Source organism: Anolis carolinensis, chromosome 1 (genome assembly GCF_035594765.1).
Source record: "Anolis carolinensis isolate JA03-04 chromosome 1, rAnoCar3.1.pri, whole genome shotgun sequence".
NCBI classification, from domain to species: domain Eukaryota; kingdom Metazoa; phylum Chordata; class Lepidosauria; order Squamata; family Dactyloidae; genus Anolis; species Anolis carolinensis.
Genome location: NC_085841.1, coordinates 269,387,139 through 269,916,017, shown reverse-complemented (window position 1 = coordinate 269,916,017; position 528,879 = coordinate 269,387,139). Strand labels below are relative to the sequence as shown.

General features: G+C 40.0%; 8 protein-coding genes and 1 long non-coding RNA gene across 27 annotated transcripts; 4 read left to right on the top strand and 5 right to left on the bottom strand.

The window, feature by feature from the left end:
- The first annotated feature begins 18,484 nt into the window (after positions 1-18,484).
- Positions 18,485-27,076, top strand: LOC100558194 (ferritin light chain, oocyte isoform). Its single transcript, XM_003214807.4, has 3 exons — positions 18,485-19,023; positions 24,039-24,185; positions 25,358-27,076. Exons 1-3 carry the CDS (start codon positions 18,844-18,846, stop codon positions 25,853-25,855), a joined length of 825 nt encoding a protein of 274 aa, XP_003214855.1. The 5' UTR covers positions 18,485-18,843; the 3' UTR covers positions 25,856-27,076.
- A 13,837-nt stretch (positions 27,077-40,913) lies between these two features.
- On the top strand, positions 40,914-50,532 carry myod1 (myogenic differentiation 1). The gene is made up of 3 exons (XM_003214742.4): positions 40,914-41,620; positions 48,001-48,079; positions 49,589-50,532. The coding sequence occupies exons 1-3, from the start codon at positions 41,042-41,044 to the stop codon at positions 49,846-49,848; spliced, it is 918 nt and encodes a 305-aa protein (XP_003214790.2). The 5' UTR covers positions 40,914-41,041; the 3' UTR covers positions 49,849-50,532.
- A 34,680-nt stretch (positions 50,533-85,212) lies between these two features.
- Positions 85,213-88,079, bottom strand: LOC134295376 (uncharacterized). The gene is made up of 2 exons (XR_010001923.1): positions 87,481-88,079; positions 85,213-86,950 (listed from the first exon to the last, which is right to left on the bottom strand). It is a non-coding gene; the product is annotated as an uncharacterized LOC134295376 (long non-coding RNA).
- An 82-nt stretch (positions 88,080-88,161) lies between these two features.
- On the top strand, positions 88,162-245,917 carry kcnc1 (potassium voltage-gated channel subfamily C member 1). 3 transcript variants are annotated; one of them, XM_062967661.1, is made up of 4 exons: positions 88,165-90,177; positions 228,275-229,208; positions 241,092-241,280; positions 243,691-245,917. In XM_062967661.1, the coding sequence occupies exons 1-4, from the start codon at positions 89,608-89,610 to the stop codon at positions 243,825-243,827; spliced, it is 1,830 nt and encodes a 609-aa protein (XP_062823731.1). In that variant the 5' UTR covers positions 88,165-89,607; the 3' UTR covers positions 243,828-245,917. The 3 variants fall into 3 exon arrangements, with proteins under 3 accessions (XP_062823732.1, XP_062823731.1, XP_008105711.1); XM_008107504.3 differs by having other exon boundaries at positions 88,176-90,177; positions 244,584-245,917; XM_062967662.1 differs by lacking the exon at positions 241,092-241,280 and having other exon boundaries at positions 88,162-90,177; positions 244,584-245,917.
- On the bottom strand, positions 213,396-372,797 carry sergef (secretion regulating guanine nucleotide exchange factor). 11 transcript variants are annotated; one of them, XR_010001921.1, is made up of 12 exons: positions 372,672-372,797; positions 368,170-368,308; positions 367,573-367,728; positions 366,263-366,357; positions 364,249-364,309; positions 361,992-362,105; positions 358,214-358,276; positions 357,092-357,250; positions 343,334-343,500; positions 309,893-309,929; positions 266,277-266,349; positions 261,082-261,219 (listed from the first exon to the last, which is right to left on the bottom strand). XR_010001921.1 is itself a non-coding variant. In XM_062967667.1 (11 exons), exons 1-11 carry the CDS (start codon positions 372,714-372,716, stop codon positions 215,266-215,268), a joined length of 1,047 nt encoding a protein of 348 aa, XP_062823737.1. In that variant the 5' UTR covers positions 372,717-372,797; the 3' UTR covers positions 213,396-215,265. The 11 variants fall into 11 exon arrangements, 9 of the variants coding, with proteins under 9 accessions (XP_062823737.1, XP_003214857.1, XP_062823734.1 ...); XM_062967667.1 differs by lacking the exons at positions 261,082-261,219; positions 266,277-266,349 and adding an exon at positions 213,396-215,276; XM_003214809.4 differs by lacking the exon at positions 266,277-266,349 and having other exon boundaries at positions 258,980-261,219.
- A 2,830-nt stretch (positions 372,798-375,627) lies between these two features.
- Positions 375,628-397,064, bottom strand: tph1 (tryptophan hydroxylase 1). The gene is made up of 11 exons (XM_008107541.3): positions 396,849-397,064; positions 390,712-390,849; positions 387,386-387,569; positions 386,785-386,885; positions 385,539-385,606; positions 383,639-383,835; positions 382,605-382,740; positions 381,771-381,897; positions 379,320-379,415; positions 378,535-378,668; positions 375,628-377,595 (listed from the first exon to the last, which is right to left on the bottom strand). Exons 1-11 carry the CDS (start codon positions 396,972-396,974, stop codon positions 377,421-377,423), a joined length of 1,482 nt encoding a protein of 493 aa, XP_008105748.1. The 5' UTR covers positions 396,975-397,064; the 3' UTR covers positions 375,628-377,420.
- A 31,968-nt stretch (positions 397,065-429,032) lies between these two features.
- saal1 (serum amyloid A like 1) lies at positions 429,033-454,515 on the bottom strand. 2 transcript variants are annotated; one of them, XM_003214744.4, is made up of 13 exons: positions 454,368-454,515; positions 449,278-449,437; positions 447,611-447,727; positions 439,360-439,443; positions 438,813-438,892; positions 437,165-437,224; positions 436,646-436,761; positions 435,506-435,689; positions 433,931-434,016; positions 433,287-433,475; positions 432,523-432,719; positions 431,655-431,747; positions 429,033-430,645 (listed from the first exon to the last, which is right to left on the bottom strand). In XM_003214744.4, exons 2-13 carry the CDS (start codon positions 449,401-449,403, stop codon positions 430,553-430,555), a joined length of 1,425 nt encoding a protein of 474 aa, XP_003214792.1. In that variant the 5' UTR covers positions 449,404-449,437; positions 454,368-454,515; the 3' UTR covers positions 429,033-430,552. The 2 variants fall into 2 exon arrangements, with proteins under 2 accessions (XP_003214792.1, XP_008105766.1); XM_008107559.3 differs by lacking the exon at positions 454,368-454,515 and adding an exon at positions 454,128-454,320.
- Positions 454,516-457,126: 2,611 nt separating this feature from the next.
- On the bottom strand, positions 457,127-489,850 carry hps5 (HPS5 biogenesis of lysosomal organelles complex 2 subunit 2). 3 transcript variants are annotated; one of them, XM_008107580.3, is made up of 23 exons: positions 489,685-489,850; positions 484,349-484,503; positions 482,892-483,002; positions 482,444-482,508; positions 481,771-481,963; positions 481,547-481,680; positions 479,259-479,474; positions 478,533-478,604; positions 476,949-477,037; positions 475,475-475,653; positions 474,848-475,006; positions 474,031-474,190; positions 473,021-473,144; positions 469,648-469,797; positions 469,456-469,527; positions 468,353-468,996; positions 467,484-467,604; positions 466,937-467,092; positions 466,008-466,127; positions 463,327-463,440; positions 460,449-460,555; positions 459,702-459,987; positions 457,127-459,164 (listed from the first exon to the last, which is right to left on the bottom strand). In XM_008107580.3, the coding sequence occupies exons 2-23, from the start codon at positions 484,451-484,453 to the stop codon at positions 459,104-459,106; spliced, it is 3,438 nt and encodes a 1,145-aa protein (XP_008105787.1). In that variant the 5' UTR covers positions 484,454-484,503; positions 489,685-489,850; the 3' UTR covers positions 457,127-459,103. The 3 variants fall into 3 exon arrangements, with proteins under 3 accessions (XP_008105787.1, XP_016848697.1, XP_008105794.1); XM_016993208.2 differs by lacking the exon at positions 489,685-489,850 and adding an exon at positions 489,307-489,485; XM_008107587.3 differs by lacking the exon at positions 489,685-489,850 and adding an exon at positions 489,324-489,485.
- gtf2h1 (general transcription factor IIH subunit 1) lies at positions 489,841-512,853 on the top strand. 4 transcript variants are annotated; one of them, XM_062967660.1, is made up of 15 exons: positions 489,841-489,935; positions 493,830-493,998; positions 494,601-494,793; positions 495,782-495,944; positions 498,323-498,416; positions 499,744-499,893; positions 502,813-502,892; positions 504,671-504,801; positions 506,145-506,226; positions 506,346-506,434; positions 506,961-507,078; positions 508,494-508,584; positions 508,881-508,996; positions 509,957-510,049; positions 511,784-512,853. In XM_062967660.1, exons 2-15 carry the CDS (start codon positions 493,845-493,847, stop codon positions 511,868-511,870), a joined length of 1,641 nt encoding a protein of 546 aa, XP_062823730.1. In that variant the 5' UTR covers positions 489,841-489,935; positions 493,830-493,844; the 3' UTR covers positions 511,871-512,853. The 4 variants fall into 4 exon arrangements, with proteins under 4 accessions (XP_062823730.1, XP_062823729.1, XP_003214793.2 ...); XM_062967659.1 differs by lacking the exon at positions 489,841-489,935 and adding an exon at positions 489,978-490,194; XM_003214745.4 differs by lacking the exon at positions 489,841-489,935 and adding an exon at positions 493,029-493,499.
- The last annotated feature ends 16,026 nt before the right edge of the window (positions 512,854-528,879 follow it).

The following is a 528,879-nucleotide window of genomic DNA, read 5'->3' as shown; positions in this document are numbered from 1 at the left end:
TGATGATGTCTGAGGAAGATGTGAAATCACAATGCTATCAGGAAGCTCTGGTTTGAGAACCTTGGATTATGGGTTTCACCCCAGTGATGGTGATAGATTTCAGAAACACTATTAAGTCTAAGAATCATATCTTGTTCATATTCTACATGTGCTAAATTAAAAAAAAATCAGGTGCCTTTAATCACGTATCAAAATTCTAGACAAATTGTGGGATTAAACAATGGCTAATGTGACTTCGGAAAGAAATGTCTCACAGCCTTGAAAACTGAAACCACCTCAAGTTTCATGAATCCATCACAAATTAATTATTGCTTGGGGGGGGGGGGGGTGTTCTTGTTTCTATTCTGTTAAAATGGAGCCTGATATCCTCTAAAAAGCAGGTTAAATAATATAAACTGGATTTGGTTTCCTGCCTTTCCTCTTCTTTCAGCACACCTATTTTAAAGGAAAAAATTAACAGAAATGGGCAAATTAATGACCTAAAGGGATGAAAAGTATCCTTCTTAAATTAAGAGGGCAGATGCTCCTTTGCCAGCTAATTTGCTTCTCTTAGGCTCCTTCCACACAGCTGAATAAAATCCCACATTTTCTGCTTTGAACTGGAATATATGGCAGTGTGGACTCAGATAACCCAGTTCAAAGCAGATAATGTGGGATTTTCTGCCTTGATATTCTGGGATATAGGGCTGTGTGGAAGGGCCCTTAGTTTAAAAAGTGCATAAATAGCAGAGCTTAGAAACATTACTTGTTAAACCCCATGGTTATCTGCAAACTATTTTTTTAAAATGACTCCTCCATACTGACCAATAGTATAAAGAAAGTTTTTCTCCCAATACATTGGACTAGAATTTGGTAACCTCTCCAGCCAGCACAATCTTTGGGAAGGCTGTATTTAGGTTTATCTCTTTAAAACTCTTGCTCTCCAGTCAAAGTCCTGAGATTTGAGCATCCCAACAAGAACAGGAATGTTATCCCTCATGTATAGTGCTTATTCACCCTCATCACTTAGTTGTACTCTTTGGAGAGGTGAAGGTGTTATGATTGAGAGAGTCCTCATTGGTTGAAAAGTAGGTTTTGTTTCAGCTTTTCATTGACTGAAAGGCTTTTAGCACTTCTGAGATTTGTCATACTTTTCAAAGCAATTCACTCTAATGACAGCTGAAACTTGAATTGTGTACAACCCGGCAAGAAGTGTCTTTCTTCATTTGATACTTTATGCTGATGTATTGCACCTTGGGGTGTCTACCTCACTCTCTTAATGGTGGATGGGATTCAAAATCTATTCTATAAAGTAACAGATCCCCTCACATGGGACCACTCACTCTGGAACAATATGATACATCCTAGCTGGATTCAGCAAGAGCCAATTACTTAGTCTTTCCCAGCTTGCCATTACAAAGATACTTTCCCTCAAGCTTCCCTACAAAGTGGGTGGCTTTTCGAACTTCCACTTCCAGAGGTGAATGTTTCATATGGGTTTGCTAGTCCTAGTTCAGAGGGTTATTGGAGATGGGGTGGTTGGGGGGGGGGGGGTATAGCCCCTAATTCCCCAGCTAGGCTTGTAAGATTTTTGGGAGCTGTAATCCAAAAAGATCACTTTCTTGACCTCTTAGTGTACTTTCTTATAAATGAGAACAAACTACTGAAGTTAGTGGTAGACATTCAGATTACCTTGTCAGATGAAGTTGCTTACCTCCACCTTTTGGGCTTCCAAACCATATACTCTACACCACAGCCGCTTAAACCTTTTCCACATTTGACCCCTTTCCATTTGAGAAATTCCTATGTAACCCCAGGTATATAGGTATATAAAGTAGGTATAAAAATCAGACACTTACTGATTTTCCTTTTTGTGGAATACAGCGGAGTCTGTATTTTCTGTAGAGTAAATGCTGCACACTGTTTTTCTGTAGAGTAAATGCTGCACACTGTTTTGTGTAAATGGATGGCATTCAGAAGACTTTTACTATTGTCAAATTTGTAGTGACTCCAACATTGAGCTAAGGGGATCCCATTCTGGTGGACCCACAGTTTAAGGTGCTCTACAAAATATCCTAGTTAAGTGTTGGTTAATCGTTGGTACTAGGGCTTATTGGAAGATGCTCGGCAGCAATGGAACTTGGGAGCTTTACAAGTAAAGCATTTATTCTACTGCTAAATCCTTACATTGGCCAATCCCATTCCTAAAGCTCCTTATGAATTTAAAACAAGAGAAACCAACATGTATCCCACAAATTGCATACTGACCTCTTCAACCACATACTTCTGGCTCCTTCTACTAAATTAGCTACCAAATTAAAGGTGAAGAATATGTCTAATATGCAGAGATATAACAAGAGAGTTCTTTGCACTTGTTCATACTGCAGGGAGAGGTCAGAGAATGCTTTGTCTGCATCTGGAGTGTCAAGAAGCTCTCAAGGCAAAAAGTTTTCTCTGGTCCTCTGCTGTTGTTCACACTGGGGAGCAAAAGGTTAAGTATTGCAGGTCATGCAAACAGAAGAGCCTGAACTATAAAATAAGAGGACTATTAGGGTATGCTTAGCCAAATGGACTCCCAGGGAGTTAGTTGGCTATGCCTATCCTAAGAAACATACACATGCTAAACTGTCATTAAAACTAATATCTGTTAGGAACATATTTAAGAGCTCCTTGATGTAAGGTCTCTTTGCAACTTAGAGCATGGTTTATCCAGTGAAAAATGTAAAGCAGCCTTCAAATAATACATGCACATTATTTCCAGTATATTTAATATATTATTTGATGCTGAAATCATAAAACCCCTCCATTCATGCAAGTTTTTATGCACTAGTTGAACCAAGAGTTAATATTACTGATACCATGGCAGGGTTGATGGAATAGTTATTATACCTATTTAGGGGGAGAGAAAGTCAGCATCAACTGCCTGTTACAATGCAAGATCTCTACACATATAATTGAATCTAGACATGTGGAAATGTTTCCCATTAATGCACTAAGGTGCCCTTCTTTCCAAATACATTGGTCTATGCCATGTTATACAAAACATTTTTTTAAAATTAAAAGTAATACATAATTGTGATTTGAACTGAATATGATTCACATTTATAATGGGCAATTGTGGTGAAGTGTGAATTTTAATCTACAGTCATGTATAATTATAGGTAGGTGGTTAAAGAGCTAAGTACTTAAAATAGCATGACTAGGGGATGGTGGTCAGCTCAGCTCATTCTGAGATGGGTTGCCAAGGAAAAGGGGAGGAGCCAACTGCCACTTGGCAAGGGAGGCATTTTAAAAATAGTCAGTCTGTGGTCACAGAACCACAGGAGAAGGTTCTACTGTGTTGAGAATCAAGAAGGTTTAGACTTTTAGTCTGTGTGGTTTAGATAAGTCAAGTTGACTTATTTAGATTAGTAGTTAGGGTTGGAGTATAAAGGGGAAGAGAAACCCCAGTAAGAGTCTTTATTGTAACAGAAATAACAGAGGGAAAGAATAGGCTAGAACATGGAGTGATCTATAAAAGAAAGAACACATTCTGAAGTAAATAAGTATAAAAGTTGTCTAGTGGAAAGAATAGTCCTCTTAAGAGTTGTTTTATGAAAGGTTATAAAAGTAACCACTAAAGGAATGTACCTCTAGGAGTTAAGAAACACTGAAACCATTAAGCTTCTATACTTCAATAAACTTATTACAGTTCCTCTTAAACTCAAGTCTCTGTTTCTTATACTTTCGAGTCAAGCTGCGCTACACATCAAAGGAAAATAAACATCATATTACAGGCTAGTGGCTGTGTTATCAATTTTGTAGATTCATTACAAATTGTAGGAGAACTTGACAAATTGTCCCTTCAACTGGTGATGTCGTTACAACAATGTACCAAGTTTTGTAAAAATATGGCTACCACACATAGAAAAGGTAGCCTTCTATATCACAACTAATTCTATTATATTATTTATGGTGCTACAATAAATCCAACATGTTGGTAAATTTATGTTTTTAAACTGACAGATACTTTCCCATTAAAGTAGACTTCCAATATTCCCTCAGTGTAGCACAAATATTCGCATATGGCGATATGCTACTCAAGCACTCAGAGCCCCCTGCACAATATTGAGAAACACCTGTCAAACAACGAGATGCCATGTCACAATGCACAACTCATGAAGCACAACCACAATGTAAAGTACAGGGTGAGCAACCATAATGCACAAATTGCAACTGCAGCACTCAAGGCAGGTTACAACACTGCTAAAACATGTAATCAAAACACATAATCATTTAAAAGCATTCCATAGAATACACATATTAAAACATATTTCCATAAAATACATATTAAAATACCCAAAACAAAAGTTTGCCTCTGCCTCATATCCTTGTGAAATAGAAATGTTTTCAGGCTACTGAGATTTCTTTATTTGTTTAGTCCATCTTGTTAAATTAACTGTTTTATTGATGTTATCTTGATTCTACCTGAATATTAGGAAGAACTTTCTGATGGTAAGAGCTGTTCAACAGTGTAATTGGTTGTCTTGGATGATGGAGTCTCTTTCTCTGAGCATTTTTAATCAGAGACCATCTTTTGGGACTGATTGTATATTCCTGCAAGGCAATGGGTAGGACTGGATGGCCCTTGTGATCTCTTCAAACTTTATGATTCTATGATTCTTGTCTTGTGATCAAATTACAGATATTTTGGCTCAGTTTATATATTTTAGTTATTTAAATGAAGTTGTATTTTGTACACCACTTCTTAATTTCTTTGTTTATCTTCCTTGTTTTCATGAGTGAGGCAAGAACATTTTGTTTCTTGTTGTTTTTGACAGAAACAAAGAAACACAGGATGTTATGAATCACAATGTAAGATTGTTTCTGCTAGACATTTTGATGGAGGAGAGGGAAGTATACATGTTGTTGTATTTTTAACACCAAATAAGGGACTCTTTAGAGCAGTGGTCCTCAACCTGTGGGTCCCCAAGTGTTTTGGCTTACAACTCACAGAAATCCCAGGCAGTTTATTGCTTTAGAGTTAAGGGCAGTAGCTAGGTGAGAAAATTATTGCATTTACCATTTCAGCTAATTTGCTCCTAAGTGGCGGCCGGGGGGGGGGGGGGACACTTTCCCCATGTGATGGGAAAGCATCACTGAGAGGGAGCTGCGCACAGGGTTACAGATTCGCCCCACTGCTCCCTCTTTCCTCCCGGATGCCAGGTGAAGCAGGACACTTCGCCTGGCTAATATGATGAGGTCCTTAGATTGCAAATCCCACTATCTCCCTCCCAAGAACTCTGCTGTCAAGGGATAATCAGATTTGTAGTCAAGCAGGCCAAGTTTCTCTTTCATGTGCTAGAATTTAAGTATTGATGTTAGTAATTGCTATCAAGTCAACTTTCAATTATAATGAAATCTGAAATCTTTCAAACTCGGGACTGTGGCTTCCTTGATTGAATCTATCCATCTTGAAAATGGTCTTATTCTTTTCCTACTGCCTACTCCTTTAACAAATGTTATTGTCTTTTCTAACGAGTCATATCACCTCATGAGGTGTCCAAAGCATGATTTTCTGAATTTAAGGAGTTGAACATACTGGGACAATTTCCATGATGAGCATATGTAGTTAATCTAAGTGTGTAATTGATGAAAGGCAGAAAATAAAGATCTGGGACTGGAAATATTTAGAGAAGCACACTCCTTTTCCTACATTCTTCCACTAGAAACACAGTCTTTGTTATTTCATCCATAACCCTCATGCTTCAAATCAGCTAAAGAATGCATGGAAGCTCTCTAACCATTGGCCAGGACACAATCTACCATTTATGAACTAATCCTCCTTAGTTAAAGAGCACAAGGCCTGGTAAAGCTTCTGTGTCCATTTCTCTGAATCTTCATTGTCCACACTGTTCAGGGAGAAACTAAAGAGCTAATCAGTGTGTAATTCAGTAGGTGCCCAGCCTGTGTCACAGCACAATGCTCAGCTTATGTGCCACGGGTTAACAGCCAGCTACAGTTATTTTCAGCAGCAGGTGTGGATGCTGTCACTTGGTGTAATTCTATGTTATCACTGGGCTGAGTTCTGTTGCTGAGGATACTTCACTCAACACTTAATGAGTGAGCTTTTTTTCTCCCTACTGAATTAATTATATAACTGCAAACTGTTAAAAGGAGTTTTAGATATTTCTGCAATTGTACTGGGAATTTCTGCATCATATATATGGGGAGGGTGCAAAGAAAGAAAATATAATTTGGATGGAGATGTCCCCAAACCTTTCCAGATGCTACCAAGTCTTCCTCATTTTCTGACTTCAGACTAGTGAATGATAACATGGAACAGAACGAGTTGCTGTTTATGTGCACAATTCTGGAGAAGCAGCAAATGTTCTTATTGCAATGTTCTAGGACAAGGATTGTTCTGAACGGCATCCTCTTTACAGCAGTCGAGTTGCTTGATTGCTGGTAATACTGTTATTCTATAGAATATGGGTTAACTATAATTTTTTTTTTTGAAAATAGATGTAAAGATTGGCATATTACTCGTAAGTTGAATAAACATGTACCAATAGGAGAAAAATATTGGCAAAACATTTCTTTTACCTTATGGATCAGATCCAAAGAAATGTCAGTGGAAGAAGTGGGCAGAAAGTGGTGTTCTTGCCTCTTTTTCCCAGTATCCCACTGAACACACTTCAAAACCACACTCACAATTTAAGCAATCTAAATTAACTGATTTGAGAATGGGGATCCTGCTTAAAATGTCACCCTCTAATGGCAAAATGTCCATTTCCCCTCAGTCCCATATAATGCAGCCCATCAATTCAGTAGGATCCCTTTCTCTCTTGTTTATCAGGCTTTTCAAAGAGTTTTATATGGGGGGGGGGGGATAAGAAAGCCTCCTTCCTGCCCACCTTGTCATTCCAGCATTTCTCTATATCAAACCCATAGAATATATATAGAACATGGTCTTGTTGAACAGTAACTAACTTCTTGGAAGACTTCTTAGATGAAGAAGGGCACATATTAACTAGTGAAAACATTTGCTTCTGTCCAGACAGCAATTAATCTTGCAATAACTGGGTGTGAGCAAGCATCCATATTGTTCTCTACCCCATCAAGATGAGATCTGAGGGAGCAGATTTAGTTAATGACCACTTGATGCAATCTACATTTGGAGGATCAAATATACATTTGGCATTCCTGAATTTGAGGGAATGCGGGAAGGGGCAGAGAGAATCATTGTAGAATTGTTAGATTTTTAAATTCTCTCTGCTTTCAGTTCACAATCACATTTAGTTCACATTTATCTTCATACAAAGAAAATTTCACCTGTTATTTGCTATTTCTTGGAGTGAATGAGACAGTGAAAAAATGGCTACAGAAACAAGGCTAAGAGGATCAGGAAGAAGACATTGGGAGCCATACCAGATGAGTTTATAAATAAAAAGGAGATATACTAAAAACTATAGAGGTGAACAAAAGAGGTAACACAATAGAATACCATGTATCAAGCATACAGGTGTGCTTACATGAGTTCTGACAACGTCTTCACTAAAACAGACAAGTTGTGCAGTGCTCATCACATTGGTTCTGAACTGATTGTTCTCCAAAGTCTCCGCAGTCATGAGTGATGTGAAAGATCCTGGAAATTGAAGTCCAATTGAAGTTTGGAATCTTTCTGTCTGAGAACTATTCTAATATCCCTAATTGATGGGCACAATCTTGTCTAGGGCAAGAGATTGTTGGAGTTTCTTCCAGTCTCATTCCTGAGCACCCACTTCTATAGCAAGAGACTGAAACAAAGGTAATTTTCATTGCATACTTGTATAGCTGAGTACTGATATTTTACACTGGCTACTTAGATACTTATCACTAAATAACTTAGCAACATCCCCTGGCCCAACAACACTTATACAGTAGCTCACTTGAAGAGCCAGCAACTGCATCCAGGAGAGGAAATCTAATCTACAGTCAACAGTAGATGGGAAGGAGAATGGTTTTGCCCTCATCCCAACAGTGAGCAAGCCTGTGTCAAGCAGCTGTGACAAGGGTCCTCTTTCTGACTGTCACAAGCTTTCTTGCTGGTGAGAAGGGGTAGAAGCATCATTCTCCTTGTACCTCCATCAGCAACTTCCATCCTTCAGATGATCTGGCTGTTAAGGTGAACTGGGGAGGGGGCATTTACATAGTCATACAGTATGACAACATAATCTTATTTAATATGGAGTAGTTACATTATGAATCTGTATCTACAACACAGTTAGCTAGCTGAGGGGTATTTTAAAGATAATTATGGGTTAAAAATCAATTATAGCTGAGGGTTGTTTTTTTTTTGTAAAGGCATATACAGTATGCGAGGGACTAAACTGCTTTGTAATTGTGGTGCAGTGGAGCAGGTATTAAGCTTTGGGCCCCACAAACCCATTCATAATATAAGACAATTGATGACAATGAGAACTTTCTTTTAGTTGTTAACTAGCAGAACAGGTGATCTCCCCGCGGGGATTATGCTAGGAGTAAAAGGTTAAATGCTTTCCCCCACACCATTCTCCCAACTCCCCCCTTCAGTTTCACTTTTTAAAATAATCTCCAGAATGCCAAGTGCATTGTCTAGCACCAATTGTCTTGTTTAGACAAGTATTTGGGTTTCACCCCTCAAAGTGTGGTCAAAGTGAAAATTCAAGTGGATTTTCAGTATCAGTTTGGAGATGGGTTCCCTCACACAATGGAATATTATTTGGAGACACAAACACATAGTTATTTTGCTAACAGAATGAAATAAGCATGCTGGGGAGAATACTAGGCCAGAACTGTTACTCCCCAATCTTTAGGGATGCCCATGTTTCCGGATTATTTTATTGTCACCTTTATCCAGATGAACCCTCATATTTTGAAGTGGAACACACATTCCATCCAAACTCACTACTACATTGACAATTAAGACAAGAGCATTGAGATTGAGAGGATACATTATGCATTTCCAGAGGTCCTTGCCCTTCCTATTGGTGGTAACAATGTACGTTCAGACAGCTGCCAAAGGGTGGATGAAACACCTGCTGTGGAGAGCAGCAGCTGGAGTTCATTTTGGGTCCAAAGGGCTGGGGCCAAGCAGACGGGCTGCATGTGCACTAATCCAGCACCATCACCACCTCCACCACTGACAGGTGCCCCCTTGAAGAGGGAAAACTATTTGGGGAGGAACCCAAGTTTTATAAGAAGAGCAAATCCTCAGCTGGCTTAATCAGTAGAGCTCCAATTACTTCAAGGGAATTACAGTGACTTCCATAAGTGAGGATATGACCCATTCTCTTCCAGTTGCTGCCTTGGCTTAGAGCTGTTCATTTTGCTATATTATTTCACCTTTTGTTGTGAATTGATATTTTTAATGCACACACACATATTATACACACAGTCAACTCCACTGTATAATCAGAATAGGAATATCATTCTATGGTGGTTAATACCATTTCATGTTACTTCTTGGATTATTCTGTCCTTCAGGTATTGGCTCCTTTTTCTTCTGACGTCACTCTCTGAGTCACAGTCTAATTCATAATGATGTATTGAGTGAGCAAGTGTTGTAAAGAACTCAAGAATGAAATATTGCCACAGTATTCCCATAAAACAAAAACAAAACTGACCTTGCTAAGTAGAAAAACACTGGACTGAAGCCAGGTACATTGTGTGGGAATAATACTAAAAATGCTATCTGTAGGTGAAAAAAAAAGAAAGGATTCACTAGAAGACAGATTAAATCTTCAAGCACTTAAGGACAAACAAGAAGCTAAATTAAAATGGAACAGAAATAGAGTCAGAATACTAAATATACATGCTTGGTGACTGGTGCACAGGAATAATGTGAACATTACAATAACCAATGCAAAGAAATAGAAGGTTACAACAAATAATATAGAACATGAGGATTCTTCTACAGGGTTTGAGAACTCAAAATGAAATTTAAACCCGGAGTATAAATACTCTATGACCAGCAAAAGAATACACTGTGTAATCAAGAAGAAATAAAAAAGGTAATAGAAGCAATACACTAGATAGGTTTCCAATAACAAGAAGAAAAGTTGGGCACCTCAATTTTATTTGCTTGTTTGCTATCCTGTTCAAATCCCAAAGGGTATTAAAAAAGTTTACAATATAAGCTTAAGCAGATAGAAAACGAGAGAATGAGAGATAGTGAACAAATCCAAAAAGTTTTTTGTATCTATAGAAAGCAGTAGAACTCTCACTGAAGTTCGAAGGTATCTGCCTTGCTTTGCTCTGATTGAACATACCTAAACCTTCGCCTCCTAAAAGAGAACAAGTTATTTGGTCCTCAGGCATCCACCAGATTCAACACCTTGCAACAAATTTGGGGATTTGGTGGCTTATCAAGAAACATCTACACTTCTTAGGTATTGCTAAGTCACTATTTTTACATGAATAAAAACGCAGTAGAAGATTCAGGCACACATAACAAATCACTTAGAAATTTTCCAGACAGGCATCATGGTCTTAAATCATATTTTGTAGAAAACATCATGATGGAGTCTTATGGGAAAGACAGCTTTGCTGGGAAGGTTTCCATCAGTAGCTCTGAACCCTTTCATTACATATTAATAGCACTATATACCATTTTGACTCACAGGGCAACATCAGGAATCATGGGATTTGTAATTTAAGGACAGTTATATCCTTAAGCACCCTATCCCACCTGATCTTGAAAGCTAAGCAGGATCAACTCTGATTAGTTCTTGGAGGCTGCCAATAAATCCTAAGTGCTGTGGGCTATATTTCAGAGAGAGGAGATGGCAAAACCATGTTTAAGAAAACTCTTATGAAATTCATGAGGTCACCATACATCATTGACTGACTTGATGGTACATATGAATGTCTGCACATGCATATACATTTAGACTTCATTTATTGAATTGTTTTTGTTTATTTATTATTCTGCCTCCCACCCCACCCCCCATCCACACCTCACATCAAACTCAGAGAGCTCTAGTGTATCTTCTTCTTGTTATCCAACAACAAGTTGCCCTATCCTCAACAGCCATGTTCTTTCTGACTCAAGGCCATAGCTTTCTTGATTGAGTTCATCTATCTGGAATGTGGTTTTCCCTTTTTTCCACTACTATCTACTTTACCAAGCATTATTGTCTTTTCTGGTAAGTCTTTTCATACATAGCCAAAGTACTCAATTATACTGAAATTGAGTCCATCATTTTGAAACACCCTGTATAACAAGAGCTACAGAAGGAACCTATCTGGGTGAGCCTGCATTACCCCTTTCAACCCAGTGCAGGACACTTATACTACCACGCTACTACTTACATCAAATGGCACAGCAAAAAAGAAAAAAATAGAAAAGGCCCCTTTCCCTAAAAACAAAGATGGAAATGAGAGAATTTATATGTTAACACTTTTTGAAATGAGATAGTGTTAACACCTATGGAAGTGAAATATGTTGGGGCTTACAAAGAGAATCTGGACATGTCCTTAAACTAGGGTTTGTAACAAAGAGGGTGGAAATCACCAGGCCTTATAAATTTAAAGCCCTTTCTATCTCTAAGCTAATGGGCTGAGGTGAGTGGATAATTTTGCTTTCCAATAAAACAATGAAATAAACAGTGTCTTTGTTGTTGGCAGTGCTGAGCCCTATATGCTTCAGGTCCAACCTATCTTCAAGAGCATATCTCATTTTGCAAACCTATGTGGGCATTGAGATCTGCTGAGGAGGCCCATCTTTTGGTCCCACCACCATCTCAAGTACGGTTGGTGGGGATGAGAGAGGGCCTTCTCGGTGGTGGCTTCCCAGCTCTGGAATACTCTCCCTAAAGAAATTATATTAACCCCCACTCTTCAAGCCTTTCAGGTGAGTTTAAAAACATGGCTCTTCAGACAAGCCTTTGATCCTGTGTAATCTATGGTCAGCTCGATGATCCACCAATTGTGCCACTCAACACTTTGATTTGTGACTGCAGATAGCCAACTTATTGTCAGGTTCTATTGCATTTTAGGAAATTTTTATAATTGTATAATTCTTACAATTTTATTAGTGGGATTTTATGTATGTTGTCGTTTTTATACTTATGTCACTGTGCATATACTAATGTATTGCTGTTTATATGCGGCACTTGGAGTGCTTCTGTGAGCCACCCCGAATGCTTCAGGGAGATGGTGGCAGGGTATAAATACAGAAGAGAGATATTGGAAATAGAATGGGTTGGGAAAACACTCAGGCTTTTTTATTGTAGAGGCAACTGGAGCCACAACTTCTCCCAACAAAATAGGTCTGGGGTATGGCCAGGGCTGCTGATCTGGGAATGGGCCAAGGACCTTTTAGGGAACCCCCTTCTACATGTAGTGATAGACATTATAGCTACGCTCTGGTGTGTTGAGGTATGTGAATGCATTGTGCAATGTATTGTGACGTTGCCTTTTCACTGTCCAAATTTCCAGAGGACCACATCCAAGATCTTGTTTAAGGAGCTTTTGTCTCCCCATCCCACCCCTTCTCTCAGACCTAAGTATGTCCCCCCTGACAATTGGTTTCTTAGCCTGCCTCCTCATGCTGGAAGTTGAGCTTTATCCAGGTTGATCTTTCTACTGTCTTAGGACAGAGAATACTTGAACAAATATATTCAAAGACAGCTGGCATAAATGACAGCTTCATTCTTAAGCAGAAACACGATGAAGAGGGAAATGAAACGATTCAAATATACAGTAAGCAAAAGCATTTTATTACTCTGTGTCAGGTCACTTCTAGTCATACAATACATAGCCAGCTATTGCTAACTTATTCAAACTCATTCACTTAACAACAAATAAATCCCTACCAAAAATGCATTCTAACATCCTAAAGTAATTATAAATCTGGTGATTCATAAGTCCTTCACACTGTCTTTGAGTGAGAGAAAAGAAAAAAGAAATTGCTGCACCATAAAAGTGAGCTTTGGAGAGCAGCTGCACTTCTTCTGTGCCAAGTGGAGATGCGGTAACTTATCCAGAAAATGAATAGAGCAACCTTCTTGTAGGATAAAGAACTTCTTGAAAAAAGTCACCAAAGTTCACTTGAGTGTTGGAATAAAATATGGAAACTATTTATTACTCCTCCCCACCCCACCCCACATATTAAAATCATGATTGTTGCTGTCCTTTGCGTACACCATTTCACAATGTAAACTTCCTTTGATTATTATAAAGTTTTATCACTCTTTAATGTAGTGGTGTGGTAAAACAATAATCCAGACTCATCAAGTCTTCAAACTTTATCTTAATTATGGTAGAATAAAAAAAAATACGGATTTATCTTTCCTGCCATTTGGATCCTGAATAGGCTGATTGTTCATTGTCATCAAACTTTGGCATAGCCAGACTGGGGTGATATTTAAATATTAAAGTACCAAATGTGTATGGTGCTTCACAACAAAAAATACAATAGATTTTAATGGGGTTTATGCTAGTTGAGTACTGTCAAGATTGCTGTTTACCTCCCATCTAGACAAATACAATTCTGCCACTGAGTATCTCAATTTGAGATGTTTTTTGACTCCCCATGAACCTTGGGTATTAAATGCCCTGTATACAGAGGAATGTTTGCAGGTACATAATAAATTGGCCAGTGTTTTTACCGTGATGTTTAACCAGTCTTCATCTCGGTCTATTACTCTATCTTGTTTGAAGGCCTCCATCATTGTTCTGGTACCAAAGAAGTTCCCGATCAGGAACTTTCAAGACTACAGACCAGTGGCACTTACTTCCATCATCATGAAGTGCCTTGAAAAACTGGTCTGCAAGTATATCATTTTTTGCCTTCCATGTGCACAGGATAAACATCAGTTTGCATATAGAGCCAACAGATCAACAAAGGATGCCATAGCCATCATGCTCCACACTGCTCTGACCCACCTGGAATGGCAGGGGAACTATATGAGGATGCTTTTTGCAGCCTTTAGTTTCATGTTCAACACAATCCTTCCACATAGACTGGTGTCTAAACTCATGGATCTTGGACTGTCATATTCAATCTGTTCCTGGATTATGGACTTCTTGTCTGGACATTCCCAGAGAGTTAGATTAGGACACCATATCTCATCAGCTCTCACTCTCAACACTGGGATGCCACATGTCTCTGTGTTGAATCCTCTGCTTTTTGTATTGTACACATATGACTGTACCCCCATCCACCATAGCAACATCATTACCAAATTTGCAAATGATACAACTGTGGTGGGGCTTATATCTGAATGAGTCTGCCATGAGGTGGATCGGCTGCTCTCGTGGTGCAGGGACAATAATCTAGTTCTTAACATCAATAAAACCAAAGAGCTCATAGTGAGTTATAGGAAGTACAGACCAGAAATTCAGCCCTTGGTCATTAATGGAGACCAAGCGGAGCAGGAGGCCAGTTTTAAGTTCCTAGGTGTCACTGTGAAGTAGGATCTGACCTGGGGCACCCATACAGCAGCACTGGTTAAGAGGGCCCAGCAGAGACCTCTCTACTTGAAACTCCTAAGGAACCACCAACTGAATGAAAAACTGCTGGTGACTTTCTACCCTGTGCTATAGGCAGAGGCGGTTCAACCACCAGGCCAACTAGGCAGTTGCCTGGGGCGCCATCTTGTTGGGGGCGCCATCAAGGCAACTCCTGTCTCCTGCGGCCTGCCTCCGCAAGGTATTGAACTGCTTTTTCTGTTGATTTGTTGTAAAATATGTTTTAGTGCTTAATTTGTAAAATCTTAATGTAATTTGATGTTTAATAGGCTTTTCCTTAATCCCTCCTTATTATTAAACATTTTCGCTTATCCAATGCTTTTATTTTTCAGTGATTGGTTTGGGGGGGGGCGCCAAAATTCTGTTCGCCTACACTTGAAAAATACCTAGGGGCGGCTCTGGCTATAGGGAGTGCATCTGTGCATGGTTTAGTAGCTGCACAGTGGCAGATAGGAAAGTGCTCCAAAGGGTCACCACTACTGCCCAGATAATCATTGGTTGCCCTCTTCCCTCTTTGGAAGAACTTTATAATTCCAGCTGCCTGAAAAAGGTTCAGAGCATTCTTGGGGATCCATCTCACCTGGCATATTCTTTTTTTTTTAATTGTTGCCATCTGGCAGATAGTACAGGGTGACAAAGACAAGAACAAACAGACTGAAGGATGGCTATTATCCTAGAGCTGTGGCTATGCTGAACTCTGTGGCTTTGCACTGATGTGGCATTGGGGGCTATGTGGTGGGAGTGTGGAGGGATGGGTGTGTTGTTTTGTGTTGTGTGAGGGGGAAGGCATGTAATTTCATTGTGTAATAACATAATGACAAATAAAGCTATTCTATTCTAAATATATTCCACAAGACCCAAAACAGAACTAATAGCACATGAGTTAGGATATTTGTTTTGAGTAGCTCCCAGCCTTCTTTGTTTGGAAAAAAATGTAATCACCATAAATGCCCTAGTTTGATTGGGGGCAGTTTTTGTCCCAGATGTTGTTTTTTTTATCTATAATGTCTACATCATGGGTTGCCAAAATTTGAGGTCTGGCAGTGGCTACTTCTGGGCAGATGCTTTCACTATTGACTATGCAATCTTCTCAGTTACTGACATGGTAATGGATGGATCCAACTCAGACACCTGTAAATCAAGCTTGCTGATTATACCCTTCACAGTTGGTTAATAGACATTGGTTCTTTCTCCCACCCTGGACATTCCACAGGTATATATACTCCATTTGCTTTACCACCATTAGATCCTCTGAAGATGCCAGCCAGGCAAAACACCAGGAGAAAATGCTGCTAGAGCATAGTTATACAGCCTGGAAACCACACAAAACCTCAGTAATTCAAGACATGAAAACCTTCGACAATATTTTGAGTGCTTTAATAACAATTCTTCAGGTGGCTACGAAAAATCTCTACTTTGTAAATTCTGCCAAATTTGTAAATTCTGCCAACCAAATATGATGAAAATATCTGATCTGTCTGGATGATGTTAATCAGGCTCTCATCCTAAGCGTGCAACCTTAAAAGGTTGTGTTGAACACCTCAGTATACCTTCCAGGTATATTTTTGATGCTGTGTCAAAAGGCCTGAAGAGAGCTCTACGCAATTTAAATATTAATGGAAAAACACATACACTCAGCTTACTTCTCTTATTTTTGATGTGTTCAGTTTTCATGATAATTTAGTGATAATTAGAGCATGTGATGGAATAAAGATTTACACAGCAATGATGAATACATTATAGGGAGTGGTACTTTTAAATGCCTTAAGTTCAACCATGTAGAACTTCAGTGGACAGAAACATACAAGCATGAAAACAACCTACTTACACTTCCAGTTCACTGGGTCCTGAACATGCCTATGGGCTCCTCCTTTAGTAATTATTTGAAAAATTATATTAATTATTACATATGATTAAGTAAATAGGTTACCATAAAACATGGATGCTCAACCTTTGCATAACACACTTCCATCATGTTCTTGTTTTCTAAACTTCAGTAAATGTTCAGAATAGAAGTTTTCACGTGTACTCTTTGCTCCTGTGTCAAACAGAACAGAGCATGTCTGTTCAAGGCCACAGTACGTGTTAGGATGTCAAACTCATTTGTCCCACTGTTCCAATACAGTTCACTGAACGGATTCACAAATTGACTCAACCCAGTTTTATAATTAGGTTGATGGACTAGAAACTAACACCTTAATAGAAAAAACTTGTGCATCTTCAAGTTTTCCAATTCATGAAAGCCCTGTTGTGGGATTTTTGGGGCAAGATTTACACAGAGAAGGTTTGCCATTGCCTTCCTCTTGTGTTGAAAGAACATGACTTGCCTACCCAAGGCCATCCAGTAGGTTTCCAAGGCTGAATAAGAATTAAGTGAGGTGTCCCCCCTCCCCCCCCCCCCCCCGAGTTCTAGTCCAACACTCAAACCACTACACCAATGGCTCAGTCAAAACATACCTGAAGACAAACATCTTAAAACACTTCTTGATCTTAAAACACTTGTCACTAGATATGCAGTAAGTATAACTGCTAACAGAATGCTTTCTTAAGCATTTTATATGACATGCATATATGACTAGTGAACCAAAGCTGTTCTTTTAAATAGGAACATCCACATTAATTTCAGTGTGCACATGATAGATAGGAACGGTACAAGACAGGCGCACCATGAACTTCAGATTTGCAGATACATACAGTATTCTTAATACAGCAGGTACTAAAGAAACAATGGCATTAGAGAAAAGGAAGGCTCCTTCTACATTGCCTTATAATCCAGATTATCAATGCAGATATAATCCACATTATCTGCTTTGAACTGGATTATATGTCTACACTGCCATATAATCCAGTTCAAAGCAGATAATTTGGATGTTTTATGGCACTGGGGATGGGGCCACATGCTCTTCTACTGATTGTAGAATTTGGTGTGTATTCATAGGGTGCAGTTTTTATTTCACGGGTAGCTAGGCCTATAAAACTATGAAATGAATTTTGATTCAAACATTTGAGAACCAAAGATCTAGTACACTACATACAAAGATAGCAGTTTATCTTAGAAAGGAAGAAAGGTCACACAGACCTTTGGTCTTAAGTACAAGATCATCCCATTTGTAAGTGCAAAATATTACTTGAGGAACTGCAATACAGTGAACCCTTGGTATGCACTGGAGTTTGGTTCGAAAATGTGGATATGAAAATCCATGGATGCTCAAGTTAGGCCCCTTCCACTGCCATATAAAATCCAGATTATCTTATTTGAACTGGATTATATGGTAGTGTAGACTCATATAATCCAGTTCAAAGGAGATAAAGTGGATTATCTGCTTTGATAATCTGGATTATATAGCAGTGTAGAAGGGATCCTAATGGCATCTCTTATATAAAATGGAAAAATCAAGCTTTGAGATATATATATATATATATATATATATATATATATACACACACACACACACACACACACACACACACACACACATACATACATACATACACACACACACACACACACACACATTCAAGCCGTGGACAATCCAAGCATAGGGAGGGCTGACTATGGGAACTTCTGGATGGTAAAGAAGGATTCTAGGGCCCCTTCTACATTGCCTAACAACAACAACAATAATAACAATAATAATAATAATAATAATAATAATAATAATAATAATAATAATAATACCAAGAACAACACCACTTTATTGTACCCCGCCTATCTCCCTGAGGGAGATTATCAAATCACATAATCTAGGTTATCTCCTTTGAACTGGTTTATCGTGGTCTACACTGCCATATAATCCTGTTCAAAGCAGATAATCTGGATTTTGTATGGCAGTGTAGAATGGGCCTAGGATGGACTTTTGACTTTCAGCCTCAGAAAACCCTTTTTAATTGTGAATTCATCACAATGTTTTGACAGGCAGGCATTCAAAAGTGATTTTTTCCCCCAAGAAAGTCAGGTTACAAAAAGCACAGTGCTGGCAACAAGTCTCGATGTTTGATTTCGGAAGAGATGAGGAGGGGGAGGTGAGGAAGCGAGAATTGGGCCTCCAAGCAAAATGCAGCTCCCAAGGTGCCTTCCCACGCCCGAGGGGGAGGCAGTCAGGGGCCTTTTGTCTCTGGCGGCGTGAGAGCGCTTTCTTGGAGGAAATGCTTGCGGCCAGGTGAGTGCCAACTGCCAAGCACCGCCTCCCCACCTGGACGGGACAGAGAGAGGGATAGACATATATAGAGCAACGCGCCAAGGCCGAGCGCGCTTCGCCTCTTCCGTGGGGTCGCTTTCAATGAAGATATCCAGGTGGCAAAGGTGGCTGAGCTGCTGAGTGGCGTGAGGGCCTGCGTGGAAAGGGAAAGCGAGGCCAAGGGGGCGAAGGGGAGGCGAGGGCGTGTGCCATGGCGGAGCCCAACCCCAAGCGGCTCAAGAGCGGGCTGCCCTTCTGCACCATCCACCGGCAGCAGCAGGCCCGGGCGCTGGGCAAGCTGGTGAAGCAGAACTTCCCTCCCGTGGTGGAAGAAGGCCTGTGCGGGCTCAGCAGCGCCCTCCTCGAAGGAGCCTACCTCTTCCAGATGCTGGTAAAGGCGCCCACGCTCGGGTCCTCTCCCTGCCTTGCCCGCCGCTTTGCAGCCTTTCTCTTCTCTTCCCGCCTTTCCAATTTGACACCCCTTTAATTACCAAGGCTTAGTGTTATGGGGTCATAGGGCTGTAGTTTCACAAGGTCTTCTTTACCCTCCTCTGCCAAAGAGTGCTAGACCCTATACATCTCAGGATTCCATAGCACTGCACCATGGCAGTTAAAGGGATATCAAACTGCATCAATTCTACAGGGCAGATGCACCCAGTGTCTTCCCCGACTTGCTCATCAGCAGCGCTTCTTCTCACCCCAAAGTTTAACCCAGGGTGCATCTACAATGTAGACTTAATACATCCTGACACCACTTTAACTGCCATGGCTTAATGTGATGGGATCCCGAGATGTGTAGTTTGATAAGGCTCCAGAAGGGTAAAACTACAGGGAGAAGGGAAAGCTACAGCTCCCAGGGTTTCATAGCATTGAGCCATAGCAGTGGCAGTGGTGTCAAACTGCATTAATTCTACAGTGTAAATCAGGCATGGGCAAACTTTGGTCCGCCAGGTGTTTTGGACTGCAACTCCCACAATTGCTAACAGCCTACTGGCTGTTAGGAATTGTGGGAATTGAAGTCCAAAACACCTGACGAGCCAAAGTTTGCCCATGCCTGGTGTAGATGCACCCTTGAAAGATTTGCGTTGCTCAATGATCATCATCCCCTGCATGCAGAGTGAATGCATGGTGAGATGCCCTGGCATGCGGGGAGGCTGTGATAAAAGCCAAGGATGTAATTATAGGACACCAAATGAGAACACACAAAAATAAAAAAATGTCATTCCAAATACATATTTTACCAACATTTTAAATCCCTAGCATCCAGAGATATGGGAAATCCTTCATATCTAGAACTCTCTTAGCCATGTCCACATTCCCTTGGTAACTTTTTCTTCCCCATTTCTGTGGATGCCTAATGTGTATTTCTGAAGCTTGAAGTTACTGAAATGCTAGTAAATTGGGGAATGAATGAAAGGTTCATTCCATAGTGAAATTCCTATTCAGGAGTGATACCTTCATTTTATCCCTCATCTCCTTGGTTTAGTTTACACCCTGATTTTATTTAGTTATTTTATTTAGTCTGCATCCTGATTTTCTATTAACAAGGGACTCAAAGGAGCCCTTTTACATCACTGTATGCACCTGTAGACTTAAGTCTTCAAAAGCTTATGCTCTCAACTTCTTTCTCTCAGTTTGTCTCTAAGGTGCCACAAGATCTCTTTGCAATTGTAATTAAGTAACTATTCCATAATACTATGTAACAAAATTTGAAACATTTTCTGTTCCTGGTTTGAAAGTGTTATTCCTGTACTTACTTTGAAAGCAGTTGTTATACTCCAGAAACTTCATTTTTGTGGCTGCCATAAACTATGTTGAATTGGTTGAGACTCAAGGAGATGTTCATTAAAAAAAACTATAGCAAAGTGTGGTGCAGGATGTCTCGCAAAAGCAAAGTTTTTGCAGTTTAAAAAACTTTTCCTATGTTTTGTGATAGCAGCAATTAGGAAATGACATTTATAACCCAGGAACAAAAATCATGTTGCATAGTGTAATCACAGACACTAATGCAATAGTGACATTATTGCCACCATCGTAAACCGCCCCCCCCCCCCCCCAAATTTACTTTACTGGGCATCTGCTGCAAGGGAAAATCATAGAATCATAGAATAGTAGAGTTGGAAGAGACCTCATGGGTCATCCAGTCCAACCCCCTGGTAAGAAGCAGGAAATCGCATTCAAAGCACCCCCGACAGATGGCCATCCAGCCTCTGCTTAAAAGTCTCCAAAGAAGGAGCCTCCACCACGGCCCGGGGGAGAGAGTTCCACTGTCAAACAGCTCTCACAGTGAGGAAGTTCTTCCTGATGTTCAGGTGGAATCTCCTTTCCTGTAGTTTGAAGCCATTGTTCCGTGTCCTAGTCTGCAGGGCAGCAGAAAACAAGCTTGCTCCCTCCTCCCTATGACTTCCCTTCACGTATTTGTACATGGCTATCATGTCTCCTCTCAGCCTTCTCTTCTGCAGGCTAAACATGCCCAGCTCTTTAAGCCGCTCCTCATAGGGCTTGTGGAAGGGAATCCATTCTTTCAGAGATCAGAGTGATCAGGATAAATGATGTTTGTGTCAGGTTCATGGTGTTGTGTGTGGAGAGATTTCTTTGTTATGTTTCTTAAGTATGCCTAACTTAGTATCATTAACTAAACAATTGATATTTAAAAAAAATAAAGACCCTTTTGGTTATCATGTTGTGGAGTACACTGCAAACACATTCTGCTTTAGGAGACCTAGACTGAAATTAATTTGTTTTTGTATTTGCCTGATACAAACTAGGTCATACTTCTTTGCCAACCGTGAAGTAGATTGGTGGTGGCGGGGTATCCTTATTGCAATCATATCATAGTTGAGACTAAGTATGGCACTGTAAATAATCCTAAATGTCTGGAAAACAAATGACTTTTCCACCTTAAGGTATTAATAATGTTATTGTCACAGACAGAACGCCACCAGATAAGATTCAACACAGTTTATTAAAGATACAGAACCAAAAATGTCCGTAAAAGACAAAGGGCTAGGCAAAGACTTGCCTTCAATATGAAAAGACACTTTAAAAAGTTCAAAAGATAAACCGGATTAAACGGGAGTTTAATCCGGGTTAAACCAAAAATGCTTACTTCAGCCTGGCTCTTAAAACAAACAAAAACTGGTAAACTAAGATTCAATGAAACATAAATAACTGGCAGCAGATTACTCTCTGCTACTCAACAGCTGTGGTTGATTAACTAAGTTGTTACTCCTCCGTGCAGCAAGCGAACTCCGGGTCCAAACACATCAATCAGGGCAGAAGCAGTCAGCGGGGTCCCAATCCGGTCCAAGGTCGAAGGCCAGGTACAGACGTCTTTAGTTCACTAGTTCCACCGATAATCACAGAAGGGATAGTCCAAGGTCGTAGTCAGTCAGTCAGTCAGTCAGTCCAGCGTCAATCCAGAGTAGGCAATTAATGTCCGTCAAAAAGACGACGGAGGTCCAAGCTATTAAGATTAAACACAAGTTGCACAGGAAAAGCCCACACAGTTCCTCCCGCCGTCTATGCCCAGTGTCCTTGGTAACTTACGTATTCAGCAAACGAATCACACCCGTCTTCAGGAAATTCCCAACAAGAGCCCAAGCGTTCGTCCAGATTACCTTGCCCAACGCAATTAGCCCTGGATTCTAAACCCCATTTTATGCCAGTTTACAACTCCTCATCGCTGTCAGCTGTTACCCTAATTCCAGGTGCCTCATCATCATCCTCCTCATCAGAACTAAAACACCTTTGACTACGCCCCACAGCATCCCCAGCTGTGGATCCCGTCCCATCCCTCCAGCTCGTCCACGGGTCTAATCCTGCAACCCCCCAGTCGCCTCCTATACTATCATTGCCGGTGGCACCCAAATCCTCCCTCACATGAGTCCATTCCATATCATCCTCCTCTGAGCTAACCATCTCTTCCTCCATTCCCTCGGTAAAACCCTCAAAGGAGTCTTCGTCAGTTGGTTCTGCAAATAAGTCCCGCAGCCATTTCCTTTCTCGCTCCTCAAGAGAGTCTGACTCCCGAGGAGTCTTACGACCACGTCTCCCAGTATCGGAGCCATAAGGCTCAACCATAACAGTTATAGTATTGAATGTTTTGTGAGAAAGATGTGAAATTTACATGAGGAAAGTTAAAAGCATGTTTGTAGAAAATCATTAAATGGGCCTAGAAGATAGGTAAGAATCACAACCGTTCAATAAATTGCGGTCCAGCAATACCTGGAGACCTACAAGATTCCCACTCATGGAATATACTATCTTAGTCAGATAGTGGGTAGAAGCTGAAGGCAAGGAGGGTGAGGTCTAGGGTAGGCTTCCTCTATGTCAGTCACAGAGATACAAAGGGTGGGCAACTCAAGAAGCAAGAAAACCTGAAAAGGGAGATAATAGGTGTGATGCTGGACTGAAGAACTGGGGAAATAGTCCAAGGCCAAGTTCTTACAATAGGGAAGAGACACAGTGGCTTTTTCTCTCAGTGGTTCTAGAACAAGTCACATTGCTTTCAACAAGATAAGAATCCAGAAACCGTATATAAGGAGGAGCATACCAAAAGCCAGACCTTGGTTAGTAATAGTAACATACGGTAGTTATTATCCTTCCTTTTCCACTTGGATTTTGTAATGACAACTATCTTGTCTGCTTGCAAACCATATTTCCTAACTTTCTGTTTTTCTGTACTACTTTCATTTTTTGGGAAAATAACTTGTGAGATATTCATACATTATTCTGTACTTTTTAACATGTCCTATTTACATTTCAAAATCAATTTCAAACAATTTGGGATAGTGAAAAATATCCTGGAAATAACTATTGGCCATTATTACAGCTGGATCAACCAATTCTTTTTGCATAATTTACAATATTTGTTTTAATTTCCCACAATACACAAACACATATGCACAATATGGAATAAACCTGATATAAATCATTATGTTTACTTATGTAAAAATGTAATGAGCCGGTTAAACTGCTGAGCTGCTGAACTTGTTGTCAGGGTGAGCTCCCGCTGTCAGCCCCAACTTCTGCCAATCAGGCAGTTCAAAAACATGCAGATGTGAGTAGATCAATAGGTAGGGAGGTAACGGCACTCTGGCAGGAAGGTAATGGCACTTCATGGAGTTGTGCCAGCCAAATGACCTTGGAGTCATCTACGGACAGTGCTGGTTCTTCGGCTTAGAAATGGAGATGAGCATTGAGCACCAACCCCCAGAGTCAGACACAACTAGACTTAATGTCGGGGGAAACCTTTACCTTTATCCTATGTCAAAATGTTAGAAAAGCAGATTTTGTCATTTTTCTTGAAATGTTCTTCTTTTTACTCTTGTTGAAATTTTTTGCTAAGGAAACACTTAAAGGCATGTGTATCTAAACTTAGTGGTGTTTTCTTTACTGTAATAGGGTGAGACATTTGACCATTCTGATATGGCTTTACCAAATGTCTCAAAATTCTTCCTGGACCAGGCAAAGGAGGAAAGGGAGGCAGCAGAAGCTTTGATACAATACCAGCATGTCAGGGGAGGTGCATACTGCACCAAAGTTATCCAGGTGAGTCACAAGAGTTTGATGTCATTACATTAAACTTTATACTTCATGACATTTTAAGAGTGTTATTCCTTTTCGAGAGCCAGTGTGGTGTGATGGTTTGAACACTGGAATAAGGGCATATCTAAAATAATGATCACAGAAGATTTAAGTCAACTGCATATTTGAGACAACTGCCAAACGGAATGCCTACAAATGCCTTGTAATGCAGGTTGTATGCTGGATCAGTATTTAAAGAATTTAAAGAATAGCAATTTTTTGCTATCCTGGAAAAATTGTTTTAAAAATAATTATTTTACTTTTCTTCCATTTTGATATCTGAAGTTTTATATCTGGATGAGGAAATTAAAGGGAACACCATTTATTCACCTGTGCTGTTGCACTTGCTGCTCTCCCTACCACTAGTAACCAGAAAGTTACAGGCATCTGTGTATATATCCACATAACAAAGTTTTATAATGCCTGAGGTAGAATGTTCTAAAAAAATTCAACTCTATGATATAATTTATTTTATACTCTTCCTCCACCCTATGAAAGCTCATCATATTTTAAAAGAATTTAGCTAAACTCCCTTTGGTATTTAATTAAGGCACCAGTTGCAATTATCCTACTATAGGTGAGATTAATTCCCTCAATAAGAAGGATCATGCCATGTGTTTGTATCAAACTTTTTTTCCTACAAGACAAAGTATACAGGATTTCCCCACATTTTTCGATCCAAATGGACATGCTGCATTCCTGTGACTTTATTCAGCTTTGTAACAGTATGAATTGCTACAACATTATTCACGACTTATCCCATTGACAGTATACTGTAAGAAGTATATAAACCACACTAGTTCTTCAGAAACATGACTAAGACCCCATTTACGTGAAGATTAATACCACTTCTCCTCTGCCCCTAGCTTTGGACTTCAGCTCTCACAGTCCTTTATTCCTGGCCATGCTGGGTTGCTGGGAACTGGAGGTCAACATTTACCCAAGCTTCCACAAATAGAAGTTGATGCAAAGCAAAATCTGGATTTCCCATATTTTGCCTACCACACCATAACTTTGTAAAGATTTGATTAGAAGACAGAGATAAGAGGTCTGCAATGCAAGTACTTAAAGATGTATCATTGATTATTTTCATCCTTTCTTATTTGCCACCTTTGTTCTATTCTTTGTGATTCCAGAAACCACCCAATATACTCATAAATGGTGTGGCACCAGCCCTAGAAGTTGCCGTATTACAATGGAAGACGGTGGCAGGCTATTTTGAAGAGCTGTATGCTCTGTGTGTCAAGTATGCAGATCCTCACACTGCAAGCACAATCAAGAAGGAATTTCTCAGACCCAAGATCACAAGAATCAAGATGGCGGGAGATTTGCTTACCAATGCCCATAGGCTTAGGAGTGCTCAAGATGGAAGAGGTGACCTTGAAAACTACCTTATAGACCGCTTGCAAAAAGAACTCAAGATTGGGTCTGAATCAGAAACTTGCTGCAGTTTCTGTGTGCCTGTTCAGAAATCTATAGGAGATGCAAGGGAGCGACAACTCCTACAAGAGGAATTCCTATGGCAAAGGAATAATGTAAGGCTGAAACATGCAGGCCTGTACTGCTTCACTTCTCAGCCTCGGTGGAAAGGTTTGCGGGAGGCCGATCGAAGACAGAACCATAAATGGTATTAAATTTGATGAGATTGTGACACCAGGCATGCACACACACACACACACACACCATCATTGAGCACTTATACAATATGCATACATCTCTAAATTGCTCTAGTATTGAGTGTCTGTGGATGACTGTACAGTTAGTGTGAAAGTAGAATCCTCACCAACACGTTAACTGCAAAATCACAATGTGGTCATTCATTATTTCGTTGCTTATGTCATGTTTAAAAGGTTATTTAAAGACCTGACTTGTTTAACATCCACAAAATCTAGTCCTGTTACTCTGTTAACTGCTCAGAACATCCAGACTCATGCCTTCCTTCCATACTCTCAACCTACAGCACAGATTGGTATTTCTAGTGTTTCTTGTCTGATCTACAGTTGGGGAATGGGGTACAATACAGCAGTTGAGAGGTGCTATGGAGTAACTAATCTGCACATCTGCAGTTTTCAGTGAGGTAGTGAAGATGGAGGGCTTTTCCAAACTTGGCCAAAGTCTAGGGATTTGTACCTCTACTTTCGTGGATTTTAAAAACTATTCAGATGATGTATCTCCTGTCCGAGACCATTTCTCATGAATAAATCTAAATGTGTGAGATCAGGGACATAAATATTGGAGAGGAGCATGAGGGAGGGGGAGACATGTTAAATTCATGGATGAAACAATGAAAAGGAAGGAAACTGCTCAGCCCAGAGCTAACCACATTTAATGCTGGTAGTAGGAGACACAGAGAGTAAAAGAAACCCTGCTATATTTAGCACATGACTAGATTCAGGAGCAGGAAGAAACTATTACCCGGTGTGAAATCCAGGATTAGAATAACAATACATTTTTGAACTAACTGGCCCAACTGAAGGATCCTAGAGTCTTGCAGATTCATCAAAAGCTTCCAGATGCTGTTGTCATGTCTTCAGATGCAAAAGGTATTCCACTGAAGGAGTCCATGCTGTGATCTTGCAGAAGTTATTGTAAAACAGCTTCTAGATGGGACAGTTTTTCCAGACTGGGCAACACATAAGCTTGAAGTCAGAGAACCCTTCAAATATTCCCCATTATGGAATGTGAAGAGTACATTTTCCCCTACAGCAGTGGTATCAGGGTGCAAAGTGTGTGGACCTCAATGAATGACACCATCTGGGAGGGGAGGGTCACACCCCATGAGGCATTTTCTCAATATCTATCTCAAGATCCCCCAGCTTCTCCCTGTCCACTGGCCACGATGCCATCTGCTACACCTACTAAATGACCCCTTCCAGGTCCAGTAGGGCTATTGCTCGGTGACCCCTTCTAGGTCCAGTAGGGCTATTGGTTAGACCAAGAAAGGGAGACATTACCCATGGAGTCCTCCGTTTCCCCAGAAAGATGTACAGGGCAGTGGCCGGGGGGGGGGGGGGGGAGGCCAAGGTGGGCAGTAGTATGCTATGCAGCTGGGCTGATATGGATGGTAGTAAGACAAGTAGGAGAGTAGGGGGTGGATGATGAGCATTGCTGCCCATCTTCTGCCACTGTTTTCCAGTACCCCTTCCCCTGTCCCCACGGTAGTATATTCCAAGTGTGTGTGTGGGGGGGGGGGGGGGGGGACTCAACAAATGGCTACAACATCAAGATTTTCTTCTTAAGCAATGAACTATCTATCCAGATTCCATCAGTATAAAGTCCGGCTGTTTGAATCCACCTCCTCTTCTGCAACCCTCCCTCCCACTTCCATAGCATTGAGCCATGGCAGTGAAAGTAGTGTCAAACTACATTAAAACTACAGTGTAGATGCACAGTGTAGCCAGAGCATAGCCACTAATGAGTAACAAATAGATACCTTATTGCATGACTCTAAAAAGTAGCAACTTACAAGTGCAACGTAAATTAGCAAGAAAAAAGATATTACTGTTCTAGCTTGTTAGTGCAAAAAGTATTATCTGCCAAAGTAACTATGTAGCATGTTACTTCCAAACCCTGCTTATTCATACGTCCTTTGTGCAATCAAACATTAGGCAATCTTGAGCAAGGAACAATAATTTTTCTTTACTCTGAAATCTATTAGAGTTAGGTTTTTATGTTTGCTGTGCTGGAAATCATTTAAAAGTTAATAAAATATTATTTTGGAATATATCTGATTTTATGCCAGAAAAAAAACATGTTTTGTTATATTACATAAGTGTAGTCCCATTTCTGCTTTATACTTAAAGATATCTATATGAAGGCCTTTGGCCAGGAGATTTGTTTACTGCATTAACACGCCTGCTATGCAAATAATAATACCAAAAATGTATATTTGAAATAAAGTATTCTTGTATGGATCTGGAATTACTTAGCATGAATTGGAGAAGATTTTTTTTTCAACCTAGTGACTATCATTGCTCACCAAAATATTATCTAACACATTTGGAGAACTATAGGTCAGTGAGGATCAGCTTTGTTACTGTGAGCTGGCCAGATAGGAACCCTGCCTATCACATCAAATCTGGCCTTGGATTTTCTACAAGGAGAAAGGTGAAATAAAATAAGCCAAGACAGTCCTTGTGCAAATGTCTCAGCAAACACCCAGTCTGAAATAAGAAGAGGTTGTTGTGGTGTGCCAATTGGTATTCCCTGTTCTAAACCAGGGATTTGTACAGTAGCAATTCCATATCTGCAAGGAATACATCCCTGGACTTACTGTGGAAACATGGAAACGCAGATAATAGTGAACCATAATGAAGTAAATGACATCCAGCAGAAGCATACCATAGAATCACATTGGAGAACCTCAAAAATCCTAAAGAGAACACTTCCCTAGCATTTCTGGGTCCTCTAGTGTGTCCTCTAGTGTGACTAGGGGTGGAAACATATCATAGAATAGTTCTGGAAGACCTAGAAGATACCTAGAAAGAAAGGGGTTTTTTGGACTTGGATAAGTGAAATCACTAGTACTGATCTCACAGATTCAGTGGTTATACTGTAATTCAAACTACTAAAGAATTAAGATGATACGCTAATGCAAAATAAATGCAGAAATAACAATGTGTGTGTAGGCATACTTTGGACTAGAGAATAAAGTGATTTATCTGAAGTCAGATTAAAATGTGTAGAATCAGTTTCTGTGGAAAGTTTACGCTTGGATAACTAGGGACAAAACAAAGAATGAATGGTCTGCATAAATCCCTATTACTGTAATTCTTCTGAGTGGCTATTCTTTATGTATTTTTATACATATATTTATTGTCAAATAGACTTGTCAAGAGAAAAAAACCCAGAAAGTAGTTTCCCATGGCATGGTTCGAAATGCTGATTATATTGCACAATCAATATATGGGAAGAGGTCACATAAAACCTTTTTAGGTAGCCACCATTGCCTTTGGCTGGTTATTTGGTTGGAATCACAAAGAAAAAAGTCAGCAAATTGCTATAATTGTGTGCCTTCTGATTTAGCAGCCCTAAGGCAAACCTATCATGGGATTTTCTTCACATGATTTTCTCAGAGTGCATTGGGCATTGCTTTCTTCTGAGGCTGAGAATGACTGCAACTTGCTCCAGGTCACCCAGTAGGTTTTCATGGCTAAATGGAGATCCAAACCTGGAGTCCTGATCCAACACTCAAACCATTACATCATGCTGGCACCAACCTCCTGACCAACCTTGTAAGAAGACCAAAACACTAGTGGAATTTCACAGCATTTCCATAAACTTCTTAAGCACCTTGCCTGTACCACTAGTTCTCCAAACAGAATCCACCTTGTATTAAGTCTGAGATAATCAAGCATTTGAGTGACTGTATTAAAAGGGTTGCTCTAGGTATGCTACATTTTCTCCCCAAAGCAGCTGGACTATATAAATATAAATGTGAGTGGGGTGGGGGAGGCTTGATAGCACACCATCAGGGGCATATCACTTTCATGCCCAGGGACACTAAAAGGTAGAAGTACATTAAAGAATCAGAAGTACATTAAGCCTAGCTAGTTTTCAGTTGCTTAATTTAATATTTTAAAATAACATTTTATGAAGAAAAAGCCTTTTTAATGAGAGTACAATCACATCCTATTTAACATATAATTATGATATAGTAGAGTCTCACTTATCCAACATAAATGGGCAGGCAGAATGTTGGATAAACAAATATGTTGGATAATAAGGAGGGATTAAAGAAAAGCCTATTAAACATCAAATTAGGTTATGATTTTACAAATTAAGCACCAAAACATCATGTTATACAACAAATTTGACAGAAAAAGTAGTTCAATACGCAGTAATTCTATGTAGTAATTACTTTATTTACAAATTTAGCACCAAAATATCATGATGTATTGAAAATATTGACTGCAAAAATGCATTGGATAATCCAGAACGTTGGATAAGTGAGTATTGGATAAGTGAGACTCTACTGTAATGAGATTTGATGAGGATAACAACCAATATACATACATACATACATACATACATACATACATACATACATGAATCTTTATAAATACTAGATTCCTACCTGGTCATGCAATCAGATGAACTTGAAATAAGTGATGAATGATCACAAAGTCATAATATTGATCAGTTCCCTTCCTTTCTGCAGATTCTTCAGTGATATAGACTAGACTACTATATTCTTCATGACATAAAATGGACAGAAACTATTTAAATACATTTAAGTAGAGTTGTTCTAACATTCTAAAATGCATCAATTATTATATGTAATGCAATATAGTTTATACTGGGTGGGCCAAAAGTCACAAAAGGGTTTCAATCTTCAATGACTTCTTTATTCTTATTTTAAATTTATAATACCATAGTATAATATACTGTGTATAAAAACGTACACTACATGTGAAAAAATCAAATTTCACAAATGGCTTCTAATACCATAGCATCATATCCAGTATATATAGGACCCCTTCATGACTTTTGGCCCACTCTGTGCACAATCTTTTGAATGTTATTTGGAAAGTAAGTCCTATTGAACTAAGTAAACAAGCAAAGGATGAGATTATTTCTTAGTCACTAATGCCATCATTCCTATGCTCTAATTATCATTTTGCCCTAAAGTTGCCCTGGATAGTGAAAACCCTAAGAAGTTCATGGGATCGCCATGAGGCAACAGGTGACTTGAGGTCACATACATACACACAACCTAAGCTAACAGGACACAGTCAATTATGAAAAAGCCATTCTTCTTTGCAATTTCCATAGACAGCTGGGTAATAAATAACATCCAAATGGCAAACCTTCTTTGATTAATTTTTTCAAATTCTGAGCATGATTAAAACCAATGCAGTGCAGCAGACAGACTGACTGTGGAATCTGAAGCTCAAGTCTTCCATTCTCCACCAGTTACAAAATTCATTAAATAGCCTAATCACACAGTCTTATACACATCTACTTAAAAGCAGGTTTCAGTAAATTCAGTGGCCTTATACCCAAGTAAGTACAGTTGGCCCTCCACATTTGCAAGTTTGACTTTTGGAGATTTAAATGTTTGTGGATTTGATTAAATTTTTATCTTTAGGAACCTCCAGTGGACAACCTAGAGATTTCTAGAAATGTGTTCTTTCAGGAAAAAAGAAATAATCAATTTTTGTTTGGGTTTTCCCCCACTTTTGAAAGAATCCTCCACTCCTAAACCCAGCAAATGTGGAGAACTACAAACTCAGCTTATTTTACTGTAAGCTGGGGCTGGGCTGTGGTGCTGCTGGTTAGTAGCCTGCTGCAATAAATCACTACTGACCAAGAGGTCGTGAGTTCAAAGACCTAGTCAGATTGAGTGCCCGACTATTAAATAGCCCCAGCTCGCTGTTTACCTAAGCAACCCGAAAGGCAGTTGCATCTGTCAAGTAGGAAAATTTAGAGACCGCTTATGTGTGGAGGGTTATTTAACTAATTTACAACACCATAAAAACATCCAGCAGCAAGCGTGCCGGATGAGGAAGTACTCCATCAAAAGTTCTAGTTGTCACATTGGATGATGAAGCAGCAGCTCCTCCTGTGGCCGGAATCGAGCATACCCTCACAAAGCTAGAAACTGGAAAGTTAAATAGCCTCTGTGTCTATCTCTGTGTTGTTTGTCTAATGACATTGAATGTTTGCCATATATATATGTACATTGCGATCAGCCCTGAGTCCCCTTCGGGGTGAGAAGGGCGGAATATGAATACTGCAATTAATTAATTATTTAATTAATTATTGCAAGAGAAAAGTCAAACTGGGGAACCTCAGAGCACCTTGGAGAAACATAGTATACCAGTGAGATTAATAAAAAATATACTTTCTAGTTTGCTTGTCTGTCTGATAACACTCCTTACCCAGTAGCATTTAGCACATAGACCTTTCAACATAGCACATAGACCTTTCAACAGCTAAGAGTCAGCATGGTGTAGTGATTCTGGTGATTGGAGTTCTGGTGATCAGGGTTCAATTCCTAACTCGGCCATGGAAACCCACTGAATGGCCTTGGGCAACCTATACTTTCTCAGTCTCAGAGAAAAGCAAAGACAATCCTCCCCCAGACCTACAGTCTGTGGACCCTTCTACACAGCATCTAAAATTTGGAAGTTACCGAGTTAAAAGGAGGGGGTGGCTACATGACACTAGCTGCAAATCCGCACTAATTTACTGCAATGGACAAAAACACATGTTTAAAAGGTGTGCTTTTATCCTGATTCCAGCCAGAAAATGCATATATTTGCATTACTGTGTATCCCTGCACTCAAGGAAAACACTATTTCCTTCCCTCCCAACATGGAGACTGCTCCAGGACACATCTGCTTTTTGAAAGCTCAAAACAGCTGATCAGCTGATACAGCTGCAAAATGGACGCACAGATGTTTTAAAGGAAGCATGAAAAGAGGAATTAGAACTCTCTCAAGCTATTTTAAACTTTATAATGTTAAACAGAGCTTGAATAAATAATTGAGGGAAGAGAGAAATACAGCTGAAGTTTTGTTAGTTTTTTATATTCACTCATGTGTTGAACCTCATATGCACACCTACAAATCTATTTATATATATATTAAGATATTCACATGTGTGCATATACAGTCCAGTGCATAACATGTATATATATATCTTCCATCTTGGTCTGATACAGAGGAAGCCTGTGAGGACAGCAGAGGACCCAATCCTGGCACTGACAAGTCTGTGTGGGAACCTGCAGTCAGGTCCCAGGATTTTTTACCCCCTCCCCATTTAAAATGTGGATTTTGGCAGTCTGGAAGTTACCCAAGATAATTGAAAGAGGCATCCATAACACTTAGTATTAGGATGAAAGGGAAAATCATTCAAGCTTATTTCCCCAAATTTTATCATTTTTGAGCATCAGGTTCTCTGCATCCAAAATATGAAATAATTTTGCCATTTCTAAATGTTATCTATTAAATTATAATTTTTAAAATGAGCTGAAACAATATGTTCCCTCTTGCTCAGAATATTACTGGATGTTAAACTGTAATTGAGAAAAAACAAGCTGAGTTTAAAACAAGCCCAATTTTCATTTCACCTGGTCCTCAGCTGGATAAATTTAGGAAGAGTGAAGGAGCATCTCCTAGTGGACTATAAAGATAATACATCTTGAATCTGTGTTGACTAGATAAGTGGCAAGCTTTGAAGCCTGTCAAAAGGAACTCAGGTGACATTTGAAGTTACTTACAGTAATTATTATTTGACTCTATTTCAATGCAATGGTCCAACTTCAGCAATATGTTTAGTACATGCTTTTAAAATATCAACAGCATGTGGCTTATTCATTCAGATATGTGTGTGCTGTAGATGAGTGTAAAATACTCTAGCTGCTGCTGTGTATGGGCATTTCTATTTGCTATATTAGAAGTCAAGCAGAAAAGAAGTGGAAAGATATATTTGTATTCCTTGATGCTGTTGGGAAATTAGAGTACTGCGGTTATGTATCTGTTTTGCTGGATATGTCTTGAAGTGTTACATAGCTGGATATAAACTGGAGAAACAATTTCTGCATTTACTGTCACTGTATCCACTTATACAGGCATGTACAGTATACTTAGGAGGGAGCCCCGGATAGCACAGCAAGTTAAACTGCTGAGCTGCTCAACTTGCTGGCCAAAACGTTGGCAGTTCAAATCCAGGGAGCGAGGTAAGCTCCCGCTGTTAGCCCCAGCTTCTGTCAACCTAGCAGTTCAAAAACATGCAAATGTGAATAGATCCATAGGTACCACTCCGGCGAGAAGGTAATGGCACTCCATGAAGTCATGCCGGACACATGACTTTGGAGGAATCTACGGACAACGCCAGCTCTTTGACCTAGAAATGAAGATGAGCACCAACCCCCAGAGTTGCACACAACTAGTCTCAATGTTAGGAGAAAACCTTTATCTTTACTTAAGAGAGAGCCAAATTTTACTTTAAGGTAGACTTGTATATAGAGCTGCCTTTTCTAAGCATACCCATCACATGGCCAGCTCTTCTTTCCTTCCCCAATACAACGATTTAGTATTTACAAGCTAGATGGACAGGAGTGAGCTGTGTGTTCAACCCACAATAACCTCAATGCAAAATATACATGGGAGTAAATTCCACTGAATATAATGGGATTCACATCTGAGCTGTGTATCCCTTGCAACTATCATCATTCCCAAATTTTTGGACACTCCCTATGGTTTGATTTTTCAGAATAAGACTTTTACTGGGCAAGCTTCATTCACAGGATTTTATGGAAGTAAGGAGGACAGAGGAGGCTGCCTTCCATTGTAATCTTCCCTGTTTTCCCAGTATCGTCTCCATCTTTTGTCTACTCCAAAAGTTGTTGCTAGATAGAGAGCTTCCATCTTTCTAAAATCCTAAAGGATAACTGGGTAAGTCACACTCTCTCCACCTCAGATAAAGTCAAAGGCAAACCATTCTGAACTTGACAAGAAAATCTCATGACAGGCTTGCATGAATCAGGAACAACTTGAAGGCATACACAACTAAAATGTCCCATCTATAATGTCCCATCTACAGGACATACTGGGATCAGTGAGGTTTCGAACCTCACCAGATGCTTCTCTTCACATACTCAGGAAGAAGCCCCACAGCCTTTCAGGCTTGCTTCCTATTAACTGAGGCTTGGAATACAGAGAGGAGGATCAGGTTTAACAGTTTTAGCTTATAGAAGGGTACATGTTGAACATTACAGAAAATATTTTGACAGGTATAGCAAATTGGCAATGGGACCAATTGCCTAGTGTGGTAGCAGGATCTCCTTCTCTGGAGGCCTTGAAGAAGAAGCTGGACAGCCACGGGTTGGGGATGATTTATTTGAAGACCCCCAAACTGAGATGGGGGTTGATCTGAATGATTCATCTCTATGATTCTATGATAAATATGGCAAGGCAATGTGGACCTACTCATAAAGAAACAGCATCATGTGCAGTTATCCTTTACCGAATATTTGTTTGGAGTTTTGGTGGCCTGGAAGCTTCAAGTAGTCCAAAGGGCGGCAGCCAGGTTCTTTACTGGAGTGGTGTACAAAGAGCATACAACCCCCCTGTTGCTTCAGCTCCCCTGGCTGCCAGTCTGCTACTCAAAGTGCTGGCTTTGGCCTATAAATCCCTAAATGGTTCCCGTCCAGCTTATCTGTCCGAACACATCTCCCTTTAATAGCCAGTTAGAGCATTAAGATCAGCTGGGGACGCCCTGCTGTCCTTGCAGGTGCGACTGGTGGGAACGAGAGACAGAGCCTTCTCAGTGGTGGCCCCTTGGCTGTGGAACTCCTTCCCCAGCGAAATTAGATTGGCCCCCTCCCTCCTGGCATTTAGAAAGCAACTTAAAACTTGGCTATTCAAGCAAGCATCTGGTGAGTGATTGCAGCAATAACGTAGCTAAATGACAACCTCTGAATTGATGCAATGTTTAATGTTTTATGTTTTATGTCAATGTCTACGTCTAATGTTTTATAGTTTAAAGGTTTTTAATCTACAACTTTATGATATTTTAGATATATGATGTATTTTTACACATATGTGAGCCATGAGTCTTGCCATTTATTATGCTGTAAACCACCTTGAGTCCCACCCACCTTGAGTGAGAAAAACAGTATAGAAATGCAATAAATAAATAAATAAATAAATAAATAAAATCATCCTCATTCAAATCTGAAGTGAAAGTAAGGTGTCTTGAGAATTACTCTTTAATAATTACATCATTGGATTGCTGTGAGTTTTCTGGGTTGTATGGCCATGTTCCAGAAACATTCTCTCCTGATGTTTTGCCCACATTTATGGCAGGCACCCCCAGTGGTTGTGAGATGTATTGGAAACCAGGCAAGGGAGGTTTTATACATCTGTGAAAGGTCCAGGGTGGTAGAAAGAACTTTTGTCTGTTGGAGGCAAGTGTGAATGTTACATTTAATTACCTTGATTAGCATTGAATGACCTTTCAGCTTCAAAACCTGGCTAATTCCTGCCTGGGGGAGGTGTTAGCTGGACCTGATGGTTTCTTGTCTGGAATTCCCCCCCCCCCCTTTTAGAGTTTTGTTCTTTATTTACTGTCATGATTTTAGATTTTTTAAAATACTGGAAGCCAGATTTTGTTCATTATCATGGTTTCCTTCTTTTTGTTGAAATTTTCCACATGCTTGTGGATTTCAGTGGCTTCTCTGTGACATGGTGGTTGTTAATACAGTGTTCCCTCACTTACTGCTGGGGTTAGGTTCCAGGACCACCCGCAATAAGTGAAAATCCACGTAGGGACATTATATTTATTTTAATATTTATACATTATTTTAGTAGTTATACACTATTTTAAGTCTTTATCAACCAATCGTGTGTTGATAAATTGCTTCCTTCTCCTCCTGTTGCCACTTGGGCTTCTTTTCTCTCCCTTTGGCTTCTCCTTCCTCCCTTCTTTAGGCTGTAAATTGCAATTTTTTATGATTTGTAATAGTCTTTTAGAGTTTATTGAAAAATCGTAAAACAGCAAAAGTGAACCGCGAAATAGTGAGGGAACACTGTAATTCAAAATCTGAACAGGAAGCTGGTTTTATAAAAGTAAACCACATAAGGACATCAAGACTCATTTCAAGAAATTGTTTTAACCATTTTAGAAAGTTTCAATGGTGATCATAGTATAGAATAATGCAAAAGTAGGTTGAGGACGAAGTTCCCCTCCCACCCAATTGTATTTTTATATTTTACGAAACAAATGGATACAGTCATGTTGATAAAAATAGTTGCATGGCATTGGGAATGCAAACACTACTCTTTCTCTAAAAGGGCCATAATAAAACCATAATAGAAAGGTCTGTGCTGTAAGCAATTCAATACTTTGCACTGTACCATAGGCTTATTTTGCTCAAAGGCTCATTATGTACCAGTGGATTTAACGAACATCATTATATAGTTGAGAATTACTCGTTGGCAAGTCCTCCATGTGATTCCAGGCTGTTTTTCGGCCACGAGGAGCATAGATTCCACACACCCGCCCCCGCCTTTATATTTGGACATCCTTCCTGGGAGGCGACTTACAGGTTGGGCGGCTGTTTACAGCCCTTCGCCTCGATCTGCTCGCAATTGTATGTAGGGAGAGAAAGAAACCTCAGGGGAGCGAGCTCCCAAACCCAGGCCCCGACGCGTGTCCCTCCCTCAGGTGGGAATGGTCAGCCTTGCTGTGTTTGAGCCCTTGTAAGACCCCCTGGAGCTCTCTGTCCCTGGGGAGACTCCATTCTCCTTCCACAGAGGCGGAGGTCGAAGTGCCTGCCTCTCTATTTCTGGACTCGTCGGAGCTTTCTTTTTAAAGCGGAACGAACGCAGATTGCAGTGTTGAGGAAGAGGAAACGACTTCGTGCCGATGGAAAAGATATTTGTATTGTTGTGTGCCTTGGCGTCCTTTCTGAGTTCTGGCGATCACCTCGGAAGCTGTTCTTGGCAGGGTTTGTTCAGGGGAGGGGCCTCTGAGGCTGAGAGAGTGTGACTCGCCCTGGGTCAGGCGGGGAATTTCCATGCCCGAACCCTGATTTGAATGAACCCTGGCCTCCACAGTCTATATAGTCCGAGGTTCAAAGCATTTTAACTCTGGGTTGCTGTGAGTTTTCTGGGCTGTATGGTCATGTTCCAGAAGCATTCTCTCCTGACGTTTCGCCCACACCTATGGCAGGCATCGTCAGAGGTTGAGGGTTCTGTTGGGAACTAGGCAAGTGAGGTTTATATATCTGTGAGATGTTCAGGGTGGGAGAAAGGACTCTTGTGTGCTTGAGACAAATGTGAATGTGGCAATTGGTTACCTTGATTAGCACTGAATAGCCTTTCTGTTTGAAAGCTTGGGTGCTTACTGCCTGAGAGAATCATTTATTGGGAGGTGATTAATTGTAACATTCATACTTGCCTCAAGCTGGCCCTGATTGTTTCTTGTCTGGAATTCCCCTATCTTTTTAGTGTTGTTCTTTACTTACTATCCTGATTTTAGAGTTTTTAAATACTGGTAGGCAGATTGTGTTCATTTCCATGGTTCTTTCTCCCACCCTGAACATCCCACAAATATATCAACCCCACTTGCCTAGTTTCCAACAGACCCCTCAACTTCTGAGGATGCCTGCCATAGTTGTGGGCTAAATGTCAGGAGAAAATGTTTCTGGGACATGACCATACAGCCCGGAAAACTCACAGCAACCCAGTGATTCCGGCCATGAAAGCCTTCTACAACACTTTTAACTAAGAATAGCATCCGAAGGCATTCTTCCTTCTCCTCAAAAATCCTTTCCAGAGAAGTGAGAAGGGGTCCGATCACACAGAAGGGAAAACCATTAGCTCGGGGAGAACGAGAGATTTCAAACGACTTCGCTTTCAACTCTTTTTTTTAAAGAGCGGCTATCTATATTCCGATATGGAGGGAATGTTGATCATTCACATCGGATCCAATCGAAAACCAAAACAAAATAAACCCGGTTGAAATGTGTGTGAGGGGGGTGTATTACTCTGTTTTGGGCGCCCAGCCTTTCGATTTCAAATATCCTTCTTTCTCTTGCATGAAAGAAGTGCTGCTGAGAGAAAAGACACCTGTCCTTGAAACCTTCACTGTCTTCCTTCCACAAATTTTTCTTTCGCTCTTCTTGTTCACCGAAATAGAAAGCAAGCTTTAAAAACGAAATAAAAACCCCTGAATTCGATGGGTTTTGGGAGCAAAACAGATTGTTATGAAATATCTTCACCACGTGATGAAGAAAATAAACACCCAAACTAACCGCAAAATATATTTTTATTTTGTTTCATTTTGGTTGAATTTTCCCCAAAAATACCACTTAAATCTAACCGATAAAAATGTGTAAAAAATAACAAGAAATCCACACGGAGGTGAAACAAAACAAAATAAGACCTCGAAGTCACTTCCAAAGTTATGGAAGGGGGCAGAGATTAGTTGGAACCAGAGCAAAATGGAAACATCACAGAAGCTATAATTCCGAAACACCTAATTTCGAGGTCAACCTCTGATTTTTCAAGATCAGCCTGCAATTTTTCTCTTCTGTGTTTTTTTTCTCTCAACACACATATATACAATAGACTCTCGGTTAACCGGCATCCAAAGGAATTGGTAGATGCCGGATAAATGTAGCTTCTGGGTTGCTGTGAGTTTTCCGGGCTGTGTGGTCATATTCCAGAAGTCCTTTGGAAACTAGTAAGGTGCGGTTTATATATCTGTTTAAGGTCCAGGGTGGGAGAAAGAACTCTTGTCTGTTGGAGGCAACCATATCAGACTAAACAGAAAAGCCACTGAACCCCACAAGCATGAGGACTATTTCAACATAAAGGAGGAAACCATGAAAATAAACAAAATCTGGCTGCTAGTATTTAAAAAAAACTCTAAAAATAAGACAGTAAATAAAGAGCAACATTCTGAAAACAAAGAAATTTCAGACAGGAAACAATCAGAGACAGCTAACATCTCCCAACAAAAGATTCTCCCAGGCAGGAAGCAGCCAGGTTTTGAAGCTGCAAAGCCATTCTGTGCTAATCAAGGTGACCAATTGCCACATTCACATTTGCCTCAAGCAGACAAGAGTTCTTTCTCCCGCCCTGGACCTTCCACAGAATTATAAACCCCACTTGCTTAGTTTCCAACAGACCTCACAATCTCTGAGGATGCCTGCCATAGATGTGGGCGAAACGTCAGGAGAGAATGTTTCTGTAACATGGCCATACAGCCTTGGAAAACTCACAGCAACCCAGTGATTCGGCCATGAAAGACTTCAACAACACAACGCAGTGTCTGGTTGTTTGAGAATGATTATATATACAGTCCCGACACTATACCCATAAACTCTGCATTGCCTTGATATTAATATGGAGACACAATCATTCACATCCGTTTAAGACGAATAAAACCAAAGTTAAAATTACATTTCGGCTGAAAACTCATTTTATTTGTAAACTTTATTGAAGTATTATTATTAGTGTTAGTATCATCATCATCATCTATAATCTGCCTTTTCTCTCCACAAGGAGACTCAAAGCGGCTTACATTAAAAGCTTCCCAAGATATCTACAAATAGACAAATGTATTGAAAAATACAGTCTAAATCCATTAAAAACATATTCAAAACTGGAAATCAAAGTTGCTTGAGAGGCTGGATCTATACTATAATGCGGCATAAACCAGTGTAGATCCAGCCATATAGAGGAGGCATGGGCGAACTTGGGCACTTCAGGTGTTTTGGACTGCAACTCCCACCATTCCGAACAGCCTCAGGCGCTTAAGCGGCTGAGGGGCAAAAGGAAGGGGCCTGAGGCTGTTCGGAATGGTGGGAGTTGCAGTCCAAAACACCCAGAGGGCCCCAAATTCGCCCATGCCTGGTATAGAGAACGTGCTTTGTTCTAGCGCAGCATATTGTAGGCAGAAGGGTTAGTTGAAGAAGGGGAGAAAGTAATAAACTTGGAGGCGGCGACCCAAGGAAAATAGCTGCGGATTTGGGCACAGCTGTCCGAGCGCAGCGGCGTGGCTTCCCTTCCCTGTGCAACGAGGAGAAAGCGGGCTTCGAGGCGGAGAGAGGGAGGAAAGGGAGAACTTCCCCGCCGTCGAGGCTGCTCTCTCCCCCTTTTGCGGGGGCGGGGTCCCTCCTTCCCTCCCTCCCTCCCAGGCCCCCCCGCCCCCCGTCGGGGATAAATAGGAGCCGGCGTGGCGCTGGTGGATGGGCAGCCGGGGAACGAAGGGAGGGAGGAAGGAAAGAAAAAAGGAAGGAAGGGGCCATTGGCGTTCCCGTGGTCTTGCCTTCCTTCTCCCTTTCTCCCTCTTCCTCCCCGATGGAGGTGCTGGGCCCCATGGAGATGCCCGAGGGCTCGCTCTGCTCCTTCGCGGCGGCGTCGGCGGCGGGCGAGGACTTCTACGACGACCCCTGCTTCAACACCTCGGACATGCACTTCTTCGAGGACCTGGACCCGCGGCTGGTGCACGTGGGCGGGCTGCTGAAGCCCGAGGAGCCCCACCACCACGGCGGGCCCGGCGAGGCGGACGAGCACATCCGGGCGCCCAGCGGGCACCACGCGGCCGGGCGCTGCCTGCTCTGGGCCTGCAAGGCCTGCAAGCGCAAGACCACCAACGCGGACCGGCGCAAAGCAGCCACCATGCGCGAACGCCGACGGCTCAGCAAGGTCAACGAGGCCTTCGAGACGCTCAAGCGCTGCACCTCCAGCAACCCCAACCAGCGCCTGCCCAAGGTGGAGATCCTCCGCAACGCCATCCGCTACATCGAGAGCCTCCAGGCGCTGCTCCGCGAGCAGGAGGACGGCGGCGGCAGCGGGGGCGCCTACTACCCGGCCCTGGAGCACTACAGCGGGGACTCCGACGCCTCCAGCCCGCGCTCCAACTGCTCCGACGGCATGGTGAGACCCTCGGTTGTGGCCCCGGCCCTTGAGCAAATAACCACAGAGGCGTGTTGTCGAAGGCTTTCATGGCCGGGATCACAGGGTTGTTGTATGTATTCCGGGCTGTATGGCCATGTTCCAGAAGTATTCTCTCCTGACGTTTCGCCCACATCTATGGCAGGCATCCTCACAACCTCTGAGGATACCTGCCATAGATGTGGGCGAAACGTCAGGAGAGAATACTTCTGGACAGGCCCGTAGCCAGGATTTTGTTTAGGGAGGGGCTGGGATTTTGGTGGGGGGGGTGAGTCTGAGCGGGAGAGGGTCTACCCTAGCAAACCTTTCGTATCGTTATCCCAATACCCCCATGCATATGGAAAGGACCAGACGCAGAGCTTTTTCTATTTCTGCCCCTGCCTTATGGAATGCCTTGCCGCCCTATATGAGAGCCATGCGTGAGTTAGGGCCTTTTACCCAAGCACTCAAGACCTGGCTCTTTACTAGAGCTTTTAATCTATGTTAATTTTATCAATATTTGTATGTATATATTTTTATCCTTTACAATTTTATCTTGTAAATCGCCTAGAGCATCGTGGATGGAGGGCAATTAATAAGTAATTAAATGATGATGATGATGATATATTGAGCATGGTGATCAGATCATGATACGAATAAACATAACAGTTTAAATAATAAATGTAAGGCCTTCTCACGGACCACCCTGAGAATTTGGGGGGGGGGGAGGGCTGAAGCCCCTCAAGCGCCCCCCCCCCCCCTACATGCCTGCTTCTGGAACATGGCTATACAGCCCGGAATACATACAACAACCCAGCCACAGAGGCATCAGCACGTTGGAGGAGACCCCAAGGGCCAGTGGGGGACTGGGTGAGCAGTGGTTCCCAACCTTTTTTTTTTTTTTGACCAGGGACCACTCTCCAACATTAGTACCAAAAGGCAGGGTTTTAGCTAGGGGTGGGAGTTAGGGGTCCACCCCTCCCAAAATTGTTCAGGTTTAAAAAAATACTGGCTTATTCGTGACTTTTAACTGGTTTACTCCAGAAGCGACTCAAGTTGTTCCTGACACGAAAAAAACAAAAACAAAACTGGTTAACCATGCGGGGACATGAGACAAGCCTCCCACAAGGATGGTAAAACATCAAAACATCCGGGCATACCCTGGGCAACATCCTTGCAGACGTTTCTCTCCAGAAGCAACTCAAGTTGCTCCTGACACGAAAAAAAGAAGAAAAACCAAATCCCCTTAAGTGTCCACTGAAGTTTATCTGTCTTGAGTGTCCACTGAAGTATATCAATAGAGCCTGATTTCTCAATTACTTTGCGTTATGGAACTACTCTTCATGATTCGCTAAAAAGTTTCAACCCACCCCTCCTGACACGGGCCAACTTCAGCCCTCCATGTGTTTGGGACTTCAACTCCCACTGTTCCTAACAGCCTCAGACCCCTTCCTTTTTCTTTTCCCTTTCCCTTTTTTGATTGAGTGGCAGAGGGAGGAAAAGAAAGGGCCCCAAGCCTGTTAGGAATTGTGGGAGCTGAAGTCCAAAACACCTGGAGGGCCCAAGTTTGCCCATGCCTGGCCTAAATAGTGATTGCCAGCTGAGGCATGCCCTCCGTCATCTATTCTAGAGTGTTTAAGGCAGTGGTTCCCAACCTTTTTTTGACCAGGGACCACTTTGACCAGGGACCACTCTCCAACATTAGCACCAAAAGGGTTACAAAAATCAATTTTTGGTCAACTTTAGATTTGGTTTGGTTAGCTAGAGTTTTGATTCAAACAATTGCATTGGATAGACCACATCAGCTATAGTTTCTGATACACAGCATATGCCATCCAATAGTTGTCATCTGCTCATCCACAGAAAACCATACTTGATAATCGAGAGCTGATGTGGTCTATCCAATGCGACTTTCTGAATCAGCACCCCAAATAACCCCAGGAACAGGCCTAAAAATGAAGACGCCAAGAAAAATATTTTTTACTTGGGCTGTGTTGTCATCTGTAATAGTAAGGGTGAGGCCACAGACCATATTTTAGTTCTTGTGGATCACTGGTGGTCCATGAACCACAGGTTGGTAACCACTGATATAGAGTGTTTAAGGGGATACACTTGGCATCAGACAAGCTGACGCCCTGGCCAGTCCGCCACCTCCAACCTGTTCCTATTCAGAGCACCCTGACAGAAGGCCACCCAACCTCAAAACCTCCAGAGAAGGAGACTCCACTATGCACCAAGGCAACATATTCCATTGCCCAACAGCAATGTTTAGGTGGAATATCTTTCCCTGCAGTTTGAATCCATTCATTGCTCCCAGTCCTAGTCTCCAGAGCAGCAGAAAATAAGCCTGTTGTCTCTTCAGTGTGACATCCTTTCAGTTATTTAAATAATAATAAAAATAAAACTTTATTTCTATACCTTGGATTCTGTAATAAAAATATTTACAGTAAATTTATAATTTTACAATTTATTTTTGTCAATAAAAATCTGGAAATAACAGGCCTACTAATTTAAATGCCATTATTATTTCCATAAGTTACATTCCAGCCATGAAGCGGTTTTCAAAAGAGTATTTAATAATTTAAGTCTGATGTTGACAGTCTTTGTTGTTGCTGTTGTGTGCCTTAAAGTTGTTTTTGACCTATGGCAACTCGATCACAGGATTTCTTGGCGACATTTCTTCAGAAGGTGTTTGCCATTGCCATCCTCTGAGGTTGAGAGAGAGTGACTTGCCCAATGTAACTCAGATTTTATGGCTGAGTGGGGATTTGAACCCTGGTTTCTAGAGCTGTAGCCTAATGCTCAAACTACTTCAGACTACTGGTTCTCGCCTTTGGAATCTGCTTATAGCAAATGGATTTCAACATACTTCCACACAAGGGTGATCATGTTTACATGCCTAGCTCCCTAAATCAACAAGGTCACAAGATTTCTTTCTCTTTTCCTAATATCTGCTAACCAGAGAAATTATAGGTAGCATCTGAGGGTACATCTGAACTGTAGAAGTAATGTTGTTTCACACTGCTTGAACTTGACATGCCTCAGCGCTATGGAATAGTGGGAGTTGTAGTCTGGTGATACATCAGCCCAAACTGGCAGAGAAGGGTAAAGGCATTGTTAAACTACAGCTTCCATGATTGTGTAGCATTGATGTCAAACTATTAATTCTACAGAGTAAATGTAGCTTATGAGTGTTGGACTACAATAGGGATGTGTGGGTTCAATCCTCATTTCAAGCTCAGAAGGCGACCTTGGGCCCAGCTGCATGCAGTTGTGAAGGTTAAAAAAGAGAGGACACACCATATACCCTGCTAGAGCATTTTCAAGAAAAGATACCATAGAAGACTATTTGGTGGGTTCTTTAAACTCATGCCTTGTTTTGGCTTCTGTGACCCTTGGGTCCTACTCTGGGAGAAAGGCGGCATATAAAATACATAAACAAGTCTTCTCCTGTGCCTCAGGCCCAAGGAGGTCCAGAATTAATTTGTAGTATCAGGCCCCAAGGCATGCAAAGTTCCAAAACATGGTAGCCATGTAGGTTGAGTGCCCATCTCTTACAACAGCTCCTGGTTCTAATGGGAACTTCCAGATTGGAGAGACGTGACCAGTGACACTTGTTCTTAAAGAAATGTGGGCTCCACCTCCTTAACCTTTTATAGGGCAATTGAAGATACTGAGGCTTTTTTAGGAGTTGGCAGGCCTTGGTCTGCACCTTGCTGCTTGTGCTGATTTTAGCATTGGGCAAAAGGAAGACTTGCTTCCTATACTCTAGTTACCAGGATAGCATGGGTAAGAATGTCAAAGAGAATGTGTTATGTGTGGCCCGAGCCTTGGTGTAGGGACAGGCCTGCTCACTAAAGAGAAATAAACCTGGGATCCTTTCACACTATACAATTATTGCATTATGAGTCTGCTTGGATGCATCCTACAGGGTCCTGGGACCAGTTGACAATTTTAAACACCCATCCCTAAATTGCAAACCCCAAGATTCCATAGGATGCAGCCATGACAGTTAAACTGGAATCATAGTGCTATAATTTTGTAGTCAACACAACCCTGTTCTTGCCTCTTAGCTCTAGGAAAGAGACAAAAGCCTTTGTTTTCCCTCCTACTTTTTCCCTCTGTGTCCATTCCCACAAGACTAGAGGACAAGGATAAGGTTTCCCCGTTTTTCCTACAGAGGTTTTGAGAAAGAGAAAAATACACATTTCTTTGTTGCTGTGGATAATGTATAAGGTTCTAACTGAGTAGAAGATCAAAGGTAATTTTCTACAGCAGTCATGGTTGAAATGGATAGAACTAAGCATAAGACATTGAACTTAGTGAGATTTAATTCTGAGTGGACATGCATAGGATAGGACTACCTATTTATCAACTTTTTCATCTGGACAATTTATGAACTGGTTTTTAACATCAGATCCTATGTCAGCAGATAACTGAAAAAACTAAACATTTCAGCTCAGGCATAGTAGCAACTGGTCAAATAATAAGCCACAGAGCCATAGATACCCATTTGCTTCTAAAAATAACATGTATTATCGGGATAAAGTGCTTCTGAAATCACAGTCCATTTTGTTGTTTCGGGTGCAGTCCTCATGTAAAAATGTCTAATCACTGGTGTGTACATATCCTGAAGGAGAGAACTGATGTGTATGTATGAAAAGCAAATTAGGAGACAAAGCTCCACATGCAAATATATAGTCACTTGCTTTATTTGTTTTTAAAAGCCTAACATTTTTCAGCCACTAACAGAGTTGGCCTTCCTTAGACCCTATGCTAAAATATACAAATATTCAATACATGAACAAAGACAATACATATAAAAACATATAAATTATGTTATTCTATATAACAGAGTGCATGTATACACTGTTGCAAGGAAGCCTCCAGAGAAACAATGCTTGCATTAGCTGATGGAAGAGGGAGCCAAAGATGGGCAGCACACACAGGCAAGGGATTGGCAAGGGGTAGCGCGCAGTGAGGGCAGAGGGTTGAGGACAAAATCCAGAGAACTGGAAAATTCCTCCTAATATTTTATTTGACACTGGGAGCAGGGAAGGTTTGTGTTTGTGGTATTCACTATCCAAGGCCTCTTCCACAAAGCTGAATAAAATACCACATTTTCTGCTTTGAACTGGAATATATGGCAGCGTGGACACCGATTACCCAGTTCAAAGCAGATATTGTGGGATATTCTGCCTTGCTATTCTGGCTTATATGGCTGTGTGGAAGGGCCCCAAGAATGGGGTGTTGGCCTGTAGTTTCCTTGTATTCTATATTTGGATGAATAGTTGAAATACAGTGACAAAAGAGCAAGTGTCTGTTTTAAGGCGTTGGCTTTGGGCATGAGGGGCATAGTTTCGGAATCCTCCTCAGTCATGAAGTTCTTTGTGCAGACTTAGGGCCTTTCCACACAGTCATATAACCCAAAATATCAAGGCAGATAATCCACAATATCTTCTTTGAACTGGGTTATCTGAGTCCACGCTGCTGTATAATCCAGTTCAATGTGGATTTTACACAGCTGTGTGGAATTAGATATTCTAATATGGGACAGGAATGATACTTTAAAAATTTGTACTGATGCTGTTTTCTGTCAAATACAGTTAACACAAAAAAAAAGCATGATACTCAGCAGAATGAGGAAATGTTTTAAGATGGTCATTCTTTAAAAGAACAAGGCATTACTTTTGAGGGTCTCTATCAATGAAGAAAAATGTAAAACTTTAACGTGACTTTTATCCCATCGAGATTTGTTTTTTTTTCTTGGTGAATGTTTTAATATATATATATATATATATATATATATATATATATATATATAGGCTACAATAATAGAAGATAACACAAAACAAGACATGAACATATATAATTTACTACTACAATTATTCTGCACTGCAATCTAGCATGTATAAGGCAACAGACTATTAAAACTGTCACTAAAAAGAAAAATACAAGTATAAATGAATTTAAAAGTTGACTTTCAACTCTCCTATCAGTGGCATGAATGATAATTCAGACTACTTTGTATATATTCAAAATATTTACACTTCTATTGATCAGTATGAGCTACTAATCAAACCTCATCATTAGTATTTCATCTATTTCTTAAAACTACTCAGTGAATTGTCAAGATAATTTCTCCATTTCAACCCATTACAACATTTTCATTGTCTAATTTTTCTGAGATGGTATTTCTGTGTTCCTCTACTTAACATGTATCCCCTGGACAGTTAAACGGCTATAATTCTGTTTCCTGCACCAGATAGATAAAATGAAATGACAGGTGTGCCGATTTAAGCGTCTATGTAAACATGTGTTCACCTGGTTGCCCTGATCGTGTTTCTGATCTAATGTTTTGAATTACTGGGTTTTGTTTTCAGATGGATTACAGTGGACCGCCTTGCAATTCCCGCAGAAGGAATAGTTATGACAGCAGTTATTATTCAGAAACACTAAGCGGTAAGTACCCATTTTGAACAAAACAGTTGATTATTCTAAGCTAAGATCTCTAAACAGAGCACATACATATGTGCACACTTTGTGATGTTTGTCACTTTTATATGGATATTCTGAAGGAAATGTTTCAAATCAAACATATTTGCACTGTTATGATGAGGTATTTATTATTTTCATGAATTCGTTTTGTCCCTGAAATTACACCAGTTTGAATCCACTCAAAAATTGGGCATAGAATCGATTGTTGAGTGGTGAGCCAATACACAAGTTAGGCTGAATCTACACTATCACATAATCCAGTTTCTGAATGTAGATTAACTGCTTTGAACTGGTTTTGATGACCCTACATTGCCATATAATCCAGTTCAATGCAGTTCATCTGCATTCAGAAACTGGATTATGTGGCAGTGTAGATGGGATCTAGGTCTCATTTATTCGTTGTCTCTACTTTAGTCAGAACTATGAATAGGACAGAGGCCACTGTGTTTTTATTTTTAAACCCTGAGTAAATGTAATTATTGTATCCTTGGATTTAAACTTCAAAATAATTTTGGCCGAGCCTTACTCTCCAAGCTGACTATGTCAGTTTTATTAATAGCCTGTTTGGCATTAATTTCCATGGAATCACCTCTCTTTAAGCCTTGTGATTATGTTGCAGTCCTGTAGATGCTTAAATGGGGAATTGGTTTCCTTCAACTCAACAGAGTTTAGTTTAGAGCAGGCAAACACAGCATTGCACTTTTAGATATGCCGGGAACATGAGGGAAGGCCTTCTCAGTGGCTGCCCCTGGACTTTGCAACTTCTTCCCTAGGGAAGCTAGAATGCCCCCACCTCCATTGCCCTTCTCTTGATTTTATTCTAATAGATTTTTAGAGCTGAAGATTTTTATCAAAAGGGCTGAAAATGCTCTGTTGTTTCAAATGGTATTGTTTCCCCTGTTGAAATCCTTTTTTGAGTATATGTTTTACATATGGTTAATAGTTTAAGGCATTTCATGTTTCTAATTGTGATCTTTTTAATTTGTAAGCCATCTTCAGCCTCAGGGTGCATCTACACCACTTTGAGTCTCCTTGTGGAGAGAAAAAGTGGGGTATTAAAGAAACATAATAAATATACTGAAAAATTAATGCAATTTTGACACTGCTGGAACTACCACGGCTCAGTACTATGGAATTATGGGAGTAGTAGTTTTCCTAGGTCTTTAACCTCTGTGAAAGAGGGCTAGAACCTCACCAAACTACAAATCCCAGAATTATACAACATTGAACCAAGGCAGTTATACTCGTGTCAAACTGCATTGTAGATGCACCCACAGTCTTGGGGAAAATGTGAGGTATAAATAAAGTTGATACTGATTGTTGTGATGTGTGTTGAGGGCAGAGCTTAGCAAAGTTACTTTTTCAGGACCACAAGCCCCAGAATGGAAAAGTGAGATTTCATTGGGAAACAATATTAATATCCCAACCTCTTCTTAATATGGCTTCTGAGATTGACTGCCTCCTTGTCCTTAGATTCAAAGCAAGGGAAGAGTTCCGTGGTTTCCAGCCTGGATTGCTTGTCGAGCATTGTGGAGAGGATTTCAACGGAGAGCACAGCCTGTCCCTCCCTGCCTGTGGTTGACAGTGGAGCTGAGGGGAGCCCCTGCTCGCTCCATGATGGATCCAGCCTGAGTGACCCTGGGACCCTAACTGCCTCCCCAAATAGCTGTACTCAGCTCCCCCAGGAAGCTACCAGCAACGCCGCCAGCAATCCGATCTACCAAGTGCTATAAAGGCACAGCAGACTAGCAGCAGCCTTGGAGGACTGTTCCAAGATTGCCGACAAATAATTCTTAAACTCGCCTTCCAAAGATTACAAAAGACAACACTCATGGGGTGTTGGGTTTTTTAAAACCAGCTTTTTAATGTATCTAATAATTCCTTTTCACACACATATATATTTTCCAAGCTTGTATTACTTCAAAATACTCTTATTTATTGGATATCAACAAAAGCTATTTAATTTGTATATAGAGGGAATTTAGAATTGTGTGCCATGAAATGGCTAATATGTTTAATCGGTACTTTAAAAGTGTGGGGAAACCTTGTTTTAGAGAAACACTTTAGCAGTCCTTTACAAAGACTGCTTAACTCCTGCTTGATTTTTAGTTCTGTGTAAACCATCTGAGTGAGTGGGTTTATAGCCCTCCTTTGCCATTTCCCTTAGAAGTACAGCCAGCCACATATATACAGAAAAGGTTTTGGACCATTTTTTTAAAATAAAATTATCTACTTATTTTGTATACGTGTAAATAAGAGTTGCTTTGCAGAAAAAAAACCCATCAAAACAAAACCAAAAACTTGCATATTTAATGTTGCTTGGTTTGTTGTGCCAAATGTTAACTTTATATATTTATACAATGTGGATGCTGAGAATGTTTTTAACAGTATTCTAAATAAAGATCTTTATTTATAAAGCTGCTGGACTTATCTCAACTTTGGCTTGGCATTTTAGTGTTTCTTGCAATGCAATACTAGCAAATACATTGTTCTCAATTTTCAAGTTGCATATGGTTCCCATAGGGTTCATGACAGCATTCCTGTGTACTCGAACCACCCTCAAGGGAAGAAATCTATATGCAGTCACAGAGAGAGATACTCCTTATATGTGCAGCTCTACACGTGCAGTTCCATGTCTTCCCAATGTTTGGCAGCTGTAGTTTCTTTCAACCAGTAAAGAAGGAAGAGATAGGAGAGGCAAGTCAGACAATAGAGAATCAGCTAGTCTAATGGAAGAGGAGGGTGAGGATATCCTCTCAAATGGTGTGCATCCTGCTTTCTTTCTCCTATGGCTCAAAACCACCAGATCTTGATGGTTCGAATGCCTCCCCACCTTCTTGTAAGCAGCAGCCCCACTCAGGCATTGACAGCTGCCAGACAGTAACAGGTTTTCAGTTTGAGTGCAAGGGTGGGAGAATAATTCTCTGTCAGAAACTTGCTCAGGAACTTGCTCATGTGTAAGTAACTTACAGGATACCATAAGCAGTTCATATGTTTCACGTTCTTACTACACCCAATCATCTGGCAGAACACACAAGTGAAAGATGTTAATTGGGGGAAAGTGTGTTTCCTATTCTATTCTGTTGATGTTATTATGCAACCTGAATCCAATTATAATCCCAACTGGAATAGGCCCACCAAATCAATACTTATATAGGAGCCTGTCAGCCCCAGTTCCCTGCCCACCTAGCAGATCAAAAGGCAGAAATGCAAGTAGATAAATAGGTACCACTTTTATCGGAGAGGTAATAAAGGTGCCCTTAAGGACACAGATTGGGAGGACATCTAAGGATGACAAAGCTCCTTGGCATGGAAGATGGAGCAACAACACCCCTCTCCTCCCATGGCTGGAGCCTCCAAAATGCCAGAAATAAGTTGGGAAATGCCTTTACCTCTGTTTATATATTGTCTGTCCTTGTTAACTGTATGACGGCACTGAATGCTTGCTGTATGTGTATTCCATAATCCGCCCCAAGTCCCCTCAGGGAAAGAGAGCGGAATATAAATAAAGCATATTATATTATTATAATATTATTATACCCTATTGATTCCGTTGCTTGTTCTAGCTGGAATTAGCAATAGGCCTGGATGGGCATGTCTTTTTTTTCTGCACAGAACTACAGCCAAATCCTTTCCATGAATTGTGCATCCACAATAGCTTGCTTTAGGTTCTTTGCAAGGAGCAGTACTCCACAATACTTCCTGACCTACATACATACAATGACTGACCCCTGTTTTTGGTGACAACACCAAATGTAATCTAGTTGAAAAAATCAGCCAACGAAACACACTGGGTTTTACATTTGACATTGGGACTTATTTATCAAGATCTGTATGGAAATCTATATAAATGGTCCTGCACATACTTCTCAAAAATATGAAAAAATGTGTCAATAATTGACTACAAATTTAACATGAATCTATATTGGAAATGCAATATACCTGACTGTGTATAAATTAGCGCTGTCATATAGTCACTCTCTCACTTTCCACAAATTGCAGATCTGGAGCCCACAGATCCGAAGGGTCCACTATACTTATTCATAACTTCTGGCAGCGGTTTGTCAGCTTTGTTTGGCTCTTTGTTTGGCTTCAAAACATAAAGGGTCATTTACAACTTACCTTTTGAAAAACATTCGGTGCTTTTGTTTATCAGTAGATGTTGCAAAATGAGCATTGGTTCTTACAAAGTTTTTTTTCTGCTGTAACGGGCTATTTTGGTTATTTGTTTGGAATAATATCTAGGTCTGATGCATTTGTGTTTATTTTTGTTGATTCTCTGTGTTGTGTTTGTGTAGATGAAGATGGATTGGAACCCAAATATGCCTTCCCTCTGGACAAAGCAGAAAAACGTTGCTTTGTCCCTAATTAATTTGATAGTGCATTAGATCCAGGTCTTCCTGAAAGACCCGGGTCTAATCCATTACGGCCGTTGTCTGGACTGCCCTCTCAGAAGTTCTGGGACTTCCAATGCGGCAGTCCACACAGCCCTGTCTGGGTTGAATCAGCCTGGAATACCTGAGAGGGCTCTAACCCCCTCCCCAAAACCACCCAAAAAGGGCTTTAAAAATAAAATTACTTACCCAGCCATCATTAAACTGCTTCCGGAACTCTCCTGGTGCGTAGAAATGATGCCTCAGGAGAAGGGGGGGGGAGGAAAATTGCTCCTGCTCCCCCCCTCCTGGCACATCATTTCTATATGCCAGGAGAGTTCCAGCAGCAGTTTAATGGCGGCCAAGTAAGGGGGTGGTTTGAGGGGGGGGGGGTGGTGGTTTGGGTGTCTCAGTGTTCCGGAAGGTACCAGGAGAACCTCTGGATACCCCCCCCCCCACAGGAAAGCACTGATGTTGGACCGGTGTGCGGACTCTAATCCGGGCCCAGTCGGGTTTTGATACCCAATTGAATCTGCATTAAAGTCTTGTCCGGAACCGGCTTTAGTGGGGTTGTAAATCTACTCTGGGGTTTTTTAGTTCAAATCCTAGGAGCTGTTGCAAGCACTGTACAACCTCTGAGGATGCCTGCCATAGATGTGAGTGAAACGTCAGGAGAGAATGCTTCTGGAACATGGCCATACAGCCCGGAAAACACACAACAACCCTGTAATTCTGGCCATGAAAGCCTTCGACAACACTGTACTATAGTTTTACAATTCTTTTAATAATCTCATTGATTAAGAATACGATTTCTGGTTGTGATTTTAATGAAATTTTGAATCCTTTGCTAGACATAAATATATTTCCTCCAGGGAAAAAATTCATGGTGAGAGCTACTTTACAGGCATTTATGAATTCATATTGTTTCATTGATGCATGGAGCACTGTACACTCAGCATATAGCAAATATATCCTTATTTCTCCACTGCTTATTGGGAGTCATTGGCCTCATCAGCCCTCATTGTAACATTCCTGTTCAACACAGCTATATGGTTTGGAAAGGCTCAACATGGCTATTATTGCCCTGTTGATTCATCTAAAGGCAAACTCCTTCATGTACTTCTTATGTGATAGTAAAGTTGTTTCTGCGGAGGAACTGGGATCTGTAAAGTGGCTAAAATTTCCAGCAGAAACCCGATTTGCAATAGCATTGTTTTCCTCTTCAGAAAACAAGTGAAATAATTACAGAAAATCAAGCAGAGCCCCACATAGTCAGAATATTTGTGTGTGACAATGAACACCCTGTTCCACAAGTATTTGTTGATATTAAATTTCAGCGATTTATTTAGCAACCTAAGTTTCCACAAGCTGGTTCTAGTGTTACAACAGAGACTGTGCATTTAACACGTCCCAGAATAGACACATGAAAACACACAAACATACACGCAGACAGGGCCATGGCCAGAAAAATGGGGGGGGGGGGGGGTTTGAAACTTTTTTTTAGGGAATTATGTTCCATAACCCAAAATAATATAGAAATTAGGGTCAATCGATAAAATTCAGTGGACACTCAAGACAGTTAGACTTCAGTGGACACTCATGGGGGTTTGGTTAGCCAGTTTTAATTTTAATTCATGAGTAAACCAGGTTTTTTTTTAAAAAAAAGAACTGAAAATTTTCAGGGGGGATTAAACCCCTAACTCTCCCCTCCCCTTGGCTACAGCCCTGCATGCAGAGGCAATTTCACATTATTTTTCTCCTGTCCCCAAAAATTAGAGTATTGAGATTTTGCAATGTCAATAAAGATCATTTTTAAAATTTCCACATTATTACCACCACTTCTTTTTTTGAACTATCAGAATCCCATAGCCAATATGATCACTAACCAGTCTCAAAACATAAGTTACCATGTTTCCACTTTGCCTTCTGCATTTTTGTTTTCCATGCCTGTGGGAAAATCATGCCAAATATATCCTCAAGCCGGCAAATATATTTTGAAAATGGAACAAATAAGAAACATAATAAACCAATTAATAAATATTACAAACTACAACGGTCAATGCAAAAATGTCCATGAATAGGATACTGTCAGAGAAGAGGATACAGCAACAATTTGAATCCCCCCCTCCCAAACACACACCTTGTGCCTTCCTTTTTGGCACATTTCAGAGGAAAAAATAAATATACATTAGCTTAAATAAAGTTGCCCATACTTCAACCCAAGCTTTTGCAAGGTTTCATTATTTCATGAGTTGATCAGCAATGATTTTTCTCAACAAAAGAGGAAGACCATTGTAAACCCCAATTTCTTTAGCCAAAAGTGTTTTTTACTGTATTATCATGAACTGCCATGTTTTAAATTTAATTCAATAATAAAAGAGATAGATAACCAGCCACAGAGGATCATGACCAACAAAACTGAGACTGGCATTATGTTGTTCAGAATGCCTGCCATAGACCCATTCACTCAATCGTTGATGGTGATTCAACATGCCAGTAAGTCAAATTGATTTAATGACTCTACTCTAGCCAGATGTATAATAGAATTTCAGCCTAGAGTATTAGCATTTCAATAAAATGCGTAGAAAATAAAATTTCAATATGGGAAATGAAAGATAATTGAAAAAATAGAATGACTATTTTATTTTCTTTTATAAGTTTTCAAAAAGGTATCCACATTAGTCTATTGAAACCTAAAAAGAAGGAAGGAGGAGGAGGAAGAAAGTATGTAGCACCACGTTTAAGACTAACTGGTTTTCATTTTAGCATGAACTTTTGTGGCTACAAACCCACTTCTTCAGATACAGTGCTGAGTGATATCTGCAAAAAGGCCCCCAGTACTCCAACACTGTTTTCCTTCAACTATGCCACAGTCCTATAGTTGTCTCAGTGTCAAATATCATTGCATCCTTCTTTGACTCTTTTATCCTGGGAAGCAACAAACCTATATGTGTGTGTGTGTGTGTTATTTGTATCCCATCTTAGTTACAGATAACTAGAAGCATGTTAACAAATAATGGCCCTTCAGATATTTTTCACTACTTTTCCTATCAGCACTACTCCATACAGCTAAAATGTAGTTGTAGGTCCAAAATATTTTGAAGGCTACAGTAGCCCAGCCCATCCTAGAATTACCTAGGGATATCAGAGCTGAATCTAGAACATTCTGCATGAAAAGCAGATAGTCTGTCAGTAAACTATAGCTCTACTTATATTTGTAAAGAAGGGTGGGCAAAATACAACCCTGAAGTCACATGAACCCCATTCCTGGGCTGTTTTTATATTCTAAGACCTGCCTAGACTCCAATTTTTAAAAACCAAAAGTAAACTTTCATCTACTTTCAGTTCTGTTGTTGAAGATTTCTTAGAGGTGAGGGAGGTTGGGACTTTTGACAGTCTGGGCTCATGGGCCCTTTTGGCGGTAAGACAGCCTTGAGTGCAACAGCGTTGTCCACACATACCATACATCTTAACCTGTCTTGAGGTCTCTACAACCAACTTCTATGTGCAACATTAGTCTGGCAAATTTCACTGCGCAGGCAATGCTTTCCCAAAATTTTCCCAATGCCTTCCTCTCACTCTGGGTCTAGTGTTGGGTTTCCCAGTTGGAAATTGTCCATGACAGATACAAGGACAACCTAGAACAGTATGAGACTTTCAAATCACTGTGTCGATGGCATTTCTCAAGTAAAGGACATTCCAGTAGTGACAGTAAGTTCTTTCCAAACTGAATATCTTTGGGGCCCCATGGCAATCACGTCATGTTTTATGGCTGCTTTGATCCTAAGTAAAGCCTTGAAAGTCAAAAGGAAAAAAGAATAGATGACAGCTGTAGTGGGTTAGAAATCATGGCATAATTTTTATTTTGTATCATAAAAATATTACTCCTCCTCCCTCCAACTACCAGAAACAAGAAAACATACAGAGATGTCTTAAGAACTGTCTTCTGAGACTCAACAGATGTGTTATACTGTACATGGCATTATTGGGGCATTCATAGACATTTTGATGAGATTACTATAACAGGAAAGAGAGAGAAAGGAAAGAATAATGAGCTAAAACCAAGAATTAAGATCCTGGGAGTTGCTGAGGGTACAAAATCCCTGTTCTTTGATCTGTGAACGTATCCCTATGGGTTCATGAAACATTTAGGGAAGAGGGGAAATGAGTACCAAAATTATTAGGATGATTGATCCAGTTTTACTGTTTTTTTAAATAAAAACAGAAAAACAAAATATTTCTTACTTTATGAGCAATTACTGGTAGCTCCCAATTCCATCACTGCCACTGGCGGACAGAAAAAAAAGGAGGGGATTGATAGTATGGATCCTGCCCATAGTATTTTCATAAGTCACTTCTAAATTGCCTAAGTGTTTCAGCTTACTGAGAGAGATTAGCCAACTTCAGAAACTGATGCCATGCTGAGAGCCTTCCTGGTAATAGATTTAGCAAAGAATTTATCCCAAAGGTCAGGATTTTGTCATAGTCTGTATGCACATGAATAATGCTCAGTACAGTAATGTGCCTTATAATAAGCCTGAACAGATGATCATATAGATAATGTTGTGTGCTCTATAGACATGTCATATCAGAAAATCTGATACATTTTTTATTAAGTAGAGTACATTATTCCATCAATTTATTTTTAGTAAATAGGCCTGAATTTTTTCTAGAGCCCAAGATGACTAAATGGAGATTGTTGTTCAGCCAGTCCCTGGGTTACAAACATCCAACTTACAAATGACATGTGGTTAAGAACTGGGGTGAGACAACAGGAAGTGAGATAAATCTTTCCCTCAAAAGGGAAATTCATTCTTGAAAGAGTTATCATGGGGAAAGATACTCCGCTGACACTTTCTCATAAATCCTCGTTTCCACAACAAGACATTTTTCAAAATTCAACTATGACAGGAACAGGAAGTGAGGTGAAATCTCCTGAACAGGGGCACAAGCAGAAAACAAACACTGCAGGGGGTGTTAACACCTCCCTATGCTATCCAAAACATGCACTCGTACACATGCGTGTGTGCGCGCGCACGCACACACACACACATATATAGTAAAAGTCAAGGTTTCCCCTGACATTAAGTTTAGTTGTGCCCGACTATGGGGGTTGGTGCTCAATTTCTAAGCCAAAGAGCCGGCACTATCTGTAGACACCTCCAAGGTCATGTAGCTGGCATGTCTGCATGGAGTGCCACTACCTTACCGCCAGAGCGGTACCTATTGATCTACTCACATTTGCATGTTTTTGAACTGCTAGGTTGGCAGAAACTGGGGCTAACAGTGGGAGCTTACTCCGCTCCCCGGATTCGAACTGCTGACCTCTCAGTCAGCAAGTTCAGCAGCTAATAATAATAATAATAATAAAACTTTATTTATACCCCGCCACCATCTCCCCAATGGGGACTCGGGGCGGCTTACATGGGGCCATGCCCAAGACAATACAATAAACCATAACATAATACAATTAAATAATACATTACATAAAATAAACAGTACAACATAAGATCAAAACAGCAATATAACACGAGCGGGCCGCATGAATACTACATTTAAAAACTAGATTAAAAATTAAAACTCTGGGTGAGAAAGGGATCAGAATAAAACCTCGAGGGACGGGACATCAGATAGTGAACAAGTCTAGAGGGTAAATATCGGGGGGAGTAGCATAGAACATTTACTCTCCGAAAGCACACCGGAACAGCCATGTTTTTAAATCTTTCCTGAAGGCTAAAAGGGTGGGGGCTTGCCTGATTTCAATGGGCAGCGAGTTCCACAAGCGAGGGGCCACCGCAGAAAAGGCCCTCTCCTTTGTTCCTACAAGGCGAGCCTGAGATATAGGTAGTGGCGACAGGAGGGCCTCCCCTGATGATCGGAGAGGTCGGGCAGGTTTATGGTAGGAGATACGGTCACGAAGGTAGGCGGGTCCCAAACCATTTAGGGCTTTATAAATGATGGTCTGCACCTTGAATTGGGACCGGAAGATGAACGGCAGCCAGTGGAGCTCCTTAAACAGGGGAGTAGATCTCTCCCTGTAACTCGCCCCCGTTATTAGTCTGGCGGCCAAGCGTTGGACCAGCTGTAACTTCCGGGCCGTCTTCAAGGGAAGCCCCACGTAGAGCGCATTACAGTAGTCCAGTCTAGAGGTAACTAAGGCATGCACCACCGTGGTCAAGTCAGACTTCACGAGGTATGGTCGCAGTTGGCGCACAAGTTTGAGTTGTGCAAAAGCCCTCCCGGCCACCGCCGACACCTGCGCTTCAAGCGTCAGCGCTGAATCCAGGAGGACCCCCAAACTGCGGACCTGTGATTTCAGGGGGAGTGCAACCCCGTCCAGCACAGGTTGCCACCCAATACCCCGATCCGACGAGCGACTGACCAGGAGGGCCTCTGTCTTGTCAGGATTGATCCTCAGCTTGTTTCTCCTCATCCAGTCCGCCACAGCGGCCAGGCACTGGTTCAGCACCCGAGGGGCTTCCTTGGAGTCAGGTGGGAACGAGTAGTGGATTTGTGTGTCATCTGCGTAGAGATGGCAACACCCTCCAAAACTCCGGATGACCTCTCCCAGCGGTTTCATGTAGATGTTAAAAAGCATGGGGGATAAAATAGACCCTTGCGGGACCCCACAGGTCAAAGGCCAGGGGTCAGAACAGGTGTCCCCCAGCTTCACCATCTGGGAACGGCCCTCCAGGAAGGACTGGAGCCACTGCAAAACAGTGCCACCGAGTCCCATCCCGGAGAGCCTCCCCAGAAGGATACCATGGTCGATGGTATCGAAAGCCGCAGAGATGTCCAGGAGAACCAGCAGGGTCACACTCCCCCTGTCCAGTTCCCTGCGGAGGTCATCCACCAAGGCGACCAAAGCCGTCTCAGTGCTGTGCCCAGGCCTGAAGCCAGACTGCGAGCGGTCCAGAAAATCAGTGTCATCGAGGAACTCCTGGAGCTGCATGGCCACCACCCGCTCCAGAACCTTGCCCAAAAACGGGAGGTTGGAAATTGGTCTGTAGTTGTTACATACAGATGGGTCTAGCGAGGTCTTTTTTAGTAACGGTTTTACCATCGCTTGCTTAAAACAAGATGGAAATGACCCCTGACCCAGGGAGGCATTTATTATAGCCACAAACCAATCCAACAACCCCTCTTTGGCCAGCTTAACCAGCCAAGAGGGACAAGGATCCAGAGCACAAGTGGTCGCCCTCACAGACCCAAGAATCCCCTCCACGTCATCCGGAAGAACAAGCCGGAAAGAATCCCACAAAATCGGACAGACAGGTGCCTCGGTTACCTCCGCTGGAACTACAATTAAGCTGGAGTCCAACTCATGGCGTATCTGAGCAACTTTGCCTGCAAAGTGGTGCGCAAAATCGCTGCACCTAGTTGCCAAGTCATCAGGAAGCCCCTGGGTCTCAGGAGGCCGCAGGAGCTCCCCAACAACTCGGAACAACTCCGATGGCCTGTTGGCCGCAGACGCTATGCGGGCAGTCGTGAAAGCTTTCCTGGCTGCTCGCAGAGCCACGGAGTAAGCCTTAATAGCGGCTTTAGCCCGTGCTTGGTCAGACACATCCCGAGATTTCCTCCAGATGCACTCTAGTCCCCCCCTCGCACGCTTCATCACGGCCAGCTCCTCAGTGAACCAAGGAGTCGATGTGACTCTACGCAGCGAAAGAGGACGTTCGGGAGCGATCGTGTCAAGTGCCCTTGCCAACTGGCTGTTATACCGATCAGCCAGGACATCAACAGGATCGCCAGTCTCCAGAACAGGAAGATCCCTAAGAGACCTCAGGAGTCCATCCGGATCCATCAGCCTCCTGGGGCGGACCATCTTAATGGGTCCACCACCGCTGCGGAGGTTAGAAGACACGGCGAAACTCAAACAGATCAGATGATGGTCAGACCATGACAATGGAAGAATATTTTGCTCTTCCACTCTGACTGTCCCACCGTCCACAATGAAGACGAGGTCCAGCGTGTGTCCCGCCTGATGTGTGGGCCCAGATATAACTTGAGTCAGCCCCATGGTCGTCATGGCAACCATGAAATCCTGAGCTGCACCTGTCAAAGTGGTCTCGGCATGAATATTAAAGTCCCCCAAAACTATGAGTTGTTGGGAGACCAGGGCCGAATTGGAGACCACTTCTGCTAGCTCGGACTGCTGGGTCGCGGGGTGGACGGTACATCAGCAGAATCCCCAAGCTGTCTCGGGCTCCCACCTTCAGGAAGACACACTCAAACCTCGAAGACTGCGGAACGGCGCATCTGATCAGGGCGATGGACTGCCGAGCAATCACCGCGACTCCTCCTCCCCGCCCCCCAGCCCTGGCCTGCTGATGCACCCCGAAACCTGGTGGGCACAGCTGAGTGAGATTCACACCACCCTGCTCGTCCAACCACGTCTCGGTGATGCATGCCAGATCCGCCCCCTCATCCAGGATCAAATCCTGGATAACAGCTGTTTTACCGTTGACGGATCTGGCGTTCAAAAGCAGGACCTTAAGGCTGGGAGGTCTGTCCTGAAGACTACCACACCTATTCCTCTCCAGGGTCGCAAAAACTCTGTTGCGCTTCTCCCTGGGTCGAAAGTGACCGTTCTTCCTTCTCCCCCAAACCACCTCAATGAGACCCTGCCCGTGGAAACCCTCTTCCCCCTGGAGAGATGACTGATTGAGGTTGCCCATTGAAGGGGATAGTTAGCTGTCCTGAGATAGAAAATCACCAGCAATACTTGGTTGTTTAAAGGAGGGGCCTATCTCCGCTGGTGTAGGAGGAAAGGAGTCATCTAACAGATCATCATCTAGCGTGGGAAGGGGGCTAGGCACTAATGATGTCTGAGAACGGGACTGAGAGGTAACATAGACATGGCCTAAAACTGGGGGATCTTGTCTACCAAGATTCCGCCTGATGTCCAGGGGGCGAATCAATGAGTCTACTAGTACCCTCCTGAGAGTAATGCCCCACTGTTGTAGTTTGGGCCTATACAAAAACAATTCCTCCATCAGCGTTCTGTCTTCCAATCCAATGAGAAGACAAATGGAGCGGTTCCAGGACTGATAGTCTCTACGAAGCCAGTCGATAGTCTTGATCTTCACTTTCGACCAGCTTAAAGATAGAATTTGTGAGAGAGATGTCCGGACCGCTCGCTTAGATGTCCATCTTCCTCTGTTCAATAGTGAGTCTTGCACTGCCACTGCCACCTTATTAGTTCGCAACAGATGTTGGGAATTGCAGTAAGTGTCCAGGGAGTGTCCAAACAGTTCTGGGGACAGCGTGTTGTTTGTCCTCTGAGAGACTCTATTAGTTTCCTTCCGGCCGTCCCTCCCCTGACTCTGACTCTCTTCCCCAGATAAAGACTCCACCCCATCCCTGGCCCCTTCCAAGCCTGACCTATTGCCTCATTGGTTTAACCTGCTGTGCCACAAAGTAACCTGTTACATCATGAGAAGGCATGACTCACTAGAAAATACAATAATAATGAGTAATAAAATACAATTGTAAGAAAAGATCAATACTGCATGGATAGATACAATCAAGGAAGCCACAGCCCTGAGTCCACAAGACCTCAGTAGGACTATTGATAAGATGACTGGGGAGGGGTCACAGGTGGTGATATGTTGAAGGTGACTTGACACTAGTTAACAACAGCAAACAACAAAACAAATTAAGATATTATCAAGTAGCATAGAGCTAACATGTAATATAGAGAACATATGCAGGTTTCTTTAAGGTAAAGGTAAAGGTTTCCCCTGAAATTAAGTCCAGTCATGTCTGACTCTGGGGGTTGGTGCTCATTTCCATTTCTAAGCCGAAGAGCTGGCATTGTCCGTAGACACCTCCAAGGTCATGTGGCCGACATGACTGCATGGAGTGCCATTACCTTCCCGCTGGAGCGGTACCTATTGATCTACTCACATTGGCATGTTTTCAAACTGCTTGGTTGGCAGAAGCTGGAGCTAACAGCGGCCGCTCACTCCGCTCCCGGGGTTTGAATCTGGGACCTTTTGGTCTGCAAGTTCAGCAGCTCAGTGCTTTAACACACTTTGCCATTGGGGCTCCTTTACCTGCATGTTTTTGAAGGATTTCCCTCCATTCTCTGGGTCAGGGACAGCAGTGTATAGCAGGGGAAAAGATAAATATCAGGGCACTTTCTTACCTTTGGTTAGCAATCTGATAGTGTTGTGAACTGTTGTTCACTGGTGGACAAAGGGAAGGGAATAGGTTTTGTATATTATAGCCAAAATAGTTTTAAATAGTTCTTTTGGACTACAACTCTGAAATCCTCCAGTCATTCTGCCCAGTGGCCACATGGGCTAGGGGATTTGTGGAGTTGTAAGCCAACAGGCTAATTTTTCAAGCTCTCGTTTTAAAGCCCATTTGCAGATGTCTTGCTCCTACTCATCAGTTGGGATATTTGAATATTTGAATACTGTGAATAGTTGTCTAATGTTCATTTTCTGATTGTTTTTAGCTGTATTGTTCTTTCAAATTGTAAGTCTTGGGAGAAAGGCGGCATGATGATGATGATTCACTTATCAGTTCTGGCATCCTCACCTGGAAACATCAAATATGCTGCCTTGAGCTCTAGAGAGATCAGTGAAATGTGTAAATATAATGATAAATAAATCAAATAATTAATAACATAAATGAATTCACAGCATCAGCAGCATCCTACTTGGATTTACCAAAACTTGTATATCTGCGTGTTTTGTGGACATATGGTGAATTGTACATGAAAAATCATGATACATACAGGAAAGAAACAACATCTTAAGAGCGTCCAGAAAAGGAAACTACCATAACAGAACTGAGTTTAACTGACAAAAGTGACTAAAAATCTGTCCAATGCTACCACCTTCAGGATAAAATGTGAAATGGTCCTAGTTTGGAAAAACTGGTTAAAATTGGCATTGTGCTACCCAAAGTGTCCAACATTTACAAGTTATTAGCTCAGTTTTCCAGTTTAGGGATTAACGGGAAAAGAATGATTGTGTTTGTGTGATATTTTCCAGTATTTTTTACTTATTTGATGTTTGGAGCATGTATTATATAGTTATGGTTTATGAGAGTTGTACTTTAATTTATCCAGATGATGTCAGCTTGGAGAAGAACTGTAATAATAGTAATTTATTGCCAGTATTGTGCTATGCTAATAATATAATATTGTATGTAAATTTAATTTGTAAGCCGCTCTGAGTCCCCTTCGGGGTGAGAAGGGTGGAATATAAATGTATTAAATAAATAAATAAATAAATAAATAATAAAAAGCACCTACATCTTTCAAGCAGCAGTATAAGATACATAAAGACAGTAAAGTGACAAAAGGGAGGCTAGGTTCTGTCAATAGTGGTCATGTTTTGGTTTTCACAGAGAAGTTAGTTCTTAATGAGCCATACAGTTTGTCTCTCTGCCTCCATTGGTAATATGCTATTGAGGAGGCATGCTGGATACCAGGATCTAATAATTAAACTCTAATTTCCAGTCCCAGGTAGGGATCAACATATGGGATCAACATATACTGTATATTGGGTTAATGTTCAGTAAGTTATTCAATGGGTCTTCTCCATTTGAAAGGAACAATTGGAATCAAGCTTGTGTTTTCACATGTACCTCATCTATTGCCCCTTGCAGTATCAGTACTGTATATTCCCCATGTTGGTTATGATGACTAGAACCAGACATAAATAGCAGCTTGCTACATTAATAAAACAAATTGATTGTTACATCCATGGCCCACCTAACATGTAAACTTATGTGAGTTGAGTTGTAAGATACTATACATTGTTTTTTCTCCATTCCACCACCTTCTCGGATGTGCTTAGTGAAAACACATAGAAGAGATCCTCAGTGGCAGCTCCTAGTTGATAAATGCTCGGACATGGGGGTCTGAGTTGCCTCCCTTTTTGTTCTCCTTCCTCAGCAGATAAAGATCTTTTTATTTGAACAGTATTTGCTGATAAAGTAGCTGTGCAGACATGTATTTCAATGGTTTATGGGTGCAAGGCATTTGTCATGTTTTTAAATAGTTTTATATTGTTTTCAGGCATTGGTGATATAAGATGGAAACTTTTTTAAAGGTTATTGGCTTTAATTCACATATTTTGTTTTAACTGTAACATCTAAAGTTAATTGCCGAGTCCACCCTCTGAAGGGTAGGGATATTAAAACTCTCATTTGATTTTGCTACCCTTTTCCAGATTCAGCCAACTTCCTTATCATATCTTTGGTTGCATGAGTAAAATTTAGGTTCTCTCCATGACCATCAACTCTATGGGAGTCTGTATGCATTCTTCACATGCATATTTTAATGCTCTGTTTGTAAACATGCTACAAATAATTAAAGCATGTTTCTGTGTTTTTCAGTTGTATGCATTTTAGCTATTTACACAGTATAAGAATATAGGGTTGTGTGCATATTTTCTCCCCAAAATGTCACTTCAGCCTTCACAAATGTTTGAGCCTTGCATTAGCGAATGATGGACAAAATCTTGTTGGTTTGGCACTGATTAGGTATCCCTATTAATTGAGCTGGTGCTCGATGAGTCAAGCATACTGTAGATAAATCCTGATGATTCAACAAATCTACTCTACTCAGACCAGTCTTTCCAAATGGTAAAGAATGTGAAATAATTCCATTGTAGTTTCTCTCTATAAATGACTTGGGTGGAAGAACATCTGGGAACCAGTCAAAAGCAACTAGGTATTCTTAAGAGTGCATTGTCTATTAAATATTCCAGAAAAAAGAAGAAGTTAGAGCAGGTATGGGCAAACTTGGGCCCTATCTCCAGGTGTTTTGGATTTCAACTCCCACAATTCCTAACAGCCTGATACCCTTTCTTTTTCCCCCTCAGGAAAGGGCCTGAGGCTGTTAGGAATTGTGGGAGTTGAAGTCCAAAACACCTGGAAGGCCCAAGTTCACCCATGCCTGAGCTAGAGGGAAACATTTACAGATTGACTGGAATAAAATTGATGGTTATTTTTAAAATAAACACTAGATGGTAGACTTTGCACAAAATTGAAAGCAGTATATCCAAGGCTTTTTTTATTTAAAAAATATTGATAGAAATCTGGAAAAAAAATGAGTGTAGAAATCAGGGGGAAAAAACTCCATGAAGAATCACCCTTTTTCTCTTGAATGTGCTCCATGGCTATTAAGGAGTGATATGAAAGGAATTGTTGCCCAAAGCTATTTTTCATCCTCAATGGATAAATTATATAAAGTAACCAATTATAGGGATGTATGATTTGCACAGCTAGATTTTCAGATGAGCAAGGTCTGTAAGGTTGAATTTGCTGTTCAACTACTAATATCATACAATTTGTTAAATCCCTGTTGGGGAGGGTTTCAGTCATAGGGACTCTTTTTCTAGTGTTCATATTACTAGACTACATTATTAATTTGGTGCAAGTTATGCCTCATATTATGTAAACAGTAAACATGATTAGAGATTTCCAGAATGATTCTAAATGTATTTACAGGAAAATCCCCACAAGTACATGTCAGTTATACTGCAAAAGTGTATAGTAACATCTTGAATCCCATCCCTGGGGGAAAGTGAGATATTAATTAAATTAATTAATTAATTAACTAATATAGTAGAATTGCAGTATCAAGGTATATATTTTGCACTGAGACTCTTGATATATTTTAATGCACTTTTTGCAGTACTCAGGAAGTAAGGTTCATGCTTATACATATGCATTCTTGAAATGCTGTTCCTAGTATAATTATATGCTTCTTAATCAAAATTAAATGTGTGAGGTTCCATTCCACCCTTCACCTTACCATCCCAAAGTTGGGCAAAGTGAAATTGACAAATTATAATCCTTACAGGCGCATGAGTAATGCACAAATGAAAACTGTTTACAATATTACATCAAACATTATATTCATGCTTGTATGTTTCAGTAACAGATAAGTATGTTCAGTGACTGAGTACAACACTTTGAATTTCAGTATTGTCCCACGTAGATAAAAGTCTTAGAAATGCATGGTCAAAGGAATAAACAACTGATAATTTCTTCTGTAAATTGTGGTTCAAACTTTCGATAAATTCATCATTGTCCCATGCAAGTTAATGTCTCGGAGATGCGCAAAAGGAATGTAAAACATAAAGGAATGTAGAACAACAAGGATTCCCGGGTATTTTGTAATCCTTGTTTCTGGATCAAAATCCCTTCTTCAGGTAACTTCTGAGGGTTCTTTCATGTGTTTGTAGTAGACTCGCCTGAAGCCTTTGTAAACTATATTTTAAAAAGACAACATAATAGATTTGCTGTTGCCAGCACCCAGTAACATTAAACAATTTCTCATTAGTTTAACACCCATTAAACAAAGAAAAACACTTACTTCCACTAAGGAGTTTGTGGCTCTGCTGTAGCACTTCAACTGTGGATAATGATCCTTCTGCCTTCCATTTGTGAGCAATTAGCTCATGGAGGTAGCTCCCTTTTTAAGGATTGCTAGCTACTTGGAGAACTCATTAAGGGTAATTACAAAAAAACAAGAGAGATCTAATTTATCATTTAAGCCATGTGGATAGACTGTATGTAATTTAAATATCCAAAAGGCTTCCCTCTGTAGTAAAATCCTTTTTATGTCCCCATGGGGTTTTATGGTGATCCTTTCTAGAGCACAGAATCTAAAGATTGTATAGGAGTGCGATTTCTCTAAAAATGTGAATAAAGGATGGAATCTTCTGCTTTATTCTTGATACGTGAGCGATGTTCTAATATTCTGGTCTTTAGAGATCTAGAAGTCATGCCCACATATAAGAGCTCACAAGGACACTATAGCATAAATAACCTGGTCAATGTTACATGTAGTGAAACTTTGTAGTTGTATATTTGTCTGTTACCATTGTTCTATTCTGTATATTAGTTAGCAATAGGACAGCTGTATCTCTACACGTATTATAGATTTCTGTGTACTTTAGTGTTAGTGAGCAAAGTGAAATTGACCCTAAAATAGTATCTGTATTGGTTTCTTCTGTAATAAAGAACAACATCTTTTGCTGGCCTTTGAATGTATCCATATTATTGTCATTGGTCTGATAATTTACTAGGTGGTACTAGCTAGTGTCCTGGACTATCAGTGGTTCACATTCTGTCCAAAAATCTAGTAGTCAATGAGATATGGTTGGATAATGTGGTACATTCCAAGCAGTGTCACTTTTTGTTACTGTGATATTATGATCCTCTCTATGATAATTCAGATGTTTTGTTAGCCCATCTGGACCATCATTGGACACACCATTAATTTCATAGTTGTTGCTGCTGCTATTATTTATCCATTTATAGCCCACTTATCCCCAGTACTGAGACTCCAAGTGGTTTACAAATTATTAAAGCCAAAACAAATTGAAAATATTTAAATATATATATACACACACATACACATATACAACACACATACATATATAAACATAAAAGTTATTTTTAAAATCGTTGAATAAACGATAAACATTTAAAAGTAATTAAAACACAGAATCTAAAAATCAACCAAACAGCACACTCTTAAAAATCCATTATGCTCTATTCCTAAAAGCCTGACAGAATAAAAAGATAAATATGGACTGGGAAATATGCCTTTATTAGTGTATCAGTTCTATAGCATAACTTGGTACCTCTTTACTAACCACAGTACATTAGAAGGGGGACATTAGAAGTAGTCAGGTTCTATTGATGAATTTGCAAGAGATCTACAAGAATTTCTGATTCCCATTAATTTATCAAGAACAACAGAAAAAAGTAAGAATATCCTTCTGGAGTAATCAAGAGAAGACATTTTTGTGAAAGGAGCATGAGCTCAAATATGGTTCTGAAAATGAATTTCTTAAATTTGACTGATGACCCTATCACATACACCTCAGAAAATGAATTTTAAAGTAGACAATCCATCATTTAATAATGCTAGATGAAGACCAGATGGCTACTCACCCCATCTCATGTGCTTCTCTCCTTTCTGTATCAAATAAAATAATGCTCATCAGACTTATCACACAGGTTAGATGACTCAGCCCAATCCATGCCACATTACTGCTTTCCATTTATTTATTTATTTATTTTGGCAGGTCTTGCAAAACCATGCAAATTTGTGACCTCTGTCCCAATGGAGAAACATAAAAACATATTTTTGTTTCTATGCAGCTGCGTAGTTTTGAATTATTTTTTAAAAAATAATGAAAATAATGAAAAAGTGAAAAACCACTACCTAATACACAATTGGTGTTAGTACTGTGATCATCTTGGACAGGTTGCACAAGTTACAATTTGGAAAACAAAGTACCTGCAGTAGAGGAGGATAAAATGGAAAGCCGGTCCAATCCGCCAGTACGAAGGAATGACTCCTTATTCACCCCCTTTTGCTTTGTCATTCCATTTTTTTCTTTTGTGTTATGACCATAATAGATTGCAAGCTTGGAAACAGTGACTGACTTCTGAAAATTGATTATATGTTAACTGCTCAAAGAGTCTTTTTGGCTGTGAACTTGGACAAAATGCAATCAATAAATACTTGGCACTGCAAGAACTCACAAAATTGTCTGACTAATTAACACAATTAAAGATGTAAAATGGCCTTTGTCAGCTTGACCTTTTTTCCTAGAAAAATGCTACCTAGCAAAAGTTGCAACTGAAAAATGTTTAGCAATTTGAAGATCATAAAGAAATGGGAACATCAGAAAAAGAGTTGTTATAGTTTGTTCTGTTCTGGAATTCGATGTAGTTCCAGATCTTTCAGCTGCAAGGCTTTGATACCCAACAGTGACACACATTACTATTATACAATAAGCTTTATTGGTAGTACAGCAGAAGAAACATTGCAGGACTTTTGCTGATGGACCTCAGCATCCTCTAACAGCCAATGGTAGATCCAGGCCCCTAATAACCAATTCTACCCAGAATAACGCTTGCTGAGAATCTGGTTCCCCATGTCTGATATGGGTAGCTCCTGGGCTGGGGTGCAACCCTCCTCCCTGAGTGAGGCTGAAGCAAGATGGATTCCCAAAGGTTGTATAGTGCAGAAGCAAACATAACCAAAATGCATAAGCATAAGTCATTCCTTGCCCAGCAATATGGGCTGTAGCACAGCTGGTAAATCACCAGTAGTAATAAGATCTACCAACTGAAAGGTGGCCAGTTCGAAGCCCAATCGGGGTAAGTACCCAACCGTCAAGCCCAGCTTACTGTTTATCTAAGCAGATCGAAAACAGTTTAGAGTTGTTAAGTAGAGAAATTAGGCACCGAAAACTGTGGGGGAGGCATTTTATGACACCATAAAGAACAAGACCAGAAATGCAGTGACCAAAAGGAAGATGGAAGGAGCAACAGCACCCCCCTGTGACTGAATCCAAGCTCAACTTTCAAGGCATCAAAAACTGGACTTCAAGACAACATACCTCCTTTCTGTCTATTCTGTTCTGTCCTATCTGTCCAAATGGCATTGAATGTTTGCTGTATATGTGTACTGTGATCTGCCCTGAGTCCCCTTGGGGAGATAGGGCTGAATATAAAGAAAGTCTTGTTGTTGTTGTTGCTGTTGTTGTTGTTGTTGTTGTTGTTGTTGTTGTTGTTGTTGTTGTTGTTGTTATGTGAAATGTTCCATCAGGCTTCTAAAGGATAAATTTCACTCCACCAATTAGTCATCAGACTGCATATATAGTCAACTAGGTTTCCATTCTGAAACAGTTTGTGTAATATAGTTTTTGCTGTATGGTCAACATGTCCCCCTCCTCCTGAACTCAGCTGCTGCCCTGTGAAGGAGAAAGTAGCCAAGGGAAGACTCCTCATATCTTGGGCACAGACTGCCAGTGCTGAGCCCCAAAAGCAACCTCCTCACCAGCTGCTAAATCAATTGGAAAGATTGGCTGCACAAATCCATACACCTCTCTCTGTTGAGAAAGAAATCCCCATCCTTCCTTGTCTAGGAAAGGTACATAGCCCCATGCTCCCAGAGGTCTGTCACTTCTTTCTGCTGATGAAGGAATTTATCTTCTTTCTCTGCTGAGATTAGTGCAGCTGAGCTTCCCTCTTTCCACTAAGAAGTCAGAAGGTCCTTCTCAATTTTCCACTAAATTATTGTTTGTTTTCTTGATCAAGGGTTGAGACTGAAGTTTTGCAAAAAAATTTTAATCCAGGGGCTTCAGACTCAGTTCCTTTTATTCTAGAATAAATGAGTGCCAGCTCTTCTGTATTCATGTTGTTTAACAGCTCTAGGGAAATACCAAGCAGTTGTCAAACATACTTTTCCTTACTTGCACCTTAATAGGTTTAGTAGAGAAATAAGGGGAAAACATGAATGACACATTTTTTTACCATCTAAATAGCTCTCCAGATCTAGACTCAATTCATGCTGGCCTTCTGTACTATGACAGATGTGCTTAAGCCCATGAAGCCAAATGTTCTCCCTTGGATATTTTCAGGTAAATATAGCTCATTGGGGAGCAAAATGTCCTCTACTCCCACCCTCCTTATGTCTTCAGATGCTTTTTCCAAGCTGTCCACTGATCCAGTGGCAGCTGGGGGTTGCTGAGAACTGATCACTGCCAAACAGAGGACATTTATTCAACTTAGGGATGTCACAATGCTACAGCGCCAGTTATTCAGATGTAGGGTACATAAAAGCATATTTCTTCTTCTTCTTCATTCACACAATCGTTTCCAACTCTTCGTGACCTCATGGACCAGTCCACTCCAGAGCTCCCTGTCGGCCGTCGCTGCCCCAGTTCCTCCAAGGTCAAGCCAGTCACTTCAAGGATACTATCCATCCATCTCGCCCTTGGTCGACCTCTCTTCCTTTTTCCTTCCATTTTCCCCAGCATCATTATCTTTTCCAAGCTTTCCTGTCTTCTCATGATGTGGCCAAAATCTTTACACTATCGCATATGATAAACTGTCTTGCAGTCACTCTTAAAGCATGTAAAGAGAGGAAGTGTGGTGACAGCCTGGGGAAGGTTTTGTCTGGGATAGGAGAATGGGGTGTCTTACCTTTTCCCTCTTTCAAGCCTCTTTGCTCCAATTAGAGAGAAGGGCCCATCTTTCAAAGGCAAGAAAGCACATGTGAAAGAATAGGCATACATCCTTTCCACCATTGCCAGGGGCTAGTTTTTCCATGCAGATTTTTCCACTAAAAGGATTGTACATTTTTTATTTATTTAAATATTTCCATCCTGCCTTTCACTCTCCTTGTTTTCTTTTCTTTCTGGATATGGGAAGGGGGAGACAGAGAGAACAATAGGGTCTGGTCCCACACTCTTCTTCCCTGCACATGCAGTGCTGGGGGAGTGGGTGTGGGAGGAAGGGTTCCTCACCAGCTGGTGAAGCAGCATCCACGCTTGCATCATGCAAAGAAACTCGAGAGTGGGTCTCTCAGGTGGGACCAGCCCCCTCAGTCCCTGACGTCAATTGATGGATAAGTGGAGCGGACTCCCAGACCTATGGTATGGGGAAGAAGGAGTCCATCCATCTGCCAGGAGATGAGTTAAAGAACATTGTTTTTAAAACCACAGAAGCAAAAGAATCTCAGGTGTGATCAAGATTGTCTATATGCAGTACGTTTCCCATCCTCAAAAGCCATGTGATGCATACAGGAAAGCTTTTCCTGCTTTGAGTGTGATAAGGTACCCGGTGATCACCTAAAGGTCTAATAAATTGCCATGTTGGAGCCTAAATGAAAAAAAAAACTGTTGGCCCTAATCAAGCTTCCAAAGGGGAAGATATTCTGTCATGTCCTCACACAATGTATTGACCTGTCTGGTGGGATACAAAGGAGCCCTCTTCCTGCCGACCCCTGTCCTTGGACAGACACAGTGATGAGGATTTCTCTGAGTGAACCATTACAGACAGAGCTTTCATCTCACAGTTCTTGTCTATAGAGTCAGTCATCCATGTACATTTCTGAGGTGTCAGGGAATCAAGCAATGTTTACATATGTTTCCCCTCTTTCCTTATTAAGACATGAGTGGGAGAAAGGAACATTGGAAGCAACCCACAGTGACTGTGAATGATCCTAAAATAGTCAGCAAGGGTGTTTCTGGAACACGAGGCATTCCTCATTCAGCCAGACAGGATTTTGTTTTCTACTTTTTTGACTTCAGATTCTTTTCTTGCTTTGATCATCTTGGCTGGGAAACAAGTGAAATGAAAATATCTGTTTAAACCCACTCAGACGTGTGACTCTGCAGAACTATATTTTGGATATTTTTCCCTCTCGCCTAGTGACAGTTCATACTTAATTTCTGCTGGAAGATTTGAATGTTCTCACATATTTATTTTCTACCTTTTCCCAAGATTCAGGTGCAAGAAAGTTTAATGCATATTTAGGAATCTTAGTAAAATGCAGCAATTTAGAAACATTAAATTACATGAAAATTTAGAACATACATTGATCCACTGTAAAAATGATATACATGCTTGTTTTTAATCATGCCTTTAGTTAAAAGTATGTTTTCATATTTAATTTTACTTTGTGTTTTAATTTTACCTTTCATTCAGTATTACTATGAGTTCTCTAAAGTCCCATTTTTGGAAGATAGATTGCATATAGACCCAGAGAGGTACATAAAATACACATACCTACAAAGTACCATGGGGATAGTGATGAAAAAAGGAAGCATTAATTTGTATTGGTCACTCAATCCCTCAACAACTGCAATTTGAGGGGAAGACTTTCAAGAGATAGAAGCCCCCCACCACCACTTCCACACATTTTCATTTTGACATACTAATTGTCCTTGAAGCATTTTAGTAAACAGTTAAAACACAACACAGATAAAAAAATACTCTTTTCTTCATACTCAGATCCTTGATTCTCATGTGACAGTAGAACCACCTTTCATTTCCACCTGAACTCAATATAGTTCACAATCTATTTGCTAGATTTTAGGTTGCATCCCTGAGACTACTTGGAACAAACGAGTAACCTTGAGGCAGATGTAATTTCATAGAACAGTGTTGAATGTCTCACTTTGGGAGGGATTCTGTTTTTGTGATCGTCAGTTCAGTTCATCCCCTATTTAGCCCAAAAGTCAGATGAGCTGATGGAAATGCCAGAACAACTGAGAGCTGCCAAGCTATCAATTTGTGGCAATGCTCTGTTCTCTTGATGTATTGAACCCCTGATCCAGCAGAACAGTTAAAGAGATGTATGACCTTAAGATGGAATCTTATTAAGATCAACACAACTGCTGAATAAACAGTCTCACTGTTTTCCTTTTCAGCATAAATGCAATGAATAAATCCTGGGGATGAGTGAGGGGGAGTCATCTCTTTAAAAGCATTTTAAAATTGTACAAGTTAAAGTCATGATTCTTATCTGATAATAAAACACAGTCTGTTTGTTTCTACTTACTAAAAATTATACAAGTTAAAATTGTGATTTTTGTCAGATAAACATCACATGTTAAATATCTTTAAAATACTGTGTTTGTGGGACTAGCAAATCTACAGTTAAATGTAGATGACCATAATTTATTTAGGGATTTCTGCATGCATAAATGTCCTTTATATATCAGGTTGCCCTTTATTAGAATCACAGAGTTGGAAGAGACCACATGGGCCATCCAGTCCAACCCCTTGCCAAGAAGCAGGAAAAATTGCATTCAAAGCACCCCTGACAGATGGCCATCCAGCCTTTGCTTTAAAGCCGCCAAAGAAGGAGCCTCCACCACAGTCCGGGGAAGAGAGTTCCACTGCTGAACAGCCCTCACTGTGAGGAAGTTCTTCCTAATGTTAGGAAGTTCTTCTGCATGATTAGGAAGTGAGGTTGGTTGGTATTCCCAGTACAGCATCCAAATCCCCCCTCCCCATTTATTGTAAGACCCTAAAGCTTTCTGACACCCCCTCCTCCTGTACTGAAATCCAGTACAGATCTCAGCACTAATATCATCATTGTGTGTCTGGCTATGGTTGGGTAGCCAGACCATCTCCAATCCTTTCTGATTCTTGTGAAATGTGGAATGATTGTGTGAGGTAGCTTTGGGGTTTTACAGTGAATCAGATGGTGGTATACAACTCAATGTAACATAGGTCCACTTGCAGATATTTAACACTATAGTTTTTTTTGGGGGGGGGGGGGTTCCATGTCAGGAGCAACCGGAGTTGCTTCTGGAGTGAGAGAATTGGCCATCTGTAAGGACGTTGCCCAGGGGACGCCTGGGTGTTTTGATGTTTTACCATCCTTGTGGGAGACTTCTCTCATGTCCCCACATGGAGCTGGAGCTGAAAAAGGGAGCTCATCCGCACTCTCCCCAGGTGGGATTCGAACCTGGCAGCTTTCAGGTCAGCAACCCAACCTTCAAGTCACGAGGCTTTTGTCCCCTAGGCCACCGGAGGCTCCTAACACTATAGTGAAGGGAGGTTGGATTGAGGCCAAAGTGTATCTATCCATCCCCATGAAAAGAAAGCTTCTGAAACTTTGCATTTGTACTAAGGAGTGTAAGAATTACCAAGAAGAAGTCCAAGAAGTGGCCATCTTCAGTCACTGGTGGCAGCTTCTTATAATCAGAATTTAGCTATGCAATATACTCTGAACAGGCAAAGGACTCTGAGGGATTGAACTACAGGCAGTCCCCAATATAGGATCTGAAGGTTTGTTCTTAAGTTGAATTTGTTTGTAAAATGGAAGAAGTACATTTCTAAGTGTTACTCCAGTCAAATAAATATATAGAGAGAGAGCTTTGGATAGCATAAGGAAGGGTTAACACCCCTGTGGCATTTGTTTTGCTGTCAGTGCCCCTGTTCAGAAGATTTCACCTCACTTTCTGTTCCTGTGATGGTTGGATTTTGAGAAGTAGAATCATAAAATCATTGAGCTGTAAGAGACCACAAGTACCATCCTGAGCTGCGGGGATGCAATGGGTTAAACCAGGGGTCCTCAAACTTTTTAAGGAGAGGGCCAGTCCACAATCCTTCAGACTGTTGAGGGGCTGAATTATCATTTGAAAAAAAATCTGAACAAATTCCTATGCACACTGCACATGTCTTATTTGTAGTGCAAAAAAAAAAAAACCCAACAGCAGCAATGAAAAAACAATACAATATTTAAAAATAAGAACCATTTTAACCAACATAAAGCTATCAGGATTTCAGTGGGAAGTGTGGGTCTGCTTCTGGCCAATGAGATAGTCAAGCTAACTAGGATTGTTGTTGTTGTGTGCCTTCAAGTCATTTCAGACTTTGGGCGAGCCTAAGTCTAAAACTGAGTGCAGTGGCCAGGTAAATGACCTTGGGGGGCTGCATCCAGCCCACAGGCCTTAGTTTGGGGACCCCTGGGTTAAACCCTTGTGCCAGCTGGACTGCTGACCTAAAGGTTGGGTTGCTGACCTGAAGGTTGGCAGTTCAAATCCACAAGATGGAGTGAGCTTCCGCCTGTCAGCTCTAGCTTGTGGGGGCATGAGAGAAGCCTCCCAGAAGGATGATACATAACACATCTGGGCATCCCCTGGGCAACATCTCTGTAGACAACCAATTCTCTCACACCAGAAGCTACTTCCAGTATGTTCTCAAGTTGCTTCTGACACTATTTTAAACAATCCTGTCCAACTCCCTCCCATGCAGGAAAAGCACAATCAAAGCACCCTGACAGTAATGTTGCTACTTTGTTCTGCTTTGGTCAGACATCATCTGTATACTGTGTCCATTTCTGGGCACCACAGTTCAAGAAGAATATTGACAAGCTGGAAGGTGTCCAGAGAAGGTCTACCAGGATGATCAAAGGTCTGGAAGCCAAGCTTTTATTAGGAGCTTTGTGTTTAGCTTGGAGAAGAGAAGACTGAGATGTGACATGATAGCTATCTTTAAATATCTGAGGAGTTGTCCTATAGAACATGGCTTATAACTTTTTCGTCTCAGGACCTCTTTTGACCTGGGAAATTTTTGTGTGACCCTGGATATATAGGTATAAAAATCAAACATTAACTGATAATAAATCATAAATAAATTTACTGTAAGAGAATTCTTTAGTGTGCATATAACTTTCCCATTTATTAAAGATGAAAACAAATTTGCATACTAATAAGATGAATGTGCTAGATTATTTTTATATAAAAATTAAAATCTTGGCTGAATATTTGAATCTGCAGGATGTAAACATTTTTCATTCCATCCTGGCGTGCTTGGTTTTTAGCCTGAACTGGCAGAATATACTCTGTTAGCTCTCCTTTGGAGAAAAATCCCGAGAGTGCCTTGGACCGCAAGAAGATCAAACCAGTCCATCCTCCAGGAAATAATGCCCGGCTGCTCACTGGAGGGAAGGATATTAGAGGCAAAGATGAAGTATTTTGGCCACATCATGAGAAGACAGGAAAGCTTGGAGAAGAGAATGATGCTGGGGAAAATGGAAGGAAAAAGAGGGGTCGACCAAGGGCAAGATGGATGGATGGTATCCTTGAAGTGACTGGCTTGACCTTGAAGGAGTTGGGGGGAGGGGGTACCTCCAATGTAAAAGGTCCCAGGTAGCAGAGTGGGCTATCTGCCTGAAATGGACACACATCCACCTCCCTCTTGTCGCCTCCATCAAGGTCTATTTACATAGGTGCATGCAATCTATATCCATTTCTCTTCATCCACCAAACAAAAACCCAAGTCAGTGGTATTAATCTTTCCCTTCCTGCTCAAGTTGCAGGCAAATTCTTCTTGAACTTTTCATGGCAGGTGACTAATGTTTTTAATTTCAGTTGATTATGGTTTATGAACTCAATCTAGTTTTTTGGAATCAAAATTTGAAGGGAAGTATTTCTGAAACTGAAAAGATCCATTAAGCCAAATCAGCATTTACAGGGCTTGCTAAGAAGGCAGCCTGATTTTCCAGCTGCGCACCCCCCCCCCCCCCCCCGAGGAAGCCTGTAAGGGAGGAAGGTACTTTTGTCAGTGGAGGAGAGGAGGGTGGAAGGGACAAGAAGAAGGGAGGAGAAAGCAGAAAGGGAGAGCAGGAGGAGGAGAAAGTGACAGTGGATGGCTCTTCCCAGACATCAGAGGTTGGCTCCTTGCCTCCTGCTCCAGATTTCTCTCTGTGTTTTTTTTCAGTGTGAGAAAAAGGCTCCGGAGAAAGAGAGGAGGGAGTCTAAATTTGCATGAAATCTGAATTGCTGATAATTGCAGGCTGGTGAGCTGGCTGCTTTGTTCAGCGCTGCATCTGGGTCTTCCTTGCCAAGGGAAAAGCAGCAGTGGGGATGGGGGGCGGGCACCAGTAGCAACCCACAGGTTCAGTTATGGGACCCCAAATGGGGCTGCGACCCACCGTTTAAGAAGTTTTGAAACAAAAGATGGTGCAAATAAATGGATTTTAATTACAAGTAAAGAGATTCTACCTAAACACTGGGAAGAACTTTTTCTTACTATAAGAGATGTTTAATAGTGGAGTGGATTACCTTGGGTAGTGGATTCCCCTTCTTTGGAAGTCTCTAGACACGGATTCAATGGGCAACTTTCACAAATGCTTCAAGACATGAAACAATCAGGGCTAGTTAACACCTCTCAATAAAGGATTCCCTCAGGTAGGAAGCAACCAGGCTTCAAAGGTGCAAGGCCATTCAATGCTAATCAACTTGGCCAATTGCAACATTCACACTTGCCTCCAACAGACAAGAGTTTTTTCTCCCACCCTGGAAATTCCACAGATATATGAACCTCACTTGCCTAGTTTCCAATAGACCTCACAACTTTTGAGGATGACTGCCATAGAGGCGGGCAAAACATCAGGAGAGAATGCTTCTGGAACACGGCCATAAAGCCCAGAAAATTCACAATAACCCAGTGATTTTGGCCATGAAAGCCTTTAACAACACACAAATGCTTTAGTTCTACATTTCTATATAGCAGGGGTTTGGATTACGTGAACTTTGTGGTCCCTTCTAACTATGATTCCATGAGTCTAGCGTATTTGACAATGTGTCCAACTCTCCTTAGAGATCTAATTGGTGACAATGCTGTTTTCTTTCTGACAACAAATCAAGAGGTGGCTTTTCATTAAATTTTTGGAACTCAGATCATTTTAAACGTATATGTACATATTTTGAATCAGTGCCTTTTAAGCTGTTTAACTTGCTGTCATGTTGAATATATTTTTATTTTGTTTAAGTTTTTTATTTTCTTAATCTGAGGTTGTTGTTGTTTTTTTTTAAAAAAAACTGTTTATTGTTTTGTCTGTATGCCACCCTGAAATCTCATGATAAGGGGTGGAATATAAATATTATGATGAATACTGTGGGCTGCTAGCAAAACAAATAAATGGGCCCTAGAGCAAACAAAGTCTCCCTAGAAGCAAAGATGACTAAATTAAGACTTTTATATTCTGGATATAACATGAGAAGACATGACTCATTAACAATAATGTAAATAAAGGTAAAAGGCAGTAAGAAAAGAGGAAGCCTGCATTCCAGATGAACATATTCGATCAGGGAAACAATGGTCTGCAAGACCTGAGCCAGGCTATTGATGAGAGGGCAACTTGAAGGTCTCCTATTCATAGGGTTATCATATGCCAAAGCTGACTTGACCGCAGTTGACAACAATCTACTATTAGTAGTAGTATTAGTGTTTATTATTCAACAACAATGAGAATTTGACAGTGTCTGCTCGAGAGCCTAGGTGTGCCAAACCAGGGTCTTTTCTAATTCTTATGAAGCCAGTTGCTCAAGCTAGTACAGTATCTTATCGTACTGCCCTTTAAAGTATAAGCACTTCAAAGAAGCAACCCTATTTGAAAACCGAATCAGATTTGCATGATTGGAGAGGACATTTTCTAAGAAATACATGTAATTATTAAGAAATTATTAATGACAACAGAGCTCTGAATATAAAGGCTTTTCTTTATGTATCTTCTATTTCTATATGAAACTGCAGTGTCATGTTTGAAAAGGGTTGGAGGGGACACTGGAGACCTCCTCCATTTGCAGGAGATCCTACCCCCAAAAGCTAGAGGTAATGCATAATTATATGTATCATTTCCTCATGCTGCCACAAATATGCTAACATTGTTGCACAGCAGCCAACTCCTCACCTGTAAGCCATGGGCACAGTCAGATATGATTCTGTCTCTTGGAAGTGTTCACCCGCTGCTGAAAAGAAAGGACCATAAGGTAGGCTTCTGGTGATCTTTCTGAGGAGTTCATTCCACAGGTGGGTGCCCTCACTGACACACAGGCATCCTCTTCCCTTCACTTCCTTTGACAAAGGGCACCAAATTGTTTTTCACTAACCATATAAATGGCATCCTCATCTAGGGGAGGATAAATTGGATACAGATCATTGTCCATTTCAATATAATTTGGGAGAAGTCACCAAAATATGTTTCAAGAAACAAGAGGAAAGAAAAGGTTTAGTAGTTATGATTGACAGTTTGGTGACTTATTTATTTATTTATTTTGTGTCTAAAGCATTGCATAATAAATAAGTTTAAAAGGGATAAAATAAAGGAATCACAAGCAGCTAAATAGTTTTAGACCAAAAGCGGGCAACAGCAGCTGTACTGTCCGTAGCTTTAAGCAACTCTTCGTACATGAGGCGGGACATTGTGGGCAAGCATACGAGTTGTTTGTTCTACTCCACAGTCACACAAAGTGGAGGTCCTCCAGGTAGTGCCATCTTGCCAGGTTGTCTTTTGATCTGCCCACTCCACCTTTGAGTCTGTTCAGGAACTTCCAGGGGCAAACCCATTCTTGGTTTGTCCCTGGAGGCAGACCTTCATGGGGAGCCATCCAATTGGGATTTCCTGGTTTAGCTGCCCAGACGGACACCATTGCTGCTGCTGGAGGAACGTTAAGAGGAGTGGTGGTTCTCATGAAGCTTTTCCTTGATTTGAGTCTACTGGGAGGAGGCTGATAGTCATGCAGTGAATGGCTTTCACAGTGTTCGACCTTATTTCTCTCACAGTTAGCAGCAAGTTAGCAGGGGGGGGGGGGAGCAATGCCAGCTAGCTTGTAGAGTTTTGTGAGTAAACTTGTTATCTGCTTTTTCAGAAGGCAGAACTAGAATAAATGGGTAGGGAACGGGAAGGAAATAGACTGAATTCAGGGAAGATTTTTAGTAAGTCTGGGGAAATTAAGAATTGCTTAATAGAAATGATTGCCTTAGGAGATGATAGACTCTCTTTCACTGGCAATGAAAAGGTTAGACGTCCATTTTTTGGCACACTGTAGTTCCAAGATTACTACAGACTAGATAGCCTTCATACTTTCTCCTGACTTTAGTATTCTGTGATTTAAAGGTAGTTGCCAGGGCTCCTTCTTCTTGAAAAATGTTTATTGAGCCCCAAAAAATATCTCCCAACTTCAAATGGGCAGGGACAGAAGAAAACACTGAAAATGCTCAAGGCCAGTTCAGACACCAGGCATGTTCAGTAACTGATTTGTTCAACAATTGTTGGTTCCTAATGAAAGGTTTCACTTTCGCAAGATGTTGCATTTTAGCTAGGGCTTATTCATACATGCAAATAGCCATCTAGCATTGCTGTCATCAGATGACGAACATGCCTGTGTGATAAAGTATATGCAGAGCCATAGCATTAAAACACGAATTAGGGATTAGGTCCTGAGAAATAAACAGCCTCCTAATAAAATACTGAAGGTGACCTCACCTTTCCCTTTAACCTATGGTCTCCTGGATTTCAGATCTCAGAATCCCTGATCGTTGTTATGCTGGAAATTGAAATTCAAAGTATATGGAGGACCAAATACTTTGGAAACCATTCTAGTTCTGAAAAGATAGCGTAACTCATTCTAATAGCAGCAGAATCCACCTCTTTCCTGGGCATGTGACATTATTAGCTCAGCTTGAAACCTTCACTAGATTGCAGAAGCAGGAAAAAAAAACAATGCATTTAAATACATCCTTGTTGTGTGGTAATAATGTTGACCAACTGTCTGACCAGAATCAGAAGCTATTGTACAGAAAAACAGGCTTTAACAGCCCCCTTCGCTAAAGAAATCAAGACTGGCTTTGATTATTTGACCTAATTACTAGGTATTGGTTTGAGATACGATGATAGGGGAGATACATTAACTTGGCATAACTCCCCAGAAAAACACATTGGATCACTTAGCACATTGTCCATTGTTCAGCCCAGCGCACATCCTCTGGTTTTTACGAAATCCCTGATTGGTTTTATTTTAACTCTGGTAATCTTTTGTATCAGTGTATTGATCATTTTCCTGAGCTGACTCCTTGCACTTTAGAAAAGCAATTTGGGTCTCTAATGAAAGACACTGGATCCACAGATATGGGTGAAGAAGGCAGTTTCTGCAGTGAAATACAAACAGCACGACTTGCAAGATTGCCTTGAATGCCTTAGTGCTATGCTTGGAAAGCATGACCTGAAGTAGATCCAAACACAGGGATAATGGCCAATTGCTAGTCCCCCAGGAAACGAAGCAGAGCATTAAGTTTTATTAACAAACTCATTAGAATAATTATATGGGGGAGAGAACAAGGCAAAGCAAATGGCAAAAGGAGACAAGCCAAAATTTCCACAATCTATAGTGGAACAATGAATGATTTGCCAACTCACTTGCTTTTTTGGCTTTTTTCAGATGGCTATAAAACAGTACAATGTCTATGCAAAAGTTAGCCCTACTGAATTAGGAATAATTAGGAATAATTCAGTGCCAGGTTTCTAGAATTCTCAAGCCAGCATTAATGATGGGTTCTGGAAATGAAAGAGAGCCAAATTTCCCAGACTCTGACCAGATGAACTAGATCTGAACAGTAGTGGCACGTGGACCAAGTCAGGAAGTGATCAAACCTTGAAATACTGGGAGAAAGTATGTCTTCCAACCACCTTGTCCACAAGCCATCCATGTGTAGGTTTCTAATTTATATCTCATTTATTTGGCCATTTATTGTAATATTTTTGCTTTCCAGACACACTTTCTGAACTGAGGAATGTCTTAGTATTAAATATTGAGAAGAATGAGAGGAGCATGTCCCAGAGTGTCTATTTCTTAACAATGCAACCAAGCATCAATAAACCACAGAGAACGAGCCCCTTTGAGCCTTCAGCCATAGAGGAAAGTGATAGTCACTTAACTGAGTGAGCAGAAATAGAGGTTGGAAATGTAAGGCAGTATGAGGATATTTTAAGTAGAGCATTTAAACCAATTCTTAAAATGGTAGATGTGATTTCTGCATATACGAAAGGACTATCTGCATTAAACAATGTAAATGTGGAGCATATTCTTTGAGAGCATCTTTTTTCTTTCCTTTTTCAGTATTTCTCTGCCTGTGCGAGGAAGGCGGAAGGGAGAGGAAAAGACAGAGAGAGACAGATTGATTTTCCATTTATAACTACTCCTTTTCTATTGTTCTTAAGACAGCTTTCTGTCCAGGCAGCTATTTCTCCTTAGATTCCACAACTTGGCAGCATTGCCATTAATCTTTGACAATGTCAAAAGATTAATGCATTGTCAAATGCATTTTGCAGATTTGAGTCTACTTCCTCCATTGAATTTTCCCTACCTGTTTTAATAGATACATCTTTATATATTTTTGCAGGCCATGACTGAACATTTCTACCAGGCACTTGTAGTTACAGTAACAATAACAAATAAATAAATTAATAAAAGCAATAACTAATGAGAACAAATCAAACTGTACACAATTAACATACCTTGATATTACGTGTCCCTACAATGTATGCAAAAGTTGAAACAATGCTTTATGCAGGGGGCATGGGATGATTCATAGGTGTTTCTTTCTCCCAGGCTAACCCATCAGTTACATTTCTGTCTCCCAGAAAAATCTATACAATGAGAATGAGGTTTTTTAAAATCGTGTCAGAAGCTGAGCAAGTTGCTTCTTGTGTGAGAGAATTGGCTGTCTACAGAGACATTGCCCAGGGGACTTCTGGATGTGTTACCATTCTGCTGGGAGGCATCTCTCATGTCCCCACAAGCTAGAGCTGACAGATGGGAGTTCACTCCATTTTGCGGATTCAAACCAGCAACCTTCAGGTCAGCAATCCAACCTTCAGGTCAGCAGTCCAGCTGACACAAGGGTTTCACCCATTGCTCTACTGCGGCTCCTATGAGAATGAAGTAACATTAATGAGATTTATGCTGTTTTTTTCAGATGGTGTTGGACTGTTACTCCCTGCATTCCCAGTCAGCCTAGCCATTGGCAAGGTATCATGGCAGTTGCAGCCCAACAATATCGGTAGAGCAGCATGAAAAAGAAGGAGTAGCATGTGAATTTTATTTAACCTTACCCAAAATATAAAGCCTAGTAATAATCACCTTCAACAGGATTTCTTCACTATAGACCAGAATGCACATTTCTTCATAAATCATGTATGGTCTGAATCTTAGTCAAATTGCTGCCTTCTAGGTATGTTGGGCTGTAACTTCAAACCAAGATGATCAATCCCTATGGAAGATGGCTGCATTAGTCCGGGAAGGCCCCAAGTTGGAGAAAACTAGGTTAATTAAACTAGATAAAGATAGTTTTATTAAATTTTACAGTCATAGATGTATAACCTGATCTTCTTCACAAGAGTGTATTATTCCAATCAGAGGGCTTGTCTATAGTGCTCCTGAGATTATAGTCTCTGAACAAACATTGTGTATAATGATTGAGAGGGCTGGTGGCTCTAGGCACTGGGGGAATGGGAGATTGGTTGCCATCGCAGCATTTTGGTTTTTTTTTTTTTTAACCTTATTTTTATAAAGTTGAAGAAGAGTGCCTCATTGTAGTAAAGAGAGATCTCTTGAACATCACTTAGGTTGTGTGAAGCCCTTTGTTCAACAAAAGGAAATGTTATCACAGCACCCACATTTTCCAGATGGAAGAACCCATCAGAAGTCATACATAAACTGTCTGGCAGATAAAAGGATGTCATGTTCCATGGACATCCTTTGTGCAAGGCTGTGGAAATGAGACGTGTGTTGACAGTGGGGTGTATGGAGTAGAATACATTTTAAGTGTTTCGGTCCAGGCCCTCATTTTCACACGATATCTGAAAACTCTTGGAAGTACAAGTCATAAAAGTGTTTACCAATTAATCAACATGAAAGGGTAATGATATTTTCCCCACTCTACTGTCTTGGCTCTATGTAAGGATTACTACATTTAATTAGGCCTTTTTCTTCCTTGCTTCCTTTTGAGACAACTTTCTCCCTCTTCTAGTGAAAGCTGCCAACCTACCTGTATAAGATTCATGTCTGCAAAAGTCTCATTTATTATTTTGTTCATCTCCTTTCATATCCTTGGCTGGATTTCTTGGAGAAATCAAAGTAACTATGAACATTCAAAGGAATTAATGTGGAGGTTTTAACCATAAGTTTAAATTGCATTGACCCATGACAATTTGCCAGTATAAAAATTAAGTGTGTGTGTGTGTATATATATATATATATAATTTCATTATTTGGCCACATAATGAGAAGACAATGATACTGGGGGGAAAGGAAGGAAAAAGGAAGAAGGGCTGACCAAGGGCAAGATGGATGGATGGTATCCTTGAAGTGACTGGCTTGACCTTGAAGGAGCTGGGGGTGGCAACGGCTGACAGGAAGCTCTGACGTGGGCTGGTCCATGAGGTCACGAAGAGTCGGAAGCGACTGAATGAATAAACAACAACAAATATAATTTCACACAGTCATTGAATACAGATTGTTTGTCTTTGATGAAGGAGATGGATAGAGGAGGAGTCGAAATGGTTCATGGTGTCTGTTCTGCCTCCATGCTTAATTAAATGAACTGGAAGGACTCATAGCACGAAGGACAGATTGGAGACTGTAGTTGTGAAACAAAATATTTTATTAATAGACAAAATTGATCTCTTTTCCTCTTGATGCCACTATGAAGTCTCTTGTGAGGAAAGAAATCTTTGAGTCTATGCAGTTCTGCCACAGAGTATAAAGTCATGTTATGACTGGATTCTTTGTATCTTTGAGATGACTTCAATGCAGTGTTGTTGACATGGCTTTCTCTATTGCTGTAGTCTATGGCTTTTTAATCTAATTTGAATACAGTTCCAACGTGACGTGAATTTCTGTGATCCTTTTACTTCCTACACTTCCTTCCAGTGCTTCACCAACTGACAAATTCTAACTGACAAAAATAACTGCCATTTCAGGCTGGCAGGAGCCAAGGCTAAGCTCCGCCCCTTTGGAACCTTAAAGAGACAGGGCAGCAGGTAATGTTTTGCCTGCTCGTGGCATGACAGTGTCCTTAACAAATCTACTTTTTAACTCCTCAGGAATGGACATAGCTTCATATTGTCCTTGAAGGCTTTCATGGTTGGAGTCACTGGGTTGCTTGAGTGATCCGGGCGGTATGGCCATGTTCCAGAAGCATTCTCTCCTGGTGTTTATGTGGGTGAAACGCCAGGATACAATACTTCTGGAACATGGCCATACAGTCCAGAAAACTCACAGCAACCCGGACATAGCGTCATTCTCAAATTGTTGTAAAGGTAGAGGAAGCCTTCAGTCTCCCATGCCAAATTGTGATGGTGTTCCACCAAATTACAACTCCTATGACCTCAAAGTGGTGTTAAACTGCATTTATTCCACAGTGTAGTTAGTTACACACTGGGTCAGGTGGACCAATCTCCATTAACCATTGGCGGAACATGCATTGTTTTCTCCCTCCCTCTCTCCCTCCCTGCTGCTCTGATCCAAAGGAAACCCATGTATCCAAACATTTGGTCGACCATGCTTCTGCCTGAAATCCCTCTGTTCTACAGAATGGAGAGGGAGGGCACAATTTTCCCAGGCAGAATAAAAATGCGGTGGAGCTCTTGTCAGGTCTTGCTTCTTCTCTGGCGAAAGGAGACGTTGGGAGAAGGAGGAGGAGACATTGGGGGGAGGAGGAGGAGGAGGAGGAGGGCTGGCTCATCTCCTGCCTCTTCTCGGTTGATTCTGCTTGAAAAAATAATCCCACCGAATAAAGGAAGCTCCGTAAGCCTCCTGGATTCAGCCAGCACCTTGATCTCATTCTTGATCCAAATGGCTAAATTAAAACGAAATCCTTTCAACCTCAATCTTCCTTTCTTTGGCGGATCCCAGAGGATTCGCGGAGTGGCGTTTACATCCTGGAAAATCCCGCTTCCCTCTCTCTCCTTCCCTCTCGAGGGCTTTGCTAGTTTGGGGCTTCCAGAAGGAAGCAGCAGGTTCCACGGCGAAGAGTTTCCCATCCATGCTCCTGGCTAAAGAGGCGCCCCGTGGCACCCCCTCCCCTGGCAGGGAAATAGACCCACGCAGGACCCCCTCCCCCATCACGCCCGAGCATTGGCTTGTCGGATGCCGCTGGTGGCAGCAGTAGTCCAAAGCACTTGCAAAGCAGAAAGACGAATATCGCAGTGCTGATGTGAAGCATCCCACCCTCGATGTTGGGCGGGTTTAGGAAAACGATCCACACAGGGTTCCTCTACACCAGGCCTGCACAACCTGTGGCCCTCCAGGGAGTTGTATTGGAAATAACTACATCCAGTCTCTGGGCACATATCCCTTTGGAAATAAATGGCAATCATAACCTAATTGAAAAGGAAAAAAGATGTCATATCAGTTTGACAAATGTGAATCTCCATGAACATGTGGAGACCACCTTTTGAAAACCACTACTCAAGAAAAGCATGACCTTGTTAGACGTCAACTCTTTGAACAAGTGATATTCATAAGCATTCATGTAAGGGCACACAGGTAACTCAGCTGTTAAACTGAAGAACCATGCCTTTGAACTGCCAAGGATAAAGACTTGTCACTACAAAAATATATTTGGTTAGCAGAGGATGGGTTTTTTTTTAAAGTTGAAATTGCAGTTGTAATTGTAATTGCCCAAAAGATATATACTCCATTGAAACCTCTTAATTTAAAATATGCACTCAGAGAAAAAACAAAGTCTTATTTGAAAAATAGCATATCTTGTTTACTCACAAATTCTTGTATACAGGCACATTTCTTATTGAAGTTTAGTTATAGAGAGAATGTAGTTCTCTGTGTGTTCAGTACACAGGGTATCATTCTTAATCAAGAGTACATAGTCTTTATGTATAGTTGTACTCACTGAAGTCCATAAGTCATACTTCTCTGCTGAAGTCCAAACAGCAACATGCATCCACCTCCACTGAGGTCTGATGCAAACACATGAATACAAAATGGAGTCCTGAGTCTGAACAAGCTCAGTACAATCACATGTCTTTAACCCCTACCACACCAAAGAGGTACAGTCAAACTGGCAAATCAACATACACATAGAATACAAGTTAGCAAATATAGTATATAGATTAAAAAATGAACAGTGAAAGGCTTGGGAGGTTTCTATTTCCAACAGTTGGCACTCCAACTCTCAGAAGCCCTGGCCAGCATGGTCAGGGATTCTGGGAGCTGAAGTCCTAAACACCTGGAGGGCCACAGATTGTGCAAGCTTGCTCTACACTGTGGAATTCATGCCGTTTGACGCCCTGACTCAATGCTATGGAACCATGGGAGTTGTAGTTGGTGAAGCTCCAGCATTTTTGGGCAGAGAAGCCTAAAAACCTTGGTCCCGGGACTCCAAGTGTTGTCAAGCTGCCTTCCTTCTCCAGGTTAGGCACACGCTCCTGGGCTGGTCTCCGAGGCGACCAAGGAAGGGCTGCCTGTGCCTCCCTCCCTCCGCTCGCATTTAGGACCCAGGGAGAGCTGTTGGGCGCGGAGGAGGCCAGTGCGCCTGCGCGGAGTCGGAGCGTCCGGAGACCGGGCTGCCTGGACTGAGCGGCCAAGAGCGGCGAGACCATTGGCGGCGGCGGCATCTTCTCTGGCACCCAGCCTTCAGCGCCACCTGCGAGATCGCTTGGGCGAGTGGGAAGGTCGGGGGAGCAGAGAGAGAGAGAGAGAGAGAGATTGAGGGAGGTTGAGGGAGATTGAGGGAGGGAGGGAGGCGCGCTTGGTCTTCGGCTCCCAGCAGCACAGCCCACCTGAGGCTTCAGCCGGAGCCACCCTGAACCCGGCTTGGAGGGAGACTCGGCGACCCCAGCACCCCCGTCACCCCATCACCCAGTTTGGGAGGCCAAGCGCGGCTCCAGCCCAGCCCAGCCCTCTCCTCTCCTTCCCGCTCTCGCCTCGATCCAGAAGAGCCTCGCCTTGCGGAGCGGGGCTGGAGCGCTGTCCACTTCAGCACCACGCTTCCCGGCCTCGTTGCCTCTTCCGAGGCGGGCGGAGGCGGGTCCCAAGGGCGCCTTTGGGGTTGCCGCCAAGGGCGACCGTCCCGGAGGACGCCGACCGAGACACCCAAAGGACGGACGGACGGACGGGAGGAAAGAAGGAAGGAAGAAAAGAAGGCTCCACGCCCGACAGGTTTCCTGGCTCTTTTGTTTGCAGCAGAGAGAGAGAGAGAGAGAGAGAGCACGAGGCGGGATCTTTCCCCGCTTTGCTGGCGGTCTTGGCTTTGTCCTCCCCATCGCTCCTTCCTTAGGTGACTTGGATGTCCTATACTTGTTGATTTTCTTCCCCGCCTGTGAAAAATCGACCTAAACCTTTAGGATTTCTACGTGTTGAGCACTGCCTGGCAGTCGCCCCTGCCTCTAGGACGGAAGTACAGCATCTTCAAGAGCATCTACTTGCTGCAGCTGGGCGTTTGGTCTGGGCCCTTCTTCTTCCCACCATATTTACATCTCTGTGTTGCGTGGCCTGGTGCTTGCAAACCCAACTCCCCCAAAGATCTTCTTGCAGGAGCCTACCGCCAGTCATTTCCTTGGTAGGTCTGTGTGCCACTAGATTAACAGGTATCAATGGCCATGTTTCACCAAGGAAGCCAGCTCCCTTTCTCCTTGCTCAGACTTAATTAACCTCCCCTTCCTTTGCAGACAGGACCTATATTTTCAGTAAATTCCCCCCTTCCCCTTCTGTGGGTTTTTTTTAAAAAGTATATCCCTACAAGACTGGGTTGTCCTTGTGGTTGCTTCCACCTCTATGATTCTATGACTTGTATGATGTGTAATGACATGTATTTTTTCCAACTATCTGCCATCAATAACTTTCACTAATACTTTGGCTTTTCCGCCTCAAGAAGCTGGTTCTTGCCTTCAATGGTGGGTGCTTCTTGCCCCCTCTAGATACCAATCAAGGCACTTATTGATTTCAGACATCTCCTTATGTGCCTGTTGTGTGCTGTGCTTGTTTGGATGAGTCCACGACATGCCTAATAAGAGACGAGATGGGCCAGGGCGATGAAAGCGATCGCATTGTGATCAACGTGGGAGGGACTAGGCACCAGACTTACCGCAGCACCTTACGCACCTTGCCCGGCACCCGCTTGGCCTGGATCGCGGAGCCCGACGCCCACAGTCACTTTGACTATGACCCTCGTACCGACGAGTTCTTCTTTGACCGGCACCCAGGAGTCTTTGCCCATATTCTGAACTACTACCGCACAGGTAAGCTGCATTGCCCAGCTGATGTCTGTGGACCTCTCTATGAGGAGGAGCTGGCCTTCTGGGGCATCGATGAAACCGATGTGGAGCCCTGTTGTTGGATGACCTACCGGCAGCACCGTGATGCTGAAGAGGCCCTTGACAGTTTTGGCGGGGCCCCTCTGGATTGCAGCGCAGATGATGGAGATGCGGATGGCACTGGAGACTCAGGGGATGGTGAAGAGGAGCTGGAGATGACAAAACGCCTGGCACTCAGTGACTCTCCAGATGGAAGGCCTGGGGGCTTCTGGAAGAGATGGCAGCCCCGTATCTGGGCACTCTTTGAGGACCCCTATTCCTCCAGATATGCAAGGGTAAGCCATATGCACCCACAACTCAGAATGCCTTGTTTCTACATACTTTGGGAAAGGTTTTAGTTCAGTGGTCCTTGCATGCCCCAGTTTGTAGTTCTAAACCTGAGCGCCCATGAAGGGAAGGCAGAGAAGTGCATTCCATCTGAAATAGACACCTGTAGGCCAGCACTGTGAGACAAGGGCATAACCAAGGGCACAGCACTTTTCTTCCTATGAGAAGAGGAAGGAACCAAAATCTCAAGCCATTCTGAGCAGATACTTTTCAACACTCACAACACGTTCTGTTGTCCAGGTTTTTTGTTAGCTCCCCTACTCTTTATTCTACACAACATATAAGGGTACATCTTGCAAAAGCTTCCTAACTTCAGACTCATATGCTGAGTTGTTGTTGTTTTACATCTGTTTTCCAAGCTGAAAATAATGCTGCAAGTTTAATTTTGACTGTAATGATTGCTTTTTGTCTTAGATGTGGATCAAGTCATGATTATAAGGTGTATGGTGCTATAGAGCAGGGGGATTGTTCTTTCCTCAGCATAGAAGCAACTGGAAGCTACGAAAAATGAATTCTGTGTTCAGTATGTCATGGCAAATATGATCAAAATAGATCTCACAAAATTAATGTGTTTGCTTCAGTGAGGAGAAGCACTTTTGTGATAGTCTAGGGACAGATTTTGCTCCTTCTGATGTCACCAGCAAAATGCTTACTGACGTCAGTAAGAGGTTGGATGACTCTCATGCAGCTGCTGTTTGGAGACATTGTGGGAAATGGAGAAGATGGATGGATAGATGAGAAAAAATAACTTTTGCATGTTTTATAGTGTATGTGTGTTTGAACATGTGCACATCCATTATAGAACTACACAAAACTCAATCATCTTTCTATCTATCTAACCATTTATCTATCTGTTAATAAATCCTTTCCATTTTCTCTATGATCTCCATTTCTTCTGTGTGTATGTGTAGAGATGTTATTGTTTTTCTCCCAATATCATGTACATTTCAGTTGATTTGCTGATATTTCCTATGTGAGTAGAAGATAATTTGAAGGTGAAAAGACATTTGATGAGCAGGATAGCTAGCTGCATCTGAGTAAATTTAATAGAAACAGCTGGGCACCTAAAATAAATGGATGCATCGAGTTCAACAAATGTCTTAGTAAGGGAACTGTTGCCAGGCTGGCAAAGAAATTAATAAGATGTACTGCCTGGAGGAGAGCTCTAAGATGCTTTCTATACATACTCCTTCTATACATACTCCTTCAGGTGACTTTGCTTTCTTTGTTGACTCTACTGAGATTTCCCACTGAATTATCAACTTGAATGTTGTGAGTCTTTAAATAGTATGTAGCAGAAATTATTAATTAAATATTTACTACAAGATGAAAAGACATTGTCCTAGGACAGCAATGTTTGGATCCCGGTGATCTTTGCCAGGAGAAGAAAAAAGTATTGGGAGGAGGGGGAAGGGGGGGGGGTCCTCCTTCTGAGGCAGATCTGCTGGCTTTCTCAAACAACAAACAAACCAAATATAAATTGGATCGTAAGAGTCTTCTCTCACAATTATTTGAATTATATGTGGATTTAAAGCAGAGATGCCCTGTCCTACTTACCAGTATCTTGTGCAATCGTCCTCAATCAAAGCAGGCTGCATCTGAGAAGGTGCTAAAGCTCAGTGCTAAAGAGCATTTGCATGAAGAAGGTTGGATATGTGGTATCTCCTGCTAAAGTGATTATAAGTCACAGAGCTTAGAAAGACATCCTATTCAGCCACTGCTTATTAAGAGTAGAGGACATTTCTAAGGTTGAGGAACCAACAGCTTGTGAGGACCTTCACTGAACCATGTGGTCACACACCAACCCTTCAGAGCAGCTGTACTTTCAAATATGTGTATTTAGTGCAACATCTATCAATTTCAGTAGCCCTGAAATGGTTTTTATATTGGATTTGTTCTTTTCAAATAAGCATTTTTGCTCTTCATAATATAGTGGGATTTTTTGTGTTCATTTTGCATTTGTGTTATATGTGTACCTTTAACTTACTCTTGCCATTATCAGTCCCCAAAAGTACTATCTATGGGATAATTCTCAGTAATTTGTGGCATTATGTACAGGTTTTACTAAGTGTCCATTAGGAGAAATGTGTTTGTTAATATGTCACCCTTTAAGGATACATTAGGAAATACTTAACAGCATATAATACAAATAGCAGTGTATATAAAGGAGCAGGTGATTTTTACTGTCACAGTTGAATGGTAGACATCATAAAATACGCCAAGGACCTTGGTAAAAAGGTAAAGGTAAAGGTTTCCCCTGACATTAAGTCCAGTCGTGACATACTCTGGGGGTTGGTCTCATCTCCATTTCTAAGCCGAAGAGCCGGCGTTGTCCATAGACATCTCCAAGGTCATGTGGCCGGCATGACTGCATGGAGCGCCATTACCTTCCCGCTGGAGCGGTACCTATTGATCTACTCACATTGGCATGTTTTCGAACTGCTAGGTTGGCAGGAGCTGGAGCTAACAGCAGCCGCTCACGCTGCTCCCGGGGTTTGAACCTGGGACCTTTCGGTCTCCAACTCAGTGCTTTAACGCATTTCTCCACCGGGGCTCCAAGGACCTTGGTAGCCATTACAAAATAATAGTCCATGGGATCATTATGACATATAAATGTATTGATAAAAATACATGAACAGTGTCATTCATATTTTTGTACAGTTCCTAAATACTTCCAGGATATTAAAGCACAAATGAGTTCATTGCTTAGCTCAAACCAGTTGCCATATAGTACATGAAACTGTATGACTATAGGTGAAGCTTACAAAGCTTTTGATGAGTCCAATATCTGTCAAAACGCCTACAGTGAAGGACCTTTTCTTGCATCATATTTCCATTTTTCTTATACCATGAAGTTGTTCAAAAATATGAACTCTTTATTGCATGACCTTCATGTATAATGCCAGCCCCACATTGATACACAGACATCAATATGTGTTGGGAACTGTTTACAGAACAAATTGAACTCCTTGAAGTTTGCCCTTTGTAATCAATTTATCCATGTAGGTCTATTGTTTTCCTTTCCCAGCTGACCAAATAAAACAAAAGAAAGTGAGATCAAACTCTTACAAAGCAGACATACATTTCTTGAGAAAGTATCTCTAAATATATTGTGCATAGATGTAAAAATAACCTGTGAGGATAAATTTTAATTTCAAATCTGAAAATGTCAAACGAAACACTGCTCATTGTAATACATTTTACACAGTATATACTAACATTTAGGAAAGTGAGCCATTTTTAATAATGTGACTAAAAGCAAATGTTCTGATTGAGGGCAATTATCTTATCTACTAAAGGAGCCCCTAGTGGCTCCGAGGGTTAAACCGCTGAGCTGCTGAACTTGCCGACTGAAAGGTTGGCAGTTCAAATCTGGGGAGTGGAGTAAGCTCCCGCTGTTAGCTCCAGCCCCAGCTTCTGCCAACCTAGCAGTTCAAAAACATGAAAATGTGAGTAGATCAATAGGTACCACTCCGGTGGGAAGGTAATGACGCTTCATGCAGTCATGCCGGTCACATGACCTTGGAGATTTCTACAGATAATGCTCTAAGCTCTTCAGCTTAAAAATAGAGATGAGCACCAACCCCCAGAGTTGGACACAATTAGATTTAATGTCAGGGGGAAAAATTACTTTCACCTACTAAAGGTGAACCCAGTGAGCAAATTCATTGCTTTTGGATCCATTTGTAGCTGAAATGACACCATACACATATGACAGAGAACCATCAGTAGATTCAGGGACTTTCCAAGATTTGTAGAGATTCAACAAATCTTTAGAGGGAGCAAAAAACTAAGTTGCAAGGGGCTGGTGGCCTCATGAGGACAGAATGTGGCCAATGAACATGGAATTCTCAATGCCATTGTTTGCATGATAGTGGTAGAGAGAATGACATAATGCTTCTTGTAGGAGCAAATGGTTAATAGAGGCACAAGCAGGAACACGCTGCCAATGTGTGTTGCAGTATGGCCAGAAAATATCAATAGTGTTAGTTAATCTGGCAGTCATAAAGTGGAAGGACCATCTAGTCTACTTCCTCTCAGATTTCTCTTCTATAGGCCAAACCCACACAACCCCCTCAACCTTTCCTCACTGGGCATGATTTCTGGATCATTGCTGTATTGGTTGCCCTCTTCTTAGTTTTCCCCTGTATCAGTGGCATTACTGGGTGCTGAATATCTATAATGATGTAGAACACGATGAAACATACAATTAAATAATTCTGCTCTAGAATTATAGACTACTGTGAAATTCAAGGCTCCCCATACCACATTTGTTATAGCACAAGAGACTCCATGGATTTGCTTCTAGAATAACAGTTGTTATATTATTGAAACAAATTCTCTGTAAAATACTAAATTCCTAGACTTGAATTGTTTTTATAGACCAAGTTAAAGCAACTGGAGCTCTCAGAGTGAGATTGACCTCTCTGTTACAAATATGAGAAAGGTATGCATGAAAAATGTTAAAACTTTAGATTTGGTTAACAGAGAACAATGATTGCTGTTTTACATGAGCAATTGTTGAAACCAAGATTAATCAATAGTCTAATCTTCCACAGTTACGTGATCTAGTAGCAAACAATCATTGCTATTAATGTCAATGAAACTTGAAATATGACAGTTGTTCCTGACTAAAACCAATCAGAACAGTTGTATTAAACTCCATACATTCCATCTTTCAAACCTTTTCAGATCAATTTCTACCCAAAACAGGATATGGTAGGGAAATAATGGTTGATTTTACTAGGTTCCCTTGCATTATTTAGTATCACTGTCAAACTGATGGTCTGTATTTTTATTTTAAGATGCTCTTGAAGGTACACGTGCAACCTCCCCTTCAAAAATATGTATATTATTACCTAAGCAAAAAACTGCAGAAACGGTCACTCTGGATCAACAGAAGAAACAGGAGTAGGATAAAGTTCCTGGAATGATTTGCACACATGGGATAATGGCCTGTTTATTTGTAACCTATCATACATATGCTTATGCCTGAGGAAAGAGATCTAAAACAGTGTTGTGGTTGGTAGCAGGCTAGGTTGTTTTTACTGTGGAGACAGACCACAGCCCTGGATCTCTTGGGAGCCAATTGGAAGTGCAAGAATCTTGAAGGATTGGAAGAAGACTTGATTCCTTATGGTCCACTTCCAGGCTATATATAATAGCCTAGCCTGGGATTGTGACAAGGGACAAGGGAATCCTTGTGTAGGAAGTTGGATATTGTGAAGCATACTACATGGGTAAGAGGATTTAAACTGACAAATTCTAATAGGACAAATAGGACAGCATTTTAATCTAACTAATCAGGCCCGTAGCCAGGATTTTGATTGGGGGGGGGGGGGGGGGCTGGGATTTTGATTTGGGGGGGGGGGGGGTCTGAGTCTAAGTGAGAGAGGATCTACCCTAGCAAACCTTTGGTATTGTTATCCCAATACCCCCATGCATATGGGATATATTGAGCATGGTGATCAGATCATGATATGAATAAACGTAACAGTTTAAATAATAAATGTAAGGCCTTCTTGCAGACCACCCTGAGAATTTTTTGGGGGGGGCTGAAGCCCCTCAAGCCCACCCCCCCACCCCCGGCTACATGCCTGTTAAACTAATATTTCGAATACGCAATAGCAAAATATCTGTTGAATATTTGGTGAATGTTTCAAGTGAAGACACATTAGATATCCAAAGCCAAAACAATGTAATGCCTTCACAGATCAGCCTTTATGCTGCTCTGTATCATGAGAAAGTAAATATAAATTATAAGCGCTTGGAAACCATGGTCTTCAGATTCAGTGAAGAGCATGGTTAATGGCTTAATCCCAGTCCTAATGGTGCCTTAGTTTCCAGTCCAATAGTCTGCTCAGATGTGATTCTTACTGTATTTCAAGAACCCTGTACTGAAACACATATATGGGTGGGCACTTATATGAGTGGTTCAATGTGATTTCTTAAATATTGATATTTATGTTTTGGTTTGTAACAAAAGATTCAGAACAATTGCAATGCAAGATATATTTGTGGGGAAAGAGAGTGAATGAGATACAAGAAAAAAAAGGAAATGACAGAAGTGCTGCATGAAGGGCAAAAGAAGGAGCAAAGAGAGAAACAATAGGAACTGACAACTTCTTTGGCCCAAGAAAGCTTGCCATTCAATTTGTTTATTTTAATGAGAAAAACAGCACACAGTATTTTGGGATAAGACTATAATAGATTATCCCCCCCCCCCCCAAGGCAAGAGCTTTTTGAATAGTTAACTCTTGAAACTCTAGTGAAGAATCCTTGAATGTATATATCCTTATTCCTCCTGAAGTAGAGTTACCTCATTTTTACAGGCATCTTATCTTTTACATCTATATGACAAACAGACACATGATGTTCCTCTCCCAGCTAGGATTAGCTGTACATATCGATTTCGGCATGTGCAAAATGTGTGTGTGTGTGTGTGTGGGGGGGGGGTTCCAGTTTGGTTTTGGACAATTTAGCAATGTTTGCATTTTCACCACTTTCAGGATAGACGTAACTTGAGTTTTAGAAACAATTAATGAGAGAGCAATTGACATAGATCCTTTTCCTTCATTTTTATTTTTAAAGTTGAATATTAAAACAATTTACAGGCTTCAAAGCAGGACTATAGGAAGCCCTGTACTTTTTTCTTCACTTCAGAGGTCCCCAGTGATTGAGTGTTGCTTTGGGATTTATGGGAGCAAATTTGGGTCATGTAGGAGCTTTCCAAGGTACTGAAACCATTTTGAAACAAAAGTTTGGCATTTTAGATAGATTCCAAATATATTTTCATACAACCTCAATTAACTCTCATAAAAGCCAGTATGGAGTCACTAACTCTGAAGCAAGAAAGCCAGCAACCACTGTTGCTTCACTGGAAGAAAGTATTAGCATATTGGTTTATGAATCTGCACTTCTCCGTGGTTATTCCTCTTTAAAAGAATATCCACATCAGTGTTGAAATATGATTTCTCTGCAGAACTATCTTCCTCATCTCGAGTTGTTGGACAATGCTGGCAGCGGAAAATAGTAACTGTAGTCCAAAACTCAGAAAGGTTGAAGAAGGCTTCAAAGGATAGGGAAACACATGGCATTTACTATACTATACTATTTGTGCTACTTCAGCTTTTTAGGATACACATACATTCCCCAAGTTACGAACAAGATAGGTTCTGTAGGTTTGTTTTTAAGTTAAACAGGTACATTTAAAATGTGTAACTCCAGCCATATAGAGAGAGAAAGGGGGAGAGGGAGGGGGGAAGAAGCACAGGGAAGGGTTAACACCCCTGTGGCATTTGTTTTGTGATCTGTGGCTCGGTTCAGAAGAGTTCACCTCACTTTCTGCCCTTATGATAGTTGGATTTTGAAAAATGTCACTTCTTGTGGAAACAAGGATTGGTGGAGTTGTTTATAAGTCAATGTTTGTAAGTCGGGGACTGTCTATAATACTATTTGATTTCTGACATGTTTGCTAGTTTTTCTGTCACATGCAGATTATACAGCAATTATCTGGTATTTTCACTTCATTTGCATGGGTTATTAACACTTCAAGTGATTTTCTAAATTCCTATATGACTGTGTGGTTTATTTACCTGTTCATAAACATATGCCTTTGAAGTGATTGGCTTGCCCTTGAAGGAGCTGGGGGTGACCATGGCCAACAGGAAGCTCTGGAATGGGCTGGTCCATGAGGTCACCAAGAGTCAGAAGCAACTGAATGAATAAACATCAACAAATATATGCCTTATATTGATTTACAGATAAATTATTTTAAAGTTTGTTTACAAAAATCAGCAGTTCTGCTAATGAAGGATACAGTAATAACCTTGCTCCAAAAAGGTTTAGAATGTATGTTGATTTAAAGTAACTGATTTTGGTTTGCTGACTTCAGGGTAGCTGGAATTTCACACCAGGTATTTCATATATTAAGAGAGAGGAAAGAGGAGAAGTGGTGAATAAAGGACAAACACTGTGATCTGAGATTCATTCCAAAGTACATTTACGCTATCATACAGTTTGCATGGTCATGTCTGTGGGTCTGACCTTGAACATTATTTAAAAGCACTAACACACAATATAGCACTTCTCAAGGTGACTTACAATGCCCATTAAAAACTTCTGATATGGAAATTACAAGTATCTACATTAATTTCCAGAACAATTCTTAAAAGCCTGCAAAAAAGGTTATTAGAAATTTAAAAATTTCTAATAATTTCTAATAACCTTTAGAAAATAATTTATTGTGATATATTTTATTAACCTTATATGTCCTAAGCTTAGGTATTTTTCTGTGATATATTTTCTCCTTCTTGGCAACACATGATGGCATAGATTGATCCTTTATGGTGACAGTCAAGATTATTACTGTTGTTATTGCCTCTGTTCTTAGAATAAGGACTAAAGGTGTATTTCAAATTCAGCAGCATGCAAGATGGATAAGAGCAAACCAAAGATAACCACTTAACTGTAATTCAGTTGTCAGTGACATTTAACATTGCTAAATACACACTGAAAGAATAAAACAGTTAAGAACAATAGAACACCCGGTCAATTTTGGAAATCTGTCAGAATATAAAATAGTCGTGAGCTGATAGGAGAGCAGCAGAAAAGGCAGCATTCTAGCCTCCGTAGGGATTGTAGCCACCAAGAAGACCCTTTCTTGCTTTCCATCTAGACTTCACTGTCACCATGTACAAACTAAGAAAGGGAGCCTATTGAAAATATTGGAACACACTGGATCCATCAGACAACCTGGTGGTTGAATGCGTAAGAAATGGAGGCTGCTACGTAGTGCTCCTCCTGACCAGAGCTAAATATAAAGTGTTGATATGGGTCATGTCTGATCAATTCAAATCCATGGTTCAGTAAAACCGTTGTCATCGATTTTAGCAATAGAGGTATAATCCAGGTATAATTTAGCAAATAAGACAGAGTACATTGAGGACCTAAATGCATATATAAATTTACACCTCAAATAGCTTGATAGGTTCTGGTTATACTATTTAAAATAATATCTGTTATTAACTAGCACCAGGCCTTATTAAGAGCACCTCTAGCTACTGGTTCTCCGCACAGTCATTTCTACATTGTTTACATTGCAAACCATTTCTTCAAACATACAACATCCATTAACCTAGAAAGGTGTCCCTTCCATGGGAAAGGATCTGTGCCATTGGTTAATTTTTACAGCTGGCATTCCCATTAATATCAGAGATCATCCAGAAGCAGGGCCGTAGCCAGAAAATTTGGGGGGGGGGTGTGTGAAAATTTGGGGGGGGGGTTGAACCTCTAACCCCCCCCTCCCGCTACAGACCTGTCAATATCTGCTTGAGATAGTGCCTGGAGGGACTCTTAATTTTTTGCGTCTCATAGACTTAGCATGGGGATTTGGTTAACCAGTTAAAATTCATGAGTAAACCAGGGGTTTTTTTTAACCTGAAAATTTTCGGGGGGGTTGGGGTTGAACCCCTAACCCCCCCCCCCCCCCCGGCTACAGAAGACAGCCCAGAAGATGTAATATCTGTATCCAATGTTCACATTGTGTAAACTTTGGCAAGTCCAAATGTCTCAGTTTCATTTTTTTCACATTATAAATATACAGATAAATATTCTTACTTCATAAGTTAAGACATAACCCCCACTTAAAATTTTTGCTGTTTTGAATGTGCCCTTGAAACTTTAAGTAATAAACATGTTTTTCCATATAGAAGCACACCCATTTGGGAGTTAGGATGGGCTGGCTGCAGTTTGTTGCATATTCAGTCGCATGCTTACATATTCTCAGTGCTCAGGAGCAACTACCGGTAGTTTGTGAAAAGTGTAGTTGTTGTGAAAAGTGTAGTTCATATCATGAATATTTACTTGAAATTACTTTCTTTCTCTAATAATCAAAGCATAACTACACTCTATTCTAACTTTCAACTATGGATTTCCTAGAATAAAGAACTATAACAATGACACCAACAGATAATAAGATTTACAGATATATTTTAAAAATCAATTGTTGAAATCCTGTTGGGGACTGACTTATGTCTTTGTAAGTGGACCTATGTCTCTGAGAATTAAAACTGGCCAGTTGCATAACATCTGCACCCAGCAGAGGGCTACTATTACATAGCGCGACCGCCAAAGTGCTCAGTGTACATTGGTATATGAGGTACATCACTGTGTGATGTTTGGTGCCCCATTACACTTCTTCACAATTTAGTAAAGAGGCTCTTTTCTGTCTCTGCTCTGTAGCTAAGTATACATCAAATTGTGCAACATGTTGGTTCATATTGGGTTCCAGCCATTTCCCCCCAAAATCCACTAATTCAGATTGCTTCTACCCTCTCACAAATTTTGCATAACTGGATTATAATTATTTTCAGTGATATAAATGCAAATTTCAATTTCCTTCAAATGTGACACTGAAAACAACCAATACAATTACTTGAAAAAAGTAGTTTTAGGAGGGAAACTTGACTCTTCATATATTGTCTACAAATACCCACAGAAAAGAATAATAGCATCATCAGTTCCTAAGTGAGAATATCTTGTCATCTAATGCTGGGTGAGCAACCTTTTGTCCCCAAGACCAAACTGAACAATGGCAGCATCACAGTAAGTATAGAGAGGCTAGTAGAGTTTCCAGGGCATGGGCCCTAGTATTTTTTTACCATCGGTTTCTATATAAACACACAGAAAGATGAAATCCGACACTACTTCACTAGTGGAGCTATATCATGCAACCACTATATCAATGTAGCAAAATAGGTGGATGAACCAATGTGCATCATGCCAGTAACATAGCAACCATTTTGAAGGCTCCATAATTGTCTTCTCAGTTCCTGCCCATTGAAAATAAAGGGAAGGCAAGACCGAGCTGGTTTCTTTTGTTGAACAATACATGAGACATGTAGGTGATTCATTGAGTCACAGGATGTATATGTTGGATGATAGATGAATGGATAGATGGATATAGAGTTTTAAAATCAAGCAGAACTGATGGATTGTTTCAAATATGCAAAAAGAGAGATAAATTCCCACATCTTAGATGTTGCCATGATTTTTAAAGTTTTTCTTTCTAGTCATCTCATTTAACAATCCTGATTTTAGGTTTTTTGTGTGTGTGTCAAAGGTGACTTGAGAACCTGCAAGTCATTTATGGTGTGAGATAATTGGCCATCTGTAAAGATGTTGCCCAGGGGACACCCAGATGTTCATATGTTTTGCCATCCTTGTGGGAGGCTTCTCTCATGTCCCCGCATGGAGCTGGAGCTGATAAAGGGAGCTCATCCGTGCTTTCCCCAGATTGGATTCAAACTGGCAACCTTCAGGTCAGCAACCCAACCTTCAAGTCATCAGTCCTGCCAGCACAAGGGTTTAATCCACTGCGCCACTGGGTGGTCCCTGATTTTAGATAATATGATAGAAGCCCAGTTTTGCAGATTCACTTATTCAGTTCACTTATGTCTATAGTTTGCTTCTTCCTTTCATTTTTATCCTTCTTCTAGGTGACTTTATATCTTAAGCAAACCTCGATTATTTGAATATTTTGGATGAGCCCTAGTAACAACTAGACATATTTGGAGAGTTTGTTTTACTACAGAATTCTCAGAAATTGTGACTTCACTAGCATGGACCACAAAACAAAGGAGACAGGCTCAGACTTTGGTAGATTCTCATTTCCTACAGATAGGATTTATCTATGGCCATCCAGTTCAAATTAATCATGCTATAAAATTATGAATAAATCTGTGCTCCAAGGTTTTTTTTTACAGTAATTGCTTATAATGAAAGCCCTTTCATAATAGTAAGTTAAAATTGCATAGTAATGATCCTTTGTTTAAAAAAATGAAATAAATCTTTGGTGTCAGTGAGCTTCATAAAAGGCACTGATGTCATTTCTGCAGGCATTCCTAAAGTGCCGAGACCTCACTGGCATTCTATAGCATAATCATTTTGATATTTAGCAAGCAGGTTAATGTGACATGCTAGATTTACCTTGATAAATGGTAACTCAAGATGACTGTGATTATTTTTAAACATCTTTTTAACTTGAGAAACTGGTGCATGCCATTCATTGCGGGTGGGGTAATGCTTAGTTTCTTGTGTTCATTTTGAAACTGTAAAGGAAGCCATTTGCTCAAGCTAAAATATACAGGGTGCCTACATTTATTCAGAAAAGTGGGGTTCTATTGTGATCCATAGGTGCTCCCGGTGATGCAGCAGGTTAAACTGCTGAGCTGCTGAACTTGCTGACTGAAAGGTTAGTACAGTGCTCCCTCACTACTTCGCGGTTCACTTTTTGTGGATTCGCTGTTTCTCGGTTTTTCAATAAACTCTAAAAGACTATTATAAATCATAAAACATTACAATTTACAGCCTAAATAAGGGAGGAAGGAGAAGCCAAAGGGAAAGAAAAGGAGCCCAAGCGGCAATGGGAGGATAAGGCTTCGTGGATTTTCACTTATTGCGGGTGGTCCTGGAACCTAACCCAGCAATAAGTGAGGGAACACTGTAGTTCGAATCTGGGGAGAGGGGTGAGCTCCCACTGTTAGCCCCAGCTTCTGCCAACCTAGCAGTTCAAAAAGATGTGTATGTGAGTAGATCAATAGGTACCATTCTGGCAGGAAGATAACAGCACTCCATGCAGACATGCCAGCCACATGATCTTTCTGTTAGCATATGAACAGGTTTTCATCTTAAGAATGCAAGAGGAAACCTCATGCATCACACAAAAAATCCAGTCCAATTTAGCATTTACATCGTTGTCAACCAGATGCTTGTGAGAAGTCCACTAGTAGGACATGAAGGCAATAACATTCTGACACTTGTTCTCCAGAATAGTGCCTTTTACTTTGGAGAGAATATATAGTCATCATCATCACTAGTGAGTATCAATAGTGTTTTCTACCTTTAACCATAGAATATTTAAAACCATGGAAGAGAAGATGGCAGTACATTAACAGTTTCTTGCAGTGTCTTCTCAAGACTGAAGTATTCTTCTACTTTAGATATTTATTATATTAATTAAAAGTTGAGCATCCTTTATCAGAAAATCCAAAATACGGTACTCCAAAACCCAAAATTGATCATATTAGTAGCTAAGATAGTGACACTTAGCTCAATGTACACAAAATTTGTTTCATGCACATAATTATTAAAATATTATTTGGAATTACTTTCAGGCAATGCATATAAAATGTCTATGTAATGTAAACAAATGTTGTGTTTAGACTTGGATCCCTTCTCTGAGATATCTCATATGTAAATCCAGATATTCCAAAATCCAGGACAGTAAATATAAAATCCAAAGCACTTCTTGTCCCAAACATTTCAGGTAAGGGATACTCAACCTTTAATTCCTAAAACATTTTTTCTCTGCAAATATGGGAGAATATGTACAGCCATAGGAGTTGGTAGTAATCAGTAATGCCCTTAATTTTGCCAAGGTCACTGTGCAAAAAAAAAAAAAAAAAGTTGGCTTATTTCTGAAAAGAACTTAGTGCAGAAAATCCAATCACCTTGCTTGAATTCAAATGATAAGCATGCTGATGCCTTCTTTTAGAGATGTATTCTCTATGTCTCAGTTCTTTTCTGTTACATCCCAAACAGATAATTATCTAATATATAGCTTATTTATCAAACCAATATATCTTATTTCTATTCTCTGTGTGTATATATATTCTCTCTCATCTGTTATATTTAAATCAGATGCATCAAATACACATCTTATGTAGGTGTTTGTTATATTTATATTCTGCTTTTCTCCCAGGTGCTCATAATGTCATATAGTGAACCCTTGCTATCAGTTGGGATTTGGTTCAAGTACCCCCCCCCCACACACACACACACACATGTATATTAAAACCATAGGTACACAAGTTCCATTATATACAATGGTAAAGTGGTTTCCCTTATGTAAAAAAGGAAAAATCAAGGTCATTTTTTGATTTTTTTTCTTTTGAATATTTTCAAGCCATGGGTGGTTGATTCCATGTATGCAGAATCCATGAATATGGAGGGTTAGCTAAATATATAGTCCCATCAGGTCAACACAAGAACCTGGCAAAGTAAATTAAGCTGAAGAATGGTGACTAGCCCAAGATCTGCCAGAGAGCTCCTTAACTGGGTAGAGATGTATATCCAGGTCTCCTCAATCCTATTCTGACACTCTAGCTCAAGGTTATATGTCTTTTCTTGCACCAAGGGAAACACGTGATGCTAACTTTGGGGTCTCTGCAACAACTTGCTCTTTCCACACTGCAGGTAGCAATATCAGGGTGGGAGGAAACATTCTGAATAACTGGGAAGAAATCATGGGAGAACATGGTGGTGAAAGTAGGGAATCAGAGTGCTCAGGCCAGTGGTTGTACACTTTTGCTCCAACTCACAGATTTTCACAGCCAACCTACTTACTACATTAGTTCAAAGGCAGTGGTTTGGTTTGACCAAGGGAACTCTCTCTATTGTGAAGAAAATACTAGAACTCAAATGTAGAATCTTACATTGCCATATTACTTCTGAATCCAGAGGGATAGCAGATGATGACATTCATCAAGGCCCTGAAGGTCTGGGATCATCTGGCTGTAAAACATTTTCTAAAACAACCTCCAGCTAGAAACACTTCAACCAAAACTTGTATTCTATGTAAGTGCAGAAGATAAGAGTCGAGTTACAGACAAACTCTCTGGTAAAGACTGCTGTTTTTAAACTGGAGAGCTCTCTTGTTTTTTCTTATGGTTGAGGGCCCTGGGCCCTTCCTCTGATGTCCAACCTTGCTAATGCCACTGTATCCAGCAGTCATCATTATGGTCACGTGGCTCTCTGGAAAAGCTTTGGGACAGCATAGGTGGCTTCAAGAGAGAAAAGGGGGTGAATTGAGTTGACTTTGCATCTGAGTCCATTACTTCCATGTCATGAAGGTTTGTTCTGGAACCACCATGCTCTGAAACCCTACAATCAACCCTCTACATTTGCTGGGGTTAGGGGTGCAGGACTCCTGTCAAAGCAGAAAACCCACAAATTAAAAAAAATCCCCTTTTCAATCTTAGTGAACACCTCTCTAGGAGTCTCATAGTCCTCCAGAATGATTCTATAGATCAATGTCCAACAAAAACTGACCATAGAGTTGCCCTGGATGACTTAGAAATTTCTAGAGAGAACATTTTAATAAAATCTAGATTAAAATCAAAAAGTCAAACTGGCAAATGGTATGCCTTTAAATACTAGATGTTGAGGACAAATAACAGAAAAACCAGTGCTTGGAAACATTATTTTGTTGGACTACAGCTTCCAGGATCTCTCATCCAGCATAGGAGTTGTCACTTTAAAATGTAGCTTTTCCAAGTTCTTCAGAAAATCTGTTGTCTATACTTCTTGCAAATAAGTTTTCCAGAAACCTCTGATGAAATGATGATGAATGCTAGACCCAGTGGCATCAACAAGGTTGAACATTAAGGAAAAAATCCAGGGCACCTTATCCATAAAAAAGAAACAAAAGTGAGCTCTCCAACCTACAAGACTAGATTACTATATTCAAAGTAACAGCAGTAAAATACATATTATCTCCAAAGCTAGGAAGTGGAAAATGGGGAAGCCCAGAATCATGATGATCAGACACTACAGTTACATAACTGCACCCTTGGCTAGATTAGATGGACCTTAGAGGCAATGCAGAAGGCATTTTCCTCTCTTCTTTTAATAAAGTTGTCAAACGCTTAACACAATAGGAAACCACTGACGCAAAGCTCCATTGTAATAAAAATTATGCTTCCATCCCCGCTCGCCCCCCGCTTTTCCAATTAAGTGAGATAAGATTTTCCTAGTGGATATCAGAGAAATATCATGTTATGAAGTCAGTCAGTAGGATATTGTTTTTGTATAGTATGCATAGTATTTACATGGCAAATGAAGCATGTGTTTGTTGATTATTTGGTAGCAAAACAGTTGTGCGAATTTTAAGAAGGGAACAAATGCATGTACTGAACTGTGCGGAAGCTGTAAAGATATACTGTGACTGGGCTGATTAGTCTTGGGTGTTTATTCCTTTGAAAAATCCCCAGAGTGCAAGCAGTTTTATTAAAAGACCAAATGTAAATTTAAACCAGTATGGATTACTTGAAACATTAGCTACATCTTAGTGGCAATAAATCAATATCCAGGAGCACACTGGAACTTCTTAAGAAAAGGTCATTTGAAAAGACCATTCCATTTTATCTTCCATGTAAACATCAAGTAAAGAGCAAAGAATTATAACAACAGCAATCTGGATCCTATTGTTACTTGACTAGAATGGAGCCATCAAATCAACTGATTTACATGTAGACTCTTCATTAAGCCAGACTCAGTGGATCTACTCTAAATGGAACAAACCTCTAAGACGCCAGGTCATACCGGTATGTCTGTTTCTGTTTAAGTGATTCCTCAAGTATACAAATACAATGAACCCTCTGGATCGACAATTTCCACTGACTATGGATTGTCATGTGTCATAATATTGAATGGCAGCAACATGAACATTGACACACTGAAACTATGAGGTATGGTCATGAGTGTTTTTTCAGATCCATGCAGAGCCAGAGAACCAAACTCTACAGGAGTCACTATATGCACATACATGGTGAGAAGCCTCAGCCATTGTGACCTGTGAAAAATTGGGCCATCTGTCTTCACTTCCCTCATGTGGCATGTTCAGGGCACAAATACAAGTCATGTATATGCAACATTTGCTAATTTCCTTCTTAAAGTGATGTAGCTATTGTGGGATCGTCATCTTTCGTGATTTAACTAATCTACATGTGATTGTTAAAAAATCACAGAGCCCCAGTGGCACAGTGGGTTAAAGCCTTGTGACTTGGAGGTTGGGTTACTGACCTAAAGGTTTCCAGGTTCGAATCCAACCCAGGGAGAGCACAGATGAGCTCCCTCTAACAGCTCCAGCTCCATGCGGGGACATGGGAGAAGCCTCCCACAAGGATGGTAAAAACATCAAAGACATCCGGGCGTCTCCTGGGCAATGTCCTTGCAGATGACCAATTCTCTCACACCAGGAGAGATTTGCAATTTCTCAAGTTGCTCCTGACACACAAAAAAAGTTGCCATGTTGAGGGTACGCCACAACTACAACGTGAAGAGATTTCTTGTTTTAAAAAAGCTTTTGAGTAGAGGTACTCAAGAATCTGACAGTTTTGTGAGCAGTAACTGGCTACCCTGAGGTCTATTTGGATGCATTTCTGCTAAAAATGTATCATATGGCCCCTCCTCAGAATGGCAAATAAAGGCTGACTGGCAGATATTCTTCTCCAGAATGGGAAATCTTCTTTTATTCTTCCCAAGGCTTACTTTTGCTTAGGTTAAGCTGTCAGGCTTTAGTGCTGGTAGAGGTCAGGGCTGAACCCAGCTCTAGCTAGAATTCAAGCATTTCTGTCTCTTTATTTTGTTACCCCCTTCCTATATTTTGGATACCACTTTTCTCTTTCTCTGTTTCAAATTTAGCAAACAGGAGGTTGCTAGAAGAAAAATGAACCATTCCTGCGAGAGATCACAATGGCTCCCCTTCAAAGGGCTTTGTAAATTACTTTTAGAGCTATATAAATTTAGACCAATGGCCACAAGCTGCCTGTCTACTTCTAAAGTGGAAAAAACAGTGGACTGCTTTTGTAGCCATCAAATCCCCCAGTGGTTCTCCAAAATTCCCTGACTCACAGATTTTGCACAATTTGGGGGCATATTTTACCAAAACCCATGTCAACACTATTTTGTATATATAAAAATACCCACTGTACATAAAAATAATAATCAGAAATACCTCCTCACAAAGCCCCCAAATCCCCAATACTAATTTCCTGGCAAAGATGATGACCAGAATTGAGGTCACATCACTTTCTGTTTCTATTTTGACTGAAGGGGCAGGAAAGTCTGGAATGGAAATTAGTCCCCAACCCCATGGAGTTGGTTTTGCTCATAGTAAAGTTTAGTAAATGAATTCCTGACCTTTTCTTACAGTCCTTTTATGAAGATTTCTTTGCATGTTCATCAACAAAGAGCAAAATCATGTCCACTAGTTTTAACATGCTAATAGCAATGGCTGATAACAAATGAGAGACTCCCTCCTGGGCACACAGAAGACTGGGAAACTTGGAAGGTGCTGAACAGACTGCGCTCTAGCACCATGAGATGCAGAGCCAACCTTAAGAAATGGGGTCACAAAGTAGAGTCCACAGCATGTGAGTGTGAAGAAGAGGAAACCACAGACCACCTATTACAATGCAGTCTGAGTCCTGCCACATGTACAATGGAGGACCTTCTAATACAGTGGTTCTCAACCTGTGGGTCCCCAGATGCTTTGGCCTTCAACTCCCAGAAATCCCAACAGCTGGTAAACTGGCTGGGATTTCTAGGAGTTTTAGGCCAAACCATCTCGGGACCCACAGGTTGAGAACCACTTTTCTAATAGCAACACCAGAGGCACTCCAAGTGGCCAGCTACTGGTTAAACGGCATCTGGTATAAGGCCGAGTTTTTAACTTTAAGTTTCTAGATACATTACAACTGTACCCTCGGTTCGCTTCTGACACGAGAAATAAATAAACATGCTAATTCGATACATGAATGCTTCCTGAGTAGGAATCAAATGGGGATTACCAATGTCTGTTTCATACATTATTTTAAAAATCCATATCAGGGTTATATCTTTATTAGACCAATCTAAAGGTCACAAGAATGTGCTGGCTTTTGAAATTCCTCACCTATCTTTGTCAAACAAGACATTACAAAGTTAAAAATGCAATAGAGGTGGTGGGGGAAGCAGGGGAAAGCTAATTTGACATTGAACTCAGGAAATCTGTATGGCCATAATGTTAAAATTAAATGTTTGAGGAGAGTTTGAGGAGGTTGCATTTAAAATAAGTTCTACTAGGTCAGTGGTTCTCAACCTGGGGTCCCTAGATGTTTCTGGCCTTCAGCTCCCAGAAATCCTAACAGCTGGTAAACTGGCTGGGATTTCTGGGAGTTGTAGGCCAAAAATATCCGGGGACCCCAGGTTGAGAACCACTGTACTAGGTAATGTAATAGTTTTGGGTTGCAGCTGGGACTGCCTCGGGACTGCTGCAAGAAAGAAATAAGCAAACAGTGGATGACCCCCCACTTTTGAAAATATAAAATCAATTTGTTACTCAAAACTCTTTCTGTCCTAAAGTGAAAGTGCACAGATTCTTAAGAGCTGGAGGGATGGACCATCAGAGAACAAAGTTCAACTTCAGATGATATGAAATCCTTTCTCTGTGCACTTGAGAAGAACATTAGAAAATGTTTCAGTTAACATGCAGTTGGGCTTGAATCAGCACATTGATTCTGCTGCTACCACCCCACTTTGGAGATGAGTTTGTTAGTAAATTGGGAGTCAGCTGTGACCTTTTATATAAGGACACGTTCCATCTTTTGGTGCAGTTGGTCTGTCAGCTTTCACATTGCTGCACACAAAGAAAAGTATATTTAAAACATTCATTACTTTTAAATGCTTTTCAAAAACTGTTTTGTTGTATTTTGGAACTGAGCCTCAAAAACCGCCACCAATTGTTTTATCTTATTTTAAAAAATACAACGGAGAGCATCACTTGGGTCAGTTTATTCAGCTCTATGCCCAAAGCACAAAATATTCATGTTTGACACCCTATTTAAAATCCTCAGAGAAGGACACTGCACAAATTTCATAAATCCATGCCATGACCATTTAAATCTGTATCCTTTTCTGACTCTCCAAAGTTTGGGTTACTTGCCTGAGTGAACTCTTCCTCAAGCAATGTTCTTTATTCTTTCATGATGTCTACTTGTGGCTTACATGGGTTTAGCCATATGTGTTGTATACCTGCCTTAGGAATTTGACTTCATGACTTCCTCATCCTTTCTAGCCCAGCAATTCTGGCGTGCAGAGCAAAGAGTCACTAATGCCATCAACTGCCATCAGCTGACATGGTGTCTGAAGGAAGCGTGGCCAGACAAGGCTAGCAGAGCTAGGCCTAGGGACTTTAAACCCATATTTTGATATTAATGTTTTCTGATTTTGTCTGAGCACAAATGAATGACAAACAAACCTTGGAACAAACCAGTTGGGATGAATGTCTCTATTTCACAAGAACAGCTTTATCGTCCTATACTACTGCATGTCTTCTGGCTATTTGATGTTCATGATCAGCATTAACATCATAGCTTGGCATAGCTGTTCCTCTTTTTAAAAAAATATATTTACATAACATATAAACAATGCAATTTCCAATATACTTATTTCCCACTCTTCTTCTAAGAATATAATGTATCTCACAAATGCTTAAGAATTGTTCCTTTTCATCATGGATAACTGATCAATTGAGTGATATAGGGTTCTGTCCTAGATAGGGATCGTAAAATATACAAATATATGTTTTTCGAATGGTTGAAAACATTTTTAGAAGTGTTGGGAAAGCCAGATGAGAAAAATCCTGCTGAGCTGATTAGAATTGTCACCACTGTGCTCTGCTTTTGTCAAACTTCATCTGTAACACTGTGTCAGTTCATTATAGTTTAAGGCTATGGACAAGGTGGGACATGTCCAAAGGAGGGCAACCAAGATGGAAGATGCTAAACTGACCTGAAAACAAAGCTCTATAAGGAACAATTGAGAATGCATTTGTCCTAGAAAAGGGCAGGCTGAGGCATGACATAATAATCATCTTTAAATATATGAAGGGCTGCCATGTGGAAGGTGAGCAGGCTTCTTTTCTACTGTAACTCCCAAAAGAATGGATTCATCAAATAAAATTCTGACTCAAAAATTACGAAGAACTTTGTGATTAAGTTATGGTCATAATTAAATTATCTTTGAATTCACTTGGAAATTTCTAAACAGAGTTTGGATGGTCACTGGTCAGGAATGCATTTTCTGTGGGTTCCTGACCTGGAAGGGAACTCAACTACACTGTCAGATAATGCAGTGTAGAAGGTGACATATCCAAATGACATAACATGCTAATGTGAGTTAACCTGGAATAAACCTGTTAATCTAAATTTATTCCAGGTTTTAAAAAAATCAACAAAGATCCATTTGGCTCTCTGTGTCCCTTGTTGGTAAACTTCATCTCACTTTCTGCCCCTGTGATATTGGATTTTGAAAATTTTGGCTTGTTGTGGAAACAAAAATTGGTGAGAAAGATACAGCGGAGACACCTTTTCCCCATGATAATAATTCTTACAGGAATGAATTTCCCTTCCTAGTAGTAGATTTCTCTCACTTCCTGTTGTCTCAACCCAATTTTTAACTATGAGTCATTTGTAAGTCAGATATTTGTAACTCAGAGATTGCCTGTGCTTCTCTTTTCTGTATCTGCAACCTTTTATCTGCCTTGAAATTTAGTATCCCAAAATGGGCACTGCACCCTGAACGTGTCCTCACCAATGAATTACACTGAGTGCCCTCCCCATCTTCAAAATAAAACCTGACTACAAATCCAACTTAACTTTGCAGACTGGGTCTTTAGTATTCTCTGAATAATTTGCACTGAATGGTGCATTTGATGAATTATTCAGGATTACTATTTCCCAGACAGGATTTGCAGATCTGTCTTCAGTTATTGCCTTACTCTTAATAAAGTGATCCATTATCATCCGCATCCTCAAAAGCTTCTGCTATCCTAAGAGCAAATGTGACTTAATATTGATGGAGGAGTTTGGGGAGTGGGGGTCCATATGCAAACCTGACAGGAAGAATATATTAAAGCTGTGATGGAGGAGGCAGATCTGGATTGACTAGTTAAACTAGCTGAATAACTGGTTGATTCACCATTTATTCAGCTGTGTCCATCCCACACTTCATTTATACTGTGCATGCATTGTTCAGAATAAAAGAAATGATGATAGAATCAAAGCATCATGTGCTTGGCTATGTTGATACAGATTGTGCTGCTCCCTGTGGTTTAATGTCTGACTATTTGGATGGGTGATCAAGGAAATAGAGAGACCTCTTCCTAAACACTCTTTCTATGAGAAGGGACAGAGACGGAGTTAGAAGGACTCACTTCTAGAATGAAATTTCTTTTCTGTGTTGGGATGGGAAGGAAAGGACCTAGTAAAACATTTTAAGTAAACTTAATTTGTTTGAATAAACTCGACTTTAAATATACCAGAAAACATAGTTTTATCAAGTCATATGTAATGTGTTTTGAGTTGGTAAAGGAACAATGTGATTTTCAGTCATTAAAAGTGCTAATATTGCATTAATATTGCGTGGCCATCTGTGCAGACAGATTTGATCGTCTACTTGTGGCATGGAACAACAGGGTGATGTTCCTGGGTTATATATATGTGTTCCTCATTGTTTTTATCATAAAAACATGGGGAAAGTTGATAACATGGCAAAACCTCTGTTTGTGTGTCAGACACTTCCTTAAGCATGTAGAGGATGAAGTTTTCTTGTCAGGATAAAGTTTTTGCCTTCTAGTCAACTGTTGCCATGTTTTTAGGATACAGCAATCAGGAATCGACATGTATAACCCAGGAACAAACCAATACTTAAAAATCTCGTATTTTCTGAGTGTAGGGGCATATAGAGATTTGAATATCAGCATTTTCCAGCCAGAACTGGGATATTCCTGTTTTTAGCACTTTGTAGTGATTCTTCCCTTATTTTCAGGGGATGACATTTGGCCACCCTCCATATCCCACCCTCCTGGGATAAAGGCACTGTCTAGACGGGCCCAAAGTGTGACAAATCACTTCTGAATATTCCTTGCCTAAGAAAACCCAATGAAATCCACATGATTATCAGAAGCCAGCACATGACTTAAAGTAGAGTTTCTCAAACTGTGGTCCTCCAGATGTTTTGGACTTCATCTCCTAAAATTCCTAACAGCTGGTAATCTCTGGAAGCTGAAGTCCAAAGCTCCTGGAGGAGCACAGTTTGAGAAACACTGATTGAAAGGCACATACAAACATAAATTATAAAGAAAGTTGAAGAACCATGTCAATACGGCTTCCTAATTACTGAAAAATGTGATTTATTCACAAAAAACTCAACCCTAAATCTAATACAACAGCAACAGAAAAATGGATAGTGATATTATGGATGAGTCTATTAATATTTAACAGTGAAGGAAGGTAAGATACAGGGGGTGAAAGAGAGGAGAGGATGATGGAATAGCAGAAAGAGATCCACTTATCTCATCATAACTAAATAGAGATTTACTGTTCCTATTATTGGATATTTTAAGCCCAAGTAGCTCAAATAAGGTAGAGCAGCTAGACTTTAATTGTGTGGTGTGTCATCTGTTTCCATATTTGTGGTTGAACTAGAAATCATACAAGACTTGAGGTTAAGTTGGTTGCTACCCCCAAACATTTGCAATTCAATGTTAATGAAAAGGGAACTAGTGTTCTATGTGTTGTGAAATATAAAACGAAATAAGGATAAATATTACCTGATCATACACAGAGTCAAAAATCAAGTTGCGGGGTGGGTAATAGATAAGATAGGATCACTGATGCTTCGCATGACCCCTTTCTCTGATCTACAGACAATTTGAAGTGCTTACTAGAATTGACACTTGACAGAGCAAAAGCCAATTACTTTCCCTTCCAACTAACTTGCAACAATTTTTCCAATACATTTCTCTGTTCAACACCCAAATCCATATAACAAATTTACTCATTATCTCCAATTAATTTTCCTCCCAGATGCTCCAAAATAAATTTTTCTTTGGTTGCTCCCATTCATTAATTGTTGCATCATAACTCACAAATTCAATCAGTTTCAGAACAAATGCAGAATAGATGGTGATTTTCTTCTGGCAATGGGTAGCAGGAAGTTTCTTATTCTGAAATGAAGTGACTAGTTTTGAAAAACTTACACAAACCAGAGATAAGGTGGTAGCTGAGTTGCTTGCCCTTGATGGGGGAAGCAAGGTAACTTCCTTTTCTGTGGATATTCAGAGCAAGGAATGATACTTAAAAAATATTTTATTGCTCTTCAAAGGTCCAATAAGAAGTTGGTTGCCATTACAGTTACAATTTTACAATTGATAGCTACATGTTTTAAAAATCAACTGTAACTCTTTCCTTAGGGGTAGACTTCAAAGACATGGGCATGTTAATCTGAAATATCAGTACAGAAAATATTTTTGTAACACCTTAGAGACTGAGAGTGCAAGGTTCGTAGCATAAACAGAGAGGCCAATTGAGAGAAAACATTGGTAACATAAACTTCCATGGATTCATGGAGTGAAATGCCTAGGAACTGAGTTTCATAGGGAGACCGTGTGCATGAATAGCCACAGAAATGCAAAATTAGTGATGAGGGGACATGTTCAATATTACTAATATTACTGCTGGGGGCAAAGACAGGAGGAAAGATGTTGCCTAAAACCAAGATGAATAGATAACTATAGGAATGGTGGAGGGAGAATTGGAATGCAACGTGATGCTGATAGAGGTTGATGGAAGGGTGAATGTTGTTGACATTGTGGTGGAATGTCACAAGTGACTCTAAATTATGAGTATATCATCAATATACATCAGGTAAAGGAGCAGTTTCTGGGTGCAGGAGTTTGGCCTCATCACACTTGAGCATTTTTCCCACTTCAGTCCACTTTAAATGCTGTGATCCCTAAAAAGCCCAGGAATTCTGCAGGAAGCAGTCACAGCATTTAAAATGGATTGAAGTGGGAAAATGCTCAAGTGTGATGAGGCTGAAACATTGTTCTAGAGCATTCATGAAAATGTTTGCATATTGTGGTGCCATGACGGTATATGTTACTACAAAAAATAAAGTAGTTGTGTGAGAAAACAAAGTGGTAGACCTTGATAGTCTGCCTTAGTCCCATGAGGAAGGATGTTCCTGACTGCTTGTAGTCCCATCCTTGGGTGAGATGCTGGTATGTAGGGATTCCCAATCCATAGTGACTAAAATGATGTTTCCTGGAAGGTTGTGACAGAATACAAGAAACAATGGAACAGTGTACTGCCAGAATGTAAAGCAAGATAAAGAAGAGAGTGGGAAAGAAAGGAAACCAAGCAGTTTGAGCAGAACAGTGCAAGAAAGAAAGGAGAGGTGCATTGTAATAGGAAGAGAGTAGGCAAAATGGAGTTGTAGAGTTTAAGAAAGAAGGGAAAGACACATTTTAAGATCACAATGAGGCAAGGGGGTGCAAATACTTTAGAAGAGAAGGAAGAGTAAACACTGCAAGTGGCAGAGTGCAAAATGGAAGGGACAAACACATCAAAAGGAAGCAAGATGGAGTGCAACAAACATGGAGCCATGCATTGCTAGGGGGTGAGACAAGGAAAGACAGTGAGTAGGTGGAATAGTGAGGTGGCAAAAGGAGGGAAGGGAAGGGAAGGGAAGGGACGAGAAGAGAAGAGAAGAGAAGAGCAGAGCAGAGCAGAGCAGAGCAGAGCAGAGCAGAGCAGAGAAGAGAAGAGAAGAGAAGAGAAGAGAAGAGAAGAGAAGAGAAGAGAAGAGAAGAGAAGAGAAGAGAAGAGGGGTAACGACGGGGTGCAAGAAGGAAGAGAGCTAGGCATGGGGTCTGCCAAAGTGCAAGGGAGGGAGATTTGGTGTCTCAAGGTCATCATCACCAGACTCCCTTAGAGAGAGTTCCATCAGTGGTATCACCAGATGAAATGCAGGCAAGTGCACCAGGTGACACATTCAGAGGGGGTGACGTCAAAATGACTGTCTATCAAATTGTTTTGCAGTGTTTCAACACTAACATCCCTGTAGTTAGATACAACTGCAAAATCATTTTATAGGCCCAGTTTACAGGTACTGTATCTACCTACAAGGCTAAAATTGTATGCCAATTTATTCTGTGAAACATCTTATAATATGCATGCATTCCAGTCAAAGCTGTCATGATTGCTCAATTACAGTAACTCTTCAAATCACATGATTTTGTCTGTACACCCTACAAGCATGTGCTGTTGTTTTCATTGTGTTTTTCCATAATCACCTATTTTGTCAAATGTTTGGTTATATTGTGATATGTTTACCACTCTGGGTGACACCAACTCTAGCGAGACCACTGAGAAGGCTTCCTCCTGTGTCATCAGCAAACAGCTCTGGGATGGCTGTGGGACAAAGATGCAGGCACATGCAAGCAGAGATGCATTTCAAATAGTTTGGATCTAAGCCATATCATGTTTCAAAGGTCACAACTAGCACTTTGAATTATGCCGGGAAGCAGGCCAGTAGCTAGCAAAGCTGTTTCAACAAGGGAGTTGCATGTTCCCTATAACTACCCCAGTCAGCAGTCTAGCTGCAGTATTTTTAACCCTCTGAATCTTTGAAACAGTTTCCAAAGGTAGCTCCACATAGATCATAGCAGAGTAATCAAAACAGGAATCATGTGTTGCTAAGGTCAGATCAGATTTCTCTGGGAATAGACACAGCTATTGTACCAGTCGATCAATGCCTATTTCTGAGCCTCCAGGTCTAAGACTGAGTCTTAGAGCATGCCCAAGTTATGAACCAGAGATTACAGGGAGAGTGTAACTCCATCCAGCATATATGCTGTTCCCTGATCAGCATTCCGATTGGCCAAAAGGATCTTTGTCTTGTCTGAATTTATTTGCCCTCATCCAGCATTACCAATGACAGACACTGGTTTAGCATTAAAACAGTTTTCTTGGAGTTAGAAGAAAAGAAGAGTTAATTGTTAAATGTCATAGCATGAGCATACCGGTGATTCTGATTCCTAAATATCAGACAATCTCCCACAGAGGCTTCAAACATATTTTCAAAAACATGGTGAAAAAACAGAAGCCATAATAATCATCATCATCATCATCATCATCATCATCATCATCATCATCATCATCATTTATATACCACCTTTCTCCCACAAAGGAACCCAAAGTGGCTTCCTATCTGATGGACCACACCCTAATAGCTAGGGTGTCAAAAAGGAATCCCCCAGGAGCACCTCCTTAGCGTACCCATTCAGAAAGAACTGGAGCCACAATAAAAGAGGGCATCTGCCCAGCAAGATGACCCAGGAGGATCCCACAGTTGATGCTATTGGAAGCTGCTGAAGGGCATGTTCCGCTTAGCCATCCACCAAGAGAACCAAAGTTATTTTAGTCTCATAACCAGGAATGAAGACAGATTGAAATGGATGCAGCTAATCCATTTCATCCAAACAAAGCCTGGGATTGGGTGTCCAAAACATGCTCTATAACAGTAGTTCCCATATGCTAGCCCTCAGATGTTTTGGTCTTCAGCTGTCTGAAGCTCTGGTTGAGGCTTCTGAGAATTCCAATCAGTGGGTGGCAGTGACCTGAATGCACACACGTCAAGAAGTCCACATTTTCCCCACCATCATTTAATAATATGGAGCATGAAAATCTGCAGTCAGTGGACATTGTAGATGCAGAATCCATATATCCATTGGTCTCACTGTACTGAATTAAACATACGGTATATCCACTGCACTCTAAGTTTCATCTATCCAATGAAGTGCCAGTACAGGACTTTACTGTATGATTCTATATATGCTGCTTAGGATATTGCAACCTTGGATGCAAACCTTTTAAAAAGATACAAAATAAGTGCAATGCATACAGAAATTCTGCTATAGTTTGTTCTCTTCCTAGACACATGATTGAAAATCATACAACCTTTTTAATGTGAAAAAGGCCTCATCGTTATTCCTGATAACTGTAGCTCTTCTTCCCTCCAATTCTCTTTAGCAAGAAGTCAGAGTAAGGTGAGACAGGATAGCTCCATTCCCTCTAAAAGAGTGAAAATCTACAGTTGGACTAGTGGAGTAAATAATTAAAAGTACAGTAGAGTCTCACTTATCCAACATAAATAGGCCGGCAGAACGTTGGATAAGTGAATATGCTGGATATTAAGGAGGGATTAAGGAAAAGCCTATTAAACATCAAATTAGGCTATGATTTTACAAATTAAGCACCAAAACATCATGTTATACAACAAATTTGACAGAAAAAGTCATTCAATACGCAGTAATGTTATGTAGTAATTACTGTATTTACAAATTTAGCACCAAAATATCACGATGTATTGAAAACATTGACTACAAAAATGTGTTGGATAATCCAGAACGTTGGATAAGTGAGACTCTGCTGTAGTTCAGTTGCAGCCTCAAGTCTGTTGACCACCATTAGTCAGGAAATGCAATGTGAAATAAGAGTGACATAAAAAAGCAGTGTGAGCAGCAAAGTGGGGTTGCCAGATATCAGCCTCTGAATCTCAATTTTCATATATTCCTTCCGGGTAGAAGACATGGTCAGTCCAGTTCTAGGCAAGAACAAATGGTTCTATACATATTTTCAATTTACCTGGTAGAGCAAGAGCTTGCTGAAATTTCCAAAGCTCAACTTTGTTGGTACAACATGCAAAGACTCTCCAAGACTTCTATTTATTTACCTAGTTAGTTAGCTTCCTTCTTCCTTGCTAGTTGTTGTGATGCCAGGGTTCCTACTATTATTTATTTATACTCCACCTTTCTCCCCTAGGAGACTCAAGGCAACTAATAGGGTTCATCCTCTGTTTTGCTTTTTATCTACACTCTGGATGGAGGCATGTAGGCTAGTATCTTATCTTCGTAGACACAGTAGAGTCTCACTTATCCAACCTTCGCTCATCCAATGTTCTTTATCATTCATTGCAGTCTGACTCCTGCCTGGATCCACAGCTGTTTTTCTAGGCAGCAACATGCAGCAGGCCAACATAAGTGTAGCCACACTCCCAAACAAGTGGCAAACTTGTTGTAAAACATGATGTTTAGGTGCTTAATTTGTAAAATCATAACATAATTTGACGTATAATAGGCTATTTCTTAATCTCTCTTTGTTATCCAACATTTTCACTTATCCAACATTCTGCCAGCCTGTTTATGTTGGATAAGCGAGACTCTACTGTAGATAATTAAGAATAATCCACTAAACTCATCTTGATTGTGAGCACTCTTTAGCTGAGACTTCTGCTTTAATGTGTGAGTGTGTTTGAATGACAAGCTGTGAGTAACTGGTTGCTGCTTAAAGCCTAACATGAAATGACATCAACTGAGGCTGTCATCAGGGTTCAGGTTTTGGCCCAGAAACTTCAGATCATGTTTGGGTCCCAAAAAGATATTTACCTAGAGGTAAATATCTTTTTGGAACAAAGTGTTTTCAAGACAGCAGTCTGGGTTCCCTCTGAGAGTGAAAATGAATATTTTTGCTGGTGAAGGAAAATTGAATTTTACTTGTTAGTTTTGCAAATGCGTAAATTACCACCCTGATATCTAGCCACTATTTTCTTTTGTCCATACCTTCCATTTTTCTTGTCTTCCAAATGTTGTATATATTAGTTCTGTTTTCCTTCTCATTCTTCCATGGAGTTTTCCAAAACTTAAAACAAACAGCAGGTGAGAACATGTACCTTTTTCTTAACTAAATAAGAATACACATAATAACAATTCCTGCCCATTTTCATGACCTGTGTCAGCATGGATTCTAGCAGCAGCACCATGCCCACCAACAGCAGCAGTAATATTGGCAGAATTGATGTCTTGTTAATGACTGTCTCTTTTAATAAAGGAAGTTTGCATCTATGAGTAAGAAATAAGGCTGCCATGCCACAATTTACTTCAAATGCATACAGATGTAGACTTTTATGAAGGGAACAGGTGCCAAAATAAAGCAGGGATATCTCATTCCAAAATGGCAACTGTGCAGAGATAGACGAAATTATGTCTTCAATAAAAAATCAAATGCTTCTAAATTTCTGTGTTTAGCAAGCCAATTTGAAATGTAAAAATGGAGCACTAACCCCATGCCCTCTTAACACTGTACAATGGGCATAGTGAGAGCTATTCTGCATCTAAATTATTGAAAAGATTTCAGGAAGTCAATGAACTGGTTCAGTAGGTTTTGACAGTTCCAGACAACTCAGAACATCAGATAGGTTTAATGGCATGATGGAAAATTGCATCAAGCAGTAGAAACCATAATGTATTGCTCTAATGTTTCCTTAATTGCTCCTTTTATTTTTTTTATTTATTGTTTCAGGGTTTTTTTTCTGTTTGCTGCTTAGGCATAGTGCAATAGCCTGGGCAAGCAAACCTTTAGTGAACACTCAACTTCATATTTCTTATTTGAAGAAACACATATATGGGGTGCATCTACACCAGGCATGGGCAAATTTCAGTCCTCCAGGTGTTTTGGACTTCCAGAAATCCCAACCAGTTTACCCGCTGTTAGGAATTGTGGGAGTTGAAGTCCAAAACACCTAGAGGGCTGAAGTTTGCCCAGGCCTGATCTACCCTGTGGAATTAATGGAGTTTGATACCACTTTAACTGCTCTGCTTCAATGCTATGGAATCCTGAGAGTTGTAGTTTTGTGGGGCATCAGCCCTCATTGGCAAAAAAGGCTGTAGCCCTTGTAAAAGTTCAATTTCCATGATTTCATAGCATCAAACCATGGCAGTTAAAGTGGTGTCAAGCTGCATTAATTATACAATGCAGATGCACACACAGATTCACTCCTTTTCTAAGCAGGCTCATTTAAGCTCTCCCTACTTTATCTTTCCAGAAAATTATGGGTTGCTCAATACACACCACATATGTCTTATTTGTACTGCAAAAGAACTCATGACAACCAGAGCAAATAAGCTTTCTGGTTTGGGTCCTGTAGGGCAGGGGTGTCCAAACCTTTTAAACTGAGGGCCAGTTCACAGTCCCTCTGATTGTTGGGGGGACAGACTATAGTTTGAAAAAAAACATGAATGTATTCCCATACACACCACATATGTCTTATTTGTACTGCAAAAGAACTCATGAGAGAACAATACAATATATAAAACAAATAACAATTTTAACCAACATCAAGGGGAAGCATGGACCTGCTTTTGGATGATGGGAGAGTCAAGCTAATTAGGATTGTTGTTGCTGTGTGCCTTCATGCTGCCTCAGAGTCTCCTCTGGAGGTTTTTCAGCAGAGGGGGTATGGCCATTTATAGGGAGGGCTTTGATTGTGGCAGTGGGGGGGGGTCTATTTTTCTTCCCAAGGGAGAATCCATAGCAAAGGGCAGCCTTTTTGGAAAACGTGGGGCAGCAACACAGGAAGAAGGCAGGGCGGAGAAAGGAGGGAGGGAAGCTGGGCAAGCACTCGGTCTCCAGGGCCTGCCTTTCCTGGCCATGTAGCAGTGGTGTTGCAACAGTTGTGATCACCTGGGACAAGCAAGGCAACTGGGTAGCCTTCCTTTGCAAAGAAATAAAGAAAAGGTTGTGGAGGAAGAGAGAGAGCGACAAGGAACCACGGGGACAGGATGCCCGAGGCTAGAGCCACCTGAGGAGAAGGCAATGCTTAATCAGGGTGAAGGGATGCAAGAGGCTGCCATTTCTCTTTATCTCCTGCCAAGGAGCTCACCTTTCCGGGGCCCTGATCCCCAAGAAGGAAGGAATGAACCAATGAAAAGATGAAAGAAGTCAAGGAAGGGAAGGAGGGTTGAAAGAAAGAAAAACAGGGGAGGAAGGCTTGGAGAAAGAGGGCCGGTGTAAATTTGAACAAGTGTAGCAATTGGCCCCCGGGCCAGACTTTAAACCTGCCTGCTGTAGGGAGAAAGGATGGAAGTAAAAGACCTTTTGGAACTGAATCCCTCCCTTCTCCTACTGCTTTGTTTTCAAAAGCAGGGTAAAAAACTTCAGTTTCAGTACAATGAGCAACACCAGTAGAAACATCAATAATGGTTTCTGTCAGTTCTTACTCTTGCGGGGGGGGGGGGGGGGAGGCCTAACAGTAGGTGAAATGGAATTGACTCCCACTAACCTCTTTTACATATGCACATATATACTGCAGCAATCCTGTTTGTTTATTATTTTATTTATATTCAGACTTTCTCTGGACATGAGAACCAAGGCAGCTTACACCAAGGTTAAAAGAAGATAAAGCTAAAAATGTGATGATAACAATTACACAAACTGTCTTATAAAAAACAACATCACATTTTTAAATGTACATTCATTATTAAAAATACAGTAAAGGTTCAAATATAACTCCTTTCATTTCAACCCTTCTTCACAAACAATTCATCATGGAGAGCCAGATCTATATTTTCTACATTCCTCATGCAATTCTACCTTATGCAAGTGAATGCTCAAGAGGACATCTCAGTCCAACAACTTGCAGCAGGAGGATGACAGGGAGCTTGATCACCAGCCAAATCACCAGATCAAATGAAGGCAACTGAGACTCCTTTCTGGTAAGCTGTTTGGAAGCGAACTGGCAGAACTGTAGTCTGCAAAGTTTTTGAACTCCCCCTACTCCTGCAACTAAAGTAGGATGCTTGATCTTCTGGCTCTCAGCTGGGAAAAGATTAAGCAGCCCAGAGGATGTTGGAAAGAGAATGAATGAATTAGAAACAGGGGCAGGAAGCAGAGCCGGCCCTAGGTAGTTTTCAAGTGTAGGCGAACAGAATTTTGCCGCCCCCCCCCCCCCTCCAAACCAATCACTGAAAAATAAAAGCGTTGGATAAGCGAAAATGTTGGATAATAAGGAAAGATAAAGGAAAAGCCTATTAAACATCAAATTACATTATGATTTTACAAATTAAGCACCAAAACATCATGTTTTACAACAAATCAATAGAAAAAGCAGTTCAATACATGTTTTATGTTATGTAGGAATTACTATATTTGCAAATTTAGCACTAAACATTGAACAGGGATATAGGGCAGTGTGGACTTAGATAACCCAGATAGCCCTCAGTATTGAAAAAAACCCTCTAAAATCAGGACAATAAATAAAGAACAACACTCTGAAAACAGAAGAAACCCAGACAGTAAACAATCAGGGACAGCTAACTCCTCCCAAAAAAAGATTCTCCCAGGCAAGAAGAAGCCAGGCCTTGAAGCCACAGGGCCATTAAATGCTAATCAAGGTGATTAATTACAACATTCACACCTGCTTCAAAGAAAAGTTCTTTCTCCCATCCTGGACCTTCTACAGATATATAAACCCCCACATACCTAGCTTCCAAGTTCCCACAGACCTCACAATCTCTGAAGGCCCCAAAAGTGGGCTCGCGTGGTGCGAAGGTGGGTCCGCGCTGGCCGAAAGGCCCAGCGCGGGCAGAGGGAGGCCCAGCACGGCCGCCGGGAGGCCCAGCGTGGCCGCTGGAAGGCCCGAAAGAGAAGGAGGTGGAGAGTGGTGCCCTCCTCCCAAGACAATGGCGCCCCCGGGATGATGGCGCCACAGGCAAGTGCCTAGTTCGCCTTATGGTTGGACCGCCTCTGGCAGGAAGCAGGGAGCAGGGAGCATAAGCTCTGCTTTTCTTTCTCAACAGGCTCTCACAAGGCTCCCTGATAACCCATAGCTGTGACAGTCCAACCATGAAAACTACAGTTGGCCCTCCCTGTTTGAGGGTTTTACATTCATGGTTTTATTCATTGGCCCACACACCTTTTGGCACCTCAGATCTTCGCCCTGTTTCTGGGTATATTTGACTTGCTAATTTCAAAAATGGCACCAGTTTTCTGTTACCAGCTCTAGTTTTTAAGATACTGTATAGAACATGTAGCACATACTGATCTTCATCTGCTCGCACGCAGAAAATCATAATAACCATATCTAAAAAACTAGAGCTGCTGTGATCTATCAAATGCAATTTTCTGAATCAGCACTCAAAGTAACCCTAGGGACAGGCCTAAAAACCAAGACACCAAGAAAAAAAATTATTCATGGACTGGAACCAGCTCCTTAATTAGCTCAACTTCCTCCTTCCCATGATTTCTCCTTCTGTTGTATCAAGGGCATCACTCATATCGGGTCATGTCACCTTCACACATCAGCCCTGTCACCTGGAAGTAGGTAGGGCCATCACTGAAGCATTCAACTCTCAAAGATGGGCTCCCTGGTGAGCATTCACATGGCAAACCCATCTCCAGAAGGGATCGCTGCCTGTGTCTGCCTCTAGTAGATGGGGTTTTCCTGCGAATGTATTGAAGCCCCATCATCAGAAGGTAGTTAAAGAACATGAAAGAGTGATGCCCATGTTATACCCAAATCCCAAAGATGAGACTGCACTGTTGAGATTGAATTTAGACTTTGGCCTGCAGTTAAGGAGATCTCACCAGATATGAAGACAGGCAATAGAGGCTTTAATTGCAGTCTGGCCAGAAATGAATGCATGTAAGGCTAGCGCCAAAAATACACTCATAAACATATAGAAAAATACATGCTATCTTATACATTTCTGATAGCTATTCAGACTTCCTGCCCCCTCAATTGATTGGCCAGAAAAGAGGCTGGCAGGGGAGAAGGGCAGCTGGGAATTGGTTAAAGTAAAGAACCGGTCAGCTGCAGAGTCACCCCACTGGGAGAGCACAGTCTGGGAGACACAAAGTAAATATATGTTGATGGCTGTCAACAAAAGAGGTTTCATACATGTGGACAGACAAACAGCTTGACAAACAGGTTTGAGTTTGGCATACTCATTTATTTATTTACTCCATTTATATCCCGTCCTTATCACCCCAAAGGGGACTCAAAGCAGCCTTACAAAAAGGCAGTAATTTGATGCCATAAACATACATACAGTAAAATAAACAAATACATTAAAACCAAAAATTTAAAATATCAATATTAAAATCAATTATTAAAATTGTTTATATGTGGATAATGGGTCTGGCTGATTGCTTTGGCTTGGAAAAAGGCACAGGGGCTTTGCCCATCCTTCCTGCCCAGGAAATCTCTCTGCAGGGAGGTGAAGATCTCTGGGACTATCTGGTTATATTTTGATAAAGTAGTTGAATAGAAAGTCATGGCAAATAGATAGCTGTTGTTAGTTTAGTCTTCATCTCCTGTAATCAAGATTTGGATGTCAGATAGGGAATTCAAGGTGTGCACATCAACCTCCTGCTGAGCTGTGCCCACACACACAATGAGTCGCCTTTGTTTCAGGCAGAAATAATATTTCAACATATTTTTGGATATCTATCTATCTATCTAGGTATATCAAGATGAGGGGAGAAGAGGGAGAGAGAAAGGGATAGAATAGGGAATAAAAGATAAAGATACAATAAGGGCAAATGCCAATACAAGGCAGCGAGGGAGGATACACCACATTAAAAGGTTTGGGTAGCTTTTGCCTTTGCAAGAGTCTCGCTGCTGCAGATCTGGTCTGTACATGTTCAGATATTAACTAGCTCATATCTACAAATTCTTTATTAAACATATATAAAATGAGAAATGAGCCTTTGAGGGAGACTTGCTGCTGGTGGTCTGTTGCGAGGATCAGAGAGATCTCATGGAAAAGGGGAAATGAATTATTTCATCTAATTTGACTTGGGTGTCCTCGGTGAACTGTAAATCTCAAGGGTGAGGACTGCGTTGTTTGATGACACTGAACATTCATTTGGCAGCCACATGTACAGGAGATGGTCAGGAGAGGCAAGGTATTGGCTATAACACAAGCCTATTCGTTTTCAGTTCAAGTTTTATTGTATTGTTTACTATGCCTATTGCACATCTGCCAACAAAAGCCTGTATTTCTCCAGTCCTCCACTGCTAATCTCCCGATGCAGTACTACTAAAAACCTTCCAGCTAAACAGAGGAAAAGGATGTGTGAGGTATCTGGCCAGGAAGAATGATTTACAAAAGGGAGGGGTTTTTTTTGTTGTTGTTTTTTGGCAGAGGCTTCATTAACTGGGAGCTCCCGGTGGTGTAGTGGGTTAAACTGCTGAGCTGCTGAACATGCTGACCAAAAGGTTGGTGGTTCAAATCCATGGAGCGAGGTGAGCTCCTGCTGTTAGCCCCAGCTTCTGCCAACCTAGCAGTTTGAAAACATACAAATGTGCGTAGATCAATAGGTACTGCTCCAGCAGGAAGGTAGCGGCATTCCATGCAGTCATGCCAGCCACATGTCCTTGGAGGTGTCTACAGACAACGCTGTCTCTTCAGCTCAGAAATGGAGATGAACACCAACCCACAGAGTCAGACACGACTAGACTTAATGTCAGGGGAGAACCTTTACCTATTTTCATTAACTGAAAGAAGCCTGCCATGATCAAAAAAAGAGCTTTGAATTTACATTTTAAAATTTTAGGTAGGAATCCTGAATTTAACCCCCTTTTCATGATTATGTGTTAAGGATGTCAAAAGACTAACTTTTTTTTCTGATGAAGTAAGAAATCAGCCATTGACAGACTTTAAAATGCTGATTTAGCCTTCTTTCATTTTGTAGTGTGTGTGTGTGTGTGTGCATGTGACATCTGGAAAGTACTATTTCTCCAAAAGGCTGTAAGCTGTGCTGCTTGGGGGTGAGTGTTGACAGATTACTCCTGCATCAGAACTGCTTCTGAGCTGGAAGCACTCTGTGACCCACCAAGCAGCCCACCAACTGCTTGTAATAAGGGACACAGCCCCTGCAAGGCAAAGAGGATATGTTTCCAGCTGAGCAGCTGTACCAGTGCCATTCTCCAGAGTGAGTCTGACAGGCAGCAGAGGAAAGCAATCAACTCATCCTGGCACTGCCCAGAACTGGCACACAGTAGAATGAAAGGGTGCCCCATAGGCCATGCTAAAGATGTCCCCTGTGGAATATGTTTCCTCCAAGCAACTGCAATTACACATCTGCCATGTGTCAGCTGGGACTGGGGTGTCTCCTTTGTTTTCTCCTTTGTGATACAGACAGTACTTAGCCTTCTGTTCCATCTTTCTCAGTACCAAGGCTCATCTCTTTATGCTCCTCCTGAGCATAACCCTCTTGATATGTCTTTTTTACCATTCTTTTCCAATTGTGGAAGCAAACTATTGGTTTTACAGAGCCCAGTTTCCACTGAACTAATGTGATCTATCTTTCCAGACATCTCACACTTCTGGCCATTTATCTAGCACTTTGCTATTTCTTTGTTAAGCCATCTTCTTTCGGTCACTTTCCAGGAGTAAAATTTTTATGTGGGGCATTGTCTTGATCATCACTTTCCATAATTAACACATATATAACCCTCTCTTTTTTCCCAGTGTTTTTAATTGAGAGCTTTCAATATTTTTCCATCAACTTAATTATGTCCAGCCTTCAGCAAACCTGCTCACAGATGGGGAAGTGGGGAGATTTCTTTGAACTTCATAAACAAGAAAAATGTTTAATAAAGAAGGTAGCATTATGGGAATTAAATTAAATTGCTTAAATCTGTAGAAAAATTTTTGGCAGTCTGCTTTCTAACTCTGAATGGCTTCAGGAAGGGATTATGCTTTCCCTCTCTCTTCCCTTTCTGGGAGCTGATTGGTGAACGGAAGAAGGACTACACTTACACCATTTTCTCTCTAAGCAAAGATGATTCCCCCATGAATTTTCTTAGCTCTCCTTACCCAGCATTCTTCTTCTTTGGGGATGTGACAGCAGCTGCTAAAGGATTTTGCAGACCCAGCTGAGAACATATTTCCAAAGACACCCAGAAAACACACTGCTTGCCACTTGATTCCAATTAATATGTAGTTTTTGTTTGTCTGTCTGTTTGTCTGTCTGTCTGGTTTTTAGGAAGAACTAGAAAGACTTGTTTTGTATATTGGAAGATAATTTCTGATAAATGGTAAAAGGCAGAAGGGAACTGCTGTCGGGAGAGAATAAAAATCTGGAATTGATTTTTTTGGACCTATGATTGCTGGATAAGGGCTTGTTAGGCAAGTTGAAGAATTTTTTTTAAAAAGACTGGCAGCAGACTTGATCTTCTAGTTAATAATGCTTTCTATGTCGTTCACTATTCAGTTCTAAGGGAAAGGCAGACTGTCACATACTGCGTGGAAAGGAAAACACACCCTACATGTTCTCACCAGTACTTCTTTTTTGCTAGCTATGCTATGTCTATATAATATAGGTGGTATATTTTATATCTTGTAAATTATCAGATAATATTTAGCTACTAAGCCCAATAATAAGTTCTGGATATCTGATCTTCACTTTGGCCCCTTCTACACTGCCATATAAACCTGCTTTGAATTGGATTATATAGCAGTGTAGACTCATACAATACAGTGCAAAGCAGATAATGTGTATTATCTGCATTGATAATCCTTGCAGACGGCCAATTCTCTCACTCCAGAAGCAACTCCGGTTGCTCCTGACACGGAAAAAAAATCTGGATTATATGGCAGTGTAGAAGGGGCCTTTCTAAACAGGATTACAGGGACCATGTTGAGTTATTGAAACAATTTTAAGATAGATCCATTGTGCCTGTGAGATCCACTTCCACCCTTGTTGTCATGTTTGTGATTCATACAGCCACAGTTTTAGGGCCCTTCCACACAGCCATATAACTCAATATTTCAAGGCAGATAATCCACAATATCTGATTTGAACTTGATTATCTGAGTCCACACTGCCACATAATCCAGTTAAATGTGGATTTTATACATCTGTGTGGAAGGGGTCTTAGTTAATACCCAAAAAAATGTTTCAGGCACTTTAAAGTAATGCATCTCTTGGTTGCCTGGGAATGAAAGAGATACGTCTACTAAATCCCAACTCACAAAAACGTCTCCATATTGCACCCCCAGAGAAAGAGATATATGTTGGCAAAGAGATGTGAGAGATAGATAATGTTTGCTTAAAACTTTTGTGCTGCATTTCCCCGGGGCAATGCTGAATGGAGGAAATAACATGACCTAGAGCAAAACCAAAACTGCATTGCACTGCATTATATGAGTCTACACTGACCATAAAAAGCGGGTTCACACTGTATTATATAGTAGTGTAGATGAGGCCTAAGTCAGAGTTACATTCTTTTTATTGCAAATTTTCAAGCCAACCAATGATAATCATTTACATTTTAGATTTAGGTACACATAATTTGTCTATATAATGCCATGCTCCAAACTAGATGGCAGCAACTGGCTAGAATCCATAAACTAAGAACCATAAAACTGTTGGGCTTAGTACAATTTTGTGGGGGGGAAACTTTGCCCTAAATCATCTTGCACTTTTCTTGATTTCTTCAATGTGTTCCATGATACAAGACCAATATCTCTGAAGAGAGATAAAGAGGCTAGGAGCAGCAGACCTAACACCCAGAACCTGGATTCTTAGAAATGACTCAGAGCAATAACCTTGCCATCATGTGGCAAGACTCCCAGAAGAGTGGCAAGACTCCAACCTGAATGTCCTAACCCGACAAACCAGGATCCTTGGCCATGCTCCAGGAAGTACTATTCAAGCCAAAGATTCTAGAGTAAGTGTCTTCTAGGATTTAACATTCATATGAATGAACCCCTACACTAGCTTCCAAGAGCAATTGGCAGCTTCCCAGAGCAAGGAAAAGTGGCTGTGAACAGAAAGTGCCATCAACTCATCCGTTATTCTGTGAAGAGATGAGAAGGGAAGAAATTCCATTTGGAAAGCATTCAAAAGTTACTGTCTTGCCTTCTCATTTTTAATATCAATAGTGCTTGTGCAGGCTGCTCTGCAGACAGATATACCCCATCTTGCCATTTTCTTTTCAAAAGCCTGTACTGAGGTTTTGAAACCAAACATGTGTATTGGCAAATAGAGGGTGATCTCTAGGAAACCCTGGCAATTATTTCAGTGGCTTGACTTGGGATGGTTGACACTGCTACAACTGCTCAGGAGCTGCTTTACACAGAAGGCTTCTCCTGGAGAAGGGCACTCACACAGTTACTATTCCTAACTATATCCCAAAATGATGAGATGGAATCCAATTACCACTTACTTGCCCTTGAAATTGTATTGAGACTGCCATTTTTATGCTCATTTTGGACAATGCTGGAAATGGAACCACATAGCTACAGGAAATAGTACAGTCTGGTTGATGCTGCCTGTTATAGAGAGGAATTAGCATAGGTGGAGGAACCAGAGGAGACAGAAGTGAACAAAGTACCAGGATGTAGAAGGGGTATATTCAGCTGCCTTGAAGACTGAGGTGATCACATGGTCCCAAGAAAAAATTTGGACATGACTTTCAGACCCTGTTGTTGTATGTCTTGGATTTATGAACCTTGGACAACTCACTGACTTCTCCAATTGGACTTTATTCCAATTTATAGCTTCCTGACCTTAGGCAGGTTATTGCAGGTTTTATGTTCAACCTTTGAACTCTTGTAAGGGTTGGACTGTCCTGATTTGATAGGACAAGTCCCGATTAATAATTTGTTATCCCATTTTAAGGTACATTTAAAATGTCCCAATTCTCTCTTCTCCTCTGATCCACCCCTTACATCTTCAGTTTATTTCCATTGCTGCATGTTGAGTTCAAAATACAAAAGTAGAGCCAAATCTTGATGGACAGTTATGAATACACATTCACAATTCCTCCATAGACCCTAGTTTAATTCCCCAAACCCCATTTAGCAGGTGGGATCAACGGAGACCCATTCCTCTGTTTATTGATAAATGACTGCCCAATGTTCCTACATTGTGCAACTGATCTTCAGTGTGAAGGTAATTGCGACAAGGCTCTTTTTCTGCCTGTTGTGCCATAGATTGCTCATGGAAAGGGAAGAGATCATTAGGTAACTTTTTCTCAACTGAGAGGGAAATAGACCTCCATTGATTATATGGCTGCTTACAGTGCTATGTAGTATATAACTATCAAACAGGTGATTATTATTATTATTATTATTATTATTATTATTATTATTTTCTTACCCACCTCTCCTCATGGCTCAAGGTAGTTACAATATAGCTAAAACACATATTCATCATAAACATTATATAAAATACACATATTAAAATTTATTTTTTACAAAATGCATGTATTAAAATATACAGAATAAAGATTAAAATATAGTGAAGACAATGCACAAGCTTAAAATTCATTATTAAAACTGACGGGGTAGGCCTGCCAGAAGAACTGGGTCTTCAGGTGAGTTTTAAATTCCAACAGCTCATTTAGATGTTGAAGGTCTTCTGGCAGGTCGTTCCACAGTCTTGGAACAGCTGATGAAAAGATCCTCTGGATAATGACCGCCAAAGGACCTAAGTTTTTGGGGAGGGTTGCATGGGAGAAGGTGATCCTGTATTGTAACCTGGACCCAAATCATGTAGGTAGTTTGCAGGAAGGGAGAAAGGAGATGAGGGGCAATGTCCAGTTCCTTCCTGCTAGATTCAGATAAAAGCAAACTGCTACAGCCTCTTCCACCTTGTGTGTTCCTCTGCATTACTTACTTTTGCCATCTTGACCACACTCTGATGTTCTGGGCCACATGACTTACTTCAAAAGAAAAATGTTCAGGGTAGGCAATTTTTTGTTGGGCTACAACACCCATCAGTCCTAGTCAACACAACCAAAGGTGGGAGATAACAAAAATAAGATAATGGATATTCTTTCTCATGAAGTCCAAGATGGCAATTCCATGTTAGCTGATGTCACAAAAGGAATACTCGTGCTGGGACATGAATATAATTATTTAACAGTACTTTGATGATATGATCTAGCACTTCGTTTTCAATTAAATGGTCCTTCTCAGATGAAAAATTATGGAGCTGTGCCTGGAGAAATGGAGAAGAAGATCTTCTTCGAAGATTAGAAATAATTGCATATTTGTGTGACAGAGAAATTCAAGAGCATGGTTTAAAAATAGCACAAATTGCATCATACCAATTACTTCTTATGAGAGCATGTATAGTGCCCATCATGAACATGAAGCAAAGAGGAAGGGCGTGTTGTACAAGTGGAGCATAAGAGAGTTTCTGTTTCACAAAATTTAGAATCCATTCAGCCCAGGTTGGTAGAAAGACACAAATGAAAGAAAGACAAGGTTAAGTGATCTATCCAAGGTGATACAGCACTGAGGTGTTCACTGTTACTAATAAAAGGGAAGCTGTCTGAATATAAGCTATGCATGTTGAAGAAAGGTCTGGGCAGCCGAACAAATTAATCCACATTGTGAATCTTCAAATAAACTTACCTGCAGTAGGCAATACCTCTTTGAAGTGAAAGAAGAAACAAGTTGAATATGGTATGGCACTGCGTCTTTTGCAGCAAGGATTAATGGCAATTTATTGAGAAAATATATATTTAAAAATAGATACTATATGATGTATAATGGCAGTCTTTAAAGTGTGGGTGGTTTAAATTGTCCTTTGGGGGTCATTTCCTGTGTCCTGTGCTTTCAGTGTTTGGTGTTATTAATAGTAGTCGGTGATTTCCATATCAGTGGGGTAGTAAATCCACTCCAGGTTTTTACACACTTCAAAGAAGATATCCAACATGCTGAGCCATATAGCCAAAGCAGGTTCAGAACCTTGGATAGTTCCTTTAAAATTGAGACAATCCAAAGTTAAAGCATAACACTCTTTGATTAAACCTAGTATACAAGAGCACCCTCTTCTCTTAGACACTACCGGGAAATCATATCTTGCCAATACGCTGCTCATTTCCTAGAGCCAAAAGCTGAGCACATTAAGTACATTGGAGACCACAGTATACTTTCAGGGTCATAATTTATCACTGTTCATCAAAGAGGAAGTGATTAATGTTTTATGCCAAACAAGTCAATAAACCAGGAGTCCTTTTTTTCAACACGCACAGCTTTATGAACTGCTGGGAGAAAACCTGCTGGGCGGTCGAGGAAAATGCCCATATCTAGCATGTGGTGGTATTTAAAGGAAAACCCCATCTGATTAAGTAGAAAAAGAGAGAAGTTAAATTATGTCATGTTGATAAGAATGTTTGTCATTTAGAAGTATTATGTAACAAAGTGTTTAGATATTTCTCACTTTTCCCCCCACTGGCCAAAGTCTAGTATGAGGATAAAATCAGGACAATAAAATTAAGATAATATGAATTCCAGGTTACAGATAATCTGGACAGTTAATTTCACTTTGATTTAATAAAATTAGATTATCCAATTAATTGATTTAGCAATGAAAACCACAATGCTTGTAAAGGGCTTTGCATCAACAGCAGTTGAAAGCTTCCTTCCTTGGAATAATAGAGTAGTTCTCTATTGGGTCGGGTTTATATAAAGACAAATTTGCAGTAGCATCTGGTATTTAAGACTAAGAAAATATTTTTAAAGAATATTCTGCTATGGGGACACTTTTCTATCTATTAAGAATCTGCATTTCTAAGTTACACCTAAATGCACATTTGATTCCTGAAATACAGAAGGGAGCATTGCTGGAGGACTTAATACAGTTTGCCTTCAGTCACACACAGACCCAGTTTAATCTGGATCTCAGTTCTGCCACCAGTAATTCTCTTCTACTGAAGAACCGCTGCAGCTCTGTTTCCATAGCAGCAGCAACAGTTAACCCTTCTTAGTATTTGGTTTGCACATTGTGTGGTGGATGTGATGGCCCATGTACTATCCATCTTCAATCAGTTTAACACAACACAAAGACTAATTCAGTCTCACATTACCAGCTTTAGACCCAGAGACTGCTTGCTTTAAAAAATCCTGGGAATGAAAGTGGAAAAAGCTATGTCAGTTTATCGCAGAAAAAAAAAGTATTGTGGCACTATAAACATGAATACTGTAAGAGCCCTGTATCCATGGGAGATACTTTCCTGGTTGGACCAGGTTACCGAAACCACAGATATGATCAAATGCCATTGGATTATCTTACTGCGAGTTTCAGTATACCATAAAGTTGTGCTGGAAGATCCAGAGAGTCCAAGATTGTATTTGTTCTAGGAGTTTGCTAAGCCCTCCATCACAATTCTATGATTATTTATGGAGGAAATGTATCATAAAATCAACTGGAGGACCTAGCAAAATTCTTTGAGAGACCATTTTCCCCGGATATGGGTTCCTCAGTCATAGGAGTCTTAGTGTCCATTTTGTAACTCTGGATTAAGACATCACAGGATAGAAATAGCATGCAGCACAATTGTGGTGCTCCAAACATAGCATCTTTATTCCAATCTGTTAATTATTTACATGGATATTCCACATATTCCAAGAGCAGCCAGTGCCACATTTCCTCAATCTTTAGGATAAATTTAGTCACTGTATCTCAGATTAATATACTACCACTCCAAAGCAGATATTTTTGTTTCCACACCTAGAGACCTCATTTATACCTAGAGACTTAAATTTATAGAGTAAAGGTTTTCCCCTGACATAAAGTCTAGTTGTGTCTGACTCTGGAGGTTGGTGCTCATCTCAATTTCTAAGCTGAAGATCCAATGTTATTCGAAGATGCCTCCAAGGTCATGTGGCCAGCATGACTGCATGGAATGCCATTAAATTTATATGACTGCATTTATTCTAAAATTCTCCAGATGGAAAATGTGAGAGATAATGGTGGATCCCTCAGTCAGAGTAATCTCTTTGGCAAGGCAAAGGCTAGTCCATGATTACCCACCCATCTCCACACTGTTGGAAATCCACTGCATGACTTTGGGAAAGTCATACCTTTCACCCTTATCCTTGAGTCCCCAGTGGTGCAATGAGTTAAAGCCTTGTGCTGGCAGAACTGCTGACTTGAAGGTTGGGTTGCTGACCTGAAGGTTATTTATTTATTTAAAACATTTATATTCTGCCCTTCTCACCTTGAAGGATGGGGACTCTGGGCAGAGCATAACATATATATGGCAAGCATTCCATGCCGGGACATAAAATAACTATAAATATACTCAAACATTAAAATCAGTTATATGTACTTTAAAATAAGCTGTTTAAACCAACTCAAGACACCATGCTGGCTCCGGTCAGTGAAGTAAGTTTCCTGTTATTGCCTCATTGCACTGCCCCAAATGCTTGGTCCCACAGCCAGGACTTTATCTTCTTTCTGAAGGACAGGAGGGAGAGGTCTGATCTAATCTCACCAGGGAGGGAGTTTCATAGCCAAGGGGCAATCACTCAGAAGGCCCTCTCTCTTGTCCCTGCCAAACACGTCTGTGATGGCAGAAGAGAAGGCTGAGAGGAGACATGATAGCCAGATATAAATATGTGAGGGGAGCCATAGGGAGGAGGAAGCAATTTTTTTCTGCTGCCCTGGAGATTAGGATGCAGAACAATGGCTTCAAACTACAAGAAAGCAAGTTCCACCTGAACATTAGGAAGAACCTCCTCACTGTGAGAGCTGTTCAGCAGTGGAACTTTCTGCTGTGGAATGTGGTGGAGGCTCCTTCTTTAGAGGCTTTTAAACAGAGGCCGGATGGTCATCTGTCAAGGGTGCTTTGAATGCGGTTTTCCTGCTTCTTGGTAGGGGGTTGGATTGGGTGGCCCGTGAGGTCTCTTCCAACTCTATGAATCTATGACCTCAGAACTGTATACAAGAAACCTAGATTTCATTCTTTAATGACTGATTAACTAATTCAGATAAATTCAAAAATGAGGGATAATAAAATAAATAATGAGTAATGGTTATGGTGACACCACCATCACTATCATGGAAAGCTAACCACCTGCCCATCAAACTGTATTATGTCATGTTCTTCTTAGTAAGCTGTGTAGATTAGGCAAACAGCACAGAAAATAAACATATAAAGTTCTGTGTTTGATAATATACTATGTCTTTAGCTTTAATCTTAACTGTTGACAAAGTGACTGTACAATTACAGCAATTATTTTTCTGGGCAGTTTCCGACTATTGATGAATAGCTCTACATTTTGTCCACAGGCATGGAGAGACATAAGATATATGCCCAGAAAATCTAATGGAATAACACAAGAAAACATAGTCTTTATTTCTTCCTGCTTTCAGTGATAAATCATTGGTTATCTGTCTCAGAAACATGTTCCCAGGGTGAACACAGAACTGTATCTGCTAACTGCTTATTATGGACTCCAAAGTATCTAAGTATATTTTGAGGAGGAGTAAAAGAAGAAATGTTTTTTTTCAGATTGTTACCAGTAGAATAAACACATTATTATCCGACTCATAGTTTGTTGCGTAAAAGCAACATATGTGATTATGGGATGTCCTTTTGTTTGTTTTAGAAAGGAGAGTATATTTTAAAACAATATTTTCCACCTGAGATTTTTTTTTCCCATGCTGAAGTTTCACAGCATAGTTAAATTCAAAGTGTTTTATCATACTAAGCATCTCAGGAAGTCATAGGATGCAGCCTTATACTTAAACTGCTATCACACTGTTACAAGGATATGATGGAAACCATATAAGTACTATAAGTACCCAGTGACATTCACTAAAGTTCTCTCAGGACAATTTGTTTTTCTGCATACTTGGGGATTTGAATATGGAAGAGGCTGACTGGGTTTGGCAGAAGAAAAAGCAGTAGACCAAGTCCTTGAACAAATTGGACACATTTCCCTCAGCTAGACTAAATCCTTTTGTCAATCCCTGAAAGCAAAAACCTTATAAAAAAAGTTCTTCTGGGCATCAGAGTTGGTGTTGGAGGGGGGAGAAATAAAAATAATAGAATAAATAAATAGCAAATAATATTGACTGAGACCTGACATGTTATAGTGGTAACTAATTTACACTCACATAGTTACACAGTGGTTGTCCTCTACCAGCATCCTGCCAAATATTGATATTGTGAAATTGGTTCTACACCCCACAGTGTGCTAGCCTATTGCTCCATTCTGTGATGGGCAATACACAGTGGCTATTTCCATACTACCGGTGAATAAAGTCTGAAGACAGGACATGACAAATAATTATATACCATCCAAGAATGTGCAGTGTATTAAGTGCTGTCAAGTCAACTTCAACTGAGGCTGATCCTAGAATTAGAGACCTCCAAGTCATCATGTCATCAACAGCCTTGCTCAGGTCTTGCAGCTCAGGGCACTTCCAGACTTCACAGAAATGTGTGCCAAAGCAGGTTTTAAAAACCTGCTTTGGCATGCATTTCTGTCCCCACACCTCCCTCCAAACCTGAGCTTTCCAGGGCAGCTTTCCCCGTGCCATCGCGGTATGTACTGTAATGGCATGGGGCCACCCCCCCCCCAAAAAAACTCTCCAAAATGCCCTTAGAATAAGAAAAAACTTATTGGGCCACCATGACACCTCTCCGGAGACCACCAGGAGGTGGGGGGAGAGCCCATATCCCATTAGACTCGGGCCTTTCAGGAAGGCCTGGATCTAATGGGGTATCAAATTAATTCGGGACAAAGCAGGGTTTACCTGCTTTTGCCAAATTAATCCCCTTTTACTGGAAGCATCATTTGGATGCCTCTGGTAAAAGTTGGACAGGGCCCACATTTTAAGCCCTGTCTGGAAGAGCCCTCAGAGATGTGGTTTCCCTGACTGAGTCTATTCATCTGAAATGCAGTCTTCTCTTTTCCTACTGCCTTTCCCCTTGCCAAGTATCATTGTGTTTTCTAATGATTTATTTCTTCCTATGATACAGCCAAGGTACAAAAGTCACAGTTTAGTCATCTCAGCTTCTAGGAAGAGTTCAGGCTTGATTTGCTTTAAGACCTATTTATTTGTCTTTTGCACAGTTCACTGCATTTATGCTCTTATCAAGCATTGCATTTGAAATAGTAATAGTAACCAAGTCAATAAAAAGGAACCACTTTAAGAAAGAGAGCCATACCTGGTAGTGAATTTGCACATATAATCCGGATTCCATTTGCCTGATTAAAACAAACAGTGCCAATCATGGCAGGGAGACCCTGGGCCCAACTCCAGATTGGTTACATTTGAGGATCTGCCATGTTTGTATCAGAAAGTGCACTTTATTAACTGAGTCTTCTTTGAGGGCTGACCTTCCTCAATCCTTCATGATGAAGTGGATGTTGTTGTGCTGTTCCTTTTGAGAACAAACCTCTTTTGTTGAAGAGCCAGGGCAATTTACTTTTCAGCTGGGAAGTACTCCTATAGTATTAAAATCTCAAATAATCATTTTCAGATGTAAAGAAAAGGATTTTAGAGGGAGGTAGTTTTTGCATACTTATTTGGTACAAAGCAACAACTGTAACTAATAGAATAGGAAATTAAAGACTGAAATTAAAATAAATCTTTAGACACTGGATCCTTATATTAAAAATTACTAAGAATAAATACCAATGAAGAGTTTAAATGAAACACTAATAAGACTCAGCCATGGAGATAAACTAACAAAGGTTACATAAATATGCAAAGCAGATTAGAGCTGACCTATCAACCTTCCAATCCATTTGGTTGTTTGACAAAAGGGTGTCTTCCCAAGCGGATTTTTTTTTACATTGTCTGCTGCTATAGTTTGTTCCTCAAAAGGATACATTCATTGTATTATGCAATGGAAATAAAAATTGTCTAAAAGCAAGTTTGAGTATAGCTACTTATGGTATGTTCAGGTGTGTATATGAATGCATGTGTGTATATTATATGGCATTTGTGACTTACCATAAAACATATCTATAATGAAAACAAACATGGCCATTAGGCAGCTAAATGAAGCAGACTATGATAGGGAACAATGGGAAAGCTTTTAAAAGATAGATTAGTACATACTACATTGCCTGCCATGCTTGCTAGCCTGCCACCCTCAGATAGAACATATGAAGTTAGTCCTTAGGTTTATGCCAGCAACCAGTTAATGGACGGCAATACACTTTTATTAAAAGACTAGGTTGCTTGTGTGTTTGCCTTTCAAATTAGGGTGGAAAGTAAAAATAGGAATACTAGCAATTTACTGCCAAATCTCTAATCCATGAAGCATTTTACTCAATGTTACTGTGGAAGATGGCATCCTTTGATGTTCAGACTAAAATTTAGATTGGATTTGTGACCCAATTGACACTGGAGCGCTTCAACCTCCACTGAAAATTCAGTGGGAATAAGCTGAGCTTGCTATAAGCACACTTTAGTTGAAAATCGGAGAATTTTTCTAAACAATATGGTATGGCTTCTTCTTTTTTAAAGGTGCTTGTATTTTATGACACCTATTTAAAATTTTCAAAACTGTGTTTATGTACAATTAGTGTAACATCTACTTTGGTCCTGAAATGCTTTAGAAATTTGAATTGTTTTAATAATATCTGAAGGACTCACTGTTTGTTTGCAAAGATACTGACAGGATAGATAAATGAAATAGAAAGAAAAACAATGAAGAGGAGCCTAACTGGCTTGAAAATTGAATAGAAGTTCTCAGTGCACAGATTGCCTCCCTCCTTCTCCATGGTCACACAAACCCCTGTCAGCACAGAGGGTTCCCTTGATGGGCAGGTGTTTTCCTACAGCTCTGTGATCATCTGTGACAGTGTGACAGGTAAGGGGAGGTGGCAGGCCAGTCAGGCTGAATTGGTTTTAGCCCAGCTGGACTATGTAAAATCTGCTGTGGCCAAACATGGAGTATATAAACACTTCTATAGCCTCTGGGGTTGGTCTGGAGTATTTCTGCTCTGGACTGACCCCAAAATAACTGGCTGGTATAGACAAGTTCTAGGATTCTGGAAGACCAGAGTCCAGGGCTGTAGCCAAGGGGGCGGGGTTAGGGGTTCAACCCCCCCCCCCCCGAAATTTTGCAGTTTTTTTTTAAAACCTGGTTTGCTCATAAATTTTAACTGGTTAAACAAATCTCCATGAGTGTCCACTGAGGTTTATCTGTCTTGAGTGTCCACTGAAGTACTATATATACTCAAGTATAAGCCTAATTTTTCAGCCCTTTTTTAGGACTGAAAAAAAACCTCCTCAGCTTATACTCATGTGAGGGTCCTGGTGGGCTTATATTCAGGTCGGTTTATACTCAAGTATATATGGTATATTTATTATTTTTCTCTATTATTATTGGTATTGTTACATTTATTATTTTACTCTATTAATTATTATTATTACATTTATTATTTTACTCTATTATTGTTGTTACTTTTACATTTATTTTACTCTATTTTTATTATTATTAATACATTTATTATTTTACTCTATTATTACATTTATTATTTTACTGCATTTATTATTATTATTATTATCATTACATTTATTATTTCACTCTATTATTATTATTAAAAGGATACATAAGCACATTTACATTGAAGAAGATGAAAATAATCATTTAATCAGAGCTGAACAGTCATATCTTAAATTACAGTTTGATGTAAAGATTCAAAAACATTCAAACTACTGATGCCTCAATTAATGTAATTTTATTGGTATCTCGGCTTATACTGGAGTCAATGTTTTCTGGCTATGGTCCTGCCAGAGTCTCCATTCAGTCAGAAAAAAACATTAAGTGACAATCTCTCCATCATAGAGGAAGGCCATGGCAAACCTCCTTTGGATAAATCTAGCTACAAAAACTCCATGATAGGGCCACCATAAGTTAAAAGCAACTTCAAGGCGCATAACAACAACAAAATAAAGAAAATCCCCTTTCATCTTAAAAAGGGCCACCACAAGATGGAGTTGACTTATAGACACATGACATCATTGACATCAAGCTCTTCTTTTAAGATCCCATTGAATTTTGGAAATAAGAATACCATAAACCAAAAACACCTAAGTAAGGAATTCATTCAAGTTTTTACATAAAGATTCTGCACAACTAGAAAGGATGGCATAAAAAAGGTGGAAATAGAGGAAAAAGCTAGAAGCTACCCACCTTTCTCCCTAGAGTTCACACATTTTCCCACTTTAATTGTAAGAAATTAAAGAAAAGGAGGGGGAATCATAGGTTTTATATGATGAACAAGCTTCTGAATTGTTGTGTGTTTTCCGGGCTGTATGGCCATGTTCCAGAAGCATTATCTCCTGACATTTTGCCCACATCTATGGCAGGCATCCTCAGAGGTTGTCACAACCAGAAAACACACAACAACCCAGTGATTCCAGCCATGAAAACCTTCGACAAGCTTCTGAATGTTGGAGAACATTGTCCTCCCCTCAGTTTCTAGAACATCAGGGAGAGAACACCAACATTCCTTAGTTGGATGTTTTTAGGGAATGAACATTTCTGTAGATGACCCACTTTCAGGTTTCGTGAATCTGTGGGCAGACAGCAGACTACTGGCAATGCAACCCAAGAGCTGTGCCTTCACAGTTTATTGCTTATTCATTTCTTATTTAAATTTCAGTGTTGGCATGATAAAAATTCCACATGTTTGGATGTGTGATACATATGAGGTTTTTCCATATGTGCAAGTTCCCTGGACCATCAGGGCTCCATCTGCAGGAAAAGCTTCCTATGTGTATAAATCTGTGTGCAAATGAACTACAATAAGGCTGGGAAGGGCAAGGCTGGTGGATGGCATCAGGGGGGTGGCTAACACATGTTTGGAAAAGTTGTTGGCAGGCAGCATAAATTGTTGCTTTTGACTAAAGTAGTTTCATTTAAGTTCTGGTCTGCAGATTTTATGATATAATTTTATTATATTCAGTGTGGCTAGAGCCACTCATAGGACCACAGTATTCAGGCTCTGCTCTTGTTGCTGCAGTACTATAAAATATTCAAAGGCTTTACTCGCCTCAGAAATCTCTCCCCCCAGAAAGCAATCTCTTATATCACATTCTATTAAATAAAGATCAAGAGGTAGGCCTAAAAAGAATTGTTCTGACTGAGGTTGCAGAAGGAAAAAATCAACAGCAAACTGTGATGGAGATGAACCTAGAAAGCATACAAAGTAGCCTGGCAAGGAAAAAAAATGGTGAGACACATTAGTAAGTAAATACAATATAATGGAGACAGGGTATCTGGTTTTCAAGATTATTTAAAATGCAGTTAGAGAAATAGTGCGCTGTTCCACATTTATCTAAAGAAGAATGGATTCCCACAATACAGCTGGCTGGCTTTTGCCAGTTGTTGCCAACTCAATTTTCAGTTGGCTTATTATCATTTTATATAATTTATATTTCAGGGCTGGTTGTAATACATTCACACATTTTCACTCTGGGTTTTTGTAAGTTAAAAAAAACCAAGGACATGGTTTTCCATGATGATGCTATGATTTGAAGGGCAAATGTTTTCCTCTTACGGTAGTGCTGTGGTGCAAAACTATCATTTCACTGATATCCTATAGCCCTTTAAACAAAGAAAAGGAAGAGAGAAGATATGTGGAAACAGACATTGCCATAGCTAGCAGGAAATGCCAGAAAATCATCTGAGACAGCAGAAACATAATTTGCATATTGCTTTTTAAAAAATTAGAATTAGAACTACAGATACCACAACTTCTCGAGACATTTGTCTCACCTAGTGGTGCCTTGTATCAGTTTTAAGCCTCTTTTACAGATTATGATGAAATTATTCCAAAACATAGGTCTAAATCTAATCATTGTTTAGTGTAGACTCTCTAAATTAATAATGGCTGTTGATACAATAGGTCTACTCTAGTGATTACTAATAATTGGATTTGGGTCATAGTTATAGTTTGACTTCCCATGAGCTTTGAACTTCTTAGTTAGAATGGTGCAAATTAGTTTGGAAATATAATAGGAATGTCAGCCATGACTTATATTAGTAGGTTTTACTGTTTTACAATAGGGAATTGGTTTGTGTGTTGTAACATGCCAGCAATTGTAAGAAACAAACAAATTATAAGGAAGCAACAAATATGTCTTATACTGAAGCAGAATAAAATTCAAGCTAAATGGTCTGAAGTAATAGACAGACAGATGGATAGAAAATAATTTAAGGATTTTAAAGTTATTGTTTTCCAGATCAGGAGATTGGTGAAGAATGGTAAGTAAAATGTGTGTAAGCATTATAAGTCTCTGTCCCTAAAGGCAGAAAGGAAAATGAACTGATTTGATAATTACTACTCTTTTTAATGTTCATGCTTTGATTTTTCTGGCAAATACTCAATTGTAACAGATGTCCTATTCAGACAATGACCCTGCTCCAGCACAGATAATTCAAATGGAAAAGTGTCTTTCAGCGTTCACATCACATTGCTCCAAAGAGGTATTATGCATGTGGTTCCCATGGTTCAATCCTTTTATTAGAACAGTGTGGTCCAACCTGCGGCCCATGGGCCACATGCAGCCCACCAATTCATTTTTCTTGACCCTTGCCCTTCTTACTGGAAAAATATTTTAATTTAACATTTGGGGAAAAAAGCATTTACTCTTCTTACTGCTTTAAGTTTTTAAGAAACATTTTCTTTCTGGAATGTCTCTGGCCCTCACATTCCTATACTAAAGTTTGATTGGCCCTCGGGGAACTAAAGGTTGGATCACACTGTATTAGAACATAGAGGGAAAGTTGAAAGAGGTAAGCCAGTTTGAAATCTAGTTTGTGATGTCACATGACTGAATTTGAAATCTATCTGCAACTTTTAGCATATAAGACAGAGGGAGCATTGAAAGGGCATTAAGCTAGTGAAAAGACATGTGACAAAGCATTGGTTTCCAAGTATGGAGAAATACTTCGATTACCAGGCATGTTTAGCCTGCAGAAGAGAAGGCTTAGAGGAGCCATGTATAAATATGTGAGGGCAAGTCAATGGGAGGAGGGAGCAAGCTTGTTTTCTGCTGCCCTGGAGACTAGGACATGGAACAACGGCTTCAAATTACAGGAAAGGAGATTCCACCTGAACATTAGGAAGAACTTCCTCACTGTGAGAGCTGTTCGGCACTGGAACTCTCTGCCCCAGAGTGTGGTGGAGGCTCCTTCTTTGGAGGCTTTTAAGTAGAGGCTGGATAGCCATCTGTCAGTGGTGCTTTGAATGCAATTTCCTGCTTCTTGGTAAGGGGTTGGATTGAATGGCCCGTGAGGTCTTTTCCAACTCTATGACTCTATGATTCTATGCTTCTATGATTTTACCAAAACACATTAGATTCATGCTTGTATTCATTGCAAATTCAAACTATTTCATAAACAGTGTACTTTGCAGTGATCCAAATTATCATTTCTGTTAGGAAACCTGATGAGAACAAGGTGTTCTTAACCAATTCATCAATGAAGGTTAAACAATTCAGCTCTGTTCAAGTATGAATCAGAGATTGTATCAACAATTAGAACTGGAAATTCAATACTAAAGAATTTAGTATACTTTTTGAGAGTTCAGCAGCAATGTCTGGCAAAAAAAAGTGGAAGAGATGCAAGGGGAAATTAATGGTGCAGTCACATAGGCACACTTAGAATAAGAGAGTTGGAAGAGACCACATGGGCCATCTAGTCCAACTTATGTGCATTAAATCCCATTGAGACTTGTGGTATTTATTTCTGGATGGAAGGAATTGAATTTTTGTTGTTATACTTCACAGTCATGAGGATAACAGCATTTCTAAAGTTTCTGACACTTGAGAGGAAATATATTTTATGTTCACATTTTTTCAAAATGTACAGGGCATTACGTTTAAAAAGTATACAGGAAAATATGCACAGTTTAAAATGTGAATGGTTAAAAAGTGCACATGAGGAAAAGTGGGTAGAAGTCAATTGGACAAAGTTGTGGGAGTTATGTCAATTGTGGAAATAACTGTGAAAACTAGGAAAAATACATTACTAAATTATGAGAATTTGAACCTGGGAAGAAAACAGAATCTTGTAACCCAGTACAGACAAATACTGGTGGCATTTGGTTAAATCTAGAAAACTGCAACTGTGAAATTTTTCATATCCCTGCAGAGTAGAGGTGCATATGATTGCACTGTTATGCCTTAAAAACGTATCATGTAAAGAAATCTGAAGGGGAAACAGAGCTTAGATTTACATGTGTTTGAAAGCTTTAGTGATGTCTTTCAGTGTGCTGAGACAGCCTATATTAGATCCCAAGAGAAAAGTTTTTGTCTTACTATTTGACAGTTTTGGTAGATTGCTCCATACTAAAAAAAATTGTATCTTCAGTAAAGGATATTGACATTATAGTCTGATTTGCCTTTGCAGCAAGGAAGATTCATGAAATTCTTGTAAGAATGTGTTGCTATATTTCATGTTTTAATTATTTTTATGTCACTCTGTGCATATCTGCACTAACCACTTAAGTCAATATGTAGCCAGATCAGCTCAGTGCTGGCCAAATGCCACATGAAACTGATCCGGGGTAATGCGAGGCAAGGCCACTTTAACACAGCCTTGCCCCGCCTTAACCAAAGTCAGGGGATAATCCAGATCCTGACCCAGAATTCAGATTATCGCCTAATTTTTTGCCCATCTGAACAGTTGGGCCCATTTCAGACTGGAACCAGGCACAATCTTTCCCATGGCTATCCCATGTTTCCCAGTCTTGGGAGACCTGGAGACATAGGACAGCATTCATCGTTCACTCTAGTTCTCCGTATTATGGTAGCCTCCGGTCGCAATATGGGTCCCTTCCTGTGTGTCGCTTACGGAGATGTCGGCTGGAGCAATGGAGCATGCTGGGAAGGGGAAGGGAAAGGAATGGGGATTTTTCATTTCCCTTCTCCCTCATTGCCCCATAACCGTGGTCACCATCGCCACAGGTGACAGCAGGTAAGATGGCTATCCAGCACGGAAGGGTGTTCGGCCCTGCAGGACAGTCAGGACTCCCTCTCGCCTCTGTAACAGTTGGAGTAGTGTAACCCATACCAGGACTGATCTGGTGTACACCATGCCAGATCAACCCTGGATTTTGAGATCAGAGTAGATCCATGCTCTGATGTTATTTGTGCCTTCAAGACATTTTTGACTTATGATAACCCTAGACTTAGCACAGGGCTTTCTTGGCAAGATTTGTTCAGAGTGGGATTGCTTTTGTCTTCTTGTGAGGGTGAGAGAGTGTAATTTGGCCAGTGGGGAATCAACCTCCAGTGTCCAGAGTCCTAGTCCAATGCCCAGACCATGAGATCACACTGGCTGTCATCTATCCTGTTGTACTGCTTTCTGGTAGGGAAAAATATGTTATTCCAAATTCAGCTGGATGACTTGTGTTTTTAGGGCTGGGCTATGGAATAGTTATAAATAAGTCTATATTGTGATATGTATCTGTTCATATTTTTGGTTGATAATGATGGTGATTGTGTATGCTTTATAATGGTCCTTTATGACACACAAGCATGTTCTATGAATATTAGCACATAGTTCTCCCCTTCTTCTTGCAGAACATATATTCATGAGTCAATCAATGACTATGTGATGTGTTCTTAGTTGCCCATTGTCTGTTCCCCAGACAGTGCAAACTAGGATGTTTGAAAGTATCAGTGTGGTAAAAGACTGCAGACCACATTCATAAATACTGATGAAATTGAGGCCACTTCCCCACAAGCAGTATTTTGTAGATGGTTTCTGTAATTAGATACAGGCTAAAACAAATAATTTCCTGTGCAAGGTGGAAGCAACAGAGCAAGTAAGACTATGTTTATTCCACAATGCTTCCTCTTGAAGAAAATGTGGTTAAAGATACATTGTTTAAAGATTGGCTGTTATCTTATATAGTTATGAATTAAATTCTTAACTCAAAATAATACTATAATACTAAAAGAATTTAAGACATACACTTTTTTTAAAAGAGAAAGCAATTCCAAACATTACAGTTTAAAACAGTACAGCACCCTCTTACAAGCATTTCCTCTAAAGAAAAATCCTTCAGTTCTAAAAACCTGTGAGAATAAAAACATTTTTGCATGCTTATGGAAGGACAGTAAAGAGGGAGCTGTTCTAACTTTCCTGTGGAGGGAGCCCCAGAGCCGCAGGGAAGTAATTCAGAAAGCCCTACTTGGTATCCCTACCAATTTCCCATGTGAAGGTGGTAAGACTAAGGCTGGATCTATACTGCCATATATTGCATGATATAGTCAGTGTAGACCCATATAATGCAGTTGAATGTAGTTCAAACTATACTGAACATATAATGCAAACTGCATTATATGGCAGTGTAGATCCAGCCAAAGCTTCCTGATTCAGTAACTATTTTCACCTTCACTCTCTGAGTCAAAATTATTTATTCAAATGGGGGAAGGCACCTGCCCTGCAATCTTTGACATTTCTTGCTTATGTGAAAGGACAAGTTTGAAAAGGGCTGGATTTTCTATTCCAAAGGAAGTCAATCACACAGAAAACTTCAGGTTCTGGCTCACCTGGATAACCTGCAAGTAGAGTCTACATGACTATTCATGCAGGTAAAATATGCCAATATCTTCCTTCACTTAAAACAAATTGGGATGCCTTTGGAGTTGGAAGTATGGAGTTGGAAGTATGTCAGAGCTTCACCTCTCATAAGGAATGACAGGACTGGGTATCTCTTATCAAATTGCACAGATGGCAAAGGCCAGGGATTTTATCAACAGATGGCGATTCTGTGTGATTCATCCAGTCACCCTGTGGGTTTTCATGGCCAGTTGGGGATTCAGACACTGATATCCAGAGTCATGCTCCAACCCTCCAACCACTACACTACACTGATCCTCAATGGGTACATGCAAAGGTCACAACAAATGGCAAAATCAGGCAAAAATCCAACATGCTATATGTTAAGAACTCAAGCTTCACAACTACAGCAATATTTTCCCTTTCCTGAGATTTGGCCTGTTTCTGCCTAGAATGGGACAGGGAACCCTGGCTACAAGTTCTGCCAACATTGTATATTGACAAATGTTGACAGAACAGCTGGGCAGCATCATTCAGAAGAAGGCTTTCAACTTTGGTGTTTGGTGCTTGTAAATGTATTCAATTTATTTTGCTTGATAAAAGTTATTTCATGATTATATTAGGTTCGCCTTCCTTAATTGTTGCATCAAAAATAATTGCAACTTAAATACCCCCAAGACTCTTTTGCATTGAGATAGATTCACAAAGAAATAAAAATTGATCAAATGGCATTAACAGAAGAACACAGCATTAGCAGCATTTGTGCATTACTTGATTTAGCATTTCACTGTACTCTATCTTCTGAGGTATATGTGCACAGAATACTAAAAGAGCTGGAAAAACTTCTGGTTGCTCAGCTGCATCAAAGTATGGACAGTGTCCAATAACAATGCTGGCAATTGATATTGCAAGGCTGAAAAGGGTACAGAAAGGACAATGAAAATAACCACAGACAGAAGGAAAATCCCTAGAAGAAAATGGGACTGGTTAATTTTTAAAGAAAATGGGGAAAACACGTGTATGGGGAGATTGTACAGTTGTATAGTATTATGTATCATTTGGAGATGATATTACATGATCATAGAATCCAAGCCATCCAATAACTCTGAATGACAAAGTTCAGAACAATAAAAAATAAAATATTTCTTCACACAGCAATGACTGATAAAGTGGCAAACTGCAAATAAAACCCTACTATGTTTTATAAACTGAGAGCGTACCTTTTATACTGAGAAAATGCCAGAAGTTGACAATAAAAACATGCCAGATGACCTAGAGATTCCTAGAGGGACTATATCAATCTAATACACAAAACATAAATGTTGGAAATGTGGAGGACTGACAGTATAGTTTGCTGCCATAAGATTGAGGGTTAGTCATCAATTTGGATGGCTTTAGGATTAGAGAAAATCATAAGAGGTAAACATAACAACAGCTACTGTACTGTTCTGTCATCAATATCCCATGTAACATGCTACCCAAATATAACAGCTGCTGAGATACAGTTCTCTTTTGCAATATATACATAATTATAGCATTATAATTCCACTAACTGCCATAATTCCATCCTGTGGCATCCTGGGACTGATGGGTTGCTAGAGGAACTATTTGGCTGAGGATTCAAAATGCCTTTCCTTAAATTGCAGGCTCCCAAATTCCAATTTTATGATCCATAATAAGAGGCAAACACTGAAAATACCTTTGTGCCATGAGGTTCTTTGTTCACATGGAAACAAAAAGTGGGCTTGCCCATGAACAGATGCAACTTGGAATGAATAAGAATGAATAGCACATCTATCACTTTTAGAAAGCATAAATGCTAGAAACTAAAAATAATTATCATGACTCAAAGAACGATGAGGCATGCATAGCAGGGCACTTATGCAGCAGAGCTGCAGAAACACAGATCTATTCCCCTCTGATAGACAAGTCTCTCTTTGGATTCGTTAACTGAGTGCTGATCTTTTTTCAAATGAAGGCAAATTTTGATGCATCATAAATAAACTCCAAAAGCTGTTATGTTACCTAATCATATCAAAACAATTAACCCTTTTCCTCATTAATAGCACATGGGTAACAAATAAAATTATTATTATTATTATTATTATTATTATTATTATTATTATTATTACTATTATTCTTGACACAACGACATTGTATGACACAGCAAACAAGATAGATATGCTGGATTTCGTATCACAAAATCACAAGTCGAACACTTCCCAAATATTTAGAACTATGCGATGTATTTTTGGATGATGCAAGCAGATTCCAGTAGGGTGGCCTTTTGCAGTTGGCAGATTGTAATTTTGTCAATGTCTATTGTTTCCAAATGCTGGCTGAGATCTTTTGGCATGGCACCCAATGTGCCAATCACCACCGGAACTATCTGTACTGGTTTTTGCCAGAGTCTTTGAAGTTCATTCTTGAGGTCCTGATAGCGGCTGAGTTTTTCCTGTTGTTTTTCATCAATGCAGCTGTCACCTTGTATGGCAACATCAATGATCCAAACCTTTTTCTTTTCCACAACTGTGATGTCTGGTGTGTTGTGTTCCAGAACTTTGTCAGTCTGGATTCAGAAGTCCCACAGTATCTTTGCATGTTCATTTTCCATTACCTTTGCAGGTTTGTGATCCCACCAGTTCTTTACTGCTGGGAGGTGGTACTTGAGGCATAAGTTCCAATGAATCATTTGGGCCACATAGTTGTGATACTGTTTGTAGTCTGTTTGTGCGATTTTCTTACAGCAGCTGAGGATATGATCAATGGTTTCGTCAGCTTCCTTGCACAGTCTTCATTTTGCGTCATCAGCTGATTTTTCGATCTTGGCCTTAATTGCATTTGTTCTGATGGCTCACTCCTGGGCTGCAAGGATCAGGCCTTCTGTCTCCTTCTTCAGGGTCCCATTTGTGAGCCATAGCCAGGCCTTCTCCTTGTCAGCTTTTCCTTCAATTTTGTCAAGGAACTTTCCATGCAAGGTTTTGTTGTGCCAGCTGTCAGCTCTAGTTTGTAGTGCGGTTTTCTTGTACTGGTTTTTTGTCTGCTGTACTTTGAGGAGTTTCTGATTTTTGACTTCAATCAAAGCAGGTTCTTCACTTTGCTTTACATATTCTGCCAGGGCATGTTCTTCTTCTTTGACTGCTTGTTTTACTTGTAAGAGTCCTCTGCCCCCTGATCTACCGTGTTTCCCCGAAAATAAGACAGTGTCTTATATTAATTTTTGCTCCCAAAGATGTGCTAGGTCTTATTTTCAGGGGATGTCTTATTTTTCCATGAAGAAGAATTCACATTTATTGTTGAACTAAAAAATGAACATTTATTATATACTGTACAGTAGTTGTCATCACAAACCAGCATAACCAGACAAACTGTGAATCCTATCAAGAATTTCTTGTTACTACCATTATTTCCATGTACAACTGGTATATACATTTACCAAACCTGCATGCTCTGGTGTTCTGTCCAAATTGTTGAGCTGTTGTTGTTGTTGTTGTTGTTTTTGTTGTTGTTGTTGTTATTATGATTACCCCTATTGTTATAGAATTTCCTGCTCTTAAATAATCTCTGAGGGAACAAAATTCTAAGAAAAATTCCCTCTGAACCACCACCTTACTCCAAACAATGAGATTGCATTAGCCTTGCATATGGAGCTACTGGCATAGATATTGGGAACAATGCTTCATTTCTTTGATGAGTATGATTTAAATGTGTAATTTTCATAATAGCTGCTTATTTTCACAGGCTTGTTTTAACAAAAAAAATCTTTTGAATCAGGAAAAAGTTCACTTCATATAGTTCACCCTTTTAAAATTCTGGCTTGGTTTTCTTTTTGAACAGTATGAAGAAAATTGATTCATATTGTTTCTGTTAGCTGAAGAACAGTGCAGACTAAAATATGAAATGTCATTTTGTTTATTATTATTGATTTTGCAAAATAGATCATCCCATTCATTTCACCATATGATTAACACTCACTTATGAATCTCCCCCTTTTTCATTGTCATGAGTCCTTAGTCATGCCACCAAAGCAGAATGTTTTTATGTAGCTCAAAATTCACAAAATATTTTCTCAAGTTTTCAAATTCTTCATAACCATTAATCTGACTAGGATAATAAAATCATAGAATCATAGTTGGAAGAGACCTCGTGGGTCATCTAGTCCAACCCCTGCCAAGAAGCAGAAAAATCTCATTCAAAGCACCCCCGACAGATAGCCTTCCAGCCTTTATTTAAAAGCATCCAAAGAAGGAGCCTCCATCACACTCCGGGGCAGAGAGTTCCACTGCTGAACATCTTTCACAGTTAGGAAGTTCTGCCTAATGTTCAGGTGGAATCTCTTTTCCTGTAGATTGTAAAGACGCAAGCAGGAGGGACTCTTCAAGTTTGAATCATATACGTATTTTCAAAAAATGAAGGACTTCCTATTGCCAGTTTCTCCATAAATCAAAGACAATGTTATTTTCCCCATAAATCAGTAAAAAAATGTCAAATAAAATTGGTTTTCCCTTTGAGTTGCTATGAATGTCAGCAACACCACGGTACCTACCTCAAAGGAATAGGACATTTTGCCTGTTTCTTCCAGCTCTCTGACTTGTTTGTCATTGACCGAAAGGAACAGGGAGAATGTGACCTTTTGGCTCCATGTCGGTGATCTTTTAAGCATATGCCTTAAGTGAGGCAGAAGATGCATGAACAACATCCATATAACATCCATACTATATAAGATAAAAGATGGCATTAATGAGGGAACACTTGTTTTCTTTTGCAATGTGACATTGTTTGCAGGTATCATATTGTGTCCAACTATTGGAGCCCCCGGTAGTGTGGAGCTCCTGGTGGTGCAGCAGATTAAACCGCTGAGCTGCTGATCAAAAGGTTAGTGGTTCGAATCCAGGGTGTGGGGTGAGCTCCCGCTGTTAGCCCCAGTTTCTGCCAATCTAGCTGTTTGAAAACATGCAAATGTGATTAGATCAATAGGTATCACTCCGGCAGGAAGGTAACAGTGCTCCATGCAGTCATGCCGGCCACATGACCTAGTAGGAGTCTACAGACAACGCTGGCTCTTCGGCTTAGGAATAGAGATGAGCACCAACCTCCAGAGTTGAACACAACTAGACTTAATGTCAGGGGAAAACCTTTATCTTTATTTATTGTGATTACACAGCTTGTTGGAGCTCTGGTGAAAAGATAGCAAGACTCCCCATTAGCTTTTGACTGCCTTAGGACCCAAATCAGTATGTCTATGGACTTCCTTCGAGAAATAAGTCATGTTCATGGTAAGCAAGAAGTGTTCAAGCCCAACATTACGGTTCTGTGCATATGTATGCATGCAGGGAGAGAAATGGGCCGCCCAATCCTAAAATAAAGAACCTCTTGAATGGCACAGCTGTCTCTCTCTCTCTGAACTTGTTATACTTGCAAATATAGCATGTTTTGGCAAATGTTTGGAACAAAACTCAGGGTGCCAATTGACTCCCAGTTCAGTTGATGATAAGCTGTTTTCACTGCAGGTTTACTATCAATGTTTATTTCAGAAAAAAATGAGCATGTTCCACAAAATCTCAATTGCCTGAACATCATTCCATCATATTCAGTATTTTCATTGTGAGCTACACAATATCCTTTGAATGCATCGAATATAGAACAATAGATGCAGTGGTGGAAAAGAATCTGTGTTATCAGTCATATTCTTATTAGTATTTTATTAACATATTAATGTCCTAAAATAAAAGATAGCTTAGTTGATTAATCACTCAGCTATTTTTCAGCCACATTTTACTTGAATTTAAGCCTCACACTTACTAAATTCCAAGTAAACATAAATACAATCTGATTTCATTTCAATTGATTGGTTAAGCCATTTCATCTGTAATATATATATATATATATATATATATATATATATATCAACTTAAAAGTTCCAAAAAATGTTTTAAATTACCATTGCTATGTCTAAGATGGGGATTGCGATATGACTCCTTTATAATTACTTGTATTGAAACCTTTCAAAATATTTTGATTTTGCACAAGAAAATACACACACACACACTTATATGATATTAAACAAAAAGTAAAGACATAAATATTTATTATAGCTTTAATTCCAAAAGATAATAAGTAACATCAAGGTTATAACCTTGGTTAGCAAAATGAGGACATTGCCCCCTTTGCACAAATTTTGTCCCCCAAATGAAATTTTCCTTCCGTCCTCAAACTTCTGGCATTTTAGTACCTTAAAACTTAAAAACAGGGAAACATTTTGAAATATAGTTTAAGCATCCAAAGATAAGGGAGCAGATACATTGACCAAGGGAATGTGAACACAACAAATGGAAAATATTAGGCACAAACAATTTTTGATTTCTCATTCTCTGCAATGGCAGAAATTTAGAAATTCAGGGAAACTTCAGTTAGGGAAACAGAATTCTTATCTGGAGAAGACAGTAGAGTATTTCCATTTTTTACCACTTGTGACTACATTCTGGGTAACATTCATTTTTAACAACTAATTGCAATTATCCTATTTTTCTAAATTGTATATATTTGTTATTTATTTATTTATTTAGAATATTTATATCCTGCCTAGGGCCCCCTGGTAGCACAGTGTGTTAAAGCGCTAAGCTGCTGAACTTGCGGACCGAAAGGTCTCAGGTTCAAATCCCAGGAAATCTTTACCTTTACCTTACTATACCCTATAAATCACACACACACACACACACACACCAGTAGGTAAGATTCAAAACTAGCCTTCTACTGGTAGAAGATAAATCATAGCTCCCTTCCCAAAGAATTGCCTTGAAAGGGTTGAGAACCAATTCCTGGCTGATCTTGGAAGTTAAGAAGAGTCCACTCTGGTTAGTATTTGCATGAGAAACTGCCAATAACTGCCAGGTGAAGTAGACTACATTTCAGAGGGAAAAAATGGCCAAAACCACCTCTAAATATTCTTTGCTTAAAAAAAAGAAAATGAAATTCATGGGGTAGACATAAGTCAACAGGTGACTTGAAGGCATCTACACACACATTTTGCTTTTTAATGATATTGTTATTACTTCAACTAATTTTTATTAGTTGTCTTGAACATTATGTAAAATGTCAGAGTATTAATCCAAATAAATGGTCCACCTTTACAATGAACATCCTGAACTAAAAAGACACTACCAACTGTGCTCCAAGAACTGAGAACATGATAGAATTAGGGAGTTCATCAAATTTGCCGCCAGAATCGCCACAGATTGTGGTGAATCCAGCAGTGCCCAGTGAAGGTTGGGAGAAAACCCTTGGCTTGCCCTTTACCCCATCCCATGGAAGGAAGCATCCACCACCTGACTTCCCCTCATTGATTCTAATGCAACCTGAGAAGTCTCCCGTGTTGCCACTGCGGTAGTGTATGCTAGTAGCCTATTAGTTGGTTAACTCTTACAACCTCATCAGGTGGACCAAATTCAATGTCATATGTCTGCTCCTCTTCAGTTTTGCCACGGAGCCTGCCACAAGTCAATGTATGTCTTTGGATGGGAACTGGCAGGCAAAACTGAAGAGGAATAGATGTACGTGTGATGACTCATGGGCCTTGTAGTCCTGTTCCTAGTACTATTGTGGCAGACGAAGAGGAAAACATGGGATTTTCGCCGGTTCAGCCAGAGCCGGAGCCTCTCCACCTGGAGGATGTTTGCCCTCAAGAATTCAGCCAAACAGGCCTTGGGCAGAACTCCCCCCCCCCCCGTTTTCCCGGAGGGACAATTATACTAGAGATAGAGGAGTCAGAGAGGCTAATCGCCGGAGCCTGAGAATCGCTGCCAAACAACTAGCTGATTAGGTCTGCTTCCCTTGGGAAATTCTAAGGAGTCATGCATCTGGACAGAGTTGGGTTTCGCTTCTCGTTCTCTAGGGAAAGTGTTCTGTTGGCGGGAAAACGAGACCCAATATAGGTGTTTGTCGCAAGGGGAACTTTGCGGAGTCAATTGATCAACTTGAGGAGAGAGACCGTGTGTGGACTTCGTAACCCCAGTTCCTTGCTTCCCGGATCAAGTTTCAAGCCTGCCTTGTTTCACGTTTTGCCACGGACTTTGTTTCATGCTTCATGTTTGCCTCCTTTCAAGTCTTTGATCTAGCCAAGAATCAAGTTTATTTTCCAGCCTTGTTGTCAAGCTACATTGGACTTTAAAGACTCTGTCATTTCCCCACACTATTGCTTGGCAAAGTGTGTGTTTCGGTCAAGTGGATTAAAACTTTGAACTCTAATATCTTATATTGGACAATAGATTTCTGGACTATATTTGACCTCATCTGAAAGGTCTGCTTCTGAACTATATTCTTCACTTGTTTTTATTGTTTTTATATATTTCTTTAATAAAGATATTAGATAGAGTCTGGCCTCTGCGCATGGTTATTGGTGTTCTGCAGCCTGGGTCCTGACAGTACGCCACCAAATTTGGCCCACCTGATGAGGTTGTAAGAGTTAACTAACTACTAGGCTATGATTACTCCTTATATTATCTTCAGGACTAGCAGCAATATACCTCTGAAATATTTTAGATAGAGACATAAGAAGGAGGGTGCTATATGTTAGCATGATTGGTGACTAGTTTGGCCATAGAGCTTCATGGAATAATAAAATTTATGAAGAACCTGTTTGACCTTAAGCCTAATCCTAAAAGCAGAGGTTCTCAAACTAAGGCCCACAGCCCTCCAAGGAAATTTACCCAGCACCCACCCTAAACTTTAGATTTGAAAAAGGTAAAGGTTTCCCCTGGCATTAAGTCCAGTCATGTCTGACTCTGGGGGTTGGTGCTCATCTCCATTTCTAAGCCGAAATGCCGGTGTTGTCCGTAGACACCTCCAAGGTCATGACTGCATGGAATGGCCCTAAATCTGAAATGACTTGAAGAGACACAACAACATCAATCCTAATTAACTTGACTATTTTGTCAGACAAAAGTAGGCCCACACTTTCCAATGAATTACTGGTAAGTTTATGTTGGTTAAAATTATTCATAATTTAAAATATTGTATTGATCTTGCCTGTTTTTTTTTGCACTGCAAATAAGATATGTGCAGTGTGTATAGGAATCTGTTCATGTTTTTTTAACAAACTATAGTCTGTGTTTGCTCCCAACAATCATAGGGCCCTCTGTTTAAAAAGTTTGAGGACCGTTGCTAAAAAACTGAGGATTTGATGGTCGTCGTCAATGAGTTTGCCCCAACATAGATACAGATTTAGATTTCACTAAATTTAATCCATAGACATGTTGAGTAGTAGATTCAAATTTTCTAGTCCCGTGATTTCAAACAATTTATTCTGAAGAGGGTCCATTGGTCCAACCTTCCATTCTGATTTTGGACAGAGACTATATCTTCTCCAGTGTATACACCTAAGAAATTCCTTGAGGAGAAGACGGGAGATCCACTCTTTGCTCCTTTGACATTTTGCAGGACATTTCTTTTTTTACCATTCAGCACCAAGCGTTCACACCTTGAGCTACTCAAGCATTTAATTCAGAATGACAGCAGATTGTTCCCTGTGAATGATAGTTCGTATTTACATGCAGCTTTATTTAATAAAGACTTCAGCAGGGGGAAGGAGGCTGCCAAGGCATACGGCAACTATCGGACTTCACTTATTCCCTGAAAAGTATTTACCCACATTATGCTGATGTATGAAACTGGAAGGAGATGTTAAATGTATTACGGGGCTAATTGCCACCACCTCATGTAAGATGGAAAATACTCTACTAGTTTAAAAATATCCAAAACCCAAAGGTGGGTATAATGGGTTATAATTTGGGACATAATTTGGAAATATGGATGAACATAGACAGAGTGAGGGTGGTCTAAATTTCCCCTGCTGTGTCCCACAGAAAACATGTCTGTTAGCCTCACTTTTGTTTTTGCCTAAACCTACTGGGAAGAACAACATTCCTCCTCCTTTCCTCCCTGTTGAGTTAATTGAAGGCAATCGATTTTTGCAATTAATTGTTGAGCTGTAGCATGTGTGTGTGTGTGTGTGAGAGAGAGAGTGGTTTGCTGTTTTTTAATTTTTTAATCTTCTGTTGCAAATACATTTTAATTTAAATATGGTATGTGTTTTGAACTATTTTAAAGCATATTTAATAGATATATTTAATTCCTCTTTATCTTTTGTAAAATAATTGTTTTAGTGACTTTTGAAAAATATGTATGGTAAGCCACTTTGAATCCCATTCATTTTGTGAGAAATGCGATAAATACATGAACAAATGCATAAATAATAAACTCCGTTTACAGAAATTGAAATAAACCAAGGGCAAAGAGGAAAAGTGAAAGTAGGACATTTTAAAATAAATTCAAAACTGGGACATCAGAGGATTGATTAATCAGGACTGTCCTGAAAAATCTGGACATTTGGTCATACTTTGTCACATTCATTATGACAGAATTTTGCTTTCAATAGCCATTCCAAGCTTCCTGTTGTTATTTAGATGAAAAGCATCTAAACATCTGATCAAATTACTCCTTGTGACAACCTCTTCTAATATCCATGTGTATAGGCTTGATAGTTTGTCTTGGACTCATATTACATGTAATATTATGACCTATATTCTGCTGGGGTTTTGTTTGTGCTGATATGAATATATAACAACAGTTTTGAAATCCTGGAATAATTAATTAACTTCACATTTTTTCCATATATCAAAACAAGAAAAAAGTCATATTTATTTATGTTTTTATTTTTTTTAATTAAAATGTTTTTTTGCAAAGTTGTTTTTTGAGGATGTTTTCCCATATAGGGTGATGCCTCTATTGTAATGGAGATTTTAAAAATGAATAATAACACACTAGAATGGCTAAAACAGTATTTTTAAAATTCAAAATAATTATTGTCCTAGTTTTTCTAAGTACAGTCAGCCTCCTGTATCCATCAATTCTGCATGCACAGATTCAACTATCCATAGTTTGGAAATAATTTTAAAAATAAAAAAGCAAACCTCGATTTTGTCATTTTATATAAGGGACATATTTTACTGTGCCATTGTATGCAATGGGACTTGAATATCCATGGATTTTGGTATCCATGCGGGGTTCTGAAATCTCTGCTTGGAAAGCGATCAGCTGAAGTTTCAGGATTTTTTGTGCTACCCATTCATGGCCCATCTGATACACATGCCAGAAACTTAGTAATACAGTTTTAAGAACTTTATTGACACATGTTTATTTATTTATTTATTTATTTTTCAAACTTATATGCCGCCACTCCCCTAGGACTCAGGGTGGCTTACAAGAACAGGCTAAAATCTAACAATTTAAAAACATCTTTAAAACATCTTAAAAACAGCTTTTAAAAACATCAATAACAGAAATCAAAAGCCTGCCGAAACAGGTGTACTTATGTTATAAATAGGGAGCAAAAGTGTGGAGAATAAAGCAGGTGAAAAAGGAAATAAAATCATGGTTTCATAGTAAAATTGTATAGATAATATGTATATTTCTCTTTTATTATCTCCACTATTAAGTATACTCAAAATTAGGTGATCTGAGTTTTGCTAAGACTGAAGTTGGCAAATTTTTACATTACTTTTTTGGTAAAACTAACCACTAGAATATATTCCATAGTTCATTTTTTTTAGATAACTTAGGAAAGATAGAGAAAGGTAAAGGTTTTCCCCTGACATTAAGTCTTGTCGTGTCCAACTCTGGGGGTTGGTGCTCATCTCCATTTCTGAGCCGTAGACACCTCCAAGGTCATGTGGCTGACATGACTACATGGAGCGCCGTTTCCTTCCCACCAGAGCGGTACCTATTGATCTACGCACATGTTTTTGAACTGCTAGGTTGGCATAAGCTGGGGCTAACAGCGGGAGCTCACCCCACTCCTCGGATTCGAACTGCCAACCCTTTGGTCAGCATGTTCAGCAGCTCAGTGGTTTAATCCGCTGTGCCACTGGGGGCTCCTTAGGAAAGATAACTTTTCATAAAAGGAAAAACATAGCACAGTGTGTCAAACATATATTTTAAAGAGTTGCAATTATAGTATGTGCAAGGGGGAAATGTCATCAGAAGCCAAATGATTTTAATAGACATAATCAACATAATTAAACATAATCAACCCATCAAGCCAATTACAATTTATGTGAATCTAAAGCTCTGTACGTAGCAAGGTCTTGTTTGCTTGATGAAATTATGACAGTTGTGCCAAGATATATGCACCTGAGATAGTGGTTTTGTCATATTTTCACCCCCACCCCTAAAAGTTTGAGTAGAAGTTGTAATGTTACTGAAGATCTAATTATTCTTTTCTCGAGTTTTTTTAGTTTTCTCTTTGGCAGTTCATTTTCCTCTCACTGTGTTTTAAAGATGGCATAACACCATCTTTGTACAGTATGCCTTCCGTATCTACTGGGATTTTGTTCTAGGACTCTCCATGGAGATCAAAATCCATGGATACTGAAGTTTCTTGACATACAATTGTTTAATAAAATATACTCAGTTGCTCAGAGCATGTCATTCAAATAATAATCTCTGCATAATTGAGAAAAGATTTCTCTGTTTTGAAATTAGGTTTTGTGTTGAACAAAGAAAGCCATATATTTCCCAGCTTTTTAAAATGCTTTTGCAATCACTGGTATTAAGAAGACATGGCAATTGTAGTCCAGTCTAAAAAAAACCCTCAAAAAACTAAGCTCTACTTTGAACAGAAAACACTCTAAAGTAGCTGTAGACTCCATCTGTTTCTACAGCAGGCATGGGCAAACTTGGACCATCCGGGTGTTTTGGACTTCAATTCCCACAATTCCTAACAGCTTCAGGCCCCTTCCTTTCCCCCCTCAGCCACTTAAGATGTTATCAGTCTTTATAAATGGGAGAGAAGCTCTCTTTTTTTAGTAAGTAGGTACTGAAGGCACCAGATCCTGTCTGATCTTGGAATCTAAGGTCCTGCCTATCTTTGTGACTACATCTCCTATTATGTACCAGCATAAACTTACGATCCACTGGGGAGGCCCTTCTCTCACTCCCGCCATCGTCTCAAACGCGTTTGGTGGAGACGAGGGAAAGGGCCTTTTCGGTTGTAGCTCCCCGGCTCTGGAACTCCCACGTTGACCTCCTTCAGGAAAGATCTGAAAACCTGGTTTTTTCAAACCATTTTTAATTAAGAAGAATATCAAAGTGAGCCCCTACCGCTTTTTATTCCAACACTTTGCACCTTATCGCTTTACCATTCCACTAGAAGTTATAATGCATTGCACCTTGTTAACCTAATTCCTTGCCCTTAGTCTGAAGATTGAAGTACCAACTATACCGCTCCAGGGCATTGAACATGTTTTAATTGTTTTTAAATTGTTGCTGTTGTATGCTTTTTCTTGATGTAATTATTGCTGTGTTTGTATTTGTTTTTACTGTTGTATTTTTATATTGTTTGGGTATGGTCCCTTTGTAAGCCGCCCCAAGTCCCCTTGGGGAGATGGGGCGGGATATAAGAATAAAGTATTATATTATTGTTATTAAACTCGTTCAATTCTGCAACCTTATCAGATGGGAGGAATTTTGTGTCCTAGGATGCTTTCACCCCATCTAATGGACAGAGCCCCATGCCAGCCATCACATGACGTCATGTGATTTTCGGCAGAAGCCCTGCCCCCAACTGGGTTGAAAGTGTCACCAGATGCTTTCACCAAATAATGGTGACTCCAATGGGGGAAATGATGGTGAAAGCGTCACTGAAAGGGAGTTGTGCGCAGGGTGATGGATTTGCTTCATTGCCCCTCTCCTTTCATTTCCTGGCCTTTGTGATGAGGGCTTTAAGTTAGTATTTTGATTAGGGAGTGCCAATAAATACCAAATGCTATAGACTACCATACAACCCCTATTTCTATGGGGGTACTTTCCAAGACCTCTCCATGAATATTTGAAATCATAACAAACCCTATACTTTGATTATATTTGGGGCTAGAAGCATATGATAGAATTGCAATGGAAGACTAACAGAGGCTCACAAAAACTTTTAGGATTTGGGAGATTTTTGGAACATGAGCAAGTAATATCATGGATACCAAATCCATGAATTAAGGGGTCATGCTGCATTTCTGAAGAAGGAACTGGAAAAACCACCTCCAAATATTTCTTGCAAAATAAAAACTTCTATAAAAATGATGGAATCACTATATGTTGGGAGGCACACAGTTATGAATGCCAATTTCTTTTAAGATGAGGACTGTTAATGTTCAGACACTGGCTGAAGTCCTATTCTACTGAATGGAATGGGATGAATATATAGGTATACTTCAATTAACCAAGCACATTTTTCCTTGGTAATACTTTTTGTTAGAAAATTTATTACCAGAGGCAGAAACTAAGTTTACCAGACAGTGACCTAGAAAATCTTCATTTTTCTTTAAATACTGCTTAAGGACAAGCAGCGCTTGATCTGTAAAAATGCATTTAGCAAAATCCAGTGCATGTATGGTCTGAATAAACACCCATAGCCATTTATTGAAAGAGAGACAGACTGTAATCTTAACAGTCTCTCTCTCCTGCCAGGAATAACAATATGAAATAGGCCAGCCTGTGTTATTCTTGTGTGCCGATAAGACATGGATTCTTATGTGAAGCTGAAGACATAACCTTGTCAGGCAGAATGAGTGAAGAGACACAATATAAACTCCAGCAGCCTTGCTGTGTTGAGCTGATTCCATCAATAGCTTGCATTGACAAGATTCTTCTGGAAAGAAACTTGTAGTGCATAATTATTTTGTTGTAAGCAGTCAGTCATGACAAGAAGAACCTCTGTAAGCAGCTCAAAAGGGTAAAACACAAATAGAATTTTTTAAATGGTTGGTCTGCGTTTCTGTTTGAGGTAAGGGGGAGGATTTCAACATGATAGTTCTATCAATTTGTATTCTAGTAGAATACTTACCCAGTCTCCAGCACATCCCAAAATTATCCGGATGAAAAAACAATATAAACAGCATACAATCTAGAAACAGTATTCTATCATTATTCACATGTCAGTATAATGTTGACCTAATAATGGAGGTTTATCCCCATAGAGCAGTGGTTCCCAACATTTTTTGACCAGGGACCACTTGAACGGGGACCACTTTGACCAGGGACAACTCTCCAACATTAGTACCAGAAGGGTTACAAATCAATTTTTTTGTCAACTTTAGATTTGGTTTGCTTTATTTGGAGTGCTGATTCAGAAAATTGCATTGGATAGACCACATCAGTTCTAGTTTCTGACACAGAACATATGCCATCATCTGCTCGCTCATAAAAAACCATATTTAATAATCTACAGCTGATTTTCCCCGCATGTCTCATGGACCTTATTTTAGGTCTCGTGGCCCACAGGTTGGGAACCACCACCATAGAGTAAGCCCTGGTTGGAATACTACCAACAAATATTCTGTGGGCCATATTTCAGAGGAAAAAAAAACTCACAGTATCGCCTCTGAGTATAACCCCAAGAAATTGATGGAATTGTCATAAATCAACAGGTGACCAGAAGGCATATGCACACACACATATCAATAGGATTGTAACAATACACTGTAGCCATGACAGCTATTGACTGACAACCCATTCTTGTTTTCCTAGATTCTATCATTCATATTCCTCTTCTGAAGATCCTGCATGACTGTTGGCTCTTTCACCATCCTTTATAATCCCTCCATTCTAGTCATCAATAGCCCATCACTATTTTTGTGCTGGTGACTTGTTGACATACGGTAGGAATATTTATAGTAAATGAAATATAGCTTGTAAAAAAGCCTACATTTTAATACTTGAGATTTATTTCCATAGTATAGCTAGTGTTGCAATTAGGACTTGTGAGTTCTAGGTTCAGGTTCTTAGTGAGCCATGAAAGTTAAGCTAGTAACCCCTTCTCAGATTGACCTATCTCACAATGTTGCTGTGAAGATAAAATCAGAAAGAGAAAAGGCCAGATTAAGGAGATTGGGGTCTTAGAGAAGTTCCAAAGTTTTATCTCACAATAATTAATAACAGCCTAGCAATTGAGTCTATACCTGAATAAATATGGCCTGAAATGCAGAGTTGTAGTGGCACACTGATTTTAAAACTCTAAAATTATGATAACAGAAAGGAGTGATTGGTGAAGAAGAAACTCTACTTTCTTTTACTTTAGCACTCCAGCAGACATTGAAATAGTTCAAGATTTTCCATACCTTGTTCAGTCATTAATCAGAATGGAGACTGCAGTCAAGAAATCAAAAGAAGACGAGGACTTAGAAGGGCAGTTATAACTGAACAAGACAAAATTTTCATTGAATACCAAAGTCAAGATTTCTCATGTCATTATAGTTCCAATTTCTATAAATGGTTTGGAAAGCGGAAGAAAGCTAATGGAAAGAAAATCAAGTCATTTGAAATGTGGTGCTTTAAATGAGTTCTATAGACACTGTGGGCTGCTAGAAAGACCAAAAAATGGTCAATCAAGCCTGAACTCTCCCTAGAAGCCAAGATGACAAAGCTGAGATTGCCCCCATGAAAAGACATATTAGAAAAGACAATAATCCTTGCTAAGGTGGAAGGCATGTGAAAAACCTTCCATTCTGAACACTCAGATAATATCTCTGTCAAAGGTTGCAATCTACTAATTTGTGGATTTGCTAGAGTTGCTTAATTTTATGCCTCTTTGACATAACAACACACATTTCATTGCAGTATATTGATTATTTTACCGCTCTTCATTTCAGAACTTTTAATGTTTTTACAGTGATCTGGATAATAGCCAGTGCTATTATTAGACAGACATTTGTAGTGTTATGAAAGGACAACAAATTGCCAATTGTTTAATTTGTTGTTACTGTAGACTGAGTGTCAGGGCTCTTCCAGACAGGCCGTATATCCCAGGATCTAGTCCCAGGTTTTCTGCTTTAAACTGGATTATATGAGTCCACATTGCCAGATAATCTGGGATAAATAAAAAACCAGGGATCAGATCCTGGAATATAGGGCCTACCTGAAAGAAAAAAAGAAATGCTTGTGGAATTTTGTTCCTCATTTGCCAAAATCCCCAACACTGACCATAAGTAATACACATCTTGATTAGGGGTAGTGGTATTTTCTGAACAAGATTGTCCTTTTTAGAGAGGGGGGGGGGGGGAATATATAAATGATAGATAGGGCTAAATAATATTTTCCATCTGGAAGTTGAGAAATTATGAGGTTTAAGTCCATAAAACCAAATTGATGAATAGTCCACTATAAAAATATTAGAATATTTAAAAGTAGATTTTAAATGCCCTACGACTGCCTAAGCCAGGCATGGGCAAACTTTTTTGCCTTGGGGCCACCTTCTGGGCCCGGCTGCAAGGGCTGGGCTGGGAGGGAGTGCAGGTGGGGCCAGAAGGGTGTGGGGCTGGGGCTGGAAGAGGCGGGGCTGGGCCCAGACATGGATGGGGCTGGGCTGGAAGAGGGTGGGGTTGAGGAGGGAGAGGGCAGCGTTGGGGTGGGGGGGAGGAGACACATGGTGCTCACAAGACCATTCTCGCCAGTGCCATCTCTCTGTCCCAGCCCTCCTCTCAGCCTGGGGACCCAGTGGGCCGCTGCATCCACATGCTCAGAGGAGGACTGAGGCAGACGGAGGCCCGAGATAATAGGCTAAAAGCCCGCATCCAGCTCACGGGCCTGGTTTTCCCATTGCTGGCCTAAGCCATGTTAATTTAAAAAGCCAAGCACAAAGTTGTGTTTCATTTCCTCTTTACACTCTATACCAGGGGTCCCCAAACTATGGCCCGGGGGCCGGATGCGGCCCTCTGAGGTCATTTACCTGGCCCACGCCCTCAGTTTTATAATATAATATATTCTATATACATATAATATAGATAATAATATTATAATGTAATGCAATACAATAATAATACCATATAATAATATTAATTATATATTCTATATTACATATAATATTACTAATAATATTACAGTATAGTGGTATAGTTCAATATAGTAATATATAATGCTAATATTGTGCTATGCTAATAATATAATATATTGTGTGTACATATAATTTGTAAGCCACTCAGAGTCCCCTTTGGGGTGAGAAGGGTGTGATACAAATGTAGTAAATAAATGAAGTAAATAATAAATAAATACATACATACATACATTTTAGACTTGGGCTCACCCAAAGTCTGAAATGACTTGAAGGCACACAACAACAACAACAACAACAACAACAACAACCCTAATTAACTTGACTATCTCATTGGCCAGAAGCAGGACCACACTTCCCATTGAAATCCTGATAAATGTATGTTGGTTAAAATTGTTTTTATTTTTAAATATTGTATTGTTCTTTCGTTGTTGTTGTTGTTGTTGTTGTTGTTGTTTTTGCACTACAAATAAGACATATGCAGTGTGCATCGGAATTTTTTTGTATTTTTTTCAAATGATAATCAACAGTCTGAAGGATTGTGGACCGGCCCTCGGCTTAAAAAGTTTGAAGACCCCTGCTCTATACAATGATAGTTTATTCACAGGAGTCAAAAGTTCAGTATTTCTTAGCCTTTCCGGCAGCAATAATATACATATGAATCTGCCTTAGTTCAAAGGAACAAAGATATATATCTGTTCCTGATGACTCATCAAATCTCAGTTGTCAAATTTAGTACCTCTCAAACACTGTTTTTCCTCCCTAGCCTCATAATAAAGCCTGAATGGTTTTAAAGCTTCTGCAGAGCTTTCCGCAAGTTCAGGCTGCTTAAATTTCCATACCAAATTCCTGTCTCCATTGTATAGCGTGCACCTCATCACCCCTCATTTGGATGCACAGTTCTTTCCAACAGCTCAATTTTTCCCAGCTGCACATTTGTTGTGCCCAACTGCATGCCACCCACCTCCCAAAAATCTACGGGTTTTATTATTCACTTGTAATAGATTCAGTTGAGTGGAGTCCTTCATCTCATTTTGTTCAAGTAAAAAGATGGTAGATAATTTTGCTAATGGGAGAGGGTTATCTTCAAAATAATATATGGTAGTTTCAATCAAAAGTTAATTTTCCGCATTAGTGCTGATGGTTGCCAATGAATTTAAAGGCAATCTTCCTCTAAATTTAGCAGTTGAAGTCCCCTTTTCATCAGATTGACCATCAGAAGCTAGGAATTATATATACTGTTGTTATTTGCTATCAAGTTGATTTCAGCTTCTGGAAGTTCTATAAGTAAGAGATCCCTGGTCATCAACTGCCCCCCTCAAGTCTTGCAATCTCAAGACTATTAGCTTCTTTGATTCAGTCAATCCAGCTATACTGCAGTCCTTCCCCTTTCCTCCTGTCTTACCCTTTATTTTGGCCAGTATATTCAGGTCCTTTGGGAGATATCTAATGTGTACATACATATAGATAAAATACTGTATACACACATACTTAACTATTCCTTTTAGGTTTTTCATTTTTAAAACCTGAAAGTGCTGAAAGTTCACATCTGTGGATAGAGTCAAGTGCAATAAATGATTCACTACCTGCTTAAGGAAGGCTGAGCAAAGGAAGATAGACGCTTTTGAACTGTGGTGTTGGAGGAAAATTCTGAGACTGCCTTGGACTGACCGCAAGAAGATCAGACTAGTCCATACTCCTGGAAATAATGCCCGACTGCTCACTGGAGGGAAGGATATTAGATGCAAAGATGAAGTAGTTTGTCCACATAATGAGAAGACAGGAAAGCTTGGAGAAGATAGTGATGCTGGGGAAAATGGAAGGAAAAAGGAAGAGGGGCCAAGCAAGGTCAAGATGGATGGATGGTATCCTTGAAGTGACTGGCTTAACCTTCAAGGAGCTGGGGTGGCAACAGCTAACAGGGAACTCTGGTTTGGACTGATCCATGAGGTCATAAAGAGTCGGAAGTGACTGAACGAATAAACAACAACATAACCAGCTTTAGGCTTCCCAGACACTAACAGTATACTGAAGTGGTCACTTCTTCTTGATTTTGGGCTGCATGGGGTAACCCAAAGGTGCAAAGAATTTTTGACTGCCACTTTTGATGCAGATAGAGACCAAATTCCTGTAGTTTGATTAAGGTTTTTCAGTCTTGTATCAGCATTTGTTCATTCAATAAACTGTTGACCCAATAATCTAACTGGAAAATCCTTCTCCTCTTTGAATTTCTAATTATATGAAGCCAGTAATCAAAAATTATCATTCAGTTTCTCCATATCACTGCAGGGTTACACTTCTTTCAACCTTATTCAGCTTCATGTCATTTTATATACTTTGAGGATATGAAAGGGGGAACTGCCAGAGGAAGCCAAGTGACCACCTTCAAAAGCTCTGAGATCTACTGTTTAGAAGGAGTGCACCTATCCTGGAAGCTTCAGTTGCTGAAATTGTTGCCTTCTCTTTGAAAATGTATAGAAGATCAAAAAGCAGACACAGCATTGGATCATTAAATATTTGCAGATTAAAGCTCACTTCAGTAAAAGCTAAGATACATCATATATACTTATGTATATATCTAAACATTTTAGTCAAAACACAAACCCCAAAAAGGTAGGTAGGTAGGTAGGTAGGTAGAGATATAGATCCATATTCTCCTCTGAGTAGAATGGCAAAAGGTAAGGTGTTAGTCCATCCCAAGATAACATAAAAGAAGCACTGACCTACAGTACCACTATGAGGCCACTTCTGGCATTTTTAAATCATTTTGTTGATTTTATTAGTTCAGTTACATTGCTTGAATTCTACATTTAAATATGGGGGTGGTTAAACCTCTTCAAAACACTAGGCTATTTAGCACCATATGCCATTTCCTTCTGACATTTTAAGACAGGAAGAGTATATTGATTCTAAATAGTGTTGAAGGACTCAAAGGCAGGCCATATAAATGACTTCAGAGCATCAAGCTTGCCATATTGGTATATTATGAGTATGCTTAGAAGCATTTCCTACTGACAAGCTCATTTACATGCAGTAGTAGCCATTGGGACAGGTTGGATCATAACATTAATGATAACAAAGTACCAGTATTTCTGTTTACATAAAGTGAATTTCTTATAAGCCTCCCTCTGTATCCACAGATACTACATCTAGAGAACACCAAGTTGGCAAAGGCTGTTGTGTTGTCTCGATTTTGCATTTATTTATTATTATACACTCAACCCTCTGTATCAACAGATTCTATTTCCCCCACCCAAAAATTCAAAATATATAAAATGTTTGCGATTTTATATGAGGAACACCATTTTCCATGCTATTGTAGTGTGTAGCATGGGATTTGATCTTCCATAGATTTCAGTATCAACAGGGGGTCCTGGAACCAAACCACAGCAAATACCAAGGGTCCATCTACAAGGCTGAAATGTGTAGACCCTCCAAATTCCATGGACTTGGACTAATGAGATTAAAATCTGTCACTTACAGCAATTCAACATAGTGCTGAAACAGCAAGGCACCCCCTAGCTAAGTGTCATTTTTTTAATGCTAGAAGAGCACTAATCAAAATCTAATAAAAGTCAGTGGAAAATCCCTACCCCACTCCAGTTGCCCTATTTTCTGAGCCCAAACTTCAACTGTATCATTGCCAAGATTGGAAGGAAGCCCTGCCAGTAACTGGACAGGAAAGGTTAATGGCAAGGATAATGGCAAGGAAAAGTAATCAAGTATTTCTAGACCTTGCTAAAATGAATCTATCTATCTATCATTGCATTAATTCCCATCTTGCCAGGGTTCCTGGGATGATACATGATGGAAAATCATCTAAAACAGTGCATAGTTTTTTTTTAAATCCCTTTTAAAACAAAGGAAAAGAAACCCTTAAAATAATTTAAAACCTAACAGTGAAAAGATCCAGAACAGTTTCATTGACTAAAGCTATGTGGAATAGGAACATTTTAACTATTTACTGGAACTTCAGAAGATTTTGAAAGCTGACCAGAAAATCAAACTGGAGGACCTCGAGATTCTAGGAGAGGTGTTCTACGTAACTAGTGTAACTATGGAGTAGGGATAAAATTAAAAACCAAAGTGCAGAATGAGCTCAAGCTTGCTAGAAACAATTAAAATGGCTTTTTTGTCCATAGCAAAAGGAAAAACAAAAAAAACTAATAAATTGTTTGCTTTACTCCATTAAATCAAATAATAATAGAACAAGTGATCCTTGAGAAAAACTCAACATTTGTTGGATGTGTGACCTCTTTTCTAAAAAGTGAAAGTGGGAGCAGCAACAAAAAGTTTCAGCTTTTGGCATCTTTTAGATTCCTGAAAAAGGGAGACTTCACTTGTTCCAAAAAATTCAAAATTTAACCAGTTTTAAAAATTCCTTTCCCTCATATCCTACACCATGGTAGGACTCAAGCGAGTGCTGAGGGCATTCTACGAATATTGTGAGAAAAATCAGCTAAAGATAAACTACAGTAAAACCAAAATCATGATTTTCTCAAAAAAGCGAGCCAGACATAACTGGTATATAGGAGAAAACTTAATACAACAAGTTTCTTCCTTTAAATACCTGGGGGTGACCTTTCAGGCCTCAGGCTCCTGGGGTTGTCATCAAAAAATGGCAATACAAAATGCTTTATCCAGTAGTAAAGCTATAATACGCTTTTTCTACACAAAAGGTGGTCAATATATCCCCGCTGCAATAAAGGTTTTCCAAGCAAAGGTAACAGCCCAGCTACTTTATACAATTCCTGTTTGGATCACAGGCTTCTCATCCAAAGCTGAACAAGTTCAGTCAGGGTTCCTTAGAAAACGGTTCGCTGTCCCCAATTGTGTTCCATCTGCTGTTTTAAGACTTGAATCAGGAACTGCCTCATTGGAATCAACAGCTTGGAGAAGGGCCCTAGGATATTGGATTGAGAGGATTTACAAAGGACCTGAAGCAGGATATATATATTTGATTCAAAAAGACCTCTTCAAATCCCACCAAATCAAAGCATTAAATGAGAAGTTTAGGCAATTGGGGCTTTCAGAGAACATACTGAGGGGTTTTGAGTATAAAAAGACTGTGAAGATCTTAGCAGAGCGAATTAGTGACATAGACAAACAAACCTCAATAACTCGGGCACGCTCCACATGCTCCCCATTGACTCTAGGCCTAACATTTAATTCTATGGGAGGTGCTAAATATCTAGAAAACTTAAATATACCAGAGTTTCGCCTTGCTTTTAGCTGGGCCAGATTCAATGGACTCAAATCAACCATACTAGAGGGCAGATACAAAGGCACTAAATACGAACACAGAGCATGCCCTTGCGGGGAGGGAAATGTCGAAACTGTTATACATGTACTTTTTATTTGTACAATTTACAAAGATGATAGATTAAGGTTAATATCACCTCTACTCACTAAATGGCCAGGAAGAACCCTAAATTGGTACCGCAGTTATTTACTGTCTGACTTTGACAAAAGGATAACGGAGCAGGTGGCTAAATTTCTCTTTTCAGCGGCAAAAAGCCGTAAGTGCTTCATGAAAAATCTGTAAGTGTTGAGAGTATAACAAAGAATATCTAGGGGACAGTTTACTAATCTGCAAACAGTTTTTGTTTTAGATTATAAAGATAGTCAAATAGCCAATAGAGATTGTACATACCTGTTATTAACCATAAGCCAAATGCAATGTCATAAATTACTCAAATGCTATATTCCATCATTGTACTGTAACTTGATCCTAGCCAATGGTTTGTTGACCGAAATAAAGGCTACTGACTGACTGACTGAAAATTCCTTTCTGAAGTTTTCTTTTAAAAAAAAAGACCCTCAATTTGATTTCAGACTATACTTTCAAAAACAATCTTATGCATTCAAAATCCACAACAGACCAATATTCTTATCAACCAACCAAAATGCACAAAGCACATGATACAAGCTTTTGAGGCTGTCTTGGTTTCTTCATTAGGCAAAAGATGACAAACCTTTTAACTTCTTTTGCTTAATGAAGAAACCAAGAGAGTTCCAAAAACCTTCATCATCTGTCTTGTGCATTTTGGTTTGCCAACAAGGGTTTCAGTCTCTTGTGGGTTTTGGACTCTGCATTGGAATCCCGTATATGTTCAACTTCTTTGATATTTCTAATGTAAGGGTTGGACTCCTTCCATTAAAATGACAATAGGTCTCAGAACTATTTAGCTGTCTTCTTCAGTCTCCTGTTCAGTTGGATGAGATCTAACTGGCCCTAGCACTGGGATAATGTTTGCAACTCTCTTATCTAATTTGGTGCCAATTAGATATAAATATGGCATGTTTTGTAGTTTTACTCTACCTTTCTGTTGCAAAGAAGCAAATTGCTCTTTTGCCTTGATAGATAAATTGCAAGCTTGCATTTGATGGCGTCTAAAGTGCTGATTCATGGGAACAACTTTATTTTTAACATCATATGGTAAAGAAATTGATCCCAGCATGTTTAAATGTTCCTGTCATGAAGTGTGTGTGTGCTTTAGAGTTATTTTTAATAGTCATATTTTTGGAAATCTCTTTCAAATGCATTGCAAAAAAATTAATAAATGGTTTGAATTTAATGTAGGAATTATTCACAGCATAACCAAGCTACAGTCAAGCTGGAAGGAAATCACTTAGAACACATGTAGCAAATTATGTTGTCTGATAGATTGCATAAGAATTTATTCAACACCTATGAATCATTTATCAAGATAAAGATCAACCCTTATCCATTGCCAAATGTTCCAGTAAATGGCTGTAAAATATGGTTGCACAGTTCAGCTCTTTCGGGAAAGTAAGAACATGAGGTAGTACAGTTCATATCATGGATGGTTCATATCATGGATCATGTTTATAAAGCTCAGCTGGTGCTAGACCTTTGATATGTTTTAATCATCTGAAATATTATTTATAATTGATATGTATGTGTTTTATAGTTTTATAATATTGTGTTTTACTGTTATTATTATTGTTTGAATCTGGCATTGAATTATTGCCATAGCTTGTAAGCCGCCCTGAGTTCTTTGCGGGTGAGAAGGGTGGGGTATAAGAACAGTAAATAAATAATAATAAATCTTCCATCTCATCAGGCACCCAGAAAATCATAGAGATAAGAGAATAGCAGCAGCAGCCCATATGGACAGCAGACCAGTTCTCAACCTGTGGGTCCTGAGATGTTTTGGCCTTCAACTCCCATATATCCTAAAAGTTGGTAAACTGGCTGGGATTTCTGAGAGTTGTAGGCCAAAACACCAGGGCACCCACAGATTGAGAATCACTGATGTAAGACATGGTCATGCTGTCCACATTGTAGCCCAAAAGTGAGCCTGCTCCAAAGTTTTCCAAAACTCATATTTAAATGCTCTGAATATTTTGTACATTATAAACCGTTTGAATTATTTCATAATTTTAAATTTAAATGGTTTAAACTTTCATAAGCTGCCCAGAGATCTTGTGATATAATTATTTTAATAATAAATAAATACAGGACAACAATAAAAAAAATAGTTAAACAAAAATGGCATTGCAAATGCCTAGCAGTACTGTGCCTTGTCTTTCATCTAGCTGAAAAGAGGAATGAAAGCTGCTTGATAGTAGTGCTTCAGTTCTGGCAAATATTCAGCCCAAAGCTGAAGGAATATATAACCTTCTGTTTGGCAGTGAGTGGGTTGGTGGAAGCTGTTATGTTCCCTGACCCAGTTGAAGCATAAACCCGAAAGCAGAAGGTCATGAAACTCTTGTTCATGCAGGAAGACAACATCACAAGAGAAGACTTGGCTCAAATTCATCCCTTCTTTATGCAGTTCTGGTCTTTGTACAAGTCCACATAGAAGAAAAGGACTACCATCTCTACACAGACAGATTAGGCCACCACAAAAAGCCTGATACAGGCTGACCTGTTTAAAGGAAGCTAGGAAGGATTGGCTGTTAACTACGGTATTTTTTATTATAAGTGACCAGGAGTGGTGGAAAGAAAAACATTAATGAGATAAATGGCACTGAATAGAAGTCATAGATTTAAATGTGGGTTTTTAAAAATTATCTGTGAGATTGGGAAATGTGATGGTACCACAACTTTTATTGGTTAACCTGGGGTAGAAATTGGAAGCTGTTAGATAAATTTTGTCATATATAAGATGACAATGCTGCAGAACATAGGTTTATAGGTAAATTATTTTATTTTATGCCAAACCAACTTATATATTTTAAGTTAAGAACTAATAGTAAGAATAAAAGCAAAGATTAATGAGAAGTGAGAAGACTAAACTGAAAGCGTTTGAAGAATATTAGTGTTGTTTTAGTGTGTTAGATGTGTTTATATTGATATTGTATAGAGTGTTTATTTGTAGATGTTTACTGTGTATTTAATAAAAATTATTTAACAAAAAAAGATAAAATACTTTTTGGGCCATAGTGTGTAGAAGCCACTAACCATGCTGACTGGTGGAGTCTGAGAATTGCAAACAAAAAAGTTGATTTTCCAGGCTATGAACACTATTCAGAGCAGTCACCCTTTTGCAAAATCAGTGTAACAGCTTCCTTTATCAGATCAATCCATCTGTCATGTCGTCTTCCTCTTTTCCTACTGCTTCCCCTTGACCTCAACATTATAATCTTTCCTAATAAGTCATGTTTTCTCTTCATATGTCGGCAGGCCTTTGAGTTCTGTTGTTGATGTTTTAAAAAGGTGCTTTTAGGATGTTTTAAAGATGTTTTTTAAAGATGTTTTAAAGATGTTTTTTAAATTGTCGATTTTAGCCGGTTCTTGTAAGCCGCTCCGAGCCCTAGGGGAGTGGCGGCATATAAGTTTGAAAAATAAAATAAATAAATAAAGTAACAATTGCCTCAGTTTAATAATTTTAATGAGAGCTCATGGTTATTTTGCTCTCATGATCATTCATCTGCCTTTTTGGAGATCTATGCTGCCATATAATTCAGATTATCAAAGCAGATAATCAGATTATCTTCTTTGAACAGGATTATATGAGTCCACACTGCCATATAATCCAGTTTAAAGCAGATAATTTGGATTTTATATGGCAGTGTAGAACTCTTGCTCATTACCACAATCAAAACTCAAATGAGTTGATTTTTCCCCAGAACAACTGCCCAGTGTGCCCATGTGTTAAGATGGCCTTGCCTCCATATCATCTGCAATGCTGATTTGTGAAGAGGTCTGAAGTTTGTGAAAAGCACCCAAGGATAATAAAGGTTCCCAGAGCTTTCATGTACTCTGTGAATAAGGAAATGATGACTGAGGAACAGGACATTTCTCCAATGTTGATTATCCCAACTTAGAGAATGTCTGAATGGGTCTTCTGGAAGAGCTTTAAACTACAGTCCCATGTCCACTTATCTAGGAGTGGTACATACGTCTAACATAGGGTGAAATCAGATCTATTTAAGGCTTCTCAGAGATTATGAATGAAGACAATACCCTGGTTTTGCAAGGAGTGAAGAAGGAACATGGTTCAATTTCTTCATTCCCAGTTTTCTATTTTCCTTCCTGCAGTTGATCAACATTCTGTGCCCACTGAACATGCTGTACATTTACTCGAACTCTTTTTCTATCAAGTTTTTTAAAAACAATATTCTGAAAAACTAGGGATTCATCCAAACAAACTGATTCTCCTTCTTCTGCTTAAATAATGCCTTATCAGCTGCATTCCAATAGTCACTCATAGAGAAATTGTACAATATATTGAGCTCATAATTAGAAGCATATTTTCCATCTTGCAAGATGATTTCTTCAGACTTCATGGCTGAGCAGTTAATCTTGCAAATCAAGCCCATGTTTACATCTCTATGACCAATCATCTAACAAAGCAAAGTAATTTGCAAAATTTGGAGGTGAGAAATGCTTAATGGCTTGAAGGCACACAACAGCAAGGGCAATTAGACATCTATTATCCTTTCAAGGCACACTGCTTCTAAACTCAGAGTTGATCATATCATATCATTTAATCCCTAAAGGATGCATTTTTAAGAGTCTGCGCAAAAATTGTTAAGTGCCCACTGGGTGACCTTGGGAAAGTCACACACTCTCAGCTCCAGATAGGGCCATGCTACAGGTGCCCTTGGGTTGCCATAAGCCCAAGAAGTCTTGAAGGCACACAACAAGAACTTACATTGTTTACCTTTATTCAAAAATCCATAGCATTTGAATAATTCCTTAAATTACACAGTACTTTCACTAGAAAATGCTATGTGAGTTATTGAGAAAATCTGACATTATATGAAACACAAATTCTTTCTTCTGTTATTGTCTGACAATTAGCACTACATGATCAGTTACTTTATAAATCAAGTTGTATCACATTAATTTCTTGGGGAAATATGGGTTGTTGCTCTAAAGTTTTCTTATGTAACTTAAAAATCTGGCTTAATAGCAGTCTTTTCCCAGTAATATAAAGAAAGACATCAAAAATTTAATCCTAATTCAGAAATGATCTATTTTGTTCAACTTTGCTTCATGAACAGGTTTAGATTTTTTCAGTTTGAGATAATACCAGTGCCTCCTGATAAAGATGCAACTCTATGTGTTGTGGTGTGCTTATTTATCCTTGCATAATGTCTTCATTCTGACCCTAAGACTCATCTAGGACCACAAATTGATTTCTAGTGATACAGTATACAAAGGCTAAAAGCAATGTATATTTTTAGCTGAGGGAAAAGAGTATTTTAAATATGGACAGGGCAACTCTTTCCAAATTTTAAAGTTAGAAAGTTGGAAGATTAAAAAACTATCTTCTTTTTCCATTGAGAATAAAATGAGCAAACAATTGATGCATGGTACCCAAATATATTCTAAGGCACTGATATGGAAAATGGTGGTTCATAGACTATTGCTAGGTCATGCAGCACTACTTCTAGTTCACATAAATGTTTCTGATTTTTGGCAGATTTTGCCATTTATTTTCCTTTCAACAATGGAAAATGTATTACAGATCCTGTAAACAATAACAGACCCCCATCCAAGCCCCAATATTTCTTGAAACGTGGTAAGCCAACTAATTGGAACAGTTCACTTACAGTGATTGCTGGTGCCAAGTAATTAAAAGGAAACATACACACACAAGCGCAGTAGCAGAATTTGTATAATGAAAATGCAGGTGCTATTTGCAGATTTCTTCAAGGAATCTTGCCAAGCAGCTAAACCCATTTTAATCTGCATGCTGCAAGCAACAGATAGAGAGTGTATACATTAAAAAATATAGCAAACATCCTATCTTCTGGTGGAAATCATAAATTACAGGCCAGCCCAGAAGACCAAAAGTCTTCATAAATGTGTGTGTGTGTGTGTGTGTGTGTGAACACTTTCGGCCTTCTGGGCCTGCCTGTGATTTATTATTTTCACCAGAAGATAGGATGTTTGCTTTATTTGTCAAGGTATACACTCTCTATCTGTTGCTTACAGGATATATCTATATATATAAAAATGTAATGTTCATTTTACAAAACCACTGAACCAAATCACACCAAATTTGGCCACAAAAGACATAGGCATCCAAAATATGTCTTTCAATTAAAAAAACCTAGAAAAAATAGTCCAAATTACAGAGGATGAGGAAGAGCCTTTCTCCCCCTAACTGCCAGTTAGAAAGGTAGGCAACAACATATAAATAGAATTGAGGAAGAGGGGGAAACATACTTCAAGCAAAATGAGATACAAAAACAATCCACAAATTATTATAAACAATTATATGCTGACAAAAAGATCCCGAAAGAGAAAATAATGCATATTAGGGAAACAAAAAAATAGTATAATTACTGAAGAACAAAGGGAAATACTAAACAAAAAAATACAGAGGAAGAAATACGGAGAGTCATTAGAGACCTACCTGTTAACATTTATTAATGTAATAATAGCGCCTCTGATAAGTGTAATAGACGGGGCATTAGAAGAAGAAAAAATACCAAATTTGTGGAAATCAGCGAACGTAACATTAATACCTAAAGAAAAAGTTAACAACACGAACGTTAAAAACAACAGACTGATTTCACTCCTCAATACTGACTATAAAATCTTTACTAGTATTTTGGAAATAAGATTAAAAGAAATACTTAATGAGAGAATAGGTCAAGAACAGACGGGATTCCTTTCGGGACGCCACATAAAAGATAACATCAGGACTATTTTAAATGTAATGTATTCTTATCACTATGATAAGAATATACAAAAGGAGGCAGGTCTTCTATTTTTAGACGCCGAGAAAGTGTTCAACAAGGTCAATTGGAATTTCGTAATAGAAGTATTAAAGGAGATGGATGTAGGGTTTTATTTTCTTAATGTGATCCAAGCAATTTACTCACAACAATTTGCAAGTATTATAGTTAACGGCCACAAAACTAAAGAAATTGGACTACACAAGGGGACGAGATAGGGATGCCCTCTCTCCCCATTAATCTTTATAATGATTTTAGAAATTTTGTTAATAAGAATAAGAAAGAATAATGATTTAAAAGGACTAAGAATAAAAAACAACAGCTACAAATTCTGTAATTTCGCAGATGATGTGGTCTGTATTATAGAGGACCCCAAAAACCAATGGACTAAATGGTGGAATGAATTGATTGCATTCGGAGAGGTAGCGGGTTTCAAAATAAATAAAGAAAAAACAAAAATGTTAACAAAAAACATCTCAAGAAAGAATAAAGAAAAACTAGAAAAACATACTGGAGTAAAGATAGTCAGGATGGTAAAATACCTAGGAATAGAGATTACCACAAGTAATGCCCAACTTCTAAAAAACAATTATGAAAAAAATGGATAGAGATAAGAGAGAAAATGGAACAATGGAACAATTTAAATCTGTCTCTATTAGGCAGAATAGCTGTGGTTAAAATGAACATCCTACCAGAAATATTATACCTGTTTCAAACAATCCGGGTAATAAGATCCAAAATGATATTTACAAAGTGGGAGAAGGATATTAAATAGTTTTTTTTGAAAAATAAAAAAACAAGAATAAAAATTAAATGTTTAAAAGACAATAAGAAAAGAGGGTGTCTGGGACTCCCAGACTTAGAATTATACTATGAGGCGGCTACACTGACTTGGGTGAGGGAATGGGCTACACCAGAAAAGAAAAGAAAAAAAAGTGCTGGAGGGAGAAGACCTAAGACGGGGGTGGCACAAAAAAGCTGAGGTGGGCCTATGCCACGGAGATTAAGGAGAATTGGTATAAAATGTTCCATATGTGGTACTTGACCCCAAACAAACTTACAAGATACAATAGAGGGAAAACCAACGAAAATTGTTGGAAATGTGGAAAGAACACCAGCACTTATCTCCAAATGTGGTGGGAATGTAAGAGGGTCCAAAAATTTTGGCAAGAAATACACAAATAAAATGACAAAAATCTTACACAAACAATTCAAATTTAAACTAGAATGTTTTTTGCTGAGAATTACTGACCCACACTTGGATAAAAATACTGACAGATTAATGTTCTATCTCACCACCGGGGCGAGAATAGTGCTGGCACAATTATGGAAAACAGAAGAAATACATAGTATGGAAAAATGGCTTAACAAAGTATTGGATGTGATGAACATGAATTTATTAACAAAAAAACAGCTCAGGATAGAATAGCAACCAATAGAACTGATTGGAAACTTATGATAGAATACTTGCAAAAAGAGAAAATAATTTTTTATATAAAGCTGGACTAAGGGAAATCCCTAGGGTGAAATTATAAAGCAAATGTAGTGTAATCTTTACAACTACAAAAGACAAACTTAATGAGAAAAGGAAAAATAAAAAGGACCACATCCTGAGCTCTCGAAGTAAAAGTAACACTCTGGAAACAGGGAAATTCCAGAAAGGAAACAACCAGGGCCAGCTAACACCTCCCAACAAAAGATTCCCCCAGGCAGGAAGCAGGCAGGTTTTGAAGCTGCAAGGCCATTAAATGTTAATCAAGGTGGCTAATTTGAGCATTCATACTTGCCGCACTGTGATGACTCATGGGCCATGTAGTCCCGTTCCTAGCGCTGTTGAGACAGATGAAGAGGAAAACTTGGTTTTTCCACCGTTTCAGCCAGAATTGGAACTTTCCCAGCCAGAATTGGAGCCCTTGCACCTGCAGGAGGTTTGCCTTCCAGAAATCTGCCAAACAAGCCCTGAGTCAGAATCTCCCCCATTTTCTCGCCGTAGTTATTATCAACAACAAAAAGGAGTTCAACAGGCTAATCGCAGAAGCCTGAGAATCGCAGCCAGGCATTCAGCTGATTAAGACTGCTTTCATGAGAACCTTTAGGGAGTCATGCATCTGGACACAGAGATTGACTTTCGGTTCTGGTTCCCCAGAGAAGTGTTCTTTGGTGGGAAAACGAGACCCTATTTAGGTTCCTTGCCCCGTAGGAATCTTGCGGAGTCAATTCGTCAGCTACCGGAGTAGGTTGTGTGTGGACAGCGCTACTCCCGTTTCCAAGCCTTCGTTCCTGTTTCCAGCCTTGTTTTGCTTCGCGGACCTTGCCTTGCTACCTAGGACTCAGCCTTGCTTTCCAGGACCTTGCCTTGCTTCCCGGACCTTGCCAAGTATTTACCACGGATCTTGTCCCTGTTCCTCGTTCCTTGTTGCCTTGAATCAAGCTTTGTGTACCAAGAATCAAGCTATTTCCTTGCCTTGCCTAAGTTTCATGGACTAAAGGACCTTGTCATCTCCCCTCACTTTGCTTGGCAAAGTGAGTGTTTCGGTTACTGGATTACAACTTTGGACCTTACTATTTCATATTGGACATTGTTTTCCTGGACTATATTTGACCTTTCCTGAAAGGTCATCTTCTGAACTATATTCTACACTTATTTTTATTGCCTTTACTTATTTCCTTAATAAAGATATTAGATAGATTCTGGCCTCTGTGTATGGTTATTGGTGCTCTGCAGCCTGGGTCGTGACACGCACTGAGACTATTAATTACTATTCAACCTGGCCAACCAAGAATTCCACAAGGTAGAAAATGGCCAGCCTTGCAAACAGCAAGGCTATTCAGTGCTCTTCAACCTGGCCAACCAAGATTTCCCCTAGATAGAAAACCCCCAGGCTTTGAAGCCACAAGGCTATTCCGTCCCATTCAACCTAGCCAATGAAGAATGGCCCTATGTAGAAAGCAGCCAGGCTTTGAAGCAGTGAGGCTATTCAGTGCAATTCAACCTGGCCAACAAAGATTTCTCCTAGATAGAAAACCCTCAGGTTTTGAAGCCATGAGGCTACTCCGTCCCATTCAACCTGGCCAACGAAGGATGCCCCTATGTAGGCTTTGAAACAGCGAGGCTATTCAGTGCAATTCAAATTGGCCAAAAAACCATTCCCTTAGAACGCAAGTACCCAGGCTTCCAAGCAGAAAGCCTGTTCTATTATATTCCAGCTCACCAAATAAGGATATGTATAAGATGAAAACGACCACGCTTTGAGGCTGCAAGGCTATTCACTGCTATTCCACCTGGTCAACAAATGATTCCCATAAGCCACAGCAACGCGTGGCTTCAAGGTGTTTCCACCTGTGGAAACTGCTTCCCACCTGTGCCAGCTGTTGGGCTCCCATGGAGACACAGCTGATTTCCAGCTGGTTTCAAGGGGGGAGAAGCGAAGAGCCATTAGAGGTCTCTGAAAGTGTTTATTTTAAACTTTATAATATGAAATAAGCATTCGGAGAAAGGGAAATCCGACGGCATTTTTTAAAATTCCGCCATTATGAGCTGATGCATATATAGGAATCTCTCCATATTTGTATTAGGATATTTTATCCCAAGACACAGAAGCACTGTGAGGACAGCGGGAGAAGAAAGCCCGGGGCCAGCAGGTCTGTGTGGGGACCTGTTCTGAGGTCCCGGTTTGTTTATTCCACATATTAAACCTGCGTTTTGGCAGTGTCTGGAAGCACCCAGATTTGAATGCCATCTAGAACAAATTGTACTGGGTCTGGCTTTCAAAGAACTTCAGCATCTAAAGAACCTCAGGATCCTATAATATTTACTTTCGCTTCAATATACACTTACATGTTTATGTTGGAACCCATTGTTGTACAACAAATTGCACAAAATGTGCCAAAGCCTTGAACTTGCCTACTGCATTGCAGTTGAATAACTGCTCATACACCAAGGCAAAAGTGAGAGGGAAAGGTTGTGTATTTTGTCATAAGGGACGGGCCCTGGTGATAATACAAGGGCAATAAAGAGCAGCCCCTGGTGATATCACTCACCCTGATACATTAAGCACCAACCATAGTTGCACAGGATATACCATCCAGATAAAAACACCATGTGTAAAAATGAAGAACACATGCATCCCACCCAGTGCAGTTGTTGTAGTAATGCCTTTTCTCTGTTGCAAGTTGGGAAAATGTTTTTTTCATTCCCCAGGTGAGAAATCTTTAACCTTTATCACCTGGGTGTTGTATAATCTCTGCAGGAGTCCTACTTATTGTGTAGATTCCCTCCTATTCCCTTTGTGTGTGTTGTGCTTCAAAAAAAATGTTTGTGGGTAATTCAAACTTTGACTAAAAGTAAATTGAATGTTGAAGATTTCTTTTGACTGTATATGTGCTATATGACCTGAGAGTTCTGTGGTATTTGTGGACATTATTTTTGGTGTAGAGCTTGGAAAGGTTATATTTTTGGTCTACATCAGAATCCACCAACCAGAACAGACTCCGGGAACTGCAGTCCAAGACAGGAATGACTTTGCCATCTATCATGAGTCCATCATTTTTTATCTACATCCATTTATACCAACATGCACATTCAATGTGATTCTGGGATGCTAAAGGCCTGAATATGGAATGCTCACTACTTGACCACAGTTATCTATCATTAATTCTATAATTTAGGGAACTAATTCTCTGTGTTAATCCACATTCCCTTTTCCATTACCATGTTAGTGCATATGGGTGGCAAGAAATGACTAAGTGTGGATAATCTGTTAAAAGATAAATAACAAGAATATCATGTACTTGGTCTGTTCATCAGATAGGTTGGAAGGTGGATAATCTGTCAGATTAATGTTTTAGGGTTTTGTTTTGGTTTATTTATTTATTTTTAAAGACAAAGCAAAAAATTGCAACTTCCCTTGACTTTCCACCCAAAAATAAAATGAAGAATGATGCTACTGAAGTCCCTGACCCAACAATCCCATCCATATCAGCTCATCATCAAATGCTGCAATCCTTGCAACAGCAATCTTGTGAGCAATACCCAACAGTGGAATATTGTGCCTTGGAGCATGGCCAATGTTTTTAAATAGAGGCTGCATGGCCACCTGTTGGGGTTGCTTTCATTGTGTACTCCTGCATGTCAGAACGGGTTTTGAACTGGATGGACGTAGTGGTCCCTTCCAACTCTATAATTCTATGATTCTATGCTTCTTCTTTGGGGGGGGGGGGGGGGGAGCCAGTCAAATGGGAAGGTATATTTTTAAGAGGCTCGTGTGTACATTTGTATGTTTGCAAAAAAAGTGGTGACATATAAAATATCTTGCAGTGGTTGGCTTTTTTTCTTGGGTTTTTTCATCCTATCTAAGGATGTGGAAACCTTCAATGTTCTCTACAATCCTGGTGCTTGTGCATGTGCATACAGATGTATGTGAATATGTGTAGTAAATTCTTCCATTATTTACTGACATCTGAAAATCCTTCGAACCTTGGCTCTGCAAGATTTCAGGACTGCATGTAGCCATGGTGTTGCCATGGAAATATGCGTTGTCTGTTTCCCTTTGCTCTGAAGAAGCCTTTTCTCCCCCTCTGCTTTTTCATAGAAGATAATTGGTTTCCACCTTCTTTTCAATCTGAGGGCTGTTTTGACACCCCCTTCCATGTCTGCACTGAACAGCGCTCCTGCACACACCCACGGTAGACTTTCCTACCAAACAGTGAGAGCCTGGCCTATTTACGCTTCTCACAATCAGTCAGCCACTTTCATCCATTAGCAGAAATCTACATATTTTTATATGTTGACAGTTGTTTGACTTTGTACTGTATTTTAACATGTTGGAAGCTTCCATTGTGGATGAAAGGCAGCATATAAATAAAATTATTATTACAGTAGAGTCTCACTTATCCAACACTCGCTTATCCAATGTTCTGGATTATCCAACGCATTTTTGTAGTCAATGTTTTCAATATATCATGATATTTTGGTGCTAAATTCGTAAATACAGTAATTACTACATAGCATTACTGCTTATTGAACTACTTTTTCTGTCAAATTTGTATAACATGATGTTTTGGTGCTTAATTTGTAAAATCATAACCTATTTTGATGTTTAATGGGCGTTTTCTTAATCTCTCCTTATTATCCAACATATTCGCTTATCCAACGTTCTGCTGGCCCATTTAGGTTGGATAAGTGAGACTCTACTGTATTATTATTATTATTATTATTATTATTATTATTATTATTATTTAGAGAAACTACTTTCCAAATGGAGATAATGGAAGGTGTGTTGAGGGGAAGGTCTCCCACATTGCCTGGGTGGGGATAACTAAATCACAGAATCATAAAGTTGGAAGAGACCACAAGAGCCATCTCATCCATCCCCTGCCATGCACAAACACATAATCCAAGCCAGTGTGATCCAACCTTTAGTTACCTGAGGGCCAATCAAAATTTAGTATAGGAATGTGAGGGCCAGAAACATTCCAGAAAGAAAACAAATTCTTGAAAACTTAAAGTGGTAAGAAGTGTAAATGATTTTTTCCAAATGTTAAATAAAAAAATTCCAGTAAGAAGGGTAAGGGCCAACAAAAATGAATTGGTGGACTGCATGCAGCCCGTGGGCTGTGGGTTGGACCACTTTGATCCAAGCCAACTAGCTTCTCCTTAATGGTTTCCAACGAAAGAGACTCCACCACGCTGTGAGGCCTCATATTCCAATATTGAAGAAACCTTACTGTCAGGAAGTTCCTCCTAATGTTTTGATGAATATGGTGACCTTAATATTGGGTTCCTTTCCAACAGTAGGTCCATTTTAATAAGAACCTGTGATTAAAGCACCTTTTGTGCCAGGGGTGAGCAAATTGCAGCCTGCCACGTGTTGTTGGACTTCACTTCCTAGCCACCATAAGCAATGGTGAGGGAAGCTGGGAGTTGCTATTCATTCAGGGACATTGCTACTGGGAAGGAACGGAATGTAGTCACTGCTGCACCAAGTAAGAGTTCTGCCCCACATTTAAATTTTCCTCCAGTCTCCAAATTTCTTGCAATGCAGTAAGGGAAAATTTCAGGTGAATGTTTATAAATTCACTTTAAGCAACTGAAGAACAAAAGGAAGGCAACGTTACCAAATAAATGTGAACATGGCAAATATGAAATGCTAGAAATTTGAGGACCAAAGCGGAGAAATCATTGGGAGGCAGAATTCTTATTTGGAAGGCAATATTTGCTATTTGTTTTCTCTCCCCAGTAGCAACACCTATGAGTCTACCAACCACTGGAAGGCCACACTTTGCCCACTCCTATTTTATGCGATCCATTTCTAACTCAATTCAAATAGTATAGAAGCAGAAGAGGGAATCCAGGATAGAACTGAATTATACCTTTTTACCAGTTTCAGCTCTGTGTGAGTGTCAACAGATGCGTAGAAAAGTTTTTGTTTTCCTGTCACACTATGAGAACATGATCACAACAGTGTCTGTATAGATTGCTGGTTGCTTTAGATTGGAGCTATTGACAGCAAATACTGAGCTCAGGAAATCCTTGTTTGCATTTTGTGGCCAATGTTATTCAGTACAGCTATAAATGCAGTAATTAAGTTTTGAAACACAAAATCAATTGTAAATTTATTCTGACCAATTGACCAGCCCTTCTTCTGTATATCACCGAGCACCTATCGATTGTCTCAGATAGAACTCTTTCCAAATTTTATTGATTTAGTTTATTTGCACATTTTTTTCAAGGAAAGTCATTGACATATCAGAACGAGCATACAGATGGATACTCTCTGATAGTATTCAGGCAGCTTTCGTATAGGATTTTCGTCAAGGTGTTTCATAGAGTTGGATTCTGTACCCAAACTTTTTCATCCTGTATTTTGGAAATGTTTTTGGTTGAAAGCCAAGAAATCCTGAATCCATACCACTTTTGCCAAAAGCAAAATAAATGGCATGAATAATTCATACCAATGAATTATACAGTATATTGGCATGTTTAATAGGCAGAGAATTGTTCTTGTGATGCATGGATTTGAGTCTCTAAAAATAGTTGAATAATTTCTAAGACACCTTCTCAGATTAACAGAACATGAGTAGGTTTGTCTGGCTTTGCCGCAAACAATATTACTCCTTCAGTTGCCACGGTAACCAAATTAAACTCAGTTGCCTTGGTGACAGATTTCAAAAGCAAAACAAAAGCGAAGGGGTAGCCATGTTGGCCTGTAGTGGCAAAAACAACCGCGAGTCTTGCCTGTCTCTCGAAAACAGACAGATCTATTTCAGCCCCAGATTGTGCAGACTAAAAACCACTATTTCCAGTTCAGCTGACAAAGTAGGCTGGAGGGAAACATATGGTAGAACTATTCTGTTAAAATGCCTGCAGACCACTGCAACAATTGCTCTTATTATTATGGAATTTGTAAGGCTTAAGCTCCTAAAGCAGTGTTTCTCAACCTGGGGGTCGGGACCCCTGGGGGTCACGAGGGTGATGTCAGAGGGGCCGCCTGTTGGCCCTGTGGGTTCTTTGTGGAAAGTTTGGCCCAATGCTATTGTTGATGAGGTTCAAGGGGCTCTTTGATTGTAAGTGAACTATAAATCCCAGCAACTACAACTCCCAAATGTCAAGGTCTATCCCCCCCACCCCAATTCCACCAGTATTCACATTTGGGCATATTGAGGTTTGGTCCAGATCCATCATTGCTTGAGTCCACAGTGCTCTCTGGAGGCAGGTGAATTACAACTCCAAAACTCAAGGTCAATACCCACCAAACCCTTCCAGTATTTTCTGTTTGTCATGGGAATTCTGTGTACCAAATTTGGTTCAGTTCCATCGTTGGTGGAGTTCAGAATGCTCTTTCATTATAGGTGAACTATAAATCCCAGCAACTATAACTCCCAAATGACAAAACCAATCTCCCCTCCCCCCAATCCCACCAGTATTCAAATTTGGGTGTATTTGGTATTCGTGCCAGATTTGTTCCAGTGAATGAAAATACATCCTGCAGATCAGATATTTACATTACAATTCATAAAAGTAGCCAAATTACAGCTATGAAGTAGCAACACAAATAATTTTATTGTTGGGGGTCAACACAACATGAGGAACTGTATTAAGGCATCACAGCATTAGGAAGGTTGAGAACCACTGTCCTAAAGGATAATATTAGTAAAATGCAAGATGAAGCTAAGATGAAATAAAAATTGGACCAGGTATCTTCAGTAGTTGTTCTCCCATGCTATGAAAGCTTTAGTACTCATGTCTCTTGGCAGAGGTTAAACTGCAAGATTATAATGTTATGTATCCCTATCAATCTAATGTTGCACCTCTAATACTTTTAATATAATTTCCACAAGGTATACACAGCCACCAACACAGCTAGCCTGGGACTTAGCATAAGCTTTTGGATATAAAATGTATGGGAAAACTTGCCTGCAGATTGCATGCAAAACACCCTCTGGGACATTTTTGAACCCTTCTCGAACCATGCCTCTTTCTTTTTCTTTCCACAAGCAAATTTTATACAGCAGTTACTTATCTTGTCAGAATATTTCTTCCATGAGTTGGAAGGCTGGTTCCTTATGTGAAACTTCAGATTGCGGGTCTGCATGCTTGGTCTTTTTCATCTTTTTGTGTTTTTGTGTAAAATCCTGGTCAGATGATTCAGTAACTTTTTAGAGAACGTCACACAATTTTTCATCATAGCCTATGTAGTATATAGTTTTAGAAGATTTCATCTCCACTTCCTTAGGAATGATGTCTTCCTCTTTGCATTGGATAGGACAATGTCTCTTTGCACATGTGTGAGTTTCATTGTAAGTTTGATGAATTTTGCTTCAATATGGCAAAATCTGTGGTACCATCCATTGAAACAGGGAATAACCGTATCCGCTTGTTGCAGAGAAAAACCACAAGTGTAGTCCAACACATCTGAAAGGACCAGGTCAGAAGAGACACATTAACTTTTCATGAACTATAAACTTTTATTAAGACTCTTTTGACCTGGTGCTCTCAGATGTTTTGAACTACAACTTCCATAATACCTTCTCATTGGTCATTTGTGGCTAGGATTTCTAATCCAAAGCATCTTAAGGGCATCGGGCTGGCAAAGCCTGCTCAGCTGTGTTCAGCTTTATATATGTACTCTATATAATAAAATGGCTTTATCACTTGCTCTCTGCTGGGCAGAATGATAGTTGACAAGTTTTTTTAAACTTGAAAATAATGTAAGGAAAACAGTTCAGGGTTCACAATCCGAATCAAATATTTCATGGCACAATATATAAGAATCCTAATGTAGTCTTACTGCATGTGAGTAGGCATATGTTACAGACACATATAGAAATGTATACATTTTCACTACCCCGATATATAAAAACACATAGAATTAAGTGAAGTCTATTTCCTAAAACAATTGTTCCCAACCTTTTATCCTCCAGATGTTTAGAACTTTAACTCCCAAACACCCCAGCCAGCTTGGCCAAATGTCAGAAATTCTGGAAGTCGATGTCCAAAATATAGTGGTTCTCAGCCCTTGGTCCTCCAGGTGTTTTGGACTTCAATTCAAGAAATCTCAGACAGCTTACCAGCTGTTAGGAATTGTGGGAGCTGAAGTCCAAAATACCTGAAGGACCAGTGGATGACAACCACTGATAGAGGACTAATAGCTGGGAACCACTGTCTTAAAAGGCAATGCAGAAAAGAGCATGTATATGAAATAAAATAAAATGCATTCTGTGTGTGATGCCTGATGTAGATGTGAATAGATGGATTGTTTGGTTTGGATTGATTGTTTGGTTCTGCATATGGATGTCCCATCCACAACAGTAGTGAATGTTCTGAGCACAAGAGCCAAATGGAGAGAAACCAGGGTGGTTGACTGTATTATGCCAAAACCTTATAAGTTTATATATTTGTATGTGGTCCAACATTGTTTGAAGCTCTAGAATGTTGTGCGATGATTGACATTCATCATGCTATTGGACATGTCAGAAGGAGCCAGCAAATTCAACTAACAGCACAAATCAAAGTCCTGACAATTTATCGCCCAAAGAAGATGATTTTATTAAAGCTAATCAGATTCAAGTGATTCAAACTTATACAAGTTTTGCAAGCTGAATGCTGATTTGTACGGGGTCACAATATGTCACAGATGGGAGTATTGTAAGTTGCATTGCTCATGTAATATTGGAATGATTGTTGAATACTGGTATGACAAATAGATAGATTGCTTCCAGGAGGCACTGTTATCATCTGGGGATGTTTAAAAAGGCTTTCAGAAATTGAATGTGCTTCAGCTACAAATAAAGCCAAAAAAAAGCAGCAACCCAATAATTAACAGAAAATACAGCTCATGGGCATCTCACCACAGATGTTTGCCAAATAGAAAGACCCAACCCTTGTGGGGGGGAGATGACATGTAGCACTATAGTGGTGCTATACATAGAAAACTCATACCCTTCAATGTTTTATAACTGAAAACTGAGACACCTGTGGCCAAACACTATCTCAGTATGATCAAGATGGCAAATGTTATTAATGAGGAAGAACTGATAAGCTAGGTGAGAGTGCAGTGGTTGGAATTTGCCTAAGCCTGCCGGGAAGGGCAAAGATTTATTCTCTCTTCCCCTCTCTCCCCTACTGAGATAGTTGAGAAAAACTACTCTTGCACATTGAATTCAATTTGCAGCAACTGAAGTAAGCTGAGGACAAAGGGGGAAAGTGGAAGAAGGTCATAAGAACTGTAACATTTCAGAAGCAGTAGAGAATGAATCAGGATTGTACCCGTCAAACAGGGACAGTTGGAAGGTATAAAAACTTATTGAAATAGTAACACTTCAAATTTATAAAGTTTAAACTTTGAAAATCAATTCATTGAAAGTAGAAAATGAGAAAACACAAAGAGATAAGAACATTAGCTAAAAATGCCCTGCCTAACTTCCTGGGTGGGGATGTTGCAGCCATGGACGTCCTCCCACTCACCATTGTGCCCAGGAGGCTCCTTCTTCCCAGGACACCCCTGCGCCGGGAACGTTTCCTGCCATGCAGCCGGCTGGCCAATCATCAATGGGTCCTGTCCCTCCCCTTGATTGGCTGGGGCCAGCTGTCGAGAGATCCACCCACAGCCTATTTAAGGCTGCACTAGGCCACTCCCTGCCAGTGCGCCTTACAGTTGTCCCAGCCTGCCCACCCTTCATATATGTTTCACTGTTTGGTAGCTTTGTTCCTTTGTCACAATTTGCAGGTGAGTAGCATGGGCCCTGGGGACTCCCGGTGGCGCAGTGTGTTAAAGCACTGAGCTGCTGAACTTGCAGACCAAAAGGTCGCAGGTTCAAATCCAGAGAGCGGGATGAGCGTCCGCTGTTAGCTCCAGCTTCTGCCAACCTAGCAGTTCGAAAACATGCAAATGTGAGTAGATCAATAGGTACCGCTCCAGGGGGAAGGTAACAGTGCTCCATGCAGTCATGCCGGCCACATGACCTTGGAGGTGTCTACGGACAACGCCGGCTCTTCGGCTTAGAAATGGAGATGAGCACCAACCCCCAGAGCCAGACACAACTGGACTTAACATCAGGGGAAACCTTTACCTTTACCTAGCATGGGCCCTAGATCTGGTTTGCTTAATTCCTCTCCCCCCCCCCCCACACACACACAGTGTTGGAGAGGGGGAGCTTCTAGTGGCTTAGCAGGGGTGCGGCAGTAACAGTGTCCCAGTATTGTGCCAGTCAGTAATAACAGCACCCCCTGGTATGGTTAAAGTGGTATCAGTCAACAGCAAACTGTCTGATCCCTGATCCATGACCCATGCATGGCATCCAACATGCATGGCAGCCGTTTCTTATTTGTAATCAATAAACAAGTTGTGGCATTTTGTTATCCCAACATGGTATGTTTGTCATTCTTGTGTTCTGTGATGTGAGGTAGGTAATTGCCCATGCCCATGCAATGTAAACTTTGCTTGAAAACCAGTCATTGAAAGTGGAAAATGAAAAAAACATAGGAAATACGTTTCATGGGGTTATCTTAAATAAGATATACTCAAACATAGGAGATAGATAAGTTAGCAAAAACAAAATGCCAGTACTTTATAGTGACATTAAAGGTTTTAAAATATATTAATTTGTGTTGAACAATGTGTGTGTTGCATTTAATAAAGTTAATTGTAACTTAGTACTTTAATTTCTGTTATGCTACTGCACTAAATCCTTACCTGGACAGAGATGAAAACCCCAATCCATTATTTCATTACATTACGGTTATTTAATTATGTACTGAAATAAATAAATCCTATATCCATTGTGCTTATTAAAAGATCTGTGCTTATTAAACATTAGTAATTAGAAGTATGCTCCCATGTATGTATGATTTATTAACTGGGTCTATAGGACTAATTATATAAAAGTATTAATTATACTGCTTGGGAAGATATCTTCCTCTTGTGTGGGTAAAAGAGAGCCATTGGGGGCAGATAGAAACCAATTGATCAGCAATGTCTGGTGTGGGGGCAGGAGCTTCAGGGTGCTTGACAACTTACGGGGACACCATGAATTTCATGAGTTTTTTTTAAATAAGATATATTCAAAGATTTGTTTTTCTTTTATAAAGTCATCTTTTACTCTCCCCAATGACTTTCTTTACCCATATTTCATAGGTATCCTATGAGCTGAATCCTATTATCTGAAAATGAAAGACATGAAAACTAGTGAAAATTTGTGCATTACTCATATATTTTATCATGGGCACAATGAAAAAATCTAGTACAAATCTGCTCCTCACAAACCTATTTGTCTGCAAGTTTTAAAAATCCTCTCTTCAATAGCTGCTACGTCTTTATTTTTCATCCAGTTCTGATGAAGAAGAAAAAATTAAGACCATTTAAAAATCTTTCTATGAGAATCAATGGGGGGATTTCCAAAACCTAAATTGCATCCTTGACTAGATTCCTAGACTATTCTGAACCATTCTGAGCTCTGAAAAACAAAAAAGAAATACAGTCTGTCACATTAGAAGTCAGTTTGGACATTACTTGTGTTTGCATTGAGATCTGACAGACTTTTTGTGAAGAGGGAGGAAGTAATCTTACATTTCTGTTCCATTGGCTGGATATGCTGTATAATCCAATTTCAGAATGCAGATTAACTGCATTGAACTTGATTATATGACAGGCATATAATCCAGCTCAATGTAATTAGTCTGCATTCTAAAACTGCGTTATATGGCAGTGTAGATGGGGCCAAAGATACTAAAGAAAGAGATAGTTATTTGTCTCTGTTTTGTTAATAAAATTCGCAGTATAACCCAGAGGAAAAATAAAGCAAGATCTTTGGTATTGAATTAGTTGGGAGGGGTCAAACTATATCAGGTGCATGGATGACAAAAAAAACTTGTAAAAGCATCATATATCAGGAATGAAACTACTAAATGCAACAAACAAATGAAACTACTAAATGCAATAAACAAAATCCAACTCAGAAAATAAAACTGCAAGCAGGAGCAAGCTGGAAGAGGTGTCCATAGGTAAGTAAACCACAGCAGTCACACATTTTTGACATACATTGCCTCCTTAGGGATTCAGGAATCTATATGTCCATAGGAGAAGTTGAACCAGCATTTTCCTTACCTTTCACACAATCTCACAAAGCACATTTATACAACAGAATTGAACAGCACTTTTGGGTTCATGCAGACCACCCAGACCCCTGGGTGAATCTACTGTAGAACTAATGCAGTTTGACACCACTTTAACTGCCATGACTCAATGTTATGAGATAAAGTAGTTGTCGTTTTGCAAGATCTTTTTTGTTTACTGCCAAATAGTGCTGATGCCTCACCAAACTAGGCACGCCTCCTCTCGGCTTTGGTCTGGGCCTGCTTGCCTTCGGGGCCTGTGGCCACCTCCGGGGCCTGCGCCCAGCCTTTGGGGCCTGGGCCAGGGCCAGGCCTGCCTCCAGGGCCAGGCTCACACCTATGGCAAGCATCCTCAGAGGTTGTGAAGTCTGTTGGAAGCTAGGTAAGTGGGGTTTATATATATGTGGAAAGTCCAAGGTTGGAGAAAGAGCTCTTTCCTGCCTGAGGCTAGTGTGAATGTTGCAATTGGCCAGCTTGATTAGCATTTAATAGCCTTCCTGGAATAGTTTTCCAGGCTGAATCAGACCCAGGAAATGCAATAGGGCTCTAACCCCCTTCCAAACCCCTTTTAAAAATAAAAAAAAGTTACCTGACCTCTATTAGTGTGGTGCCAGACGTCTCCTGGAGAGTAGGAATGACATGCCAGGAGAAAGGGGAAACCAGAAAAATCACTCCTGCCCCTCTTCTTCTGACACATTATTTCTACATGCCAGGAGAGCTCCAGCACCACACTAATGGAGGCCGGGTAATTCCTTTTATTTTTAAAAGGTGGGTAGAGTAGGGGCAGGGTGGGGGCTGTCTCCCTGTTCTCCCGGTAGGTACTGGGAGGACATGTAGACAGTGTCCACAGAAAGCACAGGCATTTTTGACAGTGTGTGGAATACAGTCTATCCCGACCTGGGCTTTTTAAACCCAGATCGAAGCAGACATTCCCACTGTCTGGAACCACCCAACGTAATATATATATGTTTTCCAATGCAGATTTCCAGCCAACAATTCCGTTCAGCAGAAGAAGGATGGAATTAACATTTTTCCTCCTTCTTCTGCTGAATAGAGTTAATTCCCTCTTTTGTTCTTGCTGTTTGCATGTTCAGTTTATGGTGCCCCTAAGCTAAACCCACTGTGTTATTTTCTTGGAAAATTTGTTCAGTAGGATTTGTCACTGCCTTCTTTGGAATCTGAGGGCCCTTCCAGAAAGTTACTTAAACTGGAGTAAAGATTTGAGATTTAAAATCCCAATACTTTAAGGAAAGTCCTAATATAGAGCCGGTAGTCCTGGGAAATGGTCTCATGGCATCCAGAAAGCTTTTGTTAATACAGATTGAAGGGAATCACAAAAGATATGGCGGGATATCCAGATGAAGTTTTCTTTTAATTTTTTTCTTAATGACGCTCCAAGATGTGCTACACCTCATAACCATTTTGCCAATGTTTATGAGTGCTAATGTGCTGATGTGGGTATAACAAAATGCACACAAGCAGATTTCCTGTCATGATCTCTCCTTGCCCTCCTAGTGCCTTTAGGTTTGCCCTCTTAAACCCCATTTCCCCTTGGGGTCATTTGCCTACCATGATGGTGCCCACTGTGTAAATTCAAGATTAATTTCCTTTCAGAAATTATTTATTTATTTATTTATTTATTCATACTCCGCTTTATCTCAAAGTGGCTTAACATTAAAGAAATCAGCATACAATTTAAAAGATACTAATATATAAATATTAGAACAGCATTAAACATCATTAGTCCTACTCTTAGTCCTAATCCTACTCTTCTTGTGTGCCATCTTTCTGGCTAGAGATCTCTGGGTTGCATATGTGACCTTCATATGGATGGCTACAGGGAGCACTTACAGAGCTAAGAGCTTTTAGTTATCACTATATGGAGTCAGTCAGGCCTGTAGCGAGGGGGGGTTTTAGGGGTTCAAACACCCCCCGAAATTTTTCAGGTTATAAAAAAAACCTGGTTTACTCATGAATTTTAACTGGTTAACCAAATCCCCATGCTAAGTCTATGAGACACAAAACATTAAGAGTCCCTCCAGGCACTATCTCAAGCAGATATTGACAGGTTTGTAGCGGGGAGGGGTGTGTGCTAGGGGTTAAACCCCCCGAAATTTTCAAAACCCCAAAAAAATTTCTGGCTACAGCCCTGGAGTCAGTACACGTTCAGATCTAAACCAGCCTGTTGTAAATATTATTTCCATTGACTTTTGCAATAGGAGGCTAATGGCCACACACTAGGTTACATCATATCATTTAAGAAACAGTTGAAACATAAATTATACATATAAATTTCAGCAAGAACATTGGCAAATCTTCAACTTCATAAATGTGTGTGTAAGTAATTGCGGATATGATGAGCTGTTTCTTGTAATTTATTACAGTCTCAGCACTATTTCCTGCATACTCAGTACACAAACCAAATATCATGACTCACACTCTAAATCAAAAATGTCAGTCATTTTTTAATATCTTTATAGATGTTTCTAATTTTAGGACAGGCCTTATTGCCTATATAAAGTGTCTTATTATTCAGCATTGGCACACATGGTACAACTGGAAACCTCTTGATCATTCCTAACCATTGAATCAATTGTTGAATGCTGACTCAGCACATCCAGGCAAATCAGTTGATTAAATTATTCTTCTTTAATCACAATTAACAGTAGGGTTTAGGCTATATTTTTTCTTCATTTTGTTTTTTTAAAACTTTGGAAAGCATTAAAATAGAAATTAAAGATTTATAATACAAGTTGGAGACCTTCAACTGATACTTATAGTGACTCTGAAGGGAATCTATCTGAAGGCTTTTCTGTCAAGATTTACCATTGCCTTCTTCTGTGACTGAAAGAATGTGACTTACCTAAAGTCACCAATGGGTTTCAATGGCCAAGCAAGGATTCAAACCATGGTCATTCTCAAACACTCAAAAACGACACTGTGATATTAAGGACTTTATCGCACTCTGTTTAGCCTCCCTTGATCAGGATCTCTGTTATCGCTGTCCAAATCCTTGAAAACATTTTCAATATCAGCTCCTTTTTTATATAAAGTTCCAAGCACTGTATGGGATTTCCAAATAGATGCTGGTTTCTTATATCATTAATACCAAAAACAGGGAGATTCTGGCATATAGGTTAGAATTATTTATTAATTTTCAATCTAAACTATGAGACCTTAATAATCAAATGGCAAGCCCTCTTGACTCCATTCATCCACCTCTCCCTTTTCTTCACTGTTTTGGAGGAATACAAAGAAATTTAGGTGCCTCTCTATCATTGCGCAGAGGAGAATTCCATGGAAAGATGAAAGAAGGCTAAGTAAAACCAATGAAAGAGAATATAGGTCAATATACTATAGCAGGAAGAAACAGAGAATGTAGAGGAGGGAAACTGAGACAGTACAAGAGCAAAATATTTTGACTCCAGCTTACTGTGGAGTGCTAAGCAAAAAAACAATGTGTGTGTTTGTGTGTACAAAAACATAGTCTTGGATTGGAATATACATCAATACATTAAAATGTACACAGAAAACCACAGGGATGCCTCCTTCAAAGTATAAGGATTACCAAAGTCAACAGAGTGTTTGGTGCAATGGAATTGTATGTACTCTTTCCAAACTCCATTATGAAAGACTGAGTGGGTAGAAATGCTTATGCTCCCAGTCCAGGCTGTTTGCAAGTCCAGAAAGTACATTCTTCCCAGGACTGGCCCCACATGAGGCTTTGTAAGGCAGTATCTTCAGGCAGTGGATGGGAAACACATTGAACCTTGTCATTGCTGCCCCAGGAGGCCCTTTGGAAAGCTACCATTATGAGAAGATTTACACAGTTTTGATGTCAACAACCGCAAAGAGACAACAGACACTGTCATCTCCCTTACCACCAGAGAAATCCAGGGAAACGGTGGTGGGAGTGATGGAGTAGGAGTACAGTTCATTTACAGAAGCATTATAATAATAATAATAATATAATAATAAAACTTTATTTATACCCCGCCACCATCTCCCCAATGGGGACTCGGGGCGGCTTACATGAGGCCACGCCCAAAACAATACAATATAAACAGCATATAAAAGAACAGCACAACACAATACAATAAACAATACAGTAAATAATATCCATTACAAAATAAAACAAGGAGACAATAAAAACAAGGGCAGACCACATGAACATTAAGTTAAAACTCGGGGTGAGAAAGACATAAAAATAAAAACCACAGCGAACAGGGTCATAAGGGAGTAGGATATTCTGGAGGATAGATATTAGGGGGAGCAACGGAAAAGAAATATAAAATGGTTACTCTCCAAAAGCGCAGCAAAAGAGCCATGTTTTCAAGTCTTTCTTGAAGGCTGCTAGTGTGGGGGCTTGCCTAATCTCCGCGGGCAGAGAATTCCACAATCGGGGGGCCACAGCAGAAAAGGCCCTCTCCCTTGTTCCCACAAGGCGGGTCTGGGATATCGGGAGTGGGGACAGGAGAGCTTCTCCTGATGAGCGAAGGGATCGTGTAGGCTTGTGGTAGGAGATACGGTCACGAAGGTAGGTGGGTCCCAAACCGTTTAGGGCTTTATATGTGATGGTATACACCTTGAATTGGGACCGGAAAATAAAAGGCAGCCAGTGGAGCTCCTTGAACAGGGGAGTAGATCTCTCCCTGTAACTCGCCCCCGTAATTAACCTGGCAGCCGAGCGCTGGACCAATTGTAGTTTCCGGGCCGTCTTCAAGGGAAGCCCCACGTAGAGCGCATTACAGTAGTCCAGTCTAGAGGTAACTAAGGCATGCACCACCGTGGTCAAGTCAGACTTCACGAGGTATGGTCGCAGTTGGCGCACAAGTTTGAGTTGTGCGAAGGCCCTCCCGGCCACCGCCGACACCTGCGCCTCAAGCGTCAGCGCTGAGTCCAGGAGGACCCCCAAACTGCGGACCTGTGATTTCAGGGGGAGTGCGACCCCGTCCAGCACAGGTTGCCACCCAATACCCCGATCCGACGCACGATTGACCAGGGCCTCTGTCTTGTCAGGATTGATCCTCAGCTTGTTCCTCCTCATCCAGTCCGCCACAGCGGCCAGGCACTGGTTCAGCATCCGAGGGGCTTCCTTGGAGTCAGATGGAAACGAGTAGTGAATTTGCGTGTCATCTGCGTAGAGATGGCAACACCCTCCAAAACTCCGGATGACCTCTCCCAGCGGTTTCATGTAGATGTTAAATAGCATGGGGGATAGAATAGACCCTTGCGGGACCCCACAGGTCAATGGCCAGGGGTCCGAGCAGGTGTCCCCCAGCTTCACCATCTGGGAACGGCCCTCCAGGAAGGACTGGAGCCACAGCAGAACCATGCCACCGAGCCCCATCCCAGAGAGCCTCCCCAGAAGGATACCATGGTCGATGGTATCGAAAGCCGCTGAGATGTCCAAGAGAACCAGCAGGGTCACACTCCCCCTGTCCAGTTCCCTGCGGAGGTCATCCACCAAGGCGACCAAAGCCATCTCAGTACTGTGCCCAGGCCTGAAGCCAGACTGCGAGCGGTCCAGAAAATCAGTGTCATCGAGGAACTCCTGGAGCTGCGTGGCAACCACCCGCTCCAGAACCTTGCCCAAAAATGGGAGGTTGGAAATTGGTCTGTAGTTGTTACATACAGATGGGTCTAAAGAGGTCTTTTTTAGTAATGGTTTTACTACTGCCTGCTTAAAGCAGGATGGAACTGACCCCTGAACCAGGGAGGCATTTATAACAGCCACAAACCAATCCAACAACCCATCTTTGGCCAGCTTAACCAGCCAAGAAGGACAAGGATCCAAAGCGCAAGTGGTCGCCCTCACAGACCCAAGAATCCCCTCCATGTCATCAGGAAGAACAAGCCGGAAAGAATCCCACAAGATCGGACAGACAGGTATCTCGGTTACCTCAGCTGGAACTACAGTTAAGCTGGAGTCCAACTCACGGCGTATCTGAGCAACTTTGCCTGCAAAATGGTGTGCGAAATCGCTGCACCGAGTTGCCAAGTCATCAGGAAGCCCCTGGGTCTCGGAAGGCCGCAGGAGCTCCCCAACAACTCAGAACAACTCCGATGGCCTGTTGGCTGCAGACGCTATGCGGGCAGTCGTGAAAGCTTTCCTGGCTGCTCGCAGAGCCACGGAGTAAGCCTTAATAGCGGCTTTAGCCCGTGCTTGGTCAGACACATCCTGAGATTTCCTCCAGATGCACTCTAGTCCCCTCCTCGCACGCTTCATCACAGCCAGCTCCTCAGTGAACCAAGGAGTCGACGTGACTCTACGCAGCGAGAGGGGACGTTCGGGAGCGATCGTGTCAAGTGCCCTTGCCAACTCGCTGTTATAACGATCAGCCAGGACATCGACAGGATCGCCAGTCTCCAGAACAGGAAGATCCCCAAGAGACCTCAGAAGTCCATCCGGATCCATCAGCCTCCTGGGGCGGACCATCTTAATGGGTCCACCATCCCTGCGGAGGTTAGAAGACACGGCGAAACTTAAACAGATCAGATGATGGTCAGACCATGACAATGGAAGGATGTTTTGCTCTTCCACTCTGACTGTCCCACCGTCCACAATAAAGACAAGGTCCAGCGTGTGTCCTGCCTGATGTGTGGGCCCAGATATAACTTGAGTCAGCCCCATGGTCGTCATGGCAACCATGAAATCCTGAGCTGCACCTGTCAATGTGGTCTCGGCATGGATGTTAAAGTCTCCCAAAACTATGAGTTGTTGGGAGACCAGGGCCGAATTGGAGACCCATTCTGCTAGCTCAGACAGAGAGACTGCTGGGTCGCAGGGTGGACGGTACACCAGCAGAATCCCCAAGCTGTCTCGGGCTCCCACCTTCAAGAAGACACACTCGAACCTCAAAGATTGCGGAACGGCGCATCTGATCAGGGCGATGGACTGCCGAAAGATCACCGCGACTCCTCCTCCCCGCCCCCCAGCCCTGGCCTGCTGATGCACCCCGAAACCCGGTGGACACAGCTGGGTGAGATTCACTCCACCCAGCTCGTCCAACCACGTCTCGGTGATGCATGCCAGATCCGCCCCCTCATCCAGGATCAAATCCTGAATGACAGCTGTCTTACCGTTGACGGATCTGGCGTTCAGAAGCAGAACCTTAAGACCGGGGGGTCTGTCCTGGAGACTACCACACCTATTCCTCTCCAGGGTCGCAAGAACTCTGTTGCGCTTCTCCCTGGGCAGCAAGTGACCGATCTTCCTCCTCCCCAACACCACCTCGATGGTGCCCCACCCGTGTGACCCCTCTTTCCCCTGGTGGATTGGCTGATTGAGGTTGCCTTCTGAAGGGATTAGTCAGCTGTCCAAAGATGGAGAGCCTCCAAATGTATTTGTTTGTCTAGGGAAAGAGCCCATCTCCACTGGTAGGAGAGAGTCATCTGACATGGAGTCATCTGACATGGAGAGGGGACTGAACAAGGGTAGCGTTTGTGGGCAGGATTGGGAGTTGAAGCAGGCAGGACTTGAAATTAGGGAGGGAGTCTCGAAATGGAACTCTGAGAGGGGGGCCAACACCGGCCAACATTCAACCCCATTGTTGGAAATTATTGAATCTTGTGTATCAGATTTCAGCCCGGTGACCAAAGGGCGGATCAATGGGTCTACTAATACCCTTCTAAGAGTGATGCCCCACTGTTGTAATTTGGGCCCAAGTGCGAACAAATCCTCCACTAACAATCTGTCTTCCAGTCCAATAAGAAGACACGAGAAGCGGTTCCAGGATTGATAATCTCTATGAAGCCAGTCAATAGTCCTGATCTTCACTTCCGACCAGCTTACAGATAGAATTTGCGATAGAGATATCTGGACCACTCTCTTAGATGTCCATCTGCCTCTGTTCAGTAGTGAGTCTGAAACTTCCACTGCCACATTGTTTGTTCGTAGCAGATGTTGAAAATTGCAGGGAGTGTCCAGAGATTGTCCAAACAATTCAGATGTTAAAGAGTTGTTTGTCCTCTGCAAGACTCTGCTGGTCTCCTTCCAACCATCCCTCCCCTTTCCCTCTCCCCCAGGCACAAACCCCTCCCCTCCCTTAGTAGCTTCAGATCCTATCCTATTGACTACCTTCTGCCCCTCCAGCCTCTTCCTTCCCTGGCCTTCCAAAGCACTTGTTTCCTCATCAGTATTAACAAAACTGGTTGGTACAGTTGTTGAAATGTCTATAGGAGTAAAGTTTTTCACAATTAGGGAAATTCCTTTAAAAAGATGGTCAATTTTCTTGTTCAGTATCTCCATCTGATACAGAACCGTACTGAACGATTTCCCCAGAAGATCACATAGGTAAGGAAGATCATTATTCCTCTGAGTTTCCTGCATATTCATTTCCTATAACCTTCCAGAAAGCCTTCCTATAGTAAACCACTCTTGACCTTCAAAATTCAAAGTTGACACACCGTTCCTACTGACTATTTCAGTCAAACTTTCAATCAGCAATATATCAACAAACAATACACAAACCATCAATCACATTCCAAAACCATCAGTTCAACAATCAATTAAACTCAAGGTACTCTCAATTCCTATGTGATCATTTCCTATGACCTTTAATACCAGTCTTGCAAACCCACTTCCTATCACAGTCAAATATCTCCTCCCCTGTTAGATTAAATTAAAACTTTCTCACTCCCACATTTAAAACTAAAATAAAAATCAAAGAAAGGAAGAAAATAAATAAATAAATAAATAAAAATAAAAATAAATTTAAAAAAAAGGATAAGGGCTAAGATGGCAAGCTGCAATGTAATCGGATGGTAGACAGTGTAGTGACTTCTGGCGCTGCTCACACCTCCCAGGTCGGTAATGTTGCTGAATAGCTTGATGGTTGACCAGACACTTGATGGCGCGCAGCTGGAACTCTTGCCGCCTCCTGGGACAGCGAGGTGGCGCGTTGGGCCCAAGGAGGGCAAAGGCCTTTGGAAGAAGATCTTCTAGGCTCTTCGGCCACCTCCTGGAACGGCGAGGTGGCTCAGTGGTCCAACAGCTGCAGCCCACGGCAAAGATTGGGACTTCTGCAGCCTCCCTGGACGATGAAGTGAGATGTTGGGCCCAGAAAAGCGAGTGCCTGCTGGAAAGGGCTGGTTGAGTTCTTCAGCCACTTCCCAGTGGTCTGACGTCCGCTCAGCAACAGCCCATGGCAAAAGACTGGGGCTCCTGCTGCCTCCTGAGATGGCAAGGCAGCACTTTGGGCTCAGGAGAGTGAGAGCCTGCTGAGAAGGACCAGCTCTGCTGGGAAGGGTCGGCTGAGCTCTTCGGCCACCTTCCGGGATGGCTCGGTGGCCTAGCAGCTGATCAGCAGGGAGGGAGGGAGCCACCTCCCAGGACGGAGAGATGGCTCGTAAAGTCAGCAGCCTCCCAAACAGCAGTGTGCCGAAGGAGCAGAGCTCCTGTCACCTCCGGAGCAGATGGAACAGATGCAAAGAAGCAAAGAGGTGAAGGAAGGAGGGAAACAGGGAGGGCAGGGAGCGAGGAGTCTCAGCCAAATTAATGGCGGCCGTGCCCCATCTTACCCTCCAGATCTTCTTTTCTCTTCGCCTGCCTAATCCTCCTGAATTCCTCTGGAATCCGCCCTCATTCCAGTCCCTCAGAAGGTTGAAGGGATGCTCAGATTCAAATTGAGCTGAGGGGGGGCCAAGCAAGGACGATTAGAGTACCCTATTATTTCAATAGTACCCAAATTCCTGGAATCAAGGCACTATGGTAGAGTTGAGTTATGTAATTGCTGGTGTAACATCTGTGTATCATTTCCTCCACAGTACTTGAGGACTTCTCAGAGCCAGGTATTGTTGTAATAGGCAGATGTATAGAAATATCAATTCTGGAATTGGTCAGGAAGTATTGTTTCTACCTCCACCATCTCTCCATTGGTGGCAGCACTGACTTCATCATTACTATACCGGCTTCCTTCTCTCCTTCCTCCTCTCCCTCCTTATTCTGTTGGGCACAGGTATATATTTTGGAAACACATTAAAAGTGTAACCTGAAATTCTTTATATAAAAGACTGGAACATTATGGTCTATATTATCTTTGATCCTTCCAGTGTCTACTGCTGGTTTATCAGCTTTGTTGTCTATAACTTTAAGGACTCTTAATTTTTTTTAAAAAAACACTAAATGGTGTTGAATCCCTAATTGAAGTGATTTTGTTCCTTGACAATCCTCTTGAATTCTGAACAAGGTCCATTGTGGCCTAAATATTCTTATTAATAGATTTTTGTACAATTCTTCAACAGCTATTGCTAAATGTTTTCCCTCCCAATTGGCTGCCTATTTCGTGAGCTCTTACTATACTAAGAATTTTTTTATCACAGCAAAGAATTCAGGGGAAATGTAAACATAATCTTTGCCATTATACAAACATTATTGCCATTCTCAAATGCCCCTGAAACCCACCTTAGAGCTAGTCAACAGTTTTAAGTGACAGAAGTTAACTCTACATTCATTCATTCATTCATTCATCCATACACTCATAAAGTTTTTCTTTGGAATGCTCTTTCCCAAGGGCATTGCCTGATTCTACATGAAGTGCAATGCATTCTGCCTTTCAACATTACATAATCATGCCTATTAGCATCTGTAGGAACTGTTAGATGATTTTTTATCCTCCAGACCAAGCTTTGCCTAACTCAAGATTACTACTCTATTATATCTCCCAGCTGGGTGACATAAATTGAACAGCTCTGTGGCTGAAATAACCATGTCCACTGAAGTGAATTATTTTATAGATTGCCTTAATGTCTGTTCATGGCATCAGCAACAAGGAACAGAAGGAACAAGAGACCAGAATGCTACTTGCTTGTAACCTTTTTGGAAAAGTGGATGAGGCTGAAAATCACAAGGATATTCCTGGAAAATCTGCAAATTTAAGAATAAAGCAAGAGCTTGTACTTCCTGTGGGACTGCATGTAAGGGAGATACAGTTTACAAGGCCAGCTATTATGAAGCTGAAATTGTAGCAAATTAAAACTCTAATGATGGGAGTTTATGATCTGAGTGAAGCTAGAACTATAGAACTACATTTTAATATGTGTGTTTTTAGAATTTTTGCAATGTTTGTGTGTTTGACTGTGCTTTAGCCCGCCTTGAGCCATGAGGAGAGGTGGGTAAGAAATACAATTATTAGTAGCATTAGTATTATTAGTATGTAAAACTGAAAGACTAAAAATTATCCTTAATGTTCTGAGAAACACAGAGCTTTTGTATTAATGGATATGATTTGGGTTTCAAAATATGTGATTATTAGAATTTTAAAAGTTGAGATATTACCAAAGATTTCTTCAGACCACAATCCTGCATTATTGTTTTTAAAAAGAATACGGAAAGGTTCTGATGGAGATTAAATGTGTTCATTCTGCAAAATGAAAGGATTAGAAAAAATGTAAGAAAAAGATGGGGGTATTTTTCTAGGCTAATTAGGACAAAGAAAAAGACACTATAATAGTTTAGGATGCAAGTAACATATTCATGAAAGGGTGCTTTGAAAATATAATGAATTAAAGAAATCGCTTTAGAATATTAGTTCAAATTTAGAATAATCGAATCATAAAGTTGGGAAGAAACCTTGTGGGCCATCCAGTCCCAACCCATTCTGCCAAGAAGCAGGAAAATTGCATTCAAAGTACCCCCGACAAATGGCCACCCAGCCTCTGTTTAAAAGCCTCCAAAGAAGGAGCCTCCACCACACTCCAGGGCAGAGAGTTCCACTGTTGAACAGCTCCTACAGTCAGGAAGTTCTTCCCAATGTTCAGGTGGAATCTCCTTTCTTGTAATTTGAAGCTATTGTTCCACATCCTAGTCTCCAGGGCAGCAGAAAACAAGCTTGCTCCCTTCTCCCTATGACTTCCCCTCACATATTTATACATAGCCATCATGTCTCCTCTCAGCCTTCTCTTCTGCAGGCTAAACATGCTCAACTCTTTAAGCCGCTCTTTGTAGGGCTTGTTTTCCAGACTCTTTATTATTTTAGTCACCCTCCTCTGGACATAGTTCAGCTTGTCGACATCTCCCTTAAGTTGTGGTGCCCAGAACTGTACACAGTTTGAATTTGAATGCAGTAATGTGATAAGATGCATATATAATTTTCATAGTTTGCAGTTTATACATTTTGTCATATCTGTAATTAAACTTTTATTGTAAGTAGTCTGTATTTAATAAAATACATTTCAATGAAGCTGAAGTTTTCAAAAATGAACTTCTAGGACATAAAATTGGGTTTCAAAAAACTAATGCTATTATCCTGCTAGTCAATAGCAAGTTAAGGTAAAGGTAAAGGTTTCCCCTGACGTTAAGTCCAGTCATGTCTGACTCTGGGGGTTGGTGCTCATCTCCATTTCTAAGCCAAAGAGCCGGCGTTGTCCGTAAACACCTCCAAGGTCATGTGGCCGGCATGACTGCATGGAGCTCCGTTACCTTCCAGCTGGAGCGGTACCTATTGATCTACTCACATTGGCATGTTTTTGAACTGCTAGATTGGCAGGAGCTGGAGCAACAGCGGGCGCTCACTCCACTACCGGGATTTGAACCTGGGACCTTTTAGTCTGCAAGTTCAGCAGCTCAGTGCTTTAACACACTTAAAGCCACCGGGGCTTCTCAATAGTAAGTTAGGATATCGTAAATGCTTCATTTTCTCATTGGTAATCCTGGAACTATTGCCATTCCCAAATGCCCCTGAAATCCACCTTAAAAGCTGGTCAGTCATTGGAAATTACAAAGGTTTGCCAAGCAGATCATTGCAGGATGATGTGACCAGCCTCTTCCCTCAGTGAGGGAGGCTGTGCGGGAGGAGCCGAACAGGCAGCCATATGAATGGGATAGTGAATCCATGTTTATTTCCAGTAAAAGGTCTATCCAAAGTGCTGAATCTATTTGAGGGAAATGTTCTGCACCTTGGATGCCTCCTTTAAAATTCAGACTAAAACCCAGAGTAGGTTTCCCCATCATATGTGTATGAGACCCACCATATAGCCTATTACAACTTGCCAGAAATTATTGGGTTAAGAAACTATATGAGAACAAAATATGACTATGACTTTGTCATGTTGAATATTAGAAAAAGAGAGAACTATTTCCAATCATTGCCATGGTAAATGGGAATCGGTTCTTGTACAAAGAAAGCTGCTCTCGATATTGGCTTACAAAAACTGTTCTGTACTATAAGAGCAGCCAGCGAAATCCTGGGAGTTGGCAACACTTACTATGCTATTTCTTAATAAAGGTCACTTAGCTGCAGAGCCTGAATAAACAAGGACCATCTGGAAAAATAATTATCCAAACAGCATCTTGATTAAAATGAGGGAGCTACTTAGGTGTGGGAAAAAGCAGGCCAAGAGTTGTTCAGCGCTAGAGCATGCGTGTGGCATACTGACATCCCCAGGTTCAGTCCCTACCATTGCCAAGGAAGACTATGCAGATAGTCTGCTTGGTATAAAACAGACGCTTCCTCTATTCATTAAATTAAGACGGGCTAGATATTGTGGATGTTTTTAGTATGCTTAAGATTAGGGGCATCCTTGCATAACTAATGTATTGAAAGCACAAGAGAATGACTGAATTTGTACTGCTATGTATATCTCATTGTAGATTGCTCTTCCTTGTTTATGGGCATACATTCCCATCATAAAATCTGGTGTTTTGATCTAGCATTTGTGGAAGCTTATAACCACCCACAAGTGAAACATATTTGGTACCATTTTTGCACACAACAGGGAACTTGAATATGACTGGGCCACCGCTTTAGCAGTTCCAGTCTGCATGATTCACTCAGACACAGACTGCAAACACATATTGTTGTTGCGTTTGTTTAATCTATATCCCAACTTTCTCCAAAAATGGGACTCAAGGTGACGTGCAACAAATTAAAAGAAAGGTCAGCTAATTTCTTATGCAAACAGTTTTATTTTAAAAATTTAATTAAAAGAGCAAGACTAAAGACGTTTAAAACATACTAAAAATATATAAGCCCAGCATGATTTATTAAAACACACTTCTGTCAGACGAGCTAAGAGCCACAGGCTTGTTTAAATAAAAATAAATATTTTTATTTAGAAATGTTTGAGGTAACCTCACATTAATGCTCATACCTTACACATATGACAGAAGCAAAGATGTAATTCCTCAATGAGTTTCTTCTTACAGGTAATTTCAATGATTTTCTTCATGCTATGAGAAAGTCTTCAAAAACCACACCGTTTCAGAACGTAATCTACACAAAATTTGCACATGTTTGTTTTACACAGAAAACCACATTTTCTGCATGAAAAACAATATTTCAGTTCAATTCAAATATATTAATTCCAGCATAGAAAATGTGTTTTTCTATGCAAACAATGTGACTTTAAGCATATCGACCGTGTCCAAATTTTACACAGACTGAATCCCAAATTACAGCATTTTCTCAAAAAAAAGCATTTTCTGTGTAAGAATTATGTTTTTCTGCATTTAAACATTATTTTGAGAAACTGCTGTTTTTGGCACAGAAAAGCAGTTTTCTGCACAAAACAATCTTGCAAGTTTTGTGCAGAATTGAAGTTCTGAATTGCAAAGGTTTTAATCGGTTCAGGGTTCTTCTTCTCAAGGTTTCTCAATACTCAAAAACAGTTATCTTTTTGTACAATATTCAAATATTTTTCTCATCACTAGACAGAGGTCAGCACACTTAGAGCTTTACAAGTTGGAGTACAATGTTTTATTTGGAATGGGTTTTATATAATGGTGCTGGGCCTCCTCCAAATTCCTGACTGTGCCATGATTCTCGGCACTTGGAAAGTAATGACTTTTATCCAACTGTAGCTGTCACAATTCTGTGAGCTGTGAACTGGAAGTCACTGAGACATGAACTTATTGTGCAGTTAGTGGAGCCATTCTTTTTTATCTTTATTTTTATTGAACTTTTTTTAGCTTGTATACAGGCAATAATAGTACATTGGATGTTTGCAGCATTTATGTACTTAACACAGTCTAGCAAATAACAAGGAATGGGAACAAACACAGGAAAAGAAAAGACAACTATAGTTCAATATAGAGCTAAATATAGAGCTAAATATACCAATCCCTTTAGTAGGTTTGTGGAAGAACTGTTGAGCTAATGTACAGACTTTCAGTTAACTTGAACTCATTTTGAACACTGCACTGTATTCTTTGAATCAAAAACAGTGCTCCTGGTCAAACCCAACAAAGTGATGTGCACATAGATGCAGTGACAAATAAATATAATTGATCTAGTAATTGCAGAAGAAGTGTTGAACCATAATATCAGACAAAATTCAAAGCTGTATTGAACATCTTGAATAAGAAATAATCCAAAATAATTGCTCCTGCAACTGAATGCATAAACATGTTCTTGATTTTCTCAGTGGCAGCTGCAGAATTGTCAGAAAAATCTGTTTGTCATAATCAAACAGAAAAGGCTACCAGCAAAATTTAGTCATTAGTCCTAACAAGAATAGACCCACTCATTCCAGGTGTTACGTAAGTGTTGACTTACCAGGTCTCCGTTAATTTGATGGATATGTTCTAGTTGGCACAAAATAATGAATTTAGCTGCAGATCTTCTGCAAAAGATTTTTTAACATGCCATTGAACAAGAAACTTGCCCTGTGGCGTGATAGAGTAAGCACCTGATGGAAAACCTATATTCTGCATCAATTTCTTCATTCTTTCAATATCTACTGTATTATTTGGCCGATCATAGTCTATAAACAGGGAATTTGAAAATAATTTTTATACTTGTAGCACCATGAGTGTAAACAAAAAAGAAATAACCTGATGTTATGCCTATGTATGTGACTGTTAGTTTGTTGTACAATAAGTTTATTTATTTATTTACTTACAGGATTTAGACTTTTATTTACAGTATTTTATACCCTGCCCTTCTCACCCCGAAGGGGACTAAGAGTGGCTTACAAGTAGGCAACAATTCAATACCGCGTAAACATACATAAAAATAAAACAAACACATACATTAAAACCATACAGTTAAAACTTCTAAACATTAAAAACAATTATTAAAACCACACAATCCAAAATCATAATCCAGAAGCCATTCCAGTCGTAACTGCACTTATTCCATATCCCTTTGCTCAAGTTGTAACTTCTTGAGCAATTGTCCCTGCCCAGTACAACCAGCAAACTTTGGCAGGGAAGGGCATGGAGTATGTAGCTGAGGTTCTGTAGCTAAGATAAAAGATAATTTGTCATTTTCTTGGATCTCTAGCAAGTACATGTCTGAACACTGACATACTGTAAACTATTCTCATGACTGTGGAATCATGATCTGCCTTTGCTTCGGTGCCACCTTCTCCTGCTTCTAACTGGTTGTGAAGGCACTCTCTTTCCTTGAAAAGGCCAATTCCACTGGATGGGATTGGAGGATGTAATGTTCCATTAGGCTGGCTTTATAATCCAATTCTTAATTATTCTGAAATGTTGTAGATCATTCAACCCACACAATTTTAAAAATGTGAAATAATTTGAGTTTTGGTCTTACAAAAAAAAAAACCATGTAGGAACTCAAGCGAGAGCATCCCAGTGAGCCTCTTTCTGAAGACCTCCAGAGAAAGAGACCTCAGCTGATCCAATCCCCTATAAACTCTGGAGTCTACAGCTAAAACATTCCTGAGATGAAGTACATAAAAAATAGAAAAACATATAAATGAATTTTAAATGTTGTGCTACAATTCCTTTTTACACTACAGCTAACCGGAACTCAATCAACCAGGACTCTCAAGAAACCAGGGAGAAAAATCAAGGAATTAAAACTTTAAATTATAATTAAAATACATGTGTAATGTGATAAAACTGCTACATTAAGTTAGGTTTGTTTTTATTTGCCTTAACTGACTTTTAATTGCTGTATTTCAATGTTAAGTCAATACAAATTTTATGATATGGTATAGTATGGAGTATAGTTCGGCCTATTTTCAATAGTAATTCTTAAGCAACCAGAAACTATATTTATCTGGCATCTACCTATGGGTACCAGTTAACTGAGAGCCTTCTGTATGAGCATATTTTCAAGGCATTTCCTCCACTTCATATAACGTATGTTGCAGACACTCCCTTACTATTATGATTAGGGTTATGATTATGATTATTATTTCTGCTACTACTATATATAACATACATATTTCTGTGTTCATTTTTTGAGCTGGGAATATTTCCAAGAGGGCCTCAGATGACTGTGTGAAAAAGCAGGACTGCTAGTTGTAGTTCTGACTTGCTAAATATTTGGAATTCTTTCACGTTGTCTAGAGGTTTGTAGCTAGCTATATCCGGCTATATGCATATTCATGCTGCTCTTTAAGTTTTTAATAAGAAAAATGTATATTATTGAGTGGTTTTGTAATCAGCATGTCTAAATTCTAAATTCGCCTTTATGCAAGCATCCCTGCATTAAAATGGCATGGCAAATATTTAGTTTCTGGAAAAACAAGAAGAAAGGAATTCTGTTTGAATGTATCTGTTTTATTAATGCAACTTTGGGTTCTCTTTCATATGGCCCAACATGATGCCATTGTGTCCAAATGATCTCTACTCAAATTATGGCTATTAATCTAAGTACCAGGGAACATGCCTGAAATACATGATCAAATGCCATGCTTCAACAAGGGGAGATGGTATTTTGACAACTCTGTAACATTGTAGTTGCAAAAAGAGTATGTCACATCCAGGGCCGGCCGGAGATATTTTTAAATGTTAAGCGGGGGTGCTAAAAAGCGCCCCCGCCACCGGCCCCGCCTCCCACGCCCTGGCCCCGCCCAGCGTGCCCTGGCCCCGCCTCCCACGCTGTGTGGGAGGCGGGGCCAGGGCGAATAGTGCGGGGGGCGGGGCCAGAGTTGGCCCCGCCCCCCGCCCAGCGTGCCCTGGCCGCGACCAGGAAGTAAGGGCAAAATGGCCTATCTGTGCTGTGCGCATGCGAACAGCCAGATAGGCCTTTTTGCCCTTACTTCCTGGTCGCGGCCGCCGATCGCCCGGGCGATCGGCGGCCGCGACCAGGAAGTAAGGCCCGAATGGCCTAGCTGTGCTGTGCGCGTGCGCACAGCACAGCTAGGCCATTGCCCTTAGTCAACAAACTAAGGGCAAAAATGGCTTATCTGGCTGTGCGCATTCGGGCCTTACTTCCTGGTCGCGGCCGCCGATCGCCCGGGCGATCGGCGGCCGCGACCAGGAAGGGCCAAATGGGCTATCTGCGCTGTGCCCGTGTGCACAGCGCAGATAGCCCATTCGGGCCTTACTTCCTGGTCGCGGCCGCCGATCGCCCGGGCGATCGGCGGCCGCGACCAGGAAGTAAGGCCCGAATGGCCTAGCTGTGCTGTGCGCGTGCGCACAGCACAGCTAGGCCATTGCCCTTAGTCAACAAACTTTTGCCCTTAGTTTGTTGACAACAAATTTTTGCCCTTAGTCAACAAATTTTTGCCCTTAGTTTGTTGACTAAGGGCAATGGCCTAGCTGTGCTGTGCGCACGCGCACAGCACAGCTAGGCCATTCGGGCCTTACTTCCTGGTCGCGGCCGCCGATCGCCCGGGCGATCGGCGGCCGCGACCAGGAAGCAAGGCCCAAATGGGCTATCTGCGCTGTGCGCACGGGCACAGCGCAGATAGCCCATTTGGCCCTTCCTGGTCGCGGCCGCCGGCCGCCGGCCGCCCGGGCGATCGGCGGCCGCGACCAGGAAGTAAGGCCCGAATGGCCTAGCTGTGCTGTGCGCGTGCGCACAGCACAGCTAGGCCATTTTGCCCTTAGTCTACAAACTAAGGGCAAAATGGCTTCTCTGGCTGTGCGCATGCGCACAGCACAGATAGGCCATTTTGCCCTTAGTTTGTAGACTAAGGGCAAAATGGCCTATCTGCTTGTCGCGGTTTGGCGTGGGCGCGGGGATTGAAGCCCCGCGCCAACACCGGAGGCGTCGGTGGCGCTACGGGTCGCTGTCGACGCCTCGACAGCGCCCCTAGCGGCCAGCGCCCGAGGCGGCCGCGTCAGCGGCCTCGTAGAAACAACCGGCCCTGGTCACATCTCTCTTCTAGCTGGGAATTTTTACCTTTGGTTACCCAGTGTTCTATGCTCAAGAGTAATTTAATTTCTTTTGTGGAACACATACCAAAAGATGATCAGGCTGTAGGCAGAGTTTTTACATCAGAATCCAAGCAATGAGTTTGCACAATTGTTTTGTTCATTGCTGTGTGAGCTGTGACCTTGGAGGACATCTGGTGAGGGCTTGTACAAACAGCCATGACTTTCATTTGTACTTGATTGACATAAAAACTCAAATGATGTATGTTGCTTTTGAGAAACTGCTTTACTAGTTTGGTCCTTTACCAATCAGTTTGAATAAAAACTCCCCCAACATAAGCAGGCCTGAGACCTACATCTCGGCGGTGGCCAGGGGAGCCTTTGCACAACTAAGACTTGTGCGCCAGCTGCGCCCGTTCCTTGGGAGGTCTGACTTGGCCACGGTGGTCCATGCTCCGGTTACATCCCGTTTGGATTACTGCAACGCTCTCTACGTGGGGTTGCCTCTGAAGACGCCCCGGAAGCTCCAACTAGTACAACGGGCGGCAGCTAGACTAATAACTGGGGCGGCTTACAGGGAGCGTACCACCCCCTTCTTAAGCCAGCTCCACTGGCTGCCGATATGCTACCGAGACCAATTCAAAGTGCTGATTTTGACCTATAAAGCCCTAAACGATTCTGGCCCAATCTACTTGTCCGAACGTATCTCCTCCTATGAGCCAGGAAGATCCCTGAGGTCATCTGGAGAGGCCCTGCTCTCGGTCCCGCCTGCCTCACAGGCGCGGCTGGTGGGAACGAGGGACAGGGCCTTCTCGGTGGTGGCTCCCCGGCTATGGAACACCCTCCCCACAGAAATACGGCAAGCCTCAACCCTTTTGAGTTTTAGAAAAGCCTTAAAAACATGGCTTTGTGCCCAGGCTTTTAATAAATAAATGATAAAGACGACCCAGATTGTTATATGGATAAAGTTGGAGGATATTGGACGAACGGATTTTAAACACATGTTTTATGTTTTATATTTTATACTGTATTTAATTGGTTGTATTTTTTATATGTTGTTGTTTTTAATGATGTATCGGCATCGAATTGTTGCCAATTGTACGCCGCCCTGAGTCCCTCCGGGTGAGAAGGGCGGGATAGAAATATTTGAAATAAATAAATTAAATAAATCTTCTGTTTTTTTCTGTCTCACTGAAGGTGCTCAGAGCAAAAAGGGTGTTGAGTCCAAGTAGAAGTAATATGCCTGTTCTGGGTGCTAATGGGTACCTGAGTCTTCCTGCTATTGTTTTAAAAAATCTTTACCAATAAGAATTTAAATCTTTGTTTTATTTATTCTTGTACATAGGAGCCAAATATATAGAAAATTTTCTTCGCAGTGGGCAAGATTTCAAGAGTTTTGCTTATTATTCTGATATTTATTGATATGAGTTTTCATATTATGGAACTTTCTTGTGAAAAATTAATGAAGGGCTTTTTGTGCAAAATGCTTGAGCTATGATCCTGCATCAGGGGCAGATTACAAGATCCAATACATTAAAATCCATCTTAAAACTGAAAAGCCATACCAAGTGAAGTAGATATGTGGTGCTGATGATCAGGGCTCAGAAGGATCATGCCTCCATTCCCTCCTGCCAGTGAGTCATGGTGCAATGAGCAGAAGGAAGACCCCTCTGAGGTCCCGTCACAATTCATCACATTGAGGCTTGTTTGTGGGGTGATGCTGGATATGTCACAGGAAACCAGTGAACCTTTGAAAACTAGCATAATGTATTTTATGCTTTGGAGTCGGTCCAATGAAGGTGTCACTGCTTTGTGGATTGAAGAGATTTGCGAATATTTTTACATCCCTATTGACCAATAATTCCTAAGTGGAGCTTTTATGCAGGGCTCTAGATAAACCAAGCTAGGACTATAGCACGTGCATTTACAGAGATCCCATGTCTTTTGAGTAGATGAGTAAAATCATTTCTCCACTTTATACCATCAAAGGAAGCCAGTGGATACTATGACCACTTTGCTCTAATGACTAAGCTTCTGCTTTAAACTTCTGATTTATGTTCAGTAGATTACAGCTAATTTGGAAAAAGGGGCAAGTAAGTGGTTTTCATTCTTTTGCTCCATTTCCCTTCTCTAACCTCCCCACCCACCTAAATAGTGCTATCAGGCCAAACAGACAGCAAAGTACCTCATCAGATGGAGGTCCATATGCCGGGGAAACAGCGGGGGAAACTGTTGGGCAGCACCCCACATCACCTTCTTACCATAAAATGGCATTTCCCATCTGTTTCGTCCCATACTTCCTTTGGTTTTTTGAATGAGAACATGAGGGCAGACTCTGAACATGCTGCCAGAATGAAGCCAGGACGGAGCCCCACCAGAAGGAGCCCAGCATCATGTGATGGGCTCTGGCAAGCACTGTTCTGACTGCATCTTGGCAGCATCCTAGGATGAGGGGAAATCCTTGTGTGATGAGGTCAATAGAAACATTGGAAACAAAAAGATTGATGAATATTATCATGCGAATGCCTGGAAATTAAGACATTCCATGCAGCAGAGCTGAGCGTAAACCAGGAATAGAGCAGAGGTTAAAATCAGAGAAACAGCTCAAAGGCTTAAAACAATTTGAGACCCATTCACACAGACAACCACCCTTTCCCTTTTAAAACAACGTGCACATGAAATAAGCACTTCAAAGACACCAAAATCAAAATAGTAAAAAGCTTTACTTACAAAAACTTCCATGAAGTTGTCTCATATAGGCAATAGTCTTGGGTTGCAAGGTATAGATCCAAAGTACAGCCAGAAACGTGGGGCTGAAATAGATAGGCCTCTCAGCATGCAAACTACATCTCTCAACAATGGCTTGTCCCATGCAAAAGCAGGGATAAAAAAGGCACGAGGAGAGAGGGAAATCTAAACTGCAACTGGAAGACAAATGAAGAAGCAACTTCCTAGGATCAATCACTGGCCAATGTGCTTTTTACCCCTATGGCGAAGTGTGTTAAAGCACTAAGCTGCTGAACTTGCAGACCGAAAGGTCCCAGGTTCAAATCCCGGGAGCGGAGTGAGCACCCGCTGTTAGCCCCAGCTCCTGCCAACCTAGCAGTTCGAAAACATGCCAATGTGAGTAGATCAATAGGTATCGCTCTGGCAGGAAGGTAACGGCGCTCCATGCAGTCATGCCAGCCACATGACCTTGGAGGTGTCTACGGACAACACCAGCTCTTCAGCTCTTCGGCTTAGAAATGGAGATGAGCACCAACCCCCAGAGTCGGTCACGACTGGACTTAATGTCAGGGGAAAATCTTTACCTTTACCAATGGAAGATGCCATCTTAGCCCTTCTCATTCAAATTCTAAATGAGAGCCATAAACTCTGGAATGCAAGGATGAGCTCAGGTTACAAACAAACAAACAAACAAACAAGCTGACTACAGAAACCATCTAATTAGATGCTAGAAATCCCAACAGAGAGGGAATATTGTCAATCTCACATTTACAATATGAAACTTTTTCCCTGCCTGGAATATTTGCCAAAATCCAGGTCTAAGAATTGCAAGGCTACCCTTCAAAACCATGGAGGGGGGGGGGATTCAAGATTATGTCATGTACAGGCAAACTGTAGTTCAGAAAAACAAAAGCTCCCAAAAGTCTAGAAGCTTTAGTTAAGAAAATAGAGTAGATCTCATCACATACTGGTAGTTGTGTTTATGACTAAGAATTAGCAGTTACCCAATACATATATGGGCAAGCAATTCATTCTTCATGCAGGCTACAACCCCATTTGTCAATTAATAAAAACATTCACTCTCTGCAGGGGGTTTAACCCCATTTGTCAAGTCATCAAAACATCCCAGGAGTCATCCCTCTGCCCTCTTCTTACAACTTCTCTCACAAGGATGACTGTGTAGCTTCTGGCAGTAGTTTTTACTCCCTCTGCAGCTGGCCATAAATCTAACAGCAAGAGATAAATAATTGCAGGCTAATGAGAGAATGTGGTATCCCCATAAAAAGCCCAATAGACAGCAAATTCAAATGTGGCTAAATGGCATGATAAGACCCATCATCCCATACACAGTTATACAGGACAAATATGAACATCTTAAAATATAAAAGAAAAGCATGACAGGATTAGTGATCCTGACATTATATCAGCAGAGCAGAGATGGGTATTACTAAAATTATTTATAGATGAAAGGAGCACTGGTTTTCAAAAGAAAACAAATACAATAAAAACAGTAATAAAATATACAGCATCGAATGAATGGTTCACAATAGCTGGTAGAAAACATCAAGTTGAAACTCTGTTGGTTAAGAATATTTTAATGGCTTGGGATGATTTTGCTGGGTGAGACGATACCAAGAGGGAAAAAAGGAGGAACTGATGAAGGGGTAGACAGATGGATGAACAGTCAGATGGATGGATATAGCTGCATGTGTAAGTCCAATAGAGAGAAGTAGAGATCCAGTGTGGTCTAATAGTTTGAGCAGCGGGCTCCCAGGGTTCAAGACTTCACTCAGACATAGAAATCCACTGAATGGCTTCAGGCAAGCCAGCCTCAGAAGAAGGCAAAGTCAACTCCCTTCTGAAAAAAAATATAGATAGGATTGCTATAGGTAAGAAATTACTTGAAAGCACACACACAAAAAGAAAAAGAAAAAACAATTACAGCAGAAAATAGGAGCACAATCATGAATACGTTATACAAGTCTATTCAACACTGGGACACCCCAAGACATCTTGTTGCCTGGGACAGAATGAGCCCCCTCTCCACACAGGAAGGAATGTAGTAACCAAATTACTTTGGCACATGAAGCTAATAATTTCCTAAGTTCCCCTCTATATGTCTGATAGTAAAAGCAGACACTCAGCAAATGATTTACCATACTTTCATGACACACAAGCTTTTAACACCGGTGGCATCCGCTTCATTCTCTGCCAGCCAATTCAGACTAAGTCCCATAATAAGTTTGTACAGGACTGCTGCCTTGATGGATTTTATATCTTGACCAAACCAGAGAAACTGAAAGTAGACTGAAATATTTGTAAAAAGGTTAAGTTTAGTATAGTTCACTGAGGTTAAACACTACCCTTCCCAGTTCAAGCAAGAGGAAGGCCTTCCTATATAGATTTCTATATAGGAGCAATGGGTTAAACCACTGAGCTGCTGAACTTGCTAACCAAAAGGTCGACAGTTTGAATCCAGGAAGTGGGGTGACCTCCCACTGTTAGCCCCAGCTTCTGCCAACCTAGCAGTTCAAAAAAATGCAAATGTGAATAGACCAATAGGTACTGCTCCGGTGGGAAGGTAATGGAGCTCCATGCAGTCATGCCAGCCACATGACCTTGGAGGTGTCTATGGACAATGCTGGCTCTTTGGCTTAGAAATGGAGATGAGCACCAACTCCTAGAGTCGAACACGGCTAGACTTAATGTCAGGTGAAAACCTTTACTTTTGCCTTATAGATTTCTATGATGTTCTGCCATCCAGCCATCATTATCTATTGCCTGTGGGTTATATAGGTACTTCTTTTTAAAAACTACTAGTACTTTTTTGAGATAGCAAGAGGAAGTTCAGTTGAGACTGAAGTATTTTGATAATTTGTTCTTCCAGTCAGGAGGTAATATTAAAGAGGCTGTGACAGACTTCACAAACAGGGGAAGCAGGAGCCTTCCTCTCCGCTTCTCCTAAAATAGCACAATTGGACAATCTACATGGCAATTTGCTGCCAGCTGTAATGGGAGATTATGCATGCATATCAACGTGCCTTTGAAAATATCACATTTTGCATTATTTATCTGGGGATGCAAATTTGTCCTCTTTTTAAAAAAGAGCAACCTCTCGTTGCTCCGTTGCCAGGAATTTTTTTTAGAATATCTGGTACTCAATTTAATTTTAAAATGTAGAAATGATGTGTGACAAATATCACAAGCCACAGTGGCCCTTTAGTGCATGTGACAAACATCTGTTTCAGAGGACTGAGCTTTCACTGTTTCTTGCTTTATGAAAAAGTTGTTGTTATTCACTTATACCCACTTTTTCTCCCAATAAGGGGACTCGAAACAGCTAAAAGCTTTTAAAAACCATACAGATTTTAAAATAATAAAAAAATGAGAAACCTATAAAAATAAATATAAATTTAAATGAATTTATAAAATTAAAACATTAAAACTTATTAAAGTTTTAATAACTCATTACCATTTAATTTTTTGCCACTGCATGCAAAACAGTAGCCAATGATCCAAGAAAATAAGAGTAGGTGGTCTAAAAATGGCAAACTGCTATGACAAAATGGGGTGGGCAAGAGATTGTTTTCAATGAAAAAAATCTTCTTGGAATAATGAAGTGGGCACCTGGCTACCTTCTCCTAGTGAGAAAGTGGCTGCCAATTCAGAGTCAAGCACTGATTACTTGTGCATCAAGCAGAAGGTGGAGGAGACGCTTCATCCCAGAATGGTGGTTGAGACGTACATTCTCGGTCTCTAATGGTGCATCTACACTGTAGAATTAATGCAGTAAGGAGCCACAGTGGCGCAATGGGTTATACCCTTGGGCTGGCTGGACTGCTGACCTTTTATTTATTTCGTGTCAAAAGCATTGTACAACAAATACATTTCAAATAATGGACATTAAAAAAAAGAAATCACAAGCAACTAAATAGTTTTGGACCAAAAACGGGCAACAGCAACTGCATTGTCTGTAGCTTTAAACAACTCCTCCTCCATACATGAGGGAGGGCATTGTGGGCAAGCATACATATGCTGAGTTGTTTGTTCAGCTCCACAGTCACACAAGGTGGAGGATTCCTCCAGGTAGTGCCACCTTGCCAAGTTGTCTTTTGATCTGCCCACTCCACTTCTGAGTCTGTTCAGGGACTTCCAAGTTGCTCAGTCTTGGTTTGCCGCTGGAGGAAGACCCTCTTGGGGGGCCATCCAGTTAGAATTGCCAGGTTTAGCTGCCCAGAGGGACACCCTTGCTGCTGCTGGAGGAACATCAAGAGGAGTGGTGGTTCTCATGAAGCCCTTCCTTGATTTGAGTCTGGTGGGAGGAGGCTGATAGCCATGCAGTGGGTGGCTTTCACAATGTTTGACCTTTTTTCTCTCATCATTAGCAGTAACTTCCCGTCGCACGTCAGGAGGGGCAATGCCAGCTAACTTGTAGAGTTTATCTACTGACCTGAAGGTTGGGTTACTGACCTGAAGGTTGTCGGTTTGAATCCGCAAGATGGGGTGAGCTCTCATCTGACAGCTCTAGCTTTTGGGGACATGAGAGAAGCCTCCCAGGAGGATGGTAACATATCCAGGTGACCCCTGGGCCGAGTCTCTATAGATGGTCAATTCCCTCACACCAGAAGCAACTTGCAGTATGTTCTCAAGTCACTTCTGACATGATTTAAAAAATGCAGTTTCACACCACATTATCTGCCATGGTTAAATATAATGGAATCCTGGGAGTTGTTTGGTGAGGCATCAGCATTCTTTAGCAGAGAAGTCTAAGCCTTTGTAATGCTACCCCTCCCATGATGCCATTGCATTGAGCTGTGTCAGTTTATTTATTTCTCGTGTCAGAACTGAGGATACAAGTTGTAATGGATTTGCAAACATAGAGATTTTTTTTAAGAAGAAAAAACTTGGCATTAATACTAAATGCCTTTTGCCCAGTAGCTGGCCACTTGGAGTACCTCTGGTGTTGCTGTTAGAAGGTCCTCCATTGTCCATGTAGCAGGGCTCAGAATGCATTGCAACAGGTGGTCTGTGGTTTGCTTTTCTCCACAGTCACATGTTGCAGACTCCACTTTGAAGCCCCATTTCTTAAGGTTGGCTCTGTATCTCATGGTGCCAGAGCACAGTCTGTTCAGCGCCTTCCAAGTTGCCCAGTTTTCTGTATGCCCAGGGGGAAGTCTCTCATCCAGCATGAGCCACTGATTAAGGTTCCGGGTTTTAGCCTGCCACTTTTGGACTCTTGCTTGCTGAAGTGTTCCTGCGAGTATCTCTGTAGATCTTAGAAAGCTATTTCTTGATTTAAGGCGTTGGTGTGCTGGCTGATATCCGAACAGGGGATGGAACAGAGATGTCAATGCCTTGGTCCTTTCATTGTAGATTGCTACTTCCCGGTGGATGTCAGGTAGTGCAATGCCGGCTAAGCAGTATAATTTCTCCAGTGGTGTAGAATGTAGACATTCTGTGATAATGCGGCATGTCTCAAGAGCCACATCCACTATTTTAACATGGTGAGATGTATTCCACACTGGGCATGTGTATTCAGCAGCAGAGTAGCAAACCGCAAGGGCAGTTGAAGTGGTGTCAAACTGTATTAATTCTACAATGTAGAGTCACTCACAGTTATGATTGTGTAACTACATCTCATCTCCCAACCTGACTGCAAAAACCTACCTTAACTGCCAATGCAATCTAAAATGCTTGGGGGAGTGTGTTCCAATGTCAAGATCCAGAAAAGTAGCACAGATTTTAGCTTGTTTAGCTTGCTTCAACACCAAGGGATCATTTACATGTGCGAATGACCATTGCACATTTAATTCTGTATATTTTCACTGCATCTCAAACACAATGTATTTGGCACACTGACCTGTGCATGAGTCATGCATTGTAGAATAATCAAGTTCAGACAAATCAAGCAATTTTATGCATGTATGAATATACTTCAACTTAAAAGTGTGTGTGTTGGATACATGTGAGTGGGTCAGCAACAGGAAGAAATGATGTCCCAGTTTGACTCTGCCCCAACAGTAGCAATATCGCTAGCCCAGGCCTTCCTGTCGGTACAGATTCTTGATGAAGATGGAAGAGAGAAGCATTTGAGACAGGAGGATTCTTTTATGATTCTTAAAATACCAATCAAAGTGAGCTAAGTTTTATCAGCCATCTAACCTTGATGAGATCAAAGTGAAAGCAATGTCATTGTTTTAAGAACATACACATTAAAGGACATTTCATACTCTCCTTCAAAACATTGATAGCAAGTGCTTCAGCAGTTCTGTGTGCCATGTCAGAGCCAGTTCTCTACTTTTCATTGTAGAACATTGCATTATTTAATGACTTTCACAATACAGGGAGGCTGAGCTAAGGACTGCCATGTAGCAGATGCCTCGACTACAGGAGCTGTTGTTCATCCACACTGAAAGAAAATATGCACAATCAATCAGAGACAACACCTTCCTTTATGCACACACAAGCCTTCTAAAAACACAGGAATGCTTTTTAAAAAAATATGCATTTTTCACCTTTTCAAAAAATATTTTTGCATTTTCCATGGCAAGGGCAGTGTTCACATTCTGTTTAGAAACAACTACACTATGTAACAAAATTTGAAAACATTTCTATTCCTGCTTTGAAAGTGTTATTTCTTGTTTAATTGTGTGGCACTTACTTTGAAAATAGTTGTTATACTCCAGAAACTTCGTTTTTGTGGCTGCCACAAACTATATTGAATTGGTTGAGACTCTATGAGATATTCATTGAAAAACTATAGCAAAATGTGCTGCAGCATGTCCTGCAAAAACAAAGCTTTTGCATTTTAATAAACTTTTTCTATGTTTTTATGACTGACCCAATTAGGAAATGACATGTATAACCCAGGAACAAAAATTGTGTTACATAGTGTTATTATCAAGGGCCTGTCTCCCAGATGTAAGCATTGCCTTAGAAACTTAGAACAGGTTCAGATGCTACGGCAACCATGCGAGCCTGCAGCACATGTTGCGAACACACACAATTCATAGACAGATCTACCATTCCAAAAAGAGGAAAAGCAATAAAAACATGAGAGTTAGTGGTGCTTTAAAAGCCTGTAAGTTCAGTCATGCCTTAAACGAACTGGCTGCTGCACATGCTAAAAATGCACTGTCAGCCTTCGTGTGACTCCCACAAGTGTGGCTTGGCATTCTATCCAGCTTCCACAGGAGAAGATGAAGTTGAGGGGAATTTGGCTTGCTGCAGACCTATAAAAAGCAGTGAAGCATCAGCTGCTTAAGTGTCGTGTAGTAAGTAAGGCACTGGGAGAGCGTAGGAGTGGAGAGGGCTTGATTCCTTCCAACTCATCTACACATGAAACAGGCCACTGGGAATGTTGGCTGCTGGCCTGAGTTGATTGTGAAGCTTTGTGAAAATTTCAAAGCAGTAGATGAATATTATTCAATCCAAAACTATTTCAATTTCATGAGCTTGGCAAAGCTCACTTTTGACATTAAATGGGAGATAGGAGATGCAGCACTTGCCAAAAAGGGGAGAGTGGGTAAGGGAAGAAGAGGCAGTTTAGCTGATGCTTAGGATAATTTAGAGTGAGACCATTGGTTTATTCACTTTATTGTCTATACTGCTTGACTATTAAGCAAAAAGTGGGTGCTAGAAATAATATCATACGAAAGCTGATTGGCACAACCTGGGGATCACAACCAGACACAGTTAAGACATCTGCCCTTGTGCTTTGCTACTCTGCTGCTGAGTACGCATGCCCAGTGTGGAACACATCTCACCACGTTAAAACAGTGGATATGGCTCTTAATGAAACATGCCGCATTATCACAGGATGTCTATGCCCCACACCACTGGAGAAATTCACTGTTTATCCGGTATTGCACCACCTGACATCCACCAGGAAGTAGCAGCCAGCAATGAAAGGACCAAGGCAGTGACATCTCTGGCCCATCCCCTGTTTGGATATCAGCCAGCACGCCAAAAAATAGTTTTCTCAGATCTACAAAGACACACACAGGAACACCTCAGCAAGTGAGAGTCCAAAAGTAGCAGGCTAAAACCCAAAACCTCAAGCCATTATTTATTTATTTATTTATTTATTTCCAATATTTCTATCCCGCCCTTCTCACCCGAAGGGACTCAGGGCGGCGTACAATTGACAACAATTCGATGCTGATACATCATTAAAAACAACAACATATAAAAATATATTACAACCAATTAAATACAGTATAAAATATAAAACATGAAACATATGCTTAAAATCTGTTCGTCCAAGATCCTCCAACTTTATCCATATAACAGTCTGGGTCAACTTTATCATTTATTTGTTAAAAGCCTGGGCACATAGCCATGTTTTTAAGGCTTTTCTAAAACTCAAAAGTGTTGGGGCTTGCCGTATATCTCTGGGGAGGGTGTTCCACAGCCGGGGAGCCACCACCAAGAAGGCCCTGTCCCTCGTTCCCACCAGCCGCGCCATGGCTGATATGGAGTGAGATACTCCCTTCTGGGCACACAGAAGATTGGGAAACTTGGAAGGCGCTGAACAGACTGTGCTCTGGCACCACGAGATGCAGAGCCAACCTTAAGAAATGAGGCCACAAAGTGGAGTCCACACATGTGAGTGTAGAAAAGAGCAAACCACAGACCACCTATTACAATGCAGTCTGAGCCCTGCCACATGCACAATAGAGGACCTACTTATAGCAACACAAGAGGCACTCCAAGTGACCAGCTACTAGTCAAAGGACATTAAGTATAATGCCAAGTTACTAATTTTGTGTTTTTAAATATATTACAACTGTACCCTCGGTTTGCTTCCGACACGATAAATAAATAAATTGCCTACACTGACTTTCCAATTATGGGTCTTTTTCATCCCTACAAGGAGATGCTGCAATATTTAATTTGGGATAGTTGGCATGTGCTCTATCTAGTAGCTATGGCCCTTTGAGAACTATAGAAGTTATTCAGTCTCTAACAATTACCAACAATGTACATTTCTTTTCAAATATACAACACTTTGATTGTGAAGGAAGTAGCTGTGTCACTAACCTGAATGATTTAGTAGGTTGCCATGACAACAATACTGATTCACACCACTTGTAATACCGATGGAGGTGTTTGTCTGGGAGACTGGTTGGGATGGGTTGAGGAGAAGGGGATAATCATTTTCTAGCAATAACATACCATTTCTTTGCAATGGAATCACTATTTTTAGGAGAAAACTGCCATATTTCCTGTCACTGCAACTCTTCTCTTGTAGCATCCATTATGTTGATGAGAAGGATTTACAACGGGAGGGCGGGGGGTATTGCCACGGCAGGCTCAGTTTGAACCATTGTTTAGCAAGTTTGGGACTGTGGTTTCCTTTGTTATAAAGACAGATGCTTTAAGTGCTACTTTTAATGAAGAAAGATGAAAAGAAAATTAGAAGTAGTTAAGTAAGTGTCAAATGATAGTACAGTATACTGGTAAAAAAAAAATGTTGGATTGGGACCTAGAAATCTAGGGTGAAGTGCCAGTGAACTCACTGGGCAACCCTCTCTCGATCTCTCTCAACCTGATCTAACCAATGGTGTTGTCATGAAGACAAAACAGAGAGGAAGAAAACCATGCACACACCTTTAAACACCTTGTAGCAAACGTAATATATAAGTGTAACAGACAAATAAACAAGAAAGGTAGCAGGAGTAGCCACAGTAGTAAGAGTGGTGTTTGCAGGATGGGTAGGGGAACAGGGACATGAGGATTCCTCCCAATGAATTTTTCACCCAGTCTTCAACTTTCTAGCATTGTAGCAACATCATTTAACCATTTAGAAATAGTGTTTAGACATCCAAAGGAAAAAAACCAAGCAAAATTACCAAGGAAATGCTTTTCCAAAAAATATAAGGCTGCTAGGTATGATCAATTTCAGTGTTTCACGTTGCAAGTCAAAGGAATTTGTGTCCATGACCACTGTCCTGAACAAACCAAGGGTAAACGGCAATGCTTGGAGTCAGGTCAAATTGAAGCTCCCTGCCCTGTAGATATTTGTTTTTGACAAACACTCTGAAGCTCAGCAAGGAGCAGGTCACAAAAGCAAAAAACCCTACTGTGTTGAGTTGTACATATAGCAAGGGATGGGATAGTTGAAATGCATATGCACAAACCAAGCAATGAGGGAATGAGTGTCATAGGAAGAAAGGAAAACAGTGTGTGTGTTAGGCAGGTAGAGCCATGAGCCTATGTCAGCAGGTGAAAACATCTATTTGTGAATGCACTGACCCTGACTGCTGTATGCTATGGCAGTTGTTTCCATTTGGACCAGCTGGAAGAGAGTCTCAGGGAGTCAGAAGGCCACAATGATTTGACTTGGAAGGGAGCAAATGAAAGACCTCACAACAAAGACTAGAATTATAGAAAAAAAACCCAAAGAATGAAATCTTTTAAAAATGTATGTGTGTTTATTTAATCTAGGGTAGTGTGGTCCAACCCGCGATCCACAGGCCGCATACGGCCCACCAATTCATTTTTGTTGGCCCTTGCCCTTCTTACTGGAAAAATATTTTGATTATGTAATTCAATATTAATTATGTAATTCGTTTTCTTTCTGGAATGTCTCTGGCCCTCACATTCTTATACCAAAGTTTGATTGGCCCTTGAGTAACTAAAGGTTGGACCATACTGATCTAGGGGATCAGGCAAAGAGACATGTTGGTGGCAAATGACAAGAGTGGTGGGATGCTGGATGTGACTTAGTAATGATGAAAAGGGTGGGTGATGATTGCATTGCCTGCAAGGATAGAGAGATAAGTGAATATATATATATCAGAGATTAATAGTTAAATGAATAATTTATCAAGAAGTGGAATTTGGATGGATTGGGAGGAAGAAGGGAAATTGGAGGGACATCAGCAAAGGAACATGTCTCTCTGTGAATGTGTATATGTGTGTGTTTTATTCTCTGGGTGGCAACATAAGGATTATTAATTATTTTTTTAAAAATTATGAATTCAGCCTTGAAGGAGGAGAAGGCAGGATAGAGCCTATAGCAGTGGTTCCCAAGCTGTGGGATGTTTTGGTCTTCAGCTCTTAGAAACAGCTGGTAAACTGAGTGGGATCTGTGGGAGTTGTAGGCCAAAACACCCAGGGACTCACTGGCCTATATAGTCAGGTTTAGATTTTCTGTAAGGGAGAAGTGTTTATTGCAAAAAAAAAAAAACACAAAAGAGCCTAAGAAGCAACCAAAAAAGTGCTCAAAAAACTTTCTCTTCAGTGTGAAGTAACAATGTCCAAAAAGAACTCGAAAAACCCAAACTCAGGATATAATCTGGATTATCCTGGGAAACAATCCAGATTAAAACAAACTTAGTTGAAAAGCCTGGGAACTCGCTCCACCTGCTGGTTGGAGCTAAACAAACACAGGAAAGCTACCAGCAATTACCCACAGTGACCAACGGCCACACAATGCCCCAAAATGTAGTTAAAGCTAAACCACATCGTAAAGGAGAAGTCACAGCCACCACATCCTGTCCGAGTCATTAGGAAGAAGTCACAGGCATCGAGTTCCAGTCCAAGTCATCAGGGAGAAGTCACGGTCATCGAGTTCCAGTCCAAGTCATCAGGGAGAAGTCACAGTCACTGAATTCCAGTCCAAGTCGTCAGGGAGAAGTCACAGTCACCGAATTCCAGTCCAAGGTAAACACAAAGAGCCAAAGTGACAGAGGCACGCCAGCAGCTAATGCATAAAACCAACACAGGACAATCCAGAGCAAACCCACACAATGCCAGCCCCCGTTGCCACTAAAAACCCAGGTTAACACTTACGTCCCAAAGCAGTCTTCCAAACACATCTTCTGAAACGGAGATCCCAAAAGCGCCCAACAAACACCTTGCCGATTGCAAGGCCACATTAGCAACAAACTTACTTTTATTTACAAGTCCTCCTCAGAACTTGAGCCAGCTAATGCCCCATCCACAGCTGAACCTTGGTGCTGCAAATCCTCATCAGAGCTGGAGCCGCCCAACGTCCTATCTCCAGCTGCTGCCCCTCTACGATCTCTCCAGCCAGTCCACCTTCTATCCAAACCCATAACTCCCCAGGATCCATCTGTATCTTCTCTGTGCCATCCCTCAAATGTACCACTGCTTGTGGGTTCCTCAAGAATCTCCCGGATCTCCTGAACCTTAGTCCACTCCATCCCTTCACTCCCAGAGTCTGACATCCCATCCTCCTGACTCCCAGCCCAGAGGCGGTTCAACCACCAGGCCAACTAGGCAGTTGCCTATGGCGCCCACTTGTTGGGGGTGCCATCGAGGCAACTCCTGTCTTCTGCGGCCTGCCTCCGCAAGGTATTGAACTGCTTTTTCTGTTGATTTGTTGTAAAACATGATGTTTTAGTGTTTAATTTGTAAAATCTTAATGTAATTTGATGTTTAATAGGCTTTTCCTTAATCCCTCCTTATTATCAAACATTTTCGCTTATCCAGCGCCTTTATTTTTCAGTGATTGGTTTTTTTGTGGGGGGGGGGGGCAAAATTCTGTTCGCCTACACCTGAAAAATACCTAGGGCCGGCTCTGTCCCAGCCCCATAATCCCCTTCAAAGCCCTCAAAGGTATCATCATCAGTGGGCTCCATAAGTATTTCCCAGATTCTCTTCCTTTGTTGCTCCTCATCAGAGTCTTGCTCATGAGCAGTTTTCCTGCCTCTTCTAATACAACTAGTAGGATCTCTACTCGAAGACTCCATCACAACAAAGTGTGATCTGTTAAATGACATGGTGACTTCTCCCAAAGTGTTGGTTTCCCTTGTGTGAACTTCCTCATTTAATAACCTTTCTTCTACACAAGGACTGGATTGAATTGACCTACTGTTCATCAACTAAAAAAATGGTGTTCATATCAGGCTTGTCTTTACTACTAACAAAAATCATTCTCATATTGTAACTGCCTTGATCTAGATATACAACCTCTTTGGTAGTTAATGTGTTTCTTCTAGGCTTTAATGAGTTATTCCAAGCTCACTTCTTGCTCCACAGTTTCCAGGAAAGTCCAATCATTTACTGTTTTGCTACATGTGTACCGCTAGATAAGGGTGGCTTCAGGGGAGGGGAGAGGACAAATTGCTGGGTGTCAAGGATACCATTTTAAGACCTCTTTATTTTTGTACTGGGAAGCAACATTGAGGGGAGGAGGAGAAGGTTTCTTAATCTTTCTCCTCGGAGCCACCACCACCACCTTGACAGGCAAACAGCTTCCGGATAGGGTCCCACTAGGGAAGCTGGTTGCTCAAAATGAGGTGCCCAGCAATGAGATTAATGATGAGTTTGCTGAGCAGGCTGTTTCCTCACCACAGATTACATAGCTGAACACCTTGTTCTGATGTCAAGCAAGCAACTTCCCCCAAGTGGATCTCTGCCAGGAAGCTGTTTGGCCATAAAGGCAGCAATAATGGAGAAATCAAGCAAAAAAGTAATAGCAAATCACTTCGGAGGAGGAGAAGAAATAAAAATAATGCTAATTTGCATTTAGGATGTTGGCAGCTATACTTAAGTGTGATATATTACAAATAGGTGTGGCACTAACATGGTGAATCCAGAGTTGATATGAATTGCATCTGGATTATTTTGGTGGTATAGACAAGGCCATAGAGATCAACACCTTCACATTCCTAAGTCTTCCTCTCTACATGGTCACACATACTCAGATCATCATTCCCCAAATTTTACGTACTAAAGGTTGGTAGACATGTCTAGGCTAATGTTAAAGTACTCACGAAGATTTCCCCCCAGATCAATAGATAAAGATTCTGCAGTTCTCATACCAATCTTGGAGTAACATATGAGTAATGTTCATGTCACTCAGAATTATTTTGATATAGATAGAGGCAGAAGAGAATCAATATTTAGAAAGTGTGGTGTCCTTGGGAGAATATTATCATGTCCAAGAGCCTGAAAAGTGCAATAGCATAAAAGAATTAACTTACGTCATCCTCTCATATTAGTGAGGATAAGGTTTATAGATTAAATAGTATATTTGGATGAAGAACCTAGAAAAATCTGATTCCAAACCATTTTGTCCCATCACTACCACTTCAAAAAAAACAACAAAAAAATGAAGAAATCAGAGACCAGAACTGAGGAGTGTCTTAATACAGTATTTGACAAAATAGTTGTATGCCCTTCTGACACATTTTATTTCTGTTAAATGAGAACCTGTATGTATTTGTGGTAGACTTTATTAGACTGCGAATTTCTACATATAATACCAAAAGACAGAAATGGACCATAAGAAAAAATTAGAAGATGCATTTTAATACATTTTAAAGCAAATTTAAAGGCAGGTTCATCCTCCACAAGAAAAAAAATGTGAAAATGCTTTAATAAGGCATTCCATGAGATTTTTCAGAAGTTTGAGATAAAGGTATAAGTGTGATGAGATGTGATTGAATAGGTGTGGGTGAGTGATGTAGCTCCACCGCCAAAACCAGTTGGTCATGTAGCTTGTGTATGTTTTGGAAATCAGGTTCTGTCATTTATGATGGGACAATGTACTACAGCCCCAATTGGGCTACCCCTTCCCTCACTAGTGAAGCATTAAAGGGGGGAGAGGGAGAGAAAAGTTGTCCCAGTGAAACAAAATGCATATAATGGAATCTCAAGATGGTGCACAAGATGCTTCCTCAATAGTAGGTTGCTCATGAATTAATTTGGTAATTGAACTTGTTGTTTTGTCAAATGGGAGTTGGGTTCCACAAGCAGATCTTTACCAGCATTATACCCTTTAATGAACTCCCAATCAGCTTTCTTGGTGCCCCCTACCTCCCTAGTCCCTTCAAAAATAGACTAACATCTAACAGTTTTCTCCTGTTTTTCTTTCTGCAGTATATCGCATTCGCATCCCTTTTCTTCATTCTGGTATCCATCACTACCTTCTGCCTTGAAACCCATGAGAGATTTAATCCTATTGTCAACAAGACAGAGACGGAAACTATTGGGAATGACACCCACGTGCGCATCTACCAGGAAGCAGAGACTGAGGCCTTTCTGACCTACATTGAAGGAGTTTGTGTGGTTTGGTTTACTTTTGAATTCCTAATGAGGATCATTTTCTGCCCAAACAAGGTGGAATTTATCAAAAATACCTTGAACATCATTGACTTTGTGGCCATTCTGCCTTTCTATCTGGAGGTTGGACTAAGTGGCCTGTCTTCCAAAGCTGCTAAGGATGTCTTGGGCTTCCTGCGGGTTGTTCGGTTTGTGCGAATCCTGCGAATTTTCAAGCTGACCCGCCACTTTGTAGGGCTGCGGGTCTTGGGTCATACCCTACGTGCCAGCACAAATGAATTTTTGCTGCTCATCATCTTCTTGGCATTGGGCGTCCTGATTTTTGCCACAATGATCTACTATGCCGAGAGAATAGGTGCTAAACCCAATGATCCTAGTGCCAGTGAACACACACACTTTAAAAATATCCCCATTGGCTTCTGGTGGGCTGTTGTCACCATGACGACCCTGGGCTATGGAGACATGTTTCCTCAGACTTGGTCGGGCATGCTGGTGGGGGCCCTGTGTGCTCTTGCTGGCGTGCTGACCATTGCCATGCCTGTACCCGTCATTGTGAACAATTTCGGAATGTATTACTCCTTAGCTATGGCTAAGCAGAAGCTACCAAAGAAAAAAAAGAAGCATATCCCACGGCCGCCCCAGCTGGGATCCCCCAATTATTGTAAATCTGTCATAAACTCTCCACATCACAGTACTCAGAGCGACACATGCCCACTCGCCCAAGAAGAAATGTTAGAAATTAACAGAGCAGGTAGGAAACCTCTTAGAGGAATGTCCATCTGACCTTTAACCTTCATCCTTTGTAGAGATTGGAAGATTCAGTCAGACTGCTTTCTTAGTGCAATGAGTAGCACATTATCCCATTACCGTCCCTCCACCACACATGGAATAATGTGTGGGACATGCAGGTTGTAGGGACAAAATGGTACAAGAGAAGCTGACACATGAAACTTAGGAGTGCACACTATAGGAGCCTTAATATTGGTCCTGCTTAATGGGACATTTGAAAAATTTTCACAAATGCATCCAGCGGGGAAAGATTTCTTTTAAGAGGGTTATATTGTTGGACTGCTTGAAAACATCATGATGGCTCCTGAAAGTTGCATGCTTCCTAGCATGTCAAGAGCCAAGGGTGCAGATATTGCCCAAGAAAAGACAAACATACACAAATATGTATTGTCCCCTCCCTTTCCAGGTAGCTTATTCCTAGCTACTTTTAATGTTGCAACATACCCTATCTTCAGAGGAACAAGGTGCCTGCTAAAAGAATGACTTACATCAACGCATGCAAGTCCGTGAGACAACTGTGTCTTTTTCAGATGGTTAGCCACTTATTAGAATGACAGTTGAGATTCCACAAAGAAACACAATGTGTTTCACAAGGGAACAAGGCTAAATGGAAGGATGTTTATTCCACAGCAGGCAACCCAACTCATTTTATTACAAAATAGTCCCATGGAAGTTTAGCAATTAGAATTCTGGGGGAAAGGAACACCAATGCATTGTCATCAAAGCCTAGGTCCCAGGTCTGCAGCTCCTTCAACCATCTACCATTAAATGCTGACTGGAAAGGGAAGAATATTGGTCATTTTGGACAAACTTGTTTTGAAGAGCCATGAGTGATAATCTCACAGGGTACTCTATCTTTTTAATGGTGATGATAAATGACAGCAATAAGAAAATATTCCCATTCAGACTAAACTATATTTCGTATTAGTCCAACACTGGGGGTGGGGAATGAAAATACTAGTCATCATGGAATATATTATAATATCCCATGGCTAGTGGTTTGTTATGGGATTATCTCAGTTTTATGAGACTCCTCCAAGAGCACACAAAGTTACAGGGCTTTGATCTGATTAGTTCAACCCCATAATCTACCTCTACCCATGGAATATCATTGACCTATTCTGTGGAAAAAAATAGTAATTTTAAAGTAAATAACCACACATTATTCTGGCTGATGGAATGAGCATAGGTTGCAATCATGTGCAACCACATGGCCAGTTTATTTAAATATACGTATATACTACCCATTAGTAAATATTGCGATAAAAGTCATTTATACATTGGTTTGTGATAAACTTTAATGGTTAGGGATATGTTTAAAGAACAAGGTTATACTTATGATGGTCTTGCAGTATCATTTATTTTATTTATTTGCTTTGATGGAAATTTATCCAATGTATTGCTCCATGTGGGTGAAAAATATCTCCTCTTTCCATTTCATAGCCATGCATGCGGACGCTACTGAAAGAACACAAAAAGTGTTGCTTTCCTTTGTGTGTGTGGCTTCACCAGTGCCAAATGCTGATTTCTAGGAGATGGGGAATTAACAGTAGACAATTAACCTTTTCTGTTTATGTTATTTTTATTTTTGGCGGCACTCTTTACGATCCACTCTGGTAAAGAGCTTTCATTTTACCACTGTTCTTCCCTGCAGGTTTTTTTTTTTTTTTTTTGCAAAAAGAAAAAAAAGAAAACTCCCTAAAGCCTTTCATTTAATTTGAAGATTTCCATTGCACTAAGCTGGGCACGCTCCATGCGAATGATTGCCTCTTTACTATTTTGCCCTTTGTGCACACTTGTGTGGTTTTATCTGCCCATTCTCCTCAGGTTGCAAATGCTTATCACAATGTCATCACCAAGCAATGAAGCACCTTCTTCATGAGTAACTAAGTACATTTATGGGTCTGTTTAACAGGGGGCAAAGAGGACACTCATGAAGCAGTGTGTCACATATTCCAAACTGCACAGGAACATCATGGCAGATTGTTTATCCATGGTTCAGCGATGAACCACTGTGTTCATGATGCTCTGAATTCACATGTGAACTGTGTGTATAAAATAACCTGTTAGCTACCTGTGGATTCTTCTTATGTCTGGAACTCCATGGGGACTGGACTGGCCACAAGCCTAGCAGCCATTCTGATGTGACAGAAACAGGACCTTTGTTCAGTCCAGTTCCCATTGAGGTTTTGAGATTCAAGCCTAACACATGAGAAGGATCATGTGGGGGAAACAGGTGGACAGCCTGCATGTGCAAACTTTAATGCCAGTAATCCGTTTCTGCTTTTCATCAACTCCAGAGCCCATCAGTACTTTGCTTAGTAGGACTTTGCTTAAACACCTATTCATTCATTCAACACAACCTAAGGCAAATGTTAGATATTTTAGTATGGGTGACAGGTTGATACGTTGGTAATAATCATGAGCATTTTTCTAAATCTCCAAACTGAGGTTATACATCCCATTTCCTCTGTTGAATAGCCTGCATCTCTAGATCACATGCAGGCTCCCAATTATCATTCAGAGAATTCCTCCAGATATTTGAGGAGAAGAGTGAATCACATCTCATACACAGTGATAGTAGTGAGGGAATAAGTAGCTGATTTTAGGTAACAATAAAGTCAAATGGTTAGAAACAAAACCAAGGTGCATTCACCTTCAGATCTGCAGGAACATGCTGTTCTTTTTATAACTGCTTCTACAATGATCATCTCCCCTTCAAAGTTATTTGAGATAACTTGACAAAGTTATTTGAGATACAGACTTTATGAAAGTTCATAGTTCCTGAGTATGCCAATGACCAGCTACCAGGAATCCAAAGTAGATTAATGCAGTCTTATTGTTATCAAAATGTTAAATTTTCTTCCAGTCCCCCTCTCCCGCTATCTTCACTGCCAATACCAGTGCAAAGGCATATTCCTAGTGGATTGCTGTGAGTCTTTTGGGCTGTATGGCCATGTTCCAGAAGCTTTCTCTCCTGACGTTTCACCCACATCTGTGGCAGTCATCCTCAGATGTGGGTGAAACGGCAGGAGATAAAGCTTTTGGAACATGGCCATTCAGTCCAAAAGACTCACAGCAACCCTGTGATTCTGGCCATGAAAGCCTTCAACAATACATATTCCTAGTGTTTGCATACTTGCACACTGGGTGTTTTTTTCCCTAGTAACCCAGTATTTTCTGCTTAAACCAGCATTTGTATCCCAATATTAAGAAAAGTCACATCATGTGAGGTTAAGGATTTTACCCTAAAATGCCCCAAATGTATAACTAAATCAAAACTTATATTCCTTAAGGGCATGATATCATTAACATCTGCTTGATTTCAAAGAAAGTAAGATGTGTCTACCACATTTTTTAGAAGTCAGAAATTTGGGAGCCCATGTGGCGTAGTGGTTTGAGCAATGAACTATGACTAAAATCCAGGGTTCGAATTCCAATAAGAGACCATAGAATGTTATCATTAGAGTGGAAATAAATGTTACACCCTGAACAGAGCTGCCATGAGAATGGGACTTATACAGCACATTCACTCATAATAAATACTTATTCTACATCTCACCATTCTTATTAAACTGAGTGACCTATACCAAGATAGTTTGAACTGGGGAAGCTCACAATGTGATTGTACCACATTAAAAGCTGATAATTCCTAAATGTTATGGGGATGTAAAAAGGGAAAACGTGCAGTGGGGTAAAGTTTTCACTGATACATTTGCAAGAGATATAATATCTAGTCACATTTTAAGCATCACATTCTAAAATGGTCTCGCACTGGGAGATAAAATCCAAAGAATAAAATTTCAAGTCCTTTCCATAGAGTTTCATCTATTTAATGACAATCAATAAACAAAAAAGTCATATTGGTTTAGATTGTTCTGATGTGGGGGATATTTTTTGAAATGTTGAACATTCAGTTTTGAGTAAATTTTGGTCTGATTCCTGCCTTTGAAATCAGGAACACAAAAACAAAAGTTAAAAGCAAGTTTAACAACCAGGCTCTTATTTTTAATCCCCTCACTCCTAAGAGTACTTAACTGAAATTACTGAACATCATTTGAACATTTCAGTTCATTCTGAACTAGTCTGACTCCTTGGAATTATTCAAATAGCATTCTACTTTAATTTTTTTAAAGCTACTTCAAAATGTTCCCTATCTTAGTGAACACAGAGAAAGTTCATTGGCAGTATTACCGAAACATGAAATGCTGGCCTTCAGGGCTGAAACATCAACTCCTATTTACGTGAAAAAGAATGCATAATACTTCTGCTCTTATGCCCGGTTAGTTGATCACCTCATGAGCAGTTAACAATTACAGACTTTTGTGTTATATCTCCTAAAATATCTAAACTGGAAACAGTTCCTCCATGGTTAGTGACTTAATGTAGCATCTATCATACTGTTTACTGATTTTGGACAGAAATAACTATAAAAGGCATTCATCCAAATGAGATCAGGAGGTCAAGAAAGTAGCTACTCTCTGTCTTGTGACATCAAAACAGTATTTTGTGTCGCTGACAGAGGTGCAAACAGAGATTACATTTATAGCAATGTCGTAGTATCATATGGACATTGCTAAGCACCTTCTGTACTAATATAAATAAATATTGCTGCAGTACTGAAGGACAGAGGTATCAAAGCTATGTGCCAAGCCAGGAAGATCATAGATCTGATAATTGCACACTTCAGAACTATTCTTTAAAAGAAAATAACATATCTTGCAGAAGTTTTGCATTTCTTCCGTCTTATAAAATGAGAAACTAAAGCACTGGTGCTTTGATCCTGGATCTCATAGGAAAGCCTACGTAAGTCCTCTAGCACAGAGCAAAGTATGAACACTTCCGAAAGCAACATAAGCAAACAAACAGGGGTTCATATAATCTCATTGTACTTTTTCTTAATCTTTTATACATCATGTGTCCTTGAGCCTCAACCTTCCTGTACTTATGGCTCTCATAAAACACCATTCCTGCTCTCCTTTGCATTCATCCCTGCTCCATGAATGGCATGCATCCCATCATCGACAGATCATCATATTGTGTAGTAGTTATTATCTAAGAACAAAATGAACTCAGTGTATTATGATAAAATCTTACATTGTGGTTAGAAGAGGTAGCCTCTGGAATGACAATCTCTCCCAATTTACACAGCATCACCAGGTATCTGATCTGTTTGTTTGTTTTTACTCTAGCATCCTACTATGAAACTTCTTTGGTTTAGCTTGGTTGAATAGGTACAGTACCACTGTGAGTGTGGCTCTCAGTACTTCAAGACCACATCTAGTTCTGAGGTACATTTTTGTAAGGAAAGTGCTTCCAGGAACAACCTTTTTTTCAGGATTGCACTATGGTATTTTTCCAGAGTCACCTGTAAAAGAAAGACTACCTGACCTTCACATACTCTCATTCTGACCCCTTTTCTTCAGATGTCAGTAAACCAACATGTCACCTCACTCCAAGAAACAGTGCCTTTAAATGGGGGTATTGTCTCGGAAGGAGGTCACAGCGTTGGTCAATCAGGTTTATGAGAGATTATTCTCTGCATTATCTTTATTGGGATCTGCACTTCCTGGAGGGATCCAGTCCAACAGAGTGGTGAGTAAATACTCACAGGTAGGTTGGGTTTAAGGGCCTCTGGGTTTAGCATGCTAAGCTAAGTTCTGTCAGTATAAAGTCTATTGATATAAAGACAACCTTGAAGTACACTTTAATATATACAATGAAGTAATTATAAGACTTAATTTTTGGAAATGGTACTACTAACTTTTTAAAGTAAGACTGAAGTTTTGGGATGACTAAAAATAAGTTAATTGGCTATTTAGGAACAAATGGTCTTTTATATGTTCTTCATGTTTCTCTTTCTCTCTCTTTCTCTTTCTCGCTATTTGTTTTTTTATTACTCTGTGTTGCTTGCAACTTATATATGTTACAGACTGTCATATTTTATATTCTGAAGTATTTCTTCAATTCCCACCAACCTGAGCTCCACATATTGGGCAACAGAAGGACATTAGTTCTTTAATTCCAAAACAAGAAGGGATGTCACAGACTGTAGGTAAACTTCTTTGAGGTTGTGACACACAAACCCTGATGCAAAAGGTACTTAATGCCAAAAGAAAAAGTAAGTACTTGATGCGACATGGCACTAACTGGCTAAGTTGCTCTTGTTAGTACTATCTGCATGGAAAAAAAACATTGCCCTCCAACCAATGTTAATTTGCATTGCCCTCTAGCAGAAATGTTCCAAAACATATTGGCTGAAAAAAATTCACTCCTGGTTCAAAATCACTTACACCATAGCTTTCGTCAAACTCTAACTCTTCAAGCTGTACTTACATCCATCTTCTCTCCAACCTGTTACCTTGTCATTTCATACTTATTTGTTTGTGGTTTAGTGTATGTCCTTCTGCAATTCTTCTGTTATAATTTATGATAAATGTAGTCCTTATAGCCTGCATAGGCCATGCCCCCAAATATGTTTGTTTGGAACTGAGCCTATTATCTTTAGTAGAAATTAACTACCAAGAAAACATTCATATTTAGAATTTGATGGTATCATCACCATTCAAAAGCCATCAACATGAGCATGGGATTATTTTTGAATCTCTCTGAAATTCAGGCACACATAAACTTGAAATGTTTGTATCTGAGTATGATCTAGTGCACTAGCCAAGTTTATATTTTTGCTGAGTTATAACTCGCCTAAAAGAAGACCTTTTATTCCCAATGGAGCAAATCTTGAAAGAACAATCAACAGGCAGTTTTGTATCTGAGTCTCAGGAGAAAAGTGTTAGGATTCATTTCTTTAATCTCCAGTGCTGTATATTTTCAAGTTTCATTTAGAGTGTTATTTTGGATTTAAAAAATAACATAAAACTCTAGTTTAAATTGCTTTAGTCAATGAGAAAGCTCATCAGGGTAGATTTCAATGATTTCTGGGAGGTGAAAGTGTAGTTGACTTATGCAATCCCATTATTTTTAATCATGTAAACAGTGAAAAAAAACAAAATATATCCACAACTCATACAGAAAGCATTACAGATTTGAGTAATTAGCTCATAGTAAGATTGCATTCTCACATTTGACAAAAGCCAAATAAGCATTTCATTGAGTTAACATTTTCTATTTCAAATAGGTTTAATATTTCTATCTCAAAATGATAGTTGAACCATCTGCCTTTTGTGGACACATAACTTAATTAAACTACTATGTAGATAAACAGGGTAACATTTCATTTGTGATATTGTAAAACAGAGGCTCCTCCTTTAAGAATTCCTTGTTTTGTCTTGTCTTGTCTTGTCTTGCCCTGACATGTCTAAAGAGATAGTGGATATTAATTTAAAGAGATACTTGAATTTTAGACCAGACAGTTTGCAGTTCTTCTTTTTTTAAAAAAAAAAAATCTCTGTATGAGGAGTGCTTCACGAAACCTTTAAACATGAATCCAGATTTTAAATGTTATTAAGGGGGATGAGAGTCATATTAACACACAGAGAGAGAACTTTTTTCAGTGACTGTGCTTGGGGTGCACCATATTAGGTTGACCACAGGGTTTTCGTTTATTAAACAGTAACTCATCACAGGTGAATGATTCATCTGCTCAAATGCCCTGGTTCATAAATTCTATAAGCAGGTCCTCAGTAAATATAAGCCAAGATCCAACAACATTGTTCTGTTTATGGAACTGATTTTGTCAATAGAATTGTGAAATGGGCAATTCCCTCCATCCTCCCCCAAAATCTACCCCATGTACCATCAAAACCGGTTCTGTGGAGCTGAGAAACTCTCGGAGCATGTTTCTGGGATGCATTAATAGTCAGCATATATCTTAGGTAGATAGCTGCTAGGCTGAAACCTTTAAATGTAAGACATAGTTGGAAAAGTATAGAAATATGCTTTTATAAGATTTAGAACAGGGATATCAAACTCATTTTCATCAGCCTTATGGTTGCCTTCAAAGGGCCACTGAATCCAAGTATCTGTGGATACAGAGTGCCAGCTATATATTTTTTTAATATAGTGGTCAGCGCTTTTTAGTTTTGACCCAAGTTGGGTCTCCAGATATTCTCAAATGACAACTCCTATCGCTTTTGATTATCTGTGTCTAATGGGAATTGCAACCCTCAACCCCTGAGGCTCTAAAGTTGAGGAAAGATTAAAGGACATGTTGAAGTCAGACATCATATCCACAAGCCTGTATCTAAAATCAAACCCCACAATCCTGATGAAACAAAACAAACTGTAGCCTTCCAGGTGTTACTGTATCACAACTCCCATCAGCTCTAGTCATAATGTCTAATGAAGAGGAATACAGGAGTTGTAGTCCAGCGCCACATAAAATGGCATGGCGGGCCTGTGGGCCTTGAGTTTGACACATGGGATCTAGGACATAACATATGATATGTATGGTGATTTAGGTCATCTTGCTTCTTTTACCCAATTTTTGTGAGGGGGGAAGGATTAAATAAATCATCCATATAAATAACTATACTACATATAATGTTTGAAGACATGGTAGAAGAACATGGATTGAAATCATGAATGAGAGAATTGAAACCTTATAAGTAAGAAGGAAAAGAGAATAAAAGCAAAACAAAAACCCCAAACAGGAAGAAATAATAATAAAAGAACAATCATAAGTGCAATGGCATGGGCATTGCCAGCCAGGGGAGATATGTTCAGAGAAAAGGTGCCATGATAGAGAAGGGGCTCTGATAGGCTGGGGCAGGGGTTCAGGGGACATAGTAAGAGGAAAGGAGCCATCTACTGCTCCTTTCCTCTAGTTACAGCTAGTTAAGGAACACAAGGAAGGAGGGCAAGATAGGCAACACACAGAATACAGCAGGGTGGGGACATGGTTCCAAACGATGACCAGACAGAAGATCTAGTGCAGGCGGATGGCGGCTGAGGGACAAAAAAGGTGGCAGAGAGGCAACCAGGAGAAGAAAAGGACACGTGTAAGAAAGATAGTGACCCACTCTCACTCAGTCAGGTGAGCTCAATTACTGTCATGGTCCTCAGAGAATAGGTGAAGGAAACAGACATATAGACAGGGCAGATGGAGAAAGAGAAATCACTCCCCACCAGTTGGACCTAGCTCCCTATGGCATTTACCCCAATGAAAATCTTCTTTGATAAAAATGAAAGTCAGCAGTGAAAAGAAGCTATGCCTAGCTGTACAGACCAATATATAGCCACCTCAAATCTTGCAAAAAGAAGCAATCTTTTGCAAAATTTGTATTGAGAGATTACAGCCACTTTGAGATCTCACAATGGTTGCCTACTGTAGCCAATGCACAATTATCTTCCCCATGTGTAGAATTCCTGGCCAAGCCAGCACCGCAGCCAGGCACAACATCTCAACAGGTTCACCTTAATGATCCTTCTTCTGTTAAAGTGTATTCAGAGGGTTGGTATAGGCATGGTAGAAGAACACTAGCCTCTTCTCAACACACACACACCAACAACAATAACATATGATCGCAAGCTTCCTTAGTTTGCCAATTCAGCAAAGTATGTAGCCGTTCTCCCCTCTAGCACTGTGCTTAACTACAGTAAGATTCACCATGATAAAATTTGAAATTATATGTCCCTTGAGTATTCTAATTGATTTTTTAAAAGAGAATTTAGAAGAGTCAATTGGCTAGAAACCACTTGAGTTGTTTCCTGGGTATATCCTTTCAAATACCTAAATGTCCTGAGATATAAGGGTCACTTTTAAATTTGAAAACAACAATATTGATAAAATCATGAACATCATTGCCTGCATTATCATTCATACCATAGAAACAGCTGATGCTTACTAGTCAGCTTTGAGACTGTAGGAGTTTGTATTCTACAAGTAATTACATGCAGGCCACATGGATTAGGTTTTTTTTAAAACCTATTAGGATAGAAAAGCTCTAGCTCACTAGTGCTACTGAAGCCTACAACTGAAAAGAGTGAAAATTTCCCTGTGGATCACAGTGAAATGCTGTCTTTGTTTGGCAAAGGGAGCTTGTAATAACAATTAAGTTATTTTTTCTGAGATTTGTTAGTTTGGTATATACATTTAGAAAGATAAGCAACACATCTTAAAATGCATTATCTTTCTGAGAGAAGCAAATATTTTTAATGAAGAACCGACAACAAAGAAGGTGGAAATGCTATGGTAGGTCTTCATGATAACTTTGTCATTTTCCCCAACTTTCCCATGCAATGCCCATGACAAACTGTGGCAATTGCTTGCCTAGCATGAACTGCACAATTGGTATGGCAGCTATTGCACTATGAGAATGTAAATAGCAAATGTACTTCTTCAAGGTGTTTACTCCTTTTCCTACCCATCTCATTCCATGAGTACCAAATGGAGGATTCAGAGCTGCCCTTCATTTCTAAAACATTACTAAGGGTGATTTGTAAGAAGCGAGAAGAGATCTAAAAATAACACTTCTAATCCTATTCCTAGACATTGGGGTAGACAATTTGAGGTCTTCCAGATGTTGTTGAACTACAAATCCCATCTTATTTCATCAGTGGCTATGCTGACTAAGGATGATGAGTGCTGCAATCCAACATCTGTAGTGTCATGTGTTCTCTCACCGATATACAAATGCAACAGAGCCAGAATGATTGGATAATGATCTTCAAAGCTCATGTGGTCTCTTTTATCCTCTTGGATGGATTTTATTAGTCACACTCTTGTCAGGGAAATCTAATTAACAGTTTTGGAAAACAATGATTGAATATTAGATCTATCTGCAGAATGAAACATACGATTGCTCTTCCAGTGTCCCTTTGGTTTCAACTTAGTATCATCATTCACCATTCATGTCCAGCTCTCTTTATGTAATAAGCATTGTGCAACCGAGGGTTTGAATACTGCAACTGTCTATGCTTTGTCACACAAAAGATATATACCAGCTCTGAGAAGCAGGTTACTTTTATGTCTGGTGATTGCTTTGGCCAAAAGATCCCCACTGAACTGTGCCATATTTCAAGTTTTTTCTGAATATACAAATTTGCACTTTAAAATGTTAGAAGAGCACTTTAAGTTGCCTTGAGATTGTGAAGCGAGTCACACAGAGAAAACTTTCTGTTCATGTAAAAACATGTGGATTGGAATGGACCCATTTAAACAAGCCATTTTACCATTTTCAATGTATGTTTGTTTTCAAATCCCATCTACTGCTTGAGTGTCTTAAAATGCATAGCATCCCGTGCTGCCATTTTAAAAAAAGGTAAAACAAACAAGCAAACTGTATGTCATTGTAGACATTACTTTAGCAAATGGATTTTTATTGTTAAAAAAATCCATGTTACACTGTCAAATTTCCATTGTGTCCTCTGTGTGGTATCTGTCAAAAATGTGTGCACCATTTTGTGTTCGCCAAAATGGAAACAAATCGGAAGCAAACCTGTGTAAGGATTATTTCTCCCAAAATGTGCTGCAAAATCTACCAATCACTAAAACTGCAGTATGTGCTCAAATGCCACAGAACAGAATTGTCTTTGTGATCAATGCCAGTCCCCCAAGTGCTGTGAGTTCTTTGAAGTTTTATGAGAAACTGATTGTTTGCGTGCCATTTTCCGTCATGCTAAACATGATCACATTTCTGATTGCAAAAGCTAGGAGCCAATGCTAGCAAGCATTCTAACCCGCTAACATTGTTTCCCCTTTTCACTTTTTTCCTTAAAAAAAATTCTGGTGCGTTGCACACCATTAACATACCTAGGACAAATCTGCTACTTATTTTTTTTTCCTTTATTCCTATAATAGTATGTCGCTGTTGAACCCTACCAACAGTTGTCATTCCAATAAAACAATTCCTAGTGTTTCAATAGCCTTCTGCTTATATGTTTGAAGATTCGAAACTGAATGGGGAAGTGGCCAAGGCGGCGCTGGCAAATGAAGACTGTCCCCACATAGACCAGACTATGTCACCCGAGGAAGGCCTGCCCTTTACCCGTTCTGGCACTCGGGAGAAATATGGACCTTGCTTCCTCTTATCAACCGGGGAATATCCCTGCCCGCCTGATGGAGGAATAAGAAAGGGTATGTAGCTGAGGTCCTGTGATCACATAGATAGCAACATAGTATAAGAGTTAAGAGTTCTTACTGTCAAATAGCAGCTTGTTTTAGACATTGGTCTCACTCCTGCATAGTAAGTTAACTGAGTATTCAACTGGGTTAGGAACAGCAGTTCCCAAACTATTTATCTGCTCACCTGTTACAATCAAGTTTCCTCTAGGATGGAAAACCCACCTGCACCAGCAAACCACGACCTGAGCTGCCATGGGGCTTCCTCTCAGCTGCTATCTATCTGATGGCAGTCCCTGGAACAATACAGTGCCCCATCTCTGAGTGTCACAAAGTCTTTCAGCACTTCTCCAGCTTTTGCCCCAAGTTTTTCTTCCACGTTGTGGACCCCTAAGGTTCCAGTAACCCAGTTTGGGAATGGCTGCATTAAAGGAGAAGATCAAAAGCAAGATTATGCTCACTACCACAGTTGTATCTACACTGCAGAATTGCAGAACTTTGACATCACATTACCTGCCATGGCTCAACGCTATGTAGTTCTGGAGCTGTAGTTTTGTGAAACAAGTTACTCCTTTCTGTCAAAAACTTCTGGTACCACAAGAGACTACAGATATTAGGACTCCATAGAATTGAGCTATAGCAGTTAAAGTGATGCCATACTGCCATATTTCTGCTATGTAGATCAGGCAGTCTGCCATCTTTCTTTATTTCAAGGAGTGTCAATAGACTATTCCTCTTTACAGTTTATTTATTCCAGCTTCACATGGTGGACAGCGGGTCTTTTGAAAGTGAAGGTATATTATTATTTTTTAAACTGGCCACTTCTGCCCTTATGTAAAACAAGTTCAAATTGTAGCACAAGCAGGTTCATAACTCAATGGAATTGCCATCCTCACCCATGAAGACAGGCTATGCTATTCCCATCTCCCCCCTGCCATGTTCATCTGTATTTACCCATTAACTTTTGTTACTCAGGTCAGTTAGTGATCTCCCTGAATGTTTCGACCATGCCAAAAAAGTGGCTACCTTAATATACATTCTATTGAAATGAACAAGTGCATATTGAAACAAGCAAAACCTTACCATTTAAATCTATATTGAATGTTGGTGTAGTATACCGATTCCCTGCTCTGGTAATTCCAACATCACACATAGTCTTCTTGGAACTTTGTGTGAGGAGTTCCTGAAGATTTTGTGTCATGCTTCCAGATTGGTAAGAGAAGGGGATAAGCCCTGCTCATGCTAAGTTTGGGAAGATTCCTTCCTTGAAAAACTATTTTTGATTGTGGCCATAGATTGTAACATTGCATATAAAGATGCCGTAAAGACTGTAGAGTATAACCTGTAACACAGGATAATACAACCCAGAAACTGCAAGGATACAATGCATGTTGGTAAAAGAAGAAAAAAAGTATAGAATGAATGCCAGTTGTAGAAGTAGTGCATACATAGTTTCTAAGCTTATTAATGATAAGATATAGTAGGATCACTATACTTTCCTGTGAAAGTATCTCTGCTAAAAATTTACCTTTGTAGCAAAGTGTTTTATATCTGATTCTGTATTGGATAGGTGCTGGCCATTTCATTCAACTTGAGTCTTTTGTTGGTTTTTGCATCAGTGCATTGTGAGTCTGCTGCAAAACGTGACATCACTTTCGGGATGAAAAATGGGCAGTTCTCACAATGTGCCTCAGCAGGAACCAGGATTGACCTGTTGACTGAAAATAAGGCCAGCTGGCTACAGATGTATAAATGTCAGCATATTGTTGGCCTGTTTGGAGAAAAAAAAAACACAATTATATGTAGAGAAGAACTTGAGTGTTTCCACGGAATTTCATTTCATAGATGGTGTAACTGTGTCTCTAACCTGCTAAGCTACATAATGCATGCCGGAAAACTGGCAGAGAAGAGAAAGAAAAACAAATGCATGCAAAAATGTTGGTTATCAAACTGAGTAGTATCTCTATAGCAACAGAATAAATACTTTTAACCTGGGTGGGAAATAGGTTATAAATACAGTGTCAAGAGGACCTGTCCTTCAGACAAAGGTGGAAGGAAAGCTTAGTTCAAGGTCATCATTTATTTATTCAATCCAACTGTTTTAAAACAGGATATCAGCACATGGATATTTATTTATTCCAGCTGCCCCATGGCAGAATTTCAGAGTTAATTTAATTGCAGAACATAGCAAATAATGTATACTAGATAACGTGTAACATATTATATTTAGAGTGTGTCCATCAGAGAGAAATTGATTTCCCCCCAAAGCATTATTTTTTTACTATTTCTAATTTGACCACGTTGCAAGAGATACTATTCTCAGCATGTCAAAGCATGAAGATGCTACTGATCTGGCTACTTTGTTGACCATTCTGTTGTTGATCCAATGCTGTATTTTTGCATTTTTGTTTTCTTTTGAACAAAGGTTATGAAATGTCAAGGAGCCTTAACAGCATAGCTGGCATAAGTGGAAAAGCAGTAGAGTTATCCTCAAAGCCTGCACCCTACACCTCTCCCAGCCTAATGAGACATGCTTGGTCTACAATCCCATCAATTTTGTAGCATGGATCAGTAGCAGAGAATGGTCTAGATTAACTTTATAACACTAATCTTTTAAATTAGACAAGTAGAGATCAAAAAGAAAGAAAAAAAGGAAAGCAATTCTTTCTAATTAGTCTGAGCAGTACCATGTATGAAGACATGGTCATGTTTGAAGATGCCATGTCTCTCAGTAGCATCTCATGAGAACAGCGTTACTACACGTTAGTAACACTTATCATTGAAACATTCTTGGTCAGTGGGGCTGAGATGACACTGAGTGGGGCTTTAGGAGCTTTGGTGGGCCATAACACTGCATGATATTGGTACATAAGACAATGAGGTGGATGCACCATGTAGTTTCTTCCCACCGGTGTACCATGTTGATATGTGCTTTTCTTGGCTTATGGTGGATCCACTGGCTCTTATGGAATGGTTAAGCAGCATTTAGTCCAATGCAGAAATTTGCCAACGGTTGAAGATTTTGCTTTTCTCAGGATATTTTTGAGCCATAGGAACCCTGCAGGAATTTGAGCAAAACACACGCAGTAGGATGAAAACTTTGCATGGGCGCCTATTCTATGTTGAAAGCAATAAGATACACTGTAGAGAGGTCTCTGGCTGGCTGGCTGCATGGGAAAAAGTACTGGCGGAGAAGAAAACTGGCTGCCTCTGCATGTAGCTCTTTCTACCTTAGCCCTCCTTCTTTTAAACACACCCAGCTTGGTTTGAAAAGCTCAGGAGAGAAGCTCAAGTATTGATTATATTCTTTACATGCAGATCTTTGCAAAGAAAGTCCTGTCATTGCTAAATATATGCCAACAGAGGCAGTCAAAGTGACTTGACATGGAGAGAACGAGATGGACAATGATGGCTTATAAACGTCTGGGTGGAACTGTGCGGGCTTAGAAGACCTCTTCACTTGGACCAATGTAATCTCACTCCATGCAAGTTTGCAGGACGGTTCTATGTGGTTTCAGAGATATAAAGTAGATTTGCAGGCTTTTTCTATGGCCAAAATGTAACAAACGGTAGAAATTTGTTGTTGTTGTTCCATAGCATGAATTGCATGAAAAAAACAAACCAACTCTGCAATTGTATGAGTAACTTTAAAGCAGTGCGGGTGGGCGGGGAGGGAAAGACAAAGTGATATATTTTCTTTCAGAGCTCTTTACTTTTACATACATTGTTGTAGCCAAACTGTAAAAATGGTCTAAAAAGCGTACATTCCTTTGCTATGGATTGCTTCTTTTTGTATACAAACTTTAAAAAAGAGTGAATGGTTTTAAAAGTGCAATTGGGCGGTCATATTGACCATGCCTTCATAAATTCATGACAGTGACATGAAAATCAAGAACTTTTCATTGAACTAGAGTTGTGTAAAATGTACAAACAATCTTCTTTTCCTGTCTGTTTTTGTTGGCATGCTTGTGAAACCTGGGACTAATTCTCAGACCTGACGGTAACAGCTGGCCTAGATTAATTTTCCAGCTCTGGTTATGTTGTACTTTATTGGTGTATAGATCCAATGTGAAGACTCTTCATGACAAATTGTTCATACTAAGTAATCAGTAAATGAATTTTAAACATTGAAAAAATGCTTTTTAAAAAACAACAACAACAACAACCTGGGACTTACAGTATACAAATCAGGAGACAGCTCAAATACAAATTTGTCTCAGAGTTTAAGAAACAAGGCAACGGCATTGTATGCAATTTAGAACTTCTGCGTAAAATGCATGCACAGTGTTATGCAACATAATTCTAGCATGAAATAAATTTTGTATCATGGTTTCAATGCCTGCTGTATAGTGTAAATCAGAATTCTTTTATAAAATGATCAGAGGTTCCCAACTTCTGATAATGTGAATAAATACAAGACTCCCAGTGGACATATGAAAGACAAGTGACTTGGTTTTGATTTGCTTCAAAAATGAAAAAAAAATGGTGGGTATGCAATCAAGTGAGCTCTCCCCTTGGTCCTGGATACAGCTCATATCTTCAGTCTTCACAACACTAATAAATAAAACAAATGGAAGATAAAACTAAAAAAAGTTTTGTCAGTCTCCTGTTCTTTTCCCTTTCAATAATAAACAGTTCTTTTTTCACTTGAACATGTGAATGAATTCTGTTTTTTTCATACTTGTGGTATTCCTCTTTGCAAAAGAAGCCAATCCCTTTGGAAGAACAAAAGAAATTTAGGATGAAGCGAGTTGTTTTAAAAAGCAAAATAGAAGGTGTGGTAATGAAGATTCAGAGATGGTGGTAGTGCCATTTTATTTTCGCTTCAAATAGTAAGCTACATGCAGTGAAAGCTGGTGCCTTCTGTGTCCGTAGGACAATGAATTCACTTTACTCTGAACTTGATTATAGATTATATTCCTTTCAATAAGAAGGTATTTTGGGTAGCACTTTTAAAGTTCAGACTAAAGACTTGAGTGGATTCAAGTATGGAAGCTGTCAGCCACCAGTGAATTATATGGATTACTTATCAGAATCTTGCAGCTAAAACTTATAAAATATTACTTTCAAGGGCTACAAATTCACAGGTGTAATTGATCTGATATCTTCATAGGAAAAAAGTGAGGATGTCACACACCCTCCGTGTCAAAGGAAGGCAAAGGCCTCTGAACAAATCTTGCCACCCCGCAATATCTTAAATCCACAATATGTTGGAAAAGACTTGAAGGCATACAGCAACAACCATAACCTCTGTTATTGCCCTGTTGTTCCTCCTTTTAATAAGCCACACAATTCCACATGTCATTGAGCTTCTGTAATTTATTACCTCCAGTATTGCTATGATCAGGGGTGGGGAGAGAAGAAAAGAAGTTATGGAACATGAGCCTCCCCCCCCCAACACAGACATGTAGACACAAATACATGCTTACTCAAATCTAGGATGCAGAAAATCAGTAGTGCTTTGGATAAGGTTGTTGCTCTAACACGGAATTTTCTGCCCACAAAAATATATATAATTTGCTCTCACAGTGAGTGAGTCAAAGCCATTGGGAATTCCTTCTAAATATCCATGTAGGATTACACTATTAATACCCACACAGGTGTAGCTACCAAGGATGGATAAAATGGGAACATTGAACCCACCCCAGTAGGAATTATGCTCCCTAATTCTCCTTTTGTTCCCCAATTTGATCATTGCAGTATCACAAAATTTCAGTTGAGCAGCTAAAAATACAGTTTAGGAATTTCAAGAAAAGGGACAAAGTAACTGAGGGAAAGAAAACAGAAGAGTTCTAGGTGTGAACAATTTCCAGAATTGCATTCTGCAATGCTACACAATTCTTATTTGGAGAGGGCAATGTTTTCATTTTGCCCCACTCTCCAACTGTACCTATATAAACCACTTTTTTCAGGTAGTATCCAGATCAGTGGTTCTCAACCTGTGGGTCCCCAGGTGTTTTGGCCTACAACTCCCAGAAATCCCAGCCAGTTTACCAGCTGTTAAGATTTCTAGGAGTTTAAGGCCAAAACATCTGGGGACCCCAGGATGAGAACCACTGATCTAGATCCTACACAGATGGCATCAAGTTGAAATAGACTTAATAGAACGATTGAAAGCAGTTTTTTAATAATAAGCATCAGGTGGTTTGGCTTTCACCTTACTTTAGGCTGTTCTACACAGATACATAATGAGGATTGGAACTAGCATTGAAAACGCTGGTTCCAGCCCATATTATGGCACAACAAGTCAGCCTGAGCATCCACAATGACCAGCCACACCAAGGTCAATTCAACATCACTGGCCAGGGGCTTAAATGCCACCCTCTCTCACCCCGCCACTGCCCGCTACACTGACGGGGGATCTAACTCATGGCGGACAATCCCCCTCTTCTCCCAGTCTCCTTTTTTCAGCCCTATAGCACGGAGAGAAGCTGCAGACCATGTAATGGGTCCCATCATTGTAGCTGGCAGTGAAATGACATGCCTTCCTTTAATATATTCCTGGCCTTGTTTCCCAATTAAGACCAGGAACAAAGAGATTATAAATTACATAAGTTTTATTACTGCAGTAGAATAACAGGTGACATCTGGAACAGACAGGTGTAACCACAAAGAACAAATAAAATGGCAGCAGTATTTATACAGGTTTTGGAAAATCCCACAGAAACGCTCCAACACTTCTCTCCTAGCCCCACCTTTCAACTCCTCTCAGTTCCACCTCCTGCTCTTGTCCCTCCCAGTTGCCGCACTGAGCATAGCCAAGATTATTCAGACTAAACTCTATTGTTTATTCAGAGTTTGCAACTGTCTTATTTTTATCTAGCTTTTCTCAAACCAAATTCATCCTTGACTTGAATGAGTCCTGAATGTCCCTTTGTTTCTAAAGCTGACTGCTCACTCTTAACTTTTCCCTCCTTCCCAACGTGGCCTACATGCTACGCAGTTTTACTGAACAATTTAACAGTTATTTTAAATTAGTAAATTAGCAATGATATAAATCAATTAACAGTGGGTGTTTGCCTCTATAGTAGCACATGGAGTGGGAGGGGGCAGCAAGGGACAGCCATCCCACATCCCTGGGCAGCCTGAATCCAGGAAGCATGGGATAGTTGTTGAGACACTCACCTCCGCTTTCACATAGGAACTGGCTGTGGGTGCCTGCATTGCTGAAATGCAAGGAAAAGCCCAAATCCTTGTGTAGGATTTGAACTTTCCCCTGTTTTTTGTTTTTTTTAAAAAAAAACCTGTGTGTGGGTGCATCAAGTGACTTTACCTGGGTTAAATCAGATCAGCCTCCATGCATTTTGTAGCCACCTGCAGAATGGCCTGCATTAATGCTGACCTAAATGGTTAATGTAGATGGGGCCTAAGAGGTGTCAATTAGGAAGATATTGTGGTTTCAGAGAATATTAAGTAGGGTGGAAATTCCACAGAAACAGGAAATTGAGCAATTCCTCTCAGTGAAGACGGCTGACTTTTTTCTCATTCTTTTGACGACTGCAGAACTTCAGGTACATTTCAGTCTGATCATATTCTGCTATTGCCATGAAATAATTACCTTTTATTACTGCCCTAGCTGATGAATCTCAAGGGCTTCCCTTAATCACTAATGAGTTCCTAGAAATCCCTTACTTGTGATTAATGGCTTGGATCTCCCAGAGCCCTGAGGTACTTTTGATTCTGGTCTACTTACATACGCAGCACCACAACCACCACAATTTCACTAGCCCGGGATAGGTCTTTCATTTAAACAGCTCTTCACACCTTGCCTTAACCAGCAGCCCAGATGGTTGGTGTATTTATACACATGCATATACCCACACACAGAAGAATCATGGTGTTAGCAGTCTGGAGTGTTGGGTTTGGGAGATCATGGTTTGAATCCCCACTGAGCTATGGAAACTCAGGAGACCTTGGACAAGTTACAGCATCCCAGTCTGTGGAGACACCAGAGGAGCTCTCGGACTAAAAATGCTAAATACCCCAACCCTGAACTACCAACCCCAGCATTGCATGAAATATTAAAGAGCCCAGACTTTTTCACTGTGGCACCAACACTCTAATATTGCAGAGAACATAAATACTAGCCCTGCTTTACATGTCAGTAGCATGTTTAGAAAAACTGCCCTGAAAGGAGAAAATGTGCTTAGCCCAGCACACACATGCTGTTCTTTCTACTGATGCCATTACTGTCATCGTGTTTAGCACACAGATTCACTCTTTCATTTGTAGATGCTTCTTATAGTGTTCAGAACCCTATGCACCAGAATCTAGCTAAGAAGGGTCAGTTGTGGTTAGTACCTGAAAACCACCAATGAGAAGATTTAGGGGGGGGGGGGGGAAGGGTCCCATAACCATACATTATATATATTGCAAGAACTGCCAAGAAAAGGAGGATGCAGGTGTGTGCTCTGCTGTCTTAGAGGGCAGAACTGGGTCTAATGGTTTTAGGGTATAAGAGAGTCCACACTCTTTTGATTGAACATTAGAAGGACCTTCTCGACAGTGAGAGCAGTTCAGCAATGCCTCTGGAAGTGGTGGGATCTCCTTCTCTGGATGTCTCCAGAAAGAGGCTGAACCTGGATACTGGAGCAGGAGGTCCTGTACTGAGCCAGGGGGTTGGACCTGATGGCACATAGGACTCCTTCCAAATCTATGATTCTATAAATATCAGTTATTGATATAATCATATCAGAATATTCAGAGGAAGGAACTAGAAAAAACCATCCCAAGTATTCCTTGTCTTAAAAAACACTATAGAATTCATGAAGTCACCATAGGTTTATATGCAACTTAAAGGCACACACACATCTAAATTACATGAGATTCCGTAAGTAGCGAAGCACCCAAATATCCCTTCATAATATATGGGGCAGCAGAAACAACATAAGCTTACCATCTGCCTTTTTATCTTAGAATGCAAGTAACACATGGATAGGACTCCTATAAAAAACCTACTTGATAGAAATTCATTCCTAGTTCTTATCATAGTGTTTGAAATGTAATGTCATATCTCATTACAGTATTAAAGAAATAGTATGTTGCTTTACTATTTATGTTAATTGTTTCTTTTCATTACATGCAGATGGCATGTATGTGTGTTACATGTGAACAGCAAAGAAATTGGAAGATTCCACTCAAAATGCTTCTTAAAAATACATTCCTGTGCCCTTCAAAAGTAACTAGGAAGAAGTAGAGATTGTTACTTGCTTACACATAGTTAAGCTGCATACATCCTATCTAAACTCAATAGGACTGAAGCAGATCTAATTTGTAAACCAGGGCTGCCTTGGCCTTTTGTGATGCTGAACTGGGTGCATCAAAAGTTCTTGAAATCTGGGAATTAAATTATTTTAGTGGCAACGTGGTGATGGTTCAGAATGGCTTATCCAAGAGAAGTGTAAAAAGAGGCAAGAAATATTATTTTTGCTAAAATGAGATATAAAAATATCCAAGTTCATTGAATTATTAAATTGAATGAAAAATAACTGTATGGTGTAAAAGAAAACAGAGGAAAGTTGTAGTAAGAAAACATACTGCTCTGAACATGAATGTTGATCTTTAAAGAGCTTCTTGCCTGCAGAGATGGTTCTAACATTTTGTAATGATGGTAGGGATCATGCCTTTGTTCCTCTAATTTCTGCTCTAACAAGCGAAGGGGAGAGTAATGGATCTGTCACCCATTATGAGATCACAAAGCCTCCCTCCTTTTGAGATGATTCATACTAAGTGATATCTATGGGCCCCCAACAGTACAGAATGGGGAGTCAGAGAGGAAGCATGACTCAAATGGCACTTTGGTCATATTGGCTTATATGTAACATGGGGACAGTTTCTTATAACCACAAAGGAGCTAATTACATCTTATAAGGTTCCTGAGGAAAGATGGCATGGCCAGAAGGCCTCTTTCCATATTAGATTAGATGTGATGGGATATAACAGTGAAAGAGCTCTCTTTCAGAAATAAACCTAAAACCACAAAGTCTCTGTGGATCAATGCCAGAAGCGTCATGTGTGAATCAATGCCAGAAACTTCAGAAGGTCATAGAAAACCAAAACCGATTCTTAATAAAAGGCTTCCTAGTGATCTCCCAGTTATGGTTTTAAGCACTCACAACTCATGGGCTGAATGCAGGTGGTGCGGAAAGACACAGCCCACATTTGCGCTCAGAATGTGATCAACCAGAACCTTTAAGGAAGAAGAGATTATTCTTATTTAGAATCAAAACTACAAAAATTGGCTTCATTTTAAAAGCAAACTGTAGAGTGTTATTGAGTCTACAATGGAATAACTAGTTGTGTTGGGCAAAGAAAACACACAGTAGTTTAGGAATCAGACTTGCCTTTCTCCAGTAGATTTCTTAACTTAATCCAAAATTCACCAGATGTGTCAGACTAATAATTCCCATCATACATGGCCAATACAACTGAGTGGGTTGAGTTCTGACACATTTGGTAAATGTCAGGTTGGAAAAGGCTGATCCAAATGATTTCCTGAATCTCACCATCATAGTATGGTGAAATTCCTTGACTATTGTCTACTACAACATTGTTTCTGGTCTTCATATGTTTTAGATTTCAAGTCAATAAGTATTTCCAATAAATAAACTTAATAATAATAATAATAATACCAGATCCACAATACTTGGACAGAGTGTCTGAAGATTCTGGGAACTGAACTCTACAACACCTGGAGAGGCAAAGGCCTGCTCCACAGAACCACTAAGGCAGTGAACAATCTATTTAAAAAATATAATGTGGCATAGGATTAGAAATATGTATTATTCAGATGTTATTGAACTGCAACTCCCGGGATTCATCACTGGCTTTACTGGCTAGGGCTGCTGGGATCTGCAAGTCAACAATATCTGGAAGAGCACACAACCCCCACACTTTTGTAGCGGCGAGTAGACTTTTGCATTTTCAATCAAACCTTTGGTATTTTTCATGAAGCAGGGTGACACATGATGTATGGCAAGATAACTCTGTAAGAAGCAGCCAAGAAAAGTGGTTTCTATTATTCTTTCATTCCAGAAAAGATTCCAGCTAATGACACTGTGGTAAGAGTCAAGCATAATGGCCATTAATCTGGGAGAAAATGATTTTTCACACAAATTGCTGTCTTTCTTTTTTTTTTTTTTTAAGTTTCACAGGCACAAAGAAAATTCGATCTCTGAAAGGAATGGTGGCTAGAACAAATGAGCATGCTGGAACACCAAGGAAACAGAGCACGGATGAAGCAAGAAAATAAAGAAGTAAGTCAAGCCCTGAAATATGTAGGGTGAAGATGCCTCAAGGCAATGGGTAATGCCTATCCTTGTTCTTTTTCTTCCCCTTACTCAATAAAGCAATTCTTTTTCTTTGATTTCAAATAATCACTCAAAGCATTTTTTGTCTCACTGATGCTGCATCGCAATCCATGCTTACCCAGCAGTAGCAGGCTCTTTGACAGAGATCTGTTATAAAATACCTGAGATTTATTATGCCTTTATAATATCTAGTGCAATAAATTGAGGCTTCAATCTGAGAGGGAGTGATTAGACCAATAATACCAATCTTCAAAGCAATATTAGTTTCCTAAATGAAACACCTTTCCTTCTCAAACCTCTCTCCCCTGCACTTTTGCTAACTCCAGTCAAAACTGGAAAAATATTTCTTCCCACCACAGCAATCTTGCTAATCCCTACTGAAGGCAGAAAAAAGGCAGCTGTATTCCTCTCAGTGAGCTATATGGGGCACCTCATCATTTGATACCATTGGCGTCACTAGGGAGGGGTGGTGTCAGAAGCCTCAACCCCAAATGCTAGCAGAGCATTAATCAACAGTCTGAGGCCAAGCTGATAGAGCAACAAAAGTGCAAACATCAGCAAGATAACACAAAAAAGAAGCCAAATGTCCATTCCAGGGTTGTAAACTGATTACCAGCTGTCCAGAGTACATGGCTGAATCAGAATCAGTAGCTGAAGTCCAAGGTTAAGTCCATGGTTCAGAGAACACAATATAGCTGTCGTGGACTCGTATCTGGTGTGGATCAGACTGGAAGACCTGGAGGCTGTACAGAATAACTTTGGGGGGGGGGGGGGTTGAACTGAGGTGTTACCTGTTGCTGGCTCTCTTCTCAGCTAATCTCAAGTACCTGAAAGCTCTCTTTTTACAGGTCCACAAAAGCTGGAACCGTTAGCTCTTCAGCCTGCTCTGACGGACTTGCTGTAGTGCAAATAGTAGTTCCTTCAGGAAGTGCTTCTTTAAAGCTTGGTTGAGACAGCTGCTTGGGCTCCAGCTCGACTGCTGAGCCTTTCACCAGCATCTTCTCATCCTCACTTTCCAAGCTATCTATGACATGTGGAGCAGTGTTTTCAAACAGCTATTATGATCAGGAAGTTTTTCCTAACGTTCATGTGGAATCTCTTTCCCTGCAGCTTGAATACACTGCTCTGTGTTCTAGTCTATAGGGCAGTAGAAAACAAACTTGCTCCCTCCTCAATGACATCCTATCAAATATTTAAGCATGGCTATCATGTCCTCTCTTGACCTTCTCTTCTCCAAGCTAAACATATCCAGCTTCTTAAGCAACACATATTCAGCTCAACACAGGCACTTGCTGTTGTCTTAGTTGCTGCTGGTTTGGGATTTTTTTAATTGCTGACGATATTTGTCAAATGTTCAAGTATTTTACCTATATTATGGTATGGTCAGATGCAGGAAGAAGTCCATACCTTACTATATTGTGTGATACCAACCACATTGACACCAAGCCATTGTTTCACACAATAAGATGATCTTTTAACCGTCTCAATTTGGCAGGAACAGTTTAATCCTCCAACTTCTTTGTAATAACACGGCCCTCCTGGCCTTTTTTTTATTGAAGTTTTACCTTATAAGATAGAGTAAATTAACATTGAAAGAGTGAGAACATTTGATTGTATAGAAAGTGGGAAAACTGAGATTTAAAAAGGATCAAAAAGAGAGAGAGAGAAAACCAAAAACCAAAAACAAAGCTAAAATGTCCATATTTATATATAAAAAAAAATCTGAACAAATGGCGATATAAAAATGCAAAGTACTTGGCAAAGAAATACACCAAAAAGCAAAAGCAAAAAGCTCACTGTTTCACAACCTGTTCACAAGCCACCAGCAATTGTGAACTGTAGTTCTTTTTTTTCTTCATCATGACCTTTTTTTTTTCACAGAAGGAAGTTAAACGAGTGGTGAAAATTAAAATTTATAATAGTCAAATTTGAAACCCCCACGTTGAAATGGTCTTTCCTTCTAAAAACCTTTTGAAGGGATCCCAGACTTTCCTAAACTCAGAAGGGTCTTTTGACTGGAGATACCCTGTCAGAATGTCCATCTCAGCCACCTCCGTCACTTTCACAATCCATTCCTCCATTTCTGGTGTTTCCTCCAATTTCCAGGCTCGTGCATAAACTATTCTCGCAGCCGTTGTCATCCAAGTGAAGAGTTTATCATGTGGCTTCAGCAGTGATGTATCTGTTATTCCCTCCAACTTCTTATTTTTTCAGCTTAAAAAAATTGTCTTAGTCTTTCCTTCTAATTTCCCCTTTGTCTTCAACTTCCTTTTCTGCAAACTGAGTTCAAAGTGCAAAAGTAGTCTGCTCTTAATTAATTCAGTGGGCAGTTGAAAACCTCAGTCATCCTATTTTCCACAATCCTGATTGGGTCTTGCAGACTCAGAGCCATGGCTTCCTTAACTGAGTCCAGTAGTCAATCTGTTCAGTTTATATATGAGGAACCCAATTTCAAGTCCCTGTTCAAACTCTTTTCCTTACATTCATATTCATTACATCCTCTTTCTCTCTGTGTCCCTGTGCTTTGTCCCCTTGGCTAATAACAGACTACTAAAAAAATCTGACCTTGAAACATCCTAAAACATTTCAGTCAGATTCTCTTTTCCCTCCCACATCTTGGAGTCCTCTGAGGTAAAGGTCACCTCTGAAGGTTTTTTACTGAAATGTGCTTTATTAGATCAACCTTTTTCCCAGCATCAGCGCTGGGCAAGTCACCAGGTTTCCCTTTACAGAGAGAGATAATAAAAACATCTATTTATTAGAATCAATTACACTGCTGCTTACTCAACCTTTTGTTGTGTCACATTTCATCCTTGTCACTTGATGCTATTTGCTTAGTGGATTCAGATTTCTTATGTAAGGTGGCAATCTCTATCTTCATTTAACAGTGTGGACTTGAGTTATAGCTTTTCATCCCACCTATATTTATATTTCAAAAGCATGTTTCAGGGGCATTATCTGGTGATTTACTGTGGAATCTAAAGTGAGGAGTAAAATCAAGTTATTATGTGTAGCCATGGTCACAGAACTTGGAAAAAAGATACAGTCAGCACTCGAATGCATGGACTCTGCATCCATGGATTTAGTATCCACAAGGAATCCTGGAGCTAGACCTCAGTGGGTAGCAAGGGCTCACTGTAGTGTAAAGATACAAATACAGAAGAGGGCAACAAAGCTAATCGAGAAGCTAAGGCAACATACCCTCCAGAAGCTGGAAGCTGGAGAAGGTTTAAATTGCCTCTGCGTCTGTCTCTGTTCTATGTTATATGGCATTGAATGTTTGCCTTATATGTGTAGAATGTGATCCGCCCTGAGTCCCCTTCAGGGTGAGAAGGGCGGGATATAAATACTGTAAATAAATAAATATGAAGGAGTGCTGACTCTTGAGTTTTTAGAAACATGAGTGGTACATGAACACAGAGAACAAGAGGAGGGAGAATGCTTCTCCCTCTCTCATAATTTTAGAATCCAAGGTTATCTAGTCAACTTAAATGATAGGTGATTCAGGACACATGAAATGGAGTACTTCATTATGCAGTACATGGACAAATTATGTCATTTGCATAAGAGGCAGTAATGGAATTTCATGGCTTAAAAAGAATGTAGACACTTCCAGAGAGGATGAAATTAACAACAGCTGGTAGTCATGGTGGCCTTGGACCATCTCTAGTATCAGGGACATTTCACCTCTCAATATCAATATTCTAGCCACTAAGGCTCTTGATCAAGAGAGAAAAGTGGTGTACGAATAAATATAATAATATGAATACCAGCAGTTGGGAAATATGAGCAAGAAGACGGTGCTGCACTGTTGGTTTGTTTGCTCTGGTCCTTAGAGGCATTTGGTAGGCCTCTGTGAAAACTGAATGCAAGTGCAGATAGACCTTCTTATGATTTCTATGCTATATAATCTAGACTAGTGATTCTCAACCTGGTCCCCAGATGTTTTTGGCCTACAACTCCCAGAAATCCCAGCCAGTTTACCAGCTGTTAGGATTTCTGGAAGTTGAAGGCCAAAAACATATTGGGATCCCAGGTTGAGAACCACTGATCTACGTAGACAAATACATGGCATGACATGATACCATTGTCAAGTCAGTTGCTCCATGTATGAAGTCAATGGTCCATCTTAAAAAATAACTCTCCACTCCATCCTGGTTTAATGTACAGTCAGCCCTCCCCATTTGCTAGGGTTAGGGGTATAGAACCTCTGCAAAAATGGGGAAGAACATAAATAAAACACATTTTAAAAACTCTTTAGCAATCTCTGGATCCTTCAGCACAACTCTATGATCAACTCGACTCACACTGAAAGACTTAAGATTCCTAGAAAGGGCATACTACTCAAATCCAATGCTTTCATGCTACACAATGATAGAACTATGGTTGCATTTTAAATACTTTGGTTCTATCCAATGGAATTCTGGGATCTGCACTCTAAGAAGGGGTAGTTGGAATTCTCAGCCAGAGAGCTTAAGTTTCTTCCCAAACTACAAAGCCCATGATTCCACCAAATGCGCCACCGCAGTTAATAAAGAATCGTAACATGGTAACTATTAGGCTTGCTCAAATAATTCGATTTTCCCGTTACCCGTTATTAATTCGTTATTTTCGTTTGTTTTGAAGCAATATAGAACCTTGGTTGTCCACACGTCTGGATATCGCGGTTTCGAATCGCGAGAGGCCGTTTTTTCTTATTTCTTCGTTTTTTTCGTTAGGAAAAAAAAGCTTTTGCAAATCACCCAAACTCCTTTCCTTTTGCCCCTCAGCCAATGGGAGGCTCAGCCAATGGGAGGGGGCGAGGGGGAAGGAGGCCGAGGAGGAGGAGGAAGACGGAGGGGGGAAATGGCCGCCGCCGCCGCCGCCTCGCCTCAGCTCAGGCCTGGAGAGACCGAGAGGGGCCCGGCGGTGAGGAGGAAGAGGCCCGGGATGCGAGGGGGTGTGGGCCAGGCCCGTCCTCGGCTGCTCCCAGGGGCCCAGATTCGCACCCTCCCTCCCCCCAATACAGGTCTCCAGTCCATACCACGCTACATGAACTTGAATGGATACTGTGGTTGTGTTGTCGAAAGCTTTCATGGCCGGGATCACACTGTTGTGGTATGTATTGCGGGCTCTATGGCCATGTGCCAGAAGCATTCTCTCCTGACGTTTCACCCACATCTGTGGCAGACATAGAGGTTTTGACGTCTGTGCGAAGCTAGGCAAGTGGGGTTTATATATCTGTGGAAGGTCCAGGGTGGGAGAAAGAACTCTTGTCTGTGGGAGGCAAGTGTGAATGTTGCAATTGGTCACCTTGATTAGCATTGAATAGCCTTGCAGCTTCAAAGCCTGGCTGCTTCCTACCTGGGGGAATCCTTTGTTGGGAGGTATTAGCTGGCCCTGATTGTTTCCTGTCTGGAATTCCCATTTTCTGGGTGTTTCTGGGAAGGTAATGGCACTCCATGTAGTCATGCCGGCCACATGACCTTGGAGGTGTCTATGGACAACACTGGCTCTTGGGCTTAGAAATGGAGATGAGCACCAACCCCCAGAGTCAGACATGACTGAACTTAACGTCAAGGGATACCTTTACCTTTACCTACACACACACACACACACACACAAGCAGGGACTATATATACACACAATATATATCACACACACACCAATTTAACAAAGTTTCAGCCACAAAAACAAAGTTTCTGAAGTAGAACAATGACTTTCACAGTAAAGACAACCCAATTTAACAGGAAATAAGACTTTCAAACCAGGAACAGATTTCTGCAATTATTAAAAAATGGTTTATTATCAAAGCTATGAAAATTTGCCAAAAATCAGAGGATAAGGGGAACGTTCCACATTTTGGTGAGCTATCAGTGTTAAATGTGTTCTACCACTGTACCAAGTTTGAAGAAGATCACTCAAAAAATGAGGGTGGGAGAGCCCCCTAAGTCCCCCCCCCTCGGGCTGTTTTTGGGCCACCGCGCATGCGCGTCCGCCATTAACGAATTAATTTAGAAAATAACGAATTTTCGTTAATTTCGAAAAATTTTGGGGGCCAAATTCGTTATTAGCAACAAAAACGAAAAACTGCCCCCTCTAGTCTTGAAACGAGTTTAGAATCAAATTTTTCATGGATCGATCAAGCCTAGTAACTATGTAGTATGAAAGGGCCCTTAGCACGATACAAATGCCCTCTTCCTGTGATCCAGTCTTGAAATCAAGGTTTTCTGTGAAGACTTTGACCCCTTTCACACAGCTGCATAAAATCCACATTGAACTAGATTATATGGCAGTATGGATTCAAATAACCCAGTTCAAAGCAGATATTGTGGATTATCTGCCTTGATATTCTGGGTTATATGGCTGTGTGGAAGGGCCCTTTGATTTAAAACTCTGACAGTCTTGAATATATACTCAACAGGATGTTTACTATATATTTATTTACAACATTCATATACCTCAATTTGGGATCAATTTCAAGAGTTACAAAAATGTAAGCAAGTAAACCGAAGAAGAAAACAGACATTTCTAACTAGAAATGTCCACCTTTTCTGCAGCCCAGTTTCAGATTCTGCCTTTTTAATGGTAGGAAATCTGTTTTTTTGCTTTCTCAAATGTACACTAGCACACCACTGGATCATTATTAATACAAACTGCCTGGAAGGTTTTCACTTCAAACTGGTGGCTTACGTAGTAAACCATGACCATGATCCAGACCATCCAGTGCAGTGATTTCTCCATATGTATTTGAAATTACCTTCTTCTCACTTATATTTCACATTACTTGGCAAATAGTGAAAGAAAGTCCTAGGAGAATTAAGTTCCCTTGATGTTTGTTGCTTTTCGAATTCTGCTTTGATGTTACCCAATGAAACTGGAATCTATATTTAATTCAATCCCAGATGAAATTCAAGGGAGAGCTACAAAAATGTGCTACTGGGGGCATTTGGATCCCCTTGAGACATTGGAACAATCCAAGCAGCACTTTCAAATGTAAGATTGATGCCTGTCACAGTGATACACACAGGCAAAGAGTTAATTTGGATTAAAATTCAGTACAAATAAAGAAGTAAAATCTAAACCCGCAAGAACAATCGAACATATATATATCTTATCTGCACATTCCTACCCAGTGCTTCCCAAACTTTGGTCCTCCAGCTGTTTTGGACTTCAACTCCTGGAAGCCCCAGCCAGGTTGGTCAATAGTCAGAATAGTCAGTTACTTCCCAAAATTTAGTAGCTAGTCCAAAAAGTGACTTTTCCAACTACAGTAGAGTCTCACTTATCCAAGCCTCGCTTATCCAAGCCTCTGGATTATCCAAGCCATTTTTGTAGTCAATGTTTTCAATATATCATGATATTTTGGTGCTAAATTCGTAAATACAGTGATTACAACCTAGCATTACTGCGCATTGAACTACTTTTTCTGTCAAATTTGTTGTATAACATGATGTTTTGGTGCTCAATTTGTAAAATCATAACCTAATTTGATGTTTAATAGGCTTTTCCTTAATCCCTCCTTATTATCCAAGATATTCACTTATCCAAGCTTCTGCTGGCCCGTTTAGCTTGGATAAGTGAGACTCTACTGTATTCAAAAATGTAGGGCATATTTCCCAAAGAAATTTAGTTAGCTGAATAAGTTCCATTTCATTGCTTTCAACTGAAACCATGGAGCCCCCAGTGGCACAGTTGGTTAAACCTTTGTGCTGGCAGGACTGATGACTTAAAGGTTGGGCTGCTGACCTGAAGGTTGCTGGTTTGAATCCAACCCAGGAAGAGCGCAGATGAGCTCCCTCTATCAGCTAGGGGCCTCCTTCCAAAAGCCCGAGACAGGGCTGAGCTTCTATACCTCTCCTGAGAGGCCTTTTAAGACTAAAGGGCAGAGCTAGGGGTGGGGCGGGGCCTCTTCCCAAGAGCGCGAGACAGGGCTGAGCCTCTGTATACCTCCCCTGAGGCGCTTGTTAGAACACAGGGGCAGGGTATGGTTCAGCCCTGTCAGGCACTTGGGAAGAGGCCCCGCCCCCTCCTCTAGCCCCACCCCCTGTGTCCTGGCAGATGCCCCAGGACAGGGATAGAAGCTCAACCCTGCCTCAGAGCTCGTAACTCCGCCCATCCCAGTCCTGGCCACCCATTTGTGGCCCCTCCCAACTCCCCCTCCCAGCCCTGCATCTTGGACTAGGAGAGAGGCTCAACCCCGCCCTCTTGAGCAGGAGCCACGCCCACCCCTCTAAGCAACACCCCCTTTCCAGGGGGTGCTGAGTAATATTTTTTCCGGAAAGGGGGCGGTAGGCCAAATAAGTTTGGGAACCACTGGACTAGATTGTGCTTCTTTCCACCAACAATGGTTTGAGTTTAGCTTTTTTTCTTTTTAAGGAAGCATTCTTTTAATTTACTTTTAAACCGGCACCCATTTGTCCCCAATTTTCACATAACTGTTTAGTGCACAAAGCCCTATAAAATTCATAATTATGTTGACATTCCTATTGCAAACGGTTTGTCTGGGAAATGGCAAAAAGCCATGGAATGGCCAGCTCCACATCCAACATAAAGTAACTTTGCTGAACTAAGGACGTCCAGAGGTTGAGGGGCACAAACGTTTGCTTCTGTTCCATTGCCACACATCCCGTGTTCATTCCACCCCCAGGAAAAACACTGGCCACCTAGGAAAAAAAGAGAAATACTGTATTCAGAACATTAAAATAATTAATATAGCTCTTTAGTCCCAAAATCAGTTCAAATTAACAAACAGAAGCAGCATTGCTAAGCACTGTGTGGTCTTATGTATCTGTTCATTCTTTTTAATAGGATAGCTTCATCCTGCTCTATATTCACAATGTTGTAAGTCTGTTTTGTTTTTTTCATTTTTAAGCCCTTCCTTCCTCCCACTCCTCCTGTTGTGCTGACTTCCCATCCTTTGGGTTGGAGACATTTATATAAAGCTTTGTTCTTCCCTCTTATTACATTGTTTTTCTATTTTTCCTTCTCACCTAATACTTATTATTTATAGATGCCCTACAAAGATTCTAACAGATTATATCATGAAGCCTTCTATAAAAACTTTTCCCTCTTTCTTTTTGATAAAGTTTTTTTTGTGTTTTTTCTTTTTTCATTATAGTTAATTTGTCAATTCCTGCATTTTAAAAACTAAAAATCCATTCTTCTATTGTTGGGAGGTCTGCCTTCTTCCAAAGTTGTGCATATAGTGTCCATGCTGCTATTATCATGTAGTGCAATACTTTGTAGTATAGTGATTTTGTTTGTTTATTTGACATTACCAATAAAAATAATTCAGGCTCTAATTGTAACTTTGATTGAAATATTTCTTCAGTGTTTTTTTGGACCCTTTTCCAGAATTCTCTTGATTTTTTACAGGACCATCACATGTGGAGGAAAGTTTCTTCTTGTTCTTTACATTTCCAATACTTATTGTTTCTTCCCTTATACATTTTGCTGGATTCAGCTACCACCTGTTCATCATCTTATAAAAAAAATTCTCTAAGGTCATTGCACAGAATTTTCTTTAAGGCAATATGTAGTCCACATTTTTCCCATTTATCTAATTCTATGTTGTGTCTGACTTTTTGTGCCCATTTAATCATGCCTGATTTTGAACATTATTAAGTGTTCTGATTCCCTTTTACCATAATTACAGAATTGCAATGACTTAGGGCACATCTATATTGTAGAATTAATACAGTCTGAGAACACTTTAACTGCCTCAATGCTATGGAATCCTAGGATTTGTAATTTGATTAGGCACCAGCACATTTTGGCAGAAAGGGCCAAACTATACTTTGCATGATTCCATAGCTTTGAGCCACAATTCCATAATTTTGAGCCATGGCAATTAAAGTGGCATCAAAATGCATTGATTCTACAGTGTAGATGTGTCCCCAAAGTGCCCTCCTATTCTACCTTTGAAGCCTTCCACAAACATACCCCAGCACAACCATCTCCAAGGTGTTGAAAGGCAGGGCGGTGAGTAATGGATGGCACAAGCTGTTCTGAGACATATAGTGGCAACAGGATCCCAATAGGATCCCAACAGCAGTGGTTTTCAACCTGGGGTCTCCAGATGTTTTTGGCCTACAACTCCCAGAAATCCCAACCAGTTTACCAGCTGTTAGGATTTCTGGGAGTTGAAGGTCAAAAAACATCTGGGAATCCCAGGGAGAATCACTGTCCTACAGCTGTCTGTCTTAGTGAACCCTGCCACTGTGACAGGGCTGGACACATCACTACTCAACCGTGATGATATTTTCATAATGATTATTCAGAAAGGAGTCAAGGTTTACATAAGATTCCCCTACCTCCTGAATGAGAGTGGACTGAACATTGCAGTACAACTCTGGAGACCAAAGTTCAATTCCCTGTTCAGCCATTGTGTTACCTTGGACTCGTGACATACTCTCTTCCCCAGAAAACCCCATGATAAGTTCACCATAAGTCCGAAATAACTTGAAGGCAATAACAATCTCCTAACTGTGCCTGCCACTGTCATTTACTGTTTTTCTGTTTCTACTCAAGAACTAACTTTATTATTGATATTTGTGGCACTGAAATAGTACAGGATTCTCCGTCTCATAAAAGGGGCAGATGTCAAAGCAACTCTTTTAGTCTGGAAAGAGACAGTACAGATTTTAGGTATTATTCTGTTTCTTTTGGTGCCAATGATCAAAGAAAACCTCACTTTCAAATGGAATGACACTCTTCCTTCACCCACACCTATTTTAACTTATGCCAGAGGGGTTGAATGACACTTAATAACGATAATACAGTATCAAGCAGATTACCATGCTGGAAAAAAGACAACCTCTGTTTATCTTGAAATGTTTTCATAGGTTCAAACGGAAAAAAGCATCTTAAATGTATAAATATCATTAGATCTAAAATCAGTCAGTAAATCATTGACCTGAAACTATCAACTTAATATTAAGAATTCAGCGCTGCACCTGTGGGACATAAGTTATTTTTCTAGTCTCTGAGAGTGTACTATGATAATGAAAAAACTAGCTCCCTGACTTTGTAGCTAAAGTGGGGAAAGTGTGGCTGAGGGCTATTTTTGTGGGCCCTCCAGGGTATAACCCCCCCCCCCCCCCACACACACACACACACACATACCCTGTAGCAGGTTTGGAAGGCATTTTTGACATGTTTTAGGTCTGCCCGGGGCCTTTTTTTTTTTTTTGCTCAGAATGCAAAGGCCTTTTTATAACATGAAGTGGAGCTTAATACCTATCCACCTTTTTTCAAAAACAGCCTCTCCTAGGTCTATATTGGCTGCGGGAGGTAAGAATGCCCACAAACAATTCTTAAGGGATTTGATAGGAATTTTAGGGCAAATTTGATTTTGTGTATTTTTGCAGAAAAGAGTGGTGGTGAAAGTGTGACCCTCCAAGAATGGGGCCGGGGTCAGAGTGGAAGACCGGGAATTAAAGTTCCCCCCACAAACTATCCCCAACCTCGTGCGGTTTGGAAGCCTTCGCAAACAACACCCACTCCTGGCCTTGGATGAGGACGAACCGATGCAGCTGGGTCACACTCGTCCCAAGATCGACGTAGCGGAGAAAGCCCGCTGCCATCGCCTGAACCTTTGCTGGTACTGTGGGAATGGAGTACACTTTGCCAAGGATTGCCCAACCAAGAAAAAAAAAACCCACCTGTCTGGCAGCTGCAGCTACCGTGGACCCTGGGACCCAGGATGAGGTTGAACCAAAGCCGGCGGGGGAAGAGAACGACCGAGTGTAGAGAGGCTCACCAAGTCCAGTGGTTGTGCCTGCAGGTTCATTGGAACACGCAAGCCCCCTCACCACAACAAGGTGACAATCCATCGAAGGGGACAACATCTGTTATAGAACTCCAATATGCCGATGACAACGTAGTCTGTGGGCACTCAGAAGAAGACCTACAAGCCACTCTAAACACCTTCGCAGCAGCATATGAGAAGCTCGGCCTCTCATTGAACATCGAGAAAACCAAAGTGCTCTTCCAACAGGCACCAGCTAATCCCTCTGCAATGCCAGGAATACAGCTTAATGGTGTAACATTAGAAAACGTTGACCATTTCCGCTACCTTGGCAGCCACCTCTCCACAAAAGTCAACATTGACACTGAAATACAACACCGCCTGAGCTCTGCGAGTGCAGCATTTTTCAGAATGAAGCAGAGTGTTTGATGATTGGGACATCTGTAGAGATACCAAGGTGCTTGTTTATAAAGCCATTGTCCTCCCAACCCTGGTCTACACCTGCGAAACGTGGACGGTCTACAGACATCACACCAAACTCCTGGAGCATTTCCATCACCGTTGCCTCAGAAAAATTCTGCAAATCCCTTGGGAAGACAGGCGGACAAATGTCAGCGTGCTGGAAGAAGCAAAGACCACCAGCATTGAAGCGATGCTCCTACGCCCTCAACTTCGCTGGACTGGCCACGTTGTCCGAATGCCTAATCACCGTCTCCCAAAGCAGTTGCTCTACTCCAAACTCAAGAACGGGAAACGTAATGTTGGTGGGCAGGAAAATAAATTTAAAGATGGGCTTAAAGCCAACCTTAAAAACTGTGGCATAGACACTTAGAACTGGGAAGCCCTGGCCCTTGAGCGCTCTAATTGGAGGTCAGCTGTGACCAGCAGTGCTGCGGTGTTTGAAGAGGCACGAATGGAGGGCTTAAGGGAGAAACGTGGCAAGAGGAAGGAGCGTCAAGCAAACCCTGACCGGGACCGCCTTCCACTTGGAAACCGATGTCCTCACTGCGGGAGAACATGCAGATCAAGAATAGGTCTCTTCAGCCATCTACGGACACACCCCCGGGGTGGAAGACAATCATCCTCGAACTACGAGGGATCGCCTAAGTAAGTAAGTAAAGTAAATAAGTAATAAGTAAGTAAGTAAGTAAGCCACAAGTTGTCCTACATGCCTGAAGGGAGCTGAGCAAAGAGCCTTCAGCCCCACCTCAGCTACCCACCCATGCTATATCTTGGCTGTTTTTCTGGCCAACTCAATCCCTATGTCTGCTGGCAGAGCAATTATCACCCAAATCAAGGCTTTTGCATACAATATACAATTCATTGATGCATGAAAATATTGTGGTCAGTATTACATATTATTATTTTATAGTAAGATAAAGTTTTAGCAGCATTAACAAAGAGGATTAACTCACATTACAATTGGCCCTCTGTAACCATGGGGGATATATTGGGGGGGGGGGGGGTGTCCAAAAAGCTAACCTTGATTTTGCCATACCCCAAGCACTATGCAGATGCATAGGTATACCCTTTTTATAGCTTCCCATCATTTCAAAGATTCTCAGGGTCTCTCTGGCACCTGTTTGATTTATTAATCATTTCATAAAAGGGGCAGCATTTTACTCTGCCACTGTCTATAATGGATCCTGAGCATCCAGCAATTATGACAGCCAAGGGGGATCCTGGAATCAAACTGCAGCAGATATAATTGTAGTGTAAATTGGTCGCTTTCAGGATCAGAAAAAAATATACATATAGGGCTGCAGAAGAGATCAAATGTAAAAGAGCAAATACATGACCATCAGTGCATGTTGTTGCTTTTTGCATAAATTTACATTTATGTGGAGCTCTCCAGAATATAGCCCTACTACTATATCATTTCATGTCATTTGGCTATGAACTGTATAATATGCTGAAAACAATGATACTGATTGTGTTAGCTAATCAGAAATACAGTAGAGTCTCGCTTACCCAACCTTTGCTCATCCAACGTTCTGTATTATCCAAAGCAGTCTGCCTCTCGCCTGGATCCACAACTATTTCTCTAGGCAGGCAAGGATCACAGATTTTTAAAAATCTTCACAAGACTGAACTTTTTAACTCCCAACAATGTTGTTACTGTTAAGTTCATTTTATGCAATTCTATCTTTATTTGTAGTCAATTTTTTAGTAGTCAATGTTTTCAATACATTGTGATGTTTTGATGCTAAATTCATAAATACAGTAATTACTACATGACGTTACCGTGTATTAAACTGCTTTTTCTGTCGATTTATTTATTTATTAGACTTGTATACCGCTACTCCCAGTTTGGCTCGGAGCGGTTTACAGAAATAGATTAAAACAATACACTTAGCTTTAAAATCACAATAAAAACAATAAAAACAACAATAAAACAACAATAAAAACAGACATAGCCCCGAGTTTTTCACCCATCGAAAGCTTGTCGGAAGAGTAAGGTTTTGCAGGCTTTCCGAAAGGCAAGTAGGTCTCGGATAGTTCAAGTTTCAACTGGCAAGGCATTCCATAAATGAGGGGCTATAATCTAGAAGGCTCTCTGCCTAGTAGAAGGCAAATGGTAAGTCCGTATGTTAGGGATTTCAAGCAAATTTTGGTCGTCAGACCGAAGTAATCTCTGGGGTTGGTAGGGGGATAAGCGGGCCCTCAGGTACGCCGGCCCGAAACCATGTAAGGCCTTAAAGGTTAGTACCAGTATCTTGAAAGTAATCCGGTACTCAATCGGTAACCAGTGCAGCTGTTGTAGAATTGGGGCAATACGCCACCTCGCCGGCACCCCGGCGAGAAGATGAGCCGCCGCATTTTATTTATTTATTTATTTATTTATTTTTCAAACTTATATGCCGCCACTCCCCTAGGGCTCGGAGCGGCTTACAAGAACCGGCTAAAATCAACAATTTAAAAAACATTTTAAAAACATCATTTAAAAAAAATCTTTAAAACATCCTAAAAGCACCTTTTAAAACTTCAGCAACAGAACTCAAAAGCCTGCCGAAACAGGTGTGTCTTACATGCCCTGCGGAAGGCCAACAAGTCCCGCAAGGCACGAACTTCAGGTGGCAAGGTGTTCCACAGAGATGGCGCCACTACTGAAAAGGCTCTGCGTCTAGTTGCAGTTAGACGCAAGGTCTTAAAACTGGGGACTTCCAGCAGGTCTTGGTCCTCAGAACGGAGGGATCTCTGGGGTTTGTAAGGGGTGAGGCGGTCCCTCAGGTACATCGGCCCTGGACCATGTAAGGCCTTGAAGGTAAGCACCATCACTTTGAAAGTGATCCGGTGCTCAATTGGTAACCAGTGCAGCTGCCGTAAGATTGGTGTTATGTGGCATCTTATGGGGACTCCCGCAAGGAGCCGGGCAGCTGCATTTTGCACCAATTTGAGCTTCCGGATCACCGACACAGGAAGGCCAATGTAAAGGGCATTACAGTAATCCAGTCTCGAGATGACTGTAGCCTGGATCACTGTAGCCAGGTTGTCCCTAGATAGATAGGGGGCTAGCCGTCTAGCCTGCCGAAGATGAAAAAAGGCAGTTTTGGTAACGGCGGAGACCTGGGCCTGCATCGTCAGTGAAGGGTCCAAGAGGACTCCCAGACTCTTTACTAGTGAAGACGGGCGTAGCACTTCACCATCCAGGGTTGGCAACTGGATATCCCCACTGCCCGGTCGGCCCAGCCATAGGAACTCCGTCTTTGCTGGATTCACCCTCAAACTACTGGAACGCAACCATCCAATAATGGCCTCGAGGCACTGGTGAAAACTGTCGGGTACAGACTCCGGTTGGCCTTCCATCTTTAACACAAGCTGAGTGTCGTCAGCATATTGATAACACTCGAGCCCGAAATCTCGGACCAGCTGAGCAAGTGGTTGCATATAGATGTTAAACAACAGAGGGGAGAGAATGGCCCCCTGAGGAACCCCACAATGTAGAGGGGACCTCTCAGAGACCAGGCCCCCCCTCTCCACTCGCTGTCCACGGTTGTGAAGAAAGGAGGCCAGCCAATTTAAAGCTGTCCCCCTAACTCCAGCAACGGCAAGGCGGTGGGTCAGAAGATTGTGATCGACTGTGTCAAATGCTGCTGTGAGATCCAATAACACAAGCAACACCGACCCGCCCCGGTCAAGCTGGCATCGGAGATGATCTGTGATGGAAACCAATACAGTCTCTGTCCCATGCCCCGCACGGAAGCCAGACTGGAAAGGATCCAGTCCGGCTGTGTCGTCTAGGAACTGCTGCAGCTGCACCGCTACTGCCCTCTCAATCACCTTGCCCAGAAATGAAAGATTCGAAACTGGGCGGTAGCTGGAGGGAACCAAACGATCTAAATCTGGTTTTTTCAGCAGAGGAGAGACCACTGCCTCTTTTAATCCCTCTGGAAAGACTCCTTGCTCAAGGGAGCTGTTTATTATCTTCAGCAGCGGGTCACGTAATCCCTCCAAGCAGGATTTTACTAACCAAGAGGGACACGGGTCAAGGGAGCAAGTCTAGCTGCAGCTATGAGCCTATCGAGACCCTCTGCGTCCAGTGGGATGAACTGGTCGAGGGTGGGCCCAGCAAGTGGCCACGGAGTCTCAAGTTCTCTCATTGTATCAGTTGTGGCGGGGAGGTCCCGGCGTAGTAGTGAGATCTTGTCAGCAAAATAGCTTTGAAAAGTCTCGGCTGAAGGGGTCTGATCATCACTTTTTGGGTTGGTAGGAACCGTCGTTAGAGATCTAATTATTTTGAACAATTTTGCCGGGCGTGAGCTGGCGGACTCTATCAAAGAGGCATAGTATACTCTCTTTGCTTCGATGGTAGCATGCTCATAGGACTCCATAAATGCCCTGTAAGCTGATCTCGAAGCTCTGTCATGAAGTTCTCGCCACACGCCCTCTAGCCGTCTCTTTTCCCGCTTCATCGATCGAAGTTCCTCGGTGAACCAAGGAGACCGATTTCGGCGGGGTTGGAGAGGGCGTCTAGGGGCGATCTCGTCGAGTGCATTGGACAGCCTGATGTTCCACATGTCCACCTGCACATCGATTGAGTCGCTGACAGGCTCCAGATCCTTCAGAGCATTCTGGAACCTACTAGGTTCCATAAGTCTTCTTGGGCGAGCCCAAATCGGCTCGGCGCCCTTGCCAGGTGGGTAGGCATGCTCCAGCCTGACTCTCAGGGCACAGTGATCCGACCATGGAACCTCTAAAATAGAGGCTTGGGTCACTTGAATTCCTGCGCTGAAGATCAAGTCTAGCGTATGTCCTGCTTGATGCGTGGGCCCAGTACTGCAGAGCAAGAGTCCTAGTGTCTCCATGGTAGACACTAGGTCCATAGCCGCTGCTGAGCAAGAGTCCGTATCAGCGTGGACATTGAAGTCCCCCAGGACAACAAGTCTGGGGAACCTCAAGGACCACTCCGACACACCAGCACCAGCTTCAGTTTCCGGATCATTGACAGAGGAAGGCCAATGTAGAGGGCATTACAGTAGTCAAGCCTCAAGATGACTGTCGCCTGGATCACCGTAGCCAGGTCATTCCTAGATAGGTAGGGAGTCAGTCGCCTAGCCTGACATAGATGGAAAAACGCTGATCTGCTCACAGCAGAGACCTGGGCCTCCATTGTGAGCAGAGGGTCCAATAAGACACCAAGACTTTTTACAGATTTGTTGTAAAACATGATGTTTTGGTATTTAATTTGTAAAATCATAACATAATTTGACATTGAATAGGCTTTTCCTTAACCCCTCCTTATTATCCAACATTTTCGCTTATCCAACGTTCTGCTGACCTGTTCATGTTGGATAAGCGAGACTCTACTGTACCCTTGTTTGTGTGTGTGCACACGCATGTGCTTTCAATTCACTTGTTGACTGAATGGCCACCCTATGAATTTCATGTGGTTTTCTTAGGCAATAAATGCTCAGAAATGATTTTGTCAGTTAGGTATGATATATTTCTAAGCATACTTGCCATTAGGAAAGCCAATTGCTTTACTTTATGAATTATTTAAAAATCCAAATTGGGGGGGGGGGGGGGGAAGACACCTTAAACCTAAAAATTCTGGTTTTCTGAAAGACCCCCTCCCCCCGGCCGCTGCCAGTTTGGCCACCAAAAATCAGGGCATCCCATTTTAATGCAGCAAACATTTAGGAACAGGAAAGACACTTGATTGTTAACATAATTCTGCTGAATCCAATACCTCTGCAGTACTCTAGGCTGCTTTGAAAGGATGGAGATGCCGAGTTGCTATGGAAACATGAAGGCAAGTCTTTAGATTGCTAATCCCTAAAGAGCCATCCCGTCAACATCTTTAAAGACTGCTAATAAAAAATTAATCAATGATAGGAATAAAATGAATGGTAAACTATTGTTTGACACTTTCCCCCCAGTTCAGATGTTATCATAGACTTTCTTTGTTGACCACCCCCAACCATATTCTTCCACAATCTAAAATATGAATGAAAATGATCAACCTACAGAAACCTTTGGTTTCACTGCTTCTGGAGATTGTTTCATGCAGCATTAAAACACCGGTTTCTTTTTCTTTCTTTTTTTACAATTACAAATGTTGATAGGTCCTTTTCCACTGACTTTTTCCACTCCCCAAATTGGAAATTGTTAGTGACCCAAAAAAGTACACATTTCAAATCAATTATGGCAGCAGACCAAGAATCTGAATGAGTTTCAAAATAAAATTAACCAATGCTTTCATAAATTCTAGATTACTTCCCTGAAGTGATGGCTCCTGACTCAACTTGGCTCACTCCCAAATGGTTTTTCTGGTCTTGTGAGACACGAACACTAACAAGGCACTTTAATCATTATGAACGGCACCAGGGAGGTGCCTGATAAATAGCCCTTGGGATGCTGTTAAAGATTACACAATTTCCTCTTTATGGAGAAGGGGAGGGTTGGATAGAAGGTTGGATGGGGAGATTTGGAGTTAAATCTTTACAAAGCATCAGAGAAGACACTGTATTAGGTGATTTTTGGACAATCGCTTTCTCACACCTTAACTTGTCCCTCAGAAAGGGTTTGACCAAAATCATTGAGAAAAATTGGGATCAAAATGGCCTCTGGACTCCTTTGAAGAAAAAACAGGCAAACATGTAATATGGAAATAAACAAGAAAATGACGAATAGCCACACTAGGTCAGACCAAAGGCTTGTCTAGCAAAGCATTCTCTTCCCATGGTGGCCTGAAGTTGACCATGAGAAGTCCACAAGCCATACAACTGAGCAATTACTACATCTTATGGCAGTGAATATGTGCTATAAGAAGTACTTGCTTTTATCTAATTCTAAATCTTCCAGCATTTTGCTTCACTGGGTGACCCCAGGTTCTAGTATTATGAGTGAGGGGAGGTGTCTCCTCATCTCCTTTTTCCATAGCATGGATCATTTTATTGACTTCTATCATGTCCCTCTTCTGCCTGCCTTTTTGCTAAATTCTCATGTGTTGTAAACAAGAAATTTCTCAATATTGCAGTAAATAACAACAGTATGTCTACTTATTTCCTATAGGATTTTCAAGAACACCCCAGGGCTAATAAATTCAGGCCTCTCTGTTTCTATTAGAGGTTATAATTTTAAGATGGATGAGAAATCAGTGGTCTTGCAATTGGTCAATGGGCAATGTTGCAATCGAACAACATAGTGGTAGCCACAGGATCTACATCTGTTATAAGAGACCAAGGTTTGGAGGAAGTCTCTACAATGGACAGGGATGCATTTCCAAATTCACACATATTGGACTGCACTAATTAATATATCCTGCATAATTTGAATACAACATACTTTGTTTTTAAAAATTGGGATTATTTTACACGGCATGGAAACAGCCCTGGATTGTTGAATGTGCCTTAATAAGAATAGAATTTATTTTACTTATAAATCTGAATAGTGTGAAGTACAGCTGAGCAGCCTGCTATCCATGACTGCCAATGGTCAAATGCATTTCCTGTGGTATTATTTTTTTAAATACTTTTCATTTTAGTCCTTTTCTATTAGTGTTTATAAAATAAGTCCCCTGATAAATATCCTATAAGGGAACTTTTTGGAAAACTGCTGAGGCAACTACCAGAAAACCCCATCACACAGAGAATCCCCAAGGTTCATGATTTTTGATGTCAAGCTGAACAATAAGGGTGGAAAATTCTAAAATGCTAAACTCATTCCCTGGAGCATGTGACTACTCTAGTCCTATGGCTCAAACTCACTAAAGTTCTGAATCCTATCTCGTATTTGCACAGCTTCAAAACACTTTCAAGGGATGCTTAGCACTGAGAATATTATCATGGTCTCATCTCAGGATTACAATCGCATAAGTAGCAGTTTAACCACTGAGCTGTTGAACTTGCTGAAACCGGGGAGCGGGGTGAGTTCCCGCTGTTAGCCCCAGCTTCTGCCAACCCAGCAGTTCGAAAACATGCCAATGTGAGCAGTAGGTACTGCTTCGACGAGAAGGTAATGGCGCTCCATGCAATCATGCCAGCCACATGACCTTGGGCTCAGGCTGTGGTGCAGGCTGGAGAGCAGCTGCAATGAATCACTGCAATGAATCACTCTGACCAGGAGGTCATGAGTTCGAGGCCCACTCGGAGCCTATGTTTGTCTGTCTTTGTTCTATGTTAAAAGGCATTGAATGTTTGCCTATATGTGTAATGTGATCTGCCCTGAGTCCCCTTCGGGGTGAGAAGGGCGGAATATAAATGCTGTAAATAAATAATAAATAAATGACCTTGGAGGTGTCTATGGACAACGCCGGCTTTTCAGCTTAGAAATGGAGATGAGCATCACCCCTCAGAGTCGGACACAACTAGACTTAATGTCAAGGGGAAACCTTTCCCTTTAGCTAAATAGCAGTTAATACATCTGTACCTAAAGAAAGGACCCTCATCAACATATTTGTAGGTTGGGTTATGAGGCCACAAATACAACAACCCTTGGACATACATGACATTTTCTTCAGAGGAAACTGACAATTGAAAGTCTAGGTATTCCAATGATTCAAACTTGGCTCTCTTCAATTACTGTATAGCACAAGCTCTCTAGAGAGTGGCACTTTAATTGCCTAATTTTATCTTCCAATAAAAATGACCATTAAAATTGAATATTACTAGACTTCTCTTCATTTTTAAAAAGAAAATGCAGCAGCAGATTAATACAGTAATGCATTTTAGATAGTCTACTGTCCTGTGCAGGCCTCAGAGACTGAAAGACAATTTTCAGAATATGAGATCATTTCTAGCTAACCTAAAATTGGGGGGGGGGGGGGAGATGACAACAGAAAATGCAAGAAAAAAATTATGATGTGATGAAGCAAGATAAAAGACATGATTAAAAAAGCTTTCCTGAAGAAATAAAAATAGATGTGCCAAAGGTGGGGGTGACAGTCAGAAACAAAAAATGACTGATGACCATGAGTAAGAAAGACAATGAGATAATGATGGGGCATTCTTACATATCCACAGGATATGTAAAGGCACATCTTCCCCATGGTAACAATATTCTCAAACAACAAGCAAGATTTTTAAAATTTTAACTTTAGCTTTTGTATTTATATGTCTTAGCACTTTTATTTAGAGAGATTTGGATCTGGGAAGTCATACAGCCTTCCTTTTCCATGAATATTTTCAAGAGCCAATTTCTTTTTTTAACAAAATATGAAATGTTAGGTATAAAAACATGGAGCATAATAAACCTTGGAAGGGCATGGACTATGGACCTTGTCCCATGTGGGGGAGAGGGGTAGCGTCATCTAACAATGGCCTTTAGTCCTGTAGCGTTGTAAATCACTATGTTCAATTATTCATAACTTATCACATGTAGTCTGAACTTCATGGTTTACCTGTTACTATACATTTTCATCCTTATCCCAGACAAGTGCATTCCTCACCCTCTCCCCCTTTAAAAAAATTATGTCTAACTTCAATATTGCAAAGGATCGAACTCTTAACATTAAAGGCAAATAAAACTAGTAATATCCTAAAGTAGCGCTATTTCTTCTTTTATTTTATAAAAAATTACTGTGCAAGTATCGGGCAGCTGCATTAGTACCAGGGATTCACTGCTGGGTAAGAGACCATTTATATAGACCATCAATTTGGGCAGTTCTGACAGTTCCAACCCCATGTGTTTTTTGGTATTTTGTAATGGAATATCCCGGTTCCTGAGCTCCTGCAACGATCTCGGACCTCCCCGCCCCCCTTTCTGTTTCTGATGTTTCCCTAACAAAATGTGACAGGCACTGACAGGAAGTCCCTCTGCATCATGGGATGGGATCCATCATTTTTCATTATCTCAATGGATTAGAACTGTTTTTAACTGGGGGGAGGCATGGGATAAAGTCCTAAGACTCCTCCAAATGACAAAGCTACATTGCCCTTGATTCTTGCCACAAAGAGCATTCTCCCTGCTTGTCACAGTCCTTATGTGTTTGAAGCAAATTGGTGTTTGGGCTTGCATACTTTCTCTGAAGACAATCAATCTTTCACTGTTTTTTTCTGCCTCTAGGACTGGACCATCTACTATTAGTCATGTTCATGCTGACTATCTATCCTATCATGAAAAGACAGAACAGTGGTTCTCAACCTGGAGGTCCCCAAATGTTTTTAGCCTACAACTCCCAGAAATCCCAGCCAGTTGTTAGGATTTCTGGGAGTTGAAGACCAAAAACATTTGGGGACCCCAGGTTAAGAACCATTGGGATAGAAAATGTTACTGTATGTGTTATTGTATTTTCATAGTGCAAGAAGGAGGTACATTACAGTATTTTTAGCCTTCACATCTATGTATCTTGACTAGGAGAGGGGACATTTTTTGCTACATCTCTGATAGCAAAATATCTGGATCCATTCTTGGGGCCTTTCAGTGCTACATAGTTATAGCAATATGATACCACTGTACTTGCCATGGTTACATCTGATTCAGTCCTGGGATTTGCAGTTTAGAGACTCGTGTTCAGGATTCTCCAAACAGCTCTAGTGCCTCACCAAAGTACAAACTCCAGAATGCTGCCATGGGAATTTAAAATTGAATCACACTACATATAACTGTGTATTATGAAATGGCTCCTTGACTGGTCACTGGGAATGGGGATTGACTCTCAAGTGACTGGGCTTGCTGAACTTTCCCTAACTTCTCACAGGTTTTGATTCCCAGTATCATACATTTCACTCAAAATCCAATGTTTATAAGGTCTTGAAAATGTATGCCACAATTATACATATACTCCAGCAGCATATTATTCCTATGTCTGCAAACCTGTGAAGAACTTTACTTGTCTCATTCTTATCCTGCCATTCAAATGGATGTCAATGTTACCATGAGCATCAAAAGTGCCATCCTTTAAGATTTTTTGTGGTTCTACAATTTGTTATACCAATTCATTCTCTTTCATGACTTCTAAATTGTTATGAAGCCTGATACCTCACTGTTGTTATTTATAGCCAACAAACTTTATTAGAACACATTGGCTGACAACTCTGTAAAAGTTGCCAAGTCAGTTAAATGCCAAAAAAGGCACCAGCTTCAGTCCAAACTAAGAAGGTTAAATGCAGAAATACTGACCATGCAAGTGTTTGTGATTAATTACCTATTCTATAAACACAAAAGGAGAATTCAAAAGAATCAGCTAATGTCTTCATTAGCCCTTAGTCCCCACATTTGTAGCCTTAAACAGGCATGTTTGCATTAGATCAAGCTTTTCCTAGAAATCTGATTAATGTGCTTGTCTTTGTTCGCATGTTAATAAAAGGTTACACTACATGTCCACTTTATATTTGGTCAAATCTCAAACAGACTCAGGCTGATTCAGAGAGATTTGAATAAGAGTGGGTTCCACAGTTCTTATTCCAAATCGGAACCCTCTTAACCTTGCATAGCAATTCAAGTTACAAGGAAAGAGAGATCCAGACAAAATATGTCAACAGAAATTCAAACATTTTTTCCTTAAGCTCTCTATATAAGAAAAATAGTGGAGGAAATGGAAATGGGACAGGGTTAGTTTTATGAGTGAATAATCTATCTTGTCTGTCTTGTGAATTGTTTTATCAGTGTCCTTCAGTTCCAACACATTGGAGTAGAGATGCTAATGGAATATAGCACAGGACTGTTACAGTTTTTCATTGCTCTTTAGGAAGTGGCTAAGCATCTAGCTCTTACATGTCAAGAAATTGCATGGGTCTGGAATCTGGATTCCACTAACCCTCAAGAGTTCCAGGGAAGGGATGCCGGCCTGCTCTGGCTATACTGGCTCTCTGCATGAACAAGATTTTTGGTGGTTTGTGGTATCTGGGAGTCCAGCTTTTGGTGCTTGCTTAACAAATAGAAAAAATCTATCTGTGCCTGTGCCCCTGGATGCTCCATATCCATTACTCACAAATGTCACACAGATTTCTAATAATAAACACATACACAATCTTAGGTCACCCTTGTCCTAAGCGAACTCCATTACAAAAGAGGAAAGGAAGAGGGCAGCCAAATTAACCACAGGAGGCTGGCAGTCCTTCCCTGGAACTGCTGAAATTGAAACCCAGATCAACCCATGTAATTCCCGATGCTCTTGAAAAATAGGAGCTAAATGATGATACCAGCTGCAAAAGAGCAGAAAAAGATGTGGCCAGCCTTAACCAGGACACACTGCCCATTATTATGCTGTGAACAAAACCTGTTTTACTTTGTTTCATGTTTATTGCTCTATTGATTTTTTAGCCTGGATTAGTCTCCTTGGTTAACTCTCTGAGTAGCATTAGACTATGTTCTGGCTTCTTTTGATACCTAAACTCTTTACTGTCTTGACCATAGATCTGCTCTTGCTGTCCATTTATGAGCCTGGATTGCCTTGGTGTCTTCTCTCATTGTTCTCTTGGGCATTAGCTGCATTCACATGGGAACTTGAGAAAACACCCTTTAAATAATATTGAACTTCATTAGAAAACATTATATGTTTTGGTTTAAGTTAAAAACAAACAAACAAACATAAAGGCAATTAATATAAGTGCCATGGTGCCCATCTCTGATATGATCATGGAGATCCATGAATTGATTTTTGATGTATGACCAAGAAACCACAATTTATTATGGTTTCCAAACGTTTGTGCATGAAGAAAAAAAAAGTAATCGAAATTAATTTTATACATTATTATCTGTATGTAGTCTGCATGTTAATGTTTTGTAGAAACTCTGGAAATAGAAAGACATCAAGATCACAGAGACTTATCTTGATTCTTTTCATTAAACACAGTGCTTCATTTCATGAACCCCACCTTAAATTTTGTGTAAATCTGACCTTCACTTAATATTATTTTAATTTCTGTTGTTAATCAGCTCAATTCACTGCGCTTAATTGAAAATTGGGCCACGCCATGGTTAACACATGCTATGACGTAATTTTGAACTAGGATATCTGGACAATGCAAATGTATCAGCCACCAGTTCCTGGATACAAATACAAGATAGAGCTGTCACACACGCACAGAGAGAGAGAGAGAAATCCTCAAAGCATATATCTGGAAATGATCACACTAAAGTAATGCTCAGGATTCACCAACTTTTTGTAAATATATAGGGAGAAGGCTGGAGCGATCAATAAAATGGAGAAGACTTTCAGGTTTATGAAGCAATGTTAATTAAAATAGACATACAGTAAAGTCTCGCTTATCCAACCTTTGCTTATCCAACATTCTGGATTACCCAACCCAGTCTGCCTCCTGTCTGGATGCACAGCTGTTTCTCTAGGCAGCAGGGACTGAAATTTTTACGGATTTAACTTCTGACAATGTTGTTACTGTAAGTTCCTTTTATGCAGTTCTATCTTTATTCATAGTCAATTTGTTAGCAGCCAATGTTTCCGTAGTCAATGTTTTCAATACATTGTGATGTTTTGGTGCTAAATTCGTAAAGTGATTACTACATAACATTACAGTGTATTGAACTGCCTTTTCTGTAAATTTGTTGTAAAGCATGATGTTTTGGTCCTTAATTTGTAAAATCATAATGTAATTTGACGTTTAATAGGCTTTTCTTCAATCCTTATTATTCAACATTTTTGCTTATCCAACTTTCTGCCGGCCCATTTATGTTGAATAAGTGAGACTCTACTGCAATTTAATTTGGTACATTGCTAATACTACATGATATTGATGATAATACAAAGATTGTCTAATCTATATTTTAAGTTTATTAATTGAAATATACAATATAAACATATAAGAAATACATTACTTGCACTTTAAAATGCCCTTTGAGTTACTTCCAAATGAATTATTTCAATGATCAGACCTATGAACTTTTAGTCCCGAATCATAAGCATAATCAGGCCAGTTTCCTTTAGCTGTTATTTACAAAATGGATACCACAGTCTTGCAGCTCCTTGCTGCACTATATGTTATTAAAACCATCCCTGGGTAGTGGAATGAATCCATGTGCAACCATCTCACATAAGAGGAGTCTGGTATGCGGCACATTCCCAGGCTCCTCAATCGCTCAGGTTCTGGGAGATGTAACGCTGGCATTGAAGAGAGACACAGAGGTTACAAAATTATCTTCACAGTAGAGACGTGACCCTCATAGCAACAGTTCCATCATCACAAAATAATAGTAGAACGATTCCTCTGTTGTAATAAGAGCAATTGAAGTACCACTTGGATTTTCAGTTTTCAACAGCAGGAAACCAAGAAGGGAAAACTGGTCTGTGGGTGGTTAAGAATGTTTAGTCTGATCTTTGCCAAATAACAAAATTGCATGGCAAGAATTGAGCTTTACAAACTACCATTTTTTACTGCAAAAGATCAAATATAGCTACAAACAACAGGAACTTAATCACCTGATTGAAATAGCTTTCATTTCCCAGAAATTATCCTCTCTCACTAAGTGGTTAATCTAAAGCCTGTAATTTAAAAATATTCTTTTGAGTTCTGCTCAGCAGAGACATACGAGATGGGGGAAAGAAATGCTTTATTTTCGGAAGGAATGCATGAAAAAATGAGGAATACCTGAAAACAAATGCATGTCTTGTACAAATATATACCTACTATCCTCCTGCAGCTCAGACAATTCTATATTTAGACTTGACAAGGTGAGTCAGACTTCTTCCCAAAGGGAAACACTACATGCAATAGGAGTAAAATGAAACATGAAAAGTAAAAATGACAGCAAATAATCTGTCAAGTGAAACTGTGACAGCGCGAGTGGCGCCATTTATATGTCAAACTATAAGTTTCAAGATTTGAATTGCTGTATCATGCCTGATTTTGCCCTTACCCTGTAAATGTAGTTGGATTGGTTATTTATATCTGTCAATCAATGTTGTTTGTACCTGTTACATTGCTCACTCAGCAAAACTGTTTGGCTCCACCTCTTCCTGGAGTAGTACTGTGTTCCCTCCTTTTCATTCCATCAGCAAGTTCTCTATCGGATGGACGTGAAAGAGAGGCTTGGCTCAAAAAGCCCTTCAAAAGTTACCTCTCAGCACCAATTCTGAGGTTCTTACCCTTGGGACTCACACTTCATGTTCAGGGCCAACCTGAACAACGTTGAGGAGTCTCAAGCGCCTTCACATCAGTCCTTTGGCAACAGAGGAAGACTCTTGTCTTCAGATATAGGTCATTGGACTGAGGCTGAGTTTGCTCCGGCATTCACAGCCAGAGAAAGAGGGATCTGGACAAGCTTCATGGACTTAAACAATCAAAGACTGTAATGTATGTTTTCTTTTACCCCCTTTGTGAACAATAAACCCAGTTTTTGAGTTAACTACAGTGTTTTGGTCCTTGGGAGTTCCAGTTTCCCTAAAGGAGGGCAAGAAGCAATCCCCTGGGGAAAGATGTCACGTCCATGCCTCTTTCACTAAGAGTACAGCCCCAGGCGCGACGGCACAGAAACTCTAGCAGAAAAAAACCTGAAGGTTTGCCCTGCAACTATATATACCTTCCTGGGTCTCCAGAAATATTATCATGGCACAGTATTTCTAAAAACAGTTCTAACGGTATTGAATATGCAAGTAGATAACCTAGGCCAAAGTCCAAAAGAACTAGATACCTAGCCCTGTTTGCAAAATTAGTTCTGTTCACTGATAAACTAGCTTACTCTTCACTGATAAAATATACAAATTTCATCGCTCTGACCTAAAAAAATATAGATAAAGACACCTCAGCTTTGATGATGAAATGCAAAAATACAGAATGCGGGATTCCTGGCTCGACAGCAGTACGTGTGAAAAAAATCTTGGAGTTCTTGTGGACAAGTTAAACATGAGCCAACAATGTGATGCGGCAGCTTAAAAAGCCAATGGGATTTTGGCCTACATCAATAGGAATACAGTGTCTAGATCCAGGGAAGTCATGCTCCCCCTCTATTCCGCCTTGGTCAGACCACACCTGGAATACTGTGTCCATTTCTGGGCATCGCAATTGAAGGGAGATGTTGACAAGCTGAAATGTGGGGAAACAAGCCCCAGGAGGAGCAGCTTAAAGAGCTGGGCATGTTTAGCCTGAGAGGAGACATGATAGCCACGTATAAAAATGTGAGGGGGAGTCATAGGGAGGAGGGAGCAAGCTTGTTTTCTGCTACCCTGCAGACTAGGAACAATGGCTTTAAACTACAGGAAGGGAGATTTCATCTGAACATCAGGAAGAACTTCCTCACTGTGAGAGCTGTTCGGCAGTGGACCTCTCCCCCGAACTGTGGTGGAGGCTCCTTCTTTTAAGCAGAGGCTGGATGACCATCTGTTGGGATGCTTTGAATGTGATTTCCTGCTCCTTGGCAGGGGGTTGGACTGGATGGCCCATGAGGTCTCTTCTAACTCTATTATTCTAAGATTCTATGATCATATTTTAACAGACATAGAGGGAGAGGATAAACAGGGTACAGGGTGGGTAACCAGTGATAGATTATCTTGTATGGTATAGGAAGTATTTATCAAGAAACAAGTCAATAAAATATTATCCTCAGGGCCGGCCCCACTCATGCGGCAGCTGACGCCGCCGCCTCGGGCGCAGGCCCGGGGGGGCGCCGTCAGGCTGGGCGGGAGGCGGGGCACCGCCCTGACGGTGCCCCGCCTCCCGCCCAGTGCGCCCTGGCCCGTCTGGCCTGCTTGAAAAGGCCAGACGGGCGAGCGGGAGTAGCGTGGGAGGCGGGGCCAGCTCTGACGCCGCTCCCCCCCCCGCCCAGCGTGCCTTGGCCCCGCCTCCCACGCTGCGTGGGAGGCAGGGCCAAGGCACGCTGGGCGGGGGGGGAGCGGCGTCAGAGCTGGCTCCGCCTCCCACGCTACTCCCGCTCGCCCGTCTGGCCTTCCTAGAAGGCCAGAAAGCAGCGGAGGTCCCTCCAGGCCGCGATTGCGGCCTGGAGGGACCTCCGCTGCTTTCTGGCCTGGTAGGAAAGGCCAGACGGGCGAGCGGGAGTAGCGGAGGCGGAGCCAGCTCTGACGCCGCTCCCCCCCCGCCCAGCGTGCCTTGGCCCCGCCTCCCACGCTGCGTGGGAGGCAGGGCCAAGGCACGCTGGGCGGGGGGGGAGCGGCGTCAGAGCTGGCTCCGCCTCCCACGCTACTCCCGCTCGCCCGTCTGGCCTTCCTAGAAGGCCAGAAAGCAGCGGAGGTCCCTCCAGGCCGCGATTGCGGCCTGGAGGGACCTCCGCTGCTTTCTGGCCTGGTAGGAAAGGCCAGACGGGCGAGCGGGAGTAGCGGAGGCGGAGCCAGCTCTGACGCCGCTCCCCCCCGCCCAGCGTGCCTTGGCCCTGCCTCGGGAGGCGGGGCCAAGGCACGCTGGGCGGGGGGGGAGCGGCGTCAGAGCTGGCTCCGCCTCCGCTACTCCCGCTCGCCCGTCTGGCCTTTCCTACCAGGCCAGAAAGCAGCGGAGGTCCCTCCAGGCCGCAATCGCGGCCTGGAGGGACCTCCGCTGCTTTCTGGCCTGCTAGGAAGGCCAGACGGGCGAGTGGGAGTAGCGTGGGAGGCGGGGCCAACTCTGGCCCCGCCCCCCCGCCCAGCGTGCCCTGGCCCCGCCTCCCACGCAGCGTGGGAGGCGGGGCCAGGGCACGCTGGGCGGGGGCGGGGCCAACTGTGGCCCCGCCCCCTCACTAATCGCCATGGCCCCGCCTCCCACGCAGCGTGGGAGGCGGGGCCAGGGCGCGGGAGGCGGGGCCGGTGGCGGGGGCGCTTTTCAGCACCCCCGCTTCCCATTAAAAATTATCTCCGGCCGGCCCTGATTATCCTCCATATTGAACCCCAAGAGAATAAGACAAAGACAGGAAAGTTGAAAGTAGAAAGAAGATAACTTGAATGTGTGTCTTCTGCAGCTTCAAAATAAACAATTGCTATTACCAGTGGTATCTCCATACTACAGCAGGCATTCAAATTTGGCTATGAGCAGAGATTATCAGACACCAGGGAAAAAATTCTGAAACTTACAGCCAGAAAGCTTGTGATGCTTTGGTACATTAATACTTTTACAAGCATGCCCCTCAACAGGATCCTGCTTTGAGAAAGTGGCTACCAATGGTCAAGCAGATGTTGGTTTGCAGCAAGTAAAATAATTAGCAATTCTGTGTTATGACATCCCACTTAGAAGTGGAGAGTCGATTGAAGCTGGTGGACTTGACTTCAAGCACTATCTTGGCTATAAAGTTCACTGGGTGGCAGTGGAAAAGTCACACCATGCAGCAATTTTATTCATAAAGTCTCTGTCATACTTCCCATTGTCCAGACTCTTTGTGAATATCCCAGAACTATTCATATAATCACAACCCCATCAACTAATTAGGAATACAATGGTTTCAGGAGTCCCATATTCTAACCCTCTCCACTAAATTCCTGTATTCAGATCAGAGTAGAACATTAGTTCATGGCCTTTGTATTTAACTAAATTCATTTTCTTAGCAAATTTAAAAAGTATATCTGGAGTTTAAAATCTTCAGAATGAAATAATTACTCCTCTCGGCCTTCAATTCGGAAAAAATGAGGGCTTATGCATTCATGTGTTCTGACTTTTTTAAGCGTGTGCCAGATTTTTCAACAAATGTCACTTGTTAGAGCTAAAGTAATAGCTGGAATAACATTTGTAATTCATTGTTCACAACAATAATAAAACTCCTATGCTAGCCCCAATTACCTATACTCATAGAAAGAAATAGTTCTTGTTAGTCACCATGTACATCCTACTGATTTCAATAGGTTTACATTTCTGGAGGTAATCTCCAGAAATGTAAACCTATTGAAATCACTAGGTTTAGTTTCTCAAAGACAACATATATGGTAGTGCAACTAGAAACTTTTCCCCTCCTATTTCTTTTCAAAGTAATTCTGTGTTTTAATCTATCTAAAAAGTTGCATCATACTTAGCTTTGATTGCATGGTAGTGCAGTTCTCAACATAGTTTGGATGAAACCACCTGACATTTGTAAGCTGCCTTGTTGGGATCAAAGCAGGATATGCATTAATACATTAATGAATTGGTTAGCCCGGGGAGGAGGGTGTTGTGTTTGCCACAACAGATAACAGCCCAACTCTTCTTTATTCCATGTTACCGAACAACACAGTGTTTTCTTATTGCATACAGATAAAGGATTGAAGTGTCTGCACATCTATTTCAATGTTCTTTCCAAAACAGCAGATCCTACGACTAAAGCAATTCCAAGGTGATGGATGGTTCAACTTTGCTTTTTAGAAAAACCTCTCCAACAAACATTCTACCACAGTTCCTCACAGCAGCCTAGAGATGGAACAAGCTGCCATTGAGAGGTTACTCTGCATGCTAAACCTAAATGTTGCTTTTTAAAAACTGTTTCATGGCTCAGTCTCAATGGAGGGATAAGCACCTGCTACCTATAGCCATTTTTAAATATTTCTAAATGTAGTATAAAACCCAAGACTTTAACAGCTTAAACTCAATTAATATTCTTGCACATTATTTTATGAAATAAAGACAAGATTAAATGCAGTCTCATCACCATGGTCATAAGTTCAGTTCAGTTCAGTTCGCAGTTCAGGCCATGGGATAGCTGGAGGACCTAAATGGTATCTATGATGACTTGAAAAGCTAAGCATTACTTTTCTTTAGAAGCATAGTCTGGATCCAGAGGTTCGTTCTGCTGGTGAAAGCATTCTCAAGCACAACTCCTCCCAGAACTTGTTCTCCGGCAGAAGGGGAAAACCACATTCACTGATTCTCCCTTTTTCTGAATCTGCTAGTGTTATCTCCTCCACCAACAGAGAAGCACCATCAAAGTGGACAGATGGATACCCTTCTGTTCTTGGGAAGCTATTGCTGAATCCAACCCAACAAAGAGAATTAAGTGACTGTGCATGCAGTTACACACTGAAATTCTCCATGCATTTAGTTTACAATCAATATTAGAGAAGAAATACACAGAATATTAGATTTATTAAAATTCAAGTTGGGGCCACACATATAATAAGCAAAAAGTGTAGCTTCAGCTAGAACTCTTTAATAAACAGAGTAATGTTAAAATGATTCCATGTATAATATACCTTTCATTTGATATTTCCTAAATTGTTGTGTCCTATTTTCTAATATTGACAGACAACAAAAGGGGAAAACATTTTGCTAAATGTGGAACTTTGGAACCCTAAATTTAGGAAAGCAAGAAACATTGACACTCATCAAAGAAGCATAAGAACAAGGCAAAGAATCTGTGGGGTTTCAATGTCCTGTTTCTTCTGGTGCATCTTATAAATGTGGTGAGATGAGCAAGTAACACAGTGCTGTGGCTACTTTTGGTACTTCCTAAGCCTTCTGGGATCTATTCACCTGTTTTTTTGTGTGCCTACAAATAATTTGCGACTTATGGTGACCCTAAGGCAAATGCATGACTGAGTCTTCGAGACACAGTTTGTTCAGAGCCTCTGAGGCTGAGAGAGTGTAACTTGCCAAAGGACATCCCAATGGTTTTCCATAGCACAGCAGGGTTTTGAATCCTAATTTCCAGAGCCACAGTCCAATGCTAAAACCATTACACTATATTGGCTCTGATATCATATTGTTAATAATGTAAAAAAAATTAAAAGGGAATTTCTATAGAAAAATTCACAACAGGAAGGAAGGGTTAGCCTGCATAAGAGAAGGCTGAGAGGAGACATGATAGCTATGTATAAATATGTGAGGGGAAGTCATAGGGAGGAGGGAGCAAGTTTGTTTTCTGCTGCCCTGCAGACTAGGGTGTGGAACAATGGCTTCAAACTACAGGAAAGGAGATTCCACCTGAACATCAGGAAGAACTTCCTCACTGTGTGAGAGAGCTGTTCAGCAGTGGAAGTCTCTCCCCCGGACTGTGGTGGAGGCTCCTTCTTTCGAGGCTTTTAAACAGAGGCTGGATGGCCATTTGTTGGGGTGCTTTGAATGCGATTTCCTGCTTCTTGGCAGGGGGTTGGACTGGATGGCCCATGAGGTCTCTTCCAATTCTATTATTCTATGATTCTAAGGGTGATTTGCAATTTGATTTCTCTTGTAAGGTGCCTGTGATTTCAGAGGAGGTTTTATGATTTGCTCTATGATTCCTGAGATCAGGAATGTCATCTCCTGGACAACAAAACTGCAGACTTAAGGCAGGAAATGACTAAATGGCAAGATCGTGATAGATCCCTTGTTCTTTTAGCAGCATTCACAGGTCTGTTTGTTTTTCAAAAAAATGTAACATTTAATTTCTTTCCCTCTCTCCTTCAAATCAAAATTGATAAAGCGTGGAATGCCAAGCATGCATTATGGCCTGAACCAATTCTATGCTCTCTCAAAAAGGGGAATGCCGATTTCCAGTGCAAACTAATAGTATGAGGTTACATTAATACCGTCCCTCCAGATTTTCACATTCTGCACAAGTTCTGGGAACAGAGCTCCTGCAGAGATCTACAAATGTGTCTCCAGCTTTACCAAGTACAGCTGTGATTCCTGAACTTGCCAATTAATCAAAAATATTCAGTTGCACAGCAGGTTCTGAACTCTGCTTTGAACACTAGTGCCAACTTTTAAATCCAGATATACAACTAAGGTTTCTTCAAATGCAGTGCTCAAAATTAAGAGAGTTTTTTTTTTGAGATTTCAATGTAGGGGAAAGCATATATATATATATATATATATATATATATATATATATATATATATTCATTCCTTATATTACTCCAAGAAGAAAGTAGTTACAATAATGCTATACAATAGGCCCGAGATATCAACAGGAGTTTGGTTTCAGGACTCCTGTAGATACCATGCAAGGTGTCTGTAGATGCCTAAGTCTCATTATATACAAAGTCATAGTAAAATTGTGTTCCTTATATCAAATGGTGAAATCAAGGTTTTTGCCTTTTGGATTCTTTTCAGCCATGGAACATAGAATCTGTCAGTGCAGAATCTGTGGATATGAAGGGCTGGCTACACCTCTTCATTCTTCAACAGTACTAAAATAAATTACTTTATGGTTGGGTTTTTAGAAAAGAAAAGGTTCAAAAGTCCAGAATGGTTCAAAATGTGTTGTAAAAAATACTTAAGGAGTGTTTCTGTTACAAAAATTCCAGCTTAACCGATTTCAAGAAACTGATTACTATCTCTGTTTGCAATTAAATTATGAGTTCAGATTTGAATGTGAGCAATAGCAAGAGAAATAAAGATGAAGGAAATCAAGAATCTCTGCCCAGGTTGGTTTTGACTGTTTGTATCCCCACATCATTTGTACTTGGAATGTGTCCTCATTCTTTGACAAAGACCTTAAGGCAATGCACCTAGTAGTGACATTCATCAAAGAGACACTAATTTGTTGGCATTGTCCTACTCTGAGATGCATCAAGGCCTACAGGACGAACCATGGGCAACATGAACTTTACAAGCATGTCACGCGAGCCAGTGAATAATCTAAAGCCATTATTTGTGACAGGGATGTTCTCATTCCCTCTGCTGACACACAGCATCCTGAATGGGAAGACATGGCTTGGTTGAAATAGCCCTTTGATAATGCGGTCAAATGAGTACAAAAATGGAAACATCAGTCAACCTACACTAAACAAAAGAAGTTGCAAGGCACCAAGACAATGAAGATACATGGCAAGGGTATATTTATAAAGCTCTCTTTAAGGCTCTCGTGATGTATATAATGTACAAAGAAACAGTCTCAAATTCTAAAGACAAATTCATTCTTCATAACTCAATTCACCAAAGAACCCATTTTCTAATCAAGCATTTTAGATTTCTATCTGCTGAGTGCACATAACTTTTCAGAGTCAGATCAGATGAGAGAAATGTATCAAGCCATTTTGTTTCAAACACTGTCAACTTCTAGGTAGCCCGCCATATCTGTGGGGGATAATTTCCAATATGCCCCACAAACACAATAATCCATGGACTCCGATGTCCTTTATAAAGGGATTCTATTCACATTCAGTGTAGTGAACATAGGAATGTGTTTGGGAATATTTATACCCTTTTTAGGAGGAAAATCCTGAGAGTGCCTTGGACCGCAAGAAGATCCAACCAGTCCATCCTCCAGGAAATAATGCCTGGCTGCTCACTGGAGGGGAGGATATTAGAGGCAAAGATGAAGTATTTTGGCCACATCATGAGAAGGCAGGAAAGCTTGGAAAAGATCATGATGCTGGGGAAAATGGAAGAAAAAAGGAAGAGAGGCCGACCAAGGGTGAGATGGATGAGTGGTATCCTTGAAGTGACTAGCTTGACCTTGAAGGAACTGGGGGCGGTGACTGCCGACAAGAGGCTCTGGCGTGGACTGGTCCATGAGGTCACTAAGAGTCAGAAACGACTGCGTGAATGAAGAAGAAGAAGATCCTTTCTAACGGCCTCATCACATTGGGCTAAAATCTCCAGCATGCATCAATTTTAGCCCAGGTCACCCTTGGAACCAGCCGGCTCCCATCACATAATGTTGTGTCAGCTCCATGGGTGAAGCAGGGCAGAGCTGGCACATGTCGTTGGCAGGGCAACATGAGAGAGCTCCCATGTTACCATACAGTCTATGGGGGAAGCTGTGCGTACCACGCGTGCTCATGCTTCCCCAATGTGATTACCCTCCCTTGGATCCAGGTGATGCAGGGTGTGGGGAGCCGGATTCCCCATGCCCCACAGTGAAGTGGAGACCGCTGCCGGCCACTGGAGGTCTGATGTGGTGTTAAGAGTATATCTGCACCATAGAAGTAATGAAGTTTGACAGCACTTTAACTGTAATTTGGTGAAGCACCACAACTCTTGGGCAGAGAAAGTGAAAGACATTGTAAAACTACAACTCCCATGATTTCATAGCATTAACCCATGACAGGTAAAAGGCATCAAACTGTATTCATTATACAACTTTGTTGCACCTTAACAACTGTTTGGCTATGATTTGCTTCACTCCACCAAGTTCCTTGCAAATCTTTTCGGTGGCTGCTCCCAGGCTGGGGAATTCCCTCCCAAGAGAGACCAGAACGACCCATCCCTGCTGGCCTTCTGCAAACAGGTCAAGACTTTCCTTTGCCAACAGTATTTTGGGAATGGTAAGGGGAGGCTCTGGGGAGGGTGGAATTAGGGGGATATGATTTTTAAAGCCCATTTTAATGTATTTGCTGTGTTTTGTGTTTTGACCACACTGTTATTATTTAATTGTTTCCCACTGTTTAGTGTGGATAGATGTTAGCCGCTTTGAGTCCCCATATGGAGAAAGGCGGGTTATAAAATATAATAATAATAATAATGATAATGATAATGATAATGATAATAATAATAATAATAATAACAACAACAACAACAACCTATTTCCTAAGGACTAGTATGGCCATTCACACACAGTAACAGAGCTGTAAGATACTCCAAAGACAACTGTCGTGCAGAAACAGTTCCTGTCTTCCTCTCTCTTGTTCTCTTTTCTGCCTCAGTGGTTTCCTTTCCCTCAACAGGTAAGTACCATGCCTCTCTCAACAGGCCACCAAGTGAGGCAGGGGAGAAGCAAGACATTCTTCACTGCTTTAAAAAATAATTTTGATGCATGGTTGGTTGAATCCATGAAAACCACATATATGGAGAACTATATGTACATTGGGGTTGTTTTGTGTTTTCCGGGCTGTATGGCCATGTTCCAGAAGTATTCTCTCCTGACATTTCACTCACATCTATGGTAGGCATCCTCAGAGGTTGTGAGGTATGTGGGAAAACTAAGAAAGAAATGTTTATATATCTATGGAAAGTCCAGGGTGGAAGAAGAACTCTTGTCAGTTGGAGGCAAGTGTGAATGTTGTAATTAAACACCTTAATTAGCATTGAATAGCTTCATCTCCTGGCTTCATCCTGTCTGGGGGAATCCTTTGTTCAGAGTTGTTAGCTGCCCCTGATTGATTCATGTCTGGAACTCCTCTGTTTTTAGAGTGTTGTTCCTTATTTACTGTTCTGATTTTTGAGTTTTTTAATACTTGTCGCCAGATTTTGCTCAATTTCATAGTTTCCTCCTTTCTGTTGAAATTGTCCCCATGCTTGTGGATTTCAATGCCTTCTCTGTGTAGTCTGACATGATAGTTGTTGGAGTGGTCGCGCATTTCTGTGTTCTCAGATAATATACTGTGTCCAGGTTGGTTCATCAAGTGCTCTGCTATGGCTGAGTTAGTCTGCAGTGCCTTTCATGTTCCTTGACTCCTGTTTGGGCAATGCTGCTTTTGGTGGTCCCTATGTAGACTTGTCCACAGCTGCATGGTATCTGGTAGATTCCTACAGAGGTAAGAGGATCCCTCTTGTCCTTCGCCGAACATAGCATTTGTTGGATTTTTGTAGTGGGTCTGTAGACAGTTTGTAGGTTGTGTTTCTTCATCAGTTTGCCTATGCAGTAAGTAGTTTCCTTGATGTATGTATATTTTAATTTACAGTTTTAACAAAGCAAGCCTGTCAGTTGGGTCTGGTGCTGCCAGCCCCCCAGAGGATTCCTGAAAAGAACCTACAAAGGACTGCAGAATATATTTTCTTCTTCCACAGATTTACTCTGAAACAAATAATGTTTAATTTCAGCATTTAGAATATTTTATCAGAACATCTTTCAGGAAGGGCTGAAGACTGTTCAGGCTAAACTAAAGTCTTCTCATACTACAATGCACTGGTAGGGAAGGATGAGCAACTTGATGAAAATGCCTGTGGGTGGCTATAGTGTGCACAAGTGCAATACATAAAAACAAAACTTGCTTTTTTTCCTATAGCTACTCCCAGGTTCGCTGAGAATGAGTGTGATGTTGTCTACTCATTTGGTGATTGATGGCAATGAACCACAAGCTGAGAAGTTCCTTTTTAAAAAAAAAACAAATTACCGGTAGTTACGAATATAGAGCCAAGCCTCACACATAGTTGCCATTACAAAAGTAACTTTCCACTTGACCCAGTTCGCAATATCAACTAAAATAACTGTTTTTAGTTACATTAAAAAATCTTGGGGGGGGGGGGGTTCACTATGAGGCACATAATGAATCAGCATTTGAACCACAGAATATCCTCCTCTGTTATTTCGTGGAGCCACCCTTTTCTGATAGTTCATTGTACACAAACCTTGTCTTATGCACAAAATATTTTAAAACTATATTGTGTATAAAATTATCTTCAGGCTATGTGTACAGAGTGTATATGAAATATTAACAAATTTCATATTAACAAATATGGACTTGTGTCCCATTTCCAAGATATCTCATTATGTATTTACAAGTAATCTAAGATCCCACAAAATCAAAAATATGGAAAACTCCTGGTCCCAAGCATTTCAGATTAAGATATATTCAACTTGTATTTAATTACCATAGTTGCAGCTATTCCATCTCTTGTTCTATCTAAGCAGTAAATGCCCATAAAGGCAGGTTTGTCATACACAGCCTCATTATTTTCCAGCAGTAGACCTTGCTCTTTCTTTTGCAGTGAATTACAGCAGATTAATACAGCACGATTCCACTTTATTACATAACATGACACTTGGGATTTTCTTCATGAAAAAACATGTCACAGTGTGCTTAGAATAGCCCCACCCCTCTTTCTTGGCTTCTGCTCGAACTGTCTTCTTTTTTGATGGAAAGAAACTGTGATGACTAGTTCTGAAATTCCCAGAAAGCCTGCTTCACCCACCTTATTAGAGCAGCAGAGATATTTTCTGTACAGCAGACAAAAAATGTACCAAAACAGCCTTAGAGAAGGGTAAAGTATTTTCTTTCTATCTTCTATGTCCTTTCCTTTCTCCATCCCTTTTCCCAAGACCTCTTTTGTCCTGTGTGTGTGTATGTGTGAGTGTTTCCCTCTCTCCACAATGTCTTTCACTCTTTAAGGCTCCTATACTGTGCATCAATGTTTCTATGTTCTTGTTTGTCCATGTTCCATTTTCCTATGGGAAAAGACTATTTTCGGCTACTTTGAAGGATAGGAGGTTGGCATGATTCTTCGTTTTTGGCCAGAATACACACATATATAGTGGCAATGGAGGGGGAAGTCCTCCACAGAAGCCTCCAAGCAACAAACAACCTACAGTCCACACAAATCAAATCCCTGATCTGGAGCCTTTTCCATTGGATTTCTGCCTTTTTTGGTCTTTAATTGCTATTAGCCATCTGATGGATAATTTTGCTTCAAAAAAGACAAGGGAAGTGTGAACATTATTCTGGACCTTGATGATTGGTACCATCAATCAGGGTATCATTTTGGACCTGTTTCACAGCCCAACAATAAAAATTTCTCAATGGTTTTTAGGTTTTAGGTTTTTAGGCCTGTTCCTGGGGTTATTTGGGGCACTGATTCAAAAAAATTACATTGAATAGACCACATCAGCTCTAGTTTCATAGATATAGTTATCATTGATGTTTAGATTGTCCGCTTAGGGAGAACACTTCATTTCTTAAGAGTTTAAGAAATGTGTGTGTGTTTTATTCATCTGACAAGCAAATTGTTGAAAAAGAAAAAATAAATTAGACAACGTGTTGATTTTAGGAAAAAATCCACATTCCTTAATCACTCTGGTCCATTTCATGGATCACTTGTGTTAGAACATGTATGTAATGTTACCAAGAACTCAAGGCTGAAAGGAAAATGACATGCTTTGCAATTGTTTCTAGTTTTAAATGACCTTCTATGGATGGAAACCCCTAGTACTTTGCATGTGCTCCAACTGAAGGCACAGGAGATAGCAGAGATGTGCATGTCACCATTGGATTTAGTTACGCCTCATGCAAAAAAAATGGTTGGAGGAAGAGGCGACTTCCTGCCGCAGCTCTTCACTACATGAATAATGCATGGTGCTACATCAAAGAGTGTGCAATGCTAGCAAGCGAGAGTGGCTGCCCATATGGTTACAGTGAAGGGGTCATGATTACTCATGAATTCATGGTTCATGCAATGAGCTAGAAGGGACAGGCTGGGCAGATAGATGGGTGTCTAAAAAGAGTAAAGTCACAGTAAACCTGTCTGGCAGTTTGCTTTTATCAAACCAGGTTAAAAGTTCTTCAGGGAATGTGGGGACAGGGAAGAAACAGGGCTGGGGAGTGACTCTTGTGGCAGAACATCATTAAAGAAAGAGAACAATCTGACTTGAAGGTTCAGCAAGATTATGGTTAATACCAGTGTTTCCCACTTGCTCTCACTCTGAACAGATAACCCACCAGAGCAAGCATGGATTTCAGATCCATAATGGTAGTGAGTTAAAGATGCCATGGATACTAGCCAAATCACTCACTTGGCCTTCCTAAGCTAAAACAGCCGGTTTGTTCTCATCAGACCAGCCAATTTAGCTGGGCAGCAGAGTTTTGTCAGATGTGATCAACTGGGTGTGCTTTTTAAAAAATAACCCAGCTTGATTGCTCACAGCAAAGTTTTTAGGTGTTAAGTCATTTAGCAGAATTAAGTTGACTCATGATTCAAGTGGTGTTAAAACAATTCTGTACACCCAGCTTCCTCCTTCCAATAATAGGCTTTCAAGGGGAAATGACATTTTAAAAGGTGTTAGGTGAAAAGTTACCTTGTTTTGATAGCCAAATCACCTCTCATTGTCCTCCCTGCTTTGCTACAGCCACTGCTCAGTATTCCAAGGCAGTCACTTTCCCAAAAGACTGCTATACTGACAATCTAACTCAATTAACTAGACAGAGGACACATCCATAGACTTGTACTCTGGGAAAAGCCCCATTACAGGGTAAAAGAGTAAGAAAATGGTTTTCTAAACTGATTTCATCCACCACCACTGAAAATGTAAACAACCTACTGTACTTGATCTTTTCCTTTTCAGAGCAGTCCCTTCACTGTCTTTACAGCAAGATAATGCCAGTCTTTTATAACATCTGCCTTCCATATTGCCCAAGATAAATGTATAACCAAAGCAGTGAAAATCCTGTATTTTAAAGAAGGGACAACTATTTAATAACAGCACAATCAATAACTAGGTGAAAAAATGCCAAACAAGTAAGCTGACATGCCCATCTTTTATTTATTTCCTTCGGCAAATAGTACTCCAGCCTTCATGGTCTGAAGAGGATAAAAGCAGCTCAATAAACCATTACAAACATGCCATTGCAGCGGTTGCGGAGACTTCAAGCCTCTGCATATTCCAAAATTTAAAATGGCGATTTAAAATCTTTTTTTTTAAAGTAAAATTACCCACAGTTCCATTGTCTTCACCCACCATGAAACCCACAAACAAGTACAGTAGAGTCTCACTTATCCAACATTCACTTATCCAACGTTCTGGATTATCCAACGTAGTTCTGCCTCCCACCCGGATCCACAGCTGTTTCTCTAGGCAGAAAGGACTGAACTTTTTACACATTTAATTTCCGACAATGTTGTTACTGTAAGTTCATTTTATGCAATTCTGCCTTTATTTGTAGTCAATTTATTAGCCAGTGTTTTTGTTGTCAATGTTTTCAATACATTGTGATGTTTTGATGCTAAATTCATAAATACAGTAATTATTACATAATGTTACCGTGTATTGAACTGCTTTTTCTGACGATTAAATGTAAAACATGTGTTTTGGTGCTTAATTTGTAAAATCATCACGTAATTTGACGTTTAATAGGCTTTTCCTTAATCCCTCCATATTATCCAACATTTTCGCTTATCCAACGTTATGCCGGCCCGTTTATGTTGGATAAGTGAGACTCTACTGTACTCACCAATTTTCTGTTTTGCTCCAAACTTCAGAATGAAACCACAGTGATGATTTCACAATGAAAAATGTAAGCACTGGTCATGTGATGATACTTAACTTAGTTTCTTCACCTCAGAGCTGCACAGTTATATGAGAAAACAGGCCCCCGGGAAGAGGGGAAAGATTGTTCCTTTATCAGTCTGTACTACTGAGCATCCCCTGACCTATTTTATTACTAAAAATAGCCTTTCTTAGGTCACAACTGCAAATTGAATTCTGCTGCTTCATTGCCCTCCGCATCTCACTGAGCTGCCTACATAGAGGGCTTTAAGAAGTTTAACCCATACACTACCAAAAATATAAAATATTCAAGGCCTCTGCAAAGAGGAATATTATAAATACCTTTCCTGGTAGATTCAGTTTGGCTAGGATTTTATTGGCAGAATGTATCAAAATATGATATTAATACTGTTGTTCTATCATTGTAGAAAGTGCATCTTCAAACCAATTCTAACCTAGGGTGACTCTATCCTCAGGATTTCTGGCAATTTTTGTTTATAGGGCTTGCCTCTGCTTTCCTATGAGGTTGAAAGTGTGCAACTTGCTCAAGGTTATCCATGGCTGACTGAGGATTCCCTAGTTAGATCGCATCTTCTCCTATGAACCTGAACAAACTTTAAGATCTGCTGGGGAGGCCCTTCTCTCGCTCCCACCGCCGTCACAAGCACGGTTGGTGGGGGGGGACAAGGGAGAGGGCCTTCTCGGTGGTGGCCCCCCAGCTCTGGAACTCCCTCCCCAGAGAAATTAAATTTGCGCCTGCCTTGGCCACCTTCCAGAAAGATCTGAAAACTTGGTTATTCCAATGTGCTTTTGATTAAGCGGTTCAACAACTGACCTGGCCCTTCCACCTCTAACTTAATACCTGTCTCTGCACTTTATTACTAGCCCCATCCTTACAATATATTGCACATGCCCTGCCCCTCCTCCAGCTCTGTTTATGCCCATTGTGCTTAGCTACTGGTTATTGATTGTTGTTGAGTTTATGTTTTTTATAATGTTTTATATGTTTTTATGTGCTTCGTACATGTGTTGTATTTTATGGTGATATATTTTAATTTTGTTTTATGGGCTCTGTCCCAATGTAAGCTGCCCTGGGTCCATTCGGGGAGATGGAGCAGGATATAAGAAGTTGTTGTTGTTGTTGTTTTTGTTAGACACTCAAACCATTCACTATGCTGGCTCAACAACCAATATATCAGATATAATATATAATCACCCTAACTACAGTAGAGTCTCGCTTATCCAACCTTTGCTTATCCAATGTTCTGTATTATCCAACGCAGTCTGCCTTTTAGTAGTCAGTGTTTTGTAGTCAATGATGTCAATACACTGTGATATTTTAGTGCTAAATTCATAAATACTGTAATTACTACATAACATTACTGTGTATTAAACTGCTTTTTCTGTCCTTTTGTTGTAAAACATGATGTTTTGGTGCTTAATTTGTAAAACCATAACATAATTTGATGTTTAATAGGCTTTTCCTTAATCCCTCCTTATTATCCAACATTTTCACTTATCCAACATTCTGCAGCCCTGTTTATGTTGGATAAGCAAGACTCTACTGTACTAGCCATCAACAGCCTCATCCTCCACAAATATATGCAATTCCTTATATCTTGTCCCCTATATCTTGTGGTAGTCCTAGTCCAGCATTCAAACCACTATACCATATCATGCTCTCTATTCTATCATGAACTTTAGCACAACTAAATTTTATTTTATATCTACCTTGTAAGAGTGCATATGGCTACAAGTTAAATATGTAATTTGTAATATCCAAGCTCAAGAATGAAAAGGCATTACAATACTGTTAAACTGACTCCACAGCATAATGTACAAACACATTTGGCCTTTAATCAAGTTGAACTTAGCAGGTGATTCATGCCCTGAATCATTCACACTGAGTATGGGTAGCAAAGTCAATTTAACGGGGAGGGAAGAGTGGGAATTTTGTTTACTATACAAATGAGGTCACTTAGACTTCAGCAGTGCTGTTTATTATGCAGCCATGGTGGCTATCCTAAGGGAAAACAAGCAAAACCTGCTTTTTTGAGTTCAGGCCAGGAGTGTGGAGTATCATGCCATGCTGAAGGTAGCTCAGGTCACCATGTGTCAGCTGTGTTCCTCACAGCTTGTTCATTAAGCTTTGTAGTTTATAGAGATAAGGATCCAACTGTGAGAAGTTATTGCTTTATCAGGAAAATATTATAAAAGGAGAGGGTAGAAAATTTTAATTGAAGGCCTCAGGCTGAAATTCAGTTGTGTCCAACTGCTGGTAGAGCAACGTCCACCTTAAACTGAGATATAACATTGGTCCACCTAACAAAGTATTGTTAATTCTTACTGACAACAGTGGCACTCCAGGAATTCAGACATTTTCCCTAGCCCTACCTGCAGATCATGGTATTTTCTACTCTCCCATCCTAGTACTAATTCGAATGAGATCAAATGTGTTCACCATGGAATTCAGGAATTATTTTTTTCTCACAGAAATGTATTTTTAGGGTATTCCCAGATCTGAAATGTGGGGAGAAAATGAAAAAAAAACCTACACTAGCAAATATTGGATACAACCTTCAGATACTTCAACAATATTTTTGGAGTGATCCAATCTTCTCCGACTTGGAGTCCTGCAGAAGTGTTGAACTATATTTCCCATCATCTTCAGCCAACAATAGAAATGCCTCAACAATTGAAACAAAAGGGCATTCACATTTCCAAGGTAGGTATGCTGATTTCTCTTTATCATCCATGTGTTTAAACACATTCTTTTCAACAGCATAAATCCAGAGGAGCAAGCATTTAATAACCATCTGGGTTGTGAAACTGTCTAGTTTTTCAAGCCATAACTAAATTGTCCTTTAAAGCCAATTAAGATAAAAGCTTTTGAGTTTTTCCAAGGTTGTGGTTTGCTGTCAGTCAGAAACAAAATTAAAAAGATGTACTAAAACACAAGGGCAAGCAGTCTACAGCATAACTTCAAAGTATTAATATATTATTTTTTAAAAGAGGCATCAGGGTGGGGACAATTAAATATTATTCATGATTATTATTATTAATTTATTAAACAAAGATATTATTGACCATATTGAAAAAGCACATACTTTGTAAAGGAGGCAACAAACAGATGTTGGGCAATTGTAACAGAGGGTAGGTTGGATTGTTGTGTGTTTTCTGGTCTGTTGTTATACCTCACAACCCCTGAGGATGCCTGTCATAGATTTGGGTGAAACGTCTGGAGAGAATGCTTTTGGAACATAGCCATACAGCCTGGAAAACACATAACAACCCTGTGATTCCAGCTATGAAAGCCTTCGACAACACAGAGGGTAGGTTTGTTATATGTACAAAGGTCTCATATGGTGCGTACGTTACATTTATTTATTTATTTATTTATTTATTTATTTATTTACAGTATTTATATTACACCCTTCTCACCCCGAAGGGGACTCAGGGCGGATCACATTACACATATAAGACAAACATTCAATGCCTTGACATAGAACAAAGACAAAGACATAGGCTCCGAGCTGGCCTCGAACTCATGACCTCTTGGTCAGAGTGATTGGTCTCAGCTGGCTGCAGCTGGCTGCTCACCAGCTTGCGCCACAGCCCGGGCCTTACATCCAACGTATAAATAAAATCTTTCCCTGTAGCAACACAAGTAAATCCATGTCTCTTTATCTGGAGATTAATTACACTGAATTGAAAAGATTTTTTTTTTCAAAATCAGTTGTGCATAGAATTACTGCCTTCTTAGCTTGTTCTTTTTGATCAATCAAGTTCTCGCTGGTGTCAATTCACATCATGATTCAATCTGAGGAACACATGGCTGTTGCAAAATGAGGGCCATACCAACAAAGAGTCAGACAAAGCCTCTGATGCCAACCCCAAGGCAATACAAAAGCCATGAGGAGGCCATCCGTAGTGCATGCAACAACAATTGAGAACAGAATTGGTTGCAGGGTGTGAAAAGGACAAGTAAGAAAATTTGGTACTAATGCCATGGTATCATATAGAATTGACCATACAATATGCCACAGGGGCACAAACAGATATTAAAGAAAGACAAAGAATGTAAGAAAGATTGAGTACAATGAGAAGCACAGACCTAGGCAAAGTCTTTTTAGCAGTTGGGGGGGGGGGGGGGATGGAGCTGGGCATAAAACCTGGGAGAGAAGAGGAATGGAGTGGAATATCCCCAAACTAAGGCCCGGGGGCCGGATGCGGCCCTCCAAGGCCATTGACCTGGCCCCCGCCCTCAGTTTTAGACTTAGGCTCGCCCAAAGTCTGAAATGACTTGAAGGCACAACAACAACAATTGATTATCTCATTGGCCAGAAGCAGGCCCACACTTCCCACTGAAATCCTGGTAAGTTTGCAGTATGTTGGTTAAAATTATTTTTATTTTTAAATATTGTATTGTTTTTCATTTACCAATATTGTAAATGAAATATTGTAAATGAATGATATGGTAATAATATAATATATTGTAATAAAAATATTATGTATACATATAATATTGATAATAAATATTATAATGTAATACAATATAATATTTATTTATTTATTACAGTATTTCTACCCCCGCCCTTCCCACCCAATAGGGGACTCAGGGCGGCTAATAATAATAATAATACAATATACAGTAGAGTCTCACTTATCCAACACTTGCTTATCCAACGTTCTGGATTATCCAACGCATTTTTGTAGTCAATGTTTTCAATACATCGTGATATTTTGGTGCTAAATTCGTAAATACAGTAATTACTACATAGCATTACTGCGTATTGAACTACTTTTTCTGTCAAATTTGTTGTATAACATGATGTTTTGGTGCTTAATTTGTAAAATCATAACCTAATTTGATGTTTAATAGGCTGTTCCTTAATGCCTCCTTATTATCCAACATATTCGCTTATCCAACATTCTGCCGGCCCGTTTATGTTGGATAAGTGAGACTCTACTGTAATAATATTGTATAATATAATAATATTAATTATATATTATATATTAAATGTAATATTACTAATAATATTACGGTATAGTGGTATAGTGCAATATAGTAACATATAATGCTAATATTGTGCTATGCTAATAATATAATATATTGTATGTACATACAACTTGTAAGCCGCTCTGAGTCCCCTTCGGGGTGAGAGAGGGTGGGGTAGAAATGTAATAAATAAATAAATAATTGTTGCTGGTTTGTTTTTGTTTTTTGGTTTTTGGTTTTTTGCATTATAAATAACACATGTGCAGTGAGCATAGGAATTTGCTGGTTTTTTTTTTTTTCAAATGATAATTCAGCCCCTCAACAATCTGAGGGACCATGAACCGGCCCTCCACTTAAAAAGTTTGAGGACCCCTGTCCTATACTCTCCAACAGTTTACAAATAAAATATGGGTCACGTATGTTGTATGTCCAAGCAATATCAGAATGTGGTCAAGATTGTAAAGGTTTTTAATGAGGATGAATACATAAACTTGGAGAAGCTGTAGCAGGTTGCTTTTGCTTGAACCTAGTGAGTTAATTAAATACAAATTACTTTTTCCTTTTGAACTTGGTCTGCAACCGCTGAAATAAACTGAGGTCAAACAAAGAGTGGGAGAAGGGGTAAATTAGGACATTGTAAAAGCGATTGGAAAGGTGAATAACAGAGGATTATTTAGGACTGCCTCTGCCAAACTAAGAATTGATGGCAGTTGACAACTAATGACAAAGCCACCAGAACAAATATTAAATATAAAGAAGAAACTAGTCTATATGGTGTCTGCTAGGAAGGTGTTTCCACAGGATATGGATAGATTAGATCTTGATATTTTTCTAGGCCATTTGCTAGCAATCATTCTGAACCAGCTAACCTAAGTTACTTCCAGAAGCCTCAATTTTGACCACTTGAATTCAGGAAATATTTTAAATCGTTTATTTAATTATAGATTTTTCCTAGGCCAGGATATTTGAGGTCAGGCAAAGTGGACAATTAAGTTTCCATTAGGATGAATTGACAGATAAACTGGCTCACAGGTTTCATCAATTCCCCTATTTGGAATTTGGATAAAAATTTTAGATACAATTTGGAACAGCTGCAAAGGTTGTTTGGCCTCACATGCAGCTGCAAAAGCCTTTTCAAGGTGCCTGAAATAGTTATATTATATTCCAAGTACTGTTCCGTCATTGTTTTCAAGAAAAATAGAACTGCAGCCTGGACTTGACAACAGCTTTCCCTTTCATTCTTTCTATTTTTAACTTATTTGTGTTGAACACACGCTCAGCAATGATTATGGCAATTCAAGCATGCCTTCAGTTCAAATACTTCACTCATGCACAGGCCACTGATTCTTTTATATCACACCATTCCAAATATACTTCCATTTCTTGGGATTTTCACAGACTTAAATATTTTGTCTGCCAAGGAAAACAGTGTTCTCATTTCCATTCAAAGAAACATTTTCTAAGAGAAACCTGGTACAATCAACAAACTGATTTTATTTTTAATACATAAATATCCATCTGGGTTTTCTGTGCTGTTGACTAACAAGGTAGTAGATCTTTAGCAAAAGGAATAGGGAAGCACTGCATTTTGGGAAAGATAACAGAAGCCCAATTGCAGCATGCTGAATAAGTTTTTTCCCCCTAGAGAGGTAACTATTTTTGTCAGTTGCAGCAAAGGCAATCACTGCATGGCGCCTTAAAAATAATGCTTTTGTGGACTAGAGTCCTCTTCCTTGGATGTAAGAAATGTTATCCACTGCTGGTAGGTGTGATAAACACATGAGAGCAGGGATTGGAATGAGGGATGGAAATGAAAGATAAGAGGAAAATACATTAAAGCTTACCTTAAGCAAAAGTGACACAGTGGGTACTATAACTGAATCCGGGGAGGGGGGGCATCCTGTTAGGCCAGTGGTTCTCAACCTGTGGGTCCCCAGATGTTTTGGCCTTTAACTCCCAGAAATCCTAACCGCTGCTAAACTGGCTGGGATTTCTGGGAGTTGTAGGCCAAAACACCTGGGGACCCACAGGTTGAGAAACACTGTTTTAGGAATTTACGTAAACTGATTTACAGTCATGTAAAAGTAAGGAAGCAGAGTAAAATGTAGCTAGTTTAACACGACTCTTGTGCCAACTGAACCAACAGTGTGGATATTGAGCTATTAGTCCCACTGCACAAAGGACACCAGAAACTATGGAACTTGTGCCACGGAAACTACCACTAGGACACCATGCAGGACTTCCAATACTCAACTCCCTAGAAGGGTTGCATGTCCTGTCAGGGGCATAACTACAACATTAAAAGTAATATTTATTTATTTACAGTATTTATATTCTGCCCTTCTCACCCCGAAGGGGACTCAGGGTGGATTACAATGAACACATATATGGCAAACATTCAATGCCAACAGACAAACAACATACAGTATAGACAGACACAGAGGCATTTAACATTTTTCCAGTTTTACGATTCCGACAACAGGGGGAGCTGTTGCTTCACTGTCCACTAGTGGCTGTACTTCCTCATTCCTTTCCTCATGTTTTGCTGGCAGTTTTATGGTGTTGTAAATTAGTTAAATTAGCCTCCCGCATAAAGCGTACCTAAATTTCCCTACTTGACAGATGCAACTGTCTTTCGGGGCTGCATAGGTCAACAGCAAGCCAGGCTATTTAATGGTCAGGGGCTTAACCCGACCTGGGCTTTGAACTCATGACCTCTCGGTCAGTAGGGATTTATTGCAGCTGGTTACTAGAGACTTTATTCAAAAACACCTCTATGGATCTCGCCATTAGAGGCGAGTCAAAGAAGATTGTTAGGATGGAACAAATGGCCTACCTACAAAGAAATATTAAAGAAAAGTAAAGGCAGCTTTAATCTGAAATCGTTACAAGAATTAAAGCAAATGCATTAAGATATCTCGTGTTTCCAATATAGACATATAAAAGAATACTATGACAAAAATTAATAAAAGGGTTTTATGGAAAAAATTCTTTTTGGGATAAAATAATGGCTACAAAGAAGAAATTGGTTACAAAGATATACAAGAAACTATTGGAGTGGAACACGGAGACTGAACAGGTCAAAGAATGCATGAATAAATGGCCCACATATATTAGACAACCAATAAAGATGGAGGAATGGAAACGTATGTGGAAGTAGAAATTGAAGTTTACTGGTGCCTATGATTTAAGGGAGAACTGGTACAAAATGATGTTCCAATGGCATATAACAACACAGATTTTGGGAAAAATGAATGAAACCATCCAAAATAAATGTTGGAAGTGCAAATCACAGGAAGGCACGTTCTACCATATGTGGTGGATGTGCGCCAAGACAAAAACATATTGGAAGGAGATCCACAAAATGATACAAAGGATTTTAAAAATTAAATTAGAACTGAAACCAGAATATTTTTAATTGGGACTAATAGACATAAACATGGAAGAAAATAAGGATAGACTATTTAAGTTTTTGACCACAGCGGCAAGAATAATCTTCGCAAGAAGTTGGAGAGAAAGGGAAATTCCCACAATACATCAAGGGAAGGTAAAATCTTAGAAATTATGAATATGGACAAACTTACACAATTATTGGGAAAACATGTAAGGAGATTAAATCAAAAAGTACAGATTGGAAGCTATTTAAAGACTATATGGTTCAGGAAAAACAAAGTTTAAAAATTTAGACCAATCCATTAGTCATAAAAAAATATTTATCTGGAGAAGAGTGGAAGAAAATGAGAAGCATTGAACAAATAGAAAGGAGCTGTACAAAAAACTGAATATTCCACCAGGAAGGAGATTGGAAGTCAAACTACCCCCCCCCCCATTTCCCCCACTTCTCACCCCCAAGATCTCTCCCTCCCCCCCACTCTATATCCAACCTAAATATCCTGGTTTTATACAATGTTTAAAAGTGTTCTGAATAAATTTTTATTTGAAAAAAAGTAATACCATCTGTTATAAGATATTGGTCATAATGTCTTGGCATTGTCAAGTTCATTAACTATACGATATGACAGAAATGCATGATTCAAGTAGAAGTGATGGAATTTAACTTCTTGATCAGTTGTTACCCAATAGACCAGTAATACTAGATTTCAAATGGGTGAAAGAAAACTGGGCAATTGGACTTAGTCTTCAAAGGGTCACAAAACTCTTTCTTGTTTATTGTTGTAACAGGCTAAACTCTTGAAACTTATTACTATGCTACTGAACAGGATGCATTGAGCCATGGTAGATAGAGGCCCAATTGTAATCCCTTATTAGATTTCATCCAAGGCCAGTTTCTAAGCAGAAATCTTGAGAGCAATATCTGACCTTCACATTTGCATGAGACAACCTTGTTGGTCTAGGCCTGGACAAACAAGGTATTACATTTTCCGAACAGGACAACATGTTCCAATTCTACAGCTATACAGGGAACTTCATATTAAATTACAATGATGATCTGCTCCCAGACTTATTATGTGATTCACCAAAATGCAGACATTTGTATTGCTGGTGACTGCCATACATGTACAAGACCTAAAGGCATTCATCAAGACTGAAATCAGTATACTTAATCTTGTTACTGTGTTTTCCTGAACCAGTGACTGCCATATAAATGAGCACTTCATGCATAATGACCTTATTCTAAGAAAATAATTTTTTTGATTTTTTAACCTTCCATATACTGTGCATTTGTTCTACTGTACAAAGATACCACAAGTATTTATTTAACTGCACGTAGCCTTGACTTGAAGTCCCAATTAGTATTAGGTTTTCTCTTTGGCATTTTCTGTTTTATTTTCATTTATCCTGCTCCACATCTTAAAAGAATATACCAGTTAATATTTTGCATTTCAAATATGGGTTTTCATTGTTGATCCCCTAAAAATAAGAGCTGGCACACTGGAGGAGTTAAATGAATAGTAATTCATCAGCAGGTGAGAATGGGTAAAATGGGGTAATGTATGGTATCTACTGCTAAGGAAGGAAAAACTTAGCTACAAATGAGGATTTTGTTGATTAGTCACTGATTTAAAAATTGCTGTATGTAAAACCCATGCCTTTCTATTGAAATTTTCTTCAGCCTTACTGTTGCACCCCTAGGCTGCAGGGCACCTTAAAACCACACCTACACCCCAGAGTATAAACAAGCAAGCTGTTTATTGAAGATTATATGCAAGCAGTAGCAAATAAAAGTTCAAAGTCAATATAATGAATTTTAAATCCACAAAGAACAAAACACTTGAGAATCTTGAAGAAAGAGTCTATAAAAGTCACTCAAAGAACCGAGTCCAATCAGGATATAAAAGTAAGTCCCAGTAAAGGTATCAAGATTAGTCCAAACAAGGTATCAAGGATAATCCAAGGCACAGAGTCAAACTGGAAAACAGGTCAATGTTGGAACACAAGGCAAGAGTCTTGGCTGGAGCAGAAATCCAAACTGCAAACTTACTGTAACATCAACTGGATACACGAAAATCCCCAGAAGCAAGGAGATAGACGGAACAAGAATCAAGGTACACAACTGCAGGAAATAACATGGAATTCACAGGAACAAGAAGCAAGGATCTCTCTCTCTCTCTCGATGAGCAATGAATCTGTCAGAGAAAGCAGCCCTTCTTAAAAGAAACTCAAGGTATCTTCCTGTGAGAAGCCTGCTCATTATTTTGTTTCAATAACAATCCTTTGCTGCGCCTGAAACTCCCTTTCTTTCCTCTGCTCATTTATCACTCTTTCCATTAAACTCATTAATGTTATCACTTCCAGAATCCGAACTAGAATGCCCATCAGGCAAAAGAAGGTCCGACCTTGACTCCTTTGAGGAATGTGGTTCACGCTGCTTGCTTGAAACCATTATGTCTCTGGTCCCAGACTCCACTGGGGCAAACTCTGGCTGCATAGGAGCAGTAATCTCAAGCCTAAACCCAGAGTCCTCTGATAAGCCAGGTGCAGGGAAAATCACAGGTTGATCAGGCCCAACCTCAGGCTCACCTGACAGCTCAGATGGAGGCTGGGCTACAACACTTACACTAGAGGCAAACCATGAGATGCAGAGCCAATCTTAAAAAATGGGGCCACAAAGTGGAGTCCACAACATGAGATTGTGGAGAACAGCAAACCACAGACCACCTAATACAATGCAGTCTGCACCCTGCCACATGCACAATGGAGGACCTTCTTATAGCAACACCAGAGGCACTCGAAATGGCCAGCTGTTAGTCTAAGGACATTTAATATAATGCCAAGTTTTTAACTTTGTTTGTGTTTTAAATACATCACAACTGTACCCTCAGTTCACTTCTAATATGATAAATAAATAAACTGGAGGCAAAGGGCATAAACATAAACATGCATTGGTCATATTCATTTAAACAGATTGCCCTGTTTTTCTTATTCCTCAAAAAATTCCTACTGCTTATTGTTTTTTTTCCTAGTTATGTTCCATTGACTCTGTATTTAGACTTCCCACCTATTTATTCTTGCATGTTGCTCAGCTTTCATTTGCACATGCACCATAAAGCACTTACATTTAGTTGTTTACAGCCTGGTTAAGATTATATAACTATCAAAAGCCTTCTATTTCAAAACAAGGAGGTTCCCTTGCTATCAAGAAGGAAACAACATGCAAAAGGACTGGCAATTAGAGACTAATTTCTATGGGCAACAAATTGTCTCATGCAGATTCGTGCAAGAATGAATAAAGAATCTGCGGTTATTATAAAAATCCCTGCTAGATGCCCTTTAACAACCAATGGACGTGATTCAGATTGCCACGAGAAAGGACACAGTGCTGTTAACAAGCCTGCATGCTGGCCCTTCAGGAAGCTCTTACAATGCAGACCTAGTCAAAGCAGAATTTATCATGTATAATAGATAAAAGTAATAGAAGAGCCTGCTGAGCTTTCTTGCTGTACACTAATGCTCTGTGCTATGCTGAAAGAGCCTCCCAACTAGGAGAGGAGTATGAAAAAAAAATGAAGCAGGGAATTTATGATGATCTCCTGGTGACAGGCCACCGAGTCCCCAGGGATCGTAAGTCAGACACATGATCACATCTCCTCCTTTCTAAGGTTGCTTCGAACATCTAAATAACACTGTCAGCATAGTGGAGAGATCTGTCTGTCAGGCAGCCTTAGCTACCGTTCCCGATTGGTGCTCACTCTGCCATGGAAATACGCCTTTCATAATCTGTTAGCAATGTTTTCTGGGCCAATGCTTTGTACCGTAATATACTTGGAGTTCTAGGACTTAATGGAGAAGAAGCTGGCCTAGTAGAGTAAACAGACCCAAGATCTGATTTTTCCTTCCCTCAATGCAAGAAGAAAAATAAAGTCCTTAGCTGTTGGAATAAAGTTCTTAGCTGTTACATTGTTTCATTAGCAATAACTGCCCAGCTGCAGAATTCTAACTGTGTAAAGCAGGGTCCTCAAACTTTTTAAGCAGAGGGCCAGTCCATAATCCTTCAGACTGTTGAAGGCTGAATTTTCATTTGAAAAAATATATGAACAAATACCTATGCACACTGCACATGTCTTATTTGTAGTGCAAAAAAACAACAACAACAACAACAACGAAAAAGCAATACAATATTTAAAAATAAAAACAATTTTAACCAACATAAACCTATCAGAATTTCAATGGGAAGTGTGGGCCTGCTTCTGGCCAATGAGATAGTCAAGTTAATTAGGATTGTTGTTGTTGTTGTTGTTGTTGTTGTTGTTGTTGTGTGCCCTCAAGTCATCCCAGTCTTTGGGAGAGCCTAAGTCTAAAACTGAGGGCGGGGGCCAGGTAAATGACTGCATCTGGCCCATGGGCCTTAGTTTGGTGACTCCTGGTGTAAAGACAACACACTCCTATCTAAGGGTGCATCTACACTGTAGAATTAATGCAGTTTGGCCCCAGTTTAACTGTCATGGCTCACTGCTATGGAATTATGAGAGTCTTTACAAAGTATTTAGACTTCCCTGTCAAATATGTCCCATGAATCCACAGTAAACAGCCATGGTAGTTAAAGTGGTGTCCAACTGCATTAACCCTACGGTGTAGATTTACCTTATGTGTGAGGATTATTATTCCCATCTATATTCTCACATAAAGCCATTCTAGTCTTACACCTAGAACACTGATAAAAATAATGCCATTAATCCCAGTTCTATGGCCTCCTGAGTTCCCACCCACCAATCCCATAAACACCCTCAACCCCTCCCCCCAAATATGATTTAAAATATTTTTTAGATATTTTCAGGCAATTTGTACCCCATAATCATATAGAATACTTGTCACATTCATGAAAACATGCAAAAATATCCTCACACCCACCATATACAAGCAGTCCAGAATGGTGTACTGCCCCAAACATTTGTTTTTTTATCTCCAGACTCTCTCAAAATGGGAGCAACACAACTGTGGCTATGGATACAAAGGCAAGAGGCATGTTTATTCTTATTCTATAAGGAATGCACTGAGTTATTTGACTTAATTTGATGGAAAGAAGTAGAAGACGGTAAGAACTTTCACATTGACCACTGGATATGGCAACACATCTGGCCCTTGCTTGATTAAAATCTTGCTTAGATCCATGCTCTCCAATCTTCCTCCGGCTCTTGTCATGGATTGCTACAAAATTGCTTGGTCTATGCATTTTATAGAGAGAAAGAGGCTTCTGTTTGTTTGTTAGATGTATTGTAATTTTATAATATTTGTTTATTATTTATTTCCTGTCTGGTTTTGTAGGTCAGGTCCTATATCTCTTCCTTTCTTTTTCCATTTTGTCAGGTTCTTCGCTGCATAGGCTGTATTTCCATTAGAGAGATGCTTTATTGAAAAAGATTCTGTTAGACCACACAGAAGCTTTGCTGGTACCATAACATTTTATTGTTCAGATTAAAGAATGTAACTCTAAGACCCAACATATATAGGGCTCATTTATTAACTGTAGCCAGGGTCATAAAACACATAAATCTTCTGATCCTTAGACCTTTGTTTCCTTTCCCACAAAACCATGTGGAAACTATTGTCTTTTGTGTCCGACAAAAACTGGCTTTAAGATGGAGCAATGATTCAGGACCTATTACCTGTGGAGAACCTTTGCACAATGATGGTAATTTCAGGGCCTTGTTGAAATCTCATGCTAAATCAAAAGATACTGACCTGCAAAGTTATCTCAAAACTGCAGCTATGAATACCCAATATACTAGTCCTCAAATACAGAATGCCCTAAACAGACATTTGTCATGACAAGATAGTCCAAAAGTTGTTGAAAGATGCAGTGCCTCACAGTGTTTCTCTATTTTGCCAAATGAAACTTTGGATGTGAGTATCTCAGAACAGTTGTCGCTCTCGGTAAGGTACATTGATGTCATTTGTGTTCTGGAACGACTTCTTCACTAAATCAGTGAATGAAAGTATAGACATCACGCTTCCTTAGTGAGAAATACAATTGGTCCAAGACATGCCCAGGCTGGACGGCAGAACTGCCAAAAATGGAGACGTAAAAAATGGCATTACCTTTATAAGTACAGTAGAGTCTCACTTATCCAACATTCGCTTATCCAACGTTCTGGATTATCCAACACATTTTTGTAGTCAATGTTTTCAATACATCATGATATTTTGGTGCTAAATTCGTAAATACAGTAATTACTACGTAGCATTACTGCATATTGAACTTCTTTTTCTGCCAAATTTGTTGTCTAACATGATGTTTTGGTGCTTAATTTGTAAAATCATAAGTTAATTTGATGTTTCACAGGCTTCTCCTTAATCTCTCCTTATTATCCAACATATTCGGTTATCCAACATTCTGCCGGCCCGTTTATGTTGGATAAGTGAGACTCTACTGTAATGGCTATGTTTCTTTTCATCCCAATTCAGAACAGATGAGTAGGTGACATATGGGCTATGCAAAGAATATACCATGAACATATAGTACTTCTATATTTCTGCTTTGTTTCATTTTAATTTAAATTCCATGCACATAACATAGATTCATCTTGTACAAAGTTCTGCTACCTTTTAAACTATTGATAGGAAAATAAACACAGCCAAATGAAAAAGTTTTTTAAACTGCTTACATATTTTAGTACTCTGTTTCTCCCTTTTGCATTTCAAGAAAGCAATCAAATTACATTTCCAGTTTGACAAGCAACTTTTTGAAGATTAGATACGCAATCAATATTCTTATGTGGGTCAACTGAAGGCCATAAACCTGCAGCTGAATTTTCTAAAAAAAGAAATCCTTGATTGCTGGTCAGCGAAACTTTTGACCCCAACTTCTATTAGTGTCAGCATTTTGCTAACCATCTCATTTCCACATTTCAGGTTATTTATATGACACACAATGTGCAGTTTAGTTGTAGCATAAATGATAACCTTAATATTCAAGATATAGACTCCTTTGGTTACTACCGGTAATTGAAAAAAGGAAATATTCACAGTCTTTGGTAAAAATTAATTCAATTGATAAATATTTACTTACCAACTATTGCTAGATTATGTTCTGAACCACATGCAATCTGGGGAGGGAAACAAGAATGAATATGAGATGAGCTATGCAATGTTGTTAACATCAATATATAAATATATAAATAATAAATAAAACTTTATTTATATACCAGCCTATCTCCCCAAAGGGACTCGGAGCAGTTTCCAACAAAGAAGTGGCAAACATTCAATGCCAAAATACACAACAAAGAAAAGAATCAGCCCCCCAGATCCCAAATAGAAAATTAACAAAATTATAACAGATAAACCAAATTAAATAATAACACAACCAATCAACCATTACATATCTAACATTTAAAACACAAAACAAATTCAACAAAAATTTAAGCAAATCTTGATCTATTTTAAATTATAAAATTTCATACAGCCAGCCAAGATGGAATAAGGCACCATTTCCCACCTGAGATGGTTATACATGATCTAATCTAAACCTCGTCCTCTCTATATACTAAAGAGCATAAGTGTGTTTTTAGCCATTTTTAAAAAGAGAGTAACAAGAGGGGTGTTTTTAGATCTTTGGGAAGAAAGTTCCAGAGGTGGGGGCAATCACAGAGAAGGCTCCCTCTCTTGTTCCCATCAGGGAACGGGGGTGGAACCAAGAGCAGGGCCTCCTTTGCTGACCATAGTGCCCAAGCCAGTTTGTATGTGGAGATGTGGTTTGCCAAATAGTTTGGGCCCAAACCATTTAGGGCCTTAAAGGGAATAACCAGCACTTTGGTATTTAGCCCACAAGCACACCGGCAGCCAGCGGAGCTGTCACAACACGGGAGTTGTTCTCTCCCTGTCCAGTTAGTAATTTGGCTACCAATCTCTGAACCAGTTGAAGCTTTGAACTGTCTTCAAAGGCAGCCCTTCGTAGAAATGGTTGCAGTAGTCCAGATGGGAAGTAACTAAGCTGTGGATTACCAAGGCAAGATCTGACATCTCAAGGTATGGGCGCAGCTGGCACACAAGTTTTAATTGTGCGAAGGAACTCCTGGCCACTGCCAACACCTATGGTTCCAGAGTCAGCGATGCATCCAGGATCACCCCCAAGCTGCAAACCTATGTCCTCAGGGGGAGTATGACCCCATCCAACACAGGCTGAAACCCTATACCCTGATCTGCCTTCTAACTGACCAGGAGCACCTCCGTCTTATCTGGATCTAATTTCAACTTGTTAGTCCTCATCCAGTCCATTACTGATGATAGGCAACAGTTTAGGACCAAGACAGTATCCTTGGCTTTGGGTGGAAAGGAGTAATAGAGTTGGGTGTCACTGGTGTAAATTTGACACCAAACTCCAAAACTCTGGATGATCTCTCCCAGCAGCTTTGTGTAAATGTTGAAGAGCAAGGGGGACAAACTGGAACCCTGAGGAATCCCACAGGCAGTCCCCCAGCACCATCTTCTGGGTCCAACCCTCCAGGAAGGAGCGGAGCCAGTGCCTCCTAGCCCCATCCTGGAGAAATGAGCCAGAAGGATACCATGGTCGATATAATTTATAATTGTTTGTTAGAAACAGTTTGGGTATTTGAAATATATATCTATGTCCTGCCCAAAACAAAATACCACTGAAAGTTTATCTATATCTACCTTATGTACTCATGTATAAACTGTTTCCAGGCAAAGTATAAAGTGTTGTTTTTGACCTTTAAAGCCCTACATGGTTTGAGTCCAGCTTACCTACAGAATCACCTTCTCCTATACAGTCTTCCCCAAACACTTAGGTCCTTTGGGGGGGCGGTTGCTCCAGCCAGTCAGAACTCGTGTGACCATCACCCTTTTCACTGGCCGCCCCAAGACCGTGGAATGACCTGCCAGAATACCTCTGACAGCTAAATCAGTGGTCAAAATCCAATACACAACTGAAGACCTATCTCCTCCAGCAGGCCTACCCAGTGAATTTTAATCTATAAATTTTATGTTTTATTAGCATTACTGTTAATCTTCATTCTGTGTATTTTAATATAGGGTGTCCCAAAAGTCTCCATACATAGGAAAAATAAACAAACTCATATTACATTTATATGATATTATGTTTTTAATATTTTAACATTTATATTTTTATACTTTCAGATATAAAACATATAGCAAACGTTTTGTAAATATTTTGTAAAGTAATGAATGCTTTATAAATAAAGGTACATTTAGCTACAATTTCCCATCTTCCCTATGTATGACAGCTTGTGTGATATGCTGTATATGCATTTTAATGGTATTGTAATTGTATAATTTTATGTTTTAACTGTGTTGTTAAAAGTCACACATCTTAGCATTGGTCAAGTATACATCTGTGTACCTATATAATGTGCAAACCATACTCATAAGGCTGTCCAGCTCTTCTCTTCCCAGTTCCCAAAATTCCAGCAACCTGCTTCTAGTTACAGAGATGGAAACCCTAAGCTAATAAGAAAAAATGCAATGAAACTGCAATCAGTGGCTGTAAAGAAAGGGCCCTTTAACTAGCTCAAGTTCTACAATCAGGGGTATTGATAAGCAATTGCTCCAGGCAATCAGGCAATATGTGCTGCAATCAAGACTACTGATATAAATATCAAACTATGTGATGAAATCTATGTATTTAATGCAATATGAAATCCCAGAAAAACAGAACAACTCTATGTTCAACACAAAAGCCAAAAAGGGAAAAGGAAGCATCTACACCAAATTAACAAGGAAACTATGCCTAAAATTGAGAGATGTGGTTAGTATTCAGTGCCAATTTGCAACAGAAAGATTCATACTTGCTTTACTTCCTAAGAAGCACCATCTTAAAAAAAAGAAATATACGATACAGCAAGACAATATGACATGGTATTGTATTCTACATAACAGAATGAATGACCTTTTCAATCTGAACTTCAATCAATGGAACTACCAGGATATGAAGTTGTGAAAACTACACTAACTCTTCTGGAGGCCATGCTTATGTGCCCTGCTTTCAGTGCTTTCACAGGAAGGTCTCACAACACTAAACCCAAACAACCCTCACCTGCACCCCTACAATTCACCTAAGAGAATCTGTAAATATGCAAAAAAATTCTCCCTGCATGGCCTTAAAGGATTGCATGGTGAAGAGGTGTGGTCTTAGAAACCTTTGAATTCCCTGGACAATATCTGCATTTTCACAAAATATAACAGAGGAGAAAAGTAGCAAATAAGGAAGGGAAAAAAATGAATGAATGAGGGCTAAAGGAAAAACAGAATGAGGGAGGGAGAACAGACTATGTGGAGGCTGGCTAAAGGGCAGATGAAGCAAGCAAGGGAAGTTTGATATGTGTGATCCCATCTCAAAGGCTCGTTTGAATAAAAGATTCAAAAACAGAGCTAAAATCATTGCTCCAATCCATCATGATGAGTGAAAAGGTGTGAGCAGAAGATGGTTATTTCCCAGTCAGTCTCACTCACCCCCATATACACAAGCAGCAAGGCCCTAGTTGTGGCATCAATACATTTTCAACAGACACCTAAAGCTTAGATAGTGCTCACTTGGGGATATATGCTGGCTACTTACACTGGGCTATATTACAATAGATACCTTTCATTCATGAAAAAATATCTGGCTGGGCTGATCTCCCCTTTTCACCTTTCATACTCCCATAGAACATTATCTTTAGAAGCCTCTCGGCGCCTGTGTGCAGCTGGGAAGATATTAAAGTAATCAATACGAGTTCACATTTTTAAAAGCAAGTCTGTTATTTATGTCTCTTAGGGGTCATAGTTACCAGCAGAGTGGCAGTATGAATGTTATGAAGGCTAGATGCCTCTTAGGAATACAAACATCAATTGAAAAGCTTAATTCATAGAGTTTTCAGTTTAGGGAGGGATATTTAAAGTTCTCACCTAGAGATCTCTAATAACTCACCAAACTAAAAACTAAGGATTCAACAAGATGTAGAATCATACTGCTAAAACTGCACTCCTGAAGTGATTTCAACTAGGACTATGGACAAGAAGGTCCATGTCTGGTGAGATTCCACTAAACCAGATCAGCCAGGACAGAGAACAAGCACTCCAAGCTGAAGGCAAATTACATAAGTTTATTACAGTTTGGCCAAAAGGGAAGCAAGTACCATCCGGTGCTAAAAATGTAAAAGCATAACTCCACAGAAAAATACAAGACATTTTATACACTTCTGACAGCTATTCAGACTTCCCATGCCTCCTTCTGATTGGCTAAGAAATGGGCAGGCTAGGATCCATGCAGGGATTGGCTGGAAATTTTTCTGGCATTACAAACAGGACGAGGGGATCCTCATGGCAGGAAGAACAGTTGATGATTGGTAGGTCTGAAGGTCCAATCTGTTGCAAAGACCAAGTGAAGGCTGTGAAACTGAAGGAGATGTTGATGTGGGTATGCAGATGATTCCCTGATTGATTTAAATGTCCACTTCCATGAAGACAAAGGTGCAGGGCATGGAGAACAAAAGGTGATAATCCTGTGTAACCAGAGGCTTGTCTGCCCTTTCAAAAGGCTAATGCATTCATATTTGCTTTAGCCTTTCCTTCCATAAACCTATGAGCCCCAAGTCATTTCTAAAGAGGTAAACAGCTTGGACACAGCGCTGGTGATAAAGGAATTATCTGTCACACATTTGTATACAAAAGAATTGATTTTATCTGACTTGAGAGAATGCTAGAGGGACTTCCTTAATTGTTGAGCGATCTCCGTTCCCAAATGCACCTTCTTTTAAACAGAGGCTGGATAGTCATCATAGAACCATAGAATCATAGAATAGTAGAGTTGGAAGAGACCTCATGGGCCATCCAGTCCAACCCCCCGCTAAGAAGCAAGAAATCGCGTTCAAAGCACCCCCGACAGATGGCCATCCAGCCTCTGCTTAAAAGCCTCCAAAGGAGCCTCCACCACAGCCCGGGGGAGAGAGTTCCATCAGGGGTGCATTGAATGTAATTTTCCTGCTTCTTGGCAGGGGGTTGGACGGGGTCTCTTCGAACTCTATGATTCTATGTTTTTAAGCTTATGCTGCAGAAAATTGAAAGAAAAAGGAAGAGGGGCCAACCAGGAGCAAGATGGATGAATGGTATCCCTGAAGGGACTGAGTTGACCTTGAAGGAGCTGGGGGTGTCGACGACCTACAGGGAGCTCTGGCATGGGCTGGTCCATGAGGTCACTAAGAGTCGGAAGAGACTGAATGAATAAACAACAAACAAAAAAGCTTATGTAAAATAGGGGGCACTGGGAAAACGGATGCCTTCATATTACATTTGATACAAGTTTATACATTTAGGAATTGATACAGTACACAATCAATACAAGTTACACAAGAAATATAATTTTATACATTTATTAAAGGGCTTAGATACAATATAATTTGTAGTACAGTTGCTGCCGGGTCATTGCGGAACCTCCAGTAGCTTTGATATTGCAAAACTTCAAAACAGCTGAAAATGTTTTTTAAAATAAAGGAAAAATCTCTTGCTTGAAGGCTCTCTGAAGGTCCAGATCAATTTGGGGTGGAGGTGCCATGGCTCGACAACACTATAAAAGGGCTCCTGGAGGCATAACTTCATAGCCCCAGCCTAGATTTTCTTTCATGATGATTCTAGAGCAGCCTTTACCAAACAGGTGTTCCCCAAATATGTAAAACGACCACAAAATTACAACTTTTGATTGCAAAGGAAAGCATGCCTGCCCACTGCATTTTCTTATAGTGCAGTGCTTTTTAATCTTTGGTTCTCCAGATGTTTTGGACTTCAGCTATCAGAGATCTCGGCCAGAGAGGCCAATAACCAAGAATTCTGGGAGCTAAAGTCCCAAACACGTTGGAAACCAATATTTGAAAGTCACTGCTCTAACACATGTTTTTTAAACATACGCAAGTTCTGGTGTTAGTGAATCACCACTCCAATTTTAGTACATGGCTATGGCACAGAATAAAATTTCATGCATGTCTTTGACACAAATAAAAGAAAAAAGGAGAAGAAAGATGTTCTAAAAGCTACTGACAATACCATCTTTTATCAAACTTGACATTGGCATTTAGTTGTAAAAATGTGAAAACCCCTACTGCCAATTATTTTTCTTTCTCTTTTTTTCAAAAGCATAACCAGACTAAAAAGTGCATGTTTATTTTCTCTGAGTTTAGAAATCAGAGATGGCAAATAAGTAAAGATCAAGCCTTATACAACACTGCACAATCACTTTTTTCTCTTGCGACTTCTTCATGCACTTGATTAATGTATTGTACCACTGATTTGTGCTGTTTGACATATCTCAGCTACATTTGGCATGCAAAGTTCTACAGATATAGAAAAAGAAGACAAATGTAATTAGACAAACTGTCAGCTTCAAAGAATCTAAGATTTGAAACCTTCAGGTTCTTATCAGTCTTTAATAAGAAGACAGCACCTCACAAATACTCCCCACGGTATATGCTGAGCTACCAACCAAATGCAATTTATTACAAATACGTTTTTAATGATGTAAGACAATACTTCCCCCAGTTGAAAGGGACAAACTGGACAGAATATTTCAAGGCAATTAATATTTCAAGCCCTCCACACAGCCACATGAAAAATAATATAACTTACTAAGTATCGACAGATGGCTGGTTCAGTGTTGAATGCTGGACTAGAATTTTGGTAGACCAGGGTTTGAATCCCCACTCAGCCATGGAAACTCCCAGGGTGGTCTTGGGCAATTCACACTCTCTCAGCCTAAAAGGAAAGCAATGACAGACCTCTTCCAAAGAGATCTCACCAAGGATATCATAGGACTAGGTCACCACAATTCAGAAATGGCTTGGAGGCACATTAATAAAAACAGCTACAAGAGTTAGCATGATATAGGACACTTCCAGACAGCATCATAATCCAGGTCAAAGAAGTGGGGCAAAAAATTGTGGGACCTGACAGCAAGTCCAAACACAGAGCTGTCAGTCCCGATAAATGCTCCCCTACCATCCTGACACCTTTGTTTGTGGCAGATTTTAGAAATCTACAAGAATTTTACTTTAATATTTTTTTTAATTGACACTTTGAGATGTGCTGGACCTCATATGTGCTGATGCGGCTATCAAAATGTGAACACAAGAAGATTTCTTATTATCTCTCCTCACCCTATTGTAAATTCAAGCTCTGGTTAATTTCATGAATGTTAGAACAAAGGAATTGTTGCAGAGAGTTCTCACTGTAATTGCTTTCCAGTTCTGCTTCCATTTAGCTACCTGTGTGTCAGTGGCTCTATTTGTTTACAGCCCCGATCAACTGTTTTGAGATTTTAAAATGCAGACATGCGCTGGAGCAGTCCACACCAGCATATAGGAACAAAGTCACATGTTTTCTTGAAAGCAAGAATTTACAGTGATGCAAATATGCGCGTTTTCTGGATGAAATTGGGTTTTAAACACACCTTTTTTAACACATGTTTTTTAGCTATTAATCCAATTTAGCACACATTTTCCTTAAACATCATTTAGTGCCCCCTGTATCCCAGTTTCTTCCATGTTTTAGGGTCTGTGTAGAAGGGCCCATACTGTTCTAAGCACTGGGCTAGACTTCTTAAACACCAGCATTCAAATCCCCACTAATCTATGGAAACCTATTAGGAAGAGAAAAGCAGTCAAAGACATTAAATGTTGCCCAAAAAAATCCCTATGATAGTCACCTCAAAAGCATGTAACACGTATCATCCGTCCTAATTTGCCAGGTACAGTCAAAATCAATCCTCTCTCATCCCACTTTTTAACCTGCTTTTAAAATGTCAAATTTTCTGTCTCCTTCTCCCACTTTCTCTTTTATCCTCAACTTGTTTGAGCTGCTGGAAAAGTAGTTCAGAATTAACTCAGCAGTGGAGAGAAGAGGGAGAAGAAATTTGCTTTTGCTAGTGGGTTCAAGCAAAAGCAAACTGCTGCAAGCTCTCCTAGTTTGTGTATTCTTCCTTATTAATATATTTAGCCATCATGACCACTCTCCAATTGATATCAAGGTCCCACTATATTTTTTTCAGTTTTTGATGACTCTGAGGGTCTTAGAGTGGGCAGCAGTCCTGTCCAGCATGTTGCTTTCCTATTATGCCTCTGGCCCATAGGCAACTCTCTAGAAGCCAAGAAAACTGAATATGCCAGCCCTGTTTTCATCGGTCTCTTAAATGGTGAAGAAAGTTAGTCGCGTATTGACTGGAAAGGTTCAGCAGGTTGCAAAGAGTTTGAAATAAACTCAAGTTAATTAATAAAAAAAGTACAATGTTACAGTCAGCATAGCATTTTGCCTCTTGAGAGCACATAGTCCCCCTGTAATGGAAAGTTAATGCCAAGGTGGAATGCTAAATTCGCTAGCTGTATATCATAACAAGCAAAGCATCACATAATTACAATACCAGTAGTATTCCAAGATCAATGGGTTTAGCTATCATAAAGTTCAAAAAAGTTGGTATCAATGAACATAATACTCCTTTTGCTCACAATGTCATATTTCCTCTTTGGTCTGCAAAAAGCTATTCCATTCAGAATTACACCTTATTTGTGAATCACAGAGGTGTGAACATTTGGATAGACTATTTATGGGATCATATATTACAGAAACTGTACAACATTTTCTGATTCAAAAATCTAGCTTAATAGTTTGCAATGATGAATGATAGTTAAGACAGAAAGGTTCCCCAGCTTTTGAGGCAAAAAAGAAAGTGAGTATTGTGCTCTCATTTGATTCATCAGACTTTCTATGTCTGTTGTTGTTTATTCATTCAGTTACTTCCGACCCTTCGTGACCTCATGGACCAGCTAACACCGGAGCTACCTGTCGGCCGTCGCCACCTGCAGCTCCTTCAAGGTCAAGCCAGTCACTTCAAGAATACCATCCATCCATCTTACCCTTGTTTTTTTCCTTCCATTTTCCCCAGCATCATTGTCTTCTCCAAGCTTTCCTGTCTTTGCATTATGTGGCCAAAGTACTTCATCTTTGCCTCTAATATCCTTCCCTCCAGTGAACAGTCAGGCATTATTTACTGGAGTATCGACTGGTTGGATTTTCTTGTGATCCAAGGCACTCTCAGAATTTTCCTCCAACACTATAGTTCAAAAGTAGCCATCTTCCTTTGCTCAGCCTTCCTTATGGTCCAGCTCTCACATTCATAGGTTACTAACGGGAATGCCATTGCTTTAACTTTGTTGCTAGTGTGATATCTCTCCTCTTAACTATTTTATCAAGATTGGCCATTGCTCTCCTCCCAAGAAGTAAACGTCTTCTGATTTCCTGGAACAGTGTGTGTCTGCAGGAATCTTCACACCTAGAAATATGAAGGCTTATATTAGATATTTTTGTATCTGTGGTTGATACAAAAATATCTAATACTGCCACAAATCTGCTGTCACACTCAGCATGTTGATGAGGTTACCTCTGTACTACAAAGATCTATCTTTAGTGGGCTAGGTGGTCTTGGGGAAGCCATTATCTCTGAGCTAAAGTGTTGTTAAACTGTTGTAAAGAAATGGGCTGAAGTAGGGACCTAAGTGGCTGCCTAATCCTAAGCAATACAAAAGGAGGTCAAGATATAAATATAACAAAAGGGTGGAATAAAAAGAAGTGGTGGGAGTGACTTTGTTTGTATGCTTGCTTGAGTTCCAAGGACATCAAAGGAAAAATAATCATCAGAAACATGCATCAGCTCAATTGTTGTGGCATGTACGCTGCAGAGAATATACAATATTGCTATTTTGCGATGTACAACATTATGTCATAGCATGATGGCAACTGTTCCTTTAAAGTGCCAATGGCTGAGATAACATACATAACAGGAAACAAAATACAGCAGATGTTTCAAGGAACCTATCAACAAGTGGCATGTACTGTTTCTATGGGCATTTAAAGAGCTCCTAGGAATGAGAGATTCAAGGTCCTTCTTCAGTCCATGAACACAGGCTGTGACAAAGGTGTTTCATTAATCCACCAGGGAAGTGAGAATAATCATGAACTATTTGCTAGACATCACTAGTGCTTTTTTGCTTCCATAATTCAAGGGAAATTCTGCGGGGTTTGCTGCCTCCCAGATGACTGAGAAACAAAACTGTGATGCAGCGGAGTGTGAGTGTTTAAATCAGAATAGCATAGCATTCACGAATTGGCACCTTCTAAAAGAAACCTGTAACCAGGGCTGCCAGTCTCTTTGACACTCAGGCGTCAGCTTCTGTGACAGAAATTGCGAAGAAATCCCCCTGCGTCATTCCACAGTGCAAAGCAGATGGTGACCACAGGAAACACCGAGTCTATGCAATACTAAGACCTGCCAAAAGATTCACAGAAATCTGCATGCCATTTATCTTACTGCATTTATTGGAAATAAAGCTCCTTCACATACATAAACAAGTCTAAAAAATCAAAAAATATAATGAACACAACCTTAAATGGAGAAAAACCCCTTTGGGGGTAAAGCACCTGGTTATTTGACCCTCTGTATCAGTTTATGGAACTCTGGTTTAGTCAAACCAAATATTCTTAATCTGACTCCTCCTCCTCACTTCTTCAGCCTTGCATTCCATTACTTACTACCTTAACTTTATTCTTATACCCCACCCCATCTCCCCTTTGTTGTCTTATTCTGCCCTTTGAAAGCATATGAAAGCATAGTGTATTTGGATTCATCCTCACCTTCTTGTCTATATCCCAACTACAATCAGAACATTCATGTTGGTCTGTATTTCAGTTTTGACACACAAAACAGATTCCTTTACCCTCTCATCCAGTGTAAGGCTCTCATGAGCGGTTCTAGTCTTCTAGTCCGGTTCCGGTCCTTCTCTTTGTTCACCATGGATTCAAGTCATCTCAAATGGTCATCAAGTTCTTCTGACTTCTATTTAGACCATCATCCTAGAGGGCCAATACACATGTAGTTTTTTGCATTCCTCTAAAGCATTGGACTCTTCTCCAAGCAAGGATGCACTGCTCATTCCTTTAATATAAGCAGCATGAGCCTTTGATAGAACAGGTTAAGAGTTGTAATTCATGCTCACAGCCCAGTGTAGTAGTTTAAGCACTGGAAAATGACTCAGAGTTCGATTCCCAGCTAGAATCATAGAATCATATAATAGTAGAGTTGGAAGAGACCTCATGGGCCATCCAGTCCAACCCCCTGCCAAGAAGCAGGAAATCGCATTCATAGCACCCCTGACAGATGGCCATCCAGCCTCTGTTTAAAAGCCTCCAAAGAAGGAGCCTCCACCACAGTCCGGGGGAGAGAGTTCCACTGCCGAACAGCCCTCACTGTGAGGAAGTTCTTCCTAATGTTCAGGTGGAATCTCCTTTCCTGTAGTTTGAAGCCATTGTTCCGTGTCCTAGTCTGCAGGGCAGCAGAAAACAAGCTTGCTCCCTCCTCACTATGACTTCCCCTCACATATTTGTACATGGCTATCATGTCTCCTCTCAGCCTTCTCTTCTGCAGGCTAAACATGCCCAGTTCTTTAAGCCTCTCCTCATAGGGCTCTGCCATGGAAGCCCACTAGACAGGCTTGGATGAATCACACACTCTTAACCCCAGAAAACTCAATGACTTTAGGATTACCCTATACCAGAAATGACTTGAAAACACAAAATAACAACAATGACAGGAGAGGGCAACAATATAGATGTCCAAGGTCCTCTACTTCCCACTACAGAAACCTGTCCAGTGTGTCCTCTAGTCAGCAGGACAACCTCTTTAACATCTATGAGTCTCAATATCTTGGTTCCCAATGTGTTAAGCAATATGTACTTGTGCAACTGTATTTCCATATGGCAATGTCTCTATTATTACCAGTAGAGTGGTACCAACATCATCACCCCAGAAGAGGAACTGGATTCCAATAGTATTCAGTCATTTTATCAAACAAGTGTTATTCCCTAGGTGCTCAAGGGTGATTCTCCAGCTTGTAAGTACAACATTATGTTATTGAGGTATAGCAGATAAAATCTGTCATTCTAGTGATGCTTGCTTCTCAGTATATAAACCCAGTAAGGTAGCATGCAGCTCTTTCGTTAAAAATAAAGAAATGAAAACACTACTACATCCTAGTTTTAGTTATGCATGACAGAAAAATGCTAATGAGATTACAGACTCACATTCCAGATTTAAGAACTATTTACAGTTCACGTGTTGGGGCTGTGTGGGAAATGAAGTTCATGCATGGGAAAGCCACATCCAAAGGAATCCTTCGAACTTTTCTCTCCATAGTATAATCCCCATTATTGAAGATAAAGGGATGAACAAAATCATTTCAGTTCAAGCTATATTTTTTCTTTACACATCATCTCTCATATTACATCTCTTTCATACTCTGGGAGACCGATCTCTAAAATCAACAAGCAGAAATACACAAGAAATGTAAAATTATTCCACTCTTTAAATGTACATTGGTCCTTGAGAGAGAAAGAATATGAACACTTTAAAACATATATAACCCATGTTTGAGCTATCAAATTAACAATTTAACAAAATTGACAGTTATTTGTATCTGATCCAGAGGTAGTCACTCCAAACCGAATTAAGTTACTGCCGACATCCTGTGTTTCTGGCCTGAGTGGCCACTAACCATACTGACTGGAGGATTCTGGCAGTTATAGTTCAAAAAGATTACTTCTGAAAGTCCTTCATATGATGTATGCATTCTTTGGTTGATTTGGGTACATATTGATTTGGGTGCATATTGAAAAACTCTTTCCACCTACAGAAATGTTCCAACCCAGTAAAGGATCACACAGGAAGAATGGAGGGGGGTGTAGTCTCCCCCCCCACACACACACACACATTCATAGATCTGCTCCAGAGAGCTCTAAGGATAGTTTTGGAAGAGAATGGTTTGTGGCAGTGAAAAGAGTGAAATCATTAAAACTTGCTTTCTCTCCCTACCCTTTCTACAGGTTGTGTGTGCCTTCACATCACTGTCTATGTATGGCATTGGCAACGCAATAAATTTCATAGGGTTTTCTTAGGCAAGAAATACTCAGCTGTGGTTTCTTGCTGCGTTCCTCTTAAGTTTGGCCTATAGCACTGAGTATTGTTTGGTGGTTTCACATTCAAGTTCTAATCACATTTGAAACTAATCTGAAAAAAATAATCTTTCTTCTTCATTTCAGTGTTATTGTAATAAGGTCTTGAATATCCAAAATATATGAGTTCACCAACGCTTGACATTGCAGATTTTTTTCAGATTTTTGACCACTTGCGTATACACAATAAGATCTGGATTTGCAGATTCAACCAACACAACATCCAACGCAAGTATGAAGAACTACTGTATTTGTGAGCATAGAGAGAATGGCAAGCTTAATGCTCAATGTGAATCACACCTTCCACCATTTTATAGATACTCACATCTCTTTCCAACCTCATGTTTCATCCTTTTAAAGTTGTGCTGTGCATAAGATGCAAGGCTGTAGATAGACTGCGGATACAAGGAACTTGAAATTGGAGGGGAGGAGATCCCTTGGGGCTTGTCAGATGCCTCTTTCCTCCGTGTGACCAAATGTAGCCATCACCTTGAAGGTTGAAGCAGAGGGCTGGTGACAAAAGGTTTTGGACTTTGGCATATTTTGGGTTTTCATATTAGGGACGCTCAATCTACAGTGCATAGAAAGCTGTAGCCCTATAATCCTACCTTCCCACTCAGCAGTATAAAGATGTAGCATATAAACAATATAAGGTGTGTTAGACAAAGCGTGTGCACTTGGGGCAATGATAAATGGTGGTGGTTATTAATATATTGTCTTTAGATCAAGTTTTCATTTTTAAATATGAAATGTGGTGCACACTAACTGTTTGTTGTCACCAAAGCAAGTGTCATCCCTTGACAATTCCACAGGATCTTGTTTCACATTTTGATAACTTTCTATTTCTCATCTTCTATAGATTCTAAAATTTTGAACAACAAAGACGCTATTGCAGCTGGATATATTTACCCTGGCTGTTGCCTCTTTTCTACTAGACCTGAAAAGACAATAACCAGAAAACGTCACTTCTTCCCCTACAAAGCAGCTGTCCAAACTATGCTTATTCAGTATCAGATAGACTGAACTAGTATGCCATAACTGGCACCAAACATCATCATGGAGATTCTACAAATATACATTAGGACAATAATGCCTCAACAGCTAATTGCACATTTTCTGATTTTAAAAAATGTTAATGTACACAAATGTCTTGCTACAACAGCATAAAGTGCACCTGCTACTGAGATATATAGAGGCGTATGTGTGAGTGTGTATGTGTGATTTTTAAGATTATCCCCCTCCTAACCCTTTCTCTGATTTTCCCTTTCTTTATTGTTTCCTTTCCTTTGTGTTTTCTTAGAATTTGTTTTAGGTTGTAAGCTTGTATTTTTTTGTAAATCGCCATAAAAATAACAACAGAGAAAATCAAAAGACTAGAAAAGAGCAGGACTGTGAAGAGAATTAGTGTAGCTTCATAGCATAGACTCGCAGACATTCTCAGAATTATATTTGTTGTTTACAGAGGTTAGAGTGAGAACATGGTTTATCATTTCTAAGATCCACTAGTAGGTCATGTTGAAGAAGCTATATTGTCTAGGAGGGTGGTTCTCAACCTGTGGGTCCCCATATGTCTTGGCCTACAATTCCCAGAGATCCCATCCAGTTGACCAGCTGTTAGGATTTCTGGGAGTTGAAGGCCAAAACATCTGGGGACCCACAGGTTGAGAACCACTGCTCTAGCGTAAGATTTAGGACAAGCTAACTTGAGTTCCTATATTCGGAGTAAGGCAGGATAAAAATAAAGTAAATAAGATTTGTATCTTCTAAAACCTCCTTTTCTGGTTCTACACTGAGTTCTCTCCTGGCATAGCTGGTTTTATGATACATTCTGGTGGTTTAGGAAAAATCATAGCTCCTCTTACACTGAAATATGTCAATAAAAAAGACAAGAACTCCTTACTATTGTAGACACACATGCTCAGTAAAGTCAATGCATTTCTTTTGTGGAAAATCAGAGGAACTAACAATCATATTTACATATTTTTTTTGTTCAAATTGGTTGTCTTTCTCTTAAATACAATGTCAAGACTTTCCTAGAGTTCTAGCAGAACCACTTCTCACATCTATACCTGCTAAAACTTGCTCTTAACTAGCAGACCATAGGAGTCCAGTTCTGAGGTTAAAATGAAGTCTTATAAAGCCCAACTAGAAATTTATAATATTGAGAGCTAACTTATAGAACATGATGCCACAGAGGTTTCAAAAATTCTGTTCATCATAGCAGAAATGCTTCTGCTACCAACCTTTGTAAGAAATTCCTTCCTAACCAAAAAAAAAGGCAGCATACGTTCCTTTGTATCAAACTACCCATCCTCTTCTGACAATAATCCTGACTTGACAATAATCTTACTGAATTTTGGGGTAAAGGAGCAAGGAGTGTGGTCTCTGGCATCTTTTAAACATGTGTGATTGGTCCAAATACAAGAAAAAACAAGCACATTGTCCAATTTCTCAAAACTGTTTGAAGGTTACTCTCAATTGATTAAATATCCAAAATACTATTAAATCAATGCCAATTCACCTATCCTGTCCCCTGTCTTCTATCTCTCACTTGATTTTCCTGGCTGTATGCAGGAGTGTAGTTATGAAGGGGTATAGATAATGAGGACATTGATTTGCCCTCCAAAAAAGTATTCTGGCTGCCTAAATGAATTTCACCCACTAAATATTTAGAAATGCAGAGAGTAAGCCATTGAAAATATTTCATACCTAGGACCCTATTAGTTGTCTTTGCATTGACTGGTAGCTTCACCCACCCCTTTCTTGGGAAGCCCAAGACTTGCTTCTAAATGCTCAACTGAAGTTTTAAGTTACTACAGTGCTAGAAATGCGAAGAATAAAGAAAAATTCCATTAATAATAGCGAGGTGGCTTCATTTCCCTTCTCTCCCAGAGCAACAACCCTCCATGTATACAAGCATGAATGCATTGTGCTGTCAAACTCACAGTGATGTCGAGCACACATGCCCCCACACTCATATTGCTTTGATACACAGCTAATCACTGCCAGGAGTTCCACAGGCTCATAGGAACCCTGAATTTATTTTATTTATTTACAGTATTTATATTCCGCCCTTCTCACCCCAAAGGGGACTCAGGGCGGATCACATTACACATATAAGGCAAACATTCAATGCCTTAACATAGAACAAAGACAGAAGACAAATGCAGGCTCTGAGCTGGCCTCGAACTCATGATCTCTTGGTCAGAGTGATTTGTTGCAGCTGGCTGAAGCCGGCTGCTCAACAGCCTGCGCCACACTCCAAATAGGCTTCGGTCATACAGAAACATTGTATCCACTCTTCAAAGCAGCTACAGTAGTTGAAACCCGCAGGCAGCCGCTCTCAATTAAGACTCCATTGTCCTCTGCTACATATTAACCAAGAGTAATAAATTGTATCCGCTTTCTGCTTTCACTTCCAAGCCTGCAAAAGAGCTCCTTTTGCAGACTCCTTTAACAACCCAAAAATCTGGCTACCAGTATTACAAAACTCCAAAATCAAAACAGTAGATGGGAACCAATACAATGAAGGCTTGACTGAACAAAGGATGCCCCCAGGCAAGGGACAAAACATCTCCAATGCTAATTAGGGTGATTAACTGAAACATTAATGCTGACTCCCAGTGACAAAGGACTCTTGCCACACCTTGGACTCTACACAGATATATATTCTTTCCTTTCCTTACTTAGTTTATCCATACTTCACAACCTCTGAGGATGCCTGCCATAGATGTGGGCGAAACGCCAGGAGAGAATAATAATAATAATAATAATAATAATAATAATAATAATAATAATAACTTTATTTTTATACCCCGCCCCATCTCCCTGAAGGGACTCGGGGCGGCTTACATGGGGCCTTGCCCGATAAAACAATCAAATATCAAAACACAGCAATAAAACAGTTATCCAATAAAAACATCAATTACAGTAAAAACAATCATTAAAATCAACATAAAACATACAATATTAACACTGGAGACTACTTCTGGAACATGGCCACACAGCCCGAAAGACATACAGCAACCCAAAAATTAACAATAAACCCCTTCTTGAGCTGTGGGTCTCCGCTGGCTTGGCCGAGGCGGTCCAGAACTGCCTCGAGAACAAGGTTTCCCAATTAGGAAACCCACCGGGCCCCCGTATCCATACCTTCACGGATTCACTCTGGACCAATTCTATTTCACTCCAGAACACTTTTAAACCAAAACTGCTATCTCGCTTTTTGCTGCAATGGCCCCGGTTCCCCTCCTCACAGATGAATTGGCTCCCTCTTATGAATGAGTTGCCTTCTTATGAATGAGCATGGGTAACATGATCTGAAATGTTCTTTTCCGCCTTCCTATGAACCCCCAAGGTATCAGGGACCCCTTCCCCCCCTCCTGCATTATCCCCTTTGTACCCTTTGTGACGTCTCCCAGTTCTAGGGGAACCCCAAAAAATCTTTTGCCTGCTTGGCTGCTGGAGAACTTCTGGGATCCCTTTCTTTGTCCCACATGGGAAACCCAGGGGAGATCAGAGCCCCCTGAAAGCCCCATGGATAAAAACCTGTGTTTGTCTCCCAACACAATGGGATGCTGGATCTCATTTTTCTCCCCCATTGTGAGTCCCACGTGTGTCTCCTATCAATTTTATATTTTATTATTATTATTCTTTATGATATCTTACCCCTTATCAAATGAAGCACGGTGACCCTGATGTGAACTTTTAGCCACCATACCATCCTGACCTGGATGCTACCAGCCTGCCTCAGGCCATATACTATCTCAATGGACTTATCATGATCATCATCTGGAAATAACACAATGGACTCTTTCTTAAGCCTTGGAGGGCAAAGTCAGGCCACTTAAGAATGGAGCAACCTTTGGACATTCCAATCACTCCATATACAGTGTTCCCTCTCTACTTCGCAGTTCACTTTTTGCAGATTCGCTGTTTCACGGTTTTTCAATAAACTCTAAAATAATATTATAAATCATAAAAAATTACAATGTACAGCCTAAGGAAGGGAGGAAGGAGAAGCCTAAGGGAGAGAAAAGGAGACCAAGCGGCAACAGGAGGAGAAGGAGGCGATTTATCAACACATAATTGGTTGATCAAGACTTAAAATAGTGTATAACTACTAAAATAATGTATAAATATATAGCGTCCCTACTTTGCGGATTTTCACTTATTGCGGGTGGTCCTGGAACCTAACCCCCATGATAAGTGAGGGAACACTGTAAATGGCATACCTCCTCTGCGAGGAGGCAAAATACACCCCAATTGTCAAGGCAGTGCCATTTCCCTTCCTTGGACTCTGAATCATTTAATCCCATCAAGACTGCCGATGCTGCTGCCCTTTTGGACAATGGAACTGACATCTAGTTGTCAGACCCATATTCAATGGACTTGCTATTTCAATCAGTATATCAATAAGTCAGGTCCGGCTAGCAGGACCCTGGGGTTCTCACTGGACCGCTTGACAATAGATCCAGTATAGGGTCACTCATTAATCCTTTCATCAACATATGATTGCCTTTGTTTCTCCTCCTGCCACGCCTCCATCTCCCCCATTGGCCTGCCAGGGAGAGACATCACAGGCGGGGCTCGCACTCTCATTGGCTGAGGCACGCGAGCCCCCGGACCCTCCTCCCGGCTTCTGACATCAGAGACTCCCTTGAGCAATCAGCGCGAAGCCGGTTGGGTGGGCGGAAGCGGGAAATTCAAAATGCAAAAGTATATACAGTAGAGTCTCACTTATCCAAGCTAAACGGGCCGGCAAAAGCTTCGATAAGCGAATATCTTGGATAATAAGGAGGGATTAAGGAAAAGCCTATTAAACATCAAATTAGGTTATGATTTTACAAATTAAGGACCAAAACTTCATGTTATACAACAAATTTGACAGAAAAAGTAGTTCAATAAGCAGTAATGTTATGTTGTAATTACTGTATTTACAAATTTAGCACCAAAATATCACGATATATTGGAAACATTGACTACAAAAATGGCTTTGATTATCCAGAGGCTTGGATAAGCGAGGCTTGGATAAGTGAGACTCTACTGTAATGTGTATTTTCCTGTATAATGGTATGCTGGTTCTTCTTGCAACTAATTGCGACCGTCATCCTGCTCCAGCTGGACCAGAATAAACTCGGTGGCCTTTGCTTTGAACTTGGTGAGCCTTTTATTGGGGAATGGGGAAATCTTTATTTGCATCTCTCAAGCTCGCCAGGTGTTGCGCAACCCTCCTTCTGGGGTCTTGTTCTGGTCTCCATTTCTAGCGAGACCCTCAAATCTTTGATCTCCTTATCAACAGCAACCCAATCCTATGAATGCATTGCTATGTTGTTGAGGCAGGTATATGTATATAATAGGTATACCAAGGAATGTGTAGAAAGCAGTGTTGAGAAGGGGGGGGGTCAGGGCTAATGATTCATCTATTTTAACAGTAGCAATGAAACCAATAAAAACATTGAACAAAAAACAGGCAACATGGAATAAGCTTCTTCATAACTTCATATTCAGTTGTGTCCACCAGCCCCCCAATAAACGAAAAATGGAGCAAGTGCTGTGCCATGACAAAGCTTTTCCACAAACTGCCATGTCCATGAAGCAAAACCCAGATGATGGGGGTGTCCCCCGCATCCTGTCCACATACACAGTTCATGCACAAAAGAAGCAGTTTCCATAGCAACCAAGCCACAGTGAAATTATCAAGACAGCTCTTCACCCTCTTCCCATTATTGACTACTGACACCTAGTGTTTAGTCTGAGCACTCCTGCACACAACAATTTCCCAAGCACACTGCTGGGACAGGCTGGCAGTATATACACATGCACACCATATTGTGTAAACTTGATGGAATGGAAAACGGATAATTTTACTGAAGGCAGAACTCCAACAGAACATTTAATCTCCTGAACAGACCTATTTTTAAGAAGTTTTCTAAAATGGTATTTTTAATGTGTCACATAATGTTAACAGCTTATAATTTCAGATGATAAATAAAATGCAGTGATAGAAAATAGAAGATACAGCTAACTCATAAGCCATGCAACCAAACCATATTGCAATCAGCTTCCTGGTTGTAAAGGGAATGGGTGCCACTAAACATAGTGGGACTGACATCCCACGGCATGAATAAGATCATAACTTTACTCTTATAACCCACCTCCATCTCCCCGAAGGAACTCGGGGCAGCTTACATGGGAACCAAGCCCAGAAAACAAGATATACAAAATACAAAAATTAAAACACAGATGGAACAATATAGTTAAAACCATTAAACCAGAGAAATAAACATCTTAAAATATATCTAAAACATCACAGAATGGAACCAGGGACTCCAAAACTGTTTTTAGTGGAGGTCAACATGGGCAGATGGGTTGTTATTAATGTTGCCTACTTGCAGGTATTTTCAAGAGAAGGCACCCATTCCCACCAAAATCACCTTAAATATGAGGGTGTGTACAAGTACAACGTATCCTTAGAAGCGCCCTCCATGTGTTCAGTGAAGCTTACTCCAAAGTAAATGTGAACTTACTAGATTGCAGGCAGCCTTCCTTATTCTCAGAAGGGCTCGAAGACAATGGCTGCCTAAATATTTCTAAGTGCTTGGTCATTTCATATATCTTGACTGATAATACCTGAAATGTTCCAACTCTCAAACAGAAGTCTTGCTGGTCCAGTTTTGCCAGATCATTGGAGTGGGAGAGAAAACTGAGCCCCCCTCAGTCTATCTTCATTCTTTCTGGTATCCGTGGACTGCAATGTACAGGTGAAATTCAACTGTGTCCATAGACTGAAGGGACAGATTCCTTCTCTATTTTGCAGAACTCCAACATTTTCTCTGGAATGTTGTAGGCGGGCCTTTGGACCAGATACTGGATATGATTTAAAATACTTTACAATCTAGCTTATTTTGTTTTATTAAAATACTTCTATCAGGGTGGGGAGAGAAGCTCTGAAATCCCTGCAGAAGTTCCTGTCATGGGAAAAGTATGTTAATTTGTTAATAAATAAGAGTCCCCCCATCCCACATACAGAAAGCCATTGTATTTCTATACTGAATGGGGAGAAGATAGATTCTTTCCCTAACCGCCTGTTTCATTCATTCAGAAGCTCAATCAAAATAATCTTAGACAAGTAAGAGTGGGGGTATATGGCCCTTTGACAGCTTCAAAGAGTGGGAATCAAAATGCCTTCCAGATATACTGAAGGTTGAAGTTCAACATCTGGAGGGTTCTATGTTTCCCAATCTAGTGTTAGTATCTGCTGAGAAGTCAAAGGGGGGTGTATTCTGGCCTTTTCAATAGTGTAGTATAAGAGATAGCTTCTCTCACTTCCCTTGTCCTGCACTCTTAAATTATGAAGTTTGAATTTAGATATATGCTGTCAAATATATCAATCAAATGTAAATGTATAGAATGCTAGCCAAAATTAATTCTTTCTGTCACAAAGAACACCCTTGTATTTACTGCTCAAAACCCAAGGTGGTGTGTTTTGGAGCACAGAACCAAGAAACAGAAATAGGCAGTTGATAGTATTCCACTGAACAACATAGTTTTTTCCAACATCTGGGATACATTTTATTAAAAACTTCTTGATAAAACATTTTTAAGATGTAAAACAGAAACCTTTAAACTATTTAGCAGGGTTTGGGGGGGGGGGGGGGAATTGGAGGGAAGGGAATCAAATATGAGGAATTAGGCAAAACCTCCCCTAGAAATATAGTAGGTAAAATAAATGTCCACATTTGCTCTAGATTATGAGGCCATGGGAAATGATAATGCAGCCACCTTGGAAATACGTACTTCAACACTGAGTTTTTAAAGGAATTTTTGTTGCTCCTGAAAACACCATCACATTTGCTGAGAGTAGAGATGGAACCATTCTCTATCAACTTTAGTATTTATATGACAGTACTAAGATCCTAGTACTGATTCAGGCTAAATGATTGCCACAAATTTCCAGACTTTTTGTCGTCAAATATGTCAGTATAGAACCACAGAAATATTCTATATCTATTGAGTGAAGTTGGAAATGGATGATTGCATAGAACCTGCACACACTTGTATGGAGCCTTCATAGCACTTCTCTCATCCACAGCGCCTCAATTGCTGAAGTTTCCTGCCTCCTTTCCCACTGCTTCCTTATGAGCAGTATCAAACAGGAGGCTGCTTACTGCATCACAAAGAACAATCCACAGTAACCACACAATTTTGGCAACAACTGTGATGGCAGTAGCAAATTTACTTGCAGTACCCACCACTAGTACCACATGGGTTCTGGCCACCCACAGCAGCTTCCAATCAAAGAAAGTTGCCCATGCAGCTACGACAATGCATGCTCCCTAGTATAAACATAGACAACAGATTACTGACTTCTACAGGGAAATTGGTACATTTTTTCTTGTCTTCAGAGTATTTAGTAATATCATGACAGAACTCTTTTCTCTGCATTTTGGTACAAACAGATGCCAACTGTTTATCTGAAAAATATATACCATCACAATATGACGGGAAGCAAAGATACATCTCTGAAGTTTCTCTGGTATCATTAAACTCCTCTCCACATCCTATCTCCCTAATATTCTTCCACAAAGTTCTGTGCTTGTTTCTATTCAAGAGAGTGATTCTGTTGAAAACTTGGAAGCACTCCCTCCAGTTGCCATCCAGTTCATCTGTCATCCTTACTTGGTGCTCATAGTTCTCACTGAGATGGCAAAAGTGAGCAAAAGGACTTCTCCTGGTATCAGCCAAGTTGTACACTAGTGTCCTTTACCATTCCTCTAGTGAAGGGACACATCTGGACCCTGAATAATCCACTATTCAAACCCTGTTTTAGTCATGTGATGATTGACTGTCAGGATGACTTCCCTCCCCCTCACCCCACACACATACCCTTCTGTCTTCCCCATTCAGCAAAGGTGAGGGAAAACAGAAATGGACTTAGGCATAAGCTCAAAGAGCACTCCTCTGGGCCATTGCTGTGTTTGGGATCAGCACTACTTCCCTCTATGATTACATCAGCTAAGAATGAGTTGGAGCTTAAAGGCCAGTGTGGGAAGGGGTTCTCTGTACAAAAGGAAATAATAGATAAAAGATGATATAATGATATAATGATATAATGGCATAAACCCAATTGTTAGTCATAGTTAGAACAGAAAAACATGTTGACTACTCAAGTTCCCTTAGAGTGAATAAGTTTGTATAAATGGAGCAAACAATTTATTTTAGGCCTACAACATAAATGTGGAATAATACCCTGTGACTTTAGGAATCACTGAGTTCCTGAGAAAGACCAAAATTAAGGTATTTGCTTCAAATGTTGTTGGTGTTTTTCAGCTTATAGTGACTTTATAGCAAACCTATCACAGTGTTTTCTTTGCAAAATTTGTTCGGGGGGGGGGGGTTCCTTTGCTTTCCCGAGGCTGAGAGAATGTAACTTGCTCACGGTAATCCAGTGGGTTTCTGCAGCTCAGCAAAAATTCTAATCCTGATCGCTGGAGTCCCTAATCCAGTGCTCAAATAACTACACCATACTGCCTCAAATCAAGGAAAGCTGAATTCAGTTCCACTGTTGCTATAACATGACACAAAAACCATATATAGATATTTCAGGATAAGGTATATAGTACAAATACACTCAGAAGACATCAATGTGTCAAGGTAGAAACAGCAACAGAAGTCCACTGTTCCCTATGTCAAAATCAATATTTGGACCACAGTTGGGAAGACCATTTTCTTTCATCTCTTCAGTCTTGTCATTTCATGCCTGGCCTTTGTGCTTCGAGGGTAGAAGACATGAAGCCTCTTCTGACCTCAATTGGTAATGCAAAATGCTATGCATGTGCATAGGGGGAGAGGGTCTAGGGAGGGCCAGGAAAAGAAGGTCGTTTAATAAAACAAAAATTAATACTGAATGCATTAAATAAGAATTTTTTTTAGCAGAGAGACTGAAGCAACTTAATGGCACAAAACTAAGCCCTGACACAGCAGATCAGAGGTGAAAACTCTGCAGCTTTCAACGTACATACAAAGTAGTGCCATCATCTGCAATATCATCAGAAGAGGAAAGTAAAAGCTTCCAGATTTTTGTTCATTAGCTTTAAAGGGGCTGTTAAAGGCACTGAATTTTAAGAAGAGCTGTTCTTATTACAGCATGGGACTATATATACTTTTTGAACATATATTATATAGAGGGTGTTTTAAAATTATGGACCTCATTTTAAACTCATATATTTCATGATGGCAACATGTTACAATTACACAAAAAGTTGCAAACAGTTTAAGGAATTATCAAGGTATCAGGTTTTACTAACCATTTTGAGACAGAAGCAAATCTAAAAAATGACTCCACAAATGGAGAATATATGTGGCATATACTTCCAATTTTTCAATTTCAAAACTGACAAGTCCTCTAAAGGGAAATGTGGTGTGCCAGCTAATCATGCTTTTTGCCAGTATATTCCAGTTCCCCTTTCCTGACTTTCTCCCCAATCCACCCAAGACACTTGGCATTTCATCAGTCTGGGTGTATTCGGTCCCCAATGCCCTGCTAGAATTACCAGGCAATGAAATAATTCATCGTATGCTGCAAGATGCATGTTAGGGACATTCTCTGCAGCTGTCTTCATCCATGCATTGTCAGAGAGTGCCATGCTGTGGATGGGCCTCTCTTGCTGCTGTTATGCTCTCAGGCTCTGCAGGTAGAGTAAGCATGTTTTCTGACCCACTTTCCTCCCCAGCCTCTACTTAGCTGTGTGCTGGCGATACTCCTAGCATGCCAATCAGATCTGCAGCCTGCAGTGCAGTTTGTTACAGCACATACACAGTCTCTACTTTTAAACAAAACAGTGGAAAAATACAGTATCAACTAAGTCTAATTGAATGGATGGCACTTTCTGGAATGCATTCAGCACACTTATGCATGCTGATCATGTACACACTTATGCCTACAAATGATGTTCTGTTGTTCTACTAGGTTGTGTATGTGTGTGCAAGGGAAAGAGAGGGGAGGAAAGAGAGAGACTGAAAATATTCAAATGATCTTGTCTGCTCATGACCTGTGGAAGGAAAGCTCACAGATTATAACTGAACATGTTTAGGTCTGGTTGACTGGTATGTAACTGACTACAAGAGAGACCTTAAATCAATTTCTCTTATTCTCATTCATTCAGCACTACCAACAACCTGAACTAATCTGTCAGGTAAAAGGATGGAACCCTCATCTCATGGGAACATGTAAAATCAAGCACTATAATACAGTGGAAGCAACAATTTATCTAAAACAAAATAACACCGGGCAATTCACAATCAATTGGTCACACTCAGCTAAGCAAATACACTTTGATAAGCATGTCTGAGTTAAGATCTTACTTAAGACAGCATTCTAACTCCCTCCCCACACCATGCAATGCTAAAATGCTATTCATACTTTACTAGAACCATGTGAAATAAGTTACATCTTGGACTGAGGTCAAGCAGACACAAGATCTGAATAGTCCAGTGTGATAGTTACAACAAGAAAAACAGTAGACAGTGAAAAACATAGCAGAAGTCAGACTACTTTCAAGTCCAACAGACTGCTTGGTGTAGAGTAGAAGGAGATCAGAGGAGCATCTGGCTGTGTCCTCATAGCCAGATGCAAAATGATCGTATCATCTGCTGAGGTCCACTCTGTTCCTCTGAAAGTCTCAGCATTTTATGTCTAGCTATAGAGACATAGCTATGTGCTTATCCAGTTGCTCCCCTTGCTTTCCACCAAGCATAGAACTAACATGTGTGGCGGGGGAGGCTAAAGTAGCTCTACATACGTCCAAAAGAGGTTTTGGTTGGTACAGGGGAAGGAGGGCATATCAACCTCCACATCACCCCCCAAAAGGCAGATGAAAGTTGGCTTGCACCTGTATAAGCCATTAACAAAATACCAACCATATACAGGTATCTTGCTTTCTCAGAAAACATTATGCAGAATGCATTTCCCCTTGTAAGGAACATTTTCAGCACACCTTGATAATAACAGTATTGCTATCACAGACCAGGTGAAGTTGCTAAAGGAAATGGATTTGGCCCACCGCCTCCATTTCCTAATTTGAAGACAAATTAGGAAAATGCCACACAGCCACTGAGGATGCCTGCCATAGATGTGGGCGAAACGTCAGGAGAGAATACTTCTGGAACATGGCCACACAGCTCGAAAGACATACAACAACCCTGTGATCCCAGCCATGAAAGCCTTTGACAACACATTGAAGACAAAGAAGTTGGTTGGCTTGAGGTTGGGGAAGAGACTTCTATAATTTGGAGGGGGAAGCAATAGTTAACCACCATCATTCTAATTACATTGCTGTAGCAACCATAATCACCAAGACAACTAAAGCTTTCTGAGATGAATACTAAGTTTTGCTTTTATTTATGTAAAGCAAATTGTTATTCAGAGTAGACACCACACACTAAACCTCAGACTGTCAGTCACATTTACATTTATAGTAGCAACACAAGTAATAAGCACATCATTATTATATTGTGTAACTGTTATTCACTGACCTGACCTGACAGCAAACCTTGGCTACAGAAGCTGAGAGCAGCATGCATTATGGCTGAGCAAAGGAAACATTCTTACATGATGTAACACAGTGTTGAAAATGTACTGTGTTGTTTTCTACTTAACAGAAAGCAAGAGGAGGAGGAGGGCGACTAAAATGATTAAGGGTCTGGAGAACAAGCCCTATGAGGAGCGGCTTAAAGAGCTTGGCATGTTTAGCTTGCAGAAGAGAAGGCTGAGAGGAGACATGATAGCCATGTACAAATACGTGAAGGGAAGTCATAGGGAGGAGGGAGCAAGATTGTTTTCTGCTGCCCTGCAGACTAGGACACGGAACAATGGCTTCAAACTACAGGAAAGGAGATTCCACCTGAACATCAGGAAGAACTTCCTCACTGTGAGAGCTGTTCGACAGTGGAACTCTCTCCCCGGGGCCGTGGTGGAGGCTCCTTCTTTGGAGGCTTTTAAGCAGAGGCTGGATGGCCATCTGTCGGGGGTGCTTTGAATGCGATTTCCTGCTTCTTAGCAGGGGGTTGGACTGGATGGCCCATGTGGTCTTTTCCAACTCTACTATTCTATGATTCTATGATTCTAAGAATTCTCTTTTATCAGCAAGAGGCCAGTTCCATAAAGAATGGTCCAATTGTTATGAGGTGTCAAAAAGAAAAATGTCAAAAACAATAAAATCTAGTGGCACTTAAAAAACTCCCTACAGATTCAATTCAGAACAAGCCACTAAAATATATCATCTGTGATCTCCAGTTCACCTAGGATAATCACAATACTTTGGGTGGTAGACCCATAGTTGCTTACACACATCCACCTAAAAGGAAAGATAACTTACCATCAAGAATAAAACTCGGGGCAGAAATACAGAAACAGGGATCAGATCCTGTGACAGATGAGACAGCCAATTCTCTTCCCATGTTTACTCTGAAAATAACAAGACCTAAAATCCACAACACCACACACAGGGGCTCATATAATTGCTTGATGACTAATACTACTTAGTAAAGAAGGTATATGAGCCCCTGATGTTGTAGATATTAGATCCTGTCATGGTGGTGTGTGTTCACTGATATTATATGCATTTTAGACAGGATAAACCAGTTACTCTTTACAAAAATCATACATGAACATCAGAAACATCAATATTGTAGAAAAACAACATGAAAGACACTCGACCTACTTGAACAATAATTTCAAAAATAGATTTAAATAGGGGGAAAGCCGAACAGGAATTCATAAAGTGGTTCGAAAGGGGTAAGAGTCTGTTTGTCACTACATGTGTTGACTAGCTCATCTTTACAAGGATGTCTTTATTACCACCAAACTACTGTATTTTGGTGGTACTTCTATTATCTGTACCTTTTTCTAGTCCTATTGGTTACAATCCCATTCATAAGAGTTTGTCTAGAGTGGTACTTTTGTGGTGGAGACTGACAACTTTTTTCCTAGAATGTCAGGGACCAAATCACTATATCAGTGCTTCCTGGAAACTTTCCACTGGGCAGCAGACAATGGCTTGTAGAATGGAACCATTCCAGAGACCGCCACTTTGAGTAGCATTGGCCTAAAGTAGGCCTGGAGAACATGGTTCCTTCTGGGCAATGCTGGATTATGGCTCCCATCAACCTTTGTCCAGCACAGCCAATGGTAATGGATTATGGGAATTGTAATCTATCTATATCAGTAGGACTAGTAGTTGTGGGTGGTGATGGTGCTTATTATTTTGTTCATCTGTGTCCCACCTTTTCCCTAATATCAGGACTCAGAGTTGCTTACAGAATATAAACCCATACACGTAAACATACATAATATTTTAAAAGCAATTAAACAGCCTTTATTATCAAACCATTTTAACATTTATTAACATTACCAACATGTGATTCATTAAGATCATAATGCCCATCCCTGACCATCAAGACAAAAACTCTCATCTCTTGTAACTTGCAATAAACGAAGTTGTTTTTTTTTATCACCATATAGGTATTAATCCACTTGTAGGTGCTGGTATGTCAGTGTTAGCTCTCAATGACGGTGAAATGAAAACTGTTAAGCTAGTCATCCATTTTGGTACCTTTTACATTTCATTTTCTCCACAATCTTCTCCTACGCAAACATGTTATAAATATCTGCCAATTGAGGCAATACTTCACACATGTAATAAAGTGGGCTGTGATCCACAAATGCTTGTGCCAAATAATAAGTGTCACTTCGAGGTGTCACTAGACCCTCTGCTGTTGTTTTTGCTGTTACAGACTAACACATTAAACCCCTAGAAATGTCAGAGTACAGTATTTACATATAGTTGATGTTGTGCTGATTTAAATCTGGCTTTGTTATCCAACCCAAGCTTTCTCAGTATGGGCTGGGATGACTGTTTAAACATAAATAAAATGAATAGTGACAGATAATTGACCTCAGAAAAAAGTTGCTTGAGGGAAAAGAGCATTTCCAAATAACCTCAGCATATTGTAATTAACTCTGATGTGTCACTAATTTCAACGGAATAGAATATTCACACCCGCTAACATTTCATACATGTATGCTAGGGCATGAGTGACCAAGCTACATGTGGTTGAAAAACAAGAGGATAAAAAAGAAGAAAAGCAAAACTACTATTCCAAGTAGAGAAATTCTGAAATGTATCACAGTTGGCCCTCTGTATCCATGAGAGGAGAGATACAGGCACGAAGAAAAAAAGTAGAGATACAGACACTAAGGAAGGAAAGCTGGAGAGATATGCAGACATGAAGGAAGAAAAGCTGGAGAGAGACGTAGAAATGAAGGAAAGAAAGCTGGAGAGAGATGCAGACACACTTTGGCTCAGCACTAAGATTTCATGGCAACAAAGGTGAGAAGAGGCATTTTGGTAACTAGGAGTTGTATGTAAACCAGATGTTCATAACTGGGGAGCTGCCTGCATTCAAGGGGAAAAAATCTTCATAAACAATACTATAGCCTGCAACCATATGAAGGATCCTTAGGTTCTTTCCTGCATTCGTTGGAGTTTTTTGCCATTTTGTATAAAGGATGCTATTTTGCAATGTCAACGGGATTTGAGCATTGATGGGGTTTATTATTCACAAAGGTGTCCTGGAACCAAACTCCAGTGGATACTGAAGATCCATTCTATTTAGTTTAGGAAGGGCGAGCCTTTGTCCATCATGTCCTCCCTGCTGAGTTACCTAGGAGCAAACAAGTTCTGCACTTTGAACTCATTTTACAGCAAGTGAAGGAAGACCAGGACAAAAGGGGGAAACAGGAGGAAGAGAGAGAAGCTGGGAGATTTTAGAAGCAGCAAAGAAAGTAGGGTGGCAGATAGTTAACTGAAGCTGTCCCTACCAAATTGGAACAGTTATAGGGCATGAACATTAAAAAAAAATATAGAGAGGAAGTCTATACTGTGTTTGTCCACTCAAAAGTAACTTCAGTAAAATGTAGTGCAAATTAGTAGGCAGAACTTGAAATGTCACTTTTAATTAATGTTAATGTCATGCTGAAGCCATTCATGATTATGCAGTATAGAATGATGTTCTGGGACCCAAATCACCATCCCATCACTGCCCAGTTATAGATAAAATGTCATTATGTTCATCCATAAAGATGACTTCCCAAGCACTGGACAGCAATGGCTGAGATACATGGGGTTGTACTCAAAAGTATCTGATAAGTATTTCATTCTTATCAGATACTTTTGAGTACAACCCCATATCCACTGTTTCAGTACCTATGGTTTCATTTATCTATATCCAACAAAATATGGCCTCTCTAGGCATTGTCTAGGTCCTCCAGCATGATTCTATGGTATTATTGGGCTGGAAGTCCTTCATTTTAATAGGACTGTAATGTAATGGGAGTAAGATATTTGGAGAAATGTAGCCATGGTTGAAAGGTCTATGTATACAGATGAATGGGGTCCATTCAGCAAAATGAACGGTTTAAATGAACCATTTAAAGGTTCATTTTTCAAACCACACACTCATATTTACAGTATGATTTCTAAAATTCAAGCTAGAACTTCCTCTTGATCAGCTTTAGTTCCATCTCCACCATGTCTCAAATCACACCTATACATGGGAAATGCTTTGTTTCTCTAATTGTCTTATTCCCATTACATATTTTGTGTGTGTCAGGAGTGACTTGAGAATTGCAAGTCGCTTCTGCTGTGAGAGAATTGGTCATCTGCAAGGATGTTGCCCAGGGGACTCTCAGATGTTTTACCATTCTGTGGGAGGCTTCTCTCATATCCCCACATGGGAAGCTGGAGGTGACAGTTGAGAGTTCACCCTGCTCCCCGTATTCAAACTGCAGGCCTTCTAGTCAGCAGTTCTGCTGGCACAAGGGTTTAACCCATTGTGCCACCGGGGGCTCCGCACTCCCATTACATAGAACACCTGTATCCATGGGAAATGTTTTCCTGGACTTTGCCTGGATATGCAAAACTGTGAATAATAATCAGCATGGCAGCATGTTTCTCTTCAGATTTTTCTTATAATCAATGCCAGGTTTAGTTGTCTTCGTAAATGAAATATTTAATAGTAACAACAGCAATAAAAAGTTAATAGCATCTGTGTGAGAATGAGTCACACAAATAAAATAGTAGCAAACTGTACTTAGAAACAGGATTGTATTTTCTTCTTTAGCCTTCTTTAGCCAAATTTTTCAAAATTCAATGATCACAGGGACAGAAAGTGAGGTGAAATCTTCTGAACAGGGGCACAGACAGCAAAACAAACACCACAGGAATGTTAGGCCTTCCCTATGCTAGCCAAAGCTAAGAAATATATAGCTTTGACCAGAGTTATACTTAAAACGCACCTGTTCCAACTTACATGTGATTTATGTATTATTGTTTATTTATTGCATTTATATGCTACTCTTCTCTCCCCTGGGGGACTCAGAGTGGTATACAATATAAATTCAAACTGAAGATAAAATCAACAGAAGCTATCTTGTTCGTAACTCAGGGACTGCCTGTAATGTCGTTATACTACAGCATCTCCAGGTCTCAGTCTTCTGATTACTTGGTTGCAGTCTCCATTCCAGTTAATGACTGAGACCAAGTATCTGTCATGCAATTCATCAAGTGAGAACAAAACAAAATGAAACAGCCCTTCTAGAAGCAGCTAGATGACCCCGGTGATTTTCTCTGTGATGTGAATTTATTTATTTATTCATTTAATTATTTAATTTATATACCGCTCTTCTCCCCCTGGGGGACCCAAGTCAACATACATGCAGGTATGAAGCTGTTAACTTGGATATCCAATATTAAAGTACTTTTTCTGACATCCATGACTAGTGAAAGCCCAACTATTGGTGACATTCCTGGGTTGAAGCCAGTGCCAGCTAGTGCCAAGCTGTCAATTTTTGTTATAGAATTAGTTCCATTCAAGTTCTTCCTGATCTGATTATATCTGACATCTCTATCAAATGTAGGCCTGTATATTTTCTCTCTATGTCTGCAGAAGCAGAAATACTGGGGAGCTTACAGAGTTAGAATAACAATGAAAGAAAATCTCACCTCCTGTACTCAAGTTTGACTACTCGTAGTATTCAATTGCTTCTAATTTTAATTGACTGGATTCTTGGTATCTGCTTTTTATTTCAGTTTCTGTCCCGTGAAGTCCCCTCCTGTCATTGTGTAGTCCTTAGAAATGTTTAAGTTCAGGAAAATGACAGTGTCATCTGCTAATATCATATCAATGACTATAGACCACTTGCACAGAAAAAGAAAAGTGCAGCCATATTAATATCTAATTTAATGTTGGTAGCAATATTTATTAAACATAAAGAACATTAAAGAAAGAGTCACACACATCGAGATCAGGTGAAGCAAAACTCCACATCCAACACACACCAGGTCCTCTTTCATTGCCTTTCCTAAGAAAAGATTCTACAAGCTTCTCATGGATTCTCGTAGCTTCTCATGGAAAGACAACAGTCTATAGAAGATGGCTATTGGGCAGTGCTACCATCACCCTTTGCAGGGGCGCTGAAAACATTTCACTGTTGAGGCAAAGAAGAAGGTGCCTGTGATGTTATGACTTATTTAAGGGAAAGAATGCTTCATTTGTTATAGTATGCTCAAATGCTGTTGTTGTTGTTGTTGTTGTTGTTGTTGTGTGCTACAGGGTTTTCTTGGCAAGATTTGTTCAGAGGGGGTTTGTCTTTCCTCCAAGGTTGAGAGACTATGACTTGCCCAAAGTCATCCAGTGGTTTCCATGGCTCAACAGAGATTTGAACCTTTGTCTCCAGACTCATAGTCCAACACTCATATTTAGTTCTATTACTAAAGCATTGTTTTTGTTGCTTTTGGGCCTCTGGAGACACTACTTTGAGTTCAGACACAGAAATGATATCGAACTCAAGAATCACAAGGGCATCAAAGAGCCTCCCACAGTTGTTGGCCACAGTGGTGGGACAGGATGAGGTTCCTTATTGGTAGCAAAGATAGAGATAAGAAAGCCCTCACATTTGGTGTCAATGGATAAGATCAGTGAGTATTTACATTTGATGGCAGTAGAGATATAACCAACACCTCACAATAGCATACACATCCTGGTGCACATTTCTCCATCTGAAATTAACTTGAGAGTGAATTGAACTTTAGCTTAAAACTAGGGTAAGATAAGATCCTTTGCCATATAATGGAGAACAACAGGCCAGCACATACAATCCAAGGAAAAGACTAGAAGAAAAAGAATGTGAAGTGGAGGCTGCCACAGAAATGCCTCAATATCTGCTGCCTGGGGCACTTTCCTCCTTTTTCCATGCCACATTAGTAAAGATCTGAGGTACACAGATGCCCAAAAGTCTGACATCAGACTTCCAGTTTTGCTCACAGACTAAAAATACAAGATGGCAGCAACAGCAACAGGTATGAAGCTAAGTATATTCATGGCTTTTTCTTACCTGAGATGCTCCAGTGAGGGCAGGAACTAGAGCAGGAGAATGGAGAGGCTCCTTCACACTGTTTTCATCTGATGCCTTCCCATCCTGGCCCATCTGTTCATAAGGTAACCCACTTCGTCCAAGTTGACCATAGTCTGCTCTGCCCCATGTAAAGACCTTCCCCATCTCTAAATTCGAAATACACAATTACATAGCATTAGTTTTTTATTTCAAACAAACACTACATTTCTGTGATCATGCTAGAATCTGAGCAATATGGGAAGCATTGCAAAAGTCTCAGCTTTCTTTTTAAAACAACACATTTTAACACTTTTGATTTCAAAGGATTGTGAATGCCAGTTATTGCCTCAGTAATGCTACCAGCTTCCTTTCTCAGACCTGAATCTGTATTTCTCTGTATGTATCAACTTTCAATTTCACCTTTGTATGTGTCACAAGATTGTGACACCACCATTTCCAGAAGGGGTGTGTGTGTGTGTGTGTGTGTGTAAAGTATGTGTATGCGTTTGTGGGCCTATATATGCTCGCATACACACACAAAAAAACTTACATCTAAGTCTAAACCACTGCTTCTTAAACTGTGGATCCTGACCCCAAACGAGGTCTGCTTAGCTCAGTTTTGGGGTCCTGAAAAATTTAGCAGCAGTAAACATTTCCTGAATATCATCTTGTGCAGTGGTTCTCAACCTGTGGGTCCCCAGATTTTTTAACCTTCAACTCCCAGAAATCCTAACGGCCAGTAAACTGGCTGGGACTTCTGAGAGTTGTAGGCCAAAACACCTGAGGACCCACAGGTTGAGAACCACTGACCTAGTGACTGTTTTAGACATTTCCATAAATGAGTTGTGCAGCATTTACAGTGGACTCTGCAGAAGATGCTTCAGCTGTACTTCATAAAAAGAAAAATTTGCCCTGTTTAGCAAGTCTGATTTGTTTTCTGTAAATGTTTTATTTTTATACCTATTTTATATACATCTACGTTAGACCCCTTGCTAGTTTGGCTCAGAGTTTCGGCCTAGACTGCTATCAATATGCGGACGACACCCAACTCCTTCTGCGCTTGGAGCCACAACATCAATACCAAACAATTTCACCTTATGTCTGGAGGCTCTGTCGAACTGGCTACGTGCTAGTAGACTGAAGGTGAACCCGGCAAAGACTGAGATTCTCTGGCATGACCGCTCGATTGGTCTGACCCATTTGCTACCCACCTTCGATGGTGTTGCCCCATCTCCTTTGCCTACCGTTAAGAGCTTGGGTGTCGTTTTGGATTCGCAGCTGACAATGGAAGCTCAGGTCGCTGCTGCCAGCAAACAGGCCTTTTTCCACCTATGACAAGCGAGGCAATTGGCACCCTATCTATCTGATGAAGCTCTGGAAACAGTCATCCATGCCACGGTCACGTCTAGGCTGGACTATTGCAACGCCCTGTATGTTGGCCTTCCGATGTCTACGACCCGAAAGCTCCGTATTGTTCAGAATGCGGCAGCCAGGATACTCACAAGAACACCCATGAAATGCCATATAACACCAGTGCTGCAGCATTTGCATTGGCTTCCAACTGATTACCGTGGTCTATATAAGATGCTAGTTCTGACCTTTAAAATTTTTTACGGCCAGGGCCCATCATACCTTAGGGACCGTCTCTCCTTCTCCCATCATCAGAGGTTGCAACGACCATCCCAACGCGACTTACCGGGTCCTAGAGAAGTGCACTTGGAAAGGACCAGACGCAGAGCTTTTCCTATTTCTGCCCCTGCCTTATGGAATGCCTTGCCGCCCTATATGAGAGCCATGCGTGAGTTAGGGCCTTTTACCCTTGCACTTAAGACCTGGCTTTTTACTAGAGCTTTTGATCTATGTTAATTTTATCAATATTTGTATGTATGTATTTTTATCCTTTACAATTTAGCTTGTAAATCGCCTAGAGCATCTTGGATGGAGGGCGAATAATAAGTAATTAAATGATGATGATGATGATGATGATGATGATATACCTGAGAATCACATAAAAATTTATCACGCCAAAAGAGGTCATGAATGAAAAAGTTTAAGAAACTCTGGTCTAAAGCATTGTTACAATGTTGATATTGAACCAGAAATTCAACATCAGCACGGTCCTCTAGAGGATAATTACCAATACCACATACCAGATTTTAGGTTACAAATTTAGCTAAATTCCAACAGGTACGAGGAAAATTGTTTGTTTGTTGTTGAAAGTATTTCTGCATTGCGTCCCAGCCTAAAAAGGCTTCCAGGGGGATTCATAAATAAAAACCAAGTAAAACAATACATATATAAAAATATTTAAAGTTTTTAAAACTCCTAAAAGCCATAGAAACCATACTAGTATCCAGTTTTGAAACAGCTAAAACAAAAAGATTTAAACATTGAATACCATGCAAAATAGTACTGCTTTGACTTCCTCCTAGAACTATAAAGCAGAGGAGGCCAACACAGACTCCGTGGTTAGGGAATTTAACATTTGCTGGTAAATAGAAAGCCCCGTTATTTCAGTGTCAAGACCCAGGCTGCAGAGCACCAATAACCATGCGCAGAGACCAGAATCTATCTAATATCTTTATTAAGGAAATATATAAAGTTAATAAAAACAAGTGCAGAATATAGTTCAGAAGTAGACCTTTCAGGAAAGGTCAAATATAGTCCAGGAAAACAATGTCCAATATGAGATATTAAAGTCCAAAGTTGTAATCCAATAACCGAAACACACACTTTGCCAAGCAAAGTGAGGGGAAATGACAAGGTCCTTTAGTCCATGGAGCTTGATGCAAGGCTGGGGAGCAAACTAGATTCTTGGCAAACAAGGCTTGATTCAAGGCAACAAGAAGCGAGGAGCAAGAACAGGGTCCGTGGCGAAATCCGTGGCGAGGTCCGGGGAACAAGGCAGGGCTGGAACGAGAGCAAGGTCCTGGAAACTGGAGTAGCGTAGTCCACACACAATCTACTCCCGAAACTGACGAATTGACTCCGCAAGGATTCCTTTGCGGCCAAACACCTATATAGGATCTTGTTTTCCCGCCAAGGAACACTTTCTCTGGGGAACAAGAAACAAAACCTATACTGTGTCCAGATGCATGACTCCTTAAAGTTTCTCAAGGGAAGCAGACTTAATCAGCTAATTGTCTGGCAGCTATCCTGGCGCTCCGGCGAGTCGCCTCTCGAGCGCTTCTATCTTGATTATAATAAACCCGGCGAGAAAATGGGGGAGATTTCTGCTCAAGGCTTGTTTGGCTGTCTTCTTGTGGGCAAACATCTTGCAGGTGCAAGGGCTCCAAATCTGGCAAAAACGGTGGGAAACCCAAGTTTTCCTCTTCATCTGCCACAATAGTACTTGGAACGGGACTACATGGCCCATGAGTCATCACATTCAGATACCTCAGTCCCAAGTCATTTAGGGCCTTGTCAATCATTACCAGAACATTGAATTGAGCCAGGAAGTAAACTGGAAGTCAGTCAAAGTTTTTGCAGGACAGGTGTGATATATTATCTAATGTGCACACCTTGAGACCACATCTGGCTGCTCAATTTAGTATTTGCTGCACCTTCCAAACAATTTAAAATAAATAACACAAAAATATAAATAACTTTTTTTTAAAAACTGAACCTAAATAAAATATGCAAATAAAATAAATTGATGTGTAACCCGAGGCTATCATGCTTTGAGCATATCACGAGTTGAAAAGCCTTGTAGGAAAAGACAATAATGGTAAGGAAAGTGTAAGACAGAAAGAAAAGAAAGGCTGCAAATGACTGGGTCCCATGCCCTGTATTCATAAGGTTGTCAAAAGTCAAAGCCACTATATTAGCAATTAACACTAAACAATAACAAAATCAACAGAAATGAAATTGAAAATTTCACCAGAAAAGTGCAATGTGAATAATCTAGTCATATACTGGTTAAAGTCTGGATTCTGATCCATGACATACACAACTCAACATAAGCTCAGCACCCCAAACTTTTCTATCTTGTTCATTTGATAGAAAGGCTGCTTACTATAAATATTGTACATTTTCAAAATAAGCTTTGCAGTCAGTCCTTTTAAAGTCAGTCTTTTCTTATTTTTGAAGCATTCCCACTTCCACTGTCATCATTTTAGCATGACAGTCTCATGGCACCTCAAGTATGCACAAACATTTAATGTGATGTAATCAAATAGAACGTGTACTATTTAATTTGTGGGCTTTACCTTAAGGGAGTGAAATGTCAATCAAGATGAATAATAGACTGCAAATGCCATATTCAGTTTAACAAAGCTCATTGGGTCTACAGTGACTGTCACCAACACAAAGCTTGAAAATATAGTATTTAGAGAATTTTGGTAGAAAATAGATTTACTGCCCCCATATAAAACTAAGCTGGAACACAACTATTTTGAAGACTTGATAAAACCAACTGATGGTTCCACAGAAATGTTTGTTCTTCTTTTAGCTGCACTTTGTTAAAGCAGCATATTACTACTGCTATGCTAAGTATACTTTGGGGTGGATAAATATGAGCAAATCCTATAGTCTTAGCCAAATGGTTTGACTCAGCTACTGGCTCAACTGCACACTCTTCAACTCTTCTAGTTTGGTGGGGACAGCCCCAGTTAATCCTCTGTCATCCCACTTCCTCAGATACTTCTAAAATACCCAGATTATCTGTCTTCCCACTTTCCCTTTTGTCTTTGACTTATCTTAGTTACTGCTAACACAATACAAATCAAAAAGCAGTTTGCATGCCACCGTGGGAAAAGAGATGGAAAGGGCAGGTCTTGTCCTTCCTAAACTTAGTACATACATTGCAGGTATCTCTGAAAAGCAAACCATAGACCACTTACTACAATGCAGTCTGAGTCCTGCCACATGCACAATGGAGGACCTTCTCACAGCAACACCAGAGGCACTCCAAGTGGCCAGCTTCCGGTCAAAGGAAATTTAGTATAATGCAAAGTTTTAACTTTGTGGTTTTCAAGATAGATAGATAGATAGATAGATAGATAGATAGATAGATAGATAGATAGATAAATAGATTATAACTGTATTCTCAATTTGCTTCTGACACCATAAATAAATAGATGTCTCTGCTTTAAAATAGTAGCTTTATGTTTTCTTGCTCGCTAATTTTGTCCTCTCGCTGCATCCTGATGTGGCTCTCTATTGCAAGCTCACTGAAACCTATCAAGTTTGAACTAGCACCAGAATCACCACAATATTTTTGGATGTGTTTTTAAAGTCTGCTATATTTTATGGAATCAGAGTATTTTGTTGTAAGCCAAACCAGGCAAAATTGCACATTGAGCTAACTGATGTCTATTTTTCAATGGCAGTCCAATCCCATAATATAAAAAATAAAGCACTGAATTGTTTATTATTATTCAGTGCAATTACAAATTAATTGATGAAAATACTTTGCTGGGGTCATGGATATACCTAACTGGCAACTGAATTTTCATCTGCAAACCACTGAGCCCCTCTGCATTTAAAAACTTAAAAAGAAAGCATAGACACCAAAACATCATCTTATGAATGCATTGCTCAAAAATATATATACCCATCATAATTTTGTCTGGCAATTATATCACATATTCCAATTCCCGCTTCACTTCAGATGAAAAGTATGATAGCAAACTCCCATTGCCACCAACCATGAAATATGTATTTTATCAGCACTGTTTGCAATGTAAAAGCTGTGAGTTTTACACAAATTTGGCAAAAGCTACAAAAAGAAACAATGTAGATGAAGCTTTTGTGTCCTAGATTTAAAATAGAAGCATCATGCTGTTTTTCAGGCAGCAGAAAAATAAAAAATCTGCTAATAGCTGTTCTGTAAAAGTGACCTGAATTACATTGTATCTATTGTTAGCCCACAACGGCTGAAAACTGCATTCCCAGGCAGCCCCAACATGTTTAATGGATGTAAGCCGAGGATACCTGCTCAAGTCAGACTCCATCTGTGTATCATGGCCAAAGTTGGGAGAGCAGTTCCAGGATGCACTGTGACCAAAGTCATGTAGAAGCAGGGCCGGCCCCACTCATGCGGCAGCTGACGCCGCCGCCTCGGGCGCAGGCCCGGGGGGGCGCCGTCAGGCTGGGCGGGAGGCGGGGCACCGCCCTGACGGTGCCCCGCCTCCCGCCCAGTGCGCCCTGGCCCGTCTGGCCTGCTTGAAAAGGCCAGACGGGCGAGCGGGAGTAGCGTGGGAGGCGGGGCCAGCTCTGACGCCGCTCCCCCCCCCCGCCCAGCGTGCCTTGGCCCCGCCTCCCACGCTGCGTGGGAGGCAGGGCCAAGGCACGCTGGGCGGGGGGGGGAGCGGCGTCAGAGCTGGCTCCGCCTCCCACGCTACTCCCGCTCGCCCGTCTGGCCTTCCTAGAAGGCCAGAAAGCAGCGGAGGTCCCTCCAGGCCGCGATTGCGGCCTGGAGGGACCTCCGCTGCTTTCTGGCCTGGTAGGAAAGGCCAGACGGGCGAGCGGGAGTAGCGGAGGCGGAGCCAGCTCTGACGCCGCTCCCCCCCCGCCCAGCGTGCCTTGGCCCCGCCTCCCACGCTGCGTGGGAGGCAGGGCCAAGGCACGCTGGGCGGGGGGGGAGCGGCGTCAGAGCTGGCTCCGCCTCCCACGCTACTCCCGCTCGCCCGTCTGGCCTTCCTAGAAGGCCAGAAAGCAGCGGAGGTCCCTCCAGGCCGCGATTGCGGCCTGGAGGGACCTCCGCTGCTTTCTGGCCTGGTAGGAAAGGCCAGACGGGCGAGCGGGAGTAGCGGAGGCGGAGCCAGCTCTGACGCCGCTCCCCCCCGCCCAGCGTGCCTTGGCCCTGCCTCGGGAGGCGGGGCCAAGGCACGCTGGGCGGGGGGGGAGCGGCGTCAGAGCTGGCTCCGCCTCCGCTACTCCCGCTCGCCCGTCTGGCCTTTCCTACCAGGCCAGAAAGCAGCGGAGGTCCCTCCAGGCCGCAATCGCGGCCTGGAGGGACCTCCGCTGCTTTCTGGCCTGCTAGGAAGGCCAGACGGGCGAGTGGGAGTAGCGTGGGAGGCGGGGCCAACTCTGGCCCCGCCCCCCCGCCCAGCGTGCCCTGGCCCCGCCTCCCACGCAGCGTGGGAGGCGGGGCCAGGGCACGCTGGGCGGGGGCGGGGCCAACTGTGGCCCCGCCCCCTCACTAATCGCCATGGCCCCGCCTCCCACGCAGCGTGGGAGGCGGGGCCAGGGCGCGGGAGGCGGGGCCGGTGGCGGGGGCGCTTTTCAGCACCCCCGCTTCCCATTAAAAATTATCTCCGGCCGGCCCTGTGTAGAAGTAGGATCAACATGGAAAACTAAGGGGAATCTCAAATGTGGGTGATTCCATATAGAATTAAACAGATAGGTTATTCGTTTACAGTTTGTGTGGGGCTCAAACTCTTTGATGGAATCTCCCTCCTCTGTTTCTCTGTCTCTCTCTTGCATACATGGGACATTTTGCTGCCTGAGGCAAAGCACCAATAATGCCCCACACACCCACCTGCCTAAGTGAAGAACCATAGCCAAAGTCAGCCATGTTATTATGATCTATGAGATGGAAATTCCCATGAACAACTCTCCTAATTCCAGGTGGTAAACTACAATAACATCAACTTTATTAATCATTTGCTGTCCAAGATCTAGTGGTTGGCTCAGTCTGCCTAAGGAAACCAAACTGCTAGCTGCTATAAGGACGAAGGTGAACACTGTGTCTAATGAGTCAAGCAGCAGTTTATAGAGAGAACTAGAAATCTCCTATTTGTGTCTTCAGCTGTATACCTCAAATCCAGCTATGAAATGATTAGACACATATTTAAGTAACAAGACAACAACAAAACAAGGATGCATCTGATGAAGTCCAGTAAGAACACTTCCAATACTCTAATACATTCCCTCTAAGGGCCCTTCTACACAACCCTATATCCCAGAATATCAAGGCAGAAAATCTCACAATATCTGCTTTGAACTGGGTTATCTGAGTCCACTCTGCCATATCTTCCAGTTCAGAGCAGATAATGTAAGATTTTATTCAGCTGTGTGGAAGGGCCCTCAGTGTCCTGATCTGGCAGTGACAGGTTAAAGTAATCCTCTACCGACCCACTTTTTAGTTGTTTTTTTAAAAATCCATTTTCTCTTTCCTTCTTTGAAATGTTGGAGACTATGATAATATAATCCCTCTTCTCTGAAGAAACCCTCTGTCTATTATCCACAACTCATATAGCTCCAACTAAACTCTAATTCTACAATCTCCACTGATTGCAAAAATTTGACATGGGGAATTCCAATATTACACAATGGACATACTTTTTTTTTTTAAAGGTACAGTATTAAGAAATCTTCTCCGTCTAACCAAAGAAGAGCTTGTTAATTTTGCAGTACTAAAATCATGCCATTCTCTACTGCACTTTGGATGAATCATATTTAATGGATGCTCAGAAGCTGAGAGTGGAGCTTTTATACACGATGCTTAGCAGTTCCAGTGAGGTTTTTATAAAAGGTTTCTGCAATTCGCTCTCTAATACAATAGGAAGTGATCACTTCTATTTCAGTTCATTTCCAGAACCATCTGGCTTGCTAGTTATTGTGGTAGCATCTCCAAGGAAAAAAAGAGCATGACAACTTGGCTTTCTTCTATCTCAATTATTAATATCCACTCCTTTCTCTTACAAGCCATCTATTCATTTCTAAGCAAAATCAGCAGCACCTAACACAATATCATTGCAACTTTTTCCATTTAAGTACACAGTAGGCAAAATTTCTCAACAGATTTCTATGGTTCTTTATGGGGTACATTTGCCCAATTTCTACTCCATTATTCTGTTAGAAATGACCAAAAAGATCTTCAAAATACAAAGAAAATCATAAAAATAAAATGCATATAAAGATATTTTAAAGCAAGCAGATAGCCAGAAAAGAATCACATTCTAAATATTGTCATCTGTCAAAGGCAGACTTCCAAGTTTCAGTGTTGGGCTAGACCTGAGTTCAAATCCCCAGTTGGTCATGAAGTTCATAGGGTGCCTTTGAGCCTCACTGTAACCCGCCACACAAAATTATTGTGAGGTTAAAATGAGGGAAAGAACAATGTGTGGCACTTTGCACTCAGGAGGGAATTTAACAAAAAGATTGAAAAAAATATTTTCTATCACGATCAACCCACTATTTAATAGAGGTTGCTTTTATTAATTTTGTATGTTAGTTGTATCGAATGTGTTATTGATTTGGTATGTTTTTGTATCTTATATGTCATGGCACCATTGTGTATTATCTTGTAAGCCACCTCGAGTCCCTATGGGAGATGGAGGTGGGGTATAAATAAAAGATTATTATTATTATTATTATTATTATTATTATTATTATTATTCAGACCAGTCCATACTCCAGGAAATAATGCCCAAATGCTCACTGGAGGGAAGGGTATTAGAGGCAAAGATGAAGTACTTTGGCCACATAATAAGAAGACAGGAAAGCTTGGAGAAGATAATGACGCTGGGGAAAAAGGAAGAGGGGCCAACCAAGGGCAAGATGGATGGTATCCTTGAAGTGACTGGCTTGACCTTGAGGGAGATGGGGGTAGACACGTCCCACAGGGAGCTCTGGTGTGGGCTGGTCCATGAGGTCACGAAGAGTAGGAAGCAACTAAACAAATAAACAACAACAGCAATAACATTATTATTATCATCATCATCACTTGGATTCCTTGGCTGATCAGTGTCTCATTATGGTGAATGCAGAACTTGGGATGTATAGTCAGTTAGAATTGAAAATTATCAAGCCAGAAAATATAATTTTAATTGTATTTTACTGTATTTTAACTTTGTACTCATGAAAAAAATATTTAATTGTGTTTTTAATTTTTATATTTGCCTTGTTTTTAAATTTCATTGGGTTGTGTCATGTTATTGGTAGCCGTCTTCAGTCCCTATGGGAAGAAAGGTAAGATAGAAGTAATGATGATGATGATCTAAAAAGAAGGAAACTGTACTGAGAGTATTGATACACCAACAAAGCCACAAGAAGAATCAACATTCTTTTTGAGAGTAAAAAAAGTACTATGTGGGAGATCTATAGGAAGAGACCAGCAGGACAGACATAAAGAAGTGGTTGAGTGTATACATGTGAAGCCATCACCATAGGCTATCACTTGTGGCTGAGTTTGATGACTCCAAGTGCAAAGTCTTTGTGGTGGGTTCTTCAAATAAAAGAAATCTGGAACTGAAAAGCAATCAAATTGTTCTATTTTCCCCCTTTTGTGAGGTGATTTTTTTTCTGCTGCAGATGCCTGAAATCACTTAAGTCATGTGCCCTTCTGCGTTTTCCAGTTAGATCACTCCTATCTAGTCTCCCTTGAAAGACAAGAGAATTCCTGCTAACCATCAGCCAGCCTAAAGTGCCCACTCTTATTTTTAAAGTAAGTAAATTATTCTCTTCAACTGAAGTAATTTTGCGTAGGACTTTTAAGGTAGCAAGACTCAATCATTATTAATTAAAAGGAAGATTGGATCCACTCAAGAGGAATTAAAACCCTCAGCAAAAAAAAGAGTAAGAAGAAATCTGTGAAAGGCTAGAATAACTGAGAGATCAGAATTATCCAGTGTCTCAGAAAATAAACATTCTAATATATAATTCTATTAAGAATCAGGTGGATCTGCCTATGGCAATGGTATTATAGAAGACAATACCCCACTACTTCAGTTATTAATTGCTTAGCTTATCCAAGCATCTAAAAAATAAAAAGAGTTGGCAAGCCAGATAATGTTTAGAGCCAGGAGAATTGAGCCAGAATTCAATAGCTCAAGACATACTGCTTCAAATATAATGATACTCCTCCCCACTTTAAATACAGAATCATTGTGATTGATAGCAAAAGTAAATTCAAACTATGTACCTAAAATTTTAAACAACCAGAAGTAAAATGAAGATATGTATGTGTGTGTGTATACATACACACACACACACACACACACACACACTTATCTGAAGTACAATATTCCTGAATTAAGGTTAGGCATCAGCATCCCCACTTAATTTGGAGAAGCAATCCATAGCTATTCATTACTTATCCTTCCAAAGCTATGAAACACAGACTGGCTTTCTTTTAACTATATTTTTTTATTCAGCTCATGGCAACTAATATTCTCAATCAGATCACTTTTAAATCCTTTGTGTAGAAAATATCATTATAGCCCCAATTAAACTTTTGAATCACGATCCAATCTAATCTTAAAACTTAGATCCAGATGTTGAATGGACATAGATTGGGTGATTTACACACACGTCCAAATACTAGAACATGAACTCTATGGAGATACCATCTATGGAGATAAAATACAAGGAAAATATAAAACCTGAAATATCAGCAGCCCTGTTTTGGGATGGTATATAGGAAACTATATAGAAAGTGTCAGGGGGAGAAGTGAAGGAGAAAAGGAAGCAACTGGGGATGAACTGCACATGAAAGGTTTAGAGGTTTTCAAAAGAACAAAGGTATCAAGAGAGTTAGGTAAGGCTAGACTTAGATGTATTTGGATGGCACAAAAGTCAAACTCCTTTCTTTTTTGGGGAGACAATATTGTGAATCCAGCAAGAATAGTTCCCAAATGCTGGCACAGACTCTTAAAAAAGGGAAATGGGATTTATTTTTCAAAAAAAGGAGAGAGAAGTAAGTTAATATATGTACATCTTCTAAAGAGATTAACTTATTTTCAGAACTATATAGTAAGAGCTGGACCCAAATGGTAAACAGAATATTATTTTGCATAAACTATTCACACTGAGAAAGAAATGACAAAAGTTTTCATAAATATTGCAATTATAGATAAAGATCTATTTGCAATCGAAGTGTTTGTTTATTATTCATGTCTAAATCAGGGCTTCTTAAACTATTTCCACTTTCCAGTTGAGAATTTTTTATGTGACCCAAGGTATATAGGTATATAAATCAGGTATAAAAATCAAATATTTACTAATAACAAATCAGCATTTGCAAGGCTTGCAAACAGGCTGTTTTTCCCTTTTATGGAGTACAACTGAAGTATTTTTTGCAGAATCCACTGTAAACACTGCACATTGTTGCTAACAGATTTGTGTAAATGTACGCTGTGTATAAACCTTTTACTGTGGCCAAATTTTTCATGACCTCAACATTTAGCTAAGAAGCAGTGGTCTAAATAATGTATATGTTGTTCTTGTGTCATTTACCATAATGGCAAACTTATCACAGGGGTTTCTGTAGCTGAGGTTGTATGACTTGCCAAGAGACACCCAGTCAGTTTGGGAATTGAATCCTGATCTCAAGGGTCATAGTTCAACGTTCACTATAAATGACTCACTAGAAAAGGCAATAATGTTTAGTAAAGTGGAAGGGAGTAGGGAAAATCCTAATTCCAAATGGATAGATTCCTGGGTCTGCAAGACCTGAGCAAGGCTTTTGAGGGTAGAATGACTTGGAGGTCTCTCATTCATAGGACTGCCATTAGTCAAAGTAAACTTGACAACAGTTAAGAACTTCAAATAATATGAAAAACAAACTTTCAGGGTCACTAAAATGCAGCTAAGGAACATATCACATGAGAGGTAAAATTAGTGGGTTTATACCAAAGAATACTGTGATAAATAAACTTTTTTACTTCAGACTGCCTTTGTTATTGGCCCTATCAGTATGAGGCAGAAGAGAGGATGACTCACCTTTTGCAAGGCTTAAGTCTCTCTTACTCTCTCTCTTTTCCTTTGCCACCCTTCCGCTATATTTAGGACTGCCTTCAGTCAAACAACTGCCATGCTCTCCTTACATAACCTAATTTACATCTGGAACATTACAGAACCTTGGTCTCCTCATCAGGAGGAATATCAACTGTAAGCAGCCGCTTTCCACTTGGATTTTGCATTTTGACTGTTCTTTTGATCAAAAGAAGAGGCAACCTATTCTGATAAAGGAAACAGAAGGGCAGCCAACGTTGTTGTTTTTGCTGTAACCAAAACTTGCACAGCATCATAAAGATAAAACTAATTTGTTACTATTTAAAGTGATACAGGGCTATGTTTTTTCAAAAATATGCTAGTGAACCACACAGAAATCAAGACAGAGCTCTATTACTGCCCTTGTAGCAACATTGCAGATGCAAATCAACAGTGTAAATGTTGGAAAGTAAAAGCACCAGCAATGTGACAAGTAAAAGAAGTCAGTAATGCAGGGTGAAATGGGTAAGCAATCCCTAATATATCCTCTGATATTTTTAAAATCTATATAAAGAGTGCTATGCATATGCTTTGCCTCTTTCCTCCTTCTTCCTACAGGGTCACTGCTTCTGTGCTTCTCTAACCACCTCATCACAAAAGGCTAAAATCGGCACATGTGGTGATCTTAATCCAGGTCACCCTTAGCGTCAGCCAGCTCCCATCACATGACGCCATGCCGGCTCTGTGGGTGAAGGAGGGCGGAGCTGGTGCATGCCACCAGCAGGGCAACATGGGAGAGCTCCCGTGTTGCCATAGAAAGCATGGGGGAAAGCCACACACACTCACACTTCCCCCTCCCATCTAATCGTTCTTGGCTGGAGCTGGGTGATGAGAGCGTGGGGTGCTGGATTCCCCACGGCCCTCTATGAATCAGAGGGCCACAGGCAGCCATCACTACAGAAAGACAGACAGCACATGGAAACACCATCATGATCACCTGCACAAACATGATGCATGGAGTTCACCTCCAGGAATTTTTAGAACTACGTGTAGGCGTTTTCCATCTTCGACATGTAACATTGAGCTTCAATGTCTTACCTGTTTGTGCCACCATATGTGTCCATCCATTCCACACTCTTCTGACTTTTTCGCCTCCAAAATAATGAGCATCTATCTTCTGAGGTTTCAGAACAAAATCATCTTTGTTCACTAACTGTTTGTGTTTGTTGTTTCCCCAAACATATAACTCTCCTTCATCTGAAAGAAATGCATTAAGAAAGGAAATAGAAGGTGTCTTAATGACACAGAATTAATGACTAAATGTCATTGTTCCTTTGCACATTTTCTCTCTTTTCATGTTTATGAAAACTGGCATAAAGATTTTTAAAAGCACTCCATATGTTTAAAAATAAGGTGTAATCCAGGCATTACACAGTGCATATTCATAAATGCAATTTAGCACTCCTATGTCAAAATCCATACAAACTGACCCTGCATTACAAAATATTTATCTCAAGCAAAAAAATTGAAACACATCCTACTCATACAACTAAACACATTATGAACTTATCCTATACAAAAAATACAAATTTTTGTATAAAAACATTTCCTCTGTAAGAATGCTAGTTTCTGTAGAGGCTTGTTTTCTGAACTGAAAATGCTATTTACCATAAAAAGTGTATTTTATATGCAGCAAATATATTCTATGCAAGAATTGCAGACAAAACACACACAAGGTGTCACAAAAAACTACAAAGGGTAGTTATACCAAAACTATTAGTAGTTCTATAGTGTGCAGCTTACACTGTATATCTTGCAAGCCATGAAATACCTGTATGTTACTTCAATCTTGCTGTAAAATGAACCACATAATGACTTCCAGGAGCCCATAAATATCAAGTATAATGAAAGAGTATGAATTTAGAATGGCTTAGCAATAAGGCAAGACAATTCCCAGCTAAAGATATTTAGTTTCAAATGATCTAACTATTTAATGTTTTAGAGAGATGAAGTCAACTTAAAGTTTTTCAGTTATTCTCCTTGTAACACCTTTGGTGTAGACACAAATCTACTAAAGAAGACAAAAAGAGTGTGTTTTACATGAACAATGAAACACAGAAGATGCACACTTCATAGTAGATGTTGAACCAAGTCTTGGAGGCTTGATACATTGTGTGATTCAGCCAAATAAAATAGATGGCTACACCCAATGAAACATACCTGTGAGTGCTGTGGCATGAGATGAGCCAGATGCAACAATCTTCACCCTGGCATCTTCCAGACCTAAGATAATAATCCATTATACTTCATCAGGCAAAGAGAGAGGTTTCATTTCCAGAGACATTTTGCAATACAAAGCTTTATAACAAAATATTTTTATTGTGTTAGAAGCGACTTGAGAACATATTGCAAATCACTTCTGGTGTGAGAGAATTAGCTCTCTACAGAGACATTGCCCAAGGGATGCCTGGATGTGTTGCTAGGCGGCTTTTCTCATGTCCCCACAAACTAGAACTGACAGATTGGAGCTCACTCCATCTCGCGAATTCGAATCGGCAACCTTCAGGTCAGCAACCCGACCTTCAGTTAGCAGTTCAGCCGGCACAAGGGCTTAACCCACTGCGCCACCACAACTCCCTATAACAAAAAGGCCAGTGCAAGATTTGTTAGAAAGCGAGCTGCCCTCCCCATCTAATTTTCTAAATGACAAAAAATGATAGGAGATGATTCAAATATGGATAAAAGCATTACAGATCAACGTTTATTTGTATCCAGTCAAGACATTTAATTTCACCTCTTTAAAAACAGAAGAACAACAATTTCGTATGAGAACCTCTCAGCGGTTGCTCTACACTGATATTTGATAAACATTACTATAAACTACTTTCCCAAAGAAATTTTGAAGTAATATGTTACAAGTAGCACTGTTACCAGCAAAGAGTTATGTTTGAGGTATTGGTATTGCCATCACTGTTACATTTTTAAAATAATATAATGATTTGCAACATCTTTATGTTATTGGAACAAAAAGTAAGGCTAAATAATTGCCTTTAATGCCTAAGGAAGACATTTGTGGGAGATTTTTGGTCTAACATGTCCGAAAAATCTGCACTAGAGGACTATCCACCTCTCAAGCAGGTTTCCCTCAGCAGATAACACTGCAGGCGAAGGGACAAAAAAAAATCCAGCTGCAACTGTGACTGTCAGGTTGGAGTTAGGCCAAAATGTTTGATAATTGCATTCATTCAGAGGTTGGCCTAAGTAGACTCCCTGATGAACCATGAGAATTCCTTGATGATGATGCTAAAAACTTTTATAATGCATGCAAGAAAAGCCATTGTGTTTCACTGCCAGATCCCTCCTAAGAGCAGAGATAGCAGTTCTGTCATAACAGAAATCTCAGAAAAATAAAACTTATGGTTTAAGAGCTGGACAGCCTAATTTATAGGTAACAAGCAGGTTAAACATTTTAAAATAAAATTGTAAGTTCAAAGAAACGATTGTCTTGAAGCCTTTTGGGAAATGTATGTCTCTACATATCTAGGACTTAAAACAGTGAATTTAGGATATTACCTGATATTCTTCATCAGCTATTTACTTACATATGCTTAACTAAGTAATGTCTCCTGGTCCACTGCCCCAAACCCTCCTAAACAACCAAAAGCTGAGTTGTGCAAAGGAAGGGCTGTTCAGCTTCCAATCAGGGTAAATGAATAATGACATTTCCATAACAAGACCATAACAAGCCCATCCGTAATCTAAGATCATCTGGGGAGGCCCTGCTCTCGATCCCACCTTCTTTGCAGGTGCGACAGACAGGGCCTTCTCGGTGGTGGCCCTCAGGCTGTGGAACTCCCTCCTCATGAAATCAGATATGCGCCCTCCCTCATGGTCTAGGAAGAAACTAAAACCCTGGTTATGGGACCAAGCCTTTAATCAACAGCAATAAGAGACATTGAACCATACGTGCAATGGAGAACTGACATTGGATTGGCCTTGGATTGACGCTTTCGGATTGTGTGATTTTAACTGTTCTTACATACTTGTGATGTTTTAATCTGTTTTTACTTGGGATGTTTTAAATACTATGGGTCCTACTTCTGTTGGTAGAAAACTACTGGAAATGTCATCTTCTTTGCACCTCCTTGCAGAACAGACCTCCTTCACTCAATGCAGCTATTGGCTGTTATGTAGTCTTACGGTTAAGACTACATAGTTTTATTGAATACCAAGCAGATAGATCTGGAATTCTTGGTTACGAATCCATAATTGTGTATACAGAAGGAGTATTGGTGATCACTGCGCATTTTCTATTGCTTTCATTCTATGGCTACTCAGATATTTTTTTCATATAATAAACAGGCTAATGACAAAGATCAAAAACCAAGAAGCACTGTAAATTTTAGATAGTTATTTGTTTTTCTATAAAGCAGGATTAGACAAACTGCAGGCCACACATGCAAACCCAAGGGTTGCTTTTGTTCCCTAGATCCCCACTGGGATCAAAGGGTTTTTTAAATTCATCCAAACATCCTATAGAGGTTGAATGGCATTTTCACCATATTTTAAAGTGGGTCATTGTAGGCTCAGTAGAGGCCTTCAGTAGATTATCACACTATACTACACTTTCTATGGCTCCTTCTTTTGGATTTTTGGGTTTTCAGTTTACAAAGGGACTTTTAGAATTCTCAGCCAGGGCCTCACTAAACTACAAATCCCAGAATTCTACAGAAGGCAGCTACAGGATTTACAGTGAGATGCCAAAGTGTAATCTCCTAAAAAAAAAAATAGAAAGTGATTAAAAAGGTCTCTCTGGTTCCTAAAATGGCAGAGAGGGACAAAAACATGATGAAAATGCCCCCACAACTCCAAGAGGACATTTGAGGGCAAGAAAAATGAACTTTTCTGCAACAAGCCCTGGAGCTATATGGCCCTGCAAGTACAGTAGAGTCTCACTTATCCAAGCCTCACTTATCCAAGCCTCTGGATAATCCAAGCCATTTTTGTAGTCAACGTTTTCAATATATCATGATATTTTGGTGCTAAATTCGTAAATATAGTAATTACAACATAAAATTACTGTGTGTTGAACTACTTTTTCTGTCAAATATGTTGTATAACATGAAGTTTTGGTGCTTAATTTGTAAAATCATAACCTATTTTGATGTTTAAAAGGCTTTATCTACTGTACTCTACTGTACCGTAGAAGTCACCTCACCTATTGCAACCCTCTGGATGAGAGAGCTTCTAGAGGAAATCCTGTTACTAATTATCCTGTTCAAGTCTTGCAAACTGTGGTCTCTAGCTTCCTTTATTGAATCTATTCATCTGTAATGCAATCTTCCTTTTTTCACTACTGCCTTCAGCTCTTTCCAGCACTGGTGCTCAATGCTATATCTTTATACTTCAGGAACTTATCTGGTTCATTTAAGCTGACTTTCTGATTTTGATTGATGACTGTACAAGATATATTTTTAAAAAGTTATATCTTCATCTAATAGTCAGCATGTTGTTTCTATTCTCTTTATTTGATACTGATAATATGTATTAATCATTCAACAGTCCTACTCTTGGTTTCAATTTCCTTTGACCTCAGATTTTGTGGAAGACGTCTTTGCATTTGGTTGGTAACAGCAGATCACAAATGGCCATATACTATAATGAAGCAAGAAATATCCCTTTGTAGCAGCCAAAAGCAGAAGAGAGCATGACAGCGGAGAGGTAAATTGCACTGGTGGAAAATAATGGGCAATAGACTCCAAATAGATTAATAAGCCAGAATCTATGGATCTCTGCATAATGACAAGAGCAGAGTGTGGAACTCTTACTTGTTTAGACAAAAAAACCTGTAATGCCTACTGAACATGACAGCTGAGACTTTCTGGTTGTTGTAATCTAAAAAAGTTCAAGACACCTGTCCATACCTTAAATATTTTAGTACCTAAGATGCTATAGCACAAATGCAATACATATTTTTTTTAAAAAAAACAAAACAAACCTGTTACTTTGCAAGGTTGTCTTGCCCTCAGAAAGGATGGAACCATTTCTCCTTGGCATGCCCGCTTTGCCTGAGATGACATACCAATTCCCCACTGGAACACTGAGCCATTTTCTTTCAGCGTGTACAAGCAAAAGCAAAGTTAATTATAGATGTTTTTAGAAACTATTCCCATGCTAATACACTAGGACAGAATATATTAATATTTTCATTAACAAGAATATAAACATGAAGGATGTTTTAACATATGAATTGTAAAAGTAAAATAATTTTAGCATAAAATAATCAACAGACCAAATATGATATGATTTGTGGCTACTTGACACATTCTGGTTTTTAAGTAAACACTTTAGGGCTGTCAAGTATTCAACTCTAAAATACCCTTAGAATTTTATAGAGGTACTGTATATGCTCATATATAAGTGTAAGAACTGCAGTAAAAAAATCAACCCAAAAAAGCCAGGTCAGCTTATCCACAGGTCAGTGTTAGGATTATCCCTTAACTCTTACCCATTGAATTGAATAGTGAAGGCGAGGGCTTAGGGCCCTTCTACACTCCCATATAATACAGAATATTAAGGCAGATATTCCACATTATCTACCTTGAATTGGATTATCTGAGTCTACACTGCCAGATAATCCAGTTCAAAGCAGATAATCTGGATTTTATACAGCTATATAGATGGGGACTTAGTCAGTACTAGGAGAACCTAAAAGAAGCAACAACCTTTCTACTTTCCTTAGCATAGCACAGCTTCTAGGCTTTTCAAATGCATGGATGGAAAAATGGCCGCCAGCCTTCTGTTGCAGCACTGTCATTTTCCCCTTACCATGAAATGATCCTTCAACTTATCCACAGGACATATAATCCATAATGTTGACCCCAAAACCTACCTTTATTTACACATGAGGCTGATTTATGCATGAGTATATATGTTATGTCTTTCACAGAGCTCTGATTAGCTCTGATCTGGTGGCAGATTAGGGTTTATGAAATGACATCAAGATGCTCTGGATTCATGGCAATACTTTCATATGCCACAGAAGAAACCTATGTGAGATTCATTAATAGGCCGCTGGCACTTTTTTCACAATTATAACAAAAATTGTGTGCTGTGTTCAGATTCATTTTGGACCTGGAGATTCACTGGTTGCGACATAAAAACATGGAAACTAAGCCCTATGGGGAACAACTTAGGGAGATAGCTATGTTTATGTTGAAGAAGAGAAGACTGAAAAGTGATATGATAGCCATATGGAGTAAACTTGTTTTCCACTGCTCTAGAAACATGTTACAAACTAATAGATACAATTTATTTATTTATTTAAAACCCACCTAAATAGCAGGAAGAACTTCTGTATTGTAAGAGCTATTGAACAATGGAATAGATTGTCTTGAGACTGAATGGCCATCCTTTGGGAGTCCTTCACTTGTTGGAACCTGCAAAGTAACTGATTGGACTAGATGATAGGTAAACTCCTAACTCTCCAAAACATTTTTTTTAAGTTGGGGTAGATGTGCACTCGAGCATGGAGTGGCTGAGTGCACAGCTGTCATTTTTTTCCTAAAACGTATCTTAAAAGCTAAAAGTTCACAGAACAGTGGGATAGTTCTGCAGGGAGCAGAAGATGTACTTGCTTTTTTGTTGTGTTGTTATTTTTAAAGCCTGAGTACATTGAGGCATGAATAGAACAGCTGGAAAAAATTCCATAATCAGCAGATATTTTAAATATCATGCAAAACTCTCTCAAGAAATGGGAAAGCATGTTGCCAGTTTGGACAGACAAAAGCAGCTCTCAGTTCGCCCCTTCCAGAGCAAGAATAGACAGGGAACTGGTTTCATCAGCTCCATGCAGCCTGTCAGCAGATTATTCACTTCCTGGTGGAAGACATGTAGCCTACTTCTTATCATTTGGTCCCAAATGTGGTAGACTCATAGAATCAATTGCTTAATAGATACATGGGTAATTGCTGAATAGACACAGATTCAATAGGTCTACTCTAGTTAGAACTAACAATAGGATCCATATCTACAAATGTATTTACAAAGTATTGCCCTTTACCTCCTGGCCATTCTCCTTACATTTCAATCATCTCAACACAAAATTACTGATGCAGACCTACAAAAACAATTGTCCTGCATATATTCCACCCAGTATTGGAACTGGTGGATGAATAAAAATTGCATTTTCCAGTGAATGAAGTCTGAAATTTTGAACACTTTAACTCTTCATCATAGGGGGAGATATAACTCACCAGTGACAGCAAGCGCATGTCTCAGTCCAGCAGCCACATTTACCACCTTCTCCTGTAAAGACTATGAGGCAAAGGGAAGACACACACTTTACATGTATTTGGGGTATATGGACTACAGAATGCAATTACACTCATAAACCAATTCAGCTGACACTTGAGTTTTCAAAAATGAGAGTCTGTTTTTCTGTGCCTTTCAAGTCATTTTAACTTATGGAGCTGAGAGTGTATGACTTAGTGCAAGATCACCCAGTGAGTTCCCGCAGCCAAGCAGAAAACTGAATCCTGGTCTCCAGAGTCCAGGACACAAACCCTACAGTACAATAGGAGTGTATGCACAATATTTTCAAAATTGCTTCAGAAAGTAGTGGATACTCCTTCTTTAGAGGTTTCTAAACAAAGGGCAGATGGGCATGCTTTAACTGTATATGGCTGTGCTTAGATGAGATGATCCTTGTGGTCCAGGTCTATGATCCTTGTAAAGCATCTGCATCATGCACAATGGTTCCGATTGGGTTGGGCTATATTGCCCATCATCAGCTGCCAGCATGTCTACTCTGGAAGTATATCTGCAGTTATGTGGCTTGAGAAGGAAGCATATCATTTTTACAGCTACACAGCCGTTCCTCCACATTTCCAATTTTGACTTTTGTGGATTTGATTACTGACAGATTTACTTGAAAAAATGTTATTTTTAGGACTCTCTAGGTCAGGGGTCCCCAAACTAAGGCCCGGGGGCCACATGCGGCCCTCCAAGGTCATTTATCTGGCCCCCACCCTTGTTTTTAGACTTAAGCTTGCCCTAAGTCTGAAATGACTTGAAGGCACACAACAACACCAACAACAACAACCATCCTAATTAACTTGACTATCTCATCAGCAAGAAGCAGGCCCACACTTCCCATTTAAATCCTGGTAGGTTTATGTGGGTTAAAATTATTCTTATTTTTAAATATTGTATTGTTCTTTCATGTTGCGCATTGTAGATGGTAAATGGAACCACTCAGATTTGCAGAACAAATAATACAAGAACTTTACTAATTTGAAGAGATCCAAAGAACAATGGTATTCACAATGGTCCCTCTAATTGCTTACAGAAACCCAGCAGTCATAAACAGTCTTTTTTCAGTCCATAAATCTGCTTCAGTGAAGAATACAGTCCTGGTTCTTCGTCCTCGTTTCCCAGTAGCAAACAAGGCCTCAGAAATAGCAAGGACTCTCTGAGTACAGAGCCATCTTCCCCAGGCAGTACTCAGTCACCACACAGAGACTCACACTGAACAAAAACTTGTTCAAATCGGTTCTCCAGCAGCAGAACAGAAACAGTTTCAAATCAAATTACAGGTCTTTGCAGGTTCAGCCAATTGGCTTCATGCGCTTCATTTTCCAGTTAACACACAAATATAGCACAGTGCCTTTGCAAACCATAACATTTCGTTGGCCTTTTTTTTTTTGCACTACAAATAAGACATATGCAGTGTGCATAGGAATTTGTTCATATTTGTTTTTAAACTGTAGTCTGTACCCCCAACACTCTGAGGGACCGTAGACCGGCCCTCTGCTTAAAAAGTTTGAGGACCCCTGCTCTAGGTCCTCCAGTGTGACTCTAGGAGGAACTAGAGATTTCCAGATACTCTGAAGTGATTCTATAATCAGCTTCCAGTGAAACCATAGAGTCATACTGGAAGACTAAAAATTCCCAGAAATGTATGCTCAGAGCAAAAAAAAATAGCAATCCCAGTGAATATGGAGGACTATTTTTCTTTTTCCTAAAATAGCTAATTAACAGCATGCGCTGTTACTTTAAGAACAGAATAATTGTTTTGCATATAGATGGATTGAGATTCAATTTCTCACATCTCCATCCAGGGCTAGGAAGAAAAGCTACCTGAAACCCTGGAGAGATTCTACCAAATAATGCCAATAATACTGGGCTACATAAGCCTGCGTTCAAAAGCAGTTTCCTGCATTCCGAAATGAGAAGACTAGCAGAGCATCAAGTTTTCAAGCAGCTTACCTCAATCCTCTTTGAGACTGTGCTTCCTTCAGAAGTTTGAGAAATTCCCAATTGTCCAAACGAATTAGATCCACATGAAAACACCTGCCCACTGCCTGCAAGACACAGTACTGTGTGGCAACAATTTTAATTGTGTATCTTAAGTCAACATCCAGAGCACTGTGACACATTCTGCCCCAGTGCACAGTTCTCTGAAAGTTTGCTGTCAGCATTTCCTAACAGAACCTTTGCTGTGGTAAGTTAAATTTCCCCTTGCCACCAGGAATTACTCCTGAACAATGTTATGACTGGCGAGGAGTTAAACTGGCACTCTCACTACTGTTGTTCTGAAGATAGATAATGACATTTCTGTTTCTGCAGGACTTTCATCCCACCTAAATAATGTGCTCAGCTTCCTTTTTGTTATATCTATTAGGCTGATATTTTTGTTGTTGATTATTTTAATGGTTTATATTTTTATCTGGTTTTAAATTTTTGGGAGTTGATTTATCTTTTAACACGTGTATTTCTAACTACAGTAAGACCCCCATATCCATTAGGGACATGGTCACAGCCAGGCCACAGTTACTACCTGCCACTGTATAGGACCAAGGCCATTACATTACATAGCTTCTATCCCAATATACCATAGCGTATGCAAGATCTGGCAAATTCCTAGAAACCTAGAAATATATTGTAGCTGTTATTGCATTGGTAACAAGCCCAGTTGAGCATGGCTGAGAAAAAAATCAGTTCTGGGGTTCATGCATCCGTGGATACGAGCAGCTATGAGTTCTCCCAAAGAATGTTCTACTTTTGGCAATCTCAACTGGGCAATATCTGCTACAGCATGTTACTGTATTTCCCCATTAAAAAGATCAGGCCCAATTCAAATATATATATTAATGACATCCATATCCCACTTAAAACAATTAAATGGGACTACTACCACTAATACAGGGACGACCCACCAATATGAACTTGAAGGATGAGCTCTGTCTAGACCACTGTTTCACAGAAGAACTAAGATGAACAAATAGTATTGAGTCATAGCAGTTAAAGTGGTATCAAACTGCATTAATTCTACATTATAGATATACCTTTGGATAGTTAAGTGTTGTTATATACTTCAGGTTGATTCTGACCTATGGCAGCCCTGTCATAGGGCTTTCATGGTAAGATTTTTCTCAAAAGATGTTTGCCATTGTCTTCCTGTAAGGTTGACAGTATGACTTGTTCATGGCTGAATAAGATTTTGAACCCTGGTCTCCCTGAATCTTAATCTAATAACCAAACCACTACAAATGATTTAACCCTAAAGACAGATTTACCTGCAAGTATAATTGTAAAATCCCAGCCACAGGCAACTTGTATGACAGAACAGCCACACAGGGAAGAGCATAACTTAAAATGTGTCACATCCTCGGTATGGCCAAGTCCTAACTGCCCATTTTTATTTTGGCCACATAAAAAGAGTTCTCCAGTATCTGCAAAATGAACAAATATTATCAGTGCAACAGAATCAAAAATACAATTGTGTATATGTGTGTGTAATACCCAATTATGGAGAAATGTGTACAGAAAATTCAGGGGAGGGGTACGGACATCCCATTTTTTACCTGCTACAGAAATGGTGAACCTGTAGCTCTCCTAACATGGTTGGACTCCAGCTCCTATCACCGCCAGCCAACATGACCAATTACTGAAGGTAATGGAATATGGAATCCAATAAAAGTGTTCAATAGAGCCACAATTTCATGAACTCTATCATACTCACACTTGTTAATCAACTAGGCACTCACAAAGACAAAATTAGCATCTTCTATCAAGCTTACACACCACTGAAATAAGGACTGTATGACATGTCTAACCAAAATAATAAATGCTAAATTTTGCAATGTAATATGAATACTGAGGGGTTTTTTTACCAGTAAGAACTGCAGAATGTCCACCTCCACCAGTAATGTTTTTGACGGTTTCCCGGTTACAGAGAAATCCTTTCAGGACCTGAGGCAGGAATACATCTTCCCTATGACCAAGACCAAGCTGGCCATAACTATTTGCTCCCTATAAGGAGAGAAAAAAGTGAGACATATTTATTTTAATATAATTAACAAAAAAAACCTCCTTCTTACATTTTTTTTTACACCCAACCAACCCCTCCTTTTCTTCCTCATCTTTCCTAGTGCCAACTACAATGGAAAGATCATGAAGAAAAGCTGAAGAAACGTTAAGACTTTCTACTTCAAGCAAAAGTAGTGTGCCTGCAATAGACAATACAAAAAAAGCATGAGCTGAGGAATACAGAGATTGTTCTCTAGCTGATCCTACTATTGCTGTGCCCACAAGAGGAAAGGTTAACAGCAACTAATTTCAAGAAAATCAGTTAAGTCTGCCTTTCCAACTATTCACCGCACATTAAAAATGCACAAATCTACAAGTTTGGTAGCAAGTAGTCTCAGGATGTATTCTGGAATAAGTTATCCAATAGTCTATGGAAGGTGCAAAATGTTTACCTAATTATATAAGGCTCCCTGGTTGTTTCATTATACATACAGGTATTGTTAATTTTGTGAAAAATATATACTGAAACAGATTTGATTCCTCTTATGTTATGGCATAAGAATTTACCCCCTATCCTTTCCATGCTATATCTGCCTCTGGTACCCAATTTTCTACTTAAGAAACAATGACCAGAAGAGATCTACTTCATTAACCGAAGGACACCTGTCTTCAATAGCATAAAATTTCCACCTTTCTACCTCTATTTTGCAGTAAAAATGAATATTGGATTTTAGAACCTTACATCATTTATTTTGTCACACTTGTATGTTTACACTCTTCCTCCAAAGAATGCAGCATGACTGCTCCAGCATCGCATATGAGTTAGGCAGAGACCTGAACTTTCTGATGGCCTCCATTGCCATGCTGGTGGGTCATACTGGTAGATTGTTGCGCTCTCATCTCATATTCCCCTGCCACTAGGCCGCCATCAGTCCCATTGTTTCATTGTTTCATTGCTTCCTGCTGGCCGCTGCTGCTACTTTTTCTTGTTCCCCTCTGATTTCAGTCACAGCCAACACCAACAACAATAAAGTATTTTTTTCAATACTTTCAAGGTAGCTGTTTTTTTCTGTTTTGCCAACCTATTGCACCCAAGGCATCCCTAGCCTCTCATTATGAATCCTTCTGCTTCCAGCCCTGTAGCAAGCCATTTCCCTCCCTCCTCTACTGAGTTGCACTGTTTTTTTGGTATTCCTTGAAGCTTTCTTCTGCAGCATTTATGACATTCCCCATGACATTTAGCAGCATCAATCTACTGCCCCACATCAGCTTCAGGCTAGGCAGGGGCCTATGCTCCTCCATGGCCACCACTGTTGCACCGCATCTGCACTGCTCGTGTTATATCTGGGAAGGGGATTCATTGTGGAGGAGGAGTGAGTTATGAGGAGAAAAGGTAAATGAAAAGCTGTTGACCCCAGCTGTCAATTTGATAAATGACAGCCAACTTCCCACAGCCACCACAAAACTTCTTTTCCCATTGCAAATGCATCCTTCAACTGTATTAGTCATGATGATGTTGTGAAAAAATTGTGTATTAGATTATGATTCATATAAGCTTATGCCTTTATAAATGTGTTGGCTCTTAACATTGTTGTTCCTTGTTGTTATATCTTGGATTCTAAGGCTAATGCTGAGACCTGGGTGACGAGCAGCTGTTAGGCACCAATCCAACTTCTTAGTGGCAACTAACTAGTGCTGGCGAAATGTAGATCCACTTCCATTCCAAGTCAGCAGGGTGCAGCAGAGGCATAAATCTTGCTTAATAGAGTTGTGAAGCATACCTTATTATACCGAACTTCAAAACCCAACATACTCCAAAATTGTCCAGAGGGGTGGCTGAGGTTGGGACACCTTTCTTTTCTGATGTTTCAATGTAAACAAACTTTGTTTCATGCACAACACTATATAAAATTATCTTCTGGCTATGTGTACAAGATGCATATGAAACAAATTAATTCCATGTTTAGACTTGGGCTCCATCTGCAAGACATTATGTATGTGTTTGTAAACACAGATGTATCCGTAATAATCTGAAAACCAACACTATGATTTAGCAAAATTGATAAATCGCCAACTTTGATTAAATATACTATGTAACAAAATTTGGAAAAAAAAAATCTGTTCCTGATTTGAAGGTTGTAATTATTGCTGCGTAATTACATGATACTTACTTTGAAACTAGTTGCTATACTCCAGGAACTTCGTTTTTATGACTGCCACAAACTATGTTGAATTGGTTGAGACTCAATGAGATACTCATTGAAAAATTATAGCAAAATGTGCTGCAGGATGTCCCACAAAACCAAAGTTTTGGCAGTTTAATAAACTTTTTCTATTTTTTTTTATATGAGCCCTGGTGGCAAAGTGTGTTAAAGCACTGAGCTGGTGAACTTGCAGACCGAAAGGTCCCAGGTTCAAATCCCAGGAGCGGAGTGAGCGCCCGCTGTTAGCTCCAGCTTCTGCCAACCTAGCAGTTCGAAAACATGCCAATGTGAGTAGATCAATAGGTACCGCTCCAGCGGGAAGGTAACGGCGCTCCATGCAGTCATGCGGGCCACATGACCTTGGAGGTGTCTACGGACAACGCCGGCTCTTCGGCTTAGAAATGGAGATGAGCACCAATCCCCAGAGTCAGACATGACTGGACTTAACGTCAGGGGAAACCTTTACCTATGTTTTTATAATAGAACCAATTAGGAAATGATTTTTATAACCCAGGAACAAAAAACATGTTACATGGTGTAATTTTTAAAGGATTGAAAACTTCTGGTTGACTATTACAAAGAAAGAAAAGAAAAGGATTGCTGTAAGTTTTCTGAGCTGTCTGGCCATGTTCCAGAAGCATTCTCTCCTGACATTTTGTCTACATCTATGGCAGGCATCCTCAGAGGTTGTGAGGTCTGCCAGAAACTAGGCAATTGGAGTTTCTATATCTGTGGATGGTCCAGGGAAGGAGAAAGAAATCTTGTCTACCTGAGACAAGTGTGAATATTACCATTGACCACCTTGATTAGCATTGGATAAGCTTTCGCCTTCAAAGCTTGGCTCCTTCCTGCCTGGGAGGTGTTAGCTGACCCTGATTGTTTCATGTCTCGAATTCCCCTGTTTTCAGAGTGTTGTCCTTTACTTACTGTCCCGATTTTAGAATTTTTTAATACTAGTAGCCAGATTTTGTTCATTTTCATGGTTCCCTCCTTTCTGTTGAAATTGTTCACATGATTGTGGATTTCAATGTCTTCTCTTTGTAGTCTGACATGGTGGTTGTTTGAGTAGTCCAGCATTTCTGTGTTCTCCAATAATATCCTGTGTCCAGGTAGGTTAATCAAGTGCTCTGCTATGGCTGACTTCTCTGGCTGAGTTAGTCTGCAGTGCCTTTCATGTTCCTTGATTCGTGTTTGGGCAATGCTGCGTTTGGTGGTCCCTATGTAGACTTGTCCACAGCTGCATGGGATACGGTAGCAAGAAAAGGACTTGCTATTTATTTATTTCATACATTTATATCGCATCTTTCCCACCTTCTCACCCCCTGGGGGGGGGGGACTCAGGGCAGCCTTACAACTGGCAAACATTAGATGCCAAACACAACAACTCTAATAAGTTACAATTAAAACAAATAGTTAAAGTATCAGTTATAAAAACACCCATTTAGAATTGTATCAGTTCAATTCAAAGTCACTGCTAAGAGTGGGTTTTGTGAATGAATTAGTAGGCTCCTGCTTCTTGGCAGGGGGTTGGACTGGATGGCCCATGAGGTCTCTTCCAACTCTGCTATTCTGATTCTATGATTTACCAGAAGTGTAAGAGGCCATTTTTAAAGGAGGAATTAAGACTGATGTGCCTTAGGGTCGCCTGGAGTCGGAAACTACTTGAAGGCACCTAACAATGACAACAAAGGGTTGTTGCGCATTTTCCGGGCTGTCTGGCCATGTTCCAGAAGCATTCTCTCCTGACATTTCGCCCACATCTATGGCAAGCATCCTCAGGGGTTGCGAAGTATATTGGAAAAGCTAAGCAAGGGAGGTTTATATATCTGTGGAAGGTCCAGGGTGGGGGAAATGACAACATGGGATCACATTTGGGAGTTACTTTTTCTATTGTTAGATATTGCTTTCTGTACTTCACGCGCTTTCTCTGTTCTCTTCGGTCCTCCAAGTGTTTTGGACTTCAACTCCCGCCATTCCTCACAGCCTCAGGCCCCTTCCTTTTCCCCCTCAGCCGCTTAAGCGGCTGAGGGGAAAAGGGAAAGGGCCTGAGACTGTAGAATCATGGGAGTTGAAGTCCAAAACACCTGGAGGGATGGCCGAAGCTTGCCCCTGCCTGGCCTAGCGAGACCGCCCCTCCATGCCACCGCCTCGCAGGGACCTACCCAAGTGAACAGCGCCTGTGCGGGCGCCTCACGCGGGACCTCCATGGCCGCAGAAGGGGAGGAGTCTTTGGCGGAAGTGCCCGCTCTGAAGCCGGAGTGGGCGGGGCTTCTTCGCCGGGCGGAAGCTGCTTGTTGGGAAAGCGGTGCTGCTGCTGCCAGAGCAACCCGGTTCTGACAGAGCAAGACTAACTGCTGTGACTCAATGCTGTGGAATCGTGGGGGCTGTAGTTTGGTAAAGTAAAATCTCGAACCACTCTAACAGCCACCATGTCAGGCTACACAGAGAAGCCATTGAAATCCACAAGCATGTGGACAATTTTAACACAGAGGAGGAGGAAACCATGAAAATGAACACAATCTGGGGTGGTTGTGTGTTTTCCGGGCTGTACAGCCATGTTCCAATGTGTTCGACAACACATTGAACAAAATCTGGCTATCAGTATTTTAAAAAACTCTAAAAAATAAGGGCAGTAAATAAAACAACAACACTCTGAAGACTCCAGCTTGTTTTCTGCTGCCCTGGAGACTAGGACACGGAACAATGGCTTCAAACTACAGGAAAGGAGATTCCACCTGAACATGAGGAAGAACTTCCTCACTGTGAGGGCTGTTCGACAGTGGAACTCTCTCCCCCAGACTGTGGTGGAGGCTCCTTCTTTGGAGGCTTTTAAGCAGAGGCTGGATGGCCATCTGTCGGGGGTGCTTTGAATGCAATTTCCAGCTTCTTAGCGGGGGGTTGGACTAGATGGCCCATGAGGTCTCTTCCAACTTACTATCCTATGATTCTATGAAGACAGAGGAATTTTAGACAGAAAACTATCAGATTCCACCAGGCAGTATGCAGCCAGTCCTTGAAGCTGCAAGGCCATTCAATGCTAATCAAGGTGGCCAATTGCTATATTCACACTTGCCTTCAACAGACAAGAGTTCTTTCTCCCATCCTAGACTTTCCAGATATATAAACCCCTCTTGCCTAGTTTTCAACAGACCTCCCAACCTCTGAGGTGCCTGTCATAGATGCAGGCCAAACGTCAAGAGAGAATGCTTCTGGAACATGGCTATATAGCCCAGAGAACTCACAGCCATCCAAGGCTAAGGGCCTTAAAACTACAACTCCTGTGATTCCATATCGCTGAGTGGATGGGTAGGTAGTCAGCTGGACGAATCCAGATCACATTCCTTGTGGTCCGCTTGCCCGTGGGACTCCTTTTGCCGGGTCCATGGATCCTTACCCTTGAGGGGAAAGGGACGCTGGGACCATCGGCGGAGCCCCTTTGGGTTTAGCTATCTATCAAACTAAAAATTATGTCTGATAGAGGGAGCCTTCAGGCTCTACCCAACTACTCAGATGGTGTCCAGAGAGCCTCAGGACACCCATCCTGCCTCCATGGCATCCACCCGGAAGTCCGCTGAGTTTAATGACATTAAAGTGCATTATTTCTGCCATGTAACCGCCCCCTCACCAGCTGCCCCACTGCAGTCCCAGCCCTTGTGCAGGACGGTGGGAGTCCTATGGATATCTGAAGGCATGTCTGTGTGCCTTCAAGTTGTCTTTCGACCTATGCAGGGATCCTCAAACAGTGGCCCTCCAGCTGTTTGGGCCTCCAACTCCCAGAAGCCCCAGGCAGCTTGTTCAATGGTCAGGAATTCTGGGAGTTGGTGCAAACAACTGGAGGACCACCTTTTGAGCATGCCTGACCTATGGAGACTCCACAAGGGATTTTTTTAGGCAAAGAATAATAATCAGAGGTGGTCCTGCCAGTTCCTTCCTCTGAAACTTCACTAGTGGTGATCCTGGGAGCATACACACCATAGAATACAGTTTGATACCACTTTAACTGCCATGCCTCAATGCAATGGAATTATAGGAGTTGTAGTTTTACAAGGTCTTCACCCGTTGCCAGCGTGCCAGTGCAGTGATTCTCAACCTGGGGTCCCCAGATGTTTTTGGCCTTCACCTCCCAAAAATCATAACAGCTGGTAAACTGGCTGGGATTTCTGGGAGTTGTATGCCAAAAACATCTGGGGACCCCAGGTTGAGAATCACTGTGCTAGTGCCTCACCACACTACAACTCCCAGGTTCCCATAGCATTCTGCCGTTTCAGTTAAAGAGGTGGTAAAGTATATTCTACAATGTAGCTGCACTTAAGAGGCGGTTTCCCAGGTTACACTGTTATCATTCTAGGAATCTTCTATTCAGTGTGAACGAATACATTTCCTTTTCCCTTTTACATGTGGGAGTGTATTTAATACAGGCCTAACATTGAAAGACCAATCTTGTGCCAACCTTACTATGTTTTGAGGATGGAAAGAATTTAGGCTCCTTGCATTCAAGATGTAATCTACACTGCCTTTTCCCTGACGTTTCCCCTGACGTTAGGTCCAGTTGTGTCCAACTCTGGGGGTTGGTGTTCATCTCCATTTCTAAGCTGAAGAGCCGGCATTGTCCGTAGACACCTCCAAGGTCATGTGGCCAGCATGACTGCATGGATCGCCGTTACCTTCCTGCCGGAGCAGTACCTATTGATCTACTCACATTTGCATGTTTTCAAACTGCTAGGTTGGCAGAAGCTGGAGCTAACAGCGGGCTCTCACTCCGCCGGAATCCCCGGATTCGAACCTGCAACCTTTCGGTCTACAAGTTCAGTAGCTCAGCGCTTTAACACACTGTGCCACTGGGGGCTCCAATATATATATATATATATATATATATATATATATATATATATAGCCTTCTGTATCCACGGATTCTCCATCCATGAATTCAGCAGCCCTTTGAAGGCAACATAAGGCTGAGGTGGCCCTTGATGAAAGTGCATTTGGACACCCCTGCTTCACAGCTACATCATTGACAGTTCATGCCCAGCTGTTTCAAAAGCTACAGAAATATGTAATGGGATCAGAAGGGCATGATTCCCTATTGCTTCCCTATTTGATTCAAATAACAAAACACAGTTTGCTTGTTACGTTTTCTCTATTTTGTATTTGAAAATTGCATCAAGTTTTTAAAATGGGAAAAAACTGACCAAACACTCTAGAGTTTTGAAAATTCTAGCACCACAATAAATCATTCTAAACTAGTACAGATTATGAAGTTTACATATTCCAAAAGAGTGAATATAAATGGTTAAATATTCTTACAACACATCTTAAAAGTAAAACCCTGAATCGATCACAAACAAGTACAAAACTGCCATCTGACTCAAAAATACTTCTTTTAAAAAGTCCAAGTGCTACAGGTCAAGGTGTATCTAGGTCTTATGTTTTCTTTTGAAGTGCATGCATAATACGGATAAAAAAACCCAAATCCATAAATCACATACATTCATATTATAATCCAGTTCTTTCCAACATATGCTATTATTTAGAAATGCAAAGGAAGTCAGATTCATGATCCCTCTTTGTTTTTACTGTCTTTATTTAAAGCTTAAGATTTCTAACAACTAATTCGATGTGTATTTCAAGACAAAAATGTATGTTACCTAAAAAATAAGGGTTGTCAAAAGGCAAATCAATTACAAATATACATCCAAGGAGATATCTAAACAAAGATTAAAAACAGGCACCTGTCTTCTGATGTCTCAATAATAGTTTACTTCCTAGAAGAGACAAGAAGCACTCAGCAGCTGCTAAAAGGCAATGTGTTGCCCACTTTGGTCGACTGGTCTACTTTGACAGCAGTGGTTAAGAGAGCAGGTGTCATTTTAAATTTCTCCCAGTTCCAGAAAACTCTATGAATCATTGACCTGAAATACTATGGGAAATTCAAAATGGTGGAAACATTTCTGACTCAGCTGCTCCTACGTAATCTGGGCAAGGCACCAACCACTGCTTTGTCATTGGCCATTTAAACATTGAGCTGGAACTGGGAACCCAAACAAGAGCTAAGAATTGCCATCCCATTATCATCATATTACATATGGGGAGTTCTCAGAGTTTTTCACCACTTGATGGATCAGACAATACCAGTGCTAAGGGATTCAACAGATATCGGTCTGAAGATAACTTATAAATAAGTTTCATTTATGAGGACTGAAAGATTTCTGTATTTTAAATCTGGATTGAATGTGTTTTTATACTTCAGATCTAGTTGTATCAAGTGTGTGACTCTATTACATCAGATTTTTGAAATTGAAGGATGGCTCTTGCATAACATTGTCCCCAAAGCTGATGACAACAAAGATTGCAGTTGTTTATGCAGTTTCTGATAAAATATGACACAATGTTTGGACAAGTATGGTATCTGATTGGATAGCAAGAGACAGTACAGTTTTGTCTAGGCATATTAATCTATGTTTGCCCATTTGCACATGCAAGTATTCACTTGATTTCAAAATCTAGTTATGTATGTGAAACCAGTAAGGAAATGTAGATGAAGTATGACTTTTGCATGATAGTATAATACATGGTGTAGGAGCTGGTTCCTTAACAGCAGCCAATATTAGCCAGAATAATAAACTACATGGACCATTAGCTTTCCACTGTTGCAGTTTGCAAGATCCGTCCTTTATCAATGTTTCTAGAGGAATCTAAGTTTGTAGATCATTGAGGAGGGACCAAAAAAGAAAAAAATGACACTTATATAAAAATCGATATGAAGGCTTCTAGCAGATGTTCCCATTTCATTCATCCTTTGGTTTTATGAGAAGTGGCACTCCAAATGAAGTGCAGAAAGAATATTTTCAGACCTAAAGTGGATCGAAATCCATAATTGTTGAGTGCAGACTGGCTAAAGATCATAAGATAAGTTAAATTCCCAGCTGCTTGCCCATTTTGTTGAGGGCATCACCGATGATGTCAAGTTCATGGCGTAGTTCGTTCACTGCATTCGCAATGCCAGTTGTATCTCTCAAGAGTTGAATGCTTTGCGTATATGGGTTGTAATTCACTCCAAAGGGGCGTTTAATGGTCTTTGCAAACTCTCTGTTTTGATACAAAAGAAACACATTTTTGGTTAAAAGCAGAGTGATAATCTTATTAATGTAACTTTCAGCAAATTACCTTTCTTTGTAGGCAGGGACAGCAATATTGTATGGAATAATACAACTTAAGACACACATATAGGATAATACTACTTGCTACATTTGTACACATTACCTACCAATTAATACTAAAAGGGAAAAGACAAAAAAGATGGGAAAGCGTGGGGGTAGAATAGGGCTTAGCTTCCAACCACTCAAATGATGTTTAAGTTTCTACTCTTAACTAACTTTCTCTGATACAAAAAATATTGTTTGGTAATGTATCCTTCAAATTCAGTAAACTTACTTCTGCTTATAACAACATCTACTAGTCTTCAAACTCTATGACTGATGACATAATCCAATGGTCTCTTAAATACACAAATATGCAAGGATGTCAGTTTTGCTTAAGTTTCTCTGTTGTATTATCCTTAATGAAATAAATTGTCAATTTCCACTAAATTGTGCACTTTTCTTATTTGGCTGTTTATACTGTATTTTAGAAAGAGTTAGTTTCACAGTGAAAAAACATGCTATGATGCAGATTGTGGATGATCCAGTTATAACAATCCAGGATTGTGGGAAATTGGAACTACAGTTCTCATGGAAGCTGCAACAACATTTGAAATATAGATAAGCAATGCTAATGTAGGAAGTTAAAGTAATGTCAGACTACATTCATTCTACAGTGTAGATGGACCCTTTAGTTTTGGTATGTGAAAGCAGTAAATCTGCTTTCCAAAAAGTACAGGCATTTAGCATGTGAAGATGTAAAATATAAACAGCCATCCCCTATTCCCAAAAATGTGAGGAAGCTACTTTCCTTTTTTAATTTATTCACTTTCAAGAAATATTGGTGTATGTCATCTTTCAGTCTCTCAGGTGCATTTTATCAAATTACCTCATCTTTTCTTTTGCATCTTCAAAGCTTTCAGAAATGAAGTAAACTTCCTGGAATGTAGTGATCATGCATTCTTGCTTGCAGGTGACACTTGGATCAAAAGGCTTGAATTTGGCATTTCCAGATAAAGCATGCTGGTTATTAGACAAAACAAAAACAGCAAAGATACCTTAATATATATGTATATGTATATGTGTATGTTCCACACCTTGTCAACACATCCACACAATATAATGAGATTATATTGTGACCAGGCTCTGCCAATTTGTGTAATCCTCAATAAACTGCTCTTACCGATCTTCCTTTTGCCATGGCATGAAAACCAAGCAGTGCCTATCAAGGCATCATCCTAGAACTCAATAAATCCTAATCTAAGTCCACTCTATCCAATCACCACTGGTTGTAATTTCATAAGGCACTTGAGTGAATCCGCATTGGGATTTGCTCAGTGTTAAAGGAGCTATGCAAAGTGCTGGACACAGTCTCACAGAAAAAATCGGCACCTTGGGTATCCTCTTTAAAGTTCAGACTAAATCCTGAAGTGGTAAACTGAATTTCTGATATGGAAGCCACTATACCACTGAAGTCTGACTGAAGGCCAACTTTTCAGTCTATTACTAACCAACTTAAATGATCTCTGACAGAAATATAATGGGTTTTTTAATTCCCATGGGCCAATCCCAGTCAATAATCTGGTTACTCTAACAGGTAGGTTGAGGCAAAATGTTTTCTCTGAATGTTTAAAAAAATACTTAAAATCCTCTTGCTCCTCATTTGATGCTTACCCTTAGTTCACTGATAGAAGAAAGCAAACCGGCTCCATAGGCTCTCAACCGGCCTTCTTGTTTGCATAAGCCAAATTCCACAGTGAAAAAGTAGCACTGAAAAGGAAGAAAGTGGAAATGAAGACAGACATCGACCCATTGTTGGGGAAACTGGGGAGGTTTCCTGCACATTTAAAGGGTGAGTAGAAAATGTTTGTCATACAACCATATAATAAGCAACACCTGTCAAAATGCCCTCTTCTATACAACCTTTAAAGGCACAGCTCCCTCCAGTTTTTATTCTGGCAACTTTGATCAGCAGAGATGCAAGACAGTGGCATTAAAGTAGCAAGTGTTTTCATGGTCTCTTATCCTGATGCAAAGTAACACTAAAAACCAAGTTTCCAAACAAAGGCACACAGCTTTTAGATACTTTCATCTTCAGTCTTCGCATACATCATCAACTATGGGCATTTTAAAACCCCAGATACTGGAGAGATTCCCAGAATCTTCTAAACCTCCTGTTCACCACTGTATCATCAAGGACCCTCTTATAATGCTCAATTATAGCATCATAACTGCTATAAGCAATGATCTATGGGATTATGGGATTCATATTTTAGGGAAGCATATTCATAATTGTGTTTTGAAGGCTTTCATGGCTGGAATCATTGGGTTGTTGTGAGTTTTCCGGGCTATATAGCCATGTTCCAGAAGCATTCTCTCCTGACATTTCACCCACATCTATGGCAAGCATCCTCAGAGGTTGTGAGGTATATTGGAAACTAAGCAAGGGAGGTTTATATATCTGTGGAAGGTCCAGGGTGGGAGAAAGAACTCTTGTCTGTTGGAGGCCAGTGCGCATACTGTAATGAATCACTTTGGTTGGCATTTAATGGCTGCTTCCTGCCCGGTGGAATCTTTTGTTTGGAGGTGTTAGCTGGCCCTGATTGATTCATGTCTGGAATTCCTCTGTTTTCTATATAGTATATAGTATATATGTATATTGTATATATGTGTATATGTATTAGAGTTGCAATCATAGGATTGCAATAAGTCATTGCCAATGTGATGGAAAATAACAACAGCAGCACCTGAGATTTTTATTGCTGGGTTATCAAGTTCACAAAACACATTTGTGCACCTTAAGGACCAACAAAACTAGACTTTGATTTTGCTGTGGTAGATTAATACAGCTGCTCATGTCAAAGGGGCAGTTTTGTACTACGTGATTCTCTTTGGGTGACAATAAAAACATCCTGTGGCAATTTAACAAGAAATGTATTTTGGGATAGTTGTACCCATTAAGATTATTGACTTCAGTAAAATCAAATGAAGTGGAAAGGTCACATGCTGAAGGAAAGTTGAGCTCTTAGGAAATTCTGACCATCAACTAAATTGATGCTTTCTACTTATAACAGTAACAATCTGAAATGTAACAGGGAAGGTTCAACATGAATAGTTTTACTTGGTGCTTGCTTATTTTCCAATATGGCTTAATGCCTACTGACTAATGATTGAGTAATATACATGCTTTGGTGTCACATTGCTCAGTTCAATTGCTAGACATCTGAACTGGCAAGTCAGTTCAGTTTAATTAATAATTAATTATTAAGGGGTGCTTTGTTAGTGCGTTTGGTGCACAAAGGCAGAAGGGAATTGGACTAAATAGCCCAAGGGGTTTCTTCCAATCCTCTTTTTTATTATTATTGACACAAAGACACAGTATAACACAGCAAACAAGATATCTATGCTGGATTTTGAATCACAAAATCACAAGTCGAACACTTCCAAAACATTTAGGACTGTGTGATGCATTATTATTATTATTATTATTATTATTATTATTATTATTATTATGGCTGGGTGGCCATCTGTCAGCGTGCTTTGTTTGTGCTTTTGCTGCACAAAGGCAGAAGGGGGTTGGACTAAATGGCCCAAGGGGTCTCTTTCAACACCCTTTATTATTTTTATGGTGATTATGATTATGCTTCTTATTATTAGCATTGCGGCTGTATTTGTTCCCTTTTTTTTTACTTCAAAATAACATATGTGCAGTGTGCATAGGAATTTGTTAATAGTTTTTAAAAACTATAGTCCCCAGCCTTCCAACAGTCTGAGGGACCGTGAACTGGCCCCCTATTTAAGAAGTTTGGGGACCCCTGCATTAAATAAACTACTGTCTTCAGTTCACAGTAATCTTTATCGCTGAACCATAAACAGGGCAAGTTTCCCCTATACAGGTTAATCTGATGAAATACAATGGGATTTAATGGAATTTAATTTGTCTGTATCACATAATGCTTCCAATCCACACAATATTCATGGCTGTCATTTACATAACATTAAGGCTTTGTTTTATAACATTTTAAAAGTGTTCTTGAAGTTGTTAAGAGGGATATATGGCATGGAAACACTGCAGTATTACTGGAACAGAGGAACATATTTCACTGAGCAGCGTCTTTTACTTACAGTTGCCAGCTTTTGAACAGCTTCATCAGATGCTCCAAGTGATGCTATGCCAATTTCCTGAGAGAATTGAGCAAAACTGGGTTCAGCCAGAAGAGGAACGTGGCCCAAAAGTTCATGACAGGTATCACTAGAAAGCAGCAAAAACAAAATAACATTGAACTAACAGATGCTCTCTTAAAGTTGCTATGTGAAAATACAGTAATGCAATCTTAAGCCCCTTCTACAATCCCATATAAAATCCAGATTATCTGCTTTGAATTGGATTATATGGCAGTGTAGACTCATATAATCCAGTTCAAAGCAGGTAATACAGATTATATGGCAGTGTAGAAGAGGCCTCAGGCAGAGAACATTGGATTTCTCAAAAAGTCTATGTGCTGCTACATTTGAAAAACTTTTAGGTGCTATATAGGTAAACTCCACCAATTGTGGTCCCAAAGTATTTATTAACTTTTTCTGGAAATAGAAACCTAAAAGAGTTAAGTCCCAGTGCACTTTTGAAAGCTTCAAGGAGTTTTTTGTGTATTTTGGTTGGCTAATAAAGATATTGCTCTTTTGTGAATTTTGTATTTTGTTTCATCTTGTTCTTTGGCCAACATTACTCTTGAATCTTTATTTTATTCATGTGTGCTCCATGCTCCATGATATGAAACCTTTTTCAGTTCATATTTCAAAACTAGTAGTTAGAGCAGCCTTCCCTAATCGGCTACTCTCAGAATGTGTTGGACTACAACTCCCAGAACCGCTAAGAACTTATATGGCAGCATGGTTGACTGCAGGATTCTGTGGCCATTGTTTGGAATAAGTATTTTTGGAAGGAAAATAGTTACTTACGGTTCTGGAGTGTAAAGAGGATCCGAGCTGTGCCTTACATACTGAGTGCAGTGAAATACTCTGAATGCTAAGCCTGCCAAGAAATCTCTGGGAGACAGATATCCAGCAACCGGGCGGATTGTAAATCCAGTACGCTCTGCAAAAACAAAGCATGAAAAGAAAAAGAAATTTCTAAGACAGAGGATTCTGGAAGTCATATTATGAAAAATAATCTTCTCCAAGCTTAGGAGGGCAAATGCATGTAAATTTACTTGGAAGTAAGACTACTGGGATGGATATAATTTATTACAGAATATGCACATGGGAATGGATTATCCAAGAGAATGAAGGAGATATTTCCTGAGCAGGTAACCAGTAGACATAAAAGGTGACCAGGTGAAATAGGGCAAGAAGCATACATTTCAACATATGAAAACTGAAAAAATAGAAAGCTACAGAAACTGATCCACCTAGAACAACCAGCAAAGTCTCCAAGTCCTTTTTCTTTCTCCTCCTCCTCCTCCACCCCTTCATCATCACCACCACCATCATCTATCTTGTCTGAAGGACACTTGTTCAGATCTTAGACTCTGGTCCAGAACTTAGGAACATTAATTTGTTGGACTACAACTATTCTCTGCCAAATCTACTGAGAGGATGTTTTGTATCCAGAGGTTCCCACATACATAGGTATTTTAACTTCTTGTATTTCAGGGCCATAATACAAAGATGGGCAACTTAAAGTTACCACTTTTGCCTAGGGGCCCACCTACCATCCATTCTCACCTCACTTTTAGGCAGCTCCCAGGAGTTTAACTTTAGAGGAAAAGTGGATCTCAATTAGAACTTCAAAACATTACTTCTAAAAGTTATGATTCCCAGAATTTTCCACCAGCTTTGTCTATTGACTATGCTGCCTGGGGGATTATGGAAGCTGAAATCCAAAAAAGTAATGTTATCAAGCTCTTCTCTCAAGAAAAATAAGCTCCCCACTCTTCTTGTAACTGTAGCTTGCCTCAGGGAAAAATGTTCCAACAGCCATCTTTCTCCATTACCTTTGAGGAAACGCGATACATCCTCAAGTTGGGGTATGTTGTCTTCTCGGTAGCCACAGTGTTTGGTTAGTAAAGGTAGGTTTTTAAGATATTCTCGGCAGGCATGGGTTGGGTAGAGCTTATTGAGCTCTCGGAATACAGTGCCCCAAGTTCTGATCTCCTCTTCAGTGAATTCAACTTTTGGAATTGGGTCACCACTGTAACAAAATGGCAGAATAAAGAATGAACTTTAACTATGTAATTAAAAACTGAGTGAATAAAAAAAGAAAACCAACTTTGTTAAGTATCTCTTCTTTCCAGGAGAAATTTGAATCAACCAATGGTCTGTGTTCAACTGCCATACTCTCTGTTCTATTCCTTCTTTAAACAAATGTAACATTTAAAAAAATTAGTAACCATATTCTCCCAAGCTTTAGTTATGGCCAGATCTTCTGAAGCTCTGAATGGGATCTAGTAACACCACTAAACATGAGCACTTGTGAATTTCAGTCCATTTCTTTAGATCAGTGTTTCCCAACCTTTTTTTGACCAGGGACTTTGACCAAGGACCACTCTCCAACATTATTACCAAAAGGGTCTCATGGACTTAATTTAGGTCTTGCAGCCCACCGGTGGTCCATGACCCACAGGTTGAGAACCACTGCTTTAGATTAATTGACAGAGTACAATATCCAAGCCCTGGGAGCTATAAACAACATATTTACACAGTTGCAGGGGGTGGATCCCCTTCCCTTTTCTTTTCCCACCTCAAGAGTCCTGATAAGCATTTCTAAGAAACCATTGTGTTTCACAGAAGTTCTGGAAGCCAAATTTCTAGAGATAAGTTGTCTACAAACAGAGAAGGAAGGAAACTTATTTTCTCTAGTGTGCATTTACTTTGCACAATAAACTCCTACACACACACACACAATCACTTCTCCCTGCTCTGTTTCTTGCTGGAAGAGAGCATGGAGGGCTGTTATGAAACAAATAACCTTAGCTTCATCCAGACATTATTCACACACATAGAATTTGGATTTGTGCAATTTGCCACATCATATATTCAAAGAATATTGGGACATGGTTCCTGTTGATTATTTATGAAATTTGAGAGGCATTTCCTTCCTGTTCAGTTTAGTAAAAAGTGTACCTAAACAACTTAGTTAAAGCAGTTTAATGTGACTGAAATATGCAGGTTTTTGTACAAGATGTAGCATCTCTGCTGGAGAACTCAAGCCATTTCATTTTGAACCACACCAGCAGCTGTTATTTGCCATCACATTGGCTTCAATTTATAGTTATCTAATGAATGAGTGACCTCCATGAACATGAACCTACAGCCCTGTTCTGGTCTTGAAAACTTGATGCTCTAGCTTCCTTCATTGAGTCAATTCATCCTTAATCCAGTCATCCTCTTTTGCTATTGCTATCCACTTTGCTGAGCATTAAGAATTTTCAGTCCCTTAATAAACTGCAAATCCTCAAATTCCATAGTTTGGTACTAATTAAAAAGATATCAAGTTGTTATTACTCTATAATGTAGTAGATACACTCTTAATCTAATATCTGGTGGGGAATGGGGATGCTATTTAATGGGCAGTTAAGACAGATACATTCCTTCAAATTGAAGTGGAATATCTTGCACAGACCTGAGTCACACGGTCCGCCAAGGATAAGGATTGAAATGCTAGATCTATTAGAGCCATGAGATGCAGGTGCAGAAGCAGGTTGGGGGAGACCTACAGTTCCTGTGGATTTTGGGTGCTGAAAGGGATTGGCTTGCCTTTTTCTGAATCTTTACATTTCTAGGGCAAACAATTACTAGAAATACATGGGGCCCCAATATTTTTTCCTCCAAATTCCCTGCTCAAATCTGCTGTTCCATCTCTAGCAAGGTTCTGTAAGAAACACTGATACGTACTGTTTGTAATTCATAGCTAGATCTGCAAAATACTTCCGTCTCTTCCGATAAACGTTGTCTTTGAAACCCTAATAGTTAAAGAAAAATCACCCATCAGTCTTTGTGATTAATATGCTTACAATCTCAAGAACAAATTAAAAAGCAAATGTCTAAACTTTGTCAAAGCAGTTTGGGAGGAGGTCAGCTTTCAGAAACATTCAGTACAAGAATATGCATCCAACTAAATTTTCTACGTTGCTTTGGAACATCTTTAAATATATATGCTCCAAAAAATCAGTGGTGCAGATTCTAGTGCTCACACCCATTGCAGAAGGGCCACTGAAAATAGATGAACATTTGTGGGTTTCAGTTTTGCAAACTGAATATTTCAAGGGAAGTCCCCACTGTGTTGCTGAACTTGCTGACCGAAAAGTCGACAGTTCGAATCCAGGGAGCGGGGTGAGCTCCTGCTATTAACCCCAGCTTCTGCCAACCTAGCAGTTTGAAAACATGCAAATGTGGGTAGATCAATAAGTATTGCTCAGGCGGGAAGGTAATGGCAATCCATGCAGTCATGCTGGCCACATGACCTTGGAGGCATCTACAGACAACACCAGCTCTTCAGCTTAGAAATGGAGATAAGCACCAACTCCCAGAGTCGAACACTACTAGACTTAATGTCAGGAGAAAACTTTTACCTTTACTAATATTTCAAGGATTTGACTAATAGAAGTTTCTAGGTCCTACAGGGTGATTCTATGCTCTTCTGGATATTCAACACAGAGGTGTGTTGGGGGATCTAGAGATTCTGATGGGTTAAAAAATCATTTTTAATTCATTATTTTTCCTTTTATGCAGGGGTTCTGTGCCCCTAATCCCAGCATATGTGGAGGACTGATTGATTATTCATTGGAACCTATATGTGCTCCACTGAATTAATGGAAGCCAATGTCATACTGTAAGAGCTTTTTAGCAAAATTGGGTCTTTTTGACATTTCATTGAGTTTGGGAAGAAATATTTTCCACAACCCTCTGCCACCTCATATATATATTATCTGCAAAGCATGTTGTTATATCATAACTTTAGATATAGCCTATGTGACTTCAGTATTTTATATTTCATTATTATTTGAAATGCAACAAAGTTTGAAAATGGAATGAATAACTAACATATTAGATATACAAAGTTAATTTACTTTACATATATAAAGGTTACAACAACATTTAAAATAATGGGGATGGCAAATGTTAATGGAAATTTACTTACCGGATGGTCTGCATCTAGATCGGATCCATACATCAGAACACGGTTTGCACACTTATCTAGATCTGAGATCTTCTTAGGGAACCAAGGGGTATTTTCCATATCTAGAAAATGGTTGAAACCCATGTTGTTAATGATTTTTAAAGGTTGGTTAGAAGAAGAGAACAGTTCTCATGAATAAGTTTGACAAGCACAAATGAAATCGTGCTGTTAAGGAGTTAATGGGGAAAGGATGAGAGAACATATTACTATCTGACATGTACAGAACGTTAAGCACTTCCTTCCTTCTTAAAAATAACAACCTCACTATTTCCCTTATAACTCACATTACATTTCTATTAGTCCAGCCCGCTAATGTACAGTTTAACTGTTTCTAAAACATTTATCATGGTCAAAAGAAATATCTCTTAAGCACTTCTCATTGGGTTTTTTTTTCAAGGAATACATTGACAGAAAATACTAAAGAAGGTTTTGTCTAGAACATAAAAATTAGAAGTTTTCTTGAAAGGGAAAAGCGTTCCAATATCACAAGCATTGGTTCACTACCACATCTTTAAAATACATATGCATTGCTAATACACTACTTTCTTATATCCCATCTTACCATCTTCTTGCACAGTGAAATTGTCTGTTGGGTTCACAGACACAACGTTGACATGGGATTTCAACAGATGGAAGATCTCATCTAGCTGCTCCTTGTTACTGTCACATGCTATGAAGATCTCAAACTCTGAATTTCGTCTCCTAGATTTTCGAGATTCTATGTGCACAAGGTTCACATGTTTTTCCTGGGAGACAAAATCACTTTGGTTATATTTTTCACAGCAACTGAGAATCACATTTTGTGCTTTTCCACTCTTTCTCCTACATCGTTAGTCAAATATAATTATGTATTTATTACTTTACAAAATTATCAACACTTTTGAGTTCACTCATCTCCATAGTGAACATAACCTTATAATTGTATTATTCATGTTCATTATGTTCAATACAAACAATTTTTTTATCTTGGGGTGCAGCTACACTATTGAATTGGCGTAGTTTAACACCACTTAACTGCCATGGCTCAATGTTATAGAATCCCAGGAGTTGTAGTTTTACGAGGTCTTCAGCCTTCTCTGCCAAAGACTGCTGGTGCCTCACCAAACTAGCATTGACGACTGAAACAGGTCCACAGGGGGAGAAGTAGGGGGTGATATATATTAATGGCATTTATTTATCAGAAACAAATGCCATTAACATTTTTAAAAGACTGAATTCTCTAACTTCTGGTGCGAGAGAATCAGCCGTAAACAGAAACGTTGCCCAGGGGATGCCTGGATGTGTTACTATCTTGCAGGGAGGCTTCTCTCATGCCTAAGTGGTGTAGTGCATAGACACCACAGGATGTCTACACCCTACACCACTGGAGAAATTATACGGTTTAGCCAATATTGCACCACCTGACATCCATTGAGAAGTAGCAGCCAATAATGAAAGGACCAAGACAGGGACATCTCCAGCCCATCCTCTGTTCAGATATCAGCCAGCATGCCAACAACTTAAATCAAGAAACAGATTCCTAAGATCTGCAGAGATATTTACAGGAACACCTCAGCAAGCAAGAGTCCAAAAGTGGCAGGTTAAAACCTGGAACCTCAATTAGTGGCTGATACCAGATGAGAAACTCCCCCCAGGCACACAGAAGACTGGACGACTTGGAAGGCTCTGAACAGACTGTGTTCTGGCACCACGAGATGCAGAGCCAATCTTAAGAAATTGGGCTACAAAGTGGAATCCACAACATGCGAGTGTGGAGAAGAGCAAACTACAGACCATCTACTACAATGCAGCCTGAGCCCTGCCACATGCACAAAGGAGAACCTTCTTACAGAGATACCAGAAGCACTCAAAGTGGCCAGCTTCTGGTCAAAGGAAATTTAGCATAATGCCAAGTTTTCAACTTTGTTTGTGTTTTTTTAAAAAATACATTACAACTGTATTCTCAATTTGCTTCTGACAAAATTAATGAACAAATAAACAAGACTGAATTACTTTGGGAGGGCTGAATATTATATGACATCCAAGAAACCAAGCAATATAACATACAGCCCTGCCAAAGCAATATAATCTTGTATATATTCCTTTTTAAAATTAAATTGGATTAGATTACTTCTGATTATACATCTGTTTGTTTTATATTTTAAAGAGTAAGTATATAAAACAAAGGGCTAATGTGTTGCACTGTGCCTTCAATTCATATTAACTTGTGATGATCCAATCATTGCTGGGGGGGGGGGGGGGGGAAGAGAGAGAGAGAGAGAGAGAGAGAGAGAGAGAGAGAGAGAGAGAGAGAGAGATTTGTTCACTGGAGAGTTTTCCTTTGCCTTCCTCTGAGGCGGAGAGACTATGACTTGCTCAAGGTAGCCCAATGGGTTTCATGGCAAATTTAATTGCTTAAGCGCATTCGCTCTACTGCTGATGTTAGAAGCTTCTGATCTGCTGCTGTTGCTACTGTTTTAAAATCCTTATTCCTTTTTTGAAATTACTCCAAAACCTGGCTGCCATCCATTGCCCATGCTGTTTAATGTTGTCCCCCATCTTCAAGAGAGAAGTTCTGCTGCTGGGATCTGTACATCCCACAGTCACCTACAAACTCCATTCAGATCTCCTCCAAAAGACTGTCACAGTTTATTATGTCTGTAATTGGCCACTCACTTCTTTTTTTTTCTTCGTGTCAGGAGCAAGCTGAGTCGCTTCTGGTGTGAGAGAATTGGCCGTCTGCAAGGACATTGCCCAGGGGACGCCCAGATGTTTTTGATGTTTTTACCATCGTTGTGGGAGGTTTCTCTCATGTCCCCACGTGGAGCTGGAGCTGATAGAGGCAGCTCATCCGCGCTCTCCCCGGGTGGGATTCACCACTCATTTCAATTCCATTGTTCTTAACTCCTTTTTATTCAGATTATCAAATGCCCTAATAAGGTGCTGGCCTAAACTGTGTGATTTTCATCAAATGATGTTCCTGTAGTCTTACTAACTTTTACCATTCTTAGAAAAAAAAATCTGATTAAAAAGGTCCTTCTCAGCAGTTTGGCTTAGGGATTTAAAAGGCACTATTAATTATGATAATGATGCTAGTGTTGAAAGCTTTTTAAAATTAAAATATGACTTACCTGCTGGGGTTCATAGATCTTTTTGTAAAATAGTTTAAATGGTCCACTGAGACCCCACAGCAATTTTCAAGCTTAAAAAGTGCTGAGCTAGAAAATTGATATGTGGGATTTCCCTCAGAGAAATGGCTGATTGAGCTCCACATTAAATTACAAGTTGCATGGAGGTGCAATTAACTATTCAGTAATAGTTACTGTTGTAATATCTTATGTGTGTGTTCTGTGTGAGAAGATTGAGGGACAGCTGGTGTAAGAAAATATAATCATATCTTGTGGGAAAACTGGGAAAGGTTGTAGACATCCTGATTCAGGACTTGCACAAAGCTGCCGTGATTTATCAATCTAGGAAAATTGGTTTGAATATAATGTGGAAAAATTGGAGGTTTACATCCAATTGTTAGTTCCCAATTAGAGTAGATCTGTTGAATCTTTGGGATTTATATAGGTGTTGATTTACTATTCAACAACACATTAAGTGGTTCTACTCTTCTTGAGACTAGCTGTTGGATTTTGGTCTTGGATTACAACCCTGAAAATCATGCAATCTGCATGGCCATTCTGAGAGCTAAATTTCAGAAAAGTAATTTCCCCCAATGTTTTTATTTCAGTTCCTGCAACAAAAACTTCAGTTCTTTAGATAATGCTAGTACCTTGCCTACCATTGGCTGGGTTGGCTGAAGTGTTCAAGATACAAAACAAAAGGATAATAGAAGAGTAATATCTACGTGGTAGTTGTTAACTACCTTTATTGTGCTTGCTATACATAACAGAGACCGATTACCTGGAAGAGTTTCAGGGCTTTGACAAGTCCTCCAACTTCATTATTTAAGGAGAATATGACAGCAGTTCTGCTCCTTTCAGATGAGTTGTCTTTGTTTTCTTTGTTGTCTTCATTCCGACTGTAGTTTGACTTGTAGATCTAAAAATGATTAGTAAGGCAATCAGTCTTAATTCAAAGAAGTACAGATTTTTTCTAAACAAATAGACTAAATGTCAAATGTGTACAACCTGTTCAGTTCAAAAGCGTTTGCACAGCAGTACTTCTCTCTGGATACTATTATGACTTTCTGGAATATCATTCACCAAGCTGCTGACTTTTCTCATACAAGCAGTATCCACTTTCATTTCAAAAGAATATGTGTCTTATTCAGAAGGCTTTAGACTGCAGCCTCTTGATCAATTAATAGCTTATTGTAATGTTTTAATGTATTTATTTATTTATTTATTTATTTATTTATTTACAGCATTTATATTCCGCCCTTCTCACCCCAAAGGGGACTCAGGGCGGATCACATTACACATATAGGCAAACATTCAATGCCTTTTAACATAAAATAAAGACAAGACAAACATGGCTCCGAGTGGGCCTCGAACTCATGACCTCCTGGTCAGAGTGATTCATTGCAGTGATTCATTGCAGCTGCTCTCCAGCCTGCACCACAGCCCTGTAATGTTTTAATATGCTATGATTTTTTTATTTTTAATGTTTTATATTTATGTATACAGTATCTGTTCATGTTTGAATGGCATTGAATATTGCCCACTTGTAAGCTGCTCTGAGTCCCCTTCAAGGTGTGAAGAGCAGGGTAAAAATATAGTAAATAAATAATTTCTTTTGCAATTCTCCCCATTTCTAAAGATACATAGGCATTGTCTTAACTCAGTTTAGAAACATTTCTTACATTAACACCATTACATACACACACACACACACCCTACTAATTATGTGATATTTTCCAATATCATCTCTGGTACCTCCTTGTAGTTTACCTCTCTCCATGCTAATTTAGATATAATGTATATTTCAAGACAAAATCTGAATCTTTGCTCATTCCAACTAGAGTACAGCCACAGAATCAATAACATTGACATAAGTGATGGCCTACCATTCAGTGTAGACCCTGGAAATCACAGACAAAAGATTGGTGCCAAGTTCAAAATTATATTTACAGTTTGAAAAGGAAATTAAGATGGATTACCATCTGAGTAAACACGCATAGACGTGTGCTATAAAATCCCCTCTCCTGCAAGAGCTATAGTAATTAGAATGGGAGCAAGTCTTTAATGTGTATTATAAATCATTGGTAAGTATGAAATAAATGTACACTTCTTTGTGCTTTAGCATTTTCCCCACAAATTGTGCAACTTCTGGTTAAAAATCAATTTGTAAAATTGATACACTTTGTTGCTGTTGTTTCAAGGAATAACAAAAACAACAGCAAGGTACAAAAACCATGCACAGTTTGTCCTCCGCATTTGCAGGTTTTATTTCTGTGGATTTAATTATTTACTGATTTGGTTAAAATGTTGTTTCTGGAATCTGTAGATATTCCAGAGAAGGTCAGCTTTTGTCAGTCATGCTGCAGGACTCAGAAATTCCTAGAAAGGTGGGGGGTTTTATCTGCAGGTTTTCATTTTTATAGGGATCTTGTGTCTAACCTCAGACAACAGGGAAATCTGATGGTACAAGCAGAAGGTGAGTGATAGGTTGTCATTTTTTTTTAAAGTCCTGTCCTTTTGTGCCTCAAACAGGTATTAGGAAATGATAAGGCTCCTTCCCACACTGCAAGACAAGCTACTGTCAACAAGGCACAAGAACATATAAAATTGTTTGGGTTTTCTGGTTATTTGGCAACCAACCCAAATTTCCTGCATGGCAAGGGGTTGGACTGGATGGCCCTTGTTGTCTCTTCAACTTTGTGATTCTATAAAATTGGTCTGTATGGTACTAATGACATAGTTGTCACATGGAAGCTTCCTGTCATTTCAACAGAATAGTGCATAACTGAAATTGGAGGAAGTGAGTGTGAAAACATTAAGTGTCTTATCATCCCAAAGACATTCTCCTGTATCAGCTAGCATTGTAGGCATTGTCCAGTTCACAATAATTCTGTCAAAATATACAGAATCGCCTCAAATACATACGTATTATATGTGTCCAAAATGAAAGCTTCCTTCAGAAGTGCAGCTGCTTTTCTAGTGAGTTTTTCCATAAGAAAGAGGCTAAGAGACAAAAGTAAACCAAACTGTGTGCGCCAATGACCACCCTCCCTTTCTACAGAACGCTAAAGCAAGGTCACCGACAAATACATAACTTTTACAGGAGTGTTCTTCCCTTAAACCTCTCAGACTTTGCACACCCATTATGATAATTGCCATATAGTATCCATTTATGATGTGGTAGTTCTACAGCATAAATTACAACAATGTTCTAGAAATTGTAGTCCATAGATGTGACACTCCCAAGCTCTGGCTTATAACCACAGATCTAGCTGTTGTAATTGTACAGTCCAGGTACATTGAGGAACATCTTCATATAATGCTAAATGTCAGAAACAGACAAATGGCCCACAGTCATTTCTGCATTCACATGCTCCTCTTTTGCCAACCTTTGGGTCCCTGTGGTCTTGCTTAGAAACATCTGAAGATTCAGAAGCCAAGGAACAGTCAAAAGGAGTTTCAATGTTCAGTAGGCAAAACTTTACATGTCCACCCAACTGCCTTTCTCTTCAGCCATCCTCCCGCACTAACTGTAATGCCTTTCTTCTATACCTGCATCTCCTTCCTTGATTTTGCCTCCTTTCATTGATGGACATGCATTTCTCAATTCATTGTCAGCCTGACACTTAACAGCATGAATTAAATTAAGGTGAGGTTTAAGTCATTGCAAGTTTGCATGAGGCATTTTAATTGATCTGATGTAGGGAATCAGTATTCCCTTGATTCAGAAATTGGATTTATTTGTTTATTTATTTGAAACATATTTATCCTACTATTCACCTGAAAAGGCTTCCCAGGGTGACATCACAAAAATAAGAGAAATTAGGAAGGAAGAGGACTAAATGACAAATTCAAATTCTTAAGTACAATGGTTTTTTATTATGGCATATATTATTGCCGTTGTGCTGTTGTGTGATCCTAAGTAGTTTCCCACTTATGGTGACCATCAGGTGAACCTATCATGGGGTTTTCTTGGCAAGAGTTGTTCAGAGGGTATTTGCCTTTGCCTTCCTATGAGGTTAAGAATGTGTGACTTGTTCAAGGTCATCCTTGGAGTTTCCATAGCCGAGCAGGGATTCAAACCCTGTTCCCCAGTGTTACAGTCCAATGTTCCAACACTATACAACACTGGTTTATGTTAAAGACCATATACAACACTGGTTTATGTTAAAGACATTTATTGAAAGGCTCATTTTTGGGATTTCAGATTTTCTCGATATTCCTGTAAAATTCTGACTCATGCACAACACTAAAAAGGAGCCTTTGAATTTCTTCTGTTTTATCTGTGTTGAGTAAAGATGATGTTAACAAGAAAACAGAACATGAAAGAAAGCTGTTTTAACATTAAATCCAGTGAAGTGGTTAATCTATTGCAACAAACACCAAAAGATTTAATGGGGCACCTGAAATATTGTGCACTTTATTGTCATATATATCCATGAACGTTTATATTCAAATAAATGCATTGCCTTCTAATGTCCAAATACTCTGAATATTAATGTAGAATTTAGGTTTGTATTAGGAGACCAAACCAAGTAAAGCTATATATAAATAGCTGGCTACATAACTTATCTGCTTCCTACTCTTTTCCACTTCTTGACTGTGGCTATTGCCTCATTTTGTCTACTTATTTATAACTACAGTATTTATATTTAGCTTTGCTTGGTAAGTCCAGCCCTGCAGCATGGAATCTGAATGTCCATCAGAAAACAGTTTGCAAACAGAGGGTTAGTTTACTCATCTGTGGGCCCCCATCTTCCAAATCCCTTTGAAATATCAAGGAGAGAATGTTCAAACTGCTGACATTAAGAAGAAGTTCAGCAAAGGTAAATCTCCTTCTTACCTTCTAAGCCAGGCTGCCCAGCCAGGAATCTTTCCTACAAGTTCCCAGATAAACCTTAGCAATCCCAGCTCATTGTGGAAACCAGGACCACCACGTTATTTAGGAGACAATAGCTATATATATGGTTCTTCACAGTTTGCTGTGAAGTGAACATCCGGTTTCAAATGGCTACCTGAAATAATTAGTTCGATAGTGATTATGTTCTCTATGCTTTGAACTGTGAATCGTACTGGCCAGCATCTCTTGTGTCAGTGGAGTATCCTGGATTTTAGTGCCAACTTTAAAGGCATTATTCAAGGCATTGCTCCTTTCTGGAGCATCTTAAAAAGGTGAATCCCAGCCCACAAAAATCACCAAAGCTACCTCTGGTTTTGAACTGCTCTGAATAACAGTGATCATGTGATATAATACAGTGGGTCCTCACTATCCACTGGAGCTTGGCTCCAAGATCTCCCCTGGATGGCAAAATGTATGGATGCTTAAGTCCCATTGTATACAATGTTGTAGTAAAATGATGCCCCTTTTGTAAAAATAACAAGCAAACCCAAGGTTTACTCTTTGGGTTAAAAAAAAAACATTTTCAAGCCATAGATACTAGAAGCCATGGATATAGAGGACTGACTAATATATTAAACAAGAACCACTCACTGCAAGCCAATGGGCAAATCTGGACACCCAGAAGGTGTTTTCTTAGCCCCTCATTTGCTAACCTTGCCCTAAAGAAGTGTGTATTTGTGACAGCCTACAAAACAGATGTGGATGAGCATCCAGAATTATCCAGATGGTATGTATGAACCCAATGGGCCTAAAAACTCAAAAGCAGTGGTTTCTAAACTTTGGTCCTTCAGATGTTTTGGATTTCAACCCCTAGAAGTCCCAGCTAGCTTGGCCAATAGGAATTCTGGGGTTGAAGTCCAAAATATCTGAAAGATCAAAATTTGGGAAATACTTTCCCATCCAACCTTGAAAGCTAAGCAAGGTCAGACCTGGTTAGCATTTGGATGCAAGACCACCAGTGAAAACCAGGTGCTGTTGGTTAGATTTAAGAGGAAGGGGCTGGCAAAACCACTTCTGAGGATTCTCTGCCTAAGAAAACCCCATGAAGTTCATCAGGTCATCAGAAGTCGAGAGGCATCTTCAGGGCACAAACAGAAACAATTAGGTTAAGTGGGCTTTACGTTTTCTAATTGCAGAGGTCTGGAGCAGACAGAACAAGGACTTATCCCAAATTAGTTCTTTGCTGCCTTCCGAATGATTTTGAGTCCTAACCCAATGATTGTGAGCTATTTTGGTTTTGTAACCAACACCAGGCTTGTCCGCCCCAGCTGCAAAAACCCGCTCTTCTTCCTCTCCCTGAATGAATCGGGGCTGTTTTTGTAACTTATCTCAATGTCTTCACTAGTGATGCTGGAGGAACCTCACATCTGGAGAAGTGTAGAGAATAGAAGCGAGTTCTGTGCAAGTAAGAAACCCATCTGTCCAAAAAGAGGGGTGGAAGGGAAGGGGGGCCTTGTGGCATCTTCAAAAATGACCCACTTGTTTCAGCAGAAGTTTGGCAAGCTAAATCCAGTTTTTCAGATGCATCGAAAGAGATGGATTGGAGCTGACAAAAGTTTGTGCTGAAATAAACTGCCTAGTTTTAAAGGTTACACAAGACACTTTTCTCCCTTTTAAAAGAAATACTACAACTGTCTGCCTTGGAACGGGAATCATTGGATTGTAGTCTTCACTGGTCTTTAGCCTTCTCTCCCCACTAGTGTAGTTATGGGCAAACTTGGGCCCTCCAGGTGTTTTGGACTGCAACTCCCACCATTCCTCACAGCCTCAGGCCCTTTCCTTTTCCCTTTCGCTTAAGCGGCTGAGGGGGAAAAGGAAGGGGCCTGAGGCTGTGAGGAATGGTGGGAGTTGCAGTCCAAAACACCTGGAGGGTCCAAGTTTGCCCCAGCCTGGCGTAGACACACCCAGGGAAACCCAAGGAAGGGGCTCCAGCAAAACTGATTATTGTTACTGCCTTGATCTCATGCCTTTCCCCCTCCAACAGCAACGGGACTCCAGGAGCCTGCCTGCCTTCCTACCTCGTTGAGGACGGAGAGGGAGGAGAGGTTCTCCACCACGTTGTTGAGCTGGTTCTCCTCGAAGCTGCTGCTCATGGAGTCGAAGGATCGCCCCCGTCGGGGCACCTCGATCCTGGTGGAGTACATGCTGCGGGACGGCCGGAGACAGGATAGAGGCGCGGACTGGGAGAGACTGGGATGGACTCAGAGCCGCTCTGCAGCCAGCCTCCCGCCGCCGGGCTATTTATGGGCAGCAGAAAGGCAAGGGATGGAGTAAGGGGGAGAGGGAGGGGGGTTAAAGCCTCTCCTCTTAATCTCCTGACCGGGGAGAGGGAGGGAGGGCGGGAGGGGAGGCTGGGGAGGAGGGAGGGGCTGCCTCATTGTGCCTTCCTGGGCAGAGAGAGAGAGAGAGCCCTGGAGTGAGAAACTGAGGCACAGGGAGCGGTGAGGTACATCTACCCTGTGGAATTCATATAGTTTAGCTATCCTGGCTCATTGCTGTGAAATCATGAGAGCTTGCGTTTTCCAAGGTGCTGGTGCCCCATAAAACTGCAGCTCCCAGGATTCCCTAGCACTGAGCCATGGCAGATCAAGTGGTATCAAGCTACATGTGCAGCCTCAAATTAGGTACCTTAAAAAAAGTATTTATATTCCGCCCTTCTCACCCCGAAAGGGACTCAGGGCGGATCACATTATATACATACAGGGCAAACATTCAATGCCCATATACACATAGAACCGAAACAGAGACAGACAGACGCAGAGGCAATTTAACCTTCTCCTGAGGGAATGTTCGATTCTGGCCACAGGGGGGAGCAGCTGCTTCATCATCCACTGTGACTGCACTTCCTCATTCCAACGTCGTAAATTAGTTAAATTTTATAAAATAAAACTATAATAAAACTTTATTCATATACCGCCCTATCTCCCGGATGGGACTCAGGGCGGTTTACAGTCATAAAAGCAACACAAACATTACATAACAACGTAATAACACATTATTAAACAAAGTAAAATAATACAATTATAACAATAAATAACACTTACATGACCAGATCAAGGGGATGGGAACCATAAACCCAATATATTAAAATGTATTATTTTAGGCTACGGAAATCTTGTGCAATATATTCAGGCCCAGAAATCGGCGGTAGTCCAATGTAATTATTCAAAAACCTGCCAACACCACCAGGTCTTCAGTTCCTTACGGAAATTGGATAATGTAGGCGATTGCCTGATCTCTTTTGGCAGTGCATTCCAGAGCCGGGGGGCCACTGCCGAGAAGGCTCCTCCCCACTTTATAAGTGGTACCTTATTTCCTACTTGATAGATGCAACTATCTTTCGGGTTGCTAGGTCAGCAACGAGCAGGGGCTATTGTTTATTTTTTATTGACGGGCGCTCACCCCGCCACGGGCTGGCCTCGAACTCATGACCTCATGGTCAGAGTGAGCAGCCTGTGGCGCAGGCTGCTCACCAGCCTGCGCCACAGCTCAGCCCAATGACACACCATGACACTGCAGCATGCAAGTCATGGTATATTGGGTTGCTGTGAGTTTTCCAGGCTGTATGGCCATGTTCCAAAAGCATTCTCTCCTAATGTTTCGCCTGCATCTAAGGTGAACGGAACCACCTAAACTGGGCTCTACAGGCCAATGGATACCCCACCACAGACATCAGAAGAGCTGCAAGGCTAAGAATAAGCCACGGGAGTTGAGACAAAGATCAACCCGGAGGAAAAGTGTTCTTACCATACATCAGGGGACCACTGACCGCATAGGCAAGCTGATGAAGAAACAACATACAAACAATCTACAGACCAACTAAGAAACTCCAAGGAATGCTACGTTCAGTAAAGGACAAGAGGGATCTCTCATCTGTGCAGGAGTCTACCATATACCATGCAGCTGTGGACAAGTCTACATAGGGACCACCAAATGCAGCATTGCCCAGACAGGAATCAAGGAACATGAAAGGCTCTGCAGACTAACTCAACCAGAGAAGTCAGACATGGCAGGCACTAGATGAACCAACCTGGACACAGCATACTATTTGAGAACACAGAAATGCTGGACTGCGCTAACAACCACCATGTCAGACTACACAGAGAAGCCACTGAAATCCACAAACGTGGATAATTTCAACAGAAAGGAGGAAACCATGAAAATGAACAAAATCTGTCTACCAGTATTAAAAAAACCCCTCTAAAATCAGGACAGTAAATAAAGAACAACACTCTAAAAACAGGGGAATTCCAGACAAGAAACAATTAGGGCCAGCTAACACCTCCCAATAAACGGTTTCCCCAGGCAGGAAGCAGCAATACTTTGAAACTGCAGTGCTAATCGAGGTGATCACTCACAACATTCACACTTGCCTCAAACAGACAAGAGTTCTTTCTCCCACCCAGGAGCTTCCACAGACATATAAACCTCCTTTCCCTAGTTTCCAATATTCCTCACAATCTCTGAAGATGCCTGCCATAGATGTGGGCGAAATGCTTCTGGAATATGGCCATGTAGCCCGGAAAACTCACAGCAACCCAGTAATTCCAGCCATGAAAGCCTTCGACAACACAGTGGTATATTGGTTTGAGCATGGGACTATGCAGGCATGGGCAAACTTCAGCCCTCCAGATATTTTGAACTTCAACTCCCACAATTCCTAACTGCCAGCAAGCTGGCTGGGGTTTCTGAGAGTTGAAGTCCAATACACCTGGAGGGCCGAAGTTTGCCCATGCTTGGACTACAGGGTTTGAATCCCATTGGGTGACATTAGGCGCACTCTCTCAGTCCCAGAGGGAGGCCACAGGAGAAAGGTTACCAAGAAATCCCCATAAAATAGGTCACCAAAACAGGAGATTTTTTCTGTGCAGCTGACTGCTCCCCTCATTCTTTCACTTTCTCCTCCTTCCCCCAAGAGTGCCACTTTTTTCCTTATTGAGAGTAAAATCTTAAGGTAGTTCATTATTTGCCAGCTCCCCTTTACCCAACATCTCTTTTTTTTAAAAAAAAGCCTCATGAATTTAGCAGTTGTGAGGCAGGAAATGTTTAATATGGCTCCGTTTTCATCAGTAGATGAAAACTACTACTTCATCAGTAGATGAAAACTGATTTTCCATCTAATAAAAGTACAGGAACTGTGAAGAAATAAGTAGCAAACATGGTAATGAGTTGTTTTTTCTTCCCCTCTTTATTCTATTCAGAAATGCTAGCAAGCAGCTTTATACATGCACAAACATCTCCTTGTTGTGTGCCTTCAAGCCATTGACTTTATGGGGCTTTTTTTCCATATCAGGATTGCTTTAGAAACTGCAAGTTGCTTCTGCTGTGAGATAATTGTCCATCTGCAAGGACGTTGCCCAGCGAATGCCCAGATGTTTGATGTTTTACTATCATTTTTATATATGGCTATCCTATATATGTTTTACTATTCTTCTCTTATGTCCCCGCAGGACATTAGAAGTCAGTCTTTAATCTGTGTTGAAATCCCATCCTTCACTGAGCCAAATGAAGCAGGGAAGTAAGGTTCATTGTGAACTTTGTAGCTGATCATTGATTTCCAGCTTTAGTCTGAATCAGATCCATCATAGGGTGTGGAATTAATGGAGTTTGATGCCACTTTAATAGCATGGCTCAATGTTATTGAATCCTGGGTTTTGTAGTTTGGTGAGGCACCAACACTCTTTGGAAAGAAAGGCTAATGACCATGTAAAACTACAACTTCCATGATTCCAAAGCAGTGAGCGACGGCAGTTCAATGAGTGACTGGTGGCTTCCATGTCAAAGGGCGATGAATCCACACTGGGTTTTAATCTGAACCCTAACTGGGCAACGTCCTTGCGGACAGCCAATTCTCTCACTCCAGAAGCGACTCAAGTTGCTCCTGACACGGAAAAAAAATCTGAATCTTTAACGAACTATCCAAAATGCTAGACTTGTTTTGGGAACAGAGTCCAGCATTTGAATTGATTCTTTAAAAATCAGATTAAAACCCACTGGAGCCTGACCATCATTTTGACATAGAATTACCAACCAACACTGGATGAACCTATTCAGTGGCTCTTCCACTTATAATACAAAGGCAGGGCCTCATTTTCCAAATAACAAAATCAAAGTCAATCTTCATTTCACTTTTCAAAGTAGCCATGTTAATATCTTCTGGCTTTTAAAGGAGAGAGGCAGGGAGAAAAAGGATGTGGCAGCACTTTTGAGATCGATTATTTTAAGCATAAGTTATCTAGACTTAAACCCACTTCCTCAGATGCTGTTGTTGTTGCTTTCAAGTTGTTTCTGATTTATGGTAATCTTGGCAAGATTTCTTAAGAGAGGGTTTGGTTTTGCCTCCCTCTGGGCTGAATAGAACAAAAATTAGTTGTATACTCATTTATCTTGAGGTATACCCCACTGAACTCATGGTGGCCTTCTACTGAATAAGACACATGTGAGAATGCACTGTGGTTATATGATTTTGAATTAGGAGAAATGAGGGGCAAATCCTCTCAAGATGTAATCTATCTGAGCTCAGACCAGAGCTTATTCAAAATCCATTGCACACTCTGTTCCGTAAAAATATCTGCTCTAAATAACATAACAATTAGAACAGCTGACAATGGGATGGGAGAGGAGATCACAGTGGTCAAAGCCAGGACTATTTAACCACTTCCTTGGTCATGAAAGAACCTTGAATAAAGCTTTCTGACATCAGAGTAGATTTTTTAAGTGGTTTTGATGGATTCAAAACAGGAACTCCCTCATCATGACATTTGTGCCATTACATCAACTCTGCTAAGCAACTACTCTAGTGTATAAGCCTGAAAAAAACTCCACATGTTTTTGTGAGCATATTAGTAAAACCAGGATGAAATCTGTAAGCAAAATATATGTTTAGATAAAGCTTCATCTACATTTTATATTTAGTGCTATGATACTCTAGAGTTTGCAACCCAGCCAAAGGCTTAATGGAGTTCATTTTGCTCCCCAAAGTGACCTCCTAAGTGAAATTTTCCTTTAGTCCCCAAATTTCTACCATTGTTCACTTCTAGAATTTATATTTTCTGTATTCATATCCTTGGTAACTTTGCTTGCTACTTTTCTTTGGAAGCCTGAACTCTATTTCCAATTTGTCAGTTGAAGTTTTAAATTACCAGATATATATTAGTTGTATGTGCTTACAATGCATATCTCTTGTATCTTCTGGACAGTGGAGATCCATAAAGTCAGGAAGGAGCTATTCTTCTTCTTTTGGTTCTGAATCAACTTCTCTGTTGCTACTGTTACAATCAGTGGTGCCAAGCAAACTTCAGCTTATATATATTAAGAGGTTACCCTATTAATAATACAGGATAATAAATCTGCGGGCAATTATATGCTATCGCAGTTTCCTTGTGTGTATCCAAGTCATTACTATGGGTTTTAGTTCTCCTCTCCCTTTGCCTACTCTGCTTGTTTTTTCATAACTGTTAATTTAGTTTCCCTTTAAATATGCTCCTGTCAACAGTGAGAAAGATGTAATGTTTGTTCACCAATATGAAAATGAAGTGCAAACTAGTTACCCACTACAGTAAACAATAGTTATGCTGATGATCTCACGCTGTTGGCACTGAATCTCCCTTCAGTTTCTCTGCAATAAAGCTTTGGCTTGCTATGTGGAGAGTAATATGATACCTTCCCTTCCCATCCCATATTTTATTCTAAAGCACAAATGAGGAAAGTGTGTTTGTGAGTTACCCATTACACCAAAACCTTTTCATTTTCCCTGGGTCACCCTGGAGCTCAATCTAACTTTTGGAACACTACTTTTTAAATTTTTAGCAGGGCAAATATAATCCAAAATCACTTTTTAAAGCCTTGCCTGGAGAAACATTTGCCTTCTGCATATACTCAAAAAGGGAGAGCTAGTGTAGTGTTTTAAGTGTTGGAATAGGAATCTAGGAGAGCAGTTTTGAATACCATCTTTGCCACAGAAACTCACAAGGTGACCATGGGCAAGCTCCACTCTCTCAACCCCAGAAAATAGAACATGGCACACTTCCTCTGATTTAATCTTGCCCAGAAAATACTATGGAGTCATAAAAGCATGGAGCTGGAAAGGACCACATGACCCATTGAGTTCAACCCCTGTTCAGTGGAGGATCTCCAACTAAAGCATCTCCAGTCAGTAAATGTCTAGTTCTTTTTGGACATGCCCAGGAAAGGCGACCTCACCTGCTCTCCAAGCAATTCGCTTCACTGCCAAATTGCTCTTACAATCAAGAAGTTCCTTTGAATGTTCAATCAAAATCTACCCTCCTGTAACCTCAAACCATTAGACCTGGTCCTACCTGCTGAGGCAGCAGAAAACAACCTTGCACCCTGGTCTCTCTGACAGCCAGTGCCGGGTTTACCCTTATGCTTAGGTGTGCTTGAGCCCAGAGCCCCATTGGCTAGGTGAGCCCATCTTCATGCCAAAAAAACCTTTTTACAATGGATTTTGCTTATGTGGTGCATTTCTAAATCTAAAGGCATCCTGTTTCAGAGTGATTCCAGACATAATGATAGAGTTGATAGTTTATGGGAGTGTGTCACAAAGTAGGCGGTGTAGACCTACCACACTAATCTCCTTCAGGGCCCAAGGAAGGGGCCTCATAACTTAACCAGCACAGGGCCTCATTTGTCCTACATCCAGCACTGCTGACAGCCCTTTAGATATTTTAAAAGTTGTCATAAGTTGACATCTACTTGAAGGCACATAAAAACAATGAAAACTCTTAAATTTAAGATTCCATTCAAAGAAATGCATCATCAGAACCAACAAAGATCAGTTGACTTTACATAAGACATTTTAAATTTTGTGTTTTTGATTGCTTTTCCCTTCTCCTTCCCTACCCAAATAAATTCCTTTTACATATTTGGACTGTGTGCATTTTGAGGAATGAGTTAGGGGATTCCACACCAAACTTTCCAAATATAAAACAGCAATCCTTTGTACACTTGGTGTCTCAGTTTAGATGTCTGTCTACATTCTGTGATGGTTATTCTGGTTCACATAAATGACTCTCTGATCAGAAAGAGGGAACTGCTTGTGCTTTTTCTTCATATTTTAAGCCAGAAGAAAGATTTGTAAATTGGTGAATGCTTCTTCAGTGTAGATGAAGCTTGTCTTTTTCCATGGGCAGTGTTGTTTCCTATCAAGACACAGGACACTTTTTATCTTCATTTCATTAAATGATGTGGGGTTGGGGGGATAGGTCAAAGAAAATACTTGCCCAGACATTATCTAACCTCTGCATCATTCACTAAAACCTTTTCTGAATGCTTATTCTCCCTGGCGACTGTTGCTGTCTCCGTTAAAACACCCAGAGCTTTGTTTCCTTGTGCAGGATGCACATCATTGTGGCTAGCTACCTTGTGACTTATCCCTACAGTACAATGATATGTTTACTCAGATGCAAACTCCCTTGAGTTCAATGGGACATACTCCCTGTAGATATCTTAGACCTAAAATTCTCTACTAATTTAACCCAGAGTAACTCACACTGAAACCAACTGCTTACAAAATGTCTAAAGAAACGCACCACTAATCCCAAATGATCAAACTTCTATCAAATGTGAACGTATCAATCTTTACTCATAAGTTCACTCCACTGTCTTTGATGAGGTTTAATCTGAGCAAGCATGGTGTAGTGGTTTGCACATTGAACTATGACTCTGAAGACCAGGGTTCAAATACCCACTTGGCCATGAAACCCATTCAGTGACTTTGGGCAAGTCACTCTATCTCATTTTTCAGGGGAGATAATAGAAAAATCCTTTTCTGAAAAAAAACATAATAGCTAAGCAGAATAATAGAAAAGTATACGATTGTTTCCATGCCCTTGTCTCCACGTAATTTGTCTAGCAATGATAGAATGAAAGTTATTTCTAAGTAAACCATTGTTATTTTAACTTTAATTTGTTATTATGAATATTCATGGCCTCCTTGCCAAGAGAACCCACATCTTCACCACCACCTTCTTCTGTATTTGTATAAAGGTTTGGAAAGATTCAAAGTGCCTTTCATGCAGTGTTTAAATCAAAAAAGAAGAGGGAGATGAAGACAAATCAAGTTATTTCGGTCTGCGGGGTCAGGCTTTCTTGCAAGTTTTAATACCTCACTTGCACCATCATTTGCACTAATAAATGTCTCTTAACCATTTAATATATGTACATGCACTAAAAGGAAGTCAGAAATCAAGTTATAAATAAAATGTTCACTAACATAATAATCTAATGAGGATGTTTATAAACCGAAAGACTGTTCTTAATTGAGAGCTTCTATTGTTATCATCACAGAATTTTCCAAGGAAAAAGCTTGCTTTCAAGCCAAGTGTAGTGAAAATAATGAGTCAATTCAGAATCATTGCACTCTATGTATGAGCCATCTTATGTTTGTTCACACACAAATACACATACACGTATATCCTATACCACAGCAAGCAGACTGAAATACCCCATCCATTCTGGAGTGATGGGGACTTAGATGATCTACATATATAACTCAGTAAATCAACAACTAAACAAGACTAAACCCTTTCATTTAGTAGAAGGTTTCATGGACTGCAATCCATTTCATCAGGTGCATGGACTGTTGCTTCATCTGGCAGATATTTTCTGCCCTTGCTGGGGAGCAAAATAAGAAATGTGGAAGAAAAAATTGAAATAGTACCAACTTCCATTATTATTATCAGTGGCTGTTTAACAGTTGTTGGAAGGTGAGAAAAACACTGTAATGTATATGCAGATATAGGGCAGTGAAAAGTAAAATTCACATATAAGAGAAAGAATTTAACTTCTAATGAACACAAGTAAGTGGGCTAGGGGTGTCATCAAAAGGGCCAAAGGAAATAGAAATACAAAAATTACAGAGAGTGAAAATTTTCTAGACATCCTAACATTGCTGTGCTGTCAATGCTCTTGTCATGTACTTTCAAGTTTTTTTTTCTTTTTCTTTTTCTTTTTTCTTTTTCTTTTTTTCCTGTCAGGAGCAACCGGAGTTACTTCTGGAGTGAGAGAATTGGCCATCTGCAAGGACGTTGCCCAGGGGACGCCCGGATGTCAACTTTCAAGTTGACTCTGATGTATGGATATTCAATTATAGGCTTATAATAATTATTATTATTTATTAATTAATAATTATTAATAATTATTAATAATTATTAATAATTATTAATAATTATTATTATTATTATTATTATTATTATTTATATCCCACTTTTCTCCCTCATGGGACCCAAAGTGGCTTACAACATATTAAAATCACATAAACAACAATCAAAACAATAATAAGTAAAGATTTCTTCACAGGAGAGTTGCCATTGTCTTTCCTCTGAAACTATTTTTTTCCATGTCAAGAGTAACTTGAGAATGGCAAGTCACTTCTGGTGTAAGAGAATTGGCCGTCTGCAAAAACGTTGCCCAGGGGACGGCTGGATGTTTATTATGATTTTACCATCCTTGTGGGAGGCTTCTCTTATGTCCCTGCATGGAGCTGGAGCTGATAGAGGGAGCTCATCCTGCTCTCCTGGATTGGATTCGAACCACCCGGTAACCTTCAGGTAAGCAGCCCAACCTTCAAGTCATCATCCTGCCGGCACAAGGGTTTAACCCACTGCACCACCAGGGGCTCCTTCCTCTGATGCTGAGAAAATAAGACTTGCTCAAGATCAGCCAAAGGTTTCCATGGCCAAGTGGGGATTTGAACCCTGGTCTCCCAAAGTCCTGGGACAACATGCAAAGCACTACACCACACTGGATGTAAGAAGTGAGACATATAAACACTGTTTTCTTTGTTTCTCTGATTATATAATCCATCACCCACAAAAGTTAGCCTAGAGCAGAAATAGAGAAAAATTGTGGCACATGGTCTATGCATCAATCCAAGATCCCACAGCAGAACCCCAGAATCCAAGTGACACTGGAAAACAGATCCCCAGGCTCAAACGGGAGGCTAACTGTGGCCCCACACCTTTGGAATGCTTTTCCCAAGGAGAAACCTATGACATTACTGCTGAAGCCTTTTAAAATACACACCAAATACACCTTTCTTCTCACTTGCATTTTACCTTAAAATCTTTAGTAGTAGTATGTGTGTTTTAACTAGCATTCTATGTTCATGCTTTGTAATATCTTCTAAAGGCAAAGGATCATGAAAAGCATGTTTCAAATCTTTTCCCAATGGCATCAATTTCTCAGTGCTCTGATATCATGTTCATACACACTCTCACACACCCCTCAACGAATATATTTACAGAGAGAAGTAAAGGGTAAATTAAATCACTTGAAATTCCCAAAGAATAACAATATAAAAGGCAGCAATAGCAGCCAGTGACCTATACATGTTTGGGAAAAATCACAAAGCATGAAAGAATTAAATTATGATCAAACTTGATTTTTTGATTCATTGGATGCTTATTGCTGTCTACTTTATTTTTCTTCATTTCCCTTCAGTGGTATTCACAACCTTACATTTCTGAGTTCTTTAAAAGTGTGGCTTGAATAGAGCATTGACGTCACGGGAAAATAAAACTACCCACGTTTAGGGCAAATTGCTTGCCTCTTGCCTCTATGGATAACAAGAACTTGACTCTAATGTCAAAGTAACATTTCTAGCTTTGTGCTGCTGACAAAGAGGATCATATGACTAAAGGCAGAAGATGGTTTTTACAAGGGAAAATGTCTTGCTAGCTCATCTGGCTACTGCTTTTCATCATGACAAGTATTGAGAGTCTAGTGTTATTCAGTATTTAAAACACTGACGTTACTTTATTGCTCTGTTTTAAAGAGCCTACAAGTGATTATTCTGCATGAATCAAAGCTAAACAGCCTACAAATGTGTCAGTTGTATTTTTTCTGGGAAAAAAATGTTTTGTGTCCTTACTCACTGCAGGTTCATCCCCAGGAACATATACAGGTGAACCAAAGAACAGGATTATTGCAATCTACGAAAGGGATTAAAAATAGTAACTAAGGAAGGAAGGATAAGTGAAGACTTTCACTTCTGTTATTGAAGCAACACAGAACAGTCTGTCCCCTAGAACACAAATAGGGGACATTCTGTGAGTGTGTGTGTTGCAGCATACACACAGCACCAGTTTTGCTCCACAAGAAGACCTTTGATTAGGCAAGGGTTTTCTATAGCAGACCATATACTGCAAACTTGCTTGAGGTTTTAGGTTTTATTTAAAGTTTATGCTCTTAGAAATTTGAAAAAGAATCAGCATGGTAAAAGTTGAAATTTCAGCCTGACCTATAAAAATGTATCACCCTGGCTGGCACACAGAGCCAACATGGTTTGACTTGGAGGCCAGGGTTCAAATTGCCACTGCAAACCGACTGAGTGACTTTGGACGGCACACATTCCCAACCCCAGAAAACCCTGTGATAGGGCTTTAGACCAATGGTTCCCAACAATTTTTTGGCCAGGAACCACATTACCAGGAACCACTTGGCTGTGGACCACTCTCCAACATTAGTACCAAAAGGGTTACGAATCAGTTTTTGGTCAACTTTAGATTCGGTTTGGTTATTTGGGGTACTGATTCAGAAAATTGCATTGGATAGACCACATCAGCTCTAGTTTCTGATACAGAACATATGCCAGACAGTAGTCACCATCTGCTCTCCCACAGAAAACCATATTTAATAATCTAGAGCAGATTTCCCCCACATCTCTCATGGACCTTATTTTAGGTCTCACGGCCCAGAGATTAGGAACCACTACTTTAGACTCACCATAAATCAGAAATGACTTGAATACACAGAGCAGCAACAGCAACAAGAGAATTGTTATTCACTGCAGCAGGACCGGCCCGAGGAAATTCAAAGGGGTACGCAAATATTTTTTTGCGCCCCCTCCCCTGCGCCGCAGGAGGCGTGGCCAGGACTGGCCCCGCCTCCCACGCCCTAACCCCGCCTCCCACGCCGGGTGGCCACGCCTCCCACAGTGCGGGCGGCGCGGGAGGCGGGGCCAGGGTGCGCAGCATGGGAGGCGGGGCCAGAGTGGGTGGAGAAGATAAGAAAAATAAATGATATGGACAAATTGACTTTTTTGTTGAAGAAAAATACAGGCAAGATAATTAAAAGAACGAATTGGGACGATCTTCAGGACTATCTGGATAATTTGAGAAAATGAAGATTACGAGAGACAATTTTGCTATTTTTTTTCTTCTTAGCAAGAAAAAATATTATTGAATAATAAGAAAATATTATCCAAGAAGATGGAATGGAAGTCATTTTTTTTTTGCTTGGATATTTGCTTTTTTTTTGGTGTTGGATAAGTGAGACTCTACTGTACATCTATTTTAACACAGTCATCATACAGAGAAGTGACAGCACAGTCACCTCTTTTACATGGGGTGGCCCATTCCATCACAGTTCCTCCAGTTTTCTCAGAAACCCTTCAAAATCCGAATTGAGGATGTTTGAATATAGCCAGCCACTCAAAAAAGAAAACACATTTACTTTGCCTTATTAATAGAAGATTCGGGATCCTTTGGAATTGTATGAAACATATACAGACAGGGTGAAAAGAGAAGAGAATGAGAAATAGTAGTAAACATGCCAAAAATAAATCAGAGGAGAGCTTCATAGACATCAGTTTATAAAAATGATTATGCTTAGGTTTGTAACTGTTTGTAACTGTAATGTTACAGTTATGCTTAACCGTGGTGGGTATTTCTCTGCCTAAACTAGCATCCCCAGACTGTGGAAAAGTGAGAGGCCATGCTGTCTGGAAAATTCTGGGAGAAAGAGTTAACTTCCCCAACTCCAACCCTCTCACAATTGGATGTGGTCCTTGTAAGTTTTAATTCAATTTCACATTAAAATGGGTTTCAATGTCTCATACTGTTGAAGAGGCCATCTCATTACTGCACAGTCTTGGCCTTGGGAAAGCTGCTTAGCCTAGGTCCTTCTGGAAACCAGGTCAGACGACTGATTTGAGGTCGAAGAAGAGGAGAGTTTTGCCATGTGGGCTAACTTGGGAGTGTACCTTTGGCCATAATACACAGTTAACACCCTTTCTGAGAAGCTCTAGTAGCTCAGTTTCTAATTACATTATCCACCTGAACTCTCATTAAATAACCCTCCTTCTCAGCACTCTCACATTTGCTGCTAAAGAATCAGTATTTCCAGGGGTGAGAAATGAGATTCTTCATTAGTCAAGCAAAACTATTTTATACTTGTGGGAAACTTACTAATTAGTCTAACTTCCATAGACATTATTGAGATTTCTGTACTTTGTACCACTACAATAATAGCATTTGTTTTTTCTTTCAGTTTGTCAGCGAATGAGTAACCAGCTTAGCATCAGAAATTATAAACCATTTCAGATTGTCTGTCCAACCAGCCCAATACTGACCAATACAGACATCCAGATGCTCTTCAACGACAACTCCCAACATCTCTACCCAACATAGCCCATGGTAGAGATTTTTAGGGGCTGCAGTTTAACAACATCCTGAAGGTCACACAACTCTTACCTTGGTCTACATCAACTGGCGAGAACTCTACAGGTTCTCAAAGGATTTCCCACAGTCACCTATTATGTGATCCTTTCAAATAGAAATCAAGACAGATGAGGACTGGTGTCGGTGGGCAATTTACCCACAATTCAAACTTCCTCCGTAATGTTGATCTAATCTTCTGGACTACAAAACCAGAAAGATTTTAAGAAATTGGATGTACATAGCTGGTTGTGCATTTAACCAACTTACCATAAAATGAAGCCTTTAAGCTACTTTTTCACAAAAATCAGTCTTAAAAGACATATGAAAGCTTTCTTTGCCTGGTTTGCCAAGGCAGCTAGTAAGGGTTTTTTCCTGTGTCAGGAGCGACTTGAGAAACTGCAGAAACTGAGAGAAACTCTCTGGTGTGAGAGAATTGGCCATTTGCAAGGACGTTGCCCAGGGGATGCCTGGCTTCTCTCATGTTCCTGCGTAGGGAGCTAGAGCTGACAGACAGTAGCTCATCCCATTCCCCAGATTCAAACTGCTGATCTTTTGGTCAGCAATCCTGCACAAGGGTTTAACCCAATGCGCCCTGGGGGCTCCTGCTAGTAAGGGGTGATATTAACTACAAATACAGTAATTAATTTCTACACATATTTCCAAGGTGTTCCTGTCTTTTCATATAGATTCTGGGAATGTGTGATGTAGAGGTCCAACTATGTATTACATTTAATGTGTATTTTGTATTTGCATCTTTTTAAAAGTGGGAAGGGGAAAAGAGAGAAAGAGAAAGATCAGGTCACAATTTCAGTGGGGGTATAACCTCCACACCATAATCTTGAGGGGAAAAATCTCAGATTTCCATTCAGTACGCCTCAGTGCATCAAGAATTGGAATTTCACTTCTGAGAATAATCTGCAGGGCATTTGATTTCATAGTTGCTTGGGCAGGTTTTGAACATTGGTTCTGATGGAAAAACTGACTTGCAAATTTCATGAGGCAAGAGGAGATATTCTAGGGGATCATCTTAAAACTACCTGGTATCCCTTTAGCATTTTCATAGATCTATATCAAAACATTTGTCATTTTGGGTGGAAGGCCTTTGCCTTCTTCTGAGACTGAGAGAGTGTGTCTTGCCTAAGATCATCCAGTGGATTTCTGTGTCCAAATGGGGCTTCAAATGCAGGTGTCCAATCAAACTAATGCTCAAACTTCATGCTGGCTCTCACAGAAAAGCTACAAGAGTTTTATTTAAAAATAAGAACCTGTAAAGTTTTCAGGCACAGTGGGCATTTCTTGAGGTTCCCCCAGGGCTGAAATAGACAGGCATTGGAGTCTACTTCAGTGGTCGCTCATGCTTCCATTTTGGGGCTGTGGTGAATATTCTCCAAATATTAGGCTGAATTTTAAAATAGATTTAGCTCTTTATATGGTTCTTTAAAACTTCAGCCTAAAGACCAGACAATTCCCCTGACATTGAGGAAACCACCAGCTGCCACTGGTTTATTTGAAATTAATCTTCTTTTCACTGAAAGACAAGATTAATTACCTGAGGGCAACAGTAAAGAAGAGAGCTAATCAGGCAGCTGTAAAATCTCTCCCAGACCTCTCAAGATCACTCACGATGAGTAAGCGTCGCTTCATTTCAGTCCAAGTAAATTCATAGCATCACTAATTTTATTAACATGGCGTTGTTGTTTTTTGGCCCAAAGCTTGGAAAAGTTATCAAAAACTTCCCAATACAATGGTTTATCTACAGACAATTAGTAGAATGATTTAAAATGGATAAAAACTTATTTGGACTTGTTATTGATAAACCTGAACTTGAAACTGTTTTGGACTCTAGAGATGACCACTTGATTGCTAAGTTGTATGCATTGTTGTTAAAACATGTAATTGAGGAGGAACAGGTGTCATGTAAAAAGGCCAAAAAATACTGGGCACAAATGCATACGATTTTAGAAGAAATTACTAAAGTCAATTTTGAAATGAAACCTGAACTTTATCTGCTTTGGATGTTAGATGAACAACTCGATTACAAATGTGGAAGATTATTGCTATACACGAGAACAAGAATTAACATCGCTCAAAGATGGAAAGACTAAATTATTCTGTCTCAAGATTATTGGTTTATGAAAATAAGCAAACTTGCTGAAATGGATAAACTTACTATGTTGATTAAGGAGAGATATCTAAACCAACTTTAAGAAAGACTGGGGCCCATTCATTGTGTTCATCCAGCAAAAATGGGGCCAGATCTCCATTACTGGTTGTTTTGGACTAGAAGTGTGTTACTATGTGAAGAAGGGATGTCTCAATGTTTCTTTTTAATTTAATGGGTGTAAAATATTGAGATACTATAGCCATCTGACAGAGAATGTAAAGCCCTTAGATTAGATACTGTAGATTGTGTGTAATCATGTTTTCTAATGATTTAACTGTAGTAGTAATGTGTTTTCTTTTATTCTAGAAAAAGTATTTTAAACTTTATTTTTGGTTTTTTATGTGTAGGTTTTGTATTAATGTATTTAAATAATAATAATTTTTTTTAAAAAAAGAAAACAAGTCAAATGTGGTTTTACACAAGAGTTCTATGTAGACTCCTAAAAAGACAAACAAATGAGCCGTAGAGCAAATCAAGCCTGGACCATCCCTTGAAACTAAGATGACAAAATTTAGGTTGGAATACTTTTGTCATATCGTGTGAAGAGATGACTCACTAGAAAAGATGACAATGTTGGGTGGTAGGGTTACCCTAGGGTTGTCATAAGTCAGGAATGACTTGAAAGTAGTAGGAAAGAGAAAAACCGCATTACAGCTGGATAAACTCAAGCAAACAAGTCATAGCCCTGAGTCTACTAGACAGGAGTAGGATTGTTGATAACAGGATGAGTTGGAGGTCTCCTATTCATGGGATTGAAGTGACAGTTAGGTGAACTTCCAGACCAAGGGTGGAGATGATATTTTGGCTCACAATTCTTTTATTTCAACTCAGCATGGCTAATTTTAAATGGGAACTCAAATCCAAAACATCTGGTACTCCAAGAGTTACTTATATCTGTTATTAACAATCTGCCATTAACAATTGTGTTGTTTCTATATTTTTCCTAATTTGAAAAGGGGTAGAAAAGTGATGTGAAAATGTGGGATCATGTATATATTATACACAACCTACCCACCTTCACATCTGTGAATGAAACAATGTCATTGCACAATAAAATCTTTGTCTGCAAACACATCCGGAGTTTTTTTTTTCTTGGTTCCAAGTCTTTGTTTTATAATGCTTACATTTAACTGATCTGGAATTTTAAAAAGTGAAGAACTATTTTGCTTGGATTGTTCCTTTAGTAGGAATCTGCATTGGACCCCTATGGATATGGAAACAAACGTTTTATAAGAATTCAGCCTAAGAAGCCTGAAGGAGCAAAGCTCACTGGCCACAAGGGATCAGGTGTTTTGTGGTTGCTTTGTCAATATGGGGAAGATAATTTCCACACAAAAACAGCATATCCTCTAATTGTCGCAGTTTGGCAGGGACATTCTCATTTAATCATCTATTGTCCTACATTTTCAGTTACTTTTAAAGTGTTCCCATTTCTGTTTCCTCCTCCCACTTTCCCCCTTTGTCCTCAATTCATTTCAGTGCTTGCAAACTGAGTTCACACTCAGTACAGAAGTAGATTGTACTTAATTAACTCAGCAATTGGGAGAAGAGATGGCAGAATATTTTAGTCTGTAAGCTCAGGCAAAAACAAACTGCTGCAGCTTCTCCTAGCTTGTATTAGGTAAAGGTTTCCTCTGATGCTAGGTCTAGTCGTGTCCGACTCTGGGGGTTGGTGCTCATCTCCATTTCTAAGCCAAAGAGCCGTAGACACCTCCAAGGTCATGTGGCTGGCATGATTGCAAGGAGTGCCATTACCTTCCTGTTGGAGTGATATCTTTTGATCTACTCACATTTGCATGTTTTCGAACTGCTAGATTGGCAGAAATTGGGGCTAACAGCTGGCGCTCACCCCACTTGTGTAAGGATAGAAAAGGTCTCTTACATTTCTACAATGCTCACCTCGACCCTTTTCACATTAGCAAAGTGCACGTGTGAAGCTGTGGACAAAACAAGGGCATGAAGCAGTTCGGAGGGAAGACATGAAGTTCTAAATCTGTCTTGCAAAATAGGGAGCATAATTCTTCTGTCTACTTAAGATCTAATTACATTCTTTAAAATGTGACACAGCAGTTCTAAATCTCAGGCTGCACGTTTCAGTTAACTGTCCAGTAAAGCTCATGTACAAGGGAATTAACACTGACCCACAAATGTTTGCTACCTGAACTGGAGGGGCAAATCCCCACCATCATGTGAAGGTTCTTAGTCCCCAAGTTCAGGCCTCTTATTTTTGTTAGAAATTAAACCAGCCAAATGATGTAACTAGTGTGGGAAGGCACAACAGTCAGAACAGATAATGCCTGCTATTTTCCCCTCTTGTGTTTTTCTAGATATTAATGTAGGTTTTATGTCCCTTTAGGATAAGGGTCATGATTTGCATTTTCCTAAATCCTACTACATTCCATTACACTCCCACAACTCTGTAAATATGCCTTATGAATGGATGTCACTTCACATTGCAGAGATAAGAAATGTGTAAGAGGAGATGAAATAAATGTAAAGTGGAGGGGAGATACATGCAGAAAAGCAGAGGAAATCACATGGAGCAAGATACCCAGAGTTTTGGAGCAGGGCATAAGAAAGGAGATACCAATTGAAAAGTGAGAACTAAGAGGGAGAGTAGAGAAAAAAGAAGGCCAAGAAAGATAGTGACAAAAGACACAAGGATACTAGAAAAATGAATGGAGATGAAGAAGAGTTTGAAGAGGTCTCATGCTGAATCTACGCTGCTCTATATCTCAGGACCTGATCCCAGATTATCTGGCAGTGTAGACTCATATAATCCAGTTCAAAGCAGGTAATCTAGGATCATATCCTGGGATATAGGGCAGTGTAGATCCAGCCTCTAAAAGTATTCATGTGGGAGACTGTTGAACACAGCCACCTTGGGCTAGTCACACTTTATTAACCTCAAAGGAAGCTAAAAGTAAACTGCTTCTAGATAAATCTTTTCAGAAAAAAACCATGATAAGTTATAGTCAATTTGATGGCATATAACAACATCAACAACAAATTGTTAATGGCAAGTGGAATTGTGTAGAAATCATTAATAGGCATGAGGAATGGTCTTCTTTCCGTCTGGGTAACTGTTTATATTTATGAAGATTTCTATTTCTCTCAAAGCTCTGCCTTTCAACATTTCTTTTTAACTTCACGTATTTTCTTCCAGTGGATGGATGACAAATGGGGGTTTTCCAAATTAATGCAACTGTTTTCTTCTTTCCCAAACTCAAAACAAGGAAGGGGGGAAAGGAAGCATAAAATCATGGATTGGATTTTTCACCTGTTTTCCAGTATCATTTCCAGTGCAACAAATTCACATAAATTTTATTGTCAAATTAGAACCAACATAATTAAAACAAATGTCCTCTTCCCAACATAAACATAATTAACATTTTAGCTTTAAAGGGTAAATGTAATATAATACAGTGGCATTTTCCACTAACTTTCCTGTCCCCAGTAACCACACATAAAGCAATACTCTTTTTTCCAATCAATACTTGTGCAACATATTTTCCTCTGTAGTGTGGACTCTAAATAATCAAATTCGTAATCACAGTCAATAACAGGGGTTACTGATGGTTTTATTATAACAACTAAGTGGAAAACATAACATTTTCACATCAAGGAAAAGATATTACGTCATTTTGGAATTGACCAGGCTTTGTAGTTGAAGAGATGAGTAATCACAGCTCAAAGGCCTGTCATGCAGGTGAGAGCTCTTCAGCCAGTTCCAGCAAAGCAGGAGCCATTTATCTTGTCTTGTTTGTTACCCATATTCTTTGTATGATTTTCCTCATTTGTAACCAGGCAGCTGCAATTCCAAGGCCATATAGTTAACTAACCAGCCCTAATATGAATGCTTCTCCATCCCACCTATACAATGCCCTTCCCTGTCATCCATTTTGATATGCTTTCAGAAAATCTTTGCCAAACATTGGCAAATTACATTAGTAATTTGTTTACTTACCTTCTGCCCTTACATTTTCCTTGATCAAATTCAAGGGCTTCATTCAAAAACACTTTTAGCATATATTTAGAACAGGTATTTCAGAGAAGGAAATATATTTGTTTGTCATAGCATGTCATCATCATCAATCGCTTACATTGCACATACTGTAGTGTGCTTTGCATTGTGATTGGCCTTTGGAAGAGAAATTTAAGGTTTAATTTGCAAGTCTGACTACTTTGACCAGAGCAGGAGCATAAATTTGCACTTCCAGAGCAATCGATCAATTAGTAAATACAGAATTAAGATGCTCTGAATTAGTACAAGTATGCCTTAGTTTACAAAGTTCTTTCATATTTTTGAATTGAGCAGAGAATTTGAAGCCAGAGCTAGAACAAAATAGAAAGGATAACTTCCTATACCATAAAAAAGAAAAGGGTTTCAATATGTTTAACAAATGCTTTTTATTCAAAACTAACAATATACACATGTGAAATAAAACAAACAGGCTAGTTAAAGATCGCATAAGTAGACAAAAAAAAAGCTTGAACCTTCTAGAAACGACTTTAAAGCTTCCTCTAACATTTATCCAGAAATTCCTTTTACTTGCCTCCTTTTTTCTATGATTTCTGTTTTGATTGCCATACTTACAGACATGTGCTTTTTAAGATGCTAGGAGTGGCTGGGCAGCCAGGTTTTCTCTCTGTTTTTCTGTTTACACATGCTCAGTAAGGAATCCTGGAGGTAGGTTGTTACTGTTTTGTTTGTTTGTTTTGCCTTGTCTATTGTAGGCAGACAGACACATTTACAATAGGATTAACTAGAACAGGGCTTTGTAAACTTGTCCCACTTGCAACCCCTTTCTGCCCAATATTTTTTTATATATAACCCCAAGTATATAGGTATATAAAATAGATATAAAATTCAAACATTTACTAACAAGAAATCCTCATTTGACAGGTTTGTTAAACAGGCTGATTTTGCTATTTGTGGAGTACAGCTGAAGCATTTTCTTCAGAGTCTACTGTAAACACTACACCTTGTTGCTAACAGATTTGTGTAAGTAGATGACATGCATAAACCTTGCAGTGTTCCCATTTTTTTGACAGCCACATTGACGGGACCCAATTTGGGTCCGGGACCCACAGTCTAAGGACTTCATCAGATGGGCAGGAGGGAAGTGGGAAAAGCATTTGGAAGAGTGGGAAAACTGTCTTACCCTGTTCTCCCCCAGCAAGGTCCATCTTCAGGTATGGTCAGCCATCCCACGACCTTTCCCTGTCTTCTTTCCACTTTCTCTCGCTTCACCCCATTTCCTCCCTCTTTCTTCCTTCAGGAGTCAGATAACAGAGTCTTTTCTTCATTTTTGCATGCTGGCAAGATGAATTCCCATGGGTGGCCTCCGGAAATGGTCATGCATCATGGGATGGCCTCTGTGGGAGCTCCTAACACAAAATGTTTGCCATCGAGCTCCATTCAACTTGAAGAATAAATGGGAAAATGTAATTAATGCACAAGTTGAACTGAGCTCGATGAAACACACACACACACACACACACAATCATTTGGTTAATATACTGGGAGTGTGACACAAAGAACTTTAGTTCTTTTTCTTCCTTAAAATCTATATTTTATCATGCATATCTTGCAAGACACTTTCTCCTGACAGAATAAGAATTTATTCTTGGAACCCAAGCCTAAAGTAAAAATTCATTTATGTTTCATATACACCATATACACATAACATGAAGAAAATGTATGCAATATTTTAAAATAACTTTCTGCATGAAGCAAAGTTTGTCTATGTTGTATCATCAGAAAGCAAAGGTGTCATGCTTACAGCCATCCTTGTGGACAATTTTGTATTTTGGAGCATTTCAGAATTGTGTATAAGGGATGCTCAACCTGTATTGCAATGTTTATATCGCTGACATTTTGTTAAAAGAGCTTCTAAATATCTTGAAAAATAACACTGGTCAACACTGCCTCAAATGTTATCCCTGTTTTGGGGTATATTTGGTCTGCTGTTTCTGAATAAAATTGGCCTGTTGATTTCAAAAATAGTACCTGTTTCCCACCCATTAGCTCATATGCCATCTACCAGAACATGTGCCATCTACCTGTTGCCATCTGCTCGCCCGTAGAAAATGATAACCATATCTAAGGAGCTAGAACTGATGTGATCTGTCCAAAGCAATCAGCAGCTGAAATAACCTCAGGAACAGGCCTAAAAACAAAGACACCAAGAAAAATTCCCTTTTGTTTGCTGTATATAACTGTCGTACCCCAGGGCTGCATGAACACCTTGAAAACCACACTGGAGCCCAGAAGATAAGCAATCAAGCAGTTTATTGAAGATTATATGCAAGCACAAGTAATAAAGTTCAAAGCCAATAGAGTAGATAAATCCCCCAAACAATGTACTTATCTGTCCTTAATGGAGGTCCAAGAAAGTCTCTCAAAGTTATAATCCAAACAGGAACTGTGCTAAGTCCCACAAGGCAGCAAATATAGTCCACACAAAGTTCACTTCCCAGCAGGAAACAGCAAGAAGCCACAAGGTACAAGAACAAGACTCAAGAACTGTAATCCACACAGCACGGAGACAGCAAGGTCCAACTGGAAACAAGGTACCACAAGGCAAGAGACACTTGAAATCCACAAGGCAAAATCTTGGCTGGAATATCACGGAAACAAGTGCATGGAGACAGAGATCTTCTCACTTGAAAAGCAATGTTGACACCTCTGCAATACACAGGGAGCCAGCAATATTTAAGGAGAATTCAAAGCTATATTTCAAATGGGATCTGGGGAGTGCAGTTCTTTCTCATGTGAAAGTTGCTCATTAGTGCATCTGTGAACCAAATGCTGGCTCCATCTCAGAGTTCGGCTTTGCGTAAACATTCTCCGCCTATCAAAATCATCATTCTTTCTCTCTGGCCTAACAAGCCCATCTGGCTGAACTGTCCTTGACTAGCCATCGGAATGTTCATCCCCGGTTTCAGCGTCCTCTGCAAAAACCAGTTCAGGTGCCTGCAACTGCATTGCAGATCTATAGTCAAAGTCTTGGATAGGGCCAAAGTCTGATTCTGACTCCAAAGCAGGCTACAACACTAACCTTTCTACAAACAGTAAGGCCGTGGGGGGGGGGGGGGGCGGCATTCAAACAATTTGAGCAATAGCATTGCTGCCAAAATCAATTTTATTTTTCAATTTCACATTTTGAGAAAGCAAGTGGGCATTGGGCAAACTAGTAGAAATATTGATTCATAGTGGAATTATAAGTATTGTGATCATAGACATGTCTATTGTATTGAAGTATGCATTTTTTATCAGACTGGATTTACTGGATTTGCGTTTATGTTTTGTTCTCATTTGATTCCTGTTTTCTTTAAAAAGATATAATTATTTCATATCCATACCCACATATACTAGCCTGTTCCCAGTAATAGCAAGAACATTTTTATTCAGTAACCAGAAAATGGAACTACAACCCCAAATTTTTAAAGCATACTTAAAACATAACCATAACAAAAGAAGGAAGAGAGGTTCCTCTGAGACATTGACAAAGCTCAGAGTTTTAATATGAACTCATTTAATTTAGTTCCATTCTTCTTGCTGTCTTCCTGGCAACAGATGTTAATTTCTTCCTGTTTGATTTAACTTGTCATAAAGGTAAGAAGAGCTTTGTAATGGGGCATCAAAGCAACGTTTCCTCAGATGTGACACATAATATAAGCCATGCAGCTAATTAGGGGGATTCTGCTTTTCTTTCCTGGTTGGGGAAAAACTGGTGTCAGAGGACACCTGTGTGCGGTTTTCGAAGAACAGGCTATGGAGGATATTGGCCTGCTAAGCTTGAGGTGGGCTGGAATACAAGGTGAAGCCATTGCTAGGAAGAGGCAGTGTTGCATGGGCTTCTACAATGAAATGGTTTCTCTGAAAGTTGGTAATGAACAAGGTCTTGCTCAGTGAGTACATTACTCACTATTGGCTATATTAGCAAGGGACAGATGGGAATTGCATTCCAGGAGACACAACTCCTTAGCTAAGTTAGGCACAGATCAAATGGTACTCCGGAGGTTTTAACACCCAAAGTCACCCAGCATGGTCAGTTATGCAGGACTTAGGGAGTTGTAATTATACAGTAGAATCTCGCTTATCCAACCTTCGCTCATCCAACATTCTGTATTATCCAACACAGTCTGCCTCCCACCCAGACAAGGCAAGCAAGGATCACAGATTTTTAAAAAATCTTCACAGGACTGAACTTTTTATGAATTTAACTTCCGACAATGTTGTTACTGTAAGCTCATTTTATGCAATTCTATCTTCATTTGTAGTCAGTTTTTGGTAGTCAATGTTTTTGTAGTCAATGTTTTAATACATTGTAATGTTTTAGTACTAAATTCATAAATACAGTAATTACTACATAATGTTACTGTGTATTGAACTGCTTTTTCTGTCTATTTGTTGTAAAACATAATGATTTGGTGCTTAATTTGCAAAATCATAATGTAATTTGATGTTTAATAGGCTTTTCCTTTATCACTTCTTATTATCCAATATTTTCACTAATCTAATAATGTTCTGCCTGCCCGTTTATGTTGGATAAGCGAGTCTACTGTAGTCTAAAACTTCTGTAGAGGACCATGCTGTCTGGTCCTGTATTCATATTAGGAAAAAGACTACATGTTTAGGCACCATGTTCTATTTTATCTAGGACTGTTCCATTATCCAACTTTCAAAAATTATAGCTGTCATGATATTACCTCTTATCATGGCCTAAATCTGAGTTTTAATCTAAGCTAAAGTAGACCCACTGAATCAATAGTATTTACACGATGAGTATCTGAATATTAAATTATTCCTATTCTATTTCAGGTAAATGCATCAACCAGTGCAATGTACTGTAAGAACTGATCTCTACGTCCCTGCAGAATGAATAGGTTTCATCTTCTGGTCATGTTACAACTAGGATAGATCCTTAATTATAGCAGTTTGATATCACTTTCATCATACTTGAGCATTTATCCACGTTAAATCTGGTTTCTGCCTCCTACAGAATTCTGGGGTTTGTCGTTTGGTGAGGCCTAGGACCTGTCTGACTGAGCTGTTTACAGGCCCTCTAAAGTGGATTTAAAATGGATCCAAACTCTAGTGTGATGAAGCCCTAACTTTCGTGGGTCCCTTCTTGTGTTATTGAGCCACAGCACCCCCCTCCCCAAAATAATAAAGACAAGGAGACTTCAAGGAAGTTACATGATTTTTCCTTTTCTTCTTTAATATCTTCCATGGCAACAGAGTTGTGCAATGTCAAAGCCACTGGAGCAGGCATGTGCAAAGTCGGGCCCAGGGGCCAGTTGCAACCTCTGTTCAAATTTCCACCTGTCCTCTCTCTCCAGGCCTCCCTCCCTTGCTTCTTTCCTTCCTCCTTTTTTTTCCTTGACTTCCTTCCTTCCTCTCCTCCTCCCTTCCTTCCTTCTTAGGGATCAGGGCCCTGGAAAAGGCAGGTTTCTCAGGAGGAGAGAAAGAGAGATGGTGGCCCAGAGACAAAGGGTCACTGGGACGGGTTGCCTATCTCTTCCCCCGCAAGCTTTTCTTTATTTATTTGCAAAGTAAGGCACCCCAATTCTCACGAGAATAGCAAGGACTTCCTTGTTCTGCGGCAAGCGACCCAATGGTCACCGCCGCCGCCGCTGGTAAGTTGGGGGGGGGGTAATTTCGGGGGGGGGGACGGCCCTAGGTTTGCATACATAGTGAAAAAACCTAGGGCCACTGCTGTGTTAATCTAACGTTTTATGCTCCTGAGATCCCCATTCCTTCCCTTTGGGGGAAACCTTGTTCCTGAACCCAAAGATGTCTTGCATCCCGCACAATTGCATAGCCTGGAGGAAAGAAACCAAGCTGGGAATTTCCTCATCAATTTCCAGCCTCACTCATCTCTTGGACTTTACCTGGACATTGCAACACAATAGCTTACTCGGGCAGGGCAATCACCTCTTCCTGCCCTCTGGGGAAGAACCAATTTCACCACCTGCGCCTTTGATGAACAAGACCTCTTGTATAGGAAGAAAAATCAGCATGTCTACAGCCAAACCCATCCTCTGTCATTTTTGCATGATTGTATTAATATATGATGTTCTTTTTCTCTGAGGCCTGGAATCGCCAGCCCAGCCCTATTAATGGGCCATGTCATGTTCATCTCATAAGACAATAGAATTCCTGAGTAGGACCAGAAAATGCCCTCAATCACTTTGTTATTTTTCCTGTTCAGTAAAAGGAACCCCATTCATCAACACTTAATCATCCCTTGTTCACAGCCCATGCTGGCCAACCAAGCCCCTCTCTGTGACTGGTCAGAATTAGAGGCTAGGCTGCAGCCTATGTATAAAAAGGGCTATGAAACTGTATTCTGTATGCTATCTACTTTGTGAATGCATCACTAGCTAGCATCTTATCTGCAGATAATAAAATCTTCCTTGGCTGAAAATCATCTTCTCTCCTTGCTTGCTGGCTAATTTCAATTGGGCCTAATCTGAATGCTCGCCATAGCAGGAACTCACTAAAATGGGCAGCTCAGGCGAATCACTTGCCTGGGTTTCTGCCAACAGACATTTCCCTGGTCTCACTGCCAGGGGTTGCCTCCTAAAATGGGGCCAACACTACTGAATATGAAATGGTGAATCCTGGGTGGGCTTTGATTTTTGCTCACCCTAACAGGATGCTGGCCGCTGTGTGCTTGGAGATTTACTGTGCTGGTTTTTAATATGTTCCTGTGAGCCATCTTCCGCTGCCTGTTCTTGGAGCACGCAGCACCTGGACGTCATATTGACTTCATTATCCTTGCCTGACAGGACAACAAAAAGCAGAGCAGACGTTATTCATAGCTTCTTTGTCATCTCAGAGACACAGGAAAGGGACTCAACTATGCAAGGACCGGGCTTTGTTTAATTTTAATTAACTCCACTTCTTTTAAATACGAGGAAATCCTAGAGTCAGAGCAACCAGGCTAATAATATTTTGAAAGCTTTCTTTCCCTCACACAATGAAAATCAACTTTTGGCTATACTTCAACAGACATACAGCTATCTACGTTCAGATTTCAGACAAGGGTTTAATCACACCATTGCATTAATTTGTTTGCCGGATTTTCAAGGGGGCATCAAATGATGGTGTTCTCTATTTCCCAACTTCCCTTGCCTTCCCTTTAGTGTATTTTACTTACACTAGGAAATTGGTCAGCAGCTGACAGAATAACTCCACAGTGCCTTCTAATTGTTAGTGAATGATCCCTTTGTCTGGAAATTCCCTGGGACTTAGCAAGTACTGTTATCCTTTACAAACCTGTCAGAATCTTATAAAAAGGCTTTTTTGAGATCCACCATATTACCAGGCCCATCTCATAAGGATCTGTGAGAGAACTTTCTTGGTGGCTGCATTTAGACTGTGGAATTCCTTTCCACAAGTGGCTGACTGGGCCCATCTTTGCTTTCCTTTAATAATGAATTGGTTAACAGAAGGTATTTTATTGGTAAGAGGAAGGCTTTTTTCAATACTTTGGCTCAACCCTTCATCAAAATGGAAGCCACAGTCAAAAAAATCCAAAAGAGACTGGAACATGAAAGGCCAGCTATGAAGTATTTAGACAAGATCTTGAAGTGTCAAGATGTATCACTGAATATTGAAGTTAGGGTGATCCATTCCATTGTATTTACCATTTCTATGAATGGTTATGAAAGCTGGGCAGTGAAGAACATTACTAGGAAAAATATCAACTAATTTAAGATATTGTGCTGGTGAAGAGTTTTGAAGATATTGTGGAATGCTAACAGAAACAAAAAAAGCATCCTGGAGCAAATCTAACCTGAACTCTCCCTAGAAGCCAAGATGACTGAACTGGGGCCATTGTACTTTATTCATATCATGAGTGGGTATGACTCACAAAAAAGAATAGTGATTGGTAAGGTGGAGGGCAGTAGGAAAAGAGGAAGACAGCATTCCAGATGGATAGGCTCAAACAGAGAAGCCACAAGCTTGAGGATGGGTTAACTTGGATATCTCACATTCACGGTGTCACCGTTAAGTCAAAGTTGACTTGAAGGCATTTAACAACAACAAGGAAAATTCACAACAGACTGAAATATTTCTTCACATAATGCACAAACAGGTGTTTCACTATGTTGTAGTGATAATGACCACCAATATGAATGGCTTTAGAAGAGGATCAGACATTTGATGGAGGTTGAGAGTTACTAGCATGTGATGGTTACATTATATCTTCCGTATGATAATGCAAGATGGTTCTTGCACTCATGTCCTACTTGCAGGATTCATATAAGCATCTAGATGACCCCTGCTGGAAACAACTACTAGTAGCTGAAGTGGACTTTCGCTTTTATGTCCTACTTGTGGACTTTGCATAGGCATCCACTTAGCCTTCATCAGAACAGATCCAGAGCTTCTCTTCTCATCTGCTCTTCTTCCCAGTGAAATAGAACAGAAGATATTGCAGATGAAGTCAAGATCTGATAGTTAAGATGCCATCTTGCAGAAGCCAGAGTCCTTCAACTCATCTGTGTCTCCAAGTCCTCCATTTGAAATGGATAGTCCTAAGGTTTCTCTTTCATGTCCCCCTTGCTGCCCTCAAATATTTCTTTATCACAACCAATGTGATTGTTTCTGAAAGATTCCATGGCGTTAAATGAAATGCAGCATGGAAAGTCTTTGAAAAATAAAACAGAACAAGGCAAAGAGAGGATGACAATTTGACGTCATAAGCCATTGAAGATTTCACGCAAGGCTGCATCTACAAGGTGGAACAGCCTGAATTTCCTTGTATGTTTCATTCCTCCCTATTTACAGTAGATAGGGAAATTGTGCTAGGATGGCAAACCAGGAAATAGTTTAGTGAATTAATTAAACTAACAAAAACATTTCCCCTTTGGGGGGAACAGCAGATGGCCCGTTAAACCTACCACCACGTCTCTACACAAGCTGTCAAAAATGCCCTGCATGGCAACAAAAATAATATTGATACAAGCTTAATAGTTAAAAGGCTGCCTGTGTTGTAACAGCATCACTGCAACAGAAAGCAATTTGCTCATCTGTGAGTTCTTATGAAACAATTTCAATATGGAGGCAGGGGGAGAATCCCATGCTTTAATGACCATCAGGATGACAAAGAAAATACTAAACGTAAGTCTGTGTAATCTAGGTGCTATGCAAAGAGTCTACTGTTGTGGCAACATTGAATCACCTTTTTTGTATGAGAAAGGAGAGGATGAATCTGACAGTGGGCTCAAACCTGCCCCCTGCATGAACTGAGGGGCACCAAATCCTACCCCACAACCCAAAGGGATGGAGATTGTATGCAGATATCTTTGCTCTGTCCCACCGTTTTCAAAATAGCTTGACTTGGCCCAGACATTAGAATGAAATCTAAATCCAATTAAAATTAGATGAAAACATGTGGGGCAAGGAAGAAGCCATCGTGGAGTAACCAAGAGGCTTGTCTTGGAAAATATCCCCAGCATCCAATGGGCTTTCAGCATTTCATCCTTCTCAACATTTTTCTCTAAAAACTAAAGTTAGTATACATATTTTCATTGTCCATATTGCTTGAGGCATAAGCATTTGTTTGATAGAAATTATGATACCTATGAAATAAGAATGGCGAAGAGCTATAATTCAGTACATCCCATGCTCTCAACACAGATCTCCAGTTACGTTACTTCCATCTCCAGTCAAAATGACTTCAAGTACTATGTTGATATGAAATGAGATGGACTTTAATAACTAATCCCCAATTCTTTAAGCAAATGAGCAGTAATTCCATCCCCAAATCCATTTCAGGCGACTCCCAAATTGTTGTTATGGCTCTAACATTTTTGATGTTTGATCATGTAATCGTACAATCACTTAGAAAGGAATGCTGTGATTACTAAAAGTCAATATGGATTTCTCTAAAACAAGTCATGCCAGACCAATCTTCTCTTTTTTTGATACTTACAAGCTTGGTAGATGCAGGGAATGTAGCATATCTTGATTTCAGTAAGGCCTTTGACAAAGTCCCACATTACCTTATTGCAAGCAAACTAGTCAAATGTGGGCTAGATGGATCTGTAATTGGTTAAGCAACTGAACTCAAAGGGTGCTCACCAATGGTTCCTCTTCATCCTGGAAAGTAGTGACTAGTAGAATGCCACAGGGTTTGCTCCTGGGCACAGTTCTGTTCAACATCTTTATAAATGGCTTGGATGAAGGTTTGGAGGGCATGCTTATCAGGTTTACAGATGATACCAAATTAGGAAGGAGAGCTAATACTGCAGAGGTCAGGATCAGAATTCAAAATGACCTGAACAGATTAGAGTTGGGCAAAAACTAACAAAATGAAATAAGGACCAATGTAAGATACTACACTTAGGCAGAAAAAATGAAATGTAACGATACAGAATGGGTGACACCTGGCTTGACAACAGTCCATGTGAGAAAGATCTTGGGAGTCTTCGTGGACAACAAGTTGAACATGAGCCAAGAGTATGATGCAGCAGCTAAAAAAAGGCAATAGGATTTGGGGCTGCATCAAAACGGGTATTGGGTCTAGATCGAGGGAAGTCATGGTGCCTTTGTATTCTGCTTTGATTAGATCTCATCTGAAATACTGTATCCAATTCTGGGTACCACAGTTCAAAAGAGATATTGACAAGCTGGAAGGTGTCCAGAGGAGGGCAACTAAAATCAAAGGTCAGGAGACCATGCCCTATGAGGAGCGTTTTAAAGAACTGGGTATGTTTAGCCTGCAGAAGAGAAGGTTGAGAGAAGATATGATAGCCATGCATAAATATGTGAAAGGATGTCATAAGAGGGAGCAGGTTTGTTTTCTGCTGCCCTGGAGACTAGGACTCAGAGTGGTGGGTTCAAGTTACAAGAAAGGAGATTCCGCCTGAGCATTAGAACTTCCCAACCATAATTGCTGTTCAGCCGTAGAACTGTCTGTCTTAGAATATGGTGGAAGCTCCTTCCTTGGAAGTTCTTACAGAGGCTGGATGGCCATCTCTCGGGGGTGCTTTGATTGTGCTTTTCCTGCATGACAGGGAGTTGGACTAGATGCCCCATGTGGTCTCTTCCAACTCTATTATTCTATGATTCTATAATTAGAAATCTACAAATGTAAGTGCTTTCTCAGATACAGTTTAGAGTATTTCTGTGCTGACTCTTGGCAGCATATACAGGAAGGAAACTTCATTTCCCTAAGAGTGCATCCTCCTCTCAGATCAATATAATTTTAAACAAAATTATACCATGTCAGATTTACTTAACTTATGGTTGATTTGTTCAGAACAAGTTAAAATTCTACCTGACATGATCAGGGTGCATAGTGATCCAAAGGGGTTTTCAACCCTATTCTAGCAGTTCCTTTTGTGGTCTGTTATTTGAGAAAGTATATCATATCATGGAGAAATGATTTTGACTTCAGGTAAACAATGTTCTCTCTCAGTTCAGTCTTGCATAGAAATCATAGAATTTTAAAACCATCATCAGTTGAATACACAGAATCAATTCTTAGGAAGCTCTCATGGTCACTAGACCAAGGCCTTTATTCAAAGATATTACTAAAACTTCAGTTATGTTCCACTAAAGTTAGTATGCTATTGCAATTTTGGATTTTGTAGATAGCATATTTGAGAGTTATGAGAACAGAGATGAGTCTCACCAAACATTGCTAGTTTATCTTGTTTCCAGTTAACAGCAACATACTGAGCATACAAGCCCACAGCCCATTAACATGTTTGATTTTTCCATAGGCGCAATCCCCAACATTAAAGAATGCAAAGGGTGGTTGATATATAATAAAAAGAATAAGTCATATGAGAGATTTGTGTCCCATAAGTCTTAGTTACACATAAAAAAGTTTAAACATCATTTTCAAACTCGGTGTACATCTGTACTGTGCCCTATGAGGGTGATGTGGGCCTGTTTCCTGAAATATACATGTAAGGAAACAAAGCCCATGTATCTGCCTCTCCTGTTGCAGAATACAAAGAAGTGTGCACAGCATCCCTCATGTTTGGAAAACAGTTTTGATACCTGAGAAAGCATGGATCAGTCAAAAAGAAGGAATCATTGCTGTGTCTCAGGATAAGGAACTGCCTTCTGGAGAGTCAATGAGCTACTACGTGTCTATAACAAAGGTATTTACAACCCAGGCTTATGTGCAACACTTCTATGCCACTTCTATGGTGCACAATGCCTGTTATAAAATTAATTTTGTGTCACCACATGACAGTAGCTGCTCCTGCATGAGATTTTTACAGGACACTCCTTCTGTTTTACATATTCTAATAGTCATACTACACATTATTGCAACAAAAAGTAATCACTGGTAGCATATAATAAAATGGTGAACAAGTCTTTTACCATGTGTCACAGCCCTTGGCTATTACAATTAGGAACATATTCAATTTCAACTGACTGATTCCTAAATATTCCTCTTCTAGGTCCCTAACAAAAATGAGCCAAGCTAGTTGGACAAGTGTCTTATGAGATGTTTTGTGAAATGCTATTGAAAGTACATTTTCTTATTTACAAACATGTTAACAAAAAATGGGACGGTTTTCAGGGGGCGGAATGGATTAATAGCATTTTAATGCATTTCAGGGGGGAAATTCACCTTGAGATAAGAACAATTTGTGTTAAAGAGTTCGGTCACAGAACACATTAAACTCTTAACTTAAGATATCACTTTGTATCTAAAACACTGTTGCAGTTACTTTGGTAATTATTTCTTAATGTATTTCTCATTGAGCACAAGGCCAACAAAAAGGAACTACCACAGTTAGTGATAACATCTTATAACTAAATTTGATTGAAAATGTGATGTCATGTTGTCATCATGCATTCTACATGAGAAATGGTGGACTATTTTCCTTAGATCAACAGTCAAGAAGAGACAAGGACAACAGTCCTCAACAAACAGTGCAACAAAAATTCAGTGCAGTTCTACAAAATATTCCAATATCCATCATAATTCTTAAAGTCACTGCCAAATATCCATCCTACATTCAGATGGGGTGACTGAAGAATATTTTTTTAAACAAGAGGATTACAAACATGTATCAACAAGAAAGGTTATGAAACATGAGTAGAAAATGTAGTTATACAAAACTCTTTTACTGTGTTTAATAAAAACTAATGTCAAACTTTAGTTACAATATATTTCCAATATATATACAAAACAGATATCAATGCTTGTTTTAGTACAAAAATGCCTATATGAAATCTAAATTTGCTTCCATTCACACACACAGGACTAGCAAGAAAAGATCTTCTAACGGTAACTCTTTTCTTCAAATGCACTGCCTTTCTGGAGGATCCTTTTATCTTGAAAGTGAGATTTGGGGTAAATTTAAGAGGGATTGTTGCAGCACTAAAAACTCCCATTTGTAACTGGAATTGATGTTCCCAGTTGGATCCTGGTTATAGTATCATTGTTTTAAGCCACTGAATTCAAATTTGTTTCCCAGCTAAAATTCCACAACTAATAAGGATTGCAATCAGCACCCTGTGTGCATGTTGTAGTTCTAGCGCTTCAGATAATTAAACACGAGGATACTATTATACACATTCCACTCACAGCCAATACTATGGAGTGCTGCGAGTTACAATCCAACAACCTGTGGAAGGTTGTGCTTGATCCATCAGTTAGACGCAGTTTGGTTCCTACCCATTTTTCATATTCTGCTTTCTCTTTTCTATAACAGGAACAAATTCTGTTGGATTTCTTAACCAATATTACTATTAACAGAGAGATAAAAAAACTCTTGAAAAATATATGAAGTTATACCACTGTTTCATCAAGAACATGAAGACTCACAACATGAATGGCTAAGAACATATAAAACTATGTTTGTGCTTTCCTCTCATTTCAAGCCTATAAAAATAAACATTTCAGGTGCCTATCAGTTTGTCTTCTATAACATTCTCTGTCATTTCCATTCCTCTTTCATGAGTACATTCATTTTACTTTCCTTGTAAAGATGTTCAAGAAAGAGAATTTAAACTTTTTTAAAAATACACTTTCATATTACTTTCTTAAACGGTACTGAACAATTCAAAATCTTCCAGCTAGAAAATGTGGTAAATGTGGTCTTATATCTGGAGTTTTGAGCTTGGGAAGTTTTTTTCTAAGCTGTCTGCAAGGGTCGGATCAGCTTCACGTAGCACTTCAAGAAAGCTCTTCACCTGAAAATAAAATATTAATGTCAACAAACTAAATCAGATGAAACACAGGATTGAATCAGACTAATTAGTCCAACATGTTGAACGAAATAATGAACCATCAAAACTGATTTATTTATACCACTTCAAAAGATGTTGCTGACGCTGCACTATTTAACACTATGCATGTTATTATTACATTTAGCACCTATTATTTGTTTCATCCCAAGGAAATGCCAACTGCTCTTAAAATCATCCAGCATCAGTGAATAGAAGTTGAGTGCAGTAGCCATGAAAAAGAAAGACATGCTTTCTAAAACATATATTGGTTTCATGGATGCCCTGGAAATGCAAAAGTATGCTATTTAAAGAAATAACAAATATGTCCATGGTTTAGAAAAGAAAAACACAATGCCTTTAAAATAGTGTTATTTTTTAATGTAAGTTGTTTTCAATGTGGATTCAGATAACTCTTTAATGCATGGCAGCACCCCCCCACCCCACCCTAAATCATAATTACACTTAAAATACAGTTCTGTCAAATCTCTTACACCTTTTAAAAATATCTTCCATCACATATTATTATAATGGTATTTATCTCGTTAATTTAGAATTCCACTTGATCATTTGATGGTTTACATTTGCCATTGTTTTGACACATATAACTAACAAACGGTTCCCATACAATACCAAATAAGTCTTCTTTTATGTATCCTTTTGCTACTCCTATCTTATATGTTAACTTTCCAAACAGGTCTAGTAACAGGGTTGTTGTATGTTTTCCGGGCTGTATGGCCATGTTCTAGAAGTATTCTAGAATACTTCTAGAAGTATTTCAGAATACTTCTAGAACATGGCCATACAGCCCAGAAAACATACACCAACCCTGTGATCCCGGCCATGAAAGCCTTCGACAACAGATTTCTAGTAACAATTTCTAATAGCAATTTCTCATATGTACACAAGACCAATTATTCTCAAAACTATCTTCCAGTAAATCAAAACAATCACTTCTTTCAGAGGAAATACATACCGAAGATAAATATAAAGGGAGAAGATTTTGAAATACACAGGAACATTTCTCTTCATTTAAATGACCCTGCTTGAGTCCCTCTAGTATGTGTTCCTGAAAATGTCAAAAAACCATTATTAGTTTAACAAATGTTAGTCCAGTAAACATATAATATTACACAAGGAATAAAACACTGACAAGGAAGCTCTAACAGCAGAGGACAAAAGCACACTAGTAACAAGATCCCTAGGACTCTGAGGCATTGAGTAGGATACTAAAATGCTTTAGTATTAGCAACATTTCTATATCTGGAAATCCCTGCCCAGTGCCCAGTATTCAAACAAAATGAGAAACCTCTGTTTCTATATATGGCTTAACTGTGCCTCAACTTCCTCCTGAATGCATTGGAAACTTTAATCAAACTGAGTACAAGAATGGTAAATAAAAGTCCTGCCTGGCCTCCAGGGTATCTCAGACCAAATGGAGAATCAGCAATTAAAATATAAGGACAAATATACATTCTTCTTCACTTAAAATAACATTAGGTACTGACTGAAATAATTCAGTACAGAAATATATTAACTTGTCTGACACACTCTACATTTTACAGCAACTGAAATATTCTTATCAAACTCTTATGTAGCTCAATACAGAGAGCTGTGTCTTAAAGGCAAGCTGGTCACACACACCAAATACTATGTTCTTCATTTTTTGTATGGCAAAACAGTCTTTTGAATTATGTATATCTGGTGAACGCCATTTCCCACATCCTAGAAACCATTTAAAAATAAACTTTTCTATTACTGAAAATGAGCAGTGTTTGTATTACGTAGAATACTAGTGCTGAAAGGAAATATTTTCAGCATCCACAGGCTCATAGGGTCTTTACCTTTGACATTTCCTGAAACATATTGGAGAGTAATTCACAACAGATGTCCTTCACGATTTTTAAATGGAAATCTTCTTCAACTATTTCCAACTTTTCAGGATCTTCTGACTTAGATTTGTTCAAACTGTCACCAGATCTCTTTACACATTCATCCAAGTTTCGTACGACTCTTATTAAACTATCAATCAGAGGCATATCTGACATATAAAACAAAACAAAAATTTTAAAGTTATGCATGAACATATTTTGAATAGTTTCCACTGCAGCAATGGAAATTTGACATTATGGTTTTAATGGAGAATTAAAATATATTTTTTCACTCTCTACAGCCAACTCAACCAATCATTTGCAGTAAATGATAAGGGCGTGAAAGGTATTCCTCAATAAAAGAACCCATGAAAGGGAGAGAGGAATCTAACAAGCAAAATTCACATGCGGGGAGTTTCACATTAAAGATTTTCTACACAGATACCAGCATTTTCTGTGCACAAAAAGAAATCCATGCATACATTTTACATAAAAATCCTAGGTGCTATGCAAGATTCTCAGGAGTCCAGTATTCCCTTCTTCAGGGTTTCCTAACACTTGAGAAGCATATTTCCCTGCCATTCTTCAAATAGTTTTTATTATTATTCTTTCCATTTATAGCATATTCCTGATATTTTTCTCGTTCATTAGGATTCTGGCTTATGTGACAACTTGAAAAGCTATTTTCTGTTTTAAAACTTTAGGCTGCTAAAAGTGATAGGAAAAACAATATTTACTTTTTTCTATCTTGACAAATTCTTGTCTGCTTTGTGAAGAAAAGATGGCTGATAGAACAGACAATATAGAAGCCAAGAGAGTTTTCTGTTCTTGAACGATAATTGGTGGGTCATCTGGCTGGCAGAGTTCACAACAAAACAGATTATGCAGCAAACTCCAAGTTTCTTTTCCATTATCAGGAGACTGTACTTGAGAATAGAAAAACAAAGGTCAATCAATATATGGAATAACTGTTACAAAAGCATTTTTAGGAATGTAAGGATAAATCCAATTTTCTGCTGTACAAACCCTTAGAACTTATTTCCCAACCTTCCTGCAGCTTTCTGCACCACAAGAAAATTGACTCCAAAGCCATTTACGACTCATGACAACCCTATTGTAAATTTATCACTGGTCCAGGGATGCTTGGCATTGCCTTCGTCTGAAGTCTGAAGCTGAGAATTTGAGATTTGCTGAAAGTCTGCAAGCGTGGAATTAAATACAGTCTTTCAGAGTTCTATTCTAACAACTGCAGCACCCCAATAATATGTTTGGGGGCACATCAGGGACTGCACTTCTGCTGGACTCTTCTGTTCCACCAGCAAAGGCTAATTATTTGATGCTGCCAATATTGTCACAATAAACTGTATTTCCAAACTCTTACCAATTGTTTGAATGCCTTCATCCACAGTTGTGAGGAGCTGTAAGATATGCATGTATACATCAAGTCCTTCAGAATTTTTTTCTGAGCTGCAATACAGAATTATAAGTTCCATTTAGAAATATTACTAAGAAATCTGTAAGAGTAAGCATTCCTAACCTACCACCCAAAGATTTCCAAGATTACTACACTCAAAAATTGCTCTTAAAGCTTCCACTTCCAGTAAGATTTAAAAATAGTATTATTAGATGTCATTTATTTTACCCTTTTCTGAACAAATCTCACCTGCCACATTAAGCAAAGGATATTAATTATATGAACAAACTACCCAGTGTACATAATGTTCCTATTTTTGAGAAGGGAGGAAGACTATGGAATTATGATACATTTACATCTAGACAAGTGGTGGTTTATGGACCAGTGCCAAAGCTATTGGCTGCTGGTTTGCCATGAGCTTCCAGGAAAGAATGTGTCTTGGCCAATGGGCGTCAATATGAGAGTGGTCCACGGCACACTAGGGCAAAACCCCACCAAATAGTTCATGAAACACTGATCAAGCCCATATTGTGCTATATCCCAAATGATAGTTGAAACAGTTCATTGAAATATGAACATAAAGGAGCAGTTGAACTAATAATAAGGTAATTGAAGTCACAAGACTTCTTTCTGCAAGAAGCTGTTTCCAAAGACTGCCTCACCTATGACGGTTCTTCAAAAAAAACCAAAACAACCTGTGGATATCTGAGAACAGAAGTAGAACCAAAAATCCGCTAATAAAATGTCTCTACTGTGTTTAATGGAGATACATTTTTCCCTCATTCCTAGGAACTGGTATGATGGTAACTTCAGAGATCAGTTTCTCACAACCATCTTCCCAAAAGGAGAAAAACAGTATGATGTCCTTTAATCAGAGACTATATTCAGAGAGACTCATGTTCAAATCCCCAATCAGCTATGACACTTATTGGTCGATCCCAGGTCAGTCACCCTACCTTACTTCATAGGGTTGTCAGGATAAAATGGAAAGAAAAAAAGTCATATTCACTGCTCTGAGATTTTTGGGGGAAAGATAGAATCAAAATATAAAAAGCACCACAAAAAAGGGATATGAATTAATACTGTTGTACCCATGTCCTATTTGATATTATTCAAAAAAAAATTAAGACTAGGAGCTATGATATAAAAATCAGGTACCAAGATAATATATTTTGTGTGTGTGTGTATATATATACAGTAGTCTCACTTATCCAAGTCTCGCTTATCCAAGCCTCTGGATTATCCAAGCCATTTTTGTAGTCAATGTTTTCAATATATCGTGATATTTTGGTGCTAAATTAGTAAATACAGTAATTACAACATAACATTACTGCGTATTGAGCTACTCTTTCTGTCAAATTTGTTGTTTTGGTGCTTAATTTGTGAAATCATAAGCTAATTTGATGTTTAATAGGCTTTTCCTTAATCCCTCCTTATTATCCAAGATAACGGTTATCCAAGCTTCTGCCGGCCCGTTTAACTTGGATAAGTGAAACTCTACTGTGTATATATATATATATATATATGCAGAAATATACGTACCAGATTTGTTTTGTTGCTTCAAGCAGACAAGGTACAATCTTAAGAACTGGACTCTCATTGGGCGAATCATCCACTGGCTGTGTCACTGACCATTGAGAACCTTTTTTAATCCAGTCTAACATGAGATCTTCATCCAAGTCAAATAACTTATCAACCACTTCGCCTATTTTCACCAGCAACTCCACTGCAACAAAGATTAATCTTAATTTAAACATTTATGAATTTATAGAACATTCATTCCTTTAAACTCCTTACAAGTTATACAAACCAAACCAGTTATTCAGCAACAAATGCACTGTGTTTTATGGCTCCTGAATACCCTAGCACTACACCTCTACATGGAATATAGTAGCAATTAATCTCTAAAATCAGGACAGTAAATAAAGAACAACACTCTGAAAACCCCCAGGCTTTGAAGCCACGAGGCTACTCCATCCCATTCAACCTGCCCAACGATGGATGCCCCTATGTAGAAAGCGGCCAGTCTTTCAAGCTGCAAGACTATTCAGTGCAATTCAAGCTGGCCAAACAATGATTCCCCTACAAAGGAAGTAGCTAGGCTTCAAAGCGGCTCTTTGATTCCCCTAGGTATAACACAGCCAGACATTGAAGCTCCAAAGGTATTCAGTGTAATTCAACCAGACCAACAAGGAATTAACCTTGGTAGAAGGCGGCCAGGCTTTGAAGCAGCGATACTGCTCTCTACTATTGAAGCTGACCAACCAAAGATTCCCCTAGGTAGCAAGCAGCAAGGCTTTGAAGCAGCGAGGCTATTCATTGCAATTATAGCAGCCCAAAAAACAATTCCCCTAAAACACAAGTACCCAGCCTTCCAAGCAGCAAGACTATTCCAGCTCACCAAACAAGGATTCCCATAAGAAGAAAACGGCTAGGCTTTGAGGCTGCAGGGCTATTCACTGCTATTCCACCTGGCCAACAAATGATTCCCATAAGCCACAGTAACATGTGGCCGGGCACAGCTAGTTCCTTATAAAAATGTTTGTTACAAAAATTATTAAATAATATTCTCAAAATTCCTCTTGTGCAGAGTTTTTCAAAAAGACTGGGAATCATGAAACAACGGTACCTCTTTTTTATACTCCTAGGTCTGACAAGAATGTAAACTGTTTGATAGCCTACCATTTGTAGAACTAGACATAATAAAGCAGATACAATCATATACTGATGGACTTTCTCGGAATCTTTCCACCCAAATATCAGCCACTTCAGATTGAGAGAGGCAAGACAGGAGTAACCTAAAGGGAAAATGAAAGTTAACACAGAATTTAAAATAGAAGCTAATTCGACTGCCAATTATATACAATTAGGAATAAAGACTATTGAACGAAACAGAATTTATATCTGGATAGACATATACAAAACTGAACTATTATTTTTTTTCTACACAAATGTTAAAGAGGACCAAGTATATTCCAAATACAATTAATAAAAATCTGGCATATAGTAAGTCAAATTAATTCAAATATGAAGTCAAGGTAAAGGAAGATAAGACTAAGGAACCTCCAGAAGTACATCATATTGAGTTCAATCACATTTTATTTTGAAAATATATAGTTATGTAATGACCTTACTTATTTTCTTCATATGCATTAGGACACCACACAGAACACTATCTGATGTTGACAAAAAATGTCTTACCGGCTTGTTTCAAGGAGGGTTGGGGAATCAGAATCACACAAGCGCAGCAGCACCATCTCCCTGGAAAAGCAACAGTAGACTGTAGAGATTTGGCACAACTTTAAGAACATAGAGTTAGCATGGATTAATTTCCCATCATGTTTAATGAATCTCTGCCCACAATATTATTATTAATAATAATAGTAATAACAATAATAACAACAACAACAACTTTATTTATACCTCGCCACCATCTCCCACAGGGACTCGGGGCAGCTTACAAAATTGCACACAAAGATGCCAAACATAAAATACGTAATTCATAAAATAAAATACATTAACATGAAAACAATAACATTACATTATTACAAACACACTATCAACTCTTGAATAGCCATCTGATCTTTACAGTGCACAAATGCTATATTTGAGCCAGTATAGTAGTGGACCGTATGTTACAACCACCTGTAAAATTGTAATTCAGAGATATGAAATGCCAACCTACAACTCTAATTTTGAGTTGCTGATTCTGTATGGATTTGCTGTACAACTTTTGCCAACAGCACTTAGTATAGAATTTCTAAATCCATTTGTACAAAGAAGTTATGTTATTTAACAGTTCCATGCTCTCAACTAGCTTGCAGACCAATAGTGACAGGTTTGCTGATGGACAGTTTCAAGGCTGAACTGGACATATGAGAATGGTCAAATCTGAAAATCAAGCTCTGTCATGGATGGCTTATAGAGTTGAGTAAATTTAGCTTAGAGAAGGAAACATTCAGAGGTGACATAAGCCATTTTATCGTTTGAAATATCTAAAAATATCTAAAGATGACATGTAAAAATGGAGCGAGTTTATTTTTGTTGTTATTGTTGCTTCAGATACTAGGTCATGAACAAATGAATTCAAGTTACAAGAAAAGAGATTCCACCTGAACATGAGGCAGAACTTCCCTTGGTAATTGCTGTTCAATAGAGGAATAAACTGCTTTGGAGATTGGCTGGCTCTTTTAAAGATAGGTCAGATGGACATCTCTTAGAAGTGTTTCCGCTGTGCATTCTTACATGGCAGGGGATAGACAACATAGCTATTATGATCCAACCTTATCCTATCTTAATACAACTATATTAAAACATACAAGAGAGAATCAGCATTTTATTAGTCCATCCATCTTAACTCTGAGCTAATACTATCCATTTTAATCTTGCACCTGAGTTATCTACTCATATGGAAACCTCCAAAGTGTACTGTTTTTGATGTAATGAAGTCTTTGTGGAGACCATGGTCATACTTTTTTTGCCTTCTTGATAAAATCTTACCAAGCTAATATTAAGTTTATATAAGCTACCTGGAGATTTTCTCCCAGTTCTTCCCCACTTCCTCCCTCAATTTTACCATATTCTCTCCCACTTCTTTTCAATTTGAATCATATCTTCACCGTACTAATTAATTTCCCCTTGTTGCCATGTCTCCTCTTGCTTGGTTTTGTAACTGTTAACATGAGGAATCTCTTTTATTCCAGCACAGGGCCTATGTGCATCAGAAGCACTTTAGTGGAAAACAGTTGAAGCTGGAGTTTGGAAGAGTTATGTTTAATCCATATTTTTTTATTGCATATTTCATTATTTTATAACCAATACAAACCAAAGTACAAAATGTGTCACTTACCCAAGATTCTTATTATTGCTAATAGCAATGCAAACTTCTTGGCAACAGGCCATGTTACCCAATATTCCCACACAGATTTCCTGAAATGTCAAAATATAACATGGTTATTAAACACATAGCAAACCAGTTTAAATTCAACATAAACTGTTTATGATGGGAAAGAATAGCATATTTTTGTGTAGAATAAAATATCACCCATAGTGATATAGGGAATCCCTTGGGTTCCAAAATGCTCTTAAATGTTCTTGAGGACTTTCTGGAGTGGAGAATATCTGAAATCCACAGTGCTGAAGAAAGCAGTCAGCAATCACTGACAATGCCCTATGACGCCTCATCCCTGCACAGCTGGACTAGGCAAACAGGAGTTATTAGAACTTCAGGAAATATTAGATCTTTGATTAACATTTCTTGAATTTCATTTTTGTTGCTATGGCATAGCAAAACCCCAGCACCTTAATGGTCAAATCTTTATCATTCTGACCTTTACCTGAGAAGTCAAAGCACAAAGCATTATTAGTAAATAAGGCAGATTCATAACAGTACTTACAGTAAGTCGGGGACACCTAGACCTTGCAAATACACCCATAAATATATCTGGGGCATTAAACTCTTGTAGAAATAAAGCCACATCCTGAAAACAAGACAGTTTAGTATGTTAATTATTATTACAAAAGAAAGGAGAAAATTTAAAAACAATAAGCCCTTCATTCAGATTCAAGTGTTTTCTGCACTTTAGTATAAGTACATATTTTCTCTATTCTTGCTTACCTAATTGTCATTCCATGGTTTCTTTGCTTGAATTTTTGTTACAATTCAATTTCTCAAGGGCATGATTGGTGACAACTAAACACATTTCTCCATTATACAAAAACATCTGATACCCTAAAGCAGGGGTCCCCAAACTAAGGCCCGGGGGCCGGATACGGCCCTCCAGGGTCATTTACCTGGCCCCCGCCCTTAGTTTTATAATATAATATTTTTATACCCTGTTTCCCCTAAAATAAGACATCCCCAGAAAATAAGACCTAGTAGAGGTTTTGCTGAATTGCTAAATATAAGGCGTCCCCCGAAAGTAAGACCTAGCAAAGTTTTTGTTTGGAAGCATGCCTACCAAACAGAACACCAGAGCATGCAGGATCGGTAAATGTACGTACCATAGAGTGTTGTACATGGAAATAAAGGTAGTAACAAGAAATTCTTGATAGGATTCATAGTTTGTCTGGTTATGCTGGTTTGTGATGACAACTACTGTACAGTATATATAAAATGTTTATTTTTGTTCAATAATAAATGTGAATTCTTCTTCATGGAAAAATAAGACATCCCCTGAAAATAAGACCTAGTGCATCTTTGGGAGCAAAAATTAATATAAGACACTGTTTTATTTTCGGGGAAACACAGTATCAGTTTTAATAATATAATATATTGTATATACATATAATATTGATAAAAATATTATGTTATACAATATAATACTAATAATAATACCACATAATAATATTAATATGTTATATATTACATATACAGTAATATTACAGTATAGTGGTATAGTTCAATATAGTAATATATAATGCTAATATTGTGCTACACTAATAATATAATATGGACAGGTTGCTTACCTGTAACCATGTTTCTTCGAGTGTACTCTGTGAATTCACACTAATGGAGAGGCTGCGCCTGCGCAGGTCCCAACGGAAACTCTTCCCAAGCTGAAGTTTAAATTTTGGCGGTAGCCACGCCCCTCCGTCCCCGGAGGGCATATAAGGCAGCCCTCGGCGCCTGCTCTCCAGTTCCTACGCCGCAAAGGCAACGAGAAAGGAAGAGGGTTTGCCAGAGGGGAAGGAAGGGCGGGCTTGTGTGAATTCACAGAGTACACTCGAAGAAACATGGTTACAGGTAAGCAACCTGTCCTTTTTCTTCGTGTACTCTGTGAATGCACACTAATGGAGACTAGCAAGCTTAGGTCTCGGAGGCGGGCCAAGCAAACCCTGACAACGAGAAAACTGTCCAAACATATGTTTATTAAACATGAAAACATCAAAGAAAACCCTGGTCCAAGGACCCATTAAGGTATTGCATCAAACACACGCCAAACACCGAAGGCAGTTCGGTCAGGCATGATATAACCCTTTAAGAGCACATGTGAAAAACAGGAAAACATCATTCCCCTAAGGGGGAAGGCAATAGCAATAAGGCACGGATCATCAGGAGAGTAGTGCAAACATGTACCAAACAGGAAAAAACAACAAGAGGGTCGCATGAGAAAAAGCACCCACATAGAAGTCATAAATGCAGAAGGTTAGGACAAGCATGAGGATAAAACCGCCCTAGCAAAGGCGGCATCCTTCAAAGTCTTTTGGTCTAACCTGTAGTGAGACACAAATGTAAGGGGGTTAGACCAGATCGCTGCCTTGCAGATGGAGTCCAGGGAAATGCCCCTTAGGAAGGCAGTCGACGTGGAGAGACCTCTCGTCGAACGCGGGCGGACCGACGGGGGAGGAGGTCTTTTGGCTAGTTCATAGGCCAGTTCAATGGCCTGAGCAATCCAGTGTGAGAGTCTTTGAGAAGAAATAGGATTGCCCAGTTTATCTGGGGCATGGGCCACAAAAAGTTTTGGGGTCTTTCGAATGTCCTTAGTACGGTCTCGGTAGAACAGAAGTGCTCTACGCACATCAAGGAGGTGCAGTCTCCGCTCAAGGGGAGACGAGGGGTCTGGGAAGAAGGCGGGAAGGACAATGTCCTGGTTAAGGTGAAAAGCAGAGACCACCTTGGGAAGGAAGGTGATGTCCGGACGGAGAACGGCGCGGTCGTGATGAAAGCGGAGGTAGGGTTCATCGACCCGAAGGGCCGCCAGCTCCGAGGGTCTGCGCGCTGAGGTTATGGCCACCAAGAAGGCAACTTTCCAAGAAAGGAGACGTAGGTCGGTCGAGGCCAAAGGTTCAAAGGGAGAAGCAGTGAGCTGGGAAAGGACAAGCTCGAGGTTCCAGCCTGGGGTAGGAGGTTGGGCCGGTGGGCAGATGTTGTTGTATCCTTTTAAGAAGGTTTTGACGAGGTGATCGGAAAACAATGATGGTCTACCATGCTGCTGAAAGCACCATGATAGAGCGGCCAGGTAAGATTTCATAGAGGCAAGAGAAAGCTTTTGTTCTGCTAGAGACATAAGGAAGTCCAGCACAATCGGTACCGAGGTTGGGAAAGCAGTGATCCCTCGGGAGCGAAGAAAGGAACGAAAGCGAGAGACTTTATAAGTGTAGGCCCTGGTTGTAGCCGGCTTGTGAGCTGCGCGGAGGACCTCTTGTAAGTTCTGCGGGAGGGAGGTCAGGCGAGAATCCTCCAAGCAGTGAGATGTAGAGAGGGGAGATCCGGATGCAGAATCTGGCCGTTTTCTCTGGATAAGAGGTGTGGTAGGAGAGGCAGAGTGAAGAAGGTCGCCTTGGAAAGATGAAGAAGAGCCGGGAACCACGGTTGACGAGGCCAGGCTGGCGCTATCAGGATCGCCGACATCGGTACCGATCGGAGCTTCTGGAGGACCTTCGGTATCAGAGGAAAAGGCGGAAAGAGATAGATTGGTTCCGCCGACCAGTCCAGAAGGAAGGCGTCTCCCAGGCAGCCTGGAGAGGAGGACGGGAGAAGTCTTGCCCCGTACCGAGGCAGCTGAGCGTTCTGGGGAGAAGCGAAGAGGTCTAGGGTGGGGAAACCCCATTTGAGAAAGAGAGAAAGAAGAGTCTCGGGGTCGAGCATCCACTCGTGGGAGGAAGTCGTCATTCTGCTGAGGGCATCTGCCAAGTCGTTGTGGATCCCGGGAAGGTGAGTCGCCGAGATTTGGATGTTGTGGGCTATGCACCAATGCCACAGTTGGGAGGAGAGAAGCATCAGCTTCCTTGAGCCCGTGCCGCCCTGTTTGTTGATGTAGAATACTGCTACTGTGTTGTCTGACTGTACGAGGACAGATCTTTGGGAGATCAGGCGGGAGAAGGCTTTCAGAGCCTTGAAGATAGCAAGGAGTTCGAGAAAGTTTATGTGATTGGCCTTCTCGGAGGGAGACCAGAGGCCCCGAACAGTGAGGCCCTTCATGTGGGCTCCCCAGCCGAAATTGGATGAGTCTGTGGTTATGGTGATCGAGGGAGGAACCGAGTGAAACGGAAGACCCCTGCAGACGTTGGAGAGGGACTTCCACCAGAGAAGCGACCGACGAACATGAGGCGGGATCGAGAGAAACCTCGAGTTGGGGTGGCGAAATGGCTTGAAAACATCTATGAACCACCTCTGCAGGGACCGGAGACGGAGCCTGGCGAACGGGGTCGTGAGGACTGTGGAGGCCATGTGGCCCAGCAGTATTTGAATGGATCGAGCCCGAACTCTTCGGTGGGTCTCGCAGAAGATGATTTGATGACGGAGAGCTAGAAACCTGTCGAGCGGGAGCGAGACAGTCTGAGCGATTGAGTCGAACAGGGCGCCGATGAAGCGGATCTTGTTCGACGGGTTGAGGTGAGATTTTTCGTGGTTTAGCTGGAGACCGAGAGAATCTAGAAGAGAGAGGGTGTAGTCGACGTGTCGACGGAGTAGGACAGGGTCGGATCCGACCAGAAGCCAGTCGTCTAGATAGGGAAAAACTGTGATCCCCTGGAGCCGGAGGTGGGCAGCCACGACAGCGACGACTTTGGTAAAGACCCTTGGGGCGGTAGCGAGGCCAAAGGGCAAAACGGTGAACTGGTAGGTTTGGTCGAGGACCTTGAAAGAGAGGAAGCGCCTGTGGTTTTTTCGAATCGCCACGTGGAAATAGGCGTCTCGGAGGTCTATAGACACGAAGTAGTCTCCGCGGTGAAGCATCGGGAGGATGGAGGCGATGGAGACCATCCTGAACTTGGTTGGGCGTATGAAGACATTGAGCATGCGCAAGTCTAGAATTGGGCGGAGGCCCCCACCCCTCTTCGGGACCGTAAAGTACCTGGAGAAGAAGCTTTGAGGGTCCTGTGCCGATGGAGAAGGCCGAATAGCCCCTTTGGCGAGGAGAGCGTCGACCTCTGCGAGAATTTCTTGAGAGGGGTTGGAGAGAAGGACCTGACCGGTGGGAGGGAGTTCTTCGAATTCTAAGGCATAGCCTTCTTGGACAATTTTTAGAACCCAGGCATCTGAAGTAATAGATTTCCACCGGTGAAAGAAGGGAGCCAGGCGGTCTATAAAGAGACCATGAGGTTGATTTGGTGGAGGAGAGGGGTGCGGAGGAGTGAGAACGACATCGGTACCGGAGAAAGAGTCTTTGGAAGGAGAGATGGCGTCAGGAACGCCGGATAGGTTGACCAGCGGTGGGGGTGGCCCGGCCGCGCTGTCTTTGAGGTTGTGCGGCCCGACGGGGCTGTTGGCGATTTTGGTTGTTCGATACCGAGGGACGTCTGAAAGATTGCTGGCGGTAAGAAGGAGGCGGGAAGCGTCGAAAGCGTTGAGGAAACCACTTGGTGCGGTGAGCCTGGGGTTGATCGCCGCATTTAGTGGCTAGAACTTTAAAGTCATGGTTGGTTTTAAGCTTGTCATCGGTGCCAGCATTAAAGAGGCCCATGGCGTCGAAGGGGAGGTCCTCGATGACCTGCCTCGAGGAAGAAGATAAGCCGGAAGATCTCAGCCAGGCGTGGCGGCGAATGGCAATGGCGTGGGCGATCATCTTGCCGGCCGTGTCGCCCGTATGCTTAGCCATCTGGATTTGATGATGCGCTAACGAATCGGCCTCTTGTTGGAGGGTGGACATGACCGACCGGTCTTCGTCGGACAACTTCGCGAAGAAGGGCTGAGCTTTTTCCCAGAGGATCTGCTGGTATGCCCCCATACAGGCCCCATAGTTCGCCATTCGACAAAGTAGAAGGGCTCCGGAGTAGAGCTTTCTGCCGACCGCGTCGAACCTTTTACCCTCTCTGTCTGCAGGGGTAGTGGATTCACGACCGGAGGACTGAGAGGCCTTCACGACCATGGAATTCGGGTCGGGGTGGTGTTTAAGCCATTCTAAGGTGTCGTCATCCGTACGATACCAAGACTCGATTCTCTTCGAGGTAGGAGGGATCGAGGAGGGGGTTTTCCACGAAGATTGGATAACATCGAGGAGATAGGGTAAGAACGGCAACAGCGTGGCTGGAGGGGCTTGGGCTTGGACCCGTTTGAAAACCGGGTCAGTTACTGCTTTGGAAGTCTGTTTAATTTCTAAACCCAGGGCATCAGCCATTCTAATCATTTGCTCGGAGAAAGCCCGAATGTTGTCGGTAGGCGAAGGAGGATCCACCTCATAGGCATCATGGGGAGGAGAGAGATCGAGGCCTAAGGATACCACCGAGGCCGAGAGAGCAGAATCCGGGCGATCAATCTCTATCTCATCGTCCCCAGCCCCTTGAGGGGACTGGGGGGGAGATGACAACACAGTCTCTGGTGGCGGCACCGCCTCAAGAGCAGGAGCTATCTGCAGCCGAGTTTGTTTGGAGGCCGAAGCCTGGACCGCTCGAGCCAGGCGAGTGGTTTGTCTACCCCGTTCCGGTGTCGAGGTCGGGGGAAAAAGCTGCTGACGAGATGAACGATGAGAAGCAGCAGGTCGAGGAGATGGGACCCTGACCACTGTCTGAGTGGAGTGGTGGGGTGAGTCCTGCAACTCGCCGTCCGAGAGTTGGTGAGGAGAAGGCTGGCGAGGTCGCTGAGCGGGAGCGATCGGAGAAGACCTTCTAGAAGAAGTTGCCGAAGAAGGGACATCCATCTTGGAGGAGGCAGAAGAGGAAGAGCGTTGGGTTGCCCTCTTCTTAGCGAGCGGTTGTTTTGATGGAACCCTCAGGGATTTACCCGGTGTGGGAGGGATCATTGCTGAGTCGGATTGGGTCCGACGAGCTTCCTCATGAGCCCTTTTAAAGGCGATCTTCATCGCGGAGGTCGATGGAGGAGCCCCGAGCTGGGATCGAGCCGAGGAAACGGAAGCTACCGAGCTCGACGTCGAGGAAGGACCGACCCGACCAGAACGTGTCGACACCGTGGCCGTGGTGAGAGTGCACGGTGGTTTAGCGGCCTTGGACGACCTGGAGGCTCTGGACGCCTTAGACGAGACCGAAGGGGCTTTAGCCGCTGAAGACGACATCGATTCCGGGTTAAGCGGCGACTTCGTGCCCGAAGTCGACGGAGCGGGTTCAGGAGCGAGCGATTTTTCGTAGAGCGCCGCTCTAAGCCTCGCGGCTCTATTTTTTCGAGCCTGGGCCGTTAGGGCCAGGCAGAAACGGCAGGTACCGACGACATGTGCTTCTCCGAGGCAGTAGAGGCACTTGGCGTGGCCGTCGGAGTCAGGAATTTTAGCGGCACACTGAGTGCAGCGCTTGAAGCGAGTCGTAGACATGAGAATCCGAAGTGAACCTTGCGGCGGAAAAAAAGGAACTGGAGAGCAGGCGCCGAGGGCTGCCTTATATGCCCTCCGGGGACGGAGGGGCGTGGCTACCGCCAAAATTTAAACTTCAGCTTGGGAAGAGTTTCCGTTGGGACCTGCGCAGGCGCAGCCTCTCCATTAGTGTGCATTCACAGAGTACACGAAGAAAAAATTGTATGTACATACAGCTGCTCTGAGTCCCCTTCGGGGCGAGAAGGGTGGGATATAAATGTAGCAAATAAAGGCAGTAAATAAATAAATAAATAATTTTAGACTTAGGTTCGCCCAAAGTCTGAAATGACTTGAAGGCACACAACAACAACAATCCTAATTCACTTGACTATCTCATTGGCCAGAAGCAGGCCCACACTTTCCATTGAAATCCTGATAGGTTTATGTTGGTTTAAATTGCTTTCATTTTTAAATATTGTATTGTTCTTTCATTGTTATTGTTGTATGCACTACAAATAACACATATGCAGTGTGCATAGGAATTTGTTCGTAATTTTATTCAAATGATAATTCGGCCCCTCAGCAGTCTGAAGTATTGTGGACCGGCCCTCTGCTTTAAAAGTTTGAGGACCCCTGCCCTAAAGGGATCAAATCCTGTGTGATATCTGAACCTAAAGGGAGCCAGGCCTGGTTAGTGTTTGGATGAGAAACCATACAAGAACACTAGGTGCTATATGCAATATTTCAAAGGAATGAACTGGCAAAAACCCTTAGTATTCCTAGCGTAAGAAAATCCTATGAAAAATTCATGGAATTGGCATGGGTCAACTGCTGACCTGAAGGCACATGTGTAAGTATCTGCAATATGTTGCCTATCTACATATGGAAACCACATAAATTTCATGGGAATATTCAGAATTGGTTTTGCCAGTTTCGGACTGAAATATAGCCTTACAGAACCTAGTATTCATTGGCAGTCTTATATCCAAGTAGTACCCTGCTCAGTTTCAATACAGGATCTGGCGCCTTTCAGGTATTTAGGCTGCTGAAGGCACATAAACACACATTAAAAAGGTGTAAGGCAGCCAATAACAATGGGGCCATTTACATTTTTAAAAAACCACCCGTTGTGAAATGGCAGGTGATTTCTGACAGGTAACGTATTTTTTCATGAACAATTCACTACCAAAACAACTGCAGTAACTTACCAAACGGCAGTATATAAAATTCAGTATATTATAGTTCATATCAAAAATTAGTCCCCGTGCCTTTTTAAAAAATAAGACAGCAAAAAAATAATGTCACTTTACTAACAAGAAAACACCGAGAGCAGAATGACTAAGGTGATACATGTTAGCAACAGAACTTTTTTCCTAGCTACTTTATAACAATGCACAATTTTTCTCTTTATCAAGCTTACTCCTAGACAAGTTCAACAATTTCCCAAAGAGCAAAATGTGAATACCTTATCCATGGACATATCCCATACTTTACAAATGTCATTCTCCATATCGTCATCTAACTCCATCTCTTCTTCTTCATCGTTTAACTCAGAATCCTCGTCCTTTTTGGGAGTAATAATCTTACAAAGAGAATTAAAACCACAAATTGGTAAAGGAACGAAAGTAACAATAGGTGAAACCAAAGTTGTGATATTACTAACATTTACAAGGTAGCAAATCCTACAAAACGTAATAGGAAGAATAGCTTTGGACTGAGGAAAAGAAAGGGTCATTTAATCCTGTTCTAGTTATTTTACTTAAAATGACACATACAGAATTTATATACTCAATGGGATATAAAGTACAATTTCCACCCCAGTATGAACTAGTATTGGCAAAATTTCCCCACTGACTTATTGCATCAGTCACCCACAATCAGGTAATAGCTAGACTTCAACAATTAAGCCAACCACATTTTATAGCAGATAATATTCTCTGGATCCCGTACAACTCCACACTCTATTTTAACTCACACCCTGATGCCCCTGAAAAGACTCCCAAAGGCCCAGCCAATTTTTTTTAATGAGGTGAATAATCGCCTCCTAAGATATGAAGATTTGCTTCTCGCTAATACAAATCACCAAAATCAGTTGACCTTAGGTAGAAGCAAAATGTGGAGTCATATTTTTTTTCACTTCCAAATCAAATGAAATGCATTCCTGAGACCCACTACAAAAATCATGGGGTGAAAACTTGTTCTCGTAGCAGAAGCCTATTCTTCAACACAGTACACACAAGGCATTATAGAATACAGGATATATTTCATCTACATTTACACTAGCATAGCAAAACTCAGAAACTGCCTGTATACTTGATAATCTCACTTACATGCTTATGCCCAAATTAATATGGATTGCAACATTTCATAACTATAAATCATGACAAGAAATTAATGATATGAAGAATCATAGTACATATTTGAAAATGTAGCCTTCAACATTATAATAAAACAGTATCAGAAAGGCAGATACGGGAAAAGACTATATTCCATAAAAAAATCTACCATTGTTCTTTTGTCATTTATTTATATTTGATATATTTTTACATATGCAGGCAGTCCCTGAATTACAAACATCCAACTTACAAACTACTCCTAGTGGGGGTGAGACAACAGGAAGTGAGAAAAATTTACCCCTCAGAAGGGAAATTCACTTCTGAAAGAGTTATCATGGGGAAAAGGTCTCAGCTGAAGCTTTATCACCAATCCTTATTTCCACAACAAACCGCATTGTTCAAAATCCAATGATTGCAGGGACAGAAAGTGAGATGAAATCTTCTGAACAAGGGCACAGACAGCAAAACAAACATGGCAGGAGTGTTAATCCTTCCCTATGCTATAAAATATATGTATTTTTGGCTGGAATTACACTTTAAAATGTACCTGTTCTAAGTTACAAACAAATTCAGTTTAAGAACAAACCTACAGAACTTATCTTGTTTGTAACATGGGGACTGCCTGTACACACACATTATTTAAACAGCATCTAAAACTGCCAAAAGAAATCAAAATAATATAAAGTTTGGCAATACATCATTAGCCATCTCCAGGTCTACTTTGGCACTGCAGAGTTTCATGTAACAAATTCTCAGCAGCTCCAACACAGACAGACAGACAATGCATTTAACATACCTCAATAAGTTTGGTAAGGACATTAAATAGCCAGTGTTTGCTATAGACTGTACTTCCAATGGAATCTCCAGCAATGACTGCCTCATCTTCTGAATCACTAGACGGTGGGGATGGATTCCTATCCATGTCTGAGTTACCCAAATGTCAGACCTCTGGGTTCCTACAGAGCAAAGAAAAACCAAGAAGACAATAACTTAAGATTAATAAAGGCTCATCCCACCATTGCATCTTCTCCAAGAACAATAAGAAGCTTCTGATTTGGTTGCCAGTAGATGCAAACACATGACACTATGTGTTTTATAAAAGCAAAAAACAAACCCTTGCAAGACTGGCCTCTCAAACAGAAAGTAGGTATACCATTCATGTTCAAAACTAATGTTTAAAACCTGGACTCACAAATAGTTTAGACCAGGGGTCCCCAAACTAAGGCCCAGGGGCCAGATGCGGCCCTCCAAGGTCATTTACCTGGCCCCCGCCCTCAGTTTTATAATATAATATATTGTATATACATATAATATTGATAATAATCTTATGTTATACAATATAATACTAATAGTAATACCATATAATAATATTAATTATATATTACATATTATATAATAGTATAGTGGTATAGTTCAATATAGTAATATATAAGGCTAATATTGTGTTATGCTAATAATATAATATATTGTATGTACATACAGCTGCTCTGAGGCCCCTTCAGGGTGAGAAGGGTGGGATATAAATGTAGTAAATAAATGCAGTAAATAAATAATTAATTTTAGACTTAGGCTCGGCCAAAGTCTGACATGACTTGAAGGCACACGACAACAACAATCCTAATTAACTTGACTATCTCATTGGCCAGCAGCAGGCCCACATTTTCCATTGAAATCCTAATAGGTTTATGTTGGTTAAAATTGTTTTCATTTTTAAATATTGTATTTTGTTGTTGTTGTTGTTGTTGTTGCACTACAAATAAGGCATGTGCAGTGTGCATAAGAATTTGTTTGTATTTTTTTTCAAATGATAATTCGGCCCCTGAACAGTCTGAAGGATTGTGGACCGGCCCTCTGCTTCAAAAGTTTGGGGACCCCTGGTTTAGACATTGATAAGCCTGCTAAAAGCTTACATGTCGAAGAGTTCCAAAGATACACATTATTTCACATACAACATGCAAAGCACCTTGAACACACATATCCTTACATGTGCTATTGACTTGCTTCTTCTCTGAACTCAATAGACATCTAACTTCAATGTTTTAAACAACTGAAAACTAGTATATGCATAAAACTAAGTATTGTTGGAGCATGGCGCATGTTCCATTGGAGTTAGAGCTAGCAATATGTAGTCTACTAACAGGATTATCCAGAATAAAGGAATATTTTCAAACTGTTATTTTTTAAAAAATAGACAGGAGCTCAATTATGGTACTTAATTAGTTAATTTACAGTACAGTTGGCTTTCTGTATCCATCCACAGATCCAATCAACCACAATTATAAAATATTCCTCCGAAAATCCAAAAGACAAACTTGGATTTTTCTATTTTTTCAAAGAGACATCATTTTACTGTAAGAGCACTTCAGCATTCATGGATGTTTGTATCCATCGGGGGCCTTGTAACTATATCCCACTGTAATTTATAAGCCTGCAAAATTGAAGAATTTCAAAGTGATATGGAAAACAAAGATTTAAAATCAATACAGTGTCTCTATTATTTATAAGATGTGTAGTAGTCAGATCCATACTAATATTGCCTAGTCCCTAGTTATTCTATGCAATTTGTTATGCAGCCTTCCACTTTATCTCATGCCTTCTTCCCATGGTAATAGCTTTGCACTTAGCCCCCGGTGGCGCAATGCCCTTGTGCCGGCAGGTCTGCTGACTTGAAGGTTGGGTTGCTGACCTCAAGGTTGTTGGTTCGAATCCAACCCAGGGAGAGTGCAGATGAGCTCCCTCTGTCATGCGGGGACATGAGAGAAGCCTCCCACAAGGATAGCAAAAGCATCAAAAACATCTAGGCATCCCCTGGGCAACGTCCTTGCAGACGGCCAATTCTCTCACACAATTTCTCTCTTGCAATTTCTCAAGTCACTCCTGACACAGAAAAAACCAACCATTTACAGCCTTTCCAGTAGTTTACCGCCATTGATTGATGAGTGCTGTTTTAATTGAGTTTTAGTTGTTGTTTTATACAGTTTAAACTTTTATACAGTTTAAAATATAATTTAATGTTTTATTTAATTGTATTTTAAACAGTGTTTCATTTATGTTCTGTTTTTAGGCACCTCGTGCCGTGTTTAAGCCACCCCCAAATCCCTCCAGGGAGATGGTGGTGGGGTTCAAGAATAAAGTTGCTATTATTATTATATTGTTATTATTATTATGGTTTGCCAAAAATGATCTTCAACATGTGCCTAAAAGTAAGTATCAGGAAAAAGAGCATGTGACACAGTGGTACCACCCCACTAAAGACCCTGCTACAAGTGATTTGATGTTCAATTCTAGATAGGAAGGAGGTACCTAAGAAGGGGATACAGTAGAATCTTGCAACACCTTTGTGGTAGGCATAATCTTTCAAACTTATGCTACCAATATTTTTCTCTAAAGGTATATCTACACCAGGCATGGGTGAACTTTGCCCCTCCAGATGTTTTGGATTCCAACTACCACAACACAATTCCTAACAGCCTCCCGGCTTTTAGGAATTGTGGGAGTTGAAGTCCAAAACACCTGGAGGGCCATAATTGCGCATTTTGAAATCACTTCAAATTTAACATGTCTAAATGCTATGGAATCATGTGAGTTTATTTATTTATGATATTTCTACCCCGTCCTTCTCCCCAAGGGGACTCAGGGCGGTTTATACAACTGGCAGGATCCTTACCAGTACATCATAATACAACAAAAAGTTGTAGTGTTACGAGGTTTTCAGCCTTCTCTGCCAAAGACTAGCAAACTACAAATCCCATTATTCCACTGGACTGAACTATAGCAGTCAAAATTGTGTCAACCCGCCTTAATTCTACAATTTAGATGCAGCCTTAGTCTCAAAGATGCTCCAGGATCCTTTTGCATACTGTGATATTCCAAGCTAACATAGCTGTATCTTTGAGTGGCAAGAAGGGAATGAAAGATAGCTGATGAAAGGGGGAAGGACGACAAAACGATTTATAGAATCCTAGGGTTGTTTGAGACCCTAAGGGCCTCCATTCTTCCATGCAAGAAGAAGAATCAAAGAACTGTGTTGCTGAAGGCTTTCATTGCCGGAATCACTGGGTTGCTGAGTTTTCCGGGCTGTACTGCCATGTCCAGAAGCATTCTCTCCTGATGTTTCGCCCACATTTATGGCAGATATCCTCAGAGTCTACATAGGGACCACCCAATGTAGCATTGCCCAAACACGAATCAAGGAACATGAAAGGCACTGCAGACTAACTCAACCAAAGGAGTCGGCCATAGCAGAGCACTTGAGGAACCAACCTGGACACAGTGTATTATTTGAGAACACAGAAATGCTGGACCACTCTAACCTCCACCATGTCAGACTATACAGAGAACCCATTGAAATCCATAAGCATGTGGACAATTTTAACAGAAAGGAGGAAACCAAGAAGATGAACATAATCTGGCTACCAGTAGTTAAAAAACTCTAAAATCAGAATAGTAAATAAAGAACAACACTCTGAAAACAGAAGACTTCCAGACAGGAAACGATCAGAGCCAGCTAACATCTCCCAACAAAGGAAGAAAGCAGGAAGCAGCCAGGCTTTGAAGATGCAAGCCTATTCAATGCTAATCAAGGTGGCCAGTTGCACCATTCACACTTGCCTCAAACAGACAAGAGTTCTTTCTCCCACTTTGCGCGTTCCTTCTTCTTCTTCTTCTTCTCTTCTTCATTCAGTCATTTCCGACTCTTCATGACCTCATGGACCAGTCCACGCCAGAGCTCCCTGTTGGCCGTCACCGCCCCCAGTTCCCTCAAGGTCAAGCCAGTCCCTTCAAGGATACCATCCATCCATCTTGCCCTTGGTCGGCCTCTCTTCCTTTTTCCTTCCATTTTCCCCAGCATCATGATCTTTTCCAAGCTTCCCTGTCTTCTCATGATGTGACCAAAATACTTCATCTTTGCCTCTAATATCCTTCCCTCCAGTGAGCAGCCGGGCATTATTTCCTGGAGGATGGACTGGTTGCGAGGCGGCATACCCTCCTATCAAACAAACCATCTTCTTGCGGTCCAAGGCACTCTCAGGATTTTTCTCCAGCACCAAAGTTCAAAAGCATCTATCTTCCTTCGCTCAGCCTTCCTTATGCACGTTCCACAGATATATAAACCCACTTGTCCAGTTTCCAACAGATCTCCCAACCTCTGAGGGTGCCTGCCATAATGTGGGCGAAACTTCAGGACAGAATGCTTCTGGAACATGGCCATAGTTTCCAACAGAACTCACAATCACTGACGATGCCAGCCATTGAGGTGGGCGAAACGTCAGGAAAAAAATGTTTCTGGTACATGGCCATACAGCCCGGAAAACTCACAGCAACCCAAGAATCAAAGCACCCCAGAGAGATGGCCATCAAGCCTCGGCTCAAAAAACTCCAGAGACTCCATCATACTCCGAGGCGGCATATCCCCCTATCAAACAAATAAACAAACAAACGGTAGGCGTCATATTCCCTGCCTAGCATGTCAGAACTAAGGAAATTAACAGTCAGCTCAAAAGCTTTTCTCTTTTTACAGAGCACACAGATCTCTCGGGTGTGGGTTTTTTAGCTCTGCATGGAAGTGAACTCCATTAAATCCTCCCCGCCGCCAAGGATGGGAAGGCCGCCTTTTTGTCCACACCACGTCATTTCCTCACGTACAAAACCCCGGTTTCTTCCAACCCGGAATCCGGATCCTCCCGCCTTCGTCCCTTTCCTTTCCTTCCCGGCGCAGAGTGAGAAGCTGGGAATGTGGAAGTCAACCAAGGAGGCCCTGCGAGGAACTATTACAGCACTGGGGGCCCTTCGGTTTATCAAATGGAGGGGGCAAAGAAGCCGAGGCGAAGGACAAGTGGTCCTGCCGGGTCGGGAGGGTTTTTTTTTTCCTGCCGGGGGACAAACCTTCCCCGCCTCGCAGAAGCCGAAGCGCCGCCTTTCCCGGCCTTCCTCCTTCCAAGGCTCCTCTTCGCCAGGAACGAGGCGGAGGAAGAGGCCCAATTCTGCCCGTCGCAGTGGAAACAAGGCGCCACAGCGCCCCCTGCGGCGGCCCGCTGTATAAACGCCTCCCTTAAAAACACACCTTCCCATGTTTGCCTACATCTAGAGTTGATGCAGTTTGGCACCACTTTAATTGCCTCGTGCAAGGGAAGCGGCCATTTGCTGCCACCAAATTATATTATCTATTTGCTGCCACCAAATTAATAAATAGGTTATAACATATATGTGTCACCGCTCTCCACTGCCAGCATGCAGAGAAACCCAAAAATTGCGAGACACTGTCTTAAGCAGACTGGCCACCTCTTTATAATGTTTCTTAGGAAGATACACAAACACTTGGAGAATTACGATGTTTATTTGTACGTGAACAGAAATGTTGCGTATTGGTTTCAATAAAAGTAACGGCTTAAACGGTGAAGGGCTCTTAAACTGGAGTTTGTTGAAAAATATTATTCCCTCACAAAGGAGTATTAACAGACTTTTCAAACCTTGGAGACCTCTTCCCAGAGGCTCCAAACTCACTCTATCCCTTTAGATGCCCACTACAGTTCTTAGCACTTCTCCCTGAAAGCTAATCCCTTTTCCCTCCAAGAGGTTTCTCTCAATCAGTTCCCAAAACCTTCCTTTCTTCTTAAAATTCACTATCGCTACAAACTCCAAGGGCCCCTGGTGGCAGAGTGTGTTAAAGCGCTGAGCTGCTGAACTTGCGGACCAAAAGGTCCCAGGTTCAAATCCCGGGAGCGGAATGAACGCCCGCTGTTAGCCCCAGCTCCTGCCAACCTAGCAGTTCAAAAACATGCAAATGTGAGTAGATCAATAGGTACCGCTCTGGCGGGAAGGTAACGGCACTCCATAGAGTCATGGCGGCCACATGACCTTGGAGGTGTCTATGGACAACGCTGGCTCTTCGGCTTAGAAATGGAGATGAGCACCAACCCACAGAGTCGGTCACGAGTGGACTTAACGTCAGGGGAAACCTTTACCTTTTTTAACAAACTCCAAACCCTGTCTCTGACTGAATAGCTCCAACTGACTCTTTGGCTCCGCCCACCTTCAGTTGCTAAGCAACTCCAATTTTACCAGCTAATCAGGCTGCATTTCTTCACATAAAGCTGCCTGATGACTCCACCCCCTTCTTGGCATGGCTTTTCCATGCAAGGCCCTGAACTGCCCTATACACTAACCCTGCAAGGCAGGCTAGCCCGTTACACCATGGCTCTGTGCTACATAATCATGGGAGTTGTCGTTTGGCGAGGCACCAGCACTCTTTGGCAGAGAAGGCTAAAAGCCTTGTAAAATTACCACTCCCATTTTTGTGTGTGTCAGGAGCGACTTGAGAAACTGCAAGTCGCTTCTGGTGTGAGAGAATTTGCTCCTGCAAGGAGGTTGCCCAGGGGATGCCTGGATATTTTGATGTTTTACCATCCTTGTGGGAGGCTTCTCTCACATCCCCACATGGGGAGCTGGAGCTGACAGAGGGAGCTCATCCATGCTCTCCCCAGATTCAAATTGGCAACCTTGAGGTCAGCAACCCAACCTTCAAGTCAGCAGTCTTGCCTGCACAAGGGTTTAACCCATTGCGCCATTGGGGGTTCCTTACAACTCCCATACAGGGAGTGTACTACTCCCTTGTTAAGCCAGCTGCACTGGCTGCTGATATGCTACCGAGCCCAAGTGCTGGTTTTGACCTATAAAGCCCTAAATGGTTCTGGCCCATCTTACCTTTCCGAACGTATCTCCTCCTATGAGCCATCAAGAGCCCTTAGATCATCTGGAGAGGCCCTTCTCTCGGTCACACCTGCCTTGCAAGCACGGCTAGTGGGAACGAGGGACAGGGCCTTCTCGGTGGTGGCTCCTTGGTTGTGGAACACCCTCCCCAGCAACATTTGGCAGGCCCCATCTCTCCTAGGCTTTAGAAAAACCCTAAAGACATGGTTATGAGCACAAGCATTTAATGAATAAGTACAATGATTTCACATGGTCTGAACCAAGATTTACGTATGAGGATCTTGGATGTATATATGTCTTTAAATTTTGTATAATGTGTTTTTAATTGTATTGCTATTTGATTTGTATGAGCTGTTGTTTTTAGTGTATTGTTCTGGGCACTGAATTTTTGCCAGTTTATGTAAGCCGCCTTGAGTCCCCTCGGGTGAGAAAGGCGGGGTAAAAATGCTGTAAATAAATAAATAATTCCATAGCATTAAACCATGGCAACGAAAGTGGTGTCAAGCAGTATTCATTTATATAGTGTCGATGCACCCCTACTTGCACTTACAGTCAGCCCTCCATATCCATGAATTCTGCATCCACAGGTATAGGGTGCATCTACACTGCAGAATGAATGCTGCTTGAACTGCCATAGCTCAATGCTATGGGATCATGGGGGTTGTAGTTTGGTAAGGCACTAGCGTTCAGGCAAAGGTTAAAGACTTTGTAAAACTTGCATGGGTTCATTGCATTGAGCCAAGGCAGTTAGAGTGGTATCAAACTACATTAATTCTACAGTAAAGATGGGCCCCTAACCATCCACAGTATTCATGAAAAATATTGGTAAATTTGTTTTTTTAAAAAAAACATTTATTTTCATCATGCAAATATACTTTCTGGTGGCCAACTTGTTTCTCTATCACACCATATTATTTTAAAGACCAAACAAGTGATATAGTAATATATATTAACTTTATTTAATGTCAGGTTAGTGAAAACCATAACCAAAGCTGTTTAGTTACAAGCAATCTTTTAAAGCTGCTGTTAATATGAACAGGTGTTTACAAAAGAATAGTATTTGCGCAGAAATCAATTAAAATAAGATGTAGCAAAATACAAAAAAAAATCATAGTTGTTCCACATCATGTTGACAACATTTTGCATCATATCCTGTTTGAAAAGTACTATTTCATGAGCTCACTTTGTGCATCTGTATTAGCCTTAAAACTGTAAGACCTTCTCTCAAAACATATGTGAGGTAGTAAATAATCATTTACACAATAGAGCTCAAATTCAGGGAACCATGTGAAGTAAGTTTTACAAACAGCAGGATTTCTAAGCTCTTTTTCTGGATATTGCCTCCAGAATGCCAACATCAAGCATGGGATTAACAAAAATATAGAAAGGTGCTGTGGAAAAAAGTATATAACAAATATAGATTTTTTTTATTATTGCTTTTAAAAGCAAGACTGCAAAAAGAAGGCAATTATTTCAATGCTTTGCAAAGCATGAACAATTAGAACTCTCAAGTATCTTTTATAATAAAGCAGTAGACCTGAGGATACAAGAAATTGTGCTATTCCAGATTTTAACAAAAAGAAGGAACAGGAGACTAATAGCAATCTGGAGCCTTTTCCCATTCCTAATTATTAGGCTTTAGCAATCATTAATTCATGAAAACTGCATAGTTACATCTCAAATTTCCAGTAAGTGGAGCTAGAAATACATTTTTGCTACTTAGCATCAACCTTAAGCAATATAAGGGTGGGGTGGGGGAAAGGCAAAGCAAAAGTATTTCGTTATTTCCAGTTCTATGGCTGCAAACAATCCTATGCCATTTTAGAGTGCAATCCTTTGCATGCATAGACTGGGCATCAGAACCATTGAACAGTGGAGTTAACTCTGGAGTAAGCATGCATAGAATAAAATTGTCATTTCAGCAGGACAAAGAAGACATAGTGCAAAAGATCCCACATTCCCAACCACACTAAATGCTTAGAATGTTCTCTAGTAGATTGTTTATGTAATGTAGCCTGCCATAACATACAAGAATTGTGTCAATCCTATAAAATGCTAAGAGATTCATTCCTAATATATGCATGTGCTGCCTCTATATTTAACTACTGATGTCTCTTGATAAGAACTTCAAAGTCTGAAGTGCTTTGAGTCTCTAAAGTACTGTGTGTACATCTGCCCATCTGTGGGTGTATTTGAATGCAAAATATTAGATATTTAACATCCTTTCATTCTTAACTGAACAGTGCATCAAATCAACAACTATTATAACCAGTCTTCAATTTAATTAAAAAATACACAGCCCTTTTCAGTCTATGTAAAAGTAAATGTAAAGGCTTATGCAGCCACATATATTCAATTTTACATATAATAAAAGGTAATTTGCTAGGAAGATGGCAGAAGTTTTCAGCTTTTTGATTAGCATCATAATTTTAAATGTACGTTTTCAAAATGAGCAACCTCTTTTCCTACCTAAAACATCCCAGTGAATAATTCAAACAATAATAGCCCAAACTGCTTGCCATATACCCTTACTGCAGTATCATCTAACCTTTAATAATATATGTAAAATTCAATGGTGTCCATTTGCATACTTCTGCACTGCCCCAAAATCTACTTTTGAGTTTCCCAGCTCTAAACAACTTATTTGAAGGGTGCAAGAGGGGAGAACAGTTTCCCCCGTCAGGTTTCCTTGATAGCACTGGTTTAATCCATGGGAGAGCAGCACTGCATGCCAATGGTTTCCTCATATATATCTTAAAAATAGATATCCAGTAAAAGGATTTGTTGCCTTCACTCTTGCCAAGTCTGACACAATTCACATTTTCCTAGACAGGAAGGACCTTTCTTGGGAATGGTACCATACAAGAAGAACCAATTTTTTTCTTATTGTCAAAGTATTCAAGAACCACGTGCTACGCTTGTTGAGACCATAAGAATCGGTCACATCTTTCCAGCATGGACTGAATTAGGACTCTGCAACAGAAGTGCAGGAAAGAGGGATAAATAAAATGTTGTAAACATACAGAGGTTAAACTTTAATATCACATCATTTCATCAAGCTAATTGACTTGTACACATGACAAATTGATCTATCGTGCAGATTATCACAGTATGAACATTTTATTGGTTCAATCAATGTGTACCTGTCTGCTCATTTAATGCAGTGAATTGGGAGGAACAGCTGCCCCACACAGTAAGAGTTATCCATCCCACTGAGGTGAAGTAATTGTCTCCCTCTGCTGCTTACAAGGATCTCTGCTTCATCCTGATTTCCAACCACAATTACAATGAACTATGACTTGTGCAAATTCGTTTACCAAATTCAAATGAAATGAGGATATATGGTTAGTATCAACTGTAATTAGAAGCTAAGGGGAAGGAGTGTGCAACCTGGTTGTGCACATTAAATCTTGTCTTAATACTGAAGTGTTCCAGAGGCAATGTGTTCCTTTTAGTTATGCTAGTATTTACAGTTTAACAACATCTGTAAAGTCATTTGACAACACTTACCTTTGCCTTTTTTCAGCAATTCTTAATATCTCACAGACCCTGGCAAATCTTTCGGATAATTTATCCATCAGGCCACATTCTTGCAACAGCTGCAAAGCACAATCTGGGCCAACTACTCTGGCCAACAGGAGAGAGACATTTTCAACAGTAACAGAATTTGACCAATCTGGAGTGCTGTGGTTAAAAGTGTCACCATTTTGCATAATAGGCTGAAAATTACTACTTTGGTGACTCTTTATAAGGCAAAGAAGGAACTTCCATTCTTCCACTGTTTCTGGAATTGCCCCTAAATATAGGAGAAAATTATAAACTTATAACTTTGAAAACATCTTATACGTTGAGAAGTCTTATACTATCAATTTCAAGTAACCACATTTATATGTTCCATTAAAGTTCCTCCTAGAAATAAATACCTGAATGAACATGTTCAAATTCTAACAGAAATAATACATATGATTGTGTGTAGTAGTCAAGTACAATACAAGGTAATGTTACAGAAAATGATTGCCAGGCATATAAAAATTATTTTTTGATATTTATCTACTACCAGAAATGTCATTTGAGTGATTACTGTTATCAAACATAAATGTCTAGATTATATTTCTCTACATTATATTATTGTAAGGTTTTCTTTATGCTGAATTATTTTGTTCTGATGCAATTAAAGATTTTCAAGAATAGATGACAAAACTAGGTTTTCTTTAAAATGTGGCAATCTATTTAAGAATAAAATCAAGTTATACTAACCATTTTCTCTATCCAACAAATTCATATCATCCAAATGAACAATATTAGCAAGTGCCTCAGTTCTTCTATTCAGTTCCAAACAGAGAGAGAGATATCCAGACCAGAAGCTGTAACAAGATTATGGAGATTATGAAGCGCTAAATGGTTCCAGCCCAGCTTATTTGTCCGAATGTATCTCCTGCTATGACCCACCAGTTTAAGATCTTCAGGGGAGGCCCTGTTCTCGATCCCACAAGCCGCGCAAGTGCAGCTGGTGGGAACAAGAGACAGGGCCTTTTCAGTGGTGCCCCCCCCCCCCCCGGTCTATGGAACGCTCTCCCTAATGAAATCAGGCAGACTCCATCTCTCTTGTCTTTTCGCAAAAAAATGAAAACTTGGCTATGGGATCAGGCTTTTGAGCGATAGATACAGCATCAACTACAACGAACTCTTGATAAAGTGACAGACCTGGATTGTGACTCGGAATGTGCCTCTGAATGTATATTTATACGGATGTTTTAACTTAATTAATTTTAATTATTATTGTTGAATTTAATTGTAATTGTTTTTATGCACTTGTTTTATACTTGGTTGTAACCGCCCTGAGTCCCCCCCAGGAGGTAAGAAGGGCGAGATAGAAATGTTGTAATAAATAAAATAAATAAGATAAGATAAAGATTTCCACAAATAAAAGTGAACATTTAAACATATTTTGAGTAATTATCGCTTTGTTCATATTTCAGGATACCAGAAATTTAAATAAGAAATGAAAACACTTCCTCTTCCATTCCTCTTCCACACATTCAGAAATTAGATCACAGTAACATGCCATATTATATACTGCCAAATGCAGAGGACCAAAGCACAATAATGGCATGTACTGTAACTAATTTCTGGTTCTCAAGTATGTTGCCAAACACTAAAGCATCTCCAATAACTTTTCTGAGGAAAATACAGAAAACTAAGAAGACAGGACACCCTTGTCTTCCTTTAACATATACCGTATTACATCACATAATACTGGGGGAAAGGGGATGTTTTTTCAGCTACAGGGTTTCAAGGCTGCCCACATGCTTGCCAGCAAGAACAACAAGGCCTCCCAGGGCTGCTGCCAACCAAGGGAGGGCCCATAGCTCTCAACTGCGCACATGTCTGCAAGAGAAAGCTGTAGGGCCTCTCTTGACTAGCGGCAGCCAAGGGAAGCCCTTTAGTTCTCACACCTTTGCCCACCTGCATGATCCTCAGAGCTATGGGGGCTTTCCTCAAGTAAGAAACCCCGTAGCTTCAAGGGGCAGGTGCACGGGTGGGGTGTGTGACTTCTGCGTGAGGAATCAGAGAATACCGAAACCGGGACCCCAAAAGAGGGGGGGGGGTGACTATTAAGTGATGAAATATCTTATGCACCATGTAGCTTCAACTCATCTGCAAAAAAAGGCAGCTGTTAAGTAACTCCCATGCACCCACCCAACATGGCCACTTCCTTGTTCATAGAGAGTAAGACAATATGTAAGGATGTGTCCAGCTATATTCCTGTAGCCGGATGCACTACAAGAACAAAACCTCCTGAGGACCCCTTGGAAATTCCATTTGCAATGCATCCAGATACAGAAAAAAACTGGGCATAACCTCATGCCAGCTCTTGGAAATAGTTTGGCGGGGCGGCTACATTGTTAACAAGTTTGTTTAGTGAGGTTGCTGTATGGTCCGAATAGAATTCTGAATATAATAAATGACAATAAAATGGGTTGTGTCTTAGGCCATTGTAATTTACTGAAAGGATACGACTCATTTATATCTTATTTCATCAGAATTTTAATAAAATGTGTAAGGAATTAAAAGCCGCAGAACTAAGAAGTATTCTCATCAATAAATATTTGCCTCATAATCTGTTGGCTTGTGTATATTATGTATTTTCAAACATATGTATATTTGCCTGCTATTAGCCTTCAAAATATTTCTCTAAGTTTGATTTTTAAAAATCTATATATATAAAAGAGTGATGGCATCAGGGCAGCGGACAAAACAACAAAACTACAGGCCCCCCAACCTCGAAATTTGACAACACAACCCATCATTCACGGCTCTAGGTTGATACAACAAAAAGAAAAGAAAAATAAAGTCCTAATTAGAGGGAGAGGAATAATAGTTTTTATCCAATTGCTGCCAGTTAGAAGGCTAAGCTCCGCCCACTTGGTCTCCTAGCAACCTACTCAGCCCAGGGGACAGGCACAGTTAGGCCTCACTTAGGCCTCTTCCACAGATTATCAGATTTTAACTGGATTATATGGCAGTGTAGACTCAAGGCCCTTCCACACAGCTATATAACCCATTTAGAATCTTATATTATCTGCTTTGAACTGGATTATCTTGACTCCACACTGCCATATAATCCACTTCAGTGTGCATACTAAACATAAAGACAACCATACAACAGACATTCAATACCACCACTATCTCAACAATTTCTCACCAACACCACCAGACAACACCACAGCAATGCGTGGCTGGGCACAGCTAGTACATTATAAATCTATGAAGCTCAGGTGCAACCTAGAGAATTCTGGCCCCAACTGAAACAAAATCATAGCTGAACACATAATTATACTGGTGATATGGGCAAAGCTGTGGAACTGAGGTGGAGAAAGTGGAGAAGTATGCTTTAAAAACAACACCAATTAGATTCAACACTATTCATTATTCCTGCAGAAAATGCAAAATCTCTGGAGCATATTAAATATTTACTCCACTGAGCAATCCATTGACACACAGTTCTACACATGCATAATACATATATTATGTAGCAGAAGTGTATGAACAGACTAGACTACTGCAAAGTGAAACAAACAAGTAAGCTTGTGCCTTTGCAGTAAAAACTTTGTAATAAAAACTGGTGCATTACCCATAACTTTTGCATATGTCAGACATCTTCTCTTTTGTTATAATATCAGCTGGGAGCTTAAGTAACAGTAAAATCAGTTGGTTATATCCCCAAGTAAATAAATGTGAACGCGGCCTGAAAAAATTCAAGTCAAAAGTTAGATAAATTAATTTTGCAAACCTTACTTTGAGAAAGTTTGATCAATAATACAGCTCTATTCTCATTCTAATACAAAACATCACTAAAAATATTAAGGTACAGTAGAGTCTCACTTATCCAACATAAACGGGCTGGCAGAACGTTGGATAAGCAAATATGTTGGATAATAAGGAGAGATTAAGGAGAAGCCTATTAAACATCAAATTAGGTTATGATTTTACAAATTGAGCACCAAAACATCATGTTATACAACAAATTTGACAGAAAAAGTAGTTCAATATGCAGTAATGCTATGTAGTAATTACTGTATTTACGAATTTAGCACTAAAATATCACGATGTATTGAAAACACTGACTAAAAAAATGCGTTGGATAATCCAGAACGTTGGATAAGCGAGTGTTGGATAAGTGAGACTCTACTGTAATTTCATATTGTAACATCTTAAATTAAGCAAAGGTTACACTGCTTCTTACCTATAATTATAGCTCTTTGGGTGGTGAAATGTGAACTCATACAAATAGGTTGCCTGTGCTGAACATCTTTTGGAATCTTTTAGAGCTATAGTAGAGTCTCACTTATCCAACACAAACGAGCCGGCAAAACGTTGAATAAGCGAAAAGGTTGGATAATAAGGATGGATTAAGGAAAAGCCTTTTAAATGTCAAATTACGTTATGATTTTACAAATTAAGCACCAAAAGACCATGTTTTACAACAAATCGACAGAAAAAGCAGTTCAATACCCGGTAATATTATGTAGTAATTACTGTATTTACGAATTTAGCACCAAAACATTGCAATGTATTGAAAACATTGACTACAAAAACATTGTCTACTAAAAGAGGAACTATGTTGGATAATCCAGAATGTTGAATAAGTGAAGGTTGGATAAGTGAGACTCTACTGTATTACATAAGCATTTTGACAGCAGCACTGCCCATTCCCCGGTGCAATTCCTCATAAAACCCTCAGGGCCCTTCCACACAACCACATAACCCAGAATATAAGGCAGGAAAATCCCATATCTGCTTTGAACTTGGTTATCTGAGTTCACACTGCCATATATCCCAGTTCAAAGCAGATAATGTGGGATTTTATTCAGCTGTATGAAAGGGGCCTCGGTTCCCTGGACAACGAAGCAGAGGCCAAGGAGAGGCTGGACACATCAGCAGGAGGAAGAGGGGGTTGTATAAGGTCACAAATGATCTCTCAAAGAAATACAGTTACAGGTAAGCAACCTGTCCTTTTTCATTGTTTCTGTGACTCATGCAAATAGGAGGCTACCAAGCCACTAATCACAGGAGGGAATGCCATGCAACAGAAGAAAAGAGCAAAGCCTCCCAAATACAGCCTTTGCTGTATTTGTATCCAGCCTGTAATGAGAGATAAATGTCTGTGACTGAAACCAGATAGCGTTGCAGAGGGACCCTTTAAAAAAACAATGTCACAATTGTTCTAGTGGAGTGACCACTCGCTTGGGCAGGAGGATGTTTCTTTGCATGTTTCTAGGCCAAATAAATAGTTCCTGCAACTCATTTAGACACATATTGCAGTGAGACAAGAAGTCCTTTCTTGGTAGAACAACAAAGTATCTGAGTCTTCCTAAAGGAAACTGAACAATCAAAGTAAAGGCCAAAGCCTGATGTCTATTCTTAGTCACAATTACCCTCAACACCTGATAATGTGTGTATTGCACTTTGCATTTTGTGCTCTTTTGCCCACTGCAATGGTTTTGTGTCAATATGTGAAGGATTCCAAACAAAAAGAACAAAAAATAGCAAGCATAAAAAGATGACGAGAGCCGAGAGTAGGCTTGGAACTCTTCAAGTCAGTATTTAGAAGAGCAACTATAGGATCACATCTTGCTGCCAAAAATGCAGTCTCAAGCCATTACTAATGTAGAGTCCCAGTAGGCAGAGTTACTCCACTTTAATGGTGCAGCAAGATTTTCACTGGTTCTCAAACTTCCTAGTGTAATAGGAAGGCACTAAGATGTGATTATGAGATCTGCATCAGATTCCATCACTGGGATAGCCACTAACAGTCTGCCTTTCTAGAAAAGCTTCAATAATAATAAAAGATTATTGAAAGTCTATTTCTTCAAACATGTAAAAAATTCAGTTGGCCTTTGAAAGTTAACAACAGGAACACTCTAATTTGATTGGTCCACTGCGTTACAATTATCATTAGTATTCTATTTTCATTTTTTAATACCGCGATGGAACTTTGATGAATAATGGTATAGAAATATTTCAAACAAATAGAAATGTTTGAAGTGTGCTTCCCAACCTGGACTATATAGTTAGAAGCCATTCAGCTTAGCTCCCAATTTGCGTTTAACATGAAGCCATTGGTGACTGTGAGTTTTGGTGAGTTTTTTCATTATTCAAAGAGAATGAAGAAGCAACAAAGGGGCTGCAAGAAGCTTGCATATATCCTAACTTTTTAAAACTCAGCTACTGCATAATTAAGAAATCCCTAATGGAAATCCCTCAGGAATAAGACTACAGTTAGAAAGAAACCTGGATAAGTGTAACTCCTACCGTGGATTTCCTTGGACATCCATTGTACTTGCTTTCTGTGGAGCATCGTGAGAAACTGCCAAACATAACCAATCTAATTGCAATGATTCAGGATATAGAAGAGATCTAAGGAAAGACAACCTAGAAAGACATTATGTCCTGTGGTTACAAATTTGAAATGTATGTGTAACACTAGAAAAAAGACAGATGTACAACATACAGCTGAGATTAGTTTTGGCTTACATCTTAAAACAGGGGACCTCAAACTTTTGAAGCAGAGGACCAGTCCATAATCCCTCAGACTGTTGAGGGGCTGAATTATCATTTGGGGGGAAAAACAAACAAATTCCTATGCACACTGCACATTTGTAGTGCAAAAAAAACACAACAATACAATATTTAAAAATAAGAACAATTTTAACCAATATAAACCTATCAGTATTTCAATGGGAAGTGTGGGCCTGCTTCTCGCCAATGAGATAGTCAAGTTAATTAGGATTGTTGTTGTTATGTGCCTTCAAGTCATTTCAGACTTTGAATGAGCCTAAGCCTAAAACTGAGAGTGGGGGCCAGGTAAATGACCTTGGAGGGCCGCATCCGGTCCGCGGGCCTTAGTTTGGGGACCCCTATCTTAAAATATAACATATCTGTACATAATTTAAGAAGAGCTGCCTATTATCTAACATAATTCAAATCAAAACAATTAGAAAACAAATGTTAGATGCCTTCCTATATATTTTTTATTACATACTTGTCAAATCACTATGTCACAAGCCTGATGAAGGCATTTTTTCTGATAATAGTTACTATTGCATTCAGTGCTTTCTGTGTCTTCTTCCTCCAAATGGTAAAATATAACATAACATTTAATTAGGAAGCCACAAACAAATCAACATTTTGCATCCTTCTCTTTATCTCCCTGCTCTAAAGTAAGAAAGCAAAATACATACCGTTTGTCTTCAGGCTTCGATTTGATTAAACTATCTACATATGCTAGAAAATGTTCAGGATTGTTTTTACAAATTTGCTTGATGTCTGATGGCAAAATAGAAGGATAGAACTTGATCAGAGGCCTCAGAGCAGTTTCTCCAAATTTTTCATAAAGCCTGTACAGAATAGCAGACAATACAGGAAATACAAACTCTCAGTTCTTCTCATACCAACTCAATTTGCAAACAGACATTTAAACTAAATTAATACTAATGTAACAGCAAGGTTTATCACAACAGCAGGGCTTTTCTGAATCTAAATCATAATATGTGACTTAAGACCCAGTGTGCCAGTGACCCAGTGTGCCAGTCATTCCTATGTATGCAACACATACAAGGATAACACACTTGGCAGCTCTGTGCCTAGAAAAGTAAAAAATGGATCCCCTTATAGATTCAGTTATGCATGTGCAAGGAGGAGGTGATATAGCAGTATTTTTCTAACTTATTTGAATAAAAAAAGAAAGATGATGCATTCAAAGAGATCAGAAGATATATATATATATACCTTTGGGCATGTGCTAGCAACACAGGAGCATCCCAGGGGCCCAGATCAACTAGCAATTTCAGTGTTTTAAACATATCTCCATTGTCCAGAGACATAGTGACTGGGCCTGACACAGTAAGTTCTGAAACCAAAAACTGCATGTCATAAACCATTGTATTTAAAAAGCAACATTAACGAGAAAAATGTTACATCAATTTTTAAAAGTAACAACAGATAAATTGAGAAATTCATTTCAGAATCAGATTGCATTAATCAATAAATAGAAGGCAATCTGTTTCAACAAATTAATATTTTAAATATATTTTATTGTTTTTTACTTATTTTATGCACTGAAATGAGATAAACTGTTTTAGCTGCACAATTATGATGACTGGGAGGAGGAACCGGATTTCAAATTCATACAAGATATCAGTTTTAATCTGCTTGAATAGACTAATAGGAAAAGCTTTTGATACAATGCTACAGATTTATTTATTTATCATCTATTTTGAAGAAAGTGTATGATAACATCTAGAAATCCAGTTGGTATCTAAGCATGCTATACTACTTGAACAGTTATATTTTCACCAAAGAACTGTGAATCTCGTAGATTAACACATTGGATTTCTATGTAAAAAGCTGCAAGTCACCACTGGTAACTACAATTTCAAAGATTCCCTGAACACTGACTACTAAAACGAATTCACATCTAGATTTTTCTCTCTATGAACATTACTGAATAACACATACTTTTATGTTTTATCTGTTTTTTAAGCATGCCCCATATTCTACAATGATTTATAGAAGCTTCTAAATATTCTCAATGAATTTTTCCTTCAAAAAACCTGTAACACTTATTTAATTTTAAAGACGCACACTGAATTACTTGCCTTTTAGTCCTTCCATATATGTTTCCCAGATTATGGGATGATCACTGTGACATGTTAAAATACAGTTTTTCAGCCTTTCCAAATCCAGAAGAAAAAAATAATCCTTTATGAACCTACAAGCCAATGCACAGGAAGCTTCCGGCTGCACACACTGTTCGTCATTTATTAGTGAACGCTCATATAGGTTTAATTCAAAAGATAGGGTTGTAAGCTCTACCAGATCCTTTTGAATGTTTTGTGCAATGAAACATGGTGGATGAATCTTAAAAGACTGGTTGAAAGCCATATCTGACCCAACAGTTTCTTTGCACAGTGTTTCATCAGACTGACTGATATTACTTGGCTTAGTATTTTCTTCCAAAGTATTTCCCTGATTTGTCAGTATCTGATTGCTTTCATAGTCTGTTCTTGAGAGCTGTTCCTTATCTACACATTCAATACAGTTATCCAGGTCCTTATCTCCTTCAAAAGTTTGCTTTTCTTCAGCTTGTAAAGGTATCACTCTGTGTATTTTAGATGAGCCATTATCTAAAATGGTAGATGTGTTGAATCCAAATGTTTCTTCTAAAACTGGAATCCAGTCTAGCAGAGCTGCCCTCAAGAAATTTGGTTGTAGTAAAACCAGTGGATCCTGGAGTCTGATTCTGTTACAAAATGAAAAGTTCAAGTTATAATTAGAAAAATGTCAGAACAAATGTACCAACAATGGGTAAGTGTGAGACTGAATTAATAATACATTTCTCCATAAATGTTCATCTTTAATACAACTGGCATTCAGGGCACAATAGTTTATTTCTTATGCAGGCTTTTTGGATATTCATGTAATGTTATTCATCTTGCTGTTGTGGAACTTCAAAACATGTACTTCTAGAAGACTGTAACACATAATTGCTTTCAGTAATATTCTGGGCAGAATCCTATCTACCAATGGCAAATCAATGCATGGAGGATTCCTACAGACTCCATAAGAATAAGAGGGTTGCTGAGTCTTCCACCACATATCTGTACACCACAAAAAAGACCTACTCTGTAGCACTGTGAATAGTGGGGAGAAGTTACTTAGGTGGACCAGATATCTTCAAAATATGTGAAGTCGTACTTACAGAGTCTTGACAGTGATTGCCCGCAAATCTTTAAGTAGTTCTTCTTCTGGTGGCTGATTCTGCAGTTCAACCCTTTAAAAACACCATGTTAGTTTTCTTAAGTAATGGGGATTACACAGATTATATTTCATGCCTCACATTCCTACTGTAAGGAAAGGGTCTTAGCACAAGCTAGAAGGAGCATATACTCACTCTTCATCCTGTGGCTGTTCAAGTATATTGCCAGTCACTTCTAGCAGTTGTTCTTCTTCATCTCTAAAGTCTTGTCTGGTTTTATCAGGAGTTACATGAGTACCAATCTTCTCAATCTTTTCTGTTGTTTTACGTACAAAACTAGAAACACTAAAAGTCAAATATAATAAGTGTATAATCACTAGCAAGGTTTGAATGCTACATTTGAGGCAGATAAAGGGCACTCTGTTGCAATTAAGCAGTTTTATTATGGCATGAACTTTTACACATAGAATTTGAGTACATGCAACAGACTGATACGTTTGTACACAAACATAATACGTAGAAAAGTATAAGCCATTATTATTTTGGTAAGTATAAGGAGGTATTTTAGAGTAAGAGCAGTATCAATTTTACAGCAAAACTGAAGAAAATATAAAAGTTCTATGGTTAAATGGTTCTGTACAATTTATAAGACAGCAGCTAGGTTTAAAGTATGTGTTTAGCAAAACGTTTACAGCATAAATTTGAAAGCTCAAATACTAGCAAGTTATGTGCCCACCATAACTACTAATAAGCAAAGCCCAAATCCTAAATGCATTACTTGACAGTACATCCAATCATCTCCAGTACAATTTCTTTCATATATCAAGTCTCTTGAGGTTATGTGGCTATGAAAGTAAATGAAATCAATAGCAACCAGTCATTCAAGATTAGATGCATTGCCTGTATACCTTTTAATTTCTGTTATCAACATATTAAATTCTTTAAAATTATAGTTAAGCAAACTATTTAAATAACTCTATGTATGAAATTGCTATGTCACAGTTATTGCCTAAATAAATACACATAAGCAGTGGTTACCAAGCCCTGGTCCTCCAGGTGTTTTAGACTTCAGCTCCCACAATTTCTAATAGCTGGTAAGCTGGCTGGGATTTCTGGAAGTCTAAAAGAACTGGAGGACCAAAGGTTGCAAACTACTGCCCAAAAGGTACCAAATCTGATCTGATATTTAAACTTAATCAGGGCCTGCCCTGATTACCGTGTTTCCCTGAAAATAAGACAGTGTCTTATATTAATTTTTGCTCCCAAAGATGCGCTAGGTCTTATTTTATGGGGATGTCTTGTTTTTCCAAGAAGAAGAATTCACATTTATTGTTGAACAAAAAATGAACATTATATACTGTAGTTGTCATCACAAACCAGCATAACCAAACAAACTGTGAATCTTATCAAGAATTTCTTGTTACTACCATTATTTCCATGTACAACAATCTATATTAAGTACATTTACCGATCCTGCATGCTCTGGTGTTCTGTTCAACGGGCATGCTTCCAAACACAAACTTTGCTAGGTCTTACTTTCGGGGGAGGCCTTATATTTAGCAATTCAGCAAAACCTCTACTAGGTCTTATTTTCCGGGGATGTCTTATTTTAGGGGAAACAGGGTAGTACTTGGATGAGAGACCGTCAATGAATACCAGGTGCTATATGCTACATTTCAAAGGAAATAACTGGTTAAAACACCTCAGAATATTTCTTGCCCAACAAACCCCTGTGAAACATCAATGAGGCTGCCATAAGTCAACAGGCAAACTGAGGAGGGTGGGGGGGGGGGGAGAGCCTTTTTGAATGCCTAGGTGACAAAACGGAAATGACAGCTAGAGGTGGCTGGCTTCTTAAGGCAGAACTCATTATTTTCTCTTTCCAGAATGACCTCTGATGTACCCATGGATCATATAAAAATCCATAATTTTGCCTTCCCGACAATCTGCCCTCAACTTATAGCTTATACACAAATATATACCATAAATCAAAAATCTAAATAACTCCTGACTCATATATATTCAAAGAAGAAACAGACATTACTTTTTCTAAAAGAAGCTGTTCTGACTTATTATCAAGCAGGAACAGAAAAGGAATGAAAATAGAATATGTGTGAACTCATGTGGAATTTGTTGACTGAAAGCCACAGACTGAAATTTCCATTATGACTCCCACTTTTCAGTTTTGAAATGCAGTGTCCCTAGTGGCCTCAAATGTAAGTAACTCTTGTGTGCAAAATCTACATTCTTTAAGTGCCATAGTCATGTTTCCTTAATGCTGAGGCATATTTATGTTTCCTCAATTTCTTGTCAAATGGGCAGGAATGAGTTAAAGCTGGATTGGACAACTGTCAGCAACTGAGGGCTTCATTGGCCACCTGTGGCATTTTGGAGCCCCCTCCTCCAGTCTTGCACCTTCCTGTTTTCTTTATTTATTCACCCTTCCTAAATTGACCCTAAATCTGGGATTCGATGTTGTAATGTGTGATGTCTCATGGGCCTTGTAGTCCCGTTCCTAGTACTATTGTGGCACACAAAGAGGAAAACATGGGATTTCCACCGGTTCAGCCAGAATCGGAGCCCCTGCACCTGGAGGATGTTTGCCCTCAAGAAGTCAGCCAAACAAGCCTTGGGCAGAATTCTCCCCCGTTTTCCCGGAGAGACAATTATAATAGAGATAGAGGAACTAGGGAGGCGAATCGCCGGAGTGCCAGAATCGCAGCCAAACAATTAGCTGATTAGGTTTGCTTCCCTTGGGAAATTCTAAGGAGTCATGCATCTGGACAGAGCTGGGTTTCACTTCTAGTTCTCCAGGGAAAGTGTTCTTCTGGCGGGAAACGAGACCCTATTTAGGTGTTTTGCCGCGAAGGAAATCTTGCGGAGTCAATTCGTCAGCTCGAGGAGTGAGATCGTGTGTGGACTCCAGTTCCTTGTTTCCCGGATCAAGTTCAAGCCTGCCTTGTTTCGCGTTTGCCACGGACCTTGTTCTTGCTTCTTGTTTTGCCTCGTATCAAGTCTTGTTTTGCCAAGAATCTAGTTTGTGCTCTAGCCTTGTTGTCAAGCTTCTATGGACTAAAAGACCTTGTCATCTCCCCACACTATTGCTTGGCAAAGTGTGTGTTTCGGTTTATGGATTATAACTTTGGACTCTAATATCACATATTGGACATCATTTTCCTGGACTATACTTAGCCTTTCCTGAAAGGTCTACTTCTGAACTATATTCTTCACTTGTTTTTATTGACTTTATATATTTCCTTAATAAAGATATTAGATAGATTCTGGTCTCTGCGCATGGTTATTGGTGCTCTGCAGCCTGGGTGCTGACATAATGTTAATAACATGCAGCATTAAAGAGAAGGTTAAAATCAGCTCCATCCAGATTTTGAAATTAGGCAAAACCTATCCTAGAGAAGACTACTTCTTCTCTCACCATTCTCTCATGCTAGCTTCAAAGAATCAAGGATGGTTTGAAAAACTGGGGAAGGATTAACACATTATGTGCAATGACTGGACAAGAAGAGGGAGAGGAAGATGTAATGGATAAGGAATTCACACATGACTTTACCTGTCCTTGACAGCCTGAAGAGAGACGAGAGGAGATGGGGAACGGAATGACAATGGAATACTGAATGGAAGAAAAGTCTCATTCCGATCAGTGTCGACCACCACAGAAGCATGAGACACGTTGTCTAACAAACAAAATTAAAAATGTTTAAAGTCATAAAATAAAATGGTTTGACAACAGGAATGACTGAATGCCATGCTCCCCATAATATGCCTCCTTGCCTCTTGCAAATCAAAACCACACAGCTGGAATTGCCAAAGACCATTCAGTCCTTATTGCCACTTTTTCCAAACCACACAAAAGAGGTAATGCATTCTGCACCCCATTGCTCCAATAATTTAAGAAGTTTAGGAAAATAATCAAATTTTTCAAGTTACCAGTATAACCTTTCAGTTTAGTTTCAGAATGCCTAACAAAAGACAATATAGATCCAGAACACACTGCTCATAAACTGAAAACATACCTATGTTTGAGGCTTAGACAGCAATCAGGTAAAGTACAGAATCTAAAAAGTCTGTCTGCTAGAATCCATGTTACACATCCAGATGCAATTTTGATTTAGTAGACAATTCAAAAACATAGACATAATAGTCTGGAATAAGAGTATGCAAAGAGACCTTGTAGCAGTTTAAGAGATTAACTGAGAGAACTAAGTTGGTAGCATAAACTTTTGCTGACAGCATCTACTTCTTCAGATGCAATCAATCAGAATAGTAATTCTTTTAATTACATGTGAGATACACTGAATAGCACACAAGGTAGCCACCCATAAAAAAAACTGCTGGTAACTGTTTCAAAACATATCCTGATGATGTAGCTGGCCAGTACTAGAGGCTGAATACTGGTCTAAACTGAATTAAGGTTAAAGAGAGAAAGAAAAGTTACGCACTGTTAGGAATATCACTCACATGACAATAAGGTAATATTGACAACAGAACAGTTCTTTCACATATGCAAAAGATCACACATGCCGATTCTTTACTAAATCCACAAATAAACATTTACATTACCTAATTCCATGTGCTCTTCTTCCTGCTGTGTCTGAAATTCTTTCAATCTTTCCTCTTCTGATAGGGTTTGACTATGTAAGGAGCAAGTATCCTCATCAGATTGACTCCCTCTTCGACTAATAACACGATAAATTCCAGAATCTAATACACTAAAACTTTCCTATTAAGAAATTAGAACATTTTAAAAGCCTTCTCTTTTAAAGCAATGTTTAAAATGTAGTGTAAGCTAAAAATCTAAAATCCAGTTGCTAGTTTCAACTACAGCAGACCCACTGAATCAATGGGGTTTACTGAAGCATTACTTTACCATTCAGCAAACTGATGTAAACAAATACAAGCATTTGCAAAGGTCATTGCTTTCAACAGGGAAGAATGAATAGAAATATTTAACATCTTAATACAGTATATAGAAACTGCACATGTACTCTTTGCAATTTTCAGACCTCCAAAGTATAGTAATACTTCAGTACATAAATAAGCAAACAGGAATGGACCTGTATGTGCAGATAACTGTAGAGGTTAAAAGCATGTCTGTTTAGTTGTATTTGTAAGAAAACAGAATCCAATTTTCAGGGAGAAGCCTCCAATTCCTAGATGTATTGTATTCTGTCTCTCTGTGCACCAATTAGCATGCCACCTAATCTGGATTGCAATAAAAGCATCTTAGAATTTACTTTATAGTTCAATGTAATGGATTACATTAGAAACAGATTTAACACTTCAAAGAAAGGCAGAAGACAGAATTTGTTACTAAACAGATGAATAAAAAATTAACCAAGTATTTTGTATTTAAGGGGTCTTATAGGAATATGCTTACATGTGAAGAAATACTGCTCCTCCTACTGCTGCATGCAGAATCTAAAGGCTCAAGTTTTGAGATGAGTTCTTCAAGTTGAGCAATGATATCACTGTGAGTTGAAAGATCCAACTGTGATTTCAAGTGTTCTAGCTTATCTACAGGAAGAGCTTTTCTTGCCTATTGATACATAAAATGGACATTTGGTTAGACAGAAAAATACCAGGTGTTAAAGTTGGAGGGGAAAATTAGGTCATACAAAAGCAGTTAGTTGTGACACCATGCGTCAGAATATCTTAAATGCACAGATCAAATTAATTTAAGGAAACATATAAGGAAAGCCTCACTTTCTGTCTCCTCTCTGCAGCTTTACTGAACTATGTGGGAGAGGCTGGAAAAAAGAAAAGTGCAACATTTAGATGGCTATAATTCCACTTTGCCCTGAACCAACCCTGTACTGCCTCCCTAATCCACTGGAAATGTTGTATGGGCCTGGGAGGAAGAAGAGAACTTAATTCAGTTAATTTCCTTCAAGTAAATTAATGGGATAGAAAGAGATGTTTACATTGAAAGATTATTTCTTAGAAAACACATCCAAGAGAACAATTTAAAGGGGGCAAGAATAATTAAAATGTTTGTTTTGGTTACCCGACACAAGACAACAGAATTCTGGAAAAGACAGCAGATTTTGGCTGCAAGAGTCCATAAGCTTCGCCTAAGTAAACGTTCTATGCATTTTTCAACAGGCAGAAGAGAAAGGTGGGAGACTTTTCCATTGGTGTGCAAACAGAAGAGTTCATTTTTATGTATTGCTATATCTTGAATATCTAGATAAAACAGATGATCAAAGGCATCAGTCTGGATACAGATTTCCAATAAAGCACACAGTGTTTCACCAAAACTTATTTCCCCATTACGCCTTTCTGCTAATGAATATTTGAAAGATAAGATTCTCCTTCTGTCTTAGCATTGCCTAAACATCATAGGCATAAAATATCCCAACTATGCAATACCAAGTTCAGGGCTGCAAACAATGCAAACTTCACGTACCTTCAGTCTTCGGACCCTTCCACACAGTCATATAACCCAGAATATCCAGGCAGAAAATCCCACAATATCTGCTTGGAACTGGGTTATCTGAATCCACACTGCCATATATTCCAGCTCAAAGAAGATAATGTGGGATTTTATTCAGCTGTGTGGAAGGGGTATAGAATTCCTTTCTATACCAAAGGCAATTGTTAAAAATAAAGTTATACTTATGTTGGAAAGGTATCATCTCTTTTACCTGATTGATGTACATGTTTGAAAACTGCTACATGCAGCCGTTTCCAACATGTGTACACATGGGAAAAGGTACATCCTTAGTTCTCTTACATACATTAGTGCTGCCTCTTTGAATCTATTGCCCTCCAGACAACTAGATTTCTACTCTCAAGGTTCTTCACTAATATTCATGTTATCAAGAGCTGCTGCAAGTTGCCACCCAACACATGTTGTAGAAAGCTACAGTATCATAAATCTGGTTCTTTTCCCCCTATTTCTCTTTCAGATTTTTATCAGAAAAAAACATATAGAAAACAATGTCTGTACATAATCATAATTGGATATTTCCTAACATTTTCATAATTGCACAATTTCTCTCACCAACCTACATCTTTACTCCAACTAAACATAAATTTAAAATTCAAACATATATACCTAAGTTTTTAAAAAAGATATCCTACTTCCTTTTTGTTCATTTCTTTAGTTTTAACGTTTCCTTCCACCTTATATTCTACAATTTATTTACTATGTCTGTTTTGACTTAAAAAATGAAAATCCCAACACTATATATCTTCAGACTTGGACTTAACCTGATTCTAACACCTAAGGAAAATATCATGTGTGAATCTAAAGTACTCCTATGTCCATTTATGCTGAGTTGCATATTAGTGTACATGAGAAGAAAGGAGGTGATAATGTACTTGCGATCCGTAATACAATTTATTTTCCAAGATAAGTTTTAATATTCAAAATTTTCAGCGTCACATGTGTTCCTAGTAATTTATGTAGTATTATTTCAAGAGCACATAAAAGCAAACTTTTAAGAACTAAGTTCTCTAGACAACATATGCTTTACCTTTAATTTCACTCCAGAGCAAAACTTGGACATTCTGGGGAAGGAAAATATAAACGCCTCTTTCTGTCCATGTCATGACACAGTGATCACTGTAAAGAAAATATTAAGCAGAAAGATAATGTGAGTATACAAAATAATTTTGGATTTCTCATCCAACAAGCCAAACAACAGGAAATTAAGAAGTAAACCAGAAGTAAGTAGATTGCAAATTGATTTAAGAGATCAAATTTGTCAATAAATCCACATAAATTCAGTAAGACAAATCAAAATGTACAAATGCAAATGAATAGACAAAACTACTGGCTTTTTGGTTGGCTAAATTTACTATATATACTTATATATAAGTCTAGAAATTTAAGCCAAAAATTAACCCAAAAAACCTGAATTGACTTATTTACAAGCTAATTCAAATACTGTACCTTAATTCTTATCAAAAAAGGAATCCCCTTCTCTGAATAAAGCTGCAAAAAGAAAGTACTTAGACTATTCCAAACAAAATCTAAAAAAAAAACTGACCCCCTGTACTCTGCTGCCACTTCTCTCTTTTTTAAATACCTAAGTGGGAAAATAGGAGTGATGTTCCCAAGGCAGCATTGGTGCTTTCTCCTTTCTGTAGAATGACCCTTGAGTTATGCAAAAATCCATACTTACTTCTGGCCACAAAACCTGCGGATGTCTTGCACATGATTATATATGCTAACTGAATATGTTAAAAAATAATGTTTTTGGCTTAATTTATTTACAAAACATATTATCTTTACTTATTTCCTAATACTGTAGTTGACTTAGTTTTTTTGAGACAAGCTTTTTATTTCCTTCTTTCTCCTCTTAACAATTTATCATGATTAAACATGACCCTTGGTTCTAAATGCTAAAACAAAATAAAAACACCCTCCATGCTGAGAAGAAAGCCAAAGCTTCATCTAAGAAAAATTAATGGAGGGGACCTCCTTCTTCCAGTGTTCCACACAAGGAGAATGAGGGTGGTTTATACATACACTGTGTGCCCTCTTACCCAAGAGTAAGGCCCACAAAAATTAGTGGAACTTACTTACAAAAACATGCACAGAATTGGACTACACGTGTGTGAAAACCAGCTCTTTCTGTTTGCAGGCAAGATAGCAAAGGTATTGTTGTACAATCTGTTGGTTTACCCTCTTACAGGAACTGTTGCTCAGGCAAGAAAATATGTTTATAAATAATCAGAAAACCACATTTTTCTGACATTATTATAAAATTAACAGGAATTGTTCTGTAACTAGCAACAACTTCATAGAATCATCAAAACATCAAACACAGGGCAGGGGCACCTGCATTCAAACCTAATCTCACCATGAACACTTAACTAAGTAACTTTTGTTGCCACTCAACCTAACCACTCCACAGGGTTGTTCTGTTAACAAAAATCAAGGATAAGTAAAATATGTATGCCATCTAAAGCTGCTTGAAAGGAAAGTGAAATATAAAAGTGATTTACTAAATTATGTAAGAAATAATTAAACATGAATTAATAATCTGCCAATAATATTTACCTTCTGATCTATATTCATATTGTTACAAATAAAAAAGTTATTTTCTATTTACCTCAAATAAAGCAGCCTGGGAAAAGCCAACGACTGAGGGGAGCAGGCAGAAACAGTATACTCCAAATCCTCCCTTTAAAAAAGAATTATTTTATATTTGTGTTAGGCTGGTTCTATCATGGTTACTGAATCAAGCATTACTTCTATATGTGTGAGAGAGAGTAGGCATGAATGTTTGAAACATCTGCAGAGCCCAACATCAGAAGAAGGAAACTATATGGCCACTCTATGAAAGATGTTTGCACTTTGGCTGGCAGATGAACCTAGTTGTATGATTATGCAATGGCATCCTGAAGTATCTTTCTGATCTTAACTAAGAGAGAAAAGCTTATACTACAAAATTATTTCTCTCAGCTAGCCTCAAAGGTGCAACAAATTCCCTTTGCACGCCAATGTGAATCTGTAGAATTGTGTAAATGAATGACATAGATAACACTGACTGAAACCACACCTGCACACCATTCATCAGAAGACAAAGTGCTAGAGAATGAACAGTTTTGTGTGATAGCTATGCTACTTTCAAAATATACAAATTAGAACACATTTAACAGACTCCATGTTTTCATTTGGCCCAGGTTCCCTTTGCTCACATATGCATACAGCAGGATATTTCATCCTAAAAAGGAACCCAATTAAATGGAACTTAACATCTAAGGATTGGTGCTAACCACTGATATTACATAAGCAATTCCCCTGCCCAGTACAGCCTATGGGTATGACCAAATACCTTAGAGTAACAATAGGGAGAGGTGATGATGAAAGAAGCTGCTTGAACTGATGTGTACTTAGCACGTCTCCTTCAAAATTCACCTCCCACATCCGTGAACCAGGACGTGCACAATATATCAGAGATTGCTGGCTTCCACAAGTCCTTCCAACAGGGAAAAAACATGCCCCATATTCACCATCTCTCTCCTTATTTCCAATTTTCCAAAACTTTTCCCTATTTAACAAAAGAAAAGAAAAAAGAAAAGAAAAAAAGAACAGAACATTTAACCTTATAAAACAAGATGACAAAGACCAAATAAACAGGGGTGCTGTGTGATTTCCAGACAATATGGATGTGTTCTAGCAGTATGTTCTCCTGATGTTTCGCCTGCATCTGTGGCTGGCATCTTCAGAGGATGTATCTACCAGTCACAGATGCAGGCAAAATATCAGGAGAAAATACTGCTAGAATTAAATAGGTGTTTTCTTCCAAATGAAACTCTTTGATGTGGATTTTCAGAGATCATTTTGTTAACTTATTTCAATAATGAAAAAGGAGCATTATGGTTCCTTTTAAGAGTCACCAGTTCATTTAAGTATAAGCTTTGATGGACAGAAGAAGTGAGCTGTAATCCATGAAAACATATGCTGAAATAAACTGGTTAAATTCCTTTTTCCCTTCCTTTCCCTTTTATGCTGAGGATGTTTTAAGTGGATTGTGAAAGCCTTCGACAATACAACAAAAACACAGTTTTAAAAGACCTTCAAGTCTGCACAGAAAGAATTAACATACATGTAGTGAATAGCATTATGGCACAATAGTGTCACATAAAATACCAAGGGTTGGATCCAGAAATAAACAGAACTGCTACTAAAATAAGATTTCCCTGCAAACTCTGCAACCTCAAAACCCACTCATGATGATTAAGGAACACAGTGCACATAACTTGCAATGGGGCATCTATATGAGAACATGGAAATCAGAAGAATGTGGCAGAGCTGCCTAACATAAATAGGAGGGCCTTTCTACTTGTGGAAGACTCCTACATATGTATGCCTAGACCAGGCATGGACAAACCTCCTGCAGGGCAGGAAGGAGGCCATGGGCAGTTGGCTCAGATGAGAGGGAGGCTGGAGGGGGGCGGGTTGGTGTGCAGAGAAAAGGCTGGATGGGGGGCTGCTGTGCCCTCCTGCCAGAAGGAGAATCCACAGCTGCTTGTGGCTCCTGCTGAGAGGAGGATTTCACACTCAGGTGTCCTGGCCTCTCATTATAGGTACACAGCAGCTTGCTGCATCCTCATGCTGACAAAACATGGAGACATGTGGCGGCAGAGACAGAGAGCTCTTGAAAGCTGTGTGTCTCCGTCTTGGATCTCCTCTAAGGATGGGGATGCAGCAGGCTGCCACATCCTCACGCTGAAAGAACAGCATGAGGTTTGCACTTGCCTGACCTAGACCTTTTTGTAAATAATACATTTTTTTTCTTTTATTCATCTATTACTTTACATTCTCAACTCACTCATTTTTTTCATTCAAACTAATCTTGACCACAGAAGAATGACAGATTCAAAGTGAGTCAACATTCAAGAGCATCTATCAAAACTACTATTGTTCTCCAAAAGGTGATGGTGATGGAACCAACAAATTATGCAGTGGAACTATTACAAAAATATAAAGAAAAGTTCAGGGAAACTACTTCTGGAGGTTTAGAAATACGGAGGGGAATTAAAGCAGTAAAACTTGTATGTTAATATACTTGGGAACTTTGGATGACCTGGCCACTAAAAAAAACAAAAAGCAAAACCAAAGATAAAATTTAATGCATAAACTATTAATACCTGCAAAGAACAATGTGACAGAATTAGTAGTATTCAAGGTGCAAAGAATTATAAAACAGTGTTGCAGATGGTCTATGAAATGTCTCCAGTTATTTGGGACATATATACAACAATTAACCGCTCCAAAACCCCATCCATACATCAAGTTCTACACAGTTTTTAAACTTGTTTTTCTATAATGCTCTCAGGCTCCAATTATCATAAAATACATTTTTTGCCAAACAAGAATTGACAAAAATTTGGGGAAAGCATTACCCATCAGCTTAAAAAATATTATACACAACCTCCAGAATTCACCAAATTGACTCGTAAAGCCCAAGGTAAGAATTTTTTTTGCAGTAAAAATTGGGTGGTTTTAAAACAAATTTTAAAGTAATACTGGGGATAGGTCACTAACCCAAAGGGTATCAAAGTTATGCTCCAGACACTACTGTATTTATGATAAATTACTATAATGATAATTAATTACCTCTCTGTGTCACATAAGTAACAGCGAGTAAGAGAAGAGATAAGCAACCTGCCATCCAAATAATCAAGCTGAACGACACGAGAGTCAACAGTAGTTATAATCTGAACAGGAAACATCACAAATGAGGTGGTGGCCTACAGAGAAAGAACAGAAGAAATGCACACACACTGGATTATTTCAGAAAGACAAGGAAAACTGTACCAGATTTCTCTCATAAAATGTACCTTTCCTTGTTTGGATGTATTAATTTTGATAGCAGATACTTTCCCCACATGATCTCCAACAAAAACACGGAGTGCATTAGTATCCCAACACAGAGCTGTCACTTTTCTGCCTTTGTGCTCAGATGAAATATAAATTCTCTCTGGCTTCCCACGACGTTCCTGATTCAGTTCCCAGACAACAATGAGGCCTTGACTGTAAAAATAAGGTATACATGTTTATTTGTTTTGAACATTTTATATAACTCTCCAGACAACATATTGTACAATGCTCAAGAATAATGATTATATAATAAAACATAAAATAAAACATAATGTTAATGATAAATCAGACAATCCTGCAAGTTTAGTTTTGACTTTTTAAAAAGCAAAAATTCAAAAAGAACAAAGCAGTTAGCATCCCTTCAGTACTAAAGTCTTGTACTTAAAACTCCCATGAACAGAATCATGGATATGGAACTCCTGCTTATTCTCTGACCAGAACCTGTAAAAGCATTTTACATAAATCACAATTTGATAGTTTTAGACATAAGAAAAAACCATAGGTGGAAGCTTAGTTGCACGGTATTATTTATTTGCACTGTATTGTTTATTATACTGTACTATAAATGCACATAGCAAACAAAATCACTACTATAACCTAAAAACGTAAACTGGCTTTTCACAATGTTCCCACCTTGTAGATACAGCAACATAGTCCTCGTCGTGTAAGCAAAAGGCAATGCGGGAAATGGCACCTTCCTATTAAAAAAAAAAAAGGTCAAATTTCTCCTGCCAAGATTCAATGCCACAGCCATGGCTCCCAACTGCAAAACAACCTTTTCATGTTAATTCTCCACCTGCAATCCTTTCGGTGACTCAGACATCTTCATCATAAAGTCTAGTTCCCATTATTGAACTAGAAACTTTTTATTTTTTGGAAAATATTTTCCAACTAAATAAATGAAAAAGCATTTGCAAAGTCTGAGCTTTACCACTGCAACAGTATTTAGTAAAAACAGTTTTTATAAGTTTCTTGAATCAAAGGTTTGTTTTATCATTGGAGGCTATAATGAAGCAATGTAATTTTCAAATTACATTTTATTCTCAGTCTGAGATTCCTGAAGGTTTTCCTTCAGTCTTACCTTATGAGTGAGAAAAAGCCTTTGTTTCCAGCTCTCTCTTTGAATAAGGTTCAGACCTCCACCTGAACTACCTAGTGCCAGCCATTTTCGAGAAACTGCTACACATGTGCACTTAAAAAGAGAAAGGTGGTTACAAAACATTGTCTCTCTGTTCAAAGGTATTATTTTAACATAATGCAGACTAAACATGCTGATCTCTTAAGACAGTGGTTCTCAACCTGTTGGTCTCCAGATGTTTTGGCCTTCAACTCCCAGAAATCCTAACAACTGGTAAACTGGCTGGGATTTCTGGGAGTTGTAGGCCAAAACATGAGGGGACCCACAGGTTGAGAACCACTGTCTTAAGACATATGTCTGCTTATAGTGTGGTTGCGACATCAGACACATCAGCTTCTGTTTTAGATTAACTCCTAATTTTATTAAGGACTAATGTTTAGGTAATAAATATCCAATGCAAAGGAAATGTTGCAGTTTTTTGCAGGAGATGATTTAGAAATGTAAAATATATTTGCAAGGCAAGAGCTATCTGTTTTACCTTTTTAGACATTTTTTCCAATGCCTGGTACATTTGGATTGTGACTTTGATTAATTGCTGAGCTTTTTATTTCCCCTCTAAAGTTTTTTATAGTTTCTAAACTTTGTTCTCTCTTTCCTTTGCTCTATGAATATTACATATAAACATTTTCACACACATGTGAGTTAGAGTGTACTAACACCTTTTCCAATGTAACTCTTTTGCCTTTAAAAAGAAGTATCCCTATTTAACTTATTTTATTTTTTGTGAAACAGGGCATCTCAATGTTCCAAATTTTAATCAAGGAGATCATTTAGCTAAAAACTACCAATGAATCCTGGATTCTAAATCAGAGAGGTAACTACTGAACTTTGCTTAATTTTACAGTCAAAACCAGCTTTACTGAGATCAGATGAACTTATCTACCTCCTTTGAATGATTACTGATGGCACAGGGTGCCCTGTGTATTTCCTAAGATTATTACTATCAACTGTCACATTTTCCTTCCGCTTCATTAAATACATAATTTGTAAACTACAGGATTCTTTCTTAAATAATAAGACAATCAGAAGCAAAACAATTTGTTATCAAGATTCCTGCCTATTTCTTCTACAGCAACTTCTCATCTCTTGTTTTTAATTCATTTATTTTTTCAACTAAAAAGCTGTAAAGTTTTACACAAAGATTGGAAACTAGTGGCCCTCCAGTTGTTGATGGACTTTATCAGGTATGATAATGAGAGTTGTAGTCTAACATCATTTGGAGGGCCATAGCTGTTCATTCAGTTTGCCCAAATGATGTTAAAATGATATCTTCTGCCTCTGGAATACATTCAAAATTCAAAACATCGCAAATCAATGTGCTTAACAATAATTCCCATAAAATACAAGGATATGTAACTTCTAAATACTGCAAGAGTTTTACAACAAGGACTCAAACACACCTTGAGACGACTAGAATCCAATCTGAGAGCAGAAAGCAATGGATCAAGGCATTCAAATTCTGACAGTACATGACTGTGAGATTCAGGTATCATTGGCACCGACATCACTCTCACACAAAAACCACACTTGTTACCAATTCATTTTCCCACTCCAACTGTAAGAAAGAAGTGAGAAATATGATTTCTACACCATTTAACTAACATTTGACTCTTTTAACATTTATTTCTCCCTCTGGATCTAGCATTCCTAATAATAAAAAATGTTATTTCTCTTTTTGTCCAGGTTACATTCCTACCTATGCCCACCTGTAAATAAGGGCCTTCTTTTCTATATCAGCGATCTGCCGGAAGACCAGTGTGTTAGCAGGTGCTGTCCATCTGACTGAAACACTATCTGGGGTGGCGGGCAAGTATTTTTGGAAAGGATTCCCCCACCCCCATCCTCAAAGCCCAGTCAGAAAGCCCAACAGAGATTAATAACTTCACTAAAATCATTCATATGACAATTGCAAGTGCTATCACCTATCTGAATGGTGCAAGAATATACAATCCTGTTTTCTTGTCCTGAACACCATCTAACCCAATAGGCAGAAGATGGTTTTCAAGCTCTCCAAGGCAAGTAGAATCTATTTAGACATCACAGTTCCTTTGCTCAAGATAAAAGATATAAATGTGAAAGCTTACCCTTATCAAAATAATGGTAAACAACATGATGTTTGCAAGCAATCATTTACTATTTTGAGACCAGTATATAAATATTATAAACAAATACATTTTGTTCTAATTTTATATAACTGAAACATTGGTTACAGAGGGCTTTTGATGCAACTTTTGCTGATCTACAGAAATATTTTAAAAATTGTACACGGTGCAGCCTGTGAGACACTTGAAGCCCCAGAATCTACATGTGGCCCATAAAGGCCTCCTACCCCAAATTCCAGTCATTGTTTTGGGAAGGACACCAGCAAAGATAAATTTATTTGGGGGCATTGCTGAGAGAGGTGCAGCCTGCAGTGGGGTTTAGAGGGAGAAATTGTCCCCTGGCCCCCATACAGTGGCATACCTGTGATTGAGATGGTGATCAAACAAGCCATGAACTGATGGTAGCATTACCCAGTTTGTGGTGACATTCCAAATTCTGGCTTGAAGGGCAAGTACTAGTTCTAGTTTAATGATTATGGAGAGAAATGTAAATGCCTGTTTATCACACTGTCGTGTGAGGGAATGAGGGAAATCTGTTCATTTTTAGACCAATTTTGAGTAAATTGCACAGTTAACTATAATAGCCTTTGTTTGGCTGTGTGCACTTTTTTAAAGGAAAAGCATCAGGGGACTGTTTATATTGTTTTGGGCATCTTCTGAATTTATGATAGATGTGTTATTTGCTTTAGAACAGGAAATAACATAGTTTGCTCATATGCATTTTGTAGAAGTTGCAGAAACCTCCACCAAAATGTATTGACTGTCTCATCCTATCTGCAAACAAGAAATGTTATCAAACTTTAAAATCTCAATAAAGTTGTCTCAACATAAAGTTGTCTCAACTTGCCAAAAAAAATTCAGCTGCTTCTTCACATCCCTATTCATGGTAAACTGTGGCAAATTTGGCTGAATTGCAAATTAAAGTATGAGCAAAATGCAAGGTCAGAAGAGGAGAAAGAGTAAGGAATCATCTTCACAAGTCTATGATTTGTTGAAGACATGCTGTCATGTGGAAGCACCCCAAACTATCATGTGAAAAATAATCTAAAACATGCTAATCTTAGTTCCATCACAAGGCTCCAATTGAAACTGAAAACCGTATTTCTCTAAGAATTACAGAGGCAGACTAAATAATTCTGCTTCCTGTATTAAAAGTCGCATGTCCTATGTTATTTTCCTTTTAGTGACAACCAATTGCAATTCAACCATATTTATCACAGTATACTGTTATCAGTGGGAAACTCAATCTAGTCTAAGATTCTGTTTGAAGTTTAAAGAGTTCAGCATTTTGACAACTTCTTTTAGGAACTGACTACAATCAGAAGCACGTTCATCTGCTTACTGACCCTGAACCCACCCACTACAATGCATATCCCACATATATTAATTTTTTCTTAGAAATAATAATTTTATTCTTATACCCCGCCACCATCTCCCAAATGGGAGATACATCCATACAACGCTCAATCTGGTGGGAGGAAAAGATATGGGAATTAGCTCCTTCATTCAGCTCAATCTACATCTTGAGCTGAACATGGTAACTGGAAACCAAACTCAAATTCAACCATAAGCCCTAAAATGGCTCCAGAAATTGATGAAAGCTTATCAGAAGCTTTTTCCTGCCACCAAACTGGGTCCTCCTCCTCTGAAGATTACAAAGAGGATACACGTCCAAACCCACAAGAGCAAAATTGTGCAGTTCTTGTGTATTTCTTTCACGCTCTTGAACCATTATGGTAATTTACCCTCCTATCAAAACCACACAATACCTATTTGATAAAGATTTCTCACAACCTCCAAACTGACTGACATGTTGAACCTCCGGCTGTTTTTTCTAATAGTTATTGGCTTGCCTTGCTCTTTTGCAAGCTGAGGAAAAAGGGGACAGATGTTAAAAAATGCAATGGTGCATTTGAGAAACTTAAAACAGAATGTAGAGAGGTGTTTGAAAGAAAAAGGCAAAGGTGTGTTTGAGAAACTGCACCACTCACAGATCGAAACCTGGCTCCGAGTTCCTTAGGGTCACACTTCCTACTTCCCTCCAGGGGCAGCTCATTTCGAAAGACACACAAACTGTGCCAGAGTCCAGCTGCGAGGAAGCTTCAATTCATACCAACACATAATAATACACTTTTATTTCTAGACTGCCCTCTCTCCCCAGAGGGACTCAGGGCAGTTAATATGTACACATAAAACAGCAAACATTCAATGCATAACTATATCACTTAATATCAAAAAGTATAAAATAGCGATAACATACTTATTATAGTAAACATTCCAAATTAGAAAAAAAACAATAAATTTAAACGTAACAGTCAGTAAAAATATTGCATAGAGCAGATACCGACCAAATTAAATGACCAAACTGCAGAAAATGTTCGGTATTCATTGTAGTTTTACTTAGACCATAGCTGCTATTAAGGTGACGATTATGTTAATCTCCTCCTCTCCATATGATAAGGTACATAGATGTGTCTTTAACTGTTTCTTAAAGGAGAAAAGGGTGGTGGCCATTTTTATTTCTTTAGGGAGTTCCAGAGGTGGGGGGAATCATGGAGAAGGCCCCCTCTTTCATTCCCACCAGCCATGTTTGTGACGGGGGTGGGACCGAGAGCAGGGCCTCCTCCACAGACTGAAGTGCCTGAGATGGTCTATACAGGGAGATGCGATTTGACAAATAGCCTGGACCTGAGCCATTTAGGGCTTTATAGGTAATGACCAGCACTTTGTATTTAGCCCAGAAACAGACTGGCAACCAATGGAGCTGCTGCAACATGGGAGTGCTTGTCTACCAGTATAGGGCTCAAGATAGTAACCTGGCTGCTGATTGCAGAACTAGCTGTAGTTTCCGAACTACAGTAGAGTCTCACTTATTCAACATAAACAGGCCGGCAGAATGTTGGATAAGCGAATATGTTGGATAATTAGGAGGGATTAAGGAAAAGCCTATTAAATATCAAATTAGGTTATGATTTTACAAATTAAGTACCAAAACATCATGTTATACAACAAATTTGACAGAAAAAGTAGTTCAATACGCAGTAATGCTATGTAGTAATTACTGTATTTACGAATTTAGCACCAAAATATCATGATGTATTGAAAACATTGACTACAAAAATGTGTTGGATAATCCAGAATGTTGGATAAGTGGGTGTTGGATAAGTGAGACTCTACTGTACCTTCAAAGGCAACCCAACATAGAGAGTTTTGCAGTAGTCCAAGGTGACTAAGGTGTGGGCTACTATGGCCAAGTCAGGTGTCTCAATGTATGGGCACCACTGGTGCACACCTTTTAGCTGTGTGAAGGCACTCCTGGCTACCGCTGACACGGGGTTCTAGGATCAACTATGACTCCAGAAGCACTCCCAGACAGCGAACCTGTGTCTTCAGGGGGAGTGCAACCCTATCCAACACAGGTTGTAATCCCTCACCTTGATCTGCCTTTTGACAGATCAGAACTCTGTCTTCTATGGATTTAGTTTCAGTTTGTTGGCCCTTATTCAGTCCATCACTGGTACAAATAACTCCCAAAAGGACTATTTGCCCACGGAGCGGGAAGTGGCCTCCATATCAAGGTATTTTCTAAGGGGTGAATTCATTTATGGCGTTTATTTCTGCACTGAATGTATTTGCAGAATTTATTGCTGATGTGTAGTCAAAGGCTTTCATGGCCGGAATCACAGCGTTGTTGTGTGTTTTCCAGGCTGTATGGTCATGTTCCCGAATTCTTCTGGAACATGGCCATACAGCCCAGAAAACACACAACAACCCTTTATTGTTGATGTATTGAATTCCTTTATTTATTCAATTTATATCCCACCTTCCTCCCAAGATGGGATTCAACTGACTCAACTTGGGGAAGAGCTAGAAGCTCGCAGAAACAATTAAAGGTAACACCTTATATTACTTCTGTTTCATGTACTCGACGCTTTGACTCGTTCACGGGAGTCAGATAAGCAAAAAGGTTTTGTTTTTGTTTTGTGTGTGTCAGGAGCGACGTGAGAAACTTGCAAGTCGCTTCGGATGTGAGAGAATTGGCCGTCTGCAACGTGGTTGCCCAGGGGACGCCCGGATGTTTTACCATCTTGTGAGAAACTTCCATCATGTCCCCACATGGGAAGCTAGAGATGACAGACGGGAACTCACCCCGCTCCCCAACTTCGAACCGCCGACCTTTCGGTCAGCAGTCCTGCCGGCACAAGGGTTTAACCCATTGCGCCACCGGTAAGAATAGCAAAGAGAAACAACTTAACTGTGAAGTTTATCTTACACGGGCCCACAAAGCTCTCCCGGCAGAGACAGCACACGACGGCTCTTCGGCACACAGCTGACTGACAGCGGAGTGAAAGGGTGGGGGAGATCCTCCTCCCCAGGGCCCCTTCCTGGCCCCGCCCCTTCTTCTAACTCGGCCCCGCCTCTCCCTCTCTCTCTGCCCAAAGCCCTCCGCGTGACTCCCGCCCAGTCTTGACGTCACCGGGCGGCCGCCCCTTTCCTCGCGCTCCCTCCGTCACGTGGAAGGTGGGTGCGCGCGCACACGCGTGCGTGCTCCCCCCTCCCCTTCGGGCCGTTGCTCAGCGAAGGTTTCCCCCTCCCCCCTTCCTTCCCCGCGACGCCGGCGACCTGGAACGCACCCGGATCCTTTTGACGTCCCGAAAGAAGACCCTGAGGTAAAGCTAACGGGTTCTCCAGCATGACAGGGTAGTCAGGCACGAGGCGAGGAGAGGAGAAACGGCGTTTATTATGGTTGAGTCACCCCTCTTCCCCTCCCCTTTTCCCCCCTCCTCCTCAGGCACTGTCATGGCGGCGGCGGTGGTGATGCGGGCCGGCCTTCACGTGATCAGGGAAGAGCTTCGGCAGCGCAGAGGTTTCGTCACGTGAGCGGGTGAGCATCATGGCGGCGCCCGGCCGGCCCGCCCTTCTGTCACGTGACGTCGCGCTTGCTCCTTTTTGCGTGTGGAGGCGCTGCTTCCGGTCACGTGGTTTTTTTCTCCGCCGGGCTCCCCGGCCGCTCCATGGAGGCCCAGGAAGCAGCGGTGGCGGGGAGTCCTTCGGGCGGAGCCGCTTGGGTCTCTGCGCCGGACCGCCTGTGAAGGGAGCGCGCTGCTGTGGGCGGGCAGAGCAGGAGGCACCTAAGTGCCACGGTAGGCAGAGGGCGAGACTCCCTTGAGTCCCAGCATGGACTTTGCTTCCTCTTGACTAATGCTCCCGGCGCCCTTAGGGCTGCATGAAGTGGGAAAAGCTTCTGGGCCGGGCGATGCCAAGTGAATGTCGCTCGGGAAGGGGAGGGAGTGTGCCTTTCTTTTGTGCCATGCTGCTTTCCAGGGCGTAGCCTGTCCCCTTTTCCTGCGAGTTCTTTTATTTTTATGCTTTTTTCATTTTTTAGAAAACGCTGTTGTGCAGGCGTGAGCCAACTTTGGCCCTCAGTGTGTTTTGAATTTTAACTCCCACCATTCCGAACTGCCTCAGGCCCCCTTCTTTTCCCCCTCAGCCGCTTAAGTGGGAAGTGGTGGGAGTTGAAGTCCAAAACACCTGGAGGGCCCAAGTTGGACCATGCCTGGTGTAGGAGTGGCTTAGGGAGCTAGATATCTATGTCGTGGAGAAGAGAAGGCTTGTGGTGGTGGGGGGACGGGCATGATGGCTATGTTTAAATATTTGAAAGGATGTTACGGCAAGGGAGGGCTCTGCTTGTTTTCTGTAGCTCTGGAGACTTGAGCCCCTTCCACACAGCTGAGTAAAACCCCACATTATCTGCTTTGAACTGGAATATATGGCAGTGTGGACTAAATTAATCCAGTTCAAAGCAGATATTGTGGGATTTTCTGCCTTGATATTCTGGGATATAGGGCTGTGGCGAAGGCCCCCCCAGGACACGGAGCAGTGGGTTCAAATTGCAGGAGGGGGGGGGATTCCTCCACAACATTAGGAAGAACTTCCTGGTGGTTCATAATAATAAATCTATATTTGTTATTGAACTGCATCTTAGTATTCCTCACTATTTGCAGGAGAGACTAGGACTTATGAATGGTAGGCTAATAAAAACCTAGAGCAGTGGTTCTCAACCTGTGGGTCCCCAGATGTTTTGGCCTTCAAGTCCCAGAAATCCAAATAGTTGGTAAGCTGGCTGGGATTTCTGGGAGTTATAGGCCAAAATACCTGGGGACCTACAGGTTGAGAACCACTGTGTTATAGAGTCCTGGCAGTGTTTGCAAGTAGCTTTTCAAAGGCACCCAAATGATTTGCAACTCACCGGTTTGCTTTTAGGTATTTATGACTTAAAATTATGATGTTTATCTAGTTTTCTGTACAGGTATAGCAAAGCCTGTTATTTACTGCAAATTTTATTATAGTAGAAGTAGTTGATGTTCATTTATGTCATCTTAGAATATGTATTCTACAGACATGTCAGTTCTTTCTACAAAATGGCAGCCAACAGGTGTGTTTACTTAACTGATAATTATTGAGGTCCACATATGCCATAAATGAAGTGTGTGAATATCACATGATAGTGTAAATGAGTTCATGTAGTTTACTATATGGGGTCTGTTCATACATAATGTTTTCTTCCTTTAAAACAGTAGCTGTGCAAAATTGGGGGGGGGGGGGGTCCTTTCAGTATCTTCCTTATCTGTTTGAAGAAGTTGTACATTGCCATGATATTCAAATAATGCCATTTATGATTTCCCAAATCATGAGAATTGAAACCACCTGTTGTGGGTCAACTGACAAATATAGGCCCAAACTGAAGAATAAATTATGTTGTCTCGCCAAATACTCTGTTGCTACAAGGCAGTGCAGTTTTTAATATTTTGCCTAACCTATTATGTCATTAGAGTCGGCACCTTAGAAATCTAGCTTTGCCCCTAAAAATTGAATTAACTCAATTAAATGGTTATTTTCCCAGATGAAGTTAGGAATTCTGTGATCTTCCAAGTGTTCTTGGGCTTCAATTATCAGCTGTCTCAGTAAATATACCATTTTATTTCAATTGTTGCATAATTTCCTCTGCTGCCCTAATTGACCCTACATGAGCATCATATTATGACATTTTAAAATTAGTTTTTAGACCCATGCCCTCAGATAGTCACTTTGAGCACATAAAGGAAGCAAATGTAGTAAAATATCATAAAACAATAAATGATTCAGTACAACTCAGCATAATGGCCAAAAAATCTGTGTGGTTCAGAAAACAAGATTCTAACATAATATGTTAAATCTATGTACAGATTACTGGAATATCATAATATTATTTTGAATTTCTGACTAACATGGAGTGCATACATTTATTAGTTGATGTTGTAAGTGCATTTTGCTAACAGAGGAAATTGACATGCTCTACAAATCTACAGAGATAAAGGAAAAATTTAAGAGAGATGTCATATTTATACTCCCAAACTCTCCATGGGAAATATCAGCATTCTTAAATATCAGCTGCTCTGTGTGAAGAAAAGAAGAGAGCTGTCTTTTATGGCCATGCAGGGATTGCTTGATGAAACATGCTTTACATGGCACGGGCAAACTTCGACCCTCCAGGTGTTTTAGACTTCAACTCCCACAATTCTTAACAGCCTGTAAGCTGGTGTTGAAGTCCAAAACACCCAGAGGGCCGAGGTTTGCCCATGCCTGTGTGTCTGCCCCTTGTGTGGAAAAAAATAGCTATATCATCACTCAAAATCAAAATCTTGCTGACAGGCAATGGAAGTCAGAGATGGACCTGAGTTAATAGTTGTACACTGATGGAATGTCTGTCAGCACTACAAACCTACTGAGCTCAATTTTCTCAATGTGCGAGCTACCTGAAATATGTATGTGTCAAATTGTGTGCACTGATAAGTAAAAATTGCCCAACTGTAGTAACCAAGACTTGAAGACAGGATGATAAACATCTTTTTAAAGATGAAATAGGTGATCATTATGGTTCCTTATTTAAAAGTATGTTAGATCATATGCACAAGAGAAAATAAATAATTTTTAATTTTTTATTTATAATTGACAGTGCTTTTTCAAAAAGAAAATCACGACCCAAATTCAACTCCATAATATTTACTTACAAACACCCCTAGTGATATCGATGTAGAAGTATAATTTGAAATGAGCCGAATGGACTACCTCTTTAGAATAATGATGTCCCTCAAACGAGAGAGTTTCTTATGAAAATAACATACGATATTGGGTACCTTAATTTGTATTTTGTAGTTTAGGAGCAGATTAGTTATTTATGCAATTCATACAGCAATTTGTTGACAAAGGACCTTGGTACCAAATTCAGTATCATAAAAAACAAATGTCAATGATAACTACAACCTAATCTCCTTTTTCTAACAGCTACACTCTATATTTTTCAGATTATTCATCGTAGTGTGTCCAGATTAGGTATTGCTTATCTGAAATGCTTGAGACCAGAAGTTTTTCGTATTTTGGTTTTCTTCAGATCTTTAAATATTTGCAGGTGCATATTGAGATACTTTGGAGATAAGACTGAAATCTAACATTCATTTTTTTCATATACCTTATACGCATAGCCTGAAGGCAGTTTTATACATAATACCTTAATAATGTTCTGCATGAAAGAAAGTTTGTGTATACTGAACTATCAGAAAGCAAAGATGTTACTATCTCAGCCACAATTTTGGGGTATGTTAGAATACCTGGGAAAGGGATTTTCAGCATGTATGAATTTTGATCCTGGTCTGTGTGCTAAATCATGTAGCTTTAATATTTATAAACTCTGTTTGAATATTGTACATGAGGAATAAATTCAAAAAATGTTTTAATGCAGTGTTCTATAGCCATCATGGCGACATCATCTGAAGAAGTGCTATTAATAGTAAAGAAGGTGCGTCAAAAGAAACAAGATGGGGCTCTTTATCTTATGGCTGAAAGAATAGCCTGGGCACCTGAGGGAAAAGACAGATTCACAATCAGCCATTTGTATGCAGATATAAAATGTAAGTAACAGCTTTGTTAAATACCTAACACTTGCTGAGCATGTCACAATTGTATTCAAGCCCTGTTAGATATAGTACTATTTCTCACATCATTTTGTGCATACATTAGGCAAACCACAAATTCTCACACAACAGGACATTCTTTTCTTAAAGAAACCTGAGAAAAATAAACAGGAGCTGATTTAAACAAAAATATTCTCAGTCCAAGAAAAGTTGTAAATATACTGCCTACTATTAAGAAGGGAAGAAACTAAACAAATAACAAAGAATTATAATCATATGAAGACAAAATGAGTTGAAATATAATTTCTGTAATGGAAATTAAGGGAAGATTTGAACTGAACTATTAAGGAAAATTGTTGAACCCAGTCTTTATAATCTACAAGAAACACGTCCTCCTAAGCAACTTCTCAGTGCTTTCTGTGTTTCTGAATATCCTGCATACATTCTTCTGAAAGAACAGGTTCAAAGGAGCTTGATTCATCTTAGATTTCAGCTGAATGCAATGCTCATACAACCCTGAATTTAGTGCAGTTCCTTTGTTGTAGATCAATGAATCAGTGGAGAAATTTATTTTATGTAATTTATTTCTTTAACTATAGGTCAGAAAATCAGTCCTGAAGGAAAAGCTAAGATTCAGCTTCAGTTGGTACTCCATGCAGGAGACACAACAAACTTCCATTTTTCTAATGAAAGTACAGCCGTAAAAGAGAGAGATGCAGTGAAGGATCTTCTTCAGCAGTTGTTACCCAAGTTCAAGAGGAAAGCAAACAAAGAACTGGAAGAAAAAAACAGGTAAGGGTGGCTGTATGACAAGAGAACACACTGTGCCTTCAACGTGATACCAGATATTCCTTGTAATTTTTTATATCTGTCCAGGTAAGGCATTGGGGACTCCTCCGCCAATTTATAAAATATCATTGTTTTCTTTCTCCTGATATACTGTATTTGCTAACTTGTTAAGAGATAGAACTTGTGTCTATTGCTGAAGAAGTTATATATTTTTTCCACAAGATTTTTTTTTTGTGCTGAAAACAAGTTCACATGTACACACACATACTAATAAACATCTAATTTCATTTCTGGATAAATGAAGATTTTGCTTTGGTTTAAAGCAGTAGGGGCACAAAATGTAGCAAAATTCTCCCACACTGCTTATAGGTTCTCAAAAATGTTTTGGGAAAATGCAAAGTTAGGACAAAAACAATTGTTACTTGAAAATGTTATTTTGAAATAGCATCTGTAATTTGGTTTGAAATCATTGATAGTATATATGCAGAAAGCTAAGTGAAAAGTGAGTGATTTTTCCTCATTAAACTGCTCTAACATGATGGCACAGTGTGTTAAAGCGCTGAGCTTGCGGACCGAAAGGTCCCAGGTTCAAATCCCAGGAATGGAATGAGCGCCCGCTGTCAGCCCCAGCTCCTGCCAACCTAGCAGTTTGAAAACATGCAAATGTGAGTAGATCAATAGGTACCGCTCCAGCGGGAAGGTAACAGCGCTCCATGCAGTCATGCCGGCCACATGAAATGGAGATGTCTGTGGACAACGCTGGCTCTTCGGCTTAGAAATGGAGATGAGCACCAACTACCAGAGTCGTTCACGACTGGACTTAATGACTGGACAGGGGAAACCTTTACCTTTACCTTAACATACTTGTTTACTATTTTTAAAGATTATCACTTGTAATTCTTACTTACAACCTATTTTAAATAACCTCTAGTAACATTCATAAACCTGAAGAAATAGAACATTAAAATAGTTTAAATTCTTCTCTTTCCAGAATGCTGCAAGAAGATCCTGTTTTATTTCAGCTTTATAAAGACCTTGTTGTGAGTCAGGTGATCAGTGCTGAAGAATTCTGGGCCAACCGTTTAAGTATAAATGCCACAGATAATTCTGTAACATCTAATAAGCAGGATGTTGGCATTTCTGCTGCTTTTCTGGTATGTTCACTGAGTTTACATGTTAGTTAATAAAGGAAACAGCTTTCACCAGAGATTTACCGTAACATCTGGTTGAGATTAAATTTAAGCCACAGTTGTCTATGGGGTCATTTACACTAACCATTTAATACGGTTTCAAACTGGTAAATTTAGATTACCCCATACACAGCTACTGTGCAGAATATTACATCCTGGACGAGTTTGTGGCCTAAGTGATGATTACGCAAACCACAGAATACTGATGCTCACTGAGAACTTTTTTTTACACGCTTTTATGAGTGTTTGTTGTCTGGCACCACAGTTTGAAAGTAGCGTCAAACTGTGGCAGTGTCAAGAACCTATACAGGAATCCCTGCCAAAGCAGTGGCTCGCCAATCACAAGGTCAGTTAGTCCAGGGTCATACACATTAATCAATTCAGCAGAAGCAAATCACAAGAATAGAGTTCAATCTAGGGTTTAAGCGAAACAGTATCAACAAATCCAAACTGTCTTCCAAAGTGTCATCAAATTTTGCAAGAGTCAAGGTTCAAGGCAAGAGTTCACCATCAGCACTTCTGGCTGTGCAGTGCATTGCAGTTCAGGGAAAGTTGCTCCCAGCACAGAAGCAGTCCAGTCTTCAGCTCTTTATGCCACTTTCCCAAGTTCTCTCACTTATTGACTCTTTGCTGTGCCAACCTATTAGATCTCCTCAGATGAACACCCTCAGTTGAGCTGGGATACTCAACTCTTGCTCTTCTACTGGGAACTCCTGCCCTTATTTGCTTGAGGCTCCTGAATCACCTCTGCAGAGCTAGCATTTCCAGGATCAGTTGCATCCAACTCTGTTGCAGACTCAGATGCTGAGCAGAGAGGCCCTTCATCTTCAACACAGATCCTGACAGAGAGCCAGACAACAAACTAATCTTTACATTCCTTTAGTTGTCAGTGTAGAAGGAGCCTATATGCTTAAATATGTCTGGTGTGGCTCTTAATCTCTCTTCTAAACTAAACTAACTTCTGAAATAAAGTAAATATTTTGCCATGTTTTAGTTGATGACTATATTTCAGTATATTTGAATATTTAATGTCTTACAGCATTGTTCAATTGTTAGTGCCAGTTGAGTGCACTGGAGGACTAGGAAAAGCTTAATATAATTTGTTGGTTCTGTGGAGGTTTGCAGAGTGTAGAAACATCCATATTTTTCTGGTGATTGAGACTGAACTGCACAATTTGATTTGACCTTATGATTTAAATAATCACTTTTCATCCTGCATAAGCTGTTTTATGAACCTGCACTTATTGTGCTAAATGTTTTATTAATGTGAAATAGCCTGCTCCATTTTGAAAACATATCCAAGACCAATTCATTTTTCTACTGTGGCATGTCATAATCCAATACCAGTACATCAATCTCCTCATTGTTTATGAGGCAGTGGTGATTTTGATAACTAACTTTATTTATAGCCTCGCTTTCTCCTAAATTGGAGTTCATTCCTATTAACAAATTAGCATGCATATGTATCTTTATATATTCCTAAACAATATCACTACAGGAGAACTAAATTACTGAACGTGTGAGGTTTAGGCTACTTTCCAAACAGCATCATGAAACTCAACTGATTCCAAATGCAGCAATCAGAAGATTGAATCTGAGCATTAGTAACATAAAACGTGTCTTTCACCAGCATCTAATTTTTCCAAGTTCCATAAATAACTTTGGCCTTGAAAGTACAAAAGATCCTATAGAAACCGTTTGTTTCATATAAGGCAAGACTGAACATGAAAGAAAAAGTCGAATATTTTTTAAAATATTCAAGTACAGTATATGTAAACAGTTGCTCAAATGGCCAGGTCATTGGATATCATAGTTTCAGTATGAGATGTTCAGCTACTTCAGTGTGTTTTGTCTTTCACAATATTGAATATAATTATACAATTTAAGCAGAAGGATAATAGTTGCAATACTCATACTGTTCACTTCAGTATGACAGATTATAAGAACTGGGTGGTCTTAATTGTTCAACTGTGGCCTCCAAAAATAATTCTACTTCATTAATTTGATTCCAGATAACACTGATACATCAACAAATGTTGTGTTGTGTCAGTAATATATCTTGGTTCCTCTTATCAAACCCATATGCTTTGGTTGTTCTCACATTGGAATTAAATGCTTGTAGATGTTTAGTACCCTCCCTTATAGCATGTGCCTTATGTAATGAGCAAAACCAAATTTTTCAGTGGAATTATATTCAGAGAGGGGATTATGGTCACTCAAAAATTCTGCTCCCCTTTGAAACATAGTATTGACATGGGTTGTTAGTTCCGTGTAACAATGGTATTGTTATTGTTAATAATAGTAGTTGTAGTAGGCTAACACTCTGTATTTTAATCTTGCAGGCTGATGTACGACCTCAAACAGATGGATGCAATGGCCTAAGATACAATTTAACATCAGATATAATTGAATCTATATTTAGGACTTATCCTGCTGGTACATAGTCTATTTAATACAAAGTTATATGTTACATTTTGCTTGTTGTAAGATACAGTAGTTTCCCTTCCAGTTTCCGTTTTAATGTTTTGTTTTTTCAGGCCATTCACCCAACATTAATTAGTGTGAGGGCAAAGAAATGCTACTACATTGTTTTAGAAACAAAATAACTGAGTTGATGGCTGCAGCTATCTTGTACCTGAAATGTGCAACTCATTTCTCTCTATTAGATAGAGAGAAATGAGTTGCTCCTTTTATGTGTGGAGTAGGATATTGCGTTATCTATGATCTCTTTGAAAAATATTTAGGACCAGCATTAGTTTATTCCCATTCAGTATTAGTGATTGGAAGGGTTGTAGTCTTGACCTCAGATCACTAAGAGGAAAAATGTGAGACCTCTACTTTATTAAAAGCAATTACTGGTATATATAAGCTTTTTTCAACTACAGGCAGTCCCTGAGTTACAAACAGCTGACTTACAAATGCCTCATAGTTAAGAAAAGGGTGAGACAACAGGAAGTGAGAGAAATCTACCCCTTGAAAGAGAAATTCCCTCCTGAAAGAGTTATCATGGGGAAAAGTGTCTCCACTGAAACTTTCTCAGCACTCCCTGTTCCCACAATAAGCTATTTTTTTTCAAAATCCAGTTATCACATGGACAAAAAGTGAGGTGAAATCTTCAGAGATGTTAACCCTTCCCTATGCTATCCAAAGCTATCTGTCTGTCTATGTATTTGGCTAGAGTTACACTTAAAAATGTACCTGTTCTGACCTACAAACAAATTCAACTTAAGAACAAATCTACAGAACCTATCTTGTTTGTAACTTGGGGAGTGCCTGTACTCCTTTTAATTTTAATAGATAAATGCCACATGACTTTCCCTATTCATCTTAAATAAGCTTATTGTATTTATTTGTGGTAGAATGAACTGTCTACTCACTGGTATTCAAATTAGTCTTGTGCTAGACTGTGTTCCTTTTGTATGTGGAGTGGAATGGTGTGTTATCTTTAATCTCTTTGAAAAATATTCAGGACCAGCTCTAGTTTATTCCCATTGTGTATTCGTTTTTTATCATGCCTAACCAAGTACTAGAGGTACTTTTCCCAGTTTTTTCCTCTGGAATATAGTCTACAGTGCCTAGTATTCTTGGTGGTCTCCCATCCAAGTGCTAATCAAAGCCAGCTGTGATTAGTTTCTAAGATCAGATGGAATCTACTTCCCCCTAAAGTCTGAAAGGATCTGTATATAAATATTTTTTTACAAAATATTAAAATTTCACATTATTCCACAGCTTCTAATTTTTATATTGTCTTCCATGTTTACAGTAAAACTAAAATATGCTGAAAATGTTCCTCACAATATGACGGAGAAAGAATTCTGGACACGATTCTTTCAATCTCATTATTTCCATAGGGATAGGCTGAATGCGGGATCAAAAGATCTTTTTGCAGAATGTGCCAAAATGGATGAAAAAGGTATGCGCTTAATATTTATTTTCTAAACAGAAGAAGTTAAATTTTCTAGACACATCAGTTTTGTGAATTTTAAAACAGATAACATCAATTAAATATGTCTACGATTAACTCCTGTTAACATTCCTAAAACATTTGCTCACAGATTGTTTAACTTCTATTTTCTCTTTCAATATGCAGAAATACTCTAGTTCTTGGCATTTAGAAATATTGAACTTAGTCACCATTCATTTTTTAAAATAACATTATACCTAATCCAATGTTTCCCTAAGTGCCTCCTGCGGGGCACTAGAATTGTCACAGACAGAACGCCAGCAAGTAAAACAAAACTCAGTTTATTGAGGTTACAGAACTAAAAACGCCCGTAGGAAACAAAGAACAGGGCAAACACTTGACTTCAGTGTGATAAGTAACAAAAAACAGCTCAGTTTGAGCTAAAACGGTTCAAAGGGATAACCGGGTTAAACAGAAGTATAATCCGGATTAAATCAAAAGTGCTTACTTCAGCCTGGCAAACAATGCAAACAAAAGAGGATCAACAGGAGTCAGAATGTAAACAACAGACTGGTAGCAGATTCCTCTCTGCTACTCAGAAACAGCAGGAGAATAAACCAGGCTTGTTTATTCCTTCCTGCAGCGAACGAAAAGCGTGGTCGTAGTCAGGATTCAGTTTAAGGTTCAGCGGCCAACGATATCCAGGTCCAGGCACAGCAGTCAGGGTAACGGCAGTCAGCAGGGTCCCAATCCGGTCCAGAGGTCAATAGCCAAGCGTAGTCGTCTAGAAATCCAAAGGTCTCACCGATAGCCAGCAGAAGGGATAATCCGGAATCGAAGTCAGTCAGTCCAGCGTCAATCCAGTGCGAGTAGATATTGCCCGTCAAAAAGACGACGGAGGTCCAAGCTATCGAGATTAAACACAAGTTGCACAGAGAAAAACCCCGCACAGTTCCTCCCGCCGTCGATGCCCAGTGTCCTTGGTAAACTTACGTATCCAGTAACGAATCACACCCGTCTTCAGGAAGTTCCCCAACAAAAGCCCAAGCGTCCGTCCAGATTACCTTGCCCAACGCAATTAGACATTGGTCCCAAACCCCAATTTATCCCAGTTCAAGCTCATCATCGCTGTCAGCTGCCATCCCAATTCCAGGTGCCCCAACATCATCATCCTCATCAGAGCTTAAGCACCTTTTGACTACGCCCCACAGCATCCCCAGCTGTGGATCCCGCTCCATCCCTCCAGCCAGTCCATGGGTCTGATCCTGCAACCCGCCAATCACCTCCCATGCTTTCATTGCCTGTTTCCCCAACACCCAAATCCTCCCTCACACGAGTCCATTCCATGTCGTCCTCCTCCGAGCTGGCCATCTCTTCCTCCAAACCCTCAGAAAAACCCTCAAATGAGTCCTCATCTGTCGGGTCTGTAAACAAATCCCGGAGCCGTTTTCTTTCACTCTCCTCGAAAGAGTCTGACTCTCGAGGAGTCTTATGACCCCTTCTTCTATTACCGGAGCCCGAAGGCTCAACCATAACAAGAATGATCCAGCGGGGTGGTAGCATGGGGTGCAATTACAGGGCATTGAATAAAAATAAGGGGATGCTGGAAACATAACAAAAGAAGAGATGGAAAATTTGAAAAATGATTTGTACATTTCATCTGTTGTATAACCTAGAGTTAAAGACATAGTGATTACTTTGTTTTCCAGATGAACACATAAAATATAAGTTATGACTGATTAGTGGCCAAGTCCGCTGACAGGTCTTAACAGCAAGTGTTGGCAGGGAGTGTGTTGCACATTGTCAGGAAGTCCAACCTGTATCAGCAGGAATATGTGTGTGTAATGACTTGTTTACAATACAATACTGTAAATAGGCAACATGTATGAAATTAACTTAGATTATTTCTGAATTGTGTGACAAGCAAGGGGGGAAAGTATTGAAAAATTGTAATTCATGTTCCTGACAAAAATACATCTGATCATTTATATAGTGATAGGAGTACACTAGGTTCTCATTTAGAATTATGTTTATGTTATTCATAATTTTTATTTTAATATTATCCTATCCCTATCTCAATCTTCTGTGTGCAATGTGAATATTAGTATGGTTAATTTTAATAAACCATTTTATTATTTCAAGCTTCAAGGTTTCTTATTTATACCAATATCTTTCTTTACCTTGTAGGATGTAAGTAGAAATAAAGATACGTAAAGCAATGCAAATTTGTCACTGCCTCTTTCTGTTTGTTTACTTTAAAAAGGCACTGAAGCACTGAGTATTTTTTTTTTTGAAAAGGGGGTAGTAGTCCAAATAAGTCTTAGAACCTCCGATCTAATAATTGAAATTGAAATTGTTTATGTTTGGGCATGTTTTAGAATTACAGTATAAGCCGATACAAAACAATCAGAATTCTATAAAAACAAATGTTGTATTTTTCTATAATATGATATTGATTATTTTCTTCTGATGATACTAAGCTGGCAGTCAGGCTTACTGATGGTTTTCTGAATCTTTTGGCAGACTTATCTTAAAGATTTGTGCTCTTAAGCTGAATAAAACTTTGTTCAATCGCAGTTATAGCATTCAGGTATCTTATCAGGCTTGTCAGGCCCAGTGCTTTATGCTATCCCCTTAATATAGATTTATACTGGATAGAATAAGTAGCAGGGGTATCAAATCATACACAGCTACTGTTGACAAGAGCAGGGCAAGGTGTCTCCAGAAGCAAAAGTAGTTTTCTAAGGTAGATTTCCAGTGTATCTTTGAAGACCCTCCCAGAAGTTTAACATTGTGAAAATTGGCTTCTTGGGAAGTGGAGGATTTCTCTCCAGATGGTGACTATCTTCTTTGTCTTACATTTCCCACCTTTGCACAACCAAGAAAATTCAAACACTAATCTTACAAATATGTGATTTCTGTTTTTAGGTTTAAAAAACATGGTATCTCAAGGAGTGAAAAATCCTTTATTAGATTTAACAGCCTTGGAAGATAAATCATTGGATGAAGTAAGTGCAGCTAATTATGAAACTGTAAAATGCATAATATATTAAGGGCAAAGGGAGAGTGTATTGCATGAGGTTCCATATCAAATGTGTTTCATTCTGACAGTTGTTCTAAGCCCCAGGTGGATGAAATCAGCCCTGCAATGTACGTAAAAAGAATGAAAGTAAACAGCAAAGAAACAAAGAATTTACATTTGACTTCCAGTTTTTCTAATGATGGTTATACAGTCAGCCCTCCACATTCATTGCAGTCACTGGCACAGGATCTTTGCAAAAGTGGAAAGCTAAACACGTCTTTAAGAATAATTAGATCCTGCAGCATAACTTGCTGAAAGTTGACCATACAATCACATTGGAGGATCTAGAGATTCCTAGAGATAAAGATATTAATCAAATCTTCAAGTCAAACTCGCAAATGTGAAAGGCTGATTGTACGTCTTACTGTATACAGTGTTACTACAATTCATAAATTTCTTCAGCTTTAGCAATCCTATGAATTAACATAATCTGCAGTAAATGTATTATTCTCTTTTTCATTAGAAAAATACAAGAGAATCAAGGGGTCCCAATCAAATAAAAAATAAAAACCTTGAATAATAAGTTCTTCTTTATATATTTCCTTACTACCTCTTCCCTAAAATATCACCTCACAAACAATATCTTATCTACATATTGCTTCTTCAGCCCACCAAACTCCTATTTGAAAAACACTTTGTCAGTAAATTCCTCCACAGCCACCATCTGTGCTTTGCTAAAAAAAAATCCCTTGCTCATGGCAAATTCCTCTCAATCAAACTAAGGAAGAAGGGTGTGTTCTTCCTTATCCTAGTTAAGCATCACAGTCTTAGGAATTTCAGTCCCTTTGAAGATTCCTCTCCAAACTGTCATTTCATTTAAATCCTCTCTTGCTGATTTCACCTCCTTAAGTATTTGATTTTGTGGGTAAATTAATATCTCCTTCCACACATCCCTCATTTTCTTCAGATATTTCACCTTTTTTGTTCAAGGAATTCTTTATATATCCCTTTTGCTGTTCTCCTCCAATATCTTTCCTCCAGATTGCCCCACCACTCTATAACCCTGTTCTCTGTGGTTTTTATTCCTACTTCCTTTCTCACCCCGAGTTTTAACCTAGTGTTCATGTGGCCCGCCCTTGGTTTTATTGTTCTACTGTTCTTTTGATTTTGTTTATTGTAGTGTATATTTTCTTTTATTGTATTGTTTAATGCGTTATGATTTGTTGTTTTATTTATATTTTGTTATATTGTATTGTTCTGGGCATGGCCTCATGTAAGCCGCCCCGAGTCCCCGTTGGGGAGATGGTGGCGGGGTATAAATAAAGTTTATTATTATTATTATACACTCCAAAAGGTAGATGCATGGTGGTCTAAGCATTATATAGCACATGTATGCATAAGACAAGGTTGCAGTGATACAGAACTAACCCTTTTCTAAAGAATGGTAGGTGAGCCTTTTTCATTTTTAGGAAATATATGGATGCACATTTTCCATTAATTTTATGGAGTTATTGCTTTCCACTGAATAATCACAATTTGGGCGCTAGTAGCCTAATATTTGAAAACCGTGGACTTAACTAAACACACCCTGATCAGCACTGATCAGCAAAACAGAAAGGTGGGATAGAAAGGTTGTAAATAAATAATACAATCTGATTACTCAGTAATGATCCTTTGTAGAATTCTGTTATACATTGAAGAGCAGAAATATGTCTCCATATCCCATGATTCATCACCCCTTGTTTATAATTGCTTCCTTTGCAGGGTTATGGTGTTTCTTCAGCACCTTCTACATCCAGCTCTAGTAAATCAATCAAGGAAAATAGCAATGCTGCCATTATAAAACGCTTTAACCATCATAGTGCCATGGTTCTTGCAGCTGGGCTCCGAAAACAGTAAGTTCCAGCAGATCCCAGTCTGAACACAAAGAGCTAAACCTCCTTATCAGGCTGTTCTGAAAGCATTCTTGAAATCAAATAGAGTCCCTCATCTTGAAACATGTGCAAATAAAACAATAATTCTCCAGAGGCCCGAAGAACTGGGTGAATTTATGCCTGAAAGAATAGCATACTGTCATGGCATATGTTAGCCACTGAGAAGCAGAGGAAAGTTCCAGACCTTAGTATTGTTATGTGATGTCTCAGATAGTTAATTAAGATATAATGTTAAGCCATGGTTTGGGAATGGGAACGGGATGCTTGTTAAGGTTCTGAAGTATTTCATTCCTTTTCATGCATGTTTTTTCTTCATCACATTTTTCTATCCATGATTTGCTGTGACATCATGATTAGCAAACCTCTAAATCCATTTAATGTATGTGCTGGTGTCACAGGGATTGCTGCAAACCACTATATTCTGCTAATCAGGTCGTTACAACATACTATAAGCAACAAAATCTTGGACAGAGAAGAAGGAAAGTAGAAGAAAGGGAGTAAATACTTATCCCATATCTTAGAGGGTCTCTTGACCAAAATGTAACTACAGATTTGAAATGATAAAGTAGTTCATTAGTACTTCTTTAGATTTTGAGTAGGACTATGTAGATAGGATTCCTTGCCCAAAAGGGGGGATTCTTTGCATAGAAAACGCCTGAAAGAATTCTAGACTTGCTTTTTGCATTTAGCAATTACTTTATATATAGGAACATTCAAACATGCAGTCCCACCTGCAGTATGAAACAATAGAGATCAGGACCAATATTATCTTACTAGAACATGGGGTGGTACATTTTCTCCCATGTAATTCAAGACAGGCTCATCGGTTCTCAGATGAACTACCATCCAAACATCGGTTATACCAAACATGCCTGGTTTCAGCGAAGTAGTAGCTTCATTTTTCTTTATTGATTAGACCTTGATACAGCTTTGAGCTCATTTGGAATTTCCATTTTGTTTTTCTAAAAATAAAAGTGTAAGTCAAGGGTCATACAAAGTTTCTGTAGACAGGTAGCTGAGAAGAAACCTGAAAGGTTAACTATGGCTCCATTAAATTTGTGGCGGGTAGCCTGTGTCATGTTCTTTGAAATAACTAAATTAAAAAATACTAGGGTAAAGGTAGAGTTGTGACTTAAAATATAGCTGTTTAAAGCACCAATAAAAGAAACAGGTGTTTCCCTTACACGTGCCCCAGCATGGATAGGCTTTCTCATACCAAGTAATGAAATTTGTCCTGTGTGTAGATTGTTGTGAACTATGGTTGAACAACCTGAGAAAACTAATAAAAGACTCTTGGTTTTTAGAGAAGCACATGGTGATCATAACAATGAGACCATCAGTATAGATGGAAGCTCCAAGGATTTATCTCAACCACCAGTTAAAAAAGTAAGATTATCAGTTCACTTTTTTCAAAAACTATCACATGACACACACACACTCTCTCCCTCCCAGCTCCTGCTTTGCTGCAAAGTTTCGCTGAACAATAACAGTATATTTTCTTTCAGGTAAAACTTCAAGAGTCCATTGAATATGAAGATTTAGCAAGCAATGATAGCATTAAAACTATTGCACTAAACCTAAAGAAATCAGATAGGTATGTTCCGAAGACAAGATTTTTTTTCTTATTTTAAACATAATTGCTCAGTTTCCCCACTAGCCTATCCTGTTTTCCTTGGGGAAATATAATTTTAACAAGATAATCATGCTTATATATAGTGTGTTCAGTTACGCATAGTTTAAAACATAGAATACAGAAAAAGGAAGAAAAAGAGAATGCTCCAGTAACTTTCAGTTGCATTTTATGATGTTTTGTGATCTAGCTAAGATATATTCCAATCCCAATTCTGGATTGTGCTTATCTGCTATGTCACAATCTTCCCTTTTTACATGAATCAAGTATAAATCCAAATTCTGGGTTTACATCTCTATGCATGAATGTCTGCAAAAAAGGTCATAGTATTCAAACTAACATATGGCCTGTGAAAATAGATGCAATCTCTATACTGGTGCTTACTTAGAGCCAGCAGACCTTCTTGAAAGGAAAGACAGCAACAGTGTGCTAAAGCTTGAAAATTATCTTTTTTTTCACATTTTATGATGAACTCTTCTCTTATCAACAGGTATTATCATGGTCCAACACCAATTCAGTCACAGCAATATGCAACTAGCCAAGATATTATTAATTCTTTGAATAGTATTAAAGGAGAGATGGCAGTCTATGTACCCAATTTAACTCAGGTAGGATACTTAGATTTGATTCATTTAAAACTAGAGACTGAGTCTGGAACCATCTTGATGCTGAACTGTGTATTATACCAGCATACTGTATTTTTCCAGGTTACACAGGTAGTGATGGGAAATCATATAAAGCCATCCCCATCAGGGGGAAGGCCTACCTCAGCAAGCTCTTTGTCTATCCCCACCCTTGCACTCACCTGCCAACATTTTACTTGTCCTCTGTCAACTATGTAGTTACACTGGCCAACAAAATCTCAGCTTCTTTCTGGTTTACTTGCATGATACTTTGTTTGCTTGCATATCCCTATGGGAAGAACATCAGGGCAGAAATCTGTCCAACTGTCTTCTAAAAACATCATACACACTAATAGTGGATAAATCCATCAACATAAAAAGAATTACACATATTACTGTCTCCATTTGCAACCATCACAAAAATGGCTATTAAGATCATGCAAAATATGACAATTAAAAGTTTTATAAGTTAACATAGCAGCTAAATGTTCTGTGCTTGTTAAAAATAATGGCTCAACATTTTCTTAACAAGTAATGAGAAGAAATGATAGATTAGCACTGTACATGAATTATCGTTCTAGGAAAGCTGAAGAAGCGATCCATATAAGTGAATGATTACCTTGTACCTGAAACGAAGGCATAAGGAATTGCCAAAACTACCACTTCTTTGCCTAAGAAAATCTTGTTCCAATTCTCCTGTGTCTGTGGAGTCTCCATTCCCCCCTCAATGTAATTAAATAGACCTGCTCACCAAGAGATAGTAGAATAGAAAAGAAGGATAGACATGACACAAGAGTGGGAATGAATGCTTGAAGAATAGATTTACTAAAGGTTGCCTCTCTGGACTTAAATTTGTTTGTTTTGTAGTATCTGATGAAAGCTGATGGTTCTTTACATCCAACAGTGTTACAGATCTTTAACAGTGACATTGATATGCTTTTGTCACCATAGATCTTGTTGAATAAGCAAAGACTGACTGAGGCCTTGCTACTCTTGCGTGATAGTAGCACAAATTATAGCTTTGCAGTCCTACCTGGTAAAGCCAGTTTTTCTAGAGGTTTTTTTTTTTATTGCTTCCAGGATAAACTCCAACAAAGGGAATCCAAATTGCAGGACATTAGCCAGTGTACTGATTGTGACAGGGCATGTGCAGGAGATGACCTTTAAAATAATAATACCTTTTAAATATAATAGAAACACCTCATTTTGATCTTGAAATTGATGGATTTCTAAACTAAATGTGCACTTGGTATTTCTGACCTAAGCTGCTACTTAAATGTATAACATTCTACTGTGTCACATAACACATTATAACTGGTGCACGTAGACTTCTAAATCCTTCAGATTGAGGCTCCAGTTATTAAAGTGAATGAAATTGAAATTAATTTGTGTTTTTCAAGGTTATTTCAAGTGATGATGCAAGTAGTACTATCACAGCCCTGTCACCCGGAGGAGCACTTATGCAGGGTGGAATACAGCAAGCCATAAATCGTAAGTATTTGATGTTTTGCCTTGATCTCAGTTGGTCATGTAAATATTGCACATGAATTATATTTTTAATTGAGATGAAGAGAAGTATTATAAGATGTCTTGTTGACTGAACAGTTCAGGCTTTGGCAGAAGTCGTTTCATGTCTAGCTCAGTTAAAACACTGAAGTCGGTTTCCTGACAGATGTTCACACATCAGACAGATGTATACATTCACTGCATGATACCATTATCTAAAGTGAGTTGAGATTGCATACGTTTCATTTTAAACATAACTTGCCATATTTTTTTAACTGCAGAGATGGTGCCAAATGATATTCAGTCTGAATTAAAGCACTTGTATGTGGCAGTTGGAGAACTGTTGCGACATTTCTGGTCCTGCTTTCCTGTCAACACACCATTCCTAGAAGAGAAGGTAGGCAAGATCTTCACTTGGCAGCATAAAGAATTGCCAAAACTACCACTCAGCTTTCTTTGCCTAAGAAAACCCTGTGAAACCCATGCAGCCATAATGAGTTGATCAACTACTTGAATGCATGCACATACACAAACCCCACAAGGATAACTGATTAACAATAAAACTGTTCACTTCAAGGAATAGTATATCACATGCAAAGATTCTGCTGGTGAATAGAAGGAAAACCATAGGTGAATGTTTATAGAATAGTTTGAGAACTTCATAGTTCAAATAAATGTAGTACTATCTGATGTAGCGTTTTCTCTCAGAACTGGTTTAGATTTGAAAAGGTGATACTGCCTTTTTAATTTTAAGAGATGTTTTAAAAATAAAGAACTGTGTGTAATCAAAATTATTTCAGAATGCATGATGCTGTAGACAAGCATACTGTTTAAATTTTTCATTCTACTTGAAAGAGTATCACTTTATTTTTTAAAAAAATAAATGAGAAAACAGAGCACATACGTAGTATTTCAAATAACATAGTAAAGGTAAAGGTTTTCCCCTGACGTTAATTCCAGTCATGACCGACTCTGGGGGTTGGTGCTCATCTCCATTTCTAAGCCGAAGAGCCGACGTTGTCCGTAGACACCTCCAAGGTCATGTGGCTGGCATAACTGGATGGCACGCCATTACCTTCCCGCCGGAGCGGTACCTATTGATCTACTCACATTGGCATGTTTTCGGACTGCTAGGTTGGCAGAAGCTGGAGCTAACAGTAGGCACTCATTCCGCTCCCGGGATTTGAACCTGGGACCTTTCGGTCTGCAAGTTCAGCAGCTCAGCGCTTTAACACACTGCGCCACCACCAGGGGCCCCTCAAATAACATACCAATACATAAAATCACTTGCACGCGTGAAGAGACAACATACATAAATGGCATGTGCTCAATTTATTTGATGTTTTCTCCTTTTCAGGTTGTGAAAATGAGAAGTAATTTGGAAAGATTTCAAGTTACCAAACTCTGTCCATTCCAAGACAAAATTCGACGACAGTATTTAAGCACAAATGTAAGAAAAATGCCACTCTTTTCTTTTACATGTCATAAAAGTGCAAGGTGGTGGAATAGTTGTATATTTTATTATTTCTAAAATTCAGATGCCCTATAAAAATAAGAAAGTACATTGGCAGAACTAATTAGTTCATTAGAGGTTCAAGTCTTGCTAACAATGATAGAGTGTAGAAAATGCAGGAAAACATCAGTAACAGAAAATCATAAAGTACCTTTTTGTTTCTTTGAAAACCCAACATTTTAGTAACTTTTTCCTCAGCCAATATCTTGAGTAGTAAAAACACCTCCTTTTACAGTTCAATTGGATGTCCCCATTTTTTCTTTTATAAAACAGATGCCATCAACTTAATAATAATAATAAAACTTTATTTATATACCGCCCTATCTCCCGGATGGGACTCAGGGCGGTTTACAGTCATAAAAGCAAACACAGAGATTACATAACAACATAATACACATTATTAAACAAAGTAAAATAATACAATTATAACAATAAATCACACTTACATGACCAGATCAAGGGAATGGGAACCATAAAACCAATATATTAAAATGTATCATTTTAGGCTAGGGAAATCTTGTGCAATATATTCAGGCCCAGAAATCGGCGGTAGTCCAATGTAATGACTCAAAAACCTGCCGACACCACCAGGTCTTCAGTTCCTTACGGAAATTGGATAATGTAGGGGATTGCCTGATCTCTTTTGGCAGTGCATTCCAGAATATCAAATATATATTTTAATTAATTTTTTTTTCTTAAGTGTGTAAAAAACATTTCCAAGAATCAGTGGTTTTACTTTTCAAGGAACCAATTGATATCTGAGTTACTATATCTGAGCTACTATATCCACCTGTTATAGAATGATCAGCTTCTCATTTAAAATTTGGGGACTAAATTCACATCCAGGAAAGGTTACATAGCACTTTTTTATCTTGGGTTATTTCTTAGCTTCTTCAGAATTCCCATGTATTCCAATACTGGCTGTAAAATAGACCATGTCCACAAAAAACGTTTGTTGGTGTAGAATTTGAGGGTATTCCACAATACCAAGCACTCAGGATCATAATATTAGAGAATATACCGTAACCTTTTAGAGAAGAGCCAAAAACCCTTTAGAGCAGAATCTCCTCTTGTAGTAGACAACCAATTATTATTATTATTATTATTATTATTATTATTATTATTATTATTATTATTCTGGATCTCTCCCTGGATGAATTGTACTACAAAATGTAACAAAGGGGTTTAAAATGTCCTGTCCGTTTCATTAATATACAGTGTTAACTTTTTGAGTTACAGTTGTGTCTCTAAGCTGTACCATCATGCTGGGGATAGCCTGTAGATATATTGTTCCTGAATGAGGAGGATTTGATAGTTGTTGTTATTGTTATTATAGTTATTTGTACTCTGCTTCTATCCTGGGACTGAGACCCAATAATAAGGCAGTTACTTTTGTGTCAGTTCTTTAAAATGTCTTCTCTTTTAATTTGCAACTGTGTACTGGCTGTATTTACTGCTGATTTGCAGTTTTTGACCAGTAGAAACAGTTACGCAGTTGAAATATTTTAAAAATTAATCTTAAAATAAAATCTTGTATTCTTGTTTCCTAGGTTCAACATCTCTAAGACCACTGAACTCTTTTCATTTCTGCTTTTTTCTAGTTTTTTTTACCACACTTGGATTATTTGTCTTCAATACTGCTAATTGTCACAATTGTTGTGTCTCTTTCAGCTGATAAGTCATATAGAAGAAATGCTTCAAACAGCCTATAATAAATTCCACACGTGGCAGTCCCGCCGTATGCTGAAGAAAACGTGAAGGCCCAGCGATGACAGTTTCTGAGTGGGAAAATGTTTGCAATAGCTGTATGAACACAACTAACCAGTGTGTACATCTTGCAGACATTGCATGGAAAGACAGCATCATGTGGACTCTTGAAAATGATGCTAACTGTACTTTCACACTTTTAGGAAAGGAACAGAGCTCTAGCTTGAAAATTCAGAAATTAAAAGGAACCAAACCAGAGAAGAGTTAAGTGGCAAATATATATATATTTTAAAAAGACACTGTTTACTGCAGTTACTCAGGAACTGCTTTTGATTTTCATAAAGAGCTGCTTTCAGAAATAAAAAACTTTTTTAAAAGGGTGTATTCATAAAATTCAATATTGTTTGTCTAGTTTTTTTAAGTGTGTGGCACAGGGTAAAGCTTATTTCTTTCTTCACCTTAACCGAGCATTTTATTGGCTTCTGTTTGTACTTCTAGAAACAGTTTCAAAATTTTAATTATAGTTGAGGCTTTTGCCTCAAATTCCTAAACAGCTTAGATACCAGAAGATACATTTCTGCCACTTTCCCCTACAGGTCAGCAGCCAATGCACTAAGAAATGCTTGGTGTTCAAAGGTGACATTTTGCAGAAAATGTGCACAGTTTTATGCAGGATTTTTACCAGCCATTGTTTGCATGTTTTCTTTGAGTGGGAATGTGTACTACTGCTATTTTTTTTTACATCTGATACTTGTTTAGAGGGGGGTGTTTTTTAAAGTAAATTTAAAAAGGTTACAAAAGTAATAACTTTTTATAACGTTAAGGAAAAATCTTAAATGTGCTCTTCTCAGCTCTCCTTATGACTGTTACCGCTATATCTGGCGACTAGATAATCAGTGCAGAGTGAATAGACAAGATACTTGGAATCTGTACCAACTCTGGTCTAAACATGAGGTAATTCACTCTTACGTAAGATGTATCTGCCATGTATTAAATACTTGACTTATTAAAACAGAGTAAATTTGTTTCATATAGTCCTTGGAGTCAGACTCCTTATATTTCATTGTCTTAATGCCTTCCTCATTAACGATTTATCCTTGGACCAAGAAAATGGCTTACATAATGTGTAATGCAATGGGTTGTGATATTTCATAAACCAATTATTTATGCTGCCATACGCCATGGGAGTTCTTATTAAATAGGAATGTTATATTCAAAATAGTTAATGTTCACAAAAGAGAACTGATTTACAGTGTATTGCCATGGGAAATTGCTACCCTTTTTGAATGATTATGCACTTAGCACTGGCTAGTTTTCTGAGCCACAAGAGTTTCTCCTTATGTAAGAATATGTGCTTGTCCACATGCTTACATAATATGTTTCAGTGATTTGATATTCTGCAGCAACCAGATAAAGCAGGTTTATTAAATCTACACTGAAATACTGTGTAGAGTAACTTTAAGGTACTATTTTTAAACTACATGCCTTTTCATAGAGGCTGCATGTTATGTGCTGCAAAGTGATTCTGCTGCAACGCAGACAAAAGTATTTTTCTTTTGTTGGATCAAGCTAATTAAAATAGGGAATGAAAATAAGAAATTAATAATTAATAATAAAAACTCATGCTGCTATAATCTTGGTGAATTGTGGTTCAGGCAGTATGTATATTTGTATACATGTATTTTTGAATTATTAATACATGTATTAATGAAAGTAATTAATTCCAATGGCCATCCTGGTTTTACATTAGTTGTAGACCTGACCCATACCTACTGTTGAGCATCATCTTTGGAACAAAGGATGTATTTCAGGCTTGAAGGATGAGTTGATGCACACATTCCAATTAATCCTGTTACTGTGAAAGCATGAAAAGTAAAGTACACATTTGCACTGAGATTTCTTTAAGCAATAAATACCTTATCTGAATTTATGATTCGGAATTGCTATCCATGCTAGATTAGATGATTAGAATAGACTCTCAACTTGGCACAATGTTTCCTGGTGTTACATCTTTATGAAGAAAAAATTGTGATTACAGAAATGTCCCAAAATATGACTAAGCATTGATACAATTTTTCAGCTATTTGATAAAAATTATCTAGGCAACCCTCCTGCCAGAAGATGGCAATAGCAACTGTCAGACATTTTCCTTAAGATAGTTCTTTCCTATTTTTGCTATCTCACTGTTACCAATTCCAGTTCTACTACACATGGTCCAAAACTGCAGACTGACTTAATTTATTAACTCTGAATTGTTTTTCACTAACCATACAGTCATTGGAATCTGAAGATGAACTTGTATTTAGTGGAAATTCATATAACTTGTATCACTGATATTGATCAAAAGCTGTAGAATAAACCTGAATTGTGTAGCTTTGTCTTTTCTGATAATAGGGTGTCTTTTTGTGACTTTTGTTACTCTCGGAGCAAACACCAGTATTCAAGAAACAGATGACCGAATAAGCCTCTACAGGTTAAACATCCTCATCCAGAATTCCAAAATCAAAATACTCTGAAATTCAAAATATTCATCATAGGTGGCAGATACAGATTTCTGATGGTTCAGTGTGTGCAAATTTGTTTCATACAAAAAATAATAAATATATTGTATGAAATTACTTTTAGATTTCATTTATAAGGTGTATATGAAACCTAAATGAATTTCATGAATTGGCTCCAATCTCTAAAGTATCTCATGTACCCATATACAAATATAAGCATTCCAAAATCTGGCAAAAAATACAAAACACCTCTCGTCCCTAGCAGTTCAGATAAGAGATACTCAACCTGTGCTTGTGATATTCTTAAACACACAAATCTGTAATTGATTTCAAAGATTTAGTTCCATAAGTGCACTCTCATGTATCCCATTGCTGTTAACAGGCACCAATTTAAAACTGAAAAGTTTCCTTGGATGGAAAGATCAGAATTGGGAGTCATTGATATACTGATGGCATGAGTTACCAAAGCTCTTTAGCAACCTAAGCCACCTGTTTTTTGTAGCGTTCTCCAGGTAAAGATAGACATGCTGTAGTAAGATAGCCCAAAAGAATACCATGGTTAACAATTGGGAAAACCACTGAGAGGTCCAGCAAAACCAACACTGTTGCCCAGCTCCCACAAAACATCATCCACCAAAGCCATTTCTGTTTCACAACTAGGCCTGATGCTATACTGAAGCAATTCTTAAGAACTTTGTCTTATCCAAGAAGCCCCAAAGCTGGAAGACCACTGCATGGTCCAGTGGCATGATCATCTTTGCTACAGGTGAACAGTGGAGACAATTATGTTCCCATTTCCATAATTAAGTAGGTGTCTCCTTCCAAATGAAACTCTCATATGGATTTTATTTAGGCATAAGCTTTGATGGACTGAAAAAGTGAGCTGTAGCCCATGAAACATGCTGAAATAAACTGGTTTGATTCCTTTTTCGCTTTCCCTTTTACACTGAGAATCTTTGAAGTGGATCACCATAGCCTTGATTGATGAATGAGTAAACATTGCAGACTGAATAAATAAAGATTTAACTGCCTTAAACTTAAATCTCCAGCTCTGCTCCTGCAATAATTCTCATGTGCCTCTTGGCTGACTCAAACTTGTATTTAATAAAAGGCATTTAATAGATGGGAGTGAAGGCAGCATTTGTGTTTAAGAAATGAGGAGCAGCTAGTTGTAATGTACATAACTCAGGATAACCTGGTACTTGTACACTTGCCTCTTTAATCTATGTCAGTCCTGGCCATAACATCTTACTTAATTTTGGACATTTTAAATTTCTTATTCTACGGCTGGATCTACACTGCCCAGTATCCAGGATCTGATCCCAGATTATCTGTTCAACCTTGGTTATATGAGTCTACACTGCCAGATAATCTGGGATAAGAAGATAATCTGGGATCAGATCCTGGTATATAGGAGAGTGTAGATCCAGCCCACATCTTTTTTTTTCTTTTTCTTTTTTTTTTGTAACCAACTTTAGGAAGAGTACAGTGTTCCCTCACTACTTCGTGGTTCGCTTTTCGCGGATGCGCTGTTTCGCAGTTTTTCAATAAACTCTAAAAGACTTATTATAAATCATTAAAAATTACAATTTACAGCCTAAGGAAGGGAGGAAGGAGAAGCCAAAGGGAGAGAAAAGGAGCTCAAGCGGCAACAGGAGGAGAAGGAGGTGATTTATCAACACATGATTGGTTGATAAAGACTTAAAATAGTGTATAACTACTAAAATAATATATAAATATTAAATATAGTGTCCCTACTTCGTGGATTTTCACTTACTGCGGGTGGTTCTGGAACCTAACCCCCGCGATAAGTGAAGGAACACTGTACTGTAGAAGTCAAAAGCTCATACCACGGTCATTTTTTGGCCCATATAGGCATTGTTCAACTGCCATTAGGATGTGAAAGATATCATTTGGGCCTCCAGAAGGGAAGACATTTTAGGGATTGTGTGCTGTACTTTTATTGTATTTTAAATGGTTTTATATTTTCTTCATTAATTGTATTTTAATATAATAGCTTGTTTAATTACGTTCCAACTTCATGATCATCATTAGGTTTTTCTACCTATCTTTTTTAATTTTGCTGTAAGCCACTTAGGGTCCTATGTTAGTAGATTGGAAGGATACAAATTAAATCAGTAAAAAAATAATCTGTAATCTTCAGGATGGGGTTACACTCCCCCTGAAGATGCAGGTTTGCAGCTTAGGAGTTCTCCTGGAACCCCAGGTTTTCATAGACTCATAGAATAGAAGAGTTGGAAGAGACCTCATGAGCCATCCAGTCCAACCCCTCCCCCCCCCCCCCCCCCCACCACCACCACCACCACTGAGTCCCCTCGGGGAGAAGGGCAGGGTAGAAATATTGGGAATAAATAAATAAGAAGCAGGAAATCGCATTCAAAGCACCCCCGACATATGGCCATCCAGCCTCTGCTTAAAAGCCTCTAAAGAAGGAGCCTCCACCACAGCCCGGGGGAGAGAGTTCCACTGTCAAACAGCCCTCACAGTGAGGAAGGTCTTCCTGATGTTCAGGTGGAATCTCCTTTCCTGTAGTTTGAAGCCGTTGTTCCGCGTCCTAGTCTGCAGGGCAGCAGAAAACAAGCTTGCTCCCTCCTCCCTATGACTTCCCCTCACATATTTGTACATGGCTATCATGTCTCCTCTCAGCCTTCTCTTCTGCAGGCTAAACATGCCCAGCTCTTTAAGCCGCTCCTCATAGAGCTTGTTCTCCAGACTCTTAATCATTTTAGTTGCCCTCCTCTGGACGCTTTCCAGCTTGTCAACATCTCCCTTAAACTGCGGTGCCCAAAATTGGACACAGTATTCCAGGTGTGGTCTGACCAAGGCAGAATAGAGGGGGAGCATGACTTCCCTGGATCTAGACGTTATACCCCTATTTATGCAGGCCAGAATCCCGTTGGCTTTTTTAGCTGCCGCATCACATTATTGGCTCGTGTTTAACTTGTTGTCCACGAGGACTCCAAGGTCTTTTTCGCACACACTGCTGTCAAGCCAGGCGCCACCCATTCTGTATCTTTGATTTCCATTTTTTCTGCCGAAGTGAAGTATCTTGCATTTGTCCCTGTTGAACTTCATTTTGTTAGTTTCGGCCCATCTCTCTAGTCTGTCAAGATCGTTTTGAATTCTGCTCCTGTCTTCTGGGGTGTTAGCTATCCCTCCCAGTTTGGTGTCGTCTGCAAACTTGATGATCGTGTCTTCTAACACTTTGTCTAAGTTGTTAATAAAGATGTTGAACAGAACCGGGCCCAGGATGGAGCCCTCCACTCGTGACTTCTTTCCATGATGAAGACGACGCATTGGTGAGCACCCTTTGGGTTCGTTCGCTTAGCCAATTACAGATCCATCTAACCGTAGTTTTGTCTAGCCCACATTTTACTAGTTTGTTTGCCAGAAGGTCATGGGGGACTTTGTCGAAGGCCTTACTGAAATCCAGATAGGCTACATCCACAGCATTCCCTGTATCGACCCAACTCGTAACTCTATCGAAAAAAGAGATCAGATTAGTCTGGCATGACTTGTTTTTGGTAAATCTGTGTTGACTATTAGCAATGACTGCATTTGTTTCTAAGTGTTCGCAGACCACTTCCTTAATTATCTTTTCCAGAATCTTGCCTGGTATCAACGTGACGCTAACCGGACGGTAATTGTTTCGGTTGTTCTTTTTTCCCTTCTTGAAGATAGGCAGAGATCAGGGGAGCATTCACACAATTAAAACGTGTGTACCAGTTGCACCTGTACCTTGGGAAGTCAGATGTGGCCACAGTAGTCCATGCTCTGGTTACATCCCGAATAGACTACTGCAACATGCTCCATGTGGGGTTGCCTTTGAAGACTGTTCAGAGGCTTCAAATGTTCCAATGGGTGGCAGACAGATTTCTCACCAGAGTGGCCTACCGGGAGCTCCACTGGCTGCCAGTCTGCTACCAAGCACAATTCAAAGTGCTGGCTTTAGCCTATAAAGCCTTAAACGGTTCCGGCCCAGCTTACCTATCAGAACGGATCTCCTCCTAGAAACCATCTCGGAGTAAGATGGTCTGGGAAGGTCCTGTTCTTGGTCTCCCTTCGAGGACGAGAGACAGTGGCTTCTCAGTGGTGGCCCCTCGGCTGTGGAATTCCCTCTCTAGGGATATTAGATCAGCCCCCTCCTGACCTACTGTAAGAAAGTGAAAACGTGGCTTTTTTATCAAGCCTTTGGAGACTTGTGCAATAGATTAACATGGAATTATGTGCAAAGACCATTGGAACGGCCCAGACTGTCTTTGGATAGCATGGTTTCTCAGTGATGATATTGTTTTAAATATTTTTAAATATTTAATGTATTTTATATTTCTATTGCACAAGTTGCCTATGTGTAAAGCTGCCATGACTCCCCTCCGGGGTTGAGAAAGGCAGAGTAGAAATGTCGCAAATAAATCAATATTCCTATCCCGTAGCTCCTTCAAAAATAAGCCCCAAACATCTTTGTCTATTTCTTCACTCTCCAACAGACAACACAACCCTTTTCCTGAGATGCAATGCTATTGAATATTCCTGAATCTATGGTGACCACAATCCCATGACTGGGTTTTGTAGTGAACAGAAGAAAAGATTAAGACTATTCACATGCTGATTGGGAACTCCAGTCAACTGCTATTCAGCAAGTCTTTTTGTAATGCTACTTTAGAATCTTTCATGCCAAAAGTTGGGGTTTTACACTGAGGGAAGTTCTGATACAATAGATCATGTTTTTCTGTAATACAGATAAATGTGGTTGTCTCAATGCTTTTGTATGTAAGTACATGTGCAGGGCTTGGTCCATGAATTAATTAAATCATTCTTGATTTTTTTCCTCCACTCTTTACCAAGAAATGTGTGAGAAAAGGTCTCTAATTTGCTGTTAAGTGCAACAGGAAGCATCTGTTTTGTTTTGTTTTGTTTTTTGATAACATACATTTTCTCAGCCAATACTCAAGCAGAACATAATACATGAAACACTCCTGCAAGGCAAAAGGATCAGCCTAGGGGCATCTTGACGTCTAACCAAATTTAAAATGGTGTCAATTTCTGTAGACATGATCCATTTTATAAAATATAAGAAGCTGTAATCAATTTGACAAATGAATATCTATATATACATGACAAGGGGAGAAAGGTCAGGAGAAACTGAAATACAAAAACTACAGGAAAGAAATACTGCAGGAGTAGCCACTAAGAAAATGGACAAACGAAAATGGACATACAAATTATGTCCCCATGCCCTCTCTGGCAACATTTGACAAAGCTTAATAATAAATGGTTCACAATGCATTGTTTGATAATAACATAAGCATTGCATTGTACTGGTGAGCTAACAATATGTTGCGTGATATAGTACCCTTTTCTGTTCAAGTCACAGAGAAAAAAATAAGTCTCTCCAAATATTGGTCAGGAGTTCTACATCTGCTTTCATTTTTTTTTTGTTCTATGGTCATTAGTAATTTTAAAATAAATTGGAGGTGTTACCCCCGATTTTATATTCAGGAATTCTGATTCATTAACTTATTCACTTATTCATACCTTTTTCCTGAAATAAGATTTCAATTTCTGGAGTTATATGTGTTTGGATAGTGCTATATAATGTGTTATAGCATTGCTGGCAAATGATGGCCCATATCAAGTTGAAAGGTGAGCAAATGTATGGGTTCCAAATATTTTCGATGACACAATGAGCCCTGTGATAGTGTTCACAGGGAGTATATCAGGTGTGTTTCACGTACAATATTAGTTTGCCAGCTTAAGGTTAATGCAGCAAACATCTGGTGAAAGTGGATAATGCCAAATTTATTAGTACTGTACTTAAGGTGCCCCCAAACTTTCTTTATGCTGCAAAAGATTAAACTGGCAGTGGCTAATAATTACTTCACAGCAACATATCTGTTCAGGGCAACACTACCTGCGAGGAATGTACCCTAAGAAGCCTCACTTACAGAAAACGGATGGCTTCTTTTTTTCTCATTGACTTTCCTAAATGGCTGTAAAGCTGCTTCCTGTCAGTAATTATTATTATTATATTTATACCCTTCTTTATCTCCTGCAGGAGACTCAAAGCGGCTTAACATAAAACATCAGCATACAATTTAAAATATACCAATTTACAAATAATAAAACAGCATTAAACATCATCAATATTAAAAACAATTCATATTAAATCCATAAAAACATATAAAACCACAGCAGCCCCTGACATGATCTTAAAAACCTTTGTCTTTAAAAGTCTGCCTGAATAAAAAGGTTTCAGCCTATCACCGGACAGACAGCAGGGAGGAGGCCATTCTGGCTTCCCAGGGCAGAGAGCCTGACTTGGTTTAAGGTGCTTGTTGTTGAGCTCTGGCAGAATCTGGGAAAATGCAACAAGAGAGAGACTGGGCCCACAAAGCAAACAGACAGAGAAGGAAATTAATTAATAAATATATGTGTAATAAATAAATACTAGAAAGTTAATAAATCAGCCATGTGATCGAGATGACCACCCTCCCCCCCCCAGGACTTTGTAAAAGATAGTTCAAAAGTCAAGACTTTATGTTCTATATTCCATATATTTATAGTAGAAGGTGATTGAGACTTTTTACTGGAGTTTACTGTGGATTATCCCTGCACTCTGAGGCAAGAGATAACAACTTCATGAATTGTAAAATCATGCTGCTAAAACTCCACTTTTATGAATTTCCATATTGGGTTCCCCAGATGTTATGAACTTCGTACTTATCAAATGTTTTTCAATTGTTTATATCACTCATGATTCCCCTTTATGCAATGTAACTCACTTTTATGGATTCTCCCTTATTTCCATGAAATCTATCTGTCTGCCTATATGTATTTGTACTCTTTGGGATCCCCGGAAAATATGTATTTTTCCCAGCAGGGTTTATATTCCAACTTTGTTTTATTTTTCATTTTATTTCATATAATTGTCAAGTCATGAAATCAAATAGGAAATATTCTGAACTCAACCTGAACCCTAGAACCCATCCCAGCTCCTATGACCCAGGCTTCCCTTCCCAAAAACAAAAGGTGATTCGCCCCCAAGGCAAACATTGTCATATCTCATCCTAAGGAAATTCCAGGACACCTCAGGAAGGCGCCCTGCAGAGCCTGTAAATATGGCTCATTACCACCCATCCTTACTTCCACCTCTGACACCCCAAGGCATATCTAAAATCTGTATACGTGACAGGAACCCTTGATTGCTGTCATTAATCCCTTTAGAAATCGGTCTAGCAGGAATTAATATGATATTTCCTGCCCTGTCACTTCATTGTTTCAATAACTCCCGCCTTCTCCTTCCTGATTGGCTCGAGTGGGGACAAAAAGCAGCTCCCTATTGGGCCAACAGAGCAAGGCGGGAAACGAAAGCCCGCCTCGTTCAACCTTCTAGCCTATCCGCGATCAGATGGGCGGGGGAGCGGGGCGGGAAATTCAAAGGGCTGTCAGACTGAAATTTTGTATAAATATGGCTGTATTTTGATTATATGGTACGCTAGTAGGCTGAATGATCGCTACTAGTGTCCTTTTCAGCTGAATCGCTCAATAAAGACTCCTTGGCGGATTTTCCTTCAACTTTGGCGGACCTTCTTCATTTCAGCTCCAGGTTGTATTGCGGCTCATATTCTCCTATTGGCTCCGCCAAGGTCCGTTCTCTCAGGACCAGATCGGCCCTCTCCTTAAGGGGCCCGATCCCCTAGAAACGCGGTCGACAACAGCCAAACGATCAGTCTTAAGTTCTCTTAATCTTTCAGTTCTTTTCACCAGAAAAGCATTGTGAAAAATTCATTAGAAATATGCCTCTTGCCACAACCTCTGTATTCTGGGCAATGCATATTTTGTTATATATCTTTATTAAGGTTTTTTACATTATAAGAAAAAAAAGAGAAGAAAGAAAGAAAATTTCTTTCTGGGCAATGCATATTAACAAACAAAAACGACAACAATGTCTTCAGTACTTCATTTATTGAATGCTGGCTAAGATCCATTGTCATCAATCTTCCTTCGGTTAAAAATTAATGCCCAGCAAACTTTCCCATCTATTGTTACTGAATTATTTGGACTACATGTTTTTATACATGGGCTATTGATTACTTGAGATATTTATTACACCTTTCTAATATTTCTTTAATGCATATATAAATATATTTATATTTATTTCCTGGCTATTTGTTTTTGTTTGCAGAACCTTCCAAGTAGTTGTTGGTAGGTTTTATCTTTGAAAGTTAATTGCCCATTAAGCTGATATCCATGGTGATTATTCTCGACAGTCTTGAATGAAGGCCTCCATTTGTAGCAAACCCCATTTGAAAGCTAAAAGCACAAAAATCTCAAACAAAAAAAGCCCACCCATCAACATAAAATCATTCATGGCACCAGTCATGACATAACAATGCAAATAAGGCTAAGTAAGTACCTGTTAATGCTTTGGTCATTCAGTGAGGATTCTACATTTTTCCATTCATTCATAACAAAGGGGAATACAGGAACCTTTATTTCTTTGTAATAATCGAAGGCTAATGTACTAATATCTTTCTCTCCTGTTGTGGCCAAAAATCGTCATTGACATGAGATGACAGACTGCTAATTTTTTGAAAGCACAGATGTGGAAGTTTACTATTCTTATTCTTATTGTATCATGCAAAAGATAAAACAGAATTAAATTATTAATAAATTTAAAATCATAACAATTAAAAAGAACAACAAATATGAAGAACACAACACACAGGACAGATCTTTCCCCCAAGCAGTTAGCCCTCAAAGTCCTGCAGAAATAAAACAGTCCTTGCCTGCCTATGAAAAGATAGCAAGGGTCTAACTTCTTTAGGAAGGGAGTGTCACCAAGAAGGGTCACTTCTATATGCCCAGCTAGGTGCCTCTGTGAAGATGATGGAACAGAGAAAATAGCCTAATCAAAATATCTCAAGACACAGGCAGGGTCATTTAGGGAAATCTCGACCTCCCAATAAGGTACTTTAAAATGCTTGTAGGAGCCCTGGTGGCGAAGTGTGTTAAAGCACTGAGCTGCTGAACTTGCAGACCGAAAGGCCCCAGGTATAAATCCCGGGAGTGGAATGAGCGCCCGCTGTTAGCTCCAGCTTCTGCCAACCTAGCAGTTTGAAAGCATGCAAATGTTAGATCAATAGGTACTGCTCCAGTGGGAAGGTAGCAGCACTCCATGCAGTCATGCTGGCCACATGACCTTGGAGGTGTCTATGGACAGTGCCGGCTCTTCAGCTTAGAAATGGAGATGAGCACCAATCCCCAGAGTCGGACACGACTAGACTTAACATCAGGGGAAACCTTTACCTTTATGTAGTAGCTCATCAAGCTTTTGAAGGGTACCAGGTTGTCTCCATCCACCCACTTATTTCTTTCCAGATATTTGCAATATTTTATTTCCAAGCAATGCCACCGTAATATTTACTTTGGTTTTCCAGCAATGGGGTCAGATACTGTGAAAGATTGTTGACAGCTATCTTTTTGTACAGCCTGCAAGATCCTGCAAGTCAAGATTTAGCTATGTTTCTGAGATGGATTATGACAAGAAGTATCTTTTATGTCATTTTATATGCAAAGGATAAGAGTCTGTTACTATGTTTTGTGAAAGGAATCAATTGGTATAAAACCTCAGTCTAATATAAAATGATCTTCCTTAATTTATTGTTCTGACTGTCTTTTGGATTTCATTGGTTTGCACTAAACATTTGCTCTCTTTCTCTCTCCCTTTTTTCTTTTTCTGCTATATTCTTTTTGTTTTAGCAGAAAATATGACAAAACTAAAGGGGTTTTTTTGCTGTCAATGCTCTGCAAATAGATACTAAATAATGTATGTGCTGCAATTGGATAAATGATTTAACTATATTTGTCACGCAGTACAAAAACAAGCCTAAAAGTCGTGTCTTCTGCTGTCAAAACCAGAAAGCACTTTCAACTCTGAATGAACCTGTGTCTAGATGTGAGGTAGAAATAGACTGCATTTGTCTAAGGCTGCAGTCTTGCACACACTTATAGGGGAGTAATTAGAATGGAGACCCACTTTGGAATAAACATACATAGAATTGGACTGCAAAGATCTCACCCTGAGATCTTGGATATAAGATGTGATACAAATATTTTGGGGAGTCAACATGGTATAGTGGTTTGAATGTTGGACTATGACTCCAAAGAGCAGGGTTTTAATTTTTGCTCACCCTTTGGGTGACCTTGGTCAAGTCCCACACTCTCAGCCTCAGAGGGAGGCAAAGGCAGTCCCCCCAGGAACAACTCTTGTCAAGAAAACCCTATGATATGTTTGCCTTAGGATTCCCATAGGTTGGAAATAACTTGAAACAGTAACAAATGTGTATGTGTGTGTGTGTCAAAGTATGTATGTGTGTGTGTATGTATGTATGCATGTTTATTCATATGTATGTTTGTTTGAACCACAAAGCCTCCTACATTACTTGATGGATCTGGACCATCCTATGGTACACATATGATTCATGATCCAACAAAAAATACTGGTGAGGTTCGGGGAGCGGGGGGAACTAATAGAGGATGGTAGGAAGTCCAGATGTCGTGGCTCTCCTAAACTAACATATAGCTCAGCCTGAGGATGATGGAGTTGCACCCAGTCAGATCTGGAGCTGATGGGCGATTTAGCTTGAACAGGCCTTGGACTGATGAGAGTTACACTGAGTCAGATGTGCAGCTGATGAGAGTTGCATCCAGACAAATTTGGAGTTGATGGGAGTTGCAGCCTGGTCATATCTTGGGCTGATTGGAGTTACAACAGAATGAACTACTGAACAGTCAGTAGGATTAAGCCAGCTGCCATGCAAAAAGCCCCTAGAGGGTTGCCATGGAGCCCCATATCAGCAGGCCGTGGTCAGTACCTGAGGGACAAAAAAGTACTGCTTTGTGTTTCAGTGTGGTGAATAATTGCCTTCTTTATTGAAGCAAGGTGCCTATGTAATGCCGTCGTCCCCTCCATTCCTTGATTCTGAAAAGACTGCTATTTTTATACAGGTTTCACTTACACTTTACTTTTACTTTTCTGTCTTAACTGTGCTGCTGCTTCCAATATAGTGCTTCTTTTGTGAAACAGAGCTCACATAATCTTATTAGCCAAGTGAGGTAGAAGACATTGCTGTTTTTCCACTAATACTGCAAAATGAATTTAACTGAACCTACTGAAAAAATGCTTAGCAAGTGCTTCAACCACAAATCTGCTCTTCAAAATATTAAAAGTTGTAGATGGATATACATATATAGATAAATAAACACATACAAATACAGACAGAAGTGATCTAGGTATGGATTAGATTTGATATAGATAAGGTTAGCACAGAGAGGTTCTGAAAAAGATGTCTCTGGTTCCCATCAATATTGAAACAGAGATGGCATTAGGCCAAGCAGAAATGTGGTTGTTCCCGAAGGCTCAGCAGCAACCTTGGATAACCTGCACGCCAGTTCTCTATGAGCTTCTGGGCCTGCTATAAATGTAAAACCTTTGAGCTAATATCCAGTCGACAATCCTTAATAACCTTACTATCTCATTCTCTCTCACTGCACTGAGAAAGCCAGCAAAACAGAGGGTAGGTTTGCTGGGATGATTAAAAAATGTAGGGTAGGGGACACAGACGGCTATTTGTATGCTCAGTCCTATGGAGTGAGCATACAAAATAAAACCCACCAAGTTCAATGGGATTTATAAAATATATATGTGTGTAGGATTATTACTGTGATAGGTCACAAAGGATCCCTCATGTATATGTAGTGCAAATTAAAATTGCCAGGCTTTTCATATGGATGGAGATGGGAGATAACTTTTCTTGACCTTCCAAAAATCTATTTTGGAAACTCCTATATGCCTGATATCTCTTACGGGTTACAAGCCAGACACAGTGTCCTCAAACAGCCTTTGCTGAAAGAGATTTCTCACAGTAAGGAAGCAGCCTTCTGTAGTCAAGAAAATGTGAAGGCGAAGGGACAAGAGTGGCATATCTGAAATTTGCCTGCCTTTTTAGCATCCTCCTATGTCCTGAATATATCTGAATACGACAGGCTAAGACAATAATGGATGGATGCAGCGTCACCAGTGAAACAAAACATCAGACAGTTGTTTTCCATCCTTGCAGTGGAAAGAGTAGCTAAGCCCACAAAAAGACAAACTATTTTTCTTGGACAATTCAAATCATAGGGTACGTAATACAGGAGGGAAATGGTATTAACCCAGTTTGTGCAATGAAAAATAGCTTTCCGGGAAGAATGAGCTCTTTTCATTGACACACTAGACTCAAGGAAAGAATTGGAGGGGAAAATTATATATGTGCATTCAGAAACACAGTTTTGTGGATATGGTATAAATCTAGGAAAATGTAAATATACAAAATGGGCTATCAATCAATAATCAAATAAGCTTTTTTTTACCTAAAAGTTTGATACTGAGGTTGAATGATAGAAAATTAGGCGAACCTTTTCATAACCAACAGTCAGATTTGGAACTTCTGCTTTCTGATTTAATGCAATTAATGTCTACAAAGATCTCATACATATGTAGTTACTCAGGAATAAGAACAAATGCCAAGGAGTCATTTTTCCTCCGTTCTAGCTCCCCCAAATTCAAGTAAGCTTTGGCATCCACCCCACACTATCTCCAGTACAAACACATACACCCGAGCTGTAAGCAGCACCAAACTGTATTCATATTAAAGAGACCACAAAAGTTCTATCTGTGTGGGATTGGTTTATGACATTGCACAATCTAGGAGCTTCCTAGCTTCTGTCAAAGTCCAACATGTGCCAACACAGGGCTGCCGTCTGGCTGTATTCATAGTAACTAAGGATGCAGTCTGCCATGGGCAGCAAAACATCTATCATATCCTTCCCTGCTTTTCGGGGAGATAGGGTGGGCTACAAAAAAAGTTATTACTATTATAGTAAAACAAATTATGAATGCCCTGTCGTGAAGCACCTGAAATGGTCATGTCCCGTCTGGCCCTGTGCTGCCCTTGTGAAAAACAAAGTCTAAAAAGACAATTTTATTTATTTGCATTGCTTGCTGGTGCTCATGTTCAAAGTCCATAGAGATAGTGATGAAAAGGAAAACTTTACCCTGTTTATTCAAACAAATGCCCCAGATTCAATTCCAGTTGGATCTACACTGCCATATAATGCAGTTCAATGCAGTTAAAATGCATTATATGGGTCTACACTAACTATATAATGCAGTTTCAAACTGCATTATATGACAGTGTAGATCCAGCCTCAAAGAGACAGAATGCTCTATTGGTGACATACCATGAATTATTTTAATAGGTACCCATATTATTTAATAAACTCAAATTCAAGAGATATTTATATGTAGCTCTTGCTGTCATTATTGTTTTTTATGCATTGTTGCCAAATAAATGCAATGGCAATAATAATAATAATAATAATAATAATAATAATAATAATAATAATAATAATAATACGTTTATTTATATCCCACCTCCATCTCCCCCGAAGGGGACTCGGGGCAGCTTGCAGCAAAATCAAAATACAGGCGATGATAAAATATGAAACATCAAAGGACAACAACAAAAACCAATAATAAAATATACACAATAGGCGAAAAACACAACACAGAATTAAAATATCAAATTAAAAACAATGAGGTTGCAATAGTGGATAAGCAAGGTGACAAGCAATTGTGACAATGTCTTTGCCGTTTTTGGCACTTAATGACTGGCAGGCAAACAAGGCCAACTGTTTGGGGGGGGGGTGAATTTCTTTGCATAAGAGAAAGAGGGCTGCAAGACTATGAAGTAAGGAGAAAACTGAAATTTTGTAATAAGCAACGTTCTTGAATTGATGCTTGCTTTATTTATTCATGTATAAGCAAATCTTCAAAGACTTGTATGCCAGAAGCAGGAATAATGTGGCCCTCCAGATGTTATTGAACTGTAGCTCCCAGCATTCCTTACCATGAGCTATGCTGGCTAAGGCTGGTGAGAGCCACAGTCTAGCAACAACTGGAGGGTATTACTATTCCTGTTCCTGCGCTGTGCAGTAATCCAGTTGAAGACAATAAGCTTCCTCTTGAGTGACCTCTTTTTATTGCAGATTCATCACGAGACACTCAGGGAACGGAAGAAATCAGTCCATTAAATACTACAATGTGTAGCCTTAGTCCATAGTAAATCAACCAATCATAAGCAATGGGGGAAATGACAAACGAACGCAGCGGATCTGTTGCAATCCAAATAAGCAGAAGTGCATTGGTTGGTTTCAATCAAGCAGAAACCATCTGTTGCTACTGCTAAGAACGCAATTTGACATACTTTTCCATCACTGCACAGCAACGTAAGTAAGTAGCTTTCAGCTGAGGCATTCAATAGATACTGCCTTGGGAACGATAATTACATGCTTATGGTCTCCAGAAGATAAAAAATACTAAATGTGTAAAATCTATTTTACCTTCCATCTTCAAACAATAACATATCAATTTAATTAAAATTTAAAAACAAAAAGTAATGGAATAAAAGGTAAGATTGTAAACAAATAGGCTCA

Bases quoted from the DNA above. Each gene is read 5' to 3' on its own strand.
- LOC100558194 (XM_003214807.4), top strand. From the start codon at position 18,844: ATGGCGGAGCCCAACCCCAAGCGGCTCAAGAGCGGGCTGCCCTTCTGC. The intron at 19,024-24,038 runs GTAAAGGCGCCC...TTACTGTAATAG, and splicing joins CCTACCTCTTCCAGATGCTG to GGTGAGACATTTGACCATTC. The intron at 24,186-25,357 runs GTGAGTCACAAG...TTGTGATTCCAG, and splicing joins ACTGCACCAAAGTTATCCAG to AAACCACCCAATATACTCAT.
- myod1 (XM_003214742.4), top strand. From the start codon at position 41,042: ATGGAGGTGCTGGGCCCCATGGAGATGCCCGAGGGCTCGCTCTGCTCC. The intron at 41,621-48,000 runs GTGAGACCCTCG...TTTTGTTTTCAG, and splicing joins CCAACTGCTCCGACGGCATG to ATGGATTACAGTGGACCGCC. The intron at 48,080-49,588 runs GTAAGTACCCAT...CCTTGTCCTTAG, and splicing joins TTATTCAGAAACACTAAGCG to ATTCAAAGCAAGGGAAGAGT.
- kcnc1 (XM_062967661.1), top strand. From the start codon at position 89,608: ATGGGCCAGGGCGATGAAAGCGATCGCATTGTGATCAACGTGGGAGGG. The intron at 90,178-228,274 runs GTAAGCCATATG...TTCTTTCTGCAG, and splicing joins ATTCCTCCAGATATGCAAGG to TATATCGCATTCGCATCCCT. The intron at 229,209-241,091 runs GTAGGAAACCTC...ATATGTTTGAAG, and splicing joins GTTAGAAATTAACAGAGCAG to ATTCGAAACTGAATGGGGAA.
- sergef (XM_003214809.4), bottom strand. From the start codon at position 372,716: ATGGAGGTCCCGCGTGAGGCGCCCGCACAGGCGCTGTTCACTTGG. The intron at 367,729-368,169 runs GTAAAAAAACCC...TTCATTTTGCAG, and splicing joins ACATTCTGCAGTTCTTACTG to ATACTGGAGAACTCTTTTTA. The intron at 364,310-366,262 runs GTAAGCTGCTTG...TTTGCCTCATAG, and splicing joins CAGTCTCAAAGAGGATTGAG to TCTTTACAGGAGAAGGTGGT.
- tph1 (XM_008107541.3), bottom strand. From the start codon at position 396,974: ATGTACTCCACCAGGATCGAGGTGCCCCGACGGGGGCGATCCTTCGAC. The intron at 382,741-383,638 runs GTAATGGAGAAA...TTGTTTTTGCAG, and splicing joins TGTATCGCGTTTCCTCAAAG to AGCGTACTGGATTTACAATC. The intron at 378,669-379,319 runs GTAAGCATCAAA...TCTAATAACCAG, and splicing joins CTTCTATCAGTGAACTAAGG to CATGCTTTATCTGGAAATGC.
- saal1 (XM_003214744.4), bottom strand. From the start codon at position 449,403: ATGGATAGGAATCCATCCCCACCGTCTAGTGATTCAGAAGATGAGGCA. The intron at 436,762-437,164 runs GTAAGACATTTT...TTTTCCCTTTAG, and splicing joins ACCCTCCTTGAAACAAGCCG to GTTACTCCTGTCTTGCCTCT. The intron at 432,720-433,286 runs GTAAATATTGTT...TTTATATGTCAG, and splicing joins ATTTGTCAAGATAGAAAAAA to ATATGCCTCTGATTGATAGT.
- hps5 (XM_008107580.3), bottom strand. From the start codon at position 484,453: ATGTCGGTGCCAATGATACCTGAATCTCACAGTCATGTACTGTCAGAA. The intron at 479,475-481,546 runs GTAATTAATTAT...TTTGTTAAATAG, and splicing joins TACTTATGTGACACAGAGAG to GGAAAAGTTTTGGAAAATTG. The intron at 459,165-459,701 runs GTAAGTGTTGTC...CTTCTGTTGCAG, and splicing joins ATTGCTGAAAAAAGGCAAAG to AGTCCTAATTCAGTCCATGC.
- gtf2h1 (XM_003214745.4), top strand. From the start codon at position 493,440: ATGCTTGAGACCAGAAGTTTTTCGTATTTTGGTTTTCTTCAGATCTTT. The intron at 507,079-508,493 runs GTAGGATACTTA...GTGTTTTTCAAG, and splicing joins ATGTACCCAATTTAACTCAG to GTTATTTCAAGTGATGATGC. The intron at 510,050-511,783 runs GTAAGAAAAATG...TGTCTCTTTCAG, and splicing joins GACAGTATTTAAGCACAAAT to CTGATAAGTCATATAGAAGA.